This window comes from Pongo abelii, chromosome 16 (genome assembly GCF_028885655.2).
Source record: "Pongo abelii isolate AG06213 chromosome 16, NHGRI_mPonAbe1-v2.0_pri, whole genome shotgun sequence".
Lineage (NCBI taxonomy): Eukaryota > Metazoa > Chordata > Mammalia > Primates > Hominidae > Pongo > Pongo abelii.
In genome coordinates, this window is record NC_072001.2 from 25028456 (window position 1) to 25449857 (window position 421402).

At 43.5% G+C, this 421402-nt stretch overlaps 1 protein-coding gene, 1 long non-coding RNA gene and 1 pseudogene across 4 annotated transcripts; 1 reads left to right on the top strand and 2 right to left on the bottom strand.

Moving 5' to 3' along the window:
• The first annotated feature begins 10834 nt into the window (after positions 1 to 10834).
• On the top strand, positions 10835 to 364119 carry OCA2 (OCA2 melanosomal transmembrane protein). Of its 3 annotated transcripts, NM_001131493.2 has the most exon segments (24): positions 10835 to 10969; positions 28798 to 29045; positions 82634 to 82732; positions 86750 to 86938; positions 89899 to 89956; positions 92206 to 92278; positions 96201 to 96361; positions 98563 to 98645; positions 99821 to 99974; positions 120342 to 120413; positions 121330 to 121395; positions 124253 to 124309; positions 125708 to 125832; positions 129107 to 129245; positions 145875 to 146007; positions 154908 to 155055; positions 157433 to 157490; positions 160684 to 160792; positions 186156 to 186283; positions 242294 to 242353; positions 242938 to 243042; positions 261311 to 261404; positions 267719 to 267812; positions 363527 to 364119. In NM_001131493.2, coding segments are annotated over 23 exon segments (2517 nt in total). In that variant the 5' UTR covers positions 10835 to 10969; positions 28798 to 28818; the 3' UTR covers positions 363612 to 364119.
• LOC103892467 (large ribosomal subunit protein uL18-like) lies at positions 216394 to 217138 on the bottom strand (annotated as a pseudogene).
• Positions 364120 to 375852: 11733 nt separating the features above from the next.
• On the bottom strand, positions 375853 to 381740 carry LOC129050068 (uncharacterized). The gene is made up of 3 exons (XR_008513498.2): positions 381274 to 381740; positions 379730 to 379915; positions 375853 to 378403 (listed from the first exon to the last, which is right to left on the bottom strand). It is a non-coding gene; the product is annotated as an uncharacterized LOC129050068 (long non-coding RNA).
• Positions 381741 to 421402: the final 39662 nt, after the last annotated feature.

A 421402-nucleotide genomic window follows, 5' to 3' on the forward strand; every position in this document is an offset into this window, starting at 1 on the left:
CTGGCCTCTGCTGAGTGGCTCTGGGCCTGCGGTTAGGAGGTGCCGGGCTTCGCATCTCTCTTCTGGCTTCGGGCATGTGTATCACGGTGGTGACACAGGTGTAAGAGGGCCCAGAGCTGCACTGTCCCCTCCACCCACTTTCCATTGGCCAGCCCCCAGATCAGGCTGACAAATGCCTTCTGCCTCTAGAACATGGGTTCTCAAAGTCCTGGCTGAGGACCCTGGAGTTCCTGAGGCCCTTTCAGGGTGTCCATGAGAACCTCTCTCTCCTACTATGTCTCTCTGTGAGGCCAGATTTTCTTCAGCTCCTTCCACCAAAACTTCGCAATGTGGGGATGCACAGACAGAAATGAGAATTCACCTGTCTTCTGTGAAAGGAAAGAAAATCTCCACCCACAAGCCCACTAGGCCAGAAGAAAAGCATGAGCTTGGAAATAGTCACACGGGAAACAGCCTTTTCATTCTGTGCCTGAACAGGTATCTCCCCAGGTGGCCTCCGCCACTCAGACAATGTAAAGTAACAGCTCATCGCTCCGTAAGGGACTAGAGACTAGAAATTGTCTGTACGCCCATTCCCAGACCAATGCGTATTTGACTTCTTCCTCGACTCTAGGTTGACTTTATCTGATTGATGTAAAGTGCAGATTTACTGAGATGAGCCGAATGTATAATTGACTCTTCCTCTGCCCCCTGCGATTCAGCGAGCACTCATCAAAGCCTCACGAGGGTGTGCCTCACTTCTCTCATTTTTTCTACCCTCCCTCCTTTTTATTCTTTCCTCCTTCCCCTCCTGCCCTTTTCCCCTTTAAATATTGAAACTCTCAAAGCTGTTTGGAAGCCCCGGACACAGAGCCTACTGTGGCTTGTGTCTCTTTCCCTGGCACGTACTCAGCTGTGGCAAAATCAGCCTCTAAATGGATTGAGGCCTGTCTCACTTTTTTTTTGAGACGGAGTCTCGCTCTGTCGCCCAGGCTGGAGTGCCGTGGCGCGGTCTCGGCTCACTGCAAGCTCCGCCTCCCGGGTTCACGCCATTCTCCTGCCTCAGCCTCCCGAGTAGCTGGGACTACAGGCGCCCGCCACCATGCCCAGCTAATTTTTTTGTATTTTTAGTAGAGATGGGGTTTCACCGTGTTAGCCAGGATGGTTTCGATCTCCTGACCTCGTGATTTGCCCGCCTCAGCCTCCCAAAGTGCTGGGATTACAGGCGTGAGCCACCGCGCCCGGCCACTTTTTTTGGTTTACACTTCCATTAAGCCAGACAGTTACAGAGGCTAATAAAAATATTAATGCCATTCTCACTAATTTTTTTTGTTTTGGAAAATGATTTTTCAAAATTGTGTCCATGTTAACAAGTCATGGGTTTGTTTTTATTTTAAAAGTATTCAATATTTTAAATTTTTTCAGTTGTAATTTCCAATGTGATAGGTAAAACCCAGACGAAAATGATTGAGGATTGAGAGCTTTGCAGAGTATGAGAGTCCTGAGGGTGAAGCTAATGTGCCAGAGGAGGCCGGCCGCAGACACCAAGGCGGGGCCCCCATGCAGCTGCCCTGCGGGGGCTGTGTCTCTGCTTTCTGCAGTTAGAAGCAATGGCGTAAGTGTTATGTTTTTTTGTTTGTTTTTTTGAGACGGAGTCTCGCTCTGTCGCCCAGGCTGGAGTGCTGTGGCGCCATCTCGGCTCACTGCAAGCTCCGCCTCCCGGGTTCACGCCATTCTCCTGTCTCAGCCTCCCGAGTAGCTGGGACTACAGGCGCCCGCCAGCACGCCCGGCTAATTTTTTTTTTTTTTTTTTTTTTTTGTATTTTTAGTAGAGACGGGGTTTCACCGTGTTAGCCAGGATGGTCTTGATCTCCTGACCTCGTGATCCGCCCGCTTCTGCCTTCCAAAGTGCTGGGATTACAGGCGTAAGCCACCGCGCGCCCGGCCTTTTGTTTTGTTTTGTTTTGTGTGTTTTTTTTTTTTTTTTTTTTTAACTAAAAGCATACTGGAGAGCACTTCATTCCCACAAAAAAAAAAAAAAAAAAAGTAATTTTTGTAGCCACAGCTTCTTCATGTTTGGACAAGAGGTCCCTCTCGGACAGTTCCATGTCACCTTCAGTTTAACTTTTTACTCTCATCCAACTTCCGAAGCCTGAGGTTATATAGTTCACTTTGACAGATAAATGTGTACAGCAGAGACCATTAAACTGTAGAAAAGACAGACGACCCATCTGTGCTAGGAGTGGAAACTTCAGTCACATTGACAATTGTTTGGAAGCTCACCAGCATTGTGTATTGTGGATTAATTGGGTGGTTTCCTGCCTCATGTTTGCTTTTCTGCTGATAGAATCGGTGACAGTGGCTGTGCCCTTATGATGTGCACGAAACTGCAGTCTGCTTAGAATTAGGAGAGCTTTACATGGTGTCCGACACCGTGGGCACCCTTAGCGTCTCGGACAGGAACTTCTGTTGGTGTCCGAATACGGTCCCCCGCGTTGTCCCCAGGGGCGGACTGCCTCCCCTCCAGGACTTTGTCCTGAGCCGGCGTGCCGTGCCTTCTCCCCGCCTGTCGGGCACATCTTTGTGCACAGCCCGTGCGGCCTGGCCTGGCTCTGCGTCCCACGTTGCCGGTCCATCCTTCTCCCCAAGTGCAGCTCCACAAGCGAGGCGGGATCCGCGCGAGTGCCCAGCCCGGGATAGCCCGGTACAGGCGGCCACCCACCAGCGGGCCCTGGCGCGGAGGCATGCGGGGTGGGCTGAGCGCGGAGCCCCTGCGCCGAGGCTTATCCAGGACCTCAGAAGGGGCTTCCGGCGCTGCTGTCGCTGGAAGGCATTTTGTGCTGGGTCCTGGCTGGCCCGGGGCTGGCCCCTGCGGCTGCTGGGGCTGTTGGAGGAGGGAAGAGGTGGCTGCCTGGCCGGCGCGCACGTGCTGTTTCCATTCTCAGCGGACCCGCGCTGGGGTGGCCGCCGGCGGCAGCGGTCTTTCGGGCTCACCCTCAGGTTTAAGCAGAAATCCGGGAGTAGCCGAGAGAGCTTCGGAGCTCCGTGCACTGTGCGCTCTCTTGACTTGCCAAAAAAGAAACCAGAAAAACACGCAAACCACGTTCGAGAAGAGAAGGGGGAAATCTGGGGTCTGCCCTTCCTTTAGAAAAGCCGAGGTTCACGGTGAGAGCCCCTCTGAGCCGCCCTGAGTTGAGCTAGCGGAGCGGGGAGGCTCCCGGCGCCCCTGCGATGAGGCCCCACCCTCACGCCGGCTGCGCCCCGGGACCTCCGCGAGGATTCGTCCGGCGGGCGCGCGAGCGAGCGGGGTCTCCCCGGGTTTCAAGCGGCCCCGGGGCCGGCGCCTCGTGAGCCTGCGGGACTCTCCCTCCCCGCGCGGCAGCGAAGCGCATCACCGAGGCTGGGGCCGGGCTCACCGTGGGGCCGGAGCCCGCTCCCAGCAGGATCTCGGCGAGGACCAGTCCCCGCACCCCAGCCCGCCGGGTGGAAGCCCGGGGCACCAGGACAGGCCCGGAGGCGGCCGCGGGGCCCGGGACTGCCTGCCTGCGACGAAGTCGCCTCTGCCCAGCCACGCCGCTCCTCCCGCAGCGGGGCTCCCGGGGTTGCGACCACAAACCTCGGCGCTCTCGGGGTGACGCCTGCTCCGCCACCAGGGCCCCCGCGCGCACAGCCCCCTGCCTGCGCTCGCTGTTGCCGGCAGCCGTGGCGGCTCAGGCATTTGGCGTCGCCGTGGTCGTGGGGAAATTCCCCGCGTGCGCCCGGTGCCCCCACCCTGCTGTGCGCTCCCCGCTCCTCATGCCAGGCGGGGCTGGAGCCCGGGGCCGGGAGGGTGGAGAGACCCTTGTGGACAACGAGGTCTCAGAGCACAGACGCTCAGCACTGCGGGTGACACCCCGGGTCCCAGCCCGGGAGCCCGCGGGTGGAGCCCCGCAGCCTTGCTCCTGGCTTGGCCCAGTCTGGCAACACTGTCTTGGGTACAGCCTCCTCCTGGGTGAGGGAGTGAGAGGCAGCACCCCCACCACACGCAGGCTCCCCACACCCCAGACACACGTGCACACACACCCCCACACACATGCACACACACCCCCCAAACACACGCACACACACCCCCCAAACACACGCACACACACCCCGACACACGCACACACACCCCCCCACACACACATGCACTCACACACATGCACACACACACCATCCCACACCCCAAATACACACCCCCCCACACCCCACATACACACACCCCCACCTCACACACGCACACCCCCCCCACGCGCACACACAACCCCCAGACACATACACACACCCCCTACAAACCTCACACACGTGCACACACCCCACACCACTCCCCACACACATGCACACACACACTTCGTACGCCCCACATGCACACACACCCCACACACCCCAGACACATGCACACACACCCCCCACACCCGACACGTGCACACACCCCACACCCCAGACACACATGCACACACACCACACACATGCACACACACCCCACACATGTGCGCGCACACGCCCCACACATGCACACACACCCCCCACACACCCCAGACACACCAAACACACCCCCACACCCCACAGACACACATGCACACACACCCCAAACACCCCACACATGCACGCACACACCCCAGACACACCACACACACCCCCACACTATACACACACCACACACACACCCACACCACACACACCACACACCCCCAACACCACACACACACCACACACGTGCACATACACCCCCACACCCCACACACACCCCACACCCCACACACACCCCACACCCCACACACATGCACACACACGCGCACATACCCCACACACTCCAGACACACATGCACACACCCCAGACACACACGCACACACACCAGACACACATGCACACACCCCACACACACCAGACACACACATGCACACACACCACACACACACACCAGACACATGCACACACCTCACACACACACCAGACACACATGCACACGCCCCACACAAACACCACACACACACATGCACACACACCCCACACACATGCACACCCCCTCCCACACCCCAGACACACATGCACACACACCAGGCACACACATGCGCGCACACCCAAACCCCCCACACAGGCACACACACACTCCGCACTCCCCACACCCCACACAGATGCACACACACCCACCACACACATGTACACACACACCCATGTGTACACCCTCCCCCCCACACCCCAGACACAAATACACCAAAACATAGCCACACACCCACACATACAGCGCCCCAAACACACATACACCCTATACACATACACATATACACCCCCACACACATACATCCCTCACATACAGCCCATCACATACACCCCCCCACACACATACACACCTCCCAAACACATACATCTTGGCCCCGCCACACCCACCCTCACACACGGTCTTCCCTACCCTCTCCCCACCCCATCCCCCTCCCCATGCTGCGTGCAGCTGGGCAGGTGGGCAGGATGGGGAGGGAGAGCGCTGGGCCTCTGAAACATTGGAACCAGGGAGGCCTCTGAAAGGCCTGCCCTGGGTGGCCTGGACAGGAGGGTCGGGGCCTGAGGACATCCCTGGTCACTGCCAGGGACATGCCATGATGGCTCACGATGTCAGGAAGGGCCAGGCCCACTGGCAGCCAGTCTGGCGAGTGAGTCCTACCCAGGGTCTTCTGGGCAGACCTCACTCCTCCCCGATAGTCAAGATAGTCAACACTTCAAACAGGGAATCGCTCAGGGCTACAGTGAGCTATGACCATGCCCCTCCCTGCAGCCTGGGCTGCACAGAGGGACCCTGTCTCTAAAACAAGAAAATAAAAAAGATCGTTTTAAAAAGGTCTTTGAATGGGTCCATTCTGCATGGAGGCCAGCTCCACAGCGTGGGAGGCTTTTGTCTGCAGGACCTCCTGGGCCTCATTTCTCATGGGATCCAAATGCAAGTGGAAACACACACGCACACAAATACCAACTACTCAACATCCAGAAGTAATAGCAGGCACCTTCGTCCCTCAAGCTGCAGACTCCCGTGTCCAGCTTCGCTCCCCGCTGGAGCACCAGCTCTCAGGACCCCACTTTCCACCCACCTCCACGGGCCCGGCCTCTCCATTCTCCTGCCACCCAGGGCCGCCCCTCCCCATGGAGCCTTCAGCTCAGGACGACCTGGGACTTGGGCCGGCCCCTCCCAGTCACAGGACCCACCCTCTTCAGGATGAAGTTTATAATCATTTTTATTCCTGAGTCGGTCCTGGAGTTTTTGCCCATCCCAGTCACTTTTCAAAATTGATTTTTTTCCCCACACACAAATGAGACTTTCTATTTTCCTCTAATGCATTAAAAGAAAGACATTATCGATCAGATGGTACAGAGAAGTCCCATCTACACCCACCCCACACATGTAGCCTGCCCCAGTGCACATGCTGCCTGCCAGATTGGTGCATGGGTTACACCAACACACAAGTATTATCCAGAGGCCTCGGGTTACCTCAGGGCTCACTCAGGCAGTGCCTTTTGTGGGTTTGCACGAATGTCTAATGCCCTGTATCTGCCTTACAGAATCATACAGACTAGGGCCGCTGCCCTGAAATCCCCTCCAGCTAGTCATTCCTCCGCTCCCCACTAGCTCCTGACAGCCACCGATGTTTTTACTGTCTCCGTAGTTTTACCTTTCTAGAAAGTCATCTAATTGGAATCAGGCAGTATGCAGCCTTTTCCGATTGGCTTGTTTTACTTAGTAATCTGCATTTAAGGTTCTTCTGTGTCTTTTCATGGCTTGATAACTCATTTCTTTTTAGCTCCGAATAATAAATACTCCATTGTCTGGATGCACCTTAGTTTGTTTATTCATTCACCTCCTGAAAGGCATCTTGGTTGTTTCCAAGTTTTGGCATGACAAATAAAACTGCTGTAAACACCCATGTGCAGATTTTGGGTGAACATACGTTTTCAAATAATTTAGGTAAATACCAAGGAACATTGGTTGCTGCATCATATTCTAAGAGTGTTTAGTTTTGTAAGAAACGGCCCAACTGTCTTCCAAAGTGGCTGTACCATCTTGCAGTCCCACCAGCAATGAATGGGAGTTCCTGTGACTCCACAGCTCATTACATTTAAACATGTCTTTAAAGTCCAGAATTAAAGTTCAGAAGCTAGCATCAAGCCCTCATTATTCAGTTCCTGCATCCTAAAGCTGTGGTAACTTTAAAACATGGCTCCGGCCGGGCGTGGTGGCTCACGCCTGTAATCCCAGCACTTTGGGAGGCCGAGGTGGGCGGATCACGAGGTCAGGAGATCGAGACCATCCTGGCCAACATAGTGAAACCCTGTCTTTACTAAACACACAAAAATTAGCTGGGCATGGTGGCACCGGCCTGTGGTCCCAGCTTCTCAGGAAGCTGAGGCAGGAGAATTGCTTGAACCCGGGAGGCAGAGGTTGCAGTGAGCCAAGATCACGCCACTGCACTCCACCCTGGCGACAGAGTGAGACTCCGTCTCAGAAACAAAAACAAAAAACATGGCTCCAATGTTCTTTGACATTCCTCCCCTCAAGAACTGGTGTCTGTGTCCTTCCTTGGGCTCCTTGACTTCTTGGCCAATAGAGTATGACAGAAATGACACCTGCCAGTCCTGGATGCAGGCCCTAAGGAACTGGTGGCTTCCGTTTCCTGTCTCTTGGGCCCCAGCTGCCATGCTGTAAGGAAGTCCAAGAGCTGGTGCAGGGGACACATGGCGGAGCCGACAGACCCGCCCTAGAGTGAGCAAGTGCACCTCCGGATTCTCCAGACTCAGGTCATTTCCAGCCTTCACATTGCCCTGGCTGCAGTGGGGTGCAGACGAGCTGTTTCCACTGTGCCTCTCTGAATTCCAGACCCGCAGGATCTGGGAGCTTGATAGAATGCTTGCTGAATCAAGCCAACTTCGGGCAGGGGTGGGTGCATAGGGTTTGTGGGCTGAACCATGGTAGGAACAGGCAGAGACTGGGGACTGCAGAGGCCACCTGCTGTGTGGCCCCAGAGACCCCTGGGGAGGGATTCATAAAGGGAAGCTGCAGACAGATTTCCTCATGAGGGGGCTGGAGGGCTGGGCTGGGAGGTGCTTTCTTCTCTCTGGATGCTGTGGTCCGGGGAGGCAGCCCTTTCCTGCACCCTCAGGCCTGCCCAATTGTGAGAGCTTCTCATTTTCCTGGACCATTGTCCTCTGAGTCACAACTGCCTGTCCAGGGCAAGAAGCCAAGGGTGGCTTCACTGGGTCACCCACAAACATAAAATATGCACATACACGTACACAAAAGCCACACCGCATCCCAGCCCTCTGCTTGGAAGTAGCCACCTTTGGCTTTTATATCTATTCCAATGATGCTGTTCTTTGCCAAGAACATTTAGGGGGGACTTATTTTGGGATTTCCTTCTGGAATTTCCTGGGCCAGCCAAGAAAAGTATAATTCTATATCATATCTTGTTTGGGACCCAAATCTTCATGCTCAGCTTAGGAGAAACCATGTCATTTCTGAGACTGGCCCCAATCACTTCTAACTGAAGAAGCACGGTGCCCCTTGAAGGCAAGTTTGGCCGTTAGAGTCACACACAGGCTTCCATTGATGCATCTGCGGGCAACACTCACCCTCAGCCACCAGGAGAGGAAACCCCATCTAGCCCTTAGGGTCTGGCTCTGAGGGTCAATCAACCAAGGGAACTGATTGATGGCAGCTAAAAGCCCAGAGACAGTGAGCATGTGGCTGTGCTGGGTGTAGGTGCCTGTCTGCTCGCGGGGGGGCTTTGTCACCCCACAGCTGCCCCCAGGGCTGGGACACATAGATTTGGCTCACCCGAGCCAGTCCCTGCCATGGAAGTTGGGTTTCCTCCATTACTGTAGCCACTCAGGGTCTAACCCTGGAGCTGGGGTAGGGTTGCTCCCTCCCCAGACATTCAGCAGTTACACAAAGAACTGTGACCTGCAAGGCACAGAGAGCCACACGCTTGGCCGTAGCTGTCCTGCTGGCGTTTCAAAGCCCTCGTTTTGACAGATCTGCGTGCACACCAAGAGCCTTCTGCCCGCTCAGGGAGCCTCCCCCGGGCTCTGTGCCGCGGGCCCCTTCCCACCCTGTAGCAGTGTCCCTGAGGCACTGGGAGGGGAGCAGGTGCAGTGATGAACGAGGATGAGACAGTATTTCTGGGACGGGAACTGGTGCATCAGTGGTCACAGGCTCCCTGGCGCCGCCATCCCACAAGGATGGGGTCACCATGCAGGCTGCTTGCCAGCCATATCCACACCTAATGGACACGGCGGTCTGAACTGAGGGGTCTGCACATGCGACAGTGAATGTGATCTCAGAGATCTCGGGCTCTTCTGCTGTCAGGCCCCTGGCTGGGAATTTCGGTGTCCTGGAGCCTGCCATGCTGAGGACATCCTCAGTCCCTGCTACCAGGGCAAGCCCTGGCCCACCCTGTCGCTGTGCAATGTGCTTTGTTATAACGCATAAGATCTCTTTCAGCTCTGCTGTTACACTGTGGATGGAGCCTCTTACGCCCTGCCAATTCCTGTGCAGGGCCTGGCCACTGCAGCTGTGTATGTGTGTATGTGTGTGTGTGTGTCTGTAGCTGTGTGTCTCCATGTCTGTGTGTGTATCTGTGTGTGTGTCTGTATCTGTGTGTCTGTGTATCTGTGTGTATATCTGTGTGTGTCTGTGCGTGTATCTGTGTTTGTATATCTGTATATCTCTGTGTCTGTGTATCTGTGTGTGTGTCTGTGCATGTATCTGTGTGTGTCTGTGTGTGTCTATGTATCTGTGTATCTCTGTGTCTGCGTGTGTATCTGTGTGTTTCTGTGTATCTCTGTGTGTATATCTCTGTGTGTATCTGTGCGTGTGTGTATCTGTGTGTGTGTATCTGTGTGTGTCTGTATCTGTGTCTGTGTATATCTGTGTCTGTGTATCTCTGTGTGTGTCCATGTGTGTATCTGTGTGTGTCTCTATCTTTGTGTGTATTTGTATGTATCTCTATATCTGTATCTGTGTGTCTGTAACTGTGTGTGTCTGTGTATCTGTGTCTGAGTATCTGTATATATCTGTGTGTGTCTGTGTATCTGTGTCTGTGTGTATATCTGTGTGTGTATCTGTGTGTATCTCTGTGCCTGTGTGTGTCTCTGTGTATCTGTGTGTATCTGTGCATGTGTCTGTGTGTGTCTGTATATGTGTGTCTGTGTATCTTCGTGTATCTTTGTGTGTTATCTGTATATCTGTGTCCTGTATCTGTGTGTCTGTGTATTGCTGTCTCTCTCTGTGTGTCTCTGTGTCTGTGTATATCATGTGTCTATCTCTGTATCTGTGTGTGTGTGTCTGTGTGTGTATCTGTGTGTGTCTGTGTATCTCGCGTGTGTGTCTGTGCTGCAGGAGGGGCTGTCGGCAAGTGTAACCGTGGCGTCCTGGCTGGAGGGCCTCTCAGTGCCCGCTGGGAGAGCTCTGAAGGAAACAGAATGTTCACTGAGCATTTCCCCGTTCTTTTGCGTAGGGAAAAGCCTGTCCGCGGTCCTGGGCCGCCTTCTCAGAGGTAAAGCTGGAAACTATCCCCGCGGAGAGCGCTGTCGGGGACGCCAGGGCGGCGCGGCCTTAGACGGAGCTGCTCTCAGCCCGCACCCAAGGCTCCGCCGCAGCCCGTGCCGCCGGGAGCTGGGGAGCTGGGGAGCCATGGGTGCGGAGCGGGCAAGCTGTGGGCGGGGCCTGGTGGGGAGCTTTGTGGGCGTGGCCGGGCTATGGGCGTGGCCGGGAGAGGGCGTACTATGGGCGAGGCCGCGCTGTGGGCGGGGCCGAGTGAGGAGTGCTGTGGGCGGGGCGGGGCCGGGGGCGTGCCTGGGTGGGGGACCCGCTGCGGGAGCGCCGAGCTCCCTCTGAGTTCTTACTTCGAAGGCTGTGCTCCGCTCGCCATCCAGAGCGGAGTTGCGGACCTTAAACTCATTCCTGGAGAAAGATCAGCAAGTGCGCAGGTAAAGTGCACGTGCTCCGCGGTCGGGAGGAAGGAGGCGAGGAGCCAGCCTAGCCTGGGAACAGGCAGGGAGGGTTTACACAGCCCCGGCTGAGTTGCGGCTTAGGAAGCAAGGCAAGTTCCCCTAAAGGTCAATGTGCACAGACGGGTGCGATGGAGCCGACCTAGCGCGGCTGAGTCCGCCTGGGCCTGCAGCAGCAGCAGCTGCCCCCTGAGCCCCCCGGCTCTCTGCCAGGCGACCCAGGAAAAAGTCGCCCCCTGGTGGGCCGTGAGGTCATGGGTGGGAGGAGTTTGGAAAGGTTCAGACAGCAAATGTTCCACTTGAACTCCAGGGCAGCATCTGGCACTGCGGGGCCTCCTAGCCGTGAGCCGTGGTCAGGTGTTTCCTTAGAATGGAATGCACTGGAGTGAAAACACTAAATCCCTCAAAGCTGCTTCTCTTTACTGTGGTCACACACAGTGAAATCAATGGGCATTAGTGCAGCTAGCTCTTTTCAAGGACACAATGTTAAGCACAGGCAGCCTGGTGTGTGGACGTTCTGGGTTTGCAGAACCAGGCACGGGCCAGGGGCTCAGGACAAGTGCCTGGTGCTCCCTTCCCATTGGGCGAATCAGAGCCTGGGGCCCGGTGGTGAAGCTCCCCAGGTGACTCTAATGTGCAGTGCACTTTGAGGAGCACTACTTAGACCAATGTGACAGTCTACAATGTGTAGATTTAGGGTGAGTGATTCTGAAGAAAAGAAACCCGAGGCTGTTAGCAGTTGTGGGCAGCTGCTGTCTACCTAAACCAGCTGCGGTTTGCTTGCTCGGTGAGCCTGAGCTTTGCGGGACGGGCATGGCGTCTGCCATCCAGGACCCTGGGACGGGGCCTGCCAGGGCAAGGAGCTGGGCATTGAACGCATCTGGGGATAACTATCTCTCATGGAAGAACTAATGAGGATTGAACCTGAACACAGAGGTGAAAGAGCTGAGTAGACTGCAAAGAATTGCACAAAAACTGCTTGTTCTGCAAATTTGGTTTAGAACAATTGAGTGCAGTTCACATCGGTGTAATATGATTTAGGATCATAAGTCCCTAAAGTTTCATTACACTGATGAAAAGCAAATGCCTATACTGTTCTTGTCTTATGAGAAGACCACAACCTGCAGCCCCTGGGGCAGCTGAGATCTGAGGATATCAGGAATACCAGGAATGGGGAGGTCCTGGCTGTCCCTGGAAACCCAGAAGCATGACACCTGTGTCACCTGGGTCCCCGTTTCAATGCTGGAGTGGCAGGCAGCAAGGAAATATTTTGAGTTTGACCATATGCATTTTGGAAAGATCACTGTGGCTGGGGGGTTGGGAGCAGCTGGGGGGTTGAAGAAAGCCACTGCCAAGGCCTTCCCACTGAGTGTGGTTGCCAGGCCGGGGCAGGGAAGCACTGGTGAGTTGCAGGGGGGATTCCCAGTTGGTGATGGATGGTGGGATCAGTGGGCCCCTGGGAAAGGCCAGGTGTGGCTTCAGCACTCTGGGAGTTTTGGGTACCTTTATGTCTAGGGACACAAAAAGGTAGATAGACACAGTGGTTTGAGCTGCAGAAGAGAGCTGGGCGGCCACCTGTCCACAGGTGAGGATGAGGTTTCTTGGGAGAGGAGAGAGAAAAGGGAGGCTTTTAACTGCTAGTAGTGGAAAGATGGCTTGCAATGGAGATAAAGGCTACCACAGAGGGGAGGAAAGCCCAGAGCCTGGAGGCCAGGGGCAGGATCTGGGGCAGGGGCTGACCCAGTGTGGCATTCCCCATATGCTGGAAATGTGAGAAGAGACTCCACAGGCCTGAGCTCCCTCAGCTCCTTGGGGCCGCTGGCTGTACCAGCTCACTCGCTGGTTGTTGGGTTTCCGCAGTTTCGATTTGGGGTTCTGTCACTGACCTGCAGGCAGCCGGCTTGTCGCGGACTGTGGCTCTTGCGCCGGCCACCCGCAGGACCCGCGCAGTTTCGGCGGAGCGCGGCGGGGTCCGTGTGGGTCCTACCCGTGGGGAGGTGCGGCTGGCGCGCCTGTGCTCTCGGCCCGGCCACCCACTGAGGCGCCAGGAGGCGCATTCCGCAGGGCGGCGGGTAGCAGGTCCGGTGTTTCGAGGAGCATGGGACAGAGTTTCCAAGCTGGCCTGCAGGATGGGCGAAGGGACACCGAACTACAGCGGCACAGCGCCGGGCCAAACTGCCCGCCGCTGGGGCAGCAGAGGGGGCTTGCGGCAGCGGCGCCGCGGAGAGGGGTCCTGGCCCGGGGCTGGGAGCGGGGCTGGGCGGCCGCTTGCCCGGCTGCGCGTTTGCTGGCGCTGCTCGTTCCTCCCTGAGAGGTGCGCCTGGCCTGCCGCGGGGCCGCCAGTCCCGGGGGGCCCTGCGAGCGCGGCCCTCGGCAGAGCCCACCGCCGCCTCCCGAGGCCCTCTCCCGGGCCCCGCCCCTCCTCCCAGGCTGGAAGGAGGCGTGCTCTTTCAAACAAGAACAGAAAACAGATGGAAAGCCACGATGTTTGGCTTAACGTTCTAGAAGCTTTTAACCAAGTTCACATGTTGAAAAATCCACCTGAAGGGATATACGGTCACACTCGCGGTCTCGGTCCAGGCCCGAAGTGGGGTGGGGGCAACGCACCCTACACTGCCCTCAGCAGGACACCCCTGTCTCAGCTCAGGACCGGCTGAGGAGGAGGCTGACCCCTGGACGGGCTTCTTCAGGCCTTCTTGGCCGCAGGGCTTCTCCTGCCCCCTCCCTGGGATCCGGGAACTAGAAAGAATGCTTCAAATGCAACGGTCACAGCATCGCTCCTGCGGACACGGCCAGGCTCCCGAGACACGGCCACGCCCCCGGCTCACAGTCATGCCCGACACAGAACACCTCCAACGACAAGCCACGCCCCCGGAGACACGACCACACCTCGGAGACAAGCCACGCCCCCGGAGACACGACCGAGCCCCAGGGACACGACCACGCCCCAGGAGACACAACCACGCCCCGGAGACAAGCCACGCCCCCAGAGACACGGCCACGCCCTGGAGACAAGCCACGCCCCCGAGAGCAGCCACTTCCCGGAGACACGACCACGCCCCGGAGACAAGCTACGCCCCCGGAGACACATTGACGCCTTTGCAGACACAGCCAGGCCCCCGGAGACAAGGGCCATGCTCGGAGAGACACAGCCATGCCCTGTGGACCCAGCCAGGCCCCTGCAAGCATAGCCAGGGGCGGTTTCTCGCTCAGAGGGACGCCTTGGGGCTAAGCAGCGCGTTAGGGACGATTTGGGGCCGAGCAGCGCTTTGTGGGAAGGGGAGCATTCAGTGACGGGTGTTTTCTCTGGATGTCGGACACTGTCCACCAGAGGGGAGTTGGCTGCAGAGGGACAAATTTGCCTTTCAACAGCCAAATTTTCACCTCAGCGCCTAAACCTGGTCCTTCTCGTTCCTTGCCGGTATTATGTCAGATGTTTAAAGAACTCGAAGAACAATGTTCTTTTTTTTTTTTTTTGAGACAGAGTTTCGTTCTTGTTGTCCAGGCTGGAGTGCAATGGCGCTATCTCGGCTCACCGCCACCTCCGCCTCCCTGGTTCAAGCGATTCTCCTGCCTCAGCCTCCCGAGTAGCTGGGATTACAGGCACGCACCACCACGTCCAGCTAATTTTTGTATTTTTAGTAGAGACAGGGTTTCTCCATGTTGGTCAGCCTGGTCACGAACTCCTGACCTCAAGTGATCCGCCCGCCTTGACCTCTCAAATTGCTGGGATTACAGGTGTGAGCCACAGCGCCCGGCCACAATGTTCTTAAGATTTACGAAGAAGCTGTTTTCCACACGCTATTGATCGCCGCCACTGTGAAGTCGGCGTGCGGCGCCTGCTGTCGGCTGTCGTTTCGCAGGGGCGGGGTGGGAGGGCCGCGGTCCCCCGGGCGCACCCGGGCGGGGAGTGCGCAGGGCGGCCTGGCTGGGCCACTCCTGCCCTCCCACCGGGCGCCAACCGGGGATCCGCCAGCTCGAGCTCTGCTCCGAGTCCCGCAGACCCACCATTCCTGGAGCACTCAGCCGTGCGGCCACGGGCGCGCCAGTACCAGTGGGAAAGGCCGGGGCTACTTGGACCTGGGCAGGAGGCGGTGACCCGGCCTAGCTTGAGCGCCGGCAGCACCGCTCTCTCTTGGCTGCTCCTCCTTCACACCTGCAGGGCTGGAGCCTTTTCTTGGGCTGAGCAGGTGACGGAGGCTCCTGGACCCAGTGGAGAAGGGCCCAGGCGTGGAACCCCGTCCCCTCCTCGGCAGGGCAGGTGTCAGGACCACGCCCGGCGCCGCGCCCTGGCCTCTGTCGGTCCTGGCACCGGTGCCGTCTCCCCACTCCGCCCTGGGCACGCTGCGGGAGGCGGGGCTCGGGCAGCCTTGGTGAGCTTCTGGCGCGCTCTGAAGGCCACGGCACGGCGGGGCGTCGAGGGCCTCGGAGAGACGGTGCTGGCAGCAGGGGCGGCAGGAGGGGCCCGGGCCCACCCCCACCTCGCAGGGCCCGAGGGCGGGGGCACGGTTGCAGGCAGAAAGAGCGCAGAGCCGGAGAGAGGGCCGGCAGTCGCCCACACGAACGATTTGGGGTTGGGTGTGAGGACTGGAAGGTTCCACCGACTCTGAACCATCTATTTTTTTTTTCTAAAAATAAGCCACAACCATCTATTTTTTCTTTCTAAAATTTGGTGACGACTTGGTCACTTCGGTGTGAGTCTTGCTTGGAAGGAGGGTCCTGGGCGCCATCGCAGGGAAGACCTGGAGGGGTGGGCTGGGGCTGTGGCATACTCCGCCCTGTGCCGCCGGCTTACAGCTCCCCCACCCCTCTCCCGCCAGCTGCAGGTGTCCCTACGGGCCGGAGCTCTGCCCAGGGTGGCCCTGCCCTAGGCAAGTCAAGCGCATGGGGCCCAATAAAGCAAAGCCAGGCTGAAGCTGTGGTTCCCGTGAGAGTGCAGCCACGGGCTGGGGTGAGGAGAGGGTCACCCCAGAGGACGGGCTGTGTGCTGGGGAGTGGGGTCACCCCAGAGGACGGGCTGTGTGCTAGGGTGTTGGGGTCTCCCAGAAGACGGGGTGTGAGGGTGTTGCAGTTCCCCAGAAGACGGTCTGTGTGTTAAGGTGTTGGGGTCCCCCAGAGGACAGGCTGTGTGCTAGGATGTTGGAGTCCCCCAGAGGTAGGCTGTGTGCTAGGGTGTTGGGGTCCCCCAGAGGTAGGCTGTGTGCTAGGGTGTTGGGGTCCTCCAGAGGACGGGCTATGTGCTAGGGTGTTGGCGTCCCCCAGGGGATGGGCTGTGTGCTAGGATGTTGGGGTCCCTCAGGGGATGGGCTGTGTGCTAGGGTGTTGGGGTTCCCCACAGACTGGGCTGTGTGCTAGGATGTTGGGGTCCCCCAGAGGACAGGCTGTGTGCTAGGGTGTTGGGGTCACCTAGGGGACAGGCTGTGTGCTAGGGTGTTGGGGTCCCCTAGGGGACAGGCTGTGTGTTAGGGTGTTGGGGTCCCCCAGAGGACAGGCTGTGGGATTGGAGTGCTCCATCATCTGCATGAGAGGCGATGACCAGGTGGGACTAGGAGGAGTTAGGATGTGTTTGGAAGAACTGGATGAGGAATGTGTGAGAAAGAGGGAGAGGTCGGGGTGAGCAAAGGCCTCTGTCTCCCAGGGAAGAGGCAGGAAGTGAGGTGGAACGAGAGCCCCTACTCAACCCCGGACAACCACTAACCTATTCCCCATTTATATAACTGCCGTTTCAAGAATGTTGTAGTCACGGAATCAGAGTAAATACTCTGTTGGAACTTGCTTTTTTTCATTGAGGATTTTCACTCTGGATTCCTCTACGTTGCTGTGTATGAATTGTCTGTTCCTTTTGATTGTGGCTTGGTCTTCCTGGCATGCATGCACCACAGCCTATTTCACACTCCCTTAGGGACAGACGGCTGCGTGGCTTCCAGTTTTTCATATAGCTTCTGTGAACATTCGCATGCAGGGTTTTGTGTGAATGAAAGTTTCATTTCTCTGGGATTAATGTCCAGGAGTGCAGTTGTTGGTTGGTAGTTGCAATTTTAGTTTTTTAAAAACTGTCAAACTGCTTTCCAGAGTGGCTGTACAATTTTACATTCCCATTGGTGATGCAGGAGTGAACCAGCCTCTTGAGTCCTAGGCAGCTGGTGGTGTTGTCTCTGTTTTCTTCTTTCTTTTCTTTTCTTTTCATTTTCTTTTCTTTTCTTTCTTTCTTTTTCTTTCTTTCTTTCTTTTCTTTTCTTTCTTTCTTTCTCTTTCTTTCTTTCTTTCTGTCTGTCTGTCTGTCTTTCTTTTTTGAGATGGTGTTTTGCTCTTGTCACCCAGGCTGGAGCGCAATGGCTCGCTGCAACTTCCACTTCCTGGGTTCAAGTGATTCTCCTGCCTCAGTCTCCTGGGTAGCTGGGATTACAGATGCCCACCACTACACCTGGCTAATTTTTGTATTTTTAGTAGAGATGGGGTTACACCATGTTGGTCAGGCTGGTTTCGAACTCCTGACCTCAGGTGATCTGCCTGCCTCGGCTTCCAGGTGTGAGCCACTGTGCCTGGCCTGTTTTCTATCTCAGCCTTTCTGATAGGTGTGCAGTGATAGCTCATAGTTTTAATTTGCATTTCCCTAATGGCTCACGATCTTGAACATCTTCTCACGTGCTTAGTTGCCATGTGCATATCCTCCTTAGTGAAATCTTTGCCCATTTTACTTTTTTTTTTTTTTTTTACTTTTGAATTTTGAAAATTGTTTAGGAGTGGTGAGAGGGAACATTCTTGCCTTGTCTTCCTGAGAAAGCTTCAGGTTTCTCACCATTAGGCATAATGTTAGCTCTATGTCTTTTGTAGATGTTCTTTAATAGGTCTGAGGAAGTTCCTCTCTATTCCTAGTTTTCTTAGTTTTTGTTTCATCATTAATTGGTGTTGAATTTTGTTAAATGCTTTTTCTGCATCAATTGATATCACCATGTGATTTTTCTTCTTTAGCTTGTTAATATGGTAGATTACATTGCTTGATATTTTTCACAGTTTTATTGAGATTATAATTAAATACCATATAATTCACCCATTTAAAGTGTACAAATTCATACCTGTAATCCCAGGACTTTGGGAGGCTAAGGTGAGAGGATCACTTGATCCCAGGAGTTTGAGACCAGACTGGGCACCATAGCAAGACCTTGTCTCTACTAAAAATAAAAAATTAGCTGAGTGTGGTGGTGTGTGCCTGTGGTTCCAGCTACTTGGGGGCTGAGGTGGGAGGATCACTGAGCCTGGGAGGACAAGACTGCAGTGAGGCGTGATTGCACCACTGCACTCCAGCCTGGGTGACAGAGAGAGACCCTGTTTCGAAAAAAAAGTACAATTTAATGGTTTTTTTCAGTATATTCACTGAGTTGTGTGACCATCACCATGATCAATTTTAGAGCATTTTTATTAACCCAAGTGAAACTCCACATTCATTAGCATTTGTTCTTCATTTCCCTCCAACCCTATCCCCTCCCCTAGCCATAGGCAGCAACTAATTTATTTTATTTTATTTCCCTATGGATTTACCTGTTCTGAAGATTTTATATATACATGGAGTCAGGCAATATGTGGCCTTTTGTGACTAGCTTCTTTCACTGAGCATGTTTCCAAAGGTTATCCATGTTTCAGCATGTGTCAGACACCATTCATTTTTATTGTCAAATAATCCACTGTGTGTATATACCACATTTTATTTATTTAGTAGTGGACATTTGGGTTGTTTGTACTTTTTTTGAGATGGAGTCTTGCTCTGTCACCCAGACTGGAATGCAGTGGCACGATCTCAGCTCACTCCAACCTCCGCCTCCTGGATTTAAATGATTCTCCTGCCTCAGCCTCGCAAGTAGCTGGGGTTACAGGTGCCCACCACCATGCCTGGCTAATTTGTGTATTTTTAGTAGAGATGAGGTTTTGCCATGTTGGCCAGGCTGGTCTCAAACTCCTGACCTCAAGTGATCCTCCTGCCTCAGCCTCCCAAAGTGCTGGGATTACAGGTGTGAGCCACTGTGCAGGGCCAGGTTGTTTCCACTTTTAGGGTATTATGACTAATGATCCTATTAATGTTATTGTACACATTTTTGTGTGGACATATGTTTTCATTTCTCACGGGCATATTCCTACAAGTGGAATTGCTAGGTCATATGGTAGCTCCATGTTCAACATTGATTGATTTTTGAACATTGAACCAGCCTTGCATTCCTGGAACAAACCCTACTTAGTTATGTGTGTAGCTCTTTCGACATATTACTGAATTCCCTTTGCTAATATTTTGTTAAAGATTTTTGCACCATATTCATAAGAGATATTGGCCTGTAGCATTTTTTCTTTGTACTGTATCTGATTTTGATATCAGGGTAATATTGTCTTCATAAAACTCACTGATGAGGTATACCTGATTTTCTATTTTCTGGAAGAGATTGTATAGAATTCGTGTTAATTTAAATGTTCGGTAGAATTCTCTAGTGAAACCATCTGACCCTAGAGGTTTCTTTTGTACAAATTCAAATTTAATTTACTTAACAGAAATTATAGAGCTATTCAAATTACCCATTTTATATTGGATGAGTTATAGTAATTTGTGCTTTTTGAGGAATCACTAAGTTTTCCAAGTTATGTGTGTAAAGTTGTAAAATGGCAATCTAATATACCATTATTATTCTTTGATGTCTTCAGGGTCTGTAATGGTATTTCCTGTTTCATTCCTGACATTAATAACTTTCATTCTCTCTTTTTTCTTTGCCAGTCTTGCTAGAGGATTGTTGATTCCACTGATATTTTCAAAGAAGTAGCTCTTGGTTTCATTGATTTTTTTCTACTGTTTTTGTTGATTTGTTTTCTATTTCATTGATTTTTAATCTCAGCTTCATTATTTCTCATTTCTGCTTGCTTTGGGTTTATTTTCCTCTTCTTTTTCTAGGTTCTTGGGATGAGAGCTTATATTATTTTTGAGACTTGCTCTCCTTTTGATACTAGCATTTATGCTGTAAATTTCCTCCCATCACTGATTTAGCTGTGTTCTGCCAATTTTGATATGTTGTATTTTCACTTTCATTCAGTTCAATATAATTCTGATTTCCCTTGAGACTTTCTTTTTGCATCCTGGATTATTTGGAAGTATGTTTAATTTCCAAGTATGCAGATTTTCCTCCTCTCTTTTTGTTACTTATTTCTAATTTGATTGCATTGTGGCAGATTTCAATTCTTTTAAATTTGTTGAGGTTTGGTTTGTGGTCCAATGTGTAGTCTATCTTGGTGTATGTTCTGTAGGCACTTTGTAAGAATATTCTGCTGTTGTTGGATGGAGTGTTCCATAAATATTGATTATATTCTATTGGTTGATGGTGTTGTTCAGTTCTTCTGTAACTACACTGATTTTCTGTCTAGTTCTATTAATTGCTGAGAGATAAATGTTTAAGTCTCTAACTATAAAACTATACTATAAATGTGTCTTTCTCCTTTTAGTTCTATTAGTTTTTGTGTTAGATATTTTGCAGCTCTGTTGTTTTGTGCATATGTGTTTAGGATTTCTGTGTCTTCTTGGTAAAGTGACCTTTTTATCACTACAAGATGTCTCTCTCTGTGCCTGATAATTTTCTTTGCCTTGAAGTTTAGCATATATTACATGAATATAACCTCTCCTAATTTCTTTGGATTGATGCTTGAATGATATATCTTTTTCCATCCTTTTACTTGCACCCTACCTATATTGTTATTTAATTTTATTTTTCAACTTTTATTTTAGATTTGGGGCTACATGTGCAGGTTATTACAAAGGCATGTTGTGTGACACTGAGGTTTGGTGTACCACTGAACCTGTCACCCAGGTAGTGAACACGGTCCTCAATAAGTAGTTTTTCAAGCCTTGACCTCCACCCTCTTTCCCTGCTCCAGTAGTCCCCAGTGTCTGTTGTTCTCATCTTTATGTCCATGTGAACCCATATACTGTTATTTTAGAAGGAAATTTCTTATAGACCTCACATAGTTGAGTCATATTTTTAAATTCACTCTGCCAATTCGTCTTTTAGTTGATGTATTCAGACCATTTACATGTAATGCATTTTTTTCTGATATGTTAGGGCTATGGGTAAATTGAACATTTTTTTAGAATTCCATTTTGATTTGTTGTTGCGGGAAGTCAGGGATCCTGAATGGAGGGACCGGCTGAAGCCATGGTAGAAGAACATAAATTGTGAAGATTTCATGGACATTTATTAGTTCTCCAAATTAATACTTTTATAATTTCTTACACCTGTCTTTACTGCAGTCTCTGAATATAAATTGTGAAGATTTCATGGACACTTATCACTTCCCCAGTGAATACCCTTGTGATTTCCTATGCCTGTCTTTAATCTCTTAATCCCATCATCTTCATAAGCTGAGGATGAATGTTGCCTCAGGACCCTGTGATGATTGCGTTAACTGCACAAATTGTTTAAACAATATGAAATCTGGGCACCTGGAAGAAAGAACAGGATAACAGCAATGTTCAGGGAGCAAAGGAGGTAACCTTAAAGTCTGGTGGCCTGTGGGCCTGGAGGAACAGAGCCATATTTCTCTTCTTTCAAAAGCAAATAGGAGAAATATCGCTGAATTCTTTTTTCTCAGCAAGGAACATCCCTGAGAAAGAGAATGTGTCCCTAAGGGGGGGGCCTCTAGAATGGCCGCTTTGGGGACGTCTGTCTTTTATGGTTGTAGATAAGGGATGAAATAAGCCCCGGTCTCCCGTAGCGCTCCCAGGCTTATTAGGATGAGGAAATTCCCACCTAATAAATTTTGGTCAAACCGATTGTCTGCTCTCAAACCCTGTCTCCTGAAAAGATGTTATCAAAGACAACATGTGCCTAAAACTTCATTAGCAATTTTAATTTTGCCCTGGTCCTGTGATCTCGCCCTGCCTCCATTTCCCTTGTGATATTTTATTACCTTGTGAAGCATGTGATCTCCGTGACCCACACCCTATTCGTACACTCCCTCCCCTTTTGAAAATCACGAATACAAACTTGCTGGTTTTACGGCTCAGGGGGCATCACGGAACCTACCGACATGTGATGTCTCCCCTGGACACCCAGCTTTAAAATTTCTCTCTTTTGTACTATTTCCCTTTATTTCTCAGACCGGCTGACACTTAGGGAAAATAGAAAAGAACCTACATGAAATATCGGGGGTGAATTTCCCCTGATAATTTATCTATAATGTTTCTTGGTGTATCTCTTTTATAGCTTTTTAAAGTTGTTCTAGGTATTAAAGTATATATACACATTACTTGTCACAGTCTACTGATGCCATCATTTTATCAGTTTGAGTAAAATCAAGAAAACGTACCTCCTTTTACATCCTTTACCTCTCTCATTTGTTATAGAATTGTCTTGACGATTTCCTCTGCATACATTGATAAACACGTCAAGGAGTGTTAAAATTTTTGCTTCAAACATTCAACAGGATTTAGGAAAATCAAGAGGAGAGGGAAAACATATTTACCTATGTATAAATGTTATTCAATAGCATGCTATCAACAGTAGATGACAGAATTATTTCCATTAAGCACTTGCATTCTCTCAATGAAAACAGCACATGACGCATCTGTTAAGAATCTTGCTTGGACTTACCTTTCTTTTCCCTTTGAGATGCAGTTTTGCTTTTGCTGCCCAGGCTGGAGTGCGATGGTGCAGTCTCAGCTCACTGCAACTTCCACCTTCTGGGTTCAAATGATTATCCTGCCTCAGCCTCCCAAGTAGCTAGGATTACAGGTGTCCGCCACCACGCCTGGCTAATTTTTGTATTAGCCAGATGGGGTTTCACTATGTTGGCTAGGCTGGTGGCAAACTCCTGACCTCAGGTGATCCACCCACCTCGGCCTCCCAAAGTGCTGGGATTACAGGTTGTGAGCCACCACACCCAGCCTGGACTTACTTTTTATTTTATTATTATTTTTTGAGATAGGGTCTCACTCTGTCACCCAGGCTTGAGTTCAGTGGCACAATCCTGACTCACTGAAGCCTCGACTTTCCTGGCTCAGGTGGTTCTCCAACCTCAGCCTCCTGAGTAGCTGGGACTATAGGCATGCACCACCATGCCTGGCTAAGTTTTTGTAGTTTTAATAGAGATGGGATTTTGCCATGTTGCCCAGGCTGGTCTCAAACTCCTGGGCTCAATGAATCTGCCTCCCTTGGCTTCCCAGAGTGCCAGGATTACAGGCGTGAGCCACCATGCCTCTCCTTACCTATATTCTTTTACCTTCCTGATGTTCTAAAATGTATTTTTTCATTTTTCCTTTCTGTTTAGAGAACTTCCTTTAGCCATTCTTTCATGGTAGGTCTGCTGGCAATAAATTTTTAGTTTTCTTTAAAAACATCTTGATTTCTCTTTCACTGGATATAAGCTTCTGGCTTGACTGTTCCTTCCTCTCATTACTTGAAAAATGTTATGTCACTTTCTTCTGGCCACCATGGTTTCTGTCATCTGAATTGTTTTTTCCCTGTAGGGACATTTTAATTTCTCTCTTTAAGACTTTTTTCTTTACTTTTAGTTTTTAAAATTTTGCCCACTATATATGTTGGTGTGGATTTCTTTGGGATTATCTTGTTTGGGGTTTGCTCAGCTTCTCAAATCTATAGGTTTATGTCTTTTGCCACATTTAGGAAGTTTTCAGCCATGAGATCTTCGAATACTTTTTAAGCTACATATTCTTCATCATCTTCTTCTGGCATTTGGATTATATGAAAGTTAGATCTTTTGTTATGGTCCCATAGGTCTCTGAGGTTCTGACAAATTGTTTTAGACTATATTTTCTCTATTGTTCAGGTTGAGTAATTTCTATTGTTCTATCTTCCACTTATTGATTCTTTTCTCTGTCCCCTCCGTTTTACTGTTGAGTTCATTTTTGCATTTTAAATTTTGCTATTGTGTTTTTCAGTTTCATTTGAGTCTTATTTGCTGAGACTTTCTGTGTTTCATTTGTTTCAAATGTGTTTATTTCTCGTTGAAGCATTTTTATTTTGGGTGATTTAAAAATATTTTTTCAGATAATTCTAACATCTCCATCATCTTGGTGTCATCATCTATTTTCTTTCAAGTTGAGATTTTCCTGGTTATCACTATGACAGGTGGTTTTGAGTGAAACCTGCATATTTTGAGTATTACATTATAAGACTCTAATCACCACTTAAACCTTCTGTTTAGTTGCCTTCCTTTGACACCACTCCAGCAGAAGGGCCTGACACTGTCTCATTGCTGCCAGATAGGGTTAGAAGTTCAGGTTCCCCAAGATGGGGAAGGATTCCACCTTATTGCTGGGTGGTTGTGGGACCTCTGCCTCTCACTAGGCCTCTGCTGATATCACCCTGGCTGAGTGGGGTGGGACACCTCATTACTGCTCACTACTGACCTCTAGTGACACCATTGGGGGGTGGCCTCATTACTGCTGAGCAGAAGTGAATGCCCTAACTCTCCATTTGGCCTCCTCTGACACTATGTCAGCAAGGAAGGAGAGGGGTCCCTTTTACTGCTGGGCAGGGATGAAGTCCAGGCTCCTCACATGGTGGTCCCCACTTAAGCCATTGGGGGAGGAGTGTGTAGGGAGGAGGTGGAACTCCCTAGCACTCAGCAACTGTGAATGTCCAAACTCCCTACTCTGCCTTTTGCGAAGCATCCCTGTGAGGACTGGGGGCCAGGCACTGTGTAATAGCCTTTGGAGGGTGCCCACTCAGCCTTTGCTCTCCTGAGTGGATGTGGGTCTGCAGTATTAGGCTGCAGTAGAACAGATACTGTCTAAAAGCTTTCTGTCTTGCTAGGCTACTCATTTCCTGGTCCTTTGGCTGGGGGCAGGCTTCTCTTGGGGCTTTTTGTTCTAAACATCAGGTTTTTAGTTGTACTTAGCAGGAAGAACAGGGAAAAGTAGGTCTTCTCTGTCTTCCTGAAAGCACCAGTCCTGAGCTGTATATTTTTAGTGTTGGCAGATAGGACAGTATGTTTGCATGCCAGCTTGTGAGGTTTGGGATGGGGAGGAATGCAACAGTGCAGTCTGGGTGGGGGTGGGAGCAGGTGGGCTCCACTGTACCTGGCAGGGCTGTAGACAAGTGTGTCCTTGAGAGGCTGGGCTTTTATTCTCATTGCTTCTAGTTTTGCCAGCACGGCCATTCTGGGGTGTTTTGCTCTTGGAGACATTCCTCACTCTTGCCCTACTGTGTTCTGAATCCCAGTGTCTGACTCCAGCTTGGGCTCTGGCTTGGGTTCAGCCAATAGGAGACTCTTCTAGGAGATTAGGGGAGGGAGGATGCCCCACTCTTCTTTGGGGCATCTCTTCTGGGGCTCCAGCTCCTTCTAGAAGTTCTCAGAGTAGCTTCTATTTCCTTCTTGGACCCTGGCTGATTCAGACAGTGAAGGGAGCAAGAGGCAGAGGCAGCAGCTGGGAGTGAAAGGGGGTGTGGGGTTTAAGTGGGAAATGGAGGAGAGCAGGTGTGTACACTGTCTGGGGAGGTGTGGTGGGATTGCTGGGCAGTACTGGGGCCCACCTGGAGTTCCTCATATGATGTCATCTGCAGGCATAGGCAGCAAGGAAGGTTTTCTACAGCCATGTTCAGCTGCTAAGCAGGGTTGGGATTTGGCCACAGGTGGCAGACTCTAGGGGCCCATGGTCCCCACTTCCTGGTGTTCACACCCTGGTTTAGTCCCCTCCCTCTGAGTGTGGGCAGGCAGGACCCAGGACTGACCTCCAGCTGACAGAATACAGCAAAGTGGTGGATGTCCCCCTGACACGTAATAGCCTATAAAACTCTGCCTCACTGCTGCTCGCTCTCCAGATGCTCCTTGTTGCCTGATAAGGCAAGTAGACATACTGGAGGAGCCCACATGGTGAGGATGCAGGAGCCTGTTGGGGTGAAGGGGGCCTCTGAGGGGGCCTCCTGTAACAAAACACCGTAAACTTCTTGCTGGCCCACAGCCAGCAAGAAGCTGTGGCCCTGAGTCCTGCAGCCACCAGGACATGGATCCTGTCTGCACTGAGTGACCTTGGCAGCAGATTTTTCCCCAGTTGAGCTTCTAGATGAGATCACAGCCCAGTGGCCCCTTGAGATCCCAAGCAGACAACCCAGTTGAGCCACCCTGGCCTTGACTCACAGAAACTCTGAGATTATACACGTGTGTGCTTTTTAACAGGTACACTTTGTGGTGATTTGTTTTGAAGCAATAAAAAACTCGTTTATCAGGTAAGTTTGAGAGAATGAGTTGAGGCAAGTAAGAGGAGGGTGTTTGCTGGACCACAGAGGCTCCACCGGGAAAGAGGGGAGTGAGGTCTTGGAGAAGGGACACGGCCTGAAAGAGAATGGACATTTGTTGCACTAAGGGTGGGTGGTATGTTCCTCTGTGAGTCCATTCATGCTGCTGTAACAAAACACCATAAACTGATGACTTATGCCACAAACATAATTTCTCACAGTTTGGGAGGCACCCAAACTGTGAGGCACAGCACCAACAGATTCAGTGTCTGGGGAGGGCCCACCTCCTGGTTCACAGACAGTATCTTCTCGCCGTGTCCACACATGGTGGAGAGAGGAGCTGAGCTCTCCCGCGACTCTCAGAAGGGTCTGGAGCTGATTCATGAGAGCTCTACCCTCAGGGCCTCTCCAAATCCCAGTCACCTCCCTGAGACCCCACCTCTGAATACCATCCCATTACAGGGGAGGGTTTCAGCCTCTGAGTTAGTTGGAGGGCACATGCACATTCAGTCTGCGACAATTCCAATGGCATGTTCTTCTAAAGAAGCTGGGTGTTTTAGGAGGGGCAATGGTGCCCTGGAATTGTCAATGGAGAGCAGAAGGACCCCCTCTAAAGTCTCAGCAGGACCAGTTACATAATTTGTGGGGCCCTTTGTTCAAAAACCAGGGAAAATGCCATTAATGGTAAGGATAAAGTTTTCTCCTTTCATCCATAGTCTCTCTCTCTGGGCTTCTCATGGTGCTTTTAAATTGGTATTTAATGTCATTATTCTAAATAAAAAAAATTAAATTTTAAATTGTTAGCATTACTTTTACTAGTCATCTTTATATCATGCCACATCAGTTTTAAATGAAAATATTGAAACATTTAGCTCGTGTGTGGAAAAAAGTTGTGAAATCAGACAACTTTTTTGTAGCTGGTATGTACATTTGTACTTTGTTCTTACCAGGCAGTGGAGCCATTGTCTAAAACCAATGCAACTGCTTTATCTCACTTTTATGATACAAGAACATTCTGCTGACATGGGCTGCCTTCGGCTCACTGGTTTGTGAGTGATCACTCTCAGCATAAGTGGTTGGTTAAAGCAGGGAAATAACAATGCTGAGAAGCATATATGGACTTCCTTTGTCGTTCAGGTTTCTTCGAATGTCATGTCTTTCTATATTTGAAGTAAGTTCTGGCTCTACCAGGAAGTGTGCGTCTGGGGCTGTCAGTGCTTGGCTTACTCAGCTGCAGACATGACACGTCTTGTACTTGCTTTGAGTCTCAGCAAACTCCCGTCATCCTGGGCCCACTGGAATTCTATGCTCATGGGGCATTGTGAAGACTGTATGTGAAACACGCGATTAGGAGTGGCGATGCACTACTGTGCTAACTCCAGCCCTAGCACGTGCCTTTGCATCTCAGCGCCAGAAATCCTGCTTGGCCAAAGTGCACAGTAAGTCCTGGCTTCACGGCAACCCTGGACAGCAAACCAAGCGGCTGCAAGGCCAAAGGTCATTTCTGGTGCTGTAGGATGCTTGAAAATGTAAAAAATAAAATGGTAAATGGTTTGAAATATAAGCCCCAAAGTAGGACAGCATAACTTTACAAGTATGGGAATAGTTCTTACTTTTATCATAGGCATTATTATATTCTCACCAGAAAAGTATTAATTTGCTAAATGCAAAAAATGTAAAAATCATAGACGAGACAAAACCAAAGGAAAAGGACCCTCGTGGGCACTTTCGCCATCCAGAGGTAGCCATGTTTTGGAGGGTGTGTCTTTTGGGCCTCTGTTCTACATATGCAATTTATACATATTTATTTCAATAAAAACATCAGAGTGTACCACTTGTGCTTATTCTTTCCACATCCTTAGCATTTCCCCCTAGCAAGAACCATCTCTTAACTCATTTTTAATGTAGCACTGAATTTCATGCTGTGCACACATCACAATTTACTTAACTAGCTCTCTGTTGCTGAACACTTAAGCCACTGCTAAGGTGTCCGGAGTTGGTTCCTTCTGGTGGGTTCTTGGTCTCCCTGACTTCAAGAACGATGCTGCAGACCTTTGCAGTGAGTGTTACAGCTCTTAAAGGTGGCACAGACCCAAAGAGTGAGCAGCAGCAAGATTTACTGTGAAGAGCCAAAGAACAAAAGTACCCACAAATTAGAAAGGGAGTCCAGCGGGGTGGGGGTGGGGGGTGGTCAGCTTTTTATTGCCTTATTTGTCCCCGCCTATGTCCTGCTGATTGGTCCATTTTACAGAGTGCTGATTGGTCCACTTTACAGAGTGCTGATTGGTCCATTTGATAGAGTGCCGATTGGTGCGTTTACAATCCTTTAGCTAGACACAGAGCACTGATTGGTGCATTTACAATCCTTTAGCTAGACAGAAAAGTTCTCCAAGTCCCCACTCCACCCAGGAAGTCCAGCTGGCTTCACTTCTCACTGGTGTGAAATGCTCTTGCGTGGTTGGGATGCTGGAACTCTGGGACCGCCTCCGTAGAAGCAACCTTCCTACTGTACGGACTGCCAAGGTGCAAACGTTAGTCCCAGTGTGCCTTTCATCAAGAGTGGTTTCTTTCTGGCTGCCCTAGAGAGAAGACTGGCAGTGGAGCATGCATCTGGAGGGCAGAGACGGCAGGCGGTACCCCGGCGCGCCGGCAGTGGAGCTCTTGCAGACGTCCGTGCCCACTGGACTCGCTGAACTTGCAGCCGGCAAGGGCAGGCCTCCGCGGGGAGCCGACGGGGCTGACCCCTCGCACTCCTGCTCCAGCGGGGCCACCGGGCAGAGCTCTTGGGCTCCTGCAGGCCAGGAGTTTGCTTCATTCCTCACAAAAGGGAGGTGAGTTTAAAATAGTGCCATCTTCTTATAAATGTGGACTTCACACAGATTGGGTTTCCGTGAGCATCGTTCCCCCACGTTTGTTGTGGGAAAAATTTCCAGAAATTTTGCAAGAATTTTTCCAGCATTAGATCTCTTTCGTGACTTAGTTTTTGATGACTGATATTTGTAAAATATGATGAACTTAATTTAGCTCCAAAAGATAATAAAAATAGAAAAGAGAGTTTGTAGCATGAAAACTTAACACTGAGTATATTATTTAAGGTATTGCAATTATTCTGCAATTTTGGAAAGCATATGTCTCTTAGGGCATGCCTTATTTCTATACATATAGCAAGTGAATTAACTGAGTATTGTTTTTATGTCAGAAAAGTCAGAATTTACATAAAAGGAAATTTAAAAATAATTTCAACTTTTATTTTAGATTCAGGGGTTAAATGTGCAGGTTTGTTACCTGGGTATATTATGTGATGCTGAGATTTGGGGTACGACTGATCACCCGGGTAGTCAGCATGGTACCCAATAGTTACTTTTCCATCCTCCCTCCTCCCGCCCCTGTGTGGTCTTGAGTGTCCCCTGCTGCCTTCTTTATGTCTATGTGCATCTGGGGGTTAGCGCCCACTTGTCATGAGAATATGTGGTATTTGGTTCCCTGTTCGTGGGTTAATTCGCTTGGATAATGGCCTCCAGCTACATCCATGTTGCTGCAAAAGACATGATTTCATTCTTTAAGAAAAAATTGGATACATCTTTGAATATTTACTTATGTAAAGACAATGAATGGTTTTTACATGTCAATGCTTATACTGCAAACCCATAATTTGCAGTTCACACAGATGTCCTTGTAATGAGAAAAGCAGCATCCTATGAGTAGGTGTCTCTGCCTGTCTTTGTTGGGCCATGTCCATTACATGGCAGATCTGAGGATCCTCATTCCCACAGCCAGAGCCCCGACCCCTGCAGTACTGATGGTCTCTCCAGCCTTTAACAAAGCCCCACAGAATTGCATGCGGGTGTGGTGCATGCTGCTGCTGTCATCCTGCCCGCTCCAGGGGGAGCTCCCCAGCGTGCGTGCTCATCTTTCACTGAATGTTTCTATTGACTTATAGTCTATGCTGTCCTTTTGCAAGTGGTGAAACTTTGAGTTGCTCTCTTTGGCAACGTGTTTTGAGGTTTCTCTGCGCTGAAGCCTGTAGCTCTGGTTCATTCGTGTGAACTCCTTGCATAGAATTTCATTATGTGAACATTCATACATGTTCTCCTGTTGGCGGCTTTTCAGTTTCTGCTCCTCACCCCCCAGTATGTGCTATTAAAGACAGCCTGCAGCAAATGTTCTTTGTTATGTACTGAATGTGTCTGTTCCCCCCAGATTCATATTGAATATTCTGAGTATTAACCTTCTCTGGTCCCATGTTTCAGGATCTTCTCCCAGCGAGAGGCTTGCCTTTTCCTTTTCTTTAAAGAGTGTTTTGTTGGGAAGTGTCTAATATGGCCGGAAGGACTGTGTGGCCTGTGCATGAGGAGGCAGATGAGGCAGCAGGATTGTCCCAGCCAGGATGTGAGTGATGGAAGGTAATGTTCAGCTTCCAGTGAGACAAGAATTGGGAAAACCAGAAGAGCATATGTTGCATATGTTCCAAGTTCTTTGACCTCACTTCTTGCTTCGATGTATAGTGTACCAAGGGCAGACTGTGGCCTGTCATGAGCTCCACAGGCAGGAGGCACTGGGCAGCCAGGCAGGATTCTGGGTGGAGGAGGAAGGAGAGCGTGGAGAGGTGCTGACAGGCACAGGCACATGGGGGCAGGAGCTGGCAGGTGTGGTGGTCCAGTGAAGCGAGGGTTGAGGGTGCCCTGACCCCACAGCCTGCCCAGGGCGTGGCGGGGGGGGGGTGTCGGGATGGCACTGGCAACTACCTAGGCTGAGTGTGGAGATGCCAGAAGGTGTCACCCTTGTCCGCAGGCATGAGCCCTCATGAGTGAGCAGCACCTCCCATGCGGAGCTTCTCCCAGGAGGAGGAGCGACAGGGAACCGCAGCTCTCAGCACCATGAGGAGAATGGCATGTTGGCCCAACCCACCCAGTGAGGGCTCTCGGGGGAAGGGCTCACTGGTGTGAATGTCTGAGTGTGGAGGGCACAGGCTGTTGCCCACATGATCCTAGGTGAGCCCCCTGAAACAGCACACTCCTGGGCAGGTGTGTGGCCATGTCGCCTGGTGGCCATGTACACAGTATCCTAGCACTGTCATCTCAGGCCAAAGGTTACTGAAGGGTTTTATTACATTTGGCCCTTCTTGTTTCATGAAAATAGGCAGAAAATGAAAAAAAAACAACAGTATTCTTATCAGAGAAAAGATATGTAAGTCTTTGAATCTACCATAGGTGGGAGTCTTAGGTATGTGGAAACCAGCAAACCCCTTAGCCTCAATGAAGTCAAACTTATCTGTTACGGGTTCAGTTGTGAAGAGAATGAGCAGAACGAAAGGACACTATGAGATGCTGCAAATAGATTGCTTCAGACTGTTGAAAAGGTAATTTAGGGGACTGTACTGGCCTATGTTTTAGCTCTCAGGGAATCATCCCCTTGTAGCCTGGTTTTCTGTCGTTTGTGCAGGAGAGAAGCAGGCAGAGGCTGTACCCTGCCATGTCCCCTTTTTCCTTTGGCTCCCAGGCAGCTCAGGTGCAATTTCTTGGGTCAGTTACATCACCTGTGCACAAACTGATTACTAGGTATTTTCTTAAAATGATTAAAATCTGTGTGAAACAAGGCAGGATATACATATAAAGAAAGCTGGAAGGAAGAGTGAATTCAGGATCTATTGCCAGGTAACAAATTTCTCCCAAACTTAGCAGCTTAAAAGAGTACATATTTATTTTCTCAGTTTCATGGGTCAGAAATCTGGGCACAGCTGACCTAGGTCCTCTGCTCAGGGTCTTAGGCTGGGACAAGTTGTCATGTATGGCTCTAGCCATAGCATCTCAGTGTTCAGCTGGAGCAAGGTCCGGTTCTGAGCTCATCTGTGTGGTTGCTGGCCTGGCGTGGTTCTTCCTGGGCTGTTGGATGGATGGCCTCAGTTCCTTGCTGGCTGTTGACTGGAGGCCACCTCAGCTCCTTGCCAGGGGCCCACTCCATCTGGGCAGGCACAAGGGACAGTCTTTTGTGACCTAATCATGGAGTGACACCATCCCTTCTTCTGTATTCTGTTGGTTAGAAGCCAGTCACCAGGTCCAGCCCACACTCAGGGATGGGATTGCTGGAGGGTGTGAGTAGCAGCAGGCCAATTCTTGGGAGCCACTCAGGCATCACCAACCCCAGAGATGAATAGTGATGAAGGAAATTGTTGTGAAAAAGTTGGAAATGGAACACAAAGATGATTGGTGTCTTTTATAGGAAGTGAAGGGAGGTCTGGAGTCCTTCCAGGTTATCTGCATCTTTCACTGTTTGCAACTGATCAGAAAGCTGACAATAATGCAAATGACTCTTTTCCCTAGAAGTAAAGTTGGATTGTGTCCGTGGAATGCATTGTCCAGTTTTGCATTTATTTGTAAGTCCAATTCAACGTTGTCACCCAGGCTGGAGTGCAATGGTGCAATCTCGGCTCACTGCAACCTCTGCATCCCAGGTGCAGGCGATTCTCCTGCCTCAGCCTCCCGAGGAGCTGGGACTACAGGCACTCGCGACCGCATCCGGCTAATTTTTGTATATTTAGTAGAGACGGGGTTCCACCATGTTGGCCAGGATGGTCTTGATCTCCTGACCTCGTGATCCACCTGCCTCAGCCTCCAAAAGTGCTGGGATTATAGGCATGAGCCACCACTTCCGGCCCAATTCAGCATTTCTAATTGCCCGTGTGTGTGGTTTTTTGCATCTTATCAGTTTCTTCTAATTGATGAGTTAAACAAAATATTGACCTGCATTCATTTTATATTGGGACGTGAGTCACGGTTTTACCCTCCTTTAATAGTAGTCCTATAACAGAGGGAACCAACCACAAAGACATGGAGAAAGCAGACTTCATTCTCTGGGTACCTCAACCCTTGTCTTTGGGACCCTGTGCCTGCTGTGTATGTCCAGCCCTGGAACGCTGCTGGACATTCCTCAGGGCTGTTTCCCCTGTCCTAGCTGAGGACTTCCACCCTTTTGTTAGAGGAATATGTCTTGTCCATACAATCGTAATGACGTGGAACAAACAAAATTGCCAAATTAAAGATGAATTTTTTAATCTAATATGCTAATTTTATTCATAAAAAACTAAGCACAGGGCTGGATGCGGTGGCTCACGCCTGTAATCCCAGCACTTCGGGAGGCTGAGGCAGGTGGATCACCTGAGGTCAGGAGTTCGAGACCAGCCTGACCAACATGGAGAAACCCCGTCTCTACTAAAAATACAAAATTATCCGGGCCTGGTGGCACATGCCTATAATCCCAGCTACTCCGGAGGCTGTGGCAGGAGAATCGCTTGCACCTGGAAGGCTGAGGTTGCAGTAAGCTGAGATCGCACCATTGCACTGCAGCCTAGGCAACAAGTACGAAACTCCATCTCAAAAAAAAAAATTAAGCACAGTGACATGCAGACTTCCCCACTCTCTGCACTCTCTCTTTCCCATTCGCTTTGCCTAATTAAATCTCAGAAAATTTTGAATCAATTTTTTTTGTATCTCAAAATAGTGTGTAAGAATGACAGATGTACTTAAATACAATTGGTTGTCAGATTGACAGACTTAAATTATCTATTTTTTTTAAAGGCAAGATTGTGTGGGAAGGTTTATTTCTAATCAGTGGAAAATGTAATTAATTTTTTCTAATTGTTTTCACAAATCAGGAATTAATTGACCTTAAAATTTGCCCTTTCAAAATTAGCTAATTACCTTTCGGTCTTTCACTTAGCAGGAATATATTTGATGGCACGTTGGACAGGGAAGCAAATTAGAGAGGATGTGTTAAAAATAATGAAGATAAATTATTTAAGACAGCGTTTACATCTGTCATGGATTGGTTACTGTTTTTCATTATCAAGTGAAAATAAATATATTGCTGAAAATTTGGAGGTCGAAGGGAGAACACAGAGTCATGCCCCTAACACAATCATTACTGTCTGCTTGCATTTATCTGTGTTCCCTTCTGGTCTTTCCCATATGTAACACAAGTTTTTACATAATTGTGCTCAGAGTGTATCTCTTGCTTTGTAGTTTCTTAAATGTAACAATATGTTGTAAACGCTATCAGTGCTGTTGCAGATTGCTCAAAGCTATTATTTTATGTATTTTTAATTGAGGTATAATTTCACCAGAAATGGTGAGTAGATCTATGAGTTTTGACAAATGCATACAATTGTGTAATTGTCAGCAAATCAAGATCTGGAATATTTCTATCACCCCACAAAAACTCCTTTGGCTGCTTCCTCTTCCTGTCAGCACTTGTTAACCATCAATCTGTTTTCTGTTTCTACATTTTTGCCTGTTTCAAGCATGTCAAATAAGTGGAACCATTGAGTTTGGTTCTTTTACTTAGTATAATGCATTTGAGCTTCATCCAAGTTGTGTTTCTTTTTGTTGCTGAGTGGAGTTGTGTGGACATATCACACTCTGTTTATTCATTCTCCTCTTGAAGGGCACTTGGATTGTTCCCAAGTTTTGGTAATTATGAATAAAACCAGTATAAGCATTGGCATACAGGTTTTTATGTGAATGTAAATTTTAATTTCCCTTGGATAAATGCCTAAGAATGAGATTGCTGAGTTATTTGATACATATATGTTTAACCGTCTAAGCAATGGCCAACTGCTTTCCAAGGAAGCTGTACCATTTTGCATTTTCACCAGCAATGCATGAGAGCTCCAGTCCTCTGCGTCATTGTCAGCACTTAATATTGACTGTACTTTTAATTTTAGCTATTTTTTAATAAGTATTTAGAGGCACCTTATTATAGTTTTATATATTTGGAGAGTGAGGTCTGCTTGTTTTCTTATTATGGGGTTTGTGACTCATTATATATTCTCAACACAACTTTTTTTATAAAATGCATTTTTCCCAATTATTTTCTGACAGTTTGTGTTTGTCTTTGCATAATTATTTTTTGGTCTCTTTTGGAGAGCAGAAAATTTTAATTTTGATGTCATCCAATTTATCAATTGTTCTTTTATGGAGTATACTTTTGGTGTTGTATCTAAGAAATCTTTGCTTAACCCAAGATCACAAAGATTTTCTCCTGTTTGTTCTTTTAGAAATGTTGTAGTTTTAGGTTTTACATTTAGGCATATAATCCATTTTGAGTGAAATTTTGCATATGCTGCTGGGTTTATTTATATTTTGCTTATAGATGTCCAGTTGTTCCAGCACCGTTTGTTGAAAAGACTCCTTTGTCCATTAAATTGCCTTGTATCTTCGTCAAAAATACATTGTCCATTTATCTATTGATTTACTTCTGAACTCTCTATTCTTTTTTGAGACGGAGTCTCGCTCTGTGCCCAGCTGTAGTGCTGTGGTGTTATCTCGGCTTACTGCAACCTCTGCCTTCTGGGTTCAAGTGATTCTCCTGCCTCAGCCTCCCAAGTAGCTGGGATTATAGGTGCCCACCACGGCGCCCAGCTACTTTTTTTGTATTTTTTTTTTTTTTTTTTTTGAGATGGAGTCTTGCTCTGTTGCCCAGGCTGGAGTGCAGTGGTGCAATCTCGGCTCACTGCAAGCTCCGCCTCCCGGGTTCACGCCATTCTCCTGCCTCAACCTCCTGATTAGCTGGGACTACAGGGGCCCGCCGCCACGCCTGGCTAATTTTTTGTATTTTTAGTAGAGACGGGGTTTCACTGTGTTCACCAGGATGGTCTCGATCTCCTGACCTCGTGATCTGCTCACCTTGGCCTCCCAAAGTGCTGGGATTACAGGCGTGAGCCACCGTGCCTGGCCAATTTCTTTGTATTTTTAGTAGAGATAGGGTTTCACTATGTTGGCCAGCTGGTTTCAAACTCCTGTCCTCAAGTGATCCACCCGCCTCGGCCTCCCAAAGTGCTAGGATTACAGGCGTGAGCCACCGTGCCTGGCCCCCTGAACTCTCTATTCTGTTCCATCAGTCTATGTGATTATCATGTCATGAATATCACACTGTCTTGAATCTTTATAAAGAGTTCTGAAATCAAATGGTGTGAGTCCTCCAACATGGTTCTTTCTCAAGATTGCTTTGGCTATTCGATGCCACTTGCCTTCTCATATAAATGCTATCATTTTGTTGATTTACGTAACATTCCTGCTGGGATTTTTTTTTGTACTGTCTGTGTGTGTGTCTGTCTGTCATTTTATCACTTGTGTAGCTTTATGTAACCCCTACCATAATCAAGATATAGACCTATTTCATCATAATCTCAGATTCCATACAGAAAACCCTCACACAAACCCTTAAGTTACATACCCCTCCCCCTGCCATCTCTAACCCCTGGAAATCACTGATCTGTTTTTCATCTCTATAATTTTGCCATTTTGATAATGTTATATAAATGAAATCATACAGTGTGTGTAAAAATTTAAAATTCAACGTTTATTTTAGATACGGAGGCACCCATGTGCAGATTTGTTGCATGAGAATATTATGTGATGTTGAGGTCTGGAGTATGGATCCCGCCACCTAGGTCATGAGTCTAGTACCTGATAAGTAGTTTTTATTTTTTTAACCCACTCCCCCTTCCTTCATCCTCTAGTATTCCACAGTGTCTGTTGTTCCTACACTCATGTCCATGTGTGCTCAATGCTTAGCTCCCATTTATAAGTTAGAACATGAGGTATTTGGTTTTCTGTTCCTGCATTAATTTGTTTAGGGTTATAGCCTCCAGCTCCATCTATGTTACTGCAAAGATGATGATTTCATTCTTTTTTTTTGAGATGGAGTTTTGCTCTTGTTGCCCAGGCTGGAATGCAGTGGTGCGATCTTTGCTCACTGCAACCTCCACCTCCCGGGTTCAAGCGATTATCTCGCCTCAGCCTCCCAAGCAGCTGGGATTACAGTTGCTCGCCACCACGCCCAGCTAATTTTTGTATTTTTAATAGAGACGGAGTTTCACCGTGTTGGCCAGGCTGGTCTCAAACTCCTGACCTCAGGTGATCTACCCACCTCCGCCTCCCAAAGTGCTGGGTTTACAGGTGTGAGCCACCGTGCCTGGCGGATTTTACTCTTTTTTATGGCTGCATAGCATTCCATGATGTATATGAACCACATTTTCTTTATCCAGTCTAGCACTGATGGACACCTGGGTTGGTTCCATGTCTTTGTTATTATGAGTAGTGCAGTGATGAACATATGAGTGCATGTATTTTTGGTAGAATGATTTTTCTTTTGCATATCTACCCAATAATGGGATTGCTGGGTTTAATGGTAGCTCTGTTTTAAGTTCTTTAAGAAATCTCCAGCCTGCTTTGCACAGTAGCTGGACTAATTTGCATTCCCGCCAGCAGTGCATAAGGATTCCCTTTTCTCTGTAGCCTCACCAGCATCTGTTATTTTTTGATTTTTCAAATAATAACCATTCCGACTGGTGTGAGATGGTATCTCATTGTGGTTTTGATTTGCATCTCTCTGGTGATTAGTGATGCTGAGCGCTTTTTCATATGTTTGTTCACCACTTGTATGTCTTCTTTTGAGAAGTGTCTGTTCACCTCCTTTGCCATTTTTTGATGGGTTTACTTGTTTTTTTTTTTTTTTGAGACAGAATCTTGCTCTGTCGCCCAGGCTGGAGTGCAGTGATGCGATCTCAGCTCACTGCAAGCTCTGCCTTTCAGGTTCACGCCATTCTCCTGCCTCAGCCTTCCAAGTAGCTGGGACTACAGGCGCCCGCCACCACGCCCAGCTAATTTTTTTGTATTTTTAGTAGAGATGGGGTTTCACCGTGTTAGCCAGGATGGTCTTGATCTCCTGACCTTGTGATCCTCCCACCTCGGCCTCCCAAAGTGCTGGGATTACAGGCATGAGCCACCGCACCTGGCTTTCTCCACTATATTCTAATAGTCAATGTGGTGGAGGTGATAGCCCAGATTCAACACTCTGCCCTGCCTGAGAAGACCCAGCCCAGCTAATTTTTTTGTATTTTTAGTAGAGACGGGGTTTCACCGTGTTAGCCAGGATGGTCTCCATCTCCTGACCTGGTGATCTGCCTGCTTCGGCCTCCCAAAGTGCTGGGATTACAGGTGTGAGCCACTGTGCCCAGCTGGGGTTACTTGTTTTTTGCTTGTTGATTTGTTTAAGTTCCTTATAGATTCCGGATATTAGGCCTTTGTCAGATGCATAGTTTGTGAGTATCTTCTCTCATTCTGTAGGTTGTCTGTTTACCCTGTTGATAGTTCATTTTGCTGTGCAGAAGCTCTTGAGTTTAATTAGGTCCCACTTGTCAATTTTTGTTGCAATTGCTCTTGAGGACTTAGCCAAAAATTATTTGCCACGGCTGATGTCAAGAAGAGTATTTCCTAAGTTGTCTTCCAGGGTTTCTATAGTTTGAGGTCTTATATTTAAATCTTTAATCTATTTTGCGTTACTTTTTATATATGGTGAAAGGTAGGGGTCTAGCTTCAATCTTCTGCATATGGCTAGCCAGTTATCCCAGCACCATTTATTGAATAGGGAGTCCTCTCCTCATTGTTTGTTTATATTGGCCATGTCAAAGATCAGATAGATGTAGGTGTCAGGTTTTATTTATGAGTTTTCTGTTCTGTTCCAGTGGTCTGTGTGTCTGTTTTTGTGCCAGTACCAAGCTGTTTGGTTTCTGTGGCTCTATTGTGTAGTTTGAAGTTGGGTAGCGTGATGCCTCCAGCTGTGTTCTTTTTGCTTTAAGATTGCTTTGGCAATTCGGTCTCTTTTTTTGGTTCCATATAGATTTTAGAATAGTGTTTTTTCTAAATCTGTAAAGAACATTGGTAGTTTGATAGGAATAGCATTGAATCTGTACATTGCTTTGGGCAGTATGGACATTTTTATGATATTGATTATTCCAGTCCGTGAGCACGAATGTTTTTCTATTTATTTGCGTCATCTCTGATTTCTTTCAGCAATGTTTTGTAGTGCTTATAGAAATATTTCAAGTCCTTGGTTAGCTGTATTCCTAGGTGTTTCATTTTCTTTGTGGCTAGTGTAAGTGGGATTGTGTTCTTCATTTCACTCCCAGTCTGGACTTTATTGCTGTATAGAAATGCTGCTGATTTTTGTACATTTGATTTTGTATCTTGAAATTTTACTAAAGTCATTTATCAATTCTAGGAGTCTTTAGGATTTTCTAAGTATAGGATCATATTGTCTGTGAAGAGAGATAGCTTGACTTCCTCTTTTCTTGTTTGGATGGCTGTTACTTCTTCCTCTTGCCTGACTGCTTTGGCTAGAATTTCTAGTACTCTGTTGAATAGGAGTGGTGAAAATGTGCATCCTTGTCTTGTTCCAGCTCTCAAGGGGAATGGTTTGAGCTTTTGCCCATTCAGTATGATGCTGGTTGTAGGTTTGTCATAGATGGCTCTCAGTATTATGAGGTACATTCCTTCAGTGCCTAGTCTGTTGAGGATTTTTATGATGAGGGGCTGTTGGATTTTATCCAAAGCTTTTTCTGCATCTATTGAGATGATCACACAATTTTGCTTTTGATTCTGTTTATGTGGTGAAACACATTTATTGATTTGTCTACGTTGAAACAGTCTTGTGTCACAGGAATAAAGCCTACTTGATTGTGGCATATTAACTTTCTGATGTGCTACTTGATTTTATTTGCTAGTATTTTGTCGAGGACTTCTGCATCTATGTTCATGAGGGATATTGTTCTGAAGTTTTCTCTTTTCATTGTGTCTCTGCTAGATTTTGGTATCAGGCTGATGCTGGCTTAATAGAGTGAGTTGGGGCAGAGCCCCTCCTTCTTGATTTTTTGGAATAGTTTGAGTAGTATTGATATCAGTTCTTCTTTGTACTTCTGGTAGAATTTGGCTATGAATCCATCTGGCCCAGGGCTTTTTTTGGTTGATAGGTTCTTTCAGATGTTGATACTGGTTTATTCAGGTTTTCAATCTCTTCCTAATTCAGTCTTGGGAGATTGTGTGCTTCCAGGAATTTATCCATTTCCTCTAGATTTTATAACTTGTGTACATAGAGTTATTCATACTCATCTCTGAAGATCTTTTGTAATCCTGTGGGATCAGTTGTAATGTCATCTTTGTCATTTCTGATTGTGCTTATTTGGATCTTCTCTTTCTCACATGTAACGACACCCACAGGCTCAAAATAAAAGGGTGGAGTAAAATATACCATGCAAATGGAAAATAAAAAAGAGCAGGAGTCTCTATTCCTACATCAGATAAAACAGTCTTTAAACCAATAAAAATTAAGAAGGACAATGAAGGGCATTACATAGTAAGGATACAATCCAACCAGAAACCTTAACTATCCTAAATATTTGTGCACCCAACCGTGTAGCACCCAGATTCATAAAACAATTTCTTGAGCTGTAAAAAGACTTACAGAACCACACAGTAATAGTGGGAGTTTCAACACCCTATTGACAGTGTTAGATAGATCACCAAGTCAAAAAACTAACCAAAAAACTCTGGACGTAAACTCAACACTTGACCAATTGGACCTAATAGACATCTGCAGAACACTCCAACAACCACAGAACATACATTCTTCCCATCTGCATATGGAACATATTCTAAGATTGGCCACATTCTCAGTCATAAAGCAAGTTTCAATAAATTCAAAAGAAATTGAAATTATACCAAGCACACTCTGAGACCATAGTGCAATGAAAATAGAAATAAATACCAATAAGATCTCAGAAAACTACAAAAATACATGGAAATTAAACAACTTACTCCTGAATAAGTCCTGAGTGAACATAAAAATTAAGGTAGAAATAAAAAGTAAATGAATTTTAAGTAAAATTAAAATTAATTTTAATTTTCATTAAAATTAATGAAAATAAGGACATAATCTTCAAAAATCTCTGAGATGCAGCGTTAAGAAGAAAGATTATAGCTCTAAATGCCTTCATCAAGAAGTTAGAAAGGTCCCAAATTAACAATCTAACTTTACACCTAAAGGAACTAGAGAGAAAGGAACAAACCAATCCAAAGAAATAATTAAAATTAGAGAAGAACTTAATGAAATTGAGATGCAAAAATCCATACAAAAGATCAATGTAACCAAGTTTGTCCTTCAAAAAAATAAGTAAGATTGATAAGACTCCTAGCTAGATTAACAAAGAAAGAGAAAGAGAAGATCCTGGTAGGATTTTTATTGGAATGGCATTGAGTCTATAAGATGAATTTATGGAGAGTTGACATCTTAATAATATTGTTGATGAGAAAAGCCAAACACTGTAAAATATTTGAAGAGATTTATTCTGAGCCAAATGTGAGGACCATGACCTGTAGGCACAACCCCAGGAGGTCCAAGGTTACAGCTTGATTTTATACATTTTACGGAGACAAAAGTTACAGGCAGACATCAATCAGTACACGTAAGGTACACATTGGTTTGATCCAAAAAGGTGGGACAACTTGAAATGGGGGTTTACAGGTTGTAGGTAGATTAAAAGGTTTTTTGATCGGCAATTGGTTGAAATAATTAAGTTATTATCTAAAGCCAAGGAATCAATAGAAAGGAATGTCTGGGTTAGAATAAGGTTGTGGAGACCGAAGTTCTTTTTAAGTAGATGAAATCTCATAGGTGGCCATCTTTAGATGCAATAGATGGCAAATGTCTCCTGTTTAGACCTTTAAAAGGTGCTAGACTCTCAGCTAATCTCTTCAGGATCAGAAAGGGAAGGGGATTCTCTACAGAATGTAGATTGCCCCACAAGAGACAGCTTTGTAGGGCCATTAAAAAGGTGTCAAAGAAATATATTTTGGGGCAAAATACTTTTCTTTTAGGGTCTGCTATCTGTCATGTGATGCTATATTAGGGTCAGATTGGAATTTGGTATCTTATTGCTACAAAGAGTCTGCTTCATCAGTTTTAATGTCTCTGTTTTAAATGTTAATGCTAATCAGCTGTGCCTGAATTCCAATGGGAGGAGAGTATAATGAGGCATATCTAATGCCTCCCACCCCCCTTTCCCATCATGGCTTGAACTGATTGTTTAGGTTTCTTTGAAACTCCCTTGGCCAAGGGGAGGATTCCCTTTAGTTGGTTGAGGGGGCTTAGAATTTTATTTTTGGTTTCAAATATTGAATCTTCTGCTCTAGGAACATGGCTTATCTTTCCATTTATTTAGGTATTATTTAATTTCTCTCAGCAAAATTTTATAGTTTTCAGTGGATAGGTATTGGACATATTTTGTAAGATTTATCTCCAAATGGCTCATTTTTTGGTGTTGTTTTAAAACATCAATTTACATTTGTTCAATGTTAGTACATAAAACAGGATTGATTTTTGTACATTGATCTTGTGTTCTGCAAACTTGCTAAAGTAACTTATTCAGTATAGCAACTTTTTTGTTTGTAGATTTTTTTATGGGGTATTTTCTAAGTAAATAATCATGTCTGAATGAAGACAGTTTTATAAATCAACATATACAAAAACTAATTGTCTTTATATATTAGTAATGAATAATCTGAAAATAAAATTAAGAAAACTGTTTCATTCACAAAAGCATTAAGAAGAATCACATTTTTAGGATTAAATTTAATAAAAGAAGTGCAAGACTCATAATTGAACAACATGAAATATTGCTGAGAGAACTTAAAGAAGATTTAGATAAGTAGAGAGGCTTCAATATTCATGGATTGGAAAACAACGTAATTAAGATGACAGTTTCCCCCTAATTTATCTTTAGATACAAAATAATCCCCAAAGCAATGACTTACTACAGAGGAATAGTGACGGCAAAATGGCAAAGTGAGCAGTTCCAAGCTCTTATTCGACCCCCAGAAACGTTGAAAACAAGCAGAAACTCTTAGAACCAGCACTAAGAGTTGTGGAAACTGTAAATTATTGCGTTTGCTCTGGTGATTTGTCTGTGGGCTCACTGAAGGATTGACACAAGACTCTGAGCTCTGTTCTGCCTAACTCAGAACATAAGCTGGAAAAGTGATGGGCATTGTTTGAAGATACTGTCAGGGAGTCTGACAAACTATAGAGGCCTAGGGCAGATGCATACTGATTGAGGCATACAATAGACTGCCTAACACCTAGGTGCAAAAGCTGTAGGAGATTCCTTGGGAACTTAGGATACTCAAAAGTACCTGTGTGTGGATGAATTTAGAAAGCCACATACATAATTAGGGTGAGATGCATGCTCAGAAAAGACCATAGAAAACCCTAAACTTTTACCTCAAGCTTAATCTTAGTCTCAATGGGAGACTTGGTAATTGTTGATGAAGTGCTCCATCAGAGCCACTTTGCAAAGACTGGGAAAGGTGTTTGCTTCTTTGGTTTTGTGTGTTTTCTCTTTTTCTGGTTTGCTTGTAAAAAGCTCCTGGTATTGAAGAAAATCTCTGTCAAAACATTAGCTGAACATGATGTTAGGAAACAGAGACATGAAAAGGGATACAGTCCTTGGAAAAATAGTTTGGAAAAGTACCTAAACCAATGGACTGCTACAGCATTTAATAACAGTGACAACAACAGCAACCACTGCCACCAACAACAAAGTGTTTCAACAACAATAATAAAAAAAAAAACCCCAAGAAAAGGACAAATAAATATGGGAAATAAGAAAAACGCCGTGTGAACAAAATGAGCCTATCAACAAAGAGATAGAAATTATAAAAAAGAAATCAGCAAGAAATTCTTGAGCTGAAAAGTATAAATGAAATGAAAAACTCATGAGTGGCATTCAACAGCAGATTTAGGAAGGCAGAAGAAAGAATCATCAGGCTTGAAGACAGGGCAACTGAAACTGTTTAATCTGAGAGGCAGAAAGAAAAAAGAATGAAGAAATGTGAATAGAGCCCAAGGGACCTGTGGAAAGCCATCAAATAGTACAACATACACATTATGCGTGTTCCAGACAGAGAAGAGAGAGAGAGAGAAAGGACCAGAAAAAATTTTAAAGAAATAATAACTGAAAACGACACAAATGTACAAATCCAAGAAGCTCAATGAATTCCAAATAAGGTAAACTCAAAGAGACTTATAGCAAGACACACGTGAAGGCCAAAGAGAGAATCTTGAAAGCACCGAGAGAGAAGTGACTTGTCACATACAAGGGATCCATAATTAGATTCACAGTTGATTTTTCATCAGAAACCATGGAGGCCAGAAGGCAGTGGGATGATATATATAAAATGTTAAAAGAAACATACTGTCAACTAAAAATTCTATATCTGGCAAAACTGCCCTTCAAAAATGAGGGAGATGTTAAGAAATTCCCATACCAACAAAAGCTGAGGGAGTTCTTTAACACTATACCTTTCCCACAAAAATTGCTAAAGGGAGTTTTTGAAGCTGAAATGAAAGCACACTAGACAGTATCTCAAATCCACATAAAGAAAAACAGAGCACCAGTAAAGAAATCTGTATAGGAAAACATAAAACACAGCATAAGTGTATGTTTTTCTATGCAACTCCTTCATTCTACCATCTGCTTTAAATGACAGTTGCATAAAGCAGTAATTATAAATCTGTGTTAAAGGATATACAATGTGTAAACATGTAATTTATAGTCAGCAATAGAACAAACAGGTGAGAGGAAATAGAGTTATATAGGAGCAAAGGTTCTGTGTAGAGCTGAAATTAAGTTAGCACTAGTTCTAACTAGATTGTTTTAAGACGATAATTGTAATCCTCTCAGCAATCACAAGAAAATAACTAAAATAACATATAGTAAAAAAAGAAGAAAGGAATCAAAATGATACACTAGCAAATATCTATTTGACTTCAAAGAAGGCAGTAATGGAGAAGTGAGGAACAGAAAAAAACATGAGGCATATAGAAAAAATACCAAAATAGCAGATAAATCTTACCTCAGTGGTAATTATATTAAACATAGATGGATTAAATACTTCAACCAAAAGGCAGAAATTGGCAGACTGGGTAAAGTAAATGATCCAACTGTATGCTATTGCTAAGAAACACACTTTAGAATCAAAACCCCAAATAGGCTGAAGGTAAAAGAATGGAAAAAGGTATATCATGAAAACAGTAATCAAAAGAGAGGTAGAGAGACTATACTAATATTGGACAAAATAGACTTTGAGACAAAAATTGTTACTAGAGACAAGAATTTCTGGTAATAAAAGTGTCAATTCATCAAGAAGATATACTTACTATTGTTAAATGGCATTACTACCCAAATTAATGTACCAAATTAATGTACATTTTCAGCACACTGATCCTGCAAGTCATAGAGAAATGCAAGCAACCCAGAATAGCCAAAACAACCTTGTAAAAGAATAGCACTTGGAAGACTCATGCTTTCTGTTTTCAGAAGTTACTACAAAGCCACAGTAATTTAAGACTGTGTGTTTCTGGCATAAGGATAGACATAGATTAATGAAAGAGGATCAAGACTCCAGAAATAAACTCTTATATGTAAATTCAATTGATTTTCACCAAGGGTATTAAAACAAATAAATGCAGAAAGAATAGTCTTTCCAACAAATTGTGCTGGGATAACTGGCTATCCACATGCAAAAGAATGAAGTTGGACCCCTACTTCACATCATATACAAAAATTAACTCAAAAGGGATCATAGACCTAAATGCAAGTTCTAAAACTATAAAACTCCTAGAAGAAAACATGGTTATAAATCTTCGTGACTTTGAATTATGCAATATCTTAGATTTGATGCTAAAAGCACAAACAAACAAAAAAAGTACATAAATTGGACTTGATCAAAAAGAAAAATTTTTGTGAATAAAGGGGACACTGTCAAGAAGTGGAAAGACAAGCAACAGAACGGGAGAAAATAATGGCTGACAATATATCTGATAAGGGACTAGTATTCGGAATATATATAGAACTCTTACAACTCCATAATAAAAAGACTCCCCCCATGCCCACAGGCAAAATATTTAAATAGGCATTTCTCCAAAGAAGATATTCAAATGGCCTGTAAGCAACTGAAAAGATGCTCAACATCAGTGGTATTTAGGGAAATGCAAATTAAAAGCTCAGCGAGATGCCATTTGACACCTAATAGGATGGCTATCATAAAAAAGATGGCAATGACAAGTGTTAGGGCTGATGTGGAGAAATTGGAACTCTCATGCATTGCCAGTGGGAATATAAAATGGTGCTGCCATTTTGGAAAACAGTTCAGCAGTTCCTCAAACTGTTCAGCATGGAGTTGCCATTTGATACAGCATTTCTGTTACTAGGTATGTACACAACAAAATTGAAAAGACATGCCTGTGTAAAACTTGTGCATATGTGTTCAAAGCAGCATTATTCCTAATGATCAAAGAAAGAAGCAACCTCATTGCCCATCAATTCATGAATGGATAAACAATATTTGGCATATCCATACAACAGAACATAGTTCCCATAAAAATAGAAGAAGCACTGATATGTACTACCGCTTGGATAAACCTTAAGGACATGCTCAGTGAAAGAAGCCAGATACAAAAAACGATAAATTGTGCATTTCCATTTATATGAAATGTCAGAGTAGATGTCTTAGTCCATTAAGGCTACTGTAACAAAATACCATAAACTGAGTAGCTTATAAACAACAGAACATTATTTCTCATAGTTCTGGAGGCTGGGAAGTGCAAGGTGAAGGTGCTGGTGAGGGCCTGTTCCTCCTAAATGGTGCCTTCTCTCTGTGTCCTCACCTGGTGGGAAGGGGTGAGTGCGCTCTCTGGGCCTCTTTTAATATGGACGCTAATTCCATTCACAAGGACTCCATCCTATTTACCATTTTTTTTCTTGTGTATGGACCATACATGTCTTCGCATGTGTATATTTTTGTCAGACTGGACATTTAAAAGAATATAATATGGAAGCTCTAGTAATCAGATTCTTCCCCTTTCCCAGGGCTTTTTGCTGTTCCTGTTTGTTTAGTGACTTTCCTGAACTCATGTCGTTGAGTCTGTATTCTTTGTTGTGTATGGCCAGTGAATTCTCTGTTCAGTTAGTGACTGGACAGAGGTATTCTGAAATAAGGGCTGGGACCATTAAGTCTCCCTGCCTTTGTCAAGGGGCTGTGTGTGCATGTTGGGGTCGGTTTTCAGCTTCCAGCCAGACATTCTGCCTTCTTCTTCACTTCTGGCTTCTGCAGAGCCTCACGGTCATCCAGAGGTGAGTGAGTAGGACTTCACAGGTCCCTCTTGGGCACACGCACAGCCCTGTGCTTGAATGCCTAGGAATGTGTTGGAGCTTTACAAACTCTGCTTTTTCTTTTGTGTTTTTTGATTGGCTTCTTGTTAGTCCCAGTGGCTGTTGCTGCCTCACGAAGCTGTGATGTTAAACACTTGCTGCTCGGTGTTTGTGGCAAATGCCCGGGAGAGGCTAGTCAGCTCTGGAGCTCTGAGCGTGGTCCAATACAGATGGTACCTGTGAGAGGGGTAGTCAAGGTACTGCCAGACAGCTCCAATAGTGCCAGTTCTCTGTAAAGGAGATTTGGAAGTGCCCCAATCCAATTCTGCTCTCTTCAATGGCTGCTAGGCCTCTGGTGTTCACCATCATGGCAGGGCTGATTTTCAAGCCCAGCACAGAACTGAGTAAAGGGATATGGCAATAGAGCAAGTTAAAATTTTCTCACTGAGACTTGGCCATCCTCTAGAATACATGCTCCATGGATTGTTTTATACTTTTGTTAACTTCCAAAGTTCTGAAAATATTGATTTTGACAAGTTTTGTCAGTGTTTTTGCTGCTTCTATGGAGGAGAGAAAGTCCACACGTCCTTTCTCTGCCATTCCTGCTGTCACCTCGTCTTCCTTTGATTTGAAAGCAAATCTCATCTTACAAAAATAATAATTTTGAGATACTAAGTGGAAGTGCTTTTCTATCCCCACAAGGGTGCAAGAAGATTAGGTTTGGCTTAGAACAAACAAGTCATTGCTCATTTTGTATTTCAAGCTAGGATTAAAAAAAATAAAATTCATAGCAGCAAGGTGATCACTTCGCAAGGCTGGGCAGGAGGTGCTGGTCTGGTCAGCACATCCCAGCCTGCAGTGCCCCAGCTAGAGGGCATGCAGGTCTTGCTGGAGCAGTGTCCATGAGGTGGTCTGAGACTGATTCCTGGCCTCCAGTTCCAGGCAGGCATGCTGGGGACCTACACTTCCCACCTGCCTCAGTGCGGGGCCAGCACCCTGAGGAGCCTGGCAGGGACCAGGTGAAACATGAGACTGCAGCAGAGGTGCTGGCACCAGGGGTGGGAGCTCCTGCAATGCCCTGAGGGTTGGTGGAAGCAGCAGGTTGCATGAGGGGCATGTGGCGTGTGCTCGCCCACAGCCTTCCCCTTTCACGGTGCCACTGTGTGTGCTGCTCCTTGGGTGGGGATAAATCCTGATTGAGAGTCTGAACTTTGGCTTGAATGAATGTGTACATAAAGAGAGACTCTTAAATAGAAAGAAACGGAGTAAGTACTAATTGACTTCACATGCTGCCATTCATCGAGGGGACTAGCGGCCAGTTATATTTAATAGAAACTGGAGTGAATGAATTACACACGAAGTGACCCAGTGCGTGTTCCAGCTCTGCCCAGGCATGCTTCCTTCCAAGAGGAGATTTGCTCTTCCCTTTTTGGGGTCAATAAAATGGAAAATCTGCAGAAGACTTTACTACTGGGGAGCAAAAGGCATTTGGAAGTCTTTAAAAATTGTTCTTTTCACGTAATTTTAATGTAGTACATCTTTTAGTTAATCTCAAATTTAGATTTCTCTTATTATTATTATTACTATTTCTGAGGCAGGGTCTTGCTGTGTCACTCAGGTTGGAGTGCAGTGGTGTGGTCATAGCTCACTGCATCCTTGACCTGTGCTCAAGTGATCCTCCTGCCTTGGCCTCCCAAAGTGCTGGGATTACAGGCAAGGGCCACCACACTCAGCTTATCTTATCCTTCTGATGATTTTAATAAGGAAAAAATAAGATTTACCTTATTCCTTTGCTGATAAGTTTTGGGTTATTCAAATGAATAATTGATTTCCCTGGCCACTGCGGTAGCTCACACCCCACCTCCCTGCAGCTCCAGGATGTTCCCCAAATGCAGACCAGCTTTGCCCTGCGTGGCTCCTGCAGGCCAGCCTTCAACTTCTCAGTCTTCTGCTCTCTTGTGGGCACAGGGAGGAACTGGAGCTTGAGTGGACAGGTCAGGCTTTCAAACATCTTCAGAAAGTGCAGTTTGTCGCCTTCTAAGCAGCGAGGTGCATTTGGTGTGATCTAATATCCTATGCACTCTCCTTTTCCTAGGGGAAGGCAGGCTTCACCGAGCACTCTCTGGATCCAGTGGGAATGTGCCCCTTCATCCAGCACCAGAGCTGTCCTCATCTGCGGGGCCCTTGGGGACCTTCACTACATCCCCTCAGGACTTCTGGGAGCAGGGAGAGGACCCAGGCCCTGGACCACAGGCTTGTACCCCAGCACAGACTCTCCCCTGCACACCTGCCCCCTGGACTGGGCTCTGGGGTGCTACGTTTATTACCTCTTCTAGTCCCGCCTGCAAGGGAGGAGCTGTTCATAGCTATTTTTGGGGCTGAAATAGTGACAATTTTGTGTTAAGTGTTTTGGTCACCTGGATTATTACTATTTATACAAAAGAGCAACATACATAAAGTCACTAACACTGGTCTCTAAGAAACAGAGAAGTCGACAGCATCTTCCCAGCAGGGCACCACCCCGTCTCTCTGAGATGTGTCTGGGTTTGCCACCTCAGAGGGATCAGGAGGTGACAGGGAGTCCAGAAAACAAGCAGTGGAGGGGCACAGGGTGGCAGGAGCTGGGCACGGTGGTGGGTGGTGGGGCCTGAGCCAGGCAGCCAGTTTGCCCCGGGCCAGTACCTCCTGCGTGATTCCTGCAGCTGCAGAGGGAGCCTTCCCTGCTAGAGGCAGATGAAAGAGGGAGTGCTCAGAAAAAAGCGGACAAAGACCCTACCGCAGAGGAAGGCCAATTCCCAGAGGACATTGCAGACGGAAGAGGCGGTAGAGGCAAGGGTAGCAGTAGCCAGGCCCAGCTTCCGGCCTCCGTCCTTCCCTGTGGGCAGTGGACCAGCACCCAGAGCCACCCCTTATCAACCCTCCTGCTGCAGTTTTGCCTTCAGCATCCAAGTGGCTATGCATGTGGACAGCATTTCCCCAATGTCTCTCATTTCATTATGGGGGGGGGACCCTCAAGCTTTGAGGGTCAGTTCCCAGGCCCTTATAAGGCTATGAGAGAATGTCTGCCAGCCCTTCAGGGTGCCAGGGCACTTGGTGGGCCAGGGTGACCTGCTGCAGGTACTCAGCTCTGGGTGGGTCCTCGCATGTCACTCCCCGCTGTGCCAGGACCAGGCAGGCTGCCTCCCGGCGTGTGAGGCTGTTTAAGATCCAGTCGTCACAGACCCCAGCCTGGTGGCTTAGTTTGGTTGATCTGGGAAGGGGTCAGGCTTGTTGGACAGTTTACTTTCCCCTCCTGCTTTACCCCTGAGTTTTCTGAGTACGAATCCCGCCCCTGTCTTGGTGATGATGTTGTTCCCACCTGTTCCCCTGCTGCAGCGGCTGCTTACCTGTCTTGCTTGCAGAGGGCTTGTGCCCAGCAGGCTTTGCTGTCTGAGAGCAGGGAGTGTGTCTTGTTCATGCCTGCCCCGGCCAAGTGAGTGCTCGATAAATATTTGAATGCAAGAGTAGCTTATATGTATTTTTGGGCCAATGTTTTTGGAGTATGTGTAGTAGGGCCATTTCCTGGTGGGGAGCAGGCATTCTGGGAGTGTAGGAGCCTTGTCTGTGGGGCCCTGTCTGTTACAGAGCTGATGCAACAGTGACAGTGGCTGGGCAGGCCAAGGGATTCACCGGTCTCCAGGACATCTCAGGGACACAGATACCCTGACAAGGGCATGAAGGCTCCTCACAGTGCAGGACCCATAGAGAGCTGCTATTACGTTGAGGGCCGTGGCAACATCACAGGGCAATGTCTTGGAGTTTCATAGAGTTGATTTCCATGAGCATTGGATTCTAGCTCCTGTAGGTTGCCAGGTGTTCTTGTGGATCAAAAATAATGAGACCATCACCCACAAGCACTGGAGAATTGGATAGTTTCAAAAAGGTGCTGCTTTCAATGTATTCATAAAATGTAAAGTCTAAATGCATTTCCTGTTTGGAGCTCTTAGGAATCAGACTTTTTGTGCCAGAATCCTTTCTGAAACATGTGTTCTATTTTATGCTATCAATCATTGCGACTTTGCAATGGAAGAAGCGTGTTCAGAAAAGCAATACAAACCTAAAGCATGCTTTCCTATGAGCCCTTCCTTTCTAGAAATGCAGCCACTGCCTCTGCTGAACTAGGAGGGGGGCCTGAGAGGGTGCACCAACTGCCCGAGGTCACGCATGCACCAGAGGCAGGGGGCAGGCAGCTGGGGCAGGGGCCACCCCGCTGGCCTATGTCCCTGTCCCCGTTGCCTGGCTCCGAGAGAGACACTCAGCATCGTGGTACTCATTAAGGGTCTAGCACCTGAATATTCATACAGTGTGGAGCCCTGTTGAGCTCACCCTGGCAGGGACTTGCAGGGGCAGGGATAGGAGCGCGTGATGAGCCCCACTGGGGTGTCACATGGACAGCCCTGGAGGGTGTGGAGCTCAGCAGTGATGCGGGTGTCACCTGGGAGCCACACTGCCATCCTCCACACATACATGTCCACTGCTGATGCTTTCCTAACGACTCGGTTTTCAAAGAGCAGTGGAAAGAAGTAAAGCAGCGTGCCCCCACATCACCCCAAAGGACAGGAATGCAGTGTGCCGTGTGGATGTCCCTGAGCAGGGAGGGCGACCGTTTTCCCAGTGCAGGGTCCTACATCTTGACAGGTGTTGGGTTTGGCTCCTGGCCAGTGAGTCCCGGACAGCCTGTCTTGTTCCTCCCGTAGACAAATTTTCTTGGGGAAAACTTGAAGTTGTGCAAGCAATAGGAACGTCTCCCATCCAGCCAGCGGTAGAATTTTGTCATGAATGCAGTACTCAAGAAGAGAGGCTCCTGTCAGTGGGAATTCTTGAGAAATCATGGCCAAGTGGACTGTTTCATGTTGGACTTCTCTGCGTATGAAAACGCTGTTTCTACATGGGAAGCACACAGGCAGGTCCCATGGTGGGCTGTGGAGCAAGGCTCTCCCTCTGGTTACCCAGACTGAACTGGCCAGCCCCCGGTCAGCATTGCAGGCACTTGTACAGCAAGGTGGCCAGAGCCCAGGGCCACGAGGCTCCAGGGGCCCCTGGAGTGCAGGGGACCAGGGAACGGTGTCCTAGGAACAGACACTGCTCTGGGTCTGCTCTCTGCCCTCTTGTGTCTCTCCTTTCTCTCCGGCCTTTTCTGCTCCCCCAGTCAGATCCTGGTTGAGTACTGGAATCCCAGGGCTCCTGGCAGGTCCTTGAGGACCACTTGCTGTCTCCTCCGGAGATGAGCAATCCATGCTGGGGAGCTGGGGTTTCTCTGCATCTGAAGCAGGGGTCAACTGGGGTTCCCAGCTTCCTCTGTCCTGCTGCACCCTGAGGATGGCCAGGCACCTGGGAGTGGGGGACATAGGCCGGGGAGGTGTCCCTGAGGGGAGGTAGCCCTCGGGGAGGCTGCAGGTGAGGGAGCCGGCCTTCCCTGCTCAGGTGGGCTTGGCTCCCCGCTGGCCATACCCACTCACTTGAGGAGGCTGGAGCACCAGACCACTGTGACGTGGCCTGGGAGGGGCCAGGCCCCACAGCATTCCACACATAGCTTTCCTAAGCCTTGGAAAATGCAAGGAAGACACACATTGAGGATACCACCCCAAACAAACCATCTAGGAGTGCACTTCCATGGATGTTCAGGACCTACATGAAAGGCCAACTCTGCCCAAAGCCCTCGAACTTCTGCAACGAGCGGTTCTCAGGGGAAACAGCATTGAAATGAAAGCAACCCTGGCAGAAGTCTCAGTGCAATTGCTTTACAGCCTGACGAGCCTTCTTTTGCAGATAAAGTTTTGGGGAAAAATGCAAGTGTGAGATCAGATATGTGAAAAAACAAATATGTGAAGAGAAACACGAAAAACTAGAAGGAATGAGGGAACTTTGTCCTGTAACTGGTCACATTTTATATAATGCCACATCAACACAGGAATAATAGGAAAGTCCCAGATATAGGTGTATGACAAACTCAGCAAACCCAACCTCTTAGACAACTGCAAAAGTGTGGCTCACCCATGTTACGAAAGTGGACATGCATTTGGAGGGGAACTGATAGGGTTTGGCTCTGTGTCCCCACCCAAATCTCACCTTGAATTGTAATAATCCCCACATGTCAAGGGTGGGAACAGGTGGAGAAAATTGAATCATGGGTGTGGTTTCCCCCATGCTATTCTGGTGATAGTGAATGAGTTCTCACAAGATCTGATGGTTTTATAAGGGGCTTCCCCCTTTGCTCTGCTCTCATTCTTCTCTCTCCTGCCACCACATGAAGAAGGATGTGTTTGCTTCCCCTTTTGCCATGATTGTAAATTTTCTGAGGCCTCCCCAGCCATGTGGAACTGTGAGTCAATTAAACCTCTTTTCTTTGTAAATTACCCAGTGTCTCAGGCAGTTTTTTATAGCAGCATGAGAACGGACTAATACAGTAACAAAAGGTGCATTCAGTTTTTTGCCAAGATAAATCCTGGACTTAAGTGTAAATAACAATAATGTAAGAGTACTAGAAAAAGCGCATGTGAAGAAATCCTTATGTAATTTTGGGAGAGGGGTATCTCTATGGCGGCAACATAGAATTGTCTTCATGAAACGTGATGTCTTGAGGTCTCAACATTTGGGCCCTGTGCCAGGGCAGAGCCGGCCAGGCTCTGGAGCCAGTCAAGATGGATGTGGGAGGTGTTGCCAGGATCAGAAAACACATGAGGTGGGGCTCCTCTTGGCCACAAACATGCTGCTGTGCCTTCAGGAGCCATTTGGCCATCTCCAGAGGACCAGCACACACGTGTACATAGCTATGCACACACATAAACACACACGTTATACATGCATGCATACGTATCCACACAGAGTTATACATGTATACATGCATGCACACATGGTTATATGTGTCCACACACATTTATACATGTATATATGCACACACACATACACACACACATACATACACATATATATGTGTGCACACATACCCGTACACACATATACCTATAATACATGTATGTACAGTATTTGTATACATACACATATTTACATACACATGCACCTATATACATGCACTTATTTACACATACATATATATGCACTTACACATGCCCGCATATATACATGCACGTATTTATATACATACATATATACACATTTACACACACACACCCACACTCACATAGCGATTTCTATCTTCTATTACTCTGGACCCTCATGAGTTTAGAAGGGAGTGAGCCAGGGTGGGGGATCCTGAGACAGCTGTCCACTTGCCTGTGGGGGCAGTGGTTGGGAGCAGATGACCTGAGCTCAGTGGGTTGCCACTTTTGCCAGGTATTGATCTTGTCATTCTAAGATGGACATAACAACAATTCCTGCCCGTGGTTGCGCTGAGCATCGTGAGACAAAGTGCCCGGAATAGGCTCAGCTAGTTGCAAGAGCAGGGAGTGTGATCTTGTGCTGGGAGGCCCTCTGAGGTGGGGTCTCTGAGGTGAGGTCCCCCTCTTTGGGGGACCTCATGGGCTGGGGCAGCATGTCTGGACTCCGGGGGCCTCATCAGCAAGAGCCCAGGCTTGTTTTGGGAGGCTGGAGGGAGGTGGCCCTGGTAGTAGCCCTGAGTGGAACAGCTGTGCCCAGCACAGTGACCATTTCTTGGGCAGTGTGGGTGATGCCTTGAGAAATGCTTGGAATCAGCCAGGGACACTTTGAGGGCCTAATATCTGGCACAGGGGCTGGGAGAGGGTTGTGTCACTGTGCTTTGTGATGAAGGAAGAGCACCTCCCCCTTGGTCAGGCTATTGAGGTTGGGGGGTGTTTCCTGGTCCTCTCTGCCCTCCCACACCTCCTAAGAGGCACCTTCCTTCCCAGGTGTGTGGAGGTGAACGTGGCTGTCTTGTGCCTTCCGTGGCCCACCCATGTGGGTGCTGCCTGGAGATACACACCATGTGTGTGCCAAGGAACGGTACCAGTGACTGTAACGATGACGCTGTGGCCACAAGCCTCTCCAGCCAACTCTTGGGTGATTTTCTGATATCAGTATAGTTACATACACACGCAACTGAGGCTATATCAGAATTGCCTTTCAGTCTCCCTTTTGAAAGTGGAATCCCATTTAATATTTTCATTCTGATCTACATGAAATTCAAACCTGCCTTGAAGACCCGCCTCAGATTCCCTCTGTGAAGCCTTACTTGGCAGCGCAGGCATCGCCATCGCCATCCCTATCTGCTTCTACAGTCTTCACCTTGCGTTATGCTTGCTCACGGAGTCTTACGTGCCTGAGTAAGGGGATAGGCCAGCAACTCACCTGTCCATTACCCCCTTCCTAGAACAGCACCTGGGTCAGTACCCATTGAGGAATTATTGGTAACATTCTGATAAAATACAGAATTGCGAAATTTAACATTTCTCAATTTGGAATTTTGTCGAAGCCTGTGAGCTTGCTTAATGCAGGGCATTAGACCTCTGTGAAAATGCAGAAATAGTATCTAGTATTACATCGTATCATAGTGTCATTATTTGCTTTGCATCTATTCACAGTTTATAGAGTATCTGATGGGGTGGAATTATTTTGGGGGTTTATGGATTTATTCTCATGTTTCCCCACGAGCTTCTACTGATTTCCCTTTTTAACTTGTGGATTTGCATTTGGGTTGATTAGCTCTGAGGCCAGCAATGCTCAGAGCTAGACTGAGGTTGATCCCTGCATGATTCCGAGTTTGGAAGGGTCATGAACGGCCTCTCAGCAGAAGGCGTGATTATTTTTATCTGTGGCTGTACTGTAATTAGAACACAGCTGTGAGAGTTGGTAGCTTACAAGTTTCTAATGAGCTATTTCCTTCCCCAATCACATTAGTTGGGGAGTTAATTGGGTCCATCTGGTGCATAATTCACAGTATCTCTAATATCTGTGATTTTATAAGCCTGCGGCAAACTTGGACTCTCGATTCACAAGGGGGAGTTTTGGTGCTTGGGTCCAATGGCAGCGTTTAGTGAAATGCAGGGACAGCAAAGCTGAGCTGGGGCTTTGCAGGAAACATGCCCTAGGAAGCAGAGCCACTGGATTCCAGCGAGGTGGTCAGGGCCATTCAGCACCCCAGCCAGCCTCAGGGATCTGGTTCCTGAGGGGGGTCACTGATCTGTGGGTTACCCGACCAGGCCCAGCCTCTGATAGGAGGATCTTCTCCAGCTCAGTGAAGCAGAGGGGGGTTAGACAGTAGCTACAAATGCTGGCTTTCTTCTCATGATGAATGTATGTTCCTGATTTTTTTGCAGAATAGTGTGCTAGAGGGCACAAGGCTATGGGAAAGATAACATGGGGCATATCTATAAACTCCTGGTCACATGAGGACGAAATTTGACCCAATCAACCAGTGCTCAAGCATCCCAGGGTCCCCGCCTGCACCCTTCGGAGACTACACCTGGTCTGGAAGCTGGGACAGGAGGATTGCTTGGAGGCTGGGAGTTGGAGGCTGCAGTGTGCCATGGTCTGGCCTGTGAATGAATAGCCACTACACTCCAGCCTGGGCAGCCTAGTGAGACCTGTGTCTATTAAAAAAAAAAAAAAAAAAAAAAAAGGAAGGCCAGGCTCAGTGGCTCATGCCTATAATCCCAGCATTTTGGGAGGCCGAGGTGGGCGGATCACCTGAGGCCAGGAGCTTGAGACCAGCCTGACCAACATGGAGAAACCCCATCTCTGCTAAAAAAACAAAATTAGCTGGACGTGGTAGCGCATGCTTGTAATCCTAGCTACTCGGGAAGCTGAGGCAGGAGAATCGCTTGAACTCCGGAGGCGGAGATTGCTGTGAGCAGAGATCATGCCATTGCACTCCAGCCTGGGTGACAAGAGTGAAACTCTGTCTCAAAAAACAAAACAAAACCATAAGGGGAAATGTCTGTAGATTCCCAACTGTAGTTCCTTGCCCGGAAGCATAGCATACTGCACAGTGTGGTGGTGCTGGGAGCCAGTGAGCCAGGATGTCCTTTTGAGGCCAGCACCCTCCACAACATTCTCTAAGTGTGAGAAAACTCGCCCCCTTCAACACATCCCTGTAGGAAGACCTGCAGAGGTCCCAGCCCCAGAGGCCTCCAGGCAGGATCCACCCTTATATGGGTGGGAGGCAGGCACAACCCAAGTCACCATGCCCTGTGCAGGGCCACACATGCAGCCCAGCTCCGAGTGGCTCTACTGGGGTGGAGGGCAGTAGGGGGTGCAGGGCAGAGGAGGGGTGCTGCAGGGCAAGGATGGGGTGGGATGGGTAAGATGGGGGCGGAACCAGTTACATTTTCCCTAGCGGCATGAGGGAGAGTATCACTGACTTCTCAGGGTCTGCTCCTGACCAAGAGCCACTCCATGCCACGTGTTTTACCTGCACTCGGCATGTCTGTGTGGCCTCATGTCTGGGAGAGAATAGTTCTGCCGGCAACAAGAATGACACAATCATCATCAGGAAATGGATTAAAGACAACCTGAGGTGTATGAAGCAATAGGTGCGTATTATGTCTGTCTCCTAGATGAAGACGATGCGTGCGTATGCTCATTCCCATGCTTTCCTACCACTGGAGGGTACTGGTCTTCTTTTTTTTTTTTTTTTTCTTTTTTGAGATGGAGTCTCACCCTGTCACCCAGGCTGGAGTACATTGGCACGATCTCGGCTCACTTCAACCTCCGCCTCCCGGGTTCAAGCTGTTCTCCCGCCTCAGCCTCCCGAGTTGCTGGGATTACAGCTGCCTGCCACTATTGCCGGCCTGCTAATTTTTGCGTTTTTAGTAGAGATGGGGTTTCACCATGTTGGCCAGGCTGTTCTCGAACTCAACCTCAGGTGATCTGCTTGCCTCGGCCTCCTAAGAGGGTATTGATCTTTTCCTTTCTTTCTGTGAAACAAGATCTTGCTCTGTTGCCCAGACTGGAGTGCAATGGTGCGATCAAAGCTCACTGCAGCCTGAAACTCCTGGGCTCAAGCGATCCTCCCACCTCACCCTCCTGAGTAGCTGGGACTACAGGCATGTGCCACTACACCCAGCTAACTTTTAACATTTTTTTTCTGGAGAGATGGGATCTTGCTATGTTGCCCAGGCTGGTCTCAAACTCTTGGCTTCAAATGATCCTCCTGCCTTGGCCTCCCAAAGTGTTGGGATTACAGGTGTGAACTACCACCTTGGCCCAATTTTTTCAATTATTTTTAGTGTGGAAAAAATATATATCATATAATCTACCATTTTAGCCATTTTTAAGTGTACAATTCAGTGGCATTAATTACATTCCTAATGGGCAACCATCAACACTAATTCTAAAATTTTTTCCTCACTCCAACTACGAACTCTGTGCTCATTAAGCAATAACTCTCCATGCCCTCCTCCCCACAGGCTCTGGAACCGCAATTTACTTTCTGTCTCTGTATTTACCTTTTGTAGATATTTCATACATGTGAATTCATGCAGCATTTGTCCTTTTGTTCCTGGCTTATTCATTCAGCATGATGTTTTCAAGGTTCACCATATTCGGCATGTGTCAGAATTTCATTCCTTTTATGAGTAAATGATGTCTCACTGTGTGTATATACCATATTTTATTAATCTTTTATTGATAGACATGGGTTGTTTCCACATTTTGGCTATTTTGAATAATGTGGCAATGAATATTGGTGTGTAAGTATCTGAGTCCTTGATTTCCATTATTTTGGGATATACATCTAGGAGTGAAATCACTAGATTATGTGGTAACTATGTTTAACTTTGTGAGAACCTGCAAAACTGTTTTTCATAGAGTTTTCCACACTTTGCATTATTACTAGCAGTGTATGAGAGTTCCAGTTTCTCTATATAATCACCAACATTTATATTCCTTTTTTTTTATTCTAGCTATCCTAGTGAGTGTGAAGTGATATCTCATAGTAGTTTTGCTTTACATTTCTCTAATGACTAATGATGTTGAGCATCTTTTTATGTGCTTATTGGCCTTCTGTATATCTTCTTTGAAGAACTGTTCATGTAAGTCTTTTGCCCATTTAAAAATTGGGTTGTATTTTTGTTGTTGAGTTGTAGGAGTTTTTAAAATATTGGATACTAAACCCTTATCAATATATGATTTACAAGCAATTTCTTTAATTCCGTAGGTGGTTGTTTCACTTTCTTGAGAATGTCTTTTGTTCTCTTGTTTTTGAGACAGGGTGTTGCTCTGTAACCCAGGCTGGAGTGCAGTGGTGTCATTATGGCTCACTGCAATCTCTGTCTCCCAGGTTCAGGCCATCCTCCTCAGCCTCCCAAATAGCTGAGACTACAGGTATATGCCACCATGCCTCACTAATTTTTGTATTTTGGGTAGAGACAGGGTTTCACCATGTTGCCCAGGCTGGTCTCAAACTCCTGAACTTAAGCGATCTTTCCACCTTAGCCTCCCAAAGTGCTGGGATTACAGGCATGAGCCACTGTGCCCGGCCCTGAAATGTCTTTTGAAGCACAAAGGATTTTAATTTTGATGAAGCTCAATTTATCTATTTTTTTTCTGTTGTTGCTTGGGCTTTTGGTGCTATAGCTAAAGATCCATTGCCAAATCCAAGGTCATGTTTGTTTTCTTCTGAGAATTTTATGATTTTATCTTTTAAATAAATGATCTATTTTGAGTTAATTGTTTTATAGGGTGTGAGGTAGGGGTCTAACTTCATTCTTTTGCACGTGGAAATCTAGTTATCCCAGCATCATTTGTTGAAGAGACTATTTAATCTCTGTTGAATGGTCTTTGCACTCTTGCCACAAAACTGGTTGGCCATAAGATGTATGAGTTTATTTCTGGACTTTTATTTGTATTCCATTGGTCTGTATGTCTATCCTTACACCAGTGTCACATGATTTTTACTATTGTAGCTTTGTAGTAAGTTTTGATATTTGAAAATGTGAGTACTGGAAAGTTGTTCTTTGTCAAGATTGTTTTGGCTGTTCAGAGCCCCTTGAAGTTCTATATGAATTTGATGACCAGCTTTTACATTTCTTTGGAATTTTGATAGGTGTTGGCACTGAATCACTTTGGATAGTATTAAACTCTTAATGACATTAAGTCTTCTTATCCATGAACATAGGGTGTATTTTAATTTATTTAGGTCTTCTTTAATTTCTTTCAGTTATGTTTTACAGTTTTTAGTGTACATGTCTTTTACCTCTTTGTTAAATTTATTTTTAGCTATTTTGTTCTTTTGGATGCTATTGTAAATGGAATTGTTTTCTTAATTTCCTTTTTCAGATAGTTCATTGCTGATGTATAGCAACACAACAAATATTTTGCATTGAAAACTGTACTTGCAACTTGATGAATTAATTTATTAGCTCAGTAGCTTTCTTGTGGATTCTTTGGGATTTTCTACATATAGGTTCATGGGATCATGTCTGCAAATGGAGATATTTTTACTGCTTCCTTTCCCATCTGGATGTCTTTTATTTCTTTTTCTCGTCTAATTACTCTGGCTTGAACTTCAAGTACAATGGTGAATTAGCAATAGTGAAAGCAGGCATCCTTGATTTGTTCTTGATCTTAGGGGGAAAATTTTCAGTCTTTTACCATTGAGTATGATGTTAGCTGGCTGTGGGTTTTCCATACATACCCTTTATCATGTTGAGGCAGTTCTCTTCTAGTCCTAGTTTTCTGGGTAATTTTCTTTTTTTTTTTTTTTTTTTAGTAAAATGCTTATTTTTATTTTTATTTTTTTTTCTTTTATTATTATTATTATTATTATTATACTTTAGGTTTTATGGTACATGTGCGCAATGTGCAGGTAAGTTACATATGTATACATGTGCCATGCTGGTGCGCTGCACCCACCAACTCGTCATCTAGCATTAGGTATATCTCCCAATGCTATCCCTCCCCCCTCCCCCCACCCCACAACAGTCCCGAGTGTGATGTTCCCCTTCCTGTGTCCATGTGTTCTCATTGTTCAATTCCCACCTATGAGTGAGAATATGCGGTGTTTGGTTTTTTGTTCTTGCGATAGTTTACTGAGAATGATGATTTCCAGTTTCATCCATGTCCCTACAAAGGACGTGAACTCATCATTTTTTATGGCTGCATAGTATTCCATGGTGTATATGTGCCACATTTTCTTAATCCAGTCTATCATTGTTGGACATTTGGGTTGGTTCCAAGTCTTTGCTATTGTGAATAATGCCGCAATAAACATACGTGTGCATGTGTCTTTATAGCAGCATGATTTATAGTCCTTTGGGTATATACCCAGTAATGGGATGGCTGGGTCGAATAGAATTTCTAGTTCTAGATCCCTGAGGAATCGCCACACTGACTTCCACAAGGGTTGAACTAGTTTACAGTCCCACCAACAGTGTAAAAGTGTTCCTATTTCTCCACATCCTCTCCAGCATCTGTTGTTTCCTGACTTTTTAATGATTGCCATTCTAACTGGTGTGAGATGGTATCTCATTGTGGTTTTGATTTGCATTTCTCTGATGGCCAGTGATGGTGAGCATTTTTTCATGTGTTTTTTGGCTGCATAAATGTCTTCTTTTGAGAAGTGTCTGTTCATGTCCTTTGCCCACTTTTTGATGGGGTTGTTTGTTTTTTTCTTGTAAATTTGTTGGAGTTCATTGTAGATTCTGGATATTAGCCCTTTGTCAGATGAGTAGGTTGCGAAAATTTTCTCCCATTTTGTAGGTTGCCTGTTCACTCTGATGGTAGTTTCTTTTGCTGTGCAGAAGCTCTTGAGTTTAGTTAGATCCCATTTGTCAATTTTGGCTTTTGTTGCCATTGCTTTTGGTGTTTTAGACATGAAGTCCTTGCCCGTGCCTATGTCCTGAATGGTAATGCCTAGGTTTTCTTCTAGGGTTTTTATGGTTTTAGGTCTAACATTTAAGTCTTTAATCCATCTTGAATTGATTTTTGTATAAGGTGTAAGGAAGGGATCCAGTTTCAGCTTTCTACATATGGCTAGCCAGTTTTCCCAGCACCATTTATTAAATAGGGAATCCTTTCCCCATTTCTTGTTTTTGTCAGGTTTGTCAAAGATCAGATACTTGTAGATATGTGGCATTATTTCTGACGGCTCTGTTCTGTTCCATTGATCTATATCTCTGTTTTGGTACCAGTACCATGCTGTTTTGGTTACTGTAGCCTTGTAGTATAGTTTGAAGTCAGGTAGTGTGATGCCTCCAGCTTTGTTCTTTTGGCTTAGGATTGACTTGGCGATGCGGGCTCTTTTTTGGTTCCATATGAACTTTAAAGTAGTTTTTTCCAATTCTGTGAAGAAAGTCATTGGTAGCTTGATGGGGATGGCATTGAATCTGTAAATTACCTTGGGAAGGATGGCCATTTTCATGATATTGATTCTTCCTACCCATGAGCATGGAATGTTCTTCCATTTGTTTGTATCCTCTTTTATTTCCTTGAGCAGTGGTTTGTAGTTCTCCTTGAAGAGGTCTTTCACATCCCTTGTAAGTTGGATTCCTAGGTATTTTATTCTCTTTGAAGCAATTGTGAATGGGAGTTCACTCATGATTTGGCTCTCTGTTTGTCTGTTATTGATGTATAAGAATGCTTGTGATTTTTGCACATTGATTTTGTATCCTGAGACTTTGCTGAAGTTGCTTATCAGCTTAAGGAGATTTTGGGCTGAGACAATGGGGTTTTCTAGATATACTATCATGTCATCTGCAAACAGGGACAATTTGACTTCCTCTTTTCCTAATTGAATACCCTTGATTTCCTTCTCCTGCCTAATTGCCCTGGCCAGAACTTCCAACACTATGTTGAATAGAAGTGGTGAGAGAGGGCATCCCTGTCTTGTGCCAGTTTTCAAAGGGAATGCTTCCAGTTTTTGCCCATTCAGTATGATATTGGCTGTGGGTTTGTCATAAATAGCTCTTATTATTTTGAGATACGTCCCATCAATTCCTAATTTATTGAGAGTTTTTAGCATGAAGGGTTGTTGAATTTTGTCAAAGGCCTTTTCTGCATCTATTGAGATAATCATGTGGTTTTTGTCTTTCGTTCTGTTTATATGCTGGATTACATTTATTGATTTGCGTATATTGAACCAGCCTTGCATCCCAGGGATGAAGCCCACTTGATCATGGTGGATAAGCTTTTTGATGTGCTGCTGGATTCTGTTTGCCAGTATTTTATTGAGGATTTTTGCATCAATGTTCATCAAGGATATTGGTCTAAAATTCTCTTTTTTTGTTGTGTCTCTGCCAGGCTTTGGTATCAGGATGATGCTGGCCTCATAAAATGAGTTAGGGAGGATTCCCTCTTTTTCTATTGATTGGAATAGTTTCAGAAGGAATGGTACCAGCTCCTCCTTGTACCTCTGGTAGAATTCGGCTGTGAATCCATCTGGACCTGGACTTTTTTTGGTTGGTAAGCTATTGATTATTGCCCCAATTTCAGCTCCTGTTATTGGTCTATTCAGAGATTCAACTTCTTCCTGGTTTAGTCTTGGGAGGGTGTATGTGTTGAGGAATTTATCCATTTCTTCTAGATTTTCTAGTTTATTTGCATAGAGGTGTTTGTAATATTCTCTGATGGTAGTTTGTATTTCTGTGGGATCGGTGGTGATATCCCCTTTATCATTTTTTATTGCATCTATTTGATTCTTCTCTCTTTTTTTCTTTATTAATCTTGCTAGCGGTCTATCAATTTTGTTGATCCTTTCAAAAAACCAGCTCCTGGATTCATTGATTTTTTGAAGGGTTTTTTGTGTCTCTATTTCCTTCAGTTCTGCTCTGATTTTAGTTATTTCTTGCCTTCTGCTAGCTTTTGAATGTGTTTGCTCTTGCTTTTCTAGTTCTTTTAATTGTGATGTTAGGGTGTCAATTTTGGATCTTTCCTGCTTTCTCTTGTGGGCATTTAGTGCTATAAATTTCCCTCTACACACTGCTTTGAATGCATCCCAGAGATTCTGGTATGTTGTGTCTTGGTTCTCGTTGGTTTCAAAGAACATCTTTATTTCTGCCTTCATTTCGTTATTTACCCAGTAGTCATTCAGGAGCAGGTTGTTCAGTTTCCACGTAGTTGAGCGGTTTTGAGTGAGATTCTTAATCCTGAGTTCTAGCTTGATTGCACTGTGATCTGAGAGACAGTTTGTTACAATTTCTGTTCTTTTACATTTATTGAGGAGAGCTTTACTTCCAAGTATATGGTCAATTTTGGAATAGGTGTGGTGTGGTGCTGAAAAAAATGTATATTCTGTTGATTTGGGGTGGAGAGTTCTGTAGATGTCTATTAGGTCCGCTTGGTGCAGAGCTGAGTTCAATTCCTGGGTATCCTTGTTGACTTTCTGTCTCGTTGATCTGTCTAATGTTGATAGTGGAGTGTTAAAGTCTCCCATTATTAATGTGTGGGAGTCTAAGTCTCTTTGTAGGTCACTCAGGACTTGCTTTATGAATCTGGGTGCTCCTGTATTGGGTGCATATATATTTAGGATAGTTAGCTCTTCTTGTTGAATTAATCCCTTTACCATTATGTAATGGCCTTCTTTGTCTCTTTTGATCTTTGTTGGTTTAAAGTCTGTTTTATCAGAGACTAGGATTGCAACCCCTGCCTTTTTTTGTTTTCCATTTGCTTGGTAGATCTTCCTCCATCCTTTTATTTTGAGCCTATGTGTGTCTCTGCACGTGAGATGGGTTTCCTGAATACAGCACACTGATGGGTCTTGAGTCTTTATCCAGTTTGCCAGTCTGTGTCTTTTAATTGGAGCATTTAGTCCATTTACATTTAAAGTTAATATTGTTATGTGTGAATTTGATCCTGTCATTATGATGTTAGCTGGATATTTTGCTCGTTAGTTGATGCAGTCTCTTCCTAGTCTCGATGTTCTTTACGTTTCGGTATGATTTTGCAGTGGCTGGTACCGGTTGTGCCTTTCCATGTTTAGCGCTTCCTTCAAGAGCTCTTTTAGGGCAGGCCTGGTGGTGACAAAATCTCTCAGCATTTGCTTGTCTGTAAAGTATTTTATTTCTCCTTCACTTATGAAGCTTAGTTTGGCAGGATATGAAATTCTGGGTTGAAAATTCTTTTCTTTAAGAATGTTGAATATTGGCCCCCACTCTCTTCTGGCTTGTAGGGTTTCTGCCGAGAGATCCGCTGTTAGTCTGATGGGCTTCCCTTTGATGGTAACCCGACCTTTCTCTCTGGCTGCCCTTAACATTTTTTCCTTCATTTCAACTTTGGTGAATCTGACAATTATGTGTCTTGGAGTTGCTCTTCTCGAGGAGTATCTTTGTGGCGTTCTCTGTATTTCCTGAATCTGAATGTTGGCCTGCCTTGCTAGATTGGGGAAGTTCTCCTGGATAATATCCTGCAGAGTGTTTTCCAACTTGTTTCCATTCTCCCCGTCACTTTCAGGTACACCAATCAGACGTAGATTTGGTCTTTTCACATAGTCCCACATTTCTTGGAGGCTTTGCTCGTTTCTTTTTATTCTTTTTTCTCTAAACTTCCCTTCTCGCTTCATTTCATTCATTTCATCTTCCAGGGCTGATACCCTTTCTTCCATTTGATCGCATCGGCTCCTGAGGCTTCTGCATTCTTCACGTAGTTCTCGAGCCTTGGTTTTCAGCTCCATCAGCTCCTTTAAGCACTTCTCTGTATTGGTTATTCTAGTTATACATTCTTCTAAATTTTTTTCAAAGTTTTCAACTTCTTTGCCTTTGGTTTGAATATCCTCCCGTAGCTCAGAGTAATTTGATCGTCTGAAGCCTTCTTCTCTCAGCTCGTCAAAGTCATTCTCCGTCCAGCTTTGTTCCGTTGCTGGTGAGGAACTGCGTTCCTTTGGAGGAGGAGAGGTACTCTGGTTTTTAGAGTTTCCAGTTTTTCTGCTCTGTTTTTTCCCCATCTTTGTGGTTTTATCTACTTTTGGTCTTTGATGATGGTGATGTACAGATGGGTTTTTGGTGTGGATGTCCTTTCTGTTAGTTTTCCTTCTAACAGACAGAACCCTCAGCTGCAGGTCTGTTGGAGTACCTGGCCGGCCGTGTGAGGTGTCAGTCTGCCCCTGCTGGGGGGTGCCTCCCAGTTAGGCTGCTCGGGGGTCAGGGGTCAGGGACCCACTTGAGGAGGCAGTCAGTCCGTTCTCAGATCTCCAGCTGCGTGCTGGGAGAACCACTGCTCTCCTCACAGCTGTCAGACGGGGACATTTAAGTCTGCAGAGGTTACTGCTGTCTTTTTGTTTGTCTGTGTCCTGCCCCCAGAGGTGGAGCCTACAGAGGCAGGCAGGCCTCCTTGAGCTGTGGTGGGCTCCACCCAGTTCAAGCTTCCAGGCTGCTTTGTTTACCTAAGCGAGCCTGGGCAATGGCGGGCGCCCCTCCCCCAGCCTCGCTGCCGACTTGCTGTTTGATCTCAGACTGCTGTGCTAGCAATCAGCGAGACTCCGTGGGCATAGGACCCTCTGAGCCAGGTGCGGGCTATACTCTCCTGGGGCACCGTTTCCTAAGCCCGTCGGAAAAGCACAGTATTCGGGTGGGAGTGGCCCGATTTTCCAGGTGCCGTCTGTCACCCCTGGAGGGGGAACTCCCTGACCCCTTGCGCTTCCCGAGTGAGGCAATGCCTCGCCCCTGCTTCGGCTGGCGCACGGTGCGCTCACCCACTGACCTGCGCCCACTGTCTGGCACTCCCTAGTGAGATGAACACGGTACCTCAGATGGAAATGCAGAAATCACCCGTCTTCTGCGTCGCTCGCGCTGGGAGCTGTAGACCGGAGCTGTTCCTATTCGGCCATCTTGGCTCCTCCTCTGGGTAATTTTCACCCTACTCCCAGAGAGCTTATGCTTAAGACGGAAAATGGCAGGAAGACATAACCAGTGGGGGAAGAAGCCTAGACCATGTGTTTCCCTGGAGTCCATCTATATGACATGAAGTCTGTCTGTATATCTTAATGGACATGAAGTTGACAGTGTTCAAAGGATGGTGCCATGGACAGATACTCCTGCCAAGCTGGAGAGGTCTGAATTCATCCTCTATGCCAGTGTTTCTCATAGTGTGGTACTATATCAATATCTCCTAGGTGTTAAAAATATAGCTCTTTGAGCCACACTCTCTTCTGAATCAGAATCTCTGGAGGAGGATTCTAGGAAATTGTCTTTGAAGGGAATTCCTCAGGTGATTTGACTGTGGGCTTATTTTTGGAAACCACGGCTATAGGTCACGGTGGGAGAGAATGAGGTGAGAGTGGCGTTTTGGGGAGTGTGAAGGTTGTGACATGGCCTGGGATATAGGCCAGGGCATGTGTCAGGGCCTGACTAAAGAGAGGGATGCACAGGCAGGCACGGGAGCGTGTGCTGGCAAATTTTTTCAGAGGGGAGTCCAGTGATCTTTGGATTGTTCCAGATCTAGAGTTGTTCCCAATAATTCTAGGATCCCAAAGTTTTCAAAGAGGATGACAGGAGGGAAATCCTGAGCAAGTGGCTTTTAGGAAAACAATTCATTTTTAGGCATGTCGATTTGAAATAAGAGTAAAGCCAGGCTTGTGGCTGCCTACCCTGTGTGAAGAGGCACAGCCTCTATAAAAGGAATAACCTCAAATTTCCATCACAATATCGGTTCATTTCTTGCTTGTATGGATGAAGTCCACTCGGCAGTGTGGTGGTAGTGCTGTGGTCATTATTCAGCACCAGGATGATAGGTACCCTGTCCTGTTGTTGTCAACACATGGTTGGTTGCCCCTTCTGTCCTTTCCCCCTGCCCTCTGCCCTGGGATATGACCTCTAGGGACTTCTTAGAGCTCCCTGGTGGCTTCTGGCTGGGTTCAGCCCATGGGGCATGGTAGGAGATGGAGCATGATGCAACTGGGGCTCTTATTTCTTCAGTCCTCCCTTTCCTATCCTCCCAGAAAGACCTTTGTGGCTGATGTGTCCTTAACAAGAGACCTCCATTCATCTCAGAATGGCTCTTCTGCAAGACCCTTTTCTTCTGGGATCTGACGAACTGCCTCCTCTCTTTATCCCCTTCAGGCCAGGGGTGGTAACAGATCTGCTGTTCCTAACGCCATCATACTGCACGCGTGTTTTCCCTACACTCTGCCTACACTTTTGCAAATTTTCCCTTTATTGAATCCTCCTTGAATTATTCTGACTTAGTGAGCTGCCCATTTCCTTCTGGTATCCTGACTGGTAGAATAGCTTCCAAGATGGCGCTGCGGGTAAAGTCCATCTGGAATGTGGAAGAAGAGAGAGGGTGGATGACGCACAGGAAGAGAGAGCCTGGAGTGTCATCCATCATGTCCTCCTCTGGCCACTATCTGGGACTTGGTTCTGTGGTCCCCTGAAATGGAAGGGGTAGGACACGTGGCCCCTAACCAGCCAGCCATCTCATAGCAGCAACTCCACACCGAGCAGCTGCCCTGGTAAAGAGCTGGTGGTCTGTGTTGCAGGAAGGGGCAGTTCTCAAGACTGGGGGTCTTGGTATGAATATTCAGTATCAACCTGATATCACCAGGATATTGTAGGTGTCTTAAGAGTGATAATAGCACAACACCCTGTTTTAGAGACTAGTGTATATGAGTTTGGAGGAAACTGTGACAGATAACTAAGAAGTATTTGTTAGAGAGAAATACTGGATTTCTCTGTAAAATACTGTAGCCTGGATTTAAGTAGTTCTGGCATTTTCTGTGCTATGTGCCAGGTGCTGTGCTGGGAGGCAGTTACATAAGCAAGTGGCCCTGATATGTTGAGTTAAATGTGGTAATGGTGAGTGTGAGGTCCAGCCAGGCAGAGGGTGTATGAGCTCCAGCTCCATCAGAGGAAAATAGGTCTGCACAAAGGAATTGAGGGTACCAGAAACACCACTGACAGCTTTGTAAATCTACACATTCCTTTTTCTTATCATTAAAAGGTAATTGGCAATTGAAATAAAAATAATCAAAATGAAGTGTGCATCTCGTATCACATGTAAAAGTGTGACAGCAGTGATACAAAGGCTGAGAAGAGAGAAATGGAAGCACACTCTTCTTGTATGTGAACCACGGTGTACCATAGAGGTAAAGTGTTATATACTGTATATGTGTACATACATGTATATATTCCTATTGTATGCTCTACAGCAATGGGTATAATATCATTTTCAGTTAGACTGTGGGAAGTTAAAGATGTATACTGTAAACCCTAAAGCAATACCTAGAATAAAAAAGAGTTATAACTAATAAGCCAATAAAAGGATAAAATGGAATCATACAAAATAATTAATGCAAAATAAGGTGGAAAAAGGGAACAAGGAACAGATTGTCAAATAGAAAACAAGTATCAAGATGGTAGATTTAAACATAAATATATTTCTAATCACATTATATGTGAATGGACTTATTATCTCGATTAAAAGGTAGACATTGTCATATTGGGAAAGAAATCAAAATTGAACTATATGCTACTTATAAAGGAACCCATTCTAAGTATTAAAATCATTCTAAGTATTAACATATGGAGATAGGTTAAATACAAAAATGAAAAAAGACATACAATGCTAAAGCTGATACTGTCCAAAGAAAAATGGGATGTCTATTTTAATATCAGAAAAAGTAGGTTACAGAGCAAAGAATATTACTAGGGACAAAGAAGGCCAGACCATAATGATACAGGGGTCAGTTGATCAGAAGGACATAATTCACAGCGCATATGGACTTAGTAACAGAGCTGCAAAATACACGAAGCAAAAACTGATAGAACACAAGAAAGAATCATAGTTGGAGATTTCAATACCCCCTTCTCATTAATTGATAGAAAAAATAGACAGAAAATCCTGTAAAGCCATGACTTGTTCAGATGCCTGTAGCACGTGGCAGGGATAATTGCCATCTGCAGAGTAATGTGCTATTATTCACTGTGGCGAGTCTCCAGGCCGTGTATGTGTCAGGTCCATGCCAGGCCACTGGGACAAGAATCTCCTGGACAAGCATCCTGGACAAGCATCCTGGATAAGTATCCAGGAAGGCTAGTGGTTTTCGAAGAAGAGCTTAGGAAATAATACCTAGCCACTGTGTCACTGGCAGAGTCTACCTAGGAACATGAGATAGGGACAATCTGCCATCTGCTTCATGCATGTGTTGCCACCTACTATCATTTCAGAGAATGCCCTTGAATGTTTCATTGATTTCAAATTAGATATGGGTTAGAATAATTTTTTAAGACTATACTTCCCCTTTTTTATGTGGGATATCACTGTTGAGCAAGTTGTACACATACACATATATAATATGAAAAATGTTAACACAAGTTGTAAAATGGTCTTTCAGAGAGCTGTCTACTCTGGCAAAATGGAATGAGCTCAAGCTTCATCCAATAACATATGGAGGTACTGTCTGCCCATCTGTGTTCCTGTTGATATTGCTCAATGTTTTCCTTTCCAGGACTCAAGCATTCATTGGTCTTTCTGTGAAAGTATGGCTATTAGGAAAAGACACAGCTTTTAACTCATGGCCTGCACACCATTCATTAACATGAAGAATCTTATCTTTCTTCCTTGAAAAGCATAGCCCATCTGGTTTGTTTTGGGAGGAGTATACTTCTGTGTTTTGTGCAATAAAAATGATTTATCTCTTCAATAACCAGCCCAATCACAAGCCCATCTAATGTTAATAAGTAATTTTGGGGCTTTCCAGCTAACTGGAGTGAATGTTGGTCTGATTTCTTCCCTCGGGTTTTTTCTGCCTGAAAACAATCCTTCCAATACTGATTTCTTTGCACACTGGGCTGAGATTTGAAAACTTGTTTAATTACATGGCAGTGGTTCTCTAAACAGGAGTCTTTCACATTCCATCCATTTGCTTTGAAAAGGAAGGATTGCATCCTATGTCTGAGGAATTACTTAAGCCCAAGGATCAAATGTTCTGTTTTACTACCTGTGTGTAAACCCCAGAAAAAATGGGTACCAATCTTCTTTATTGTGATTTTTGGACACTTACTGAGCGATCACCAGTTTCACAGCAAGCTGGATAGAAACAGCCATGCATGTTTGGCTTTATTTCTGGTATGTCTACTTCTTGTGTCTCACTGGGCTCAGGCACTACCCTACCATCTCTCCCTCTCTCTGTTGAATTGTAAACTTCAAAAATCGTATCACTAGGCCCACTAGCTGTTTAAACTACTTTCCTTAGGGGAAAGGACAATTAAAATTAGACCTTAAATACAGGTGATGTTCTTACATCCAAGTAATCCTAAAATTGCTCCTGTAAATATTTCTCAGTGAATACCTCCCCAGGCTTTGGGGCATATGATTATACTTTTGCCAATTATTAATATTCATTTATATTCAACATTTCTTGTGTTAACTGTCCTTACAAATTCTCTGGAAGCATTTTTAAACAGTTTGTAGACATTCTCTTAAAAATATTAATCTGCACCATCTGTAATGAAACTAGTTGTTCGAACAAAGGTTAACATCAACCCTAACATATTTTCCAATTAGGGGGCACTGCTAGGATTGGTGGAGTATAAACGAATAAAATTTTATTATGTTGGCAGAGAGAGAAAGTGAAAAAACTTTTCACTTGTAAAGACTGCATTCTTTTAATCCCTTTTTCTACTATTATTAATATATAATATACAGGGCATCTTGGTTTGGCAATTCATTTGAAACTTTAATATTCCTATTAATACTCACTTTCCCTCCAAGTCCCTTAATTTTTAGAAAGCATTTTATTTATTTATTTATTTATTTACTTTGAGACAGAGTCGCACTATGCCGCCTAGGCTGGAGTGCAGTGGTGCAATCTTGGCTCACTGCAACCTCCACCTCCTGGGTTCAAGTGATTCTCCTGCCTCAGCCTCCTGAGTAGCTGCGGCCACAGGTGTACGCCACCACGCCCAGCTAATTTTTTTTTTTTTTTGTATTTTTAGTAGAGATAGGGTTTCGCCATGTTGGCCAGGCTGGTCTCGAACTCCTGGCCTCAAGTGATCCACCCACCTTGGCCTCCCAAAGTGCTGAGATTACAGGCATGAGCCACTGCGCCTGGCCAGAAGGCATTTTTAAAATAAGAGTTTCTTCATTTCATAGAATAACTAGAAATGATAAGTAGAAATGATTAGTTTTCATCTTGTATTTCTGGGTTTCAGTACAGTCTTTCATCCCATCATTTCTTGAATTCCTATTTTCTACCTATCTCTGTATCATTTATTTATTGTGCAAATTTGTCTTGTTTTCAAGTTGATAAATTCATTCTTCCTTTAAAAATAGCATGTAATATTTGATCTACACAAAATAATATATGTAACATATGGATAAGTTATGAAGTTTAGTTTTTACAAACCCCTGTATGCTCACCAACCAATTGTTCCTCTTTTACCCCATCTCTTTGCTTCCCAACATGGAGACTTCTCTCTGGAATTGTGTATTTAAAATTCCTGTGTGTGTATGCATGCCTCTCTCTCTCTCTCATCTCACACACATTCTCTCTTTCTGTCTAAAACCAAATAAATTTATCCTAAACAATGTATTCTTCAGTGTTGCTTGGTTTTGAGCCTTATAAAAATTGCATCATGTGTGTATTCTTCTATTTTTCTTCATACAACATTATGTTTCTAAGATTTATCCATATTGGTTTGTTTAGCTGTAGTTCATTTATTTCCACTATTGTGTGAAATTCCATTGTGTGAATATACCATTGTGTGTTGATTTTGTATCCTTCAGCTATGCTGAATTTATTAATCCTAATGGTTTTAAAAAATGGAGTCTTTAGAGTTTTCTTCACATAAAGTTGTGTTATCTACAAATAGAGAAAACTTTACTTCTTTTCCAGTTTGGATGCCTTTCATTTATTTTTCTCCCCTAACTGTTCTGGCTAGAACTTCCAATACTACATTGAGTAGAAGTAGAAAAACAGGCATCCTTACCTTGTTCCTTGTCATAGGGGAAAAGCTTTCAGTCTTTCACCATTCAGTGTGATGTTAGCTGTGCGTTTTTCATAAATAGCCTTTATTATGTTGCAGTAGTTTCCTTCTATTCCTAGTTTGCTGAGGGTGTGCATTTTTTTTTTTAATCGTGAAAGGGTGTTGAACTTTGTCAAATGTTTTTCCTGCATCAATTAAGATGCTCATGTGTTTTTTTTCTTTACTGTGTTAATGTGTATTTCATAGATTGATTTTCCCATTTTAAGCCATCTCAGTATACCAGGAATAAATCCCACTTAATCATGGTGTATAATACTTTTAATATGCTGCAGAGTTTGATTTGCTTAGTATTTAGTATTTTGTTGAGGATTTTTGCATCAGTATTCACCAGGAATATCGGTTTGTAGTCTTCTTTTTGTATAGTGTCTTCATCTGGCTTTGGTATCAGGGTAATGCTGGCCTCATAGAATGAGTTAGGAAGTTAGGTCTCATAGAATGAGTTTGCCCTCCTTTTCAATTTTCTGGAAGAGTTTGAGAAGAATCGGTGTTAATTTTTCTTTAACTGTTTGGTAGAATGCACCAGTAAGGCTATCTCATCCAGGGCTTTTCTTTGTTGAGAAGTTTTTGATTACTGATTCAATCTTTTTACTGGTTGTAGGTCTATTCAGATTTTTTTATTTCTCCATGATTCAGTCTTGGTAGGTTGTGTGTACTTAGGAATTTGTCCATTTCATCTAGGTTATCCAATTTTGGGGCATATAGTTGTTCATAGTATTTTCTTATAATACTTTTTATTTTTAAAAAATTGGTGGTCATGTCCCTGATTCCATTTCTGATTTTAGTAATTTGAGTTTTTCCTTAGTCAGTCTAGCTAAAGATCTGTCAATTTTGTTAATCTCTTCAAAAAACCAACTTTTGGTCTCATTAATTTTCTTTATTTTTAAAATTCACTACAGATCTCCTCTCTAATATTTATTATTTCTGTTAGCTTTTGAGTTTAGTTTGTTCTCCTTTTTCCAGTTCCTTATAGTATAAAATTAGGTTGCTAATTTGAGATCTTTCTTCTTTTTTAATGTCAGCATTTACAGCTATAAATTTCCCTTTTAGTACTGCTTTCACTGTACCACATAAGTTTTGATGTGTTATGTTTCATTTTCATTTGTCTCAAGGTATTATATTAGTTTGCTAGAATTGCCATCACAAAATGCCAGACTGTGTGGCTTAAACAACAAAAATTAATTTTCTCACTGTTCTTCAGGCTAGAAGTGCAAGGTCAAATGCTGGTGTGGTTGGTGTCTTCTGAGCCCTGTCTCCTTGACATGCGATGGCCCCACTCCTCCTTCCTCTTCACATGATTCTGTTGGTGCATGTGTGCTCCTGGAGTCTCTTTGTGTGTTCGAATTTGCTCTTCTTTTTTTGTGTGTTTTTGAGATGGAGTCTCTCTCTGTCACCTAGGCTGGAGTGCAGTGGCATGATCTCGGCTCACTGCAACCTCCGCCTCTTGGGTTCAAGCAGTTCTCCTGCCTCAGCCTCCCGAGTAGCTGGGATTACAGGCGCCTGCCACCACACCTGGCTATTTTTTAATTTTTAGCAGAGACAGGGTTTCACCATGTTGGCCAGGCTGGTCTTGAACTTCTGACCTCGTGATCCACCTACCTCGGCCTCCCAAAGTGCTGGAATTACAGGCGTGAGCCACTGCACCTGGCCAAATTTCCTCTTCTTATAAGGACACCAGTCAGATTGGGTTTAGATCCATCCTAATGGCTTCATTTTAACGTAATCATTTCCTTAAAGACCTAATCTCCAAACCCATTCACACATTGTGAGGTACTAGGGGTTAGGGCTTCAACATAGGAATTTCAAAGCTACACAGTTCAGCCAATAACAGGTGTTTTCTAATTCCTCCTTTGATGGATTGGTTAAGAGTATGTTGTTTAATTTCCACATTTTGGTGAATTTTCCAGTTTTCCTTCTGTTATTGATTTCCAGTTCATACCTATTATGATTGGAAAAGATATTTTGTATTACTTTAAATTTCTAAAAATTATTAAAACTTATTTTGTGACCTGACATATGGTCTATCCTGGAAAACGTTTCATGTGCACATTAGATTAAAGTGTATTCTGCTATTGTTGGGTGGAGTGTTTTGTATTTGTCTGTTAGGTCCAATTGGTTTATAATGTTGTTCAAGTCTTCTGTTTTGTTATTGATCTTCTCTCTGGCTATACTATCCATTATTAACAGTGGAGTATTGAAGTCTTCAACCATTATGGTAGAGTGATTTTTCCCTTCTGTTCTGTCAGTGTTTGCATCATATATTTTGGGTCTCTAATGTTTGGTGCATATTATTTGTAGTTCTTGTAACTTCTTGGTGAATTGACTCTTTTATCATTATATAATATTTTTCTTTGCCTCTTGTAATGGTTTTTGTCTTAAAGTCTATTTTGTCTTAACGCTCTTTTGGTTACCACTTGCATTGAAATATCTTTTCTCATCCTTTCACTTTCAACCTATTTGTGTCTTTTGATCTACAGTGAATCTCTTGTAGACAGCATATAATTGAACTGTGTGTATGTGTGTGTGTGTTTTAAAATCCATTCTGTCACTCTTTGCCTTTTGATTGGAGAGCTTAGTCCGTTTACACTGATTTTGTTTAGTTATTTATCCATGTTTTGCCAAATGACTTAGTGCTGGGTCAATCCTTCATAATTGGCTGGGTGTGCCTTGAACCTAGAGACCAGCATGAGGTGAGCGCTTACAGTCTTCTCAGATGTTTTCTGAGCATGCATCTTGCTTGATCATGTTTGTGTTTTTTCAGTTTTTCAGTATACTTTTCAATATTTTAATTTCCCAAAGAGTCTCATTCAAACTTCTCCTTGGTTCCTTAGATGGACTGTGGTCTGTCTTTACCCATAATCTCTTTCCTGAGAAGTCTGTGAATCTGTACTCTCCCTGTTCTGTGACTCTATTTCCTGAAAATGTGTGCATAGGGCCACTATGCAAAGCTGTGCTGAACTTTGCACTGTATTTTTTCTGTGTTACGTTACACTTAAAGGGCTGACCTTGCTTATACAGAATGATCCCAGACTCCCAGAGGCTCTGACTGTACACGGGTGAGGAATCATAGTCTCCTTCCAAGCCTTCTGAAAAATTGCCCATGAGAGCTGGCAGCTTCCCCTCTCATGTTTCTTCCTCAGATCTGCCTTCTGTCCATGGGAAACATGTTTGGCTGTGTTCTGTGTGGTTGCTTTTGGGGTAAACCTAGCTTACCACTGCCTGCTAGTTTGCTTTTTCCTCCTGGAAAGGTAGCTTGGGTCAGTGAAGCCAGGATGAAAACAGGCCACAAACAAGAGTCCCTGTCAGAGAGAGGGAGAGAGAAAGAGAGGAGAAGAGAGAAGAATACATAGGGATACAGAAAGAGAAATAGAGAAGGGAGGAGATAGGGATAGAGAAAGAATAAGAGAGAAAGAAACAGAGGTGAAACCTTGCTAGTCAGCCTGCTGGGCAGAGGGGGCTACAGGAGGGCTGGGTTCTGTTGGCTTGCTGTGGCTCCCCATGACTGCTGCTCCATGCAGACTACATCTGTACAGAGGGCACCATGCCTGGCACAGTCCTCAGGCTGGGATGTGTTGCCTCCTGGTGGGAGGGAAGGGCTGGGGGATGGCATCGGGTGCTGGACACATGTTGGCCCTGCCCTCAGCAGCTGGGAGCCTATCCTGAGTCCCATTTGCTCCTTTTAAAATGAGGATAATATTATCTACCTTCAGGGTTATCATGAGGGTTAAATGAGATAAGAAAGGTGATAGCTTCAGCAAGAGCCTAACATAGAAAGTACTCGCTTAAATGACCATGGTTGTTATTAATACTTATCAAATAAAATCCTGGTAATAATATGGTGGGGAAAAGGCCTTTTGTCTGCAGGATACTTCAGAGATACTGTCAAGTAATTGGGACAGAGAGTGAAGGGCCCCAAGTAGAAGGCCTAAACCCGCTTCTGCTGTCTGCAGCCTGTCTCTTGCCCTGGAGATACTTCCCATGAGGGACCCCTCCTGGTCACTGCTGCATAGGCTCTGTTACAGAGAAGGCCTCATTGCTCAGCTTGGTTTTCTCACAGCTGATCTCCAATGTTACCAACCACTGGGGTCCTTCCTGTTACAGACCTCCTGACCTGGATGTAGAGGGACCACTAGCTGCCTTCCTGCCCTCTGACTTCTGCTTGATTTATTTTGGTCCCACTCCCAGTCTGGCCCTCTCTTGATTTCTCTTGGTCCCACTCCCAGGCTGGTCCCACTCCCAGCAGCTCTTTTACAGGGCTCTGCATGGCTGACGCCATCTGCCACCTGCCCTTTGTCCTGAGCCCTTGGCTCTCGACCTTCCTGCCTGCTCTGTGGTCTTCCTGAGTGGTGCCTGGGAACGAGCCTGCATATGACTTGAGCAGGCATCCCTTGGAGAATCTGTGGATGTGAATTTGGTCATGCAAAGGTTAAGGCAGTGAAAGCACTTTGCATTCCTTGTTACCGGCTCTGTATCATCTTGTCCAGCAGAACTGACCTCAGCAATGGCTGCATAAATGGTGCCTATGTGGCACGAGGCCTAAGAAAGACTGAGGACAAACCTCTTCCTCCATCCCTGGTACCCCAGTCACCACCTCCCCAAACTGTCATTTGCACTAACCATTGTCTCTTTTTCGGCCTTTAAAAATGTAAATTCTCTTGGAAGTGTTCATATATTAGGTACTCAATATTTTCAACATTTTTTAGCTCATTTTTTGCCAGTGTAATGATATAAGCATCATAGGACTGTTAAGTGTTTTGTTCTAGAAAGAACCAAGGGATCTAGGGATGAGGAAACTGTTGAAGAAGAGGGCAGAAGAGGCAGAGGCATGGGCAAGAAACTGTTTCCATCTCACAGTCTGGCATGAACCCGTCTTATTAATAATCATGGTAGCAAGGGTTCTTGACGATGGTGGATCTGCCTCAGATCCATCAATTCTGGCTGTTTAAAACTTACTGTTTGAGGATTTTAAACATGGCTAATACCCAGGACTGGTGGGGATAGCGGTTTGTTCCTGCCTGTAACTGAAACGTGGAGTAATGGGGACAGGCTCTCTTCCAGCAAAAGGACCATGGGCACCAAGAAACTTCTTGATCCAGTGACCTCACTTCTAGGAATCTATCCTAAGGAAATAATTAAAGGCACCACAAAGAGTTATCTACCAGGACTCACATAGTGTTTGTTATTTACCCAGGTAAAAAACCAGAAATCCCCTAAATTTCCATCAACAGACAGATGGTCAGGCATAATTTGATGATCCATGTAATGGAATATGATGGCTGGCATTAAAAATCACGTTGTAGAAGAATAGCTAATATTTGATAACCTGTGAAATGCTAATGAGATAGCTGAGCTGAACAATTAGAGGACAAGGCAATTTGTATATGTGAATATGTATATGTGTGAATGTGTGTCTCTGCACTCATATGTATGAATCTGACCTAAAAATATTCATTTATATGTAGGAAAAAAACATTGAAAGGAAATTCTCTAAATGTTAACATTGGGTATCTCTGAATTATAGAATTATGTACAGTTGCAGTTGTTTTATGTGTTATCTTCTGTAATTTCCTTTAAAATAAGTATAAATGTATAGGCATTTATAAGCATATAAATGCTTATAAAATGTATATGCATTTATAAGCATATAAATGTATAGGCACATAGGGATTTTGTAAATGTATATACAGAGTCTGTTAAGACATGGGGGAAATCAGACAATGTGGAAATTAGTAAAACTAGACAGTGCCCAGTCTTAGAGTGAAGTCAGAAAAATGTCAATGGGATTTCTTTTTTCAGAAGGGGAAAAGTCAGGAATAATATAGATCTCATCAGTATTTTCTACCTTATTGAAGTCAAAAGGAGAAAAAATTGGGCTTTCAGCTTTGTGGACTGCCATTTTTATTTTCAGCCTGTGGAAAATGTTTTTGGGCAATCCTGAATCTTCTCTACATGTGATCTGTGAGCTCTGTGGGTCACAGGCCAGGGATTCTATCAAGCAACAGGGCCCCAAGGCCTCCTTGGTGCTTCCCCTGTTTGCAGAGAGGAATGGATTTGGAACACTGAAAATGGTATCTGGATGGTGTTAAGTTTAAACTGGAATGGCCCAAAGTCTCTCTAGGAAATTTCCTGGTGAAACTCATTTTATTTTTGGATTTTTAGAAACATAATTACATAAAAATGCTCAGAAACGATTACCTATATGCTTAACTACAATTATAAAATACTTTGTGTACACAAAGTACATAAATGTAAATGTTAAACAGTAATGAAAATCAGCCAGATACGGCCACCACAGAGAAGATAAAATGGACTTTGGATTTTTCCCCATTTCTAATTTTCCTTCTTAGTGCCAAGAAGGTAAATCCTCCACATTGTGCGATGTGGTGCTGCTGTGGGCTGTTTTGAGACCCCATGGGTCATGCTTTCCAAGAAGCAATAGTGCCTCCACTCTCCTGAGCACTGTCCTCTCATCAGAGGGTCAATATTGAGTCTATAAACATTACTGATTTAATGATTTAGAAAACTTGTTTTATTTGAGTTAAAAAGCCAATCTCATGCAAAAAAGCTATGATTACTAGGTTTTAACCCATTCATTATTAAGTATGTATGTATGTATTTGTTTTTGTGACAGGGTCTTGGTCTGTTGTCTAGGCTGGAGTGCAGTAGCACCACCTCAGCTCATTGAAGGTTTGACCTCTCAGGCTCAAGCAATCAATCCTTCCACCAGCCTTCCCAGTAGCTGGGACTACAGCAGTGCACCACCACACCCGGCTAACTTTTGAATTTTTTTAGACAGGGTTTTGCCATGTTGCCCAGGCTGGTCGTGAACTCCTAGGCTCAGGCAATCCACTCGCCTTGGCCTCCCAAAGTGCTGAGATTACATGTGTGAGCCACTGTGCCTGGCTCATTATTGAGTATTTATTAAGAACTTACTTTGAACTGGGTGCCACTTACAGTACCAAATAAAACAAGATGAAAACATGGCAGCCATTCTTAAGGAGCTCACAGTCTAATGAACCTCAGTGAATCAATATCCACAATCTATCTTTATGTATTCCATTTATATCTCCTTAGTTAATGTAAGAAAACCAAGGGTTTTTGTTTCTTTTTTAAAGCGAGAGGGTCTCCTCCAGGCTGGAGTGGAGTGGCTCCATCATAGCTCACTCCAGCCTTGACCTTCTGGGCTCAAGTGATTCTCCTGCCTCTCAGTCTTCCAAGTAGCTAGGACTACAAGTGTGCACCACTATGCCCAGATAATTTTTTTTTTTTTTTGAGACGGAGTCTTGCTCTGTCGCCCAGGCTGGAGTGCAGTGGCGCGATCTCTGCTCACTGCAAGCTCTGCCTCCTGGGTTCATGCCGTTCTCCTGCCTCAGCCTCCTGAGTAGCTGGGACTACAGGCACCCGCCACCACATCCGGCTAATATTTTGCATTTTTAGTAGAGACGGGGTTTCACTGTGTTCGCCAGGATGGTCTTGATCTTCTGACCTCGTGATCCACCCGCCTTGGCCTCCCAAAGGATAATTTTTTATTATTTTTATTTTCCATAGAGATGGGGTCTTGGCTATGTTGCCCAGGCTGGTCTTGAACTCATGGCCTCAATCGAACCTCCCACCTTGCTGGGATTACAGGCTTGAACCACCATGCTCGACCTTGTTTTCTTTTAATCTACATTGCATGACTGAGAAAATGGAAGCTCAGGGTTAAGTAACGTGAGGGAGGTCACCATCTCCGTAACACTCAGCTCTCCTAGACCATCCCAGGGAGCATCAGAAAACATCTGGTTGTTTGGTGCACTCACTATGACATTTTCTAAATGTACCTAGGGAGTTACAGTTACAGATTTATAGTTATGGGAAACAGCGGTGGGAGGATCTCAACTGTAAGCCAGTTTGAGCAGCTAAAAGCATGCTAATTATTAAATCTCTTGGGCAGAGAGATTCTTCCAAATCTCTCTACCTTCATCTGACAAAGTTAAAGCACCTACTTTATAATTCTCTCTCCTGCCCTGCTGACCTCTATTGGCCGTTAAGCCTCTGAGGAGAGTCCTCAGTCACCTGTGTTCTCCATGGGAAGTGGCCCAGTGCTGCCCAGAGATCACGCCCAGCAGATACTCACTGGCCCCAGACAGACTCCTTTTCTGACTTCCCAGAGACATGGTGCTGGTGTTAGACACAACTCAGGGGCCCATGTTTTATTCATCCACAGGAGTCTTACTGTCTATCTCACAGGTGAATGCTTGAATGAGAAAGAAGCAAGCAAAAATATTTTTCTTAAAATTTCTTCCTTTGTTGTGCATTTGTGATCAGAAAGAATTACTGTTATTTCCCCAGGTGAACGTTTCATAGCATCTACAGCATCTCTACCTGGCCTGGGATCCTGTAAGAAAGGCAATGCATCAGCATATAAAATGACATATTCTCAGTGATCAGGAACGAAAATTGTTCCTACAGCTTCTCGTGGAAAGCTGGTTGTCTTTTAACATCATGTGTCCTTTAATGAGGGTGACCATACATGCCGGTGGACTTAGTTGTGGCTGTGCAGTTACTTCCTTTTCAACAAGCTCCTGATTTGAATGATACATTTATGGTGGTCCTTCCATATGGCAGGCAGGCCAGTGTGGTGGAGGACCATCCTGCCCAGTGCAAACCTTTGCTTTGCTTCAGTTGTGGCTGCTGTCCTTGGAGAGCTTCCTCCTTGCCATTCTGATTGTCGTCTCATTCCAACCCCTTGGTCCTGACTTGTGCTGATTGGTCTTCCAATGGACGCCATTAGGATATTTTAAATGTGAACTGCTTGTGATTTTAGGAAATAGAATTTTCTGCCTACAAAAGGGCCAATGAGACTCTGAATGTTTTTTTGTTTTGTTTGTTTGTTTTTTTGAGATGGAGTCTTGCTCTGTCACCCAGGCTGGAGTGCAGTGGTGCGATCTCGGCTCACTGCAACCTCTGCCTCCCAGGTTCAAGCAATTCTCTGCCTCAGCCTCCGGAGTAGCTGGGATTACAGGCGCCCACCACTACGCCTGGCTAAATTTTTTTTTGTATGTATTTTTAGTAGAGACGGGGTTTCGCCACGTTGGCCAGGCTGGTCTTGAACTCCTGACCTTGTGATTCACCCGCCTCAGTCTCCCAAAGTGCTGGGATTACAGGCGTGAGCCACCATGCCCATCCCTCTGAATGTTTTTCTTGATGAGAAGCTCTGCATGAAATAGCAAAGGTGGCCTGAATCTCCTGCTAATGCAAAAGTGAGCCTAAAAGTGTCATCCCATAGTATTTGGTCTCCCATGCGAGTTTCTGCTATGCATTTTCAATTGAGTTGGGGAGGAGAGGTCTTTCTTATGGTGTCTTCTAAAACTTCAGCCTTTTATAATTCAGACAGACTCTTAGGCAAATTTCCTTTTAAGATTTATCACTGAATCTTGGGCACATTCTTGAATCTAGCGCCTGAGTGCTGGGAACACATACGTTATTTCTGTGTTGGTGATTCTGTTTCCTTCCCTGTCTCTTTCAGGTCTCACTCTCCTTTGCCCCAGATGTCCAGCTCCAGGTCTAAAGATTCCTGCTTTACAGAAAACACTCCTTTGCTGAGGAATTCCTTACAGGAGAAAGGGTGAGATATTTTCCCCCTCATGTGAAAGTAAGAGTTTCTGAGCATTGCACTTGGCACGTATGCTGGAGAACTTGAGACACGAATTTTTATTGGACATGTTTAACCTCTGCCAGATCCTTGACAATTTATTGTAGTAGATGTTCATGATTCCGGTGGTTATATTCTGTGGATATTAATTTCCAGATGGCCTTGAGCATAACCCTGCAGCAACTGCACAGCACACACGCACACTCATGCATGCACAAAGCTCTGACGGGCTGTCTTACCAGGCTGGGGTTTCTCAGCTAGGGGTGAGGTTGGCATTGTCTGGAGACACTTTTGGTTGTCACACTGAGGGCTGAGATGCTTCTGGCATCTAAAGGTAGAGGCAAGGGATGCTCCAAACATTCTGCAATGCACAGGACACCCCCATCACAAAGAATTATCCAGCACAAATGTCAGTAGTGACGAAGTTGAGAAACCCTGTATATGTGTTTCACAAGAAAACTCAATTTCCTGCAAACTTGCAGGTCCTTTTTGGGCACAAATCAGGGTGGTTCTGGAATTGCCTGAGGAGAGCTGCCCTGGAGGGTAAGTTACAGATGCTTCCTTCTTGGATGAAGGGCCTTGGGCCAGGTCTGCAGCCTCAATCTTCTTTTCTTTCTGCAGACAAACTGCCAGAAGCCTGAGCTGCCTGCTCCATGTTTCCTGGCTCCTTGCACATCACAAACTTGGTGACATTGTCACTGTCAATCTGAAATAATAAAAAATATCAGAACCCAGTTTAAAATTATTTATTCAAGCACAAAGCTGAGGATAGCCATTTGGGAAACACAGAATCCAAAGGAATGGGATCAGTGCTCCAAAGCTGAAAAGTTAAGGTCTGATTCTTATCCATATAAGCAGAAAACAAAGAAATGTAGAAGGACTACATTTTCCATACATGGCTGGTTTATGAGTTACAACAATTTGATTAGTTACAGCTTCCCCCCACCCCAATTTAAGAGTATATTTGACATTCCATGTTAGACAATGTGATAGTCATGAGGTCTTTGTGTGAGAGAAGAGAGAAGAAAGAAGAAGTTAATCTGTCAATGAAGATCAACAGTGAAGAGGGAAGGGGTCTTCTCTCGTGCCCGGTAGTCTTTTACAACATTTTACAAAACAATGTAGGTAAGGAAAAAGGCAAATCTAGAATCAGAGAAAAGAAGGCCACAGCTGCCTCTTATGTGACTCATCCCATAATCACATTCTTTTAAGACTCAAAATAATTTAAAGTTTCAACAGCTTTGATTTTGAATCACCTATTTGCACATCATGGATTCTCCTTTCCCTGCCCACTGATGGTGTGTACCTGCATTGACAGGCGGGCTGCTGTGTCTCCTTCACTCACCTCTGAGCTTCCGAGGAGCTGCCTCCTCTCTCCCCAGCCCAGTCTGCAGCCAGGGTAGGGAGCAGGGCTTCGCACTTTAGGGGTGCTTGCATGCCATGTGCATTGCTGTCCTCAGCCTCCAAATACTCCTGCTCGCGGGATTTGCATGGTATGCAGGCATCTGGATTTATCATTTTTCAGTGCAGGGATGATTTGTTCACATGAAGCCCTTGACTAGAGGAAACTCCTTCCCTCTTTGGCTCTCCAGGCAGTCAGTCCTACTCCTGTCAAGGGCATTCAAATGTCACTTCCTTTGAGGACCCTTAGTTGTCTCTGCCCCACCCACCAAGAGTCAGTGCTTCTCCTGTGCTCTCAAACACTACATTCATGCCCTTACTTCCAAACTAGCCCTTGTGCTATCTATGGTTATGTCAGCCAGCCTGTCCCCTCTTCGTCGTACATCCTGGCACCTAGTACAGTCCCTGCCACCAGCCCCTCAGTGACTGGATGGGTAAGGAGTGTAAGCTGAGGCACTTCCACTGACCCAGCTGCTTCAAGCTTCTGTACTGGCGGATAACTTCATTCTCCTCCATTGCTCCTAATCAATAACTTTTAAGACAAAAACTTTACACACCTATTCCCTTAATGCTTTCTCTTGAATTACTTGGTAATTGTGAAGGCCTGTGACATTTTAGAACTTGTAATTCATTGGGAAACCATTAATGTGTAAGCATTTTTTCTGGCATGTGGAGCAGAGACACGCCCTGGGAGGCTGAGCTGGGTCTCATGTCACAAAAACCATTTCAAGGGAGTAGAACATGGGTCAGCTTTGCTTACAAAACGTTTTCCTTTTCTCTTTTTGCATGAAGCTAATTAAGGTATTGGTGGTAGGAATGTCTTTTTCATGCTTTACTTTTATCAGCTTTATTTTGTTGCAGTTTTAATTTGATCAAATGGCTTATTAGGATAATATCCATTGATTTACATATTTTCAGAAGTATTCTTTTAAGGGTGTTGAGAGCAGGAATGTATGGTACAAAGGTCAGAGCATGCCTTGTATCTGAACTGACAACTAGTAGCCACTCTTCACAGATAGTTATTTACATTTAAATTAATTAAAATTAAAAATTCACTTCTTCAGTTGCACTAGCCACACTTCAAGTGACAAATAGCACATGTGGCTGCCATATTGGACAGGGATGCGAACATTTCTATCACCACAGAACGTTCTATTGCACAGCACTGCTCTAGAAGGCAATGACATTAACTTGCTTTCCTCTGTCTTCTTATAAGAAAAGGTTTTTTATTTTTGTTCCAATTTTGTTACAGTTGTGTTTTTTTCAGCAGTTGGTGTGATATTATTTCTCACACACCTGAGCATTTTCCAGTCACAAAATTGATAGGATTATCAACTATTTTCACAGTCATGTGTTATCTTGTTACACATTGGTTATACACAGCCTAATTGGCATCTCTGGGCTTCTCCTTCTGAATAAACATTTTTTCCTTGTGAACCACTTCTAAAGCAGTCATAAGTGTTTAGGAGAATCACAATGCCCCATTGAGTTAGCTCCATTCTAGTGTATCACAGATCACATCTGTTAACGTCAGTATTGTGATCCCATGTGCATTCTATATGATACATGAAAATTCTGGCTTTTGGTACAACCTTTTAAGAGTCAAGTGCATCTAAACTGAAGGAACTGATCAGAAGGTCAGGGATTCAACCAAAAGTAAATGGATGCTTTGTACAGTGGCTCATGACTATAATCCCAGCCCTTTGGGAGGCCAAGGCAGTCAGATCACTTGAGGTCAGGAGTTCGAGACTAGCCTGGCCAACATGATGAAACCCCAGCTCTACTAAAAATACAAAAATTAGTTGGGCGTGGTGGTGCGTGCCTGTAAGCCCAGCTACTGGGGAGGCTGAGGCAGGAGAATCGCTTGAACCTGGGAGGCAGAGGTTGCAGTGAGCTGAAATTGCGCCACTGCACTCTAGCCTGGGTGACAGAGCAAGACTCTGTCTCAAAAAACAAAACAAAACAACAACAACAAAAATCCCAAAAGTAAATGGATGTGTTTTCAAGTAATTCTGAGAAAAGTTTATGATTCCCCTTGAGTCATCTAGATATAGGCCCCATTTTTGGCCTGTATAGTCAGGTACGAATGTTCCCTCTTCCTGCTCATGCTTCTGTGGATGTTGTGTGGGAAGCCAGGTAGGCCACCTTCCCTACAGCTCCACTGCAGAAAGAGATCCACACAGAGGAGGAAAAACTGACACCACTCACCCTGGACAAGTCTCGCAGATCTAGGTATTGACTACTGGAGCGCGTGCAGTGAAAAAGCAAACACTGAAATCAGCGGGAACTGGTCTGAGCCAGAAACAGCTTTCTTGGAAAGTCCCAAACTCAGAAAAAGCTGGTTTCTTGAAGGCCCACAATTCATTCTAAAGACTTTAGTGACTCCAGAAAATTTCCTTTGACCTAAGTGTTCCGTGAGGTCACAAAAAAAAACCATTCCCACCAGTATGAGAGCGCACCACTGTCTGTGGTCCTTTGAAAGGCCAGGGTTGATTCGGTGCCATTTCACACAGTCAGAACTCAGAGGAAAGCTTGCTTTGCAGCCATTACTATTTCAGGAGAGATAACCACACCTCTCTTGCTTTCCAGGTCACGGTGCATACCTGTTTACCATTCAGAGTTCATCACTGCTGAAGAGTCTTGGGAAGACAGCTCTGCTGACTGGGAGCCAAGATACCTGCTAAGCAGGGAGGTGTCTGGTCTGTCTGCATCTGCCTCCTCCGAGAAGGGAGACCTTCTGGACAGCCCGCACATCCGACTCCGTCTTTCCAAGCTGAGGTAGGCGGACTTGGGGTGCCCACCCTGGCAGCAGCGGCGGCCGCACATCGCGTCCTGCGTGCCCCCTCCATCTTTCAAACCAGCAGCGTGAAGAAGAGGATGAGTTTTGTCTCATCTGGCCAGGCTGCACTTTTCCTCCAAGGTGATTTATTTTTACCTGAGCCTAGGGAGACATTTAAGACGGCCTGCAAATCATGCAGCGCCGGAGAGAACAAACCTAAATGATTGACACAGTACACTCCTCTCCTTCCTGCTTGTGTGGCTGGGGTCTTCATGGCCATTAGGTTTGCAAATAGGATCTGTTTGCTTCAGGCGTCCCCGTGGCGTTTTGGAATTTGATACACCTTTGTAGTTATTGACTAAGGAGTGGGTCTGGCCCAGCGCACAGCCTGAGGGGTGCGGTTCCCTCCTGTGCTGTGGACTCCAGAAACCTTGTTAAGGCTGGAAACATTTTAGAACTTACAATCCGTTGGAAAACCATTAATGTGTAAGCATTTGTCCGGGGCACACGGAGCACAGAGCCATGCTTGGGGAAGCAGAGTTGCATAGAGAAAGCGGATGGTGCACATGCCTACGGGAGCAGTGGGTGGGGAGGAGATGCGCATGCGTAGGGGGACGGCGGGCGTGGGAGTGGGAATACGCATGCGTGTGTAGGCCTAGGGCGCGCATGCGTGGGAGGCCGAGGGTGCGCGCGGGCAGTAGCGCTCTCACCTTACTGGCCTGTTTATCTGATAGGTTTCTTCCCATGCGCCCGTTCATTTGAAAGGGTTCTTTTGAGAGGCACATGTTTGAAAGCATCATTTCCAGGACAGAACAAGGTTTGGGAGCCGGGACCAGTGGGCTTCCATTCTGGATCCGACCTGACGTCGCTGAGCGCCCATTGCAGGGCCTTGCCTGGCCACGGGACTGTACCCTGTCGCGCGATGCCCTCCTGGCTCTGTGGCCTCTCATGGGCCTACACTAAGATAATATGTGTGAAAGCCCTAGAGAAGTGAGAAAACACTACTCAGTCATCAAATATTAGCGTCACCGTGTCTCCGTGTGTGGGGACCAGTTTTTTCTGAAGATGCTCACGGTTGGTTGGAAGTGTACCCGCCTGCACGCTCCAAGTGCACCTCCCGGGGTGCGAAGAGGCCCGCCTCAGACTCCCTGTGGTGCGTAGAGATCCGCTAACCTATACATCTTTCCAACAATCCTGGGAGGTACACGGAGGGTACCTCAAGGAGGGTAAGGCTTTTGCCCAAGGCCACACTGAGCCAAGCCAAGGGGCAGGGATTCAACCCTAGATCCCCCACATCGCTGCTTGAGATGGAGCTGTCTCTTCCCACTGTGACTCTCAACTGCCTGTAGCTTCTTCCTGATGAGAAGAAGGGGTCTCAGTCCCCCTCATGGGTGCAATAAACATTTGGCCAGTGAATCGTCTATGAGATTATGAGTTGAGTGAAATTGTGTGAGTGGGGTTCTGGCACCATGGGTCAACAAGATGGCGAACGCTGACACTGTTCATGCCTTTTCCCAGCTGGATGGGTAACCATTCCTGAGGATGCCGTGTCCTCAGCTGTCCCACAACATGGAAAAATAGAATCAAGTACATTTGAGACTTTTGCATTCAGTACTTGTTTTATCTTCTATGATTCATGGAATATTTGCCTTTGAGCTTGCCACTGAACTAAAAGACGTTAGCGCCATTCTTTATAACATGTCTAAAAAGTACCATGCGTGATCAGTGAAGAATCTTGTAAAAAACCTTTTATTTTGGGTTGTCAGCTCTGCTGCAGATGTCAGTTACGTAGAAAGAAATTTGTATTTAGAATAGCTCAATTAATGCTTCATGCTTTAAAAAGAAATGTCATTTTGATTCCTATTTAAGTAGGAGCTGTTGAATCATAATTGGGAAGCGTGAACTGATTATTCATCAAATTCATTAAATCTAAGAGAATGCAAAACAAGATTTTACCATTTTCAAAGGATCAGAAAGAAGGTTTTCAAAGACAGATGAAACTTAACTAAGTGAGGAGAGTATTGAAAAGATGTTCCAACATACAGTTTCTTATTTCATTCTACACACATACATCAAGCATGGGCTATGTACTAGCATCCTTCCATGTGTGGGGACAAAGCAAAAACGCTCTAGTGCCTGCCCTCACGGAGCAGCCGGTGGGAGAGCACAACCTGGACTGGGTGGTGATGGTGCCATTGGGCAATGGGGTCTGGCTGCTGAGTGAGCAGAGATGGGCATGACAGGAAGACTGCAGTCAGGGAGCATCCTGGCAGGCAAAGGCCCTGTGGTCCGGTCTGGGAGCAGCAAGGATGTTGGTGGGACGGAAGGGCAGCAGAGTGCAGGCCAGGCCCAGGTTCACATAGGGCCTGGGGGTCATGGTTAAGAAATGGGTAATGGTAAGGGGGCCAGAATGGCTTTGGAAGTCCTTGGTAGGGGCTGAGTGTGTGGCTTGATGGTTAATTAAGTTATTGCCTAGGGAATTCTTAAGAGACTGCTGGTACAACCAGTAATGGCATAGCAATTTCTTTCTTATTTGTTTTTGTATTTGATGATCAAATCTGTATTCCTACCTTTCAGAAAACTTAGGGGAAAATAATTGATAAATATGAATCAGAGAGACAAGATAAGGCATTCAGTTTACTTTTTTTCCAGGAAACGGGAGCCTTTAAACAGCTATCAAAAAGTCTCAAATCTTGAACTTTAGTTTCCCCAACAACAGGCTATGTGCAAACACTTTGGTTAACTTTGTTCTCCTCTGGAACCTCCACCATGCCTCTTTGAATGGGGCTGTAGGTTTACTGGTCACTGATATGAGGGTGTTCTCCCTCATATCACGTTATGGAAAGAATTCAAAACACATGCTTTGAGATGGAAGTTACTCAAGGCTGCAGAAAAGTGTCTGAGTCTGGGCAACAGGACTGCTGCCCTTGCCAGTAAGACCCTACCTTTTCTCTTGCAGGCGCTGTGTGCAGTGGCTGAAAGTCACGGGCCTGTTTGTCTTTGTGGTGCTGTGTTCTGTGAGTATCGTAGCTGCCCCAGCACGACTGTTGGGTCAGTGGAAGCCCTGTATGCCTTTGGCTGTATAGCAGGGGGAACCTGAGGTGTGGGGCTCAGTGCCTGGCCCTCTTCACCTGATTCTCTGACTGTCTTTGGAGGAGATGCTGAGGGTTGTGGGGCAGCAGGCTAAGGGGGTCGAGGGCCGCAGCTGTGCTCCTCTGCTGTGGTCCCAGTCACACGGCAGAAGCCGGGCAGCATGGTGTTGCCATATGGAAGGCCGGGTAGCTGGCTGTGGGGCTCCCTTCCCCTCGAGTGGCTTACCACTTCCCTGTTCAGCCCTGGACAGTAGCACTCTTCATGTGTGTTGGGACACATCTGGAGATCGTGGATAGCCCAGAGTGTCTCAGTGCCCCTTTGAGATTGTGCCCTGGGCCTCTGCCCAGCGGTGAGTGTTGAAGCTCTGAGGTTTGCCTCCTCTGGGGAGGTGTCTCTGATTTTATTTGCCCAGACATCTCCATCCTTTCAAATACATGAACATTCACAACAGACTCATTCTGGAGCCAAACCAACGTGAGATGCCCTTGTAGGGAACAGGGTGTGGGAACAAGGGGAGGCGAGGGCTGCTCTGGTGAGCCCATGGCAGTGGGTGGTGCTATTCTTCATTGGAGGGGTCCCAGCAGATGGACCCATCAGCGGAAAGGCACAGGAGCAGGGAGCCAGAGCTGCAGAGACACCTCTGTGCCCTCCGAGGCGACAGTCACAGGTCCCACTGCCAGCCTTGGTGTGCTTTGTGGCCTGATGTAGCCTGAGCCAGGGTCACATAGCGGCACTCAAAATACATTTGCCCAATGAGTGGGTGTGTGGTCTTCTGTCTGGTTGTGTGTCTGTCTGTGTGCAGGTGGGTGTATGGTCTCCTGTCTGTGGCTGTGTGTCTTCGTGTCTGCACATGGGTGTGTGGTCCCCTGTGCCTGCTCTATGTCTGTGTGTGTGCACCAGTGTGAGCTGTGTAGGTTGTGTGTGGTCCCCTGTGCCTGCTCTATGTCTGTGTGTGCACCTGTGTGAGCTGTGTAGGTTGTGGTCAGTGACCATGATAGGTTGTGCCTGTGCTTTGCGGAGTTGTTTTGGGTGGGTGCCACTTTTGAGTGTTGCTCTAAGATGGTGTGCATGGGCAGTTGTTGGGAGACCACAGTGGGTGGTAGGTGCTGCTGTGATGGGGGTGTGACTGTGGTTGTGGGCAAGGGTGGGTCTGAGCTGTGTTCCATGATGTGCACCACCTTGGGGGGTGTGCTCTCCCATGCAGCCTGCCCTGGTGACAGGGTCCCCTGTGCGTGAGATGTGTGGCGGTTGCTGGCTGTTTCGTGACCTGCACGCGTGGCATGTGTGATGTGGCTCTGTGTGCGTGCAGGAATGTCTGTGGCCCTGGGTCCACTCTCAGCTGCGACATGAGGACAGCAGGGTGGTGTACGAAGTCAGTGCTGATTGCATTGAGCTGAGTACAGTCAACTTCTTAATAACCAACCCATGAGGGAGGAGATCTGTGACCCAGAGAAAGGAAACCTATGCTAGAAATGGAAAACCAATTACACTGAGCTCTGAAAGCATCACGATTTGATATTTTTGGCTACCAATTTGCTTCCCCACTTCCTACTCACATGAATGTGTGTTTCTGAAGCCCCGCTGCTCAGCAGGGCCTGGCAGGTGCTCTGGGATTTCAAAGGAACCGGGGAGGGTGGGCCAGGTCTCCCCTGGTCCCCAAGAGCTGACCTGAGCTCTGTGTCCAGTCTTCAGCCTTCTTCTGTGAGATGGAGTTTAGGTGATTTGTGGAGATATCCAAAATAGAATTTGAGGAATGATTTGAACTTCTATAATCTCATGTTATCATCAGTTTAATTTACTTTTTGATGTTGTGTAAGGTGCTTTGCAAATTTCACAAACACCTGCTACCACAAACACATGCTCTAAGCATCACAGGGGTCATATTCCTTTATTGTGCCTTGTGAGAAAACCACATTTATCCTTCTTTGATGATTTAATTTTATGGCCAGGCATTTAATCCTTAAATTTGGCAGATATCAATAATCAGGGCCCATTGTAGCTGAACACTGTAATGAATCAGAATATTATAATATTTAAGACAAAGCTATTCAGAGTAAGCTGGCTCGTACTGGATACACACAGTAGCCCCATCATCACATCCGTTTTCAACATGATTTATACCTTACTGCTCTCATGCCACACCTCTGTCATTCAACGTTTCTGATTGTTACAGATTTTGTTCAGCCTATATCCGGATCAAGGAAAGCTCTGGCAGCTGTTGGCCTTGTCACCGCTGGAGAACTACTGTATCCAAAATCCACTCTGAGATGGCCAGCCGCCTGGCTGAGATCTGAAACGCAAGGAGACACTCGCAGACGGTTGTGACCGCTGCTGAAGGCCACGGCACAGGCCATTACCATTCTCACCCACTCGAATTTTGTTTCTCCAGGATGTTTGTTGAGAGATGGAGTCTCAGGACAGAGGGGTGGGGAGCTCCAGGGAGACAGTGGCGGGGTTGGTGGTGGAGCTCTCTGAGTGAGGAAGGGGGACAGCAGGGCACATTCCAGCCAGGACCTGGCTTTCCCTAGGTCCCGGATACTCCTTTCCTCCCCCATCTCTTTTGCATTCAGCATGACCCATCTTCCAGTCCCTGCCGTCCTGGCTGTGTCACCTTGCTCTGATGACTGCTGTGGCACCTCCTACTGTGCTTGCTCTGGCCTTCTTGCATGCCTCAGAATTTTTAGTTAGAAGTCATACACATCCTGTAGGATAGTAGATACAGAGGCCAGTGGTGTTCAAGCTTGGAGATGAGCATGCCTTGACTTCTGCAGGCATTAGTTGGAGGGTTCATGTAAATCTAACGAGAATCTGGCTGTGTTGAGGTTTGCGGTTGCTGTGGCAACCTGCGGTGCACTAGACACTCAGAATTACCGGGCGCCCTGCCAGCTGTCTACCAGACCTTGCTCTATGCCCACCCTCCCACGGGGGTAAGAGCTACTTTTTCCCCTCCTACTTTCTCTTAGCTGCAGGAATTCCCACTGCGCCCTCTGGCTGCCAGCTTAGATGCACTTCCCAAGCAAATGAAGGCCTTTGCTCCTTAGGGGAGATAGAGGCAGCGGGAGAGGGTGAAGCTTGGCATCACTGGGGGATACCTTCCCAGGATCTTCCCCAGGCTTCCTGTCTCCCTGGGGAGCGTCCGCTGGGGTTCCTGGAGGAAAAGCCTGCAAGAAGATGTGAACACCTCCGTCTGTGGCTCTCAGAGGCTCCCACGCTCATGCGAGCCCACACTTGACCTTGAGCAATGTCTACATTTTCTGGCTGAATCCTGCCTGATTCCGAAGTGTGGGGCTGGCACCTGTCCCAGGGAAGCCGCCTCTCCCTACAGTCACCTGTTTCGCTCTAGGTTTCAGGCGAGTTGTTTCTGCTGCAGCCTCATTCTGGGATCAGGAGTGGGCGGTTGACTGATGTCTGCCCAGCCTTTTCTGGGTGAAAGGGTGGGAGGGCTGCTTCCCAGCTCTGCAGCCGGGGTCCAGAGCCTCTTTTGGAATGGACATGATCATTAAGGTGTCTGTGCATGAAGGCCCCTGAAGCCACCGGTGCTGCTAGGGCGGCAGGCATCCGTGGAGCGTCCTGGAGAGGTGGGACCCTCCGATGGAGTGCTCTGATCAGGCCAAATATTTTTTGATGATGATTATTTAAAAAGGAATTAATTCAGTTAGCTAAATGGCAAGATGTTTTTTTCTTTAGTCTACTTGATAGCCTCAGTGAACTGAAATTTTAGGAAACTGGCCTGCTTTGCTTGCAGTTGCTGTAATCTGTTGCATAGTCTTGGTTTTTGTAGTCCTTCCAGCAGTCTCACTACATCTTCCCAGGACACCCTCTCCTTAGCCGGCTACCTGTCCAGCAGGGCACCAGTAGCCTTCCAGAAAGGCCTGGCACTTGAGGCTTTCTGATGAGCCGGGGGCGCACTGGTCACGGTTTGTGCTTCCCTCTGCTCAGTGGACGGAGGCACCCACAGTTTTAGAAGCACTCCACTTCCACTGGGGTCAGGGCGGTGCTGATGTCAGCTGAGCACGTGTGCACGTGTTTGTATTTTCTTCATCACTTTAAAACCGTGCCTGAGCTGTAGTTAAAGTATCTCCATGTGAGAGAAACGAAGAGCTGTGTGATGTTGACAGACTTTGTTTCTCATTCTTGTGCCTCGACCTCTGCATTACTTCCCCAGGATGAAGAAAGCCAAGACTTGCCCTGTGTTCCTGGCCCCCCTCATGAAGTTCCCAGGACACGCCACCCTCCTGGGCAGGACTTCCCCACAGTGGGAAGGGGAGATAGAGCAACCGGCTGCCAGACTGACCCAGGAACCTGAAGGGGGAGGCTGGATCCTGTCCAGAAACCGTCCTCAGTGGGACTCAGGCAGGAGGGGGAGATTTCGGGGAACACTGGCACCAAACCTGATCAGTCAGTAGAGATCCCAGGCGAGCACAGCAGCTTAGGGCACTAAGATGAGATGATAGCCTCCGCCCTCTGTTCATCCCACCCAGGCCCCAGCGTGCCCCCTTTATTCTAAGGCATTTTGCTGAGCTCCTTCTCGAGCAGCCTGAGTGCACCAGGCCCCACGCAGGACCCCACAGCCTGAGTCCCTCCCAGCAGGGGGCAGGCTGGCCTGCCTTTCTTGGCAGGGGGTGGGGATGGGTGGGGGCGGGGAGCTGTCTCGCCTGCTCCCTGTGTGGCCTTAGAATTTGGATGAAGAGGGAGAGAGAGCCTGGGAGAGATGAAGGCCGCAGCGGGGAAGAAGGGTGCTGCATCCTCCAGCGCGATGAGTCACCGGCCACGACGAGGGTGATTTGAGCCTCCAGCGGGCTCCTTGGAAAAGGGCAGTGTTCCCAGGGATTAACCACAGTTTCCGGCAACTCACGGACCCTCTTGAAAGACCCTGAGCTTTGTGAAAGCTGCAGGCCTGAGGCCTGCCTGGGGAGGAGGGGAAGCCAGCTGGACCCCGCCTCCCACAAGGTGATTCCCAGAGAAAGGGCATGCAGTGTAGGTGTGAGGTAGGAGGGGCCTTGGGCTGGTTGGAAAGGCCCACAGCAATGTCCTCAGGGCTGTCCTCTGAGCAAGGAGCTCCGAGGCCTCCTCCCGGCCCTCTGGCTTGCCCTGTGGAGGAGCCTGGGTGAAGGACACCGGGGGTGTCTGCTGTGAGGGGAGGAGCTTCTGGAGAAAGCACCACTCTCCTTTAGCCGGTGAATAGCAAAGCCACCTTTCTTTCGGAACCTCAGTGTCTCCCGCAGCAGCCAGGCAGTGTCGGTTCAGTAGATGCAGGGTCTATTTCAGAAGTCTGTAATTGTAGCACCTGAAGTTCTTTGTCCCTGCATTGTTGTCTGAGGGAGGCCTGTCAGAGGCTCCCAGCAAACTTCTACAAGCAGGTCAGTTAAGGGCGCCCTCCTTGTCTCCCGCTCTCCCTTCTCTTTCTCCCTCCCTTCCTACTCTTCTTTGCTGCCTCCTTTCCTGTCTCCTCTCCCTTTCTCTCTCTCTCCCTTCTCCCCATTCTCCCTATTTTCTCCCTCCCTCTTTCCCCATCCCTTTCATTCTCTCCTTTTTCCCATGTGATATATTTTTGTATCACACCCAGTGCTGCATCCTGGGCTCTCAGAGGACGTGGAGGAGACTGTGATTCAGAGGGGAGGAGAAAACAGTTTCCCCGCCCTGCTAGCTTCTCCAACCAGGGCCCTGCAGATTAGATATGAAGGACAGGTTAACAAGAAAAAGGCATACTCATGTATTTCATATAAGCGTTGCCTGACAAGAAACAGCTGAGCTTGGTGTTTTGATGCTAGGTTTGATGAAGAGTAGAGTCGTGAAAGGTGTGATAGGACGAGAGCACATGAGCAAGCGCAGGAAACGAGCCGGGAGGGGCCCTGGCGAGGCTTGTCCATTCAGGTCCCTCTTGGCCTCCCTCCATCTTTGGAGCTAAGGATGCACCCTTTCCCTGGTGTGGGGGGCATCTCTCACATGAGGGTCACGACGATCTGCTTCAGGGGAGTTAGGTCTTGAATGAGGGCTGAGATGTGGGTAATGAGAAAGGCAGGAAGATTGTGTTGATGGCCAAGGGCATGGGGCACCTGGGGAAACGCATTTCTTCATGCACTGTCAGAGGAGGGTGTGCGTCTGGTGGGCGGCGGGGACATGGGGTTCCTCCTGCCTGCCTTGTGGTTCTCCTTGACACTCTCCGAGCCGTGAACCTCAGCAGCCACGTGGACTCCACGCTGCTGCAGGTGGACCTGGCAGGGGCCCTAGTGGCCAGCGGGCCGAGTCGTCCTGGGAGGGAAGAGCACATCGTGGTGGAGCTGACCCAGGCTGACACTTTGGGCTCCAGGTGGCGGCGGCCACAGCAGGTTATGCTGACAATTTATTTGAAAGGAATTGTGAAATCTCATTTCATCTCATAATAAATTGTGTTTCCTCTTGAATGGATTTGATGGGGAGCCACAGGTGAGGACACCATTCTTAGTCAATTCATTGGCTCTTCTTATCTTTTGCTTTGTCTTTGAAATTCTCTTTTTACCATTTCTCTATTTATGAAACTCTTGCCATTTCAGTAAAATCAGGCTTGCAAGTTCTTTATTCAAAACCGTTTTGTTGGGCCATTCAGGAAACATACATTTGAAATGAAAAAACTTTTTTTTTTTTTTTTGGTGTTGTTAAAGTGCAGTTAAGTTCGGGCCTTACGTCATGGTTCAGAAGACACTTCCACAGCACAGTTACTGTGCTTGTGGACACCTGCTAAGACGGTGCCTAAGTTCTGAGCTGCTGTATCTTTGTAGGTCTGTGCTCAGCCTTGTCTCTGAGCCTTGTCAAGCCTTCATTCACATCCTGCAAAGGCAGCTAGGAAGCGGTGGTTGTCATGGCAGCCCAGAGCCCAGAGTCCAGAGGCAGGGCTCCTTCCATGCAAGCCTGACTCCCCCGAGCCCTGGCCTCGGAGACTTCACTGGATTATCACGGTGACTTCTGCATGGAAGTCATAGCCCTGGTTCATGGATGTTCCCTGTTATAACCAGTAGAAGCAAACCGCGCCCATGCACAGGCTGTGTCACCTACAATGGAGCATCTGAAGAATGAATGCACCCTCACCTTTTCCTGCCTTGTAGAGCACAGTCCACAGAGCAAAGGTCTCATTATGAACTAGCATGCAGTGTCCTGGACCATGGCTGATGCAACACCAATGTTCTGAACCGGCTGCCCTGGCCAGGGTCTTAGGATGTCAACTTGGTTCCCCATGTGAAAAGCACAGCCCTCTGGCAAGGGGCTCCTTGGTGATGAGCAATGACCTTTGCCCTCTGACCTGGGCCTTGCATGGAGAAGGGCAGGACCTTACACAGTCTGCGGTCTCGCTGCCTCCCCAGCACTTGCATATTAGTAACCCAGATTAAATGATCTGTATGGCACCTCCCTGCTCTCTTGGGGTGGCCCTTCCTAACATGCTGATGCACCCAAAATGCCCACAGGCAAATCCAGCCCCAGAAACATGGGAAACCCAAGAGATCTTTATTAAAGGATTTTTCCCCCCAGACACGCTCTTTGCAAACACTGATGTACCTAAAAGAACTCCTGTTCTCTCATGCGTGTGCTTCTTTGCTTTGACCAGTTTCAGAGATCCTGTTTTCAGTGTCCTTTGTGATTTGTGGGCGAGACTTGCATCTTCCCATTGAGGGTCCCCCTCCCTCCCCAGGCTGCCTCCCCAGCTGATCACTCTCCTGCACCCCAGGGGCAAGAACATGCAAGGCAGGGAGTGAAGCTATACTCTGGGGCCCTTCCTTGCAGGGGCTCCTGTGCACAGGGGTGTGGAAGGTTTGCTGGAGGTATGTTTGTTGCCTCCAGGTTGCAAGCAGTTGCAGAACCAGTTCTCAGGACTCAGAGTGCTCAGAAGAGTTCTCCAAGTCTCTAGTAACTTGTAGTGATTCATTTTTTAAATTAAAAAAAATTTATGTTAAAAAATTTTTAGAGTCGGGGGTCTCACTCTGTTGCCCAGGCTGGGGTGTAGTGGTATGATCTCAGCTCGCTGTAACTTTGGACTTCTGGGCTCACGGGATCCTCCTGCCTCAGCCCCTAAGTGCCTGGGACCACAGGCACATGCCACCAGGCCTGGCTAATTTTTAAAATTTTTTTGTGCAGACGGGGGTCTTGCTCTGTTGCCCAGGCTGATCTTGAACTCTTGGCCTCAAGTGATCCTCCCACCTTGGCCTCCCAAAGTGTTGGGATTACAGGAGTGAGCCAGCATGTCTGGGTGTGATTTGTTTTTCTCGTATTAAATCACTGTTTACTTCTATGCCTTTTGTACTTTCGTATACTAATTCTGCATTTTTTCTTTTGAATCCTTTTTCTTAAACAAAGCTCTCCAGATTGTGGAAATTCCCAGCTCCAACCACCTGCACTAGCTCCTAACATCAGAGATGTGAGAGCTCAAATGAAGATGCTCTCCTGTTTCTTTCTTTCTCCTTTTCTTTTTTGAAACAAATACCTAGACTGAGCAGTGCCAGATCCCAGATGGTGTCTCAGGTGAAAAGCCTCACCATAACTTATGCTTTGGCTTATACAGGTCACTCACAACTGGACAGTGTATTTAAATCCGAGGAGAAGTGAGCACTCAGTGATGAGCAGGACCTTTGAGGTACTGACCAGGTGAGTTCTCAGTGAGTGAGGTGTTGGGGCAGGCTTTCTGGGACACGTGCATTTAAAGGAGTCTGACCTACAGAACACTGAGTTTCGGCCCACACAGCACCAGGTCAGCATGTGGCTTGGACATGGCGCTCATGCTGGGTAGACAGTGAGCTCAAAGGCTGTGGGAGGGCATTGTAGCTGTGGGTGTCAGGACATAAGAGGGTTGACTGAAGAAGTCAGTTTGAAACAAATGGTATTTTTTGGTTGATGTTCTAGTTTCATTAATGTGAAGCTGTACAGTGGCGAATTCTAGGAAATTTAGGATTCTTCTTCCTTACCTAATGCTGCTTCATATTCAATCGGTACTCTTGGTTGGTGTGTTAGACAGCTAAGGCTGCCGTATCATAGTACTACACACTGGGTGGCTTAAATATCAGACATTTACCTTGTAATTCTAGAGGCTGGAAGTCTGAGGTCAAGGTGTCGACAGGGTCCGTTTCTCCCAAGACCTCTCCTCTGGCTTACAGGTGGCCATCCCTCTATGCCTGTCTTCTGGTCTCTCCGTGTATGGACGCCCATCCTACTGGATTAGGCGTCATCCCCATAACCTCATTTAGCATCCCTCACCTTGTTAAAGACCCCACCTCTACCTACAGTCCCATTTGGAGGTACTCGGGGTTAGGACTTCAACATAGGGATTGTTTTTGGAGGAAGGGGACACAATTCAGCCCATAAAACGTATTGACTGAACTTGAAAAAACGCTTCAGTGTCCGCCACAGACCTGTGGTCACTTGCAGGCTTCTCGTCTGTAGTGCGTCTCCCCACTCTCAGGGACTGGAGTTCAAATAGCTGGCTTTGCTCTTAGTTAGCAGGTAAACTGGTCGGGTATGTTGGGGAGGAGGAAGAGCCAGTTCAATGGCTGGCGTCTTCTGTGCATGCGCCTACTCACTGTTCATTGTTGGGTGGCGTCACACGGAGGCCGAGGGGCCTGCTTGGACCAGTCGGGCTTGGCTGCAGGGAGGCTGCGTCCTATGTCTCACGCCGCTGGCCTGTGCTCACTGCTCTTCCAGCTGTGAGATTGGGCGTTGGGCTGAATTGTTCCATTTGGACTCTGGTTAATGCCATGGCTGATACAGAGGGGAGGTCCCCTAACAGTTGACCTTGTGAACAGTAAGGTCATTGTTTCCTTCTGCAGAGAGACAGTGTCCATCAGCATCCGGGCCTCCCTCCAGCAGACCCAGGTTGTCCCTCTTTTGATGGCTCATCAGTACCTCCGCGGAAGTGTAGAAGCCCAGGTGACCATCGCGACGGCCATCCTCGCGGGCGTCTACGCGCTGATCATATTTGAGGTAACTTTCACACCTGCTCCCCCAATCTGTCTGGGCCCACAGTCAGGGAGGCTTGAGACCCGCAAGACACTCTGGATGGGCTCAGTCCTGACTCCTTAATCAAACTGGACTAGCGTCATCATTCCTAAAGATTAGTGTGTCCCTCTCTCTAGGTAGAAAGGGAACCATACGGGAATATTTGCTGAATCTTGGCAACTGATGTGAGAAAGATGGATTTTAGGAGCAGAAATGTAGCTGAGAAAACAGAATGTGCATACGATTTTCTACTCTCTCTCCGTTGTTCACTCCAAGTGTGACCTTGAGGGAACAAGAGTCACAGTCTCCTCTGAGACTCACAGTCTGCACCTGTGTGATGGGTGCACTCATTTGCGCCCACCCGCACCCTGGGATTGTGTGTGTGAGGGGACACAGATGGCCTGGGGCTGTGTGCCTGGAGGGATTATCTGATTATCTGTTCTGTCTATCAACTTGGCTCATGGACATTTCCACATGTGATCTTAAGTCCGGTCAATGTGATGTTTCTGGGAAGTTCTAAGTGTGACTATGCCTTCAACAGCACAAAGCAACGTGCAGACCCTTTCTGGGCTGGGCAGGTCCATTGTTGATTTAACTATGAAATCAAACTTACCCACAACACAGACAGGAGCCTGGAAGGTCGGAGCCTGGAAGGTCGGTGCATGACGTGACCGTTAGAGGCGCGTCCTAGTGAGCTTGGGATAGGTCTGAGAAATACCTGGGGATGTTGAGGAGATGGCAGGCTGGAGGAGTGGCCAGGAAAGTTCCAGAACTTTGCTTGTGGTTGTTGAGTCCACCTGCTGAGGTGGGCTCAACAGTAAGTTGAGCCCTTACCTGTCTAACAAGGGCCACTCACAGGATTAATTGTTATCTCTTACGTCTCTTCAGTTCTAGAACAGTTTTGTTCCCTCCATTTTCTATCCATTTTCTTTTAAATCAGTATTACTGTTGTTTCATGGTTCCCGTGACTACCCTGTGATTTGACACAGGAACTCGCGGGCTTAGGGGCAGCTGTCCTCTGGGCTGGGGTTTATTGCCATGCCCGGCAGTGGAAACCTGCTGAGCCTGGAGCAACCCAGGAGTGGGCTTCTGAAAGGTCTCCTCTCCTGGGAGGGCCCACACAGAGCATGCCCCTTCCTCCAACAGCCAGAGACAGCCATGTGCAGTGTTTCTGCCCCGGGCAGCCTGTTGGAGACTGAGTTTTTGTGGGGGCCGGTTGGATGGTCACCCTCAGCTTACCAAGATCCCGACTCCCAGAAGGCAAGCAGGTGTACACCATTTATAAATCACATTTTATACAGTCTGGGCATGCAGGTAATACAGCAGAACACACTGCCCCAGGCCCACAAGACAGCCTTCTCTTTGGTGATGAGGGAATAGTCTGGAAGCTTAGTACCCAGAAGTCAGCCAAGGGCCCTTCTAAAGGTGACGTCCTCAGGCTAGGTGAAGTCTTTACTGCACCACCATCTAGTTGACAAATCCTATTCTGTTGTTCTGTAGAATATTCTATACCCCGATTCAGCTGCTGGGTTCCTCATGGGATTAATTAGCTGCTCTTATTGCTTAGTTGCAATAATTCCAGAGTCCAAAGATTAGTTTTCTTATTTTTTTTTTTTCAGTTTTAAGACCAGGATCTATTTTGAGTTAGTTTTATTATTATTATTTTTTTCTTTGAGACAAGGTTTCAGTCTGTCACCCTGGCTGGAGTGCAGTAGCATGATCACAGCTCACTGCAGCCTCAACTCCTGGGCTCAAGTGATCCTCCTGCCTTGGTCTCCCGAGTAGCTGGGACTACAGGCATGCAATACCATACTTGGCCAAGTTTTAAAATTCTTTTTGTAGAATCAGGGTCTTGCTATGTTGCCCAGGCTGGTCTTGAATTCCTGGCCTCAAGAGATTCTCCTGCTTTGGCTTCTTAAAGTGCTGAGATTACCGGTGTGAGTGACTGTGCCAGGCCTTGAGTTATTTCTTGAATTTGTGTGAGAGTTTTAAGTGAAGGTTCATTTTTAAACCTACGGCTGTCCAATTGGGCCAGCATCATTTATCGACAAGACTATCCCTCCTCAGTTGACTTGCATTTGCTCCTTGGTTAAAAATTAATTGGACATATTTGTGGGGTATATCTCTGGGTTCTCTATTCTGTCCCATTGGTAATGTGTCTGTTCCTCCACCAGTACCACACTATCTTGATTACTGCAGGTATAAGTTTGGACACTGGGAAGAGTGATTCCTCACACTTATTTTTTTTTCCCAAAATTGTTCTGGCTATTCTGTGGCCGTTTGTTTTCCATATACATTTTCCCCTCTTCTTCCTCCAGCTTTATTGGAATAAAGTTACATTTCTATTTTCTAGGACTTCAGTTGCTTTTTCATGTGGTGCTTTGACATACACATTTTAGAATGGCCTTCTAGTCCCTAAACATAGTATTTATTTTGGTCTTCTTTGATTTTTTAAATAATTTTCATGATACTGATCTTGTACATCTTTTCTTAAATTTATACCTAAGTGTTTCCTTTTCTTTGGAGCAATTGTAAATGGTACTGTGTTTTTATTTTGATTTCTACCTATTTATTGTCAGTACATATAAATGCATTTTTCTGTGTATTAATCTTGTACCTTGTTGTTTTATTGAATTTACCTATTCTCAGAGTTTTTAAAAAATAAAATTATTGAGATTTCCTATGTAGACAATCATGTCATTTGCAATGAGGACAGTTTTATTTCTTCTTTTTCCAATCTGTATGTCTTTAATTTCCTTTTCTTGCCTTACTGCAGTGGCTAGAATGGGAATGGTAAGACTGGCATTGTTCTCAATCCTAAAGGGAAAGCAGTCAGTCTTCACCATGAAGTATGATATTATTAGTTTTTTGTAGGTCCTCTTTATGAGACTGAGGAAATTCTTTTCCTAATGTACTAAGAGGGGTTTTTTGTTGTGTTTTTCTTTTCTTTCTCTCTCTCTCTTTTTTTTTTTAAACCATAATTGGGTGTTGAGTTTTGTCAGCATCTTTTCTGTGTCAATTGATGTGCTCATATGGTTTTTTTCATTAGCTGCTTGATATGGTGGATTACATTGATTTATTTTAGAATATTGGACTAGACTTGCATATCTGGAATAAATCCTTCCTTTCTAATGTGAGCATTTATTACTATAATTTTCCCTGTCAGCACTGCTGTAGCTGCATCTTACAGATTTTGATCTGTTGTGTTTTCAGTTTCAGTTAGTTCTCTCTAATTCTTAAGTTTCCCTGAGACTTCTACTTTGACCCATAGATTATTTAGATGTGTGTTGTTTAAATTCTAGATATTATAGATTTTCCTGTTGTCTTTCTATTACTAAATTACAGTTTGATTCACTTATAGAGAACTTACACTATATTTAATCCTTTAAATTTGTTGACTTTGTGTGTGTGTGTGTGTGTGTGTGTGTGTGTGACAGAATCTCGCTCTGTTGCCCAGGCTGGAGTGCGATGTCGCAATCTCAGCTCACTGCAACCTCCGCCTTGTGGTTTCAAATGATTCCCCTGCCTCAGCCTCCCAAGTAGCTGAGACCACAGGTGCACACCATCATGCCTGGCTACTTTTTGTGTTTTTAGTAGAGACGGGCTTTTGCCATGTTGGCCAGGCTGGTCATGAACTCCTGGCTTCAAGTGATCTGCCTGCCTCGGTCTCCCAAAGTGCTGGGATTACAGATGTGAGCCACTGTGCCCGGGCATTGTTGACTTTTTTTTAAATGACCCAGGTTTATGGTCTATCTTGATGAATATTCTGTGGGCTTAAAGTAATATGATTTTTCCTTTCCTATAATACTAGTGTAACTTGCAAATATAAATTTTTTATAGGTAGTCTAAGCAACAACTTGTGAAAACCCAACACTGTCTTTTTGTTGTGTCTGTAACTTGATGTGGAAGGTAGAGAAGGCTGCAGGGGTGCTAAAGGAATAGTATGTTCTACCTTATGTTTCTGTGACTTCTGTGTGTCCAGAACTCCCTAGGGGAAGGTCCACATTATGAGGGGAGGGCTGGATGCAATCGCCAGCCCTGTGGGCTCTCCAGCAGTGGAGCCAACATTGCATTATTCCTGGGATCTACTCTAGGGGTAGAATTTGCCTTGGGCAATGACTCAGAAGTTGTCTTGTTTCAGGCAAGCCTGCTTCCCCAGAACTGGAGGTCTCTAGATTCTGCAGGCAGGCATGCTTAGGCTGTGCCACTGCTGTCTGCATCCTGCTCCACTCAGGGGAGTCTTGGGGTGGCTTGCAGATGCCCCTGCCTGTCCTCCCAATCTGCTGCTGCCAGCTGCTCCCCAGATGCTGACACTGTTGCCTCAGGCTATGGCCTCCTCCCTGATCCCTTCTCATCTGCTCTGTTTGAAATGTTTGTTTTTTGGTGCCGAAAAGAGATAGCACTTGAACATAAATTTAATTTCCTCAGCAAGGCCATTTTTATACTTTCTGCAGAAAGGGTACACTCGCCAGTAGTTTTGCCACGAGAGTACACCGAACAAAGGAGACGGGGTCATTTATAACCTGACGCGTCCACCTTACTGCTGTGTCTGGTTTCCATTGGCTAGAACAGGACCTCACATTTTGTATTTGTTTTGATTGGCTAGCAACCTAGAACTTTTTAAAAGAGGCAAAGGCAGAGGAGAACAAAGGAAGGAGGAAGTAACTCGTAGAATGCTGAGAAAGGTAAAAACAAACACCTTTAAATAAGGAAGAGGAACAGGCTATGAGCTAATGCTTGCTTGGACTAGTATAAGCATGCCAGGACAAATATTTAGGCTAAATTGTGGGAGCTAAGAACATAAAGTACATTGATTTCTTTATTACGGCTAGCAGATATTTAAGAATGTTTGCACAGGTCTTTGAATAAATTTTGCTTCTAAGAGAAGCTACTATTTATTTCTAATGAGATGGGGAGGAAAGTCTTTGAAGAGGAAACTACTCTACTTTTTACATGCTTTGTCGTGGGTGCTCCATCTCACTTATTATGTCTGTTGTTGGTTGCTTTTGTTCAGTGTTGATTCCCAGTGCCTTGGACACTGCCTGGCATACAGCAAGTGCTCAATAAATATTAAACAAATGTTTCCAGAGCATCTTCAGATATTTGAGACAGGTGCTAAGGTCCTCTGGGTCTGGTCTAACTTGGCTCCTGCGTGGGGGGCACTTTCCACCCCTGACTTTGTGCCCAGTGACCCATGGGTGACTGAATGGGAACAAAGGATCAGCCAGGGTTCCCTTAGGTCTTTTAATAGCTTGATGGGATGAAATTATTTCAGGAAATACCTTGGGTTATTTATACTTCTGGTCCTACAGATAATCATCCTGATTGGCACTTTCTTGCCTGAGGATTTGGGGTTGTATCTTTCATCCTTGTACAGTAGTTCTTTTTTTTTTTTTGAGACGGAGTCTCGCCCAGGCTGGAGTGCAATAGTGCGATCTCGGCTCACTGCAACCTCCACCTCCCGGGTTCAAGCAATTCTCCTGCCTCAGCTTCCCAAGTATCTGGGATTACAGGTGCGAGCCACCACCCTCGGCTAATTTTTTGTATCTTTAGTAGAGATGGGGTTTCACCATGTTGGCCAGGCTGGTCTCGAACTCCTGGCCTCGTGATCTGCCTGCCTTGGCCTCCCAAAGTGCTGGGATTACAGGTGTGAGCCACCATGCCCGGCCCATCCTTGTAAAGTAGTTCTTGTTGAAAGTCCCAAAGAACATAGTTGGAACAATCCTCCTAACTCTTGCACTTTGCATCTATAATAGGGCTCTGGGAGATTTCCCACTGCAGCATTCTAAAAATTCCATTATCAGAGCTAAGGCTTCTATGCCCTTATACTGTATAAAATTATATTAAAATAGTTCTGACACAGTCTTAATGAACAATATTTCACAACATAAATGAGACAGTGCATTTTCTCCATGTTGGTCTTTCATCCAACCCCTGGTATTATGTTTTAAGAAGGATTGCCACCACGGCTCCTTTCTGCTGGAAACAAGCGGGCCCTTTCTTTCCCTTCACCCACTTTATGTAATTGTAGCAAAATGATGCAGCCTTTGTGTAACATCGTGTTTCATTGCTCTGGGTCCTTTCATATTTAATTTAGGAGTTCGTGTAGTGTTTGGTTTAAAAATTAACTGTGAAATTAAATTCAAGAGAGATGAATAGAGAACACCTTCCATCTTCCAGGGAGTCTCCATTTTAATTTACAGAAATGGGAAGCATATTTGGAGAGAGAAGAGCTGCATTTCAAAACCCAATGCACGTACCATAACACTGCAAACCTCCAAGTTAGGTTTTCCTAATTTCTGTTCTTATGATGCTCTGTAGGGCTGCAATTTCAATCTGTAGCCAATGGCTCTGCCCCCTCATTCATTTCTTTTTGTCTGCAAGCCTTTTCTTACTGCTGATTCATGGAACATATTGCATCCTGTAGCACTGGCAAACTTGCTCCATTACCTTGTTCCAGAGATAACTCTCCTTTTCTTTCTTGGAAAGGACTCCTTCAGAACTGCAGGAAAACTGGTGGATTATGTAATACACTCCCTCTGCTTAACACATAAACTGAATTGCAGAGATACTTTTGCAGTTGAAGGAGTTGGGATGGGACATAGCTCTTCTGGCCACTGGGCCATGCTACTCACATTTTTTTCTGGCAAGCTCACAATCCAGCATTTCTTCTCAAAGTGAGTAGCCACATCATTCCTTAGAAAAATGGCAAGTATTTTGCAGACTGCTTGAAGTAGGTGGACCCTTTCCAACCTTGTCTCCTGGATGGCTCTCTTTCACATGCCCTTGGCTGTTCCTGCACATGCAGTGAGTTCTGGAGCATGCTGTTGTTTGAAGCCAGATCCAATGAGAGGTGGGGGGTGGTGGGACAAAAGGAAGCCAGTGCAGGGAGGAGGGCCACAGTGAGTCTTGAGGGCTCCCACTTCAGAGAAAATGATGATGGTCATAACCACAGGAGCTAACGTGTGCGGAGGGGCCAGCCCTGTTCTGGGAATTCTCTGTGTTAATGGACAACCCCACAAACCCATGAGGCAGACTTTATCACCACCTCCATTTTATAGTTGAGGACATCAAGCACAGAGAAATCAGACCACTTGCCCAAAGTTCCCCAGTTGGCCATTGGCTGCCTTTGGAGTCCACATTTCTCACCAGGGTGTGGCACTTCTCAAGGAGATGGGAATTATCTGTAGCCAATGCTCAGAAGGCTGTGCAAGGTGAACAGATGTCTGTCATGCTCCTACGATGGGTCTGGCTCTGTGTTTTCATCATCTATGTTGATTCTGAAAAGGTGCAGTAGGCTGATTAATGACCACTTCCCCCAAGATGTCCACATCCTAACCCCCAGACCATTTGCATATGGGACCTCACATGGCAAAAGGGGCTTTGCAGAGTGATTATACCAATGACCTTGTGATGTAGAGACTATCTGGGTGAGCTCAGTGCGTCTTTACAAATGGAGAGCCCTCCCAGCTGTTGTCAGACGGAGATGTGACTATGGAATAAAGGGTCACAGAAGTGTGATGCGAGGGCTTGATTCACCGTTGATGGCTTCGAAGCTGGAAAAGAGGGGTCCTGTTCATGGGATTTGAGTGTTAGGGGAAGATGAGGGATGGATTCTCCCCTAGAGCCTGCAGAAGGAATGTGTTCCTGTGAGGCCTCGATGTAGGATGTAGCACACCTGCTGGATGTCTTACCTGCAGGACCGGAGGAGGGTGGGTTTGGTGACAGCAGCCTGGGAAACTCATACAGAAGGTCTCTGAAGGAGGTGTTGTGCTCCTGTTTTGCCAATGGAGACGTGAGCTTGGGGAGATGTGGGCTTGGGGAGACGGGGGCTTGGGAGGCGGTGAAGGCAGGGTTGAACCTAGGTTCAAGACACCCCCCAGCCCTTTCTGTGGAATCGCAGCCCCTTCCATGGAATCAGCCTCCTTCTGAGGAGGGGAAGTGGGGTTGCCGAGGACTGGCGGGCTAAACTGAGCTGAACTGAGCTGAGCTGAGCTGCAGGCAGTGTGAGAGGAGCCTCCCAAGCCTGCCTGCCTCCTGGACGCCCTGACACCATGGTCCAGCTCGCAGGGGCAGTGCGAGGTGAGGCCGGCACACAGTTTCTGTCACAGCCACATTGTGAGGTGTGGTGATTTTCTTTTATATACAGGAAGAAATCTGGGGCTCAAGGGATGGAGGGGCTTCCACCCCCACAGTCTGATGATCCCTCATAGCCTTGTCTGTCATCAAAAGATCGGGCTGCCGTGAGAGCGCGGGATCAAGTGGAAGGACGTTGGGGTGCACGTGAGTGTGTGACTGTGTGTGTTTTAGTACATGAGTGTGTGTATTACTGTTTAAGTGCATGTGAGGCTGTGTGTGAGTCACAGCGAGGGTGTGTGTGTGAGACCATGTGTCTGTGTGTGACTGCATGTGAGAGTGTGACTCTCTGTTGTGTCTGTGTGTGCAAGTTAGTGTGTAAGTCAGCGTGTGAGACTGTTAGTGTGTGGGCATGTGAGGGTGTGTGTCAGACAATGTGTCTGGGTGTCACAGGGTGTGACTGCATGGTTGTGTCTGTGTGTACCAGTTAGTGTGTGAGTGTGAGACTGTGTTAGTGTGTGGGCATGTGAGGGAGGGTGAGTGTGAGACCGTGTATGTGAGGTGAGGGCGTGTGACTGTGTGTGTCTGTGTGTGGGTGTGTGCCAGATGGTTCGGGTGCCTCGCTGGCGCCCCCGCAGGCTCCCCTGCAGCCCAGCTTGGAAGTCAGGGCCTGGGCCTGTTGCTCACACTCTGGTTGGAGAGGTGGTTTCCAGAGCACGTGCTCTCAGGAGCTGGGTGGCAGGCAAGAGTGCCCTGGGGACAATGCAGCACACCACGGGGACAGCCACTGCAGGGCGCCCAGCAGGGGGCTGAGAGGGGGCGGAGGCGCAGGGGATGCTCCCACCCCAGGGCCCGCAGCTTCTGCTGTCTAGTGTGCACAGGTCTTTCGATGCCGTAGGCTGCTTTTCCATGTTGAAAACAGGAGACGATGGACTGATGTTCTTCCGTGGGCTACTTTGGTAAATGGAAGGATCAATGACGTGCAGAGAGACCCACAGGAAGGAAGAGCAGGGTGTCTTGCAGACCCGTGGGGCCCAGGGCCTGGGTGGCAGCGGCTGGACGGTGTCTCCGCGCGGGCGCACAGCACGCTACGTGGACACCAGCAGAGCCGGGAAGGGACAGGCTGAGATCCTCGGTTTCGCGTCACTCTCAGGTCACCTTTCCCCGCTTGGGGCGTAGGCTGGAGCGTGACGCGGTGGAGGGAGCCGGCGGCGCGGGCGGGTTCGTGGGGTGGCCCTGGGAAGGCCCAGCTTTGCAGCACCCAGATCGAGGACGCGAGCAGACTGGGCTGGGGGTGGGACCGCCACCCTCATGGACGTCGAGGGCGGTCTCCAGACATCCGCCAACTCTGAGATCCCGTTTCTAAGAACCCCCGAAGGCCGTGTCATTGGCACACCTCGGGCTCAGCGTTCGGGGGGCACACTGCCCTGCGCACGGCTCACGCGCTGCACCACGGAGGGCCCTGCTTTCCAGTCGCTCCCTGCAGCCAGCGTGTGGCAGCCAGAATGCAGGCTTTCAGACTCTAGGCTGTGGTTTCTCCACATTTTACTCCCCTCACCCACAAAACAGAGTAACATCTCCTGGCTTGTTGTGGGAGACGAACGCGGCAGCATGTGTGGGGCACGGACGGGCGTCCTGGGTGGGGACCGCCAGCTTCCGGAGCTGTCTCTTGTCTGAACCAGGGGTAGGGACGGCGCCTGTTCAATTTTGTGTATTTAGGGATACAGTCACGCAAAGGCAGCTTTTGGAACATCTCGATTCTCTAAGGTGGGGAAGTGTGGCTGGCCGCTGTGACTCTCCGAAGCTGGTGGAGTTGGCAGCTCACAGGCTGTTTTATTGTGGAGCTAAGCTTCTATAGCTTCTGAGCAGAAAGCTTTTCCATATACCATACGAATTTGTATCTTAGGAACTGAGTACTGAAAATTCAGCTCTCCTTGCAGGCCAGGCAGGATCACGTGGGGGAAGAAACACAGTCCGTGCGTGGCTGACCGGCACCCGCAGGACCACAGCCCACAGCTGGGCGTCATCACTTCGGAACTGAAATCACAGCCAGGAGGTTTCGGATGCTCGAGGACTGCTCCACTGAATTCCTGTGGTGCCTTCGAGCTCTGGGATCTATTGTTCTGCATAACATAAGCCAGGCTAGAAAATCAGCTCAGTATTTGTGGGCAATACCTGAAAAGAAGATATTTGAATTTGGAGTGTATACCTTCTCCTTGGGTCACACGGTGTATGAGAGGCCTTGCAAAGGGAACACATCAGATAACACAAAACAATGACAAAATATCAACAAGAACAAGGGGCCAGGAACTCATCACATCCATGTAAGAGCAGAGGAAAGCACGCCTTGGCGGCAGGGACAGACGCAGCCCTGTGAGGCTCCCGCGTGGCCTGGAGCCCACCCCATCAGCCTGCTGAGGAAAGGCCAGCAGAAGATGATTGGGAACACAGGAACCCGGCTCTCCTGGACCGCTCAGCAGCCACAGGTTTACTCCTCACACCAGGTACACAATCTCCTCCCCAAAAGCTTTCATCCCGTTAAGGGCTCCTGCCCCCAATGCAGGAGCCGGTGATGGGATGAGGACCAGTGGCCACAGCCTCCGAGTGGGCATTCTCTGCCCTCATGCACCCCACAGACCACAGTGAGGTAGGGCACTCACCACAGCCCACCTCCACCCTGCAGAGAAAGGAAGCAGGCGGAGCAGGCCCTGCAGGGAGGCCCCATGGGGTCGGACCACGCCCCGCAGCTCCATGGTCTGGCATCTGCCACACACCTCTTAGCTTCCCCTGTTCCAGCCTCAGCTCAAGCCTCTATGTTCCAAAGATCCAAGTTGGTTAGGTATATTTTCTGACTTCCTTGGTATCCCAAGGGACACCCCTACTTCATGTTTTGCTACCGTGCAAGCCTAGTTGCCATTTTTCTGGCCTCTTGTATCAGCTTTTTTGGTGCCTCCTGCCCAACCTTGAAAGTCTTGCCATATATTTTAGCATTTTGCTTCTGGAGTGCCCCACGTCTGAACCAATTTCTGTTAGCCAATGTTTGCCGTGTCAGTGACCTACTTGAACATCTTGGTGCACACAGCCCACTCTGTTGTACTTATGGTGCAGAGTGCCGTGGGCCTGGCAGCTCTTGGCCTCTCCAGGCTCCAGGTCGCCTGGCTGGAATCTGATGGCGGAGCCGATGCTGCAGAGAACCAGGTGCCTCTGTGGCTCCTCTGCAGCTCTGCCCAGATGGGCATTTGTCAGGGCTGTGCGTGGCCTCCAGGTATCGCTGAGGTGCATGCTGTCCTCCAGCACCACATCCTGGGGCTGCAGCTCCCTGGGGGCAGTGCTGTGAGTTCAGGCAGCTGTCCTGTGGCTTGGGTGCCTTCATCTCTTCCATCCTGATGTGTCCAAGTGGTTTGGAAGTTTCTCTGCAACTTCCAAGTTTCCTTCACCCTTCCTCTTTGTTCTTTATTTTTTTCCTCTTTCACAGACACACAAGGAAAGAAAAATATGTGTTTTTTGGCAAGTAGTTGGTTATGTTTTAAATGAGAAATGTAGAATTAAATCCAAACCCCTCCCTGACCACATTGCCCCAGTGTCCAGCTCTGGCGGTCAGCTCCTCATCTCCCACACCCTCCTCTCCTTCCACCCCTGACCCCAGAGCTCCCTTCAGCCTCATATAAGTGAGATCATGCAGTATTTGTCCTTCTGTCTCACTTATTTCACTTAGCATTCAGGTTCATCCATGTTGTGCCAAATTGGCAGGACTTCCTTCCTTTTTAAGGGTGAATAATATTCCATTGTGTGTGTGTGTGTGTGTGTGTGTATATATATATATATATATATATATATATATATATAGTTGCAATGAACATGGCCGCACAGATATCACCCTTGAGATTCTGATTCCATTTCCTTTGGATATAGACCCAGAAGTGGGATTTTCTCAGTCATATGGTAGGTCTATTTTTAAGTTTCGTGAAAGTTCTATATTGCTTTCCATGTGGCTGTACTAATTTGCACCCCCACAGCATACTAGGGTTCCCTTTTCTTCACATCCTCACCAACACTTGTTATCTCTTGTCTTTTTGATAACAGCCATTCTAACAGGTGTGAGGCCATATCTCATTGTGTTTTTGACATGCATTTCTCTGATGATTAATGATGCTAAGCACCTTTTCATGCACCTGGGGGCCATTTGTATGTCTTCTTTGGGAAAATGTCTATTCAGATCCTTTGCCCATTTTTTTGGTCAGGTTATTTATTTTTTTGCTCTTGAGTTGTATGAGTTCCTTACATATGTTCGACATTAACCCCTTATCAGGTATATGGTTTGCAAATATTTTCTGAGTCTGTAGGTTGTCTTTTCATTTTGTTGTTTGTTTCCTTTGCTGTGCAGAAGCTTTTTAATTTGATATGGTTCCACTTGTTTATTTTTTGCTTTTGTTACCTGGGCTTTTGGTGTTATATCCAAAAAATCATTGTCAAGACCAGCATCAAGGAGCTTTCTCCTGTGTTTTCTTCCAGAAGTTTTACAGTTTCAAGTCTTACATGTAAGTCTTTAATCAATTTCAAGTCAATTTCTGTATATGGTGTAGGATAGGGGCCACTTTCATTCTTTTGTTTGTGGTTATCCAGCTTCCCAACACCATTTATTGAAGAGACTATCCTTTCCCCACTGTGTATTCTTGGAATTCTTATCAAATATTAGTTGACTGTAACATGCATGGGTTTATTTCTGGGCTCTTGATTCTTCTGCTCTATTGGTCTATATATCTGTTTTTATGCCAGTCATACTGTTTTGATTGCTATAGATGTGTAATATAGTTTGACATCAGGAAGTGTCATGCCTCCAGCTTTTTCCTTCTTACTCAGTGTTGACTTGGCTATGTAGGGTCTTCTGTGGTTCCATATAAATTAGAATTTTTTTTCTATTTCTATGAAAAATGCTGTTGGAATTTTGATAGGGATTACATTGAATCTGTATATTGCTTTGAGTAGTTACGGACATTTTAGCAATATTAATTCTTCCAAACCATGAACATGGGATATCTTTCCATTTATTTGTATCTTCTTTGATTTCTTCATTTATGTCTTACTGTCCTGAGTGTACAGATCTTTAAACTTCTTTGGTTAAATTTATTCCTATTTTATTCCTTTTGATGCTATTATAGATGGGATTATTTTCTTTCTTTTTCGGATAGTACATTGTTAGCATATTGAAGTAAAACTGATTTTTTTGTACGTGTTCTGATTTTGTGTCCTACGAATTTACTGAATTTGTTTATTAGTGTTAGCAGAGTTTTGGTAGAGTCTTTAGTGTTTTCTATATATAAGATCACATCTGTAAACAAATAGAGTTTAACTTCATCTTTTCCAATTTGGACATTTTTAATGTTTTTTTTGTTGTCTAATTGCTCTATCTAATACTTCTGGTACTACGTTGAATAGAAGTGGTGAGAGTGTGCATCCTTGTCTTGTTCCTGATCTTAGAAGAAAAGCTTTCAGCTTTTCACTATGGAGTATAATGTTAGCTGTGGACTTGTTATATATGGTCTTTATTATGTTGTGGTACATTTATTCTATACCTTATTTGTTGAGAGCCTTTAATTATGAAAGGATGTTGAATTTTCTCAAATGCCTTTTCTGCATTCATTGAGATGATCCAATGATTTTTATCCTTCATTCTGTTAAGGCAATGTATCACATTTATTGATTTGTGTATGTTGAACCTGTCCTTGGATTCAGGAATAATTCCTACTTAATCATAGTATATGATCCTTTTGATGTGCTGCCGAATTCAGTTTGCTAGTATTTTGTTGAGGATTTTTGCATCTATGTTCATCAGGGATATTGGCCTGAAATTAATTTTCTTTTCTTTCTCTCTTTCCTTTCTTTTCTTTCTCTCTTTCTCTTTCTTTCTTTCTTTCTTTCTTTCTTTCTTTCTTTCTTTCTTTCTTTCTTTCTTTCTTTCTTTCTTTCTTTCTTCTTTCTTTCTTTCTTTCTCTCTCTCTCTCTCTCTTTCTTTCCTCTCTCTCTCTCTCTCTCTTTCTTCTTTCTTTTTTGTAGTGTCCTTATCTGGCTTTGGTATGAAGGGTAACACCGGCTTTATAAAACAATCTTGGAAGTTTTCTCTCCTCTTCATTTTTTGCAAAAGTTTGAAGTTTTACAAAAGTTCCAGGATTGGCATTCTTTAAATGTTTGGTAGAATTTACCTGTGAAGCCATTGGTCCTGAGACTTTCTTTGTTGGAAGGTTTTTGATTAGTGCTTCAATCTTCTTACTTCTTATTGGTCTGTTCAGATTTTCTATTTTTTCTTGATTCAGGCTTGGTAGGTTGTATGTTTCTAGGAATTTACCAGTTTCTTCTAGGCTATCAATTCATAGGCATGTAATTGTTCATGTAAATGTCTTCTTTTTCATTTATAATTTTATTTATGTGAATGCTCTCTCTTTTTTTTCTTGGTAGGTCTAGATAAAGTTCCATCAATTTTGTTTATCTTTTCAAAACCAACTCTTAGTTTTGTTGATCTCTTCAATTGTCTTTCTAGTCTCTGTTTCATTTCTTTCTGCCAATATTTTTTTCCTTCTGTCAACTTTGGGCTTAGCTGGCTCTTCTGTTTCCTTGAGGTATAAACTTAGGTTGTTTATTTGAGCTCTTTCTTCTTTTTTAAAGTTTTATTTTATTTTTAATTTACAAATAAAAATTATATATATGTATGGGGTACAATGTGGTTTTCAATTCATGTATACACTGTAGTGTCATCCAGTCAGGCTAATGATTTTGAGGTAGGTATTTGTCACTATAAACTTCCCTCTTAAAACTGCTTTTGCTGTGTCCCATAAATTTTGGTATGTTGTGTTTCCATTTTTGTCTGTCTCAAGATACTTTCTGATTTCCATTTTATTTCTTTTATGACACATTGGTTGTTCAAGGGTGTGTTGTGGCTGGGTGTGGTGGCTCACACCTGTAGTCCCAGCACTTTGGGAGGCTGAGGTGGGCGGATCATGAGGTCAGGAGTTCAAGACCATCCTGGCCAACACAGTGAAACCCTGTCTCTACTAAAAATACAAAAATTAGTCAGGCGTGGTGGTGCTTGCCTGTAGTCCCAGCTACTTGGGAGGCTGAGGCAGGAGAATTGCTTGAACCTGGGAGGCAGAGACTGCAGTGAGCCAAGATCGCACCACTGCACTCCAGGCTGGGTGACAGAGCAAGACTCCATCTCAAAAAAAAAAAAAAAAAAAGTGTTGCTCAATTTTTGCATATTTATCAATTTCCCTATTTTCCTTCTGTTATGAATTTTTAGTTTTATACCATTGTGTTTGGAAAATATACTTGATATTATTTACATCTTCTAAAATTTGTTAAGTTCAAGCATGGTGGCTCATGCTTATAATCTTAGTGCTTTAGGAGGTTGAGGCAGGAGGATCACTTGAGACCAGGAGTTCAAGACCAGCTTGGGCAACATAGCAAGACCTCCATCTCTGAAAAAAAAAAAAATTAGCTGGACATGGTGGTGCACACTTGTAGTCCTAGTTACTCAGGAGGCTGGGGCAGGGGGATTGCTTAAGTCCAGGAGTTCAAGGCTGCAGGGAGCTTTGATTGCACCACTGTACTCCAGGCTGGGTGACAGAGCAAGACTCTGTCTCTAAGACAAAATTTTTTTTAAAAGAAATAAAATTTGTTAAGACTTATTTGTGACCTAATATGTGATATATCCTGAATAATTTTTTGTGTGTGCTAGAGAAGAATGTCTTTTTCTGCTGTTGGGTGGAAAGTTCGGTCTATGTCTGTTAGGTCCACTTGGTGTACAGTGCTGTTCAAGTCTGCTGTTTCCTGTCGGTATGTTCTATCCATTGTCTTAAATGGGACATTGAAGTCCCCTGTTACATTGCATTGCTGTCAATTTCTCCCTTTAGCTCTGTTAATACTGCTGTGTATATTTAGGTGCTCTGGTGTTGGGTGTGTACTTATTTATAACTGTGATAGGTCCCTGTTGAATTGACCCTTTTATCAGTGGAAGAGGGTGGGTAATGACCTTCTTTGTCTCTAGAGACAGTTTTTGACTTACAGTCTATTTTGTCTGATACAACTTTAGCTATCCCTGCTGTCTTTTGGTTACCACTGGAAATGGTAACCAAAAGAAGTCTTGTCTTTCCATCTGCTCGGTATCCCACCTATCTGGAATTTACATGATGACTAGCTGTAAACCTGTGTGACTATGGAGGGGCAGATGTGTGAAGATCAGAGATGCCCTAGATAATTTCCTTGGGGGCTGTTCCCAAACTCTTTCCTTTCTTCTCCCAGGAAGCAATGCTGGCCTTCTGTTTTGCAGGCTCTGTTCATGCATTTTCTGCTTCTCATTTGCTCAGCATGTATTGCTTACCCTGCAGAGCACTGAAGAAACCAAGAGAGGCACGCCACGCTCACAGGAGCTCACAGCTGGACTCTTGCCAAAGAAATTTGGGTGTAGGAAGAGGTGTGCTATATTTCCCAGAGCACGGGCAGGAAGAGAACCTTTATACAGTCCTTTAAGGCAGTGGTCCCCAACCTTTTTGGCACCAGGGACCAGTTTCATGGAAGACAATTTTTCCATGGACCATGGGGTGGGACATCATTTTGGGATGAAACTGTTCCACCTCAGATCATTGGGCATTAGTTAGATTCTCATAAGGAGTGGGCAACCTAGATCCCTCATATGCGCAGTTCACAATAAGGTTCACGCTCCTATAGGAATCTGATGCTACCGCTGAGCTGACAGGAGGCAGAGCCCAGGCGGTCATGCTCACTTGCCCAGCTCACCTCCCACTGTGCAGCCCTGGTACTAGTCCGTGGTGGGGTTAGGAGGGTTGGGGACCCCTGCTTTAAGGCATCTTTTAAGAATTTTTATTATTTTTACTCTTTAGGTCCATTTACCAGAAATTTTTTTATTCCTGATAGCTGAAAATTCTTTTTCTTAAGCATAGAAATTTAGTAATGTCCATCATTATATCTGAAGTAATGAACTCATCTTCTTCTAGAACCATGTAGTTTAAAAAGTTTTATTCCACATCCTAGAAGCTGATCATCAGCGTGCTTTTCCATTTTTTAAGTGGCAAGTGACGGTTTCTCCTCCCGTGTGGTGTGTGGGGCCCCTTCGCTGGTGGAAGAGGGTGGGTTTCTGAGTGAGGATAGCTGCATCCACATGTCCTAAGCACTCACTGTGGGCCACAGAGATGCTCATGTGTGGATCACTTGCAAGCCGGTGTGTGTGATGAGGGAGGGGAGAAAGGTGTTGACGGTGGCAGTGAGCGGAGCGAACTTAGCAAGTGCTAGGGGTGTCAGTGAGACCACGATGAGCCCAGCTGTCCTGAGAGGGCCATGGCTGTCTGCCTTGTCGTTTGCTCATTTGTGTGTTAATCTGCTAGGACTCATGATTTCATGATGTCCACGGACCTCCTCCAGAGCTGAGGGCTCCTCGAGGTACGTAGTGCAGTTTTCTGATTTTACCGATGAGCAAACAAGGCCCCACGAGGAGAGAGGAGGTGCTCTGGAGTAAGAAAATGCTGGTCTGCATCCTGGGCGCGCGTGTCCTTTGTTTTCCGACACAGGGACAGTTACTCAGCTGAGACTGTTTCCTCCTCTGCAAAGTGGATTATCATAGTTCTACTTCATGCAGTCACTGTGAAAGGTGCAGATGGTGTGTGTGGAGCACTTAATCCAGGGCCAGGTGCACGGTAGGTGCTCAATAAAAATTAGTTCTTTTTGCTGCTATCCAATCCTGCTGACCAGTGGCCGGCAGTCATGGTTCTTCACTCTTTTTTGTTTTTTGTTTGAGATGGGGTCTCGCTCTGTTGCCCAGGCTGGAGTGCAGTGGTGCAATCTTGGCTCACTGCAGCCTCTGCCTCCAGGGCTCAAGCAATTCTTCCACCTCAGCCTCCTGAGTCACTGGGACTATAGGTGTGTGCCGCCACACCTGGCTAATTTTTTTTTATTTTTAGTAGAGACGAGGTCTTGTGATGTTGGCCAGGCTGGTCTTGAACACTTGGCCTCAAGCAATCCGCCTGCCTTGGCATCCCAAAGTGCTGCGATTACAGGTGTGAGCCACCGTGCCAGGCCGGCTCTTTGCTCTTTACTGGAAGTCTCTTTTCCCTCCAGACAAAGTTAGCCCAAAGGTTAAGCCAGAAGAAGGGAACGTGTCATAGAGTGAGGTCACAGGGCTGGCTTGGAATAGGCTTCATCCCTATCTGCTCTGTCCCTGCAGTGACTTCCTCCTGTCATCCACATGCTGTATTTGCATGCTGTCACATCCTGTTCTGCTCATGAAGACTTAATTAAATATCAAAAAAGAGATATACCAAAGTGGGAAGTGTCTTCGCCTTGCTCTCTGTAGGGCGGAGAGGGCAGCCTGGCTTTGGTGCCTGCTCACCATGTCCAGCGGGTGAACCTCCACTCTCAGCACCATGGCTGTCAAGTTGGGGATGAATGCCTGCCCTGCCTGCTTCCTGGGGCCACCCTTGGCATTGGATAAGGACGTATCCTTAAAATGGGTCCTAAACTGGCTGGGCGTGGTGGCTCACGCCTATAATCCCAGCACTTTGGGAGGCCAAGGTGGGTGGATCATCTGAGGTCAAGAGTTGGAGACCAGCCTGGCCAACATGGTGAAACCCTGTCTCTACTAAAAATATAAAAACTAGCCAGGTGTGGTGGTGGGTGCCTGTAATTGCAGCTACTTGGGAGGCTGAGGCAGGAGAATTGCTTGAACTCAGGAGACGGAGGTTGCAGTGAGCCAACGCGGTGCCACTGCACTCCAGCCTCGGCAACGGAGTGAGACTCCGTCTCAAAAAGAAAAAGGGTCCTAAAGTAAGACTGAAAAGCAGAGAATGAACAGAAGGAATTATTAGAGTTTGGTAGCAAGTTATTGGATTTTAGGTATTTACATTTAAAACAAACAAAACAACTCTTAAAAACTGAAACTGTGAAAAGCCAACACCTAGTATCACATTTCCTGAAAATGAACTTTGAATCTAGTACTACACATTATAAATGAAATAATTTTAGTCAGAATTTGCATTTCAGGTAATTACTGGTAAAGGCAGTCAGTTTCTGTGACATGGAAACTGTGAAAAAATGGAGTGAAAGTCCCTTTAGGGGACTAAGAAATGAATAATGCATGCTAGCGTTTAATTTTCTGCTTGTTCTTGCCACATTCTTTTTGTATTTTTTTAACAAATTTATTGAGGTATAATTTAAATACCATTAATTTCACCCCTTGGAAATGTATGATTAAATTATTTTTACCAGATTTAGAGTTTTGCCACCATCACAAGTTCTAGAACATTTCATCACCCCATAAGGATCCCTGGGACCCGTTTCCAGTCAACCCTTGTTGCTTTCCCCAGCCTTGGGCAGCCCTGATCTTTCTGTTTCTCTAAATTTACTTTTTCTGGAAAGTTCATATAGATGGACCGACCCCATCTTCTGCGTCTGGCTTCTTTCCCCAGCATCGCTTCTAAGCATTCATCCGTGCACGAGCTGTGCCGCATTTTCTTTATCCCTTCACCACGGATGGACATTTGGAATGTTTCCAGTTTTCGCCTCCTTTGTATAATGTTGTTATGAGCATCAGTGCTTTGTGTGGACATGTGTTTTCATTTCTTTTGGGTGGATTCCTAGTAGAATTGCTGGGTCATATGGTAAATTTATGTTTAACTTCGTAAAAAACTGCCAAACTGCTTTCCACAGTGGCTAGCCCATTTTACATTCCCACTAGCAATGTATGAGGGCTCCAATTCTCCACATCTTGGCCTTTTCTCATATTTTGTCTTAGAAATTCCACTTCCATTTGAATTATAATCAAATAGAAAAGATGCTTTTGTGATAACACAGACATCTCAATTAGATGAAGTGTTCGACTGTGTACCTTTGGTTTAACAGCAGCCTAGTAATTGGGAGGAATTGATTTATGTTGCTGAACAAATGGGCCAGTTGCCAAGGGAGCATATGGCAAATAATTAATGAGAGTTTGCTATGGCCTTTCTTATAGAACATACTCCATCTGGCCTTCCGCTGCTTTATCAGGGTCATCTAATTATTTAGGAAATGCAAGCAGCTTCCCTTAGATGGCAGGTTGTTGGTAGCTGTATGTGTCTGTGGGGTGTCCAGGCCTGAAACAGCAAGACCCATGACTTACCATTTGAATAGATGTGGTACACAGTGGCAGATATAGACCCCCTCACGTCCACACAGGCTTTTGTGTGTGCTAACTCCCTTGCGGACTGGAACGCAGTAATTTCCTGTGCTTCTTTCCAGATCGTGCACAGAACTCTGGCGGCCATGCTGGGTTCCCTTGCAGCACTGGCAGCACTGGCTGTGATTGGCGATGTAAGTTGTCACAGTCCCAATCCCTGGCTCACCACTCAATGGAATGTCAGCTCAAAGATGTTCCGGGATTCAGGCTTTCGCTGGTTTTTTCACTATTTTATATGCCACGTCCATGTTTTTGCCCAAGAACCATGCTAGAGGTATGAACTAACAAGCTACAGCATTGAAGAGTATTTTTCATTAGGTTTTGTCACACACTCACATCCCACTGGTGTGATTCCTCATCATGGCTGAGGAAAGGCTCCTCATGGGCATGTTTGCCTAGGGCTGTGGAGCTGGGTTGTGGTGGGGCTGGATCTGGGTGTTGGAACTAGAAGGGACCGTCCTAGCTGGTGCAGAAAGGTGGGAGTCAGTTGGGCCAGCGTCTGTCCTGCAGAGATCAGGAGGCCCCTGGAGAGGCGTGTTTGGGGATGAGGGGGTCCTGTTTGGGTCTGAGCAGGGCCTCTCTGGCAGGGACATGGGAAACAAATGTAGGGAAAGAACAGAGACCAGTGGCCACTGGGGATGGAGGCCCAGAGTTGTCTGAGAGGCAGTGCTGGAACCCACCTGAGAGTGGGACAGATGGCCATGCCAGTTCCTGTCATCTGGCCTCAGGCACAGCACTGCAGAGAGCACATACAGACTCCACTAGGAATGTAACCAGGGGCCAGTCCCGCCATGTGGGAGCTGCCAGAGGCAGGGGCTAGAAAAAATTTTATTACTAAATGCATAGATTTGACATTATAGATGCCCTGGGTCAAGACTGTTTTTCAGCAGCGATATAATCCAACTTCAAAGGCAAGTGGATGGTGATGGTGAGATTTCCAACCCTGGCCTGCCCACTGAGTGGGTCTGCAGCAGGGGGCAGCGCTTCATTAGGCTCATCACTGGGATGGCGGCGCATGGAGTAATTGGCAAATTTGTGCTTTGATTGCAGAGACCCAGCCTGACCCATGTGGTGGAGTGGATTGATTTTGAGACGCTGGCCCTGCTGTTTGGCATGGTAATTACAGCCCTCCCCGTGGGACTGGGCTCCACGCCTGCGGTAACCGGGCCTTCTCTGGTCTCCGCCACTGAGGGTCCTTCATTATGTTAAAGACACAGTGCCTAGGGCTTGACTGAGAAGTGTTAGTGCAGGTCTCATGAATCTCTCCTGAGGAGGAATGGAATGGGGCTATGGTTCGTGAGCGGGAGAATTCCAACCCAAGGCATGTCTGACGATGAAATCATATTGCCATTTAGAAAAGCTAGCAATTCTTTTGAGTTATTGCCGTTAAAATAAAAAAAGGACTATCCCAGATAAATAAACTATGTAGGAGTTTCAGTGGGAGAGAGAGTACCTTTCATTATGTGAATAAAGGAAGGTGTCACTCCTAAGTATTAGTTGGGTGTTTGCTAATTGATCATAGTGCCCAGTGGCCACTCTGTACTGTGAGGAATGCCACCAAATCCACCTGCAGGAACTCGAAGTGCCCAAACAGTCCAGTGAGACCACAGGAGGGCTCTTCCTCTCTGGGCTAGAAGACTTGCTCTGTGTACAGCTGGGCACTATAGATCCTCATTTTCCTTGCCAACATTTCATCCCTCCCAAGGCTGGCTGACATAGCGGAGGGCCCAGCTATGTGACCTGATGGAAACTGTGCTGCCATCCTCTGTGGGTGGCACGCAGGGAGGCAGGCCAGTGCTCTAACCCTGGCTTCACAGGGTAACTAATACTTGTGTCAGGTCTGAGAACGTATACAGGGTTTGGGCATCTGGATAGAAGAGAGGAAGTGTACCAGATATCCCTGAGATATGCCTTTTTAAAAAAAGGAATGCTATATTAGTTTGCTAGGACTATGTAACAAAGTACCATAGACCGTGTGGCTTAAATAATATTTTCTCACAGCTCTGGAGGCTGGAAGTCCGATATCACGGTGTGGGCAGGCATGGTTTCTCCTGAGCCTCCCTCCTGGGCTTGTAGATGGCACCTTCTCCCTATGTTTTCACTTTGTCTTTCCCCTGTGTTTCTGAGTCCTGAGACCCTCATCCTATAAGGACATCAGTCACACTGAATGAGGGCTCATCCTAACAACCTCATTTTAACTTAATTACCTCCTTCAACGCCCTCACTCCAAATACAGTCACGTTCCCAGGTACTAGGGGCTAAGACATGAACATATGAATTTTGGGGGACACAGTTCAGCCTATAAAAATGGCTTCAGCATGTTTTTCTCGGTGGAATTCAGTTCAGCAAGCACTGGCAGGTTCTGCGATTCTGGAACTGCAGGGTGCAGGGTCGTTACAACCAGGTCCCTGCCTTTTCTCCCCCATTTCCTGGCAGCCAACCACCCATGGGGCCATTTACCCCCATCCCTGAGTTCTAGTCTCCCTGGGTGGTTCTGTCAGCAAAAGTGTAAAACGCCACGCAGGTCTCCACACGCTTGTCTCCTCATGCGTGTTCACGTGAAGCTCCATTGGTGTGCAAAGCCCCACGCTCTACCGTCAGCTCTCAGTGGCCTTTTGGGTGAGGATGAACATTGATGGTCATTCTGGACATGGTGGATATTTACACTGGGTCTAAATTGACTGGGGACATTTTTGTTTTCTGTAGTTTATTTGAGAGACAACGGTGTCTATTGGGACTCCTGTTTACCAAGTATTGTAATTGGAATAATTATATTGCATTTTCACAACCTGACGAAGTATAGAACATCCAGAGGTAAGGTGAGAAAACTGAAGGACAGAAAGGTTAATTCATATTTTTGTTCAAGTTCGGACTATTTTTTTTTTTTTTTGAGATGGAGTCTTGCTCTGTTGCCCAGGCTGGAGTGCAGTGGCGCGATCTCGGCTCACTGCAAGCTCCGCCTCCTGGGTTCATGCCATTTTCCTGCCTCAGCCTCCTGAGTAGCTGGGACTACAGGTGCCCACCACCACGCCTGGCTAATTTTTTGTATTTTTTTTTTTTTAGTAGAGACGGGGTTTCACTGTGTTAGCCAGGATGGTCTCGATCTCCTGACCTCATGATCCGCCTGCCTCGGCCTCCCAAAGTGCTGGGATTATAGGCGTGAGCCACCGCGCCCGGCCTCAAGTTTGGACTGTTTTTAAGTGGCAGAATCAGGATCTGAACTTGCATCTTCTCATTCCAAGTTCAACACATGGTGACTGCCATCTAAGAGGTGAAGCAGAGGAACTTCCAGAACATTCACTAGTTGAAATGTCTGGTTGATAAAATTTGGAATAACTGGGACGTGACTTTTTATTAGGATCCAGGATGGCTGTTTTCACCAACTCATCATCCTCACTGGAAAGAAACAGGTGATAGGCATTCTGGGTTCACCTGGAACCCAGGGAGCAATCGTTTCAATACAACTGCTCCCAAATTGGTGAGAAAAATCGGTTTAATTATTTTAGAAAACAAAATCGAACACAGTTTTTGCATCGTAGAATGTTTAAGTGTTGCTTGTGTGGACACGTAGGTGCAGAAGGCCCGCCCCACTTCTAGCTTCGTGGCTGTGAGCAAGCCACCTCACACTCTGATCCCATTTTCCAGTCTATAAAACAGAGGGTGAAAGTAACACCTGATGGGTTTTTTTTTCTTTTTTTTGGTGAGGATCGGATGGGATGGTAATGTGCCTTGAGGACAAATCCCTGGACGCACACATATAGGCCCAAAACTGCTAGCAGGAGGCTCCATTCGAGGAGTTAGTGTACTATTCCAGGAAGCGACTGTCTTTTCTGCATCTCAGAGTGAGGAGCTTGGTGATGTGGTGGCTTTCAGAGGCCAGAGCTCAAATGTGTAACTGATCATGCTGATGTTGTTTTAATATGGTGTCCTGCTAAAAGATTAGCCTTGTCTTCTTCTTCTCTTTTCCCCGTAGATGATCTTAGTAGCCATATTTTCAGAAACAGGATTTTTCGATTATTGTGCTGTAAAGGTAGGTATGATGTTGCATTTAATAATTCTATCCTGATTAATTTATATATGTATTTTTCTGACATTATATATTTAGGAAACAAACATTTAAAACAAACATTGAAGAATTCCATCCTTTTAAAGGTTGCTTCTGCAGGGCAGGGTATGCTTGCTGTGTTAAGTTGTATGGCTCTGAGCGGCACTTTCAGCTGCTCAGTAAATAAGTGAAGAAGGAGGTCAAGGAAAAGGGTACTCAGGTTGAATGTTTGTGTATTATTTAAATTGTCTGGTGAGATCTACACATCAAAAATTGTTTTGCATATTAGAGTATCCCAATATTTCAAGCCATTAGCTTCTGATTACTTTGCTTTTTGGTGAAATAATTTCCATGATTACTTCCTAAATATTGAATATATACACATTTATGTTTTTAACTGGAACCCTGGGGAGCTTCACCAGCCAGCTCTGGCCTCCAGGATTTGTACCTGTCCTGTCATTCAGGGTTGGCAAGAGGAGAGCTCAACGTGTGCCATGCCCTGCTAATGCAGTCTAGTGCTGTGCTTGAATATATATATATTTTTGAAACTGAAAAGGTCTTTTTAAAAATTACTCAACAGGCCAGGTGCAGTGGCTCACGCCTGTAATCCTAGCACTTTGGGAGGCCGAGGTGGGTGGATCATGAGGTCAAGAGATTGAGACCATCCTGGTGGACATGGTGAAACCTTGTCTCTACTAAAAATACAAAAATTAGCTGGGCGTGGTGGCGCACACCTGTAGTCCCAGCTACTTGGGAGGCTGAGGCAAGAGAATTGCTTGAACCCCGGACATGGAGGTTGCAGTGAGCTGAGATCACACCACTGAACTCCAGTCTGGGCAGCAGAGTGAGACTCTGTCTCAAAAAGAAAAAAAAAAAATTACTCAACAAAGCCCTTTGCAAACTCTGAATGATAGAACTATGCTGTGATTTTTGTCATCTTTGTGCCCCAACTTGTACATGCCAGGTAGATATTTGGTCTATTACTCCTTACTATTAAAAGTATCCCTTAGTTCCCCAGAGATCAGCAGACACTAGGCTCACATGGATCGCAAATGTGAAAGCCCAGGTTGTCTAACCAGAATACCGATGTCATTACGGGGACTGAGGGTTATCACCTTGTGACAAATTCACCATCACAGGGGCTCTGTGAAGGAGGAGGATCACAGGGCTGACAGTGTTGGCTAGGGAGGGTTTAGAATGCCCAGGAACTGCAGTGGCCAGCACTGTCTCATCCCGGCCCCCCCTAGGACTCCGTGGGTCTACATCTTAACCCATGAGGCAATGTTAGTTTGGCTCCCTGTTCTTAAAGTCACTAATGAAAGGCTGCCTCTGTTCTACAAGCCTGCTGACTCTGGCTTGTACTCTCTGTGTGTGTGCGGCCAGGCATACCGGCTCTCCCGGGGACGGGTGTGGGCCATGATCATCATGCTGTGTCTCATCGCGGCCGTCCTCTCTGCCTTCTTGGACAACGTCACCACCATGCTCCTCTTCACGCCTGTGACCATAAGGTATGCAAAGCACCTCTGCTGTGGGGGTTGCAGCCAGGTTCTGGCAGGCAGGGGCTCTGGCTGCACGGCCTGGCTCCAGGCTCCATTCTCAGGTGCATGAAAAGGTGGGCGGTTGAGCCCACAGCTCACTGCATTCCAGGCCAGCTCGTGTCTGCTTTGTGTGACTGCAGTACGTGCTACAAGCAGTGGGGCCTCAGAAGCTGGTGGCAGAAATGCCTGCGGGAGGTGGAAGACATAGGTCTTGCTTTCCTGGAGATTGTGGTCTCATGGGGAGACACATGGACAAGAATGGCTCACCCCTGGTGAAACCCCATCTCTACTAAAAATACAGATACTAGCCAGGCGTGGTGGCACGTGCCTGTAATCCCAGCTACTGGGGAGGCTGAGGCAGGAGAATCCCTTGAACCCGGGAGGCGGAGGTTGCAGTGAGCCGAGATTGCGCCACCACACTCCAGCCTGGGCAACAGAGCGAGACTCCGTCTCAAAAAAACAAACAAACAAAAAACGGCTCACCCCAGACCACCAGGTGCCCAGGTGCCAGGAGTCCCTGTCCATGTTCTTCTCCATCACCATCTGCCACCTGGGCCAGCCCGGCAGGTCGCACACATGCACAGGGCTCACAGGGTCACGTAGCTGGGGGAAGGTGGAACAGCCACCATGAGGTTCCTCATCAGAGGCTTGGAGGGTCTAAGGACCAACGGGGCTCAGAAGAACCAAGGCTCAGTCTGGCAAGGCTTTATAGGGCAACTCTGGGAAAGAGAAGTTCAGTTTAATTCAATTCAATTCAATTCAATTCTTTTAATTCCATCCACTTTAATCATGCATCATTTATTGAGGGCCGTAGGCCTGTTTGCCCAGAATCTTCTGTGGCGTGAGCTGCGGTACCAGTCCTTGTGTGGACCCCTTCTGAAGGCATGGATCTGTGTGTTTCCATATGTATGCTTTCTATTTTAAAGACGGCTCCCCAGCATGTCAGCCTCAGGGCTGGCCCTGAGGACACAGAGGGTGAGAGAGGGGCCTCTCAGGGAGTCACCCTCCGGTCCTGCTTGGTAGTAGGGTGTCTTGAACAAGTCACTTCAGGTGCTCTGATCTGGGTTGTAACGGCAAAGAGATTAACCTGAGCTGGCATTCTGAGGGCTCTGTGAGCCACGGGGCCTGCCTGGACACAAGGCATGGGGCACAGAGCAAGTTCCAAGGCCCCACGGGGCTACTTCCAGGGCTCTGGGTTAATTTGAGGGATGCCTTTGGTGTTTGAACAGTGGTGGCTCTTAGAGAAGGAGTGGGGTGGGGAGGAGCAGGGAGTGGCCAGCGCTGCTATAGAGGTAGATGCAGGATCCCCAGGCCATCTGCTGCCTCCATGTGGAGACATGGGTTCATACCCAGGCTCCTGCAAGCTGGGGCTACACTGTCACACCCTGTGTGGCATAGGAGGGGTGCTGGGCTCTCAGCCTCCTCTCAGGGTGTGGTACCGCCCCTCTCAGTGCCCGGGGTGGAGAGTCAATGAGGGAGGGTGTGAACATGTTTGAAGGCTGCTGTACACTGTCACATGCACTACTGACAGCACCAAACTGTGCCTCCTGGACACGTCAGGGGACAAGAGCCAGGCCCATCTTCCCCTTCTAACCAGCATGACTCTGCTGCTGCCCTGGCTTGAAGACCTCCAAGTGTCCTCACACTCCCCCATGGCAGCCTGGTGAGAGCAGGGTTCCAGAGCTGGGGTGCACTGGGCACACTGTTCCCAGCATCCCTGTATAGCCCGGGCAGCTGAGGGGTTTCTCAGCCTTGCCAGAATTTGTTCACATCCTCACTACTTGGAACTGCCTTTGTCGTGTTGTTAGAGCAGTAATTCCATTTATTAGTCAAAAATTTATATCTTTCAAGATTCCAGTGCTGGTGTTCTAAGATTCCCTATTTATCTGACCATATTCTTTATGGCTTTGTAAGTGCTGGCCACATTCTTCCCCTTTGTCTGGACTAAGTGGCTTTGGTCCTTATAGTTAACAGCTAGTTCCATTGAGATGGATGCGCCTCCCTGCTTGGTCTGGCACTGTTGACTGCTGCACACACATATTTTCTTGCTAGAAGCAGATCCTGGGAGCTTCCTCAGCACAGTGCCGCTGCTGCCTGGGATCAGAGGCTCATCTGTGGAGCCACTCCTGCTTTGGTCTCCAGGCACGCTCCTTCCTCAGCTCCCAAATGGCTCCACGGGCCTGTGCTCCTCAGGCCAGCAGAGGGGAGGCTGTGTGGCCGGCTGCACTCAGAGCTGAGGGCCGGGGGTGGTGGGAGGCCTCTGAGTGAGACCCAAGGCCGGGTCCTGTGTGGGAGTGGGCTGTGCGGATGAGCAGGTGTGGGGGATGCTGTGATGTGCCTTCTACACTTTCTTTAGAGCAATGTTTCCCAACTGTGTGCATACTGGGTCCCCTGGGGAGCTGTAGAGCGCCACTGCCCGGGCCCACTCCCAGGCACTAATCTGCGCTGGCCAAGTCGTAGGACTCCCAGATTCCAGCACACATCTAGTGTGAGGCCGTGGTGGAGCTCCACAGCTGTAGAATGTGGCTTGACAGATCTGTAGGGTGAATACAGTTAGCACGAATTGATTGTGCACTCCAAGATAGCCAGAGAGAATAACTGGAATGCTCCCAGGGTAATGAACAGATTGATATTTAAGGGGATGGGTATCCTAGTTACCTGGTTTGATTATATGAATTATTACATTATCATATGCACCCTGAAAATGTATACATGTATGTATATATCTAGTATGTATTATAGCAATAAAAAGTAAATAAATAGAAAATACATAGATGAATGAAACAAAGGGAGGGGGTAAGAAGAGAGCCTAGGGCCTTGGTGTCCAGGAAGGGGGAGGTGGGAAAGGGGCTGAGTCAGCAGGCCCTGTGTGAGCCATCCGCACTGCCTCCACACTGACCCCCACAGCACCGGCTTGCCTGTGGAGGGCCTGCCCTACCCTGGGGGCCAGTGCTCCCTCCAGACCTAGGAGTGTTGGGGAAAGGGTACCTGACCACACTGAGGGTTTGGTGGCTGGAGGCTCACTCTGGAAAGGAATGTAACTCTCGGAGTGAGCTGTGGCCTGCGGGGGTTGTTGCAGTTGTTCATTCCCCCCAGCACTGCCTTCCCCACAGGTGTGTGTGTGTGTGTGTGTGCGCGTGTGCCTCCCTTATACAAGCAAGCACCTTAAAAATCTCTGGGTTGCATGTGGGCCTTTCACGATGTGTATAGTGGGACTACTTTCATTTTCCTCCATTTGTGACAGGTTGTGTGAGGTGCTGAACCTCGATCCAAGACAAGTCCTGATTGCAGAAGTGATCTTCACAAACATTGGAGGAGCTGCCACTGCCATCGGGGACCCTCCAAATGTCATTATTGTTTCCAACCAAGAGCTGAGGAAGATGGTACGTACCAGCATGCTAGGGTTGCTTCCAGTAAACACACACGTCCACTTACTTAGCGCTCTACCCCACATGGACGCCTTTGTTAGAAATCAAGATCATCACGCCACCTCTTCACAGTAAGTGCTACTGGGCATCTCAAGACTGGGATGTTAGGTGACTGGTCCTTCAATCCTAGAGTTAACTGGCTTGAATTGACTTCATACTCATTCTGATCAGTTTTTAAAGAAATGACTGGATAGCATGATATAGTTAGTCATAGTATGTTATATTAATTGTATTAATAGGAACTGAGGTTTCTTCCAACTTACATTAAAAACAAAATGACCTGTCCCCTCTCACTGGAGATATGGGATTCCCAAACTGTGGTGGATTAGTTTACTGATGAAGGACTTAAAATTTATTTTTTAAGGGTCAGAAATGAATGTCTTTAGAAATTCTTTGAAAGCCCCATATAAATATTAGGGTATAATTTCTTTGTATACTGTAATAAAGACAAAGTATTAGAAAGTGCAAGGTATTTTACATATCTTCAAGGTGAAAATTGAACTATATCAATTTTCAGTCTCTACTCTTTGGTCATTAGAATTTTCTCAATCTCCCTTCTCTCAGGTATCAGTGAAAATGCTTCCACATTGGTGTTATTTCTTGTAGATGATGTGTTTGATGTGTGTGTGTGTGTGTGTGCCTGAAGGGTGTCAGTGTGTATTTGAATGCTGTGTTCCATAAATATATTTAAACCTTTGAGAATCCATGGCTCCAGGGTGTTAATGGCCGCTTCATGGAAGCAGCGTGCTCCAGAGGTTCTGGGTATGGCTCTGCATTCCCTAGCTGCCCCGGGAAACTGCTTGGCAACACTTCACCAACTTTGCAGTGTGAGCTGAGGTGTGTAGCCATAATCATGCCACCCTGGAGCATGTCAGGTGGTAACAGATCCTGCAGTTTATCCTAGGGGCAAGTATTATCCAGGATGGAGCTCATGCTCATTGACTAGAACTATTTTTAGAAAAAAATTGTGTTGTTTCATTCCATAAAAAAGTAATACTTTTTTTGGTAGAAAACAGAAGTCTCACAGACATGCACATGCACACACAATAAAAATTCATAATTCCACAAACCAGAGGTAAATTCTTTTAATATTTTGGTGCAAATAGCATCCTAGAGTGTTTGTATGTGGATATAGATGAATACAAAAGACAGCACAGCTTCTGATTCTGGCCAGCATGGAGTAACAGGGCCTGGATTTACTCTCTTGCCTGGGATAGTCAAACAAAACAAACAAAAATAAACCAAAACCAGACAAAACACATGTAACAGTGGTAACCAAGTCACTGGACACCAGGCACAAAGGGTCAGTGATCCCTGTGAGACGGGAAACAAATGCGGTGAGCTCTATGACCTCCAGCTCACTACCTCGAGAGAGCTTCCAGAGTGTGGTGCAGGGAGGGATGACCCAGGCCGAGCCCATGAGACCCCCTGAGTTGAGAGGATGAAGCTGAAAGTCTGGGGAGACCAGAGCAGCGAGAGTCCAGAGAGGACACAGCTGAACCGCAGAGATCCTCAGAGGGTCCCTTTGGAGTGTTCAGCAGAGTGTTCAGATCAGTGCATTCACGCAAGAAGATTACATGAGACCGGGGGAGAACAACCCAGAAAGATGAGAGGGACGAGTGCTTGACGCACATGACAGGAATAGTAATGATGTCTGTTCTGCCAGGCAGGCTGGAACCTCTTAATTTATGGAGCACTGGGTAGAGTACTCACAAGCGTCTTGTCTCAGTTGTGAGGGGTAATTAACTATAAACTGAACACTGCTCTGCTTCCACCTAAGAAATCTTGAAAGTAAGACCCCAAAGAACCAAACTGTTTCTAAGTATTTTAACTGCATCCCAGAACAAACCTCAAGAATATTTAGAGTGATACAAAAATACTCAACAACATACAGGGTAAAATTTACAATGTCTGGCAACCAATCACTGATTATCAGGCATGTAAAGAAGCAAGAAAATGTAACCTATGACAGCGATGATACAAACCATTTGAAACTAATGTAGAACAGACACAGGTGTTAGAATGAGCAGACTAGGACATTAAAACTGTTATTATAATGGTGTTACATTCACCAAGTTATATTCTTGGTGTTACATTCACCAATATAACACTTGGTGTTACATTCACCAATATAACACTTGGTGTTACATTCACCAATATAACACTTGGTGTTATATTCACCAAGTGGCAACATTAAAGATATTAAAAAAGCCCCACATCAAACATCTAGACATGAACATTACAATGTCTGAGATAGAAATACACTTGCTGGGATTAGTGGCATATTAGATATTACATAAGGAAAGATTAATGAAGACATAGATCCAAAATGAAACGGAGTAAAAAGATAATAACAAGGACTGAAAAGCATTAGTGAGCTATGGGAAAACTTCAAGTGGCCTAACATATGCAATTCTCATCTCTGAAGGAGAGAGGGGGACGGAAAAAGGCATCTGAAAAATGGTCCTAAATTCCAAATTTTATGAATGGTATAAACCCACAGAATCAAGAAGTTCAATGAAGCCAGAGCCCAAGAAACACGTAGAATACTACAGTAAGGCACATCATAATCAAATTATTTGAAAGCAATGATGAAGAGAAAATCTTAGTTTCCAAAGAAAAAGACATGTGACAGGCGAGGAAACAGAGATAAAGACGACAATATATTTCTCTTTAGAGATAATACACGTGTGAAGGCAATGGAGCAATACCTTTAAATACTGCAAGAAAACACCTGTGATCTCAGAATACTACACCCAGTGAAAATCTCTTTTTCTTATGTACAAAAAACAGACTTTTTCTCATACAGAAAAGCTAAAAAGAATTCATCAGCAGCAGACCCACATGGTAAGACACACTAAAGGAAGTCCTTAAGGCAGAAGGAAAATGACACCAAATGGAAACATGGATCTTCAGAAAGTCATGAAGAATACTGAAAAGGGCGACTACAAGGGTAAATTCACATAATTTAAAAAATTACTTAAACCCCTTTGAAATAATTATTTAAACAAAATAATAATGTAACATGTAAGTAGAATTGATGATAACAATAAAATAAAGCCTGAAAGGGGAGAAATTAAAATATATTAATGTGTCAGGCGCGGTGGCTCACACCTGTAATCCCAGCACTTTGGGAGGCTGAGGCGGGTGGATCACAAAGTCTGGAGATCGAGACCATCCTGGCTAACACGGTGAAACCCCGTCTCTACTAGAAATACGAAAAAAAAAAAAACTAGCTGGGCATGGTGGCATGCGCCTGTAGTCCCAGCTACTCAGGAGGCTGAGGCAGGATAATTGCTTGAACCCAGGAGGAGGAGGTTGCAGTGAGCCGAGATTGAGCCACTGCACTCCAGCCTGGGCGAAAGAGTGAGACTCCATCTCAAAAAAAAAAAAGTATATTAATGTAAGATTTTTTATAGTATATGTGAACTAGTATAATTTGAAGGTAGTCCGTGAAAGTTAAAAATGTATATGATAAACTCTAAAGCAACCACTAAAAGGAAAAACAAAGAGTAACAGCTAATGCCAACAAAGAATATAAGTGGAATCATAAATAGTATTTATTTAATGGAATGGAACTTAGAAAAAAGGCAAAAGGAAGCAAAGAAATTATGGAACAAATATAAAACAAATTGCAAGAGTTAAACCTAACTATATTTAATAATTACATAATTTAAATATCCCAATTAAAAAGCAGGGATTGTCAGATCAAACAAGCCCCATCCAACTATAGATGCTCCTCAACTGACTTTGGGATTACATCCAGATAAACTTATTGTAAGTTAAAAATATTATAAGCCAAAATATGTTTAATATACCTAACCTACTGAACATCATAGCTTAGCCTAAGCCCACCTTAAATGTGCTCAGAACACTTATATTAGCATACAGTTGGGCAAAATCTAACACAAAGTCTATTTTATAATAAAGTGCTGGATAGCTCATGTAACATTGAATATTTTACATTACATCAAAGTTGGGATGGTTTTGCACCATTGTGAAATTGAAAAATTGTAAATTGAACCAAATTCATTCAGGGAACAGCTGCATTATGCTGCTTACAAGACACACATTTAAAATATAAAGATAAAAGGCCAGGGGCAGTGGCTTATGCCTGTAATCCCAGCACTTTGGGAGGCTGAGGCTGGTGGATCACCTGAGATCAAGAGTTCAAGACCAGCCTGGCTAACATGGTGAAACCCCGTCTCTACTAAAAATACAAAATATTAGCCGGGTGTGGTGGCGGGCACCTGGAATCCCAGCTACTCGGGAGGCTGAGGCAGGAGAATCGCTTGAACCCGGAAGATGGAGGTCACAGTGAGACAAGATCACCCCATTGCACTCCAGCCTGGGTGATGAGTGAAACTCCATCTCAGAAAAAAAAATGTGTGTGTATATATATACACATATATATACATATATATGTGTGTGTATATATATACACATATATGTACATATGTGTGTGTATATATATACACATATATGTACGTATATATGTGTGTGTATATATATACACATATATGTGTGTGTGTATATATATATGTATATATATATAGACAAAAATACGTTAAAAGTAAAGGGATGGCAAAAGACTCATCAGAACAAAGTGGCTATATTAATATCTGACAAAGTAGACTGCAGAGCAAAGAATATTTCTAGGATTAAAGAACATTTCATTATAATAAAGGGGTAAATTCATATATAGTGAACATAAAAATTACATTTATACAACCAATGACAGAGCTTTAAAATATGTGAAACTTGGTAGTACTGCAGGAGGAATAGGTAAATCCTTAATTATAGTAGGAGAGTTCAGTACAATTCTCACAATAATTGAAAGAACAAGTAGAGAGACAATCTACAAGGATACAAAAAACTTCATTATTGTTAACTAACATGACCTAGTTGACATTTATAGAAAACCCCACTCAATATCAGAAGAATGTATATGTTTTTCCAAGTGCACTTAAAACATTAACCGAAATAGATTCTAGGCCATAAGACAGATCTCAATAAATTTAAGAAGATTCAAGTAATATAAAATATTTTCTGATGACCACAGTTGAATTAAATTAGAAATTAATAAGAAGGATATTTGGAAAATCCTCAAATATCTGGAAACTAAATAACACACATTTCAGTAATCCAAGGGTCAAAGAAGAAAGTGAGATTGAAATTAGAAAGTATTTTTGTACTCATCAGCTTGGAATGCCATAACCAAATACCATAGACTGGGCAGCTTAAATAACAGCCATTTATTCCTCACAGTCTGGAGGCTAGAAAATTCAAGATCCAGTGGATCTCATTCCCTGGTGAGGGCTCTCTTCCAGGCTTGCAGATGGCTGCTCTCTCACTGTGTCCTCATGTGGCAGGGAGGCGGGGAGAAGAGGCAGAGATGAAGCTCTCTGGCATCTCTTCTTACACAGGCATTAATCCCAGTGTGAGGGCTCCACCCTCATGACCTCATCTAAGCCCTATCACCTCCAAAAGACTCCATCTCCTAATACCACCCCACTGAGGGGGTGAGGTAGGGCTTCGGCCACAGTACTTTCGGGGAAACACAATTCAGTCCCGAGCAATTTTGTGTTGAATTATAGTGAAAACAGAACATATCAAAATTTGTGGGATTCCTCTATAGCAGAAGTCAGTAGACTTCTTAAAAGGCCATATATAGTTAATTTTATAGGCATGTGGGCTGTACGGTCTCCATTGCAATTACTCAGCTGCACCACTATATAGCAAGAAAGCAGCCATAGACAACACATAAATGAATGGATATGGCTATATTCCAGCTCCACGTGTGCTAGTCCCTACTGTAAAGCCGTATTTAGAAGGAAATTTATAACACTAAACACCTGTATTTGAAAAGATGTGTCTCAAATTCATAACCTCAGCTTTATCCTATGGAATCATAAAGAGAAATTAAACTAAAAGTAAGCAGAAGAAAAAAATATATACAGACTAGAAAAATAGGGAACATCAACGAAAGCAAAAGCTGGTTCTTTGACAAGATCAATAATATTGATAAACATCTCGCCAAGCTGATGAGGAAAATGAGACAGAAGATTCAAATTACTAATATCAAGAATAAGAGTTGTTATATTACAACACAGCATACAGACATTAACACTATTATTAGAGAAGATCATGGACAACTGTATGTAAACTATCTGACAACTTAGATAAAATAAACAATTTTTTGGAAAGACACATTCTTTAAAACTTCACTCAAGAAGAAGCAGGTAACCTGAGTAGCCCTATATCTATAGAAAGAATCAAATGTGTAGTTAAAAACCTTCCCACAAAGAACGAAACAAACATAAACAAACAACTCAGGCTAAGATAGCTTCTTTGGTGAATTCTCCCAAATAGTTAAGGAAAAAATAATGTCATAATACCAATTCTATACAAAGCTTTACAGTAAATTGAAGAGGTGAGAATATTTCCCAATTAATTCTGTGAGGCCTTGATATGTAAACTAGACAAAACCAGTATGAGAAAAGGCAACTATAGACAAATATTTCTTGTGAACACAGATTTAATATTTAAAAAATTAGCAAATCCAATTTAACAATATATAAATAGGTAATACATCTTAACCAAGTAGAATTTATCCAGGAATGGAAGATTCTTATATTTGAAATATTAATCAATGTAATTTACTATACTAACAAACTAAATGAGAAAACCATATGATCATCTCAATAGATGCAGAAAAAACATTTGGCAAAATCCAATATCTATTACTGATAAAATCTCTCAAGAAACTAGGGATAAAAGAGAAATTCATCAGCCCAATAAAGAACATCTGAGAATCTATAGCTAGCATCATTCTTCATTGAGGATAACTGAATGATTTCCCTCTAAGATCAGAAACAAGACAAGGATGTCTGTTCCCACTGTTTTTATTCAACATTTTATTGGAGGCTGTACCTCATGTGATAATGCAAGAAAAGAAATACAAAGCATCAATATTGGTAAGGAAGAATTAAAAGTTTTTATTTGCAGATGACACAATCATCCATGTAGAAGATTTGGTGCAATCCACAAAAGAGCTCCTACAAATAATAAATAAATTTGACAAGGTTGCAGGATATGGAGTCCATATACAAAAATTAATGGTTTTCTATATTTAGCAATAAATAACTGAAAATTAAAATTAAAATTTCATTTACAGTAGCACAAAACATATGCTGTATTCAGTGTTGCACATGACCAAACATATGCAAGGCCTGTATACTGAAAACTACAAAACTGCAGAGTAATTAAAGAAGATCTAAATAAATTAAGAGGTACACCTTGTTTATGGGCCGGAAAACTCAATATTGTTAAGCTATTCATTCTTTCCAAATTAATCTATAAATTCAAGCAATCCCCATAAAAACTATAGCAGGTTTTTTCTTTGGGTAGAAATTGACAAGCTGATTCTAAAATTTATATAGAAATTCAGAGTATCCAGAATGACAAAAAAAGAAAACAAAAACAAATTGAAAGGGCTAGTACTTCCTGACACCAAGATTTATTATCAAGTCTCAGTAACCAAGACAGTGGTTTTGGCATCAAGACAGACAAATAGATAAATGGAATAAAGTAGGGAGTGTAGATACAGACCCACACATAAGTGAACTACTGATTTTTGACAAAGGTGCAAAGCCAAGTCAGCAGAGACAAGATAGCATTTTCCACAAATTGTCCTGGAACAAATGGATATTCATATTCAGGAAAAATGAACTTTAGTCCACACCTCCCACTATATCCACAAATTAACTCAAAGTGGATCATAGATGTAAGTGTGAAACCTAAAACCTTAATTTCTAGTGGAAAACCTAAGTTGTAGTAGAATAGGTAGAAAAATAGTTCAAGTGAAGATGTGGCTGCTGTACTTCATTAGACCCTTTTTAGAACTTGGCTTTCAACTTGCTATTTTTTCTCTTCTTTTTATGACAACATTTAATGAATGCTGCAAGAGTTTAACTCTCCTGACTAGCATCACGTTAGTGTTAATGTAAAATCCTAGGCATGGTGTATTTCTTACACACAATCTGAATTAACTGTGTCATTTTAAGCCTGCCCTTACAGTCCTAGATCGAAATATTCTGAACTAAACAATACGATGTGACCCAAGACAGACACTGGCTGTGTTTCTACCAAGCCTTGTAGAAAACTGAGGGCAAAGAGCAGTCTGTCAGACCATTGCTACAATCCTCCATGGCATACTGACAAGCCTTTTTAAGATATCCAGATTTTAAATATGATGGTAGGAGAGAAAGGTGAGGGCCCTGGAGGTGAGTACACTCTATGGTCTTGCTAAGGCTCAGCCCAGGCTTGTCATACAATTTTCTGCCAAAGTGACATTCTCTGGGGAGATGGCCTTAGGACTGTCCTTGTTTTACTGAAGATAGCATTCCTTGTCTTCTACTTAATGACTTTCTCTGAATTTGGGAATTAAACTGTAATGGAGTCTCGCCCTGTTGCCCAGGCTGGAGTGCGGTGGCGTGATCTTGGCTCACTGCAACCTCTGCCTCCTGGGTTCAAGCAATTCTCCTGCCTCAGCCTCCTGAGTAGCTGGGATTACAGGTGCATACCACCACGCCTGGCTAATTTTTATATTTTTAGTAGAGATGGGGTTTCACTGTGTTGCCCAAGCTGGTCTTGAATTCCTGACCTCAGCTGATCCATCTGCCTCGGCCTCCCAAAGTGCTGAGATTACAGGCATGAGCCACCATGCCCAGCCTTGATTTTAATTTATTTCACCGTAGTTTGGAGTTAAGGAAATACTTCTCTGTATGGAGACACAGATGCACTCATAGTTTCAGGGACAGTGTCTTCAGCAGAGATAAATTTATAAAGCCTCATTATCAATAGTGACAGCATAAACATACATTTTCATCACATGATGTGCATATTTATTTTGCATTGTTTAGTTGTTCATCAAGGAACTCAAATAGGAAGAAAACAGATTATGAAATAAAACTTAAGTTTGAAATTAATTTAAAAATTATTCCTGAAGAGGAAGTCCTAGTCAGAGTAATCAGGCAAGAGAAAGAAATAAAGAATACCCAAATTGGAAAAGAGGAAGTCAAACTATGTCTGTTTGCCACTGATATGATCTTATACCTAGAAAACTCTAGACTCCTCCAAGACTCCTAGATTTGATAAATGAATTCAGTAAAGTCTCAGGTTACAAAATCAATGTACACAAATCAGTAGCACTGCTATATACCAACAATGACCAAGCCAAGAATCAAATCAAGAACTCAATCCCTTTCACAATAGCTACTAAAAAAATAAAATACCTAGGGATATACTTAACCAGGGAGTTGAAAGATGTCTAAAAGGAGAACTACAAAACACTGCTGAAAGAAATCATAGATGACACAAACAAATGGAAATGCATCCCATGCTCATGGATTGGAAGAGTCGGTATCACAAAATGACCATATTGTCCAAAGTAACTTACAGATTCAATGCAATTCCTATCAAAATACCAGTATCATTTTTCACAGAATTAGAAAAACCAATCTTGAAATTCATATGGAACCAAAAAAGAGCCTGAATAGCCAAAGCAATCCTAAACAAAAATAACAAATCTAGAGGCATCACATTACTCAACTTCAAATTATACTAAAAGGCTGTAGTAACCAAAACAGCATGGTACTGGTATAAAAGTAGACACCTAGAGCAGTGGAACAGAATTGAGAACCCAGACATAAAGCCAAATACTTACAACCAACTGATCTTCAACAAAGTATACAAAAACATAAACTGGGTAAAAGACACTCTATTCAGTAAACGATGCTGGGAAAACTGGCTAGCCACATGAAGAAGAATGAAACTGGATCCCCATCTCTCATGATATACAATATAACTCAAGATGGATTAAAGACTTAAATCTAAGACTTGAAACCATAAAAATTCTAGAAGAAAACCTATGAAAAACTCCTCTGGACACTGACCTAGGCAAAGAATTTAGGACAAAGACCCCAAAAACAAATGCTGCAGAAACAAAAATAAATGGGATCTAATTAAACTGAAAAGCTAATGCAGACTGGGCATGGTGGCTCACGCCTGTAATCCCAGCACTTTGGGAGGCCAAGGTGGGAGGATCACTTGAGGTCAGGAGTCAGAGACTAGCCTGGCCAACACGGTGAAACCCCATCTCTACTAAAAATAAAAAAAAAAATAGCTGGCTGTGGTGGTGCATGCCTGTAATCCCAGCTACTTGGGAGGCTGAGGCAGGAGAATCACTTGAGCCAGGGAGGCAGAGGTTGCAGTGAGCTGAGATTGCACCACTGCACTCCAGCTTGGGTGACAAAGAGAGACTCTGTCTCAAAAAAAAAAAAAAAAAAAAAAGAAGAAAATAACCATCAAAGTAAACAGAAAACCTACAGAATGGGAGACAATATTTGCAAACTATGAATCTGACAAAGGACTAATATCCAGAATCTATAAGAAACTCAAACAAATTAGCAAGAAAAACAAATAATCCCAATAAAAAGTAGGCAAATGACATGAGTAGACATTTTTCAAAAGAAGATATGCAACTGGCCAAGAAACATATGAAAAAATGCTGAACATCACTAATCATCAGGGAAATACAAATTAAAAGAATGAGATATCACCTTACTACAGCCAGAATGGCCATTATGGCCATTATTAAAAAGTCAAAAAACAATAGATGTTGGCACAGATGTGGTAAAAAGGGAACGCTTATACACTGCTGGTTTGAATGTAAATTAATCAACCCCTATGGAAAATACCGTGGAGATTTCTCAATGAACTAAAAGTATATCTACCATTCAATCCAACAATCCAGTCACTGGATATCCACCCAAAGGAAAAGAAGTCATTATATCAAAAAGACACCGGCACACTTATGTTTATCACAGCCCAATTCGCAACTGCAGAGATATGGACTCAACCTAAATGCCCATCAACAGATAAGTGGATAAAGAAAATTTGAGGGAGAGAGAGAGATACGCGTGTGTATACACCCACACACACCATAGAATACTACTCAGCCATAAAAAAGAATGAAATAATGTCTTTTGCAGCAACTTGGATGGAACTGGAGGCCATTATTCTAAGTGTAGTAACTCAGAAATGGAAAAGCAAATACCACATGTTCTCACTTGTAAGTGGGAGCTAAGTTGTGAGTATGCAAAGGCATACACTGGTAACGAGAACATTGGAGACTAGGAAGAGGGGAGGTCAGGAGGGGTTGACGGATGAAAAACTACATATTATGTACAATGTCCACTACTTTGGTGACGGGTGCACTAAAATCCCAGACTTCACCAGTATATAATTTATCCATGTAACCGAAAACCACTTGTACCCCTAAAGCTAATGAAAAAAAAATTCACAAAGAAAACGAATACTTATGTAGTTCGGAGGAATAATAAACAAATCAGTACTAGAGTTTGGAACAGTAAAGAAGTCACATCTGAAAACTCGTCCACATTTTCCGAGCATTAGGCAGAAATGACAGGAAGTTGTGAGGAAAGTTCTTGCCACCTACCATTGCTGCACCAGGCTTAGGTCTCTCAGGTCTCTTGGGATAACTCTCTGTCGGTGGAATTTCCAGCGCTGGACAGGTAGGTAGGGAGGACCTCCAGGATCCACCGCATGGACAACCACTTATTCCCCAGCCACAAGCCTCCCTTGGGTAAGCATGAGTCGGCCTGGCTGTAGCATCCACGTGCACCAACCCACTGCACCTTCAGCTCCTAACAAGCTGACAGGATAAAGTTTTTCTTTGCTGGTTACATTTGCTCCTTTATGCCTGTTCTACAGAGATTCACCGTGGTGAACAAAACTATTCAACTATCTTTAAAATAATACCTGAAAAGTCTCTTGAGGGAAGCGTGCCCCTATGCTTCTGAATGGCATCTGTCTAAGAAGACAGGTTTCCCTTCATGCCCCACGTTGTGTACTTGGATGTTTTTTATACTTTTCCCACTATACCGTGCGCTGGGCTTGCTGGGACATTCTTCCCGTTTTCCCACCATGCCGTGCGTGCTGGGGCATTCTTCACGTTTTCCCATCATGTCTTGCATGCTGGGACGTTCTTTCCGTGTTCTCACTATGCCGGGCATGCTGGGGCGTTCTTCAGGCTTTCCTGCCATACTGTGCGTGCTGGGACATTATAATTATGTTTTCCCACCATGCCTTGCATGCTGGGGCATTTTTCACGTTTTCCCACCATGCCGTGCTTGCTGGGGAGTTCTTCAGGCTTTACCTGCCGTACTGTACACGCTGGGACGTTCTTTACGTTTTCCCATCATGCCGTGCGTGCTGCCACGTTCTTCCTGTTTTCCCACCATCCCATGTGTGCAGGGATGTTTTTCACATTTTCCCACCATGCCATGCGTACTGCGGTATTCTTCAGGCTTTCCCTGCCATACTGTGCATGCTGGGATGTTCTTTATGTTTTCCCAGCATTCTGTGTGTGCTGGGATGTTTTTCACGTTTTCCCAGCATGCGTTCTTCAGGCTTTCCCTGCCATACTGCACATGCTGGGACATTCTTTATGTTTTCCCATCATGCTGTGCATGCTGGGACATTCTTTACATTTTCCCACCATGCTGTGTGTGCTGGGACCTTCTTCATATTTTCCCACCATGCCGTGCCTGCTGGGGCGTTTTTCCTGCGTTCCTGCCATGCTGCATGTGCTGTGAAGTTCTTTGGCCTCTCCTCCACTGCTGTTTTTCCCCGACTCCATTGGGTGATAATTTAGACAATGTCTCTCTCTTGTGGGCCCTGCTCTGCCTCTCTGGCCCCCTCTGAATTTCCTTTGCAGGTTTTTTTTGGTTTGTTGGTTTCCACACACCTCTTCAATATCTGTGGTCTCAGGGGTCTTCGTTTTTGACCTTTTTCTCCTCTCAGATCAGCACTGGGTAACAGAGCTCATCCCCTCCGTGGCTTGCTCTGTTTTCAGCATGCTGGGATCTGTGTCTCTGCCAGAGGCTCTTCCTTTAGACCCATGTGTGCCAGGACCCCTGCACCTATGCTTGATAGATCCCTCACAAGCAGCGAGACCCACACCCGCGTCCGGCCCACACGCATTCCTGCAGTGCTGGGTCCTGTCATTACCGGGCGTCTAGACAGGATTATATTTTCAAATTACACCATGCATATTTTACTAAAATATTCAATAGATTCAGCTAAACACTTCGTAAGAAGTTTTTTAATTTTTCACATGGAAGAATTCAAGAAATCATTTTGGCTTGAGCCCCTCCCTTACAACCTAATGGACCATTTTGACTTGTCACAGAGCTAGCCTGAAGCATCATTCCTAGAAAATGATATTGGTGGGCCAGAAGTCCTTCAGGCGTGTCCCCTTAAATGTATGTAGGTTATGAATCTGGGAATGTTCTAATCTGATTGGGGGTTCCTCTTTTGTTTGGTTTACGTGCCTAATATTTGGCCATTTAATCTATCAAATGAGGACAGTGGGGAAAATTAAGAAGAAAATGACTGAGTGGAGCCCATAACAAAACAATACAAAGCAGAAGTGGCACCTTGAAGCAGAAAGAGTGCATTTAGGCGGTGAATTGATGTGAGTGTGCTGGTGAGTGGTTTTGTTACTGGGAACACAGAGGAGAGTCTAGGAAATTACAGAGGCACGTAAAAGCAGCAGGGTGGCCCAGATACCTGCACCTAATAAGCTTAGTGCAAACATCTACATCCCACTGCACACTGCATCTGCCTGTTTCCTAAAATGATCAGTTTGGATTTTTCCCTTATCATTGCTCTTTTGATGAATCCACCCATCACAAGTCTAGTAGCAACCAAATGCTTCACTCAGTGCTGTGTCATTTTGCTGTGGACGCACACCCAGGACCTCCTTACTTTTTTTTTTTTCTTTTATCTACTCATCACTTTTTTCTCCAATTGCCCCAAGATTTCAAATGGGGCAAAACTTTATAGTTATTATGTTCTAAAGGGACCAAGAATTACTCAGGATATAGGTACTTCTGTCTTCTTGGGACATTTTCTCTAAAAAATATTAACAATTGCATTTCATGACCCAGCTAGTGTATAAATATATTAGTAATATAGTTTAAATCATTTTCTCTGACCCAACAGTTCGTTTTTTTTTTTTTTGCTTTTGAGTTTAGAAGAATTTAAAACAGTTTCATAAGCCCCTAAAAGTATCGTGGACCTTTTTCAGGTATCTGGGGTATGAATTATAGAGATAAAGACAAAATTCAATGTCATACCCCCATTGAAGAACTGTTGGGAAAGTGGTGAATTCTTCTATATGATCACCCAAAGCATTCCACGACTCCCGCCTCTGTGTGGTTTCCCTGCCATCTGTCCAGGAATTAGCTTATACAGCTCCATCTGTCATTTGTAATGCTGTTTTCAAGGACAACCATTGGGTGTACCGGTAACTGCAAGGAATTAAGCATTTCAGATTATTGTATATTGGCAAGCTCTAAACTTTGACGCAACTTCATTGATAATGGCCTCTAATTGTGTTGTATCTTTAATAATGTTGAAAGTGATTTCACATATTTTCTAAAAGTGAGAGGAAAAATACATACATTTTAATAAGGAACAATTAATATAGTTTAAATCACTCAAATCCAGACCTTTGGAAGGTAATTTTCCAAACTCCCATCGTGGGATCCTCACTAACGTTCTGTGTGACTTGCCACCCCTCTACCTATGTAAGAGGTTCCCAAGGGTCCCAAGGCAGAGCTGGACTGCCCGTGGTCCCTCCCACCCTGCCCCATGTCACTCCCCATGGTCGTGCATTGTCACTGTGCCTCTGACCCCCTCTGTGGCACCTGTAATCCATGAACACTACAGAAAAGACCTTGAGTTCTTGCCAGATGGCCAGCTTCATGGGGATAGGAGCCTCATCTGTCCTGCTGGGGGCTCAGGAGGTGCCTCCACAGATGTGCTGAAGGTGTAAAAGCACATGGTCTGTGAAAGAACAGAACCAACCAATGACGCTTCTGACTTATTCCAGGACGTCAGTGAAAGAACAGAACCAACCAATGACGCTGCTGACTTATTCCAGGACGTCAGTGAAAGAACAGAACCAACCAATGACGCTGCTGACTTATTCCAGGACGTCAGTGAAAGAACAGAACCAACCAATGACGCTGCTGACTTATTCCAGGACGTCAGTGAAAGAACAGAACCAACCAATGACGCTTCTGACTTATTCCAGGACGTCAGTGAAAGAACAGAACCAACCAATGACGCTGCTGACTTATTCCAGGACGTCAGTGAAAGAACAGACCAACCAATGACGCTGCTGACTTATTCCAGGACGTTTGTGTGTGAAAGAACAGAACCAACGAATGACGCTTCTGACTTATCCCAGGACGTCAGTGAAAGAACAGAACCAACCAATGACACTGCGGACTTATTCCAGGACGTCAGTGAAAGAACAGAACCAACCAATGACGCTTCTGACTTATTCCAGGACGTCAGTGAAAGAACAGAACCAACCAATGACGCTGCTGACTTATTCCAGGACGTCAGTGAAAGAACAGAACCAACCAATGATGCTACTGACTTATTCCAGGACGTTTGTGTGTGAAAGAACAGAACCAACCAATGACGCTGCTGACTTATTCTAGGACAAATCAACCTAGTGGGGATTTGCCCAACTCTAAAGATACCCTCAGTGGCCAGCCACGCGCAGAGCCCTAGACAGGCAAAGGAAGCGTGTCGAGAAGGAGAGGTTCCTGCCTGGGTCCCTGTGGCTGGTCCCCATGCTCTAAGCGATCCCCGCCCTGATGGGCCCCGAGTGCCCTGCAAAGGGCTGTGCTCTCCAGCCACGAGGACACTTTCAAACCGATGGCAGGGACTTAAATGAAGTGTTTAAAAATTCAACTTACCTTTAAATGGGCAAATATTATCATACAGTTTAGTGTTTCGTCCCATTCAGTCTTTTTTCATCCTATCTTGGGGAAGGCATCAATCTAGTGGTGAAGATGGAGCGAGCCAACGTTGAGTTAGATATGGTAGCCTGTTTTTGTTTCTTTCTATGATGCCTTGTCATTTGTGTAAGAATTGGTTTTTGGTTTTCGACATGAAAGAAACAAACGTTAACAATTTTCAAAATCATGGTGAGGAATCCGTGGTCTTTCGTGGGCTTTGTGTTGGGCTCCAGGATCTCTGCCTAAGGTCCTGGAACTCCTGGTGAGCCCCTTCCCTCCTGGGCTCTGGCCCTCCCTGGACCCTGACTCAGGGAGCTGCTGCCCCTGCGGAGGAAAGGCCCGTCTGCCACTTCTTTTTGTTTGTTTGTTTTGAGACGGAGTCTCGCTCTGTCGCCCAGGCTGGAGTGCAGTGGCGCGATCTCAGCTCACTGCAAGCTCCGCCTCTCGGGTTCACCCCATTCTCCTGCCTCAGCCTCCCGAGTAGCTGGGACTACAGGCGCCCACCACCACTCCCAGTCAATTTTTTGTATTTTTTTAGTAAAGACAGGTTTTCACTGTGTTAGCCAGCATGGTCTCGATCTCTGTACCCTGTGATCCACCTGCCTCGGAAAGTGCTGGGATTACAGGCGTGAGCCACCACGCCTGGCCTGCCATTTCATTTCCCCTTGTTTATTTCCAGGGCCTGGACTTTGCCGGATTCACTGCACACATGTTCATTGGGATCTGCCTTGTTCTCCTGGTCTGCTTTCCGCTCCTCAGACTCCTTTACTGGAACAGAAAGCTTTATAACAAGGAACCCAGTGAGATTGTTGGTGAGTACAAGTGCGTACTCATGTAGGCTGAGATTTCATGACCATAATATTGTTTGTTTACCAGGAGAAGTTCTTATCAGGAAGTATCTGTTGATGGGTTGCTGGATGCTCAATACTAGTGACTCTCCACGTCCGCCTTATAGTATAACACAGTGTTTTCAGGGCTGCTATCATGAGCTGTGCCTCTTTAGTTTTCTGTGAAGTGTACTGTGGTAAAATGTGGGAAGTAATGGCCACCATGTACAACTCACATGTCATAACCCCCTAAAGCCGCATGTGTATGGTACAAATACACTAACATATAGACTGTAGTGCTCTAATAGTGTATCATAGCTTGAGTCTTAAATATGACTGCAAATACAGCAACATAACCCAGCACAGGAGGTGATGGGCCCTGTCAATCAAGAGCACATGCTAGGCCGGGCGCGGTGGCTCACGCCTGTAATCCCAGCACTTTGGGAGGCCAAGGTAGGCGGATCACCTGAATCAGGTCAGGAGTTCGACTCCAACCTGGCCAACATGGTGAAACCCCGTCTCTACTAAAAATACAGAAATTAGCCGGGCATGGTGGCACAGGCCTGTAGTCCCAGCTACTCAGGAGGCTGAGGCAGGAGAATTGCTTGAACCCAGGAGGTGGAGGTTGCAGTGAGCTGAGATCTGCCACTGCACTCCATCCTGGGTGACAGAGTGAAACTCCTTCTCAAAAACAAACAGCAGATGCTGAACACCAGCCAGCAGGATGAGGGCTTAGGGCCATCTTATCGTTTTGCATTTTCATCACTAAAACACTTTAGTAGATGTTTTACTGAGATCGTTACTGACTAGAATATATTAGGAACAATAAATTATTTGGAAAACAGGCAGCCTTTCCTTGACGAGGTCCAGAATGTGGATGCTGTGCAGGTTGCCTGGGTAACAGGGGCATCAGGCGACCAGAGCTCAGCAGATGAAGGCACTCTTCTTCTTCTGGAATTTGTAGAGCTCGCAGATTGTATGTTGATCTCTTTCAGCCTTTGTGATTCTGCTGGCCTGTGTTTTACAGGATCTCAGTTTGTCTTTGTTCTGGATAAGATACCCAGATTCCATTTCCACACGGACGGCTGGAGGCCATGACATGGTCCTGCTATACTCCAGTTCCTCTGATGCTGACTGTCCAAGACAGATCTGTGTGACTTTCATGTTATTCAGAATTTGAGTATTTAAAAAATCTCATTAAGAAAACATTGTTTTGCATTCCTCTTCAGGATTCATCTGTCAAAAGAAGCTTGTTCTTGGGAATATCTAGTCATCTTACCTGGGGGCTGGGACCTAGTTCAACCCATAACAACTGGTTAGAGGTGTTTAGAATGTTTTATAATCAACTAATATATGCAAAGTAAGATAAATTAATATATAGGTTTCATTTTCTGATGAAAATATTAGAACCAAGGGAGAGTGAAGGAGACTGTGATCGTGGTGGATAATTGTCCTGTCTCTTGGAGCTTGTGTGTGCACAGCTGTGCCTTAGTTGAGAGCTCAACCGTCATCCTGCCCAATTATGCCAGCCTCTGCCAACCTCCCTGGTGATCACAGTGATCTGGGACAATTGTTTTATATGCAGATTTCCAGCGTCATCCCCAGGAATTCTGTGTTGTTAGTAAGCTGTCCTGAAGAGTCTAATCTTGAGATAAATTTGGGATACACAGATTTAGATACATAGAAAATAATCTCTGTAATCAATTCCTCACCTTTCCTGAGTAAGGAACAGAGAAAAGCTTTGAGGGAAGTAAGGAGGGGTGGTTGGAAGTGGACACACCTGGTGATGTGGGAACCCTATGGCAGGGCTAAGACCAGCAGTGCAGGGTGGGGTGATTGCTCTGTGCCACTGTGGGGCCTGGAGGGCTCCAAATTTGGAGTGGTGGGTAAAACTGCAGATTCCCAAGCCCCACTCAAGAGATCTGAGTTTAGCAGGCCTGTGGTGGTGTACAGAGCATTGTCAGAACAGGCTTGGTTATGTTGCAGTGAAAAAGTAACCCTGAAATCTCAGTGACTTCCAGAACTGTGTTTTCTTCCTTGTGTTGGCTTTGTACCCCCCGCCCCCTCCCCAGTGGACTGGCAGGGGCCCTGATCATCGTCTGTTCTTAGAGTCCTGAGCAGCTGGCCTTGAAGGCAGAGAGAATAGCATGGGCCCATTCTGCCATCGAGTGACACAGGCAGGCCCCACCCAGTCACAAGGGACCAGGACGGGCCAGCCTGCCAGGTGCTCAGAATGGGAGAGAGCGTGACTTACATGGTGAAAAGAACAATAATCACCAGAGCCTATCCCTCTGATCACCAAATGTTCAACTCATGCTACTTCTTGCCAATACTTTGTTTAGCATTTTGTATTTGTGTACATTAGGGATCTTGATTGTAGTTTCCTTTCTTGTAATGTCTTTTTTTGTTGTCCTCATAGGAGGAATACGGAAATATTTCCATCTTCAATTTTTTGGAAGAATTTCTGTAGAATTGCTATTACTTTTTTCTTAAATGTTTATTTGGACATTTATAGGCCTGGATGTTTTTGTGGAAAGGTTTTTAACTACAGATTCAAATCCCTTAATATACATATAGGGATGGCTATTCAAGTTATCTGTTTCTCCTTGAGTGTTGACTGGTAGTTGGTGTCTTTCAAGGAATTTGTCCATTTAATCTAAGTTGTTGAATGTATTGTTATAAAATTGTTCATAATATTCTTTCATTATCCTTTTAAGGGCTATCAAATTTTTGATAATGTCATATCTCTCATCCCTGATGTTGATAGTTTGATAGTTTGTGTCTTCTCTCTCTCTTTGGTTGGTTTATCAATTTTATTGATCTCAGAGAACCAGCTTTTGATGATATAGATTTTTCTCTACAATTTTTTCTCTTTTAATAATGTCTATTGTGCTCTTTATTATTTTTTTTCTGCTTACTTTTGGGCTTATTTTTTTCACTAGTTTCTTAAAGTGGAGGCTAAGGTTATTGATTTATGTGCATCTTATTTTCTAATATAGGCCTTTAGTACTCTAAATTTCCTTCTAAGTATTACTTTAGTGGCCTCTCACTAATTTATTAAATATTTTATTTCATTTTCATTCAGTTCAGATGATCTTATAATGCATCTTTTTATTTCTTCTTTGATCCTTGGATAATTTAGATGGTTTATTTACCTTCCAAGTATTTGGGAAAGTTTTTGCAGTTACCTAATTTAGTTCCACTGTAGTAAGAGAATATATTTCATAAATCTTGAATCCTTTAACATTTATTGAGGCTTGTATGGCTATAGAATGTGGTCTACCTTTGTAAACATTCTGTGTGCACTAGAAATGAAAATGTATTCTGCTGTTGTTAGGAGGGTTGTTCAGTGATGTCAATTATGTAGCTTAGGTCAGATTGGCTGATAATGTTATTCAAGTATTCTATATTGCTGATTTTGTGTCTACTTGTTTTATTAATTATTGAGAGATGGATACAGACGTGTCTAAGAGTGATTATAGATTTGTTTATTTCTGTTTGTAATTCTATTATTTTGCTTTTTGCATTTTAAAAGTTTACTATTAGGGCACATAAATATTTAGGATTGCTCTTTCATCTTGATGAATTAACACCTTTATTATTATAAAAACAATCTTTGTGATCCATGTTAATATTCTTTGCTCTGAAATATACTTTGTTGTTAATATAACAATTTCATTTTTCTCTTGACTAGTGTTAGTGTGATATATCTTTTTCCATCTTTTTACTTTTAACTTATTTATATCTTTAAAGTACAGTTCTTGTAAGCAGCATGTATTTGCATCTTGCTTTTTTATCTACTCTGATAGTGTGCTTAGTGATGTGATTGAATTTAAGTGTAACATCATATTATTGTTTTATATTTGTGCTTCATTATTACCCTTTTCTTCATTTATTCCTTCTTTTGAATTAATTGAGTATTTAAATATATTCTATATTTTTTCCTCTGTTGGTTGTTACTTTTTTGGGCTTTAATTCTGTTTTGTGATTTTAGTGACTATTATACCACTAACTTTGAGAAATATTATACTGCCTAACATACAGTAGAAGAACTTAACACTAGTATAGTTCCATTTCTCTCTTTCTGGCCTAGGCTTCTTCTCCTGAGATTCCTAGCTCTGAACTCACTACTCTAGGCTTCCCTGGAAGCCATCACCTCCTGTGTGAGAGCACATCCCACACGGCACTTTCTTTGCCTGTTTGAAGCATGTATGTGGCCACTCTAAGTAATACCATCAGAAGTTGGTTGAGAAGCTCAGGAAGATAGAGGCTGATAGAGAGGTAAGAGATGGAATATCTGATGATGTCTCCTAGTAAGAGGCTAGGGTGGCAAAGACAAAGAGTTGAGACTTATATGGCAGAATCAGAGCTCACAATGGTGCTGGGCATTTGGGGTTTTGAGTCTTCTCTGAAGATCTTTGACATCTTAGCTTTATTCTACAGGCCACGGGGAACTACTGGATATTTGAAAGAAGGAATTTATCTATGTACCTTCTATTTATCTATCTGTAATCTATCATCTAATCTAGGAAATGATAGATCTAGGAAGATGATAGCTAGATAAATATCAGTCATCTTCCTATCATTTGGGAAATAGATTTATTTTGTTTTATTATTTTAATTAATTAATTTAAAAAAATTAATTATTTTTATTTATTTTATTTTATTTCTTAATTACACTTTAAGTTCTGGGATATATGTGTAGAATGTGCAGGTTTGTTACATAGGTATACACATGCCATGGTGGTTTGCTGCACCCATCAACCTGTCATCTACACTAGTTATTTCTCCTAATGCTATCCCTCCCCTAGCCCCCAACCCTCTGACAGCCCCCGGTGTGTGATGTTCCCCTCCCTGTGTCCATGTGTTCTCATTGTTCAGCTCCCACTTATGAGTGAGAACATTCAGTGTTTGGTTTTCTGTTCCTGTGTTAGTTTGCTGAGAATGATGGTTTCCAGCTTAATCCATGTCCCTGCAAAGGACATGAACTCATCCTTTTTTATGGCTGCATAGTATTCCATGGTGTATATGTGCCACATTTTCTTTATCCAGTCTGTCATTGATGGGCATTTGGGTTGGTTCCAAGTCTTTGCTATTGTGAACAGTGCTGCAGTAAGCATATGTGTGCATATGTTTTTATAGTAGAATGATTTATAATCCTTTGGTTATATATCCAGTAATGGAATTGCTGGGTCAAATGGTATTTCTGGTTCTAGATCTTTGAGGAATCGCCACACTGTCTTCCACAATGGCTGAACTAATTTACACTCCCACCAACAGTGTAAAAGCGTTCCTATTTCTCCACATCCTCTCCAGCATCTGTTGTTTCCTGACTTTTTAATGATCATCATTCTAACTGGAGTGAGATGGTATCTCATCATGGTTTTGATTTGCATTTCTCTAATGACCAGTGATAATGAGTTTTTTTCAATATGTTAGTTGGTCGCATAAATGTCTTCTTTTGAGAAGTGTCTGTTCATATCCTTTGGCCACTTTTTGATGGGGTTGTTTGTTTTTTTCTTGTAAATTTGTTTAAGTTCTTTGTAGGTTCTGCCTATTAGCCCTTTGTCAGATGGATAGATTACAAAAATTTTCTCCCATTCTTTAGGTTGCCTGTTCACTCTGATGGTAGTTTCTTTTGCTGTACAGAAGCTCTTTAGTTTAATTAGATCCCATTTGTCAATTTTGTCTTTTGTTACCGTTTTTTTTTTTTTTTTTGAGATGGAGCCTTGCTCTGTCATGCCCAGGCTGGAGTCGAGTGAAGCAATCTTGGCTCACTGCAACCTCCGCCTCCTGGGTTCAAGCGATTCTCCTACCTTAGTCTCCCAAGTAGCTGAGATTACTGGTGCCTGCCACCATGCCCAGCTAATGTTTTGTATTTTTAGTAGAGTCGGGGTTTCACCATATTGGCCAGGCTGGCCTCGAACTCCCGACCTCAGGTGATCTGCTCGCCTCGGCCTCGCAAAGTGCTGGGATTACAGGCGTGAGATAGATAGATAGATAGATAGATAGATAGATAGATAGAACAAACGGTGTTTTATGATTAAGCAGGGGCAGGTTTATAGGAAGTGACTGTAGTTAAAGGTTACTAAGGAATAATAAGAATTAAGAAATGTGAGAGGGTGAGGCCTGGACAAGCAGGTAACCTAGGACAGGAAGAAGCAGACAAGGCAAGAGCTGTGCCAGCATATCTTGGGCGGCTCCTGAGGCTCACACTGCCCTAGCATATGTTTATTTATGATATATCTTATATCTCTTTCCAGTTTTGGAAGGCCATCTTGTAACTTACCAATGAAATTTTATCCTTTAGCATCAAACACAGATCTGGCAGCTGTGACACAATAATGTTAATGTGGAAATATAAAAGAGAATGACATTGACAAGACCAGGATGACATTTCAGTCTTGTGTACCTGGAAGAGCAATTTGCATTATATAAAAACTAAGAAGGTAAGGGTAGGAGAGAAACTTTATGGGAGGAAGATAAAGTGTTTAGCTATGAGTTTGCAGCACAGGGTTCAGAGGGAAATATTGGGTAGCCAGCTGGGTCTATGGTCTTGGACCTCAGCAGAGTAGACAGGGTGGGGAAATGACAGAGGAGGTGCAGAGGAAGCCTGGGAACTGATATACATGGACAGGTTTTGGTGAACTGAGTTCTGGGTAAACCCTTCTGGGCAAAATCCCTCCCGACTAAATTCCCTCATAATTTGTATATTACCTTCCACAACTAGGAATACAAAAGTGTACTACCTGAGTATTAATGCGTGGCGTGATCTGAGTGGAGCAGTACTTCCTTTTTGGTTTTATGGGTTAGAAGGCAGGTAGGTGCTGGGTGTGCATGAAGGTGGCTGAGGCTCCACTGGAGAGTAAGCACCTGCAGTAGTCGCACAGGGACTGGAAGGCCAGCTCTAGCAACAGACCCTTGGTTCCCAGGCTTTGCTTCTCCAACCATAAAGGCATGGCGAGACTTCCAGCCCGCACCCAGGAGCTGGCACCAGAGATGAACCATGCAGATGTGTGAGCACTTTAAAGCTGATCAGCTGCTTCAGAAAGTGGCCCTTCACCGTGATGCCTTTAGAGAATGGCTGGAAAGTCTCTGGTACTTTATGAATGGGCTTTTAGCAAGATTTAGAGCACTGGATGAAACAGTAGCTCTCTCTGAACTTACATTGGAGACCTTCCACAGATGGTGTTTTTGTGTTCAGTGTTTCAGAGAGTGAGTTCATTAGTTTTTTCCTTCACTTCCTCTTCCCCTTTCTTTTTATGTTATCATAGCCTCATAGGTGGTTTAACAAAGTGTGAGACTTTTCAAGAGGAAATTATGGATCTGTTTCTCTGAAGAGGCCTTTGAATTATACCCAAGTCCCTTTTATTTTAGTAAGCTACAAAGCATCCATATGCACTGAATGAAAACATATTATGTATCTTAGTTCTAAAGGTTTTCATCTTGGTAGGGCTGAAGCTTTAGAGAATGCCATTTGCTAGCTGAAATAGTTCTGGTGCTCCCAGGCTCTGCGCATTCTCTCTGAGTCTCGACATGCTTCATTTCCAGACTGCCTCCTTCTGCCTAACTCATCTTTGTTGTTGCAGTAGGTCTGCCACGCAGTGGGTGATGAGCACTCACGTACTGAACAGAAGGGGCTTAAAAGGTGGCGTTTTCCCTTTCCACTGAACCCACGATGTTCATGCTGCTTCCCAGGTCTTCGGGTGATCGCCATGCCTTGAATCTGCCCCGAGCTGCTCTTCCAGTGCCCCAGCGCCTGCTTGAAAGGCTTTGTCTTTTTATCCTATCTTTAATTCTTGTGATAGGCAGTGTGGAGCATTGCACGTAAGGGGTGGTTCATGAAAATATTGTGCTTTCTTATATTCTTTTAGTGGATATTTTGAGAAACATATGTAATGTTTTTAACAGTAAAATAGAGGTTAAATGTAGGTTTTCATGAAATATTTGAGTATCTTAAGAGGCAATGAATTGACACATCATTTCCTCTCTAGTCTTCTCTATCAGAAGGTGTCTGAATTCAGTAATGGGTGAAAATTCTGCTCATTCTATAGATTTCAGCATCTCATCAGGTTGTCTACCTCTCTCTCTCGCCTGTGTCAGAGGCAGCTCAGTGGCGCCTGGTTGGAGGGCGCCTCCCTGTCTTCCGCTGTTTACCAGATGCGCTGCTGGAGAGCCCTGAGCACCTTCTCCTGAGAATTACACTTGTGTTTTCAATTTTCACTAGATCTGCTCCTGAAACCCCTCAAAGATTGGGCAATGTCTAGATTTTGGCTGGAAGCAGATCCGAAATATTTCCTGCAAGAAGGGGAAAGGTTGTTGTTGGGTGCTAGCTTTGTTGTGTTTGTTCAAGAAAGGAATTTATTCTTCACTGAAAGTGTCGAAATTGCATTACTTTGCTTTCGTGATAATTTTTTTTATTATACTTTAAGTTAATAGGGTACATGTGTACAACATGCAGGTTTGTTACATATGTATACATGTGCCGTGTTGGTGTGCTGCACCCATTAACTCGTCATTTACATTAGGTATATCTCCTAATGCTATCCCTCCCCCCTCCCCCCACCCCACAACAGGCCGTGGTGTGTGATGTTCCCCTTCCTGTGTCCAAGTGTTCTCATTGTTCAATTCTCACCTATGAGTGAGAACATGTGGCATTTGGTTTTTTGTCCTTGCAATTTGTGATAATTTTTAAATGTCAGCTTTGTCATCTGGGCTCCATTGCAATAGCTGGGGTGCTGAGAAGCTCTGGGTGACCCTGGGCTACCTGCACGTCTCAAGTGTGTGTCTGCTGTGTTAGGCATCGGCTGTGTGGGGAACAGAGGAGGGTGTTGCTGATGTATGAGGTCGTGGGAGGCCCAAGCTTCGCCTTCCTTTCTCTGCAGAACTGAAGCACGAGATTCATGTCTGGCGCCTGACTGCTCAGCGCATCAGCCCGGCCAGCCGCGAGGAGACAGCTGTGCGCCGCCTGCTGCTGGGGAAGGTGCTGGCACTGGAGCACCTGCTCGCCCGGAGGCTGCACACCTTCCACAGGTACCGGGCGGGGTCCTGCTCAGACTGTGCTCGGTGTGCAGCAGAACATTCCATGGCCCTACAAAATAGCGACACTAGCTGTATACTAATACGTGATATTTAGGTGACGCACACTCTGCTAAGCCTCTTATAGTACATTTTATCTAACCCTCACTGAGCTCTGCAGGGGGTACACAGCCGAGTTTAAGGACAAAAAAACAACACAAAACCAGAGGCTTGGAGAATTTGAGCAGCGTGCCCAGGGTTGTGCAGCTTGGAAGGAGTGGCACTGGGGATGGAGCTCGCACTGTCAACCACTGGGCTGTCCCATCTCTCCACATTGTAATTGTTGCACGACAAAAACCAAAAACCATTAATGCAAAGACTAATCTGACAAAATATTCTGCCAGCAGTTGATTTTCAGGCACCTGAAAGAATATTAAAGCCCCACTCAATTTGTTTCCTGGCATTCGTTGTTAATCGAAGCTGAGACTTAAAGGGTAACCATGAATTGGTGGTTTTTCTCCTTGTTATGACATGGTGCTGAGTTCCAAGCAGCCTTTGTTCAGGAAGCTCAGACAGAAGAAGCAGGGGCCTGGTGACCCCCCAAGGGATGCTGAAGCTGGAGCGTCCCCACAGTTGAGCTGAGAGGGGGTGGAGGGGTGGAGATGTCCATCTAGGCAAGGGGAAATGTGAACCCTTATGAACAAAATCTAGAATGGTCTTGCATGTTGCCATTCGCTGAGCACTGAGGGGTCACCCTGCATGGGTGTCTCAAGGTCTGGTCTGTTAGTGGGAGGATTCACAGGCAGTCACACGGAGTCCCACACAATCCCGGGATGAAGTGCTGGCTCAGTGCCATTGGCTTCATCCCTGGCCCGGGACCCACCTCGCCCAGTAATGCTGGAGCAGCAGGACCAGTGTCCTCAGGCCACAGGGAGGCCCTGAGTTGCAGCTTGGGGAAAGAATGACCAACTTTGGCAGCAAGCACAGATCTTAAAGGAGATGCTTCATAAACTAAAAATGGAAAAAATTGTGCTGGTGTTGGGTGTTAAAGACACACTCAGTGCATCTCAGGTTACAAACATGAGGAAACATGTGGGCTCCGAGGCTCACCACGTTCCCATCAGCTCCTCTGGTGTTAGTCACACATGGGGAGACAGACCTGGGGAGGGCGTGGCTTCCCAAGGCCACACAGTTGCTGAGAAGCAGATTACCATGAGGGTGTCCTAAGGCAAGGTCGAGCTCCGCAGGTTTTATTTTTTTGAGACGGAGTTTCGCTCTTGTTCCCCAGGCTGGAGTGCAGTGGCATGATCTCGGCTCACTGCAACCTCTGCCTCCTGGGTTCAAGCGATTCTCCTGCCTCAGCCTCCTGAGTAGCTGGGATTACAGGCATGTACCAACCCTCCTGGCTAATTTTGTAATTTAGTAGAGACAGGGTTTCTCCATGTTGGTCAGGCTGATCTCGAACTCCCAACCTCAAGTGATCTGCCTTCCTTGGCCTCCCAAAGTACTGGGATTATAGGTGTGAGCCACCACGCCCGGCCTGCAAGTCTTATTTTTACACTTTCTTTTTAAAAATTGTCCTCAGAATCATTCGACTGTGTCTGCTGTGATTTCTTACGACCCAGACTGGCTGTGTGGTCAGCCTCCTTTGATACTAAAACTGCATTCTTCATTGTGCAGCCCCTTTTCCCTAATTGGTGTGGGAGGAAGTCAGCCAGGAGGGGTGGGCTGAGTCAGAAACATGAAAAAGGAGAGGCAAGTGGAGCCACTGAAGGGGCTGAAACAGGCGGGAGGAGACCACCCCAGCAGGAGCAGCACGGACAGAAAAGACTTCAAAGCTGATCTTCCCCAACCGCTGGCCTCAAGCGATCCTTCCCACTCGGCCCCCCAAAGTCCTAGGATTTCAGGCGTGGAAGTGATCATCGATTGATAAAAATCAACATTAAAGCAAGTGACATTTCTTTTACCATGTTTTTCTTTAGTTGGTTGTAATAGTTGTATAGGTTCAGTGCCCTCATTTTGGAAGCAAAGAGATTCAGGACCGTAGAAGTGTGCATAAAGAGGAAAATAAAGAGGCTGACGGTCGCTGCCCTCATCCACGCACTGCTGCGGGGTTTTCATGAAGCTTCCTGTGCGCAAGCTGTCACACGCACCTCCTCACACACACTTCTTTCATCATTCAGGTCATTATATGTATTTTTTTGGGAAAATATAGAGTGAGCACCTTTTCCAGCCAACAAATGAAGCCCCACCGGCCCCCCATGACTAGTCCTGCCAGCCAGGCTCCACGTCACAGACCGCGTCCAGGCACGAAGCGCTGGGGGCTGCTGCTCCGCGATCTCACCGCGCAGCGTGACCAGGGAAGTAATGACTTTCTCCTTTTCTCTTTTAGACAGATCTCACAGGAGGACAAAAACTGGGAGACCAATATCCAGGAACTCCAAAAAAAGGTACCCAGCTTTCTTTGCTCAGGGATTTCTGATTCACTTCTCCAAGAAGAGAGTGAGTGATGCCTTTTCCTTCCCTCACATGACTGAACGCCGTTTCTCTTTTTATTTCTGTGGTTATACACAAGACGTTGCGGTTTATGTGTATGAGTGGATGGGGAAAAATGTTTTCTGGATACAGCAGGCTGATTTTGTGAGGACGTGGAAAGCAAACATCTTTATAGAACCTTTCCCTGTCCCTGCATGTTGCAGGGCTTGCCCTCTGAGCGGGTGTCCGTGACCACCAGCCCTCTCCTGGCCCTGAAAGGCAGGCCCAAGGTTCACACTTTGCAGAGGGGAGACCGGCGAGGCATGCTGTGTGAAGTGGAGCAGCTTTAGGGACAGACACGGGATGCGTGAGTGTCCTGCCGACGGCTCTGACTTCTTGGGGCAGAGCTTGTTTTTTTTTTTTTTTTTTTTTTGGCTCATTCTTCCATGGGGGTGGACTTTCTCAGCCCATTTATGAACACAGAGGGCCCCTTCCCAGTCGAGAGAGCTCTGCTCAAGATCTGCTAGGAGTCATTTGCATCTCAGTGACATTTCAAATCCATGCAGTTTATTTTCTAGGGAGAGATTGAATACCCACTTTAATTGTGATGGGCACACTCTCCATGTGAGTCAGGTGTTTCCTCACAGGGCTTCAGCACACCTCACATCTATCATGCTTATTTTCCATAAAGATGTTGGATGCAATCTGATGAGGTGCCTCAGTGCCTTCACACTCTGTCCCATGTAGATGGCCAGGATTAGAAAAGAAAGGTATAGCTGTGATACTCTTGCAGGCCCCAAGTTCATACAGATTGTGCCTGCCTTGCTAGACTGTGGTGTTTCAGTTATGAGTTGGAGAAGAACTGTGTCTCTCTGTGCACCTGGACGAAGACTACAGTAAGATGAAATGGAGAGGTAAGGCTTGGCAACTTCCCTGTATCACATCTAAGAATTCTTACAGAAATGACCCTAGGGGTGTGTGTGTGTGTATGCCATGGAATACTACTCAGCCATAGAAAGGAATGAAATAATGGCATTCACAGCAACCTGGATGGACTTGGTGAGCAGTGAAGTAACTCAGGAATGGAAAACTGAACATCATATGTTCTCACTTATAAGTGGGAGCCAAGCTACGAGGACACAAAGGCATAAGAATGATATAATGGACTTTGGGGACTTGCGGGGAAGGGTGGGAGTGGGGCGAGGGATAAAAGACTACACATTGGGTACCGTGTACACTGTTCAGGCTACGGGAGCACCAAAAATCTCAGAAATCACCACTAAAGAACTTATCCATATAACCAAACACCACCTGTCTTCCTGAAACCTATTGAAATAAGAAAAAAAAAAAAGAAAGAAAAAAAGAAATGACCTCAGGTATCCAGAAGGAGCAAATTTGAATGGTACCCCCAAAAAACCTCCACTTCCATGAGCTGCAGGATGCTGGAATGCTCTTTGACCTGCCTGCTCCTCCACCTCCAATCTTTGCACTGGCTGTGGCAACAGCCACTTTCTGTGGTTGCTGCGACCTCAGGGAAGGTTTGCAGTGCCTCCCCTCACGCCTGTGGTGAGAACCCGCATCACTCTCCTCTGAGCATTTCAAATCTTTTTCCTGCCACGCTCCTTTGGCCCTAATTCTTCAGCACAGAATCATGTAGGAAAATCGGTCTTCCCCAGAGGGGCAACAGGGAAGCTGAGAAGGGGCTGGCCCAGCCATGAGCCTTCGCAGTGGGCAGGGAGGGGCAGATACTCACCAGTGGCCTCGCTGCACCTGGAAGAGGGGCTGTGTCAGCTGTTGTGACACGGAGGGGCTTGCATGTGTTTTTGATGGCAGCAGCTTTACCTTTGTGACCAGAGGAAGCAAGAGAGAAAATCTCTCTGTAGCTCTAGCTCTACCTCTGTGTGTCTATATCTATATGTCTATATCTGTCCAAATCCAGATAGCTATAGATCACTATGATGGTAGATATCTAGATCCACCTGTATCCACGAAGCTACAGACATTGACAACCGTCATCATTGCTGTCTCCATCTATCCACCTAGACAGATTAGACAGATGGGTAGACAGGTATGCTGGTGGGACCAGACTCAAGAAAGGATCCGATGCTTGCCAGGCGTGGTGGCTCACACCTGTAATCCCAGCACTTTGGGAGGCAGAGGTGGGCGCATTGCTTGAACCCAGGAGTTCAACACCAGCCTGGGCAACATAGTGAAACCCTATCTCTACTAAAAATAGAAAAACTAGCTGGGCACGGTGGCGCACACCTGTAGTCCCAGATACTCGGGAGGGAGGCTGAGGTAGGAGGATCACCTGAGCCTGGGAGGCAGAGGTTACGTTGAGCCGAGACTGTGCCACTGCACTTCAGCCTGGGTGATAGAGTGAGACTCTGTCTCAAAAAATAAAAATAAAAATAAAGAAAGAAAGAAAGAAAGAGAAAGGACATGGTGCAGTTATCCTTTTGCACAGTGGGCCGGCATTCACACAGGGACCTTGTTAACAAGGCAGGCCAACCAGGTGCCCATCTGTGCATGCTTCCTTGCCCCGGCCCCATGCAGCCATGGCCTGTGGAGCACAGTACTCTTGGTGCCTCATAGGGAGAGCCCCATCTGGTGCCGACTCCTAGGTTGCTGGAGGCCTTGCAGAGGATGAGGTGCCTCAGGGCCTGCCCTCCCCCTATGACCGGGTGGATTCTCGTGGGTGTCATCCCTGCGCTAAGAGTGCACCCCCTACATTCCAAGGGCCTCGTGCATGTCATGTGAAGAACATGGCCAGAGCCTTATCTGGGAGTCACAGTTCCGTGAGAAGGCTCAGCCTCATCGCCCCGCCCGCATGCTTGGCGTGGTAGGGAAAGGAACAGTGAAGACAGCATAGGCCCCTGTAGAAACGCCCTGTCATCCTCTGATACCTGCTGGCCAGGTGTTTCATAACAGGGCTGTACTACTCTTGACATCTGCTGTGTTTATCTTTCATAAAGATTTTGAATGCAGTAATCCTGAATCTGTACAGGTTTCCTTGTAACACAGTACTTTGTCATTTTCTTTCAAGTTTGAGAGGTTACATTTTTCATCCTGGTGAAATCTGTCGTGATTCCAGTTGTGTAGGTTATGATGCGCTGCAGGAGTCAGAAGGTTGTGCAGAGTAAATGAGCTGTGGTTTCTCTCTTACAGCATAGGATATCCAACGGGATTCTGCTCGCCAAATGCCTGACGGTGTTGGGATTTGTTATCTTCATGTTTTTCCTCAATTCGTTTGTCCCTGGCATTCATCTTGATCTTGGTGAGTCTAATTTAGCTTTAGTTCATAGGCTTTGTCACATTCTGGATGGGAAGGTTTCAGAGCCTGTTCCCAGACACTGACTTTGCCCACAGGCAGCCGGGCTGGTGGGAAGCCAGAGAGGGCTGAGATGGAGGGTAGGCAGTCTGCCCTGGGAAGAAGGGCGCCTTTCCTTTTGGTTTCCTGGGCAGGAGGGAGGGAGAGAGAGATGCATCTCCGGCCCCTTAGACTCTGTGCCATGGGTCCTCAGCCCCTCCAGGGATAACCATGAGGAGGAATATAGAGTGGGCGCTGTCCTGTCTATTGGAGTTAATAACCACATCTTTACATGGTTCCCAGAGGAGATGGAGCCACATGGGCAAGGTCAGTGCTGCCCTCTGTGCCGCCTGCCATGCCAGTTAGGTGACAGCCTGTTCGGGAGTTCGGTAGAGCCCTGGCGAATGGTCGGTGCTCTGCAGGGCCCACTTGCCTTGTCTGAGGGTGCATCTGGCGCATGAAACTGTTCTCCCACCGTCCACCATTGGTTTCTCTTCTCCCACGTTCACCACACCTGTGGCTCTCAGACCTCTCCACTTTCTCTAGCCTGTGTCATGGCCAGGACCTGTTCCCACCTGAGATGTGGCTCTCTCAGGGGCAGCTCACCACAGAGCTTGTCAACCTCTGGCCTCCTCCACCCTCCATAAACATTCTCCACTCACCCAGGCATTTCTTATCAATTTCACAGTTATCTCCATTGGTATCCTTATTGAAAACAAAACAAAACCCACCCCACGTGAAAGTGTAGGTTTATAAGAAGCATACATTTGAGGTGGTGTCGCAGTTTTTTCTTTTACCAAAGCTTTACCCATAGTTTTCCTTCAAAAGTGAGCTCTGCTAAGATGGTTAAAATACGCAACTTTTATCTTACTTTGTATAAAACCTTGGTTCACTGTGAAATTTGAGGAGTGCAGCTGCCGTAGAAAGCGAAGCCTCTTAATTTTGTAAAATAGTTGGATAATGCCTCAAGCTTCAGCGATTCGCACCACACCATTGCTTCCGGGGTTCCTGGAAACCATCAGACATTCATGGGCTAGAAGTTGGTTTTCCTTTTCTCTTATGTAAAAAAGCCACATTGCTAGATTCTCACACAACACATGATGTACGTGCTTTTGACTGGAGGTCCAGCTTTATGTTATGTATTCACAGCTCCTCCGTTTCTTTCTCTTGATAATCTCAAATCCAACTTGCCAGGTGGCCTGGGCTTGGTTCAAGCTGGCAGGTATTATTTATCCACACCTGAGAGCTGATCTGCTTGGAATCCTGAGGAGGTAATGATCCAAAGCTGGAGTGGTAACGATTTTGTGAATTTCAATTGTATTTGGTGGATTACATCTAGAAATTGCTGCAGTGTAATTATTTTTAATTACACCTCAGGCCTAATGTAATTTTAACATTAGAAACCTTAATGATTACAAGAATGTTAGGTGGTCACCACTGGTAATTAAACAGATTTAAAAAACTAGTGTTTTGTGGGCAGAGAGGTTCCATTAGGTGTTCACAGATAATTTTGCTCCTAATTTTATTTGAGAGTGTACTTTAGAGGAACATAGCAGGCATTTTAAAAACTAAAAAGATGTAAGAGCTTGCATTCAATTTTATTAACAATTGGCAACAGTCTTTGTGTTAAAAACAATACTTTAATACTTAAAGTCACATCTTTAACTATATGGACTTAAAAAATCTTGGTTACTATGAAACTTTTAGCCTGGAAGTCTACATTTTTTTTTTTTACAAAATGTCTTATCTCCTTTTGTGTGGTTGTTACATCTGTGAATGATGGACATGTTTATTTTCTGCTTTTAAATCCTGTTTTGTTTTTAGTTGGGGCTTGTGTTCAGGTGATTTTATTTGGGGATCCAGATATTTGCATATTCATCAAGATAGGTTAGGTTGACTAGGAGAAAAGTTTGATTGGCATATATTTTAATGGAATACAGTTTCCTTAGAGTTATAAGAACTTTTCTGATAGAACTAGGGCAAAATGGATACAAGATCTTCCCGGGTCTTCAGCCAGTAGCAATGTGATCATTTATCTTTGGTGAAGTTCTGTTTTCTTTTTAATTTTTTTAAATGTAACAGTGTTTTTTTAAATTTTTTTGAGACAGAGTCTCACTCTGTTGCTCAGGCTGGAGTGCAGTGGCACAATCTCAACTCAGTGCAGCCTCTGCCTCCTGGGCTCAAGCAATTCTGCTGCCTCAGCCTCCTAAGTAGCTGGCATTACAGGAATGCGCCACCACACCCGGCTAATTTTTGTACTTTTAGTAGAGCTGGAGTTTCACTATGTTGGCCAGGTTGGTCTCAAACTGCTGACCTCAGGTGATCCTCCCACCTCAGCCTCCCAAAGTGTGGGGATTACAGGCATGAGCCACTATGCCCAGCCAGAAGTTCTGTTTTCAATGTGTCGTGCTGTGTAAGTTGAGCCTTGTTCAATGTTATGTCATATAATATGAAATGATGTCATATCACATGATGTACATCATGTAACATGTGACATCATCTAATACAGTGCACACACTGTACACTACATGACATTATAACACAATGTAATTTCATATAACACAGGGTGCTGTCATATAAAAATGTGCATTGTGAAACAAAATGTGACATCAGATAACATTCCTTCATTTAGGAATCCTAACCTAGACATAGCATTGACTCTTTCTCTTTATTTATTTTTTTTATTATCATAGAGCAAAACTGACTTTTCCTTTGGATTTAGCGTTCTATGGATTTTAACACATAGGTAGGTTTATGTAACTGCCACTGCAGTCAGAGCACAGGACAGCTCCATTACAGAACTTTCTCAGCTGTCCTTTTGTAGCCACCCTCCCCCGGTCCTGGCAAGGCCTGATCTTGTCTCCATCACTATGGTTTTGTGTTTTTGGGGCTGTCATATACATGGAATCAGATCGTATGCCACCTTTCGAGACTGGCTTGTCTCACGCAGTGTAATGCCTTTGTGGTTCACCCAAGTTGCTGTGTGCATCAATAGTTCATGTTTGGCCGGGCACAGTGGCTCATGCCTGTAATCCTAGCACTTTGGAAGGCCGAGGAGGGTGGATTGCTTGAGCCCAGGAGTTCGAGACCAGCCTGGACAACATGACAAATTCCCGTCTCTACAAAAAATACAAAACTCAGCTGGGCGTGGTGGTGCACGCCTGTAGTCTCAGCTACTTGGGAGGCTGAGGCAGGAGGATTGCTTGAGCCTGGGAGGTGGAGGTTGTAGTGAGCTGAGATTGCACCACTGGGCTCAGCCTCGATGACAGAGCCAGATCCTATTTCAGAAAAAAAAACAAACAAAAAAAACCCCAAAAAACAAAAAAACGACTCCAGACACTTCTGAGCACATGGTTTTCTGTGAACTTAGGGTTTTATTCTCTGGGTTGATTTCCTTCTCTTGAGTGGCACTGCTGTGTCATACGGTGGGTGTAGATTTTATTTTAAAAGCAGCTGCTGCCTTGTTTTCTAGCAAGGCCAACCCCGTCGCGTTCCCACAGCATGTATGGGAGTTCCTGCTGCTTCACACCCTTGCTAGCACATGGCACAATGAGAATCCCCCTGGAGTTCCACAGCACCTTATGCAAACCTTAAATATATTCTTATGACTTCTTTCCTCGTCTGTCCTCTGACCTCCCCCTTCCCAGCTAGACTCAAGGACATGGTCCGTGTGTCTGCATTTCCCCTCCCTGGTGCCTGGTGCTAATGCCTGGTTCATTAGTAGAAGCAAGGTGTAGGTTTACAGGATGCACAAACAAACTTCTCATTGCTGCTCACAGATTCCAACTTAACTATCGTGGGAATTTCCTATGTGGCTGACCCAGCCTGGGGCACAGCCTGAGGCAAAGGCTCACGTGTGTGTTCTTCATCCGGGAGCTTCCTCCCAGAGAAGAGGAATGAGGGATGGGGGCCGGGCAGTGAGGAAAGCAAGCGCAGGCACCACTACCCCAGCGTGCTGGCCTTTGTGACGGGCCACTGGGGCTCCATCCTGCAAGGCTGTCTGAGTGGAGGTACCAAATGCACCTCAGGGCTGTCTGTGGGGTTGAGTAGAGCAAGAGGGAATATTTACTGGCTGATGCGCATGGCCCATTGGTCACAGCTCCTTCCCATGGGATGCCAGAGTGCATGTGTCCAGCTGCATGTGCCCAGGCCATGTGACCACACCCGCAGGGCGGCCCAGGCGGAGAAGGCATCAGGGGCATGGGCTCCAGGGCAGACCTTCCAGGTGCATCTGTGTGAGGGTTGTCGGGCCACATGGAGCTGGCTGTGGTGACAGGAGAGCCCTGAGGGACCCAGGGGTGTGCAAGAGGTGGCACAATGGCAAAGAAGGGTGAGCAAGGGCCAGGGTCACAGTTCACACCCATCTGGCAAAGAGATGGCTCCCAATGTGCAGGGACCATCACCTCACAGCACAGCAGGACCAAGCCCAGCCTGGGCACTGGCTTCGCAGAGGTCTGCAGTCCCTGCATGAGGCCCTTAGTGCCAGATGGGTTTCATAGGGGCCAAGGGAGAGCTTTCCCCTTGGGCCTCTCGAGTTTTGCTGAAAAACCAACTCACAGAAGGCAGAGTAATAGGAGAAAAGGCATACACATTCATTTAACATGTGTACACAGGAGCCTTCAGAATGAAGACCCAAAGATACAGGAGAAATTGTTCATGTTAAAGCTGAGGTTCAACCAAGTGTGGACAGCCATGCAGAAATGGGATTGGAGAAAAAGTGTATGATTGGGTACTGATAGACTGGGTGGGAAACCCAGCAGGGCCTGTCTGTCCAGAGTCCTCCTGGCCTCTCTGAGCGGCACTCCTTCCTTCTGAGTGTGGGGCAGGCTCCTCTCCGGAATGGGGGTTGTAGGACCTACAGTCAAACAAGGCAGGCCAGACAATTTCTTCATGGCCAGTTTTCACACAGAAAGGCAGAGGGAAAATGAGAATAACATTTTAGGTTTTATTGCTGGCTTTGGAGAAAAGGGTTCTGGTTTCAATGACCTGCCTTGGGAAAGATTCTAGTTTCTTCGGCAGTCTCGGGGGAGAATGGGACTGAGAGATGGGCAGGCAGGAGAAGGGCAGAGAAAACTTTTCCTTCTGATAAAACAAAAACTTCAGCCGAATTAAATGTAAAGGAGTTTGACTGAATGATGAACGATTCGCAAATCAGGCAGCCCCCAGAATCACAGCAGATTCACAGAGACTCCAGGGGTGCCTCGTGGTCAGAACAAACTTGTAGACAAAAAAGGTAAAGTGGGGAATCGGAAGTGATGTACAGAAACAGTGAGGTTGGTTACAGCTCGGCGGTTGCCTTATTTGAACACAGTTTGAACATACAGCAGCCTGTTAGTGGTTGAAGTATGGCTGTGGGGACTGGCTGACACTCAGCCATTGTTAGAGGTGCATACTATTAAGTTAGGTTTTCGCTTTGTCTGACTATTAAGCTAGGTTACAGTTCATCCACAAGGACTCAAATACAGAAGCACAGAGTCCTTCTCAGGCCATCGTTAGCTTGCTTTAACACTTCTGAGGCCTTCATTTTGGGGTATTGCTTTCTGAGCCCCAGAAGTTTCAAAATTCAGATTTTTTTTGTGTTTTAGAAAGATAATTCAGTGAGCATACTGAATTTTGGATATAATGTAACACACCCTGAGAGGTTCAGGGCCAGCACCCTGTCATCCAAGCATGATTTCTGCAGTGAAACATGAATATTTACACAAAGTGGGACAAATAAAGACTGCAAACAACCTCATTCCTATTCAAGTCAGGGTTTTTTGAATTTTTTTACATCAAAATATATAGAAAAAGTTTGCTTTTCTGAAATTAGGGTTTCAAGATTGTGGATAACTGATTATGAACCTGTGAAAAGAATCAGCGAGGCAGGCTTGAAAATGTTATCTTTGGCCTTAAAATTCAGAGCCTTGATGAGCTGTTTCCTAGGCCTCCTCCTTTGATAATTAGTTCAGAATGTACCCCAGATTCTCTCATGATGTGTTTGATTAGATTTCAGTTCTGGAAAATTTTCCGTCATTATTTCCCTGATTATGGTTTTGAAATTGCTGGTCTTCTCCCTGTCCCTTGGTGTCCCTCTGGTTGAGCAATTTTATTGTTGTCTTTGTGAAAGTATTTTTAGCTACAAATAAAGCAATCTATTGAATCTGTCTTAAGCAAAATAGAGGATTATTAGAATAATAACAGGCTGACAGGCCCCAAGGACACTGGGGCCTCTTGGGAAGCAGGCTCAGGAAGGAGGAAGGGTCCGGATGGAGGGCGCCCACCCACCCCGGCATCTGCAGTGCTCTGCCCTCAGCTCCTTGCTTCTCCGCAACCAGTTAGCGCATCTTTTTTCTGCTCATGGTAGAATAGTGGTTGCCTCATCAATTTCCCAGTTTATAGGACCTCGATTTCAGCCACACACAGAGAAACGGCTATTTTGAATCCCCAGTTCCCAGGCGAAGAGGAGTCTACCTGGCCTTGTTGGTTTCTTTCGTCTCCTAGCACAGGAAATTCTGAGCAGGTGGACAGGAACAAGTGGTGAGATGTGGCCTGGGGTGGCTGAGGCATACTTCTTAGAGGAGGTCACTATGAGCTGGACAGACATTCCCAGGGCTTCCTAATATATATTCTATGCACTCTAGTTTCTATTAAGATTCATTTCAGCTAAGCCATTCACATATCCATCCTCTCACTTATTCATGCGTTTGTACAACACATGCAGGCAGTGGCCTAGGGGTTGGTTGGGGCTAGTGTGGTGAACATAAAAACCATATCGCTGCTCTCCTAGGTCGTCTTCTCTAGAGGGGAGATGGATCTATATTTACTCTACCAGGGACCCATGTAACTGTCCAGCGGGTTCCTCTTGCCCATTGCCTAGGTAGACCAGATTTATGGAGGCAGAGTTGTTGCAGTAGGGAAGGAGTTTTACCCATGTAGGAGCTGGCTAAATGAAAGACGGGAGTTGTGTTATTACTGAAATCTGCCTCTCTGATTTGGAGGCTAGGGTTTTTCAAGGACAATTTTGGGGAAGAATGGCGGGGAGGGTGACTAGGCAATGGGTGCTTGCTGCCAATTGGTTGAGGGTGTAAATCATAGGGGTGTGGGAAATGGTTCTCCTGCATGCAGAGTCACTTCTGGGTAAGCCACAGGAGCAGTTGGCCAGTCCAGATGGAGCCATCAGTCTCAAACATGCAAAAACCCTGAAAAGGTATCTCAAAAGACCAGTCTTAGGCTCTCCAATAGTGATGTTATCTGCAGGAGTAACTGGGGAAGTTGCATATCTTGTGACCTCCAGAATAATGGCTGGCAATCTTCTATGTCTACCCTTTAGCAGAATTCAGTCTCTCCTATCCTCCTAGCCTGGTGTTCTTTGATTAGCTTTACAAATACAATTGAGTTTTGGGGAAGGGCTGTTATCATTTAAGCTATAAACTAAATGTCTGCCAAAGTTAGCTTGCCTTAAGCCCAAGAATAATTGAGGGCAGCTTGAAGGCTAAAGGCAAGAAGGGGATTGGATAGATCAGATCTCCCTCACTGTCATAATTTTCTCACTGATACAATTTTTGCAAAGGTGGTTTCAGTCACATTAGGGCCAGCAAGGACTACACAGCTAATTTAGACACCAAGACCTTCAGAGCTCTGATGCGGAGACAAGCCAAGGGTACCAAATGGTAAAGGCAAAAATGATAATTTCCATAGTCAAGGTGTCGATGAAAAGAGTGAAACTCTGTAAATTATTTGAAGAGATCTATTCTGAGGCAAAAATGAGTGAACACGGCCCATGACACCACTCCAGGAAATCCTGAGAACATGTACCCAAGGTGGTTGAGTTACAGCTTGATTTTATACATGTTAGGAGGATAGAAGTTACAGGAAGATATTCACCAATACATGTAAGGTGTGTGTTGGTTCAGTCCGGCAAGGCGCGACAACTTGAAGCAGGGGGCAGGATAAGAGCTTCCAGGTCATAGGTGGATTCAAAGACTTTCTGATTGGCAATTGGTTGAAAGAGTTATTATCTAAAGTCCCAGAATCAATAGAAAGAAGAGCCTGGGTTAAGATATGGGGTTGCGGAGACCAAGGTTTTTATCATGCAGATGAAGCCTCCAGGTAGCAGGTTTCAGAGCTCTTATCAGACCTAAAGAATTACCAGAGTCTTAGGGAAAGGATTTGGAAAGGGAAGGGGATTCTCTACAGAATATAGATTTTCCCCACAAAAGACAATTTTGCAGGGCCATCTCCAAATGTTTCAAGGAAGCGTATTTTGGCGTAAAATACTTTGATTTCTTTCAGGGCCTGCTGTCTGTCATGTGATGTTATACTAGAGTCAGGCTGGAATTTGGTATCTTATTGCTACATCTATTCTATCAGTCTTAAGATCCCTGTTTTAATGTGAATGCTGGTCAGTTGTGTCTGAATTCCAAAGGGAGGGGGGTACAGTGAGGCACGGCTGACCCCCTTCATGCCCTGAACTAGTTTTTCAGATTTCTTTGAAATGTCCTTGGCTGAGAGGGGGTCCATCAGTTGGTTGAGGGGCTTAGAAATTTGTTTTTGGTTTACAAAGTTACAGATGAAAGGCCTAATGAAATCCACAAAAGAAATGAGGAGCTCTTACTGGAAAGGCTTTGGCATATTAGAAAAAAGCCCTGATATATGTAAACTATTTAAGGCAGTTATTACATACAGTTTGTGTTAACCTGATAATAAAAATCTTTACCTCCCTGGATGGCTCTATTCTAATTTTCATCAAATATTCTTCTTAGATGAATGTAAATATGCAAGAGATTATTTCAGAATGATGATAAATATAATATAATGCAATATAATGTAACATAATGTAATATAATATGGATCTTGGATTTATAAGTCAATTAGAATAATTAGCTGCTTTCCTTATTATCCTCACCATGGGTAAAATTACCAAATTTCATCATAACACCAAAGAAATGAAATCGTGGGGGAGAGAGAATGACTCAGTTTTTAAAAATGGAGATATAGAATTCACACAACATAAAATTTATCTTGCAAAATTATATCATCCAGTGTATTCACAAAGTTGTACAACCATTGCCAGTATCCAATTCCAGAACACTTTCATCATTCCCCAAATAATCTTATACCCATTAGTAGTCACTCACACAGTGTTTCCCCGTTTTCCCCAACCCCCAGACCCTGGAAACCATTAATCCTACTTTCTGTTCCTGGATTTGCCTATTCTGGACATCTCATTTAATGGAATCATTTAACATGTGGTCTTTTGTGTCCAGCTTCTTTCACTTAGCATAACATTTTCAAGGTGCATCCGTGTTGCATCATGGATTAGTGCTTCATTTCATTTGGCTGTATGATAGTCATATATATGTTTTCTATTAAACTATGTATATTATATATGTATTCATGTATATTATGTATATCATATATAATATCATATATATTATGTATATTGTAATATATAATATGTATCACAATTTATTTATCCATTTATTAGCTGTTTGACCTAGGAGTGGAATTGCAAGGTCATATGCAACTCTCTGTTGAACTTTTAGAAACCCTGCCTAACTGCTTTTCCAGAGCAGATGCACCTTTACATTCCTGGTGGTAATGCATGAGCGTTCTGATTTCTCCACACTTTCACCAGCACTTGTTATTGTGTGTGTCCTTGATTATGCTCATCATACCAGGCGTGAAGTGGTACTTCATTACAGCTTTGATTTGCATTTCCTAGTGATGAATGACATTGAGCATCTTTTCATGTGCTTATTGGCCATTTATGAAATGCTCTTTTACTAAATAACATGTGAACTTGTTTTTTCCATCTGTTTGGAAATTTCAGCTGTGATTTACATTAACAACAGCCTTCTTTTGCTATGAAGGAGATTTGTTCCTGACTCTGGAGCATTTTTACCCATTTGAATCTCCCCTCCTGAGCATCGTGCACACATATGAGGATGAGGAAGGCCAGTGTCTCTCCTCTAGTTGCTTAAAACCACAGCCTTGCCAGGAGCCTAGTGAAGCATTTCATAGGGTTGGTCATGATTCTCCACATGCGGGGATTCATCGTTGGTTGCGGTCTCCTTTTATTAGCTCCAAAATGTTTTCAATAGTGCAGCCAATATCCTCCATTGAGTACCCACAGGTTAATGAATTTTCGGATAGAGCAAATCCATTTAATGACTGTTTCTCACTTCATTTTTCATTCCAAATGGCTTGGATCACATAGGTCTGCATATAACAGTAAGACTGCGAGATTTTTAAAAGGTTGGATAATTTTGACAGAGTACCACATTAGCTGTTAAACTGTGGATTTTTCAGAAATGTTAGTGGTCTCTATTTGAATAAAAATATCTGTGAGTTATGGGTGGGAGAGTAAGGTGTTAGATATGCATTCATCAAGAGAATTGTTAACACTCTCGCATCGAATGATTACTACTTACAGTTTTTTCATTGGTCATTACCCTTAACATTCTACATTGTCTCAATATATACTAACATTTTTCTGTGTAAATTATATTTTCCCCTTAGCATTAATAAGAAAGAATCTTCATATTCACTGTAGAAAACCAAATCTGGAGAAATCACAGCTACAGAATTATTAGTAATATTGGGACCAAGAGATTCTTCCTTTCAGGGCTCAGGATATCCCTAACTTTGCAGTCACGATGCTAAGAAGAGCTAGGTTGTGTCAACATTTTCACTTGCTTGTCTGAAGCTACACTGTGGTCACATTTAAATTCCTCAGCATTAATAATCTGAAGAAGAATTTAAATAAATTATGAGAGAATAGTGCTGTGGCCATTCACTTCTCAAACTTTTAATAATAAAAAGCAGTTTTTCGGTGATGTTTATGATGTGCATTTGTGGAAATTAGGTGTTCCATTGCTAGTGAATGACACAGTTAATTGGAACAAAACTGAACAACTGAAAACATGGCTGACCTAATTTTTCTTTCAACGTTTGCAAACAGACCAGATGACATATAGCCTATTCATTTGATATTTTCTCGTGCCGGATGTATCAGGATAGGATAGGCTTTGCTGGGTAAAACACTGGCCCTGCTGTCTTGGAAGCTTGACACAACCACAGTTTTTCTTGGTGACATCTTTAGTGCTGGTCAGTCGGGTTCCTGCTGGACAGAGACACTGGCGTTTTGTGATGCCACCATAGCAACAGCAGCTTTCAGGATCATCTTGGCAAGGAAGAGACAGGGGATAGAACTGACAGCTGCCTGTAAATGCCAGGCTAGGAATGTGTGTCTCATTTGCTCATGGCCCAATGGCTGGGTTGGTCTTGTGTCTTCACCTAACTACAGGGCTGGGAAACCTTCCTGGGGGTCTAGTAGGGAGAAGAGTGCCAGGTGTGGGGAGCTCTGACAAGCTACTAGTGAACCGATATACAAAACACCTCCTACACGATTTGTTAAGTGTTTTACATGATATGATGTTTTATCTGGTACTTTAGAATATTACATAGCGGCCCACCAGTGGGAGATGACTAAAATCTGCTTGGATGTTGGTGAGCATGGAATGAATCAATCAGAAATGCATTCTGTTTGGATTTTGAGGAGCCTGAGAAGAAAAGGGGTTCAGTCCCAGTGGCAAAGCTGTGTGATGTCCAAGAAGAGCTGGGTGTGTTTCTCAGGGTCAGGCTGCTCTGTGGCTCATCTCTCCAGGCTCCATCCACATGGAATGCAGCTCACTGCAGTTGTGCAGTCAGTGACCTGGGTGGTTCCCGAGGACCACAGGAAAACCTGCAATGAGGAGTAAATGTTACTTTCTGCAAGAAGACTCAAGTTGTGTGGCATTCTGAGAATTTGCATTCCTTGTTCAGTGCAGATACTTTAGCTGCTTGTTCATTCACTTGTTGATCCGGTATTTCTGAGTGTGTTTTTACACACTCCTCACTGTGAGAGGCACCGGGGATACCTGTGAATGAGGCACGATTCTTGACTATGTCTAATGCACCTGCAGCACTGACCTGCCTCTGTGATAATGAACCTGATTCTTTAACAAAGCCCAAATGCACAAGTGCAAAATGAGAATTCTTCAACTGCATTTAGCATTATTTCTTTATGCTTAGTTATTCTTGTGTAAGGATTTACTCATTTTAATGAATAAATGAGCATATGAAAAGGTGCTCAACCTCGTAAGTCATCAGTAAAATGCAGAATTTAACCACAATGAGATGACATCATTTTAAGCACTCACAATTTTCATTCTACTCCTTCGTGATATCTAGGGAGTGTAATATTCATATTTTGCATATCACTGCATTTAATAGGCCCTGAGGGTACCAGAAGTTGAGTACAAATGTTAGCAGAGTCTTGTTTGGAGTGGTGAATAATACTCATCATAAACATTGCCAACATTTCAATTAATTTTTTAAAAGTAGAGGTTAGAAAATCATTTGATATTGAGACCTAAAATAGTGAAAATAAAAATAAGTTAAGAAAACATTAGTTATGGTGCCTTCCTTTCTTGCTGACATTTTTATGAGTTTGTCATAGAAGTTCTAGTTCACATGAGTTTTGACAATCAAGAATACGAAGCTCCTCAGAGCCTGTTTGATTTTCAACATGTTTCAAAGATGCTTGAGACCACAGAACAGCTCCAATGTTCAGTTAAGCTCTGGTTGATTCCCCCATGGCCTCAGCAAGGGTATGGATTTAGCTGAGAGACCCCTATGGTACCTTGGTGTGTGAGGCTAGCATAGCCATCGCAGGTCCATCACGGCGGTTGTATGTGAGCTGTCTTCTCCATGAGCCTGTGCAGTCCTCGGGGCAGAGCTCAGTCCAGTCCACCACTCCCAAGGCCACAGAGACCATACCTGAGTGTGCTCAGGGCATGTGCATCGATGCAGCTATCTCTCAGTCCATCCCGGGAGCTCAGCCTGCCACTGTCTTTCTCTGACAATGTGAGTGCTTTAGAATGTGAGTGAGCTGGCATTCAGGGGACAGCCTGGGTAACTGGTACTTGTGCTTATCAAGGACAGAGATCCTGCCTCTGTGTCTGTGTGTTCTCATTAGAGGTCTTCATATTTGGTGAAACTTACTAGCCTCTAAACACAGTAACCCTTGAGTGTCTTGAAAGTTTTAGTTACTGCCTTCTAAAGGCATATTTGTAGGGCTGTACCATTCCCTGACCCTGCCATCACAATTTTCTCCCCTCCATTTTTGGAAGGGGGTGGAATGCACACATTGAAACACTTTTACTGATGAAAAGCTGGAATCAGCCCACTTGGTCTAGCAAGCAATGAGCCTGGAGTCTTGCCTCTGCAAGTTGTGGGCAGAAGGGCTAGAATGCCCCCTGGTGAGACAGGGTGGATGCTTAGCTACCTCCTGACCCTCATCAGATCTTAGGTGGCACATAAGCTGAGGCAGGTGTGTATCTTCTTCCCCTCCTGCACAGCTACATGCACTTCCCTCCCCAACGTGCCCATTTGGTTTAAGAGGACCTAATCTCTGTAAGGTTCAGTGGCCTCTGTAAAATAGGGATCCTGCTGAGTGTCTTCATCACATCATATTATGTCATCAAACATCTCCATGTGACTCAACTCCTTTTTTTGTTATGTAGCTTTATTGCAGCAATAACTGACTAACATACCTTACAGTCTATTTATGCATAACATGCAATCACTAGGGTAAGCTGGCCCATCATTTTCTTATTTATATTTGTGACTCAGCTTTTTAAATTGGATATTAACAGTGCTAATGGTAAAAGATTAGGTTGATAACTTTGACTATCTTAAAATTAGGAACTTGTGTCTCAAAATGTACTACTAAATGAGTGAACAAGAAGCCACAGAGTGAAAAAAGTGTGTGCAAAAGCATCCATTGTCACATTTGGAAATTATATCTAAAATATAAAAAGAACACCTATAGAGCAATAAGAAAAGACAGAACCCCCCAATAGAAAAATGGACGGAATCTTAAGTAGACACTTCACAGAAGAAGATATTGAAATTACTGAAAGTATTAGTAAGCATATGAAAAGGTGTTCAACCTTGTAAGTCATGAGTAAAATGCAAAATTTAACCACAATGAGATGCCATTATATCCACATCTAAATGGTTAGAATAAAAGGCTGACAGTACTAAGTGCTGAAAGATTGTGGAGCAGTAGGAAGTGTCATGCATTGCTGATAAGATTGTAAATTTGTACAATGACTTTTGAAAATGATTTGACAGCATCTACTAAAGTTTAGAACAATGTATATCTTCTGCTTAGTAATTTTGTTCATAGTGGTATGCCCAACAAAAATATGTACATTTGCACACCAGAAGACTCTCTGAAAATGCTCATAGCAGCCTATTTATAATAGCTCCAAACTGGAAACAACTCAAATATCAACCCCTAGAATGGACAAATGGTGGGACAGTCACATGGTGGAATACTATACAGAAATAAAAAATGAATGTATTACATGACTGAATCTCACAAACATGTTGGCCAAAAGAAAAGTCTGACAGAAAAGAGTATATGCTATATGATTCCATTTATAAAGAACTCAGAAACAGGCACATTTACTCTCTGGTTGTCAAGGGCAGAGCCTGACTGGCATCCTCGGGCATGGAACCTTTTGATGTGGTCTGCACAAGTCAGCCTCTGGGGCAAAGAATGTGTGGGGACGGTGAAGAGAGAGGGAGGGGCAAGTCAGCAGTGTCCCCTGCCCCTGCACTGGCCTGTCTGTATTGGTGGAAATCTTTATTTGAGGCAAAATACTCAGAAATAGAATAATCTTTATTCTTTCCAACCTCAACTCTTTTAAATGACTCACTTGATGTAATTGAGGCATTTCCTAAGCCAGATTGGAAACCACATAGAAGCTTCCAGGTGTTGAAAGGAAGCCATTAGCTTCATTCCGAGCTTTGGTGTTGCAGCTACAGCCGGCATCTTGGGCAGTCACAGCCACTTTCTGGGTCTAGGAGGGAGAGGGCAGATCTGGAGCTCGATCTTTCTGGTTCTAAGCCTGTGTCCTGCAGCACACAGCAGGTGCCCGTAAAAGCCACTGAGTGTTGGAGCTAGGCTTTAAAATTGCTGTGAGGATTGAATCAAGTAATACACACAGGCCTGAAGAGCAGTGCCTGGTGCACGATTGCATGAGATATGAAAAAACAGTTCAGGCTGATGGCTAAGCAGTGCAGGAAGACACAAAGATTATAAAAAATGGTCTTACTTTTGCTGGATTTTAAAGGGAAACTAGAAAGAATGGGAGTTTTCTCTTGAGAGAAAGCCTGTGCAGTCTACATGATAATTGAGTAAGTAGTTAGATGCTCCCTCCTTCTGCTGCCATAGCAACTGCCTGATGCATGGTGCTATAATAGACCTTAACCCCCTGGTCACTCGGCTCTTTCCGACTTTCTAAGCCAGCTCATCCCATGCGCCCTGTCCTACTCACCCACCCAACTGTGGAGTGGGGGCTCTCCACAAGGAAGCACTGGGTTTGCACCCTGGAGGTTGAGTGCTTGGGTAAGTGAGAGAGCTAGAATTACCCCAGGAACAACCACAGTGTAGCTGTGCAACAGAAAGTCCTTGATTATTTGTGATCTCACTTGGTCTATTTCAGGCAGTTGATGGCCAGTACTCATGTACTACCTCATGAAAGGGCGGCAGGCAGGGTGGTTTGTACTGTATACGGTATGCACAGTCCGTCTGTAGGTTTTCCTGTTTGGAAGGATGAATATGAGATGAGTAACTATTGAGATACTCTCTGGAGATGCATCCTGTGTGCCTCAAGGTACATAGGTTAGTTCATCTTAATTGATCAGGACAATACTGCCTTTGGTCAGTCAGTTACGCGACGTCCAGGGCAAGGAACATGTACGGTATGTCTTTTATAAAAGATGACAAGGTTTCAAATAGAAGAAAATTAAGTTACATTTCTCAGTATATTCATCCAATCACACTGTGACAAGAGATTTGAAATAAATAAACCAGATCTGTTCATAATTAGCAAAATTATTCCATCAGAAGCCTGTGCACATCAGAGGAATGCAGCGTGGCAGCATGGAAGGAAATTCTTGCAGACTGGGGATTGAATCCTGGCTTCACCCCAGCAAGCTGTGCAGCCTGGAGAAAACCAGTCCATCTTCGGGAGCCTCAGTTTCCCCTGGGCTGGGGTGCTGAGAGATGCCCAGCAAATGCCCGTGCGTAGGAGGCTGCTGGGGGCTGGTGAAAGCCCTTTCCTACTTTCCTTTGAATCATGTTGCCCGGGGCTTTAGGAATGAGGGAAAAGAGGCTCCTTTAGCTATTTGTTCAGCATGGAAACTTGACTCTGTTGGAGACACAAATGAAAGTACAGGGCCACTTATCTCAGATTTTTTGAGTTGAGAAATGGCAAAGCTCTTGGTGAGAGATTAATGCCCACTCGAGGAAAGGGTTTGATAGAAGCTCCACAGGATAAAGACAGGTCACGTAAATGGTCCTTTTTATCTGTATTCATCTCCACTCAACTGCATTTTTAATTTTTAGAAAAAGAGTCTCAATGACACATTGTTAGAATTTGTAATAGAATGTGAAGCTGGAAACTGTGATGTTCCCGTCAGTGGCTTTTGCTTCCAGTACACTGTGGAAGAACCACTGCCTCACCCTTTGTCGGTGTCCCTGAGGAGCCGGTGCTGAGCAGAGCAGCCTGGAGCATTGCTCACAGGGATCTGAGCTGCAGTAGAAGGTGCGGTCTGGACTCAGAGCAGGACCAGCTGATACCAAGCAGACGGGCTTATGCACTGGCAGCCTGATTAGTGCCGCTGCCTCTGCAGGCAGTGCAATTAAAAGAGGGAAATTGAGGTTTTGCAGGGACAAGCTCTTCATTCAATTGTAGGCTATTGCAGGGAATTTTTCTGACAAGACAAATCTCTGTGACTGTGGAACCTTTTCTGAAGTTGGATGCATGAGTGCTATGGCAGGAGTGTTGGCTGGAGGAAAGCTCAGGCCTCCACAATTGATAAGAGAAAGCAGAACTACAAAAAGAGCCCTAAAGGACCTTCCAGCTTTTTGTCATGACTGAAATTTCTCTCAGAATCATGGAAAAGAACTTGTGCTCTTACTGACTTTTAGAGAGAGCTTCTTATTGCTATATAGCAGAGAAAACAAGGGATGCCATTTCTGGGGTCAAAAAGCTTTACCCAGGAGAAGTGAAATTGGAGCAATTATTTCTTACTGAGAATTTCAAGAAAAGATGTGATCATCTGTGTTAGAGGAGCGGTGAAGGAATCACCATGGGATATGATGATCAGATAAGCAAGTGTCTGTTTGTCTTCTGTACTGTGTGGTAGGTGCCCTGGAGAATTCAAAGAAAAGTAAGCTAACATAAGTAGAAATATGAGGCCACTGCAGCCTCTTTGCTGAGAAATCTCATTGACTTCTCCCTGTCTAAGACTGGGGTCCCAACATTTTTGCATGATATAAAACATGGTCTGCCCTTCACATGCTAAATGACAATGTCCTTCCCAACCCTATCTTCCTTTTTAAAATGTTTCTGTTGTAGTAAGAAACATAATATATCATATGCTTAAAAAATATATGGTTAAAATGGCAAGGTTTGTGTGATATATATGTATATCACATAAAATTGTGTATGCATATAAAGTATGTGATATGTATATGTATATAGATATGCATATATCTATATGTGATATACATATATGTTTTATGTATATATCAAATACATATGTGATATGTATATAACACATACAATTTGTCATTTTAACTATTTTTAATTGTACAACTCAGTGGCATTAATTACATCACTGTCAGGCCTCTGAGCCCAAGGCTGCACCTATACATCCAGATAGCCTGAGGCAACCGAAACGTACAAAAGAAGTGAAACAGCCAGCTCTTGTCTTAATTGATTGACCAACCTTACAACATTCCACTATGACTTGTTCCTGCTCTGTCCCAACTGATGGATCCATCGACCTCGTGACATTCTTCTTCCGGACAATGAGTCTTATGATCTGTCGAGTGTGCACCTTGTGACCCTCGCCCTGGCCTGCAAGAGAAAAACCCCCTTTAACTGTAACTTTCCACTGCTTACCCCAGTCCTATAAAACTGCCCCATCCCTAACTCCCTTCTCTGACTCTCTTTTCAAACTCAGCTTGCCTGCACCCAGGTGATTAAAAAACTTTATTGCTCACACAAAGCCTGTTTGGTGGTCTCTTCACACGGATGCGCGTGACAATCACCATTACCGTTATCTCCAAAACATTTCATTAACCCCAAGAAGAAACCCTATAATCATTAAGCAATGACTTTCCATTTCAGCTCCCACCCCACCCACCCCTGGTAATCTCTTAATCTACCTTCTGTTTAATGTAATCACATTTGTTTATTTCTGCTTTTTTTACTTTTGCTGTCATAGCCTAGAAATCACTGCCAAGTCCAATATACCGAATATTTTCCTCCATGTTTTCTTTTAGGAGTTTTATAGTTTTAGACTTTATGTTTAGGTCTCTAATCGATTTTGAATTAATTTCTGTGTTTGGTGTAAGATAAGGCTCCAACTTTATTCTTTTGCATGCAGATATCCAGATTCCTCAACACCATTTGTTAAACAGACTGCGATTGAGTAGTCTTGGCATTCTCATCAAAGATCATTTCACCATAAGCATACGTGTTTATTTCTGGGCTCTATATGCTATTTCATTAGCCTGTTTTTTTTTTTCTATGCCTTGTGATTTATTTTTGGTTGAACACTGAACGTTTGAATATTATATTGTGGTAAATCTGGAAATCAGTTTCACTCCCTTCCCTGGAGTTATTATTATTATTTTTTATAATTGAAGGCTGTAGTAGTCTTGTTTGTTTTGTGACATTTCCAAACTATTTTTGAAAAGACTGTATTCCTTGTCATGTATGGTCACTGGAATCTCTGTTCCTTAGTGATTGCTTACTGTGTTCGGCTAGTGTTTTGACACAGATTGATTTGAATTCCAGGAGCTAAAAGCAAACAAACCACCACAACAAAAATACCTCTTCCTGTTTTATAGATTGGCTCTGTGCTAGAACCCTCCTTCAGAACTTAGCCAGGCTTGCACTGAGACTAGGCATCAGCACAAGGTGAAAGTTTTGGGAATTCTCCAGTCTTTTCTGATCATGGGCCTTTCCCTAGGCATGCAGGTGGCTTTCTGTATCTCTGCCTGCCCCCACCACCCCCCAGCTCTGCCCCGCCCTGCCCCCTGTTTGTTTTTGAATATCTCAGTTTCACAAAGAAACTCTCCCCAGATTTTGCTCCTGTTCCTCAGGTGGCGCATTATATGCTTGTCTTTTCCCCAGGCATCTGTGGTTTGGCTTGCGGTGATTTTGAACAATGCCTGCCATTTTCCTGGCCTAAGTTCTGCCTTAGGTGAAACAGATGAATGCCTTGCTTCAGTGCCTCAGCTACCCTCCAGCCAGGTTAGAACAGACATTCACAATAGTTTCTGGATAATGCTGCTCTTCTCTACCTGAACCAGGGAGCAGGGTTCACCTCCTTTGTGGAACCTTCTCTCAGTCCCCATATATTGTTATTTTTTTCTGGGTGATCTCCAATGGTTTACATCTACCTGTAGTATTGCATTAAGTATAATGTTATTTACATACATGTGTTCCCCACTGGACAGCGAGGCCCTTGGAATTCAAAGTGGTGCCTTGCTTACATTCCCATCTATATTCCTTAAGCTCAGAGGCAGGTACAGAGCAGATTTCCAAAAGTGGCATATAGAACAATTTGGATTTAGGGGACACTCAGTGAGGACTAGATGAACAGGAGTGTTTCCTGATATTGTGAGACAGTGGTCTTGCAAGAGTAGAGAAGTGGGTATACTTTGGAAAGCAGGAGGAACCGTAGGAGACAAAAGGGTAGTTTGGATACCTCTTCAAATTCTGTACATCATATTCAATAACTGTCATTGTTTTCCAGAAAATAATATATATTTAAGCCCTTGAAGGTAGAGTAAGAGTAATAATTTGAGACAATAAGAACAGATCATTTTTATTTTATTTTTTTAAATGCAAGGTACAGGCTGGGTATGGTGGTTCACGCCTGTAATCCCAGCACTTTGGGAGGCCAAGCCAGGTGGATCACCTGAGGTCAGGAGTTCGAGACCAGCCTGGCCAACATGGTGAAACCCTGTCTCTACAAAAAATACAAAAAATTAGCCAGGTGTGGTGGTGGGCACCTGTAATCCCAGCTACTCAGGAGGCTGAGGCAGGAGAATCACTTGAACCTGGGAGGCAGAGGTTGCAGTGAGCTGAGATTGTGCCACTGCACTGCAGCCTGGGTGACAAGAGCAAAACTCCATCTCAAAAAAATTAAAAAGAAAAATAAATAAATAAATAGATAAAATAAAATGCAAGGTATAGAATTGTCAAGAATTGTTTAAAAGGATACTTTATTCATCCAAGTAATTCTTATTTAAGAGATTTTTTCCCCTCAAATATGTGAACAATTGAGATCTTAGTACTTTTTTTGTTTTGTTTTGTTTTTAAATTGAATAGTATTCTCCTAGTTGCAAGCTAGCCTAATCCACTCTGGTCTTGGAGAACTCCTTTATCTTTTTGGTGGACCCTAACTTTAGTCTCTAACTCTTGAAAGTGGGAGATGGCTAGCTTTGTAATGCTTATTATAATGAAAGTCACACACATAACTATCAATCAGATCCATATTTAGTTGTGAGCCGGCATATGTCAGTTTGTGCAACCTGTTTGGCTAATTTGATGATGCCCCAGTTCTTTGAACTTTTAGTGTTCTAAGCACATCTTGCCTACAGTGTTTACTGGAGACAGCAAAAATATTCTGAGAAAATTCAGTGAACCTTAGAGTTGGAATCAGAGGTTTAGAGATGAAGTGTCAGACCCCCGCCCTGATGAAGAGCCTGGCTCAGTCACTGCACTGAAGAGCTCCTTGAGCCTCTTGATACTCGCTTACTCCTGACCTCCCAGCACCTCCATCCTCAGGCAGTCTCTGACCTGTTTTCTGTCACTGTAGATTAAGAGTTGGCAAGCTTTTCCATAAAAGAGTAGATAGAAAATACTTGAGGCTTTTTAGCCATACACTCTCTCTCACAAATACTAAATGACTGGGTTGTGGTAAAGCAGTCATGGAAAGTATGTAAATGGGTAGCTGTGGATGTGTTTCAATAAGATTATATTTATAGAAAGAAGCAGGGGGTCAGATTTGACCCATGGACTACAGCTTGTCAAACCCTGCTATTTAAATTTTCTAGAACTTTATATTAAAAGTGATATATATGTATATTTGGTCTGGCTTCTTTCATTCAGCATAATTATTATGAGATTCATCCATGTGGTAGCATACATCAATAATTCATTCCTGTTATTACTGAGTAGTATTCCGTGGTTTGAATATGACACCATTTTTTTGTACATACATTCACCTGTTGATGGATATTTGAATTGTTTCCAGTTTTTGACCATCAAAACTAAGACTACAACAAACATTGTGTTCAATTCTTTGTGTTACCTTATGCTTTAATTTCTCTTGGGTAAATACTCGAAAGTGGAATGGTGGGTTCATATTGGTAGGTGTATGGATCATGTTTTTAAAAACTGCCACGCTGTTTTCCGGAATGGTTGAACCATTTTAAACTCTCACCAGCAGTGCTTGAAAGTTCCTGTTCCTTCATCTCCTTGTCAACATTTACTTTAGTCAGTGTTTTAGATTTTACACATTCTAAGGTAGATAGTGAAATGTCATTGTGGTTTTACTCCACGTTTCCCTAATGGCTAGTGATATTTGACCATCTTTTCATGTATTCGTTTGTCAGTCTTATGTCTTCTTTGTTGAAGTGTCTGTTTAAAATATTTCCCATTTGAACTGGGTTGTTTACTTGTTGAATTTTGAGAATTAAAAATTTATATATGTATTCTAGATATTAGTCTTTTATCAGATAGATGATTTGGAAATATTTTCTCCCAGTTTGTGGCTTTTCTCTACTTTTACTTAACAGTGCCCTTTGAAAAACAGGAGTTCATAATTTTGATAAAGTCCAATTAATATGATTTTTTTTCTTTTCGTATATTATGTTTTTACTGTTATGTCTAAGAAAACCTTTAACTCAGGGTCAGAGATTTCTTCCTATATTTTCTTGCAGAAGTTTTGTAGTTGTGTTTTACATTTAGGCCTATAATCCATTTGTATTAAATTTTGTATATGATTAGTGAACAGATCAAAGTAAAAGTTCTTTTGCATGTGGATATCCAACTGTTCCAGCACCATATGTGGAAAAGACTTCTCCTTCTGTATTAAACCACCATTGAATCTTTGCAAAAAAATCAATTGACCATAAATATATGGGTATAATTTTGGATTATCCATTGATCAATTTATTTTGATGCAATATCACACTGTTTTTATTGCTGTTGCTTTATAATAAATCTTGAAGTGAGATAAAGTATATTCTCAAACTTTGTTCTTTTTTTTTATAAAAGTTGTATTGGTTATTCTTTGCATTCTTATGTGAATTTTAGAATCAGTTTGTTAATTTCTACACAAAAGAGTGCTGGGATTTATACAAAACATTCTTAGGAAAAATGAAAGAAGACATAAATAATTGGAGCTATATATTGTGTTTATAGATCAGAAGCTCCTATATTGTTAAAATGTTAATTTTTCCCAAATTAATTCATACATACCTCTCTGCTTCAAAGGAGTCCACCCTGTAGTCCCTGATATTAATGGCCATATATGTTATATTACATAGCCAAGGAACTTTGCAGGTGGATTTAGGTTATAAACCTCCATAAAGGGAGATTTTTCTGGATTATCCAGGTAGATCCAATGTAATCACAAGGGCCCTTAAAAATAAAGTGAAAGATAGACGAGCCAGTTAGAGAGCTGTGACAGAAGAAGAGGCAGGAGAGATTTGAAGTGTGAGAGGGACATTGCTGGCTTTGAAGATGGAGGAATGGAGGCATGAGGCTGGGAATGTGGGTGCCTCTGGAAGCTCAGCACAGCTTTTGGGTGACAGCCAGTAAGGAAACAGGGACCTCAGTCTTACAGCTGCAGGGAACTGGATTATGTCAACACCTGAATGAGCAGAGAAACAAATCCTCCCCTAGAGCCTCCAGACAGGAACGCAGCCCTGCCAATATGGTGGCTGTGACTTCATGAGACCCTAAGCAGACATCCTGCTGTGAACCAGCATCCTCTGACCTATGAAAATCATGATATAATTGAAAACTGGTACACCTTTTTATATCTATAGAATCTATAGTCATGCCACTGATCTTATTCTTGATACTGGAAATTTTGTTTTCTCACTTGCTGTTCTATTCAGATAGGCTAAAAGTTGACTGATCTTACTGAGCTTTTGAAAGAACCAAGTTTTGGTATCATTGCTTTTCTCTAACATTTTTTTCCATTTTCTATTTCATTGATTTCTACTCCAGTCTTTATTATTTCTTTTACTTATTTTGGGTTTCATTTGCTCTAACAAGTAAGGAAAAAAATAACCAGAACATTTAAACAAAAACTTTATGAAAGAAGATATATGGATGTCAAATAAGTAAAAGATGCTCAGTGTCGGCTGGGCATGGTGGCTTGTGCCTGTAATTCCAGCACTTTGGGAAGCCAAGGCAGGTGGATCACTTGAGGTCAGGAGTTCGTGACCAGCCTGGCCAACATGGCGAAACCCCGTCTCTACTGAAAATACAAAAATTAGCTGGGCATGGTGGTGCACACTTGTAATCCCAGCTACTCGGGAGGCTGAGGCAGGAGCATCACTTGAACCTGGGAGATGGAGGTTGCAGTGAGCCGAGATTGCACCACTGCACCCAGCCTGGGCCACAGAGCGAGACTCCATCTCAAAAAAAAAAAAAAAAATGCTCAATGTCATTAGTCATGAGAGAAATGCAATTGGAAACCACAATAAGATCCCACTACACATCCACTGGAATGTCTAAAATCAGAAAGGCTGATCAAATGTTGGTGAGGATGTGGAAGAACTGGAATTCTCATACACTGCTGGTGGGATTGTAAAATGATAAAATTATTTTGGAAAATAGTTTTGCAGTTTCCTAAAGCATAAATGTTGCATATAACATTGCATAGTATTAAGCTATCATATATCCAACCATCTCATTCCTAGGTATTTAGCCAAGGGAACTGAAAGCATATGTACATACAAAAACTTGTGTATGAATGTTCATAGCATGTTTATTTGAAGTAGCCAGACACTGGAAACAATCCACGTGTCCATCAATAGGTGAATGGTATGTACATTGTAATATATCCACACACTAGCATACTACTACACATTAAAAAAGGATGAACTACTGACTCACACACCAACAGCGAAGGATCTTTTTTTTTTGTTTTTGAGACGGAGTTTTGCTCTTGTTGCCCAGGCTGGAGTGCAATGGCGCAATCTCGGCTCACCGCAACCTCTGCCTCCCAGGTTCAAGCAATTCTCCTGCCTCAGCCTCCCAAGTAGCTGGGAGTACAGGCATGTGCTACCACATCCGGCTAATTTTGTATTTTTAGTAGAGACGAGGTTTCTCCATGTTGGTCAGGATGGTCTCCAACTCCTGACCTCAGGTGATCTGCCTGCCTGGGCCTGCCAAAGTGCTGGGATTACAGGCGCGAGCCATCGGGCCCGGCCAACAGTGAAGGATCTTAACATGATTATGCTGAATATTAATTTTTTTTGTCTGGATGATCTGTCTATTGAGAAACAGTCAGACAAAAAATACAACTGGCAGGGCGTGGTGGCTCATGCCTGTAATCCCAGCAGTTTGGGAGGCTGAGGTGGGCAGATCACTTGAGGGCAAGAGTTCAAGACCAGCCTGGTCAACATAGTGAAAACTCATCTCTACTAAAAATACAAAAAGTTAACTGGGTGTGGTGGTGCACGCCTGTAATCCCAGCTACTTGGGAAGCTGAGGCTCCCCAGCTTGAGCCCGGGAGGTGGAAGTTGCAGTGAGCCAAACTGCAGCCCAGCTTGGGCGACAGCAAAACTATGTCTCAAAAAGACCCCCAAAACAACAACAACAAAAAACTATGATGCAATTTACAGAAAACCTGAATTTATAGAAAATTTAAGCCAATCTATAGTGAAAGAAAAGAGATGAATGGTTTACTGGGAGTATGGGAGTTGACAAGAGGAGCTAGAGGAGGTACAAGAACATAGGCATGAATAAACTTCTAGGGTCAATGAGCATGTTCATTATCTTGATTACAGTGTTGGTTTCATGAGTATACACATAACCAAATAGAAATTATATGCATTTTACATATATGCGGTTTGTAGTATGACAATTATTCTTGATAAAGAAAAAGGCAGCCAGAGGATAAAAAAATGAATCGGTGTGTTAACAGTGGAACTACATCTCTATGTCTATTTACTTATTTTCAGGATGGATTGCTATTCTGGGTGCCATCTGGTTGCTAATTTTAGCTGATATTCATGATTTTGAGATAATTCTACACAGAGTGGAATGGGCAACGCTTCTGTTTTTTGCAGCGCTCTTTGTTCTGATGGAGGTAAGATTTTAGAACTTTTGCCATATGGCATTTTACCTGATTTTTGTATTTCATGTTTTATTTGGTGAATGAAGAAAGCCTACGTCTATTAATCTTTCCTTATATTCTCTAAGTGGAAAACAATGGAGGTTGTAATTGGACTATTTTAAGTTAACCAGCTTTACCTTAGCCACTGAGAGATTTCTGATAGCACTGCATATTTGTTTTTTTTTTCTTGAATTATCTTTGTGGTTTGTAAACTCATTCTAATTTCATTTTCTATAAAATGTAATTTACTATAAGTTGAGTTTGGAGCTAAATTACTTATAACAGCAAGTTTATGAGGTAGTGTGACCTTGATGATCTGTTTCATTTTGTGTGATATTTGAGTAACATTTCTGTTATCACAGAAAAGACTACATCAGTAATATGTATTGTTTCCATTACAATTGTTGTTACAAAATTACTCACAAAATCTTGAGGCTTCATTTATAAATTTGTGTCCTCCTCAGGTGGAAAGGTTTACTAACACAGAAAGAGACTACTCCTCAAACCATTCCCCCAGCACCACTTCTTCGCATTTCTTCAATTTAACATGTAACGTGCTTTCATTTTCATTAAGCTAGAAATATTTTCTAATTTTCCACATAATTTCTTTTTTTGACTTATGGGTTATTTCAAAGTATGTTTTGAAGGCTCCAAATATTTGTGGATTGCCCATGTTTCTTTATGTTTTTGACTTTTAATTTAATTCAGTTGTGGTCACAGGACATACGTTGCACAATTGCAGTCCTTTTAATTTTATTAAGACTTGTTTTATGGTCTAGCATTTGATCTGTCTTGGAGAATATTCTACTTGTGATGAGTATTCTGCTGCTGTTTTGTGGAGCATTCTATGAATGTCACATTTGTCTTGCTTGTTAACAGTTCTGTTTGTCTCTTGCACATTATTAGTGATATTCTGTGAAACTGTTCTATCAGTTATTGAAAGTGGGGTATTGCAGTCTTCAACTATTTTGTTGGATTGGGTATTTTTCCCTTCAAGTGTGTCAGCTTTTGCTTCATGTATCTTGAGGATCAGTTGTTAAGTGTATATACTTTTATAATTATTACATCATCCAAATGAATTGAACTTTATCATTACTAAATATCTCTTTTTCTCTGGTAATATTTTTGTCTTAGGGTCTATTTGCCTGATACTGGTATAGCCACTTCAGCCCACTTTTGTTTACTGTTTGCATGAGTTATCATTTTAAAAATGATAAAATCTAGCCTGACAATTTCTACATTTTAATTGAAATATTCAATCCACTCCCATTTAATACAGTTATTCATATGCTTGGCTTCGTGTCTGCTACTTTGCTATTTTCACTATATCTCATATATTTTTTCCTCTCTTTATCTTTTACTGCTTTCTTACTGTGTTAAATTATATTTTATTGTATACTAATCCTCTTCTTTGTTTCTATTTTTAAAACTGTGTTTTTGAGTCATTTTATTATTGATTGCTCTAAGGGTTAAACTGTATATCTTAGTTTAATATGATCTGTGCTGGATCAATACTAACTTATCTCGTGGAAAATACAGACATCGTGTTCCAGTAGAGCTCCATTTGTCCTCCCTTGTTTGTGCTTTGATGGTCACATATGTTGTACTTCTACGTTATATGCCTAACATATATAATAGTTTTATCATTTCAATTATTTTATGCAATGTATTTTATATTAAGAGAAAAAAGAAAAATGATAAAAAAAGACATACAATTGACCCTTGAACAACAAGGATTTGAACTGCATGGGTCTACTTATATGGAGATCTTTTCCAATAAATGTATGGGAAATTTTTTTGGAGATTTGTGATAATTTGAAAAAACACAGATGAACTGCATAGCTTAGAAATATTGAAAAAAATTAAGTCAAAGTTAGGTATGTCACACAGACCAATGGAACAGAACAGAGAGTCCAGAAATAAGGCTGTACACCTATGACCATCTGATCTTCGACAAAGCTGACCAAAACAAGCAGTGGGGAAGGCACTCTCTACTCAATAAATGGTGCTGGGAGAGCTGGCTACCCACATGCAGAAGATTGAAATGGGACTCCTTCCCTATACCATATACAAAAATCAACTCAAGATGGATTAAAGACTTAAACATAAACCCCAAACTATAAAACCCTGGAAGACAATCTAGGCAATACCATTCTGCACATAGGCATGGGCAAAAATTTCATGACAAAGGTGCCAAAAGCAATTGCAACAAAAACAAAAATTGACAAATGGGATCTATTAAACTAAAGAGCTTCTGCACAGCAAAAGGAACTATCAACAGAGTAAACAGACAATCTACAGAATGGGAAAAAAATTTAGCAAATTATGCATCTCTGACAAAGGTCTAATAGGAACCAATGTCTATAAGGAACTTAAACAAATTTACAAGAAAAAGAAGCCAAACAGCTGCATTAAAAAGTGAGCAAAGGACATGAATGCTTTCAAAAGAAGACATACATGCAGCCAATAATCGTGTGATAAAAGCTCAATATCACCAATCATTAGAGAAATGTAAATCAAAACTACAATGCAATGCCATCTCACAGCAGTCATATAGCTATTATTAAAGAGTCAACAAATAACACATGCTAATGAAGTTGCAGAGAAAAGGGATCACTTATACACTGCTGGCAGAAGTGTAAATTAGTTCAACCATTGTAGAAAGCAGTGTGGTGATTCCTTAAAGAGCTAAAAACTGAATTGCCATTTGACTCAGGAAATCCCATTACTGGGTATATACCAAAAGGAATATAAATTCTTGTACTGTAAAGACATATGCACATGTGTGTTCATTGCAGCATTATTCACCATAGCAAAGACATGGAATCGATCTAAATGTCCTTCAATGTTAGACTGGATAAAGAAAAGTGGTACATATACACCATGGAACAGTATGCAGCCATTAAAAAGAATGAGGTAATATCTTTTGCAGAAACATGGATGGAGCCAGAGGCCATTATGTTTAGCAAACTAACACAGGAACAGAAAACCAAATACCACATGTTTTCACTTATAAGTGGGAGCTGAATGATGAGAACACATGGACACAAAGAGGGGAACAACAGACACTGGGGCCTACTGGAGGATGAAAGGTGGGAGGAGGGAGAGGTTCGGGAAAAACAAGTAATGGGTGCCAGGCTTAATACCTGGGTGACAAAATAATCTGTACAACAGACTCCTGTGACATGAGTCTACCTATATAACAAACCTGCACATGTACCCCTGAACTTAAAAGTTAAAAAAATTGTCCTTTGAATCAGTTATTAAAAAAAAATGATGGTGGGTTGTGAGTGGCCAGGGGCCAAAAAAAGCACATGGGAGAGACCAGAAACACACACACACACACACACACACACACACACACACACACACACCCCCCAAACAAAAAACCACAAAAGGTATGTCATGAATGCATAAAATTTTTGTAGATACTAGTCTATCTTATTTACTCCTATAAAATATACATAAATCTATTATAAAAAGTTAAAATGTATCAAAGCTTACACAAACGCAGATAGTACATGGTACCATTCACAGCCAAGGGAAATGTAAACAAATGTTAAGATGCAGCATTCAATCATAACTGTGTAAAGTTAACTGTGGTACATACTGTGCTACTGTAATAATTTCACAGCCACCTCCTGTTGCTATTGCAGTGAGTGAGGATCTACTTAAGATGCCATGTGGTGCTGATCATCTCCATGAGTGATTAATCCCTTCAGTAAATTGCCTATTGCAGTAAAAAGTGATCTCTCAATTCCCGTGTGTTTCTTGTGTTTACTGCAATGCTTAAACCTTGAATGACACATGGGACCCATAGCAAGTGCCATTAGTGATGCTGGAAGTGCTCTAAAGAAGCAGAGAAAAGTCATAATATTACAGGAGAAAGTTGGATTGCTTGATATGTACCATAGATTGCAGTCTGCAGCTGCAGTTGCCTATTTCTGACAGATGATTCACCTTGTAAACAGATTATGTAAACTTATGGTATCGATAAATACAGTACAGTACTGTAAATGTAGTTTTTGTTTCTTATGATTGGCTTAATAACATTTTCTTTTCTGTAGCTTACTTTATTGTAAGAATACAGTGTATAAGACATATAACATACAAAATACATGTTCCAGGAGTTTGAGACCAGCCTGGGTAACATAGTGAGACTTCATCTCTATAAAAATATTGAAAAATTAGCTGGCATGGTGGTGCATGCCTGTAGTCCCAGCTACTCGGGAGGCTGATGTGGGAGGAGCACTAGGAGCACTATGCTCCTGGGAGGTTGAGACTGCAGTGAGCCGCGATTGTGCCACTGTACACCAGCCTGGATGACAGAGCAAGACCATGTATCAAAACAAAACAAAAGAAAATGAAATATGTGTTAATTGACTGTTTATGTTATTGGTAAGGCTCCCAGTCAATAGTAGGCTGTTAGTAGTTAAGATTTGGGGGAGTCAAAATCTATATGCGGATTTTCCACTTTGTAGGGGGCTGGTGCCCCTAAAACCCACAATGTTTGAGGGTCAGTTTGTGTGTGTGAGTGTGTTTGTGTGTATCTTTCCTACAATTCTTTACTTCTTTGTATGGATTTAAGTTGCCACATGATGTCAGCCTGAAGAATTTCCTTTAGTATATCTTGTAAAGCAAATCTGTTGGAAACAGATTCTCTCTTTGTTTATATGTGAATGCCTTTATTTTGTCTTTTTAAAGTATAGTTTTGTTTCACTTATATAGAATCCTTGATAGTTTTTTTTTTCTTTCACCAGTCCAAATCTGTCATTCTGACTTCGGGTCTCCATTGCTTCTTATGAGAAATTAGCTGTTAATCATTGTTTTCCCCCTATGCAAATTGAGTCATTTTTCTGTTACTGCTTTTGAGGCTTTACTTTGTCTTTCAATAGTGTGACTATTATGCATCTAGGTGTGGATCTTTTTGTGTTTCTCCTACTTATGTGTATGTTTTTAAAAGTTTTAGCTTTTAAGATCTTTAGATTAATTTTGAAATTAATTTTGGGTATTTGGATAGTTTTTGGTTGCTGTTTTTCACATATATTATTCTTTCTCTTTTTTTTTTTTAATTATTCTCTTCCTTTTCTGGGATTCCTATTATAGACATGCTGGTTTGCTTGATTGTGTCCCATAGGTTTTGATACTTTATTCATTTTTCTTCATTCTTTTTTCTTCTGTGTTCTTCAGATTGAATAATTTCTATTGATCTGTTTTAATTTTTCATAAGTAATTTTTATGTCATCTCAAATATTATATTGAGTCCCTCTAATAAATTTTTCATTTCACTTGTATTGTTCAATTCCAGAATTTCCATTCTGTTGTCTTAAAAATAATTTTTATCTCCTTGTGATATTCTCTACTTAATGCATCATTGTTATCATTTTTCAATTTTTAAAACATGATTCTTTAATTCTCTGAACATATTTAAAATTCTGCTTTGAAGTCTTTCCTAACTTCAGCATCCAGCCTCCCCTCACAGATAGTTTCTATTGGCAGTTTTTACCCCAGAGCAGGGGTCACACTTTCCTTTATTTTTTGCCTATCTTATAATTTTTGTAAAAAATTAGAAATTTTAGATAATGTATTTTAGCAAGTATAGATGCTGATTTATCTCCCTGAATTTGTTATTGATTTCATTTATATGAAATCATAATAAAATGTCCTTCTTTGACCCTAAAAACAATTTTTGTCTTAAGGTCAGTTTTGTCTGATATTAGCATAGTTACTCCAGCTCTTTTTTTTGTTGTTGTTGTTACTATTTGTGTGGTCTACCTTTTTCCATCTTTTTCCTTTCAATCTATTTGGGTCTTTCAATCTAATGTGACAGCAGTAAGCTCTTGTAGACAGCATACAGTTGAATCACATTTAAAAAATCCATTTAGCCCATATCTGCCCTTTAATTGGTATGTCTATTCCATTTACAGTTTATGTAAATGCTAAGAAGGTAGTATTTATATCTGACATTTTTCTATTTGTTTTTTTCCTTATCTTTGTCTCTTTCCCTGGTCTCTCCGTTAAGGCATCTGTCTTTGCTGATATCACATACAACCTTCAGGCTTCACTGATTCCCAGTTGATTGCTCTATTTAAGTCTTAAGTTTTTAAGAATAGTTTTAGGTTCACAGCAAAACTGAGGGGAAAGCAAAGAGATTTTCCATATACTCCAACCCCCACACATGCGTAGCTTCCCCCATTATTAACTTCCTCCATCACAGTGGTACAGTTGTTACAATTTATGAACCTAAATTGATGCATTATAGTCATCCAGAGTCCATAGTTTATATTAGTGCTCATTCTTGGTTCTTGGTGTTGTACATTCTGTGGGTTTGGACAAGGTGTAATGACGTGTATCCATCATTATGGTATCATACAGAGTAGTTCCACTGCCCTAAAATTCCTCTGTGCTCCACTTGTTCATCCCTTCTTCTCCCCCAGCCCCTGGAAATCACTGATCTTATTCCTGTCTCCATAGTTTTGAATTTTCCAGAATGTCTTATAATTGGAATAGTACAGTATGTGGTCTTTTCACATTGGCCTCTTTCATTTAGTAATATGCATTTAACTTTCCTTCTTGTCTTTTCATGGCTTAACAGCTCATTTCTTTTTAGCTCTGAATAACATTCCATTGTCTGGATGTACCACACTTTATTTATCCACCCATCATGACCTAAGGACATCTTGCTTGCTTCCAAGTTTTGGCAATTTTAAATAAAGCTGCTACGAACATCTATGTGCAACTTTTTGTGTGGACCTAAGTCTTCAAATCCTTTGGGTAAATATGAAGGAGTATGCCAGAGTGATAATTGCACCACCTAGAGCACTCCCAAGTTGCTAAAGTCCTCAGCATATATTCCAGGAGCTTATGGGATCGATCAGGACTATTCTTGTGTGTCTTTACTACCCAATACCTAGCACCTCCTCATATAATTGTGGGTATGAGAGTAATCATGATTCTTTGAGGAGAACTATATGATGTTTATCTTCTTGGCTATTTTATTTATACATCATGTTGGATTTCTTTAATTTTTTTCTGTATATCTTCTTTATAGCTTATTTCACTCTCCCTAATTGCCTCTTAATATTTTTCTCTTTTATCCATACTAACCTTGGCAATTAGGGGAACCAAACTGAGCATATTGATTCAGTTACCTTGACACTGGGAAAGGCTCTTTTGTCTCACTTCTCATTCTATTCGTTGTTATGCTGCAGTATCCTAATGATAAGTATCAGGCAGTTTCAGCATGTGAGCACTAAACTGGGACAATTTATCCAGCTGCTTCCTTTAGGACCTGTATCCAATAGTGCAGGTACATGTAGCATTGGTTTTATTCATATTGATAAGTCAGAATACAATTTTATAAAATTTCATTCTGTTGATTTAAAAAAAGTTCTGGAAACTATAGGGATATAATATGTTTTCAACTAGAACAAAACAAAGAATTTTCATTTGTGACTGAAGCTAATGTCAACAAAACCAACCCAACAAAGTTGCTGCTTTCTAACAAAGAAAATTCTGAAACATGTTGATGTGGGCATTAATTGAAAGAGGCAATTTTTGTGCACAAACCAACAGGAAGGATTTCTGACTACAACTATGGGATGCATTCTTGCCTCAGTTTCCAACCTTCATGTTTTTATTTGGGTCCTCAGCAGAATATGTTAATCTATCATAATTACTTATATTTTCTTGAAAATCAAAAGGGGCTGGGCACAGTGGCTCATGCCTGTAATCCCAGCACTTTGGGAGGCCGAGGCAGATGGATCATGAGGCCAGGACATAGAGACCAGCCTGGCCAACATGGTGAAACCCTGTCTCTACTAAAAATACAAAAATTAGCCAATCCCAGCTACTCGAGAGGCTGAGGCAGGAGAATCACTTGAACCCAGGAGGTGGAGGTTTTAGTGAGTCGAGATCATGCCACTGCATTCCAGCCTAGGTGACAGAGTGAGACTCTGTCCCAAAAAAAAAAAAAAAAAAATCAAGAGGGAGCTGAGCTTATTATTATTGCATTAACTTTGCTTGTCCTGTAACATTGTATGAATTGTGGTTTTCCAAGATGTTCAATAATTCTCCAACTTGAGTAGTCTAAAGTGTGGGGAGTTGAGGAACAATGGATTCTTCATGAGGTGTAACCTTAAGGAAGCCAGTTCAGATGCTTGCCTTCCCCAGGCTTCCCTGAGGGGCAGCCTAACCCTCTTTCTGAAAAGTGTTAGACTTTTCAACCCAGAAGGGACAATCAACTGGGCAAGATACTCTGACCATCCTTTTTGAAGTAGGAAAAGCCCTATTAGGAGCCATTTTAAGACCTGGATGCTTTCAACTCTGTTATTTTATCCTCAGATGTTCCTGTTCATTTTGCTCCCACTCATCCTTATGTAACAGGTCCTCACCTTGCTTCTCCTCTCTATGAGCAGTCTGACCATCATCATCAAGCTTAACCAGACCTCATTGCAGCTGGATGCAGCCTCTGGCATAATGGGGAGATGGATGGGTTGGAAGCTTTCTCATGTGCCATGAATACCACAGGACCATGAGAGCACCACTCCAGCTGGCATGCCCAGAGATCTGCGCACCAGTCCAGGAAGGACTCTTCCAATTCAGGTGAACAGGTTATAGTTCACAGGTGAACAGGTTATAGTTCACAAGATGTTTATGAGCACAGGCTTTCACATCAGATGGATCCATGTTCAAAGCTCAGCTTTGCCACTTCCTAGTTCTAAAATTTTAGACAAATTACTTAATACCTCTAAGCCTCAATTTTCTTATCTTTAGAATAGTCTATTAATATTAATCATGCTGCTTGTGAGAACCAAGAAGATCATATAGAAGTACTGAGCTCCATGTTGAGCTACTAGTTGGCATTCAAAAAGTGTTGTAGCCTATTATTATTATCATTTTTAGTAATAATTTAATTCAAAAGCTTAATTCAACCTATTCATGTTCAAACTATTCACTGTTAGCCCAGAAGAGAGTAAGGTTTGTATACAGAGGTCCTAGGCAAACCTCTCTGGGCCCCACAGATCTCACACACCCAGCTCCCCCACCCCAAGCAGCCATTGCCTTCAGAGTGGCCTGCCTTCATCTTCACGCCCTGGGCTTTCATCTCTCGTTTTGCATCTGCTATCTAACACCTACCTAAGACCTCTTCCACATTTTGAGGGCTTCCTGGCCCTTTTCCTGCCATTTTGGACCTGAGTTCTCCAGCGTACATTTTGGGTCAAATCCTTCTTCTGTCATGTTGCAGTGGCTCTGAAACAGGCCTCACTCTGAAGCACATACAGTAGGTCAGGTGTGTTCTATTTTTTGGAAAACAGTTGGAGACATTTGGATCTATTAATCTATGTTGCACTGACTTTTGTTACTGAGGTCAGATTGTCTTCTAGAAAATTTGGTCAAACCATAGAGTAGTTGGTACAATGAAAACCGTAGACATCTTGTCCCCTGAAATTCAAGATCAATTTTGAGTATTTCTGAATTTGGATAATGGAACATGTTTCCATAGATTTAGAAGGGCTTCAAAGTTAGTTAATGAATAACCTGTGTTAAGGAATGTTATTTTACTTGTCCTTTTGTTCTATAGGGATTTGAAATGCTAAGTGTCCTTTAAATTCATGTTTAAAAATTTCTGGATGATTCTTGGATATAGGGAGTACATAACATCAATATAAACGTGTTTACCCTTAGAAGAAGAAAATTTAGAATGAAACTATTAGGCAGGAAATGTCTTTTTTTTCTTTCCAATTTGCATTTTGGGTTCGGGGATACATGTGCAGGTTTGTTACATGGGTAAACTGCATGTCGTTGGGGCTTGGCTTACAGATTATTTCATCACTCAGGTAATAAGCGTAGGACCTGATACGTATTTTTTTGATCTTTACCCTCCTCCCACCTTCCACCTTCAAGTAGACTCCAGTGTCTATGGTTCCCTTCTTTGTGTCCATGTGTACTCAATGTTTAGCTCCTACTTATAATAATGAAAACATGCAGTATTTGGTTTTCTGTTCCTGCGTTCGTTTGCTAAGGACAATGGTTTCCAGCTGCATCCATGTTGCTGCAAAGGACATGATTTCATTCTTTTTTATGGCTGCATAGTATTCATGATATGTATCACATTTTCTTTATTCAGTCCACTGTTGATGGGCATTTAGGTTGATTCCATGTCTTTGCTATTGTGAATAGTGCTGCAATGAACATATGCATGCATGTGTCTTTGTGGTAGAATGATTTATATTCCTTTGGGTACATATACAGTAATGAGATTGGTGGGCTGAATGGTATTCTTTGAGGATCTGCAAACTGCTCTCCACATTGGCTGAACTGACTTACACTCTAATCAGCAGAATCAGCAGTGTATAAGCATTCTCTTTTCTCTGCAACCTCACCAACATCTGTTATTTTTCACTTTTTAATACTAACCATTCTGACTGGCATGAGATGCTATCTCATTTCGGTTTTGATTTGCAACATGATTAGCCATGTTGAGCATTTGTTCATATGCTTGTTGGCCATGTGTATGTCTTCTTTTGAGAAATAGCTATTCATGTCCTTTGCCCATATTTTAACAGGGTTGTTTGTTTTTTGCTTGTAAATTTGTTTAAGTCTCTTATAGATTCTGAATATTAGACCTTTGTCAGATACGTAGTTTGCAAAAATTTTCTCCCATTCCATTGGTTGTCTGTTTACTGAGGTGATAGTTTCTTTTGTTATGCAGAAGCTCCTTAGTTTAATGAGGCCCCATTTGTCAACTTTTGTTTTTGTTGTAATTGCTTTTGGTGTCTTTGTCGTGAAATCTTTGCCAGGCTCTGTGTCCAAAATGGTACGTCCTAGGTTTTTGTCTAGGGTTTTTATAGTTTTAGGTTTTAAATTAAAATCTTTGATCCCTCTTGAGTTGATTTTTGTATGTGATGGAAGGAAGGGGTCTGGTTTCAGTCTTCTGCATATGACTAGCCAGTTATCTCGGCACCATTTATTGAATGGGGAGTCCTTTCCCCATTGCTTGTTTTGTTGATTTTGTCAAAGATCTGATAGTTGTAGGTGTGTTATTTCTGGGTCCTCTATTCTGTTCCATTGGTCCATGTGTCTGTTTTTGTACCACTACCATGATGTTTTGGTTAACTGTAGTCATGCAGTATAGTTTGAAGCTGGGTAATGTGATGCCTCCAGCTTTGTTCTTTTTGCTTTGAGCTTCCTTGGCTATTTGGGCTCTTTTTTTGGTTCCATATATATTTTGCAATAGTTTTTTTCTAATTCTGTGAAGAATATCATTGGTGTTTGATATGAATAGCATTGAATCTGTAGGTTGCTTTGGGCATTATGGCCATTTTAATAATATTGATTCTTCTTATCCATGAGCATGGAAAGTTTTTCTATCTGTTTGTGTCATCACTGATTTCTTTCAGCAGTGGTTTGTAATTCTTGTTGTAGAGCTCTTTCACCTCCCTGGTTAGCTATATTTCTAGGTATTATATTTTTTGTATAGCTGATGTAAATAGGATTGCATTCTTGATTTGGCTCTCAGCTTGAATGTTGTTGATGTTTAAAAATGCTACTGATTTTCAGCCATTGATTTTGTAACCTGAAATTTTGCTGGAGTTGTTTATCTGCTGAAGTAGCTTTTGGGCCGAGACTATGGGGTTTTCTAGGTATAAAACCATATTGTCTGTGAAAAGAGATAGTTTGACTTCCCCTCTTCCTATTTGGATGTCTTTTATTTCTTACTCTTGCCTGATTGCTCTGGCTAGGACTTCCAGTACTATGTTGAATAGAAGTGGTGAGAGAGGGCATCCTTATCTTGTTCCAGTTCTCAAAGGGAATGGTTCCAGCTTTTGCCCATTCAGTATGATGTTGGCTGTGGGTTTGTCATAGATAGCTCTTATTATTTTAAGGTATGCTCCTTTGATGCCTAGGGATGTTGAATTTTATCAAAAGCCTGTTCTGCATCTATGGCGACGATCATGGGGTTTTTGTTTTTAATTCTGTTTATGTGGTGAATCACATTTATTGATTTGCATATGTTGCACCAAACTTGCATCTAAGAGATAGAGCCTGATCATAGTGGATTAGCTTTTTGATGAACTGCTGGATTCAGTTTGCTAGTATTTTATTGAGGATTTTTGCATCTATGTTCATCAGGGATATTGGCCTGAAATTTTGTTTCTTTCTTTCTTTTGTGTGTGTGTGTGTGTGTCTCTGCTAGGTTTGGTATCAGAAGAGCAGGGACTCTTCTCTAACTCATTTTATGAGGCCATCTCATAGAATGGTACCAGCTCATCTTTAGAAAATGTCTTTATCTGACCTGATGGGCACATTAAATACAGTATGTGAAAATTTTCATGGCAGTTTTGGCCCCATTTTCTTTCAGGTTGTAGCAGTCTCTTCTTACAACAAGGATTTAGCAGCATAAGGGGAATCTCTATTCAGTATTCCTATAGACAGAACCAACATATACGAGCTCACAATCTGAAATTGCAAAACACATGGAGAAATAGTTTATCATGAATGAGAGCAAGCAAGACATTTTTGGATTATAATAATTTGAGAATGATGGATAACATTTTTAAGATGATGTATTTGATATATCTAATCTTTCCCTTCTTTCTCTTGAAATGCTTTTTTTTTTTTCAAAAACAGGGAAACAAGGAAATTTTCTTTTGAAAGAATTTTAGGCTTACATAAATGTTGTAAAAAAGTATAGAGAGTCCACACTTAGCCATCACCCAACTTCCCCTAACTTAAAAATTTTCCAACTGTGATAAAATTATCGAAACCAGAAAATTAACATTAGTAGAATGTTAATTCTACTAAAACTACAAATACTATTCAGTTTCTTCAGTTGTTTCCTAATGACTTTTTTCTGTCCAATATTCTATCCAGAATCCCACATTTCATTTAGTTATCATATGTCTTGAATTTTGTCTAAATTCTTTAGTCTATCTTGACACTTTTGAAAAGTATTAGTTACCTTGTAGAAATTTCTCAATTTGGGTTTGTCTCATGTTTTCTATGACAGTTTTGAGGCTATGAAGTTTTGGCGAGATCACAGAGGTGATGTGCCTTTTCTAGTGCATCATATTGGGGTACAAACATTGGCATGTCCTATTACTGAATATGTTAACATCGATCACTTGGCTCATGTGGTGTCTGCCAGGTTTCTGTATTGTGAAGTGGAGCCCTGGCAAATTATCTTGTGGGGAAATACTTTGAGACTATACTAACATTGTGTTTTTCCTCAAACCTTTTCTTACTGATTTTAGCATTTGTCAGTAGCTCTTTGCCTCTAATCATTATGACTGTAGAGTTTGCCTAATGATGATTTTGTATTATCCTTATTGCTTCTATTAATACATTTATTAACTGGAGCTTATCTGTAAGGAAGAGCTATCCTTCTCCTTTATTTATTTATTTACATTTGTAAAAGTTCATGGATGTTTATTTTATTCTATGCGTTGTAAGTCGGTACTATTGTTATTTATTTTGTTGCTCAGATTATTCCAGTTTTGACCATTGGGAGCAGCTTCGGTGTCCATTGGGCTCCTGTCTTCTTTAGACACATCCTCATCAATTTTCAATCAGTTTTTCATTTTCTCACATCATAAAATGTTCCTGAATCATTTTGCATTTTGCCTGCTCTTTCCCTGGAATCAACTACCTCTCAAAAGATTTCTCATTCCTTGTATTGGGGAATGGTGTTTACAAATCAAAATCTGGATGCTTGGTGTGTGTGTAGCAATTTAGATGTCACTGAATCTAGGCCTCTGCAATCAGCATAGTTGGGCATATGTGTTTGTATTCCAACACTCACACATCCATATCTGTATCTATATATTAATTTACTCGTCTATGTGTTTAAAACCTTCAGCTCATATTGACTCCCTGAATTCCAATCCAACACCATAAGATTTGCCTCTTGCTCTCACTATCTACAATATATACTCACTTATTTGTTCAATTCCTGGCATACACCTAGAGTAGTTACAGAATTGCTAACTCATATCTTTGTGAGAAATAGATTTACTAACTCAACTACAGTATTTGTGTGGACTTTTTGTCTTTAGTCTTACAGTAGCCTGTCAAAATATGGTTTTCCAAAATTTCTTAGATTAGTTCTTTTTTTCTCCATAGCCTTCAGTATGTTTATGTTATTTATTTGTAATGCACTCATTGGGGCTGGGATTGCTATGATTTGGATACTTGTCCCTCCAAATCTCATGTTGAAATCTGATCTCTAGTGTTGAAGGTGGGGCCTCATGGAAGGTGTTTGGGTCATGGAGGTGGATCCTCTAAGAATGGCTTGGTGTCATCTTCATGGTAATGAATGAGTTCTCACTCTATTACTTCCCGAGAGACCTGGTTGTTAAAAGAGCCTGGCACCTCCCCCTTCTCTCTTGTTTTCTCCCTCACTTCCGCTCCTGCCATGTGATCTCTGCACACCAGCTTTCCGCTGTGAGGGGAAGCAGCCGGAGGCCCTCATCAGATGCAGATGCTGGTGCCATGCTTGTTCTACAGCCTGCAGAACTGTGAGCCAAATAAACCTCTTTTATTTTCTCTTTTCTTTTTTCTTTTCTTCTTGAGACAGGGTCTCATTCTATCGTGCTTGAAGTGCAGTGGCACAATCACTGCAGCCTAAACCTTTCCAGGCTCAAGGAATCCTCCTACCACAGCCTCCCAAGTAGCTGGGACTACAGGCTTATACCACCACACCTGGCTAATTTTTGTATTTTTTGTAGAGACAGGATTTTGCCATGTTGCCCGCAGGCTGTTCTTTTCTTTAAATTACCCAGCCTCAAGTATTTCTTTATTGCATCATAAATGGACTAAGATGGGATATTTGAACCATTACCATGGTTCTAAGAATCAAAGCCATACGGAAATGTATATGAAAGGAAGTATCACTCTCTCCTCATGCTTACTATCCTGTTCTCCTTCGCTCGTCTTTCTACCTTACCCAGATCCAGATCTTTCCTGTAAGTAGCTGACATACCTGTCTTGTACTTCTTTTCTTTTCTTTTCTTTTTTTTCTTTCTTTCTTTTTTTTTAGATGGAGTCTCACTCTGTCGCCCAGGCTGGAGTGCAGTGGCATGATCTCGGCTCACTGCAACCTTTGCCTCCTGGGTTCAAGCAATTCTCCTGCCTCAGCCTCCTGAGTAGCTGGGACTACAGATACCCTCCACCACACCCGGCTAATTTTTGTATTTTTAGTAGACGCGGGGTTTCACCACATTGGTTAGGCTGGTCTCAAACTCCTGACTTTGTGATCCACCTGCCTCAGCCTCCCAAAGTGCTGGGATTACAGGTGTGAGCCACCGCACCCAGCCGTATTTTTTTTTAACATAAATAAGCACATACAACTGTTTATTTTGTATCCCCTTCTTTATTACTTGAAGAATAACATAGTGTAGATAATCTTTCACATTTTGCTTTTTATAAGCTTAATGGTATGTCTTGGAAATCACTCCTAATCAGTTCACAGAAATCTTCCCGATTCTTTTTTATAACTATATAGTACCCCATTTTGTGAATGTGCCATCGTTTATTCAACCTTCCTTCTACATAGAGGCATTTAGGTTGTCTCCAGTCTTTTGTAATTACAAACAACACTACAGTGAATATTTTTGTATTGTTAGAGGTGTACCTTCAGGGTATATTTCTAGAAGTCAGATCACAGAGTCAAAGGTAAGTGCATGTTTTATTCTTCATTGCCAGATTTCCCTCTGCAAGAGTTGTGCTGGGTTGTATTCCCACTGGCATTATGTGAATGTGGCCATTTTCTTAGTCTGCCTGACAGAATGTCATAATTTTTCATTTTGTCAGTTTTATGAAAATAGTATCTCAGTGCTGTTTTCATGTGCATTTCCTTAATGATAAGTGGATTTGAACATTTTTTTTCATGTTTGAAGGCCATTTTTGCATCCTTTTTGGTTAATTGTGCATTCATGTCAATTTCCTGTTTTTCTATTGCGTCTTTGTTTCACAGTGTTAAGGGTTCTTTATTTATTAGGGATATTAGCTCTTTGTGGTATAGACTGCAGTTATTTACTCCTAGTTAGTTGTTTTGTGACTTTTTATAGTGTGTCTTTGTTTATTTTGGTCATGTAATTTTAAAACACTTTTATGTAGACAAATTTACTAGTTATGTCTCTGGATTTTCAGTTTTATATAGAAAGGCTAAATAGAAAATCACCCATTACTTCTATGCTATCTTATTTTACATTTAAATCTCTAATACATTTGGGTTTTTTTCTTGCATATAGTGTGAAATATGGAATCTAATTTTATTTTATTTTTCCAAATGACTACCTGGTTGTCCCAGTACCATTTATTAAACAGGACACTTGTACTCCAGTGATTTGAGATGTCAATTTTATCCTACATTAACTTTTCATATGTCCTTGGTCCTATTTGTGAACTTCCTATTATGTTACATGTCTATTTGTCTGTTAATGGACCAGCATCAAATTGTTTGAGGCTTTATAATATGTTTTAATGTCTGGTAGGGCTAGTTATGTCCCCTTTTTCAGTGCTTTTTGGGATATTCTTACATATTTCTTTTTTCTTACAAACATTAGTATCAACTTATCTAACTCAATTATGAAATAGCTTGCTGACACTTTTGATCAAGATTGCATTGAATTCATACATTAATGTGGCAATAGCTGTCATCTATATATTGTTAATTAATTTAATCTGAGAACAGGATGTGTCTTTGTATTTGATCAAGTCTACTTCTGTGTCTTTCAGGAATGTTTTAAAATTGTGTTGTATAAATTTTGCACATTTTTTGTTAAATGTATTATAAAATATTTAATCTTTGTTGATATTATGCATGTGGTTTTCTTTGACAGTAAGTTCTCTACTATTTATTTTTTTGTGTATATAGAGGCCATTGGTTTTTGTAAGTTAATTTATCCTAAGTTGATATCCCTGTCTAATGTTAAATAGTAGCAGAAATAAAGGGTAAACACAGCAGGCCTATGACTGCCATGCTTAGAAAGGTCTACTTGCCAGGTTAGTCCTTGGCTGGCATCTGGGAACTCAAATTTCAGAAGTATTCCCACCATTATCTAACTGATAAGGACAGTTTACTGTGCCTAGACTGTTTATGCAAACAATTTGATTTATGCTAAACACCTGTTTTCTTTCTGGGAGTATAGAATTTTGGTATATGTTAGGCAGAGGATGTTTATGTGTCAGACCCCAATAAAAACCTGAGTCTCTAATGGGCTTCTCTGGGCAGGAACATCACACACATTTTGCTACATTTTCATTGCTGGGGCACTCTGTGAGCCCCCCCATGGGAGGAAGAGGGAGAAGGAAGCCTCACATGGATCTGTACTCACATGGACTCCACCTTTGTCTTTTCCCCTTATGATCTGGCTGTGTGTCCTTACTTCATGGCTGTAATGAATGGTAGTCAGGTGTGCAACTGCATGCTTACTTGCAGAATTCCTCTAGAAAATCTCCAAGTGTCAGGATGGTCTTGGAGATTCTGACACACTGATCATAGTGGAAATGCCTTTAGTATTTCCCTATTAAATATGATACTGGCTTTAGGATTAGATATATATACCTAATATAATTTTTTTATCACATTAACAAAGTATCCACCAATTCCTACTTTCTTGAGTGTTTTAAGCAAGAATGGGTGTTGAAATTTGACAAAGATTTTTTTCCCCCAGTATTTATGAAGATTATCATATTATTTTTCACTTAGATTTATTAATAGAGTGTATGGTACCAATGAATTTCCTAATACTGAACCAACCTTGAATTCTGGAATGAATTATCTTTTTTATGATTTGTTATTTTCTTAGTGTGGTCTTTTTGCTAATATTTCATTTTCTATTTGGCATTGATATTTATTAGTAATTCATGATATTCATAAGTAATACTTTTCTGTAGTGCTCTTTTTTTTTTTAAACGAGTCTTTACTTGGTTTAGGTATCATTGTCACACTTGCTTCATAAAGGGAGTTAGGAAAATTTACCTTCTTTTCAATAATCTGAAATAATTTATAGATAATTGTGACTATCTGGTTTTTGAGAGCTTGGTACAATTCTCCTGTGAGACTCTCTTGGCCTGGCTCTTTTTTGGGAGTGGGCTAGTTATTTCTTCAATAACTTTTTATTTCTTTGGAAATAGGTCTGTTTAAGCTTTCTAAATCAGATGGGGTCAATATTGGCAATCTGTATTTCTCTAGGGAACTATCCATTTCACCTAGGGTTTAAAATTTATTTTCACAGAAGTTTCCAAATTAGTCATTTATGATTTAAATTTTACTTCTGTTTCAATGATTATTTCCTTGTTGTTCTTCTTATTTTGAATATTTGTGCTTTCTCCTCCTTTTCCCCTTGATCAAGTTAGATTGTGGTTTGTCCATCTTGTTAATGTTTTTCAAAACAACAACTGGGAGTTGGTTAATTAATGTACTGTTTTTATATTCTCTGTGTCATTAATTTCTGCTTTAACTTCATTATCTCCCTCCTTTATTTGGTGGACTTTGTTTTTTTCTAGTTTTTAGAGTTGGATATTTAATCTTTTTTTCAGTGTTGTTATTAAATGTGTTTAGTGCAAGGATTTTCCTCTGATTACTGCTTTAAATGCATCCCTTAAATTTTGATATGTAGTGTTTTCATCATTTTTTAAAAATTGAAATTTCTGTTTCTATTTCCCACAAGAACTGCTTCAATAGAACATTTTTAACTTTCCTGGCAGAAGGACATTTCTGTTTTTTGTTTTTCTTAGTAATTTTCTAGCTTGGTTGCATTGGCAGCAAAGAGGTTTTTGTATTTCGAAATATTTCTACTTTACGGAAGTTACTAATTGCTATGTTTTGGATATTTGTCCCCTTCAAACCTTATGTTGAAATTTGATCCCAGTGTTGGAGGTGGGGCCTGACGGGAGGTGTTTGGGTCATGGTGGCGGGTCCCTTCCGAATGGAATGGTGCCATCTTTGTGGTAATGAGTTCTCACTCTATTAGTCCTTGGGAGAGTTGGTTGTTAAAAGAGCCTGGCGCCTCGTACTCTTTTGCTTCCTCTTTTGCCATGTGATCTCAGCATGCCCTGGGTCCCCTTTGCCTTCCCCAACAAGTGGGAGCAGCCTGAGGCCATCACCAGAAGCTGAGTGGATGTTGGTGTCTGCCTCTACTTTCAGAGGCTGCAGAACCATGAGCCAAATAAACTGTTCTTTGTAAGTTGGCTGGATTGGAATCCTTTGTTACACTTTTTTTTTTCATTGACTTATTTTTAAAAATGCTGCTCCATTGTCGTTTTATTTATATGTTGATTTTGGAAGACCTGATGTCAGTCTGATTGTTTTGCCTGTGGCCTTGATGATTTTTATCTTCTTCCTTGAAATCTTACAGTTTTACTAGAACATGTAACAGAGATTTTAGTTTTAAATATTAGCTTCACTCTACTATTTGTTTTTTTCCCTTAGGGACTCCAATAAACAAATATTATTCCTTCATTGCCTGGGTTCCATTTCTGCTACTATCTCTGCCCTTTTATTTTATTTTTTTTCTTTTTATTATTATTATTATTATTATTATTATACTTTAGGCTCTATGGTACATGTGCGCAACGTGCAGGTAAGTTACATATGTATACATGTGCCATGCTGGTGCGCTGCACCCACTAACTTGTCATCTAGCATTAGGTATATCTCCCAATGCTATACCTCCCCCCTCCTCCCACCCCACAACAGTCCCCGAAGTGTGATGTTCCCCTTCCTGTGTCCATGTGTTCTCATTGTTCAATTCCCACCTATGAGTGAGAATATGCGGTGTTTGGTTTTTTGTTCTTGTGATAGTTTACTGAGAATGATGATTTCCAATTTCATCCATGTCCCTACAAAGGACGTGAACTCATCATTTTTTATGGCTGCATAGTATTCCATGGTGTATATGTGCCACATTTTTTTAATCCAGTCTATCATTGTTGGACATTTGGGTTGGTTCCAAGTCTTTGCTATTGTGAATAATGCCGCAATAAACATACGTGTGCATGTGTCTTTATAGCAGCATGATTTATAGTCCTTTGGGTATATACCCAGTAATGGGATGGCTGGGTCAAATGGAATTTCTAGTTCTAGATCCCTGAGGAATCGCCACACTGACTTCCACAAGGTTGAACTAGTTTACAGTCCCACCAACAGTGTAAAAGTGTTCCTATTTCTCCACATCCTCTCCAGCACCTGTTGTTTCCTGACTTTTTAATGATTGCCATTCTAACTGGTGTGAGATGGTATCTCATTGTGGTTTTGATTTGCATTTCTCTGATGGCCAGTGATGGTGAGCATTTTTTCATGTGTTTTTTGGCTGCATAAATGTCTTCTTTTGAGAAGTGTCTGTTCATGTCCTTTGCCCACTTTTTGATGGGGTTGTTTGTTTTTTTCTTGTAAATTTGTTGGAGTTCATTGTAGATTCTGGATATTAATTGATCTATTTACTTATTCATTTTTCTTCTCTCACTTGCTTTGATATCTTTATTTAGTGACCCCTGTTATATTTTTATTTTTGTCTATTGTCTTTTGGGCATCTTGTAATTTATTTCTCATTTCTTTTGTAAAGTGATTTCTCTGAGTACATAATAGTTGTTGCATATTTATGGGGGACATGTGATATTTTGATACAATAATACAATGTGTAATGATGAAATCAGGGTAATTAGGATATCCAGAACCTCAAACATTTATTGTTACTTGTTTTGGTAACATTCCAAGTCCTTTCTCCCAGTTACTTTAAAATATACAATAAATTATTGTTAATTTTAGTGGCCCTATCGTGCTATCAAACACTAGAACTTATTACTTCTAACTAACCCTATTTTTTGTACCCATTAAACAACCCCTTATTTCTGAGAAAACTTGGTTACGTCATCCTTGAGTTCAATCAGCTTTTTATTTCTCCCTGTTATTTGCCCATTTCTGTTTTCAAATCTCTGATTTAAGGTGGGTTTGTATTTTTAATGCTTGCTTCAGGCTTGAGCGTGGCAAATTCATTTTGAAGCGTGGGCTTGCAGTTTTCTTCTACGTGCTTCACGGTTATTTTCAGAGGGGATTTTCCTCAGCTGATATGTGTGACATTTCCGCTCCTGATAGCGTTTGCACTGGCTCTGTAGGTGTGACTTCATTTTTCTCTTGTTCATTTAATGCCGTTGGGCTTGCTTGTGTTTCGTAGGATTCCTGGCACTCTTCTGTGGGAAGAGTCTCCTTTTCTTTTCCACTTGACCACTTGGTTGCCCAAAAGAGCTTTCCCTTCCTCTTTGCTCTTTCCTCCCCAAGGCTGCATGCCCCCAGATGGGCCCTTTCTGTGCTGCTGCTCCTCTCACAGCACCTCCCAGGGCCCAGTTCCCCCTGGCCCCTTCTGGTGGACCTTCTTATCACCTCAGCACCCACTCTGTCTTCCCTTAGGGCTTTCTGTCCATTTGCTGTAAAGCTTTGTGGCTGGGACAGCAGTGAGAGAGAGAGCAGGCTGGGGGTTTGGTGGTATTTTCACTTTTCTCTTTTCAGTTCAGATATTTTACACTTTTGGGGTTCTCTACCTTCACATTATGTGGAAGGCATGGCTTTGTGTACATTTTACTTTCTTTTCTTGTTTTTTCTGTCTTTTGGGAGGAAATTTTGGGATAGAAGCAGTTATACCACTGCCATTGTCCTCAGCTATCCACGTTGCCAAATTTTTTTTTTGAGTTGGAGTCTCATTCTGTTGCCCAGGCTGGAGTGCAGTGGCGCAATCTTGGCTCACTGCAACTTCTGCCTCCTGGGTTCAAGCAATTCTTCTGCCTCAGCCTCCTGAGTAGTTGGGATTACAGGCACTCACCACCACGCCCCGGCTAATTTTTGTATTTTTAGTGGAGACGGGGTTTTGCCATGTTGGCCAGTCTGGTCTCGAACTCCTGACCTCAGGTGATCCGCCCGCCTTGGCCTCCCAAAGTGCTGGGATTACAGGCATGAACCACCATGCCCAGCCCCGTGTTGCCAGTTTCTAAAAGGGAACCACTGTATGTTAACAACTGTGCTGTGGTGGCCACAGGCCAGGTCCATGGAGATTTCAGTAGCCCACCCAGGCAGGCTTGAGGAGGTGAGGGGTGCTGGGAATATAAGGAGTTGTTGCCTAGGGTTCCTGGCCTTGTCCTTGTTACTTTGCAACTTGGTGTTCCCCCAGTTTGTGCTGGAGTATACCCAGGAGTTGGGGAGGATAGACTGTTGGCAGCAGAAGGAACTTTATACACTTAACCAAGCCCCATGATCAGTGAGGGGCTGAGCTACTGCTCCATGTGTCAGCCAGTGTCTCCAGCCCACCCACTGAGCCGGCCCAGGTGGGACTGAACTCCATCTTCTTTTCTGGGGCTGCCATTCTCAGCCACCCCCGCACCTCCCTAGTAGAGTTCCCTGAAATTGCCCTGTGTCTGCGCCAAGGATGCACCCCACACTGCAGTGTGCAGTTCCTCCGCCCTCCAAAGCTCATCTGCGCATCTCTTCTGGTTCTCTTAGGCCCCAGCATGGTCGGGAGTCTCTCTCTGTACCCCAGCGCTCCCAGCCAACAGCACTGCTCACTTCTGCCCGGTCCACCTGAATCTGCTGCAGTGGGCCCTGCGCTGGTCCTCCCGGGGCTGGATCGGGTGGATTTTGGAGCAAGCGAGGGAGCTGAACAATGCATTGTGGGCTGGCTTCCCTTGTTGCTGCTCCAGCAGGGCAGGACGGTATCTCCACAAAGGTTCAGAGGTGAAAGGAAATGAGAACTGGAGCTATGACTCGGATTCACAGGGAAGCTGAATAAAGGGAAAGGAGAGAGTTTAAACTTATCTGCAGGCATCATGTTAAATGTAATGTTTTCTTGACAAACAGCCAGCACACTGCACTATTTTTAAAAATCCCCTCATTAAAAGCTAAGACCAATTTCTTACATATGGAAGAGTTTCTATGCTACAGGTTATTCTAATGAGAAAAAAAGAAAAGTGACTTACAATACTATACAATACCATCACATGAAATATTCATGTAAAAATTCTTTTAGAACAAGAAGACACATGCTTATAGGTAAGAAATGCTATGCAGATATTAAAAATTAATTCCTGAGCACAAGAGTGAGCCAGGGTAATGCAAGTGCAGTTTGTCCAGAGTTTAAAAACCAGGACCTGGGGTTCCCAGGCCTTGAAGCCATCACCAAGGACCTAAGCCTCGCTCTCCACTCCCGCTAGGCCGCAGGGACCCGCTCCTGGGGGATGGAGGGCAGGAAGCAGGGGGCAAGGGGAGTTCCAAGCTCCTGGGGAAAGCCCGGGACTTTCCAGGGTTTTCTTCTCAGTAATAGAAAGTGCCTCTGGGGCAACAGAGCAAGACTCCCTCTCGAAAAAAATAAACAACAACAACAAAAAAAACAAAAAGAAATTGCCTCCTAGAGAGTGGATGGGAGTTGGAAGTTGCTTCATTTCTCACTTCCATCTCCCAAGCGACACTTTCTGAGCCAGGGTCCCCTGCACAGGCGTCCTGGAGCGGCAGGGGTGGCTGGCGGTGCCAGGAGAGGAGGGCAGCTGTGGGCCCGCGGAAGCACCGCCGTGGCGGGCTTGGGGTTTCGGAGCACAAGATAACAGCTGTGTGAGAAACGGGGTGGGGACTTACGCGAAAGCCTGCTTTGAGGGTTCACGGCGCCGGCGACACGAAGGTGGAGTTTACTGTAGCCTGTCTCCAGCCTCACAGCAGCCCAGGGGAGAGGGGGCGCAGAAGCGCCGGGACCTCGTGGATCTCGGGGCTTCTCTCAGGGGCGCAGAGGGCTCCTCTCCTTCCCCTTGGCCTCCTTCCTTGCGGGGTGACTGCCCCTCGTGGCCTCCTTGACCCGGGTGCCCTGTGGGTGCTTCCGAGGGGATCGAGGTCGGAGTGGAGGATGTGAACTCTGCAGGCCGCCCAGCCAGCACCCATGTGCTCAGGTGCCAGCTAGTGATGTGCGTGTGCGTCGGCGTGACTTGGAGGAGCGCACTGTGCCAGGAACACTCTGACCCTGTCCCTCTGCGCCTGCCCGCCTCCCCAAAGGCCAGGTCAGCTGCATGTAGTGTTTCTGCGTATGGTGCATCTCCCTGTGGCCTCCCCGCCCCCAGCCTGCAGAGGAAGAGTTCCCAAAACCTTTCCTAAATCTCCAAAGTCCCTCTGTTTCCCTGGTGGCAGGTCACACTAGCTGTTTGTGTGAGATGGGACTCGCCAGAGATGGACAGTCACTGCCAGGAGAGGCCCCTGCGTGTCCTGGGAACCTGGGATTCAGTGCGTGCTCAGAGACATTTTAGGAGTGCAAGATTTACCATAGGCTTGGCGATGTCTTTTATTTCTTTTTAAATTAACTGAAACAACCCAGGAACTGGATTTCTTCAAATCTACCAATTTATACTTTAATTTGGGAAAAGGAAAAGCACTCACAAATAAATTTAATTAGTCAATCTATAATTATGGTACGAATAAGTTCCACTTAAATATAATATTCCAAGCATAATAATTTGTTGAGTAAATCAAATCGTTGATACATCTTAGTGTTCCTAAAGTTAGGAAATCATCTAAGCTTCATAAAAAGAAAGCATTTCATATATTTAAATTTTCCCCAGAAGTCCTTCTTTGTTAAAAATAGAAAAAAAAAAACATTTTTTTTTTCATGACTTCAAAATTTGCAGATATTCTGTGCCTGGAAGGAAGCAGTGGGGTTTCTCATGCTTTCCACACCGTAGTTCAGGACTGCAGCCTGGAAACTGCATGATGATGGAATTGCCATCAGAGGGAACATTAGAGGTTATTTAATCAAATCCTTTCATTTTATGAATACATTTCAGAGGTCAGATGAGTTGAATGCTCTCCCCCTCCGCCCCGTGCCAGGACCCCTCTGGTCACAGTGGCTCTGGGTGGGCAACCCTGTTCCTCAGAAACCCCTGGCTCCTTGGGTACAACTCACTGAAGCCTTGTGTCTCCAGCCTCACATGGCTGCCCTGGATACTCCAGGTGAGCAGGGCCTTGTTGGGTTGAACAGTTGTGACCTGCTGCGTCTGGGGACTTACGTCTGGGGACTTACATGTGCATGTATTTCTATATCATCATTTAAAAATCTGTGCAATGTTACATTGTAAGTGGATAGGCTATCATCAGCTTTTCCCCTTTTGTTGACATTTAGGTTATTGTCTATGTTTTTCCTCCCGAAACAGTCATGTAAGGAACATCTTTGAGCATTGGGTGGTGACTATTTTCCACCCTCCTTGCTAGGTAGGGTCTTTCTCAGGAAAGAAAGAGATTATGTGCTCAAAGGTCAGGTTTGGGGAAAGAATGGGTGTGCTGAACTCCCAAAGAAAAGAGGCCACGACCTCATGGGCCTGAGGGACAAAGGGGAGATGGGCGCTCCAGTGGCCTGTGATCACCTGTGGCCTGGCCAACGGAGCCAGGAGATTCAATGACCTTGTTCCTCCCACCCCTCAAGTCCTGCCAGTGTCTCCCATTGGCCAGACTTACCTGGATTCCAGAAGATGGGAGAGCTGCCAGCAGCAGGGTTGGGGAGAAGGCTGGGGAGAAGACCAGGGGCAGGACTAAAGGGCAATGAGGGATAGCCCCAGACAGCCCTCCACTTGTGCCTGTTAGGATTTTAAAAACATCTTTTGTCCAGTCCAAGAGAAAATCACTTGTCCTCAAGACAAGAGCTGTACAATATCCCATCAGCTACCGTGTGATATGGGGTGATGTTAGTTCAGTAACACCTGAAACTTAAAATGTTAGCTATTCCAATGCTCTTCATATATGACAATGGAGAATAAGTGGGGGAAGAGAAGCAACAAAATACCATAAAACAGAGCTGCTGTAGCCCTGGCTTCCAGAGCTGATTCTGAAGTCTGAATTGTTAGTTAACTCACTGCTTTAATGCCACGTTCCCCTGACCTCACTTCAGATACGTAGTTTTTTATCCACTGTTGAGGTGACCCAAACCATCATCCTCATGAGACCTGAGACCTTGGTGTTGTGTCTGTACTCGAGTGCCAAGGTGTGCATGAACTGGGACTACTGGAATGCAAGGAGGCACACCTGTGAATGCCCAGCTCCCGGCCAGTTCTTGCCAGCGTGAGGAAGCAGCAACCCAGTTCCCTCTGAGAATTGAAAGCAGTTATCTTGGACAGTAGAGGGACTCTCCTTGTCTGCTTGATGGTCACAAGGCATGTGGAGCTTCATATGGCCAGGGAGGATTCTCAGCTTCCAATGAAATGCTGACACCTGTTGTGATACCTTGGTTCTTGTCTTCTTGGTTTAAGAGAATTTAAACAAGAGACACATAGCAAAAGAAGTGCAGCATAGAGTATTGCAAAAGAAAAAGAATACTTTGAAAGTTAGGTGCAGAATAGACAGTACACCCTGAGAGAGAGAGAAATTCAGGACGGGCTGCTCATAAGGATGAGACAACAAAGACCAGCACTAGGGAGGCTCCCATTATGGGAGTCTTACATGATTATTTATAAGGAGGTGGGAGAGGTGTTGCTAGTAAGAATGTTCTGGGTGGTCCTCTGGGTGCACGTGCACAGTAGCTGTACATGCTTGTTCATATATCGTATGTCTCATTAGCATCTTAAATCTCTACCCAGGGGTATGTTTTTTGCTATTATAATGAGGGCAGGTAAAGTCAAAGTGCACATGCTCTCTAGAGGGGAAAGTCCCTACTGAAGATAGCTTTGCTTGAATAGCTCAATTACAATGCAAATGCTGAGGCTTATTGTGTTGACTGCATGGTCACCATGGTTGCCGCATCCGGAGAACATAGTCACTGCCTTGACTGCCTATCCCACCTCAGGTAATAAAGGTAATGGTACCTTTATTAGTTGTGTTTCCTTGGATATTAGGACCTGCAAATCCACTGAGCTCAAGATTATTAAGACAGGGGGCAAAAATTCCTGAAGTGGGTCACTGGGTGTAGTAATAAGGGAGGGAGTGCTCCTATCTCGCTGCTTTGTTTCCCACACCCATGCTTCCCAGTGGGCTGTGACAGAGATAGTGACATTCATTGGTAATTTGTTTAAGCACATAATGCATGCTGTAGGGTGGCACCCCGACTTTGCAGACTTTTGGATTGCAGCAAATAGTACCTCTGAAGCTTTAGCAGGCCACTCTTCCATCAAGTCAGCTGCTTCTGGGTAATGGAACACATGGTACGACCAGTGAGTTCTGGTGTGATGCACTGCCTTCACTGTAGAATAAGCTCCTTGTCAAAGGAACTGAGTGAGAAACCAAGGACTGGAAAAGGAATTCTGAACATCAGTGAATGATGGGGCTGGATGAAACTTTACAAGAAAGAAAAGGAAATCCTTATTTGTAAAATGTTTCTAACATTTCTAACCTAATCATAAGATTTCTAACCTAATCATAAATTTCTAACATAATCATAAGGGCCCTTGTGATTGGATTGCGCCCACCTCTATTGGTTAGAATAATTTCCCCTTCTCCGAGTCCTCAACTTAATCACATCAGCAAAGTCCCTATTATCATGTGTGTTCATCTCCTATTGCTGCACAAATTAACAGAAATTGAGTGGCTTAACCCGAATTTATTCTCTTATAGTTTTGGAGGTCAGAAATCTAAACTCAATCTATTAGAGAGGGCTGTGTTACTTCTGGAGGCTTCAGAAGAAAATAATATGGTTTTTCTTCTTTTGCCTTTTGATATGGTTAGATTACATTGATTAATTTTCAAATATTGAGCCAACCGTGCATACCTGAAATAAATCCCCTGTGGTCATGGTGTATAATTATTTTCACGTATTCATGGATTCAGTTTGCTAACATTTTGTTGGGAATTTTTAAGTTTATGAGATATATTGATCTGTAGTTTTCTTTATGCTAGCTTTGTTTGATTTTGGCTTCACAAAATGAGTTGGAAAGTGTTCCTTCCTGTTTTATTTTCTGGAAAAGATTATATAGAATTGATGCTAGTTCTTTACATGTTCAGTAGAATTTTTATTTTGTTGTTTAAGATTTGCTAGAATAATTTTATTAAGAGATTAATATGTATTTTTAGCAAGGTAAAAAATACAAATAATAATAACAACCCTTCTGTTCATAAATATCCCTTCAGGTGAAAACACTGGAAGTCACAACAGTATAAAGAATGTGGCCCAAATAAAGCCCAAGTATTTTTTGCACACTTTTATTTATTTTACCTACCATATGATCCATAATTCAACCTTTTATTTGGTTATTGGCTTTGTTAGTCTGTTCTCACGCTGCTGATAAAGACATACCTGAGACAGGGAAGAAAGAGATTTAATGGACTTACAGTTCCATGTGTCTGGGGAGGCCTCACAATCATGGCAAAAGACGAGGAGAAGCAAGTCACATTTTACATGGATAGCGGCAGGCAAAGAGAGAGCTTGTGCAGGAAAACTCCTGTTTTTACAACCATCAGATTTTCTGAAATTCATTCACTATCACGAGAACAGTGCAGGAAAGTCCCATCTCCATAACTTAATCACCTCCCACCGTGTTCCTCCCATGACTTGTGGGAATTGTGGGAGTTACAGTTCAAGGTGAGATTTGGGTGGGGACACAGCCAAACCATATCATTTCACCCCGGCCCCTCCCAAATCTTTACATTGCAAAACCAATCATGCCTTCAACAGTTCCCCAAAGTCTTAACTAATTTCAGCATTAACTCAAAAGTACACAGTCCAATGTCTCATCTGAGACAAGGCAAGTCCCTTCTGCCTATGAGCCTGTAAAATCAAAAGCAAGTTAATTACTTCCTAGATATAATGGGGGTACAAGCATTGGGTAAATACAGCCATTCCAAATGGCAGAAATTGGCCAAAACAAAGGGGCTACAGGCCCCATGCAAGTCCAAAATCCAGCAGGATTTCTTAAAGCTCCAAAATGACCTCCTTTGACACCATGTCCCACATCCGGGTCATGCTGATGCAAGAGGTGGGTTCCCATGGTCTTGGGCAGCTCGGTCCCTGTGGCTCTGCAGGGTACAGCCTCCCTCCCCGCTGCCTTCACGGGCTAGTTGAGTGTTGAGTGTCTGCGGATTTTCCAGGCACACGGTGCAAGCTGTCAGTGGATCTACCATTCTGGGATCTGGGAGCTTCTCACAGCTCCACTAGGCGGTGCCCCAGGAGGGACTCCTCTGTGCGGCGGCTCTGACCCCACATTTTTCTGCTGCACTGTCCTAGCAGAGGTTCTTCATGAGGGCCCCGCCCCTGCAGCAAACTTCTCCTGGACATCCAGGTGTTCCCATACATTCTTTGAAATCTAGGTGGAGGGTTCCAAACCTCAATTCTTGACTTCCGTGCACCTGCAGGCTCAACAGCACATGAAAGCTGCCAAGGCTTGGGGCTTCCACCGTCTGAAGCAACAGCCCAAGCTCTGCCTTGGCTCCTTTTAGCCATGACTGGAGTGGCTGGAATGCAAGGCACCAAGTCCTTGGGCTGCACAGGGCAGGGAGGCACTGGGCCTGACCCAGGAAACTATATTTTTCTTTTAGGCCTCTGGGCGTGTGATGGGATGGGCTGCCAAGAAGATTTCTTTTTTTTTTGAGACGGAGTCTTGCTCTGTTGCCCAGGCTAGGTTCACTCCATTCTCCTGCCTCAGCCTCCCGAGTAGCTAGGACTACAGGCGCCCACCACCACACCCGGCTAATTTTTTGTATTTTTAGTAGAAATGGGGTTTCACCGTGTTAGCCAGGATGATCTCGGTCTCCTGACCTTGTAATCTGCCCACCTTGGCCTCCCAGAGTGCTGGGATTACAGGCGTGAGCCACTGCGCCCGGCCTGCCAAGAAGATTTCTGACATGCCCTGGAGATATTTTCGCCGTTGTCTTGGGAATTAACATTTGGCTCCTCATTACTTATGCAAATTTCTGCACCTGGCTTAAATTTCTCCTCAAAAAATGAGATTTTCTATTCTATTGTATTGTCAGGCTGCAAATTTTCCAAACTTTTATGCTCTGTTTTCTTTTTAAAGCTGAATACCTTTAACAGAACCCAAGTCACCTCTTGAATGCTTTGCTGCTTATAAATTTCATTTTTTTTTGCTGTCAATAAGTTTATGGTCTTCATCTGAAAAATCCTCATGGAAAATTGTTTGGTTTAGCTCTCAGAAGCCCACTTCTGAGCTCTGAGGAAGGTTGCATTCTTTTGAGCTACTCAGTCTTTCTTTTGAGCAAAGGACATTTTGGGACAGTTCCACTTCTTTTTAACTTTTTTCTTGGGCTTCTTCTCCTAGATGGGATTCTCTCATATAGCAGCATGAGCTTTCTTATACATCTCCTCCATCATGTCTGGAGTTACACTGTTCTTCCTGTATTGAAAGAACTGTTTCTGGTAAGCATCTTCATCTTCCTCCATTAAGTAGCACATGTTATCTGCAACATTCTGGCCTGTGATGTGCTTATGGTGTACTTCTGCATTAAATTCCTTGCTTTCAGAACCATAACCAGGGAATCATTTGGTACTGTGAGGGGTAGACAAGCCTCTATCTACAGCTCTTTTCAGGGCACCAAAAACTTCATTGCCACTGGTAGTTCTGGCAAGGTCCGCATCCATATAGCAGGTAAAGGCACTTGGCTGACCATCAATGCTTTCCACGTTGTAATCCTCGCCAGTCACCTCCACTTGGCCTTCATAGATCTTTTCCATGCCAAACCTATTGAGAAGCCTGCAGGCCAGTACAATACACCGCAGCGTAATTGGTCAGGCCAACCTTCAAACCATATTTTCGTAGTTCACGTGCATATGCTGTGCATACTATCATATCCCCTTCTGTACGGGCATAAGCAACCTGATAAATAATATCTCTGTGTGTTACACAAACTATCATCCTGTATTTGGGTGTGTTGTATTTATTTTTGTCCTGTATCACCAAGCATTTCCAAGCAAAATACTCAGTTTCACCCTCTTGCCATCTTCTAAATTTCGCTTGATATCTCTTAAAGTAGGCTTTATTCTTTTTTTTTTAAAGAGATATGCTGCTCTGTTTATTGACAGTTAGTATGCAAAGTATTTTGTTAACATTTTAATTCAATGTTGAGTAAGCAAGGTCATTTTCTTCTGATATCCCACCAAGGAAACCATAGAAACTGAGCTACATTTTTTTAATGATTTTAATTAATTAATTAATTTATTTATTTTATTATTATTATACTTTAAGTTTTAGGGTACATGTGCACAATGTGCAGGTTAGTTACATATGTATACATGTGCCATGCTGGTATGCTGTACCCATTAACTCGTCTTTTAGCATTAGGTATATCTCCTAATGCTATCCTTACCCCTCCCCCTACCCCACAACAGTCCCCAGAGTGTAATGTTCTCCTTCCTGTGTCCATGCATTCTCATTGTTCAGTTCCCACCTATGAGTGAGAATATACGGTGTTTGGTTTTTTGTTCTTGCGATAGTTTACTGAGAATGGTGATTTCCAATTTCATCCATGTCCCTACAAAGGACATGAACTCATCATTTTTTATGGCTGCATAGTATTCCATGGTGTATATGTGCCACATTTTCTTAATCCAGTCTATCATTGTTGGACATTTGGGTTGGTTCCAAGTCTTTGCTATTGTGAATAGTGCCGCAATAAACATACGTGTGCATGTGTCTTTATAGCAGTATGATTTATAGTCTTTTGGGTATATACCCAGTAATGGGATGGCTGGGTCACATTGTATTTCTAGTTCTAGATCCCTGAGGAATCGCCACACTGACTTCCACAGTGGTTGAACTAGTTTACAGTCCCACCAACAGTGTAAAAGCGTTCCTATTTCTCCACATCCTCTCCAGCACCTGTTGTTTCCTGACTTTTTAATGATTGCCATTCTAACTGGTGTGAGATGGTATCTCATTGTGGTTTTGATTTGCATTTCTCTGATGGCCAGTGATGGTGAGCATTTTTTCATGTGTTTTTTGGCTGCATAAATGTCTTCTTTTGAGAAGTGTCTGTTCATGTCCTTTGCCCACTTTTTGATGGGGTTGTTTTTTTCTTGTAAATTTGTTTGAGTTCATTGTAGATTCTGGATATTAGCCCTTTGTCAGATGAGTAGGTTGCGAAAATTTTCTCCCATTTTGTAGGTTACCTGTTCACTCTGATGGTAGTTTCTTTTGCTGTGCAGAAGCTCTTTAGTTTAATTAGATCCCATTTGTCAATTTTGGCTTTTGTTGCCATTGCTTTTGGTGTTTTAGACATGAAGTCCTTGCCCATGCCTATGTCCTGAATGGTAATGCCTTGGTTTTCTTCTAGGGCTTTTATGGTTTTAGGTCTAACGTGTTTAAGTCTTTAATCCATCTTGAATTAATTTTTGTATAAGGTGTAAGGAAGGGATCCAGTTTCAGCTTTCTACATATGGCTAGCCAGTTTTCCCAGCACCATTTATTAAATAGGGAATCCTTTCCCCATTGCTTGTTTTTCTCAGGTTTGTCAAAGATCAGATAGTTGTAGATATGCGGCGTTATTTCTGAGGGCTCTGTTCTGTTCCATTGATCTATATCTCTGTTTTGGTACCAGTACCATGCTGTTTTGGTTACCGTAGCCTTGTAGTATAGTTTGAAGTCAGGTAGTGTGATGCGTCCAGCTTTGTTCTTTTGGCTTAGGATTGACTTGGCGATGCGGGCTTTATTCTTAACAACTTTACAAACCCCATCCTGCGGAACAGAGATCCTCATCCATGGGTCAACAGAGACCTGCCCTGCTTAGAAATTTCTTCCTCCAGATACCCTAAGTCATCTCTCTCAAGTTCAAAGTTCCACAAATCTCTAGGGAAGGGGCAAAATGCCACCAATCTCTTTGCTAAAACATAAGAAGAGTCACCTTTGCTCCAGTTCCCAGCAAGTTCCTCATGTCTGTCTGAGACCACCTCAGCCTGGACTTTATTGTCCATATTGCTATCAGCATTTTGGTCAAAGCCATTCAACAAGTCTATAGGAAGTCCCACACTTCCCCACATTCTTCTGTATTCTGAGCCTTCCAAACTGTTCCAACCTCTGCCTGTTACCCGGTTCCAAAGTCGCTTCCACATTTTTGGCTATCTTTTCAGCAATGCCCCACTCTGCTGGTACCAATTTACTGTATTAGTCTGTTCTCACACTGCTAATAAAGACAAACCAGAGACTAGGTTCTGGGCCCAGTGATTTGTCATAATCACCCTTTGTGGCAGGTTTCAGTCAAAAAAGGAGAGTCACAACAGCTGGGTGATGGATACACAGAGAGGTCCTATGCTTCCTATAGGCAGGACCCAGCAAGGAGAGTTACATCGCCTACAGAAGACCCAGGAATTTATTCCTTTCTCTAAGTCTAGCTAGAAATGCCAGCATCTTTCCTGTTGGCTGGTTTGTGGTATGAGTGTCATCATCACAACTCTGAGGTGGGCTAAAGTATATGTCACAATCCACCCTTAAACATGCAAGGTCCAGGCAAAAGGTGAGAGTTACATCATCTAGGTGCTGAGTGCAGTGATGCACCACAATCCTTTTGTGGTAGGGTGCAGGCTGAAGAAGAGTCACATGACTTTTGGGTTGGGACCAGGCAGAAAAGTCAAGTCATTCAGGTTCCAGACAGAGGTGTATGTCACAATCACAATCACACATTTGGATGAAAGGCCCAGCCATATGTCACAGTGCCACCTGTGGGCAGCACCAAGGCTGGAAAAGAGAGTCACATCTTAAAGGTGCAGAGTCAATATGTCACAATCTCATCTGTGGGCTAGGCTGAAGCAGGAGAGTCAAATCACTAAGATGCTTAGCAGATATATACAATCACACCTGGCTGTATGGCTACTGTCTCCTCACTCTTTTCTTTCCTTCAAAAAGGTCACCAGGTTTAGCTTAGAGACATCAAGACCCAGAAATCAGGTTTCTGTCCTTCTTTTAAACCACATCTCTATACAAATTCTGCTAAGCAGGTTCCAGTATTTCCACTCCTCCAGAGAGATTTCTGTGGCCACATTCCTGAATGTAAACAGTTTCATTTCCCAGCTTTCAGGATGTCCTGGCATCTTAGCTATGTGTCTCCCAGTACCTGCAGATCACAGGGCAACAGAGGCTGTGACAAAGTCACTGGGGGCTCCAGAGGTGGTGGACATGGAACAGTAGAGATAAATCCCAAGCTCTGGTGGGAGTGGGAGACAAAGGCCCGGTAGAATTTTCTAGCGAAACAGTACTGGGGGAACCTGCCCCCAGTATTTCGACGTAGGTTCTTTCTATTATCCATAAGTGTCAGCCAGCTGAGAAATAGAGACAGTACAAAGAGAGGAATTTTACAGGTGGGTTGCTGGGGGTGACATCACGTATCGGTAGGACTGTGATGCCCGCCTGAGTCTCAGACCAGCAAGTTTTTTATTAAGGGTTTCAAAAGGGGAGAGGGTGTAAGAACAGAGAGTAGGTACAAAGATCACATGCTTCAAAGAGCAAAAAGCAGAACCACTAATAAGGGTCTAACAAAGATCACATGCTTCTGAGGGTACAGGACAAAGGGCAAAAGCAGAACCACTGATAAGAGTCCAACAAAGATCATAAAGCAAAGGGCAAAAGCAGAACCACTGATAAGGGTCTATGTTCAGTGGTGCACATATTGTCTTGATAAACATCTTAAACAACAGAAAACAGGGTTCGAGAGCAGAGAACTGGTCTGACTACAAATTTACCAGGGTGGAGTTTTTCCCCACCCTAGTAAGCCTGAGGGTTCTGCAAGAGACCAGGGCGTATCTCAGTCCTTATCTCAACTGCATAATACAGACATTCCCAGAGTGGCCATTTATAGACCTCCCCCCAGGAATGCATTCCTTTCCCAGGGTATTAATATTCCTTGCTAGGAAAAGAATTTAGTGATATCTTTCCTACTTGCAAGTCTGTTTATTGGCTCTCTGCAAGAAGAAAAATATGGCTCTGTTTGCCCGACCCTACAGGCAGTCAGACCTTAAGGTTGTCTTCCCTTGTTCCATGAAAATTGCTGTTATTCTGTTCTTTTTCAAGGTGCACTGATTTCATATTGTTCAAACACACATGTTTTACAATCAATTTGTACAGTTAACACAATTATCACAGTGGTCCTGAGGTGTCGTACATCCTCAGCTTATGAAGATAACAGGATTAAGAGATTAAAGTAAAGACAGGCATACGAAATTATAAAAGTATTATTTGGGAACTGATAAATGTCCATATTAGTATGAAATCTTCACAATTTATGTTCCTCTGCCATGGCTCCAGCCATTTCCTCCGTTTGGGGTCCCTGACTTCCTGCAAAAAAACCAGGAGTCTGGAATCTTTTTTTAAAAGGAAACTTTCAAATTAACAATTCAACTTCTTTCATGGCTAAAGGGCTATTCAGATTATAGATTTTATCTGTGTTTTCATACTTTGTGTTTTTTGAGGAATTAGTTTGTTTCTTTTTAGTTGCCAAATTTGTGAGCGTAAAGTTGTTGATAATATTCCTTTATTATCATTTTAATGTCTGAAATATATGTAGTAAAATTTCCTGTTTCATTCCTGATATTGGTGATTTGTGTCTCTCTCCTTTTATTTTTGGTCAGTCTTTTTAGAAGTTTGTCAATTTAACTGATTTTACCCAAAGAAACAGCCTTTTCTCCTTTGATTTTCATTAGTATTGTCCTATATTAACTCGATAGATTTCTTCTGTGATCTTTATTGTTTCTTTCCTTAAGCTTTCTTTTGATACATTTTACTCTTTTTTGGCAAGTGTTTTTGAGGTAGGAACTTAGATTATTGATTTGAGATTTCCTTTCTTTTCCAATGTTAACATTTAGTGTTATAAAGTTTTATCACAGTTATAGTTCAGTTGCACCCTATATGTTTCTATGTGTTGCATTTTCATTAAAATTCAGTTCTATATATTTTAAAATTTACTTTGAGACCTCTTCATTGACCCATAGACTATTTAGAAGTATGTTGGTTAATTTCCATGCATTTAGAGATTTTTCTATTGTCTTTCTGTTAGTTTCTAACTTTATTCTGTTATAGTTGAAGAACATACTCTGTATGAGTTTATTTTTTTACATTTGTGGAATTTTGTTTTATGACCCAGAATATGATACATCTTGGTAAATCTTTCATGGGAACTTGAAAAAAACTGTATTCTCCTGTTTTGGGGTGAAGTGTTTTATATATGTGAATTAAATCCCTTTGGTTCAGTGTTGTTCAGTTCTTCCATATTTTGAATTATTTTCTATGTAGCATTTCTATTAGTTTCTGAAGGTGAGTTTTTTATGTTCCCAATTATAAACATGAATTTGTTTTTTCTTTCAGCTCTAGCAGTTTTTCACTTCATGTATTTTGCTGCTCTGTTGTTTGGTGCATACATATTTAGGATTGTTGTATCTTCCTGGTGGATTGACCTATTTATCATTATTTAATAATTTTCTGTCCCTCTAGTAATTTTCTTTACTTTGAAGTCTACTTAGCTGGTATTAATATAGTCTCTTGCTTAGATTTTTTTGTGTGTGTAACATATCTTTTTCCAGCATATAGTTGGGTTATTTTTTCAATCCTTTCTGCCGGTCTCTGTATTTTGATTGATATGTTTAGAAAATTTACATTTAAGGTAATTATTGATATGTTAATGCTTAAATATACCATTTCAATTAAAATTGGTCTTTCATATCCATAGCTTTTGCATCCATGGGTTCAACCAACTACAGATCAAAAAAAAAAAAATCCCATAAAGTTCCAAAAAGCAAAACTTGAATTTTCTGTGCACTGACTATTATGTTGAATCCATGCAAGTGATGAGATGCATAGGCATTGTATTAGGTACTGTAAGTAATCTAGGGATCATTTAAAGTATACAGAAGAATGTGCTTAGTTTATATGCAAATACTATGCCCCTTTAAATAAGGGACCTGAACATCTATGGAGTTTGGTATCCACAGAGGTCCTGGAACAAGTTCCCCATGGATACTGAAGGATTACTGTATTTATTTTCTCTTTGTTTCTTCTGTTTCCAGTACATACCTATGTTTCTTTTGTCTTGATTTTCTGTGTGTTACTTGAACATTTTTTACAGTTCTATTTTGATTCATTTATAGTATTTTTTAGTGTTTCTCTTTGTATAGTTTTGGAGTGGTTGCTCAGAGGACTACACTATACATACATGACTTATTAGAATTACCACTTTGAGTGAAGTGTGAAAATACCACTTCCATTAAGATTCCTTTATCTTTTCTTGAGTATCAGATGGCAACATAATTTTTGTTTAAATCATCAAATTGATCTATACAACTCATGGGAAAGGAATAATCTATTGTGTGTACACATTTCTGCTTTTTCAGTTCCTTTTGCTTCCTGATGCTCCAAAATTTGTCTTTTTTTTTTTTTTTTTTTTTTTTTTGAGATAGAGTCTCACTCTGTCTCCAGGCTGGAGTGCAGTGGCACAATCTTGGCTCACTGCCACCTCCACCTCCCAGGTTCAAGTGATTTTCCTGCCTCAGCTTCCAAGTAGCTGGGACTACAGGTGAACGCCACCATGCCCAGCTAATTTTTGTATTTTTAGTAGAGACAGGGTTTCACCATGTTGGCCAGGATAGTCTCGATCTCTTGACCTCGTGATCCACCTGCCTTGGCCTCCCAAAGTGCTGGGATTACAGGTGTGGGCCACCACACCCAGCCTGTCTTATTTTTTATAATTTTCTTTATGTTTGAAGAACTTCTTTTAGCCAATCTTTAAGGGTAGGTCTGCTAGTAAAAAATTCTTTTTCTTTATCTGAGAGTGTATTTATTTCCTCTTTGTTCCTCAAGGATAGTTTCACTGGATATAGAATGTATGGTTGACAGTGCTTTTCTTCAGTACTTGAAAAATGTTGTACCATTTCCTTCCATCTCTCCTGGTGTCAGAGAAGAAATTTGCTGCCATTTGAATTTGTGTTTTCCTGTAGGTAATGCATAGTACTTTCTGGTTGCATTCAAGGTTTTTTTTTGTCTTTAGTTTTTGAAAGTTCATGATTTATTTTGATATGGATTTCTTTGGGTTCATTGTGTTATCCTGTTCCTAGGGTTTGTTCATCTTCTTGAATTTGTAGGTTTGTGTCTTTTGCCAAATTGGGAAAATTTCAGCCTTTATTCCTTATGGTACTTTTCCAACCTCACTCTAATTCTTTTCTCCTTCTAGTACTCCAATGACATGAATATTAGATTTTTTAAATAGTCCTACAGTTCCTCGAGGCTCCATTCCACCCCTGCCCTTTTAAAAAAATTATATTTTCTCTTTGCTGTTTAGATTGGGTGAATTCTATTGGTTTGCCATCAAATTCACTGATTCTTTTCTTTATTATCTCTACTATTGAGTGCATATCAAGAAGCTTTAAGAAATTCTGTTATTGGGTTTACTCTTCTACTGAATGAGGATATAGCCGTCATCAGACCCCAAATGCTGGTGCCTGGATCTTGGACTTCCAGCCTTCAGAACTGTGCTATCTTCTCTCTTCTACCTTGGAGGAAACTGAGGCTCCAGAGAGCTGGGTATCTTTCCAAGGCATTGACTCTGGGAGGTGATGAGTCAGGGTTGGCTCTAAAGCCCAAGCTCTTCTTGACACCTTGGTGCCATCCAGCCTGTCCATGGACCAGTTAGAGCCAGTGACCAAACAGGTACATCAAAATGGCATCCCTCCTGGATGGCACATCCTCCCCAGACAGCCTGCCCATTCCCTGGCTCTGACAGGCTAGCAAATCCCTGATAACCTCGGAATGCCTCAAGTTATGTCAGTGAAGGGCAATGAGGCTTTGATGTTGGACAGATGCCCCATGATGGATGGGCACTGGCTGATACACTTTCCCACGGTGGCTCAGAAGTGCGAAGGAGAAAGGAGGGCTGAGGTGCCAGCTCCAGGCAGGTCAGGCACCCCAGATGTCAGCACCTGCCTGGCTGCCTCTGACATACCCTCAGACATACCTTTTGGCATGTGGAGCCCCAGGGGTCTTTCTTCATGTCCAGACAGGATGACTCATCTTAAGGGGTGTGGCAGGAACTGAGCATGTGTACCACCACCTGAGCTGCAGTTCTTGTTTCTGTAAGAGAAAATGCTCCCATGTTATCCTACTACACGCTAGATCTCAAAGGTGAGACAGAGCATGAGTCGAGGGATCTGAAATGAAAGTAGTTGTAGTGAAAAGCCCATGAAATATAGCAACGAAGGGTAGCTAAGTCTTGCAGGCTGTAATTTATGCTCTTTCCTGCTTTGAGAATGTATCCCAACCTTTTGGTTACTAGAAAGCCTCAATTTGAATAGTAAAATACCTGAATTCTGGGTCCTTTAACTTCTCTTCATGTGTGGCTCAGTCTAACCTGTAGTTTAAGACTCAGACAGGACACCTTCCAGGAAGCCTTCCTTGATGTCTCCAATTCTACATTAATTCCTCCACTATGAGCTTCCACAGTAACCTAATCTTACCCTGAGATGTCTATATCAAACTGCTTCCTCACGTGAGGGAAGGCACCAGGTCTTGTTTACATTTTTGCTCTATATCACTACAATACAAGAGAGAATGTGATAAAGGTTGTAACAGACCCAGAAAAACCACTCTAGGAGCTCTGAGAAGGGTAGTTCATGTAAATACACACACATATCCATATAGTTCATGTAAATACACACACATATCCATATAGTTCATGTAAATATATATATGTATACACACACACATACACACAGCCTTCATCAAGGAAGAGATTACTCTTAGGATGTTTTCAGATTGAAGATGCTGTAAAACTTGTATTGATGATATAAAATTAAAAAAAAAGAAATTCTGTTATTGTATATTTTAGATCTATCATTTCCATTTGGTTCTTTTTTCTATATCTTTTGTTTCTTTCCATAGTTTTTCATTTTTCACTTGTTACAAGAGAAGTTGTTAACTGATTGTTGAGACATTTTTATGAAGGCTGCTTTAAAATCCTTTTAAGATAATCCATCATCCGATATAGCTCAGTGTTGGCATCAGGTGTTTGTCCTTTCCCATTCAAGTTGTGATTTTCTTGGTTTCTGATATGATAGGTGACTTTTGATTGTATCCTGGATATTTTGTCTATTATTTTAGGAGACTCTGAGTCATAAATAACTGTTTTATTTCAGCAGGCAGTCAACCTGTTTAAGTTTAGCACACAGGTTATAGACTATTTACGTAGCCTGTTGTTCAAATGAAGATTTAATTTTCAGAGATCTTGCAGTGCTACTTTGATCTGTTTGGTTTCTCCGGTGCTGCTGGGTGCTGCCTTGGGGTCTGGAAGGGATTTCCCCAGGCTGGGCTGCCCAGATGTCTCTTCCTGTGGAGAGGAGTTTCAGGTCTGCAGAAGTGAAGAGGCTTCCATGGCTAAGTGTTTTTTGAGATGGCATCCCCCTTCCTGTGGGGGCCTCAGAACATTTCATGAGCCATGTGCTATTGATGAGCACATGGCTCTTGACCTGGGTGTCTCTTGGCCTGAGATCCCAGGTGTGAGGTGTAGTGGGGTCCCTCCTTAAGTTCTGTCCACTTGCCACATATCTCTTTGTAGGGGATGGGGTGCCCCCATGGTTACCTTTGCTGGCAGAGCTTTTATTAATCTTACTTGCCAGGGGAACATGTTCCCCTGGTATTGTTTCATCCAAAGGAGGAACAAGCCCACCTAATTGTCTTCTCTTGCTATATTGGGAGTTGGTCTGGAAATGCTGATTTTGAGGGATGAAATACACCCTGCAGCTGTGCTGTTCCCATTTTCCTGGGCTCCTGTATTAGTCCATTTTCATGCTGCTAATAAAGACATACCCCAGACTGGGCAATTTACAAAGGAAAGAGGTTTAATGGACTTACAGGTCAACACGGCTGGGGAGGCCTCACGATCATGGCAGAAAGCAAGGAAGAGCAAGTCATATCTTACATGGATGGCAGCAGGCAGAGAGAGAGATCTTGTGCAGGGAAACTCCCATTTTTAAAACCATCAGATCTCATGAGACTTATTCACTATCATGAGAACAGCTGGGAAAGAGCAGCCCCCCCATGATTCAGTTATCTCCCACAAGGTCCCTCCCACAACACGTGAGAATTATGGGAGCTACCAGATGAGATTTGCGTGGGGACACAGAGGCAAACCATATCAGGTCCCAAACAGTTTTCTCTCCTCTTACCACCTTTCCGAATTCTCCTTTAGTTGCCTCTTGCTTTATTCCCAGGGTTTATAGGTGTGCTTGGCAGGAGTAAGCAGGGAGTTTGGGGTCTATATCATTTTGTCTGGACTGGAAGTTCCTTGGAATTGCCCATTTGTTTTTTTTAATCTGTGTCATTTTGTTTTTAATTTGTTTCTAGTAGAGAACATATAATTGGACCTAATTTTAAAATATTTGCTGTTATGCCTCATATTCGCTATATTGTATTTCCTTGATACTTCCTCTTCCCATGTGCTGATGTTGTATATTGTTAAAGTTTCTTTGCATCTTGTTTTTCAGTGTTTTGAAGTTATAAATAATAGTTGCATTCTCTTAATTGTTAGCTTAAAAATTTACAAAATCATATTTAAACCTGCCATTATAAATACTAGGAATAAAACAAGAGTTGCCATGCATTTTAGGGTTCTGCTAGAGATTAAAGAGCTTTATTGGCTTCTCAGCGGGCGTTTGGTTTGAGAACGTTGAATGAGACACTGCTTCCTCTTTTCCCTTGTGATGCTGAAAAGTTAGACCTAAAGGGCTGCTTGGATCTTTTGGTGCTTTTGATAGCAGCATGTTGTCCTTCTTTCACTTGGAATAAAATCCAGAGCCTCAACCATGACTTATAAAGCCACAAATGACCTGGCTGCAGCTGCCACTTACATATAATTTCCTACCTCAGGGGGCTGGACCCCAGACACGGTGGCCTTCTTGCTAGGTGAATGTGCATTTGTACTTGTCACCTCTACGTGGGATGCTCTTCCCAAGCATGCTGGCGGTGGTTCACCTCTCTAGAGTCTCCTCAAATATCCATCCTCAGGGTGGCCTTCCCTGGCCCTGTGGAAGGAATTCTTCCATCATTGCTGACTACTTTCCTGTGTTCCTTTTCTTCCAACGGATTATTACCTATGACACATTGTAATAATGCTCTAATATATATCTGTGGCAAGTATATGAATATATAAACTTTTTCTCTGTCTCCCTTCACCAGAATATAAGTTCCAGGAGATCAGCAAATGTGTGTCTATCTTGGTCACTGTGGAATCCTCGGTGGTCCCGACAGTGCTGCCACATAGTAAGCACTCAATACTCATCAAACAAATAAAGGAGTGAATGGAGACTAAGCAATATGGGATGTTGGCTCATGAGGACTGCACATTTTTGAAATACGTGTACTTATATTTAGAAATCAAACCATATATCAAGTGGTGTAATAGTCATTCATCATAATTTTCACAGGTTCTGTGAGGAGAGTGGTTCTCACATGGATTCACCTAAGAAGGCTTCTTGTGAGGATATTTTAATCAGAATCTTAAGCTGAGAAGGAGAAAAAGATAACTGTTATTTCTCAGCGGTGTTAGGAAGCTTTGGGGGTTTCTTGATTCCTAAGTGATGAATTCTCCATGCAGACCTGTTCAAGCCTTTGTGTTCATTTCCTCCTTTGGGTGTGAAGGGGGTTTGGAAAGCCTTCCCATGGGTCTGGATTTATTTGTGTCTCTGCCAGTGGGACATCTTTAGCCATGCCAAGACTCTGTCATCGAAAGTAAGAATAGTGCTGATAATAGGTAGGATAAAGGCTCTAATTTATAGGTTGCATATAATAATTTCATGTTAATAGTTGATAACTCTTACCAAATCCTAAATCAGGCTTCCCTGCTGCCTTCCAAGTTCTTCCTGGCTAGCCGTCATTTCTGGTGTATGTTATTTTTCGATATTAGTTACCTTTCCTCATAAACTATAGGGCTTATAACATAAGTCATGTAGCTTTTATATTCTTAACTGTCTTGAGAAATGTTAAGATCCGAGAAATGACATAATGTAAAAGAGTGAAATAAAGTTCATTCACCGCAAAGCTTCGTCACAGGAATGCTGGCGAAGGGCACGGTTGCCCTCAAGTGCTCTACCCCGCAGAGGCAGAGTGGCCACTGATCTGCGCAGTCTCTAAGTTCACCGACACAATAACTCATTCTTCTTGCCTTTGGGGAGATAAACAGCAAAAAGAGAAAATACTCCCTTAGCAGTAAAACTAAACAAATGAGAACACAAAAATGAAACTAAACAAAAAAATACATATCACTATCAAAATCCCACCAAAATAAATTTTATTTTCCTCCTTTTATTTAGTGCTTTTCAATAATGATTCAAGTCACTTCTAATATCTCTTTTTCATGGAATACAAAAATAGGATTAGTTTTTAAATTACAGATAATTCTAAATGGATCTCTGATTCCAACGTGAATGAACAACATAACAAGAAGTTTATTTTTAGAACGAGAGTGGTCACCTAGCTTTTCTGCCAGGCATATAAACATGAGGGTCATTTAACTTACTTTATCTTGTATCTGAGTCTTTAAGGAAGTGCTGCCTTGCAAACAGTATCATTAGTAAGTTTACTGGGAAGATGCATGCATAATTTTGGAGGAAAATTGACACACAGGCATTTTCATTTTTATTTTTACTTATTTATTTACTTTGAAACAGGGTCTCACCCTGTCACTGAGGCTGGAGTGCAGTGGTGTGATTTCGGCTCACTGCAACCTCTACTCCCCGGGCCCAAGTAATCATCCCACCTCAGCCTCTGGAGCTGGGACTACAGGCTTGCGCCACCATACCTGGTTAATTTTATTTTTTGTAGAGACAGGTTTTGCCACATTGACCAGGCTGGTCTTGAACTCCTGAGCTCAAGTGATCCGCCCACCCTGGCTTCCCAAAGTGCTGGGATTACAAGTGTGAGCCACCACACCTGACATGTTTTTATTTTTAAATGTCTGCAGTAATGGTGATTTATAATGAGCTTTTTACTAATTTTAATAGTCTTTCTAACCTTGCTCTGACATTCTCCAAAGATAATAAGTCAAGTTCATTTAAAATAATTCAATTATAATATATTTGAAATGTTTGTGAAAATTGCTAAATATGTCAGCTGTTAAACATGTAAGAACTTTCAATATATTTTAGAGGTTCAAAAAATCAGATTTTTCTTTTTGCTCAGGTCAGATTTTGATGAAGATGATTTTAAAATGAGACAGGACATCATGAACAGAAGTATCAGCACAGAAAGGCAGGCTGCAGGGCATCCGATAAAAGGAAGCCCAGAGATCCCAGGGACTGTCTACCTGACTTCTGGGATATCAGCCTACTTGTACCTCTGCCATGGTACACCTGATGGTCATGGAGACTGTTCAGGTCCCCAAATGCTGGCTGAAGGCAGGCAGCCCTGCACCCTTTCCTCCTTATCCAGAGTTGTGTGATGCTCGCTGATCTCCCTCACCCTGATGAGGGATCCGCAGGGGGTGTGAGGTCCCAGGACCCTAGGTGGTCAGTTGGGGAGGATTGGACACAGGAAAAGTAGCTGACTTAATTTATTTTAAAATTTAGATATTGGCAGAAAAAGAGTATTTTAACTGGGTGTCATAATGAGAGAGAATGTTGAATTCCAATCTGCTAAGGGCATGTAAACCTACTAAAGCTCATGCCTCCCTCTGATTACAATGAAAACTGGACAAAAATCAACTACGTATGGACTCTGAAAAATATAAACAGGTAGATTGTGGAGAATGTTAAAACCTGGAGAAGGGACCCTCTCGGGGTGGTTTTCTTGTTTTCTTCTCTCCTGGATTTCTCCCTAGAGCCGGCCTTCATCATGTAGTGGCATGGTGGCATAGGTAGATAGTACTCCTGTAGCAACCCCATCTTTTGTCCCAGAGGAGTCAGAGAGAGCAGCACTTGCAGGCCAGGGAGTGTGGGGGAAAACCAGAAGAGAGAACCAGAGAAGCCCCCCAGTTCTGTTCATGAACTTGCCCTAGCCTCAGCCTAATTTCAGAACAACACCATCGGGGGACAGACTCAAACCAGCCCAGCAAAGGCCCAGAGGACTGACTGATGACTGAATGAGGTTAGAACCATCCATATAGGTCTCTGACTAACTCTTGAATGGTGTATGTGCTAGACAGGCATGAAGCAAGATGGCAAGGCTTAGAGAACTCAACTGAGATTTGAACCATCTGCACAAGCATGTGGCTGGCTACTAGATGATACACGTGTGAGACAGGTCCAAATGATCACAGGAAATTTGAATTTGAACCACTTCCCTTAGAAAGTGTGACAGAAATTGTGGTCAGAAGCTGATTAGCTTATAAGTAAAAAAAATTAATGATCTCCAGAAGATTAAAACAGAATCCAGAGTTTACATATTTTAACATTGACAGTATCCAGGAGACAATACCAAAGGACTCGATGTACAAAAATAAGAAAAAAATGTAATAAATTTCCAAGGGAAAATGACAGTCAACAGATACCAAACCTGAGAGGACCCAGATATTGAAATGACCAAAGAATTTAAAGTAGCTTTTATAACTATGATCAATGAGGTAAAGAAAATGCACTTGAAATGAATGAAAGGTTGGAAGTTCTCAGGGGAGAATAGGAATTATACCAGAAAATCTAATACAAAGGTTAGAAATTAAAACTACAACACCTTAAATAAAAAAGAGTTGCTTCATGGGTTCAGTAGTGGAGTGACTATGACAGAGGAAAGAGTTAGTGAACTGAAATAGATCAGTGTAAATTGTCCAATCTAAAGAACTTGGAGAAAATTTTTTTACATTGCCAGAGCTCATACAGCTGTGGAACAAGACCAAAAATTGGAGTTTCACTGAAGAATAAGAAACTCGCTCAAAACCACACAACTACATGGAAATTGAACAACCTTCTCCTGAATGACTCCTGGGTAAATAATGAAATCAAGGCAGAAATCAAGAAGTTCTTTGAAACCAAAGAGAACAAAGAAAACCTCTGGGATGCAGCTAAAGCAATGGTAAGAGAGGAATTTACAGCACCAAATGCCCACATCAGAAAGCTAGAAAGATGTCAAATCGGCACCCTAAGATCACAACTAAAAGAACTAGAGAACCAAGAGCAAACAAACTCCAAAGCTAGCAGAAGACAATAAATAACCAAGATCAGAGTGAAGCTGAAGGAGCTAGAGACATGAAAAGCCCTTCAAATAATCAATGAATCTAGGAGTTGGTATTTTGAAAGAATCAATAGGACAGGTAGACTGCTAACTAGACTAGTAAAGAAGAAAAGAGAGAAGAATCAAATAGGCACAATAAAAATATGATAAAGAGGATATCACCACTGACCCCACAGAAATACAAACAACCATCAGAGAATACTATAAACATCTCTATGCAAATAAACTAGAAAATCTAGAAGAAATGGATAAATTCCTGGACACATACACCCTCCCAGGACTGAACCTGGAAGAAGTTGAATCCCTGAATAGACCAATAGCAAGTTCTGAAATTGAGGCAGTAATGAATATTTAACAGCCTACCCATAATAAAAAGCCCAGGATAAGAGGATTTATAGCTGAATTCTACCAGAGGTACAAAGAGGAGCTGGTACCATTTCTTCTGAAACAATTCCAAACAATTGAAAAGGAGGGACTTCTCCCTAACTAATCTTACGAGGCCAGCATCACCCTGATACCAAAACCTGGCAGAGATACAACAGAAAAAGAAAACTTCAGGCCAATATCCCTGATGAAAGTTGATGCAAAAATCCTCAATAAAATACAGGCAAATTAAATCCAGCAGCACATCAAAAAGCTTATCCACCACGATCAAGTCGGCTTCATCCTTGAGGTGAAAGGCTGGTTCAACGTACTCAAATCAATAAATGTAATCCATCACATAAATAGAACTAAAGATAAAAACCACATGATTATCTCGATAAACACAAAAAAGGCCTTTGATAAAATTCAACATCGTTTCATGTTAAAAACTCTCAATAAACTAGGTATTGATGGAACTGTACCTCAAAATAATAAGAATCATTTATGACAAACCCACAGCCAGTATCATACTGAAGGGGCAAAAGCTGGAAGCATTCCCATTGAAAACTGATGGAAGACAAGGATGCACTCTCTCACCACTCCTATTCAACATAGTATTGGAAGTTCTGGCCAGGGCAATCAGGCAAGAAAAAGAAAGAAAGGTATTCAAATAGGAAGAGAGGAAGTCAAACTGTCTCTGTTTGCAGATGGCATGATCCTATATCTAGAAAACCCCATCCTCTCAGTCCAAAAGCTCCTTAAGCTGATAAACAACTTCAGCAAAGTCTCAGGATACAAAAACAATGTGCAAGAATCACAAGCATTCCTATACACCAACAATACACAAGCAGAGAGTGAAATCATGAATGAACCCCCATTCACAATTGCTACAAAGAGAATAAAATACCTAGGAATACAGCTAACAAGGGAAGTGAAGGACTTCTTTAAGGAGAACTACAAATTCACTGCTCAAGGAAAACAAAGAGGACACAAAGAAATGGAAAAACATACCATGCTCATGGATAGGAAGAAGAATCAATATTGTGAAAATGGCCATACTGTCCAAAGTAATTTATAGATTCAATGCTATTCCCATTAAACTACCGTTGACATTCTTCACAGAATTGGAAAAAAAACTATTTTAAAATTAATATGGAACCAAAAACGAGCACATATAGCCAAGATAATCCTAAGCAAAAAGAACAAAGCTGGAGGCATCATGCTGCCCAATTTCAAACTATACCTCCAGGCTACAGTAACCAAAACAGCATGGTACTGGCACAAAAACAGACACATAGACCAATGGAACAGAATAGAGATCTCAGAAATAAGACCGCACATCTACAACCATCTGATCTTCAGCAAACCTGACAAAAACAAGCAATGGGGATAGGATTCCCTATTTAACAAATGGTGCTGGGGAAACTGGCCAGCCACATGCAGAAAATTGAAACTGGACCCTTTCCTTACACCTTATACCAAAATTAACTCAAGATGGATTAAAGACTTAAATATAAAACCCAAAATTATAAAAATCCTATAAGAAAATCTAGGCAATACCATTCAGGACATAGGCACAAACATAGATTTCATGACAAAAATGTAAAAAGCAATTGCAACAAAAGCAAAAATTGACAAATGGGATCTAATTAAACTAAAGAGCTTCTGCACAGCAAAAGAAACTATCATCAGAATGAACAGACAGCCTACAGAATGGGAGAAAATTTTTGCACTCTATCTATCTGACAAAGGTCTAATATCCAGAATCTACAAGGAACTTAAACAAATTTACAATAAAAAAAACCAACAACCACATTAAAAAGTGGGCAAAGGACATGAACAGACACTTCTCAAAAGAAGACATTTATGCAACCAACAAACTTAAGAAAAAAATCTCAACATCACTAATCATTAGAGAAATGCAAAGCAAAACCACAATGAGATCTCACATCAGTCAGAATGGCAATTATTAAAAAGTCAAGAAACAACAGATGCTGGTGAGGCTGTGGAGAAATAGGAATGCTTTTACACTGTTGGTGTAAATCTAAATTAGTTCAACGATTGTGGAAGACAGTGTGGTGATTCCTCAGAGACCTAGGGCCCAAAATACCATTTGACCCAGCAATCCCATTGCTGGATATATACCCAAAGGAATATAAATCATTCTGCTGTAAGGATACATGCACTCATATGTTCATTGCAGCACTATTCACAATAGCAAAGACATGGAATCAACCCAAATGCCCTACAATGATAGCCTGGATAAAGAAAATGTGGTACATATACACCATGCAATACTCTGCAACCATAAAAAGGAGCAAGGTCATGTCCTCTTAAGGGAAGCTGTTATCCTCAGCAAGTTAGCACAGGAACAGAAAACCAAGCTCTGCATGTTCTCATTTATAAGTGGGAGCCGAACAATGAGAACAATGGATAGAGGGAGGGGAACAACCCACACTGGATCCTGTCAAGGGGGAAAAGGGGGAGGGAGAACATCAGGATAAATAGCTAATGCATGTGGGGCTTAATACCTAGGTGATGAGTTGATAGGTGCAGCAAACTACCATGGCACACATTTACCTATGTAATAAACCTGTACTTCCTGCACATGTGTCCCGGAACTTAAAATAAAATAAAATTTAAAAAAGAATAAATATTTTGAAATATTAAAAACAATTGTAGTTTCAGAGGAACAAGAGATTAAGAGAAAAAGATATTTGAAGAGGTAATGACAGAATTGTCAATCTTTACAAAGACACATTTACAATTTCACGAAATTCAGTGAAAACACAGGATGAAATAAAGGAAAACATGCCTAGATACATCATAATCATAATGCTGAAAACTAAAAATAAGAAAAATTTCTCAAAAACAGTGAGAGAAGAGTGATACAAGGGACTATGATTTGAATGACTGCAAATTTCTCATCAGAACTCCTGGAGGCAAGTAGATAGTGGAGCACCTTCTTTAAGTGCTGAAAGAAAAGAACTTTTAAGCCAGAATTCTCTATCCAGCAAAATAATCCTTCAGGAATAAAGGCAAAAAAAGGGAGACATTCTCAGATGAAGGAAATGACTGGAATTCATTTCCAGCAGACCTGCTCTATAAGACATGTTAATGGAATTTCTCCAGGATGAAGCAAAATGATACTACAGAGAAATTAGATCTTTAGGGATGAAAAACAGCAGAAATGGTAAATAGTAGGTAAGTGTAAAAGATAACGTTTTTCCCTCTTAAGTTCTTCAAAATAGGTTTGATGGTTGAAAGTATAAATTATAATATTGTCTGGTGGGAGTTTTAATGTATATAGATGTATGTATGACAATTATACCATAAGAGGAAAGGGGAGAGGTAAAGTGACCTATATCATTTCAAGGCTTGTACATTTCACTTGATGCAATAAAACTTTGTAGAGAAGTTATGAATGTATATTTTAGTTCATGGAGTAAGTATTAAAAATATAATAAAAATTATTAATTAAAATAATATTTAATACTTAATAATAAATATTATTATTATTAAAAGCCAACCAATGAAAATAAAATAATATTCAAGTAATCCAAAACAAAGCAAGAAAATGGTCACAGAAATGAATAAAAAAAGAGACAAACAGAAAATAAATGATAATTTTGTTGACCTGAATGCAGCTATATCAATAATTCTGTTAACTGCAAACATTCCCATTAACAGGAAAATATTGAGAAAGCAGATAAGGAAGTAAGGCTCTAATATATGCTGCTCTTAAGAGACATACTTTTACCCTTGATCTTAGCTGAAAGGCTGAGCAATGATATGGGACATACTTTTAAATTAAGCATAGAGATATGTTGAAAGTAAATGAATGGAAAAATACATAGCATGCAAGTAATAAGCATAAAAGGCCAAAGTGGCATAGAATAAACTTCAATACACATAATGTAATTGGAAATAATGAGGGACATTTAATAATAATAAATGGGACAGATTATAAGGAAGATATAACAATTATAAATGTCCCTGGTAAATACTCAAGATGCAATTGATTCACTAAAGTAAAACAAAATAGACAATTCCACAATCATAAAAAAAGATTTTATCACTCTTCAGAAATTGATTGAACATCTAGACAAAAAACAAGTCAGGAAAGCCATAGAAGCTATGAATAACATTATCAACCACCTTGATTCAATTAACATTTGTAGAACACTATATCCAACAACCACAGAATTCAATCTTGTCATGTGTGCACGGTCAATTCACCAAGATTATAATATTACATCACAAGGATTGTATACTCTGACCGCAACAAATTTAAATTAGAAATCAATAGCAGTCTAGGAAAACCTCAATGTCTGGAAAGTCAACAATACACTTCTAGTTAAATCAGGAGTCAAAAATGAAATCACAAGGGAATAAGATAATTATGACAAAGCAAAATGTTGATGAAAATATATAAAAAATTTGTGAGTGCAGCTAAAGTTAGCTTAGAGGGATACTTGTAGATGAAATACAACAGAAAATAAGAAAGATCTAAAATCACCTGTCTAATGTTCTACTTTGAGAAGCTGGAATGGAAAGTAAAACTAAAATACATAGGAAGAAGGAACTAATAACCGTAAGATCAGAATCAACAAAGTAGGAAACAGACAATGCAGAAAAAACCCCCACTAAGCCAAAAAGCTTGTTCTTTGAAAAGAAACAATTGAACACACATCACCAATATCGTCAAGAAAAGAGAGTTGACCAAACACAAACCCTACAGGAATTAAAAAAACAATAAGAGAATCTATTAACAAATTTATACCAACACATTCAACAACCTACATGAAATGGAATAGTTCCTTAAAAAATACAACTTACCAAAATAGACTCAAGTTTTAATAGAAAATCTAAATAGAGTTATATCAATAAAGCAGCTGAATTAGTAATTAAAATTATTTACATAAGGAAAAGTCCAAACACAAATGGTTTCCCTGTTTAATTTTCTCAAACATTGAGTAAGAAATAATACCAATCCTATAAATCTCTTTGAGAAAATAATGGAGGTGGAGGACAGTTCCTCACTTATTTTGTAGGTCTAGTATTACCCTGATATTAAGACAAAGGTATTATGTGAAAAGAAAATTACAGATCACCATCTCCCACTCACATAGATCCAAACAAGATATCAAATCAAATGCTACGGTATATAAAATAGTACAGCATAACCAAAAAAAGTTTATTCCAGAAATCCAAGGTTGATTTAACATTCAACAATTAGTACAATTTTCCACATTAATAGATTGCAGGAGAAGAACCATATGATCATTTCAATAGATGCAGAAAAAGCATTTGAGAGCAAACCATGAATTCCCAAATTGATGAAAGGCATTTTTGAAAAACCTAGAGCCAACCTTGTACTTCATGTACTTCAATGTACTGAAGGGCCTAGTCCTTGTAATATGACAATATAAAGAAATAAAGGGCAGAAAAATGAAAATGAGAGAAGTAAAACTGTTCTTGTTTGTAGGCTATATGATTGTTTATGTAGAAAATCTCAGGTAGTCTACAAAAAAATCCAGTACTACCAGAACTAATATATAAATTTAGCAAAGTCAGAAGATACAAGATCAGTATCCAAAAATCAATATATTCTCATATACTAGCGCATAATTGGAAAATATTTAAGGAACAATTACATTTATAATGATACCAAAACCCTAGGAAACCTAGGAATAAATCTTAAAAAAAAGTATACTCAAGATTCCTATACCAAAAATTACTGAGATATTTTGGAAGGAAATTTTTTGTAAAAGATCTAAAGATCTAATAAAGAGATATAGTCTGTCCATAGATCAGAAGACTCAATGTTGTTTAGTGTGCAGTTCTTCCCACATTGACTTACAGATTAAAGTGCAATTCTAATAAAAATTGAACTAGGTTTTTCTGCAGAGAATGACAAGCTAATTATAAAATTTATGTAGACATTCAAAGGACTAAATTCAAATAACTAAAGCATTTTCTTTTTCCAAAAGGACAACTTTTGGAGCACTTATCTGATTTCCTGACTTACTACAAAGCTATAGTAATCAAGACTGTGGTCCTGGCAAAAGATAGATATAGATTAATGGAAGAGAAGGGAGAGTCCGGAAATAGACTCTATGTGTTATGTGTTATTTAAATATACAACTGATTTTAAACCATAGTGGCAAAGCAATTCATTTAGGAAAGAAAACATTTTTTCAACAAATGGTGCTGAATCAACTGGATATCTGTATAAAAGCAAAAAGAACGCTGGAGTTGATTTGTAGTTTTACTCCATTATCTGTTTATTGTAGTATCTTTATAGTGATGATCTCTTCTTCATTGTTGTTTTTGATGACTCTCTTTTTCCCACTTTCTACTTAAAATTATCATTTTCTCTTCACTTCTTTGGGTTAAATTTGTTGTTATTTTCTTAACTTACAAAGATGGATACTTAGCTTTTGATTTTCATGCTTCATATTTCCCGTTGTGTATATTTAAGACTATAAATTTCCCTTTAGCTGCATCCCTCAAGTTTTCATGCGCATTTTGATTGTATTTACATTTTATTTATTCAAAATTATTTTAAATTTCTATTATGATTTATTACCTTAGTTTCCTTGATTAGCCAATTTTTGACTATTTGATTTGATTGAGAATTATTTAAAATTGTATTTCCCCTTTCCTGGCAGTCATATACTCACTCTTTTAGTATTTTTAGTGGTTTAATGTCATCTGGAGATGATGGCCTTCATTCTTAACTCATCGAGAGTCCATGTTAATTGGTACTTTTAAACTCTTCAACCCCTAATTTCTTTAAGCAAAATTCCTCTTTTATGTTCAGTATCTATGAATTCTCATCCGTGCAGTTTTGGGGTCTGGCTAAATCTGTTTTGGTTGTTTCTGCTCTCATTCATGCTGCTTGTCTTCTTGTGTCCCTGGAGATCCAAGACTATAATCTCATCACTTCATCTTATTCTGTGGGATTCCTGAGAGCCTGCAGGCGGGATGCTTTCCTCCAGAAACTGCTGTGTCTGCTTCTGCTGGATGCCAGGGAATAATTTTAGTGCATTTCAAGGATCTTAGTTCAATGTGAGAAACCTTAGTGGAGCCTACAACCTCACAGGTGTTCACACCTCCTCTGACTTCAGTGCTTGATCAGCCTTGAGCTTCCAGGCAGTTCCATCCTGTGCCACTCAAGTCTTGCTGCTCCTAGACAGCTGCAGGAAATGGGGAGAGAGATTCCTTGGAAAACCATACATTGTCTTGCTAATCTAGAATGTGTTAAAAAGTATGCTTTATCTAGGGTCCATTTGTTTGGTTGAAGAAGGGACTCTTAGACCTCCTAGTTTATCATTTTGAAATAAGTGGTAGCAATGATTTATTGTATTGGCTTGCAGTGGGACAAGGATGTCAGGTCATTGTTGAATCAGCATTTCTGTGACAGACTAATGATGTTTCACATCCTGATTTATACCACACAATCATCTTTTCACTGTATAAGCTGATGAAGGAGACAAGTAATATGTATAATCTTCAACTGTACGTAAACTTTGCATACTGTAAAATACATGTTGTATACCTGCAGTGTTAGGCTTGATAGATAGGATGTGCTAGATAATTACTTTATTTTGTAAAAGAGTGTATTTGTATTTTCTTCTTATTTTGATTTTTTTTAAATTAGATCATTTATTTTGAGCTGAGTTATTAGGTGCAGTATTCAAGTTTTTTGAAGATTTTACTTTATTTTGTCTTCTTACATTACATAACTCAGAGCATGATATTTAGGATAATTATATGACACTAAATATGTAAATATAAATGTCTATAGGTATACATCAAGAGGTGCACACCATACTCTGTGTGCATGTGGGGGGCATATACACATAGAACCATCTCTATTTGATATTTGGCAGAACATTTTAGTCTGGTTTAGGCCTCTGATTTTTCTTTCAACTGATGATATCAAACAAAATAAAAGGTATAGCTACATTCAATATTTTTTCAATTTTAAAGTGTCATTTAATAAAATTTGGATTATGATAAATTATTCACTCTTTAACAGTGGGTGATTTTATCCCCCCAGGGAACATTGGTTCTTAACAGGGGGTGATTTTACTCCCCCAGAGGACAGTGGCTGTGTCTGGAGACATCTTTGGCTGTCACACTGGTGGTGGTGAGGTGCCACTGGCATCTAGTGGGGCCAGGCCAGGGCTGCTACACAACATCTTATAAGGCATGGGCCAGCCCCACAGCCAAGAATGATCTGGCTCTAAGTTAGCAGGGCAAGGGTGAGAAACCCTGCTCTAAAGACATTCTCCTTATGACTTAGTTGATATAAAAGCAAACTTGTTGGAGAATCATGATTGAAGACCCAACATTTGGGCTCCATAGCTTTTAAATGAAGGTCGGCTAACAACTGAACACGCAGATTGAGATTCTGAAGCTTAATTTAAACATGGACAAGCTGGCTGGCACAGTGGCTCACGCCTGTAATCCCAGCACTTTGGGAGGCCGAAGCAGGCAGATCACCTGAGGTCAGGAGTTCGAGACCAGCCTGGCCAACATGGCGAAGCCCTGTCTCTACTAAAAATACAAAAATTAGCCAGGCATGGTGGTGGGCACCTGTAATCCCAGCTACTCAGGAGGCCGAGGCAGGAGAATTGCTTGAGCCCGGGAGGCGGAGGTTGCAGTGAACTGAGATCGTGCCACTGCACTCCAGCCTAAGCAATAGAGCAAGACTCTGTCTCAAAATAAATAAATAAATAAATAAAAATAAAAAATTAAAAAATTAAAAGAAAAAAAGCACAGACAAGCTGCTGTTTCCAATATTTGCAGTCTTTCAGCGTGATGGAATCACAATGAAAAGGCCACACCCACAGAGGTGCTGGGCAGCTGAGCCACCGGCACCTGTTGCTTTCCGGTGACCTCGCACGGTGGCTCGGTCCTGAGCCTCTGGGCATCCCTGTGCGGGACCTTGGCCGCCTGGGCAGAAGGCTCCTGCGCCTCATCTTCTCTCTTCTACTCTTTCCTGCCTTGCCCTGAGTATGGTTTTCTGAATCTGCCTAGTACTGTGAAAATAGTTACATGTGCCAGTTAAATAGACTTTTCCTTCCTTTCTTTGAAGATTATAAAAACTGCATTAAAAATGTCTTTTAAAACTCTGTGATGTTTAACTTTAAAAAGAAATTGGAAATGCGACTTACTTGAAAGATCTATATGGAGTGGTATTTCATTATGTACGATTGAACAGTGTCTTTATACACAGGTCTTAAAGAGAGTCTTCCATTCAGATTTAAATTTAACATCGACCTTAACTCAAATCAATGAGGGATTTCTGCCACTGCTGTTGGACTTTTTCTCCATGAATCTTCATTGTGCATATATGATAGTAAATTATTTATAGACTGTGTATTTGAGTCTGATCTTTTCTAAGAAGCAGGAGTCTGGGCCTACCTTATGTTCACGTCTTTTCATTTTCAAGACATGTTTTTTTTAAATCTTGCATGTATTTTCAGTTCTAAACTGATTCTCACCACACATCCTTTCTTCTAGGCATTGGCACATCTCCACTTAATAGAATATGTTGGAGAACAAACTGCTTTGCTAATAAAGGTAAAATAAATGCTATAATAGAAGGCACTCCAGCCACTGTTCTTTGATTTTGTGGGGGGGAAAAAAAAGCACTCTGGTAAGAACAGGTCACATTAATTATGTAAAAAGGCACAGCAGGGAACCTGTTCTATCCTGTGCAGCCCAGAGATGAAGGGAGACTTTTTTCGAAGAATATGTAATTACAGATGCCTGCTCTTTTGCTTTTAGCCTTTATTTAAAGCCTGTCTGAGGAGTGGGATTGACACCAGCCTCAGTAAATTAATGCTGCAGGCGCCTCAGCCCCAGGGGTCTGCCGGGCCATCGGGGTCAGTGTGACCAGTGTGTGCAGCCACCACATGTGGATGAGGGGCAGGGTCACTCTGCCTCCCCGTCCAGGGGGCTGGCAGGCCTGGGCATGGCTGGGCGTTGCTGGTAGAAACCCAGCGCAGGCTCCTGGTGTGGGTATGGCCCTGGCTTGCACACCTATGTCTGCCTTGGTCTCGTGATGGGTAACACCCTCGGGCCCCTCTGAGTCTCGTGGCTGGTGGGATCTGACCCTAAGTGCATGCGATGGAACACTGCAGCTGCTGTTGTCCTCCTTCCAGATGGTCCCAGAGGAGCAGCGCCTCACAGCCGCCATTGTCCTGGTGGTGTGGGTCTCAGCCCTGGCGTCATCCCTGATTGACAACATCCCATTCACCGCTACCATGGTGAGTTGCACGTGTCCATGTTGAGGGCTCAACTTTAGCCTGGACATAGCCTGGGGCTCACCTTCCCTTCCTAAGGCAGCAAAGGATGAAGCCTTCCCCTCTGCTGCACTCACAGGTGTAGAGGACAAAAGTGAACAGAGCCCAGGGCAGCTGGGCGGGGAGCGCCGAGAGCCCAGACTGCAGGCTGGGAGCTGAGGCTCTGCAGCTGCTGTGGACAACACGTCCTGGGGTGACTGGTGATCTCGAGGTCAGCCCCACTGAGAGCTGCCACCCCTCCCAGAAAAGGCTGTGCTTGCTTGCTTGCTTTTTCTCTCTCTCTTTCTCTCTTTCTTTCTCTCTTTCTTTCTCTCTCTTCCTTTCTTTCTTTCTTTCTTTCTTTCTCTCTCTTTTTCTTTCTCTCTTTCTTTCTTTCTCTCTTTCTTTCTTTCCTTTCTGTCTCTTTCCTTCCCTCCCTCCCTCCGTCCCTTCCTGCCTTCCTTCTTCCTTCCTTCCTTCTTTTCTTTCAAAAATTGTGAGACATCAAAAGATAGACACTTCTATCTTCATTTGCGGCGGATGCAGAAGCTATGCTAACCAGCCTGTGTGTCTCCTAGTGCTTGGCCTGGGCAAGATCTTTCATTCTCTGTGTGGTCTTGAGCCCCAGCCAGGACTGGAAGTACACATCGTAGACCTTTAGTTGGGCAGATGAGCCTGTTCCTGGTGTGACTTCTGCTGTCACTGATTGCTTGGCTCGGGGCAGGAACTGGGAACCCAGGTGTGGCAAAGTAAAGATAGGCCCAGGGGCTTGTACACAAGTCACTGGGGTCCTCTCACAAGCACTTGAGGTCCCAGGTATGCAGGGCACAGGCCAGAAGCCTGGTGAGCACTCCCCATGGCAGGACACAGGACAGGGGAGAGCCCTCTGTTCTTCTGACTCTGAGGGCCACCCGCTTCCCTGCAGGGAACATCCCATGCAAAGGGGTCCCAAGACATCCCACCGCCCTGTATTCTGAACAATGGCACCCCCGGGCTGGAGCAGCAGGCCTGGCTGTGTGGGGAGAAGGGCAGGCCAGGCTCATGCAGCACCAACCTTAGGCGGATCTGGGAACCTGCATCCCTCGCTTGCAGCCTGGAATTTAGTTTCTGCCTAGGTTGGCCCTCTAGTTGCTTGGCTGTTGTTCTCCTTCTAAGGCCTGGGTGTGGTAATCCTGAACTAACTCGGTGGCTGTTGTTATTTTTTTGGTGAAGTTCCAAATTGGAGAACTCTTGTGGTTGTTGTCAAATGTCCCGGCTGTGGCCCAGCTGGCTCCACCTCTCCCTGTGCCCCAGGCAGGCTGACGCCTTCTGGCAGGGCTGCCCTTACCCAGTCCTCAGCTTCATCTTGTGCATTCATCCTGTTCTCCAGGGAACACAGTCTACAGGAGACTCCGCGCTGTCCCAGCCAATGAGGACACAGTTGCGGACCGAGCGCAGGACCCCGACACAGCCTCCATCAGTGCTTCCTTCTGACCCTGTGCTCACAGCTGAACCCCACCTCTGGGGGGCTCTGAGGTTTGCACCCAGATCCTTTCTGGGACTGAATTAGAAGAGCCCTAGCGTTGATGATTTAAGTTGCTCCTTTTTCTGAGAATAGGACACTTTCACAGTTTTGTTCCATAAATTTTTATGACTATCTAAAATTTAACTTTAAAAAATGGAATCAGAGACAATAGTACAACAAATATCCGTATGTTCACCACACGAAGTGAGAAAGTGTCAACATTTTATCCTCTTTGCCTCAGAATTTGTTGTGTGTTTTATTAAGAAATACAACATTACAGATAAACAGGCAGCTCTCTGTTCTTCCTCTGGAGTCTCAGGACCATCTCTGCCCTCATGAATGTGGGTCCCATCCATCTCTGCAGTGGCCGCTGTGGCTGTGGGGGTGCTGAGGGTGGGATGCTGGCTCTTGTGTGTCCACAGGGGCGGAAGCCACATACAGCATGACCATAGCAGCCACAGGATGCAGAGGCGGACCCACAGCTCTTCAAAGCCCATGCATCTCCCCTGAGTGACTGTGCCACGCTAGCATGAGGTGTCTGCAGTGGCCGCATCACGGGAGGGACATGGGGAGCCACTGGGGTTTGCTGCCTCAGGCTGGAAGCGGCATGCAGTGATGGTCACAATCCTTGGGTGGGAAGGGGACACGTGGCCCTTCCCTGGAGCAGGGATCTGCGAAGTGGGTGGGTGTCGAGGTCTCTCCACTTTCCCTCACTCCTTTCTCCCCTCTTTTCCTTTGGGTGTCTTTTTACTACATTTTTTTAAAAAGCTGTATTGAAGTCATTGACAAAAATCTGCACCTATCGAATGTATAAGTTTTCATGAATTTGGGCATATGTGTATACCTGTGATACTATCACCACAATCGAGGTACTGAACGCATGCATCATCTGCATACATGTGCTTATGGGTATGTGTGTGTGCTTCATGGTAAGAACACTCAACACCCATCTGACCTCTTAATACACTTTGAAGTGCATGATACCATATTAACGCTAGGCACTGTGTCATACCACGGCCCCTGGAATGTACCCATCTGGGATAACTGAAACTCTACCCATTGAGCAGCCTCTGCCCATTCCCTTCCCTCCACCCCCGACAGCCACCATTCTACTCTCTGCTTCCGTGAGCATGACGATTTTAGATTCCACACACGATAGAATCAGGCGGTATTGCTCCTTCTGTGACTTGCTTATCTCACGTAGCATAATGCTCTCTGTGTTCATCCATGTTGTCACAAATAGCAGGATTTTCTGCCCTTTTAAGCCCGAATCACCTTTCATTGCATATATATTCATATACCACATTTTCTTTATCCACATGTCCGTCAGTGGACACACAAGTTTTTCCTATATCTTGGCTATTCTGAATAATGCCACAGTGAAAATGGGAGTACAGCTATTTCTTCTTCGAGAGCCTGATTTCCGTTGCAGGTGGTTAGAAGATATGGTCTATAGGATTTCATGCTTAGAAACCCCCAGAACATCATCTGACTTACCATGTGGCTCTTTTTCTCCAGCTGCACGCCTAAAAAGCTGCATGTCAGCTTCTGCACACTGCGGCTGCTTCGGTCACTCCGTGTTTGGCTTCTGCCCCTGCTGACACACAGGAGCCAAGATCCTGCCCCAGCTCCTCCCACAGTGGGCTGCTGCATAGGTGGTTACGACTCGAATTCATGAAGGCAGCTCCCTGAGGAGAGGGAAGGATGAAAACAATCCTGGGGCCTGAGGGAGGAAAGGAGCTTCAAATTTTTTATATTTTATATTTTAAAATATTTTATAATATTTTGTTCATTAAAAAATAAGCAAAAAGGAAATCCTGCAGCAAAAGAGATGAAATGTTCAAATTTTCTCAGTGTATGTGAGCAGTTAACATACACATATATTGCTCATATAATGTGAGCATTAACATACCCAAGCGTGTCATTGTGTTGTTATCCTCTCTAGATTCACTTATCTCTTTTAAATCAATCTGTTTTGATACAGCAGAGAAATTTGTTAATTGGTTTGTTTCCGTTTTTGCATTGTTTACTTTGTGATCGTATTAGGTGTTAAAGGTTCATTATCTGGTAACTTCCCAGCGGCTGGTCTCTTTTACCTTTTGTGAGGTCTCCATCTCTGCTCTGAGCCTCTGCCAGGTTTATCTTTTTCCAGTCCTTTATTTATTTATTTTAAATTCTTTTTCCAATTGCATTTTTAAGCAGCATGCAAGTAGATTTTTAAAATTCAAAGCAGATAATCTTTGTCTTTTAAGAGAATAGTTTAACATGTTTACATTTATTGTAATGACTTATCGACTTGAACTAATTACCATCATTTCATTTTTTTATGCTTTTTCCTTGCTAATTCTTTTTTTTTTTTTCCACTATCATTTCCTGACTTCTTTAGATTGATACATCCCACCTCCCCACCCGTCAACTGGTTTTGAAGGTACTGATTTTATTCCTAGTCCTTTAGTGGAAATCATTCTGTTTGTAGTGCACAGAGTGGTATCAACATTTCAAACAACAGTTGCAGTGAACAGAACCTATTTTAGTTAGTTTAAGATGAGAAGGAGTTTATCTAGGGATAGTACATAGTTCTTGGAATTTCTGAGAATTTCTCAACTGCACAGTGGGAAGGGGGGTGGGGCGGCTGCCCACAAGCCCCCAGCTTTTGCAGCTTGGCATGAGTGCTCAGGATCCCTGCCCCGACGCTGGCTACTGAGTCCAGGGACTTCTGTCACCCTGCTCTTGTGTATGCCTTGTCACACCTCTCCTCCAAATTCTCCACACTGGCCTCTGGAGCAGGTGTGTCTGATTGGAGGAACCCATGCCTGTTCTAGCTGCAATGCAGGTGGCAAAAGTGTGTTTCCGGCTTCTGCCTTGGAGGCCCAGAACTCACAAAACAGAGCTCTGAGGAGGCTTCAAAGCCTTTCTCCATCCCTACCTCAGCGCCTTCTCCTCGATGCTTCTGTACTTCCCGGTACAGAGCCTTGCTTGCCCTCTGGGTCCCACAGTACTGTGCACCTACGTCCACCAAGTCACTCGACAAGCGGATTGTTAAGAGTGTCTGCAGATGTCTGGGAATTCCAACTGTTTGTGTTTGTAGCCTCATTCACTAGCGTTATACCTGGCACCAAAAAGATATTTAGCAAGTGTTTGCAGATGAATAGGAAAGTGAACTAACTGTAGTAGATGAATTGTCCTGGAATAACTCTGTGTCTGCCTCCTCTCTGGCCTGCCATCCTCTGCTACTCTGTTACTGAGGGAGCTGGACACCCCATGCTTGCTGCATGTCTCAGAGTCACAGACCCTACCTGTGCACCTCCCTCCAGCCAGACCACCTGCCACTCGAGACACACCCTCATCTTCAGTGATGTGGTGCCACCTCTTCAGCATGATGCTGGGGCTCTTGTGCCTTTGACAGTGCTGTTCTTTGCCACTGGTAGCAGCTGCCCCTCTCAACTCTCTTCTTCCCTGTACTGGGAGCCAGCCTCACCAACCCACAGCCCTCTACGTTCCCTGGGTGGGAGCTGGTCCTTTCTCTGGATCTGCCTTCCCTGTGGCAGCCTCTGGGTATGATGGCCTGCCCTCTGGGTGGAGGTAGGGTGTCCTGCTCAGGCCCCCAGTCATGTAAGGCAACTCATTCATAGTAAATCCTCATGTCTACAGTTTTCTCCCACTGGTTCTGGCTTCTGACAGTTGCAGTGATAGGAATGGCTCTTTGGGAGGTGATCTGGGTTTCCTGCCTACAGAGGGACCTCTTTGACTGGGAGGACCTTTACACTGCACAGCTGTGGAGCCCTCTGAACCCAGGGATTGACCAGGAGAGTATGTGGGTGGCAACGGGGGGTCTAGTTCAGGCCTGAGATCTTTGTAGTCATGCATCCCTCTGCACCTGCTGCTGATGTAGAGAGAAGGCAGTGCTGCCTCTTCACCATCCTGTAACATTTGTGCCCTGGCCTGGCTTATGTAGATCTACAGAGTTCAGGCATCTGAGCTTCTGCTGTAGTTGGCCAGCCTTCTTGGACCATTGGGTTGGCTCTAACCAAACACCCTTAGAGTAACTGGTCCTCTCTGCACCCACTCGGGAGGTCCGCTCAGTGTTCAGGTGGGAAATGGACAGGGAGACCAAAGAACATTCGTGGAAATGCATCAAGAGAGACAGGTGTACCTGCCCATGGCTGCAGACACAGCATGAACACAGGGTGCAGTGCCTGGGCTCTCGCCGCCCAGCCAGCAGAGCTGCCTGCCTTCCCTGCCTCCTCACCAGCCTCTGTCAGATGCAAAAGGACACCTCTGGCTGGCGTCATTGGCCAGCTCAACAGGACACTCTTCACTGGGGATTTTAACATGAATAGAACCTTAAAAAGGGTCAGAGAGTGGGCAGGTGCAGTTGCCACCTCCAGTGACATAAATGCAGGCCACTGCATAGGTGGGGAGAGCTGGCGGGAGCCTGGGCTGTGTGGGGCGTTTCAGCAGCCTTCGCCTGGTATTCCAGGGAATTGAGTCTCAAGAGACAAAACAGAACCCATCTCTTCTCCGATGGCGTCATCTCTCCAAGCGTGTCTTCAGCTTGGGGTTGTTTCTGCTACATTTGCATTGTCAGCTAGGGGCTGAGAGCAACAGGTGAACTCTGTTCACATTTGTTCAGGATATTTCCCTTCCTGTTTCTTTTCTTGGCATGGAGATGTTTAACCAATATTTCCATACAGGGAAATCCCTTTCACACCTGCCGCCTCTTCTTCCTTCCTCTTGCCCTCTTGGTGGGCAGGTGGCCTCTGTGGGCGGCGTTCTTAGGACTCCGTTGCATGGTCCTAAAGACCGAGTTGGAACCGCTGAGAAACAGCATAATGACTGAGAATTCCCTGACAGTCTTTCTCCATTTAAACCTTAACTTTTCAACCTCATTTGCTTGAACAGGAAGAATCCTCAGGCAACTTTCAAGTTAAAAGGTTATTACTCTTGTCCTGAATGTTGAATTCAAAGGCTGGTAATTTATGCACATAAATCTGTGGGTTTCCTTTAACTGACTTGTTGGCACTCATCATTATCTATGCTGTCACCCAGCCTCTGGGTGGAAGGCAGTTTCTCAGGCATCTCCTTTCCCTGGCTTTCTTTGCAGTTTCGTCCCATCCCACAGCCCTGCGGGAGGTATCAGGGCAGACATCCTGGGCTGTCACACCTGGCACAGGAGAGCACTCTTTCAGAGGGTGTGAAAGTCAAAAGCATTTCATTTGAGCTTTAGCTTTATATTTTTTTTTAAACTTAATCTCATTTTTGTTTTAACTCCTCCTGTCCTGAAACATCCAGGAACGTAATTATGTGGAGGATCAAACCCAGCCTGGTGGATTGAAATTAGGTTTAATAACATGAGCAGTTGGCACCATTAGCAGCTCAGGTTCTGCAGAAGGTGGATCTGGGCTTGAATCCCAACTCTGCCATTGTGCAAGCTAAGGAGGTGCTAGAGTTAGAGAAATGGGAGGAGCACAGAAATGCCGTTTTCCCCCATTTGCTTGGTGCTGAGCCTGGTACTGATGGGCTGTGTGGGTTACAAGTCTGCCCCAGACAGGTGCACAGTGGATGCCCTCTGGATGGTTGGGGAGCGGCCTCAGAGGGGCACTGCCGGCCCAGAAGTGCGGGTCTCCCATCTTCCATGGTCCACAGACCAGCCACTACAGCACCGGACCCCAGCTCCATGGCACCCCGTGAAATCCAAGTGGCACATTTAGGGGACCAGGAGTGTGAGAGAAGATTATCCACTGTGTCCCACCGACACAATACAACAAATGATAAATTATGAGGACACTCAGAGATTTAAGCACAGCACAAAAAATAGTTTCTGGAACTAAAACCTGTAATGTTTTCAACAAAAAATATTAAATAATGAATTGAAGGAGAGCAAAGTGTTAGGCCTGAGTTGCTGTGCTTGCAGCCAAGTGAGAGACATATGTGCAGGTACAGAACAAAAGCATAGAGAAGCAGAGTCGTGAAAAAGGGTGAGAGATTTGGAGGTGAGACCTAGGGGACCCAGCGTGGCCATGACAGCAGTTCCAGAATGGGGAAAAGGAATGCATTGTATTGAAAAAGCACAGCCCTTTGCCCTCAGATGGGGCTTGGGCACCGGCAGCATCACAGCACAGGGTCTCAGATGCTCAGACCCTTGAGTCAGAGCCTGCATTTGGACAAGGTGCTGGGTGACCCACTCTACACATTGGCATTGGAGAAGTGCTGGTCTAGGCCAGGCCCGTTGGGAGGACTTGTGCCGACCAGCTATAAATAGCTCTCCCCTGCCTCACAGCAATCCATATCTCAGCTCTCAGAATCCCAGTGAGGGTGCAGCCTTCCCCGTGCTTACCTGAGGCACTTGTACACCTTCAGCAGGGGATCCACCCGGAACTGCTGCTGGGTGGCTGCTGTGTCCCACACAGCCAGGAGCCGACTACAGCATCCCTCACCGATGCCCCAGGCAACCCTGCCCTCCTCCCACTGCTGCTGTGTGCTTGCCATGTGCCTATGCCACCTCTGCCCCTGCCCAGTTAGTTGCAGCCTCAGGGGGCCTCTCCTTCCTGACCGGTCAGGTCAGCCCTGCCAGCCTCCCGCTGATGGTTAGTGCCTTCTGGGCCTGCTTCCCAGGCCCCTGAGTCAGACCCATTGCCTGGGCCAGAGGTCAAGCAGTGAGGACCATGTGCCTTCTGGCTGTCACACAGCAGAAAAGGAGCTTCAGATGTATTTTTAGATGAATTATGATGTTGTGGTATTTAAATTTAAAAGTATACATTTAAAAGAATGATGGGATGCCTTTGTTTAAGAATGTTGATAGAGACTACGTCCTTGGGGACTATTGTAAATTGGAATGGCAAATTTGACATACGAACTTAAAATGTCTGAGGAGGCTGGGTACAGAGGCTCACGCCTGGAATCCTAGCACTTTGGGAAGCTGAAGTGAGTGGATCACCTGAGATCAAGAGTTTGGTACCAGCCTGGCCAACATGGTAAAACCCTGTCTCTACTAAAAATACAAAAATTAGCTGGGCATAGTGGCACACGCCTGTAATCCCAGCTACTCGGGAGACTGAGGCAGGGGAATGGCTTGAAACCAGGGGGCAGAGGTTGCAGTGAGCCGAGATCGCACCACTCACTCCAGCCTGGGTGAAAGAGTGAAACTCTATCTCAAAAAAAAGAGAAATGTCTGAGGAGGTCTACTTTTTTTTCAAAGTTCTTTGGCGCTGGGCAGGCAATGTGTCCTCCAGTATGGGTGCTGTGCACTGTGCATGCCTGTTGTGCCCCATCAGGCTTCTAGCACTGCCCCTCCTTCGAGGCTGATGACCATGCTTTCTGTCCGTGAGGACTCGAGGCTGATGACCATGCTTTCTGTCCATGAGGACTCGAGGCTGATGACCACGCTTTCTGTCTGTGAGGACTCGAGGCTGACCACCACGCTTTCTGTGAGGACTCAAGGCTGACGACCACGCTTTCTGTGAGGACTCGAGGCTGATGACCACACTTTCTGTGAGGACTCGAGGTTGATGACCATGCTTTCTGTCCATGAGGACTCGAGGCTGACGATCATGCTTTCTGTCCTTGAGGACTTGAGGCTGATGACCACGCTTTCTGTCTGTGAAGATGTAAAAGCAACCATGTGGGCACTTCCGACATGACGCCGAGGCCACCCAGTGCATCCTGCCTGCGTTCTGAGTGTATGGGGGGATGTCCGGCTCCCAACGAAGGCCGGTGCCTTCACCCAGGACCACACGCCACTGTCCTCCCTGCATCATTTATTCTTCACTCTGCTGATCATTCGCAGGAGGATCCAGACTTGCTGCCGTGTCTCCAGGCCTTCCCGCCACTCCCCTACTTCCTCAGTTTCCTGTAGCCAAACACTTTGAAAGGGAGTCTGTCTTGCCACCCTCTCTTCGTTGGAACCTTTCTTCACTTTTTCTTGGCTTTACTGCAATTGAGTTTTTCTTCCATAATCCATGGAAATAGTTCTCTCCAAGGTCACTAAGGACTAGTGCCCGCCCTCGAGAGACACCCCCTTGGAACCTGGCCAGTAAGCAACATGAGATGGAGGCCACCCCTCAGAATCTTTCCCTGCCTGGCCCCTCAGGTACTCCTCCTCCCTACGTGGGGCTCCTCCTCCTCACCTCCTTCCATGACCTTCTCCATCTTCCAAGCCCAGAACCCTGGAATCAGCTCTGACCTCCACTCTCTAGACTCACGGCTGCAGGGGTCTCATCCGAGCACTTACTCCAAGTGCCATCCACAGTAACCTCTCCTGGGCTGCTCCCCAGAGCCTAGCCCTGGATGTCCAGCTGCCTCTCCATTTCTCTCCTGGGGCATTGCAGGTGTCACAGACTTAACGTGTCCTGAACTGAAGTCTTGATTCCATCTTTCCCCACTCTTCCTTGCCCTCATAAATCGTGACTCCATTCTCTCAGTTGCTCAAGCCCCTGAGGCTGAGAGCCAGCTAATACCTCTCCTTCTCTGACACCCCATGGCCAGCTGCCCCTCAAAGGTTTTGAATCTGATCCATTCTTGCCATCTACACTCCTGTCCCCTGAGGCCCCAGCAAGGACCACATGCCCTCCTGCTGTCACACAGTGGAAAAGGAGCTTCAGACGTATTGTTCCCAAATACATTCCTAATTGTTCCTTTTGTTACCACTCTTGCCCCTCTCCTGAGAGCTTATGGTCCACAGAGGCTCCCCGCTTTGGTGTAGCCCAAGGTCTTGGTGGTGGCCTGCACCTCTCATAGGCCTGGCTGCTGCTTCCTCCCTGAGCTCACTTCTTACTGCTCTTCTCTCTGCTGACTTCGCTGCAGCCATAGCGGCCTCCTTGGATTTCAACCTAGCAATCCCACTGCTGAGTATATACCCAAAGGAGATGGAATCATTCTACCAAAAAGACATGTGCCCTTGCGTGTCCATCACTATTCTACTCACAATAGCAAAATCATGGAATCAACCTAGATGCCCATCAATGGTGGATTGAATAAAGAAAATGTGGTACATAAACACTGTGGAATACCACACAGTCATAAAAAAAAAAAATGAGATCATGTTCCTTGCAGCAACATGGATGGACCTGGTGGTCATTATCCTAATCAAATTCACACAGAAACAGGAAACCAAATACTGCATGTTCTCACTTGTAAGTGGCAGCTAAATATTGGGTACATATGACATAAAGAAGGAAATAATAAACAGTGGCATTTTCAGAAGGGAGGAGTGAGGGATGAGGACAAGGGTTGAAAAACTACCGAGCAAGTGCTATGCTCACTGCTTGGGTGACAGGAACATCTGAAGTCCAAATCCCAGCATCACACAAGATATCCATGTAACAAACCTGCATGTGTGCTCCCCTGACTCTAAAATAAATTGATTATAAAGGCTTTTGTACTTTGTATGCTTTCTGTCTGAGATTCTCTTCACACAGATCGTTAGAGCTTGGTCTTGCTCCTTCACCTTTTATTGAGTTTTGCAAAATTGCTCCTTCCCAGTGCTAAATTGACAACCTCATCCTCCCTGTCTCCCTTTTTGCTTTTTTCCCCATAACACTTAATGCTACCAAGCATTCTTTTGAGCTGCTTAGTTGTTCAATGTTTGCTTTTAAATAAAATTATACATTCATACAGTTTAAAGTGCTAAATCAGCCTGGAATTCTTGTTTAAAAAATAGCACCTTTATAACTTTCATCACATTTCTTTTTCTCACAGAAAACCTTTTTTATCTTTTGCCACTTTTTATTTTGTATTTTGTTTCCTGAGTGCTGCTATCTGCCATCTTTTTTCCCAAGCCCTGGGGTCTTTCCATCGATCTCGTGTTTGTGGAGGCAATGGCTTCCTTCTGTTCCTTTCTTCCTGTAAGAATGTTGGTATAGACTACATCCAAATTTCATCAGGAACATTGATCTGTAGTTTTCTATTTTCTTTTCTTGTAGTGGCTTTGTCTGACTTAGTATCAGGGTAATGCTGGCCTCATGGAATGAGTTAGGAAGTATTCCCTCTTCTTCATTTTTTGAAACAGTTTTTGGAACATTGGTTTTAATTTTTCTTTAAATGTTTGGTAGAATGCACCAGTGAAGCCATCTGGTCCTAGACTTTTCTTTGTTGGGAATTTTTTGGTTACTGATTCAGTGTCCTTACTAGTTACAGATCTAATCAAATATTCTATTTTTTCATGAGTCAGTTTGGGTAGATTGTGTATTTCTAGAAATTTATTTATTTCACTTAGTTAACACAATTTGTTGGCATGTAATTGGTTATAGTATTCTCTTATAATCCTTTTTATTTCTGTAAGATTGGTAATAATGTTTCCACTTTAATTTTTGATTTTAGTCATTTGTATTTTATCTCTTTTTCTTAGTCAATCTAGATAAAACTTTGACAATATCATCAATCCTTTCAAGGAATCAGCTTTTGGTTTTATTGACTTTCTCTATTTTTTCTATTCTTTATCTTATTTATCTCTCCTCTAATCTGTCTTATTTCCCTTGTTCTGCTAGCTTTAGGTTTAGTTTGCTTGCCTTTTTATAGTTTCTTAAGGTGTGAAGTTAGGTTATTTGAGATATTTCTTCTTTTAGAATATATGCATTTATAGCTATAAATTTTCCTATTAGCACTGCTTTCATTGAATTTCAGAAGTTTTAGTATGTTGTGTTTTCATTTCTCTTTGTCTTAGGTGTTTTCTAATTTTCCTTGTAGTTTCTTCTTTAACTCATTTGTTGTTTAATATTTGCAAATTTTCTCTTTTTCCTTCTGTTACTGATTTCTAGTTGCATTCTATTGTAATTAGAAGAGATACTATGTATTATTTTAATCTTTTAAAATTCATTGAGAATTGTTTTGTGCCCTAATGTGGTCTATCTTGGGGAATATTTTATGTCTCCAAATTTTATAGTAGAAATATCTATTTCTCCTTCAATTATGCCAATTTTTGTTTCATATATTTCCACGTTCTATTTTTAGGTGTGTAAATATTTATAATTGTTATATCTTCCTTCTGTATTGGATCATTTATAAATATATAATGTTATTCTTTGTCTTTTGTAACCTGTTTTTATTTAAATTCTATTTTGTCTGACAATAATGTACCCACCTCAGTTCTATTTTGGTTACTATTTACATGTAAAATCTTTTTTCTTACTTTTAACTTATTTGTGTCCTTGTATCTAAAGAGAGTCACTTGTTAACAAAATGTGTATAGATGTATCCTGTTTCCCATCCAGTCTGCCAATTTCTGTTTTTTTTTTTCTTTCTTTTTGGAGGCAGAGTTTCACTCTATTCCCCAGGCTGGAGTGCAGTGGCCCGATCTCGGCTCACTGCAACCTCTGCCTCCCAGGTTCAAGTGATTCTTCTGTCTCAGCCTCCTGAGTAGCTGGGATTACAGGTGCCCACCACCACACCTGGCTAATTTTTGTATTTTTAGTAGAGACAAGGTTTCACCATGTTGGCCAGGCTGATCTTGAACTCATGACCTCAGGTGAACAGGAGAGTTTAATCCATTTACAATTAGTGTAATTTCTGATAAAGAAGGAATTACTCTGCCATGTATTTCTTTTCTGCATATCTTAGATTTTTTGTTTCTCAGTTTCTCCATTACTGCCTTTTTTTTAATTTAGTTGATTTTTTGTAGTGTACAATTTTGATTACCTTGTTTTAATTTTCTGTATATTTTAATAGTTATTTTCTTAGTGGTTACCTTGGAAATTTAAATTAACATCCTAAATATATAACAACCTGTCATGAATAATACCAAGTTAGTTTCAATAGCATACAGACTATTTAGTCCTTAACTTCCTTTACAGTTCAGTCCTTACTTCCTTCATAGATTACATCTTTATTAGCTGAATGCCTATTAAATATTTTTCCTGTCTCTTTCTCTCCATCTTCTCTTTCTGGAAATCCTATAATGCATATGTTGGTAGATTTGACGGTGTCCCACAGGTCCAGGTCCTTTGGGCTCTGTTTATTTATTTTTTTTCTTTTACTTTCTGCTCCTCAGGTCTAAAATTTCTTCTTTTTTTGACATTTTAAATTTTATTTATTTTTTTAAATTGTGGTAAAACACATGTGACATAAAATTCACCATCTTAATCATTTTTAAGTGTACAGTTTAGTAGCATTAAGTAAATTTACATTATTGTACAACTATCACCACGATCCATTTCCAGAGCTCTTTTCCTTGCAAAACTAAAACGCTGTACCCATTAAAAATAATTCCCCATTCCCTAGTCCCCCAAGGCCTTGGCAACCACCATCTTACTTTCTGTCTCTTAAGAATTTAAATATTCTAGATAAGCCCTGATAATTTCAAATGTCGTACCTTCAAGTTCACTGATCCTTTCTTTGGCTTCCTCAATTCTGCTGTTGAACTCTTGTAGTGAGGTTTTCTTTTAAGTTATTATACTTTCAGGTCCAGAATTTCTATTTGATTCCTCTTTATAATTTCTATCTCTTTAGTGATATTTAAATTCTGTCTGTACATCATTTTATTGATTTCTTCTAACTCTTTGCCTATGGTTTCCTGTAGTTATTGAATCTCTTTAAGATAGCTGAATTAACATCTTTGACTAATAATTCTAATGTCTAGACTTCTTCAGGGATGATTTCTGTCAATTTTTTTTCTGTGAATGGGCCACACTTTCCTATTTGTTTGTATGTTGTGTAATCTTCTTTGTTGAGAGCTGGACATTTTGAGTATTACGTTGTGGTAATACTAAAGATCTAATTCTCCCATTCCTCAGATGTTGCTGAGTCTTGCTTGTTGAGTGTTGGAGCCATCCATTTATGAGTTCTCCAAACATTTTTTGAAAAGTGTATGGTCATTGAAGTTTTTCTTCTATTATCTCTATAGTCAACTAGTAGACTGATAAAGATTTCCTTAAATTTCTGGCTCCCAAAAAATGTGTGTGTGTGTGTGTGTGTGTGTGTTAGGGGTGTGTGTTTGTGTGTGTGTGTGTACAGAAATAATTACTGCCACTTTAAATTCCCTGGAAGCTGTTCCATCACTCGGAGGTTGAAACAATGGCCAGCCTCTGTGCTGGCCCCTCAGTGATCAAAACAGTGGCCAGCAATCAACATACACAACCTCAGTTTTTGGAGGACGAGGTCGTTATTGCCTGCTCTGATATCAGCAAGTCACATCCTAAACATGAGCTGCCACCCCCACAGCTTCCTGCCACAGGGAGAGAGATGGAGAGTAACAACCACTATAAAAAAAAGCCAAAATTCACCAAAACCCTTTTTATCAGTCTTTCCTGTGGTTGCTGAAGGTGTTTGACTACACTCTAGACTTCCAAAATAGTTACTGTTTGAATTGAATTGTTTCCCCAAAACATATACTGAGGCCCTAACCCCAGGTACTTTGGAGTGTAACCTTATATGAAAACAGGGCCTTTACAGAGATAATCAAGTTTAAATCAGGTCACCAGGGTGGGCCCTAATCCAATATGACTGATGTCCTTACGAAAAGGGGAAGTTTTGGCACAGACACACACAGGCACGGGGAAGGCTCCTGTGTGGCTGGAGTGATGCATCCACAAGCCAAGGATGGCCAGGATTGCCGCAGACACCAGTGGGGCAAGGAAGGATCCTCCCCTAGAGCCATCAGAGAGCACGGCCAGGCCAACACCTGGTTTCACACTCTCACCTTCAGAACTGTGCGGCAATGAAGTCCTGTGGTTTTCAGTACCCAACTGGTGGTGCTTGGTGACAGCAGCCACAGGGAGCTCATACAGTAGCTTCAGACAGTTCCTGCCAGTTCAGTCATCCTTTAGGCAGAGGTGGATTCCTGGAGCTTCCTGCTCTGCCATCCTCTGTGCTGTCATTCATTAGTTTTAAATTTTTCTGTCTGCCACTGTAAAGCAAGCTCTATGAGGGCAGGGATTTTTGTGTCTTATATTTACTGTTTCATTCCTTGTATCTAGAGCAGAACCAGACACAAAATGGAATATTCAGAATAATTATTGACTGAACTAAGAATAAATGAGCATAGACAAGATAACATGGTCCCATCCAGTGGAGGAGGGATAAGTGTTAAATGCAATGATGGAAGTAAGTTCTGGGCATAGTGTGTTATAAAATAGCAGCCACATTGAGGAACTCAGGGAGACTTCTCAGAGGAGAGATGCCCAAGCCTCTTATGGGCTGAGAGGGAGGCTACGTGAGGGCAAGAGTGACCACGTGCCCAGGTGGAGATGTGGGCATGGGCAACTGCACAGAAGTGGCAGGTGGTTCTCAGGTGAAAGCCTGTGAAGACTGGAGTGTGTGAGGCAGAGGACAGCCTGGCGAGGGAGGGCTTGCCTCAGATTGAAGGGTGTGGAGTCAGGTCAGTTGCATGGGCAGACTTCAGAGACGGAAAGGTCATGGCTGGCTGCATGGAGGACAGAATTAAAGGGGCAAATGGTGCATCTATGTTGTGGGAAGGGGAACTTGATCAAGGCAGGGCCTGGGAGGACAGGCCACAGAGCTGCGGGGAGATCCTTGGGCTCTGGAGTTTAGGGAGCTGGTTCTTATCAGAATTGCAAATCCCAGAGAGGGCTTGCTTTGAAAACAATGTCAGAGCATACTTTTTGAAGCAATCAGCCTGTAACAGAATCTGGCACTTGTAAGTATGCAGTTTGGAACATGGGGTAGGTTTTCTCTGGCTTTGGGTGATGGACCTCACAGCACAGGAGCACTTGCTGGAATTTCTGCATCACTAAGCTTGAAGACATTGCCTCCTCCCTTGATACTGCAATGCCCCGACAAGGGCCCAGGGTCCTGTGCTTAGTTGTTCTGACCCTGTCTCCTTGTTGCGGGTGGCGTGTACTGTTCTGTAGGGTGGAGGCTGGCTTTGCACCAACAGCATGGTGCTCAGTGCCTAGGGGCCCCGTGGCCTCACAGTGACGTGTGTGTGTGTTAGCTCTGCTCATTGATGACTGGCTGTTGTGAGAAGTTGCACTTCGCTCACTCCTCCAAAGAATGAAGACATCAGGTCTAAAGGTGCCTGCCTCTATGATAATCGTGTTTATCATAAGACAATAAAAGCAAAGCTTGAAAAGTGCTTCAGGGACTGCACGGGAGCACCCTGCTGCCAGGAGTTTCTGATTCTGCATCAGATCGACAGACGCAGAATCAGATGCTTTTCCTAGAGTACTACTTATTTCTCTTCCAGTGTATATTTGACGCTACTGACAACAAAAAATTGAGTTGTTCAACATGCCCCTTGTGACCCAGCAAATATGAAGGGCTCCTTCTCAGACCTTGCAAAGCAACTCTCGAGAACCAGACCCAGGGCTGGTGGAGACATGTGCAGTAGCAGGCACATAGGTCAGAGGCTTGGCTGCAGCTTCCTGGTCTGGACTCCGCTGGGGCTGGGGGGACCCTGCTCCACATGTCCTCCCCATGGGGACTCCCCAGGGCAGCAGCAGTGCCCAGGCTCCATCTTCTGTTGTGGCTGAGAGCCTGAACCTCCAGAGGGGCATGCAGAAACACAAGATCTTCTGTCCAACCCACCCACATTCCATCAGTCAAAGGAAGCCACTAGGCAAGCCCAGAATCTAGGGTGGGGAGGGGGACCGACCTGCCCCAGTGGGATGCAGCAGAGGGCACACACGAAATCCTGCTGCAGCGGTCAGGAGCTGAGAGTGAATGGATCTTCCCAAGTAAGCCCTAAGGCACCTCTTTCATGACATTGGGGGACTGAGCACCCAGCAGAGGGTGGCTCTCTTGCCCCTTAATTCTCGGCATCGAATAATATTGCACATCACTCACAATCTCCACACTGGGGTCCGCTTTCTGTTTGTGTTTTTGTGTAATGTTTTCCAGATCAGCCACCATTGGCGCTCTCCTCCTCCTGCTGCTCTTTAGAGTGGTTGACATACGCAACTGCCCGGGGCGGCAGGCCCAGGGGTCTCTCCTTCACACCCCGTGGGCTCTCTGAGGTGTCTGGTGGGACAACACAGCTCTCCATTCTCTGGAGCCTCCTGGAGGCAGGCTCAATGGCTGTGTCCTTCCCGGCTCCTTCTAGCAACATAAGCCACAAGGGGGCATGCTCTTTGAACACAAATTTCTTACAGAAATTTCACAGCCACTGTGTTTCATTGATTACAATAATGCAAAGTACATCAACGTCAGAAAGGTGCACCAGAGGCTGGCATGGCTGACTCGAGAATGGTGCTTCCTGGCTGTAGAATCTGGTACCTGTTGTCATGCTGTGAATGTTAGCAGGCTCAGGGTGCCTGGCAGGGAGCAGCCGTGAGAAGTGGCTTAGCACAGGGGACCCAGCATGCAGTTTAGGGTCAGGGGACTGTGTGTGAGTTCCGGCTGGGTTGCTTTCGAGGTCTGTGCTCCTGTGCCTCTCTGCATCCTGGTCCCCTCATCTGTCAAAGGAAGGAGTAACAGCACACTTGAGGGATGTTGAGGATTCAAGATGACGTGTGCATAGTTAGCACAGCACTCCAGGGTTCTATGAGCTCTGTTTTAATGGCCACGTTCTCAGGCCTTGTGTTAGACTCTGTGTGCCTTTACCCCGTATAAGAGCCACAGCACCTGGCGGGGCTCAGGACCAGGAGGACCAGTTGGTGGCAGCTGGCATCAAAGACATACAGATGAGTTCAAACTCAAGTTTCTGTGAATTCCAAAGTTTGCTTTGGTTTCTTTCCACAAATCCTATGCTCCTTAGAGTTTGAATGCTGAGAAAGCATTTGGATTTTCTAAACTGGTCACAGTATGGCAGCTTCTCTGAGCTTCCATGGGACATGGCTTCAATGTCCTCTTCCTCCACAGATTCCCGTGCTCCTGAACCTGAGCCATGACCCTGAGGTTGGCCTGCCCGCACCGCCGCTCATGTATGCCCTGGCCTTCGGTGCCTGCCTGGGAGGTAAGGGGCTGCTGACTGCATTGGGGGTAGGGGTGCACGCCCACACTTTTGTCCAGCCCAAAGTGACAGTTAGCGTGTATCAAATTAAAAGCAAATGAAGGAGAGTCCGGATGGTTTCCTGAGTGGACACACATGTTCAGCTTTGACAGAGCAATTGCAGAGCAACTCCATTCCTTCCCATTCTTTGCAGAGTTGCCCCCGACTTCCTAGGCCCATTGCCTGGGGATGACTGGTTCTGATGCCTCATAGCTAATGTGTTCCCACCCTGTGCCCATGTGGGTCGTGCTTAGGTTTAGAAACAGATTTTGAATCAGAAGCCATCCTCAGTTGCAGTTCTCTTTCTCTCTTAGTCCCCTGTAAGCAGTGGAGGGACAAGTGGGTCAGCTAGAAGTGGAGACTCTAACCCATAAGAGTGGCAAGAAAGGTTAAAGGATTTTTTTAGGGTGGGCATTGTACTTTGGAGACAGTGAGGAGTGGATTAGAGAGAGTGTTGAGAGAGACTGACCTCTGGTGACCAGACACAGGGTTGTGGATGCAGTTACTGTGGAGAGAACTGCGGGGGAGTCCTTCTCACATCTAAGAAGCCTGATCACCTTTGGGAACACGGGGGGATTGTGAAGAATCTTAGATCAACACATCAGATACGCTTTAAGTTTTTATTCCTATATCCAGGTATGCTTAGATAATCCAGCTTTGTTCTTTGATTGATTTCTGACTATTAAATCAATAGCTCTCTGGTTAGTTTATCTCCTTGACTGAAAAGGGGGATTAATATCATTCAGTGAAGTTTCTGTAATGTCAGCGGACAGCTAATTCATGTAAGTCAGTGAGTGATGCCTCAAGTTCTTCCGAGAGTGTAGAACTGTTGAAATTGCCCCTAAGAACCAGTCCCAGGAAGGCAATGCAGAGCTACATTTAACATCAACAATAAGGAACAGGATCCGAGGACACCTGGAAATGCATCCCCTATGAGGATTCTGTTCATTTGAACTTGCTGAGCATCTGCTATACCCTGACATTGTAACAGACAGTGAATTCACCCCCCTGCTGTCGAGTGGGGAAGATGGTCACCTAAACTAAGGTCACAGCATAGACTGACACGTCCTGTAACGGCGGTGTGCCCCGAGTGCACAGGGCCCTGAGGAGGGACTGGAGACATCGGAGGAGGTTCTGCAGACAGGGAAGTGTGAAGCTAGGTCATACAGAGTGAGAGGCCTCGTGAGCTAGTTTGGATTTCCCCAAAACATGTAGGATCAATGTGGAGGAGATTTCTCTAGGAGAGACATCAATGTGTGCCATTTATAGGCTAATTCCTAAAATAGGATTAGACACTTATTAACTGAGCACACTTTGGAAGCAGGGATGCAGCGAATAATGAATGTATTCAGTCTTGGGAACGTTTTAATCTAGTAGCTCTGGCGATTGAAAGGCACCTGTTCCTGGCATGGCAGGAGTGCGGTTGTGTTGGGAGTTAACTCTACACTTATTCCCTCAGGGCCCTTTCTCACTGACTCAAGGTTTGGCATTTTACAGAAATTATGGTAAAATATATGTAACCTAAAATGTACCATCTTAACTGTGTGTAAGTGCACAGTTCGGTGGCATTAGGGACATTCACAGCGTTGTGTAGCCGTCACCACCGTCCATCTGCAGAGCTCTTTTCACCAGCCCAGGCTGAAGCTCTGTCCTCATGAAACACCAGCTTCCCATCCTCCAGGGCTGGCATTCTGAGGAACACTTTAAATAGAAGTTTTCATTTGGTTTTAGAAATGTCATTTGCTCTATAAATTGGAGGTGATTCACTGGATACTTTGAAACAACTTTTTTTTGTTGTTGTTAACTGGTCTGACCCCAGTACTTTTTGGTTGCTCTTTTCATGAAGAGCTAAGAACAATTCAAATAAGCCTTCAGAAAAACCTGCCTTTGCCTGAGTTTCCTGGAAAGCAGAGATGGAGACAAGTTCACGTGCTAAGGTGTTACTGGCAGGTGCAATCCTAAGGCAGAAAACCTGTGGGGAGGAAGTGAAGTGAGCGTGGAGAGTGAAGAAGTCTTCCCTGCTGCGGTTATCTAGAGGCTGTGGGCAATCCAGGCAGCATGTGACTATTTTCTCAACAACTCAGGCAGCACCTGGCTGTGTTCACACCAACCCAGGCAGCACGTGGCTGTGTTCAGATCAATCCAGGCAGCACGTGGCTGTGTTCACACCAACCCAGGCAGCACGTGGCTGTGTTCAGATCAATCCAGGCAGCACGTGGCTGTGTTCACACCAACCCAGGCAGCACGTGGCTGTGTTCACTCCAATACAGGCTGCACATGGCTGTGTTCACACCAACCCAGGCAGCACGTGGCTGTGTTCACTCCAATACAGGCTGCACATGGCTGTGTTCACACCAACTCAGGCAGCACGTGGCTGTGTTCAGATCAATCGAGGCAGCATGTGGCTGTGTTCACACCAACCCAGGCAGCACATGGCTGTGTTCACACCAACCCAGGCAGCCTGTGGCTGTGTTCAAACCCTAAGGCTGCTGCTTTCCTTAGATTATATCCAGGTCTTGAAGGACTGGTGGCTCTTCAACTCGCTGAAGGGAATGTCCATGCATAGAGTTAATTTATATGCGTTCTGTCAAGTGGAAAATCTCACTGTTCTGAGAGTGTGGCCTATTGAGGAGAATGTACACTGCAGACACAGGAGTTACCCTGGAGATTCAATTCTTTGTGTGCAGCGTTCATCAAAAACAGAGCCAGGCATGGTTTTGAAAATGCCGTTGTTCTGCCTCTGGATCCACGCGTTGTCTTCCCATGTAGGATGATCTGGGCGTGCCAGGACAGGCAGGGCTGTTCATGTGCAGGCCTGACCCCACTGTGCTTCTCCGTCAATGGAAACTGGGAGGGAGGCTTGAGCTGAGGAAGTGACACCTGGGGCCTTGTTCTCCCTACCACATGGAGCCCATGCCACGTGGAATACCCTTAAAACCCCACTAGTATCTTATTAAATGACTGCAACATCGTTGGCATCTGAATAATAGGCTCACATTCTTAATCTCATGTGAACCCCACAACCACCCCAGGAGATGCCAGGGAAGGTGGTGACGGTCCTCATAAACACAGAGGAAGCACACTCCCTGCATTTCTGCCCCTGCCCATGATAGGAAGGGATGGGCAGCTGGGTTTCTGGTCCTGGCCAGCGACTGGCATAGGGATAGGCAGACCAAAGCCATGTGAAGTCCAGGTGACATGAGGGAGTGTCTTCTGTGGGAGAGGGAGGAGCTTCTGATAATGATTTTCCTGGCCCTGAGACCAAACCTCAGGAGACAAAGGGGTCCCGCTCCCTCCTCTGGCCGCGGTCATGTCTGGATGCGTGGTGAGGAGATGCCTGCAGCATCTGCAGCTCGAGTGTGGGCTGGCTCTGTGTGTTGTTGGCAGGCAGCAGAGCGCACAGGTGCAGGGAGCAGGTCCTGACGGCGCCACAGAGCTCTGCTCTCACCGCGTCTGGACTTGTGCCACCTGGGACTGCCTGTCCCCAGGAGGTAAATGCTTCCTACGGCTAACACTGGCTGGTTTTGCATCTTCTTTCCCTACTATCACAAATACTTCAGTTAATATAACAGAAATGGTGGCGGATTTGCTGAGCTTACAAAGCTTAGAAGGTTTGAGACTTCAACTGAGGTCTTCTGAATTTAAATCTAGCATTCCTTCTGTTGCACTGGCGGACACACTCTATTTCCAGTACGTCTGTGCAGGACCTGCCAGGGCTGACCCATAACCTCCAGGCCTCTCTCCGGGGCCTCTCCAGGTCCTCCTTTCTGGAGCCTCCTCTCCGTGGCCTCCTGTCTTTGGCCTCCTCTCCGCTTTGGTATCAGCCTTGCCTGTCTCATTTCGCTGACCAATAAGACAGGAGGGGCCTGTGTAGGAGCCTTTGCCATAGCCTTTGCCTTCGTCATCGAAATGTGTTGGTGCCAGTTCTCCTCCCTGCCCTCCTGCCTTAGATGTGGCTGGGAAGCCATCCTGTGACGGGAGGGAGAGGCTGAGAACAGTGGAGACCTGCCTGACAGTAGCAGGCCTAGCACCAGCTCCCCGCCCTCTGTCTCCAGGCTTCTCCTTACAGGGGAGGAGGTGGTCGCGCATGTGTCTAAGTGCTGTTCATCAGGTTTCTGTTGCCCGTAAAGCATCCTTTAAAGAAACAGGGCTCTGTGCGACTTAATGAGTTGATGTCCTGCCTCCCAGGCTATGAGTCTGTGAGAAGGCCGAAGGACTTCTGCAAGGGGATGGCTGAGAAGGAGGGCCCTCGGGGAGGGGGGCCAGGCAATTCAGACACATCCGGTTGCAGGAGGGCCTCTGGGGGAGAGCAGCCCCTCTGGTGTCACCCACACGACACCTCTGAGAAGATGCGTGGATGTCTGATGTCTAAAGGCTGAGCAGTCACCCCCATGACATAAGCCAGCCCTGCCCTTGCCTGTCCTCAGCCGCATCTCCCTTTCCAAGGAAAGAGCTGTGTCCACAGCGCTCCCCACTTGCCCTCATCCTCACCCAGCCTTCCTCATGCAGGCCCCAGGCGGTACACAGCCTCTCCTCCAGATCCTTCAACATCCTTTCCTCCTCCCCATTCCTTTCCCTGAGTCCAGAGTGCTCAGGACCAAAATAGCCTCCGGAGCAGCTCACCTTGGCAACCTGCAAAAGGAAACGAAAAGATCCTTCTGTTTCCTGGGAAGTAGTCCCTTGCAGATCAGGAATCCACGCCCACAGCAGACAGGGTGAGATGCCCTCCACCTGGGCAGGACCTGCCTGCAAAACTATCATTTTAATTGGAAAATGGGCATTTTTTCAATCACTAATCCTTAATGGGAGAGAAAATAAGTGGAGTCTTTTATTTTCAGCACTCACGCAAGTTGCTGAATATGAACTTGGACCATGGGTTGGGCTCCACTCGTGACGTCCTGGAGTTAGCAGGGTTTAGGGTGCAGGCTGATGCTGTCCTGGTACCCAGGTGCATTCATGGGGCTGAGCAGGGCAGGGCCTGCTGAGGAACATCGGCTTCTTTGTGGGAAGAGACTTGTCAGACAATGAGAAATGATGGCCACGTAAGATGGCTTGGCAAGGGTGTGGAGTCTCACTGGGTAGGTCTCCTGGCCAGGGAAGGAGTGGGGTTGGCAGGCAGGATGATGGGATAGAAGGGTTGGTGCAACAGTGCCCAGAGGGGGCTGTCTGGGCCAGCACTGCCCCGAAGACTCGCATATCGCAGCGGCTCCAGGCCTTTCAGACACTGCATGGCTGTCTACGGAAAGGCCTGGGGCAGCCTGAGCCCCACCTCTCACTGACCTTCCTCTGGAGCCAGAATGGTTCATGGTCAGGACTCGCCACTTCCCGGCCTGACACCTGGGCACACTGCTCACCCTGTCTGTGCTGTGTCTTCATGGGGACGTGGGGCCTCCACCTGCTCTGTTATTCATGTTGTCCAGCCTCTGAAAGGTTTCTCCCTCACACTGACATGCTGTAGGCAGCTCCAGGGCAGTGTTGCACAGTTCACCCATCCTCCATAGAAGGAGAGAGAGATGGAGATGGAAGGCGACTCTTCCTCAACTGTGTGTGCATGGACATCAGGACTCAGCTAAACTGGCTGAGCCTGAATCACGTGCCTGTTCGTGAACACTGACCACGATGGCTGGGAGTGACGGAGGAGGCTCCTGGGCCTTCCCTGGGTGTGAGTGTGTGTGGGGGTTGGATCTCATGACCCACGTGGCCATCTTGGCCCTATTGCTCACCAGGCTGCGAGGATGGCATGCATGCATGTGTGCACAGTCATAAAAGCTTACCCAGAGAGGCGTTTTATGTCAAGGAGATGCCACTGGTGAAGACGTGAAGGAAAGGGGTTCCACCTGGTTGTTTTTACCTGTCCTTTCATTCACTGAAAGAGTTTCCTAGTGTTTGGGCCTGGAGTCCGGAGGAAGGTGGTTCCTGTCTGAGACTGCATTCCTGAGGGACACACGTTCTGGTCTTTGGTCGTTGGCCCCGCTTGTGTTTTTCTCTAAAAGACACACAGCCCCACCGTGACTTGCCCATTCTCCTTACCTTTCCTCCACTCTGTTAAATACAGTAGCCATGGTCTTATCCATAAATGAATCATGGTATTTGCAATCAGTGAGCTTATTTTTTGCCTGCGTGTGTGTGTGTTTCCAGATATTTACAAAGCGGTCACTTTGACGATAAAATAATCATCAAATCAAAGCCTGTGAGATGATCTAAATATTACAAACCAAAGAGAACAGAAGCTTACCACCAAGATGAACTGGGATTTTGTTTTTAAATTTTGACTTTAGGTAACGGGACACTGATTGGCGCATCGGCAAACGTCGTGTGTGCAGGGATTGCAGAACAGCATGGATATGGGTTCTCCTTCATGGAATTTTTCAGGTACTTTTAAACTCACTTTAAATTTTCTGTTAAACTGTCTAGTTCCTAAGCTTACTTAATTTTAAAAAAACACATTAAATGCTAAAATAAACATATTTTTAGCAAGTAGAGAGACTGTGGTGTAGGGGAGATTAGCTCAGAAAAAAATACATTAAAAATTTATTGCTGGAGGCTCACACCTGTAATCCTAGCACTTTGGGAGGGTGAGGCGGGTGGATTGCCTGAGCTAAGGAGTTTGAGACCAGCCTGGGTAACATGGTGAATCCCCAACATGGTGAAAACACAAAAAAAATTAGCTGGGTGTGGCAGCATGTACCTGTAATCCCAGCTACTTGGGAGGCTGAGGCAGGAGAATTGCTTGAACCTGGGAGGTGCAGCTGAGATCGCACCACTGCACTCCAGCCTGGGCGACAAGTGAGACTCTGTCTCAAGAAAAAAAAAAATTGCTGGGATTAGCTCCATAACACAGAGGATGGTTCAGATATCCTGGATGACTCAGGTTGAGTCAGGGGGCCAGGAAATGACTGTGGGCTTGCCAGGTATTTCATGTGGCTGTCCTCTTGAAAATTCCTGTGGGAACTTGTGCCCTGACTGTCCACCAAGTCGGTGCTGGATTGCACAGTCCCTGCTAGCAAAGACCCCGTAATGTTGCAGACTGAAGCCAGGGTGGCGGAATGCGGGCAGCCTGGCAGTGGCGTCCCTCTCTTGTGTGGGCACCTCTCAGGAGGACTGTGCAGAGATGAGGTCCTCGGTGGGGGCGTCCAGCGGATGCCTGCAGAGTAGAGTCTGCTCTAGGAGGAGCTGGGTCCACGCTGGGGCCCTGACGGCCAGCACGTCTGCGTGTGAGTGGCACACTGCACATTGCAAACAGGTGAGGGGGCAGAATGGAGGCTGGTGCTGTTAAAATGAACTTCATTCGTTTGGTGTCGAGCAAGTTTCCTGTGGAGTTCTTTGTACATTTGCACGGGGTGTATGCACAATGATGGTTCACAGAACCAGCCTCGGGTAAAGATTTGGAACCTCAACTTTGGTTGAGTGGCAGAGAACCCTGTAGCCAGCGGAGACAGCGATCCCTGCACCAGGCACTGCTGCCTGGGGCTGGCTTGGGAACAGAACCCTGGCCATCATACCCAGGTGAGGACCTATACACAGAAGGCTCTTTGAACACTAGCACGTTGGCTTGTGCCAGACTTATTATATTGGCCATTTCCATGGTTCTTAAGACACTAGTAATACCTGGTAATTTTGCTGAGGCATTAATTTCAATGACAGTCCTGGGTGACTTGGGTGTGAGCCTCAGGGGACGCTGAATGTGCATCTCCCGGTGGGACTCTGGGCATATCGCTGACCCTGTCACTAAGGGACAGGGTTCAGAACTTAATGCCTGACCCACTTCTTTCTGTTTGGACTCTCCTCTGCCTCTGCTGAGCATAAAAGAAATCATCCTGTCAGTTAAACAAGAATTATCTTAATGAGAACAGCATTGATTACAGCAAATATAGCAGTGGCCTTTGCAGGGTGGCCTACCACACACTGCCATCTTCTCATCTTTGCCCTATGGTCAGTGAGGGTCAGAGCCAGAGCACAGCCAAGAGAGGGGATCAGAGACAAGCATGCTGAGTGGGCAGCAGGAGGAGATTCAGTTCACCCTCTCTACCAGCTCTGCCTCCTTCATTTGGGCCGGGCTCCTAACTTCTGCAGCGCTGGAAGGCCGTCGTTCTCACGTCCTCCATCTCCTCTTCTTTGGTTGGCCAAGCATACTATACACTGGCCCCTCTACTTCCTGGCAACCCATAGGCTGGATTTCAGAGAGCAGGAAAACCTCATGGCTTTTTGCAACACCAGTTGGTCTCACAAGTAGGCATGGGAGGCCTGGGCATTAGTATTTTTTTTAAAAGAAGGTTTTTAGGCCACCCCAGTCTGATCTTTTCCCAAGTAGCACTTCGGAATAATAACCAGGGCATCTGCCCAACTGAAAGGGTTTGCATCCACTCCACCTGGGACATGTAAAGTGCCTGAGGTTCAGCTCCAGTGGGTGATGCATGTGGGCACTGAACTTTTCACATAGTTCTTGCATTTGGTGTGCAGTGTGTGACACACATATGCGTGTGTGTGTGTGCGCATGTGTGCAGTTACTGTGGTGAACGGCTAGTATGACAGGAAGTCAGTGGCCTCAGACAGCTTGGGCAAGACTGCCAGTTGTCTCCCTGAAAGCTCATTAGTCCCAGCCTTATGAATCACATGCATCTTCTTGGATGGAGAGTGTGTCCTTGTGGTGAGTGGTCAACAGAGTTCCTTCCTTGTTTTTGCCTGGTTCCAGTTCTTCCAGCTGTGACCACCCTTTTTGCCAGTCCTTGCTGTGCAGAAATCAGAGCAGTTTTTGCCCAGGGAATGGTTATCTAATTGTGGTAGGGCCTTTATTTGCATGAATTGCTTAATTTGCAATTGCACATGCACTAATTTGACTTTTATCTAACTCAAAGATTTATTTTCATAAAAGGGGGCTTCCTGTGATACACAGTGCAGAATGTTTTAAAACATTACCATTTCCCTCATGATGTAGATAAGTATTTAATGGAAAATATGTAAACGAATAAAATACAAAAGTAACCTATAATTTTGCTACCTAGAAATAGCCACTGATCATAATTTGGTGTGTTTTCTTACATTTTTCCTGTCTACCATAGATTACATATTTTTTACAAAGCCTTTGAATCACATCGTGTCCTACCTTTTATTCTTTATACTCTATTGTGAGCATCTTACCAGGACATAAATTGTCCTTCCAAAATAGAATAGCTGTGCCTACAACAGGCAGATATATCCCAGTTTATTTTACATTGAGGCATTGAGGTTGCTTGCTGTTTCTTATTATGGTGTGATAAATATCTTTATAGATAAAACCTTGTTTCATTTCTGATAATTGAAGATAAATTTTCTGACATAGAACCGCTGGTTAAATGAGTGATGTTTTAAGAATCCAGATAAATATTGACAAGCTGGCATCCAGAAATGTTGCTCTCCACACATTTTATTGAACTTCACTGCTGAAACTCGTCACTGCCATTTGAAACGCTCAAGGTTCATCTGGCTGGCTAACAATAGACTCATGTTTTGTTTTAATTAATTCTACTGAGATTGTACTCTTTCTGTATAAGCATTGAATATTTGCATTTCTTATTTTGTAAACTTTCTATTCATATCTTTTGCCTTTGTCTTTCTCTTGAGAGATGAATTTTCTTATTTTTCAGAGGCTCTCTTGCATCTACAGAAATCAGTTCTGATGTATATGTTGTGACTATTTTTAAGCTTATTTTTGTATTTTAAATTTTGCAAAGGAATTTTAGATATTCTATAGTCAAAATGGATAAACTTTAGCTCCGTTTTTATCTACACTTTTTGCTTTCATTAATTTTTTAAAACTTTTTCTTTCAAGATAATTGTAGATTCATGTGCAGTTGTAAGAAATAAGAGAGATTCTGTGAGCCCTTTGTGCAGAAACCCCTGATAGTAAAATCTTGACAAACTATAGTAGAAGATCACAGCCAGGATGCTGCCATTGATGTGGTCAAGGCACAGAAGAGTTCCATTGCTACAAGGCACCCTTATGCTGGCCTTTTCCAGCCAGCTCTGCATCCCTCCCACCTCTACCCCTGCCCCAATCTCTTTTCCATCTCTAACATTTTGTCATTACAAGAATGCTACATAAATGGAATCATACAACACATGACCTTTTTGTATTGGCTGTTTTCACTCAGCATCATTGTCTAGCAATTCATCCAAGTTGTTTCACATGCTAGTATTTGATTTCTTTGCATTGCACTCCATGGTATGGATGGACCACAGTTTGTTTAGTCATCTCCTCCCTGAAGAACACCTGACTTGTTTCCAGTTTGGGGCTTTTACGAATAAAGCAGATAGGACATTTTCTCCCAGTCTGTAGACTGTTCATCCACTTAACAGGTTCTTATACAAAGCAAAAGTTTTGAATCTTAATGAGGCCCAGTGTGTCAAAAAATTTTTTAATGTGTTGTGTTTTTGGTGTCAAAAGCATGACAACAGGAGAACTTTTTACCTAGCCCTAGATATTTTTCAAAGATTATCTCCTATGCCCTTTTTTCCCCCAAATTTTATTGATTTACATGTTACATTTAAGTTCATGTTCCATTTTGAGTTAAGTTTCATATAAGGTGTGAGGTTTAGATCAAGGTTTTATTTTATTTTATTTTTGCCTATGGATATCGCTGCACTCTAGCACTGTTTGGTACAAAGGCTATGGTTCCTCCGCTGAGTTGCTGTTGCAGCTGTCACTCATCAGCTGAGTGCATCTTTGTGGATCTGTTCCTGGGTTCTGTGTTCTGGTGTATTGATCTGGATGGCTGTCCTTCCCCAGTACTGCACTGTCTTGATTACTGGAGCTACGAGAGACAACATACTGGATTACACTTTTATTAGGATCAGAAATATTGGAATAGACACATAATTTAAAATTACCCTAAAATATTGGTATTGAGAGGTCTGCAAATATTTTCTTAGAATTATTTTTAAATTTTGTCTGTTTTGGTGGTTATTTCCCCCTTGTCATTTCTTATCTGTGGATTTGTTTTTGATTAGTGGCTTGTGATTCATCTAGTTCTGTTTTATTTTTCAAAAAATAAGACTTTGATGTATTTCTTAGGTCTAGTTTTCTATTTGCTGCCTTGTTCATTGCTGCATTTTTCTTTATCATTCCCTTCCTAGTGCTTTCTCTTGGTTTACTTTGCTGTTCTTTAGTTTTTTCAAATTTCGAATTTATTTCATTTATTTTTATTTGTTTGTTTTATTTGCCATAAGTGTTTAGGCTATGCTTTTTCCTCTGAACACTGCTTTAACTGTATTCCATGGAGTTTAATATATAATGCTTCCATTATCATTATTTCTAGGATTTCTGTATTTTCAGTGTGGCTTGCCTTTCATCTGAATTGGATGTTTAATAACAGTTCTTTTCAATTTTCAGTTTGAAGAATCTTTTTATTTATTTTATTAATTTCTATTTTGATGGAACTTACCTCTGGCTTCTTTGTGACCAAATTTGATCATATTTTATATGTGCATTCTCTATTGTTATGGTATAAACTTACATATTTCTCAAATCTACCCAATGATTATACTAGGTCGTTTATATCCTTACTTATTTTTGTCCACTAAATCTGTCCTGTACTTAAAGTGGCATGTTAAGTATTTCCTGTTACAAGTGTGTCTCTTTATTTCTCCTTGAATCTCTTACTGTTTATCTTTGAAAGGTGGTTACTGTGTTATTTGGTGGATACATATTTATCATTGTTCTATCTCCACTGTGAGTCGGAGGCTTTTAGCACTGTTAAACATCCCCTCTGTCATGCTTAATGCTTTTGACTTGATTGTACTTTATTCAGTATTGGAATCACAAATCATTTGCTCAGCTTTTAGCCTTTCTAAATCACTTGGTTTTAGGTGTCTCTCGTATAGACTGTTGAGACTTGCTTTGTGAATCAAAATAAAAGTGTTGTTTTCTTTTAATAAATGAATTTAGTCCACTCACATTTATTGATATGACTCACACATTTTCCATATTATAGGTTTTATGTATATTTTAGTTGCTATGTTTCTGTATTTGTATATCTTTTTTTGCTTTTATTTTCTAAAATTTTTCTTTGCAATTTGAAAGGTTTGTATTTTGATCTAGTGATTACCTTTGTTCTTATGCTTTTTCACTTGTCTTTAGTCTTCTGTTTTCTTACGTAGTCTTTTATACCTTGTTTGTCTATCTTTAATGATAACCTTTGACTTCTACCTCTTGCCTAAATGATAAGTTTATTCTACAGTACTTTTAAGCACTGATAAGTTTATTCTACAGTACTTTTCTCTTCCCTTTCTCCATGCACTTACTAATTGAAGTATTTCTGCTTTCAAAGCATGTAACATCATTCATTTTTCCTCCATCCCCCATTGTTCTATGCTTGTTTCTCTTAGATCCATGATTAAGTTTATTAGATGCTCACCATTGGCCCTTTTGCTGAAGTGTTCCTGCCTTTTGACAGGTGAAGCTAATCTTTGAGAGCCCAAGATCAGCTCCTGGGTACAGTACCCCTGAGCTTTTCTAGGTTTAAGGCTGCGTTCTACATCCTTAACATTTGACAGGACACTTTGCTTCCTAATACACCCTTGGTTCACACATACCTTCTTTGGGTTTCATGAAGGTGTTACTCCATTGTGGCCTCAGCTGTATGTGTGTGTGAGATGTGTGATGGCAGCCCAGTTCTCTTACATTTGAAGTTATTTGATCATTTTGCTACAGGCTTGGAGGGTTTTACAAATTTATCTTCAGTCTAATAGTTTTACTAAGATATTCCCAGGTATCCCTTGGGTATCCATGGGCCTAACATGTAGCATTATGTCTTCTTTTGAGTCCAGAAAGGTTTCTTGGATCAGAGTTTTATGTATTTGTTATATTTTACGATTTCATGGATCTCTTTATGTTGAGTCTCACTGACCTGGCTTCCATTTCAACCACTTTCTTTCTGGCTTGTTTCACTACTCAGTTTGTTTTTGGCCTCCTGTTTGCTTTCTTTCTTTAATGCCCCTGATTACATTTTCTTTTGATTATAGTCTTCCTGGAACACCTTATAATTTAATCTTCATTTCTGACATGATTTGGTGTTTTTCTTTGGCTTCTCATTTTATTCTTCATGTTTTTGTCATTTTCTGCTTTCAGCATTTGGGTTTTGGATTCAGGTTGTTTTTGCACATCCCAGTGCTTATCTGAGGGTATGGAATTCAGTATAGAGTATTGTATGCGGTTTTGTGTTTCCTGGTTTACGTGTGGCTTGCTGGGGAAATCTTTACCAGCTTCAGTATTTAGATTCTCATGCTCTGTTTTATTATTAGGAAAGCCTTGCACAGGGGCAGTCAGCTTTCGGCCATGTACTTGTGGACAGGGTGGCCAGCCGGAGTCAGTTCCAGGATTCTTAGTTTGAGAAGATTCCTATTCTTTGGTCAGTGTGGTGGAGAGCAGTCTCTGTAACAGCCTTTTTTTTTTTCCAGTTGTGGGGCATGTCCATTCATTTTTGGTTCCTTTTGTCTTACAGGATTCTGCATTCCACCCCCTCCCGCCCTCACCGTTTTTCCCCTTCCCCTGCCAGGCTTTGTTGGGCACGCCTGGCTGCCAGTTCGCTGTTTCTCTTGCGGATGATACGTACCTGCCTGTCACCTGGAGCCCAGTGTATGTCAATGTCTTTTCTCCATAGTCTATACACAAATCCACTAGGATCGTTTTCCAGTGGTTTTATGCTTAGGTTGGCCTTCCTACTTCTGGCTGTTACATTCCTCAATTTTAGAATTTTTATTTCTTTCTTCTCTTTTTCATGAAAATTATCTGGATTTTTCTGGCTCCTTGCAAGGGTGTGGGGCAGGGGCCTGAGAGACAGCTTGGCTGGGAATTGGTGTTTTCTTCTTTACTGCCAAGTAATAATGTGGAGTTTATAGTGCTCTCCATCTTCTAGTTATGTTGAAAGGCAGGCTGTCCATGTGGCTTAATCTACATTTCTTGTTGATCTGTGGAGTTTATTGTGAGCAGATGCAGCGATGTGGCATTGGGTGGCTGTCAGTACCTTGCCTACCAGAAGCAAGACAGTGGCATCGCTAATCCACAGTCCAGAACTCGTTCTTTCTGCCATGCCTGAGGAATCTTCTTTGCGGCTCTTCCTAGGGAGGATATGGTTTTATTTTGCTCCACTGGAGAAAATGACTTTCTGACTAGTTATGCTAATGCTAGATTCCCTCATTGGGCAGAAACATAGTCTCCAGGACATTCCTCCATGGGGACCAGGCCATACCATTTCAGTGCCACCCACATAAGATACACCAGTCAATTAAAGAGTGTCTCATTAATTGATAATGCCGATTTTTACTATTTCTTTAAACATAGAGACACATTAAGTTGAATTTTATTGTGGAATTTAGCTTCCAGTAAAGCTTTTGTCACCTCATTTTGTTTTCTTTTGTGGTTTCTTAGAACATAGCTAATTATTGTGAGGCTTTAAAAACATCAAGTTGATAAATTAAATGAAAGAGTGAAAAAATATCTAGAGAATAAACCACCTAGAAAATACTGTATTTGAAGCAATATTTGAAAATGACTTGGCTTTGTTCAGTGTGATTCAAAGGGATCATTACCATTGACTAACAGTAAACATAATAAAATTCTTTGTAGATTTATAAAGCCCTCATTCTGTCTGCTGCTTCAAGGGTAGCCAGGCAGACATTCATATTTTCTCAAAGGTCAAAACAGATGCTAATGTAATATTGGGTGCCTTTTCAAAGGTTAATCTCTGTATTGATCACAGTGCTGTAAACTCACTGAACCAGAGTCAAATACTTTCTTTTCCTCTGAGGGTTAAAATCATGAATGTGAGATCAATATTTTCTGAATGTAAATTTCAAAGTTAGTCTCATCCGCATGTTACATTTGCTAAAGAAGAAAGAAAGAAAGGAAAGAAGGAAGGAAGGAAGGAAAGAGCAGAAAGAAAAGAAAAGAAAGAGAAAACCAGGCTATTTTTCTTGCAGCTCTCATCTGGTTAGAGCAGAAATGGGCCTTAGACTTCTCAAAGCAGGGTGATCCTCTGTGTCTGAAGGAAAACTTAAAGCCACTCACCCCCTGCCCTTTTCCCTCCCTTAATGTAAACTCAAAGAACCTCTCCTGTTGGTTTGCACCTCGACGTAAAATCTTCAGCCTTAGGATAATGCCGTGTGGGTAGATTTGTATATTGAACCCTTCTAATCAGTGGCCCTGAGGATGGTTACAATGAGTGGGGCAGGAGCTGAGAGCTAAGAGCATCACAGGGCTGTCTGAGGCTCCTGAAGGCCAGAGAGTCCTGGACAGTCTGAGAGAGCCACGAGAACCATAAATACTTGTCAGGAGGGTGTCAGGAGAGCTGGTGCAGAAGAGGTTCTAAGTGTAGTGATTTTATTTGTGTTGATGGAAATAATGGCTCCACTTTGATTCGGGGTGACCACCTCCCCTCCACTGTATACTTTTCAGGAAGCAATGCCCCACAACCTCAGTACTGCGAGAGGCACGCAGACCACTAGGGGAGAATGGGAGGATGACGCGGAGCCCAAGACAGAAGATCAGCCCAGCACACTGTTGCTGAGGTGCTGGAGAATGAGGGCCTCACACTGACGGGGGCAATGATGAGAGGCCAACGCCACTGCGTACCATTGCTAGGAGCCTGAGAACAGGGCCTGCGCCTGAGGCACCAGAGCCAAGGGGAAGGCCCTGGTAAAGTCATCTGTCCCACTCACTATGGCTGCCTAACAAGTCATCCCAAAATGCACGGGCTTAAAGCAACAGTGACGATTTCACTCCCAACTCTACTGTCTTCATGGAATTTGAAAGGGCAGCTGGTCCTATTCCACTGGGGATCACCAGAGCTGGCAGAGGCTGAGGCCAGAATCATCTGGAGGCTGCTCACTTATGTCTCCTGCCCAGGTCGTGGGGGCCCAAACAGCACGGCTGGGATGGTGGTGGGGGCCTCAGACTTCTCTCTGCATCATAGGCCCCCAGATACAGGGGAAAGAGCTTCTTGATGGGGAAGTGCGCTGTCAGGGCTGTGGGATAAAGCATGTGGGATGGAATATATTAGTGCTGGCGAATTTGGGAAATGCAACCTGCCGCATCATTTTATTTGCCCAAGACTTGTAACTCATATGATCTCATAATTCCATTTTGCTTTAGCCATTCTGGGTTGGGTTTTCTGTCACTTGTAGCTGTAAGAGCCCTAAGTGGTACAAAGGCCCAAAGAAATGTGCTGCCCTTCTTGATCTTTCTCAAGGACTCATGTTAACTGCAGTCGCTGCGGCAGCAAGTGTTGAATCATAGACTGATCTTTGCTTTCTGCGTCCCGTTATGTCCGGAAGGCCCAAGTTCCTATTGTGGAGGCTGTATCAAGAGCCAGGCCTCCTTGCTGCTGAATGTCCTAGGTCTGAGATGAGCGTGGTGCATTGCCCTGTTGGCTTAGCTTGTGATTCACTTATCAGCAGTTAGGAGATGGCGCTTGTCAGCATGAGGAGCAGGTGCCTGTGCAGCGCCTTGTGTTTACCGCGGCTGAGTCCCCAGCCTTGACAGGAGCCACTAGTTACCATGGAAGGTGGGTGACAGGGGCTGACTTAGCAACATTCTGCCAGCACCAGCAAGTGGCTTTTTCTACTCCTCACTCCAGCTGATCCTTTAATTTTCCAACACCAATTAGGTATCCCACAATTCAATTCATTTCTAATACCAATTACCCGGAGCTATTGTCAGAGCACAGCCTAAGGGCTCTGTCCCTCATCGGTGCCCTCAATTCAGACACAGCTATCAGTCACAGGTATCAGGCACTCACACTTGTGCAGCTTGGCTACAAATCACGGTTCCTGCAACCCCTCACCTCAGGTTCAATAATTCGCTGGAATGACTCAGAGAACTCAGGAAAGCATGTTACCTACCTTTACTACTTATTTTAAAGGGTATTATAAAGGGTTCAAATGAAAAGTCAGATGAGGAAGTGCATAGGTGAGGTCTCTGGCAGGGTCCCAAGTGCAGGAACTTCTGTCCCCATGGAGTGCGGATGCACCACCCTCCTGACACACGGATTCGTTCACCAACATGGAGGATCCCAGAACTTCACTGCTTAGGGGGTTTGAGGCTTCATTACATTGGCACGATTGATTACATCATTGGCCATTTGTGATTGGCTCAATCTCCAGCCCTGGTTCTCTCCCTGAGGATTGGTGTGGGCACAGACGGTGGAGCTGTCAGTTTTAACTTTCTAATCATGCCTTGATCTTTCTGGCAACCAGTCTCCTCCTGAAGCCATCTAGGGCCCCCAAGAGCTGCCTCATTACAACAAAAGGAATTCCTATCCCTCTTATCACTCAGGAAATGCCAAAGGTTTTAGGAGCTCTGTGCTAGGAATAGGAACAAAGACCAAATATTTTTATTCTTCTACCATCACTAGTCAAAGGGCCCTCGAGGTGCCTGCGTTGCTTAATGGTGGGTCAATGGGGTGTTTACGGATGATGGCACAGTTGCGTGCAGAGATCCTCCATGGATGCTGGGGTGAGATCTCTGGAGAAGCCATTTGCTGTCAGCGCTTCTTTATATGCTAGACTATAAAGTTGAAAAATGATGCTATAGAGTTGTCTAAGGGGAAATTTCTCTCTGCCTTTCCACGGATCAAATTTCCTATAACTGGAAAGAAATCCATTGGAACCACTTGTGGCCTAAATGATTGCTTTTATGTAACTTGTTTTTGGTATATTATTAATTTAATGGCAGAGAATCCTTAATTTCAATCATTAGGGAACCCAGAAAAAAAATAAGTACATTAAAATAATGTAAAACGACTTAAAAAGCCTTAAAGCGACTTCAAAGACTTAGAATGACTAAAGAGTTAGTGGGTGCAGCGCACCGGCATGGCACATGTATACATATGTAACTAACCTGCACATTGTGCACATGTACCCTAAAACCTAAAGTATAATAATAATTAATTAATTAATTAATTTAAAAAAAGAAAAATATCTCGAAGGAAAAAAAAAATTAATGAAAAAAAAAAAGAGTAAATGTCCTGGTAAAGTGCAGTAAGCTGCAGTGGGGTCAGGAGAGTCCCAAGACATCTTTAGTCTTCTTCTAAAACAATCTCAGCAAACAAGGTGCTTATCTCATAACCTCCAGACAACATAAACAATGGAGTGCAGCTCCGCATTTGTGGATGACCCACATGCCGCCGGCTCCACATGTGTACTGTCACGATAGCATATTGATTGGCTAAATTTTTGGAGTAAAGGAAGCTTGGCCTAAACTTTCCTCTATAGGATATGCTATTTTGAAAAACAGTAAGATAAAACTTTTTTTATAATGCATTTAGACATGCTGACACAGATGGACGTTTCTCTACAAGGTTGTATATTTAGGGGTAACTAAAGAATTTATCAGGCTGGGTATGATGGCTCATGCCTGTAATCCCAAAACTTTGGGAGGCTGAGGCAGGCGGATCATTTGAGGTCAGGAGTTCGAGACCAGCCTTGCCAACACGGTGAAGCCCCGTCTCTACTAAAAATACAAAAAAATCAGCTGGGCGTGGTGGCATATGCCTGTAATCCCAGCTACTGGGGGAGGCTGAGGCAGAAGAATTGCACTCAGAGGGTGCAGTGACCCGAGATCGTGCTGCTGCACTCCAGCCTAGGCAACAACAACAACAACAAAATAATAAGAATTTATCAGATATTTAATCAGGCCATATTTCATGAATATTCAGTGTATTAAAATGTTTGTTCTTTTATAGTCATCCACAAAGTCAACACAGCTTTGTAACTAGCAAGAACTAGGCCTCAGTGGTGCAGTGGTGAAGCAGGCAGATACTGTGTGCTGAACTTGGAGACTCACCAGGGAGGAGCAGCAAATACAGCTAAACGTAGACCCCATAAGCCATCCCCAGTGTGGGTCAGTGGTACTGTGCTAACGGCACTAAGGTTCCCAGATAGCAAACAGCCCCGAGGAGGTGAGCTGTGCGACTTTCCCAAGGAGGAGAAACAGCCAGCATCCCTGATGGCAGGGCAAGAGGATGGCGCTGAAGATGATGGAAGGCGCCCGGCAGAGGGAGACTGTAGATGGGGAAAAACGCTGGATTTCACTCCAGGTCAGGTGGGAGCGCAGGGAAGGGCTTTAAGCAGGAAAGCCTGCAATGCGATTTTTCTTTTACAAAGACCATTCTTCCCTGCAGTGGAATGGACAGGTTAGAGGAGGACGGAGTGGCCCCGGGGAGGCCAGGTTAGAGGCTGAGGCTTGGGGCCAGTGTGTGCAGGGCAGGTGGGGAAAGGGGGCCGGTGGGGTAGGGTTTGGAGGTGGACAACGTGGATGTGAGCCATGAGGGGATGAAAACTCAAAGGCACATCAGGTGCAGGCGCAGTTTAGAGGAGAAATGCAGAGTTTGGTCTTGAGTATGTTCCAGTCCGCGTTGGTGAGGCTGCATGAGGGACGTCGGATTGGCAGGCGAGCGTGCAAGCATAGAGGTCTGGCAGGAGTCTCTGATGGAGAGGGGGGTAGTGAATGCTCAGGGAGAGAAGGCGCCTGAGCACAGGGGGCTGGAGACGGCCTCGGGAGCGGGCACTGGACGTCAGCCTGGCTGCTATGGGGAGAAAGAGGAGACGGATGCAGACACGCTGCTGGGGCCCTTGGCTGCAGGTGGCAGATGCCTTAATCAAATTCACTTGGGCGGAAAGGAACATAGACCAGAGGGTTCAGCAGCCTGGATGGGCAGTGTCTAGCTGGGCCTCGGAGGCAATAGGAGCCAGGCTGTGCTCTCTCCACCTCTCATCTCTGCCTCTCCCCACATGGGAATTCCTTACTGTGATAGAGAACGGCCGCAGGCAGCTCCAGAGACAGACCCAGACACACTCCCTCGGGAAGGGCTCTGGCTGGTCTGAGCTGGGTGCCCACTCTTGGCCGGCAGAACGGGCCTTGACTGTCACAGTGTGAATCTAGCCCAGTGCCTAGGCCAGTCACCATGGCAACACGTCCCATGTGTGGTACAGGAATGCCTCCCAGGAGGAGAGGGCTGAAAACAATCGGGTCACGTGCGCGGCAGGTACTGCAGAGGGTGGGGAAGTCTGTGCCTGTTCAGCGCTGTCGACGCCTTTGCTCTCTGTTCCCTGGAAATTTTGGAAATGCAGCTGCTTTGCTGGAGCTCCATTACTGAGCTTTATTCCAGGGGCGAGCCTGGACTCACTGGACTCAGATCCATTTTTTTTTTTTTTTTTTTTTTTTTGAGACAGAGTCTCGCTCTGTCACCAGGCTGGAGTGCAGTGGCACAATCTCGGCTTGCTGCAACCTCGGACTCCCTGGTTCAAGTGATTCTCCTGCCTCAGCCTCCAGAGTAGGTGGGATTACAGGCACGCGTCACCACACCCAGCTAATTTTTATATTTTTAGTAGAGATGACGTTTCACCATGTTGGCCAGGATGGTCTCAATCTCCTGACCTCGTGATCTGCCTGCCTCAGCCTCCCAAAGTGCTGGGATTACAGGCGTGAGCTCAGACCCATTTTATTGCATTTTTATATCTATACTTATAAGTAAAATTGGCTACAGCTTTTATTTTTGTATTATATTTGAGTTTGAAGGTTCTGTAGCTCCATCAAATGAATTGGGGAACTTTCTATATGTATGTAACTTGGAACAGGGAAATTATAGCCCCATATGAATCTGACATCTTCTTAACTGGGAGATTGTTAACCAGTCTTCCAGTCTCCTCACTGGCTATTGAATTTGTCAGGTTTCCTGTTTTCTGCATGGATCAGTTTTAGTTATTTATATTTTGCTATGAAATGACTTGAAGCTTTTCACTTGTCCTTGTATCTGTGATCAAATGTCCCCTCTCAGTTGATATACACACAGTCGCACACACGTACACACATTCTTTTTCCCTTAGTGAAACTTCCCAGAAGTTGATATTTGTATTAGAAATTTCAGAAAAGAGACTTTTGGCTTTTTTACTCTTTATGTAATTTGTTATTGGCTTTTTAACTATATCACTTTCAGTTTTTATTCCAATTCATCCTTCTTATCTTTAAATAATATTTGTACTCCTTTTCTATCTTATTATTTTAAGTATTTAATTTATTTATTTTCAGCTTTTTAAAAGTGAACATTTGGAATCTCATCCATTTTGATTTGGAATGCATGCTTATGTATGGTGAGACATGGATGCAGCTCACCTATAAAACGTGGGTCTCCGGCTCTCCTAAAGCTCTTCATTACTACGTTTGACTTCATCTCACTGACTTCACAAACCACCTTTATGATGAAAAAATCCCCATGGGGTTTTGAGTATGTTGGTGGGCCATCTGTTGTGTTTTATGGGGTCAGTGACATACCATGATGTTTAAATTATTTGGACTTTATAAGCTTACTCTGTGGTAGGGCAAGTACTTTGCCTTATCAGTGTTTTTCTGACTGTTCTTATTTATTTTTTATATGAATTACAGAATCATATCATTTGAATTAATTAAAAACCCAATTATTATTTTGATTGGGATTATAATAAACCTTAAAATAACCTCAAGAGAATTAACATCTTTATAATATCTTTGCTTTATAGTATTCTTTGCTTATGAGAGAAAAATACATTTGCCAGTTGAAATAGTGTGTGATAGTCCTAAAGGGTATCAACTATTTTCAGTAAGACAATCTTATACATTAAAATACCTGCAATTGGATTCCATAATCTACTTTTTCCAGGCACTATCTATCTTCTGCACCAGCCAAAGTGGAGAATCAGGTAAGGATGTGACAGGCAAGTTCTTCAGTGCCTCCTCTCTGTAGATTCGGGATGCCGAGGGAAGATGCTGATTCCTCAGTTGACGCCCCGATTTCAGTAGGGTTGCTAGGGATCCCAGTACAGGCACAAAGGCCATGTCGGCCATAGCCACAGCTCACACCTCCCATCCTGCTCCTGGAAACCCCATGTTGCTGTTGTGGATGCTGAAGCCAGCCCCCTTGACAGTGTCTCTGTGGCCCCTGTCACTGCGTATCTAGTGCTACAAGTTCCAGGCAGGTGAAGAGTTGAATGGATGAAGCCTAGACCATGTATTCTGCTTTAGGTGCAAGGAAGTCTAGAAAGTAAGTGTCTTATGCTTCAAATTCTAGGTGAGGTGTGGTTGACTCCCACCAGGTCCTTAGGTGTATGCTCTGTGTCCTTGCATTTCTGAAAGTACCTTTCATTTGTTCTGATCACTCTCTCTATCTATCTATCTATCTATCTATCTATCTATCATCTATCTTCTATCTCTTATCTCTATCAATCATCTCTCATCTAGCTGTCTGTCACCTGTCTATCTATATCTACTCATTTAGCATCTATCCATCAGCTATCATCTATCTGTCATCTACTCTAAAGCCACTTATGCCCTTGTTGTAGGTCGATTTTATTCTCTCTTCACTTCAAGTCAGTGGAAGCTGTCTGTTCACATCCAAATCCTGGTTTTTCCTTGGCTACTGCTTCCCCAAGTGTGAGCCGCTGTTTCTCTTGGGCTGCTTCCAGCTTCGTGTCCTGTTAGAAGTCACATCAGCAGTATGTCTTCAGGACAGTGCTCAGCTAGCAGCCAGGGTGGCCCCCTTCTCTGACTTCTCTGTCTCAGCAGCTCTTCTAGCATGCTTGGGAGGGTGGCAGAGCCCCAGCATTTGGCCTTTGCTCTGACTTCATGCCACGGCGAGCCAGGTCTTCTTCCTGAAGCGTGCAACCCCAGACTGACCCTCCAGGGTCTCCCAGCCCCTATCACTTGCCACCGGTTTACCCCAAGCCACATCTTCCCAGATCTGGAATAGGAGTTTGTCCCAGATAAGTAATAACCATGTTTTCTACAATCATAGTTGGTGGATATTTTTCATAATACGGATTTTTGGAGGTTGGGTCAGCTTGAAAGAGCGGTGATTTTTACTGCATTTGTCTCGGCCATGGGACTCTCTAGCTACACTCAACAGGACCTCAAGAACTTACAAAGAACAGCTGAGAGTTTGGGGCAAAAATTGAATTTCTCTGTAAATTTTTCCTCTGCCTCTTTCCAAAATGCTCTGCAAAACTCTGAACATAAAAGTGAGGCGTGCACAGGTATGCATCCCTGTTCCCAGGGCAGCTGCTTTTCGAGTGAGGACCCATGAGGAGTCCCTGCCCTCAGAGGGGAGCCCCGCAGTAGCTGGGGATGCCGGCACTGAGCACACAGTCCCTAGCCCGCATCCTTTGGAGAGTTTGGATTACAGTGGAAATCTCCTTGGGAACATTGGTACTATAAGTCCCCGACAGGGACAGCTGGCCAAGAGCGAGCCCTTCCAAAGAGGGTGACTTCAGCACTGGGAGGAAGGCGGGGAATGGAGTGGGAGCTGGCACGGAGTGGGGGGTGGGGGTGGTAGGAATCAGGGCAGACACGGCCCTGGCACCAATGCAGGGTTGAAAATTATGTGCTCCAACCTCACTTCACCTGTACTCAAGTTAATTTTCTACTCTGCCATTCACAAGAACGATATGAAATGACTAAGAAAAAATCAAGTCACAAGATGAAGCCGGAAAAATCTCTTTATAATTATAGAATTTACCATAAAAGTAGTGCCTTGTGCTATAGATCATCTTATCCAGTGACCTTATTTCAAGTGTCTTCGCTTCTATATATAAAGAGATTATGAAAAACCTTTCAGTTTGTAAAAAACAAAAACATGGATGGAAAATAATTTTCAGAAATCCGAATTTACATTTTTAAAGATAATTTACTTTCTTCCTGATTAAAACAACAACAGTATGACTATGCTTATTTTAAATACGTCTATATTCAGCTCTCACAATCTTTTAATATTGCATGAGTTTTCCACTAAGCTTAAAATAAAATATCCCCCTTTTCCAGAATGTAAATTATTTTGTTTCTGCCTTCTAGTAAGCTGGACATTTCAGGCAAACCCACAGCATCGTACTGGTTTCTGTTGTATTTTTCTCAACCTAATGTGTTTTTTTTTTTCCTTAAATGACTCATGACAATTACAAGGAACAAATAAAATACCCAATAGTATGATGAGTTGCACATTGGATTTGGCTGGTGTGCTAATTGCACTCCCCAGCTCCGTCAGCACTCTGTGGAAGGTGGTGTTGCCCTGAATTTGCTTTTCCTATATTAAACCCGGAATTACCTGAGCACCAGGCTCTTCCTTCCAGAACTCAGCTTAATCCTAAGCTTTGAGAGTCAATTTTATGGTGCTTGCTGTTCGGCTTGTTTCCCTTATTTAAATCAGACGTTGATTTCCCAGTCCTGGCTGTCAGCCCCTCTCGCGTTGTGTGACTCCTGCATGACTCGATGCTTTCCATTTCTTGGTTTGTGTAATTATCAGATGTGCTGGCTTCCTGTCTTGTTAATGTTTCATATCCGTGGAGAATGAAGCTGAGTTTAATAGACTGATGAAAACATCGTGGGATCTCACTGCAAAGCGAACGTTTGCGAGAGGCTGCTTACTGTCTCACGCTGGTGGCGCTGTATGGATTGCTGAGCCCCACAGGGCAGGCTGCTCTGCTCAAGGGAAGGACATCTTGCTGGGAGACCACGCAGAGGGCAGGAAGCTGCCCAGTGAGGATGGTGCTGAGTTCTCCCGTAAGATGTTAAGGGAAGAATCACAAAATGAGGGTTTTGTGCTTTCAAATACGTTAGGGAAGTATTTATTACACAAGGCTAAATACTTCCTTGGTGCAGAGCACCCAGTCCCGCACTCCAGTGTTTAATAGCTAGTGTGCCTCAGGCATCATGCAGTGGGGAGTCTCAATGCCTTAGGCTGCTGGGGTTCATCTGGATGGCCTTGTCTGCCCACTGGCCTTGCCACCCCTGTTTGCAAGGTAATATCTACAGAGTTATGGGCCAGCCTGAGTTTCTTTCCTGGGAATGTGGAGCTGGGCCTGAGGAGTCTGGATCCAGCCACAGAGGAGGCATGAACGCAGGAGTCAGTGTGCTAAGAGTCACCACATGCTGAGAAAGGAGAGGTCAGCAGCGCAGGGAGCTGGGGAAGGGAGGGGGAGGCAGTGTCCAGGCCTGGGTTCCGTCTACACAGAGCACCAGTTGCATCCCTGACATGGCACAGTTGGCTGTGGGAGTGTAGTGGTTGAGGGCTGTGCCTCTGCGCTTGAAGCTTGAACCCTAGTCCTACTGTTTACTGCTGTGTGTGTGTGTGGGAAGTTCCTTGACTTCTCTGTGCCTTGTAAAATGAGACTGTAATCAACTGCTGCCTCATCATGCTGTGACAGGCATGGAATGCAGTAACTTTCATTTAGGTAAAAGCACTCAGAAAACTGCCTGATACACAACTCTGCACCTTCCCTAACAGGGCGCCTGGGGAAGTTTCCACTATCTCCCAGAACACTGTGCCGGGCAAAGGGCAGGCCATTGTTTACCATTTTGGTGGACTGTAGCCCAGGTTCTTATGGACCTATGTAAAAAAGCTCCTAATGGTGGCTTTTGGGTAGTCCGTGTATTTACTTGCTCAGTTCTGGCTGGCTTTCTCTGCAGTCTTCTCAGCTCTCACACCCAGTCGATAGTCTGGAATTGAGAAGCTGAAAATCATTTTATTTTCTTAGACATGATCTAATTTAGGAGGAGAATCTATTGCACAAATTCAGATAGTGCATGTGAAGCTAAAGTAGCAATGGTTCCTCATTATCTCCCTGGTCCTTTTGGTCCTGGCCGGCTGCCTTCCATGGGGACTGGGGCATAGTGGGCTGGGCACTGGCATGGGGCCAATCACTGCGGGAGCTGGACACTTTTGGGAGGAGCTGCGAGGAGCCTCAAAAGAGGAAATGGGAGCAAACTGATGTCAAAGGTGGGGTTGGGAGCACCAAAGTGGCCCCAAGGAGGCCAGGGACATCACCCTAAAATGCCTGGTTGGCGGCTCTCCTGTGTGAACTCCTCAGGCTCCCTGGACTCTGCTCACGGTCAAGTCCACAGTAGCCTGTGACCTGCACCATCACTCCACCTCCTCTCCTAGGGGGCAGCTTGGCCCAGGCGCCCAGCCTGGCCGGGAACCCTCTCCCCGCCACTCCCAGCCGGGCCACTTCCCTGCCTCCCTCAGTGCTCCTCAGTCCTGAAGACTTTCAGGGCCTCCTGCCGAAGGTTCCTTCTGTGTTCCAGCAGGGGCAAGCATTTCTGCTGTCCCCGCTGAGTTGAAACGGCTTGTCAACAAGGGGAGAGCCCTTTAGGATGGAAACCATGTCTACGTGTGCTTCCTGACGCATGGGCTCGGGCACACAGCAGCACACAACAGGCATCTGCTGGGCCTGGCAGCTCTGAGGCAGGAGGGCAGGTGCACAGCAGGCTGCCCTCCTCCGTGTGGGCCACGTGACTGGAGGAGGCCGGCCATCCTTGGAGAGTCAACTCACCAAGCAATCACTTCTCAATTAAGAGCATCACCCAGAGCCATTTTTTAATTTTGTCTAATGTGATAATTTTTTCATGTAATGATAATGTCATGATTGCCGATTATTCAAGTCACAGATCAGACCTTAATTAAAACTGCTAAATTCCTAATTGATTCCCAACAGGGCCACTCATGAGTGTAGAGAAAAAGCATTATCTTGGCGGATGGAGATTTTTGTGCCTATGCCCCCTGTGACTAGCAGGGGTGAACTGACCAAGCAACCCCAAGCTGAATTCACTGTTGGCGTCCACGGAGGCCTGTCTTCAACAGCGGGACGGGGAGCAGCACCCTTCCGCAGGCCTTACTGTGTGCACACCTGAGTTGTGTGTGAGGCAGGCTTTTAAAAAAGTTTGTTGCCTTTTAGGCAAGCGTGCTGCGTGCAGAGCAGAGCTAGCAGCTGGCTGCAGATGTGGCCTTAGACAGGCTGGTCCTTAGAACTAGTCTTTTGACAACCTAATTTTTTACATATATTTTATATATATATATATATATATATATATATATATATATATATATGGAGAGAGAGAGAGAGAGAAATTGTATTTATTAAAAAAAAATTAGGTTTTGCCAGTTTAATTTCACATAAGTGCCTGCCACTCTGTTTTAATTATTTTCTCCCTTTATGTCAGCAGATCTCCTTTTACTTCCTTGAACTTGATGCCCTTGACCATTATCTCTTATTTTGTGCATCACGTCATAGGCTGCATACTTTCTTTCTTTCCTTCTTTCTTTTGTTTTTTTGAGACAGAGTTTTGCAGTTGTTGCCCAGGCAGGAGTGCAATGGCACCATCTCAGCTCACTGCAACCTCTGCCTCCCAGGTTCAAGCAATTCTCCTGCCTCAGTCTCCCAAGTAGCTGGGATTACAGGCATCTGCCACCATGCCCAGCTAATTTTTGTATTTTTAGTAGAGATGGAGTTTCGCCATGTTAGCCAGGCTGGTCTCAAATTCTGACCTCAGGTGATCCACTGGCCTCAGCCTTCCAAAGTGTTGGGATTACAGGCATGAGCCACCGCGCCTGGCCAAAGGCTGCATACTTTATAGCACTTTAAAGTTAAAAAATATTTTAAGATTTTATGATGCATTTCGATAGTAGAATAGCTAGGTTCCCCCTGAGCTTGCAAAGTTTGAGAAGTATGTGTAGATTGCTATTTTTAGTCTTAACCTACTGATGAACTTCATATCTAATTCACATTCTTATATGCTTTAAGCTCCTTAGTATTGCAGTGTAAATCATTTTGTTACTTCAAAATGCTCTTTAAATGAGCATTTTGATTCGAAAATAAGTCAACATTGCATTTTATTTTTATTGTTGCAGCTACATGACTAATTCATTGAAAGTTTCAAAGACAATTAGCAGCGCTGTGAGCTAATATGGAATTTAGAGAGTTTTTTCAGGGAGGGAGAGAGTGTTAATTTTGATAATTGAATAAGGTGTTTCTCAGTACCATTTATCAGTCATTTAGATTGTATCTAGAAGATACTAAAATAAGTAATTGAAAATGTAAAAAAACTCAGTTAAAATGTTTTTGATTTCTTTTGCTTTATGATTAGGTTTCCCTGTGTCAGCTGGTTGTTTTAGCATGAGGTAAACATGGCATTAAACCAAATTTTATCTAAGCAGATTTATTATTTTGGGAAAATCTTATTTATTATTTGGGAAAAATTAAATAACTGCAGTTATAACAGCAAATAACATAATCACTATAATCGGCATATGACTTATTTATGCAAATCCATGACCTATCTTTCTTCCTCCCTCCATTCTTTCCTTCCTTCCCTCTTTCTTCTTCATTAGCATATAAGTAAAACAATGCTTGAGGACTTAGATGAGCAGAGGTCAAGAACTCTAATAAAACTCTAATAATTAGCACAGTGTAGTCTTAGTGCAAAGACAGAAAAACCAATGGGAAAGAATGGAGAGCCCAGCAACAGGCTCAAACGTATAAGGCTCTCTGATTTATGACAGAGGTAACACTACAATTCAGTATCAATGAATTTTATTTTGAATATACGGCACCATGCCAATTGGCACCCATGTAAAAGAAAATGTACCTTTATCCCTACCTCATTCCATACACACAGATCATTTCTATATGGACCGTAGATCTGAATGTGAAAAGCAAAATGTGATAAGATATTAGTGAACTCACGATAGGACAACATTTGATAAACAGGACCCCAAAAGCACTAACAGTAAAGGATAAAACAAGATCAGACTATATTTAAGACCTTTTGGTCATCAAAAGTTACCATTAAGGGCCTGAAAAAACAATTTACCAAGTGGGAGAAGATTTTTACAGTATGTATTCCAGTAAAGGATTCATAGTGACACCATGGAAAGAGCTCCTACAAATCAGTTAGGAAAAACCCCAGACCACCCCATAGAAAAATGAGCAATTTCACTCTCATTTCACTAGAAGAGGATACCCAGTAGACAGTAATAATATGAAAAGATGCGGAACTTCCTTAGTTACGGGGAAATTCAAATTAAAACCACAGTGCCATTTTACACCACGCCCATCTGGATGATGAAATTGAAAAAGATGAAAAGAAGCAAATATTGGTAAGGACATGAAACAATGGAATATATACACTGCCAATGTAAATTACTTCCACCACCTGAAAGGTTCATTTGCATGAACCCTCAGTCTCACTCTTAGGTGAGCCCCAACAGAAATGCCACTCTGTTTTCACTTAAGAATGTACTAGAGTGTTCATAGCAGCAGTAAAAATTAGATATACAATATATAACAGCATGGAAGATTCTCAAGAACATAATATTGAGTGAAAGAAGCCAGACACAAAAAAGTGCATATATGATTTTAATTACATAAAGTACAAATATAGGAGAATTGATCTGTGCTGTTAGAAAATAGGATAATGATTCCTCTTGGGGAGTGTGAGAATTAGGCGACTCATGAGGGGACTCTGGGTTCTAGTGATATTATATTTTATGACACACGTGCTCAGCTTGTAGTAATCCATTGATGTACAGGTATGATAGGTGCATTTTTTCTCTTTTTGTATTTATTCTCTATTCAGGGATTGACTGCCTATGGGCTGCTCACTTGTTTCTGTGACTGAAGTTTTATTGGGACACAGATATGCTTATTAAGTGATGTATTACCCATAGCTACTTTCATGCTATAACACAGAGTTAAGTTGCCAGATCCATGGTACTTCAAAATATGCAAAAAGATTTTGTTAAGACACAGACAAGGAGGTAGAGTACCGCAAATGTAGAAGTGTGTGTGCATATGCGAGCATGTGTATTGGGTGTGCATGTGCCTATGTACCTGTGAATGTGTGTGGTGTGCATGGGTGCATATAGACAAATGTGCCTGTATGTATGTGAGCTTGTATGTATGCATGTATGAGTGTGCCTGCATGTGTATTATGTGTGTATGTGTGGGTGAGTACACGTATGCATGTGAGCCTGTGTCTGTGTGCACACTTGTGTGCAAGTGTGCACACATGTATGTGTACTAGTGTGGATGCACACATGTGTGGCCCATGTCTGCATGATTGTGTGTGTGTGAATGTGTGCATGTATGTGTGCATGTGTGATTTATGATTTGGTGTGTACACATGTATACCTGTGTGGGTGTGCATGCATATGCACAGTTGTGCCTGCATGCGTGCATCCATGTGTTTTCATGTTCACATGTGTGTGTATGTGCCCATGTGGGTATAAATGTAATATGTGTGTGTGTTTTATGTGTGTGTTGTTCCAACTGAAGATTGTCAGTGAAATTTCTCTTTTGTCTTGTACAAGTACTTGCCTGAATTAACATTTCAGGAGCAGCAGCAGAATTACCAGAAAATGAATTAATTAGTCTTGCTCACTGTGGGTAAAATAAATAACCATCTTAAGAGTGTTCATAACTTCTCTAATACAAAACAAACAAATGGAAACCGGTGCTTTTCTCATGTTGTTATAGGCTTTGGAAATCATAGCCTCTGAAAGGAATTTAGCATTTTAAAAGTAAGAATTTACAGAATATCTAAGACATTGAGGCATCAATGTCTCAATGTCTCACTTGAGACATTGTTTTGGAATATTTTTTTCTTTCTGGTAGAGGGAGGGCACCTGCACCTCCCTCCAAGGAGAACAGTGTGTATCTCTCTCTTGTGCTGCCCAACCTGGCAACCCAGGACGGAATACTCACACGTCATCTTAATGACAAATATTATAGCCCTTGAGATGTTTAGTAGGTGGTTAATCCCTAAGGCAAATTGCCACTTACAGTCTGTAACCAGGAAGAATAGTAGAATACTGAGAAATTATTCTTCTGTGTTATTATTTACACATCTAAGCCATTTACTTTTTCAGCTCATAGGCCCTACTTGAGGCCGTTTTTGAATAAAAATAAAAGTGTTGACTGCTTTTCTAATTAACTAAGGTGCACACTTTATTTAGATTTCCTTAATTCTTCCTTGATATCCTTTTCTGTTCCAGGACCGCATCCAGGACCCCACTTCCCATTTTGTCATCATGTCTCCCAAGTCTCTTCTTGGCTGTGATAATTTCTCAGTCTTTCCTTGTTTTTGATGACCTTGACAGTTTTGAGGTCTATTGGTCAGCTGTCTTGTAGGATGGCACTAAAGTGAGATTTGTCTGACATTTTTCTCATGATTTGACCAGGGTTGTGGATTTGGGGGAGAATGAGCGCAGAGCTAAAGTGTCATTTTCATCACACCCTGTGGAGAGTACGTGCTCTCAGCATGACTTATCATGGGCTGAAGTAGTGTTTGTCAGGTGTCTTCACTGCAGAGTTCCTCCCCCCACTTCTGTACTGTGCTGGTTGGAGGGAAGTTGCCATGAGCAAGCAACACTTAACGGGTAGGGAGCTTTGCTTCCCGCTTGAGGAGGAAATATCTTTAGAAGATAGTTGGGATTCTTGTACATACAAGTGTTTATGCTTCTCCAATCATTTACTTATTCAGTCATTCATTTATATCAGTTTGGACTCTCATATATTTATTTTATGCTTTGAGTTGTAATCCAATATTGCTTTATTTCTTACTCAACTTCTTCCCAGTTGTGGCCATTGGGAGCGCTTTCCATTGGTGCCTGTGTCACATTGATGTGCCCCTAACATCGTGCTTGTTTTTGTTTCCTTGAGCCCTTCCTTATTTTAGAGCACTGCAATATGCTCCACGCTCGTCTTATATACTTACTGCTCCAGTCCTAGAATACACTGTTTCTCCAAGAAGCCTTGTTCTCTTTTATTGGAGACTGGTATTATAAGCCAAGATCTGGGATCTAGGTGTGCTCATTGATACTGGAATGTCATTCATTCTACATGCTCTCAGCTGATTGATAGAGCACAGAAATATATGTGTGTATACTAGTTTGTATACACACACACACATTTATATACATTGGTCTATGAATAGTTCTAATTAAACCATCAATTTCTAGGTTAAGCCAAGTCCATATCATTACCACATGGATAATTCTAGCCTCCACCCCTTACACATGTGTAATCTCCCTCTCCAACAGGGAGAAACCTAATTCCCATCATCCACCATCTGTTTACTTAGTCATTCACTTCCAGTACTATGTATATCAGTTTCAGAATTCCTAATTGGCATTCTCGTGGGAAATGCCTTCAGCATCCACAGTACAGTTAGCTTGTACAGTTACTTCTCCCTTGGAGATGGATGAGGCAGTGGGGGACCTTGACTACTGTAACCCTGCTCTGAAGTTGTCCCCTGCCTCCTGTGACACGTTATGTGAATGCTCCCTTCTCCTAGACATCGTTATTTGACATCTGTCTCTGTATGATATTTTCTGCTTACTGCGCAGGCCGTTGCCTTCCTTCTGCTTCTATTTCTGCTGCTTTGACTTGTTGAATGGTGACTGGCTGGTTCACAGAGGATTGAGCACCTTCTCTTGGGTGTATGTTCCTTAGTTGGTCCTCACAGCAGCCTTATAAAGTAGGTATTATTAACCATATTGAATAGCCGAGGAAACAGAATGATTCTCATATTATTTTATAAAAGTATTTCAATAGTCTCTGTCAGGAATTTTACCCTATTTGTAAGCTAGTAAGTGGCAAAGTGTCATGGATGCTGACAGGAGACATGAGCCTCAGGACTTTGTTCCCCAGGCCATAGTAGGTAGCATGAGCAGAAGCCTACCTGGGTCTGGCGACACCTGCACATGCAGTAATTTGTGTCAGGAGAGGAATTTGGCACTTAGGAAACACAAATCCATTTTACAGGACAAAAAGCATCCCTGCCTTTTGCTCCAGAGGGACATATCTCTGTATTTCGAGGCTGATGGGCTGTGCATGCATCTTGGAAAATATAGTCTGGAACAAAGACAATCGGTTCTTCTGCTTAGAAGATGTTCAGAAATGCAAGAGCTCAGTAGAGTGTTTTCTCCCAACAGCCTCCTCCATGGTCTCTCAGAGACTTTCCATTCACTTTTGCCCAGCTGCATCCTCACATCTGATTCACCTTCCTGGAGCACCAGGCAGGTGCTCCTGCTTAAACATCTGCTTCTGTTAATCCCATGTTCAGAAGCCTCTCAAGACTCTCCAGGGTTTGTTAATTTCTATGGCATGACAACTCTTTTGTGGTATTCACCACATTTTGCCTTCTTTTATGTCTTCTGTTTCCTATACTATTAGACTGTAAAATTCTTGAGGGTAGAGATGATATTTAATTTAATTTATTAATTTATTTATTTTTGGAGATGGAGTCTCACTCTGTTACCCAGGCTGGAGTGCTGTGGCGCGATCCCGGCTCACTGCAACCTCCACCTCCCGGGTTCAAGCGATTCTCCTGCCTCAGCCTCCCGAGTAACTGGGATTACAGGCATGCGCCACCATGCCCAGCTAATTTTGTATACTTAGTAGAGATGGGGTTTCACCATGTTAGCCAGGCTGATCTCAAACTCCCGACCTCAGGTGATCTGCCCGCCTCAGTCTCCCAAAGTGTAATCCCAGGATTACAGGTGTGAGCCACCATGCCAACCAGAGATGATATTTTAAAAAGTATTCTAGTACCTGATAATGTTTAGTATAATAGCTGTAGGTTTTTCAATAAATGTTAAATTGAATGGGTGTTTTCAGTCTTCCTGAAGAAAATGAGAAGTACATTTCTTAGGGCTTAAAATTTTGACTTCTGAATCACCTTTCCTAATGTATCATTTTATTAGAAGTTAGGTTACTAGAAATTATCAGAGTCAAATGTCAATTACACATACACATGCACAGACACCTACATCTCACTCAAGTATGTAAAAGTATGGGCCCTGCTTATAAGGATCCCCAAAGTTTATATACAGACCCTTCTGTTTAGGACCAGTTTTATATACAGACCCTTCTGTTTAGGACCAGCAGGTTTATATGCCCCCTCTGCAGTAACAGATCCACTCCACTGAGACAGCAGGTTTTGCAGCAGAGAAACAGTTTAATGATCACAGGGCGCTGAATGAGGAGCTGGGAGGAGACCCGCAAATCCATCTCCTGGGGTTCTGGGCCGGAGTTTCTAAGAGGATCATGGAGGGTGAGGGGCTGGAAAATTGGAGTGGTCGATTGGTTGGGGTAAGGAGGATGAAATCATCAGGATGTGGAAACTTCATTTCCTGGTGAGTGAGCTCCTATGGGACCCTTCAGACCAGCTGAGCCAGTAGTTTCATCAGTATGCAGGACCTGAAGGAATATCTCAAAGGGAAAACTTAACATTTCATAATGTTCAAGTTGTTATTTGTAGAGCAGTTAAGGGAAACTGTAATCTTGTAACAGGGTCTGCTGGATTCTGGGGCAACAGGCAGCAGACAGCTCTGAGGAAGCAGGTCAGAGCAGCCGATCTAGTGATCAATGCTGAGTGTGCTGCAAGCTGGGTTTATTGTTGCTTTTCCCCCTCCCTTCTTCCCGGATTAATTTAATAAAGCTTATAGGGATGGTTTAACTTCCTTCATGAGGCTTCCATTCTAGACTAGGAGACTGGTCATCTACATAAATAAAGAAGGTGAAAAATACAGACAGGATAGCATGGGTTCCAGGTAAATAGGAGAGTAAGGATGCCAGGAGTGCAGAGCCTAGAGGGACGGCCATGGCCTGGGTTGCTGGCCTTGGCTTTGTGATCGGGTCAAGTAAATGATGAGAACAGAGAAAGGCTTTCCTAGGAAGCACCTGACCTGAGCAGAGACATGGGGGAAGGGAGGCCTGAACTCTGCTGGGTGTGATCAGCCCATCTTATCAGTCACTGCAGTGGGTGGCTCCGGAGGGCAGCGAGGGGTGGTGGGGTGCCATTGCCTTTGGTGTCACTCAGAGGTTGTCACCGGAAGTCTTTGAGCAGAGAAGCCTTCTGCTCCTATAGGCCACGTCCAAGCAGGAAACAGAGGGTGGCTCCAGTGGGAAATTTCTGATTAAGGGGAATATTTATAACGGTGTGGGCAAGGGAAAATTCAGTAGCTGTAGGGCATCATCATCCTGGGCATGAAGGGATATGAGAGGGAGGAGTTATGGGAACCGAGAGAAAGGGGCAGGAGAAAGCCCTGTGGACAGTAGAGCCGTGGGGCCCCTTCCCTGCGAAGTCACGCAGCGTTTATTGTTTCCCAGCGGCTGGGAGGAGGTTCTTCACTGTCGGGGAGCTGGGGCGCTGAGAAATCCACCCATACTTACGAATGGGACATGGTGTCTGGTCTTTCTTGAACAAATGAAGTAAGGCCCTTGGTGGCTACATTATATCTGAAGAGCAGGTATCTGAAAACACAACTTGTAATTGTAGCGATATAACATTTTACCTGGGTCAGAGTGGATTGCTCAGGGCTGCTGGAGAAAGACGTAGCCTTACACTTCCCGATCATTCTGCGTGAACATTCTGAGCTTCTGTGTTGATTCATGTTTTTAAAAAGATTTTTTTCTTTCTTCTTCTGTCCCTCCCTCCCCTCCTTCTTCTAATGTAAGTTCCCTTTCAGAGATAATTAGCATTGATAGTTTATAATGAATATAATTATTTTCTTATTTTGTTTTTGCTTTTGTTTTTTGAGATGGAGTTTTGTTCTTGTTGCCCAGGCTGGAGTGCAATGGCGAAATCTTGGCTCCCCGCAACCTCTGTCTCCCAGGTTCAAGTGATTCCCCTGCCTCAGCCTCCCGAGTAGCTGGGACTACAGGCACCCACCACCATGCCTGGCTAATTTTTTTGTATTTTTAGTAGAGACGGGGTTTCTCCATGTTGGTCAGGCTGGTCTTGAACTCCTGACCTCAGGTGATCTGCCCGCCTCAGCCTCCCAAAGTGCTGGGATTATAGGCGTGAGCCACCCGTCCAGCCGGAATATGATTATTTTCTTTGTAAAACATAAACATGGGGGCCACTGTGTATGCTATTCTGCACCTTGTTTTTGTTTTGTTTTGTCTTAGACCTAACAATAAAGCCTGAAGGCAGTGTGTGTCAGCATTCACCTTACTCTTCCACTCGCTCGTGGTCGCATGTGTTCCGTCCTGTGAGGGGTCATTGTTTATTTCATGCGATCTGTTGGTGGGCATGTAAGTGTTGTCTAGACTCTTGCTAGCCTTTGGGATTAGAAGTGGAATTGCTAGTGTAGGGGTTCTTGGCTATTTAATTGGCTAGATATTGCCAAATTGCCCTTTCAATAAGTTGCAGTGAATCACCTTGCCCCAGGAGGTATGAATACAGACGCCTATTCTCTAAACCCTCACTAACATGTTATGCCATCTTTTCCTCATTGCTAGTTTGGTGGGGAAAAAACGGTACCTCATTGTATAATTGTTGGTTTAAACTACTTTTGAGGGGCTTATTTCTGACTGCCCAGCCCTGCTGCAGATGCACCATCTGGGCACAGGCACCAAGAGGGCTTTCCCAGAGCCCCTTCCCTCTGTTCCCGACTATGCGACGGGAACAGCCGGCTTGACCCAGTCTCCTCTGCTGTGACGCACCACAGAGTTCACCTGGGCAGAGGCATTGCGGCGAATGGGAAGCTTCTCCCCGTTCATTTAGTTAAAATCATGTCCTCCAATAATTTCTTATCTTACTTTCTGTTATCTTACTGGACTGATGGTTGGCCTTTAGTTTTCCCTGCCCCTCCCACAGCCCTCCAGGAAGCCCTGCTCTCCCTCGGCCCTGGGGTGCTGCTTTTGTGATGGCCACACTATCTCCTTATTTTCCTTGGGGTAAATTACATGTTCCTCGCATAAAGAAGATTATCTGTCTATCTATCTATCTATCTATCTATCTATCTATCTATCTATCTATGTATCTATCTATCTATCATCTATCTAATCTATCTATCTATCTAATCTATCATCTATCTATCTATCTATCTATCTATCTATCTATCTATCTATCTATCTATCTAATCTAATCTATCTATCTATCTAATCTATCATCTATCTATCTATCTGAATATGGAGAGAGAGAGAGAGAGAGTCTCACCCTGTTGCCCAGGCTGGAGTGTAGCGGCACAATCTTGGCTCACTGCAACCTCTGGCCTCCCAGGTTCAAGCAATTCTTGTGCCTCAGCCAGCCACCTGAGTAGCTGAGATTACAGGTGGCCATCACCACGCCAAGCTAATTTTTGTATTCCTAATAGAGATGGGGTATTGCCATGTTGGCCAGGCTGGTCTCGAGCTCCTGACCTCAAGTGATCTGCCTGCCTCGGCCTCCCAATGTGTTGGGATTTCAGGCGTGAGCCATGGTGCCCAGCCCATATTTTTATTTTAATATGAACACACCTATGCTTAGAATGATGATACAATAATCTTAAAGATTGACTGAACCAAACTTACCTTTTAAATACCTCATACTTTAGTAGTTTCAAGTTTTCCATGACTATTCAGTAGATGATTGAAAGCTGTTTTGTAATTTTGTTACTGTTCTAAGTATGTCAAGTGTTCTGTGCCAGCTTCCTCAGTCTTTTGTCAATGGGCATCATTGTATGTCTTAAATATATCTCCATTATCTTTTGTTTACTGTTATACATTTTATGCACTTCAGTCTTCCATCTTATTCAATATTTTTCATGCTTATTTATTATCACATTCTTCTTCTACTTATAAAATTCTGTGTTCTTTCTTGCTTTTTTAATTAAAAAAATAAACTGTGGATTGAAGAGAGGTTGGTTAATGGGTAAAAATACATAGTTAAATAGAAATCAGACCTCATTTCTCATCGATCAGGAGGGTGACTGTAGTTAACATTGATTGATTGTAAGTTTCAAAGAATAATTGTATATTTCAGAGAATAATTTGAATATTCCTAGCATAAAGAAAAGATAGATATTTAAGGTGATGGGTATTCCAATTACCCTGTTTGATCTTTACACATTACATGAATGTATCAAATTACCACATATACTCTGAAAATACGTACATCTATTATGTATCAATAAAATAGTAATTAAAAAAGAAAAAATGTAATTTTCTCCTGTCTTCATCTTTTCTCTATAGATTTTATAAGATGCAGGCAGGACAGGATGATTGGTTTCCTCTTGGCTCTAGTTTTAAGAGGCTTCTTTAGATCAGTGCTTTCTGAAGATCCATTGGATTTGCTATTTCCAGCTTTTTGAGTGTGAAATATGTGTGAGAAGCCTCTTTCTTCTACATCATGAATTTCAGTGTCCCACTAGGCGCCACTGTAATTATGAACTGAGTGATCCGATGGATACTTCCTCCTAGTGGAAAAGCTTTGAATGGAGATGAAAGGTCCCTTTTAATGAGCTTTAATGTCTCATGGCTTTTATTCCTTTTTACTCTGCTTTGAAAGTAAAGGTTTGTGGGGACCTAGAAGACTATGAACATTTCCTCCCATTTCTGTGTCACTTGAGCTGGCTAAGGCCACTCTTCCCTCGTAGGCTGTAAGTGTGTATCTGTGTGTGTGTGTTTGTGTGAATGTGGATGCACATGTGTGCCTGTGTATAGTGGGGGGTGCCGGTGAAGAAGTGGATGGAAGTGGGTCAGCCCCTCCTGCTGGGCTCAGGAGGGTGGAGGGGAGAGAGGCCCTCTGGGACAGGTGGAGGCCCTTCACACTCAGCTGGGACCCCGGAAAGCCTGCACCCCATTTCTTATCCTGATGTGGAGTAGCTGGGTGACGGTGGCCCAGGAGCTGTGGTGGACTCTGCCCTTTGCTCTCATACTCCTGGGGGCAATGCCAGCCCCAGAGACCTGCAGCACCTGCCCCTTTCTCCTTGTTCCTCTGCCCAGAGAAGCACTGAGTTCTCAGCAGCGACCCCTCCTGACCCTTGACACCTGTGCTGCTCTCTTGCCCTTTCTATGTGAGTGGGGTAGGAGCACTGGTGCAGGAGCCTCTTGGGGAGGGGGCAGAAGGGAGTCTCTGGGGCATCTGTAGTGGGCATCTGGGGGAGTGGGGAGGAGGAGGAAAGAAGGCCTGTGATGGAGGAGGGGCATCTTAGGTATGAAGCAGCTGCTGGGCTGGCTGGGGTGAGGGCCATGGCACAGCCTTAGTATTTTACTTCTAGCCAATGAAACAATAGCAGCTGAAGTGGCAGTAAGAGACAGATCCTGTTAATGTGCATGGTGTGCACCCAGGGAATCCTCACATCACATGTTTCTCCCTTTAAGCGAAAGGGGGCTCTGTTTTGGTTCCTTTTGCAATTGGATATTACTGGGAACTTTAAAAAAGGAAAGCAAACTAAGTGTTTTATATTCTGAACTTGGAATGAATAATAACTAAAATGACAGTCTCGTGGGACAAAGTGGAATTTATTATTTCACAATGTAGCTTAACATATAATTGGCTTTAATTAATCTTTTTTTAATGAAAGATTTTTTAAAAAAAAGTTTTGTTTCTCTTTATGTCAATATAAAAACCTATCATGAACTTTTCCCCTGGAGAAACTGCCACCCCTGTCATTGCCTGTGCATGAGATCGGTGAGGGAGGCCAGCACCTTCCCTGCGTCTGCACCTGTCAGGGATGCCAGTCCCCTCCCTGTGCTCCTGACTTGCCCAGAGAAAATATTTTCTCTCAAAGATTTTTCTTTTGGAAACCACTTACAATCTTAGAATCAAATACTTAGGGGTATTCTTCTTTATTTTGTTGTTAAAAGGAGTTTGGGTAGTTTTATGGGCAGAAGGTCATGGTGGCTTTTGATGAATATAAGCTGTCCTGCAGGAAGCTGCTGACTGATGAGAGGTCTTCACTCCACCATTTATCCCATGGCTGCGTCGTCAACTTCATTATCAGTACAGAGTCAGCTAACAGATATACTCCACTTTTTTTGTGGACGTTATTTATGGACTTATTTTATGGAATGCACTAATCCAACTTCAAGATCATTTTTTAAAAAGTGGCTTGAAATAAAAATAAAGTGATTCTATCCCTGTTTAATCACCATTAAGCCCTTGAGCCACAAGGTTGGTGCAGGGGAGGGGCTCCTGTTTGCTGAGGCACTGGGCTTGCAAACAGGAGCCCTTCTTATGATGCCCTTCTTATGAAGTTGCCACCGACACTTAGATATCCAGTGACCTGGTCTTATTAGCTTCATTTTAGAGGTCAGGAAGCTGAGGCCCATATGGCTTATGTAGCTTGGCCATGTTGCCAAAGCCAGACCGAGGTAGAGGGGCAAACGCACATGGACACTGCCAACCCCAGACACGCCACAGCCCTGTGTCCCTACAGAGAGGGCAAAAAGGTAAGCCTTTATCACGCTCCGAAACAGCAGTAAGCCATTTTCTTTTCTTGATTGACTTACAAATTGAAAAAAGAAATCAATAGACCTGCATTTTCTAAGCTTTAAAAGCTGGTAACTGTTTTTTCATTTAATGTTTTTTTATTTCAATGGCTTTTGGGAGTACAAGTGATTTTGGGTACATGGATGAATTACATAGTGGTGGATTCTGAGATTTCAGTGCACCTGACGCCTGAGGAGTGTACATGGTACCCAATATGTAATTTTTTATGTCACACCTCCCTCTCACCCTCCCCATTCTGAATCTCCAAAATCCATTATATCACTCTGTATGCCCTTGCATACTCAAGCTTAGCTCTCACTTACAACTGAGAACCTGTGGTATTTAGTTTTCCATTCCTGAGTTACTTCACTTAGAATAATGGCCCCCAGCTCCATCCAAGTATCTGCAAAAGACATTGTTATTATTATTTTTTTTTACAGCTAAGTAGTATTCCATGGTGTATATATAGCACATTTTCTTTATCCACTCAGTGGTCAGTGGGCACTTAGGTTGGTTCCATATCTTTGCAGTTGTGAATTATGCTGCCATAAACATGCATGTACAGGTGTCTTTTTCATATAATCACTTCTTTGCCTTTGAGTAGATACTCAGTAGTGGGATTGTTGGATCAAATGGTAGATCTACTTTTAGTTCTCTAAGGAATTCCTATATAGTTTTCCATAGAGGTTGTACTAATTTACATTCCCACCCGCAGGGTAAAAGCATTCCTTTTTCATGACATCCACATCAACATCTGTTGTTTTTTGACTTTTTGATAATGGCCATTTTTGCAAGAGTAAGATGGCATCTCATTGTGGTTTTGATTTGCATTTCCCTCATAATTAGTGATGTTGACATTTTTTCATATGTTTGTTAGCCATTTGTATATCTTATTCTGAGAATTCTCTATTCATGTCCTTTGCCCACTTTCTGATGGGCTTATTTGTTTTTTTTCTTGCAGATTTGTTTTTTCCCTATAGATTCTGGATGCTAGTCCTTTGTCGGATGCATAGTTTGCAAATATTTTCTCCCACTCTGTGGGTTGTCTGTTTGATGATGATTATTAATACTCTGATGATTACTTCTTTTGCTGTACAGAAGCTTTTAAACTTAATTAGGTCCCATTTATTTACTTTCATTTTTGTCGCATTTGCTTTTGGGGTCTTAGTGATGAATTCTTTGCCCAGGCCAGTGTCCAGAAGAGCTTTCCCAAGGTTATCTTCTAGAATGTTTATGATTTCAGGTCTTAGATTTAAGTCTTTGATCCATCTTGAGTTGATGTTTGTACAAGGTGAGAGATAGAGATACAGTTTCATTCTTCTTCATTTGGCTAGCCAATTTTCCCAGTGTCATTTAGTAAACAGGGTGCCCTTTTCCAATTTATGTTTCTGTTTGCTTTGTCAAAGATCAGTTGGCTATAAGTATTTGGCTTTATTTCTGACTTTCATTGATCTATGTGGCTACTTTTATACCAGTACCATGCTGTGTTGGTAACTATAGCCTGGTAGCATAACTTGAAGTCCAATAATGTGATGTCTCAAGATTTGTTCTTTTTGCTTAAGTTTGCTTGTCTATTCAGGCTCTTTTTTTTGGTAGCACATGAATTTTAGGATTTTAAAACAATTCTATAAAAAATGATGTTCGCATTTTGATGTAAATTTCATTGAATCTGTAGATTGCTTGGGGCAGTGTGGTCATTTTCACAATATTGATTCTTCCCATCTATGAGCATGGGATGTATTTCCATTTGTTTGTGTTATCTATGATTTCTTTCAGCAGTGTTTTGTAGTTTTCCTTATAGAGATCTTTGACCTCCTTGGTTAAATATATTCCCAGGTATTTTACTTTATGTTTTGCAGCTATTGTAAAAGGAATTGAGTTCTTGATTTGATTCTTAGCTTGGTTGTTATTGCTGTATAGCAGCTACTGATTTGTATACATTGACTTTGTAATCTGAGACTTTATTGAAAGTTTATCAAATCTGGGAGTCTTTTGGAGGAGTCTAGGTACACTATCATATCTTCAGCAAACAGTGATAGTTTGACTTTCTCTTTTCTGATTTGGATACCCTTTCTTTCTTTCTCTTGCCTGATTGCTCTGGCTATTACTTCCAATACCGTTGAATAGGAGTGTTGAGAGAGAGCATCCTTGTCTTGCTCCAGTTCTCAGGAGGAATGCTTTCAACTTTTCCCCATTCAGTATGATGTTGGCTATGGGTTGGTCATATATAGCTTTTATTAATTTAAGTCCCTTCTATGCCTAGTTTGTTGAGGGTTTTTATCATAAACGGGTGCTGGATTTATCAAATGAGAAGCTGATAACTTTTTAAATTTGAATAGTTCTTCTAAAATGGGAAGCAATAAAAGAGAGAGGAAAGAATGCCAGTGTTCCCAAAGTCAGTGAAACATCCCCAAATGGTAAGCTTCAGCATTGTCTAAAATGGAGGTAACCCCAGAAAGTGAAGGAATCTGGGAAACAAGCACACAGGAAGAAGCCCACAAAGGCAAGAGGAAGTTCTTTGAGGCAGGAGAGGGGACTGAGGGGAAGGAGTTGCAAGGTTGGGGAGCCTTTGGGGGCTGCAGTGAGCTAATGGTGTGGAGGACACTGGCTGGATGCCCCTGGAGGTCATGGCAAAAGACAGAGGGAAGACAACAGGGAGGTGAAGAGGAAGGAGAATGATGGCACACTCCACGATCCCATCTGTTCAGTCATGGGGAGAACATCTAGAAGAGACGGGAGCAGGACAGCTGTTGTCCTGGGATGTGGCCAACACATAGACCAGCATAAGCTTGTGATAATCCCATAGGGATCCCCATGAGAAGCTCCTCCTCACTGTTCCTCACCAAGCCCAGCTCCAGCTTCTTCCTTGATGCCCAGCCTGCATTCTAAGACCCTGGCCCCCAGCTGCCCTTGTGTCAAGTACGCAGTGCCCCCTACCCATCCTTCATAGCCTGCCCTCCCCTTTTCTGTCAATTCGGGCACATTTTTCTAAATATCCAGGCTGGAAACCTCCGAGTCATAGAACGTCAGTGCAGCGCTAAAGTGTAGCGATTATTCCCCCACCTTCCCTCCACCCCATGCATGGTTTCAGAATTTCTGCCATGTGGTTCCAGCTTCTACGAAAGCCCATTCCATCTTGAGACAGTTGTACGGTTGGACGGTTTCTCTTTATAAGGAAGTGAATCCTGCCTCCCAGCGGTCCTCGCTGCCTCTGCTCCCCAACCCAGCACCCAGGTCCCAGTTCATTACTTTCAGCCGAAGGGAAGGAGGTTGCGATGTCTGCCCCATGGCCAGCTCAGGCTCCCCGAGCATCACTTCCCCCGCTTAACATCCTCCGACTGTTCTGGGCATTCACACCTTTGCCCAGCCCTGATGTGCATGTGGGAGTTCTTCCACTTCCTCCCACAAATGTGGGCTTGCCGGAGCAGAAAGGAAGGTTTCTCCCTGTTTTACACTCTGTTCCCTTATTCCTGAAGCCTAACTCTGCATTTGCCCCCATGTAGAATAGAGACTGGGATGCCCTCTGGGGCCACTATCTCCATGACTTACCTTCCTCAATAGTATTCATCACCACCTGGAAAGGCACCTGTGTCTGCAACACATGCATACACACACTTGCACACACACAGGCACATGTGAAGTCGTGGAGCAAGGAGTTCTGTCAGTAAACGTGCAGGGGAGAAGACCCCTCCAGCCCTGCCCTCGTGGAGCTGACGGTTCAGTCTCCTGTGGACAGTAGGTGCCTCTGGGTCCAGGGAGAACCTTGCTTTATGTCTTAATACCCAGGTTATGTAACCAGATTAAAGAAACGTTTGAAAACTTTTGCTCTAGAGAGCTTTTCAGTAAGTTGGATGGCATGAGTGATATTCCTTCCTGAGAATTTCTTCTTTTTTTATGGGAGAAGAGATTATTTTTAAAGTCCATTTTCTTCAGAAGAGTGAAAAAGGCCAAGCAATAAATCCACAGCTGTGCAACCTACTTCAGTGCAAGTCTCCAGGCCATAATTTGTTAGCCTCCATCAAGCAAAGGAGCATGTGACGCCTCCATCTGCCCAAGTGAAGGCAGCATGGGTTGTCTGAGGAGGGGACGAAGGCGCCTTCCCTGACGTGTGTGGATGACACCAACGCAAAGGCACTCATTATGCTTCGTGCCTGTCTTGGCTTAGCTCTGAAGACATGGGGAAGCTGGGGACACAGTGGGCAAAGGGAGAAGTCACATAGCACCAGTGACTGGCCACAGCACCACAGTACCGGCACCAGGAGTGGTCAGCAAAGACTCCCCCAGCTGCCCTGTGGTCTGAGATAAGTGAGGGAAGTCAGGAGAGTCGGGGTGAGGCTGGAGGAGCCCCGGGGAAAGACTCTATGGCTTGAATGGGGAGACCAGTGAGAAGTTTGGAGTTTCCTTGGTGTTACAGGAAGTCATCAGAAGGGCTTAGAGGGTGTGAGGTAGTCTGTTCTCCCTAGTAAGCATCACCCAGGCTGCTCTGTGGATGGGTAGAGGGCTTCCCCAGAGGTGGGCCGGGAATGACTAGATCAGGAATGCTGGCAGGTAGACAGGGGAGGCAGGGCCGGCATGTCTGGGGCACGTGTTTTTCGTGGAGTTGAGGGGATTTGCTAATGTGGGTCTGAGGTGGGCAGGACCCTGGGACAGTGTCCAGGTCTGGCTTGCGCCATGCCATGCGGAGTGTGGGCAGGAGCCCGGGCTATAATGCGAGAGTGAAGAGAATGAGGGGCTGACCAGCGGGAGAGATGGGCAGTGAGGCTCGACCATGCGGCTGCTTCTCACTTGGGCCTCTCTTGCCATCTGCCAGCTGTTATTAAGGTGGCCACCGTCCCCTCCGCAGTCTGGGCCACCAGTGAAGTTGAGCTGCCTTCCTTTTTTTATTTCTGTAGAAAATATCCTCTTCCCACAGGGCAGCCTTTTTGACACCTCTTCTTTATTGAGAATCATGCTAAGCATGGGTGCCAGGTAGACTCGTCAGTGCCAGGAGGGACAGGCTGAGGCGCAGGAGAGCGCACAGCGGACGGCGGGAAGCCAGGGGCACGGGTGGAGCGGGGCCGCTAGGGAAGGGCCCTCCTCGTGTCGCCCTTCTGAGCTCCGGGGTCTTCTGCCCCGATCCTTCTCTACTGAGAACGCAGCCCAAGGAGCGGGGCCGGGGCACCACCCATGCTCACGTCTGAATTCCCTTGCTTTCTCCCCAAGCTCGCCCACGCTTCTCACAGTACGTTCCTTTTAGTTAGGAAGACCAGTTTTTCATCTTCTGCACTTTACACATCTGTGAACCATGGCGCAAACCTGCCTCTCAGGCTCCGTAACAGTTGGAAATCTTAAAGCACAATGAAAAACAACTTTCTCTCCAGAAAGTTCTGCTTCTTTTTAGTGTAAGCCTAGGACTGTACACAACTTACGTTGGAAACAAGCTGGAAGTCAGCCCTCTGCTCCCAGCTGGTCTTCCCCACCCGGGGAGGGCGGAGCACCAGAGTCCTCGCCTTCCCAACAGCCAGCATGCGGCTGGTGCCATTAGCCAGGCACTGGCATCTTCTAAAGTTTATCTTTTTAGAAAGTATTATTTAAACAGCCTCCTCACGGCCTGACAAACCTGCACTGTAACTCCTCAGTGGTGTCCGGGCTCGGCCATTCGGCCTGGAGGCGGGCGGAGGCCGGGGTGTTCTTGGCTCTGGAGAGCCAGGCTCCCCAGCCCTGTGGCCTTTGAATCCCACTCCCCGGGTGTGTGTGAGTCTCGCTCTGGCTGTTCCCGCCCCCTGGGTCTCCTGGACACTCCTGAAGCCTCCATTCCCACCTGGATGTGGAGGGCGCGGAGAGTCTTCTCCAGGCAGCGCTCACTGTGCACCTCTGGCACTTGGCACCTCCATGGCACGTCCAGGGCTGCCGCCCTCATTTCTGCTCTCGTCCCAGCCCAGGGCATCTGCCAGCGGCCTGCTCCAGCCCCACCGCTCGCAGGCGGACCCTGGACGTGCCATGGGTCCTCCTCCCCTCCCGCCCATGTCCGGGCAGCGGCCACATCTTAGGCGGGCGGCTCCATGCGCTCCCAGGGCCCCGTGCTGGGGTTAGTGCGATGCTGTCGCCGTCTGGAGATTCGGGGTTAGTGTCCGTTTTACGCCGGGCCCCCGCGGTGTGCAGCCATCTGCCTGCTCGGTCCCAGCGAAGCATCTGGAACACCCAGCCGCTTCTCCTGTCTCTGCCTCGCAGCCCAGCCCAGGCCTCCTTCGCGGTTCCCCGCTGCGGGAGCGGCCCCTAATCCTTATCGCCTCCGATTTACTGTCCACGCTGCTTTCAACATGAAAATGTAAAGACAGCAGCTCTGCATTGCGTGGCATGGAGCCTCCCATCAAACCCCTCACCTGCTCCAGGCCTGCGTGGACGCGGCTCCTGCGCTGGGCGCTATCCGCGGTGGGGCCGCCACCTCAGCCAGGCCCACCCTCCCCGGCTCCCACACACCGTCCCGCCGTCTCCTCTCAGCCTGACCACTCGCTCCAGGGCAGGGCCTCCCTTGCAGGGGCTTCTTGGTGGCGTTGATGACAAGCACAATTAAATAACTCACCGCGCAGCTCGGTGGTTAGTGGCTGTGTGTCTCGCTAGAGTTCAAGCCCCCGGGGGTCTGCCATAGTGGGAGGAGAACGGAGCCGGGAGCTTGTGTCTGCCCGGTGCTGAGAAAATACGGACGACTGAATGCATGAGTGAGTGAACACCTCCCTAAGGAACAGTCCTGCCTGGCGCCGAGGACTGGGGCGGTAGGCTCCAGGACTCTGATGGTTCCCAGGGCGCTGGGTGGCTGTCTGGTCTTTCCTGGCCAGGGGAAGGAGGGGCGCCCTCTTTTCAGCCTTTTTCCCAGGCGCCTCCCATTCTCTGGGCTCTAGTTTACTCACCCAGAAAAGAAGAGAAACCAGATGGTTTCTGAGGTCCGTTGTGGTGCTGGCATTTTACGCTTTTATTTTTGTCAGAGCCCCTTAGGAAATAAAACTACAGTGTAAATAATGAAAACAAAAAAGAACATTCTACGTGCAAGTGCTTCGGGCAATTCCCTTTTTACACTCCTAAGAAATGATTCTGTTTCCATCCACGCGAAATTGGGCCATTCTGTCTTTCTACTTCACAAACTCAAACTGGGCAACTTTTTTCCTTTGAGTTTCAAGAAGACAATTTAAGTGCAAAGAACCCAACACTCAAAACACGGCTAATTGTGCCTTCCTTGTGTATAAATATTGCTTAGGGGCCATCGTGTTAAAATTCACAATCAGTGAGCAAAATATCAACATTCACTTTTCAAGGCACTTCATAGTAGACAAGGGTAGAGCGCCACAGTTTGCCGTTCTTCTCACAATTCCTCGGTGAAAATTGTACTGTGGTTTGTTAGCGATTTTTTCAGAATGAACCCAGACATTCTTTTCGGTGTGGTTTTTCTCACTTTGCTATATTCTGCCATAGTCTTTTTTTATTTTTTTAAACAGTCTTGTTGAGATAGAATTGACATACAATAAATTACAAATATTTAAAGTGTAAAATTTGATAAGTTTTCACATATGTACCCCTGTGAAACCGTCACCACAATCCAATAGCTAACATACCCATCCTGCTTCTACCCAGTGGAATGAGTGGATGAAATGGTGTGTATTTAAATTTTAAAGAAATTGCCCAACTATTTCCTGCATGGTTATGGCATTTTTCATTCCCACCAGCAGTGTATGAGAACTCTCACTTCTCTATGTCTTTGTCAACATGTGTTATTGTGTCTTATTTGTTATACTCATTATAGTGAGTGTGAATGCTATCTCACTGTTTTTTAATTGTGATAAATACATATAATATAAGGTTTACCATTTAAACCATTTTACACGTTCAGTTCAGTGGCATTAAGTACATTCATATTATTGTGCAACCATCGCCACCATCCATCTTCAAAACTCTTTTCATCTTGCAAAACTGAAAGCCTGTACCCCTTAAGCACGAACTCCCTATTTAGCCCTTGTACTAGATCCTGATTACCACTATTCTGTTCTGTCCGTATGAACTTGACTACTGGGTATCTCATATTAGCAGAATCATATAGTATTTGTCATTTTGTGATGGGCTTATTTCAGTCAGCCTTATGTTGCCAGTGTCCTCAAGGCTCATCCACGTTGTAGCATGTGTGAGAATTTCCTTTCTTTTTAAGGATGAATAATATTCTTTTGTGTAGATATACCACAATTTATCTATTTATCTGTCAACAGATACTGAGTTGCTTCCACCTTTTGGCTATTTTGAATGATGCTGCTATGAAGATGAGTGTACAAATAACTCTTCAAGACCTGTTTTTAATTCTTTGGGTATATATGCGGAAGTGGGGTTGCTGGATTATTTTGTCTCATCGTGGTTTAAACTTAGGGTTTCCTGCTAACTAATGATGTTTGGCATCTTTTTATGTGCATATTTTCCATTTGTATTTCTCCTTTGGTAAAGTGTCTTGTTCAAATCTGTTCCCAATTTTTGAGTTTTGTTTGTTATTATTGAATTTTCAGAGTTCTTTATATGCTCTAGATGCAAATGCTTTGTAAGATAGATACTTTGCAAATATCTTCTGCCAGTCTCTGGCTTGTGTGTTCGTTCTTTTTAACAGTGCCTTTTGAGGAGGAGAGGTATTTAACTTTGTTGAAGTCCATTTAATCCCCTTGTTTTTCATGTATTGTGTTTTTTAGTGTTGTACCTAAGCAACCTGGGGTCAAAAAGATTTTCTTCTATGTTTTCTTTTATACATTTTAGAGTTCTAGGTTTTACATTGAGGTCTATGATCCCTCCTGAGTTAACTTTTGTATATGCTGTGAAGTATGGATTCAAGTTTATTTTGGGTGTGGGAGGGGTATTTGGGTGTCCAGTTGTTCCAGTAGCATTTGTAGAAAATGATTTTTTTTTTTTTTTTGCTTTTTGCATCTTTGTAAAAAAAATCAGTTGTGTATGTGAGTTTATTTCCAAACTCTTATTTGGCCTACATTTACACTGTTTTATTACTGTAGCTTTATAATTATTATTAAAAGCAGGTAGTATCGGCCGGGCACGGTGGCTCACGCCTGTAATCCCAGCACTTTGGGAGGCCGAGGTGGGCGGATCACAAGGTCAGGAGATTGAGACCATCCTGGCCAATATGGTGAAACTCCGTCTCTACTAAAAATACAAAAATTAGCCTGGCGTGGTGGCGGGCACCTGTAGTCCCAGCTACTCAGGAGGCTGAGGCAGGAGAATGGTGTGAACCCAGGAGGTGGAGCTTGCAGTGAGCCGAGATCGCGCCACCGCACTCCAGCCTGGGCGACAGAGTGAGACTCCGTCTCAAAAAAAAACAAAAAAACAAAAAAACAGGTAGTATCATTTCTTTATATTTGTTCTTTCAGGGTTTTTTGGTGGTGTTTTGGCTATTCTGGGGTCCCTGCGTTTCCATATGAACTTTAAAATCAGTTATGTCAACATCTACAAATAGCTTACTATGATTTTATTGGGATTTCTTTGAACCTGTAGAACAACTTGGGGGAGAATTAGCTGCTTGACACTAGTAAGTCTTCCTGCCATGAACAAGGTATATCTCTCCATTTTTTTTAGCCTTTTTTTAATTTCTTTCAGCAATATTGTGTTGTTTTCAGTGTACAAGTCTTTCACGTATTTTGTTAACTTTGTTTCTAAGTACTTTATATTTTTGATGGTATTATAAAAGTTATTTTTAAAAATTCTAATTCCTGATCTTCATTGCTATTATATAGAAATATAATAGATGTATATGTATGGATCTTATATCCTGCAGCCTTACCACACTTACTAGGTCTAGTAGTCTTTTTGTAGATTACATCAAATGTACTATATAGCTAAATAGAGATTTCTTTCATCCTTTCCAATCTATATGTCATTACTTTTTTTCTTGCCTAATTGCATTGGTTATACTTTCCAGTAAAATGCATTGGCTATTTACCCCCAATAAAATGTTTAATAGAAATGGTGAGAGTGGATCTCTTGTCTTATTCCTGATGGTAGCCAGGAAGCACAAATACTTTCACCATTAAATATGATGTAACTGTGTAAACAATAAATTATTCTAAAGAATAATTTAGATATTCTTTTCCAAGTTAAAAATTACTTGTTTATTCCTGTTGTGCAGAGAGTTTTTATTACGAATGGGTGCTGAGTTTTTCAAATGCCTTCTATGTGTCTATTAAAAATATATATATTTTTAGTTTGTTAATGTAGTGAATTACATTGATTGCCTGTCAGATGTTAAATCATCCTTACATTTCTGGATAAACTTCACTTGTTCACTTGATCATGATGTATTGTTATCCTTCTTTTTTCTTTTTCTTTCTTTTTTTTTTTTTTTGAGACTGAGTCTCACTCTGTTGCCAGGCCGAAGTGCAGTGGCATGATCTTGGCTCACTGCAACCTCCGCCTCCTGGCTTCAAGCAAATCTCTTGCCTCAGCCTCCCAAGTAGCTGGGACTACAGGCGCATGCCACCACACTCAGCTAATTTTTGTATTTTTAGTAGAGACGGGTTTCACCATGTTGGCCAGGATGGTCTCCATCTCTTGACCTCATGATCTGCCCACCTCAGCCTCCCAAAGTGTTGGTGAACCACTGTGTCCGGCATATTGCTATTCTTCTAATATATTCTTGGATTAGATTTGCTAAAGTTTTAAAAATATATTTTACAACTATGTTTAAAAGAGATTGTTCTGTAGTTTCCTTTTCTTTTAATGTATTTGGTTTTCAAAGTAGGGTAATTATGGCCTCATTTAATGAGTTGGGATGGATTCTCTTTTATTCAGTTTTTAGGAAGAGTTTGTATAGAATTACTATAATTTCAACCTTATATGTTTGGTACAATTCACCGTTCAAACTCTGAGGTCTGGAGTTTTCCTTGTGGGAAGGTTTTGCGTTATGATTTCAAAAAAAATTTTTTTTGAGGCAGGTTCTCACTCTGTTACCTAGGTTGGAGTACAGTGATGCAGTCTTGGCTCACTGCAGCCTGGACCGCCCAGCCTCAAGTAATCTTCCCACTTCAGCCTCCTGAGTAACTGAGACTACCGGCATGTACCACCACACCTGGCTAATTTTTTTTTTTTTTTTTTTGGTAGAGATAGGGTTTTACCATGTTGCCCAGGTTGGTCTTGAACTCCTAGGTTCAAGCAATCTGCCCACCTCGGCCTCCCAAAGCGCTGAGATTACAGGTGTGAGCCACCATGCCTGGCCTCACTTTCTTAAATGGTAACAGGGCTATTCCTATTATCTCTTTATTCTTGGGTGAACTTTGATAATTTGTGTCTTCAATGAATTTGTTCATTGTATGTGTTGTCACATTTGTTCACATGAAATAGTTCATATTATTTACTTATTATCCTTTTAATATCTGTACAATCTGTAGTACTGCCACCTCTCTCATTCCTGATGTTGATAATTTGTGTCTTCTGTATTTTTTTCTGAACAGTCTTGATAGAAGTTTATCAATTTTATTGATTTTCTGAAAACAAATGCCTTTGATTTCATTCTTTGTGTTGTGTTTCTGTTTTTTTTTTAAATTTCATTGATTTCTCCTTTGATCTTGTTATTTTCTTTTTTCTGCTTACCTTTTTTTCTTCTCCTTTTTCCCAGTTTTTTCAGATGGAAGCTGAAGTCATTGATATGATCCTTTTTTCAATATAGATGTTTAGTGTTACTGATTTCTACCTTGGGAACGCTTTGGTGCAGTCGTACAAATCCTGATATGTTGTGTTTTCATTTTCATTCACTTCAGAAAACAAAATTTCTGTTTCCTTTTGGCTTCTTTTTTGATCTACAGGTTATTTAGAAATGCATTATTTATTTTCCAAACATTTGGGCATTGTCTGGGGGTTTTTCTGCTATTAATATATCTCTGCTCACTGCAACCTCCACTTTCCAGGTTCAAGCAATTCTCCTGTCTCTGCCTCCTGAGTAGCTGGAATTACAGGCATGCACCACCACTCCCAGCTAATTTTTGTATTTTTAGTAGAGATGGGGTTTCACGATGTTGGCCAGGTTGGTCTCGAGCTCCTGACCTCAGGTTATCCACTTGCCTTGGCCTCCCAAAGTGCTTAAAAGATATTTTACATCTGTGTTTGTAAGGGATATTGCCTTTTTCAGACAGGCAATTTTGACCACTCAAATTGTAGTAGGAGTCCCGCACTCCTTTCCTATTTTCCTCCATACTGCTTTCTACCTCATATAGTGTATATGCATTTGTTTATTGTCAGTCTCCCTCAACTAGGGTTAAGGCTCCTGAGCACAGAGACCTCCATGTGTTCACTGCTGTGTGCCGAGGGCTGGAACAGTGCCTGCCTGCAGTAGGTGTTTAATGTACTTTGAGTGAATGAGTGGATAATGTCCATGGGGCAGCTTGGTCCATCTTTGCAAATGCAGAAGCAATCGTCTCCCCTCTTCCTCTGGAGTTTGCCTGACGATTGCAAAGAAAGTGGCTTCCATTCTGTTGAATAATGAGAATAATCATGTTTTTAAAAGCTACTTATTAAGAGCTCTCTTGTTTAATGAAAAACATTGTTTGGCTTTCTTAAGATCCAATTGTGATGCAGATCTGTCAATGTGCAGCTGGTTTCTCTCTTTATTTAACAGCCCATCTGGGTTGTGCTCAAGGAAACCATATTCTAAATGGAATTCTTTAAGGCTGCAGCCTTTTCAAATCAAGCTATTACATGGCTACATTGTGTCTCTGTACTTACTAGCCTAACTTTGTTAAATGCTTTGTAAATCCAAAAACCCAGAACACTTCTAAAGAAGGGCACAAAATGTAGTTACCTGGCGTGTTATTTTGAATGTTGGAATCAGCTTCCAAATCCCACACCCACTGTTTGTGTAATAATTAATTAACGGGCATCTTCAATGGGCCTTGTGTTTTCTGTGTATTTGTTTAATGACAGAAAGTTTTTTTTTTTCAAATTAATCAGAAAAGTTCAGGAAGACTTCCATAACTTTAGACAAATCCTGACCATCAGGGTCAGAGCGAGGAAGCAGAATAATTTTATAACCCCTTCTTCCTTCATGGAGGACGTCTCAGTCTTCTGAAGTTATTTTCTTTGGGTCATGACCTCCTGCAAATGAAGACTTTTTCATATATAAACAATTATAAGTCATTATACAAAAAATGTTAAAATATAAAACAAAATTGAAAGTAAAATTATATTACATTTTTCAAAAACTCCTCTCCTATGGTAGAATTTGTTTGTACCTTTGGGGAAAAAGTATCACCAAAAAATTGGATGTTTGTTATTCCCACCGCTCTTAGGCAGAACCCAGCTCACAAGAGCTCCGGTCAGCCTCCTGTGAGCTGAGAAGAGGAAGCAAAATGATTGGCCATAGCCTGGCCCTTCCTCTTCCTCCAAGCTCTCCCCTCTGACCCCACCTCCCATCTTAAAAGACATTTTCATCTTCTTTTCTTAACCTGACTAATCAATAATTTAAACCAAAATGTTTGCTCTTTGCTTATCAGTGCTTGCCTAGCGATGGCATGTCACGCGTAACCCTCTCGCCCACCCTGCGCACCCTGGTGTCTGCACACCTGCTGCTCACACGCCCTCCCTGTCCCGGCGCCAGGCTGCTGTCTCGGGTCAGCTCCCGGGTAGAGTGCTTCCTGGCTGGCTTCCCAGCAGAGCCATTGCAGGCAGGCCAGGGCCAGGACTCAGGAAAGACTCTAGCGTGGCCAACATGGGAGCCCTCTCCAGCTTCTCCAGGCCCCTCAGGAAACATGGAGCCCCCGGAGGGCTCCTGTGTTTCCAGTTACTCCTCGCCCCCCAGTCTCTCTGCAGCTCATCCTCCTTGGGTGCATCTTAGTGAACCTGTTTCTGTCTGCTGCTGATAGACGTTTTCATCCAGCTTCAGAGTAATCTTATTCTAAACACTACCTGTCCACAGACTAAACGTAACAAATTAAACTTATACTATTCATTTTTGTCCTAGACACTTGAAGCTGCAATGCCATCATCCAGGGTGTTTCTATGAGACTCCTGCCACACAGCGATAATAGTCTCCATTAATGTGAATGGCGCCTCTGCCTGCTGTGTTTCTGAACACGCCTCCCACCCATGAACTAGAACAGAGCTGGGTCTGTTCTTCCCATAAACTGTTTCACAGACCTTGGTTTTCCTTCCCTTAAGGTCAAGGTCTAGCACAGCCAACATCAATTCTAAATTTCTTCTCTGTGTCTGGAGGGTAGGGTTTGTGCTCTATAAAATCAGCCCCCTTTGCCTCCAGGGATTGCCATACACACAGGAAACTAGCAAGAAGATGGAGCATTGCAGGGGATTCTTGAGGACTCTGATGTCCAGCGTCTGAGGCCCAATTCCTGTTGACCCACGTTTTACTTCAGTAAAGGCTGAAATTCCACCTTTCAGAGCCAGCCCTTTAGATCAAAGCCTTTCTGCTCACCAGCAGCTGCTCCTCATAGGAGGTGGGGGTGCCACGCTTCACCAGGGAGGTGAAGAGGTGAAGGGAGGCAGCAGCGCAGGGGCCCCCAGTGAGGCTGTGTTCTGTGACTCCAGGAAATGCTCATGACTGACAGTGACTGTACCTGCGTGTGAAGTGGGTGATCCCCTGGCTCCTTCCTGTGAGGTTGGGAGAATCCTCTCCATCTGCTGGACAAAAATACCCTACTCTCAGAGAGGGTTGCCAGAGAGCTCCAAGGCCCAGGGCTTGTGATTGGAGGGACACGGAGTGGGTAGGCAGGGCTGGAGAAACCTTGGATGAGGAAAAGGGGGAGCATGGGAGGCAGGTCTGTCCTTGCTGCAGATTTTTCCATATAGTTTTTCATGCAAGTTGCCACTGATGGTGTTTGCTTCCAACGTGGGGCCAGGAAGCGCCCGGCGGAGTTGGGAAGGGCAGTGCTCTGGACGATGATAGGCTATGCTCTGGCAGGACTCTGTGCTTAGCCCTGTTACACCTGCTGGAGGAAACCAGCACTTGCTGAGCACCTGCCCTGCCCTGATTCTGTGCTTAGACCTGTTACACCTGTTGGGGGACACCAGCACACACTGAGCACCTGCCCTGCCCAGACTCTGTGCTTAGCCCCATTACACTCTCTGGTGGACACCAGCACTCACTGAGTACCTGCCCTGCCTGGCATGATGCTGAGTGCCCAGCATGTGCTGTTTCCTGCAGGTCTCCTGGGCATCCTGTTGACCATTGCCAGGTGAGGGTGCTGCTGTCCACGCGGGACAGGGGCTCGCTCATGCCCCTCAGGTGGCGAGAGGCCGGGCTGGGGTCCTCACAGCTCCCTCTGCCCATGTCTAAGCCTTTCCCATCACACTGTGCTTTCTCTCATAGATGTCTTAGAAACACATGTCTTAGTTGAAAATAAATTAGCATGGATGTCCAGGACTTGGTGTTGTTCCAACAAATAAAACAGCAAGTGCTGCCTGTTCCTCCAGTCAGAGAGTAGATGTGTGAATCAGCAGAACCTGAGTCCTGCTAGAACCATGGACAGCCGGAGCCTTTTCTTTTCCCTTCTGGGAGTACAAAACCAGGCTGGTAGTGGTGTACAAGCATTAAACACTAACAAACTCAATTATGATGCTGCTGAAAGCACAAAAACAATGTGCTTGAGAATAACTATTGATTTTTTTCTTAAATAGGCAAATTCAAGTGACTTAAGTACATTCTGCTAAGTTATAAATTTACAAGTGAAACATGCCTGCATAATATAACCCTGTAACTTGTGGAGCTTTCTCCTCCCATACAATCAGCGATGTGGATGGAGACATGCCGCTAAGAGTGGCTGTGAGAGAAGGCAGCTCTGGACCCATGTGGGGAGTAGAGCGGTGTGTGTTGGGGGAGTCTTTCCCCAATGGGGTGAAGCTGCCAGGCAGGGTGCCACCCCTTGGAGTTCTACTTCTGACAGCCTACCCTGCTCTCAGGTCTTGGAAACTTGATCTGATAATTGTTTCAAAAAGATCCTTAATGATATGGAGAACCAGAGAGGTGGTTGTTGAAGAGCTGATGCTGGTCTGTGGCGGAGCATTCGCTGAGAGAGAGCGTGAGAGTGGAGGGCCCATTTGGATGCAGTGCCAACTTGCCTGCTGAAGATCAGTGAGTTGGACAAGGGAGGGGAAGGGAGAGAGCATTCAAGAAGACTCCTGAGCTTATGGGTAGAGAAACTGGGTCAACAGCGGTGCCATTTATTGTGACAGAGAAGCTCTTGGTGGGAGGAGAAATGGAAGGAGCTTTCGATGGCTGAAAAATTCAGCCAAAAAGAAAGACACAAAAACATGTCCAAAATAGTTACTGTGAAAATGCCAGGCCAACTCTGAACAATGACAGTGTCTGTGTAAAGTATGTAAAATACTTTATTAAATAAGGGTTCAGTATAGGTTGGAGCACAGACACTACAGAAATGTGCTTATTTAAACTCTTTTCACCCAAATTGAAGGTTTTTCTGGGCACCGGTATTCCAAGGGGAGGTGACAGAGTCTTGTAGCAAGGTTAGGGTACAATCACCCCTAGAGTGGAACGAACGTAAGCCACTCGGTGATTAACAAATTGGAAATCTGTCCCCTGTACAATATCTCCCACCTGCTTCCCATGCCATAGTGAGGGTCTGCCCTGCTGTCTTTTTAAATCTGACATCTGAACTACTAGAACAGATTGTTTTCTGTTAATAGTTACATATTCTGAAAAGAACCAGAGATTGAAAATTCAAAAGTATAAATTATGCTTTGCCTTTGTGCTGAGGAAAAAAAATGCATTTGTTTTCATAGATCCTCCAAAACATGACCTTTTACATGGAACTTCTGCATAAAAATTGGCATTTGAGAAGGGTGTAGGCATTCCAACAAGAATGCACCTGAACAGCATATCATTTTAAAGCCCTTCTCTACACCATCATTTGGGAGTGAGAATGTCTATTTCATGCATGTATATACTTTTCTTTTAAATTCCTGGCTCTATAACACACTTCCCTTTATCTAACGTACAGCGATCCAGGTACCTCTTGCACTATTCAGCATGTGCACATGTGTATTTACTGGAGACTTATGCAGTCATGGCCCCTTAGGTTTCAGCCCACTAGCAGTAATTAATGCCAAAGATATGCATGGCTACAGTCCTGCTTATGTATTGATATACTCCCGACTCATTTGAAGTTGTTTCCTGACAGAGTGGGGAAGGCTGCGTGTAAAAATCTGCCTCAAAATTTTTAGTTCCATGGCCCGTTCTTCCTGGAATGGGTGCAGCAAGTCCTCCTGAGCGCACTCTTCCGTGCGTGTTGTCCCTTGCTTGTGGGACAATGAGCCACACCCTGCAGCCATCTGTGCTTACCCACGACCCACACCAGGGTCCCTGTGGTCCAGCTCAGGACTCAAAGCAGCTGCTGGCCACGCCTCTCAAAGATGAGGGGCGCTGAGTTGTCCGCAGTTTTCAGAGGGTTCCTGATGCGGAGATGCTGATCCAGGAACACACACATTCTTGGAGCTTTTGCACACCTTATCTTCTCCTCCTGTTTGCAGGATCTTTGAAGATGTGACTTACTAAGAAAAGATCTCTAGAGAGAATTTTCTGTAGGAAGCCTGCAGAACCCTGACACCTCCCCAGCCCCCAGTGACACACAGTCCCACCAAATGCCGGCTAGTGGGATGGGGGCCTCCTCATTGTAGCAGTGGAGCTGTGGCCGTGTGTCATCTGCCCTGAGCCTGTGGTGGGCACGTGCATTCACGCAGCCCAGGGGGGCCATCTCCCAGCCCCCTAGCAACACAAGCCAGCATTGTGAAGAAGGACAAGGCTCTGTCATTGGGTGAGGAAGAAGAACTGCAGCTACACAGGGTCGCCCCAGGCAGGCCGTTGCACACCACAGTATGGTCCTAGAGACCCTGTTATCTCTGTTCTTAACCCCGTAGACTTCAGGGTCCCGAGGTTGAGTGAAACTCATAGAATAAATAAATGCGCATGTGAGCGGGATGGAAGGCTGAAGGCTACAGTGCCGGAGGCAATTTCAGCTCTCAAATCCTAGGATTCCACCCACAGAAGATTAAAGCAAGGACTCTGAACACAGCTTTGTATTATTTTAGTAATAAATTCAGCACCTGAAGAATCACCATTTTATTTTTAAAACCAAATCCTGAAATCCTGATAGGAGAAAAGGTACAGCTAAGAGTCATCTGAAATAATTTTTTTTTTTTAATGGTGGAAGTCCTGCTCGTTGTTTTACCAGGTGGGCATGTTAAAAATCCTGGAAGAGTATAGACATCATCCTTTTCAGATTCTAGTAATAGTTTCGCAAACACTCATAAGGTTGCAAAAGGTGGCACAGACCTAGCTTGCTATCAGCTTTATAGCTCTGAAACCTAGCTGAGCTACATATGTGATACATTTCCGGTCCAATTGGAAAAAGCATCCTGTAATAGATGATGCCGGCTTTGAGTAACCAAGCCCCATTGATCTGTGGCTGCATTGGTCACTCAATTAGTTCCATTGCAGTTCTTCTTCTTTCAGAGCTGGTTGGATAAAGATAAATGAGCATTGTCAGCAATTAGAAACATGAGATTTCCAGTTTTGTAAACAGCCCGGGAGCTGTTGGACCTGCAGGCACCAGATGGCTGAGTGCCCTGGCCACCCCTCCTCTGAAGTTGTGCTGGACACCAGCACTCGGCCACAAGCCCATCTGGGACCTCTGGGCAAGGTGGGCCACACAGGGCACTGCTTTTCCCCTCTGCCCTCCTGTTTAGCCTCACTTATGGTCCTCGGTGCAGACTCTCCTTGTCTCAAGTCGACGGAAACTCAGCTAAGTTTTATTGGGTCACGGGACTCAGAGACGAATTAGGCCCTTCTTTGGCCTACAGTAGCTTATGCCCTAACAGGGAGACAAGCAACAGCCGTGATCGCAGTCCAGTGTGCTAGGTGGTGTGGTTGAGATACACCTGGGAATGCTGGGGAGAGGAGTGAAAAGCCACAGATGCTAACTCGGCTGTGGAGGGTGCACGTCTCGAGAAGTTATGGACTCCATAGATGGAAGAAGCTGCAGGGGGCCATGTGGCTTGTGTGGGAGGTGAGGCTGCTTGGGGCTGGCCACCCAGGAAGGACTGTGCAGACTCTGCAGATGAGAAGCTTTGCCTGAAAGCCAAGCCACTAGATGATTTTTAGCCATAAAACCCAGTTAGATTTCCATTGCCATGTAAAGGATGAAGTAGGGAAAGGAAAGTTGGTTGGGCAAGCAGGCCAGTGGCCAGGCTTGTTCTGTGGTTCTGTAGAAATGTCACAGTGCTTGGTCCATTCATGTGCATAAAAAGCATGGATCAATGAAAAAAGAAAGAAAGCAAGAAGGAAGGAAGAAGGCAGGCAGGAAGGAAGAAAGGCAGGCAAGAGAAAGAAAGAGAAGAAAAAGGAAAGGAGAAGATGGTCCCTCCTCTACTTTAAGCCCATATAAGGCTGCGATGTTCATTGTGCATCTTTTTGGGTATTGGTACCTCTGTGACTCCATACGGAACCCTCAATGCATGGTGAGGAAATGCATGAACCAAGCGTCAATACTTCTCACTGCAGGCTGTGAGGCAATGGGAAGTGGAGACACACAATCTTGGGCTCCTCCCCTCCTTGGGAGCCCATCAGAGCCCATAAGGCGCAACAGAAAAGGAGCGACAGGGAAAGGGGGCATCGTGGGCTTGAGAAACATTCAGATTAGGAAGTTAGCTCCACTCTATCATAAAACATTGGTAAATGTTTCCTGCTCTGGGGAGAAAAACAGAGGTCTAAAAGAATCTTTAACTTTTTCTTTCTGTGTTTTCCAAAGCAACCCCGTAGTGTGTCTAGCATGTTGCTCAAGAGTCCCTCTGCTGAGGCCACCTCCTGACTGGCCATCTGAATCTTCCCTGCTTCTCCTCAGGATCCACAATATTAAAAAACAAAATTTAAAGAGTTTATATTTTGCATCTTATTATACATGCAGTAAAATTCAGTCATGTGCTGTAGAGCCCTATGAATGTTGAAGAATCCGTAGCCACATATATAGCAGCACAACTAAGATACGCAGCAGGTCTATCACTGGAAAAACACTCCTCTATGCTGCTGCTTTGTAGACAACCCTTCCCCGGAGCAACCCCTGGCCACCACTGAGCTGTTCTCCCACTACAGCTTTGCCTTCTCCAGAATTTCATGTAAATGGAATCATAGCCTTTTGGGTCTGGCTTGTTTCATTTACGAAAATGCATTTGAGATTCATCCATGTTGCTGCTTACATCAATAGTTTGTTCCATTGTATAGCTGTGTAGGATCCTACTCATTAAGAGTGTCTTTTCATCATTTGAAAGTCAATTGTTTTCCCTCCAGTTTGGGGCAAATACATGATGTGTATTTTGGGCATATACTCATGGACATGTTTTCTTGTGAACATACATTTTGTATATTTTGAACAAGGCTGCCTGGTAACAAGTTCCATGCAGTTTGATGGTATGATGACAAAAATTCCATATCCTAATTCATTATTAAAAAAAAAATCAGGGCCAGGCACAGTGGCTCATGCCTGTAATTCCAACACTTTGAGAGGCAGAGGCGGGAGGTTAGCTTGAGGCCAGGAGTTTGAGACCAGCCCAAGTAACATAGCAAGACCCTATCTCAACAAAAAATGAAAAACTTAGCTGGGCATGGTGGCACACGCCTGTAGTCCCAGCTATGCAGGAGATTGGCATGGGAGGATCACTTGGGCTCAACAGTTGGAGGCTGCAGTGAGCTATGATTGTGCCACCCACTCCAGCCTGGGCAACAGAACAAGTTGCCCTGTCTCAAAAAAAAAAAAAAAAAAAATTCAGGGTAATTGAGGTATAATTGAATATAGTAAATTTTACCATTTGAGGTGTATAGTTTAATCAGTTTTGGCAAATATACACAGTCATGTAACCACCACCTCAACTGAGACATAGAATATTTCCATCACACCCAGAAGTTTTCTGGTACCCCTTTACATTCAATCTCTTCTTTCCACTTTCAGCCCCTGGCAAGAATTTGTCTTATTTTTGTCTCTATAGTTTTGTCTTTTCAAGAATCTCATAAAAATGGAATCCAGTTTCCTCCATTTACCGTAATGTTTTGGATATCCAATCATGTTTTTGTATGCATCAGCAGTTTGTCTTTTTATTGCTGAGTAGTATTTTATTGCATAGATGGACCACATTGTGCCCAGAGGTCTTTGTGTGGATATATGTTTTCATTTCTTTCACAAAAACACCTAGCAATGGGGCTGTGAGGCCAGACAGTTTGCTATGCTTAATTTTCCATAGTTGCTATATCATTCTCAATCTTCCAGTAATGTATGAAGTTCGTTTTTCTACTGTCTAATCAACACTTGGTTCTGTCAGATTTGATTTTAAACCATTCTAATATGTGTGCAGTGGTATCTCATTGTGATTTTGATTTATATTTTACTAATAATTAATGATGTTGTACATGTATTTATGTTCTTTGGTGAACTGTCTGTTAAGGTCTTTTGCCCTTTTCAAATTGGATTATTTTCTTATTGTTGAGCTTTGTGAAGTTTTCATATTTTCAGAATATTAAGTCCTTTGTCATCTTTGATTTGAAAAATTTTCCTGAGTCTCATCTCTTCATTTTTCTAATAGTATAGTTCTCAGACAAAGTTTTAAGCTCTGATAAAGTTCAGTTGATGAATTTGTCCCTTTGGGGATCATGCCCTTAGTATTATATTTAAGAAATTTTTGGCTAGCACAAGATCACAAAGATTTTCTCTTAGATTTTCTAAGTTTTACTTTTACCTCTAAATCTATGATCCATTTTGAGTTTAGATTTATTTTTGTTTGCATATAGATATCTATTCATTATAGTACCGTTTGTTGAAAAGAGTATAATTTTTCATTAAATTGCTTTTGTACTTTTGCCAAAAATCAAATAAAAATCAGACTAGCCAGACATTTAATAGGTGATGCAGGGAATGTGACAGCCAGAGTAGACTTTGATAAGCCCCCCTGTGTCCCTGAGGGCATAGAAGGCTGAGTATGTGCACAAGGCTGCATGTGTACTTGAGAGGCCAGAGGGGACTTTCATGGGCTCTTCATTGCTGTTTACATGAAGCCTCATGTAAGAATACAATAAGAATAATAGCTGACTTCTCCTCTCATCAGAAACAAGCGTAGGCCAAAAAGCAGTAGCATGACATTTAAAGTGTTGAAACGAAAATACAAACTCAAGAAAGAATTTCATTTATAGAAAAACTATTTTTCAAAATGATGTTGAAAAAAAAAGATACGGCCAGATTTAAAACAAAACAAAAGAAAGACTCAGAGAATTAATTGTTGGCATACCTACCTTGAAAGAAATACTAAAGAAAGGAATGGAAATTACAACAGACAATAACTTGAATCCACCCGCAACCCCAGAAAAAAAAAAAAGAGCACTGGAAAAGGTATATATACATCTATATAGCTATACATAGCTATATAGATTAGCCTGAATAAATATATTTTTGTCTTTTCTTCTTTTAACTAATTGAAAATAAAATCACATAAAATAACATGAATATGCTTTTGGCCTTTTTACATACAGAGATGTAATATATATTAAAATAATAGCATAAAGGAGGAGGGAAAGAATGGGCCACCTTAGAGCAGAATCTCTAGGTTTTAATGAAATTAGGTTAGTTATTAATCTAGGCCAGATTGCAATAAATAGGATGTATATTGAAATCTCAATGGCAATTACTAAAAACAAGTTGAAAACACAAAGTAAAAATAGCAACAAAGGAATTAAAATAGTAGGTCAGAAAACATCTATTTAACATAAGTAAAAGTAGTAAAAAGAAACAGGAACAAAAAAGATGTGAGACATAGAAAACAGCAAAATAGCAGATATAAATCCAACCACATAAACAATTACATTAAATGTAAATATACTAAAGACTCCAATTACATTGCATAGATTTACAAACTAGATTTTTAAAAAAGGGTTTCACTCTAATCTGTTTACATATTTAGGTTTAACATCTAGAGTCAGGTTTAGACTAAAAATATGAATAGCCTCAAAATAAAAGGAAGGAAAAAGATAAATGGAATGGTGCAAACATAAGAAAGCTGAAATGGCTATACAAATGTCAGACAAAATAGATTTAAAGACAGAAAATACTACTAGAGAAGAAGACAAATGTCCTCCTAGCACATTTTTATTAGGGTCAATAAATCAGGATGATATAACAACTGTTCATATACATATACCTAAGAACAAAATCCCTAAATGTATGAAGAACAAAACAAATAATTGGAGACTTTAATAACCTCTTCTTAATAATGGATATAACAACTAGACAGAAAAATTAGCAAGGCTATAGAAAATTTGAGTAATACTGGCAATTACTTGACCTAATACCTACAGAATACTCAACCCAACAAAGGCAGAATACACATTGTTTTTTCAAGCTTACAAAGAACACCCTTCAGGATAGACCGTAAGCTGGGCCATAAATCAAGTGCTGATACATTTACAAAGACTGAAATTATACAAAGTATGTCATCTGACCACAATAGAATTGAATTAGAAATGAACCATAAATGGATTTGGGGAAATACAGAAATATTTGGAAATTAGACAGCTCACTTCTTTTTATTTATTTATTTATTTGTTTATTTATTATTTTATTATTATTATACTTTAGGTTTTAGGGTACATGTGTACAATGTGCAGATATATGTATACCTGTGCCATGTATACAGGTGCCATGTATACATGTGCCATGCTGGTGTGCTGCACCCATTAACTCGTCATTTAGCATTAGGTATATCTCCTAATGCTATCCCTCCCCCTCCCCCCACCCCACAACAGTCCCCGGAGTGTGATGTCCCCCTTCCTGTGTCCATGTGTTCTCACTGTTCAATTCCCACCTATGAGTGAGAACATGCAGTGTTTGGTTTTTTGTCCTTGCGATAGTTTACTGAGAATGATGATTTCCAATTTCATCCATGTCCCTACAAAGGACATGAACTCATCATTTTTTATGGCTGCATAGTATTCCATGGTGTATATGTGCCACATTTTCTTAATCCAGTCTATCATTGATGGACATTTGGGTTGGTTCCAAGTCTTTGCTATTGTGAATAGTGCCACAATAAACATACGTGTGCATGTGTCTTTATAGCAGCATGATTTATAGTCCTTTGGGTATATACCCAGTAATGGGATGGCTAGGTCAAATGGTATTTCTAGTTCTAGATCCCTGAGGAATCGCCACACTGACTTCCACAATGGTTGAACTAGTTTACAGTCCCACCAACAGTGTAAAAGTGTTCCTATTTCTCCACATCCTCTCCAGCACCTGTTGTTTCCTGACTTTTTAATGATTGCCATTCTAACTGGTGTGAGATGGTATCTCATTGTGGTTTTGCTTTGCATTTCTCTGATGGCCAGTGATGGTGAGCATTTTTTCATGTGTTTTTTGACTGCATAAATGTCTTCTTTTGAGAAGCATCTGTTCATGTCCTTTGCCCACTTTTTCATGGGGCTGTTTTTTTTTTCTTGTAAATTTGTTGGAGTTCATTGTAGATTATGGATATTAGCCCTTTGTCAGATGAGTAGGTTGCAAAAATTTTCTCCCATTTTGTAGGTTGCCTGTTCACTCTGATGGTAGTTTCTTTTGCTGTGCAGAAGCTCTTTAGTTTAATTGGATCCCATTTGTCAATTTTGGCTTTTGTTGCCATTGCTTTTGGTGTTTTAGACATGAAGTCCTTGCCCATGCCTATGTCCTGAATGGTTCTTCTAGGGTTTTTATGGTTTTAGGTCTAACGTTTAAGTCTTTAATCCATCTTGAATTGATTTTTGTATAAGGTGTAAGGAAGGGATCCAGTTTCAGCTTTCTACAAATGGCTAGCCAGTTTTCCCAGCACCATTTATTAAATAGGGAATCCTTTCCCCCTTGCTTATTTTTCTCAGGTTTGTCAAAGATCAGATAGTTGTAGATATGCGGCGTTATTTCTGAGGGCTCTGTTCTGTTCCATTGATCTATATCTCTGTTTTGGTACCAGTACCATGCTGTTTTGGTTACTGTAGCCTTGTAGTATAGTTTGAAGTCAGGTAGCATGATGCCTCCAGCTTTGTTCTTTTGGCTTAGGATTGACTTGGCGATGTGGGCTCTTTTTTGGTTCCATATGAACTTTAAAGTAGTTTTTTCCAATTCTGGGAAGAAAGTCATTGGTAGCTTGATGGGGATGGCATTGAATCTATAAATTACCTTGGGAAGTATGGCCATTTTCACGATATTGATTCTTCCTACCCATGAGCATGGAATGTTCTTCCATTTGTTTGTATCCTCTTTTATTTCATTGAGCAGTGGTTTGTAGTTCTCCTTGAAGAGGTCCTTCACGTCCCTTGTGAGTTGGATTCCTAGGTATTTTATTCTCTTTGAAGCAATTGTGAATGGGAGTTCACTCATGATTTGGCTCTCTGTTTGTCTGTTATTGGTGTATAAGAATGCTTGTGATTTTTGTGCATTGATTTTGTATCCTGAGACTTTGCTGAAGTTGCTGATCAGCTTAAGGAGATTTTGGGCTGAGACAATGGGGTTTTCTAGATATACAATCATGTCATCTGCAAACAGGGTCAATTTGACTTCCTCTTTTCCTAATTGAATACCCTTAATTTCCTTCTCCTGCCTAATTGCCCTGGCCAGAACTTCCAACACTATGTTGAATAGGAGTGGTGAGAGAGGGCATCCCTGTCTTGTGCCAGTTTTCAAAGGGAATGCTTCCAGTTTTTGCCCATTCAGTATGATATTGGCTGTGGGTTTGTCATAGATAGCTCTTATTATTTTGAGATATGTCCCATCAGTACCTAATTTATTGAGAGTTTTTAGCATGAAGGGTTGTTGAATTTTGTCAAAGGCCTTTTTCTGCATCTATTGAGATAATCATGTGGTTTTTGTCTTTGGTTCTGTTTATATGCTGGATTACATTTATTGATTTGCATATATTGAACCAGCCTTGCATCCCAGGGATGAAGCCCACTTGATCATGGTGGATAAGCTTTTTGATGTGCTGCTGGATTCGATTTGCCAGTATTTTACTGAGGATTTTTGCATCAATGTTCATCAAGGATATTGGTCTAAAATTCTCTTTTTTGGTTGTGTCTCTGCCTGGCTTTGGTATCAGGATGATGCTGGCCTCATAAAATGAGTTATGGAGGATTCCCTGTTTTTCTATTGATTGGAATAGTTTCAGAAGGAATGGTACCAGCTCCTCCTTGTACCTCTGGTAGAATTTGGCTGTGAATCCATCTGGTCCTGGACTCTTTTTGGTTGGTAAGCTATTCATTATTGCCACAATTTCAGATCCTGTTATTGGTCTATTCAGAGATTCAACTTCTTCCTGGTTTAGTCTTGGGAGGGTGTATGTGTCGAGGAATTTATCCATTTCTTCTAGATTTTCTAGTTTATTTGCATAGCAGTGTTTGTAGTATTCTCTGATGGTAGTTTGTATTTCTGTGGGATTGGTGGTGATATCCCCTTTATCATTTTTTATTGCATCTATTTGATTCTTCTCTCTTTTCTTCTTTATTAGTCTTGCCAGCAGTCTATCAATTTTGTTGATCCTTTCAAAAAACCAGCTCCTGGATTTGTTAATTTTTTGAAGGGTTTTTTGTGTCTCTGTTTCCTTCAGTTCTGCTCTGATTTTAGTTATTTCTTGTCTTCTGCTAGCTTTTGAATGTGTTTGCTCTTGCTTTTCTAGTTCTTTTAATTGTGATGTTAGGGTGTCAATTTTGGATCTTTCCTGCTTTCTCTTGTGGGTATTTAGTGCTATAAATTTCCCTCTACACACTGCTTTGAATGCGTCCCAGAGATTCTGGCATGTTGTGTCTTTGTTCTCATTGGTTTCAAAGAACATCTTTATTTCTGCCTTCATTTCGTTATGTACCCAGTAGTCATTCAGGAGCAGGTTGTTCAGTTTCCATGTAGTTGAGCAGTTTTGGTGAGTTTCTTAATCCTGAGTTCTAGTTTGATTGCACTGTGTTCTGAGAGACAGTTTGTTATAATTTCTGATCTTTTACATTTGCTGAGGAGAGCTTTACTTCCAAGTATGTGGTCAATTTTGGAATAGGTGTGGTGTGGTGCTGAAAAAAATGTATATTCTGTTGATTTGGGGTGGAGAGTTCTGTAGATGTCTATTAGGTCCGTTTGGTGCAGAGCTGAGTTCAGTTCCTGGGTATCCTTGTTGACTTTCTGTCTCGTTGATCTGTCTAATATTGACAGTGGGGTGTTAAAGTCTCCCATTATTCATGTGTGGGAGTCTAAGTCTCTGTGTAGGTCACTCAGGACTTGCTTTATGAATCTGGGTGCTCCTGTATTGGGTGCATATATATTTAGGATAGTTAGCTCTTCTTGTTGAATTGATCCCTTTACCATTATGTAATGGCCTTCTTTGTCTCTTTTGATCTTTGTTGGTTTCAAGTCTATTTTATCAGAGACTAGGATTGCAACCCCTGCCTTTTTTTGCTTTCCATTTGCTTGGTAGATCTTCCTCCATCCTTTTATTTTGAGCCTATGTGTGTCTCTGCACGTGAGATGGGTTTCCTGAATACAGCACACTGATAGGTCTTGACTCTTTATCCAATTTGCCAGTCTGTGTCTTTTAATTGGAGCATTTAGTCCATTTACATTTAAAGTTAATATTGTTATGTGTGAATTTGATCCTGTCATTATGATGTTAGCTGGTTATTTTGCTTGTTAGTTGATGCAATCTCTTCCTAGTCTCGATGGTCTTTACATTTTGGCCTGACTTTGCAGCGGCTGGTACTGGTTGTGCCTTTCCATGTTTAGTGCTTCCTTCAGGAGCTCTTTCAGGGCAGGCCTGGTTTTGACAAAATCTCTCAGCATTTGCTTGTCTGTAAAGTATTTTATTTCTCCTTCACTTATGAAGCTTAGTTTGGCTGGATATGAAATTCTGGGTTGAAAATTGTTTTCTTTAAGAATGTTGAATATTGGCCCCCACTCTCTTCTGGCTTGTAGAGTTTCTGCCGAGAGATCCGCTGTTAGTCTGATGGGCTTCCCTTTGTGGGTAACCCGACCTTTCTCTCTGGCTGCCCTTAACATTTTTTCTTTCATTTCAACTTTGGTGAATCTGACAATTATGTGTCTTGGAGTTGCTGTTCTCGAGGAGTATCTTTGTGGCATTCTCTGTATTTCCTGAATCTGAATGTTGGCCTGCCTTGCTGGGTTGGGGAAGTTCTCCTGGATAATATCCTGCAGAGTGTTTTCCAATTTGGTTCCATTCTCCCCGTCACTTTCAGGTACACCAATCAGATGTAGATTTGGTCTTTTCACATAGTCCCATACTTCTTGGAGGCTTTGTTCATTTCTTTTTATCCTTTTTTCTCTATACTTCCCTTCTCGCTTCATTTCATTCATTTCATCTTCCATCACTGATACCTTTTCTTCCATTTGATCGCATCGGCTCCTGAGGCTTCTGCATTCTTCACGTAGTTCTCGAGCCTTGGCTTTCAGCTCCATCAGCTCCTTTCAGCACTTCTCTGTATTGGTTATTCTAGTTATACATTCGCCTAAAGTTTTTTCAAAGTTTTCAACTTCTTTGCCTGTGGTTTGAATTTCCTCCTGTAGCTCGGAGTAGTTTGATCGTCTGAAGCCTTCTTCTCTCAACTCGTCAAAGTCATTCTCCGTCCAGCTTTGTTCCGTTGCTGGTGAGGAGCTGTGTTCCTTTGGAGGAGGAGAGGTGCTCTGCTTTTTAGAGTTTCCAGTTTTTCTGCTCTGTTTTTTCCCCATCTTTGTGGTTTTATCTACTTTTGGTCTTTGATGATGGTGATGTACAGATGGGTTTTTGGTGTGGATGTCCTTTCTGTTTGTTAGTTTTTCTTCTAACAGACAGGACCCTCAGCTGCAGGTCTGTTGGAGTACCCGGCTGTGTGAGGTGTCAGTCTGCCCCTGCTGGGGGTTGCCTCCCAGTTAGGCTGCTCGGGGGTCAGAGGTCAGCGACCCACTTGAGGAGGCAGTCTGCCCGTTCTCAGATCTCCAGCTGTGTGCTGGGAGAACCACTGCTCTCTTCAAAGCTGTCAGACAGGGACATTTAAGTCTGCAGAGGTTACTGCTGTCTTTTTGTTTGTCTGTGCCCTGCCTCCAGAGGTGGAGCCTACAGAGGCAGGCAGGCCTCCTTGAGCTGTGGTGGGCTCCACCCAGTTTGAGTTTCCCAGCTGCTTTGTTTACCTAAGCAAGCCTGGGCAATGGTGGGCGCCCCTCCCCCAGCCTCGCTGCTGCCTTGCAATTTGATCTCAGACTGCTGTGCTAGCAATCAGCGAGACTTCGTGGGCGTAGGACCCTCTGAGCCAGGTGCGGGATATAATCTCCTGGTCTGCCGTTTTTTAAGCCCGTCGGAAAAGCGCAGTATTAGGGTGGGAGTGACCCGATTTTCCAGGTGCCATCTGTCACCCCTTTTTTTGACTAGGAAAGGGATCTCCCTGACCCCTTGCACTTCCCGAGGGAGGCAATGCCTCGCCCTGCTTCAGCTTGCACAAGGTGCGCTGCACCCACTGTCCTGTGCCCACTGTCTGGCACTCCCTAGTGAGATGAACCCTGTACCTCAGATGGAAATGCAGAAATCACCCGTCTTCTGCATCGCTGATGCTGGGAGCTGTAGACTGGAGCTGTTCCTATTCGGCCATCTTGCATCCCATAAGTCTAGACAGCTCACTTCTAAATAACCTATGAATCAAGAGAGAAAACACAAAGAAAGAAAACATTTTGAGCAAAATTAAAATAAAAGCATAATCTATTAAATATATGAGATATAACTCAAGCAGTGTTTAGAAGGAAATTTATGGAGTTGAAGGACTATGACAGAAAAGAAGAAAAATCTGAGAATATTAACCTAAACTTTCACCATAAGGAAGTACAAAAAGAAGAGCAAACTAAATTAAAGTCATTTGGAAGGAAGAAAATAATAAACATAATAGGGAAAATATACTATTGAAAATAGTAGAGAAAATCAATGAAAGCCAAATTGATTCTTTAAAAATTCTTGGCAAAATTGACAAACTTTTCATGAGACTAATAAAGGAAAAAGAACACCCTAATTGCCAAAATCAGAAATGAAAGATGAGACATTACTACCAGCCTTTCAAAAGTTATAAGTATTATAAAAGAATGCTCTGAACAATGTTACGCTAACAAATAAGACAACTTAGATAAAATGGATACATGTGTAGAAAGTCACAATTTGCCAAACAGGACCTATGAGAACTAGAAAATAGGAAGAGTCTTATAAGAAGTAAACAGATTAAATTTGTAATTAAAAAACTTATAAGGAAAAACTAAGGCCTAAATGACTTCACTGTTGAATTCTATCAGACACTGAAATTTAGAAAAATATACCACTACTTCAAAAGCTCTTCCAGATTTTTTAGTACTGTTCTAATGCCAAAGGCAGGCAAGGCTATTACATGAAAATAAAACTGCAGATGACTATTTTAGGAATGTAGATGCAGAAATTCTCAACAAAATATTAACAAGTCAAGTCCAGCAATATATGAAAGGATTACTATCATGTCCAAGTGAGATTTTTAACGGTAATGCAAGATTTGCTTTAACATTCAGAAATCAATTAGCCTAATTATTCCTTTTAATAGCATAAATGGCAAAGAACTCCCACATAATTATCTCAACAGGAACAGAAAAAGCATTTGACAAAATCCAACACCCATTCGTGATTAAAAGTCTTGAAACAGTAGAAATAGAAGGGAACATCCCCAGCCTGGTAAAGGCTATCTACAAAAGATTCTGAAGCTAGTATCATACCTAATGGTGAGAGAATGAATGTTTTCCCTCGGATTGAAACTTGCCACTTTGATTCAATATTGTGCTCATGGTTCTGGCAAGTTTAATCATATAAGAAAAAGAAATAAAGACATTCAAGGAATGTTATGGAAAGGAAAAAGTAAAATGGCTTTTATTTACAAATGACAGAATCCTGTATATAGAAAATTCTATGGAACCCATGAAAAATTCTGTAGAAAATTTATAAGAATGAATACATTCAGCAAGTTTTCAGGGTACAAGATCAATATACAAAATTCTACTGTATTGCTGTATATTAACAGCAACAATAACAATAATCTAAAAGTGAAATTAAGAAAACAATTCTATTCAATAGTATCAAAAAGAATAAAACAGGATGAATTTTAGCAAAAGAAGTGCAAGACATGTACACTGCAAACAACATGGCGTTGCTGAGAGTAATTTAAGAAAGACTCAACTAATGGAAAGATGTTCATATTCAAGACTCAGTTCATATGCAAGACTCAGTATTTAGATGATAAGTCTTCTCAAGCTGAGCTGTAGAGTCAGTGCAGTTCCTATCAACACCCAGCAGGCTTTTTTCCCCCTCAGAAATTAACAACACGATTCTAAAATTTAAGTGGATATTCAAAGGACACAGAATAGCTCAAACATCTTGAAGAAGAACAAAGTTGTAGGGCTTACACTTTCCCATTTAAAAACATACTATGAAGCTACAGTAATAGAGGCAAATGTGTTCCTGGCAACTACAAAGGTAATTCAATTGGAAAAGGATAGTCATTTAAACAAACGGTGCTGGAACAACTGGATTTCAACATACATGAAGATAAAGTTAGATGTATATCTGTATTTATGGATTTCCCTATTCCAGATATTTCAAATAAATAGAATCATATAATATATGACCTTTGGTGTTGGGCTTCTTTCACTTAGCATAATGCTTTTGAGGTGCATTCACACTGTAGCAGGTATCAGTACTTCATCTTTTTTATGGCAGGAAAATATTCCATTGTATGTTTATACCACAGTTTGTTTATTCATTCATCAATGGACACTTGAGTTGCTTCCACCTTTTGGCTATTATGAGTAATGCCATAAGGAACATGGGTGTACAATGATCTGTTCAAGTTCCTGCTTTCATTTCACTGGGGTATACCCAGAAGTGGGATTGTGGGAACATATAGGATTTCCTGCTCAGTGTTTTGAGGCACTGCCATACTCTCTTCCATAGTGGCCGCACAATATTACATTCCCCCTAGCTGTGCACAAGCATTGAAATTTTCCCACATCCTCTTCAATACTTCTTTTCTTCTTTTTTTTTTTAAATAGATAATCTGATGGGTGTAAAGTGGTATCTCATTGTGGTTTTGATTTGAATTTCCCTAATGATTAGTAATATTGAGTATCTTTAATGTTGGCTATTTGCAGATCTTCTTTGAATAAATGGCAGAATAATATTCCCTTGCATAGATATACTAGCTTTTGTTGATTCGTTCATATATTGATGAATATTTGGGCTGTTTCTGCCTTTTTGCTATTGTAAATAGTGTTGCTATGAACATGTGTGTACATGAATTTGTTTATGTACCTGTTTTCAGTTCTTTTGCGTACATACCTAGGAATGGAATTTCTGCGTCTGCTTCATTTTTGAAATGTATATTTTTGCTGTGCATAGAATTTTGTGTTGACATATTTTTTTTCAAATACTCCAAAGGTGTCACCCTAGCACCTCCTGGCTTGCATAGTCTGACAAGTTTTCCATAATTATCATCTGTGTTCTTCTGTATGTCATGTCGTTATTTTTTCTGTCTTTGGTTTTCAGAAGTTTGTATATGGCATACCTTGGTATGGTTTTGATTTGTTTGCTTGTTTGCGTTTATTCTGCTTGATGTTTTCTGTGCTGTTTAGATTTGTGGTTTGATATCATTAATTTTGACAAATTCTTGGCTATTTTTTCTGCCCATTTCTTTCTCTCTCTCTCTCTCTCTCTCTCTCTCTCTTTCTGCTTCTTAGATTCTGATACACATGTTGGACGTTTTGATGTTATACCACAATTCATGGATGCTCTGCTGGTTGTTTTTTTCTGTTCATGTTTCAGTTTGGGTGATTTTTATTGTTCTATTTTCAAGTTCACTAATTACTTTCTAAGATGTGTTAGGCCTATGGTGAGCCGGTCAAAAGCATTCTTTTTGTTAATATGGTTTATTGTTATGTTAATATGTTAATATGGCATTTCATTTGATGTTTTGTTCTTCCCATCTCTCTGCTCAAAATACTCATTTGATTTTGTATGGTGTCCACATTTTCCATTAGGCTTTTAAACATATTAATGTCCGTTATTTAAAATTTCTGATCTGAAAGTGTCATACCTGAGTCTGGTTTCATCGGTTGCATTATCTCTTGAGAGGTTCTTTTTCCCTAGCTTATTTATGTGTCACAAAATTTTTGTTCCAAGGTAGATAGTACAAAGGCAAATATTCATTTGTGCCTGGAAATGAATACTTTTCCTTCCATTAGGCCTTTAAGGTGGGGTTTTGATTCAGGCTAGCCAGGAGGACTTGGTTCATGGTTTGTTGTTGCTATGGTTACCCTCAATGCACCCTAACCTTCAGATTCCTCTCGTGGTACCTTGCGTTCAGGGTGGAACTGGTTTGCCTGAGCATTTTTACCAATGTGTTTTCTGTCCTCACTTTTAGGTGTTTTCTTTGAACTGATTTGCAGAGACAGCCTTCCTCTGTGCTTCTGCCGTTCACCCTAAAGTAATTACTACATGCTGTTACTTGTTGCTCGACACTTGTTCACCTGGTGGGACTGTGGCCGGTGCTGTCCTCTGCTATTCTGGTTAACCTTCAGCCTTAGGCAGGTGTCGTGTCCCTGTGTCTTGACTGTGTGGCTTTCAGTGCTATTCAGCCTTGCTTCTTGCCTCTCCTCCCCTGCTTTAAGGCCTTGTTGCTGTGCCTTCCCCTGGAGGCAGTGGGTTTTCATCAGCACCCTGGGTGTAGAGTGCTTGCTGTCCTCCCATAAGGACGTCCTGGAAAGTGATCCAGGCCTGGCTTCATGCTTTCTGACAGCACATGCTGACCCCTTGCCAGGCCTGAGCCACAAGGATGTTTTCTCAGAAATGCAATCTCTTGCTCGTCTTCAGTGAGCACTCAGTGAGGTTCATGCTGAGAGGGTGCAAGGGAGTGTAAATTCTTCTTTTACTTGAAGCTTCAGGATTGCTCTCTTCTCTTGCTAGTTCACATCTAGCCTTTGCCAATTTGTGAGAAGCTTCTGGCCAAACTCTTCATAGTGGTGTCTGGGGTATCTGGCATGTATCTGCCCCGGCTAGCAGCTGCTCACATCCCATTTTTCCTTGCAGGTGCCTCCCTTTCTTCATATTTCAGGTTAATCAGTTGCATCAACACCTCACCTCCATGATGCATTCAAGAAAAGTTTTTAATTTGCAGTTTGTGTGGACTTTTTTTTATTACAAGATTGGTAGTGATACTCTTGCCAGCTTCCTTCTGGTTGGAAGCCCTGAATGGGAATTTGAATTAGCAAGATAGGAGTCACTTTGGTACATTCACTAAATCAAAGTGTAAGGTGTGGAGAAACACATTCTAAAAGCTGACCTGGTCTTTTTCTCTTTCCCTATAATGTTCCAGTAATTCACCTTCACAGGCGCTTCAAGAGCGACTTTCACTTTCATGCTTGGGGTCCTCTGCTCACTTACCCAGAATCCCCCCACCCAGGGCCTGGACGCTGCTAACGAGCTTATTATTTAAGGTGCAGTTTGAACAATGTCTTCTTAATGAAATAGTCATAGATTATCACAATGGGCTGTGCTGTCTTCCTGGTCCATTTAGGCACATGATTACCTGTGCCTCATGCTATTTGGAACACCTTGTGCATTTTCCTATAAACCCATAGCCCTATTTCAGAGTCCAGTGTAATAGATGTTGGATAAATGATTTAATAAACAAGGACTAGTTGGAATCCCACACGTGACATTATGTTAATGAAGCTGTTTATGGGTCTGTCTGCTCTGCAAATTTATGAGCTAATGAAGGCAAGAATTGTCTTATTTACTTTATAGCCCCTATGGGGATAGTAGGCTTTCAATGTATTTTATTAAATGAGCAAAAAAATTAAAGGCCTTCAAAGGTGGGACACCCATTGTCTCCTCCAAAGAATCAGGGTGGGAAGAGAATGAACTGGAAGAGAGAAAGATGTCGCATTAGTGCTATGAGGGCATTAAGGAGCAGCTTCCCTCCAGGGCCCACTCTGCTGAGGCATGACCCTTCAAGATACACATAGCACAGTTCTGAAAAATCAATTTTGAGGGGGCATTCTTTGTCAATTAGATAAAAGAGATGACTGCCAGTAAAATAAGCAAAAAATGTTCAAGGATTGTTATTCTTAGAAATGTCACCTTTTATGGAGTTGACATTTTTGCTGTGGGTTTTCAATTTTGCCAACAAAGTACAAAATGAAATTTGTGATAGAATTTTCCCTCATCTTGCATTAGAACACACCCTCAGTGAAGTTCTGTTGGGAGACACTCCACATTCGTTTCTCTTTAGACAGCTGTACTGTGTTTTGTCACGGAGGCATAGAATCTGGAAAGTGAAACATCTTTTTTTCTTGGATTCCATTTCATTTGAGGTTGCTCTATCTGGGACTGGGTTCCTCCAGAAACAAACTTAGTAGCTTTAGTTGCTTTACAAATGTAGCTTTATTGTAAATATAAATCTTTCATCAGTCTTGGCTATTATATACATATGAAAATTTAAAAAGACTATCATGATATTGGAGAGCAAAAAAGGAAAGACAGAGACAGCAAGAGAAGGATTGGGTTCATTTTCCAGTTCTTCAAAATAAAATGTAAGTTTCAATAGAACAAATAATTTTGTGTGTTTTTTCCACAGCATATCTCTAGCACAAGAATGGTGCCTGGAACATTGTAGATGCTTAAAAACATATAATAAAGGAGTTAACTCTGGCAGATTGCTTGACTCCTCAGATCTCAGTTTCCTCTGTGTAAAATGAAGGTTTCGATGAGATTGCTTTCAAGATTCTTTCTCATTTTAAAATTCTAAAACTTTATTATAATTTTAATGTCAATATGTAAGTTACCTTTAAGGCTTTCAAAATCATTTTACTCTAATATGGCTTTACTCTCTCAAAATACACCAGAGAGTAAATACCATATCAGAGAGTAAAATGATTTTAATAAATGATTCTAATATATAAGATATATAAGAAAGGATGAAGCAGTTATTAAAGTACACAAAAGAAATAAAAAGATTGAAGGATCTTGGTTTAACCTGTTGAGATTTAAAGATCTCAGGAAGTCAGTATTAATCGATGATAAGGTGCTGGGAAAAAATTATTTCATCCAATGAGTGACTAAGCGATAGTGAGATACCCCCCCAACCGCAGTGTCCACCCTGCTGTGTGGTGCTGGGATGGTTTGCTTTGAATATGTGAGGTGGGATGGATGCTGAGAAACTAGCTCTTACTCAGAGGATGGGAGCTGCCAATGATTTAAACATCCCTTCCATCTGAGAAAGAGTGGTAGGAACTGGGTGTGCTGGACCTGAAAAAGAATACAAGGGAGGCTTGATAGCTGCCTTCCAACACCCAAGAAGAGATAGGATGTTTCCACATTGCTGCAGGGAATAGAGATGGGATCTGTGAGTATAAGTGGGGTGACTGAGCCCACACAAGGGAGGACGATGAACCGTAGGCACTGACAGTGGGATGCCTTCTTAGGCAGCAGACCCTAATCCTGGAGATGTCCAGTGAGCTTAGAGCCTTAGTAAAATGATGCATTTGATGGACAAAATCAGGTATTTCTTGAGTGAAGTTTATGAGAAGAGACCCTCAGCTTAGAATGAAACCGACAAGGTACTTTTATATAGTGTGAGAATAATTCTGAATTAGGTCAGAGCTTAGGGATTTTTTTCCTCATAATTTCGTGGAGAGATACAAATATGAACCATGGATTTTTATTTTCCATTAAAAAATCTAAAGTAGCTGAAATCATTTTCGATGGTTGATATTTTCCTAATTCTTGGTCCTACAACCTTGTTTCTCTCCCATTCCTCTTCAAAGGATATCGCCTCAGAACACTGGTTGTTTAAAGTCATTCAAGCAAGAGGGTTTCCAGGTCAAACTCATTCTGAAAACACTGCATAATATATCCAATCCTTGGAGAACCACAGTGCACATCAGAATATTAGACTCTAAGGAGCCCTTTAATTAATTACCCGAGTAACCTGAGTTGCTCTTTAGTCGGTGTTCTCAAATTTATTTGACCTTGGAATTTCATTTGAATAACACTCAGAGACAGCTAAAGGAGCCCTCCTTGGGAGTTGGGACAGGTAGGCACGAGCCTCTGGGTGCCTCTTCCTATCAATTCCATGCACTTGGACTGCAGCACCAGGAGGTCTTCACAGGCTGCTTGGGAAGCTTGCACTATGGTGTTGGGCAAGAGAGTGCCCTTGCTGGAAGCCAGGGCCCATATTCCGAAGGGGAATGCCCAGAGGGCCAACTGTGGTCAGGGGAGGGAGGTGAAGTATGATGGTAGTCTCGGGCATACCACTTTCTCCCCTGTCCAGGACTGATCAGTCTGGACAGAAGCCTGAGAGAACAGAAGGTAGCCTGGCAGGGAGGTTTGCAGAGTGCAGAGTTCACCTACGCCCCTCTCAGCATGTGGAGGGCCCGGTTGTTTTAGGGAAACATTTCCTTTAATGGAATTGAGCATGTAGGGATCAGACACATTAAAAAACCTCTTTGAGAGAACTCTGCTTTCAGTCATGCTCACCCTAACTCTACTTTAACCCTTTCTTTCACTAAAGACACATTTTTGTTATGGTAAGAACTTTTAACATGAGATCTACCCTCTTAGATTTTTGAGTGTACAATACAGTATTGTCATCTATAGATATAATTCTTTACAGCAGGTCTCTAGAATTTATTCAAAGCATTATCAGTATAAACAAAAGCACAAGGAAACACAAGGCAAGATGGCAAGAGAGAAAAAGAGGGACAAAAAAGCTATAAGACAAACAGAAAACAGTGAACAAAGTGGCAATAGTAAATCCTTCCCTATCAGTAATTACTTTAAATGTAAATGGTTTAAATTCCCCAATCAAAAGACATAAAGTGGATGAATGGATTCAAAAAAGCAAGATCCAGCAAGGTGTTGTCTATAAGAGATTCACTTTGAATTTAAGGACACATATAGGCTGAAAGTAAAAGGATAGAAAAAGATATTCTGTGCAAATGGTAACTAAACCAGAAAAGGGTGGCTATAGTTATATCAGACAAGATAGGCTTTGAGTAAAAAACTGTCACAAGAGACAAAGAAGGATGCTATATAATGATGAAAGGGTCAATCCACCCAAAATATATAACAATTATATATGCACCCAACATTAGAGCACCTAAATATATAAAGTAAGCATTGACAGAACTGAAGGGAGACACAGCAATACTTAATAGTAGGAAACGTTAATACTCCATTTTCAATAATAGATGGAACATCCAGGCAGAAAATCCAGAAAGCAACAGGAGACTCAAAAACCACTGTGGACCAAATGGACCTAGCGACACATCCAGATCATTCAACCCAGGAGCAACATTCTTCCCAAGTACACAGGGAACATTCTCCAGGACAGATCACATATTAGGTCACCAAACCAGTTTTAACAAATTTAAGAGTATTAGAATCATATCAAGGATCTTTTCTGACCACAAAGATATGAAACTAGAAATCAAATAAGACATTTTAAGTATTGAAGGAAATCCCAGTACTTTAATGCCTAACTGCTTTAGTAAACTTCTAGAGAATCTGTCTAGAGCAATTATTTGAGCCTTAGTCTTCTCTTCCATAATGAAGGGATAATGCTATCTAACCATATCCAGTTTGCTGTAAAAATTTCAAAAGAGGCATATGTAGCTCGTAGCATAATGCTCAGAGTATAATAGTACTTATGTGAAATTCCTGCATGTTTTCTTTCTTTTTACCTCCTGCAAGGAGCCTAATTTATAACTTTCTATCAATATAGAAAGTCTAATCTTTTTTCCAAGTCTCTGCCACTTGCCTTTTCCAGGCAAGAGCAGATTCTCTCAGCAGCTTTCCTCACTTGGACTAGTTTCCTTTTTCCTCTGTGTTTGCTTTGCTGCTGTGTGGGAAGGACGAGGGCCCTGGGAAATTTCCACAACTTTTCTTCTCTCCTGCTACACCATGACCTCTGACAGGACCACAACTTTTTTTTTTTTTTTCTACAAGATATATAATTGAAAAATGATATAAGCAGAACATTATAGCTTTAAAAACAGATATGCAAGGGCGTGTCTTCTGTGCTGTGTCTCTTGCTATTCAAACCACGTGCAAGGAAAGGGGCCCAGGGTAACTGATTGAATATCAAATCAGCCCCAAACCTCCTCTCAGAGTGACCTCACCAAACACAGACTCTTCTGATGAGACTTTCCTCTCTTTTGTTTTTCTTTCTTTTTGATGGTCACATTCTCCTGGTGCGTATGAGCTCGTTTTAGAAGCAGAAAAATGAATGCTGCCTAGCGAGAACTCTACTGAACAGTGTTGCAAAAATGGAAAGAAAAGTCATTTGGATTTTAAAATGCCCACTAGACTTTTGTGGTTTCATAGTCAGCAAAAGGTTTGATATTAAAAACTAAAGTTAACTCATGGAATTATGTCCCCAGTGCCATTGTAATCATGGTCTGCCTGAGTTTAAAAAAAATGAGATCTGAATTTCTAAAATAGGGTCAATTTAATATGGATTATTTGTGCTTAAGTTTTCCTCCTGAAATGTGGTATTCTACACTAAAAGGCCGCTCTAATATGCCTCAAAATATTGTAGAATGTGGTTCATCACAGGCTTGTTAAAAAGAGCTTGCCTGCCTTTATTATTCCAGACTTCCTTTCTGAGAAAGAGTCACGAGTACCTCTGTCTGTTTTCCAGTTAGGGCTGGCTGATTTCTTCCATGAATAGGAAATTCAGAGCAGCAAATAATAAGGCAGTCAGAATAGTCAATAGGCCCTCTGCAGACAGGTGCAGCATCGTACCCTCCAGGTGCCCCTGACCTCTGAGCCACCAGGCCAGGCGAGGGAGACCCTGGGCCAGCTCATGGCTTACAGACTCTCCAAGGCACTGGGGCTAGAGTTTCGAGCTTGACTGCCACTCTGATAAGCCCCTGATGGTGAAGAATATTGTGTGCTCTGTGGTTTCATTGCAGTAAAAATGTGCAAGTGAATAAAAAATGTGTGCACATGGAAAAGCCAAACAGCATTTCTGTTAGGATAATGAGATTATAAGTGACTGGAAACTTCAACATTTGGTAGGTGATTTTTTGGTTTGTTTTTTTGCCTTTAGCATATAGTCACTAATTTTAAGTGCATGTTTCCAGCTAGAGAAGCAATGCATAAATGCATTCTCACTGTAAAATGATAAAGTCAGACAATGTAGAAGCAGAGAGCAAATCAGGGGATCTCCCTGTTCCCTTATCACTCCCTCCCTAGAAATCACCCTTGCCACTATTGCTCTAGTGTTTTTTCTGTGCGTTTATTAAGTATAACCTGTTTTAAGAATGTTACGTAGGACCCTTCCTGCTCTCCCATAATCTCACTTGAGCCCAGAGCATAGTCCAGCAGTAGTGACAAGGACCCCACTTTTTGAAGGGGTGTGCTAGAGCCACCCTGCTCAGGGTTGGCCAGGGTGGGGCCAATGCCCGCCTGTAAACTCAGCCCACCAGGCACCTCTAGGGTGTGGAGCAGAAAGGCTGGGCGCCGATGGGGATGTGTGGGCAAAGCTCCCTCTGGAGAAAGTGGCAGGGCTGGTGTGGGGGGAAGTGCTCTCCAGCGCTCCCCCCAACCCCCCAACCTCACGCTCCCCGCCGCCACACTTGTCTGCTGGGCCCTGGTAAAGGGGCTTTGAGAAAGCTGCCCTCATGTTGCCCAGAAAAGTCCAGAGTGGCTCCTGAGCTCTGAGGAGTGCTGCTGGATTAAAGAGAGTGCAGAGGAGACCCCTGCTCCGAGACTGCTGACACCAGGTTGTCCCACGGAGGATATGGGTGCCAAGTGCAATCGTCAGCTGGAGCCGTGTTCTGGGACGCTGACCTCAGCAGACGGAGGGGTCTAGTATTCCTTGAGTAGGGTAGAGCGACATCCTCAGAGAAGCGCAGGAGAGAGAGCCTCCGCAGCCCTCAGAGGACAGGTGCCTCAGCCTGCCTCCATCCCTGCCTGCCATGGGGAGGGCGGCCACGGAGACCGGTGTGGGCTGGCCATGTCGAGGAGATCACGCTGAACGGCCAAGTGGAAGAGACGTGGGCTGTGCAGTCGATGTAACTCAACACATCCTGGGCTGCCTCTGAAGGTGATTAGGCAGGGGAAAATAATTAATATTGTGATTTAGCTCAGCTTTACAGAAGCATCTCAGCAAGCGTGAAGTATTAAGGGGAGAGAGGGTATGAGGTGGGAAGACGGGATGGAGCGAAGGAAAGAACGTAGGGATGGCAGGAGGGAGGGAAGAAGAGATGGTGTGCAGAATGGCTTCTGAGACAAAGAGGCAGATGAGGCCAGTGCCACTGAGAAGGGTGTATACCTGCATGTGCACACAACACCGTGGGCCGGAACCGCAGCAAGCCAGGGAAAAACTATTTTAAAATGGAAAAAGATTGGACATACCGATAGCAACAGAAATTCTAGGATTTCATGGGTGACAGACTACAAAGGCTAAAGAGGAAATTATGATTTCAAGAACTAAACTCAATGTTGGAGCAGCAGTGCCCAAGAAGATGGGCCAGGAGGTAGCTCCGTTCAAGGGCACATGGCAAAACTTTGGTGCTGGACATTGTCCCTGCAAAATCCATAGCCCCCAGCACCTCAGAATGTGACTGTGTTTGCAGACAGGGCCTTTACAAGGTGGTTAGTTAAAATGAGGTCATAGGGCCGAGCCCTCATCCAGTCTGGCCACATCCTTTCAGAAGAGGGGATTGGGATCCCTACACTCACAGAGGAAAGCATTGTGAAGACACAGGGAGAAGACGGCCAAGGAGCGAGGCCTCAGGGGAAACCAGCCATGCCCTAGCCTGATCTCAGACATCCAGCCTTTAGAACTGAGAGAGAACAGGCTTTTGATGGGAAACCATGGCCTGCAGTGCTTTGTCATGGCAGCCTGAGCTCACAGATGCCAGCCTGCTGACTTTGAAGGACCCAGGGGTGGTGCCTGGCAGGGTGTGCACAGAGCCTGGGACTGTGACCTTGCAGGGGTCTACCTACAGGGAGTAATTCCTGAGTGATGGGTCTCCAAGGGATGCAGCACGGAGTACAAGGAGAGGAGGCGTGAGGAGAAAACACTGGAGAGAATCTGCTTTCATAGATTTTAATACCATCTCCATAGGTGTGGGATCTGCTTCATTACAGGAGCCAATGACACACGAAGTCATCTGAGAACTGGGCGTCTGGGCAGCATGGCCCCTGCAGTTAGAGGAGAAGAGAACACGTGACAGAGGACGAGCTTCACTGATGCAATGGGCAGAGGTGAAGAAAACAGGCCGCCAACTGTGGGGTCGCCAGGCCACACTCAGTGTATCCCGCAGGGGGCGGAGCTAACCCTGCCATGCGGGCCAGCTTCCTGGTTCACGTGGCCCAGAGCGCCAGCCCGAGAGGGCCCGGCTTCTTATTAAACACACAGACACACACACACACACACACACACACACACGAGTTTTAAAAACTCCTTTGAGCAAGTGACTGGAGAGAATATCTACCAACCACAAACTAAAGAGGGCTGGATTGCTGTCATCGTCTGCTCAGGCTGCCAAGGCAAAGTACCACAGCCTGGGTGGCTCAGACAACAGACATGTATTTCTGTACCATTGGGGAGCCTGGAAATCCAAGGTCAAGGTGCCAGGAGGGCTGGTTCTCCTGAGCCTCTCTCGTGGCCTGCAGACTTGGCCATGCTGCGTCTTCATTGGGTCTTTCCTCTGTGCGTGTGCATCCGGCTGCCTCTCTGTGTGTCCAGACCTCCTCCGCTTATAAGGACACCTGTTTTCCTGGATTGGGGCCGCATCCCAAGGGCCTCATTTTACCTTAATCACCTCTTTAAAGAGCTTGTCTCCAAATCCAGTGGAATTCTGGGTCCCGGGGGCTAGGGCTTCCACATATGGATTCCTAGGGACACAGTTCAGCCATAACAACTGAGAAACCAAAATGGTCTCATGTGTGCTTCAGTGGCTGAAATCCAGCTAGAACTGCTGGCTCAAAGATCAGAGAAGTGGAAATGGTCTACACCCAGAAGCTGCCTGCACCACATGAAGGTACCTTCCGAGGGACCAGAGGAGTTTCATCCATACCTGGGTTCAAAGGTTACACTGGTCTCCACTGAATGATGCTGGGTGCCCAGGCACAGCAGGAGGCTCTCAGTGCAGAATGTGGGGGTCCTGAAGGCCTCAGATGTGGGCCCTTGAACTTGTGTTATAACATAGACTCTCTTCCTTACTGCCAGAGAGAGGCGGGGGCAGCAGAGACATCATCTGGAATGCACTCGATGGGGTCTTCACTTCTATCTGGGGGTGAGGTGACACCAGCATTCAGTGAACAGATTTGAGGGATTTGGTGACAGTCTACAAGCCTGTTTATTGGGAAACAAGTTCTGGGTGGACTTCAGTTTGATACAAGATGATTGAATTAAAAAGGAAATAAACAGTGACAATAATCAAAACATAGTTGAATATACCTGAATAGAAAAAAAAACCATAGAAACAGATTATGGAATGTACATGGAAAATATACTTCCTGTGTCCCAGTTAACTGAATGATATTTTAACTAAGGCACAGCCTGTCAGCAATTTTAATTACAAAGATAAAGACAGATATCATTTCTACAAGAATTCAGGAATTTTTTACTCACAAATAGAAACAAAATTAAGAGGACTTCCAACTCCTGGGTATCCAACTCCTGGGTATCCAACTCCTTAATAGTCAATGACAAAGCTTTGAGAGGAAATGGCTGTGATCCCAGAGCTCCAGTTTCAGATCCAGCCAAGTTTCACATGTTTACTAAAGTTACAGAAACCTGTCTGTGTCTGTTATTAACATCCTGTGTGACCTTGGGTGGTTACTTAGCCTCTCTGGGCCTTAGTTTCCTTAGCTCTAAGCAGTGATAATAATGCTCCCTATCTCATAGAATTGTTGTGAGGATTAGCTGAGCTAATACTCATGAACCACACAAAATGCCTGATGTAACCACTCACAAATGTAACCTGATATTATTATAGTTATCAGATGTCATCTTTCTCCAAACATATCTGACAGATGACATATATTGTAAATAATAAGAATTTAACAAAATATAACCTGAGTCTAAAATCTCATAATGAATTAATGAAGACCACAAAATCTCTTGAGATGTCAGTGAGAGAAATTAAGACTTTCCATTAGGTGGGTCAAAGGATACTGGTTCATTTATTTATCTTTTGTCACTGAGATATATAGATTTATTCTCATTATTTTTTGGCAAATCTATAAATAAAAAAAATTAAAAACTCAAAACCTAAACCAAGATTATATAAAAATAGCCAATAAAAAATAAGAATTAAATTTCTAACTGGATTCTACTTTAAAACTGTGATCAGAGTAACCTGAGAGAATTGAAACTTGTGAATAAAAATAAATGGCTAATACAACTTAAATAATACAATTGAAAAGGTAGAAATATAGAGAATAGTTTATAGAGTTCATATTTAAAAATTCAATGAGACAGTCAACATAATAGTTCTAATTGCCAAAAATATTGCATCAGAATAGAGAAATGAATTTAATCAGAAAATATAAGGGGAAATTAATAGAAATTTCACTGCCATGGAAGACTTTCATATGGCACTATCTGTCTCTGAGCATTGAATTCTTAGACATATAGTTCTCTCCATTTTCTTTTTTTCCTTCTTTTTTTTTTTTTTTTGAGACAGAGTCTCCCTCTGTCGCCCAGGCTGGAGTGCAGTGGCGAGATCTCAGCTCACTGCAACCTCCACCTCCTGGGTTCAAGGGATTCTCCTGCCTCAGCCTCTCAAGGAGCTGGGACTACAGACGCCTGCCACCACGCCCAGCTAATTTTTATGTTTTTAGTAGAGATGGGGTTTCACCGTGTTAGCCAGGATGGTCTTGATCTCTTGACCTCATGATCTACCCACCTCGGCCTCCCAAAGTGCTGGGATTACAGGCGTGAGCCACCGCGCCCGGCCAGTTCTCTCCATTTTCTATGGAAAATAGGCCTTTTCAAGAGTCCACAAAACAGCTACAAAATTCATCATCTATTAAGCCAGGAAGACAATCTCAATGATTTACTAACTGGATATTTTCCAACATTTCTTCAATTATTTTCCAGTCTTTGACCAGAATACATTAATTGCAAAATAAAAATGAGAGGGAAAAAGTGATCCTCTTTCAAAAAGTAAATTAAAAAAGTAATAGTAGTAGTAGTAATAGAATTTGCAGTAGTAGTGGCAAAAACAATAATGTACACCATTTCAGTAACATTGACAAAGTACAGAATTACAAACTATTAAGGCACTACTTTATACATTTTCAATTTCTTAGCAGAAAGTATTGTTTTAAAGGAAGGTCAGGCCCAGAGAGGTTGGCTACTTGTTCAGGACGCACAGCAAACTCGCCTGCCATTCCAAGGCTTGGCTATGATGCCTTCCTCGTGGGCCCGCAGGCGGCTTGCTCAGCTCAGGGAACCACAGCAGCCTCAGAGTTCACCGCAGGCCTTGACGCTGTGCTTGGGAATAATGTCTAGACTTAGTTATTTTAATTGTTTTCAAATTGAGGAAAAATAATAGGCGAACAAAGTAACACAGGAGAGGAGGAGGAAAGAGCTGAACCACATGAAGGCAAGCATACAAAATTAGAAGACTAAAAATGGCAGAACTGGTAAGCCAGGAGGTGATTTTGGGGGGTAAACATTATTGATAGTGCAGGTAGAGCTTTGGTATCAAGAAAGAATGGGAAAGCAAAAATTAACAAAATTAAGTATTTAAAAAGGGAATACAGTAGCAGAGGTAAAGAAGATTAAAGTCAGACTATTACATGCTGATAAAAAAATACAGATTTCACACAATGGGTGATTTTCTGGAAAAATATGTATTATTAAAATTATTTTAGAAACTAGTGGAACCAATGGATACTGTCTTTGGGATCTCCCACGCCCATTCTCCTCTCTTTGCCATTAAATTCCTCCTCGCCGTGGAACACAAGTCTCAAAGTCACCCCCGCAGCCACCTCAGCTGGACTCGGTCTGCGGCCATGGAGCACCCCCAGCTGGGCGCTGCCTGGAGAATCCACGCCTCTGCGGAGCACACGGAGGGGCGGCCCATTGATTTCGGTGCGCGGCTGAATATTATTATTATTATTATTTTTTTTAGGCTGCTCTCTCCCCGGGCCTCTCGCAGGCAGGACCCGTCCTCTCTATAGCGCCGCCCTTTTCTCCGCGCTGGGGCCATGGAGTGGCAGTAGCGCTGTGACCTTGGCGGGACCGTGGTGGAGAGTGGGGCGATTTGCTGTGAGCAGGAGGACCTGGGGGTGTTTATGGGCCTCAGAAGGTGTGAGGGGACCTGATGGAGGCGTTCTAGGAGGAGGCCAAGGGGGCGTCGCTGCGAGGGGAGGGAAGGAAGGGAGGGAAGGAAAGAAGGAAGGAAGAAGGAAGCAAAAAAGGGAGGGACAAAAGAGGGAGGGAAGAAAGGAAGGAAAACAGGGAGGGAGGGAAGGAAGGAAAAGAAGGCAGGGAGGAAGGAAGAAAGAAGGAAAGGAAGGGAGGGAGGAAGGAAAGAAGGAAGGAAGCAAGGAAGGAAGAAAGGAAAAGAGGGAGGGAAGGAAGAAAAAGGAGGGAGGGAGGAGGGAAGGAAAAGGGGATGGGAAGGAGGGAAGGAAGGAAAAGAGGGAGGGAGGAAGGATGGGAGGGAGGGAGAGAGGAAGGAAGGGAGGGAGGGAAGGAAGGAAGGAAGAAAAAGAGGAAGGGAGGGAAGGAAGTAAGGAAGAAAAAGAGGAAGGGAGGGAAGGAAGAAAGGAGCGGGAAAGAGCTCCCTGGTGGAGAGGGCCGAAGCCACCGCTGTCCATCTTGGATTCAGAGGCCACGGGAGCGGCCGGGTTCTGAGGAGGGAAGTGGGTAAAGGACACGGGAGGCTGAGGGCAGCTGCGCTGGTCACCGTGCTCGCCCCTCGGGGACCTTCCCCGGCGGGGAGGGAGGAAGGAAGGGCGAGCCCGGCGGCGGCTCCAGCGGGGAGGGTACTGGAGCCGGGCGGTGGTCGCTTCTCCAGGGCAGCCGGTGTGGACGCGGGTTCTCAGGCAGACCAGACAGGCGGCAGTGAGCCTCTCCTGCCGGCGGAGATGGGGACAGCGCCACACAAGGCTGGAGGCCTGAGAAACCGGGCGCACTGAAAGCCTCGCCCGGCCCCGCGCTGCCCGCCCCTGGCCCGTCCCGCCTTGGGGTCCGCGCAGTGTCTCCGTGGCCCCGCGCGACCGGGAGGCCTGCGGACCCCGCGGAGCCCCCGCCCTGAACGCACCTTCCTTCCGCCCGCCTGGAAAGGCTCTTGCTTTGTGTGGCAAATAGGAGGATGGCCTTTGTTTCCAGGGACCGAGACTTTGTTATGGAACCGAGATGGGATATTGTATTTTCATGCTTGGTGGTGCTGGGGGTGGGCGGCACTACAGGCCCTCCAAAAAAGGGGGTCCCTGCCCCGTCTCAGCTTCTAGCCTTTCCTCATAAAAGGAGTTAGCTAAGGACTATTACCCTGGGAGACCCAGGAGATGGGGTGTGAGGCTGTTCCGATGGGGGCTGAGGATGAGCCTTGTCCTGAAGCCCAGAGGGGCCGCGCACAGGCCGAGGCGCTGCACACAGGCTGAGGTGCTGGGGAGGGCAGGCCTCAAGGGGTCCATTGGCACAGAAAAGGGACAGCCTCCGTGCCCGGGCGGCTTGCTCGGGCATCCTCCATGGGCCTCCTCCATGGGCCTTCGGAAGTAGAAGCAGTTCTTCCTTCTGCTCAGAATCACGTGTTACCTTTGCAGAAGGGCGACAGCCAAATGGCTTTTTGTTTAAAAACCACAGTTATGGTTTGTTATTAAAGCCTTTTTTTTAACTTCAATAGGTTTTAGGGGGAACAGGTGGTGTCTGGTTCCATGGATAAGTTCTTCGGTGGTGATTCCTGAGATTTTGGTGCACCCCTCACCTTAGCAGTGTGCGCTGCACCCAATGTGTAGTCGTTTGGAAAGGAAACATAAACAGGAAGAATGGTTTCAGTCTGAGACTCAAGTAGGAGGCTTCAATAGCAGACACTTCTTTTGCAAGCCAGGCTCTGTTGGAAACGCTCCGGGCACTATTCTGGAGCTGCCCCATTTCCCAGCAATCCGGAAACCTCAGTTCCTTAGAGAACTGTGTGTCAGCACAGGCAGGTTTTTAACTTAAAACGAAATGCGTGTAACACAGGGGCTGTGTGGACATCCATCTGACGTGTGCATCGTGATTTGTGCTTTGACACGCAAGTGGTTTTGCCTTCCCTAACATGGCATGGTGACAGAGCCAGAATGGATTGAAAATCACCCTGGAGGGAGATGAAGGTGTAGTGTGATGCTGGATGTTGAACACATGCGCTTTTCCTGAGCTTTTGGTTGAGAGTGTTGCCTTGACGAGAGGCTTGGGGTGCAAGACAAATGGATCTTCTGGGAAATGGAGGCTCCTGGTGAACTCGCAGCATCCGCGTCCTGTGTACCTGGAGTCCTCCTGGCAGTGACAGGAAGTTATTACATCCTCTCTTCAAGTAAATCTCCCTGCAGGTGCCTCCTGGCTGGGCAGCACATGAAGCACTGAAGCTCCAGTCAAGCTGCCTGCATCCCACGGGAGGAAGCAACTGGCTGGGCCCCAGAAGAAACAGGCCAGCCTTTGAAGTGCCAGAGAAAGAGCTGCCCGTAGCCTTGCCTTCCCCTTCAGAAACTCGGGCGTGTGCCGCTGTGAACGGGGGCTGCCACCACAGGGTCCCATAGACAGGGTTATCACTGGTCTCTTCTTGACTCAAACTAATGTCAACCCTAAAAATCAAGATTCATAAAACATGACTAAATATAGAGTTTATTCGAGTCCAAAGCTCGAGGCTGGCCAAGCCAGGAGCATAGATTCAACTTGCCCTGAATGTACACTCAGATTAGCTGCAGTTACAAGAGTTTTTAAGGAAAAAAGAACTGGCGCTTCCTAAGTTGTTACCGAGAATTTACATTAGAATAACATAAGCTATTGATTAGCTATACATTGTTCTTTGTATCACAAATTCCAGGCAGAAGAAGATAATAGGTGAGGCGGCTAGTTGGGAACACAGTGTCTTTAAACAGTTGCCCCTGGGTGTGGGGGCAGGAGAGGAGGAGTGACGGCGTGTGACTGAAGTCCCATACTCGATTCTCTCTGGACCTGATAATTTTGCATATCTCACAGAAGTTACACTGCTCAAAGCTATTTATTTTCTCAGTAATAGAGGAATTTTTTTCATGACTTCCAAAATGTATAAGGAAGAGGCTGCAGTGTGAGATGATCCCCGTAGGGCGGTGGAGCTCCCTCAGCCTTCCCGGCTCAGATCTGCTTTTTTGGCAGGGGCCGCACATCACAGGCATCCACCTAGAAAGACCCATCCCGGGCCGGCCCTCCCTGCGCCAGGTCACAGCTGCAAGTCTGCCTTTCCAACCGCTTTCAGCTGGAAGCCGGGCCTTCCTGGAGCCCTCTGTCCAGTACACTATTTCCCCTTCCTCCACTGCCATTGTGGCTGCTGAGCTTAAAATGTGGCAAGTCCAAACAGAGGTGTGCCATTGTCATGCGACCCCTCTGACTCCAGTAGGAGTTTTTCTTTTGTTTGTTTTGTTGAGCAGCAGTAAGATTTAGTGTGAAGCGTGAAGGAACAAAGCTTCCACAGTGTGGAAGGGGACCTCAGCAGGTTGCCACTGCTGGCTGGGGTGGCCAGCTTTTATTCCCTTATTTGTCCCGACCCACATCCTGCTGATTAGTCCATTTTACAGAGTGCTGATTGGTCCATTTTACAGAGTGCTGATTGGTCCATTTTACAGAGTGCTGATTGGTGCATTTACAATCCTTTAGCTAGACACAGAGTGCTGATTGGTGCATTTTTACAGAGTGCTGATTAGTGCATTTACAATCCTTTAGCTAGACATAGAGTGCTGATTGGTGCATTTAAAATCCTTTAGCTAGACACAGAGTGCTGATTGGTGCATTTACAATCCTTTAGCTAGACACAGAGTGCTGATTGGTGCATTTTTACAGAGTGCTGATTGGTGCATTTACAATCCTCTAGTTAGATAGAAAAGTTCTCCAAGTCCCCACTCAACCCAAGAAATCCAGCTGGCTTCATCTCTCAATCACCCCTCTAAACAGGACACCCCAATTGCTGTTGGGAATTGGGACTTCCTGCTGGATAGGGGCAAAGAAGGGGCCCTGCAGTTGTAGTGTCCCCCAATGGGGAACTCTTTAGGCCAGTCAAAGGGCTGGCGCGTTGGTCCATGGGTCCTCAGTAGAAGTTGTTAGTTGAGCTCATTTGGTGTTCCATTTGTAAGACCATCTGTGGCTTGATAGCCTTGACCCTAGAGGAAACTAATTTGACAAGGAGGTTAAAAGTACAGGGCCCAAAGATGAGTAATAGCAAGATGGAGGTCACAGGACCTAGAAAGGGGAGAAGCCATGTCGCCCAACTCCAGAGGTCAGTATTTGGGAATTGGGACTTCCCGCTGGATAGGGGCGAAGAAGTCGCCAGGGAAGGAGACGTAAGGTTTATTGAGGATTTGCATACAGGGCGGTCCAGGAGCAGTGGGCAGGACAGGAAAATCCTCTCCAGTTGGTAAAGAGCAGGCGGATTACAGAGCATTTTCACTTGGTACCCTCCACCTAGCAACCTCTATTTGGCCCAGAACCAAGGGCCTGGATCCCCAGGTTAGCCTGCCTGTATTCAAGGGATGGCTGGGAGGCGGGTGCCCTCCTGGGAAGCAGGGCTGCTGGGCTGGGAGGAGACTGTGCCTCAGGGAAAAGGTGAGGCTGCCCTGGTACTGGGTAGGAGTGAGTGGTGAGGACCTGGCCAAAGGTAGGTGACAGGACACCCTCTGTGTCCATTTAACAAAGCAGAGTTTCAGACAGGGTGTGAGGCTGCCAGAAAGACATTTAACATTCACTGAGCTTCAGGAGAGCTGATCACCCCAGGCCAAGGCCAATACTGCCCAGTGTCCTCACTAAGAAACCCCTCAGGACACAGGTTCCAACTTAGCCACTGAGGGAGAGAGAGACAAGGCGGTATCAGTGTCCTTCATAGAGAAGGAGCGAATGTCTGGGTTGGCTGCTCCCAGATTCCTTTGCTGGGAACTCTGAGCACACATTCTTTTCAGAGATGACCATAGGGTCCTTCTCAGGGCATGCTTCAGTGCCATGAGTAGAACATCCATACTGGATTTTTTTATTTAAAAAATGTCAACTATTCCATCAAAATGTTATGTTGACTATATGGTCAAATAATATTTTGGATATGTTAGGTTAAATAAAATATATTATTATACTTAATTTCATCCATTTCCTTTTACTTTAAAAAATGTGATAGTTGAAAATTTAAGACTACACAACATATTTATTGGTCTGGACTTCCTTGCATTTTAGATAGAGGCTGACAAGAAGCTGACAAGTTCCTTTGTCAGAGGTGTCTGAACCAGAGCGACTCCATCTTAAATAGGGGTTGGGTAAAATGAGGCTGAGGCCTACTGGGCAGCATTCCCAGGAAGGTAGGCATTCTAATTCACGGGATGAGATAGGAGGTTGGCACAAGATACAGGTCACAAAGACCTTGCTGATAAAACAGGTTGCAATAAAGAAACTGCCTAAAACCCACCAAAACCAAGATGGCGATGAGAGTGACCTCTGATTGTTCGCACTGCTCATTATACACCAATTATAATGCATTCCTGTTCCCGGACCAAACCGAGGGTCGGGCTTCTTATTCTCAAAGCCCAATAACAGGATGCAGATGAACTGGGAAAGGAAAGAGTTTTATTTCTATAACTGGTTAAGGGAGAAGGCCTGGTAAATATCTCCAGACCAACTCAAGATTACAGCCTTCCAGCTATAACCTTCTAAGCTATATGTCTACATGTAAGTGTGATTCATTCATCTAAAGACATAAGTGATTAACTTCTAATCTATAACTAAGACTTGAGTCCTGAAAACCTTCCTCTGGAGCCTCAGTAAATTTACTTAATCTAAATGGGTCCAGGTGCTTGAGTGATTGTCTTTCTCTTGCTAAATCATGGAGGTTTGGGGAGTTCCTTCAGACCCTGAATAAACTTGTTTGTGGAAGCCTGGGGAGTTTCTTCAGACCCCCAGTAAAACTTGTTTAATCCTAAACGGGTCCTGTTAAGAATTCCCTCGTTATCTTGTCATGCTTCAAGGCCCAGGAAAGGCCTGGGCAAAACTCTTGGTGGGCTTTTTTTACATTCCAGTGTTTGTATAAGGACACTGCCTCTCTCAGCTTTTGATATTGAGCCTAAGCACTCAGGCAGTGCTGATACAGTTGTTATGGAGGCCTGCGTCCGTGAGACCTGGCCTGCCACACTCACCTGGTAAGAGACACTCCCACCAGCACCTTGACAGTTCACAAATGCCACGGCAACATCAGGAAGTTAGTCTATACAGTCTAAAAATGGGAGGAACCCTCAGTTCTGGGAATTGCCCACCCCTTTCCTGGAAAACTTATGAATAATCCACCCCTTGTTTAGCATATAATCAAGAAATAGCTACACGTATCCTTAGTCCAGCAGCCCAAGCTGCTGCTCTGCCTATGGACTAGCCATTCTTTATTCCTTTACTTTCTTAATACACTTGCTTTTTGCTTTACTCTATGGATTCACCTTGAATTTTTTCTTGCGCAAGATCCAAGAATCCTCTCTTGGGGTCTGGATCAGGACCCCTTTCCTGTAACTCCTTCACCTTCCCAGGACCTGATATTCTTAGGGTCAGCAAATGTTTTCAGTAAGGATGCATGCATATTTCAGGCTTTGTGGACCGCAAGGCCTCTGTCACAACTGCTCCACTGGACTCTGCCTTGGTGGCTCTGGGGCGGCCGTAGACAGCAAGCAAATGCATGGGCAGCTGAGTCCCAGTCCCAGCGGAGTTTTCTGACAAGAAAAAGGTGGTGACCACATTTGGCCTGAGGCTGTAGTTTGTTGGCTCCTGGTCTGTAAAAAGGGAGCAGTTTACCTTGAGTTGTCTTTGGACTGGAAGGGAAGATTTTCATTCATGGAAGCCCTACTGTATGCATCTTTATGAGATAAGGGCTCTTTCAGGGATCTTGTGGCATGTGCAAAATGCCTTTCAGTGTGAGTGTTATTCTTTGCTGGTTCACGGTAACCCTGCAAGCAGATGATGAAGCCAGGATATAAAATACTAGAGCTGGCATTTGATGTCAATCTTCTCCCCCTCCTGCCTCTCCTTTCTCCCCTCTATTTTCCCCTCTCTCTCTTTCCCTCTCTCCTTGCCTCTGTCCCTCCTTCTTTCTCTTTCTCTCCCCCCTCCCTCCTCCCTCTTTCTGTACTTCCTCTGATCCCTCTCCCTTTTTCCTTCTCTCTCTCTCCCCTGTCCATTCTGTTTCTCAGTGCCTTCCATTTCTCCCTCTGTCTCTCTCTCCCTCTCCCTTCCCTCCTACCTCTCTCTCTCTCTGTCTCTCTTCACTCCCTACACCCCCACCCCCCAGTGGCTGGGTTGGAACCTGTTTCCTGAGGGGGTTCTTAGTGAGGACACTGGGCAGTATTGGCCTTGGCCTGGGGTGATCAGCTCTCCTGAAGCTCAGTGAGTATTACATGTCTCTCTGGCAGCCTCGCACCCTGTCTGAAACTCTGCCTTGTTAAATGGACACAGAGGCTGTCCTGTCACCTACATTTGGCCAGGTCCTCACCATTCACTTCCACCCAGTACCAGGGCAGCCTCACCTTCTCCCTGAGGCACAGTCTCCTCCTAGCCCAGCAGCCCTGCTTCCCAGGAGGGCGCCTGCCTCCCAGCCAGCTGTGCCCTGGGCATCTGCTGCCTGTCTCCCCACAGGAAGGGCCCTCCCATAGCCAGGGACATCTCCATCATGCCAGCATTACAACCACTCACAGCAGCCGCATTATCGCCCACTTCTCTAATGGCTAGTGATGTGAGGCATCTTTTTGTGTGCTGGTTTTCCACTGATACAGCTTCAGTGAAATGTCTCTTCATGTCTTTTGCTCATTTTCTAATTGGATTGTTTGGTGTTTGTACCGTTGAGTTTTGAAATCTCGTCATATATTCTAGATAAGAATCCTTTGACTCGTCTATGGTCTGCAAATATTTTCTCCTAGTCAGTAGCATGTCTTTATACCCCCTTAGCAGGGACTTTTATTGAGCAAATGTTCTAAAAAATATTTTTATTTTGATGGAGTTGATTTTATCAATTTTTTTTTCTTACGGGATCATACTTTTCGTGTCATGCCTAAGAACTCTTCACTAAACTGTAGGCCTCAGATTTTTATCCTATGTTTTCTTCTAAATGTTTTGTAGTTTTACATTTTGCATTTAAATCTATGATCCATTATGAGTTAATGTTTGTATAAAGTGTGAGGTCGAGGTTGAAATTTATTTTCTAACATTTAGATACCCAATTGCTCTAGAAGTATTTGTCAAAAAGGGCATCCTAAAGTGTGGTGTATATGCTCAGTGGAATACTACTCAGCCATAACAAATGAAATCATGTCATTTGTGGCAACATGGATGGAACTGGAGGTCCTTTTCTTAAGTGAAATAACTCAGAAACAGAAAGACAAATACCATGTGTTCTCACTTATAAGCAGGAGCTTAAATAACATGTACATGTGTTATCAGCACGAGATTTTTGGCTCTCAATGTAATAGAAATTAACACGAGCCTAGGCAAACAGTTTTTAGACAAGGCCCATTAAGACTTAGACCCAGAAAGGTTGGGCATAAGGGAGATTTAGTGCAGGAGCAAAAGTTACCTGGCTGACACCCTGAGGGGAGTGCATTGTGGTGTCTTAAGGAGGGTGACAAGCAGGAATAGGTAAGCATCACTGAAAGTGCAGGGTGGAGTGTTCGGGTGCACAGGCTAGTAAGGGGGCATGCTAATCCATATGTCACATGATTAGAAAATGGCAGATAAACCCCTCCCTGGGTGGGGATTTCAGTATTACAATAAGTCATGGGTTAAAGATGGCTCATTATTCTGCTGGTGATGGGGTTAACTTTTTTGAGTGAGATTTATGTTAGGATGTTGCCTATTTTAGGTTTTTTGAGGTCCTGCAGTCAGCAGGTATGGCACCTTGAATAAGATTTATGGTGGGAAGCTGCTTATCTCAGTTTCTTCAGACAGCTTGCAAAGTCTGGTCAGTGGGCATGTATGGAAAAATACGATAGTGGAGGTGGGCTGAGTCCTATGTCTAGTCTGTCTCACATGGACATACAGTATGGAATAATAGACATTGTCGACTCAAAGGTGGGAGGGTGGGAGAGGGTGAGGGATGGGAAATTACTTAAAAGTACATTATTCTGGTGATATTACACTAAAAGCCCAGACCTCACCACTATGCAATATGTCCATGTTACGAAACTGCACTTATACCCCTTACATTTATACAAATATAAAGAAAGAAAAGGCTATTCTTCCAAAGACTCACTTTTGCATCTTTGTCAAAAATAAGTTGGGCATGCTGGGCATGGTGGCACCTGTAGTTCCAGCTGGCTGGGAGGCTGAGGCAAGAGCATCCCTTGAGCCTTGGAGGTCAAGGCTGTAGGGAGCTGTGATGACGCCAATGCGCTCCAGCCTGAATGACAGAGTGAGACCCCATATCTTAAAAAAAATAAGTTGGGCATGTCTTTGTGGGTCTGTTTTCAGGTTCTGTGTTCTGGCCCATTGATCCATGTGTCTATATCTGCATCCGTGCTGTATTGCCTTGATTACTGGTGCTACATAGTAGACCTTCATGTTGGATAGAGTGGGTCTCCTATTCAATTCTTCTTTGTTAAGATTGTCTTTGCTATTCTCTAGAGCCTGTGCCTTTCCATATACATTTTAGGATAAGCTTGTCTATGGCTAGAAAAATTCCTGCTAGGAATTGCATTAAACCTATAATCAATTTGGGGCAAATTAACATTTTGTCTATGTTGAGTCTGCCATTAATGAACACTCTATGTCTCTCCATTTATCTAGAACTGCTTTGGGTTTTTTTTTTTTTTAATCACCATTTTGTAACTTACAGCACACAGATGCTGGTGTGCTGTAAGTTACAAACACAATTTAAGTTTAAAACAAGATTTAAGTTTATGCCTAAGTGTTTAATTTTAATTAGAGTGATTTTAAGTGGTATTGTGTTTTTAATTTTAATTTTTATGTATTCATTGGTAGTTTATAGGAAAAAATAAGGTTTGAATGTTGATTTTGTGTTGCGGTCCTTGCTGAACTTACTGCTCACTGATTAGTTTTAGAAGTGTTTTGTTTTGCTTCTTTTTTTTTCGGTTTCTTGGGATTTTTTAATGTAAACTATCATGTCATCTGCAAATAGAGAGATTTTATTTCATCTATTTTAGTCTATGTGTCTTTTGCCTTATACTGACTTGGTCTTTCAGTACTACGTTGAATAAGAGTGATGAGAATCCTGTTGGGGGGAAGCATTCAGTTTCTCATTATTAAGTATTATGTTAGCTGTAGTTTTTTCATTTGCTTCATTTTCCTAGATGATTTTCTTTATAGGGTTGAGGTAATACAGGGATCATAAAATAAGTTAGAAAATGATGTTCCCTCCCCTTTTATTTTCTGGAAGCATTTGTATAGAATTAGTGTTAGTTCTTTAAATATTTCACAGAATTCACCAGTGAGACAATCTGGCCGTACAATTTTCTTTTTTGGAAGGTCTCTAACTACCAGTTTAAATTCTCTAATATATATAGGGTGATTTAAATTATTTCATTCTAGTTGTTAAATGTATATGTATACAGTTGTTAATAGTACAACAGTAGTTAATATGAGAAACTTTTAATCTTTTGATTAAACCCTGAAGGTTTTTTGTGATAACTCCTGTTTCATTCATACTGACCATTTGTCTTTTTTCTCTTTTAACTTGTCAGTCCTTCTAGAAGTTGGTTAATTTTATTGATCTTTTAAAAAAAATCAGCTTTGTTTCATTGATTTTTCTCCACTGTTTTCCTATTTTTAAATTCATGAATTTATGCTCTTATCTTTATTATTTCTTTTCTTCTGCTTGTTTTTGGGTTTATTTTTAAATTCTTTTTCTATTTCCTTAAGATGGGAACTTAAATTATTGATTTAAGACCTTTTCTTTCTTCTAATACAAACATTTAGTGCTATATGTTTCCCTCTCAACAAGTGACATGTTAGCTGTAGTTTTTAATTTGCTCTCTTTTCCTAGATGATTTTCTTTATACAGTTGAGGTAACACAGAGATCATGAATTAGAAAATGATGCTCCATTTTCATTCAGTTCCATGTGTTTTATTTTCCTTGTGACAATCTCTTAGATCTATGAATTATTTGAAGTAAAATATTTAATTTGAAAATGCTTGGATAGTTTCTGGTTGCCTTTCTGTTACTGATTTCTTATCAAATTAGCAAATCAAATCAAATCAAATTTGAAATCAAAATTAGTTTGATTGCTTATGGTAAGAAAAAAAAACGCTCTGTATAATTTTAATTCTTTTAAACTTGTTGATGTTTATTTTTTGGTCCAGAATATGATCTGACTTGCTAAATGTTTCTTGGATGCTGAAAGGAATGTGCATTCTGCTGTTGTTGGCTGGAGCACTCTGTAGTATCAGCAAGATTTGATTGCTGGAAGATGTTGTTGAGTTCTCTCTGCTAAATTTCTTTCTAGTTCTTCCATGAATTACAGAGAGAGAGAGTAAAAGTCTCCATCTATAATAGTGGATTTGTCAGTCTACAATCCATTTGTGCATGTGCCACTTTCTCTTGTCATTTACTTTCTCTTGTCATTTTGTCAGTTTTTGTTTCAATTTTTCAGCTCAGTTATTTGGTGAATACACATTCAGGATAACTATGATCTCTCAGTGGATTGACTGTTTTATCTATATGCAATATCCCTCTCTGCCTTGGAAATGTTCTTTGCTCTGAAATATACTTCATGTGATATTAATATAGCCATTCCTGCTCTTTGGATTACTGTTTGTGTGGTTTATCTTTATCCGTGCTTTTACTATTTTGCTATTTATTTTGTTTCAACCATCAAACATAATTTTAAAACTCAAGATGAAAAGGAAAATTTATCATATTTAACCGTACATTTGCTCTTTCTTTTGTTATTCCTTCCTGGTACTCCAAGATTCCTCCTTTTTATCATTTCATTTCTGTTTGAAGACCTTCTTAGCAGTACTTTGAGGGTAAGTCTGCTGCCCTTCTAGTTTTTCTTCATCTGAGAGTGTCTTGAGTCTCCCTTTATTCCTGAAGGATATTTTTGATGGATATAGAAATTGGGGTTGATTGTTCTTGTCTTTTAGTAATTAAAAATATTATGTCACTTTTTTCTGGCCTCCATGATTTCTGAGGAGAAACTTGTAGTTTTTCTCTGTAGGTAAATTGTCATTTATCTCTCACTGCTTTCAAGAAATTTTATCTTTCTTTAGTTTTCATGAGTTTGATTTGTTGATTGTTGTGTCTTGGCATAGATTTTGGGGGGTGCCTAGACTTTTTAGGATTTTCCCAGCTTCTTAAATCTCTAGGTTTATATTTTTTACCAATTTTTTAATCATTATTTCTTTGAATACTTTTTCATCCCTGCCCTCTTTCTCCAATGATACAATTGTTAGATCTTTTGTTCCTGTCCCACAGATCCCTGAGGGTTGGTTCCTTTTGTTTTTTTAGTCTTTTTTCATTTTTCAGATGAACAATTTCTATTGTTCTATCTTCAAGTTCATTGATTCTTTCCTTTATACTCTCCATTATATTATTGTGCCCATTCCGTTAAGAGTTTTACTTCAGTTGAACTGAAAAATTTCCATGTGGTCCTCCTTTATAGTTTCAATTTCTTGTCTGAGACTTTCCATTTTTTTTTTCATTTATTTCAAGTGTGTTTGTCATTGCTTGTTGAAGAATTTTTATGGTAGCTGCTTTGAAATCCTTTTCAGGTAATTTCGACATCTGTATCACCTCAGTATTGGCTTCTGTTGATTGGCTTTTCTCATTCAACTTGAAATACCCCTGGCTCGCAGGATCCCCATGTGGTCTCCGCTGTTACCACAGCAGAGGGGCTTGCTACAGCCTGGTGAGTGTGGAAGTTCTGGTTCCCACTTGGCCTTCACCAAGGAGCTTAGTTTTTCTTTCCTGTGGAATTTGGCAGGAGCGGTTATTATCTAGGAGTGTTATGTCTAGCTTTAGTGCCCTTTCATGGCTTTCTGGCTAGGGAGAGCAGGCTTCTCTTGGGGCTTTTTGTTTTCTTTCCAGTACCCCCTGATGTATCAGCTTCCCAGCATCTAGTCTAGGATATATAAGGGGAAACAAAAAGGAAACCCACCTCCATGCCATTCTTCGGGATCCCAAGGTCCCCAGCTGATCTGCCTCCTCTTCATCTTTACGGTCTCCTTATGCTTATTTTCTGTAAAATGCCAAGCTTTTAGCTCTGCTTAGTGGGAGGAATTGGAAGAAATGCATCCACTTCATCTTGCTTGATAACTAGAAGACTGCTTTATCATCTTAATTTGAGAGTAAAACAATTACATTCTCTTCTCCAGTAAACCCTTATATATTTGTATTGTTAAATTCCTTACCACCAAACACAACTCATGCACCAGGGAGGTGCTCCAGGCCTACTCTGTGATTTTGGGCACTTTGTAATCCCAGTCAACATGCACTTTAGGGCAGGTGTCCCAGTTTGAGGGGCACTGGTCTGTGGCTAAAACTTCTTGAGGGCTCATTATGTGGCCAAACATTGTTCTCACTGTTCTAAGGGATTTATAAGGGTGAACTCATGGAATCCTCATAGCACTCTTAGGTACTGTTATTACCTTCATTTTATAGACAAAGAAATTGAGTTACGGAGATGTTTAATACTTTTCCAAGGTGATGCCACTGGGCAAGAGCAGGAATTGAAAACTAGAGCCCTAAGCTAGTGTATTGTGGTACCTGTCTCTGTCGGGAAAATGTATTTGGGTTTTGAAGCCAGAAGAATATTCCAAGACACCATCTCTGCCTTTTACTGGTGGTGGCCTTTGTCAAGTTCCCTACTATATGCAAGCTTCAGTTGCTTCATCTATATAATAGGGGTAACATGACATGCTTCACCATGTTTGGGAAATAATAGACAACATCAACGTCTATTCTATGAGGCCCTTAGCGTACAGCAGATATTCAGTAAGTCATTTACTTACTAATGGCAGGTTGCCATTGTTATGGTTTATCCATGTCCACAGGGAGGCAGCATATGTAGTGATTAAGAGTACACACTTTAGAGTTAGACTGATGCATTTGGATTGTCACACCAGAGCAAACTAGCTGAGAGACCCAGGCAAGCCTGCTTACCTCTCAACATCCCACCTCTCCAGTAGGTGTGATGATGCCAATTCCAGAGGCACTGTGGGCAGTTGAGAGGGTCCTGTGCATGGAGAGTGTCACAGTGACTAGATGTTGTGAGGGAGAGTAGGGTTTCTGATGGGTCTGAGTGCTTGCATCAGTTCTGGGTGAAATGAAAATGTTTGGTGATGCTAGGTGACGCTCCTTCTCTGTGTCAGTGCCATCCCCAAGACATCAGTGGCTCTCACTTGGGAGCACAGCAAAACCACCCACCAGGAACTTTCTCCAGTCTTGGGCTTCTCAAGCAAGGTCTGCTTTTTGTGGAATTCACCCCTTGGCAAGGCAAATTTGCTTCTAAAACATGGGCAGGTGTCTTGGCACCCGGATTGAGATTCTCAGCATCTTACCTGACACTGACTCACTCTACACAATCTGTCACAGAGGAACCAAGGCTTTGTGCTTCCATGAAGGCTTGCAGTGATGTCTGTGATGCCTGGAGTTGACCAGACACTGTCGTGTGTTGTGTTTTTCCAGAACTCAATGATCAGGGCTGACATTTTGCAAACATGTTCAGCTATTTTCAAAAACAAAGTTGATAAAGTTCAAGAAATTTAAGTAGTTTTCCCAAAATGTTTTCTGTGTTTCTTTTTGTTTGTTTTGTAAAATAAAATGTGTTCAGAAAAGAAGCCAAAGAATCCTACCACTTTCTTGAAATGCCCAAGTCTGCTCTATAATTTTGGGAGCTGTCTTGCTCATGGAATCAGTTTTTGTGTTTAATTGTAGCTCTGTTGAGGAACCCTTGCTGTGGCTCTTTCTGAGTAGCCTCTTCCTACACTTATGGCCAGGGAAGAGAGAATGTCATGATCCTTACTATTATAATTACCACATGCTAGGCTCTTACTGCTAAAACTTAAGCCTTTTGAAACCAAAATTGTAACATTTGCAGGGGCTTCCCTTAGTGACCAGGCAGCACTGAGCAATGGCTACAGAGCATGCGTTACCCATGCCAAGTGGCATCTGTCAGTGCTTGGAAGCTGGGGTAGGAATTTGTGGAGATGTGGGTACGTTGGAGGAGGCACACAATGAGGGATGCTTCTCTCTTCTCATGACTGCTTTTGTATCTGTGCATACCCTCCTTGTCCACACGTCTCACACCTCACCGACTACAGAAGAAAAACTTCTTTTTCCCTCTGCCTTTCCTTAGACAACAGTTGGCCTTATTTTCTAACACTACTTCTCAAGCTCTCCTTGGCCTTAAGTGTGAGGGACTTCAGGAGCCTGCAGGAAGGTGGGATCTCTGGGAAATCTCCAGAGAAGAAAAGTTGGAAGATGACACAAGTAGAGGAAACATCCAGAGATTTAAATGGTGGCCCAGTACATGGCATTGAAAGAGCAACAGTCTAATATAGATGAACAAACAGAGGCTCCATGTAGCCATTAAAAATTTGAGAAAACCTTAAGCAGGTCTCAAATAAAATTGCACACAATGGAGGATGTCTAATAGAAGCATGCATTCACATAATTTAGTCTAAAACTAACTTTCTGATTTATAGAAATAAAAGGTAGTGGCCGTTGTGAAAATGCAAAGGTGCTAAGGCCATGTTCTCATGAGCTATGAGTCCGTATCTCATGAGATTGTCCAGATTTCAGATGCCATAACTCATTTCTCTTTGTATTTCAGGTTGGGCTTCCCAATGATGGTTGTGTCCTGCACCGTTGGGATGTGTTATCTCCTTGTGGCTCATGCGGTGGTGGGATGGAATTAATAGACATCCAACTATTGCTCGAAGACTAAAGGAAACTTCATCCGTCACAACCCATCAGTCATAAAGCTACCCTGACCCCACTGTTTGGAGAAGAAAAGGTGCTTATTCTGGAGATGCTATGGAGACACAGTGGAATAGACCTTGACACTAACACTGTAATTCCAGCGAATGTTGGAACACCATGACCTCCTCTGTGTGTCCTTTCTCCCCAAGGACAAAATGTAGAAAGACATGAGATAACTTACTCAAGATTCCCCTCCAGAAAAATACGTATGTTTCAAAACCCTTCCTGTTATACATAGGAAAAGACACACATCCACCTAAAATTGACTGTGCTGTTTAACTGTCAATTCTCCTGAGGCTAAATGCAGTTTGTTTTTCTTGTAATCACTTTTCATGTTAAAATAATCAGCATTCAAATTGTATGCTCTCTGAATATAGACTTTCTGGGAAAAGGTTTACTGCTCGTAAGGAAACATTTTATGTATTAAAATAAACTGTTCCTTGATAAAAGGCTTTGGAGTCGTTTACATTATGTAAAATTGCATTTTATCCATTTATATTTTTCTCTGCAGTTTTAAAATTATTAATTAAAAGTCCAGAAATTTGACTTGCAGAAGATCATAGGTATCTTTTAAGGATATTTTACATACTTAACAGCTTAGAGTAATGATTTTTCCATTTTGCAAGTGGTGCATGCTATTTCCATCAATTACGCAGACATACAGTCGATGCCCTCAGTCCTGCTCTCCCTGCAGGACGCTGTGGCTCATTCAGTGTTTATTAAATGCAGTTCTTTTTTTTAATTTTTATTATTATTATACTTTAGGTATATCCCCCAATGCTATCCCTCCCCCCTCCCCCCACCCCACAACAGTCCCCAGAGTGTGATGTCTCCCTTCCTGTGTCCATGTGTTCTCATTGTTCACTTCCCACCTATGAGTGAGAATATGCGGTGTTTGGTTTTTTGTTCTTGTGATAGTTTACTGAGAATGATGATTTCCAATTTCATCCATGTCCCTACAAAGGACATGAACTCATCATTTTTTATGGCTGCATAGTATTCCATGGTGTATATGTGCCACATTTTCTTAATCCAGTCTATCATTGTTGGACATTTGGGTTGGTTCCAAGTCTTTGCTATTGTGAGTAATGCCGCAATAAACATACGTGTGCATGTGTCTTTATAGCAGCATGATTTACAGTCCTTTGGGTATATACCCAGTAATGGGATGGCTGGGTCAAATGGTATTTCTAGTTCTAGATCCCTGAGGAATCGCCACACTGACTTCCACAAGGGTTGAACTAGTTTACAGTCCCACCAACAGTGTAAAAGTGTTCCTATTTCTCCACATCCTCTCCAGCACCTGTTGTTTCCTGACTTTTTAATGATTGCCATTCTAACTGGTGTGAGATGGTATCTCATTGTGGTTTTGCTTTGCATTTCTCTGATGGCCAGTGATGGTGAGCATTTTTTCATGTGTTTTTTGGCTGCATAAATGTCTTCTTTTGAGAAGTGTCTGTTCATGTCCTTTGCCCACTTTTTGATGGGGTTATTTGTTTTTTTCTTGTAAATTTGTTGGAGTTCATTGTAGATTCTGGATATTAGCCCTTTGTCAGATGAGCAGGTTGCAAAAATTTTCTCCCATTTTGTAGGTTGCCTGTTCACTCTGATGGTAGTTTCTTTTGCTGTGCAGAAGCTCTTTAGTTTAATTAGATCCCATTTGTCAATTTTGGCTTTTGTTGCCATTGCTTTTGGTGTTTTAGACATGAAGTCCTTGCCCATGCCTATGTCCTGAATGGTAATGCCTAGGTTTTCTTCTAGGGTTTTTATGGTTTTAGGTCTAACGTTTAAGTCTTTAATCCATCTTGAATTGATTTTTGTATAAGGTGTAAGGAAGGGATCCAGTTTCAGCTTTCTGCATATGGCTAGCCAGTTTTCCCAGCACCATTTATTAAATAGGGAATCCTTTCCCCATTGCTTGTTTTTCTCAGGTTTGTCAAAGATCAGATAGTTGTAGATATGCAGCATTATTTCTGAGGGCTCTGTTCTGTTCCATTGATCTATATCTCTGTTTTGGTACCAGTACCATGCTGTTTTTGTAACTGTAGCCCTGTAGTATAGTTTGAAGTCAGGTAGTGTGATGCTTCCAGCTTTGTTCTTTTGGCTTAGGATTGACTTGGCGATGCGGGCTCTTTTTTGGTTCCATATGAACTTTAAAGTAGTTTTTTCCAATTCTGTGAAGAAAGTCATTGGTAGCTTGATGGGGATGGCATTGAATCTATAAATTACCTTGGGCAGTATGGCCATTTTCATGATATTGATTTTTCCTACCCATGAGCATGGAATGTTCTTCCATTTCTTTGTATCCTCTTTTATTTCATTGAGCAGTGGTTTGTAGTTCTCCTTGAAGAGGTCCTTCACGTCCCTTGTGAGTTGGATTCCTAGGTATTTTATTCTCTTTGAAGCAATTGTGAATGGGAGTTCACTCATGATTTGGCTCTCTGTTTGTCTGTTATTGGTGTATAAGAATGCTTGTGATTTTTGTACATTGATTTTGTATCCTGAGACTTTGCTGAAGTTGCTGATCAGCTTAAGGAGATTTTGGGCTGAGACAGTGGGGTTTTCTAGATATACAATCATGTCATCTGCAAACAGGGTCAATTTGACTTCCTCTTTTCCTAATTGAATACCCTTTATTTCCTTCTCCTGCCTAATTGCCCTGGCCAGAACTTCCAACACTATGTCGAATAGGAGTGGTGAGAGAGGGCATCCCTGTCTTGTGCCAGTTTTCAAAGGGAATGCTTCCAGTTTTTGCCCATTCAGTATGATATTGGCTGTGGGTTTGTCATAGATAGCTCTTATTATTTTGAGATATGTCCCATCAATACCTAATTTATTGAGAGTTTTTAGCATGAAGGGTTGTTGAATTTTGTCAAAGGCCTTTTCTACATCTGTTGAGATAATCATGTGGTTTTTGTCTTTGGTTCTGTTTATATGCTGGATTACATTTATTGATTTGCATATATTGAACCAGCCTTGCATCCTAGGGATGAAGCCCACCTGATCATGGTGGATAAGCTTTTTGACGTGCTGCTGGATTCAGTTTGCCGGTATTTTATTGAGGATTTTTGCATCAATGTTCATCAAGGATATTGGTCAAAAATTCTCTTTTTTGGTTGTGTCTCTGCCCGGCTTTGGTATCAGGATGATGCTGGCCTCATAAAATGAGTTATGGAGGATTCCCTCTTTTTCTATTGATTGGAATAGTTTCAGAAGGAATGGTACCAGTTCCTCCTTGTACCTCTGGTAGAATTTGGCTGTGAATCCATCTGGTCCTGGACTCTTTTTGGTTGGTAAGCTATTGATTATTGCCACAATTTCAGCTCCTGTTATTGGTCTATTCAGTGATTCAACTTCTTCCCGGTTTAGTCTTGGGAGAGTGTATGTGTCGAGGAATTTATCCATTTCTTCTAGATTTTCTAGTTTATTTGCATAGAGGTGTCTGTAATATTCTCTGATGGTAGTTTGTATTTCTGTGGGATTGGTGGTGATATCCCCTTTATCATTTTTTATTGCATCTATTTGATTCTTCTCTCTTTTTTTCTTTATTAGTCTTGCTAGCGGTCTATCAATTTTGTTGATCCTTTCAAAAAACCAGCTCCTAGATTCATTAATTTTTTGAAGGGTTTTTTTTGTTTCTGTTTCCTTCAGTTCTGCTCTGATTTTAGTTATTTCTTGCCTTCTGCTAGCTTTTGAATGTGTTTGCTCTTGCTTTTCTAGTTCTTTTAATTGTGATGTTAGGGTGTCAATTTTGGATCTTTCCTGCTTTCTCTTGTGGGCATTTAGTGCTATAAATTTCCCTCTACAGAATGCTTTGAATGCATCCCAGAGATTCTGGTATGTTGTGTCTTGGTTCTCGTTGGTTTCAAAGAACATCTTTATTTCTGCCTTCATTTCGTTATGTACCCAGTAGTCATTCAGGAGCAGGTTGTTCAGTTTCCATGTAGTTGAGCGGTTTGGAGTGAGATTCTTAATCCTGAGTTCTAGCTTGATTGCACTGTGATCTGAGAGATAGTTTGTTATAATTTCTGTTCTTTTACATTTACTGAGGAGAGCTTTACTTCCAAGTATGTGGTCAATTTCGGAATAGGTGTGGTGTGGTGCTGAAAAAAATGTATATTCTGTTGATTTGGGGTGGGGAGTTCTGTAGATGTCTATTAGGTCCGTTTGGTGCAGAGCTGAGTTCAGTTCCTGGGTATCCTTGTTGACTTTCTGTCTCGTTGATCTGTCTAATGTTGACAGTGGTGTGTTAAAGTCTCCCATTATTCATGTGTGGGAGTCTAAGTCTCTGTGTAGGTCACTCAGGACTTGCTTTATGAATCTGGGTGCTCCTGTATTGGGTGCATATATATTTAGGATAGTTAGCTCTTCTTGTTGAATTGATCCCTTTACCATTATGTAATGGCCTTCTTTGTCTCTTTTGATCTTTGTTGGTTTCAAGTCTATTTTATCAGAGACTAGGATTGCAACCCCTGCCTTTTTTTGCTTTCCATTTGCTTGGTAGATCTTCCTCCATCCTTTTATTTTGAGCCTATGTGTGTCTCTGCACGTGAGATGGGTTTCCTGAATACAGCACACTGATAGGTCTTGACTCTTTATCCAATTTGCCAGTCTGTGTCTTTTAATTGGAGCATTTAGTCCATTTACATTTAAAGTTAATATTGTTATGTGTGAATTTGATCCTGTCATTATGATGTTAGCTGGTTATTTTGCTTGTTAGTTGATGCAATCTCTTCCTAGTCTCGATGGTCTTTACATTTTGGCCTGACTTTGCAGCGGCTGGTACCGGTTGTGCCTTTCCATGTTTAGCGCTTCCTTCAGGAGCTCTTTTAGGGCAGGCCTGGTGGTGACAAAATCTCTCAGCATTTACTTGTCTGTAAAGTATTTTATTTCTCCTTCACTTATGAAGCTTAGTTTGGCTGGATATGAAATTCTGGGTTGAAAATTGTTTTCTTTAAGAATGTTGAATATTGGCCCCCACTCTCTTCTTGCTTGTAGAGTTTCTGCCCAGAGATCTGCTGTTAGTCTGATGGGCTTCCCTTTGAGGGTAACCCGACCTTTCTCTCTGGCTGCCCTTAACATTTTTTCCTTCATTTCAACTTTGGTGAATCTGACAATTATGTGTCTTGGAGTTGCTGTTCTCGAGGAGTATCTTTGTGGCGTTCTCTGTATTTCCTGAATCTGAATGTTGGCCTGCCTGGCTAGATTGGGGAAGTTCTCCTGGATAATATCCTGCAGAGTGTTTTCCAACTTGGTTCCATTCTCCCCATCACTTTCAGGTACACCAATCAGACGTAGATTTGGTCTTTTCACATAGTACCATATTTCTTGGAGGCTTTGTTCGTTTCTTTTTATTCTTTTTTCTCTAAACTTCCCTTCTTGCTTCATTTCATTCATTTCATCTTCGAGGGCTGACACCCTTTCTTCCATTTGATCGCATCGGCTCCTGAGGCTTCTGCATTCTTCATGTAGTTCTCGAGCCTTGGTTTTCAGCTCCATCAGCTCCTTTAAGCACTTCTCTGTATTGGTTATTCTAGTTATACATTCTTCTAAATTTTTTTCAAAGTTTTTAACTTCTTTGCCTTTGGTTTGAATATCCTCCCATAGCTCGGAGTAATTTGATCATCTGAAGCCTTCTCCTCTCAGCTCGTCAAAGTCATTCTCCGTCCAGCTTTGTTCCATTGCTGGTGAGGAACTGCGTTCCTTTGGAGGAGGAGAGGCGCTCTGCTTTTTAGAGTTTCCAGTTTTTCTGCTCTGTTTTTTTCCCCATCTTTGTGGTTTTATCTACTTTTTGTCTTTGATGATGGTGATGTACAGATGGGTTTTTGGTGTGGATGTCCTTTCTGTTAGTTTTCCTTCTAACAGACAGGACCCTCAGCTGCAGGTCTGTTGGAGTACCCAGCTGTGTGAGGTGTCAGTCTGCCCCTGCTTTGGGGGTGCCTCCCAGTTAGGCTGCTCGGGGGTCAGGGGTCAGGGACCCATTTGAGATGGCAGTCTGCCCGTTCTCAGATCTCCAGCTGCATGCTGGGAGAACCACTGCTCTCTTCAAAGCTGTCAGACAGGGACATTTAAGTCTGCAGAGGTTACTGCTGTCTTTTTGTTTGTCTGTGCCCTGCCCCCAGAGGTGGAGCCTACAGAGGCAGGCAGGCCTCCTTGAGCTGTGGTGGGCTCCACCCAGTTCGAGCTTCCTGGCTGCTTTGTTTACCTAAGCAAGCCTGGGCAATGGCGGGCGCCCCTCCCCCAGCCTCGCTGCTGCCTTGCAGTTTGATCTCAGACTGCTGTGCTAGCAATCAGCGAGACTCCATGGGCATAGGACCCTCTGAGCCAGGTGCGGGATATAATCTCCTGATGCACCGTTTTTTAAGCCCGTTGGAAAAGCACAGTATTCGGGTGGGAGTGACCCGATTTTCCAGGTGCCGTCTGTCACCCCTTTCTTTGACCACGAAAGGGAACTCCCTGACCCCTTGCGCTTCCCAAGTGAGGCAATGCCTCGCCCCTCTTTGGCTTGCGCACGGTGCGCGCACCCACTGACCTGTGCCCACTGTCTGGCACTCCCTAGTGAGATGAACCCGGTACCTCAGATGGAAATGCAGAAATCACCCATCTTCTGCCTTGCTCATGCTGGGAGCTGTAGACCGGAGCTGTTCCTATTCGGCCATCTTGGCTCCTCCCCCCAGTGCAGTTCTTTTGTGAAGCATTCCTTGTGAGGCAAGGGTAATGAGAACAAAGATCAAGGGGGAACCCTGTGCTTCCTGCGAGGTCTCCTCTGCTCTGCCTCATCAGTATCATGGCTATGCCCCAGAGGAAGAACCCCTTCTTCAGTTTCTGATCTTCTGTGCATGATACCTTGGAATGAAAATGGGGACACTGCTCCGAAGTGATTGTGTGTCAAGCGTCTGACTTCAAAAGGTCCAAGATGCTCAGGGCACTAAGAAATGCAAGGCAGGAGATCTTTCTGGTCCCATTTCTGCCACAGGCGCTCTCAGGATGGGTGTCCCTGTCTACTGTTTAGTCTGTATTGTAGAATGGCAACATAGTTCTTCCCTGAAAGGTTGGGAGTGTTTATATGCCCTTTGAATTCCTTGACAGCAAAGCTGACATGCAACCCTAGTTTATTTTAAAATGTAGTTTTGGACAACGTCACACAGAAGCCTCCAGACATGTGCAGCTGACTGGATGTCCCGGAGGAGCTCCTGCCACAGCCTGTCCAGGGAAGGGTTCTTCTGGCCACTCCCGCACTGCCCGTACTTTGCTTGGTCTCACTGGACCCGGATGTCCCTGAGCCGGTCACTGAAAAGCACCGTTTCCTCTTCTATCCCACATCAGGATGCCTGGGGACAGCACTGGGCTCCCTCATGTCTGGCTCCTTCCAGCTCAGCTCCCGTCTGCTCTTTCATCCTTTCACACGTCATCCCCTACAACGCTCAGGCCTCATCTCCCACCCACTGCCTCTCCTCGTTGGTGCCTCTCTCTACTCTTCAGTCATCCTTTCTCATTCTTTTTTTTTTTTCTTTCTTTCTTTTCTTTTTTTTTTTTTTGAGACGGAGTCTCGCTCAGTCACCCAGGCTGGAGTGTAGTGGTGTGATCTCGGCTCACTGCAAACTCCGCCTCCTAGGTTCACGCCATTCTCCTCCCTCAGCCTCCCAAGTAGCTGGGACTACAGGCACCCGCCACCACACCTGGCTAGTTTTGTTTTTGTATTTTCAGTAGAGACGGGGTTTCACTGTGTTAGCCAGGATGGTCTCGATCTCCTGACCTCGTGATCCACCCGCCTTGGCCTCCCAAAGTGCTGGAATTACAGGCATGAGCCACCACGCCCGGCCCATCCCTTCTCATTCTTAAAAACCATTAGCTCCAGGCTCATTTCTCCCTCTTGCTCATACCCCCAGCCTCCCCCGAGGTTCCTATTCATGCCCCACAGTTCTGATTTCTCTGCCCCCACCACCTTCCCCCACTCCCCTCCGTGTTACACCCACCCTGGGTCCCCAGGACCTGCCTAGGGTCCTTCATCTCTGTGGTCTTTCTCTGACGCTCCAACACTTCCAGTCCTTTACCCCAGGCTACCCTCTAAAACAAACCTTGCCCCTGCTGGAACCTCTCGTTCATTGGCCCCGGACGTTTTAACTTCCCATGTCAACTCCCTCATAGCTTAGTTGTTTGTTTATGCTCTAAAATTTAAAAGTCAACCAACAAACTGGCCCCGTGCTACCTTTATTGCCCCTCAATGTTGCTGAGATGAATCATCCCACAGGGATGGCTGGTTTTATTTTTAAATGAAGATCTCAAGCATCAGACAGGCCCTCAGCACTGCCTGGCTCTTTGATTCCATTTCCCTAGCGCAGCAGCCAGAGAACTGGCTGGAAATAGGTGTCTGCCCACATTGGGTAAGTGCAAGTGACTGCAGCCAGGGATGGTGCAATCCTTTAGGGCCAGTGAGAGGAGGCAGCTGTGGGCCTCTGAGGGGGAGTGGGGGGGATGAGGACCTGGGGATGCAGGGAGCTGTGTCCAGAGGGACTGGACGGGAGCCGTGGTCTTCTGCTGGGGCTGTGCCAGCATGAGACACTTGGCAGCCAGGGCGGGGGGCGGGGGGTGAGGGGTGGGGGGCGAGGGGCGGGGGGTGGGCCGTGGGAATCTTCCTGACTTTATGCCTTTCTTCCCGTAGCTTCCCTCTGTACATGGACTGAGCTAGCTGGAAGCCAGGGGACAGGAAGCACTGTTGATGCTGTCCGGGAATGGGAGTGTGGCAGGAGGAGCAGATGGAAGATACTCAGCTTTATGTACTCTTTTGCTCCTCAGCAGATGAAAAGTCCACTTCTGAAGAAAGGAGACACTAAAATTGCCATGAGCTTTTCCACCCAAGAGACCAGGCGAGCTTGCCCACACTCCCTCCTGACGCTGTCTCCAGAATTATTAGGTGAACAATCAGTGCTTATTAAATCCTGTGTCATTATGATGGAAAAAGACAACCTCAAAGAAACCAGCTGCGCCTTTGCTGTAAATGTTGGACTGCCACAGGCAGCTGTCCTTGCTAGAGTTTGCCCGACATCACGTGCATAAAGTCCTAAAGGCCACAGGGACTGTGAGGACACACTTTTACAGTCTGAATTCACCGTGAAAATCCAGATGAAGGGTCTGTGTGCTGCAGATGAGGATCTGGTCCTTCCTGAGCTTGCATGAGGAGCTGTGCCTTACCTTTGACACACGGCCCCACAGCCGTGTCAAAGGGGACACAGCAGCAGCAGAGTCCATGGGAATCTGAGCCACTTCCTCCTGCAGTGCATGTGCGCCTTCCAGATCTGCTGGGGCCCAGTCTTGTAAATGCAACATACTTCATAACAGAAGATCACTGTGCACATCTGACTTGATGGTTCAGTGGATCAGATAGCCCTTGGCTTGTGACGCACAGCCCAAGTTCTGTAGTTACTCTGTTTTCCACAATCAGACCTTCAACCTGCACCAAGGCCCAGTGGCAGCCTGGACCTGCTTTTCTAGAGAAGACTAGCACACTAGGCAGAACAGGAAGGCAGGGACTTCATTCAGATCCTGAGGTTTGCACTCCGACTCTCCCCTCAAGGCTTTCCAGCATCTCCCTACAGTGTCTGTGTCTGCCTTTGGGATACCTGCAGCTGTGCAGTGCTATTTCACAAGGCCCAAGTGGCAGGGCAGCCAGCATGGCAAACTGGACCTGTCAGCTGCACTTGCTTGCTCTGGTCCCCCTGAAACCTTGCAGCCTTGGGAGGTTACCTGCTAATGGGTCAGAGCAGCAAATCCAATATGTTATATGCTGCCTATGAAATTAAAAGTGGATCATCAAGAATTGTATTTTTTTCTTTTTTTTTTTTGATGATTGGTACAATTGTTTCTCACTTTGTAGGGTAATTTTAAGTCACTCCTAAAATTACCATCAGGATGTTGTATTTCTTTTGTGTTACCATCTTGGTGTGAGATGGGCAACTTCCTCAGGTAATAGGAAACAAACTTGGTAATTCTGATGGTTATTTAACATGATCTGTGTCAGCATTCATTCTGGAGAAGGGGAATAACCATAGGAAGGGTCCACCATTTCACAGGACAAATTATTATGCGGACTTAGCACAAGAATGCACCTGTCACTTGACCAACATAAGCCTCTATTCTGTCTTAAGGACCAGAGAATGTTTTGGATCTCTGAGAATCAGGGAAAATTTAAAACCATTAGGACCGTCCAGATATTTCTTACTGGAATGCAAAAGTCACCTGGTAAATGGCCACAGGTCCCTCTGAGGAAGGTGTGGGAAGAGCAGTAAATGCATCTGTGGGCCTGTTGCAGGATCTTTCTCAAATGCACCTGGCTGACCTCTCTTCAGTCAATGACCTGTGAGGCTAGGAACACTTTCAGGTCTGGGAAGCAGCTTGTGTCATTCATCCTTCTTATGATGACTGAAGCTTCTCCCCAGGTCCAGATTCTCTCCAGGTTTCTATGTCAAGCTTCCCATAGAAGCCATTGCTTTGAGCCCTGTGATCCACTTGCCTTTTGGCACAGACATTTGAAGCGTAATGTGGTTAACTGTGCCAACCTTGACTATGACAATTAAGCACACCCCTGGTCTTTACCACCTTGGAATCCCATTATTCCCACTGAGAAAAAATAACTTTATTCCATTACTGCCTCTCCTACTGTCAGCAACAGTCTCCAAAGGACAGATATCAGAGACTTCTAAGGACACTGGTGGCTCCCCCAACACTGCATTTATTAATGCTTCAATGCAGGAAGTGTCCACTGGATTCTCTTGCAGGGAATGCTAGGGGACAACTGAGTAGGGGACACATAAAAATCTGAGCCTTTGGACTCTTTTCTCTATATGCCCAATATTAACCAACTGTGCATATTAATAACGCCTGTTCCAAGTGGCCAAGCTAACACATTAAGTCTCAAACTCCCGGTGAGTATGCCTGTCTGGGAATTTGGCCCATTCAAGCCTTGTATTTTATCCTCTGGGATGTAATATACTTAGATTCCATTTCCTTAAGTGCACTCCAAAGAGGGGTGTAGTTCTGTAACTTTTTCAATAGACAGGTTAATTTGTCTTGAAGGAGACTTTCTACTTCTCTATCCAGGATACGTTAGTATCTTACAAGAGCCCTGGAGAAAATGATGGGTATTAAGGGATGAATCTTGAGACAAATACACATCAGTTTGTGAGGCAACTAACCAAGGTGCAGTCACTAGATGGCTTTAAGTGGAGAAAAGAGGGGTGGGCTTGTGGATCAGAGGGAGATAGAGTGATTCTTCCCACTTAACTGTTGGTCAAGATTGTCTTTGCTAAAGCCTATGCTTGCAAATAAATTTTAGGATAAGCTTGCTTATGCCTATTTTAAAAAACTTGACCTGATGTGATAGAAATCACACTGAACTTATAAGCTAATTTGGGAAGAATTGACAATTTTACTATGTTGAACTTTCCATCCCTTGGACATGATATGTCTCTCCATTTATTTAGGTCTCTTTTGGTTTCTTTCAACAACATCTTACAATTTGCAGCGTGCATAACCTGGACAAGTTTTGTTAGATTTATAATTGAGTATTTAATATTCTTTGAAGAGAAGGGTACTGTGTTTTAAATTTCAGTTTCCAAATGTTCATAATTAACATGTAGAAATGTGATTGATTTGTGCGTGTAGATCCTGTATACCATGGCCTTGCTGAGTTCACTTATTAGTTATAGAATTAAAAAAGATTCCTTGGTATTTTTTATGTAGATCATTATGTCATCTACTAATAGGGACATTTTCATTTCTGCCTTCTCAATCTTTATGCCTTTAATATATATTTTTTTGCCTTATTCTGGTGGCTAGAACTCATAAGAAGGAATTTGGCCATTCATTCACTAAGCTAGATCTACTTGCAACAACTTCTTTCAGTTTTTCTTCATTTTAGAAGAGTTTCATTTCACCTTCATTCTTGAAGGAAGTCTTACTGGAGATAGCATTCTTAGTTGACAGTTCTTTTCTTTCTTGAGAAATGCTCTGTTACTTGCTTGTGCACATATGGTCTCTAATGAGGAATGTACTGTCATTCAAATTGATTTTCCCCTACAGATAAGTTGTCATTTCTCTCTTGCTGCTTTCAGGAATTTCTTCTTTTTATTTAATTTCAGGGATTTGATTATGTTGTGGCTTAGTATGGATTTCTTTGAGTTTATTGTTTTTGAAGTTTTCTCAGCTTTGTGAACTTTAGATTTCTTTTACCAAAATTGGGAAGTTTTCAGTTAACAATTATCCAAATATTCCTTCAGCCCCATTCTCTTTTTCTTCTTCTAGAACCCCCATGATACAAACGTTGAATTATAGTCTTAAAGCTCTGTTCATTTTTTTTCAGTATTTTCTCTCTGTGTTCATATTGGATAAATTTTATTGATCTGACCCCAAGTTCACTAATTCTATACTCTGTCATCTCCACTCTACTGTTGAACACATTCAGCAAGTATTTTATTTTTATTTTATCATTATCATATTTTTCAGTGTTTAGTTTTCATTTGTTTCATTTATTTATTGCTTACTCATTGCCTATCGCATCATTTTGTAATATAGGCTTTAGAATCCTTGCCATATAATTTGTACAACTGACTTCTCCTAGTGTTGGCATCAGTTGATTGTCTTTTCTTATCCAAGTTCTAATTTTCTGGATCATTGCATGACAGATGATCTATAATTATATACTGGAAAAACTGGCTATTAGGACATTATGGATTATATTTAAAAGTTGTATTTTAGCAAGCAGTTACCCTTTTTAGGTTTGGCACAAAGGTTCTGGTGTTCTTTTGTGCACTGCAGCTCCAATGACTGTCTAGTTTTGGGAGCTGATGCCATCCTATTTTTGGTCTGCTTGCTTTATCATTGGTGTTGATGCTTCCACTGCTCCCTGCTGATGCTGCTTGAGGATGTGGAGAAAATACCCAGGTCAGACCACCTGGTATCTCTAGGAGGAGGGGATCTTCTGACTTGCTCATTTGTTTTGAGGTTCTCCCCCCACTATGGAGCAGTGCCGACCATGAGCATTTCCAAGCCCAGGTAGTTTGGGAGCAAGGATATTCCTCATAGGTGCATCCTGGCCTCAGTGTCTCTGGGTTGGGGAAGGGATTCATGAGGCTCATTGATGGGAAGAGGAACACTTATTGTCAGTGGAGATTCAGATTGATCTCCTTAGTTGGTTCTTCTGGGCTCACCTGGTATTGTAGGTGGGACTCGTGTTCAGCTTGAAGGAAGAGAGAGCCCATCTGGGCTGTCTTCTGTAGCTAGGCTGGGCCAGGAATCATTCTGGCTGGGTTACCTTCTTTTGTTGAGTGGAGGGTATGGGTGCCCCACCATTGTATTGTTCCTCCTACCCTGGATTCCAAACCAGTTCACCCTCCTCATCCACATTTCAGAGTTCTCCTTTGGTCATCTCAAGTTTCCAAGATTCATAATTGTACTGAGTGGAGAGCAACAGGCAGAAATAGAACTTTCTGGAAATGTCATCTTTTCCAGATCAAAATGCTCATTTGCTATTGAGAAAGAACTCAGGTGATCAAATGAGAATACTCTTTTTTTTAAATAGATATTAAATCTAGGTTTAAGATAAGCATAGCATTATTTCTTTAATTTCATATTGGAGAGAGTTAGTTTTAGGTAAACAGGTACAACTTAAAAACAGGTTTTAGGTAACCTCCCTATTTAATTCTTATATGGGTTCTTTCCATAAAAACTGACATCTGGGTGGTTCTGCACTGAGAACACAGCTCACTGCTCCCCTCAGTCAGTTCCAGACCGGCCTGCCCACTGCATGGCCTTTGTCACCCTGACACTGGCTCCCCAACATCTAAAACCAGCAGTGTTTTAGTCTGGGTCTTGAAACTGTTGGCTGAACATGCCCAGAACTGGCTGTTATACACCACAATGTCAATTTTCAGCAGCTTTTTACTTTTTCAAAGTAGCTTAGTCCAGAATAAGGAAGACCGATTGAACACTTACATTTCCGACTTTTACATTTTCTGCAGGACATTTGTTGTGCTGTATATAATCACAGTTCTCCCCATGTCACCATGCCCCAGCAGGGTCCTTGCCCCATGTGACTGTCACGGCCATACCTCACCTGCACTGGCATGAGGCTGGGCTGAAGTCCCCTCCTCACTGTGTGGTTGGCGGTGGTTGGGGGCTGGAGGTGCTCACTGAGTCTGTCTGTGTGCCTGTTTCCTGGGCAGTGATCTGATGGTGTTAATTTTCAAGTGGAGGAGACAGTAAGTGAAATTAATACATTTAGGAGTGACAAGTTTTGGGGAAAATAGAGTCAAGTCATTTAAACAGGTTGGTTGGGAGGGAACATCTGAACGGATGTCTTGAGCCAGGGTTCTTGTCACAGCCAGGAGGTCTGTAGCAGGAGCAGGATGAGTGAGGGAGGAACCAGGGTCTGATCCCGCCAGACTGTAGGCCAGAGAGGGACTCTGGATCTCAGTGCCTGGGAGAAGCAGCTAGATAAATGGATGGGGATGTGGGAGACAGGAGAGTACATCCCACTGTCCAAAAATGCGATGCTGTATCCACTGCTGCATCAAAGGCCAAAGTTGGGTGAGGGAGGAGACTGACTTTATTTAGGCTGTCACCATAGAACACCCCAGATCTGAAGAGCAGTGTCGTGGCTGGGGGGTTATCTTGGAATTTTACAGGGATGGTTAACCAGTTGCAGAGGAGTTGACTCACAGCTAGGGTTGTTCTGCAGAAGAGGAAGTCTCAATCAGTTTTTGGAACAAAGATTGTTTTTCTTTGTAGTTAAGTAGGTTCAGGGGGAAAAAAAGTTCTATTTTTTATTTATTTATTTTTAATACAGAGTCTTGCTCTGTCACCCAGCTGGAGTGCAGTGGCACGATCTTGGCTCACCGCAACCTCCACTTCCTGGGTTCAAGTAATTCTCCTGTTTCAGCCTCCCAAGTTGCTGAGATTACAGGGATGCACCACCACTCCCGGCTAATTTAATTTTTGTATTTTTAGTAGAGATGGGGTTTCACCATGTTGGCCAGGCTTGTCTTGAACTCCTGACCCCATGATCCACCTGCCTTGGCCTCCCAAAGTGCTGGAATACAGGCGTGAGCCACCATGTCCAGCCAAAAAGTTCTAATTTTAATGTTGATGAAGAGTGAAACTCTGTAAAATGTTTAAAGAGGTTTATTCTGAACCAAATATGAGTGACCAAGGCCTGAAGCAGAGTCTCAAGAGGTCCTGAGAACATGTGCCCAAGGTGGTTGGGTTAGAGCTTGGTTTTATACATTTTAGTGGGGCAGAAGTTATAAGCAGACATCAAGCAATACATGTAAGGTGTATATTGGTTTGGTCCAGAAAGGTGGGACAACTGGAAGCAGGGGGCTTCCAAGTCATAGGTGGATTCAAAGGTTTTCTGATTGGCAATTGGTTGAAAGAGTTATTATCTAAAGACCTGGAATGAATCAAAAGGAGTGCTGGGGTTGTGGACACCAAGGTTCTAATTATGTAGGTGAAATCTCTTTGGTAGCTGCCCTTAGATGCTATAGATGGCAAATGTTTCCTATTCAGACCTTTAAAAGGTGCCAGAATCTTAGTTAATTCTCTCCTGGATCAGGAAAAGGCCTGGAAGGGAAGTTGGATTCTCTACACAACGTAAATTTCCCCCTACAAGAGAAAGCATTGCAGAGCCATTTCAAAATATGTCAAAGTGTCAGAGGTGTTCAAACCAGAGCGACTCCATCTTGGGTGAGGGCTAGGAAAATAAGGCTGGGACTTGCTGGTCTGCATTCCCAGAAAGTTAGGTATTTCTAGCTGCTAGAGGTTTACGGTTAAGGGAACAGATTGAGAAGGTTTACTAAACAGATCCAGACTTGGGAGTGTCCAGATATCCCAATATCTTGAGAATAAAGGCATTCCTAATTTTGCTTTAAGTATAATAATATTGATTCTTGCAAAATACGGTAATTAAGAAAATTAATCCTTTACTACAAATCCTTGTAGCAGAGCACATCTCCTCATGACCTTTTTTTATCCTATATACATACACATAAGAGCATTGTACCTAGGGTGGACACGTTTCCTCCTCTTACTTTCGGAAATGCCCGACTCTGTCTATGGAGTAGCTGCACTTTCAACACTTTACTTTCTTAATAAACTTGCTTTTGCTTTGCACTGTGGATTCGCCCTGAATTCTTCCTTGCGGGAGATCCAAGAACCCTCTCTTGGGGTCGGGATCGGGACTCCTTTCCTGTAACAAAAGGAATACATTTTGGGGTAAAATCCTGCAGGTTCTTTCAGGGCCTGCTATCTGTCATGTGATGCTGTACTAGAGTCAGGTTGGAATTTGGTCTCTTACTGCTACAAAGGGTCTGCTCTGTCAGAATCTCTGGTCAATTGTGCCTGAATTCCAAAGGGAGGAGGGTAATATGAGACATGTCTGACTCAACTTCCCCTCTTGGCCTGAATTAGTTTTCCAGGCTTCTTTGGAATGTCTTAGGCCAAGAGAGGGGTCCATCAGTCATTTGGGTGGGGAAGGGTAGAAGTTCATTTTTTGTTGACATTACCTAATCAGAGGCAAGGAACAGTTTTAATGTTACCTAATCAATCATAAGTCCAACAACAGGAGGTCGGAGGGTCTGTGTTTGGCTTTGTCAGCTGCATATACATGGGGCCCCGGTAATCCTGTCTCAACAGAGCAACATTCAAATAAAATTCATCCAGCAACTGAGAATAACTGAATACAGAATGTAAATCTTTACTGGAATTTTAACAGAGAAACCCAAAGGGCCAATGCAAAAACCACAGCACAGCTTGTGAAGAGCAAATCCTTTTTCTCTGCCTCTTGCCCCATCACCAGCCCTGCTGGCCTGACCCCTGGCTTTCCCTCCATCTCATGCCCACAGTTCCCCCATCCAGCCCAGCCTCTTGCTTTCTCCATCCCTGCCTGCCTTCATGGTCAATGTCAAGTTCCCACCATCCTGCTTTGGCTTGCTTTAAATTCAGCAGCTCTTTCCCACATGATTTTAATGAATTTATCAACATTTAAAAGACCACCATCCCCCTCCGCTGGCCCCACCAGGTCTTAAGAGACCCAGGCTGAGGGTGCGGAGGGGCTGACACCCCAGATCTTAGTCATTGTTGTTAACTGTCTTTGCCCCTGTTGCCTGCCTGTCTTTGGGGCTAAGGACGCTAAATTGAGGTGCAGGTGTTGCTGCAAGAGTGTCTGGGCCAGCTGCGGGCACTGCCCGAACTGACCTTCAGTCTTTCTCACACTACTTTATGAACTCTGCAGTGTAGGAAATCAGTGAGAGGTTTCCTGGGGGGATATGGGTTACAGGGAAGCATTTGTGGCCAGGGAACAGCTGGTAGACAGTCAAAAGCAGCGACGACATGGTGGCCAGGTATGAAGGTGAAAGGCAGGTGCTCAGGACCTGGCTGTGGGAGGGAAGCTGGCTGGGCCTCGGGGCAGGGGTGCTGGTGAAGGAGGCTGCCGAAAGCCAAGGGCCGTCAGCTTCTCCAACTGCACAAGCTGATGGAATGCATTTGCCGTGTGCTATCTGGACATAATCTGTGCCTGAAGAGCAAGGATATTTGGTTGAAACCCACTTGTCCTATGATGATGAGCTCCTGGTCTAAGGACAGCAGGCATTTAGTTGCTGAATTCACTAATTCATGGCCTCCCTGGGCCCCACCATGTTTCTGGGCCTGACACGTGGGCAGACCATCTATGACATGGACAGAGGTGTGCTGTTGCATCGCCGACACTCCGGAATAAGCTTCCTGGGCAGACAGAGGAGAGCAGGAGCAAAATTCTACCAGAAGGCTTCCGGGAGGCTCTCTGCCCTGGTGTTCAATAAGCCTGGATGAGGGACCCTTGATAAGCATGGTATTTTGTTGGATTGTAGCTGATGTTCCTCCTGGCAGCCTGAAAGCGACCGGAATAAACCTGTCCCCACCCCTTCTCAGGAGTGTGGCAGAGTGTCACTGTCCTCTTGCTCGTCTCTGCAGCCATTGGCAGTGCAGCCCTTACAGACTTGTGGCCGTGCAGACTGGCATGCACGCCATTCAGATTTCCTCTTGCCAGTAATTGGCAGCTGCCCTGGGTGGCCAGGCAGCCAGCTTCCCTGCAGATGCCTTTTGATAAAGTGCCACTGTGAGCCAGGGTACCAGGGTTCTCCCTTCCCAAGCATGTGGGTGCTAAGAGGTGAGATGTGCTATGCAGAGAAGCAGCAGGATCGCAGAGGCAGCCAATGGAGGCTTGTGGAATGTCTACCCTGATGGCATTTTATGCCGTGGATGAATTAAAAACAAGCTTCCTAATTAAGTGCCTAATCAAATACTCAGCCTCCTGAGGTGTGTACAGAAGAAACGGAAGACGGCTTTTGGCCTCCAGGGGCTTTCATTAAGCATTCCATATTTCATCATTTTCTCCCGCTTCCTTCACTCCCCGAGGCCACGGCCACGTGTGCTGCTTCCAGACTCCTCAGAGGGCCTTATGTATGGTGAGCCCTTAAACAAGCTGTGTGTGGACTAATGCATCATTTCGGATTCTATCATACATATAAAGAGAGTTCGAGATGCCTGAGGGATTCTTTTAGTGACAAAGCCAGATTACAACCGGTTAGGTTCAAGCTGTTCTCTTGTTTTGTTCTCTTCAGCTCATCTTTTCCCGGTGTTTTGCCCAGCTTGCTTCTGCAGACAATGTGCAGAAAGCTTTAAGGGAAGGTGGCCCGGTGCTGCATCCTCCATTGCCTATAAACCTTACCGGCCTCAGCTCTTCCATCGTGCTTCTTCTGCCTCTCAGTCTTCAGCCTGGGATGGGACTCTTGGGTGGGAGGAGATTGGCTTTTGTCCCCCTCCCACATGGCCCTTCCCTCGACCTATGCACAGTTGGTCTGGGCTGGTCCGACCTTCTGACAAATTCTTGAAGACTGACCTTTCCCCAGGCATGCTGTCTGCTCCAAGGTTCCACAGCTGCTTTGCTGTGCATCAACATCATGCTTTAGAGCACTGCGGAATGATGTTTAACTTGCAATCTGCAGCCAGAGAGGCCCCATTTGCTGTGTCAGTGCCCACGCTCACCGCCCTTCCACCATGAAGGCCCATCCAGAAGGCAGGGCATGCGTTCTCTCCTCCCGCCTTGCCCTGGACCTGGCACGGTGCTCTTCTCCTAGACAACGCTGAGCACGTGTTGAAATGAACATATCACCTGCCTCCAAGCAAAGGCATAGCTGCCACAGTTCAGATAAGTCTGCAACATGTATTTCCTAAAACCATCATTTTCAGCAAAAGAAAATGTCAAGAGGAGGATGTTTAAATCCTTGTCTAAATGTCCAGTCCTTAGAGAAACCAGCTTGGTTAAGTTGCTACTGTTTCAGGGCTGAATTGTTTTGTAGGATGATTAATGTTAATCATGTAACAATAATGAGCAATATGCTATATAAAACAATTTGTATGACACATTTGAATAAAAGTAATTTGAAACAATTCATAGTGGCATTGTTACACTTTCCTTGAGCTCTACTGTCCTGGAAACCTCATGGTTAAGAAGCCCCCGTCCCCTCCCTCATCTTTTTGTTCCCCAGGAAAAAGCTTACCGCCAAGATCCACCCTTTCCCATGTGACTTACATAAAACTCTGGAATAATATCCCATTGTTTATCTGGGATAAGGCCAGGCACAGACCCTCATAAATAATTAGCTGGACTTTGTCCCCACTCCTCAATCTGGACAAAACATTCAGTAACTTGACTTGGCCAACCGTACTGAGGATTCTGTCCCGCTGCCAGATGCAGACCCATCCTTTTTCATGTCCACTGAGAATGTTTTCTGCTCAACCGTGGGGTCACGATACCAGCTCACTCCTCTTACCATACCCTGTTCTTTATAGCCGTGCCTACCCCTCCCTATAAAAGAGAATCCCTTTCTTTCTGGCCTTTGGGACGCTTGCAGGTCTGATGGTCAAAATCTCCCCCATGTAACAGTCCTTCCCCCAGTGGCAATGTTCCTTTTGGATAAAGTCTCTCCTTGCCTAAGTCTGGGTTTGGTTTTAATTTGACAATAGGAATCTTCTATGTGTGTAAGGGATGTGTTTCTCAGAGATCTCCATTTTGAAGTGTCCAGTTGGTGAAGTCGTAGTTATATTTTCATGACCTAAGACAGAGACATTTTGTCGTGGTGAGGGTTAGAGGCCTCAGCCGTAAGCAGCCTCGCTGCCCACCCACCCTGCTGTTATCCACAGCTCTGGAAATGCTGCTGAGCCTTCAGATTCCTCTACTCTACTTACTGTTATCAAACTCAGCAAGGGACCTCCAAGCTTCTTGCAGGTCTGCTCCTCGGGGAGTTAGGTGGGATGGATGAGGAGAAATAGGACTCATTTCAGGAGGCTGGAGACTTGTGAGATAAGCATGGGAGCTTCTCTCAGATCTGCTGACTGTGTAGGGACTGAGACAGAGCAGGGTGCACCTTGGGCTCAGCTGACCCAGCCTGTGCCTGTGCCCAGCTCTGCTGGCACACAGGGAGCAGAGATCACTGCTTCTTCAGGCAGGATCTGAATTAATCTGCTGATTCCAGTCATCAGGATCAATATTTAATAAGCACTTGTTCACCTGCTTGTCCTCCACATGAGGTCCTTAGAAATCAAGGACCATGTGTAACTCAACTCTGCATTTCCAGCACATGGCAAAATGCCCATACATACTTGCACTGCATGTGTTTTTGTTGACTAAATTGATGAATTAGGTTAAGTCACCCTTCACCTCTCCTTCTTCTTCTCTCCTAGTGGAGAGATGACCAGCTGCACGAGTGGACCCAGGAAGGCTTTGATGCCCTTCCCTGACCCTTGCAGGGGTGATGCTCAGGGCTGCAGCCTGTGGCTCCCGGGTTGTGTCTGAACTGGAAGGATGGGCACACGGGGGATGGCCTCTGGTGAAAAATGTAGGGGACCTTTTGATCTTTTTCTGTCCCTCCACAGCCAAGAACACTCAAGCTGGCCCTGCTGGAAATAGGGAGTCACACCCAAGCACAGGGCTGGTCACAGAGCTCAGAAATGCCAACCTTATTGGCCTCTTATTCTAAACAACATTTCTGAAAGCAGCATATGGGCACAGCACACTGTGCTGTAAGTCACGTTTATGGAAGCAGATGTAAATAGCAAGGCCATTTATCAACAGAACAGTTTCTCAAGACAGGAAAGTGGAAGACAACATCCAATTCATTTTATTACTCAATCACAAAAAATAACCAGTGTACAGTTAAACATGTACCTTAAACAGTAGTGTGCTGAGGGAAACGGCGTGAAATGCGAATCTCACCTGTACCTCTGCACTCCTGAGTCATGTCCTCTGCTGACAGTGATCTCTGAGACATTTGCCAACTCTTTGGGAGAAGATGGCTTCTGTAGTTGAGGTAAAAGAGCTCTTCATGGGTGCATGGAGGAAGATGAGGAAGATACGGGATTTATGCCTGAGGTAGATCCAGTTGGATGTAAGAGAATTCATGTGCTTAGAAATCATTAATATTGGCCAGGTGCTGTGGCTCACACCTGTAATCCCAGCATTTTGGGAGGCCAAGGCGGGTGGATCACCTGAGGTCAGGAGTTCAAGACCTGCCTGGCCAACATGGTGAAACCCCGTCTCTACTAAAAATACAAAAATTAGCCAGGCATGGTGGTTGGTGCCTGTAGTTCCAGCTACTTGGGAGGCTGAGGCAGGAGAATCACTTGAACCCGGGAGGTGGAGGTTGCAGAGAGCAGAGATCATGCCACTGTACTCCAGCCTGGGTGACAGAGTGAGACTCTGTCTCAAAAAAAAAAAAAAAAAGAAGGAAATTATTAACATTATCATTGGTAAGTGTAATGATCAGCAGGCAGTCGTATCATCGCTGCTTCTCCAAGGAACAACTTAAATCTGGAAATAATAGTCAAGCACTGCTATCCCTTATAAAGACAGGGTGACCACGCATTGCAGGATCCTTCCTAGGCGTGGAGTTGACCAAATCATGAGGTAGTCCTCTTTTAGTGTTCTCCTTAAAGGACGCTGCAGGCTGGCAAGGGTCTTTAAGAAATCATTTTCTATCTATTTTTAGGATTTCCCACTTCTCATTTTTCATCACGAAGGCATCTGGAACTAAAGAAAACTCAAGTAGTTCATGTTGACAGGAAAAGGCAAAAGAGGCTCCATGTGCTAGAAGACGCTGGCGACCTTGCTCTGCCCTGGTTCCGCCACTGAGTCAACCTCAGACACACTGTTTGGTCTCTGTGCCTCAGTGTTCCACCTGTAGAGAGAGGCATTGGACAAAGGGCTGCTGGACAATTCTTCTAGACTGTTGATATTAAGTTAGATGCTTAACCTTGATGCCTTCATATTTTTAAATAAACATTTGTGTAGATGTACAACATACATATAGGAAATTATAAATATTTCCCTAGTGAATTTTCACAAAACTCTTACCACCTAGAAGCCCCATTCCCTGTATGCTTTCTGGAAATACTGACTTTTAACTCTGTAGGTTAGTTGTGTTTGGCGTAGAGCATTTTTTTTTTTTTTTTGAGACCGAGTTTCACTCTGTCACCCAGGCTGGAGTGCAGTGGCACGATCTCCACTCACTGCAAGCTCTGCCTCCCGGATTCACGCCATTCTCCTGCCTCAGCCTCCCGAGTAGCTGGGACTACAGGCACCCGCCACCATGCCCGGCTAATTTTTTGTATTTTTAGTAGAGACGGGGTTTCACCGTGTTAGCCAGGATGGTCTCAATCTCCTGACCTCGTGATCTGCCCGCCTCGGCCTCCCAAAATGCTGGGATTACAGGAGTGAGCCACCGCGCCCGGCCCAGCATTGAGCTTCTTCTAAGTGGAAGTGCACCGTGTGATTTTGCTGTGTGTCAGTCTTGTTTCGCCCCACACGATATTTATGGCACTCATCGGTGGTGTTGGCAGGTAGCAGAGTTTGCTCATTTTGATCCTTCAGGTATTCCATTGTGTGAATGTACTGTAGTTTATTGACCATCTGTGGTTGGTTGGTATTTGGGCTGTTTTTTGTTTCTAGGTCTTATTAATAATTGTGCTAGGAACATTCTTGTGCATAGTTTTTGCTTTGTTTTGTTTTTGGTGTATTTCTGGTTGCTATATATCTAGGAATGAAATTTCTCTGCCCTAGAGTGAGCATAGGTTCAAGATTACTACATAGTTTTCTAAAGAGATTATGTTACTTTATACTCCCACCAGTAGAATATTAGATTCCATGTGCTCCCTGTCTTCAGTAGCAGGTGGTGGTGTTAGCATTTTGTTATTGGGCATTGTGGCGGGTGTGTAATCGCACTTCACGACAGTTTCGATGTGCATTTTTCTGATGACTGATGATGTTGAGCACAGCCTCTTTTGTAAAGTGTCTGTCCACACCTTTTGTCCATTCTCCTATGATGTTGTCTGACCTTTGGCTAATTTGTGGGAGTTCTTTCACTACTCTGGATCAATGACTGCCTTGTTACTCTTTTAATGGCATATTTGATCGCAACAAAAGTTGTTAATTTTAAGGCAGTCCAATTTATGAATCTTCTTATGATTAGTGCTTTTTGTGTCCTAAGTAAGGAATATTTGCTCACCTCCCAAAACATGGTAATTTCCCATTAGATCTTGTAGAAATTCTACTGCTTGCCTTTTATGTTTAGCTCCACGATCCAGCTAGTCTTATTATTTTTATGTATGGTGTGAGTAGGAGTCAAGATAGCATTTTTTTGGTATGGATATTCAGTTGACTTTTTATTTAAAAGACTATCTCTTCTCTTTCTGGTCTAGAACAGACTATTCTGTTCTATTGACATATTTTGCTATCCTCAAACCAACACTCCTTGTTTTAATAACTGCAGTTTTATGATGTGTCCAGATATGCTGAGGTGTGAGCCTTCCAACTTTGTCCTTCATTCTCAAGATTGTATTGACTATTTGCCTTTTTCATTTTCATAAATATAATAAATTTTGAATGTTTCTTATGAATTTCTATAAACCTAACTGCTATGATTTTGATTAGAATTGCATTGAATCTACAAATAAATTTGAGAAGAATCATACTCATGAGCATTTATTTAGGCTTTCTTTAAGTTCTCTGAAGAATGATTTGTAGGAGTTCTGTGGAGAGGCCATGCATCTTTTTTACTAGATTTATTCCTAATAATTTGATGTTCTTTGAGGCTATTGTAAATGGTATCCTTTAAAAAGTTTCTTTTCTAATTTATTATTGCTGACATAAACAAAGGTAATTGTTTTTTTGTATGTGTTGGCCCTCTGTCTATAAACTAACTTTGCTAAATTTAATTAATAATTCCCACAATATGTCTGAATGAACTCTTGTATTCTCCACCGAAGTATGTTATAATAAATACTGGCATTTTAAATTTCTTTTTGTCCAAGCTATTCTCTTATCCCATTTCTCAAATTATTGCTCTGGTCAGGACTAGATATTTCTATGTCATGCCCAAATTCATAGTGAAAGCTTTCAACATTTCATAGTTAAATGTGATGTTGGCTGTGATTTGTTGTGTATTTAACAGGTAAGAAACTTCCTTCTGGGGAGGATTTTCCAGGAGGTGGGAACTTGACTCTGTTTTCTGTGACGACACTTGAGGCCATTATTTCTTTGCTTCAACCAGATTTATTTGTAAACATACTAATGGGATTTGCTAATTGGAAGATAACCAAGAGCATTTAGGGGTTGTTATGTAGTAAGTCCTTTTATAAGAATGCTTTTAGCAGGATAGACCTGGTTTTTAATCTTTCTAGCCCCATGAGACTACTGAAAACTCCATGTAGCTTCCTGGCTTCTCAGCTACTCCATTCTGCTCTGTGTCCCGCCTTTCAGATGCCACCTTGGAGTCCACAAGTAAACTGAGGAAAAAGTGTCGGGAAGCCCTAGGTGCCTCCCCCTACTCTTGAAATTTGGAATCCTTGAATTCTGGTCATCTGTTTGTTCTCAACAAAAATATTTCGTCCAACTTTTATATTGTTCTCTGGGGAGAGTCCATCAGGAATAACTTAATCCACTATTGCAAGAAGCAGGAGTAAATTCTTCTGAAAATGCAAATTTTAGCATATGTAATACACAATTTCAAAATAATTATTTTAATATTTTATGAATATAACATGTACACTTATAGTTATTTTTATTATTTTATTTTTTAATTAGCAGATCTAATTTTATATTTATCATGTACAGTATGATGCTATAAACTATATGTACATTGTGGATTGACTAAATCTCACTAATTACCATATGTATTACCTTACATAGTTATCATTTCTGTGGTGAGAACACCCAATACCCATTCTTTTTACCAGTGAGTTTTATACTTTCAGATGTTTTCTTGTTACTCATTAGCGTCCTTTTCTTTCAGCTTAAATAACTCCCTTGAGCATTTCTTGAAAGATAGGTCTGGTATTGAACTCCCTCAGCTTTTGTCTGGGAAAGTATCTCACCTCACCTCTATTTCTGAAAGACAGTTTTGCTGTATACAAGATTCTCGGTTGGCAGGTTTTTTGTTTTTTGTTTTTGTTTTTGTTTTTTGTTGTTTTTTTCCTTCAGCACTTTTAATATAGCATCTCACTGTCTTGGCCTGTAAGGTTTCTGCTGAGAAATCTGCTGCTAGCCATATTGTAACTCCTTTATATTTTATTTGCTTCTTTACTCTTGCTACTTTCAGGATCTTCTCTTTGTCTTTGGTTTTTGACAGTTTGATAATAATATGTCCTGGGTTTGTCTTGTTTTGATGGAATCTAACTGGAGATCTTTGACCTTCCTGTACGTAGTTATTTATATCTTTCTCTAGGTTTGAAAAGTTTTCTGCTATTATTTCTTTAAATATACTTTCTACCTTTTTCTCTTTCTCCTTTTTAACTCCTATAACACAAAGATTTGCTCTTTTGATGTTGTCCTATACATTTTGTAAGCTTTCTTCATGCCTTTTCATTCTTCCCTATTTTTTTCCCTCTGACTATATATTTTCAAATGACTTGTCTTCCAGTTTGAAGATTCTTTCTTCTGTCTGGTCAATTCCAATGTTGATGCTCTCTATTGCATTTTTTGTGTCATTCATTGTATTTTTCACCTCCAGGATTTCTGCTTGATTTTTTAAATTATTTCAATCTGACTGTTAAATTTCTCATTCTGGCCACTTAATATTTTCTTCATTTCACTGATTTTTTTCCCCTGTATTTTCTTAAAGTTCACAAAGCTTCCTTAGTAGTTAATTTTAATTCTTTGTTAGGTAGTTCATATATCTTCATTTTTTTAGGCTCAGTCATTGGCACTTAATTTTGTCCCTTTGATGATGTCATGTTTCCCTGATTGCTCTTCATCCTTGTGGTCATGTGTTGATGTTTGTGCATTTCAAGAAGTAGGAGCTTATTTCAGTCTTTGCAGACTTGTTTTCTCTGGAAAAGCCATTCAGCAGTCAACCTGTTTAGAGATTTTGAGCTGGTTGTCTGGCATGGTTCTGAAGCCTGGGGCAGCTAGGGCCAATGTGGTGTGGGGGTGGACCTGACTTTTGGTGCCACTGTGGCCAGTGTGGTGCCAGGAGACACTGGAAGCCTAAGGCTGCAATGGCTGTCATGGTGCTGGGGCATGCCCCAAAACCCAGGCCTATTATAACCAGCATAATGCTAGGGTAAGCTGGAGGTCGAGCCTGCCTCACAGCCCTGAAGCCCCACACCTGGACAGGTCTGGAAGCTTAGTTTGCTGGTACTAACCTGGAGTCTGGGTCCATGGGGATCTGTCTGGTGCTGAGTTTTAACTATGACAGGCCCAGTGTTGGGGCCTAAGGCAAAGTCCTGTGCTCACTGTCCTCTCATTCCCCGAAGAAGACATTATCTCACTCCGGGCTGCACTGATTGAGGTTGGGAAAGGCATGATGTGGGTAATGTAAAACTGTCCTTCCTACCCTTTTCAATGCATTCTTTCTTATGACTGTGCTACAACCAGGTATCATGATCTCTCAATTTTTTTTTTTTTTTATTTGCTCTTGAAAAGGTATTTTTGTGCATGGATAGTTGTTCAAATTGATTTTTCTGCAATCACTGGAGAGTGATTGCACTATTCTGCCTTTCTGCCATTTGGCTCCACTTCTCTCATATAATTTTTTTTTTGAGACAGAGCCTCACTCTATCTGGAGTGCAGTGGTGTAATTTTGGCCCACTGCGACCTCTGCCTGCCAGGCTCAGGCAATTCTCCTGCATCAGCCTCCTGAGTAGCTGAGATTATAGGCATGCGCCACTATGCCCAGCTAATTTTTGTATTTTTAGTAGAGACGGGGTTTCACCATGCTGGCCAGGCTGGTCTTGAACTCCTGACCTCATGGTACTTCCACCACGGCCTCTCAAAGTGCTGGGATTACAGGTGTGAGCCACTATACCTGGCTTCTCATATAATTTTAATAATATACTTTAATATGTAATATTTTAAATGATATTTTAATAGTTAATGCTTTGAGTGAAGTTAAATGTACATAAAATGTGATGATTTAAAATGGAGACATTCAATTTTATGGCTGTTTTTCATTATTAATAAATAAAAAAGTAATTATCAATAAATGTTTAGTGAACACCTACTGCATATCATGCAGCTTTAGATGCTCAGGACACATCAACGAGCAATACAAAGACCCCTGCTTGTATTTTCAGGTGCAGACACAGAGAATCACACACTAACCCTGTCAGTTTATGGGAAATGCTGGGAGGGCCTGGAGTGGTTCTGATGGGCACAGCCAACTGAGATGGAGAACAGCCCCGTCAGGAAGGGCGGGCAACTTGAGGCCACGAGGCCATGAGCCAGTTTGGCTGAGGGAAGAGCATGCTGGGCCGTGGGTGGCTGACAGACTGACAGCCTGATGTTCAGGAGGTACCAGTGTGGGCGGGCTGGAGACAGGGGAGCGACAGACCTGGGGCAGAGGCAGACAAGTCTGAAGACCACAGGGGCGGTGAAATGTGGGCAGTCTGCTGGTTTCTATTACAGGAAGGATTACTTACATTTTCAAAGGAAAAAAATATTCTATCTGAAAGAAGATATGAACTTTAAAAAATCCGAACATCTGAATGTAACCATATCTCATGTCTTTTGAAAGTCTAGATGAACCAAACAAAATTGAGGTATTTTGATAATATTTCAACCAAGTTGGATCAGTTCAAAAGAATGCAGGCATTCGTGACCAGCCTTTCATGAGAGATGAGTGCTAATGGATTTGGGGGTCACAAGGGTTCTGCCTCTGAGAGTGCTTTTTCTTTCTTGTTTTTGCTTTTCGTTACAAAGTTGTAATTATCCTTTGCCCCAATTTTCTGTAATGGACAGATGAAGAAGGATGTAAATGGTCAGTGTGAGAATATAAATGGCAATCAAATTGAGTTCTTCCTGTTGGGCAAAATCAAAGCAATAAATGACTATTTCCTTATACCCTATTTTTGTAAGTTATTATCTCCAAAAGTCATGCATGGGCTTTTAGTTTACTAAAACATCTGAGGGAGGAGAAATGCCTGTTTACATGGTGTGTGCAGGAGGGCCCCACAGAAGACTTGTGTTAGTGAGCAGAGTGCTATCCTATCACAGGGCCACCTTGGAGATGTCTGCTGGGAACCAGTGTCACTAGGGAGAACCCAGCCTGCACAGCAATACAGCAGCAAGGACAGACTCCCTGAGGGGCTTGCACTCCGACACATGCCCTCTCTCCACCCTCCACACTCTGCTGCCATTCCCTTGAATGCAGGGGATTCTAGTCTCTCTTCTTAGTTTTCAGCTGTGAAGTCTTCTGCTGGCAGCCCCTACCACCCCGGTTACCTACCTGGGTCTTCCACTGTGGCTTTGCGAGGACTGTGCCTGCTGTGGTGGGCTGGACCCCAGGGGCCACCTTAGATGGTGCCTTCTCAACAGGGGGGCTCTCTTCCATGTCTCCGGGCCCTCCAGGTCTGGTGCATGACAGGTGCTGAAGATAGAAACCAACCATACAACATTAGTGTGTTTTTGTTCCTTCTTCCTCCACTTTGAGAAGGGAAGATCCCCAGCCCTGGCTATTTTCACAATTTTCATGCATGATGGAATTCATTGTTCTCAAATTCAGGTTCACATTCATTGTTTTCAAGTATAAATTTTGGAGGAAGCTCTTTCACTCTGAAATGAAAAGTGAATACTGTGTATGGCTGATTGGCACTTGAAATAAAACCATCTCTTGCCAGCAAGCCTGTGTCTCATTAGCAGACCTACTCACTCTACTTCAAGGGCAGCTGTCAAGAGATCCTGTCAGACCCTGGGCTGTGGATACGATACTCCAGGGGTCTCGCCTGAAAGCTGAGCCAAAAGTGATTAAGCTTCTTGGCAGTACTGGAATGGGTTCCACATTTTTGCTTATTGATGGCTTAAATATATGAATGAATATAAGAACCCACACTGGGGATGCTGGTATGTTAAACAGTGTTAACATATGCATCATATTTAAATATGCCCTCAGAATTATCTGCATCTATTTAAAGGAGATTCCTTTTTTCTCTCCTGTGAACACATGGCACCTGACGCCTAAACCCTGCCTCATTCCCAGAACTGACTGAAGCCCATTCAGCTGAGGTAATTTAAGTACACTCCCAGGGTCACTGATGGAGCAGGTACAAGAGAGTGAAGAATGAAAGTATGATGTTTCTGTAACTCTTCATACCTCATTAAATAAAAGAAAGATGTAGTTCAGCATTTCTATCTATAAATAGCTTAACATTAACATCACAATGTATTCATTTCCTTTGAATTCTTTTTCTCCTTTTACATCCAGGCTGAGGCCAAATCCCACATATGAGAAATCTCTACACCTGCCACAAAACAAAATACCATCAACATTTCCTTCTCCAAACGAGATATGTAATTTGAAATATATATATATGTCACAGCTAAAATGGCTGTTCTTGCTTAATAGTATTTTTATACAGGTAATTTTCTCACTGAGAACTAATAGGTACTATCAATTCAGAGATCCATTATAATTTTATAACAAAGTATATGAGTTTTATGAGATAACTTTTGAAGACTTTGCATGCAAAGCCATCATTGCTTTTTGAATTTTAAGAGAATGTTATAATCAAGTGCAAAATCGAATGAAAGTGAATATGCCTGTGCAAGCTGTTTGAAGGTACCTTACAGCCAGTGTAGTAACAGCCTGTGACACAGGGTTAAGTCATAGGAACTGAAAATGCCATTCTGCTTAATATGTGGCTACATTTAGGATGACTTTGGCTGCAAGTAATAGAAAACTTAACTTTGATGGATTTCAGAAATAAAAAAATTTATTAACTCACTTAGGGAAAGTGCTGAGAAAACACAGGCTTTAGAATTAGTTGATCTATGCATAGCTGAAAAACAGTCTAAAACTCACTCTATTGCTCATCCTGTGTGTCAGTATTCGGCTGCATTTAGGCTTGGATTGTTTTTGGTGTTGCCCATCAGTTCAGTTCTCAAAACTCCTGTGATATAATTTAAAAAAATATATATATATATAAATATTTGGTCTTTTTCCCTGGTTCCTGGCATATAGCTCCTAAAACCCTTGTAATCTGGAGAGTGATAACAGTGTTTTTTGCATGCTAATGAGGCAAATGGTGACTGAGACCCTAGATAGCTGTAGGATGGAGGCTGGCTGCCAGCAACACCAAGGCGTGATTAGAGGGTTGGAGCTTTCAGCCCAGCCCCCCCAACCTTGGGAATGGGGAGGGGTGGGAGATTGAGCCAATTACCAATGGCCAGTGATTTAATCAATTATGCCTACCCAGTGAAACCTCCATAAAACCCTTAAACAACGGGGTTTGCAGACCTTCCAGTTGGTATGCACATTGGCACACCTGCCGAGGCCAGGGAAGTTCTGTGTACCCTCCTTTCCCAGTGTCTTGAACTATGCATCTCTTCCAACCTGCAGAGGCCAAGGAAGCTCTGTGCACCCCTCCTTCCCCCAGGACCTTACACTATGCATCCCTTCCATTTGGCTGCTCCTGACTTGTATCCTCTATAATTAACTGGCAATGACATATAAAGTGTTTTCCTGATTCTGTGAGTCAGTCTAGCAAATTATCAAACCAGAGGAGGAGCTGTGTGAGCCCCCAGTTTTTAGTAGATTGATGAGAAGCATAGGAGGACCAGGACTTGAGACTGTGAGGTCCGCACTAACTCCAGGTAGTTAGTGTTGGAATTGATTGAATTGTTGGACACCTAGTTGTTATCAGAGAGTTAAATAATTTGTTGGTGTTGGAAAAAGAAACAACCCACATTTTTGGTGCCAGAAATGTTGTGAGTACACTAGAATAGAAACACAATAGAACCCCAATGTCATCTATTTTTTAAGATGTCCTTTAATAGAAGTGTAAATTATAAAACACTAAATGGCTACACTCCAGTTTATACCTCAGTGAAGTTTTACATTTGTCCAGGCAGGATAATGCCCCAACAAAGAGGTCCACAATTTAACAACAACCACATGAGTCCTTAAAGGCAGAGAACCTAGAGGATTTTTTCTCACCATAGGCAGAGAAAGATGGCAGCATGAGAAGACTGTGATGCTCCAGTTGCTGGTTCTGAGAGGTAGGGAGACCCTGTTGTTGAGGTCTGACAACAATTCAAACAGGAAGGAAAGCCATCCTCCTTAGGGCCTCCAGAAAGAAATACAGCCTCCCAACACCGTGATTTGAGCCTGGTAGTGTAATGAATTGTGACAATTCATTATAGTAGCAATAGAAGGCTAACACATATTTTTGGAACTAGGAAGTGAGATGTTGCTGTAATAAACATCTAAAAATATGCAAATGGCATTGAAATTGGAAATAGGGAGAGATTGGAAGAATTTTGAGATGACAAAAAGTCTCAATTGCCTTGAGCAGACTATTAGTCAAAAAAAAAAAAAAAAAAAAAAAGATGACAATGACATTGCCCGTGAGGAAACAGAAGAAAGTGAGGGATACAATAGACAAACCGAGGTCCGGCTTAGAGAATATTTAAATTGCCATGAACAGATTGTTGGTAGAAATAATGGACATTAAAAACACTGCTGGTGAGGAAGCAGAAGAAATTAGGGAATGTGGTATTGGATATGGAGGAAAAGGGGGCCAATGGCAGAAAGCTTGCAGGTCTTGCAGGCGTGGAAAGCAGAATCTGTAAGTGATTTCCAAGCCAAGTGTTGAAAGTGCAGTCTGGCTTCTTGCAGAGTGGAAGAGAGAAAAGTTACATTGAGGGAAGAACCATTAAATACAAAGAAACCAGGACTTGATGGTTTGGAAAACTCTCGGTCCCTCCAGGTTGTAAACGACACTAAAATTCAGAGATTTATTGTCAGACAAGCATGTTCTAGAGAAAAGGCTGACGGTATGGCTCTACACTTTCTGGAAATATCTTAGGAAGACCAAAAGATCAGAGTATTCAGTCATACAAAAGGCTCTTTGATGGGGTAAAGAAAGGGACTCACAAATGTCCTGGAACCAGAGAGCCTCTTCTTCTTTCTAACAATGCCCTTAGGAAGCTCAAGGGCATTGTTCCTCAGCCATCTCGGCAAAGGAAAAGTAGAGATGGGATTACCTGGAAAGATATGTGGGCAAGCCTCTTGTCTAATGAGTGAATCCCCATGATGTACATGTGTGATCCACGAGGTTCCTGAGAATTTCATATCAGCAGGAGCAGTGCCAGCTTGCACTGAAAGGGATGGAAAGAGCAAAAATGAAAGAAGGCTGGTGGACCCCCAAAATTCTACTGACAGGAAACAGGCTGATAAAACGACTCTGCTCTGCATCTCATTAAAAAAAAAAAAAAAGCGGTAAGATGATTTAGAGGGTAGAGCTGAGAGCTACAGAGGATTTTTTTTTTCTTGCCTCAAAACCTAATGGAGTTTTCCCTTCTTGATTTCAAAACTGCTTGAGACCAGTCTTTCCTTCTGTTTCTGAATGGAAATGTCTACGACTGTCCCACCATTGTATTTTGGAAACAAAACGTTTGTTTCTTTAGATTCACAGCCTCACAGATGAAGGGGAATTTTGCTCCAGGATAGATTATTGTCAGAGCCCTACTCTTGCCTGATTTAGATGATATTTTGGGCTTTTAAACTGGTGAGATTTAATGAGATAATGGACTTGGAGTTGCTATGATGAATTGAGATTTTTGGAGACCTTGAGAGGAGGTGAATGCCTTTGGCGTGTGTCAGAGACATACACCTTTGGAAGCCAGACTGCAGGCTGGCATAGCTTCATCCCCAAAGATGTCCATGTCCTCATGCCAGGGCCTGTGAATACATTGTCTTAAACAGCAAAGGAGACTTTGTAGATGTGATTAAACTAAGGATATTGAATTGAGGAGGACTCTCTCCGTTTGGGTGTGGGTCTCATTGGTGTCATCTGGTTCTACTCCTACTGGAGCCCCACTACCTCTCCCCTGTGGAGGTGCCTACAGGACACTGCCCTGGTGTCGCCTTCATGGCAGGCTGTGATCGTTTAGAATACTCACCTCACTGTCTGCAGATGAATTCATTTCTTGGTGTTGTCTCTTAGTCAAGCTGTTAGCCTGAGTGCTGGATGATTTTATGCGCCTTCATTGTCCTTCTGAGTATTTTTGGGAAGATGTAAGGATATATTCCAACTTAATGAGCTGAGCCGATGTTACCTTGTAGGACTTACATCTGGGTGCTGATTTTAAGCCTAAAATCTCCGTGCTTTACACTCCTGCCCCTGCACCTTCAGGGTCCTCTTCTCACTCCATGGCAATCCCTTTGATGAGAGGGTAACATCTGTGATCACATCTCTGAAGCTGGCCTCATTCTCACTGGTTGGAATCACAGTTTTTTTCCAGGTTAAAAGTTACCACTTCTGTAACAGCTTTAGTGTGAGTGACAAAAGCAGTAACTGTTGCTGCCCTGTGAGGCTCTAAATTCCTGGACTCTCAGTCGATGTAGAGGCAGCTGTAGGGAGGCTCTCATCCTCAAGGACACTGTACTACTCCCTGCTCTGCTCCAGCCTGAGCTCAATTCTCTCTTCAGACTTTGCAGAGCAGAGCGGTGTAGCTGAGACACCGCCACATGCCTCATTTTCCCATCCTTTTCCCTAAAGTTAGAAGCTTTGTTGCACATGGTGGGCCTTCTAACATCTCATGCCTGTGAGCTTTGCCCTAATGATTTGCCACAACATAGCTCACATCAAAGCTTTCCAGCTTGCAAATGCCTGTGTCTTTGCTACTTGCCTTTAGACTGCCGAGCTGATGCTGCAGGGTTTAGCTTCTGCCCTGTGCAGTGCTCTGCTTCCAGGAGGCACATTCTTCACTGTTAAGATTCAGGTTCCCCTGCATATAATGGAGATCCATCTCAACAGTGGCTGAGAGAGATGAAGAACATTTCTTCTTCATGCAATTTTCTGGAAGCAGACGGCCAAGTGCTGGATTCACCTTCTTCTTTTTATTTTATTTTATTATACTTTAAGTTCTAGGGTACATGTGCACAACGTGCAGGTTTGTTACATATGCCCTGTCCCATTCCTCTGACTTTCACTCTGGTCTCTCCTCTTCAGGATGTCGCTAGCAGGACAGAAGTAGCACAAATCACTTCCCTTCCACTCCGCTGTCCCAACCCCGTTACACATCCATGTCTGGCCATGGAAGAGCTGGAGAAGATTCTCTCTATCTCCAGGCCCATGTGCCGGGCTAAGCATTGTGGTTCCATTACACTACAACCTGAGTCAGGAAATTGCAGCCTAATCCCGCTGCTGCCTCTTTCTTTGTATTGAGAAGACTGTTTTCATGCAGTTTTAAACAATTTTTTTTTTTAACAAGAGGAAGATGTGACAAAGACAGCATTGGGCCCATAAAGTCTAAACTATTTTTATTTATTTATTTATTTATTTATTTATTTTTTGAGATAGAGTCTCGCTCTGTCACCCAGGCTGGAGTGTAGTGGCCCAATCTTGGCTCACTGCAACCTCTGCCTCTCAGGTTAAAGCGATTCTCCTGCCTCAGCCTCCCGAGTAGCTGGGACTACAGGCGTGTGCCACCACGCCCAGCTATTTTTTTGTATTTTTGGTATAGACAGGATTTCACCATGTTGGCCAGGCTGGTCTCGATCCCTTGCCCTCAGGTGATCCACCTGCCTCAGGCTCCCAAAGCGCTGGGATTACAGGCATGAGCCACTGTGCCCAGCCAACTATTTATTATGTGGTAGTTATGATTTAGTATCTTATTACAGCAAGAGTTTGCAGATACCAACTCTAGAGAGGGCACAGCTGACAGATGCTGGCAGCCTCTGCCAATGCATGCATTCCATGCACCCAGCTTAACCAGAAGGCCGCATGAACTTTTTTTGAGAACTCAACCCACTCTTTTTAAGAAAGCAAGGAAAAAAGCTGACTCTCTTCAAATAAAAGACAAACAGTGCCTACCCTTTCCTGGCCCCAAAACCTAAGAGAAGGAAGACCCGGCAGGCAGAAGCTCCAGACACCCTGGAGGGAGACTTCCATTGTTCTCTCCTCCCGGCAGGCAGAAGCTCCAGACACCCTGGAGGGAGAGCTCTATTAGAGAACAATGGAGCTCTCCCTCCAGGGTGTCTGGAGCTTCTGCCTGCCGGGTGAAAATTAACGGCCTTTAAAGAAGCTTCAGAACCTCCCTGATCCATCCTATTTGTACTTTGCTCCTTTGTTGAGAAACGTAGGTTTTTTTGTTTGTTTTGTTTGTTTTTGTTTTTCACGGAGTCTCCCTCTTGTTGCCCAGGCTGGAGTGCACTGGCGCAACCTTGGCCCACTACAACCTCCACCTCCTGGGTTCAAGCGATTCTCCTGCCTCAGCCTCCTGAGTAGCTGGGATTACAGGCATCCGCCATCATGCCCAGCTACTTTTTGTAGAGAGGGGGTTTCACCATGTTGGCCAGGCTGATCTTGAACTCCTGACCTCAGGTGATCCACCCACCTTGGCCTCCCAAAGTGCTGGGATTACAGGCGTGAGCCACCATGCCCAGTCAAGGAAGGTAGGTCTTGGCCTGCAGTCTGTGTCCTGCAGTGATACCAAATGCCCATGTTGGCATGTGGTCCAGTAAGCAATGGACAGGCACTAGTAAAAGTTCCACTGTTGGTTCCTGTATGTGTGGCCCTTCGAGGAATCACCTTCCGCAGTGCTCCTCTGTCTCTCACTGCCCGCTCTGCAGTTGAGCACTTACCTCTGGTGCCTGGTATTTGAACTGTTCTCCCTTCCCTAATCCCTGATCTTGCAGCTTCAACTCTGCTCTGAATTGGCTGAAAGCAAGAGCATAAGTCACAGCTACTTGCCTCAAACAAGAGAACATATGATTTTTCACAGAACTCTAGGCAGAGACATCCTGGATTTGAGGGTCACTTCTTTCACTAGTAACTCCTGGATAACACTGAGTTCCTGATTGACTTTATCCAAGCGGCAGTTTTCTGATATGTAAATTGGGGTTTAAAAAAAAAGTGTCTCTCACAGAATTGTGCTTTTTCTGGGAGGCGGGAGAGAATCAGGTATGTAATATTTCTAAACAATAAAAAAGCAAAAAGTTTTCTCTTCCTTGTAGTCACTGTAAGACTAGGGCCCTAAAGCAGTCAGGGTTCCGGACTCTGATGGAGGTTTCTAGAAGCACAGGGCAGCTGGGAGGGGACTGTGCAGTAATACGGCCAGCACCATTTGCATGAAGCCCCTGGGGTCAGGGGCCTGCTGAGGATGAGCTGCGTCCCTTCAAAAAAGAAATGTTGAAGTCCTAACCCCCAGGACCTCACAAAGGGACAGTATTTGGAGATAGGGTCTTAAAAGGGGTGATCAGATTAAAATGAAGTCATTAGAGTGGCCCTGCATCCAACAGGACTGGGTCCTTATACCAAGGGGAAGTGTGGACACAGAGACCAATGTGCGCAGAAGGGTGATGATTAAGGCCACCAGGAGTGCCTCACCTACAAGCCAGGGGCAAAAGGGAGAGGCCCGGGGCTAACTCTCCCTCACAGCCTGGGTAGGAACCACCCCTGCCAACACCCTGATCTCAGCCTTCCAGCCTCCAGAATTGTGAGACAATAAGTCGGCTGTGTGACTCCCCCAGTCTACAGTATCTTGTTACAGCAGCTCTGGCAGACAGATACCTGCACATTTAAAACATGACCCATGCTGAGGCAGACAGAGCCCTCTAGAAAGCCTTTGGCCACCTCTGCCTGTGATTCCAGCTGCAACATCCCCAGAGATCATCCAAGTCATGTGGTTCATGATGTAAGCATCATGTTGTAACTAAGGTTACAGCAGCCCCAGGAAATGAACACAGGGTCCCACTGGGAAATAGGAGCTGAAGGCAGGGCTGCTGGGAAGCGGCAAGCATTGAAGAGGAGGCATTGTGAGGAGGAGGTTGTGCACGCAGAAGGGAGCTGTGTGAGGCTGTGTCCTGGCTTCGGTTATAAACATGCAATTTCCCATATTCTGCACCTGAGATGTCCCTTCTAGACCAAGGCTTTCAGAATTTACTGTGAACAAGCACCTCAAGATTCTATTGCATCCAAAATGTTGACAAGACTGGACTAAGGTTTAGTCACTGTGACAGGATTTCTGGTCTAATGAGGGAGGGGACTATCTACTCACCAAGGATGGGCGGAGGCCAAGAGGAAAATATGAACGAGAGGTTGAAGCCACCCAGGAAGTCAGCTGCGCCCCTCTTGCCCCTCCCTGGGTGCCCATCTCTGACCTGTCCCCAGGTCGGTTCTTCACACTGGTTCCCTCTTCTCTGCCTTCTTGGGGGGGTGCCCATCTCTGACCTGTCCCCAGGTCGGTTCTTCACACTGGTTCCCTCTTCTCTGCCTTCTTGGGGGGGTGCCCATCTCTGACCTGTCCCCAGGTCGGTTCTTCACACTGGTTCCCTCTTCTCTGCCTTCTTGGGGGGGTGCCCTTCTGTCTCTTGGTCAGATCAGAGCGATGTGGCCTCCCCAGCACTCCTGGGCAAGTTCAGCATTTGTGAGGATGTGGTTTGTGGGGCATTGATTATGATTTCTAAGAGGACGAAAGGAGACCTTGGACTCACACAGCAGTGCTCATAACACATGTGTGTTTGTGCATGCACAAGTCATTTGTTAGCTATTTATTAAATAAATATTAATTGCACTCCTACTATGCTCCAGGCATTATTCTAGGCAAGGTGGAAACAATAGGGAAAAAAAAGTTCCTGTTCTTTGAAGTGGGGGGCAGAGGTGGATAGACCATTACAAAAACACATGTAGGCATAATATTTTAGGTGCTCATAAGGGCTAAGAAATATAAAACAGGGGCCAGGCGCGGTGGCTCACACTTGTAATCCCAACACTGAGGCAGGCAGATCACCTGAGGTCAGGAGTTCGAGACCAGCCTGGCCAACATGGTGAAACCCCATCTCTACTAGAAATATAAAAAATTAGCCACGCATGGCAGTGCATGCCTGTAGTTCCAGCTACTCTACTCGGGATGCTGAGGCAGGAGAATTGCTTGAGCCAGGGAAGTGGAGGTTGCAGTGAGCCAAGATCACGCCACTGCACTCCAGCCTGGGCAAGAGAGAGACTCAGTCTAAAAAAATAAATAAGAAAGAAAGAAAGAAGGCAGGAAGGAAGGAAGGAAAGGAAAGGAAAGCAAGCAAGCAAGCAAACAAGAGAAAGGAAGAAAGAAAGAGAAAGAAAGAAAGAAAAAACAGGTTAAGGAGATAAAAGGTGATAGAGAGGGAGTGGGGACATCACCGTTAGGATCCTGTGGGTTTCCCATAAATACTAAAAGAAATGTAAGCAAGTATTAGATGGCCACCGCTACACTGAACCAGATTGCCCATACCTGCCTTGGGTGCAGGAGAGAGGCACACAGACACAAGGCCGCCAGGTGTGCAGAAGGAAAAGGCCATCTGGCATTTTGGTAACCTCTACTCACTCATGAAAACCTTGGCATGTGATCTCTGACTGAGCAATTCAAATCCAAGAACTGATACTGAGAAAATGCCCCCAGATATTTGCAAAGACTGATGTGCTAGGGTATTCACAGTCTCTTTATTTACCATAGAAAAATAGAATACACGATCCGGTCTAAGCATGGAGGCCAGTACGGCAGATACAGCAGATGCTTTCACTGAACAGCACACATTCTTGCATCCCTACTGAGTTTCAGTAACTACTTGATTCATGGAATTAAATACTCCACAATTATGCTGAATAAGTTCATTTAATGACATGGGCAAATGTCCACACAGCATTAAGTTGAAAGGGCTGGTGAAATTATTGTAGTACAGATCTTGCAATAGATATAAATGTGTCTCCATCAATTTCAGAAGAAATATCAGTTGCACAGACACAGAGGTCATCTCTTGGATTTTAAAAAAGTGGGTGTGTAGGGAGGCGAAGGTGGGCAGATCACGAGGTCAGGAGATCGAGACCATCCCAGCTAACATGGTGAAACCCTGTCTCTACTAAAAATAAAAAAAAATTAGCTGGGCATGGTGGCGGGCACCTGTAGTCCCAGCTACTTGGGAGGCTGAGGCAGGAGAATGGCGTGAACCCAGGAGGCGGAGCTTGCAGTTAGCCGAGATAGTGCCACTGCACTCCAGCCTCAGTGACAGAGCGAGACTTCGTCTCAAAAAAAAAAAAACAAAAAAACTGGGTGTGTAAATAGAAGGAGATTTTCTTCTTGTCACTTTTCCCCCCACCATATTTTCTCTAAAGAACACATTACCTTTTTGATGAAAAAAATAAATAAAAAATAAAAAAAGATTCTATGCGTTTAAAGCAGGAGAGTAAGCATTTTATAAGTAAATAAAATTTTTGTCATTTCCACTTACAGGTCTGTGTAAATTACAAAAGAATACCATACAAACATAAACCATGTTTGTTAGGGACTAATGCAACTTGAATTTTTAGTTGAGGAATGTGATAATTGTCCTTCGAAAATACTGATTATACTTTAATTTCTATCCAGTTTTCACAAATCATTTTATTCTGTGAAGGTAGTAAAGAAGTAGTATTTAACTTTCATTACAGTGAGGTGCAGCTGTTGCTGATTAAAAAACAAAATTTTCTCCTATAATTCTATTTTTAATGTTACTCATTAAAATAATATTGTTCACTTTTCCTCCTGAGTTTTCTGTAGTGTCACGTATAATGTGATGTATTAAAAGTGCAAATTACATAATTTTCTTGTGGAGGGGTGCAGGATCTCACTCTGTCACCCAGGTTGAAATGCAGTGGCACAATCATGGCTCACTGCAACCTCTGCCTCCGGGGCTCGAGTGATCCTTTTACCTCAGCCTCCCAAAGTGCTGGGATTACAGGCCTGAGTACCGCACCTGGCTGCAAATTACGTATTTCTTAATAAATGGATTTGAAATCAGAAAATTCTTTAGAGAAGCGAAATTTAAAACTAAATAAAAACTCTCTGAAGTTCTCAGAATCAAGTAACAAAAAGCACAACACAAGTATTTAAAGTATTAAAGCCAGTCAGTAACCAGAAACCCGCGCAGTGCCAAGTGTCACTAGAATGTGTGCCAGCTGCTGAGGACAGCAGGCGAAATGTGGCTTCCAGCTCTGTCCTGCTCATCATGTTCATGAACTCACGCAGGAGCTTCCCAGAGGCTTTGGAGGGACTCAGCCTCAGGATTCGCATGCTCCTTTCTTTGGGAAGTAAATATGGTATGTACAGGTTGCTTGTCAGAGGTGATATGGCGAATAAGAGTGTACATTTTTTACAATTCTATTGAGGTACTATTGCTGTATAATAAACTCATGTATGCAAAGTATACCATTTGGTCAATTGTGACATGTGTGTACACTTGTGAAATGTCACCATCGTCAAGAGAGCAAACAGGTCTGTCAGCCCCCAAAGCTTCCTTGTGTCCTCAGGCAAGCAACCACTGGTCTAATTTGGTCGCCAGAATTTTATATTAATAAAATGATAAGGTATGCATTCATTTTTTGCTCAGCCTAGTGGTTTTGAGATCCATCTATGTTTTTATATATATACATATATATACACATAAATATACACATATATAACAACATATGTAGAAGAATCTATATATTTATACAGCTTCTTCATAGATGAATCTATAAATGAACATATAAAAATGCATATATATAAACATAGATGAATTTCAAAATTACTAGGCTGAGCAAAAAATAAATGCATATATATAACATAATATATAAACATATATATTATATATATACTTATGTGACGCTTGTTTGTTCTGTCTTCTTTCTCCCCTGATTGCTAAGTCCCTCCCTGTCTCCCACCCCTGTTCTTTCTCTCTCCCCTAAGTAGTATTCTAATGAATGGATAGATCACAATTTGCTTATTCATTCACTCTTAACGGACATTTGGATTTTTATCTTGCTTCAGACTATTACAAAGAAGGATACGATGGAATGCATATTTGTGTGCACTATGGTTTGAATGTTTGTCCCCCCATCAAGTCATGTTAAAACCTAATCCCCATTGTGACAATACTTAATACTTTAATTACTTACCTGTGCTTTTTGTTAGTTGATTCTGGGATCCTCAGAGAGTTTAAATTTTGTTAAAATGAAATGCAGAGGGTGGGAAATCTATACCAGTATGCGAGAGGGGAAGGTTTGGGAGAGAATCATATTAGGTGGGGCCATGAAGGTGGGGCATTAGCAGCTTTATAGGAGGAGAAAGAGAGACATGAGTGACATCCTCAGTCCTCTTGTCCTGTGATGCCTCCTGCCACATCATGATGCAGCACAGGGCCCCTCACCAGGAGCTGAGCAAATGGGGCCACCCAATCTTGCACTTCCTATCCTCCAGAACTGTGAGCCAAAATAAACCTCTTATCCTAATAAATTACTCACTTTGTGGTATTAAGTTATAGCAATGCAAAATGGACTAAGACAGTGTGGATATGTTTCTGTTTCTCTTGAGTAAATACCAAGCAACAGAATGATCAGGCTATGGAAACAGATATAGTATATGTCTAACTTTTTAAGATATTGCTAAACTGTTTTCAAATTATTATACATTCCCTGCAGCATATATGTGTGTATGAGTGTGCCTACATGTAGGTGCATGTACGTGTGGATATATTTGTTATGCACTGAATTGTGGTCCTCCCAAGTTCATATGTTGAAACCCTAAGCCCCAGTGGGAAAGCATTTAGGTATTTGGAGCTAGAGCCTTTAAAAAGGTAACTGAGGTTAAATGAGGGTTAAGTGTAGAGTCCTAATTCAGTATGACTGGTGTCCTTTCAGGAAGAGAGAGAGAGAGACCAGGGATGTACTCGCACAGAGAAAAGCCCTATGAGGACATGGCAAGAAGGACTGCAAGGCAAGGAAGGAAGACCCAGGAGAAACCAACCCAGAAGACATCTTCGTCCTGGACTTCCAGTATGTTCAAGATTTCAGACTTGAGCTCAGTGTTCTCAAGGACATCCCAGTGGGTGTCTATTGCTTGTCTGCTTGAGCAGTAGTATAGGAATTAGCCCTTTAGTTAAATCCCAACATGCTGTGAGCCCTTGCTCATGTCAGAAGTTGGGGCTGGGCCAATACAATACAATGTGAATGCAGTACAATGCAATACAATGTGAATGACACACACTCTGGTGAGGGGGATAACCCCATACTCATGCATTTATAATGTGATTGGAAGGGGGAGAATTTCTCCCTTTTGGTCATGTTATTTCCTATAAGGACTGTTAGAAAATACCTATTATGAGGCATTTTCTGTCTAGTGGTCCAGGCATCTTCTGGAATGAGTGATTTTCTTTGCCACCTGCCTATAAGGTGCCCTTCCCACCACCTCTAGTTGATATCATCTGACCCATGACTGGGGTGTTGGGCAGGGACAAGGGGCGGGAGCAGTGAGGAGTGAGTCTGCAGCTAGAATGATTTTCTTCCAGGAGAGGGAGGAGGATGGGAAGTAACCAAGAATTCCAGTTGCTGTGAGAGGACTCATGTCTGTTTAGTCTAAGGAATATGTTATCCTGTTTGGCTCATGAGGTAGTAATACATCATTGATCACTGAGCAATTTAAATCCTCTCTAGAAGAAAGGTGCACCTTGGCTTCTCAGTTGTCATTTTGCACTACGGAGCCAGTACACTCACACAAGTGTTGGCCAGATGAGGCCTCTTCCTACCAGGCCTGGAGCCATGGCGAGGCTGCAGGGATGACCAGGGTAAACCTGCACAGAGCAGAGCAGTGATTCCACTGCAAACCTGAACGACGCACATCACTGTACCTCCTGCTGTCAGGAATTTAACTGCTGTTGGTGACAGATCACTAACTTTTGACCTTTGCTTGCCATGTTCTTGGGGTCATCCCATAACAATCTATATTTCCCAATTGTTTCCATCCGACTTTTGGTTGGCCTCACAGGCTCAGCTAACTATGGATTAACTGCCACAGGTAATAACTCAATACCCCTTCACTCAACATTGACTAAGCATTTTTTATGTAATTGCTAGCCATTGTCCTGATTCCCAGAAAATATCTAGTTTTTACCCTCAAAGCTGAGTGGAAAAAGACAAGATATCCTCTAGCCCCATCCTTATCAGCAAAGCTGATAATGCCTACCCCAATGAAGGTCATCTGTCACAGTTAGTGATTGATGTGGGGTAGAATGTCAATGTCTACCCTCATGAGGTTCATCTGTCACAGTTACTGATTGATGTGGTGCCATCCTTTATTTTGATGGCATCCTCCTTCCAGACCTAGCTGTCTGGGAGTGAGGCATGAGCCTACCATAACATCAGATAGTCTTTGTTCACAGATGAGGAAATAATCCCCATAAGGTCAGAGCACATGTTCAAAAATGGAAAACTTTTTAAATGTCCAGGAGCAACTTGTTAATACTATATGGTTTTTTGCTTGTTTTAAAGATGATATTTTAACTGAGTGAAAGCAAAAATGCCATATACTAAAGTATGTGGGATGCAGCTAAAGCAGTGCTGAGAGGGAAATATATAGCACTAAAAGGCTACATTAGAAAACAGGAAACATTTCAAATCAATGGTCCAAATTTCAACTTTGAGAAATTAGAAAAAAAAGCAAAAAAATTCAAAGCAAGCAGAAGGAAATAAATAATAGATATCAGAGCAAATATCAATAAAATAAAAAATAGAAAGATGGCATAAAAATAGAAAGATGGTAGAGGAAATCAATAAAACAAAAATGAAATCTAGTCTCCAAAACAGATCAATAACATTGATAAACTTTTAGTGAGACTGACAAAGATAAAGAGAAGACACAAATCACAAGTATCAGAAATTAAAGCAGAGTTAGCTCTACAGATCCTGCAGCAATCCAGATGATAATACAGGAATACCATGAACAACCTTCATTCATAAATTCAACAACTTTAAGGAAGTGAGTCAGTTCTTTGAAAGGCAAAAACTACCCAAAAATCAAACAACATGAAATAGAAATTTGAAAAACCTATAAATTTGTAACTAAAAGGCTCTTAAAAAGGAAATCACCAGGCCCAGACGATTTCACTGGCAAATTCTGCCAAATATTTAATGAATACTGAACACCAGTTGTCCACAGTCTTTTCAAGAAAGTAGAGGAGGAGGGAATACTTTCCAACCACATTACAAGGCCAGTATTTGCATAATACCAAAACCATATAAAAACAGTACAGGAAAACTATAGACTGATATTTCTATAAATTTAAACACAAAAACACTCAAAAAGATTAGCAAATAGAATGTAGCAATATAAAGAATTATACTCCATGACCAAATGGAATTTATTACAGGGATGAAAAGTGAGTTAGTTCAATATTTAAAATTAATCAGTGTAGTCTTCTACACCAACAGCCTAAAGAAGAAAAGTAATATCAACTAATATTGAAATAAAATCAATTGATGCAGAAAAATGCAACACCCAGTCATGATAAAAATCTCTCAGCAAAGTAGTGATGGAAGAGAATGGACTCAACTTCATAAAGAGACTCTACAAAAAGTCTACAGTTAACACTCAATGTGACAAGACTGAATGGTCTTGAACTTCAGTGGCTTATACAATGTCCTCCTAAGATCAAAAACAAAGCAAGGTGTCTGCTATCATCACTCCTATTCAACATAGTACTGAACGTTCTGGGCAGTGAAATAAGTCAAGAAAAAAACACTTCATGCAGATTGGAAAGGAAAAAATTAAAGTGTCCCTATTTGCAAATGACATGAGGGTCTGTAGAAAAATCCCAAGCAACCTACAAAAACAAACACATAAACAAATGATGAACCTCTTTAAACTAATAAGTAAGCTTAAGGCTGTACGATTTAAGAGCAACTAAAAGCTTAATTGCATTTTTATATGCTAATATATAGAAACTCAGATTAATAATATACTACCATTTAAAGTTGCTCCAAAGAAAATTATGTACTCAGGTATAAATCTAACAAACACGTGCAGAATCTGTATGTTGAAACTTGAAAAATTGATGGTGAAAGAAATCAAAGATCACTTAAATGAATGGAGAGACATGTTACCATGGAGATGGAGAAGAAGGGTGGAGGATGGAAGGGAGGGTATGGCGACAAAGGATGAGCACGAGGAAACCCTGTGGGCATGGCCTAGCTCTGTGACATGACCATTGTGATGGTTACATAACTCTACGCATGGGATTAAACTCACATAGAGTGAGTTATACACACACACGAGTGCATACAAGGCTAGTGAAATAATAAGATCTGTGGATTGTATTACAGTCAATGCCTTGGTTTCAACATTGCACTGTAGTTATATAAGATTTGCCCTGGGGAAATGGGATAAAGGATTCCCAGGCATTTCTGTATTTTTGCAACTTCCTCTTAATCTATAATTTCAAAATAAAACGTTAAAAATATTAAACCTGTGTGTATCAGTACAGAGAGGGGAACACAGACAAAGGTAATACAATGGAAAGTTTGGAAGCAGGCCTATGGATAATGCCAACTAGCAACAGGGCAGTGCTGCCACTGTATGTTGACATTCAACAAATGACGCTGCAACAGTCGATTCCTCGCTGCGACTCAAAAAGAAATGGCATACTGACCTCATGCCTTAGAGAAAAATTAACCTCACATAGACCCAGTGGATAAAACCAAAATGTTACTTTCATAATCCTTTTTAATTTCTCTTTTCATTAAATACCAGAGAAAGTTGTTTGCTTTTCCTGGCTGTTCATGTAAACAAGACAACAAACACAAAGAAACCAAGTTCGAATTTGGTCGTGTGTATCGTCAGGTTTCTTTTACATTGCCTGCTTTCTACTGTGTAGCTAAACTAATTTGGATTAGGCTACATGCAACAGAGACCCATAATTTTACAAGTTAGACAAGATAGCAGCTCTGTGTTTCATGCATTGGTGCAGAGGTAGGTCACCCTGGGCTGCTACGGTGTCGGTCCACTGCTAACATGGTCCCATCTAGCTTCCTTATACGCCAGCCTTAAGGCAGCTTTCTGCAATGCCCATATTCCAACCACCGAGGAGGAGCCAAATGACCAACATGGGCTCACCTTCCTTTTCTCTATGGCTATGACTCATCTCATTGGTTGGAATTTAGTTAATGAACTCACCAAACTGCAACCGATTCTGGCAAACAGTCAATACGGTGCTTGGTGGCGTGCACCACTAAAAATCGGGAATCCTAATGCTGTCACTGAAAAGACTGGGCAGGACAAACCGGCAGTCTGTGCCACCCAGCAATGGGAATGCACAGCGCACCCCAGTAGTCAGGTTTGCTGGGCTCATTCCATGTTCAGTAATGAAAAAGCTGCGAACCGGCAGTGACCCCCGTGTCGACTGACAGTGGCAACTCCACGTCCTTTTGCATTCATCTGTTTTTGATTAGACCAGTGGATTTCAAGATGTTGGTTCTCACTTTCAGCACTACCAGGGTTTAAGCATTCTAAAAAATATAAATATTTAGTATCTTTTCTTTCCCTACCCCCAACATGCTGAATAAGAAAGTCCACTCGTGCGCCTGTAACTAGCTCCTTCCGGTTATTTTTGGTCTCGCGGATTTCAAAAATGAACCCGCAAACCCTCGCATTGAGTGTTACAGTTCTTAAAGATGGTGTGTGAGGAGTTTGTTGCTTCAGATGTTCACACGTGTCCAGAGTTTCTACCTTGTGGTGGGTTCCTGGTGTTGCTCACTTCGGAACTGAAGCCGCAGACCTTCCCTATGTTATGACTTTTAAGGGTGGCGTGTCTGGAGTTGTTCCTTCTACCCGGTGAGTTCGTTGTTTTGCTGACATCAGGAATGAAGCCACAGACCGTTACCCTGCCGTGAGTGTTACAGCTCTTAAGAGTGGCACATCGAGTTCACTCCCGTCTGTGGGTTCATGGTCTTCCTGACTTCATGAGTGAAGCCGTAGACCCTCACAGCGTTACAGCTCTTAATGGAATAGAGAACCCAAAAAGCGAGAAGCATGAAGACCTACTGTGAAGAGGGAAAGAACGAACCCTCCACACTGCGGACAAAGATTCCGAGCGGGTTCCATGGTGGCGCCTGTCCTGCTTTTATTCCCTTATTTGGCCCCGCCCACAGCCTGCTGATTTGTCCATTTTACAGAGTGCTGATTGGTCCATTTTACAGAGTGCTGATTGGTCCGTTTTTGCAGAGTGTTGATTGGTGCACTTACAAACTTTTAGCTAGACACAGAGCGCTGATTGGTGTGTTTACAATCCTTTAGCTAGACAGAAAAGTTCTCCAAGTCCCCACCTGACCGAGAAGCCCAGCTGGCTTCACTTCTAAGTGGTGGGGCTAGAGTTTCTCCAAACCCTCCAGGTGATTCTAATTTATGCTAAAATTGGAGATCCACTATAATTACAAAGGAATCATGAAGGAAAGTGTTAGGGGAAAAACAGATTTAGGTTTGTAGGAATTATGTAGTGGAATTCTTAAAAAGTATAGAAATTTAAATGTGATTAAATGTGATTCTAAAAGCAATAAACAAGATTTTTTGAAGAGACTGGATGTGAGCAATTGAAAAAAATTGTTTATCACTGCTTACCGGGTTATCTGTCTTCACGTGAACCTGTGACATCCAGAGGTGGCAAAGCCGTGTCCATACTGTTGTTTTCAGTCTCCATAGCACACAGCACATTGCCTGGCATGCAGTAGGCACACAATAATGTGCTAGATGAGTGGATGAAAGAGGAGAACAGAAAGTACATTTTTGTATCTTTATCAGGGAGACAATTATCAATGTGTGGTCATGAATTTTAAGCGTTAGTAAGTCTAAGAAGGAAAAATATCTGTGCTTAAGCTTTTATTTTATAGCGGTGGTGACAGGTTTTATATTTAAACACATATAGTACAAGTAGTTGCCCAAAAGTTTGATTGCTTGTCCTACTGAAAATATATGCATTAATTTTTTTTATTGCTGTCTGAACTATAGTGGCTTATACAATGCAAATTTGTTTTCTTAAAGTTGTATGGATTAGAAGTCCAACACTGGCTGCTCCAGGCTAAAACCAAGGTGTTGACAGAGCTGCCTTCCTTTCGGGAGATCTAGGGAAGAATCCATTTCCTTGCTTATTCAGGTTGCTAGCAAAATTCAGATTCCTGTGGTTGTAGGGTTTAGATTCAAGTTTGCATGTTGACTGAGAGCTGGGGCCATTGCCAGCTTTAAAGGTTTCCTGCTTTCCTTGGCTCATGGCCCCTCCTCCATCTTTATAGCCAGCAAAAGCCGGCTGCCTCCTCTTCCCCGTTACGTCTTACTTTGACCACTGCTGAGAAAGACTGTCGCCTTCTAAGGACACATGTGATTAATTGGGCCCACAAAACAATCCAGGATAATATCTCCTCCTCAAATCTTTAATCACATCTGAAAATCCTTTTTGCCGCATAAGGTAACATATTCACAAAGCCCAAGGAGGAAGTCGTGGACTCCTCTGAAGGACTATTGTGACTACTGCAGTCTGTCCGCTAGCCTCCAAATATTCACACCTGTCCCAGTTGCAAATATACATCCACCCAGTCCCAAGGTTCCCCGAAGTCTTATCCAATTAAAAAGTCAACTCAAAATCTAAAAATATTGTTTGAATATCATCAGCTCAAAAGTCTCAGGTATCATTATCTAAATTGTCTAAATTAAGCATTGGTAAGGATCTGGTATGATCCATCTTAGGACAAAATTTCTTTTTATCTGTGAAACTGTTAAACTACAGAAATAAGTTATCTGCTCCCCAGATACAGTAGGATAAGGGTTATAGACATTCTCATTCAAAGAGAGAGGAAATGGAAGAAATAAAGAAGTCATTGATTTCAAATCCAGCCAAGGAAAACTCCATTATGTGTCAAGGCTTAGAAATAACCCTGTGTTCCTCAAGCTCCACCTTTTGAGGCTGTGGCTCATTAATCTTTCTTAATGAAAAGTAACTTACACGCTCAGCTGAGTAATTTTATCATCCAGTTTCCTGCCTGTGGAATCTGGAGAGTCCAAGTTATTCTCTCATGTTCAACAGCTTTCTTTTCTTTTGTACTCTCCCCAACCCTTTCAGTCCAAGCTGGCACTGTTTCTGCTGATAAAAAATTCTCAGGAACCTTGTGTGTCTTTTGTGTATATCATGGTGATTCACTCCATTAGACAAGAGGCGTGTCCACAAATCTTTTCTAGATAATTTCATCTCAATTTTTGGTTTTTGTCAAGATGGTCAAGGGACAATGTTGTTACATTTCCTATATGCTCTGTAGCTTGATTTGGGGGACCTGTGAGTCCTACCCTTAATGTTTTCAAAGATCCTTTGTGTAACTGAGAACTGACGTTTTGATCTTTCAAAGGTATTTAAGCCATTTCTCTAGAGTATGCTTTCCTGATAGTAAATCTTTTAATTTTAATGCGTCTCACTGTTCAGACATGCTGAGAATTTCCCACACCATCAAGTTCTACTTCCTTTTTGTTTAATAGTTCTTCCTTCAATTTATCTGTTTCATCTTGCCTTTTACTATAAGCAGCTAGAAAAAAACAGAACACATCTTTAACATTTTGCCTGAAAATCTCTCTTCTAAATATCTAATTTTATTGTTTACAGGTTCTTCTGTCACAAACTGTGACATAATACAGCTAGGCTTTTTTCCACTGTATAAGAAATATTACCCCTCCTCCAATTTCCAGTATATATTCTTTACTTCCTTCTGAGCTTTAACACCAGCACCTTTAATGTCCATTTTTTCTATCAATGGTTTATTCATGCAGATTTAGGTATTCTCTAAGGTGATTTAGTTTTTTTCTATAATGCTCCTCATTTTCTTCTCAGCCTTCATTGGAAGTATTTAACATTCATGAATAGTCTGTTTAAGACAACGGAGGCTTTTTCTATTATGCTCCTCAAAATTCTTCTCACCTCTGACCAATATCCAATTTTAAATCCACTTCTGTATAGTTAGGTGTTTGTTACAGATGCATTCCATTTCCAAGTACCATTTCCAGGTGCCAATAGCCTGTAAGAATCTTCTATTGCTGCCTTGAAAAATAACAAACTAAATGGCTTAAAATAACACAAATTCATTATCTCTCAGTTCTGTGGTCAAAAGTCCAATACTGGTCATATCAAGCTAAAATCAGTGTGTTGGCAGGCTTGCATTCCTTTCTGGAGGCTCAAAAGAAAGATGTGGTATAGTTTGAAGTCAGGTAGTGTGATGCCTCCAGCTTTGTTCTTTTGGCTTAGGATTGACTTGGCGATGCGGGCTCTTTTTTGGTTCCATATGAACTTTGAAGTAGATTTTTCTAATTCTGTGAAAAAAGTCATTGGTAGCTTGATGGGGATGGCATTGAATCTGTAAATTACCTTGGGCAGTATGGCCATTTTCACGATATTGATTCTTCCTACCCATGAGCATGGAATGTTCTTCCATTTGTTTGTATCCTCTTTTATTTCATTGAGCAGTGGTTTGTAGTTCTCCTTGAAGAGGTCCTTCACATCCCTTGTAAGTTGGATTCCTAGGTATTTTATTCTCTTTGAAGCAATTGTGAATGGGAGTTCACTCATGATTTGGCTCTCTGTTTGTCTGTTGTTGGTGTATAAGAATGCTTGTGATTTTTGTACATTGATTTTGTATCCTGAGACTTTGCTGAAGTTGCTTATCAGCTTAAGGAGATTTTGGGCTGAGACAATGGGGTTTTCTAGATATACAATCATGTCATCTGCAAACAGGGTCAATTTGACTTCCTCTTTTCCTAATTGAATACCCTTTATTTCCTTCTCCTGCCTAATTGCCCTGGCCAGAACTTCCAACACTATGTTGAATAGGAATGGTGAGAGAGGGCATCCCTGTCTTGTGCCAGTTTTCAAAGGGAATGCTTCCAGTTTTTGCCCATTCAGTATGATATTGGCTGTGGGTTTGTCATAGATAGCTCTTATTATTTTGAGATACATCCCATCAATACCTAATTTATTGAGAGATTTTAGCATGAAGGGTTGTTGAATTTTGTCAAAGGCCTTTTCTGCGTCTATTGAGATAATCATGTGGTTTTTGTCTTTGGTTCTGTTTATATGCTGGATTACATTAATTGATTTGCGTATATTGAACCAGCCTTGCATCGCAGGGATGAAGCCCACTTGATCATGGTGGATAAGCTTTTTGATGTGCTGCTGGATTCGGTTTGCTGGTATTTTATTGAGGATTTTTGCATCAATGTTCATCAAGGATATTGGTCTAAAATTCTCTTTTTTGGTTGTGTCTCTGCCTGGCTTTGGTATCAGGATGATGATGGCCTCATAAAATGAGTTAGGGAGGATTCCCTCTTTTTCTATTGATTGGAATAGTTTCAGAAGGAATGGTACCAGTACCTCCTTGTACCTCTGGTAGAATTTGGCTGTGAATCCATCTGGTCCTGGACTGTTTTTGGTTAGTAAGCTATTGATTATTGCCACAATTTCAGCTCCTGTTATTGGTCTATTCAGAGATTCAACTTCTTCCTGGTTTAGTCTTGGGAGAGTGTATGTGTCGAGGAATTTATCCATTTCTTCTAGATTTTCTAGTTTATTTGCATAGAGGTGTCTGTAGTATTCTCTGATGGTAGTTTGTATTTCTGTGGGATCGGTGGTGATATCCCCTTTATCATTTTTTATTGCATCTATTTGATTCTTCTCTCTTTTTTTCTTTATTAATCTTGCTAGCGGTCTATCAATTTTGTTGATCCTTTCAAAAAACCAGCTCCTAGATTCATTAATTTTTTCAAGGGTTTTTTGTGTCTCTATTTCCTTCAGTTCTGCTCTGATTTTAGTTATTTCTTGCCTTCTGCTAGCTTTTGAATGTGTTTGCTCTTGCTTTTCTAGTTCTTTTAATTTTGATTTTAGGGTGTCAATTTTGGATCTTTCCTGCTTTCTCTTGTGGGCATTTAGTGCTATAAATTTCCCTCTACACACTGCTTTGAATGCATCCCAGAGATTCTGGTATGTTGTGTCTTTGTTCTCGTTGGTTTCAAAGAACATCTTTATTTCTGCCTTCATTTCGTTATGTACCCAGTAGTCATTCAGGAGCAGGTTGTTCAGTTTCCATGTAGTTGAGCGGTTTTGAGTGAGATTCTTAATCCTGAGTTCCAGCTTGATTGCACTGTGATCTGAGAGATAGTTTGTTATAATTTCTGTTCTTTTACATTTACTGAGGAGAGCTTTACTTCCAAGTATGTGGACAATTTTGGAATAGGTGTGGTATGGTGCTGAAAAAAATGTATATTCTGTTGATTTGGGGTGGAGAGTTCTGTAGATGTCTATTAGGTCCACTTGGTGCAGAGCTGAGTTCAATTCCTGGGTATCCTTGTTGAATTTCTGTCTCGTTGATCTGTCTAATATTGACAGTGGGGAGTTAAAGTCTCCCATTATTAATGTGTGGGAGTCTAAGTCTCTGTGTAGGTCACTCAGGACTTGCTTTATGAATCTGGGTGCTCCTGTATTGGGTGCATATATATTTAGGATAGTTAGCTCTTGTTGAATTAATCCCTTTACCATTATGTAATGGCCTTCTTTGTCTCTTTTGATCTTTGTTGGTTTAAAGTCTATTTTATCAGAGACTAGGATTGCAACCTCTGCCTTTTTTTGTTTTCCTACAGTAACCAAAACAGCGTGGTACTGGTACGAAAACAGAGATATAGATCAATGGAACAATACAGCACCCTCAGAAATAATGCCGCACATCTACAACTATCTGATCTTTGACAAACCTGAGAAAAACAAGCAATGGGGAAAGGATTCCCTATTTAATAAATGGTGCTGGGAAAACTGGCTAGCCATATGTAGAAAGCTGAAACTGGATCCCTTCCTTACACCTTATACAAAATTCAATTCAAGATGGATTAAAGACTTAAACGTTAGACCTAAAACCATAAAAACCCTAGAAGAAAAGCCTGGCATTACCATTCAGGACATAGGCATGGGCAAGGACTTCATGTCTAAAACACCAAAAGCAATGGCAACAAAAGCCAAAATTGACAAATGGGATCTCATTAAACTAAAGAGCTTCTGCGCAGCAAAAGAAACTACCATCAGAGTGCACAGGCAACCTACAAAATGGGAGAAAATTTTCACAACCTACTCATCTGACAAAGGGCTAATATCCAGAATCTACAATGAACTCCAACAAATTACAAGAAAAAAACAAACAACCTCATCAAAAAGTGGGCAAAGGACATGAACAGACACTTCTCAAAAGAAGACATTTATGCAGCCAAAAAACACATGAAAAAATGCTCACCATCACTGACCATCAGAGAAATGCAAATCAAAACCACAATGAGATACCATCTCACACCAGTTAGAATGGCAATCATTAAAAAGTCAGGAAACAACAGGTGCTGGAGAGGATGTGGAGAAATAGGAACACTTTTACACTGTTGGTGGGACTGTAAACTAGTTCAACCCTTGTGGAAGTCAGGGTGGCGATTCCTCAGGGATCTAGAACTAGAAATTCCATTTGACCCAGCCATCCCATTACTGGGTATATACCCAAAGGACTGTAAATCATGCTGCTATAAAGACACATGCACACATATGTTTATTGCGGCATTACTCACAATAGCAAAGACTTGGAACCAACCCAAATGTCCAACAATGATAGACTGGATTAAGAAAATGTGGCACATATACACCATGGAATACTATGCAGCCATAAAAAATGATGAGTTCATGTCCTTTGTAGGGACATGGATGAAACTGGAAATCATCATTCTCAGTGAACTATCGCAAGAACAAAAAACCAAACACCGCATATTCTCACTCATAGGTGGGAAGTGAACAGTGAGAATTCATGGACACAGGAAGGGGATCATCACGCTCTGGGGACTGTTGTGGCGTGGGGGGACCGGGGAGGGATAGCATTGGGAGATATACCTAATGCTAGATGACGAGTTAGTGGGTGCAGTGCACCAGCATGGCACATGTATACATATGTAACTAACCTGCACATTGTGCACATGTACCCTAAAACCTAAAGTATAATAATAAATAAATAAAAAGAAAGATGTGATTTAAAAATTTTTTTTCTTTGCAGAATTTAGTTGCCTGAAGTTGTAGGACTGAAATACCTCTTTTCTTGTTAGCTGTGAGTCGAGGGTCATTCCCCGTTTCTGAAGTCTTCATGTGATTAGATTAGGCCCATCCAGGACAATCCAGAAAAATTTTCTTCATATAAAGGCCTATAATCTCAATCACAAGAGCAAATCCCTTTGCCAGGTAATATATTCACAGGTTCTGGGTATTGGGGCATGAACATCTTTAAGCAGCCATTATTCTGCCAAACACAATGCAGTAGGTAAACAGTAGGCATCACTTCTGGAGTCATGTTAGCAAAAATGGCAGAGTGGGTAGCTCTAAGGCTAGCTAGACCCTTCACAGAAATGCTGAAATAATGAGAAAATCTGTGAGGATCTACTGTATCCAAATTCTAGGAAATGGTCAAAGATTTACACCAGCCAAGTTTGTTTTATTTTCTTTTTTTGAGGCAATATAAAAACAGTAGGAGAGATTTGTGGCATTTTTATTTTCCCTTGTTTTACCTCCCTCCCTAGCTGGTCATTGCTCTTGAAGATGGAAGCCCATGTTTTGACTGTGGGACTCTAGTCGTTGGTTTCAGAGGAAACAGAGAAGAACTTTTCTCAAAGAATTATCTTTGTGTGTTTTGATCTTTCTGGGTGTTACCTGAAGGAATGATGCAATGTGCTTGTCTTTGTTTCACTTAACTTGGAACTCTCTAAGAGCAGAAAAGTGGCTATGCTGAGAGCATTCCTCAGGAACATTGAAAGGCAAGTGAGCCACCTTCTAGTGACTTGGAATAAAACTACATTTCAGGCAAACAAAAGACATACCAAAATCCTGGGATGAAAAGCTTAAAAGAGAGATTCTTTGGCAGATTAGAGTATTGAAAAGCACCTATGTATTCCAGGGTATTTAGAAAGCCACAGGCTTGCCCAGGGAAGGAAATAAGCTCAGAAAAGACTCAAGAAGACTCTAAACCTCTACTTCTGGCTAACCTTTAAGGCTGGTGTCAGCAGGTAGTGAGGGCTAACACAGAATTGTAAATGGCTGGGCTCAGCACTGAAGGAGTGTCCAACAAAGAGCCATTCTGCAAACACTGTGAGAGGTTTCTTGTTTTTGCATTTTGTTTTCTGGCTTTAAGCATTCAAAGAATCTCTGTCAAAAACACTAGCTGACTGCAAGCTAGAGGAACAGAGACATCAGAGACCACAAATGGGAAAGAATACAGTCTTTATGTATTAGTCCATTTTCCCACTGCTATAAAGAACTACCTGAGACTGGGTAATTTATAAAGAAAAAGGTTTAATTGACTCACAGTTCCACATGGCTGGTCCCTGTCCCTCCCTCAACATGTGGAGATTATAATTCGAGATGAGATTTGGCTGGGGACACAGAGCCAAACCATATCACTTTATAAAAATAGTTTAGAAAAGTTGTCAAACAATTATAACCCAAAACAGGCAACGAAAACAAACCCTGAGGAGGGGAAAGAAACTTATTTCCTAAGTTACCATATTATAATATTTAAAAAGTCCAATTTTCAACAAAAAGTATGAAGCATACAAGGAAACAAGAAATCATGCTCTATTTAGAGGAAACATTAAAAGAAGTTGTTGTGAGGAAGCACAGACATTGGACTTACTAGAAATAAACTTTAAATCAACTGTCTTAAATATGCTGAAAGAGCTAATAAAATCATGGAAAAATAGTAAAGGAAATAAGGAGACTAATGTCTCAATAGATAGATAGAAACTATCAATAAAAACAAGTGGTAAAAAAGGAACCAGTCAGAAATTCTGGAGCTCAAAAGCCCAATAACTGAAATGAAAATTCACTACATACATGTAATGGCAGTGTCAGGAGAAGAGAAAGAATTGTGAAGAAAGAATATTGGAAGAAATAATGCTCAAAATTTCCAAATTTGATAAAAGACATGAATTTAAACATCCAAGAAGCTCAACAAACTCCACGAATGATAAAAAGATCCATAACTGGGTATTTTATAGTTGTGTCAAAAGCAAAAGACAAAGAGGATCTTGAATGTCACATGAGAGAAATGACCAGTTACATACAAGGGATCCTCAATAAGATTAACAGAAAAAAACATGGAGGCCAGATGGCAGTGGGGTGATATTATTTAAAGCATTGAGAGGAAAAATAATCTATCAACTAAGAATGTTATATCTAGCAGAAGTATACTTCAAAAGTGAAGGAGAACTTAATACTATCCCAGAAAAACAAAACCTGAGGAAACTTGTTGCTAGTGGACCTGCCTTATAAGAAACACTACAAGGAGTACTTGAGGTGTAAAAGAAAGGCTGCTAGTTATTAGATGCTTGAGTTACTACACAGTAACTCAAATCTATACAAAGAAAGAAGTCTGGTAAAGGTCATTACATAGATAAATATAAAAGCCAACATTATTCTGGATTGTAGCTCCTCTTTGTTTCCTGTATGATTTAAAGGACACATTTATAAAACAATAATTATAAATCTTTGCTAATGGGCACACAATGTATAAAGATGTAATCTATGACAATGACAACATAAAGGGAGAGGCTGAAGCTGTGTAGGAGCAGATGGGCTGACAGGTGCTGAAGGCTTATATTTAATGAGATTTAGTACAAAACTCTGAAGCTTTCCAGACTCACAGGGGTGATATTTTGATGAAGTAACAGGAGAGAGAGGGTGTTTGGCATCTCCTTTAGAAGTTATAGCTTATGACACTGTCAAGGCAAAAATTGCACCTGACAAAGTTATAAAGGCAAGAACTAATGTATTCAGACTATTGCAGTGGGAATTGTTCAACCCCACTGAAACAACAGACAGGAGGATTTGTAAGTGGAGGACACTACTAGGGGAAGGTTGATCAGTGGGATGAAGCCTGCACACTGAGTGCTGTCTTGGGTAATATGTAATATCTTAATCTCATTCAGAAATGTCTTGGGCAGAGTCCTCTATCAATGAAGGTAGTGGAGGCTGGTCCACTCTGGCCGTGGGTCAGGCTGGCAAAAGCTAAGAAGTGGTTGTGGGTGCCACCTGGGGCAGGAGGTGGGGTGGAGAGTGCCCCAAATTCCCACGCTGAGCTGGTGGCCATGCTGAGGAGCCGGGGCTGGCCTGGGTAGAGGATGACTGGGACCTCCTTAGTCTTGAGCTGCCCCTCTGCCACTTTGAAAAACTTTGCAGTCTTTCTCCTTAGAGTCTGCATTTCCGGAAGTTTAAGGACTGCCCAGAAAGTCTCCCTGCACCCAGCAATAAGCTGGCAGAGCTGTTCAAGCAGAGAACAAGTCAGGGGAGCAAAAGTGGCT

Coding starts and splice junctions, on each gene's coding strand:
- OCA2 (XM_054531033.1), top strand. CDS start 28,819: ATGCATCTGGAGGGCAGAGACGGCAGGCGGTACCCCGGCGCGCCGGCA. Junction 82,733..86,749: donor AATTCCTTACAGGAGAAAGG/GTGAGATATTTT, acceptor CTTGCTTTCCAG/GTCACGGTGCATACCTGTTT. Junction 157,491..160,683: donor TCCAGGAACTCCAAAAAAAG/GTACCCAGCTTT, acceptor TCTCTCTTACAG/CATAGGATATCCAACGGGAT.